The sequence below is a fragment of the Mustela erminea genome, chromosome 7 (genome assembly GCF_009829155.1).
Source record: "Mustela erminea isolate mMusErm1 chromosome 7, mMusErm1.Pri, whole genome shotgun sequence".
In the NCBI taxonomy this organism is placed as follows: Eukaryota; Metazoa; Chordata; class Mammalia; order Carnivora; family Mustelidae; genus Mustela; species Mustela erminea.
Genome location: NC_045620.1, coordinates 122,915,305 through 123,360,767, shown reverse-complemented (window position 1 = coordinate 123,360,767; position 445,463 = coordinate 122,915,305). Strand labels below are relative to the sequence as shown.

Genomic DNA, 445,463 nt, shown 5'->3' with positions numbered 1-445,463 from the left:
CAACAGCAGGGGAAAAACAAATAGTCAACTGATAAATATCCCAGTTATGTAGGACATGAAACTTTACTATTTTTGTTTGTAGCTATGTTTTTGTCGTGTGTGTGGATTTTGTTTTGTTTTTTGGGTTTTTTTTTTTTTTAAGATTTAATTCAACTATTTGAGAGAGAGAAGAGAGAGCACATGAGCTAGGTAAGGAGCAGAAGGAAAAGCAGCCTCCTGGCAGAGCAGGGAGCCAACACCTGGCTCAGTTCCGGGACTCCAGGATCACAACCTGAGCTAAAACCCGTTTGTAGCTGTCTTAATGATTTACAAGAAAAACACAATCTTGGGGCACCTGGCTGGCTCAGAGGAGCATGTGACTCTTGATTTGGGGTCATGAGTTCGAGCCTCATGTTGGATATAGAGATTAAATGAAGCTTTTTTAAAAAGGAAAAGAGGGACGCCTGGGTGGCTCAGTCAATTAAGCTGCTGCCTTCTGCTCAGGTCAATCCCAGGGTCCTGGGATCGAGTCCCGCATTCGGCTCCTTGCTCAAAACAATTGGCTTGAGACTCTCTCACTCTCCTCCCACCCCTCCCCTCCCCAGACACCCCCCCCCACTTTCAGAAATAAATAAATAATATTAAAAGAGAGAGAGAGAAAAGAAAGAAAAGAAAAACAATCTTACTAATAGACCTCCAGGAACCTACAGACTCAACATCCTAGAGCCCTAAGGTCAACTTCACCTCCACAGGATACAAAACCCTATATATTTCGTCACTCCTCACAGTCACAATGCAACTCTCTTTACCCACAGGTCCTGTCCCCGTACTGTAATAAAGACACACCTTTTTGTACTGTAAAACATCTCAAGAATTCTGTCTTCACCATTGGGTTCAACAATCCCACATCAATAACCGGTACCATTTACTGTCAATAAATGTTCGCTCTGAACCCATCTGGTCTTGGGTACTCTGCCAGGCCAAGAAATAGGGAAATTTTTTTTTTTTAAATAGCAACACATAGTTCTGGCCCTCCAAATTACTTACAGGCAAGAGGGAATCAAGAAGACAAGCAAGAGGGCACCTGGGTGGTTCAGTGGGTTAAGCCGCTGCCTTCGGCTCAGGTCATGATCTCAGGGTCCTGGGATCGAGTCCCACATCGGGCTCTCTGCTCAGGAGGGAGCCTGCTTCCTCCTCCCTCTCTCTGCCTACCTCTCTGCCTACTTGTGATCTCTCTCTGTCAAATAAATAAATAAATAAATTTTTTAAAAGATTTTATTTATTTATTTGCCAGAGACAGAGGGAGAGAGAGTGAGTGAGCACAGGCAGACAAAGAGGCAGGCAGAGGCAGAGGGAGAAGCAGGCTCCCTGCCGAGCAAGGAGCCCAATGTGGGACTCGATTCCAGGACCCTGGGATCATGACCTGAGCTGAAGGCAGCTGCTTAGACAACTGAGCCACCCAGGCGTCCCAATAAATAAATAAAATCTTAAAAAAAAAAAAAAAAGGAAGAAGACAGGCAAGAAACCAGCAAGCTGCAATATAATGTGACTAAGAATGAGGCACAGACCTCTAATTCAAGCAGGGCCTTAAGGAAAGCCCTGAGATGGGGCATCTGGGTGGCTCAGTGGGTTAAAGCCTCTGCCTTCAGCTTGCATCGTGATCCCAGGGTCCTGGGATAGAGTACCATGTCGGGCTCTCTGCTCAATAGGAAGCCTGCTTCCCTTCCTCTCTCTCTGCCTGCCTCTCTGCCTACTTGTGATCTCTGTCTGTCAAATAAATAAATAAAATCTTAAAAAAAAAAAAAAAGGAAAGTCCTGAGATGCATCTTGAACCACCAAATAGAATAAGGGAATATTATGTACAAAAGAAAGGAAGACTTTAAAAAAAGAAAAAAAGGAAGACGTGAAGAAGATAACAAAGAGTTGCTTTTTTATCTGCAATATGAACCAGAGAAAAAGTTGATAAAAATCTGTTTTTAAACTTTGCTTAAAACTACATAAGTTGGGGCTGCCTGGATGGCTCAGTGGGTTAAGCCTCTGCCTTTGGCTCAGGTTATGATCTCAGGGTCCTGGGATTGAGCCCGGCATCAGGCTCTCTGCTCGGCGGGCAGCCTACTTCCCCCTCCCTCTGCCTGCTTGCCTCTCTGCCTACTTGTGATCTCTGTCTGTCAAATAAATAAATTAAATATTTTTTAAAAATCACTTAAAAGGAAAAAAAAACTAAATGAGCTGGTGGGACACCTGGGTGGCTCACTCAGTTAAGCATCTCCCTTCAGCTTAGGTCATGATCCCAGAGTCCTGGGATGAAATCCTGCATCAGGCTCCTTGTTCAACAGGGAGCCTGCTTCTCCCTCTACCTGCCACTCTGCCTGCTTGTGTTCTCTCATTCTCTGATAAACAAATAAATAAAATCTTAAAAAAAAAAAAAAAAGAAAGAAAGAAAAAAGGTCAAGACAAACCCCAGAACCTGCTCAAGTTAAAGCATCTAATTCAATCACCCTGCAAAATCCTGGTACAAAAGGATACACCCAAGTATAAGGACGAACTAGAAATAAACCTGCTAACCTTCCCACCACCCATCCTCAGGAAACTATGAGGAAAACTGCCTTTCCCAACATCTACACTAAGAATGAAGAGGAAAAAAAGACATCCCTTGAGAATTCAGAACAACGAAGTGGTCCTCAGATTTACAGCCTAAATTCACTAAATCTATTAGGTATGAAGAAACTTGGGACAATAACTTTAGTTATACAGGCTCAAGTCAAAAGTGATTCTTAGCACAAAGGAAAAGCAAACATACATTATCTGTGAAAGAATGCACTTTCAGAGGACATGCAAAAAAATTAAATCTCATAAATACAAATCCCTTAAAAAAAAATCACAAAACATTAAAAAAATCATGAAAGCCAGCAGAAAAGAACAGACAACAGAATGAGGCCTACAGATTCATATTCAAGTACATAATATAAAAGATTAAAAAATAACAAGCAAAAATTTAAATTTTTTAAAAGAATTTTAAATTCTTTTAAATTTTAAAAGAATGAGCTAGGAATTACAAAAGTAAAAAGAGTTCTTAAAGGTAACACCAAAGGGGCAATCTATAAAAGGAAAAAAAATGAAAAATTACATCTCAGGAAAATCTAAAACTTAGTTCCATGGGGATACCTGCTAGCTCAGTCACTGCAACAGGCAACTCTTGATGTCAGGGTTGTATATTCAAGATCCACGCTGGGTGTAGAGATTACTTAAAAATAGAACTGTAGGGATGCCCGGGTGGCTCAGATGATTAAGAGCCTGCCTTCGGCTCAGGTCATGATCCCAGGATTCTGGGATCCAGCCCTACATTGGGCTCCCGGCTCAGTGGAAGGCCTGCTTCTCTCTCTCCCACTCCCCCTGCTTGTGTTCCCTCTCTCACTGTGCCTCTCTCTGTCAAATAAATAAATATATAAATACATAATATATTTGTTTATATTATATGATATATAAAATATAATTAAATATTAATATTTAATTACTTTAAATTATTTAAATTTTATTATTTTAGATTATTTTAAATTATTTAAAATATATTTAATATATTTTATATAAAATATATATTTGTGTAAAACAAATATTTATAATATAAAATATATTTAACATACTAAAATCAATAGATATTAAAATTTAATTATTAAAATAAATAATTAAATTATAAATAAAATATATAATATATAAATAAATAAATCTAAAATAATGAATGATCCAGTTAAGACAATGAAAACCAAACAACAGACCAAGAGAAAATATTTGCAAACCACATATCTCACAAAGGACTCACCAAGAATATAAAGAGGGGCTTGGGGTACCTGGGTGGCTCAGTGGATTAAAGCCTCTGCCTTTGGCTCAGGTCATGATCTCAGGGTCCTGGGATAGAGCCCCACATCAGGCTCTCTGCTCAGCAGGGAGCCTGCTTCCCCCTCTCTCTCTGCCTGCCTTTCTGCCTACTTGTGATCTGTCTGTCAAATAAATAAATAAAATCTTAAAAAAAAAAAAAAAAAGAGGGGCACCTGATTTGCTTGATATGTAGACCATGTGACTCTTGATCTCCAGGCTGGGAGTTCAAGCTCCATGTGGAGCATAGAGCTTACTAAAATAACATAACAATAATAATAATAGCATTAAAAAGAGCTCTCAAAACTCAATAATAAAAAATTCCAATTAGAAAATGGGGAAAACACCAGAAGATATATCTTTTTTTTTTTTTAAGATTTTATTTATTTATTTGCCAGACAGAGATCACAAGTAGGCAGAGAAAGAGGGGAAAGCAGGCTCCCTGCTGAGCAGAGGGCTCCATCCCAGGACTTTGAAATCATTACCTGAGCCAAAGGCAGAAGCTTAACCCACTGAGCCACCCAGGTGCCCCAGAAGATATATTTCATCTAAGAGGAGATGAATAGAGAAAACAAGCTTACGGAAACATTGCAATATCAGTAGTAGGGAAATGCAAATTATGACCATAAAGAGTTATCAGTATATACCTATTAAAACAAATGAAATTTAAAAAAAAAAAACAGTGACAGTATTAAGTGCCAGTGATGAAGCAGAAAAACTGGAAATCTCGTATACTGCTAGTAAGAATACAAAATGGTACAGCCAGCCCAAATCTGAAAAAGCAGATTGGCAGTTTCTTAAAAATCTAAATACAATACAATCCAGCAATTGCAATCCTAAGTACTCCAAAGAAATGAAAACTATATCCATACAAAAACCTGTAGACCATAATTTTGTTTTATTCTGTGTTTCTTTTTTTAAACCCACGCTCCCAGCCTTAGACCATAGCTTATTGCAGTTTTACTTGTAATAGTAAAAAATTGGGGGGGGAAGGGGCCTGAGTAGCTCAGTAGGTTAAGGGTCTGCCTTTGGCTAACGTCATGATCCCAGGAGCCTATCATCAAGTCCTACATTGGGCTCTTTGCTCAGCCGGGAGCCTGCTTTTCCCTCTGCTTGTACTAAATAAAATCTCTTAAAAAAAAAAAAAAAACTGGGGGGAAATGTTCATCATAGATGAACAAACAAACTGTCATATCGTTAACATTAAATACTACTCAGCAATAAAGGGGGCTTAATTAGTGATATATGGAAAAACTTGTATGAATTTCAAAGATAACTACACATTAAACGGAAGGACATAATATATATTAAAGCATAATACAATAAAACAGGGAACAGTATAGAAATTCAATTAAATCAAAATTTGATTCCTGTAAAAAGAAAAAAAGATAAGCCACTAGCCAAATCAATCAAGGGGGGGAGGGCAGGGAGAAGAATCAAATTACAAATTTCAGGAATGAGAGTGTAAGCATCACTCAAGATCTTACAGACCTGAAGTCAGCAGAATTCTTTCTTCTTATAAAAGTCCAGTCTGTAAATCAAGTTTTCCAGACTACATATGGTCACATATATCCTTCTTTGTTTTAGTTTCATTTTGGTTTTTTGCTTTTTAACAATCCTTTAAAAATGACCTGAGTTGCTTAGTTGATTACGTATCTGTCTTCAGCTCAGGTCATGATCCCAAGGTCCTGGGATAGAGGCCGCATCAGGCTTTCTGCTCAGAGGGACTCCGCTTCCCCCTCTGACCGTCCCCCGTCTTGTTCTCTCTCTAACTCTCTCTCAAATAAATAAATAAAATTTTAAAAAATATATATCTAAATAAATAAAAACAAGACTGCAAAAATCTTTTTTTGCTCACACATATACACAGAACATAGAGTAGATATGACTCCTGGGCTACTATTTGCCAACCTCTGCTATAAACATTAAAGAGACAAGAAATATAAGGAACAACTTTATGCCAATAAGTTCCAAAACATAGATGAAGTAGACAAACTCCTTGAACTGAAATTACTAAAGCTCACTCAAAAAAAAAAAGATAATCTGAATACCCCTATCATTGATTAAATAAATTAAATATGTAATTAAATACTTTCCCAAAAATAATACACCAGACCCAGATAACATCAATTGTGAAGTCTATCCCATATTTAAATAAAAACAATGCCAATTTTATACCCATTATTTTAGAATATAGAAGAGGAAACATTTCTCAACTCACTTATAAGTCAGCATTACCCTGATACTGAAACCAATAACATAAAGAAAACACAAACAGCTATTCTTTTTATATACAGGAACACAAACCTTTGTAACAAAACATTAATAACAAATCAAATCCATGAATATATAAAAGGAATGGTAAATCATGACTAAGTGAGATTTATCCCAAGAATACAAAATTAGTTAAACATTTGAAACTAAAACAATCAATGTATTTCACCATATCAATATAATAAAGGAAAAAATCCATATGGGGGTGCCTGGGTGGCTCAGTGGGTTAAAGCCTCTGCCTTTGGCTCAGGTCATGATCCCGGAGTCCTGGGATCAAGGCCCTCATCAGGCTCTCTGCTCAGTGGGGAGCCTGCTTCCTCCTCTCTCTCTACCTGCTTTTCTGACTACTTGTGATCTCTGTCTGTCAAATAAATAAATAAAATCTTTTAAAAAATCCATATGGTTGTCTTAGATCCAGAACAGACATTTATTCAAAGTGGAATTAGTAGGTAACTTTTTCAAACTGATAGAGAACATCTAAAGAGTCCTATAGCTAATACAATAACAAATGGTGAAGGATGATGGCTTTCCTCTGAATGTCAGGAACATGGCAAGAATGTCCGCTCTAACAATTTCTATTCAGCATTGTACTAGGAGTCCTAGACAAAGCAATAGTAAAGGAAAACAAATAAAAAGAATATAGATTTTTTTTTTAAGATTTTTATTTTTAGGCAATGTCAATCCCAAGAAAAAGAGTTACACACTCCACCAGATGAGCCAGCCAGGCACTCCAAAGATAGACAATTCAGAAAGGAAGAGAAACTGTCTTTAGCAAACATGATAATCTCATAGGAAATCTTACAAAATCTAAAAAACAACAAAAAGCTCTGGTAGGACTAATAGGTGAATTTAGTAAAATCATAGCATAGAAGATCAATTTATAAAAATTATTTCTATATACTTAACAACAATCAATTGGACATAGTTGGAAATGCTAATGATAAATTTAACAATATAACTGGGTGGCTCTGTTGGTTAACCATCTGCATTTGACTCAAGTCATGATCCCAGGGTTCTGGGATCGAGTGCCTGCATGTGGATCCTTGCTCAGCAGGGAGCCTGCTTCTCTCTCTGTCTCCCACTCTCCCTCTCTCTCTTTCTCTCTGACAAGTAAATGAATAAATAAATATTTTTAAAAATATGGAAAATCTATATAATGAAAACTAAAAAGTGTTGCCGAGGAAAAACTAAACAAGTGGAGAGGTTTACCAGATACTTCATATTGTTAGGATGAAAATTATCCCCCAAATTAATCAATAGATTCAAGTCAATTCCAGTAAAAGTCAGAAGACATTTTAGAGATTTTATTTATTTATTTGACAGAGAGAGATGACAAGCAGGCAGAGAGGCAGGCAGAGAGAGAGAGGAGGAAGCAGGCTCCCTGCTGAGCAGAGAGCCTGATGCGGGGCTCGATCCCAGGACCCTGAGATCATGACCTGAGCCGAAGGCAGCGGCTTAACCCACTGAACCACCCAGGCACCCCCAGAAGACATTTTAGAAATTAAGAAACTGAATCTAAAATTTATAAGGAGATGCAAAGAAACTGGAGTCACCTAAACCATCGGAAAAGAACAAAAGTGGAGAACTACACTACTTCATTTTAAGTCTTCCTATTAAATTATAATAATCAAGGCAATGTAAATATATAGTCATATAGCTCAAGGGAAATGAATAGAAAGTCCAAAAAGAGACTCACACATATGATCAATAGATTTTTGTCAAGAGGCCAAGGTGATTAACAAGGAAAGGATACTTTTCAATAAATAATGCTAGAATGACTGTATATTCTTATGCAAAAATTAAAAAAATAAATAAACCTTGACCATTAACTTCAGATTGATTATAAACTTAAACACAAGGCTAAAACTACCTTTTTTTTTTTTTTTTAAAGGATAAAGCCTAAAAGAAAATCTTTGTTATTATGGGGTAGGCAAAGATTTCTTATAATGGACACAAAAACATAAACTATAGATGTTGATAAATTAGGCTCTTTGAAAGACACTTTTTTTAAAGTTGTTTTTTGTTTTGTTTTGTTTTGTTTTGTTTAAGAGTTTGTTTATTTAACTGACAAAGCGTGTGAGTACAAGCAGGGGGAGTGGCAGGGAGAGGGAGACCAGGCTCCCACTGAGCAGAGAGACCCATGCAGAGCTTGATCCCAGGACCCTGGGATCAAGCCCTGAGCTGAAAGCAGATGCTTATCCAACTGAGGCACCCAGGTGCCCCTGAAAGACACTTTAAAAAAAAAAACATTTTTATTTATTTGAGAGACAGAGTATGAGAGTGGAGAGCACAGAGGGAGAGCAGACTCCCCGCCAAGCAGGGAGCCCAATATGAGACTCGATTCTGGGAGTCCAGGATCATGATTTGAGCTGAAAGCAGTTGCTTAACCAACTGAGCCACCCAGGCGCCCCCTGAGACACCTGTTTACAAGGCAAGTCACAGGTTGGGAGAAAGTAAAAATAAAAACAGAAATAATGATACAGGATATAAAAACTTAACAGAGGAGCGTGTGGGTGGCTCAGTTGTTAAGCATCTGCATTTGGCTCAGGTCATAATTCCACCATCCTGGGATCGAGCCCCGCATTGGGCTCCCTGCTCTGTGAGAAGCCTGCTTTCCTTCTCCTAGTCTCCCTGCTTGTGCTTCCTCTCCCACTGTGTCTCCCTCTGTAAAATAAATAAATAACATCTTTGGGGGGGAAAAAAACTTAATAGAAAGGATAAGCAATAACAAAATTAGGTTTGATTTTGTTTGTTTTTAATTTTACTTTGTTTAAAATATTGATTTTTTTAAAAAATTTTATTTATTTATTTGACAGACAGAGATCACAAGTAGGCAGAAAGGCAGGCAGAGAGAGAGAGGAGGAAGCAGGCTCCCGGCTGAGCAGAGAGCCCCATGTGGGGCTCAATCCCAGGACCCTGAGATCATGACCCGAGCCGAAGGCAGAGGCTTTAACCCACTGAGCCACCCAGGCACCCCAAAAGATTGAATTATTTAGGGGGATCTAGAGGGCTCACTGAGTGGAGTGTCTGCCATTGGCTCAGATGGTGATCCCAGGCCAGAGCCTGGGATTAAGCCCCAGAGCTCGGTGCTCAGTGGAGAGCCGGCTTCTCTCTCTCCCTCTGCTGCTCTGCTCTCCCTGCTTGTGCTCTCTCAGTTAAATAAATAAAACCTTTAAAAAAAAAAAAAAAGATTGATTGATTGATTTGAGAGAAAGAGGGCATTCATGAGTATGGGGAGGAACAGATGGGGAGGGAGAGAATCTCAAGCAGACTCCCTGCTGAGCACAGAGCTTGACTTTGGGCTTGATCTTATAACCTTGAGATCTTGACCTGAGCTGAAATCAAGTTAGAAGCTCAACTCACTGAGCCATTTAAGTGCCCCTAATTTTACTTCTTATGGAGCTCAGGTGAAATACTGTAATTATATAAGGGGGTCCTCAGGGAAGAGATGATACTGATCTGGTAGGCATAGGGTGAATCCAAGAGGCTATATTTTTAAGAAGCATGTCAGGTGCCTGGGTGGCTCAGTCATTCAGCAGCTGCCTTCAGCTCAGATCATGATCCCATGGTCCTTGGATCCAGCCCTGCATTGGGCTCCCTGCTCAGTAGGAGGCCTGCTTCTCCCTCTCCCACTACCTCCGCTTGTGTTCCCTCTCTCACTGTCAAATAAATAAATAAAATCTAAAAAAAAAAATAATAAAAAGGCAAGACACTTTGAATAAATACTAAATCATGGGACAAAATCAGAATTGGTGACATTAGAATTCTGTACTGTCCAATATGATAACTACTAGCCACATATAGCTATTTAAATTTAAATTAAAAACTAAAAATCCAGGGGTGCCTGGTGGCTCAGTGGGTTAGGCCTCTGCCTTTGGCTCAGGTCATGATTTCAGGGTCCTGGGATTGAGCCCCGCATCAGGCTCTCTGCTCAGCAGGGAGTCTGCTTCTCCTTCTCTCTCTGCTTGCCTCTCTGCCTACTTGTGATCTTACTCTGTCTGTCAAATAAATTAATGAAATATTAAAAAAACTAAAAATCCAGTCCCTCAGATATACTACCTAAATTTCAAGTATTCAGTAGCAAAATGTTGCCAGTAGCTAACGTATTAGTGCAGAAACCATTTTATCACCTCAAAAAATTCTATTGGACAGATCTGGCCTAGATATTCATCCTGAGGTAGGGGAAATGCTCAAAGATGATGACTGTATTTGTAATTTGACTGGATGGTTGGAAGGGATACCAACTGGAAAAGGGGATGTAGCATCAGGAGCAGATTCCTGAGGGTCACCTATCATTTTTCTATCAACTCAAGAAGCGTTTACTGCCCTTGGTGGTATGTACCTGTGCAATAGCTACTGTATAAAGTGCTCTGGAGAATATCTAACAAATCTATGACTGAGTTTGCATCCTTTTTTTTTTTTTTAAAGATTTTATTTATTTGACAGAGAGAAATCACAAGTAGATGGAGAGGCAGGCAGAGAGAGAGAAGGAAGCAGGCTCCCTGCTGAGCAGAGAGCCCGATGCGGGACTCGATTCCAGGACCCTGAGATCATGACCTGAGCCGAAGGCAGAGGCTTAACCCACTGAGCCACCCAGGCGCCCCACTCAGTTTGCATCCTTAAGGAGATTATACCGGTTCATAACCAGAAAAAGCCAACAGATTCAATCCTGGGTTTCGGCACCCCAAAACAAACAAACCAAAAATAACAGAGAAAAGAATTAGAGAAAGAGCAAACGAAACCCCAAAGCTAGTAGGAGGAAGGAAGTAATAGAGATTCAAGTGGAGATTTAAAAAAAAAAAATAGAGAATAGAAAAACAAGGGAAAGAATCAATTAAATTGAAAGCTGGTCCTTTCAAAAGAGTAACAAAATTGACAAAACTTTAGCTAGGCTGACCAAGAAAAAAAAGGGGGAAGCAGAAATTATTAAAATCATAAATGACGGGGCTCCTGGGTGGCTCAATGGGTTAAGCCTCTGCCTTCAGCTCAGGTCATGATCTCAAGGTCTAGGATCAAACCCGGCATGGGGCTCTCTGCCAGCAGGGAGCCTGCTTCCTCCTCCTCTGCCTGCCTCTCTGCCTACTTGTGATCTCTGTCTGTCAAATAAATAAATAAAATATTCAAAAAAATAATAAATGAAAGTGGGGACATTATTATCAACCTTATAGAAATAAAAATCGTAAAAAAATATTATGAACAATTGTATGACAACAAATTAAGCAATCTCGATGAAACAAACGAATTTCTAGAAACATACAAATGACCGAAACTGACTCAAGAAGAAATAGAAACTGAACAGACCTACAGTAGGAGATTGAATCAGTTATCGAAAACCTCCTGACAAGGAAAATCTCAGAGCTAGATGACTTCACAGATTCTACTAAACAATTTTACCAAACACTTAAGGAAGAATTGACACCAATCTTTCTCAAAATATTCTGAAAAAAAGAAGAGAAGGAAACACTTCCTAACTCATTCTATGAGATCAGCATTATATTGATATCAAAGCTAGACAAAGATATCACAGTAAAAGAACTACAGAGCAAAAATATGAATATAGATGAAGGGGTGCCTGGCTGGTTCAGCTGTTAAGCGTCTGCCTTCAGCTCAAGTCATGGTCCCAGGGTTCTGGGATGGAGCCCCACATTAGGCTCCCTGCTTGGTGGGAGGCCTGTGTTTCCCTCTCCCACTCCCTCTGCTTGTGTTCCCTCTCTCTCTTTCTGCATCTCTATCAAATAAATAAATAAAATTCTTTGTAGAAAAAATTAATATAGGGGTGTCTGGGTGGCTCAGTCGTTGTCTGTCTTTGGCTCAGGTCATGATCCCAGGGTCCTGGGGTGGAATCCCACATTGGGTCTCCCTCCCCCACTTCCCCTGCTTGTGTTCCCTCTCTCACTGTATCTCTCTCTGTCAAATAAATAACTAAAATCTTTTTTTAGATTTTATTTTTTGACAGAGAGAGAAACAGCCAGAGAGGGAACACAAGCAGGGAAAGAGGGAGAGGGAGAAGCAGGCTCCCCAGTGAGCAGGGAGCTGGACACGGGGCTTGATCCCAGGACCCTGAGATCATGACTTGAGCTGTAGGTAGACACTTAATGACTGAGCTATCCAGGTGCCCCCAAATAAATAAATAAAATCTTTAAAAAATGAATATAGATGCAAAAATCCTCAACAAAATGCTTGCAAACCAAATCCAGCAGCATGTCAAAAGAAATATATACCATAACTAAGTGATATTTATCCCAAGACCATTAAATGGGGAAAGGATTGATAGTCTTTTCAAAAAGATGGTTCTGAGAAAACTACATACACATGCAAAAGAATGAAGCTGGGCCCTTATTTTATACCATGTACAAAAAATTAATTCAAAATGCATCAAACACCTAATCTAAATGCTAAAACTATAAAATGTTTAGAAAAAAATGGGAAAATCTTCATGACATTGAATTTGGGCAATAATGTCTTGGATATGAATGACTCCAAAAGCATAGGGGAAAAAAAGAAAAATAAATAAATTGAACCTCATCGAAATTTAAAACTTTTGTATATGAAAGGACACCACCAACAGAATGAAAGAATAACCCACAGAATAGGAGAAAATACAAAACACATCTCTGATAAGGAATTAGTATCCAGAAGACACTAAAAAAAAAAAAAACAAAAACCGGGGCACCTGGGTGGCTCAGTGGGTTAAGCCACTGCCTTCGGCTCAGGTCGTGATCTCAGGGTCCGGGGATCGAGTCCCGCATCGGGCTCTCTGCTCGGCAGGGAGCCTGCTTCCCTCTCTCTCTCTCTCTCTGCCTGCCTCTCCATCTACTTGTGATTTCTCTCTGTCAAATAAATAAATAAAATCTTTAAAAAAAAAAAAACCACAAAACTACAACTAAATTACAAAAAACAATCCTATTTAAAAATAGGCAAATATGGGGTGCCTAGGTGGCTAAGTGGGTTGGGGCCTCTGCCTTCAGCTTGGGTCACGATCCCAGGCTCCTGGGATGAAGCCCCACCTCGGGCTCTCTGCTTTCTCTGCCTCCCTCTCTGCCTACTTGTGACTTCTGTCTGTCAAATAAATAAATAAAATCTTTTTTTTAAATGGGCAAATACTGGACCACTGGCTCAGCTGATAGAGCATGGGATTTTTGATCTCAGGGTCATGAGTTTGAGCCTCAGGTTAGGTATAAAATTTACATACATACATACACTCAAATGGGCAAAGGACTCGATTAGACACTTTTCCAAAGATATACAATCATGAATAAGTACATGAAAAAAGGGGTGCCTGGGTGGCTCAGTCAGTTAAGAATCTGTCTTCCGCTTGGGTCATGATTGCAGGATCCTGGGATCTAGCCCCTCCACTAGGTCCCTGCTCAGTCTGCTTCTCCCTCTCCCTTTGCCCCTCTCCCACTGCTCCTGCTCTCTCTTTCTCTCCCAAATAAACAAAATCTTAAAAAAGAAAAAAAAAAGCTCATAAAAAAATGCTCAATATCACTAGTCACTAGGGAAATAAAAATCAAACCCGCAATGAATACCAACCACTTCACGTTCATTAGGATGGCTATTATAAAAACAGCAAAACCATGGAAAATAATGAGTGCTGTCAGGGGTATGGAGAAACCTGAATGCTTATGCACTGCTGCAGGTAATATTAAAATGCTGTACTCATTGTAGAAATCAGTTTGGCAGCTCCTCAAAAAGTTAAACATATGCCATATGGTCCAGTAATTCTGCATCTAGATACAAAATAACTGAAAGCAAGAGACTTAATCAGATACTTGTATACAGATGTTCATAGTTCCACCGTTCACAACAGCCAAAAGGTGGAAACAATCCAAACGTCCATCAGCAGGTGAGTGGATAAATAAAAGGTGGTATATACAACAACGGAGTATTTTTCAGCATAAAGGAGAATACATTGTGGTACTTGCTATAACATGGACGAACCTTGAAAATACAACGCCAAGTGAAGTAAGGGCAGACACAAAAGGACAAATACTGTATGATTCTAGTTATGTGGGGTACCTAGACGTCGTTAGCATCAGAAGATAGGAGAAGGAAAATATCCCAACGGGGTGTGGAGGGTGAAGGGTCACTATGCCTCCAGGGGAACTCTGACCAGGGGATCTGCAACTGTCTCCAAGGTCACGCAAAAAAAAAAAAAAAAAAAAAAAAAAAAAAAAACAACAAAAACAAAAAAACGGTGGGGGGGTTTCTTCCACCGGGAGAAGTGAACAAAGCCTCGAAGGAACTGGGTGTAGGGAAGTGGGAGGGGCGGGTAGAGGTGGCCACGATCGCACTGCCCATCAGTGTTTTGCAGGGAGGTGAAATTTCCCCCGAAATTTCAGGAGCGGTGGATGAGAAGGGGTTGCAGACCCGCTCGGGCTGAGGGTGGGTCAAAGTTTAGGGGCCTGGTGGAAGGAGAGCAGCTTAACTAAAGTTTGGTCAAGTCAGGGGAGCCCGTATTTCGTCCAGATTGGTCAGTGAGTGCAATCTGTTCACCTGACCATTTACGAGGCAAAAACGAAGGGAATTTGGACGGTCTACGTCTGACCTGTCATAGGTTAAAAACAAGGGGTGAGTCATATCTGAGTTACACCGGGAAGGGTGGTTCCTTGCAGTAAATCCTTTCGGGAGCACAAAAGGGTGGGGGGATTTCTTCAACGTCGCTTTCCAGAATCACAGGGCTCGGGTTAAGTTCTACGTTGTCACAATGCAGGGACATCTCTCCGCGGACTCAATCGCAGGCTGCGGAGGTACAGAGGTAAGTAGACGCTGGGCTATTCTTTGAGCCCACACCTCGCTCCCAGCATTTTCGGGGCCGGGTGAGAAGGCGGCCAGCGACACCGCCGGCTGCAGGCAGGAGACTGCCGCCATTACCGCGCGTCAGCTAAGGGCTGAGGAGGCGACTGCGGCGGCGAAGCCAACCGGCCCCGCCCCCCCCCCCCACCGCGCGCGCTCCCGGGCCTGCGCGGAGCCTACCCGGCGCGCGCTCGGCGCCCGGCGGCGGAGACCCGGAGAGGCGGGCCGGGTCCCAGCGGCGCGGCCCGCGAGCCTCCGCGGGCCTGGGGGCGGCGGCGCTCGCAGTCTGAGGGGCTCCGGCCCGGCAGCGGCGGTGGCGCCCGCGGCCCCGGAGCGAACCGAGGACCAGGCCGCGAGGCGACAGCGCGGCGCGGCCCCCTCCAGCGGCCGCGCCCAGAGGTGAGTGCGCTGGGGCCGCGCCGCGTTCGGCGGGGTGAGGGGCTGGGACGTCCGCTCCCCGCCGGCCGCGGGCGGGCGTTTTCTCCCAGGCGGGGCGCTGTCCCGGGTTAGGGTGCCGTTGGGTCGTGCGGAGCCGCAGCGCTCTAGACGGTCTCGGTCTCGGTGAGCCCGGGGTCCGGGCGGTTTCGTTGACGCTGGAGGCGGCGGCTGGGGCGAGACTCCTGGCCAGTTCAGGTGAGCCGCGTCTCCGGCCTGCGTCCTGTGCTCGCTTCCTGCGTGGTGGCGACCTCCGAGCCCGCACCGCCGAGGGCTTCCGTTCGGGGTTGGGGTGGGGGGGTCGGAAACTTCGAGTTAAGCGCACTTAAGATGCCCGGGTTTCCAAAGGCGTGCGCTGCAGGAGCACGGTGCAGAAGTACCAGGCACGTCTGTTTGGGGTGGCCGTTTCTCGGGTCGCTTCACCACCAAGTCTCCCCGGACAGTCTCTTCGTAGGTTTCGAGTTTGCGTCTTTTCCCTGTTTCATTTTGTGTGTGTGTGTGTGTGTGTGTGTGTGTGTGCGCCTTTTTACTCACAGTGTGTCGTTAGCAGTAAGGAACGTTAGGGTGTTGTCCAGCCTGGCTGCTTCCGTACATCACTTGAGATCACGGAAAATAAGGATAGGAATCGGACAGTCTTTATGGATGTCCGTGTGGAACTGTAAAGTATGACATGGTATGAACGACGTGAAAATCGGCCTCCGTATTTCAAAGTCATGGCTCAGGTGTGTTTGGGGAGTGTTTTACGTGTTTTTAAATTACGGTTTAGTTTTTAAGGGGGGAAGACTCCTTAAAAGTTGATGTTACGTCTGGTGTGCAAATATGCCGGAAGGCGTATTGATTTTAAAGGCAGTTAAATTCGGTGAATATTTGAGCATCTATTTATATCGCTGAGGTTAGTGCTAGGCGCTGATGGCGTCCAAAAACGAGATGGAATGGTGTGCAGGATGGAGAGAGTGATTAATTAAGCAAGCAAGTAGTAATGATACGAGGCAGAATGCAGTATTAACAGAAACTCCTACTTGCTGGGTACTCTTAGCCTTGCACTGTGGTGTACACACACATGCGTACTTAAGTTACTCAGTGCTTAATGTTAATTACTTATTTTATTCAAATTTTTTTTAGTGCCTACTGTTTGGTGAGTGGCCATGACAACATGGTGACTCCTGTAGATTTTTTTTTTTTTTTTTAACACAAATCTCATCATTTGACCCTTGAGCAGTGAGTGGGTGGGAGTGTTAGGGGTGCCAGCCCCCACACAGTTGGAGAATCTGTGTATGAATTCTGATTCCCCCAAAACTTAACTACTTATAGCCTGGTATTGACTGAAAGCCTTAAAGCCAGTTAACACGTATTTTGTATGTTATATGTATTCTGCTGTGTGCTTAATAATAAAGTAAGCTAGAGGAAAGAAAATATTATGAAGAAAGTCATCATAAGAGAAAATACATTTACAATGTACTATATGTAGGACATTTATAATATGCTATGCTTATAGATAGTACATTTATAAATGCACTATTTAGAGATAACTGTATTTGTAAAAGAAAATCTTCACATAAAGTAGACTTGGTGCATTTCAAACCTGTATTATTCAAGTCTCCACTGTAAATGCCAGTAAACCTAGACAGAAGCTTAAAAAGGAAGAATATAGTATATTGTGAGAACAGTAAAAAGGGGATAAACAGCTTGGGAAATCAGTTAAAGTTTTCTTAGGAAAGTAATCTTCCAACTAAGATGTTATGGGTAAATAGGAATTGGTGAAAGGTGGCCCCCCAAAAGAGGGAAGAAAGGTCCGGGCAAAGGAAATAGGTTCCCCAGAGGAAGGTTAGGGAAATTTAAGGAACTGAAAGGTCAAAGCAAGTGGAATTTAGTGTGGAATGCAAAAGAGGGCAAGAGAGATAATGCCAGGTCTTTTAAGCAGTGTTAAGAATTTGGGACTTTTTTTTTTTCCTTTACCTTAAAGCTTTATGGTGAAATTTTCGCACTGTTCAAATGTGATGAGCTAACAGTACAGTGAACTTCTCTATGATATTAACCCAGAATATTTGGACCTTACTTGAAGAGCAGTGAATGGTCATTGAAAGTTTTAAGCCGGGAAGTTTCCGTCAAATTTGTATTTTTTTTTTAACATTTTATTTATTTATTTGACAGAGAGCACAAGCAGGCAGAGGGGCAGAGGGAAAGGGAGAAGCAGGCTACCCGCTGAGCAGGGAACCCTCAAATTTGTGTCTTATTCAAAAAAGTCACATCTGGCTGGCCTAGTGGTAGAGTATGAGACTCTTGATCTCAAATCCCCTGTTGGGGGTAGTTTATTTATTTGTTTATCTTTTTGAAAAGGGCATCCTGACTTCTGTGTAGAAACTGCCTTGAGGTGGGGGCAAGAATGGAGTGAGGAAACCACCAAGAGATCATATTTGGGCCAAGAGTTGTGGCTGTGTAGAGAGAGCAATATTCTAAGGGTACATAGTTGATCTCTCCTCACTCTGCTAATAATTTTATGTTTAGTCTTTCAGAGAAATTGTGGCACGTTTTCTTTTTTTTAAGATTTTATTTATTTATTTGACAGAGATCACAGGTAGGCAGAGAAGCAGGCAGAGAGAGGAGGAAGCAGGTTTCCTGCTGAGCAGAGAGCCCGATGTGGGGCTGGATCCTAGGACCCTGGGATCATGACACAAGCCGAAGGCAGAGGCTTTAACCCACTGAGCCACCCAGGCGCCCCTGTGGCAAGTTTTCTAAGGGAATTTGTGTTTGTTCTCAGTTTTGCAAGGTAGATAACACTTCAGAGTGGAGCCCTGGAACGAAAATGTCTTGGTGTCAAAGGATGGCTGCCTTAGAGACTTTGACAGACTCTGCTCAAGTGCCCCTTTCCCCAGTTACTCTTGGCACTTATCACTTTGGTCCTTAGGGGTATTTAACTTTCTCATTAACAGTTTTTCTAGAAGATAAGAAAGTATTTTCAGTTATTCTGATGGCAACAAAGATAAGCTGAAACTTTCCAAAGTTTTTCATTTATTATTTAACAGTAAACTAGAATTCTTTAAATACACAAAGTATCTTTTGAAGTGTTTGATTTTGATGCTACTGTGATTTGTTTGCTCTTGGAGGCACTCCCCCATTCCATAAGTGTAGGTGAAAAGGACTCCACATTGGAAATGTGATCCGTGAGTTCCTTTGTGCTGTGTTTAATGCCAGGAATGGCTTTATCCTTAAGGAGAAACTTCAACTTCTACACAAAGATAGCATACTCCACGGTATATCTTTATATACTTTAATCTTAAAAAAAAAATGCAGTCTGTCATGTGTGTTTACAAAAATAAGTACAATTGGTAATATGCAGATTTTTTCTGCTTGAATTCTAATGTATACATTCTTACCAGTCTGAATCTATTTTGACTGGATTTTTTTTCCAATGGATATGTTCCAGAAAGCTCAGTCTAGTCTCTCTCCTGACTGATTTTATCACTGCAGTTGTTGGGAGTAAGTGGGATAATAATTGGGAAGGTGTTTGGTAAACTGTGATACACAATAAAAATATAAGATGGTAGTGGTACTAATTGGAAGTAAACTGAAGTGAAATGAAGGAAATTCTACTCATCTGTCTCTTCTAATACCAAGCTTCATGCTGGTGACAGACATTTGTCAGATGGCTTTTTTTATTCTCTGTAGTACAGTGCGTGACTTAGGTTCATTTGTGTCACATGACTGTGATGACTGTAGTTGACTCAGCTGACACAAATAGATTTTACATGGTTTATTACATATTACTCATTTATGATAAATAACCTAAAATAATGATGACCTTTTTTTTTTTTTTAAGATTTTATTTATTTATTTGACAGATCACAAGTAGGCAGAGAGGCAGGCAGAGTGAGGGGGAGAAGCAGGCTCCCTGCTGAACAGAGAGCCTGATACAGGCTGGATCCTAGGACCCTGAGATTATGACCTGAGCTGAAAGCAGAGGCTTAACTCACTGAGCCACCTGGGCACCTCTGATGACTCTTTAAATAATGACTTTATGTCCATCTTAGATTTGGTTTTTACTTTGTAATTCTTTTTTTTTTTAAACGATTTTATTTATTTATTTGACTGAGAGAGATCACAAGTAGAGAGGCAGGCAGAGAGAGAGAGGGAAGCAGGCTCCTCGCTGAGCAGAGAGCCCAATGTGGGACTCGATCCCAGGACTCTGAGATCATGACCTGAGCCGAAGGCAGCGGCTTAACCCACTGAGCCACCCAGGTACCCTTACTTTGTAATTCTATGCCATTTGCTAATTCAGTATATTTACTAAGTATATTTATTAATTTAGTACATTTTTCTTGTTAGTTTGTAAACTCCCTAGGCGACTGTATCTGTCCTATTAACCCTTCTTTCATTAATTCTAAACCAGTGCCTTGCACATAGTGGTTGGAGGTTCAGTAAATATATAAAAGTTTTAAAAGGTTTAATTAGTGAAATCAAAACTAAAAGATCAAAGTAAATCAGAGAAAGGCAATTATCCTATGATCTCACTGGTAGGTGGAATTTAAAAAACAAAACAGGATCCTAGGGGAAGAGAGGAAAAAATAAAATAAGATGAAATCAGAGAAGGAGAAAAACCATAAGAGACTTTTTTTTTACTGAAGATTTTATTTTTTTTTTATTTGACACAGAGAGGGTGAGTGAGTGGCAGGCAGAGGGAGAGGGAGAGGCAGATTCCCTTCCTAGCACAGAATCCCTTCCTAGATTTTCTTCCTAGTAGAGAGCCGGATGTGGGGCTCCATCCCAGGATCAAGATCAGCCCAGCCACCCAAGTGCCCCACCATAAGAGACTCTTAATCATAGGAAACAAACTGAGGGCTGCTGGAGGGGAGATGGGTGGGGGGATGGGGTAACTGGGTGGGTGATGGACATTAGGAGGACATGTGATATAATGAGCACTGGGTATTATATAAGACTGATGAATCATTGAGCTCTATCTACCTCTGGGCGCCTGGGTGGCTCAGTGGGTTAAGCTGCTGCCTTCGGCTTGGGTCATGATCTCGGGGTCTGGGGATCGAGTCCCGCGTCGGGCTCTCTGCTCAGCAGGGAGCCTGCTTCCTCCTCTCTCTCTCTCTGCCTGCCTCTCTGCCTGCCTGCTTGTGGTCTCTGTCTGTCAAATAAAATAAATAAAATCTTAAAAAAATAATAATAATAATAAAAAATAAACTTAACATGGTTTAAAGTAAGTGCTTCAAAAAACAAAAACAAACCCCTGGGAGCGCCTGGGTGGCTCAGTGGGTTTCTGCCTTCTGCTGAGGTCATGATCTCAGGGTCTGGGGATGGAGCCCTGTCTCAGGCTCTCTGCTCAGCAGGAGGCCTGCTTTCCCTCCCCCCCACATCCTCTCCTTCCTCCTTGTGGTCTCTCTCTCTGTGTCAAATAAAAGAATAAAAACAAACCCCTAAACTAAAAGTTCAAAGCTGTGTCGAAATTAAAACTTTAGTGTAAGCCTGAAGATATTTCTTAACTGATCCTTGTAACAGATTATGACAGAGTAACAGGAAAAGAGAAAGGAGCAAACATTATTGTATTCTTAGTATTTATTTGAGTCCTCAAAACAACCTTATGAGGATGAAAATCATCTCCATGTTACAGGTTTAGGGTTAGAGAGGTGAATAACAACAAAGTCACCCAGCTCAAAAATGTTGTAGTCAGAATTCCATTACAAGTTGGTTTGACTCTAAGGTCATCTTCGTTCTCTGTTGGTGTCATAAAACAAGTAAAAACAATTTATTAGTAGTTTGTGACTATAACATAATGAAAGATATTAGCGATTTGCTGGAAAACAACGTAGTGAAATACTTCAGGGATGGCTCCTCTTGGTTTTGCACTTGGCAAGGCAGTGTGGAAAAAACAGGAAATGTGTAAGTCATAATACATGTCCTCAAGGATCTTAGATCCAGCTAAAAAAGGTAAAAGAGACAACAGTAAACAGCCTCAGAAAATATGATTTAAGTACCAAAAATTACATGATTTAGGAGAGGAATATTAATATCGATTTAATATTTTACCTTTATGATAGTTGTGGGACTTGAAGGATAATTAGGATTTGAATACCCAGAGGGCTGGTTATATTATGAACAAAGAAGTGTTATGAACATGTTATGTTTATGACACAATAAAGATCATATCTAAACTAAGGGATTATGTTAGAGTAGTTGAAAATAATGTTAGAAACAGTACCCACTGTCCTCAACGGTTGGAATCTTTGTCTACTTGGTTCTGTATGTATCCCAAGCACCTAGAATCATACCTGGTATATAGTAGGTGCTGAATAAATACACATTTTTAATGCTTTTAACGTATAATTAATATGCAATAAAATGCACATATTTAAGACATACCATTTTTTAAAAGACATACCATTTAATAAATATTTTTACCTGAATTAGTTTTCAATTCTGTAATGCCCTTTTAAAAAAAGATTTTATTTATTTATTTGAGAGAGAGCCTGAGCATGCTGGAGCAGTGGGAGGAGCAGAGGGAGAGGAACAAGCAGACTTGCACTAAACCCGGAGCCCTATGTGAGACTCCATCCCACAGCCCTGAGACCATGACCCAAGCCAAAATCAGGTCAGACACCCAACCAGCAGCCACCCAGGCATTTCATAATGCTTTATTTCTTTTAAAAAAAAAAAAAAGTAAATAAGTCAAAATGAAAACTTCTCTGACATCTGAATGGTTGAGATGGCTGTTTATATTTTTCTCTATTTTGTGTATGTTTGAAAGGGAAGAATTTTAAAGGGAAGCAATTAAATAAAGGTTTAGAAATACGAAATTTGAAGGACAAAGTCTTAGGAGAAAAAAATTAGTGGACATGAAATTCTGGTTTTCTGAATATGTTTTTAATTTGATTTTGCTTTGCAGTTTTAAAAAATTAGAATAATACAGGGACGCCTGGGTGGCTCAGTTGGTTGAGCCACTGCCTTCGGCTTGGGTCATGATCCCAGTGTCCTGGGATCGAGTCCCACATCGGGCTCCGTGCTCAGTGGGCGCCTGCTTCTCCATCTGCCTCTGCCTGCCACTCTGCCTGTGCTCACTCTGACAAATAAATAAATAAAATCTTAAAAAAAAATTAGAATAATATATACATATAGTTTAAAAGATAGTAGTGTTAGAAAACTAAAAATGCTCCCATTCCCTTTCCCTAAATACAGCTGCTTTGAACTCATAGGTGTTTTTTCTGTTACTTAAAATCATATATATATATATTTTTTTTTTTTTTTAAGATTTTATTTATTTATTTGACAGAGAGAGATCACAAGTAGGCAGAGAGGCAGGCAGAGAGAAGGAGGAAGCAGGCTCCCTGCTGAGCAGAGAGCCCGATGCGGGACTCGATCCCAGGGCCCTGAGATCATGACCTGAGCCGAAGGCAGCGGCTTAACCCACTGAGCCACCCAGGCGCCCCAAAATCATATATATTTTTTAAGGATTTTATTTATTTGTCAGAGTGAACACAGGCAGACAGAGTGGCAGCAGAGGCAGACGGAGAAGCAGGCTCCCGCTGAGCAAGGGGCCCAGTGTGGGACTCGATCCCAGGACGCTGGGATCACGACCTGAGCCCAAGGCAGCCGCTTAACCAACTGAGCCACCCAGGCGTCCCCCACAATCATATTTCTAAACAACGTGTACATTTGGAGTTATTTTTGAACATTGCCTTAAATATTGCTATTAGGATAGATAACCATTTTAGCTTTCTTATGTTTGGCCCCCCCCCCTTTACTTTCTCATATCCTCTTAATGGTTTTATTTTTATTTATTTGTTTATTTTTTTTTAAGATTTTATATATTTGACAGAGATTACAAATAGACAGGCATGCAGAGAGAGAGGAAGGGAAGCAGGCTCCCTGCTGAGCAGAGAGCCAGATGCGGGGCTCCATGCGGGGCTCAATCCCAGGATGCTGGGATCAGGATCCTAGCCGAAGGCAGAGGCTTTAACCCACTGAGCCACCCAGGCGCCTCTCTCTTAATGGTTTTAGTTCATATGTTTTCTTTACAATAAGTAAAAATACACACTATTTTCTTTTTTTTTTTTCTTTTCCTTTAGACCTCAGGTCCATCCTCAGTTCAAAGATGGTGCTTATATTTATCCAATAAATGTAATAAACATTGTAAACTTGAAAGAACATTGATAATACTGTGTCTTGTATTTAGCAATCATTTTTAATGGCTGCATTTTAAAAAATATATTTTTTAAAGATTTTACTTATTTATTTAACAGAGAGAGAGAGAGATCACAACTAGGCAGAGAGGCAGGCAGAGAGCTCCCTGCTGAGCAGAGAGCCTGATATGGGGCTCCATCCCAGGACCCTGAGATCATGACCTGAGCTGAAGGCAGGGGCTTATTAACCCACGGAGCCACCCAGGCGCCCCTAATGGCTGCATTTTTAAAGCATATAGTTTACATATAATCTAATCTATGAATCTTTATAATCTGTATAAATTATTGATACAAAAAATCTTCTTCTCTGATTTATTACTTGGTAAATCTAATGCATAATCAGATGCCTTCCATAAAATTAATACTGAGCAAGATTCTTTGAATGAAATGGTCTCTTTGCATTTTTAAGTTTAGAGAATAATTTGAAAAGCATTCCTGGAAGGAAAAAAGGTCTTTTAGAAATACAAACACTCGATAGAGTAGAGACATCCAGTTTGCCTTAGTTGTTGGATGCCATAGTCTTGGGTGCTGTGGCCTTAGTGACTCCTACCCTACCCTCTAGCTACAAGGCCAAGAGTCTGGAATGCCATTGATGGTGCTGTCCCTCCTCACTTGGTATTCCACACTCACTCCTCAGCCCCTTTGCATTTCCTTCTTTTTCCTCGCCTTTCTGTTTCCCCTTGTCTTTCAGAGTTCTTCACAATTTTCTCATGAAAAGCTTAAGAAATAAATCTGCTCTCAATTTATATTCAATTCATAATTAAAGCTAGAGGTGTCTAAAACAACTTTCAATGATAGAATATTTTCCAGAGCAGAGCCCACTATCCTTCATTAATTCTTAACAAAACAAAGGCTAAGTGGGGAATTAGTGCTCAACACAAATTGCTATGGTTTTTGGCCCAGCTCCATTAGCGGGCCCTGAGATCATTCAGACTGATTTTTCTATCTGGTGAAAGGCTGCTGCACTAGATCCTTAGTTACCAGATTAAATACCTCCAGATACTTTGGAGACTTTTTCTTTTTTTGAGAGAGAGCTTTACATGGTAGCAGTGGATTGCTTCTTGTGGCCATTTTCTCTTTCTCATAGCTTTAGGATGGGTCTGGTGGGTATTATTTTGCAGATTTATCTTCTATTCAAACATGCTTACATTTTTAAATAAAGGTACACTAACATGTTGTAGAAATACTCATATAGTCTTCACACTGATTTTCCACATTTTTTGGAATTTAAAGGAACAACAAAGTAAGCAGTATATACAGAATTTACCCACCGTAGCTATTATTTGTTAGGAAAAATTGAAAGCAAACTAAATTCCCAGTAGTCATGGTATAGCTGGCTAATGGGATAATTTGTGTCCTTTAAAAATAGTTATGAAGTAGTTTATATAGCCTAATGGAAAAAGACAGCATAGATATGAAAAATAAAGGAAACAAAAATCATTCATATACTAGCAGTTCATTTGAATGTGTATGAAAAATGGAGAGGAAAAAACAAAAGTTTAGGGGTAATAAAAGTATGGATTATTTTCTCTCTTTTCCCAAACTTTCCATATTAGCGTTTTGCCTTTATAATAAAATATTGTGAGAACTAAGCAAACAAATCAGTGTTTAAGGTAGTCCAAGCCCTCTGTCCACTGAGAGGTCCTGGAAACAGCACACAGTAGAAAAAACATACATGCCAAACACCCAGATCTTGGTTTCTAAATACAGTAAAAAAAAAAAGGCGGGGGGCGGGGGCGGCACCTGTGTGGCTCAGTCAGTTAAGCGACTGCCTTTAGCTCAGGTCAAGATCCCAGAGTCCTGGGATTGAGCCCTGTGTCAGGCTCCTTTTCCTTCTCCCTCTGCCTGTGGCTCCCCCTGCTTGTACTCTTTCTCTGTGTCAAATAAGTAATTCTTTAAAAAAAAGAAAGAAGTAATCATGGCTCCTTAGAGGTAAGTCTGTTTCCAAGGCTGAGGCAGAGAAAGAACAAATGATCCTAGAGCATATTCTTGCTCCAGAAATTAAGAAGATGCTTATAGGATGATAAATACGTATCAGAAGGACATCACACTGAAGGGATTCCCACTGGACAAATCTGGGAAATGGAACATTGAAATAAATGGTGATATTAGTGAGTTATAACTCATTGACTAGGGGCGCCTGGGCGACTCAGTGGGTTAAAGCCTCTGCCTTCGATCAGGTCATGATCCCAGGTCCTGGGATAGAATCCTGCATCGGACTCTCGGCTCGGCAGGGAGCATGCTTCTACCTCTCTCTCTGCCTGCCTCTCTGCCTACTTGTGATCTCTGTCTGTCAAATAAATAAATAAAATCTTAAAAAAAAAAAAACAACTCATTGACTAAAAAACCCATGAGTTCATACTCTTAGAGCTAAAAAAAAAAAAAAAAGTAATAAATAAGGAAAAGATGGACTATTAAGTAAACTTAACAGTCATGTGGAGTCCCTGTAACTAAGATTAAGTTCCAAATATATCTAAATAAAAAATTTCGAAATTAAAGTTGAGGGGCTGCCTGGGTGACTAGTTGGTTAAGCGCCTGCTTTATTTAGGCTTAGGTCATGCATGATTCCAGGATGCTGGGATTGAGCCCCACGTTGGGCACATTGGGGTCCCTGCTCAGCCCACTTCTTTTTCTCCCCACTGCTCATTCTGTCATGCTCTCTCTCAAATAAAATCTTCTAAAACAATTTATATTGTGGGGGCTCCTGGTGGCTCGGTGGGTTAAGCCTCTGCCTTCAGCTCAGGTTATGGTCTCGGGGTCCTGGGATTGAGCCCTGCATAGGGCTTTTTGCTCAGCGGGGAGCCTGCTTCCCCGTCTCTTCTCTGCCTGCCTCTCTGCCTACTTGTGATCTCTCTGTCAAATAAATAAATAAAATCTTTAAAAAAAATTTATATTGAGGGTCACTGCAGAATGGGAAAATAGGCAGTTGCAAGTTCATGTTTCCCCAGAAACATGAAAAACATGCATTAACTGTTAGGACCAAGTTAGAACTCTGGAAGGTAGTTCTGGTGTAGAGCAGCCAAGGAAATGCTGAATCAAGAAAAATGCAACTTGGCGCCTGGGTGGCTCAGTGGGTTAAGCCGCTGCTTTCAGCTCAGGTCATGATCTCAGGGTCCTGGGATCGAATCCCACATCGGGCTCTCTGCTCGGCGGGGTGCCTGCTTCTCTCTCTCTCTCTCTCTCTCTGCCAGCCTCTCTACCTACCTGTGATCTCTCTCTGTCAAATAAATAAATTAAAAAAAAGAAAAATGCAACTTAAGAACAACAGGCATTGGGGGTGCCTGGGTGGCTCAGTGGGTTAAGCCTCTGCCTTCGGCTCAGGTCATGATCTTGGAGTCCCAGGATCAGGTCCCGCATCGGGCTCCCAGCTCCATAGGGAGTCTGCTTCTCCCTCTTATGCTTCTCCCCTCTCATGCTCTCTCTCACACACTCTCTCTCTCTCTCAAATAAATAAATAAAATCTTAAAAAAAAAAAACAGGCAAAATACATAAAAATTGGGCAAAGGACTTGAATAGATTTTCTCCAAAGAAGATAGACAGATGGCCAGTAAGTACATGTAAAAAAGATGTTCGACATCTAGTCACAATGAGATGTACTTTATTAGGATGGGTATTATTTAATAAAATAATTAATAAATAAAATAATTATTTAATAAAATGATGGCTCAGTGGGTTAAAGCCTCTCTGCCTTCAGCTTAGGTTGTGATCCCAGAGTCCTGGGATTGAGCCCTGCATCGGGCTCTCTGCTCAGCAGGGAAACTGGTCCATCCCACCCACCCCCGCCTCTCTGCCTACTTGTGTTCTCTGTCAAATAAATAAATAAATAAAAAGCACATACAAAAAACCAAAATAATATTAGCAAGGATGTGGAGAAATTAGAATCCTGGTACATTGCTGGTGGATATACAGAATTATTCACAGTAGCCAGAGGTGTAAACAGTCGAAAGGTCCACGAACAGATGAATGTGTAGGGGTGCCTGGCTGGCTCAGTGGGTTAAATGTCTGCCTTCCTTTCAGGTCATAATCCCAGGGTCATGGGACCTAGCCCCACATCTGGTCCCCGGCAGAGGGAGTCTGCTGCTCCTTCTCCCCGCCCCTCCCCCTTGCTCATGTGTGTGCGCACAGTGCTAATAAATAAAATCTTGAAAAAAAAGCCAGATGAATGTGTAAACAAAATGTATATACATATAGTGGAGTATTAGCCGTAAAAAGGAATGAATTTATGTTAAGTGAAATAAGCCAGACACAAAAGGACAAATGTACAATTCTGTTTATGTGAAATACAAGGCAAATTGATGAAGGCAGAAAGTAGAATTTGGGTTACCAGGCCTGGGAAGAGAGAGGAATAGAGAATTATTTTTTAATGGGTACGGAGTTTCTTTTTGGTAAGTGGAAAGAGTCTTGGAAATGGATAGTGGTAATGATTGTACAACATTTGTGGAGGTAATTCATACCACTGAATTGTATACTGTACGTCTTGTCAGTTTGCTTGAATTGTAAGAATGAGAATAAAAATGTTTCATTCACTTTTGTGAATGAAATTTTTATCATAATTCTTAAGAAAGAGTTCTAAAAGGAAAAAAAAATTTCTTGTTGGAAGATTATTAGACTCCCAAAATATATTTTTCATTTTTGTTTTACTCTGTAGATGGCAATGACAGCTTTGAGTTCGGTCACATAAGTTCTTAAGACCCTTTCATACTACTTCGGGGATACCTAATAGTTTATGTTAAAGATTATTAATGCATATATAAGAATGAATTTACTTTTAAGTACTCAGTTGAGGACTTTAGCTTTTGTTTGTTTTTACTTTTGCAGTAAGGCAAGAGAATGAAAGAAGTAGATAATCTCGAAAGTATAAAAGAAGAATGGTAAGTTAATTCAAACTTTGCATTTCTTTGTTATTAATGCATTTCTTAGCATCTCTTTTTGCATTTCACTGACAAATGTAATACGTTTTCTTTTTTTTTTTTAAGATTTTATTTATTTACTTGACAGAGATCACAAGTAGGCAGAGAGAGAGGAGGAAGCAGGCTCCCCCTTGAGCAGAGAGCCTGATGCAGGGCTCAATCCCAGGACTCTGGGATCACGACCTGAGCGGAAGGCTTAGGCTTTAACCCACTGAGCCACCCAGGCACCCCTATAGTAAGTTTTCATTATGATTCTCTTTCAGTTAAATAGCTAATGGTAATATTTTTTTTATTGGTAATGCAATTAAAAAAAAAAGATTTTATTTATTTATTTGACAGACAGAAAGAGAAGGAACACAAGTAGGGGGATTGTGGGTGTGGGAAAGGAAGTAGGCTTCCCGCAGAGCAGGGAGCCTGATGTGGGGCTGGATTCCAGAACCCTGGGATTATAACCTGAGCAGAATGCAGATGCTTAATGACCGAGCCACCCTGGCATCCTTAAAGTAAATTTTTTTTTTTTTTTAATCAAAGCTGCATTGTAAATGGTTTTGTTACTGAAGCAGTTAAATTTCTCTCTGTTTGCATATTCTGTTGTTTCAGGGAGAAATTCAAGTAGCTGTTCACTTTTTTAGTCTCTTATGTTGTATTGCCTTGGAGTTGTAGTGGAAATACAAAGGCTCTGGAGTCAGATAAACCTAAGCTTTGGCGGCACCTGGGTGGCTCAGTTGGTTAAGTGGCTGCCTTTGGCTCAGGTCATGATCCCCAGGGTCCTGGGATTGAGCCCTGCCTTGGGCTTCCTGCTCAGTGGAGAGCCTGCTTCTCCCTCCTCCTCTGCCTGCCGCTCTGCCACTCTGCCTACTTATACTCTTTCTCTCTGTCAAATAAATAAAATCTTTAAAAAAAAAAAGAATTCTTCAAAAGAAAAGAAAAATCCCAAGTTTGAATCCCATTGCTGTCTTTACTACCCTCTTTCGCCTTAGAGCAACTTAGGTAGTAGCTCTTTTGAGCTTCTGTATCTTATCTACAGAACAGAGGGGAGGGGGTACATCTGTGTCTGTCCCTGAAAGGTTTTTATGAGAATTAGATAGCTGGCATAAAGCACTCAGAACGGTATTAGCACAGGGGCCTGGGTGGTTCTGTTGGTGGAGTGTGCGACTCTTGATCTCAGGCTCGTGAAAGATTTAATTATTTGAGAGAGAAAAAGAGAGAGTGCATGGGATGGGGGGGTTCAGAGCAGGGAAAAGAGAGAGACTCTGAAGCCAACTCTCTGATGAGCACAGAGCGGCATGTGGGGCTCAATCTCATAAGGTTTCTATCATGACCTGAGCTGAAATCAAGAGTTGGACTTGGCTTGGATCATATCCTGAGCCAAAATCAGCAGTTGGATGCTTAAACAACTGAGCCACCCAGGGGCCTCTAAAATAAAATCTTTTTTTTTATTTGACAGAGAGACAGAGAGATCACAAGTAGGCAGAGAGGCAGGCAGAGAGAGAGAGAAGAAGGGAAGAAGGGGCCCTACTGAGCAGAGAGCCCCATGTGGGGCTGGGTCCCAGGACCCTGGGATCATGACCTTAACCATAGGCAGAGGCTTTAACCCACTGAGCCACCCAGGTGCCCTTAAAATAAAATCTTTTAAAAATAGTAATAATAGCATGTAGTAGAGACACAGTAAATGGTAGGTGCAAAGGCTGTGGTTCTTATCAATATAGATTATTTTATATTCACTTATCTGAGGAGAAATGTTTATTTTTGTATTATGCTGTTTTATTTATTTATTTATTTAAAGATTTTATTTATTTATTTGACAGAGATCACAAGTAGGCAGAGAGGCAGGCAGAGAGAGAGAGAGGAGGAAGCAGGCTCCCTGCTGAGCAGAGAGCCTGATTCGGGGCTCGATCCCAGGACCCTGGGATCATGACCTGAGCTGAAGGCAGAGTCTTTAACCCACTGAGCCACCCAGGCGCCCCTTATGCTGTTTATTTTAAATACTTGAGGTAAATGTCCATTTAAGGAGATAGACAGTAATTTCATACTTAAAATAGTGAATGCTTCTGTACAAATAAATACTACTTGTTTTTTATTACTTATTACTTTATATGAATATTTGATACTAATTATATAATTGTGAGATTGTGTCTGAGGACCTCTAAGACCACCCCCAGGCTTGATTTGCTGAAAGGACACAAAACTCAGCGTATAGTCATCCTGATGACTTTGCTTTATTATATCATTGTAAGAAGATAACAGAGAGGGAAACTGGATGGCTCAGTTGTTACGCGTCTGTCTTCGGCTCAGGTCAGGACCCCAGGATCCTGGGATCAAGTCTCACATCGGTCTCCCTGCTGGACGGGAAGCCTGCTTCTCTCTCTCCTACTTCCCCACTTGTGTTCCCTCTCTTGCTGTATCTCTCTCTCTCTCTCTCTCTCTGTCAAATAAATAAATAAATAATATTTAAAAAAAAAAAAAAAAAAAAAAAAAGCACATGGGGTGAACTTCAGAGGAAGCCAGGCACAAACTTTAAAGAGTCCTTGCCCGGTGGTATCACCCAGGATGCACTTAATTCTCTCAGTAGTAAGTTATGAGACCACATGTAAATTGTTTATTACCTAAGGAAGTTGATTATAAATCAGTGTATGGTTGTTAGTGGGTGTTGTAGTATGTATCAGTACTATGAATGTAATTAGATAGTAAGGTATCTGTACAAAAATATTAGGAATAGATTTTATAACTTCTTTGTAACAAAAAAATAGATATTGTTAGAAATACTGGTCCAGTAAAAAAATGAAGAGACTTTTCCTGAGTATATCAGTAGTTCAAAGACTGTAAGTGGTGAAGACTTGTATATGTGCTTCCAAACAGATGCATAGCCTTCACCCATTTGGACAACAGCCAATAACCTTATTTATTCAGAATGCAGTAGTGAGTGACAAAGTCAGCAGAAGAGGATATTCTGTAGCCAAAATAGATGTTTCAAAGTCCTTTTCTTGAACTTGTGTACTTTTTATTATCAGAGAAACTCCTGAAACTTCAAAACTATATACTGAGCCTTAACAACTTTGTTATCTGGTTTTCAAATTATAGAGAGGAGTATTGATAATTGTATCATAAAAGGATAGTGACACGTAAGGGAAAGGTTGATGGAGTAGAAAGCATAGATGAAATAATAAAATTGTCTGAATATTTTTAGTGTTGAGGAAAGTCTTCAAAAATTCATATGGCCATGGGATTTTGCTGCATTCTGTCTTAATATAGTAGAATACAAAGGGATTCCCTGTATTATAAATAATAAAGAATTAACTAAGGTGTACTTTCCCATTTTTCTGTCAGGAATCTCTTTCTTTCTTTTTTTTTTAAACATTTCATTTATATATTTGACAGAGCGACAGCGAGAGCAGGAGCCCAAGCAGGGGGAGTGGGAGAAGGAAAGCATGTTTCCTAACGAGCAGGGAGCCCCACGGGGGGCTCATGACCTGAGCCAAAGGTAGACCCTTAGCGACTGAGCCACCCAGGTGCCTTTTAAGTTTTTATTAAATTCATGCTCTTTTTAATTTTAATTTTTTTTTATTTTAGTGCATGGGGAAAGGGGGGCAGAGGGCGAGAGTGTGAACATCTTAAGCAGGCTCCATATGTACAGCGTGGATTTTTTTTTTTTATTTAATTTATTTATTTGACAGAGATCACAAGTAGGCAGAGAGGCAGGCAGAGAGAGAGAGAGAGAGAGAGGGAAGCAGGCTCCCTGCTGAGCAGAGAGCCCGATGTGGGACTCGATCCCAGGACCCCGAGACCATGACCTGAGCCGAAGGCAGTGGCTTAACCCACTGAGCCACCCAGGTGCCCCCCCAGCGTGGATCTTGATGCAGGGCTTGATCTCACAACCCTGAGATTATGACTTGAGCTGAAATCAAGAGTTGGACGCTTAGGGGCGCCTGGGTGGGTCAGTCAGTGAAGCAGCTGCCTTTGGCTCAGGTCATGATCCCAGAGTCCTGGGATTGAGCACTCCATGGGCTCCCAGCTCAGTGGGAAGTCTGCTTCTCTCTCTCCCACTCTTCATGCTTGTGTTCCCTCTCTCACCATGTCTCTCTGTCAAATAAATAAATAAAATCTTAAAGAAAAAGAGTTGGATGCTTAACTGACTAAGCCACCTAAGAGCCCCTCTTTTCATGCTCTTTTTAAAAGATTATTAATAATAAACTTTATTTTTAAGAGTAGTTTTAGGTTTAAAGAAAAATTGAGCAGAAAATACACTTCCCATATTCCCATCCTCCCCTTCCCCAGCGCACATATTTTCCTATATTATTAACATCTTGTATTATGTAGTGTATTTGTTATAATTTGGAACGAATATTGATACATTATCATTAATTATAGTTTACATTTCAGCCCATTTTTGAATTGTAATGTTCTTTGGGGTTTGACAAATGTTGCTGATGCATATGGGGTTGTGCTTTCTTTTATTTATTTATTTATGATGGTGATAATTATTTTAGTAATCTCTGTATCCAATATGGGCTTGAACTCACAACCCTGAAATGAAGAGCTGCATACTTTTCCATCTGAGCCAGCCAGGTGTTGTGCTTTTAATTCCAGGTAGTAGTTATTGTTTGTTTATAGGAAAGCACTTGGCTTTTATATATTAATCTTCTACAGCTTTGCTCAAATTGCTTCTTAGTTCCAGGAGTTTGTTGTTGTTGTTGTTTGGGATTTTCTGTGTACACAGTCATGTCATCTGCAGTTTTTTTTCTTCCTTCCCAGTCTGTGTACTTTATTTCCTTTACTTGTTTTACTGACTTAGCTAGGATTTCCAATATGGTATTGAAGAGAAATAGTGAGTAGGGGCATCTTTGTCTGATTCCTGATCTTTGATGGAGGGCATCTAGTTTCTTGTCGTAAAGTGTGATGTTAGCTGTGGGTTTCCTGTAGATAGATGTTCTTTATCTAGTTAAGAGAGTTCTTCTCTGTTCCTAGTTTGCTGAGGGTTTTTAATCAAGAATGAGTGTTGGACATCAGACCTAGCCATATTTAGCCTCCTTATGCTTAGGATAAGCATATTTCTTAAAACATGGTCCTTATTGCAATGTTTTGTACTATGTTTAATTCTCACTATGTTCTGAGATAGAAGTTAGAACCAAGCTTTAATTCTAAATGAAAAAGAAAATGGTTTTTTTTTTTTTTTAAAGATTTTATTTATTTATTTGACAGAGAGAAATCACAAGTAGATGGAGAGGCAGGCAGAGAGAGAGAGGGGGAAGCAGGCTCCCTGCTGAGCAGAGAGCCCGATGCGGGCCTCGATCCCAGGACCCTGAGATCATGACCTGAGCCGAAGGCAGCGGCTTAACCCACTGAGCCACCCAGGCGCCCAAGAAAATGGTTTTTAAGATGTGCCTTTGAACTGCAATTTAGAATTTCCAAGCTAATTCAGAAAATAGTAGCTTTTTCCATAAAGGACTCTTAACTCTAGGAACAAACTGAGGGCTGCTGGAGGGGCAGTGGGTGGAGGGGTGGGATGACTGGGTGATGGGCATATTAAGGAGGGCACGTGAGGTGATGAGCACTGAGTGTTACATACAACTGATGAATCACTGACCTCCACTTCTGAAACTAATAATGTATTATGTATTAATTAAAGTTGAAAAAAAAATTTAAAAAGAATGCGTGTTGGATGTTGTCAGATGCTTTTTATCTGTTGATATGATCATGATTTGCTATAGCATATTGATGCGATGGATTATATTAATTGATTTTCTCATGTTGGATCAGCCTTGCATGCCTGTAATAAATCCTACTTGGTTGCAGTAAGGATTTTTGCATCTGTGTTCATGAGAGATACTGGTGAGGGAGCAGAAGTCAAGCTGAGGGTAAAGCACAAGCTGACACCTCATAACCCCCCAGCTCCCAGGTGGGATAATGTGTACACTCCTCAGGCACTGTTGCTTGCTCTTAAACTAAGGGAAGGAAAAAGCAAGTGGTTAATAGAGACCACAGTCCGGGAGTCTTCATCAGTTTACAAACGACTTAGTGATTTACAAGAAAAAAAGGTTCTTATCAAAAACCTAACATCCAGAAGCAAACTCAGTTATTTTCATGTTAATTGCTTTATTAGAGGGAAAAACCACCTTAACTTAACCTAGGCACGTCCTCAGGTATCTTGTAGATCCTCTTTAGCATATGAAAGTTTTTTTGAAAACTTCCCTTTTTCCTTATCTCCCCCTGGGCACCCCTCCCAAGCTCTGAGCCACAGCTCTTTTCTCCCTGGGTGGGTCCTGTCCCCATCCTTTAATAAAATCACCATTTCTGCACCAAAGGAGTCTCAAAAATTCTTCCTCGGCTGTTGGCTCCAGACCTCACCTATATTAAAAAACTACATCAATATTGTTTTTTTTTCCTTTTTTGAAATGTCTTTGTCTGGTTTTAACTTTATTTTTTTAAAGATTTATTACTTTAGAAATAGGGGGAGACAGAGTGTGCACATACGAGCAAGGGAAGGCGGGTGAAGGAGTAAAGGGAGGAGAATCTCAGACTCTGCTGAGCAGAGTGCCTCATGAGATCATTACCTGAGCAAAACAAAGAATTGGAGTTAAAAGAGTTCTGCTTTTATTTCCTTGAAGACATTGTAGATAATTGGTATCATTTCTTCCTTAAATGTTTGATAGAATTTACTAGTGAAATATTTTTATGTTTTTAAGATTTTATTTTATTTTTTTATTTGAGGGAGAGAGTGCGTGTGCACACAGGTGCATGTGGGAGCTGGTGGGGGACTGAGCTGAGAGGCAGAGGGAGAGGGAGATGCTCTCCTCAGCAGGGAGCCCCACACTGGGCTCCGTCCCAAGACCCTAGTGTCATAACCTGAGCAGATAGATGGTCTGGTCAGTGAAGCTTAACTGAGCCACCCACTAGTGAAATCTTTTCAGATTGTGAATTATTGACTCAGTTTTCATAATAGATAACGAGCCTTTGTGTATGTTCCTAAAATTTTGGTGGATTGTCCTTTCAAGGAATTGGCCTATCAAAGTTACCAAATATGTGGGCATAGAGCTGTTTATAATGCATCTCTACACCCTGTACTCTGGATCTCTTAAAAAACTAGACTGTAGGGACTCCTGGGTGGCTCAGTTGGTTAAGCGGCTAAGCGCCTTCGGCTCCGGTCATGATCCCAGCGTCCTGGAATCGAGTCCCACATCCGGCTCCTTGCTCAGCGGGGAGCCTGCTTCTCCCTCTGCCTCTGCCTGCCACTCTGTCTGCCTGTGCTCACTCGCGATCCTTTCTCTCTGACAAATAAATAAATAAAATCTTAAAAATAAAATCTTAAAAAAACAAAAAACAAAAACCTAGACTATTTCTTGCTCATCTTTGTATCTCCTCACCACCTACCATAAAGTACTCAATAAATGTTTGAATGACTTGAATTAACAAAATGAGGCTTAATAGAATTTGCATATCAAATAGGTAAGATAGGGGCACCTGGGTGGCTCAGTGGGTTAGGCCTCTGCCTTCGGCTCAGGTCGAAGTGGGGCTCGATCCCAGGAGTCCTGGGATCGAGCCCCACTTCGGGCTCTCTGCTCGGCAGGGAGCCTGCTTCCCATCCTTTCTCTCTGCCTGACTCTCTGCCTACTTGTGATCTCTTTGTCAAATAAATAAATAAAAATCTTAAAAATAATAGGTAAGATAAAAGACTAAAGCTACTTTAGATGCTCAGCTTTATTGTCTTTATATTAATTGTGTATAAACTGCTTTCTTATAGCTGGGACACGGGTGCACGAGCACCTGGTTCTGAGGGTCCCAAACATACCAGGTTCAGGCACTGGACACTGACAAAATCCAAAAGCAGTGAAACAGGAAAGGAATTTATTTCAGTGAGGCCAGTGCTGGAAAAGACAGCAGACCAGCGTTTCATACTGTCTCCAGAGTGTCAAAAATCCCACTAGGTTTATTTAAGGTAACTATGGGACAAAAGTGGGTGGTTGTGTGCACGTAGGCTGTGAAGGTCAAATTGATCATTGTCTTGGAGTCAGTCAGTCAGTCATGGGGTGGGTCTTTGCTAGTTCAGGGCAGTCCTTATTGCTTGAGGGGTAGTTTCAGTTCCCATCAGGGGATGCTTTGCCCTTAGGGTCTTTCACCTGAGCGAAGAAACAATCTTGAAAGAACCTAACTAGAAAGTGAGGTCAAGATGGAGGCAGCCAGGGGCGCCTGGGTGGCTCAGTTTGTTAAGTCTGACTGAGGTTATGATCTTGGGGTCCTGGGATCAAGCCCTACATTGGGCTCCTTGTTCAGAGGGAGTCTGCTTGTCCCTCTGCCCCTGCCCTTCTCTCTCTCTCAAATAAAATCTTAAAAAAGAAAAGAAAAGATGGAGTCAGCCAAAGTCCATTTTTTTCCTGGCAAATACCAGAGAGCATTCAGTGGTCCTAATAATAATATACATTTCTTTTTTTTTTTTTTAAGATTTTTAAAAATTTATTTATCAGAGGGGGGGGGGAGAGAGCGAGCACAGGCAGACAGAATGGCAGGCAAAGGCAGAGGGAGAAGCAGGCTCCCCGCTGAGCAAGGAGCCCGATGTGGGACTCGATCCCAGGACCCTGAGATCATGACCTGAGCCGAAGGCAGCGGCTTAACCCACTGAGCCACCCAGGCGCCCCAAGTATCCACATTTTTCAGATGAAAAAATCCAAATCACGTAGAGGCTGCTGGGTTTCTTGCCCAAAGTCAGTGTGACTCAGTACCTAAATACAGACACCAAAGCCTGAACTCCCATTAGACAAGATCCTCTACTGCTGCATAACTATACTGATTAAAGAGGGGAAGATCATTAGTATTGTGAGAAATCATCTTAGGATGTGATTATTTTTATGTAAAAAGTGTGTCATTGCTTTCAGAAAGGCATAATTAATACCTTGTGATAATATGAAGCATCTTAAGAATGTATATAGAGAGATTACCTAGAAGAGTAAAAAGCGTATACCTAAATTAAAATATTGCTCTGAGTGTTAGCATTTTAATAATAACATAGAGATGACTATTTTGTCTGGCGCAGTGATGACGAGCACAGGCACTGGTTCAGTTTCCAACACTGCCTCAGAGTAGCTTTGTGATCTTGAGCAAATTGCTTAGGGGTAGAGGGGGAAGCAGAGGGAGAGGGAGAAGCAGGCTCCCTGCTTAGCAGGGAGCTCTGGCAATGTGGGTGAATCCCAGGACCCCAGGATCACGATCTGGGCTAAAGGCAGAAACTTAACCAACTGAGCCACCCAGGCGCCCCCTCTTTTTTTTTTTTTTTTTTTTTTGGCTTAAGTGTTTTTTTGATGTGCTGAATGGGAATAAAAACAGTATGTGCCTTTCTAGGTCATTGTGAGGATTGAGTGAGTTAATTCATGTAAAGTACTTAAAATAGTTCTCAAAATATATTAAATGCTTAATAAATGTTAGCTGTTAAGAGAAGCTGTATAGCATATCATAGACAAGATGTGGAAGGCAGATTAATAGTGTTTTAATGTTGTCTTTGCCACTTACTACCTCTAAACTCATTTAACTTAACCTTTCTCTGACTCATTTTCTTTCCTCTAAAAATGTGGTTGAGAGTATCTTACCTTATAGTTCCTGGCACAGTATGAGAACTGTAAAAATACTATTTATGGACTCTGAGAAGTTACACTTCAGGACATGTATGAATTTTCTGTATGACTTTAAAAAGTTTGGTCAGAAACCATCTTTCCTGTCAAACCAAATCTTCAGTAATATTTCTTTTTTTTTTTTAAGATTTTATTTATTTATTTGACAGAGAGAAATCACAAGTAGATGGAGAGGCAGGCAGAGAGAGAGGGAAGCAGGCTCCCTGCTGAGCAGAGAGCCCGATGTGGGACTCGATCCCAGGACCCTGAGATCATGACCTGAGCCGAAGGCAGTGGCTTAACCCACTGAGCCACCCAGGCGTCCCTTCAGTAATATTTCTTGATAAAATACAAATGCAAAATGAAAACTTGTAGGTAGAGGGTAGGCAAAAGGTATAAGCTTTCAGTTACAAAATAAGTAATGAGAATGTAATAGATAGCATGGCAATTATAGTTTAAAATATTCTTTGCATATTGGAAGGTTGCCAAAAAAATTACATCTTAAAAGTTCTGATCACAAGAAAAACATTTCTCTGTGTATGGTGATAGATATTAACTAGACTTACTGTAGTAATCATTTTATAGTATATACAAATACAAATCATGTTGTACACCTGAAACTAACATGTTGATTATACCTCAATTTAAAAAATAGTACTGAGGGGCGCCTGGGTGGCTCAGTGGGTTAAAGCCTCTGCCTTCGGCTCAGGTCATGATCTTTGGGTCCTGGGATCCAGCCCTGCATCAGGCTCTCTGCTCAGGAGGGAGCCTGCTTCCCCTCTTTCTCTCTGCCTGCTTCTCTGCCTACTTTATCTGTCAAATAAACAAATAAAAATATTTTTTAAAAAATAGTACTGAATGTCAAACTGCTACAAATCAAAAATCTTCAGTGGGAAATCTTTTTTTTTTTTTTTTAAAGATTTTATTTATTTATTTGACAGAAATCACAAGTAGATGGAGAGGCAGGCAGAGAGAGAGAGAGGGAAGCAGGCTCCCTGCTGAGCAGAGCCCGATGTGGGCCTCGATCCCAGGACCCTGAGATCATGACCTGAGCCGAAGGCAGCGGCTTAACCCACTGAGCCACCCAGGCGCCCCTTCAGTGGGAAATCTTATTCTGTGAAGTATACAATCAATCAAAACTATGATTAGGACTGTTCTGGCACATTATCGCCTTTAGTTTTGAGTGCTTTCTGTTGGGGCACGGGGTGGCTCAGTTGGTTAAGGGTCTGCCTTCAGCTCAAGTAATGATGCCAGGGTCCTGGAACCAAGTCCCACTTCAGGCTCCCCTCTAAGTGCAGAGTCTGCTTCTCCCTCTCCTCCTGCCCCTCCCTGCAACTCATGTTCGTGCTCTTTCTCAAGTAAATACATAAAATCTTAAAAAAAAAATGCTTTTTATTACCAGAAGATACATAGTAACCCCTTATAAAGCTATTTTGAGGGGCACATGGCTTAGTTGGTTAAGCATCTGCCTTCAGCTTGGGTTGTGATCTTAGTATCCTGGGGTCAAGCCGTGCATCGCGCTCCTTGCTCTGAAGGACAGGAGCCTGCTTCTCCCCCTCCCTTCTGCTGCCCTGCTTGTGCTCTCTCTCTGTCAAACAAATAAAATCTTCAAGAATTAATAAATAAAGCTATTTTGAGCTTTTTGGGAAGAATTTTTTTTTTTTTTTTTTAAACTCTGGACCAGTAATTTTCGACCTGGTGAGATTTTTTTTTTTTTTAAGATTTTATTTATTTATTCGACAGAGAGAGAGAGAGAGATCACAAGTAGCCTAGAGGGGCAGGCAGAGAGGGAGGAAGCAGGCTCCCCACGGAGTGGAGAGCCCAACTCGGGGCTCGATCCCAGGACCCTGGGATCATGACCTAAGCTGAGGGCAGAGGAGGCTTAATTAACCCACTGAGCCACCTAGGCGCCCCGACCTGGTAAGATTTTTGTCCTGCAGAAGATACCCGGCAATGTCTAGAGATGGTTTTAGGTAATTAACACCAGAGGTGGGGTGGGTAGAGTATGCATGATCTGGGCATCTAGTGGGTAAAGGCCACGGATGCTACCAAATATCCTACGATAATAGGACAGCCCACACAACAAAGAATTATCCCTCCCCAGATGTCAATAGACTGAAGTTGAGAAAACCCTGCTCTGGACCAGAAAGGTTAATGACTTCCCAAGTTCACGTATCTGCTAAAATCTTAATTTAGAAGTGGGTCTAAACTGTGGAACTGGAGGCATTTCCATTTAGGACCCTTTAACTAGAAATTCATGTAAATTTTTGGAAAAGTAATGGTAGTGCTTAATATTCTTTTTTTGTGTGTGTAGGGTTTGTGAAACAGGATCTGACAACCAACCTCTTAGTGATGATCGACAAAGAAATTGTGAATATTTTGTTGACAGCCTTTTTGAGGAAGCTGAGAAGGTTGGTGCCAAATGCATGTCTCCCACTGAACAGAAAAAACAGGTAAATGTCCATAACTTTTTTCTCATCCAGTGTTTCTCAAAATAGAGACCATATTTTGGGTCTATGAGGTCAAAACTGTTTTCATAATAATAGTAGGATATTGTTTACCCTTGTCACTGTGTTGATTTTGTGCTCACACTGCAGAAGTAATGGTGGTTAAAACGGGCAGTACCTTGGGAGGAATGTAGGCAGTGACACCAAACTGTACTAGTAATTACTGTATTTTTTGCTTGCCGTTTGGTGGGGAATATGCTAGTTGCTATTAAGTGTGTCCTTCATGAAGCCAGGCTTGGGATAGCTTTATAACACAATGTGTGTGAGGAGAGTGCCTTGGAAGTAGATAGCTTAAAACCTTGCAAGCCTGAATTTGCCTTTATTCTGTCTTCACACTTGATTGATAGAATGCTGTTCTGGTAACTCAGCCTTTGTTGTGGGTTTTGTTTTAAGATTTATTTATTTATTAGAGAGAGCACTTGTGCACCTGTGTGAGGAAGCAGGTGGAGAGACCCAGGAGAGAGAAAGAATCCCAAGCAGACCCATGCTGAGCAGGGAGCCCCATATGGGCTCGGAGATCAGGACTCGAGCTGAAACCAATGGTCACTGACTGGTTAATTGAGCCACCCAGGTGCCCCATGGTATCTGAGCCTTTGTATGCGGTACGTGTTTACTCACTGAAAGCTATTAGAATCTTTAATCCTGTGTTCTTATGGGCCTTGATGGTGGGTCCTTTTTTATTCATTCAATCTGGAAACTCAGTTTTACCATTCTAGGACATTTTCTTATGTTGCTTTATCGGTATTTTGCTCTCCTCCATTGCTGGTCTCTCTAGAATGCTTTTACATACATATTGGACCTCTTGGATCAAGCCTCTTAATTTTTTATTGTTTCTTCTGTGTTCCACCTCTTTATAATTTTGTTCTACTTCAATTGGGATCTATCTTAGACCTTATATATATCATATATCATATCATATATCATATATAAGGTCAAAGATATATGTATTATATATATATATCAGTCTTTTTATTCAATTTCCAATTTCAGTTTCTTTTTTTTTTTTTTAAGATTTTATTTATTCATTTGACAGATCACAAGTAGGCAGAGAGAGAGAGGAGGAAGCAGGCTCTCTGCTCAGCAGGGGCTCGATCCCAGGACCCTGGGATCATGACCTGAGCTGAAGGCAGAGGCTTTAACCCACTGCGCCACCCAGGTGCCCCCCAATTTCAGTTTCTAAGAGCTCTTTTGTTCCTGAACATTCCCTCTCTTTCAGACATTATAGTCTCATATGAGTGTATTACCAATTTTGGATTTTTGTTTTTGTTTTTTTCTTTTAAATAGGTTCCATCCCCAGTGTGGAGCCGAAAACAGGGCTTAAACTCACAATACTGAGATCAAAACCTGAGCTGAAATCAAGAGTCTGGATGCTTAGGGGTACCAGGGTGGTGTAGTGGTTTAAGTGTCCAGCTGTCAGTTTGGCTTGGGTCGTGATATGGGGGCCAGGAATCAGACACTTAGCCAGCTGAGCACCCCAGGCGCCCCTGTTTTTCAGTTTCGTCTGTTTTCCTCGGTGTCTTTATGAAGGAATAATTCTTTTCCTATTTGCTTTGTTCTCTTTTATGTGAATATCCTGAGAGCAGAGACTTGGTTATAAAGGGCAATATAGTTAAATGGTTAAAAGTATGGATTCGGGGCACCTGGGTGGCTCAGTGGGTGAAGTCTCTGCCTTCAGCTCAGGTCATGGTCTCAGGGTCCTGGGATCGAGCCCCACATCGGGCGCTCTGCTCAGCAGGGAGCCTGCTTCTCCCTCACCCCCAGCCTGCCTCTCTGCCTACTTGTGATCTCTCTCTCTGTGTCACATAAATAAATAAAAATATCTTAAAAAAAAAAAAAAGTGTGGATTCAAGGGGCGCCTGGGGGGCTCAGTGGCATAAGTGTCCTCTTTTTTTTTTTAATTGTTTTTATTAACATAAAATGTATTATTTGCCCCAGGGGTACAGGTCTGTGAATTGTCAGGCGTATATACTTCATAGCACTCACATACCCTTCCCAGTGTCCATAACCCAGCCACCCTCTCCATACTACCCCTCCAGCAAACCTCAGTTTGTTTTGTGAGATTAAGAGTCTCTTATGGTTTGTATTCCTCCTGATCCCATCTTGTTTCATTTTTCCTTCTCTGTCCCCCAAACACCCCCACTCTGCCTTTCAGATTCCTCATATCAGAGAGATCATACGATAATTGACTTTCTCTGATTGACTTATTTCACTCAGCATATACCCTAGTTTCATCCACGTCATTGCAAATGGCAAGATTTCCTTTCTTTTGATGGCTGCATAGTATTCCTGTGTGTGTCTGTGTGTGTGTGTGTGTCTTTATCCATTCATCTGCTGATGGACATCTAGGTTCTTTCCATAGTTTGGCTATTGTGGACATTGCTGCTATAAACATTCAGGTGCACATGCCCTTTTGGATCACTACCTTTGTATCTTCAGGGTAAATACCCAGCAATTGCTGGGTCATAGGGTAGCTTGATTTTCAACTTTTTGAGGAACCTCCATGCTGTTTTCCAGAGTGGCTGCACCAGCTTGCATTCCCACCAACAGTGTAGGAGGGTTCGCCTTTCTCCACATCCTCTCCAACATCTGTCATTTCCTGACTTGTTAATTTTAGCCATTCTGACTGGTGTGAGATGGTATCTCACTGTGGTTTTGATTTGTATTTCCCTGATGCTGGGTGATGTAGAATGCTTTTTAATATGTCTGTTGGCCATCCATATGTCTTTTTTGCAGAAATGTCTGTTCATGTCCTCTGCCCATTTCTTGATTGGATTCTTTGTTCTTTGGGTGTTGAGTCTGATTAGTTCTTTATAGATTTTGGATACTAGCCCTTTATCTGATAGTTGTTTGCGAATATCTTCGTTTGTCTTTTGGTGTTGACTGTTTCTTTGCTGTGCAAAAGCTTTTGATATTGTTGAAGTCCCAATAGTTCATTTTTGCCCTCTCTTCCCTTGCCTTTGGTGATGTTTCTAGGAAGAAGTTGCTGTGGCTGAGGTCGAAAAGGTTGCTGCCTGTGTTCTCAAGGATTTTGATGGATTCCTGTCTCACATTGAGGTCTTTCATCCAATTTTAGTCTATTTTTGTGTGTGTTATAAGGAAATGGTCCACATTTTTCTGCATGTGGCTGTCCAATTTTCCCAACACCATTTGTTGAATACTGTCTTTTTTCCATTGTACATTCTTCCCTGCTTTGTCAAAGATTAGTTGACCATAGAGTTGAGGGTCTATTTCTGGGCTCTCTGTTCTGTTCCAGTGATCTATTTATCTGTTCTTGTGCCAGTACCATACTGTCTTGATGATGACAGCTTTATAATAGAGCTTGACGTCTGGAACTGTGATGCCACCAACTTTGGCTTTCTTTTTCAACATTCCTCTGGCTATTTGGGGTCTTTCTGGGATTTTCTCTTTGTCACTGAGACTTGTAAGTGTTACTATTAGATAATGGGGTATGGACCTATTTTTGTGGATTTTGAGGAGGATTCTCTTTGCCTCCTGGATTTTGATGCCTGTTGTCTTTGCCAAATCAGGGAAATTCTCTGCTATAATTTGTTCCAATATTCCTTCTTCCCATCTCTCTCTCACTTCTTCTGGAATCCCGATTATTCTAATTCATCCTATGGTATCACTTATCTCTCGAATTTTCCCCTTGTGGTCCAGTAGTTGTTTGTCTCTATTTTGCTCAGCTTCTTTATTCCCCGTCATTTGGTCTTCTGTATCCCTAATTCTCTCTTCAGCCTCATTTATCCTATCAGTAAGAGCCTCCATTCTTGATTGCATTAATACCTATTTTTATAATTTCAGCTTGGTTAGATTTTATTTCTTTCATTTCTCCAGAAACGGATTTTATTTCTCTAGAAAGCGTTTCTCTAATAGCTTCCATGCCTTTTTCGAACCCGGCTAGTGCCTTGAGAATCGTCTTTCTGAACTCTAGATCTGACCTTTACCAATGTCTGTATTGATTAGGTCCCTAGTCATTGGTACTGCCTCTTGTTCCTTTTTTTTTTTTTTTCCTTGCAGTGAGTTTTTCTGTCTTGTCATTTTATTCAGATAAGAATAAATGAACGAGGGTACCTGGGTGGCTCAGTGGGTTAAGCCTCTGCCTTCGGCTCGGGTCATGATCTCGGGGTCCTGGGATCGAGTCTGCATCTCATCTCGGGCTCTCTGCTCAGCAGAGAGCCTGCTTCCCCCACTCTTCTCTGCCTGCCTCTCTGCCTACTTGTGATCTCTGTCAAATAAATAAATAAAATCTTTAAAAAAAAATGAATGAGAGAATAAAATACTAAAAGGGTGACGTATACCCCAGAAAAAGTATGCTGAGATGGTATCTCACCAAATCAGAAGAGACCCCAAACTGGGGGGAGAAGAAAGGGGGTAAAAAGTAATGAAACAATATATGTTAGACTGGTGAATAGAACAGAGCCACCCACTTGATTTTGTATGTTGGTCTCTTAGAAGAAACTACCTCCCAAAATTTTAAAGAAAGAAAAACTTACATATATACAAAAATAAGGGTAAACAAAATGAAGGGATGGAATATGACTGTAAAGATAAAATTTTTTTAAAAACTTCTAAAAAAGGAATTGATAAGATAAATTGGTTGGAAAAATAAAAAGAAAAAGAAAAAAAAAGAGGAGAGAATGTGCTCAGGCTGGAGACTAGAACAAAGCCCTGTGCTAGATTTAGGCTATATTTTGATCTATTAGAAGAAATTGTATCCCAAGATTTTTTAGAAAAAAAAAAATCTACATGTATACAAAAAAATAAGGTTAAATACAATGAAGGATAAAATGTGACTATGATAATGAAGGTTTAAAAAGATTTTTTTTTTAGAAAGGTACTGTTGTTGTTTTTTAAGATTTTATTTATTTATTTGACAGAGATCACAAGTAGGCAGATAAGCAGGTTGGGAGAGGGGAAGCAGGCTCCCTGCTGAGCAGAGAGCCCGATGTAGGGCTCGATCCCAGGACCCTGAAATCATGACCTGAGCCAAAGGCAGAGGCTTAACCCCCTGAGCCACCCAGGCGCCCCTAGAAAGGTATTGTTAAGATAAACTAGTTAAAAAGCATTAAAAGAGGAAAAGTTTAAAAAATTAGAATAAGAAAAAAATAAAATTAAAAAAAATTAACTTTGCAAGACTAAAGGATCATGGGGAGAAAGCCATGAATTCCATGCATTGCTTTCCCCTAGCTCTGGAGTTCTGCTGTTCTTCTTGATATGTTAGCTTGGTCTTAGCTGGATGTTTTTGCTGATCTTCTGGGGGAGGGGCCTGGTGTAGTGGTTCTCAAATGTCTTTGCCTCAGGCAGAATTGCACTGCCCTTGCCAGGGTCCAGTCTAAGAAATCTGCTCAAGTTCACTCTTGGGAGTTTTTGTTACCTGAATGCTTTCTGTAGAGCTCTGGAGGACAGGAATGAAAATGGTAGCCTCCCAATCTCCGGCCCCGTAGGAGCTGAGAGCTTGGGGCCTGCTCCTCAGTGCGCCCTCAGAGAAAAAGGGTCAATCCATCCCGTCTCCTTGGTCTCCGGCTGTGTTCTTAGCTCACCTGGCCTGTGACCGAGCATTTCTGTCTCTGGCGCACAGCCCTGTTTAGAGTCTCCAAACCCAGCAGATTCCTACCTCCAGAGGAGAGAGGTGAGTCTCCCTGGATCTGCCACTTGTGGGGTCCCTTCTCAATGAGCAGTGCCCTGACTGTGCCTCGGATCACAGTTTAAGGTAACCCCAAGCTGAGAGCTCACTCCTTGGCTGCATCTCTGTAGTTGGCGTCTGGCCCCTCCCCCCATGGTCTCTCTTCCTGTTGTTTTTGGATTCATTTCTCTGCGCATCCTACCTTTCAGAAAGTGGTCAATTTTCTGTTCCTAGAATTGCTGCTCTTCATCTCTTTGATCTTCTGTTGGGTTTGTAGGTGTTCAAAATGGTTTGACAGCTATCTAGCTGAACTCCTACGACCACATGTCCTTTCAGTCTGCTACTCATCCGCCTTCTTGCCTCTTCACCTAAGTGTCCTACTCTTGATCTCAGCTCAGGTCTTCATCTCAGAATTGTGAGTTCAAGCCCCACGTTGGGCTCCATGCTGTATGTGGAGCCACTGTTTTCCTGTTTTTGTTGTTGTTGTTGTTGTTTTTAAGATTTTATTTATTTGAGAAAGAGCATGAGAGGGAGAGGTAGAATCAGAAGCAGACTCTGCACTGAGCACAAAGCCCAATGTGGGGCTTGATCCCACAACCGTGAGATGATGACTTAAAAAAAAAAAAAATGTGGATTCAAGCCCCAGCTCCACCCCTTACTGACTGTGTGACTTTAGATAATTTAATCAATCTGTGTTTCCATTTCTCTCTCTATGTAAAGGGATAATAATACCTACCTTCTGTGGATTTGGGGAGGGGTAAATACGTTTATATAGGGAGAGTGCTTTAAACAGGATTTGTTATACACTAAATACATAGGTAGGTAGGTAGATGTGCTAATAATATATGCTATCGTTATTATGATTATTTTCCTAACATCTTAATGGAGTGTTCCTTACTTAGTAGGTACTCAGTAAATGTATATTGAATAAATGCTTGAGACAAGGGAGAGGTTCTACTAGTCTGATATCTTCCTTCCTTCTTTATTCATTTGAGAGAGTGAGAGAACATGCAGTTGGTAGGGGAGGGACAAGCAGACTCCCTGCTGAGTAGGGAACCCAATTCAGGGCTCATGGGATCATGACCTGAGCTGAAGTCAGATGCTCATCCAGCTGAGCCACCCAGGCACTCCTGTTCTGATACTTCTAAAACAGTTTTTTTGTTGTTGTTTTGTTTTTAAGATTTTATTTACTTATTTGACAGAGACACAGGAGAGAGGGAACACAAGCAGAGGGAGTGGGAAAGGAGGAAGCAGGCTTCCTGCCGAGTAGGGAGCCCAGTGCAGGGCTCGATGTGGGCTCTTTCCCAGGACCCTGAGATCATGACCAGAGCTGATGGCAGATGCTTAACAATGGAGCCACCCAGGAACCCCTTAAACAGCTTTTTAATCAGTCCTGCATTTAATCTGAAGTAGCCCTGAATTAAGTAAACTCTGCCCAACATGGGGCTCGAACTCAAAACCCCGAGATCTAGAGTTTCGTGCCCCCTGACTGAGCCAGCAAGGGAGCCCATATACATTATTTTTGTATATTTTATACGTGATGTTCGCTGTTAAGAATGATACATTAGATTTTGAAGAGGGTTTAGGGGGATTGGCAGAAGGTGGTCAGAAGGCATAACCTTCCAGTTTTAAGATAAGTAAGTACTGGGGATACAATGCATAATGTGATGACTATAGTTAACAGTGCTCTGTGATGCCATAGGACAGTTAAGAGAGTCAAGTCCTTAAAGTTCTCATCACAAGGAGAAAATTTTTTTCTTTTCTTTTCATTGTGTCTGTATAAGATGATGGATATGAACTGAACCTATTGTGGTAATCATTTCACAGTATATATAAATCAAACCATAATGTTGTATGCATTAAACTTACATAGTGATATGTGTGTTTCTCAGTAAAATTGGAGAAAAAAGTTGTAGTTATGCTGGGTAATGGATGTTGACTAAATCATCTTCAGTATATGCATATATGAAATCATTATGTTATATGGCTAAAACTAATGTTATATGTCAGTTATATCTCAGTTTTTACAAAGGAATGATACATAAAATATATACAATAGAAAACATTTTCAGACTTTTAATCTAGTATATCTTATTAATAATGCATTTTGTTTCTTAACTGCTTTGCAGGTGGATATAAGTATAAAATTATGGAAAAATGGATTCACAGTCAATGATGATTTCAGAAGTTACTCTGATGGTGCAAGTCAGCAGTTTCTGAACTCCATCAAAAAAGGGTAAGGAGTCTTTGTAAATAGAAGGATTATTTTAGGCATGTTTCATTTGGAAGAATCCATGTTATTGAATATAACTAGTTGGCATGAATCCCAGAAGCAATATAAAAATATGGATAAATTTCATTATGTAACTATTAAAGACTTCTGTATACCAAAAGACACTTACATACAGTCAAGAGACAAGTGCTGGACTGGGGATACTTGTTACATATATGAAATGCAGATGGAATGTATACATAATTTTTAAAAATCAGTAAGAAAAAAGGGACCTTTTATATATTTGTACCATTTTATCTGCTTAATAACAGAATAGCATGCATTTGGTAAAATGAATGACATTTGTATATTAACATGGGAAGATTTCTGTGGTATATTGTTTTTAAAAAATAGTTTGCAGGGGTACCTGGGTGGCTCAGTTGTTAAGCATCTGCCTTAGGGTCAGGTCATGATCCCAGATCTTGGGTTCGAGCCCCACATTGGGCTCCCTGCTCAGCGGGAAGCCCGCTTCTCCCTCTCCCACTCCCCCTGCTTGTGTTCCTCTCTCACTGTGCCTTTCTCTGTCAAGTAAATAAAATCTTTTTTTAAAAATTAAAAATAAAACAGTTCACAGAATACTGAATAGTATATATAGATCAGTACCATTTGTGGAGAAATAAAATAATTACATGGAGTTTTAATGTATGTATAGAGAAAAATCTAGGAGTTGTAACACCAGTTTTGCCGGGTTTTGTTTTGTTTTGTTTTTAAGTACGTTGTAGGCCCAACATGGGGCTTGAACTCACGACCACAAGATGAACAAGAGTTCCATGTTGGGGGTGCCTGGCTGGCTGGCCTGATGCAGGGCTCAGTCCTAGGACCCTGGTATCATGACCCGAGACAGAGGCAGACGCTATCATGACCTGAGTCAGAGGCAGACGCTTAATGGACTAAACCACTCTGGCGTCCCTATTTTTTTTTTTTTTAAGACTTACTTATTTTTAGAGAGAGGTCATGTGTGCACCGAGAGGGGGGCAGCAGAAGGAGGAGAGAAGCAGACTCCCTGCTAAGTGTGGAGCCCCATGCAGAGCCCCATCTAAAGATCTGTTTAGATCTTTAGAAAATCTGAAGGCACCTGGGTGTCTCAGATGGTTAAGCTTTTGCCTTTGGCTTAACTCCCCACATCAGGAGCTCGATCCCAGGACTTGGTGGAGAGCCAGCTTCTCCCTCTCCTTCTACTGCTCCCCCTGCTTGTTTTCTCCTGCTCTCTCTGTCAAGTAAATAAAATCTTTTTAAAATAATAAAAAATAGGGGTACCTGGGTGGCTCAGTCGGCTCATCCCAGAGTCTCAGGATGTAATTCCGCATGGGGTGGGGGGTCCCTGAGTTTGCTTCTCCCTCTGATACTCCTCCCTCTCATGCTCGCTCTCTCCTTCTCCCATTCTCTAAATAAATAAATAAAATCTTAAAATAATAATAATAATAAATAAAGACCTACTTATTTGAGAGAGAGAGCGCATGCTCCTTCAAGCTGGGGGAGGACAGAGGGAGAGAACGTCCAAGCAGGCTCCCTGTTGAGCAGGCTGCCCAGCACAGCTTGGTCCCAGGACCCTGGGATCATGACCTGAGCCTGCAACTCTTGATCTCAGGGATGTGTGTTTGAGCCCCATTTGGGTATTAAGGTTACTTGAAAATAAAGTCTTAAAAAATAAGCTACATTTAGGGGCACCTGGACGGTTCATTTGGTTCAGCCCCGAGCAGGGAGCCTGTTTCCTCCGTGCTCATGCTCTGCCTCACTATCTCTGTCTCTCTCTCAACTGAAATAATAAAATCTTTTTTAAAAATTACATTTAGTTTTTTTATTGTAAAGATTATATGTCTCTTATTTCTATATATTTTTCAATTCTGTTTGCATTCTGAGAGTAAGTTTTTTGGAGAAAGAAAAAACATTGGGAGCTTTATCACTTTGTTTCTTTACCTTCCAAGGGAGTTACCTTTGGAATTACAGGGAATTTTTGATAAAGAGGAGGTGGATGTTAAAGTTGAAGACAAAAAAAATGAAGTATGTATGTCAACGAAGCCTGTATTCCAGCCCTTCTCAGGACAGGGTCACAGACTAGGAAGGTGAGTAGGCTCATATTGTGTTTTCCACACACGGGCGTGACTGATGTTCAGTTTGTCATCGTTTTATGATAAGCTCTGTAGAGCTTATCATTTCTTGCATTGGAAATGAGATTTTTCATGTTAACTTTCATGAGGACTCCTGTTTATCTTAGTGTAAATTAACATATGCTGGCAGTACACTAAAAAATCATGAAGGCTTTTTGGATTTTACCAAATTAAAGGACCTGTATTACTGAGGACTTTAGACAGAATTGATAGGTAAATATTTTTCTCCTTTGCACCCACCAACTTGTGCATAGCCATTAATGTTACAGAGTACATATGCTAGCTTCAGATTATAGGGTTACATTTTATAGTTATCAGTGCCTTTAGCATTTATGTTCTATGTTACGTATCTGAATTTTGTGGTAATAAAAATGAAAAAATGCATGATAAAATTAGTACCCCATCAAAGCCTTTAATTGTTAAATTTTGTAGTCTTCATCATATCTAACTATGCTTTATGACAGTATACAAAGAGGTTAGGTGTGTGATTATTTTGATGAATTCTCATAGATTATCAAGATTGATAAAGTTACCTGTATATTCATCCACACATACAAAAATATTCACATGTGACTTACAGAATGACCAGGAAGTACTTTGCTTCATTTGTTTCCCCCTTTATAATCCAAGGACTAATTTCTATAAAGAACTTAGAATTTTGTTAGTGTTTTTATTTATTCATTTATTTAAATATTCTTAACACCTAACATGGGACTCAAACTCATGATCTTTGGATCAAGAGTCCCAGTCACAAGCTCTTCTGACTGAGCCAGCCCAGCCCACTCCTCCACTTTGTTTTTGTTTTGTTTTCCTTGTTTTGTTTATTTTTGTTTTAAGAACTTATCATTTCTTATAGAAATTTTAACCTGGGGAGTAGTAGATAAAGGTAAAGTCTGTAGATCTTCAACCCTATTAAATTGTTTATTCTGTAAGGCACTATTAAAATAATTATAATAGGGGTGCCTGGGTGGCTCAGTGGGTTAAGCCGCTGCCTTCGGCTCAGGTCGTGATCTCAGGGTCCTGGGATCGAGTCCCATATCGGGCTCTCTGCTCAGCAGGGAGCCTGCTTCCCTCTCTCTCTCTGCCTGCCTCTCTACCTACTTGTGATCTCTCTCTGTCAAATAAATAAATAAAATCTTTAAAAAAATAATTATAATATATTTACATAGCACTCTACAGTCTTACAAATTACTTGGATATGTATAATTTCATTAGGATCCTACATTCATCATATATGAAGGACATAAGTAATATTAGTATCTTTATGTTATTATTCAGGAAACAGTTGTGACTGTAATACCTTCCTAAAAGGTACACTTAATGTAAAAGTTTTATAGTATTTGTTCAGTGATTAAGTTCTTCTTAATGAACAACTTGCACCTGACTTTGTTGTCTGGCTTTTCTTAGTGCCACACCAAAAATTGTTTCTAAGGCAAAGAGTATCGAAGTTGAGAATAAAAATAATTTATCCGTTCAACTAAACAATCTGGAACCCATCACTAATGTACAGATCTGGTTAGCCAATGGAAAAAGGATTGTCCAGAAATTTAACATTTCTCACAGGTGAGTCTTTCATTTCATTATTTGTCTGAATTTTTTCATGTTTAAATTTCTTTTCAGTTCAGTTAGCAGTTTTTAAGAACTAACCAAGGATCTTACCAGTTCTCTAAACAATATGTCATGACAATAGAAGTTTTGGGACATTAATGAAGTACTTTCAGTTTGTTTTATGGATTATCATTTTTATCAATTGATTGGCCTTCCTGTATAACTAGATATGTAGGGTTTTTTTTTTCTTTTAAGACTTACTTATTTCAGGAGGGGAAGGACAGAGGGAGAGGAAGAGAGAGAATCTTAAGCAGACTCCCTCATGAGTGTGAAGCCCAGCACATGATTCTGTCTCACAGCCCTGAAGTTGTGACCCAAGCCGAAATCTAGAGTTGAACACTTGGGGTACGTGGGTGGCTCAGTCAGTTAAGCATCTGTCTTCGGCTCAGGTCATGATCCCAGGTCCTGGATTTGAACCCCGTGTCAGCCTTCCCTTCTTAGCATGGACTCTGCTCCTACCTCTGCTGCTCTCCCTGCTCATGCTCTCTGTCTCAGATAAATAAAATCTTAAAAAAATACTAAAATTACATATCTAGGGGAACCTGGGTGGCTCTGTCAGTTAAACATCTGCCTGTAGCTCAGGTCATGATCGCAGGGTCCTGGAATTGAGCCCCACCTCAGGCTCCCTGTGCCTCGGGAAGCCTGCTTTTCCCTCTCCATCAACCCCCTCCCTGCTCATGTTCTTTCTCTCTCTCCTTTTTCCCTCAAATAAATAAATAAAATCTTTAAAAAAAAAAAAAAAGATTCTTTCTCTCCCCACCTTTCCCTTTGCCTCTCCCCACACACTCTCTTTAAAAAAAATACACACACACACACACACAACTAGCTCAGAATATATTTTAGTATACCTTATGTGCCTTTTCCCTGATCATATCTCTTTTCATTTTGTGCAAGACATACTGTATTCTGAATTTATGTTAATCATTTTCTACTTTTATTCATAGTTTTATCAAGTACATATGTATCTTAAAAAAATACTGAATTGTTTTGCTCATTTTCAAATAATTAGTTTGAATTTTAAAATAGTCATAAAGGGGCACCTGGGTGGCTCAGTTGGTTAAGCAACTACCTTTGGCTCAGGTCATGGTCCCAGGACCCTGGGACCATGACCTGAGCCAAAGACATATGCAGGATCGAGCCCCATGTCAGGATCCTTGCTCAGCGGGGAGCCTGCTTCTCCTCCTCCCTCTGCCTGCTACTGCCAGCTTGTGCTCTCTCTCTCTCTCTCTCTTTGTTTCAAAGAACTAAATTTAAAAAAAAAAATCATAAATTGGGGCTCTAGGGTGGCTCAGTCAGTTAAGTATCTGGCTCTTGGTTTCTGCTTGGTCATGGTTTCTGGGTCATGAGATCGAGCCCTTAGTTGGCCCTGCATTCAGTGCTGAGTCTGCTTGACACTCTTTACCCATCCTTCTCCTTCCCCTTCTTTTTTTTTTTTTTTTTAAGATTTTATTTATTTATTTGACAGAGAGAGAGAGAGAGATCACAAGTAAGCAGAGCAGCAGTGGGGTGGGTGGAGTAGGGGGAGAAGCAGGCTCCTTGCTGAGCAGAAGCTGGATATGGGCCCAAATTCCAGGACCCTGAGATGACCTGAGCTGAAGGCAGAGGCTTAACCCCCTGAGCCACCCAAGCACCCCATCTCCTTCCCCTTTTTCTTCCCTTCTGTTCTTCCCCTACCCCTGCTCCCACTCTGTCTGAAATAAATAAATCTTAAAAATAAAATCATAAATAGAAAAGTTTTAAAAATACTATAAAGAATTTTTTTCCTATAGGCTTCAAGAGTAAGTTGCTAATCTGATGACCATCACCCAAAATACTTTTTTTTTTCCTTTTGTCAGAGAGAGCAAGCACAGGCAGACAGAATGGCAGGCAGAGGCAGAGGGAGAAGCAGGCTTCCTGATGAGGAAGGAGCCCGATGTGGGACTCGATCCCAGAACGCTGGGATCATGACCTGAGCCGAAGGCAGCCGCTTAACCAACTGAGCCACCCAGGGATTCCCACCCAAAATACTTTTGTGTGTTTGTGTTTCCCACAGAGACTTTATCACATATAACCACATTTTGGCCATTTGAGAATTTAACATTAATACACCTCTATGAGCTAGTATTTGGGCCCTATTCAAAGTTTGCCGTTTAATCTGATACCATCCTTTTTACCCAAAGGCCATTCAGAATCACACATTACCTTTCAGGTGTCATGTCTCAATTTGAAATAATAGTTCATCATACTTTTTCCAAGAAACCCTGGTTCTTTTTAGTGGACAGTGGTGCCGAGAAGCCAGGATCTGGGTAGTAGGTATGCTTACTGCTTGATGGCACCCTCCCAGGCTTTCTGAGTGGAGAGAGGTATAGGTCTATACACGCTTACATATACATACATACGTACCCATTTACATGTGTATTTTTTATGTCTTTGCATAATGAAAGCATGCGTTCACATAGATAGCTCCAGACTCAATATACCACCATTGAGTTTATTCCAGTTTTTTCCTTTCCATATGTATAACTTAATTTCTTCCACAGTGAATAGCCGGGTTTCAATTTTTTTTTTTTTTTTTTAAAGATAGATTTATTTATTTTAGTGGTGGTAAGGGGAGGTGTAGAAGGAGAGAAATCCTCAGACTCCCCACCAAGCATGGAACCAGTGCTGGGCTCAGTCCCAGGACCCCGAAATCACGACCCGAGCCAAAACCAAGAGTCAGACTTGGTTAACCAGCTGAGCAGCCCAGGCACCCCTCGATTATTCTTAATATATTTACTGATTGATTAATCCTCCTCTATGTAACCAGTCTCTTTTTTCCCTGTTGCCACCTCCCCCACTTGAAGAATTCTTCACTCTGCTTGGTCTTTATCCTGACTGAGTTCGCATTTCAGTTCCTTTCTCTTCCTGCTGCATCTCTGACATCCCCCAGGCCACTTCACCACCCCGTGTCCGTGACCTCTTCATGCTCCTTGGCTCTGACACTCAGTACCCCTCTTCTCCCCCATGCCTGCTTAGTCTCTTCACCCCTTCCTGGTTCTGACATGCCGCAGTGGCTGCTCCTTCCGGCCCACTCCAGGCCACTTCTCCTACCCCGCAGTTTGGGTACATTCCTCACCCTACTTTGCTTCTGACACTCCGTCCTGGACAACTTTTGTAGGACATACCCCTAACCTTGCTTACACTCTGACCACCCCTGCCTTACCTCCCCCTGCACTGACACCCTCTCCTGCTTCTCAGGCTCTGACACCAGGCAGGTGGGCAGCTTTCCTGTACAGATGCCTTCTGAACCCTGCTTAGACTGATCCCTGTTCCGGGCCACCTCAACTCCTGTCATCATTTCTGGCTCCCATGTTCTGCGCTCCTGGTGGCTTTTGGATCAGGTTCAGTAAGGGGAAAGAAATGCTGTTTTGCTTTTTATTTAAAATTGACATGAGTGGAATCATATGTGTTATACTACAATTTTTTTTGAGACTCATCCGTGTTGATGTGTGTTGCTGTCCCTCATTTACTTTCTGTACTGTATTCCATTATATGAAATCGGTTATCCATCCTATTTTTGTTAGTAGTGTTCTAGGTTTCTATTTGTTTATGTGGCTGTATCAGTCAGCATTGCTCAGTAAACAGCCAGAAAAATCTCATGGCATGGAATAATGAGTATTATGTGTCAGTTGATGTGGATTTGCTGATCTCAGCTGGGCTCATTCATATGTTTGCAGATCATTTAAGGGAGCACGAGTTTAAGCTACAGATCTGAGTCTAGGTCTACTCCTGTGTCTCTGATCCTTGAATCAGCACCCTACTTGTCATAACAGGGGCAGAGGCACAAGCGCATTTACTTGTATCACTGTCCTAACATCCCATTGACTAGAGCAAGTCACATGGCCAAGTCCTGTTTATTGTACACTTTGTAGAAAAGACTAATTTCCTGACCTAACTGCTGTAACATCTTTTTTGTAAAGCAGATGATCTGTTCTGGGCTCTCCATTCTATTTTGAGTGTCCATCTAACTTTCCTTTTGCCAACTCCATGTTCTCTCTCTCTCTCTCTCTCTTTTTTTGTAAGATTTTATTTATTTTTTGACAGACAGAGACAGCACAGGAATAGAACACAAGCAGGGGGAGTGGGAGAGGGAGAAGCAGGCTACCCACCAAGCAGGGAGCCCGATATGGGGCACGATCCCAGGACCCTGGGATTATGACCTGAGCCGAAGGCACACACTTAATGGACTGAGCCACCCAGGCACCCCTCCACTTTCTCTTAATTACTTTTTGTTTATTTTTTTAAAGATTTTATTTATTTATTTGACAGAGAGAGAGAGATCACAAGTAGGCAGAGGCAGGCAGAGACAGAGGAGGAAGCAGGCTCCCTGGTGAGCAGAGAGCCCGATGTGGGGCTCAATCCCAGGACCCTGAGATCATGACCTGACCCTAAGGCAGAGGCTTAACCCACTGAGCCACCCAGGCGCCCCTAGTTACTATTACTTTTTAAAAAAATTGAGTTACTTCTTTATTTTTCTGCATATTTTATCAGTTAGCGGTAGAGCTGTCCTAAAATCTATAGCTATAATTGTGGATTTGTCTATTTCTCCTTTCTTTCTGTTAAAATTTACTTTACATAAGTTAAAGCTCTGTAATTAGGTCTGTATAGAGGTAAAATTGCAGGTTTTTTCTGATTAATTGACCTTTTTAACACTGAGAAATGTCCCTTTTAATCCCTGATAATTTTTTGTCATAGTTTACCTGATACTAATGTAGTCACATAAGCCTCTTTATGATTAATGCTTGCATGGTGTACATATCTTTCTCTTTAATTTCATTATATCTATGTATTTATGTTTCTGTATATTTAAAGGTATTTCTTGTCAATAGTTACTCAAGTATAGTTTTTATGACTAGGTTAACAGTCTTTTTTGATTCTTGTTTTGTGTTTTGTTTTTAGCTACCACCTATTGAATGTTTTCTATATATTAGGCTCTCTTCAAGGCATTTCACTTATATTATTTCTAAATAGCAAACTACCCTACACAGCAAGAATCAGAGAGCTGATGATCATAATAATAGAAGCATGTGTTCATAATTTTTTAACAATTTCTTTATAAGAGAGGGTGGGGAGAGGCCACAGGGGAGAGAGAGAATCTTATGCAGACTCCACACCCAGCGTGGAGTTCAGTCTCATAACCCTGAGATCATGACCTGAGCAGAAATCAGTCCATCACTTAACTGCTTGAGCCACTCAGGTGCCCCAGTAATAGAAGCAGCATATGTTTAAATGGTGCCTTAGGATGTTCTTCTGTGACCCAAGTTCTTTCAGATGGGAGGAAGGCAAACTAAACATGTGGAAAATGGAAGAGGGAATTTGTTATTCCAATCTAAATTTTTATATTTTCAGGGAAATAAAATATTTGAATCTCAACTTTCTTTGTCTAGAAGAATACTTGCACCATTTTTAGTAACAAATAGTCACCTAGATTTTTCTTTTCTTGAACAACTAAAGCATTTGAAAAACTCTGGCCAACAGTATTTATTAAGTGATTATTAATCAGACTTTGTTTTTATTTTTTAATTTTAAATTTAAAAAGTTTTTAGGATACATCTGTAATTCTGTTATAAAATCATTCTTTTGGGATTCGTTAGTTTGGCATAGTAGCCCAGAAGTAACAGTTGCATGCCTTGCTTCCTGAACTAAAATTTAAGTTACATTATATCCATTACATACAAGTTACTTGCACTCATTAATGCTGCAGATCCTGGCCCACATTCCCTTTACGGAGGAGCTGATGTTAAGGGATTGAGTAAATATACAGAAGTTCCTTCTTAAGACTATTTCTTCTCCCCCCAAATTACTTTGCTTTATACATAATTAGGGGTGCCTGGGTGGCTTAGTCTGAAAAGCGTCTCCCTTAGGCTCAGGTCATGCTCCCAAGGTCCTGGGATCGAGCCCTGAGTTGGGCTCCCTGCTTAGTGGAGAGCCTACTTCTCTCCCTCTCCTCTGCCTGCCCCCCTGCCTGCCCCCCTGCCTGCCCCCCTGCCTGCCTGTGCTCTCTCTGTGTCAAATAAATAAAATCTTCAAAAAATAAATGAATGAAATAAAATAATCAAATTGCCAGTCTGAATAGCAGCACCCAAGAGGCATCACAGTTGGGTTTTTTGTTTTGTTTTGTTTTTTTGTAAGATGAGGGAGATTTTTTTTTTTAAGATTTTATTTATTTATTTGACAGACAGATCATAAGTAGGCAGAGAGAGGCAGAGAGAGGAAGGGAAGCAGGCTCCCTGCCTAGCAGAGAGCCCAGTGTGGGGCTCAATCCCAGACCCTGGGATCATGATGTGAGCCAAAGGCAGAGACTTTAACCCACGGAGCCACCCAGGTGCCCCTTTGTTTTGTTTTTTTTTAAAGACTTTTTTATTTGAGAGAGAGGGCATGAGAGGGGAGGGGTGAGGGAGAAGCCAGCTCCTCGCTGAGCTCAGAGCCAGATGCGGGACTCGATCCGAGACTCCAGGATCATGACCCTGAGCCAAAGGCAGTTTACTTAACCAACTGAGCCCCCCAGGCACCCTCACAGTTGGTTCTTAAAAAGCAGTGCAGTGCATGTTTTATACCACAGGCAAAGGGAGTGATCACTTTAGTTTGAAATTCCTGTAGTAGATAGTCTCTTCAAAAATTAAAGCATTCCATCAACTTTTTTTTTAATTTTATTTATTTATTTGAGAGAGACAGTGAGAGAGAGCATGAGCGAGGGGAAGTTCAGAGAGAGAAGCAGACTCCCCGTGGAGCCGGGAGCCTGATGCGGGACTCGATCCCCGGACTCCAGGATCAAGACCTGAGCTGAAGGCAGTCGTCCCAACCAACTGAGCCACCCAGGCATCCCCCATCAACTTTTTCTAGATAGTGTTATGCTATATGTTTGTCAGTGGGTCACTTTCTATGCTGTGTTTGCTTTGAAAGGATCTTCAGTATATCTCCAATACTCCTTTCTTAAAGTGTCTTTTTTTTTTTTTTTAAGCCAGGATTTCAGACAACTCTAACGCTTATTAAGAGTGTCCTCCTTGGGGTGGCTGGCTGGCTCACAAGGTCAGTGAGAGCTTGTGACTCTTGATCAAAGGGTTGAGTTCGAGCCCCACATTGGGTGTAGAGATTAATTAAAAATAAAATCTTTTAGGGGTGCCTGGGTGGCTCAGTGGGTTAAAGCCTCTGCCTTTGGCTCAGGTCATGATCCCAGGCTTCTGGGATCAAGCCCCTCTCTCTCTCTGCCTGCCTCTCTGCCTACTTGTGATCTTTGTCTGTCAAATAAATAAATAAAATCTTTTAAAAAAAAATCTTTTTAAAAGTGTCTTCATAGATGTCCACAAGAAAGGCAATTAGGGGGACCTGTGACTTGCTTGCAAATCAAGGAATGGATTTAGTAGATTGGGATATTTGGAAAGACCACAGTCCTGTAAAATCCCTTCCAAATAGTTGCATGCACTTTCATTATGTGGTACTAGTTTGATCATTCCCAGAGGGTAAAGGACTTCTCTCTCCAGTATAGCCAGTAGTGTTAGAAATTACGAAGTATCTTTGGGTCCAGACAGTTATTTCTCAAATCCTCCTTTTAAGAAATTGGTCTACGCAAACCGTAAGTGACTCTTTTTTTTTTTTTTAAAGGCTTTATTTATTAATTTATTTGACAGAGATCACAGTAGGCAGAGATGCAGGCAGAGAGAAAGGAAGGGAAGTAGGCTCCCTGCTGAGCAGAGAAACCAATACGATGCGGGGCTCTATCCCAGGATCCTGGGACCATGACATGAGCCGAAGGCAGAGGCTTTAACCCACTGAGCCACCCAGGCGCCCCAACCATAAGTGACTCTTAATCTCACAAAACAAACTGAGGGTTGCTAGGGGAAGGGGGGTCGGGGAGAGGGTGGTGGGGTTATGGACATTGGGGAGGGTATGTGCTATGGTGAGTGCTGTGAAGTGTGTAAACCTGGCAATTCACAGACCTGTACCCCTGGGGATAAAAATACATTATATGTTTATAAAAAAATAAAAAATAAAAATTTTTTTTAAAAAGTGCTGTTCTGGGGCGCCTGGGTGGCTCAGTGGGTTAAGCCGCTGCCTTCGGCTCAGGTCATGATCTCAGAGTCCTGGGATCGAGTCCCGCATCGGGCTCTCTGCTCGGCGGAGAGCCTGCTTCCCTCTCTCTCTCTCTCTGGCTGCCTCTCCGTCTACTTGTGATTTCTCTCTGTCAAATTAATAAATAAAATCTTTAAAAAAAAAAATAATAAAAAAAATAAAAAGTGCTGTTCTAACACCCCCCCCAAAAAAAATTGGTCTACATTGGAGCGTCTGGGTGGCTCATTTGTTAGGTGTCTGCCTTTGGCTCAGGTCATGATCCCAGGGTCCTAGGATTGAGCCCTGCATTGGCAGGGAGCCTGCTTCTCCCTCTCCCTCTGCCTGCTGCTCCCCCTACTTGTGCTGGCACTCTCTGTCAGATACATAAAATCTTAAAAAAAAAAAAAAAATTGGTCTACATATTGCAGCTCATTATCCCAAAGCTTAAATTCCTGAATAACCCATTGTTGATGTTCCCAGCAGTGGTAATTCTTTGCATCCTAATCAAGAGTATGGGCAATAAACTCAGGGCCCTCATTCCACTAATACCTGTGGTGCTAAATTTCATAGTTTTTGGCCTGTTTCTCAAATATTAGAGTGGGTTAGTTCCTTTCCTCTTGTCAGTCATTATGAGGTGACTGTAAGAGAACTTTCTAAAAATGTCCCATTGCATTATTGGCTGCTTTTGACTTAGTAGCTTCTCCTGTTAGTTTAAAAGCTCATTCACGTCTAGGGCGTCTGCATGGCTTCATCAGTTAAGCATCCAACTCTTTTTTTTTTTTTTAAAGATTTTATTTATTTATTTGACAGACAAGAGTTTACAAGTAGGCAGAGAGGCAGGCAGAGAGAGAGCAGAGGAAGCAGGCTCCCTGCTGAGCAGAGAGCCCGATGCGGGGCTGGATCCCAGGACCCCGGGTTCACAACCTGAGCCGAAGGCAGAGGCTTAACCCATTGAGCCACCCAGGCACCCCTAAGCATCCAGCTGTTGATTGTGACTCAGGTCATGATCTTGGGTGGTGGGGTCGAGCCCCGCCATCGGGCTCTGCGCTCAGCGAGCAGTCTGCTGGAGATTCTCTCCTCTCCCCCGGCCCGCTCCTGTCCAAAGGGACCCATTCACACTCTCCCTCTCAAGTGAGTAAATCTCTTAAAAAAAAAAAAAATGCTCATTCACTTCTTTCATCACCCTGCAGGACAGCCCAGAAATAATCCAGTCTAAATTTTCCACTGTAAATGATCTGGATCACTGGATTGAGGCCATCATTCTGCTCTGTTGGGTGCAAGACGTAGGTGGGCGAGTCTGGGCTCAGGTACCCACCATCCATAAGGGTGCTGCTGCTTCTCTGGGCTCAGCTCCCATAGCTTCTTCCTGATGCTGCTGCTAGGGCAGGGGCGGCTCTGGCTAACTGGGCTTGCTTCCCTGCATAGCCTCCCCAAGCCTGGCGATGGTCACCATCTTGCCGTAGTCCACAGCAGAGGTGGCCCTGGCTTTGATTTTTATTTTTTAAAAAAACTTTTTAAGCTTTTTTTTTTCCCTTTTAGTAATCTCTACACCCAGTGTGGGGCTCCAACTCATAGCCCTGAGATAAGAGTCTCACACTCTTCTGACTTAGCCAGGTACCCCTCTGCTCCCCCCCAATCCCCCAACACCACCCTTTGTTTGTAAATTGGAATGTTTAATCCACTTTTGACATTGATATATAATATCCTGAACTAATTGAGTTTAAGGCTACTATCTTGCTCTTTGCTTTCTCTTTACCCCATGTCTTCTTATTTTTTTTAAGATTTTATTTATTTGACAGAACAGGCTTGTGCGTACAAGCAGGAAGAGAGGCAGGCAGAGCCAGAGAGGCAGGGAGAAGTAGACTCTCCGCTGAGCAGGGAGCCCAGTGCGGGGCTCAATCCCAGGACCCTGGGATCATAACCTGAGCCCAAGACAGACGCTTAACCTACTGAGCCACCTAGGTGCCCTTTTCTTTCTTTCTTTCTTTCTTTTTTTTTAAGGTTTATTTATTTTATTTTAGAATGAGCATGAGTGGGAGGGGCAGAAGGAGGGGGAAAGATAATCCCAAGCCGACTCCATGCTGATCGTGGAGCCCCACACGGGGCTCAGTCTCACGACTCTGAGATCATGACCCTAGTTGAAACCAAGAGTTGGGTCCCCAAATGACTGCACCACACAAGCACCCCTATTCTTTTTTTTTTTTTTTCCTTTCATAGATTTGTTTATCTGTGGGTGAGAAAATGGGCAGAGGGAGAGAGAGAGAGACTGTTCTAAGCAGACTCCATGCTGATTGCTGAGCCCCACTGGAGACACCAAGAGTTGAACACTTAACTGACAGTACCACCCAGCACCCCGTCTTACTCTTTGTTTGTCCTTTCTTGCCTCCTTTTGAGCGTAATGTGTACTTACTATTTTTATCCTCTTACAGCTTTTTAGATTTGCATTTTTTTATTCTCTTAATGACAACACAGAGATCATAGTGTATGTCTAAAAATTTTTACTTAAAAAAAAAAAGATTTATTTATTTATTTGAGAGAGAGAGAGCATGAGAGACGAGAAGTCAGAGGGAGAAGCAGACTCCCCGTGGAGCAGGGAGCCTGATGCAGGGCTTGATTCTGGGACCCCAGGATCATGACCTGAGCCAAAGGCAGTTGCTTAACCAACTGAGCCACCCAAGTGCCCTGCTGTTTTCTTTTCATATTTATAACATTTGCTGTTAGCTTTAGCCTTTCGTTATCCCAACTCTTGGTACCCAGATACATGAGACTGTGTCCTAGACTTTTTTGGCAACTCACACAGGTTTAATAGACTGACAGTTAATGAACTTTAGTGAATTGATTAGGATTCTGTTTTCCATGATAATAGCATAGTTCATTAATTCTGAGTTAAACATTTTTTCCCATTTTAGCCCCTCTGAAATGAGAGTTTATCCTAAAATCCATGGTTGACCACATGACAGTCATTACATAATTACCTTTTTCTTGGCATCTGCCTCAAAGCATGCAGAACAAGTCTCAGCTAAACAAAAATCATCTCAGAGACAGTTTCTTTTTTAAAGAAATTCTTTATCACCAACACACCTGTTAATACAGAGGGCTGGTATAATGTGGAAAAATATGTACCAGGGGCACCTGGGTGGCTGCCGGTTAAGCATCTGCCTTCAGCTCTGGTCACGATCCCAGGGACCTGGGATCAAGCCCCGAATTGGGCTCCCTGCTCAGTGAGAAACCCGCCTCTCCCTCTCACCCTGCTCATGCTCTCTCTCTCTCTCTCTTACAAATAAGAGATCACAAGTAGGCAGAGAGGCAGGCAGGGGAGGTAGGGGAGGCAGGCTCCCTGCTGAGCAGACAGCCCAATGTGGGGCTTGATCCCAGGACCCTGAGATCATGACCTGAGCCAAAGGCAGACACTTAACCCACTGAGCCACCCAAGCGCCCCTCAAATAAAATCTTTAAAAAAAAAGAGAGAGAAGAATGTGTACCACATTATGACCGAATCAAAAGTGATTGAAAGGATCTGAGTCTGAACAATGTTCAAGTATTAAAAGAGTGGCTTAACCATTTTATTCTAATAGAAGCACATGCTTGATTTGAGAAATGTTTACATGAAATTGTGCTTTCAATAAATATAAAAATTCTACATGTTAAAGTATTTTGTCATAATCTGGATTTTTTTTTAGCAAAACATAAAGTGATGTATTTTAAAATCATCTTAGTTGTAATGGCATCTTAGTTGTAATGAACTCTGTATGCGTTCTCTCTAAATACATACACATAGGGGTGCCCGGGTGGCTTAGTGGTTAAGCGCCTGCCTTTGGCTCAGGTCATGGTCCTTGATGGGATCAAGCTCGCATCAGGCTCCGTGCTCACAGCAGGAGGCCTGCTTCTCACTCTTCCATTCCCGCTGCTTGTGTTCTCTCATTGTCTCTCTCTCTATCAAATAAATAAAATCTTTAAAAATATATACATACATACATATTTAGGTGAACATAACTTTGAGCTGACCTCCAAAATTGCAGTTATTGTAGTGTTGATTACAATAACTGCAATTCTGCCTACACTGAGTTAGGAATTTTACTAATTGTGTTTGAAACACAGCATGACCTGGTATTTAAGAGACATAGCCTGTATCTGTGTAATAGTACTATAGTGTAGTACATATATGATCCATTCAGAACCAGTTACAGATAAATAAACTTTATATTATGGGAACTTCCAGATACACACATGTACCCAAACAAAAGAGAAGACATAGTAATTCCTCATTCAGTTCTAATGAACTGTTTTCAAGGAAATCTTCGACTTCGTATAGTTTCCTATTAAATATTTTAATGTATAACTCTAAAAGGGACGTACTCTATAAAAATGTAACCATAAAATTATATAGGACTGATGAGTCACTGTACTCTACCTCTGAAACTAATAATATATATTAAATTTTTAAAAAAGTATAAATAAAAATGTAACCATAATACCCTTGTCACACTGAAGATAATTAATAGTAATTCCTTACTATCCAGGATCAGCCTTTAAAAAGATCGCCCAAATGATCAGTTCTATCATAATTTGACTATTCCGTGTATTAACATAACTAGAAAGATATCTTCAGCTTATTACCTTACTAAATTTACTCAGGCTTTCATAAAATTATATTAATAGTTTGTGCTGTTTTACAGGATAAGCCACATCAAAGACTTCATCGAAAAATACCAAGGATCTCAAAGAAGTCCTCCCTTTTCCCTGGCCACAGCTCTTCCTTTCCTCAAATTGCTAGATGAAACACTCACATTGGAAGAAGCAGAATTACAGAATGCTGTAATCATTCAGAGACTCCAAAAAACCGCTGAACCTTTTAGAGAACTTTCATAACATTGATTTTTGATACACTGAGTGGAAAGTTTGTAGAGAAATGATGGTTGTAAATGAACATCCAAACCAAAATGAGGGAAAGGAAGTGAGATTCACTGGACTTTTGGTTCGAGCACTATTTAACTCCCTCCTGATGAGAAGATTTTTAAATAAGTACAAGTTAGGAAAGTGAACCATGACTGGAAACTATATTCAGTGCACTTTTCCCAAAAAGCTGCTCAGAAAGAAAACTACACTTATTTTCAAATACCAGTTAGTTATTCAACAATAACGTATATTAAATCACTATATATCGTATAGAATCTTAATGTGTATAAATTAGCAAATGTAATCACGGCACCATTCATTCAGATACTCCCAAACAGCAGCGGTATGTTCAGATGTTAGCTGTCTCAGATTTTTGAAATGACAATATATTAAGAAATTTACATGGCAGGTTAAAACATCAGTGTAATGATTTTACACTGAGATACAGTCAGAAGGCTGGAAGGAACTGCTTTCACCAGAGCTATGCCTGAACCTCAAAATGTTCTCAATTTTTACTTTCTAATGGTGAAATATACTCATTTGGCACAGTATCTAAAATGTATTTTAAGAATAAAACTGCAGCTTAGTATAATGTCAGTATTAATCTGCCTACTCACATTTTGACATTTTCAAGAAGTGTAATTTTTAAAAATTTCTTTTCTATGCAGGAACCCTAGTTCAGCCGTTATTTTGTTTTCTTTTGAAAATTAGGGATTTGTTTTTAGCTAACATTTTTGAGTTAGCCTTTCATTTGCTACCACTCACTTAGAATCTAATGCTTGTGTTGACACATTGCTATTTAATATTTTTTAACTGCATCAGATAAAGTATGGCTTTCAATTCCATATATATCAGAGCCAACCTGGGTATATATTAAAGGATTATTTATTACATTCTGATGCCACTAAGGAAAACATGTTTTGTATCTTAGTCTTTTAATTCAAACTGGTTAGACTTCTATATTTCACTGTCAGATTGAATTCCCTTGCCTGAAGATAAGTTTAAGAAGGTTTTTTTGCAAATTCCCTGTTGAATCTTATTTAAAGCAGAATTTATATTGAATGTGCCAAGGAACTAAGTAGCCATACCTATCAGCAGTAATGTTCACAGGGCACTGGGTATCTGCTGGAAGAGCAGTTCTCAGACTTTTTGGTCCTGAGACCTTTTGTTTATGTGGGTTATATATATGATACTGAAAATAAATTATAAAATATTTATTCATTAAAAATAATAAGCACGTTAATATAAAACCACATTTTATTGAAAATGCATTTTCTAAAAAATTCAGTGAGTAAAGTGGCATTGTATTCCATTTTTTGCAACTGTCTTTACCATCTGACTTAGAGAAGACAGATGGACTCTTGTATCTGCTTCAGCTTTCATTCTGTTGGATGTTGCACATCGTGTGGCCTCTGGTAAATGCTGCTGTATATTCACGAGAGAAGTGGGGGCAAATAATGTCTTAGTTTGGTTATGAAAACAGTTTGACTTAGGGACCTCCTGCAAGAACCATTCTTACAAAGCAGTTTACAGTGATTCTCGAGTCTTAGTGTAAGAATCACTAGGGAAACACTTCAGAGTATCTGTTCCAAGCATCTGCCACACACATTCTGATTCACGGTATCTGGGATGGGTCCCAGATCTCTGCATTTGCAAGATCTCAAGTGATTTTTAGGTATGTAGTAGAAGAACCATTCCTTCACTGTGCCTCCACCCTAAGAAAATAAACCTGCGTGTTTCACCAGGAACAGTGGAAGAAGACTCTCCACTCAAATGGGACTTCTGGACCTTTTAGGTTTAATCCTTTCTCTCCCACGGTTGGTTCTTAGACTGTTGCCCTTTAACTCTTAATCATGGTATAAACCTGTACTCCTCTTCTCCAGGCAGCCTCTTCTGAGGCTGGAACATTTAAATGAGATTTTCATTAGAAGCTCATGAATAACGAAAGGGAAATACACACAACTAGATGACCCGGTTTGTCAGCTGCTCTTGTGTTCGGGTCCCTAACAAGACTGCTTCCTTTTCTAGCTGCAGCCTTCCATGTGGTAGAGGCTTATCTTTTTATCAGGAAGAGAGGAAGGGCAAAGGAGAGCCTTTTCCTTTTGTCATTTACTTTCAGAAGTGAACAGATAACAGAAAGTACTATCACAATGTTTACGGCTGTAGTAGAGCCACTCCAGTGAAATACAACGGTATTCTTAAAATGAGGGGATGGTAAACATCAGTGAACTCTTTCAGATATAAAAATATGATGATGGTTAATATATTTTTCAAGAGTCTGTAAGAAAAGGTTTCCTATAGGCCTATCATGAAGCTTTGTATATTTTAATTTGCATAGTCTATGTGATTCTCCATATATTTCTGTCAAAGGGCTTCTCATTGGAAATACTTTCTCGTACCTATAAAAAAACCTCCTTCGTGGATTTTCCAGTTTTTAATTATCTATCCAGAATATACATAGGAGGTTTTCTTGTGTGTACATGTAAAATATACCCCAGTGAGAAATTCCTATGGAGAAAGACCCATCATCAGCAATACTTCATTTCTGTAACTGTGAACACCTTTGTTAATGTGAATAATACTCTCAGAGGTTTTCAAAATGAGAATAATTCGTTAAAGCTTTCTACCTTAAAAATAGAAAACTGAAAGGTTGTTAATTCAGTGTGTGGATTATGTAAAACATACTGATGTTAGAAGATATAAATTGAATTTGGTGAGGGAAGGCAAACTTGAAAATAATCAAAACATTTTAGGTGTGGAATACAGTTTGACCTACGTAGTTGTTTCAAAACTCATCAGTCTCTTGAAAATCATTGTTTAGGCTGATATAAGAAGTACATTTCTGGTTTTACAGATTCTGATTTAATAGTTAAATTAGTATGCATTATGCTGGCTGTAAAACTGGTCTTATTTTATTTTATAGACTTTTTTTTCACTCAGAACACTTTTCCTTATGTTCATTGTGTTGAAAATACGGTATTATGCATCTGTTTCAGTGCCTTATTTTGAAAGCAATCTTTGGCTAACAGTTAAAGAATGTTGTCTTAAGAATGAAATAATAATTCATTAAAAGGATCTGTGAAATAATCTACAGTTGTTTCTTACACAGTAGTTGCATCTGGGTGTATTTGTTACTTTTATTTGGCACTGGCAAAGTCATTCAGTTTGAGAATCAACATTTATTAGGTGCCTTCTGTTTACCAGGTACTTTAATCGGTGTTGCTTTCATTTAATCCTCAGAAAGGTTAAAATGTGGTATTTTTAATAGGTGCGTTTTTTAAAAAACCATTTGTGTCCTGAGTTGAATTAGGATGAAGACTCCTTGGTAGGGTTTACTTCTTTGTTCTTTCTCTAAGTACAAACCATTTAATTAAGAAGTTGCTCATCATGCTAATCTTGAGATAGAAGTGGCTTTTTCAGTAAACTAATATCTGGCTCTTTGTCATTAGCTTTAAGTATTTTTTTCACAGATAATTCATATTCTTTGTAGAAAATTGTAAAATGCTGAAGTGATCACTAAATCACCTATTTCACCTTTCAAATAATGTAACCACTAATAACATTTTGGTGTGCATCCTTTCAGGTATTTTTAAGTGAGTCAGTTTTTATATTAATTAAAAGGCTTCTTGGTTATTGCAGTGCTGTTTTGTATATTGAAGTCTAACATACTTGTCTTTAAGTAAAAATTACATTCAGAACATGCAATCACTTTAACTAGAATAATAGCTGTTAGGGACAGATGCCTTTAAATTACATTTTTTGTGCAGAAGCCAAAAAATGCAGGGTTTCTTCTTTTACTTTTTTTCTTTCAAAATTAAAATTATGGTAGTATATGCAACAAAGTACAGATATTGGGAATGAAGTGCTTCCAGACCTAAAAATGCTATCAAATGATGTATGTAAAAGTAGATTATCCAAAGAAACTGCAGCTTGAGTTTCCAAGGAATTAAATATTTAACACATGTATTATCTGAGTATCCTTCCACAATCAAGAAAACGGAAGGTACCCATTTTGTAGGTTAAAGAATTGAGGCATATTTGCAGTATATACAAATAATCATTACTCTGTACCCCTGAAACTAGTATATGGTTACATGTCAGTTATACCTCTAATTAGAAAAAAGAATTGAGGCATAGAACATGGATGATTTAAACTGGGTAGTATATACTTTAGGATTATATTTAGCTGTACAGAAAAATCTAAAGTAATAGTGAGTTACAAAACAAAACTTTATTTCCATGCAAAAGTTCATAGGGAAGCAGTTCAGGACTGGGAGATCAGCTTCATGAAACTTGAGACTCCCGTGCTGTTATTCTGCTGATGCCAGCATTTAGCCTCAGGCAACAAGAGAGCTGCTTTTGCACCAGTCACATCTGCGTTCCATATGATGGAAAGAAGCACACACACCTTTACTTTTTTTTTTTTTTTTTAAAGATTTTATTTATCAGAGAGAGAGGGGGAGAGAGCGAGCACAGGCAGACAGAATGGCAGGCAGAGGCAGAGGGAGAAGCAGGCTCCCTGCCGAGCAAGGAGCCCGATGTGGGACCCGATCCCAGGACGCTGGGATCATGACCTGAGCCGAAGGCAGCTGCTTAACCAACTGAGCCACCCAGGCGTCCCACACCTTTACTTTTAAAAGCAGAAAAACAAAACAAAAATGGCTTTATTGGGATGTAATTTACATACCTTACCATTCACCCAATTAAAGTCTACAATTCAGTGGTTTTAGTATAGACACAGGATTGTGCAACCACCACCACAGTCTAACTTTAGGATATTTTCATCCTGTCTTCACCCCTGAACTCACTCATTAGTCAGTCTACCCAAAGCCCTAGGCAACCGCAAATGTACATTCTCTCTGCAGATTTACCTATACTGGACATTGCATATAAATGGAAGCATACAGTACATGGTTTTTCCATCTCATTTAAGGTTTCCAAAGTTCACCCATGTTCTTTTTTGGAATAATAGTCCATTGTATGGATATATACCTACCACACTTCATTTATCCATCAGTTGATGGACAGTTGGGTTTCACTTTGGGTTACAAGTAATGTGGCTATGAACGTTTGTGTTCACGTTTTTGTGTGAACATGTTTTTTTCTGGAGTATATACTTAGGAAGAATTGCTGAGTCTTTGGGTGATTCCAGGTTTAACTTTTTGAAGAGCCGGATGTCCATAGTGCCTCCACCGGTTACATACCACCAGCAAGGTGTCATCTCTCCACACCCTCCCTGATGCTTGTTCCTATCAGCTTTTTTAATCCTAGCCATCCAGTGGTGTATCTTGCAGCTTTGTATTTCCTTAATGACGTAAGAATCTTCTCATGTGTTCATTGTGTTTGGAGAAATACCTATAGAAATCCTCCCATTTTACAATTAGATTGTCTTTTATTGAGTTTTAAGAATTCTTTATATAATCCAGTACCAGTCTATGATTTGCAGATAATGCTCCCATTCAGTGGGTTATCTTTTCAGTTGTTGGATGGTTTGCTGCACAAAAATTTCTCATTTAGATAGTCCCAACTTATGACGCCCTAACAACAGTTGTCTAACCTAATGTTATGATTTGCTCGTTTTCTTCGAGGTGTCTTACAGTTTTAGCCTTTACACTTAGGTCTGTGGTGCATTTTCGGTTACTTTTTGTGTGCGATGTGACCCCTTAACTTTGAGGGGGAGCTTCTCTGGCCAACTGCCTCTACACTGCTCTGCTTCCGTTCACCGGCCCGAGTTACGTGGCTACACCCATCACATCTGCGCGAGGCTGGACAATGTGTGTTTCAGGCATCTTGCATCAAATGTAGATTGTAAACCTTTTCGGCCATAGTCCTAAACAAGTCAGTTCTATTGCTTCGCTTTTCAAGTAAATAGATCTGGCGATTTTTCACCCGCGAGGACTGAGCAGGGTGATCAGCGCGAAAGGGCGCTGGTTCTCACTCCCTCCGGGACCTGCTCCTAGGACTGCAGTCCCGAGGGACTTACCGGCCTTCGCCCCCTACCCCAGCCGCCAGCGAGTTTGGGCTCTCGGGGGAAACGAACCGGCGCCCTTCGCGTCTTCTCGCCGGCTCCCGCGGCCCGCCCCTCGCCGCGCCGCGCCCACTCGGCCCCGGAGCCGCCCTCCCCGCGGGAGCCGGGGCGCCGGCCGGGCGATAACGCCGCAGGGCCGCGGCCGCGGGCGGAGCTGCCGTGCGCAATGGCCGCGTCCCCCGGAGCGCCCCGGGCCCCCGCCGTCGAGGCGCCGCCGCTCCAGCCGGACGCGCGCACCTTGGACCGCGGCTCGGTGAGCGCAGGGCGAGGGGCGTGGGGGGAGCCGGGGCTGCGCGAGGGAGGCGGCGGGAAGGGGCGCTGGCCCCGGCGTTCAGCCTTCTGAGCCCCCCTAATAGAGCCGAAAGGCCGAGATACTCGGGAGCGCCAAAGAGAACAGGGAAACTGAGTCCCAGGCTATGGAGGTAACTTGCTGCGTTGAGTCCGCTAGCCTGGCAGGACAGGGGCCAGCCTCTGGTCTCCTGGTTCTCCCCGCCACAGTCCAGGTCTTCCCGGAGCTCCCCGGCCCCCCGGGCAGGTAGGACTTCCCGCTGCGTGTGGGGGGCCGCCTCCCCTCCCCAGTCTCCGAGAGCAGCCTGGCACCGCTCGCTGGAGACTGCCCGCAGAGACGACTTCTGGCAAGCAGGCCCGCCAGTGAGGGTGGAGGGCAGGTGGGAAGCTGGGGGTGTCCTCAGGCCGTCCTCACCCCTGCGTGGATGGGGCCTCGCACCAGACGGTCAGGGTGGCTGTGTCCAAGAGGGGGCAGGACCCAGGAGCTTCGTGGGGACAAAGCTCCATCGCTTGCTCCATGCTCAACGCGACCATGGTCTGTGGCTTCACTTCAGCCCCTCCGTTCTCTCCCTTAACTCAGTGCTTCCTGTCAGACATCTCAGAGCAAAGGCCCGTGGCCCCCAAGAAAGAAAGGGAGATAGGGAAGCCCCCTGGGGACCCTCCTTTCCCAGGGAGATTTAGAAATTCAGGGGCAGATGAATGGCAGGAGGGAAAACCGACCTTGGCCAGAGAAGCCAAGATGCCACTAGATGGCCAGCATCTAGTTCTCATAACGACCTCCTCGGCGTCTTTCACCCCATTTTACATGGGAGGAAATGAAGCCCAGTCCCGCTGAAATACCCTAGAAGTACCTTCTAGTAGGGCTAGAAGTGGCACACAGAATTTGAATCCCAGTTAGTCCAATGCCAAAACTTGTGCTGGGTTAACTGCAAAAGACTTAAGAAGTTCAAGTAGGTGAAACTGCTGTCCGCAGGCCTCCAAGAGTAGTTTCAGCCGGAAGTTCTCTTTCAAGTGACTTCTGTGTGCCAGAAGCTTGCTAGGAGGGTTGGGGGGAGGGGGGCAGAGGCACAGGGGGTGCTGTGGGGCTATCATGTTGGATTCTGCCTCTTACAATTTCTGGAAGTTGAAATAATGTTCACACAAGCGTCAGAAAAGGAGATGACATCCTGCCTCGTGTGTGGTTTTCTTCTGCGGGTGGGGAGAGCGTGCAGAGGATATGATAAACCATTATCTGGCAAGAACCTCCCTTCAGAAGTGCCCATGTGGGGTGTCCTGCAAGATACTAAAATGGGTGAAGTCATCGTCCTCTCCACTCTCCCTCCCATCCCCTAGCAAAGGATCAAAAGGAAGGATTCCCAGCATCTTTTGAAGAAACAGCCTTTTCCCTAGTCTTCATGACATTGATTTCTTCAACAAATGTATATAGCATCTGCTATATACCAGACATGGTTCTAGGTAATGGGGACATGGTGGTGAATAAAAATTATAGCACGTGCTGTCAGAGAGTTGACATTCTCTTGGGAGAGGCAGGAAATGAATGAGAATGTATTAGGTATTAGGTACACTAGAGAGAGAGTTGGGTAGTCAGGGAAGGCCTCTGTGAGGAGATGACATTCAGGCTTGAATGGCAAGGAGTCAGCTCTGCAGAGACTGAGAGGAAGAGCCCTCTAAACAGAAGCAACGGGAAGTGCAAAGGCCCTGAGGCAGCAACAGGCATGTTCGTATTGAGGCATAGCAAGGAAGGTACCAAGGTTGAGGAGAGCTGTCCGAAGTGAGGTGGGAAAGGGGCTGGGGGCTGTTTGGGTGGGCTCCTGTAGGCTAGATGGGAAGGACTTGGGATTATATTCAAACTGCAGTGGCAAGCTGCAGTTGGAGAGTTTTAAGCAGAGATGAGACAGGATAAAATTTATGTTATAAAAAGATCACCTTGGCTGCTGGATAGAGTGTGGGCAGTGGGGAATGAGCAGAAGCTGGGAAGCCACTTAGGAGGCCACTGATAGATTTGGTGAGGGAATTGGGAAAGAGAAATCAAGGTTTGTGGCCTGAGCTGCTGAGTGGACATTGGACATTGGGGCCATTTAATGCAATAAGGACAATAGGGTTAGGAGTTGGTTTAGACAATGGATGGAAATCAGCAACTGTGTTTGGACCATGCTAAGCTGAAATGCCTGGTAGGCAACCATGTGGGTCTGTTAGTAGGCAGTCGAATATTCCAGTCTGGAGTTCACTGGATAGCTTAGAGCTTATGAGATACATATCTGTCTCACGCACACGCACACAATGCACTCACATGCACACACACACCACTTGGAGTCATGAACATTACTTTATTTCAGTGGTGGGCTAGTATATAGTCTCCCCAGAAAAATAAAGAAAGCAACTCTGATTTGTAGTGTTTGCTGATTCCTGTGGTATAAATTCACCACAGCTGATTTCAGGCTGCCAGTGGTTCGAGGACTGGCCAAGGTCCTGGACATTTTTAACCATCAGCTCCTGCAGCAAATAACACTCAGCTTCATCAAGACACCTCTTGAGGGCGCCTGGGTGGCTCAGTGGGTTAGGCCTCTGCCTTCGGCTCCGGTCATGGTCTCAGGGTCCTGGGATTGAGCCCTGCATCGGGCGCTCTGCTCAGCGGGGAGCCTGCTTCCCCTTCTCTCTCTGCCTGACTCTCTGCCTACTTGTGATCTCTCTGTCTGTGTCAAATAAATATATAAAATCTTAAAAAAAAAAAAAAAGACACCTCTTGAAACTGGCAGGAATACTGTTTGACACAGAAGGCTTCAGGAGATACAGTGCTTTATTGAACGTCACACCGGGAGTTGGTGGCAAAGTTGGGAGCCTCCTGACCCCCCCAGTTCACTCTGGCTTGCTGACTCAGAGCACAAAGCAGACTGCAGGAGGAAGCACTGAGAGGGGAAAAGGAAGAACTTGTCCCCTGGAATGTGGGATCTTTGAGAGGTCATAGCTTAGGACTTTTCCGCCTCTCTGTCTCACTTCCCTTTACGATGATCTAGGGCAAATGAGGACTGAGAGGTTTCTGGAGGAGCCCTCAAGACCAAGGGACCTCAGGATGCTCATGGAGGCTCAGGAGGGTATGGGCGACTGTTGTGTATCTGCACAGGCTGGGGGCTTAGCTCCTGTGTTTCCCCCCAGGACAGCAGAGCCGGTCAGCTCTCATTCTGTACCAAGGTGTGCTATGGCATTGGTGGGATCCCCAACCAGGTGGCCTCCAGCGCCACAGCCTTTTACCTGCAACTGTTCCTGCTTGATGTGGCACAGGTGAGTGTGGGAAGCAGCCCAGGGCCCCCTGTTCCATCTTCCTTGGTACCCAGTTCTCCCGCCCCAACCTGTACTTCCCTGGATGGATGGCACTTCTGTCCCCAAACTGACAGTAAGCCAAATGCCTTTGAGGGCAACCCCCATAAGGATGTTTACTGCAGGCTGTTTGGGGAAACTATGAATGCCCAGCAATATAGAAGTCGTTGGATAATAAGTTGTGTAAGAGCCACATAATGGACTGTTGTGTAGCCATTCGAAAGGAAGAGCTAGATCTGTACCAGTTGGTTTGGAGAGAGTTCCATGATGCACTGTCAAGTGAGAAGAAAAGTTGCTTTTAGAGTATACAAATTGGTTCTGTTTTACCAAAATAAAGACATGCCCCATATGTGTAGGTACATGGGTATGTGAACTATGTGACTATACGTGGTCCAGATACAGGCATGAAGAAAACAAATGACAGAAGGATAGACACAGGCTGTTACTGTTGCCTGTAGGAGGGAAGGTGGCGGACAGAGTAAGCAGAAGGAGAGCTTTCTCATACCGTACCCATGATTTTGTTAAATGACACTCATATGATCTCATTTATGTGAAATTATAAATTATGAATGCACAGAAATAAATGCCTGAAAGGGTGATCGCCAAAATGCTCTGGCAGTTATCTCAGGATGGGGAGACTTCAAAGGAGTTTTGCTCAATGTTTTTCTGTACTGCTTTTGAATGTTATTTTACAATGAGTGTGTCATTTATGTAATCAGAAAAATTAATAAAACATTGTCACTGTGAAACAAAAAGTCTACCTCTGTCACCCTTCTTGTTCAGATGAGGGTCCCCAAGCCTTCTCCAAAAGCGCCTGGGCAAGAGTGGTAATGGGAATGTGGCAATGTGTGGCTGTCGGCTCCTCCCCTCCCCCTCTCTTCACTAGCGCAGCTGTGCCCTGAGAACCTTCTGGATTTGTGGCCGGGGAAAGAGACCTCACAGACCTTTCTCCTGGCAGGTAGGCAGGCCCAGACACCCTCTCTGAGCCTGCCAGGACTCAGCCATCCTTCCGCCTGTGCTTTTCAGATCCCTGCTGCCCAGGTGTCCCTTGTCCTATTCGGAGGGAAGGTGTCTGGGGCAGCTGCCGACCCTGTGGCTGGGTTCTTCATCAACAGAAGCAGGAGGACAGGGTCTGGACGCCTCATGCCCTGGTGAGCAGCCCCATAATCCTCAGGGTCCTGGCTTCCAACCTTGGCCTGAGGCCACCGGGTTTGTGACAGCCCCGCTTCTTAATGGAAACCCGTGTGGATGGTGAGTCGACCGGATGGTTATAGGTGGCGGCGCCGGACTAGGTTAGGCTGAGCCAGGCAGGAGTTCAGAGACGTTCTTGGGGACTCTCCGTCACCAGGAGGCACAGGGCTGGACAAAGCCTTGTAGGCTCCCGGGACTAATTGCGGGGGTCTGTGTGTAGCCAGGGTGGGCTTGGAGGCCTTGGAAGTCGTCATGGAGGATAGGCCTCGCTGGTGCTCCAGGGTCCTGGAGACTGGGAATGGCAAGGCCAACCCCCGAGTGCCCCCCGAGTTCTGCAGTGAGTGACCCCACACCCCCAGCTACTGCCACAGCCCCTCAGCCACCTCTCCCTCTCCTTCTGCATGGTGTGCACACTGGTCGTCCCAGCCCAGGGCTCCCGTTGGGGGCTGATGACTTCTTCATCCAGAAGGGTGTGATGGTTCCAGGTTTGCCCTTTGTGTCCCCCATCCCGTGCCCCACGCCCGCTGTGCTCCCACAGGGTGCTGGGCTGCACGCCCTTCCTCACCGTGGCCTACTTCCTCCTGTGGTTCCTGCCCCCCTTCACCAGCCTGCGGGGCCTCTGGTACACGGGCTGCTACTGCCTGTTCCAGGCCCTGGCCACGGTAAGCCGGTGGCCCTGCTGCTGGTCAGTGGCCACCGGGAGGTGTTGTGTGGAGGGGAGCGGGCAGGTGGCCCCCAGGGACCCACTGCCCGCCGCGGCTCACCCCTCCCGCCCTCCGCCCCCTACTCTGGGTTTGGGGGGCATCCGCCGGGACATGCCAGCGGGGTCGTCGGGGTTGGGACGGGGTTGGAACGGCCCGGGCGCCCGCAGTTTTTCCAGGTGCCCTACGCGGCGCTCACCATGCTCCTGACCCCCTGCCCGAGGGAGCGGGACTCGGCCACCGCGTACCGTGAGTGCGGGGCGTGCGCGCGGGCGGGGGGCCGCGGACCCCGGGCCCGCCAGCGCCCGTCACCCGGCGCCGCTCCGTCCCAGGGATGACCATGGAGATGGCGGGGACGCTGATGGGAGCCGCCGTCCACGGGCTCATCGTGTCGGGCGCCCATGGGCCGCACAGGTGCGAGGATGTCGCGCTCGCCCGGCCGGCCGTCGTCTCCCCCGACGCGGTGAGTGTCCCTGCGGCCCGGCCTCTGGGCGTCGCCTCTCCCGCCCTCCCGCTCCTCCAGCCGGTGCCCCCGCGGCCCGCGGCCCGCTCACCCCGCTTCTCCGCCCGGGCGCCTTCTCAACGGAAAGCAACAGATCGCAGAGCAGCGGGAGGGGAGAGGTGGGAAAGGGCCGCAGGCAGGGGCAGGGGGGAGGGGCTGGCGTCCCTGCGGCGCTCGGGGTGACACCCCCCCTGTGGCCGGTCCCACCCCGGCCTCACCCGCAGCGTGCACGGAGAAGGGGACACCTGAAAGCAGTTGCCCCTCGTCTCCCTGCAAACCAGATCTCTCCTCAGCAGCTAAGTCCGCGCCCCTGTTATCCAGCCAGTTCAGCTCTTCCCTTCAGCAAGTGATGTGATTGTCCGGCGCCCCGGGAGCCAACATTTACTCCTCCCTCTCCAGCCATGACCCCCACTCCCACCCATTACCAAATCCCATGCCCCTGTTCGGCCCCAGATCTTCTGCACCTGGCATCCCCAGCATCTCCCAGTCACCCCAGGTCACCCCAGTCCTGCATCAGTCTCCCACAGAGTACCCCAGCCTCCAGCGACTCCCCCAGCCCGGTCAGGGTGACATTGGAAAGGAGTTCCATCTGGGGGGTCCCCACCTTCAGGACCCAGCTGGGGCTGGCTTCGGTTTGTGGCCTCTCCTCAGTGTTCCCTGCATCATTCTTTGTCATTTAGGAAATAGCTCAGATTTACAAAACATTATCCAGCTGCGGTTCTCCAAGTGTGGTCCCTGGGCAGCAAGCAGCCTCAGCATCACCTGGAAACTTGTTAGAAGGGCAGATTCTTGGAGCCCTGCCTAGAACTACTGATTGACAAATTTGGGGGAGGGAGCCAGCAGTCTATGTTGTCTGAACAAGCCTTGCAGGGGATTCTGACCCCCACCAGCGCTTGAGAATCGGTGGTGAGAACAGTACCACACCAGGGGCCCTGCACCGGCTCAAGAAAACATTACAGTTCAGTCCTGTGTATCCATCCCAGCCCTCTCCTCAGGGCCAGCTACAAATCGGGCCCATGAACACTGCAAAGTGCAAACACTGGGCTCTGGAAAGCCGAGGGATTGCTGGAGTCGAGATGCATAACTGACCCCACCCAGGCGCCCTCAGACCCATCCTGGAGGCCGGCCCAGGACCAGAAGGTGGTGGCCTTGCCCCTCCCAGACTGACTCTTTCCACATGTATGCCCATGTCCCCGCTCAGGCCTCGACAGGCCCCCTCCCCAAAGGTACTGGGTCACTCTCTGGGTGGGGGTGACAGTGGCCTTGGGTTGGCCTGGCCTGGCCTGGAGTGCAAAGGAATGGGTAGCAGGAAGCTGAGAAGGCCACCCCTAGAGGTGGAGCCTCCCATGAGCCCAGGCACAAAGCTCCAGGTACTCCGGTGAGGCCCTGTCCACCTCCTTCTTTCTTCCCCTCCCCAGAGACAAGCTCAGCCTGAGCAGGTGACTGTTACTCCCATGCCTGTCTTTACATGGATTTTATCACTTATGTATCTTCCCCTGGACAGCAGGTAGCACCATTTCTGTTTTCACCATTTATCTGGGTTCTCGTGCCTCACGCTATGCTGTAGCTTTCTGCTTGTGCGTCTGTCTTCTGCATTCCATGCCCCTTACTGGGGAAGGACAGGAGTCATGTACTGAGCATTGTAATCTCAGGGTCTAGCGTGCAGAAGAGCCACCAATGTTTGCCTTAAAAAAGGAGAGCGAAAGAGAGAGGAAGGGCGCCGACCCCTGGTGGCATGGATGCCCTCCTGTTCATGCAAGAGGCACAGAGGCAGCAGAAGGACCATTCTGGGCCCTAACATCTCTGTCTCCTGCTCTGCTGATTGGCAGGAGAGACACCCAGCATCCTTGGGCTTGGACTGAAGGTCCCTCTCTGCCCCACTGGGAAACACTCCTGTCCTGGGTGTCCCCACTTCTGTAGGTTGGAGACATCACCCCCAGCCCAGTTCTGTCCTGTCCCACAGACTCGTCTCTACTCCATTGCAGCCGCAGTGCTTGCTCTGACTTACCCTGTGTGCACTGGTTTGCTCTGCCTTGGGGTGAAGGAGCGACCAGGTAAGGGGGTGCAGCCAGACCGTGGGAAGCCGAAGCGGGGACAGGATTCCTCTTGGGCCTGCATTTTGGTTTTAGACTCTGCCAAGCCCAAGTGTTGTTTTCCTGTGTTGCAGACTCCTCCGGCCCAGCCTCAGGCCAAGGCCTGAGCTTCCTGGCTGGGCTGGGCCTCACTGTCCGGCACCGGCCCTACCTGAAGCTGGTCATCTCCTTCCTGTTCATCTCGGCAGCCATTCAGGTACCTCTGGCCTTGGCTCTGGCCATACTGACCCTGTGTAGGTTTAGGTTCAGCCTCTCGGCCCCACCGACCAGAGTTGGGCTTAAATCGAGAGAAATGGTGGCTGGCACAGGTTCCAGAGAGTCTGGTGCAGGGAGGAGAGAGACCTAGACAGAAGTTGTGGGACCAGGGAGAGGGTCAAGGCTAGGCAGTAGGAAGCTGACAAAATCTGGGTAGTAAGGTCCACTAGCTGGGCAAGGGGAAGGATAGACTAGGAATGGTATTTATACCTGTTTCAGGGCTGAGTGTCCTTTGTGGGGGAGGGGACTGCATGTTGCATGATGATGGCAACAGCTGGTGTTTGAGGTCCCAAAGAAGAGGCCAGACTTGCGACCCAGGCCTCGCGCTTGACCTCTGAATTCCTGCCATTCCCGAGACACACCCACTTGCTGTTGGCTTCCTCAGGTGGAGCAGAGCTACCTGGTCCTGTTCTGTACACATGCCTCCCGGCTACATGATCACGTCCAGGGCGTGGTGCTGACCATCCTGGTGAGTGGTCCTGGGGTGATGGAGACAAGCTCCCGCAGAGACCTGAGTCGGGGACCTGGTGTGGTTCTTGACAAGACTTGTGTAGCCAGAATTCTGGTCAACATTCTGGACTCCTCTGTGATCTTGGTCACCTGCACTCCAGCAGAAGGTGGGATCGAGGCTGGGGTCGTAAAGTTCATAGCCACTGGTTCCAACCCGGGGGGGCAGACTCAAGGTCAAGCATCCCACCTAAAAGCCAGGGCCTTCCGGAACCTGGGTGGGTTAAGGCATTGGCAGCCCCGCCCAAGCTGGGATGATTTCTTTCTGTTCACAGGTCTCAGCTGTGCTGAGCACCCCACTGTGGGAGTGGGTTCTACAGCGATTTGGGAAGAAGACATCGGCCTTCGGGATCTGTGTGAGTGAGACAAGAAGCAAGGCCTGGAGTGGGTGCAGGAAGGTGGCAGGGTCAGGGAGGTAGCCTTCGAGCCTGAGCTTCCTGGGGCAGGCAGGGCTGATCTGTACTCTCTTGTGTCTTCAGTCCCTTGGAAAGGACCAGGTGCAGGAGCTATTAGTAAAGACTGGTGAGTGTGGGAATGAAAGAGCAAGTCAGGGGCCGGTGGAAGGATCAGCTGGTGTATCTGTCTCCCCAGGTGATGGTGCCTTTTGCAATCCTGTTGGCTGCTGTACCCACAGCACCTGTGGCATACGTGGTGGCCTTTGTGTCTGGCCTGAGCATTGCTGTGTCCTTGCTGCTACCCTGGTAGGCTGGGTGAAGGGCAAGAGATGTGTCCCTCCTCACGGGTATGCCCTCTTCGCATCCACCTGTTGTCCCAGGCCCCCTGTGCCCGGCCTTTGCTGGGGAGGGGCTCTCCTACCTGCAGGAGATGGAGGCCACCAGTTCTGTCCTTGGCGCTCTCCTGGAAGGGCACTGGACAGCAGGAAGTGTGGGCAGCCGTGTTAGGGGAGGGAGCTGAAACGCAAGCACCTGTGGCCAGGCTCTCCATGGGCCAGTCCTGGTCCTGCGCAGCAGGAACCCAAGGATGAATCTGACTTGGTCTCTGTCCTCAGAGAGCTCTCAGGCTGGTGGCTGTCAAGGGGATAAAAGGGATAACCCTGCAGCCCTCTCCCGCAGGTCCATGCTTCCAGATGTGGTGGATGCCTTCCAGCAGCAGCAGCAGCCTGGCCCGGGCCTGGAGACCATCTTCTACTCATCCTATGTCTTCTTCACCAAGCTTTCTGGCGCAGGCGCCCTGGGCATCTCCACTCTCAGTCTGGAGTGAGTCCCAGGGTCGGGCTGTACTAGAGGCACAAACACCGAGTGGGGTGGGAAGAGGGCAGAGTTCTCCGTTCCATCGGCGCTCCCTGGTCGGCCCAACTCTCCCTTCCACCGTGGTTAAGCTGATCTGGCTGGGGAACGACTCCTAGATTCGGGGCGCTGTGGGGGTGGAGTACGGGGAGCCCTCCTGCCGGGTCCAGTGGGATCGGAGCTGGAGGCGTGGGGATGCTGTTTCTCCAGGTTTGCGGGCTACGAGGCAGGAGCCTGCACGCAGGCGGAGCGGGTAGTGGTGACCCTAAAGGTCCTCATCGGGGCCGTGCCCACCTGCATGATCATCACCGGTCTGTGCATCCTCATGGTGGGCCCCGCACCAAAGGTGCCGAGCCAGGACCCCTCCCGCCAGCAGAGCCTTCAGAGGTGGGCACCCCACGCACACGGGTAACACGCGGCGGGGTACCAGCAGCCAGGTGCGCACGAACGTGTGCCAGCGTGAGACTAACAGGCCCACCGTTGTCCCTGAGACATTTACGAGGTCGAACACTCCCGCCTTTGCAGACTCTTCCCACAGACCCATCACTCTTTGGTGATGCCGTATGCTCCTGGATTTTTTTTTTTTTTTTAAGATTTAGTTATTTGTCAGAGAGAGTGAGGGAGAGCATGAGTTGGGTGGGGGGGCAGAGAGAGAGGATGAGAAGCAGACTCCCCATGGAGCACGGAACCCAACACGGGGCTTGATCGCATGACCCTGAGATCATGACTCGAGCTGAAACCGATGGAGCCACCTGGTTGTCCCTGCTCCTGGACTTTCTTTTTTTTTTTTTTTCCCGCCCCCCCCCCAGCCCCCTTTTTTAAAAAGATTTTATTTATTCATTTGTCAGAGAGAGAGAAGAGAGAAAGAGAGAGAGCACATAAGCACAGGGAGCAGCAGATAGAGGGAGAAGCAGACTCCCAGCTGCTGAACTCGGTCCTTAGGTCGCCAGGATCATGACCTGAGCCAAAGGTGGTTGCTTAACTGGACTGAGCCACCAGGGCAACTGAGACACCTGGGCGTCCGCTCTTGGATTTTCGCCAGCTACTCTGCACATCCCTTCTTAGTCTCCCTCCCCCGATTATCTGTCGCATGCGGCATGGAAGGGCTCCCTCCTCGGCCCCTGCTCCCTTTGCTCTCCATTATGCAGGCGCCTGGTCCCCGAGCCTGATCTGGAGCCCTCTTATGCCTGGGGACTTCTAAAGCCGCCCCTCCCCGCAGACTTCCTACAAGTTCCAGATCCACGTGTGTGGCTCTCATTTGCACTCCCCCCCTGATGTCCCACAAGCATGGCGTCAGTTTCAAAGAGCCCCAAACTACTGAACTCATCTTCTTTCCGAGTGGGGCTCCTCCCCCTGTGACGGCACCGTCCTCTCGCCTGGAAGCCGAAAGCCGGGTCCTCTTCTGCTCTTTCCCCTGCAGGTTGTGCGGAGCCACACTCTGAACCTTGTTCTGCTGGCTTCCAGGGCACTGATCCCACCGCACAGGGATGAGAGGCCTCCTGGCTGGCTTTCCCAGGGGACTGTGGGGATCTTGAAGCTGGGGCTGTGTTTTATTCGTTTCTGCCTGCCCGGCCCAGCCCAGCACAGAGGCCAAGGCCACGCCGGGGCCGCAGCGTCAAGACGTCTGGCCCGGCAGCTTTCAAGAGCATGTGGCCACCTGCTTGGAGATGCTCCCACACCCACAAACACCAGCACACGCCCACACAGAGGAACACAGGCGGGCGGCAGGAAGTGGCACTGCCGACGGTCCCTCATTCTCGGCGTGGATGCTCAGACTGGCCAAGTAACACACGTCCACAGGGGTCTGTGGCCCGACATGGTCCCCGTCCACCCTCATCCGTCTCTTTGGTTTCTTTCCCTTTTCCAGGAGGACCAGCTACAGCCTCGCTTGAGGTCTGACCGTGTGTGGGCTGGAACCACAGGAGCCAGCGTCTTCTGGGCTCAAAGTCCTTCTTTCTTCTCAGTCCCTTAGCACGCCCATTTCAAGGGTTACCTGTGACCCATCTTTCCCCCTGGGACATGGAGTCTTCGGGGACATCTCCTGAAGGGACTGGCCTGGGCCCCAGGACCCTCCCCCGCCACTTCTTGCTTGTTGACCGCAGACCGTATCTGACAGGCCTGTGCCCCGGACCACCCAGCTCCAGGCGGCTCTGACCTGGAAAGCATCCCGAGAACAACTATTCCTGGAAAAAGGAAGGCCCACCCCCTGCTCACCTGACAGGACAGACACACAGACGTCTTGCTCTTCCTGACACCCCAGTGGACACCTGAGAGGGAGGCTGACAGACACCACACGAACGGGCAGAGGGGGACAGATGGACTTGTTGGGGATGACTCAGGAAAGACGCAAATAGAGACATTGAGACCAACAGACCCCAGAAGGAGCGAATGGGGACAGCAGCGGGGGAGGAGACCGAGCAGAGCACAAGAGGCGTTTCTCTAGGCTTTCGGGTCGTTCGGATAAGCCGGCCACAGTTTCCGGAATCAGACACAGACTGATACTGAGCTACCAAACATCAATCCCCTTTACGAACAAAAGTTATTTTTGCGGAAATATTTTTCTGAAATTGTATCTTATGAAAGCACAGGAACCACAGTTTTCTAAAGGCCATATCTTTGGGGAAGAAAGATCCACTGAGATTTATTTTTAAAATACATATATCTATTAAAGGCTTTATCTTCTACCAGGTCTACAAAATATGACGATGGCCATCCCTTTCATCCGACCTCCTGGGAAACCACTGCCCAGGGAGGGAAGGGAGAGGATGCCTGATGTCACTGCACCTGGCTCTCCAGTCCCCTGCTCTGTCCCCTCCATGGGGTCAGCTCTCCCAAGGCTAGCCCCCCTCCCACTTCCTCATTAGACCTTTGGCTGCCTCTTAGTTCCAGACTCTCACCTAAGATTGCCAGAGCTCAGACTCACACTCAGGCAGGATGTACCCCCCAAAGCATGAAACATCTTGCTTCCTCCGCAAACACTGTAGCCCGAGAAGGAACCTGACCTCCAAGTGAGAGTGCACAGTGTGACCTGCTCTGTCTGACGCTTGAGCTCTCTGCTGTTGGGCCCCTGACATGGGTATCTGATCCTTCAGGTTACAGGGCATCAGGGAAAGAGCTGGGTCAGCTTCTCTTCATTGCCCATCTGACTTAGGAACGGGCTGACAGGAAGCTCTGCTCCCTCCTGGCTGTGCGTGGCACACGCACGCATGCACACACACACAACAGTTTCTCAACAGTGGAAAATCACGGGCTGCAAGGACAGAGCACCTGCTAAGACAGAAGGTGACATAAAGTTTCTACCATGTTACCGTGCTGTGCTTTGGAAACATGGGCGACGCAGGTCGGATGAGAAGCTTGTGCCAAATTCTATGTTACCTGTTTCCCAGGAGCGCAATCTCAAAGGAGCTGAAGTATACTGTCCCAATACAGCTGCTGGGGGCCACCTCTGGGGTCAGGAGTTAGATCTTAGAGACAGGAGGGGCTGAGGGGGAGCCCAAAATGTATTATTCTCATTTTCAGATGTGGGAAAAGGCTCAGAGAGCTTAAGTAACTTGCCTAAGATCAGCTGGTGGCAGCAATGGCCTTGAAACTAAGTGGGCCTGACTCCAAAGCCTGTGGAGATAGCGGGTACTGAATACATTTGTTGGAGGAACGGCCGGTGCCCAGAGGCCAGCATCCCCTCCTCTGACCCTCTGCTCCGATCCCACAGTATTATTCCCACTGTTTGGGAACTATTATTCCCAATTCCGCCCATTCTTCCTCCTCTGGGTCCTTCAACTCATATATGCCCACAGAGCCTCCTGATGTGCCCCCGACCTTCTTCTGACACCCGTTCTCAGAGCCAGACCTCCTGTTTTAGAAATCCTAAGCAGGCTCCATGCCTAGCCCAGTGAAGAGCCCAGCGCAGGGCTTAATCCCACAACCCTGAGACCACAACCTGAGCCGCAATTAGGAATCAAGACACTCAACAGACTGAGCCTCTCTCTTTCTAACCCTGAACTGTCTGCTGAACTTGAGAAGCCCCCTGAGTACTCTCCAGGCAGGGTGAAAACATCCTCTGTCTAAAGCGGAACTCGTCACCTCCCCACATCTGTTCTGCCACTTGCATTTTCAGGTAAATTGTATCAGCATCTATCAAGACACCACAACCAAAAACTTGGTGTTTTCTTAATTTTCTTTCTCCCCCACTCACTCTGCCACTCACTCCCCACGCACTCCCCATGCACCCCCAAGTGTAGATTAAGCAACGGGAGGAAAGGGTTGCAGCTTGTAGGTTATTATCAAATGGTAGAAGTTACTTGGAATGGGACAGAAAATTGTCCCCAGATATGGCTGGGTGTGGCTCTAACCCACGTGGCAACTGACAGAGGTGCCTGTGAGGTGTCTGAGTTGTGTCTGTGTGTTGGTTTGTGCACTCCTACAGGACTTCATTCAGCTGGGTACAGACTTCCGTGTTCACCTAGTGTTTCTTTGGGACAACACTGGTTCATAAGCAAGGAAATCGTGTTACACGCTAATTGTTCCTTAATATAGTAACTGTGTTGGAGGGAATTTGTGTTTTCAAAACAAGCATTATAACAGAACTGATTGTATATGTGTGTGAGTGTAAACAACAGAAATCCTAAATGATCTCATAAACATTCAAGGAATGAAATAAATATTTTAAAGTAGTCCCACAGGGGCGCCTGGCTGGCTCAGTGGGTTAAAGTAGTCCCACAAAGTAAACATGAGATCCAAATGATATTACCAAGGGCTATCAGACTTTCATAAAGGATCATTTCATTCCTTCTGGAAATTTTTTCAGGGAAGAAAAAAAGCACAGATCCTGCAAATCATTATATCAGGCCAGAATAACTTTGATACCAAAACCAGACAAGCAAAGTAAAAAAGAAAGGGAATTTACAGGCTGACCTTGAACACAGAACATGGAAATAAGAATCTGAAGCAAAATATTAGTAAACTGAGTCTGGCAATTTCTAAAAAGATAAACCCATCATGAACACATTGGGTTTGTTCTAAGAATGACAAGTTTGTTGCACATGAGAAAAATCTGTCAAGTGAAACTTACCTCATTAACAGATCAAAGGAGGAAAAAAGTTGTGTTCTCAATAGATAGGGAATCATTTGATAAAAAGCTAATACCCACTCATGATAAAAGTACTAAGCAAACCAAGAGGAAAAGGAAATTTTTAAACCTGAGAAAGGGTATCTACCAAAACCCTATAGTAAGCATCATTCTTAATAGTGAAATAGTCCCTTTAAAATCAGGAATGGGGTGCCTGGGTGGCTCAGTGGGTTAAGCCTCTGCCTTCGGCTCAGGTCACGATCTCAGGGTCCTGGGATTGAGCCATGCATCAGGCTCTCTGCTTGGTGGGAAGGCTGCCTCCCCCTCCCTCTCTCTGCCTACTTGTGATCTCTCTCTCTCTCTGTCAAATAAATAAATAAGATCTTTAAAAAAAAAAAAAAAAGGAAGGAAGAAACAAAATTGCCATTATTTGTAAATGATATGATTACTTACACAGAAAACCCAAGAATCTACAGATAAATTATTAGAATAAAGGAGTATAGCCACGGGGCACCTGGGTGGCTCAGTGGGTTAAAGCCTCTGCCTTCAGCTCAGGTCATGATCCCAGGGTCCTGGGATCAAGCCCCGCATTGGGCTCTCTGCTCGGTGGGGAGCCTGCTTCCCCCTCTCTCTCTACCTGCCTCTCTGCCTACTTGTGATCTTGGTCTGTCAAATAAATAAATAAAATCTTAAAAAAAAAAAAAAGGAGTATAGCCAGATAGTTGGACATAAAATCAACAAGAACAAACTACATTCGTATATGCCAGCAACAGTTATAAAACAATTTTTAAACAGTAGCAACAAAAAATATATAAAATACCTAGAAATAAATGAACAGGATGTGAAAAGACTTCTGCTTTTGGGCATGAGGGACTAGTAGAGACCAGACCTAGTCTCTCAGCTGAAGCAATTAAGAAAAACTGGAGAAGATACATGAAACAACAGTTTTCAAGATGCTGGGCATGAAGCAACAAAGGAGGAATCTCTGAACGATGGGAAACAAAGGAGGTGACGTTTAAGATTACTCCAGCTTGTTTTCTTGAGTTTCCAGATGACAGTGAAGAGAACCATCTGGAACCCAGAGGACTCTAAGCTGAGAAGATGAGTTGGGGACACTAAAGTGGCTCGGGTTTGCAGGACAGAATATTGGATGAGAGGGAGCTACACTGACAGAAAACTCAGAGGGGTCCCCTCAAGTACTCAACAGAATGTTGAATAAAGAAATAAATGTGGGAGCACCTGGGTGGCTCAGTCGGTTAGGTCTCTGCCTTCGGTTCAGATCATGATCCCAGGGTCCTGGGACTGAGCCACATGTTGGGCTCCCTGCTCCACAGGAAGCCTGTTTCTCCCTCTCCCACTCCTTCTGCTTGTGTTCCTTCTCTCGTGTCTCTCTCTCTCTCTCTCTCTCTGTCAAATAAATAAAATCTTAAAAAAAAAAAATAAAGGTGAAAGGCAAAACTTTCATAAAGGGAAAGACTGATAAATGTGACTTCCTTAAAATGAACGGTGTATTCAACAAGACCCAACATAAAGAGAAAAGAAAAGACACAAACTGGGTGAAGCTATTAGCCACATGCATTAACAACACCTAGAATATAAAAAGAATCCCTACAACTCAATAAGAGAAAGACAACCCAATAGAAATCGGGGCAAAAGAAACAAACAGGGATTTTGCCAAAGAGAAAATCAAATGGCCAATAAACACATAAAAGATGTTCAGTGTCCTTGGTGGTCTGGAAGTAAAAATTAGGATCATAATGAGAAGCCACTTAAAACTACTCCATTGTCCCAAGAAGCCTTGAGCATGAAAAACAATAGGAACTCTGATACATCGCTTCTGGGAGTGAAGACTGATGCAACCATCTAAGAAAATAATTGTAATTTACACACCCCCTGTGCTCCAGCAATCCCACATCTATGTCAAAGACCCTAGGGAGAGGGCGGGGATGGCTCAGTCGGTTAAGCGTCTGACTCTTGATTTTGGCTGAGGTCAGGATCTCCCGGTCAGAACCTCACAGTTGTGAGATTGCACCCCACCCCACGTGGGGCTCCCCGCACAGCATGGAGTCTGCTTGAGAGCCCTCCCACCCAGGCTCACAAGGGTGCCTGCACTCAGGGGCTCTTTCTCTGAAAATAAAGACAATTAAGAAAAAAAAAAGACCCTAGAGAGACTTCTCAAATACTTGCTTCAGGACATACTTAGCAAGACTATTCAAGGCAATATTGTTTATAACTGCAAAAATAAAACCAGGGAATGGTACCAATGTGCACAGTAGGAAAATGGATATATTATGGTAACTCAAAACAGCAAAAATAATAGAACAAACACATAACAAGCATGATTCTTAGAAATGATATTGAGGGAAAAACGTTAAGCTGCAGAGGACTATATACAATATAACACCATTGTATAAAGTTCAAATACAAGGGGACATAAACACTATGTTGTTTAGGCCAATGTGTGTAGGTGGTTGTTGTAAAAAAAAGAAAGGAATGAATGATCACTACAACAATCAAGAAGATTAGTTACCTCTGGGGTAGAGTTCTCTCTATAGAAAAGGATCCAGAATGGTTTCTAGTAAACTGGTTCTTAAATTAGGCAGTAAGTGGGGCACCTGGGTGGCTCAGTGGGTTAAGCCTCTGCCTTTGGCTCGGGTCATGATCTCAGGGTCCTGGGATTGAGCCCCGCATCTGGCTCTCTGCTCAGTGGAGAGCCTGCCCCACCTCCCCCACCCCCCCACCCCCCGCCTGCTGCTCTTCCTACTTGTGCTCTCTGTCAAATAAATAAATAAAATCTTAAAAAAAAAATAGGCGGTAGGTGGCTCATTGTATTATTAAGTTTTCCTGGGGCACCTGGGTGGCTCAGTTGGTTAAGCAGCTGCCTTCAGCTCAGATGAAGACCCTGGGGTCCTGGGATTGAGCCCCGCGTCCAGCTACTGGCTCAGGAGGGAACCTGATTCTCCCTCTCCCTCCACTACTCCCCCTGCTTGTGCTCTCTGTCAAAAAATAAATAAAATTTTTAAAAATTAAGCCTTCTTATACTTTATATGTACTGTGTATATCAAACAACACTCATACAAAATTTAGAAAAATTTGGGCACCAAATGGGATTTGTAAATAATGTTTTTCCCTATGCAAAATATTCTCAACAGAACATTTAACAATAATTAAAAGATTATAGCTCTTCTGTACCTATATCCGAAGCCAGCAAATACTGGATTATCTTCTATTGCTCCAATGACTATAATAATAGCAGAGACCAGGGCGCCTGGGTGGCTCGGTCATTAAGTGTCTGCCTTCGGCTCAGGTCACAGTCCCAGAGTCCTGGGATCAAGCCGCACATCGGGCTCCCTGCTCAGCAGGAGGCCTGCCTCTCCCTCTCCCACTTCCCCTGCTTGTGTTCCCTCTCTCACTATCTCTCTCTCTCTCTCTCTCTCTCTCTCTCTCTCGGTGAAATAATAATAATAATAATAGCAGCAGAGGCCAAGGAAGTATTTTTCATAGGATAGTTGTCATGGAATCAGATTTGTTGTAAAAAAAATACGTAATTTATGTGCCAGACCGTCCACAAGAAGAAATACAGAGACAATGTCCACAAACATAAAACCAAGAACTTTGCTTTCTACCAGCAATGCTGGCAGAGAAAATACCATCAGAATATTTCAAACGGCCACAACAAGCATTAGTGATTTTATGGACTCATTCACAGGACTCTGACTAGGGAAATGGCAGTCATAACCTGTACGTACCTTGAGGCACCGGCACTGATCTTCCTATGGGGTCCCCAAGCCCCCCAGGCTTCCTAATCATGTGCTTTTATCCCGCCCAGACACTTTCTCTGCAAGAGGAGCCAGGCCTCAGGCTGTCCTCAGCCTCGGCTCTCAGGCACCTGATTACAGACCAGCGGCCCCACTTCCATTATCCCAGCAGCCGCTAATGCATTTAAACCGCAAGATGGGCCCTCGCCTCAACCCTCTCCAGCTCCATCTTCATAAACGGGAACAGACAGACAGGAGTCCCCAAGGGTATGAAACCTTTCCAGATAATTTTCAAGGAGAGTGGGGAGTGGGGTATGCGTCTGTGCTAATGGAACCTCTATGGCCGAGGCAATTTCTCCGCAGAGCTGCCCTGACCAGCCACACACTCATCGATCTGTCAGGCGTCTGTCCCTGGAATTTATGATTCTGTTTGAGAAGTGGTGTGTCTGTGTGAAGTTGCAATCAGGACTCTCTCCATTTACTAAGTTGGCACTTGAGTCCGTAATTATAAGCTAGTACTTTTTACCTACCCCAGATTCACGGAAATTTCCAGTTTTCTGACTGTCTCTCACAGACTCTTTGCTGGTCTCTAAGACTTGAATGGTGGGTAAAGAAAAACATCAAAATTGAAGTGACAGTTGAAGTAAGGGAACTGACTACTGGGAGAAAAATAGGACATTTTTATGATCCCCAAACTGGAATTAAAAAAAAAAAAAAAAGGCACTTCAGGGAGAACATCGGGTGTGGTAATAGCACGAAATCATGCCTTAGACCTCACGGGTGCTTGCCATCGCACTACTAACATAAGCACACACTCGAGTGGGGTCCAGAGGGGTCAAAGCACTTGAAATTTCATTTGAAATTTGCCCAGGGCTAGCTTTTAGGAGTAGCTGGACCTTAGTTCGCCAGAAGTTTTTTTTTTTTTTTTTTTTTTAAGATTTTATTATTTATTTGACAAAGAGATCACAAGGAGGCAGAGAGGCAGGCAGAGAGAGAGGGAGAAGCAGGCTTCCCGCTGAGCAGAGAGCCTGATGTGGGCCTCGATTCCAGGATCCTGGGATCAGGACCTGAGCCGACGGCAAAGGCTTAACCCACTGAGCCACCGAGGTGCCCCTCCCAGAACCTTTTAAGGAGGCAAGATAGGCTTAAACTCTGGAAGGTCCAGCCAACATCAGAAGTACTTCCTGTTCTAGGTAGCTCTGGGGACAGAGGTCAATCGATTTTTTTTGTCTTCTTTTGAGCTCTGCTGATTGCGGCTGGTTTGGGTTAAGAAGGATATGCCAGAGCCTATGTTCTCCAGGACCTCTTGCTCTCATCTCTAAGCCAAGAAAATGATCTAAAACAACGTTAAAATACCTTTTAAGTGCTTCTAAGACAGCTTTAACGGTTTTGGGCAAGGGACAGAAAGCCTCAAAGAAACCGAAAAACACAATCCATATGGCACCAGAATACTGTTTTGTTCTGGGAATCCTGACCTTAGACAAAACCACACAGTCTTGAATACGTAAACAACCACTTTTTGAGCCATCTAACAAAGACTGAGCTCTGCTAGACAGCAGGGAGCTGCAGCCCGGGGGTCGGCGTACAGGAGACAAGGAGGAAAAGCAGCCGAGGCAACCACGGCAGGGGCTTCACCTCTGAGCGACAGTGCGAATCCCAGCTGAGGAGAGTCCACGGTGGACAACAGCTCTCCTCTGAATGGCCTCATGTGCAGCAAATACTGCACAAAGAAGCATCAGGCCGTACTGCCTAAATGGGTGGGTTAGCCAGCGGAGTCCTCATTCTGGACAGTCAGACTCTCTCAAGACTTCGAGAGAAGGAGCAGGATTAAGGCTCTAAGAGAGGGTCCGTGAAGACCTTTGCGCTGCCGTCTCTGATGGTTACTTCCTGAGTGGCCGTGAAAGTTAACGGGATAAAGCCTTCGCTGTCTGCACAGAGAAGGATCCAGTGTGAGTCTGCAGAGTGAAATAAACACACAGGCAATTTAGGATATCTCGTCTTATTCTATGAAGAAAAAGAAGACAAATACTTTTTTTTGAGGGTAAGAAGAGAGTAGTTGATACTATTGAACTGATCGTTATAAGACCATGACCGTGCAGATAAGTGGGGAGACGGAAGGACTGAGTACTGCTGAGGGTGACGTCATACGGCAGGAGCGGGCACTGATGGTACTGATGGCATAGGCATGGCTGGGGACACCCATCTTTACCCAGATGAGGCACTTAACACTCAGGGCTACGCACAGGATTGTGTATGTGACACACACGTGTTAGGGGTTGTGCATGGAGTGTCCCTATCTACACGTTTTTAAGCAGTTTCTCCAGGAACTATGTGAAAGTGGGAACGGCTACTCTCTGGAGGAACCTTTATTCTTCAGAGCCACACCAATCTCTAGACACCTAAGCACACAGAGGGGCTAGACTAGAATGGTCCGGATAATCCTGAATGGTTTGTTCTGGGGTAACCCAAGGCCAGTGGCCTTACCACACGCCTGGACCCATTCTAATTTTTTCAAATCTACTGTGCCTCACCTTTGACCTTGTAACTTCACTTCTGAAAATCTGTACTTTCTAAGGGCCACATGTAAAATATGCAGAGAGGTTTTTATTAGGGCTACATAGGATGCTGAACGCTGGAAACCACTGAAAGGTACGAGAAATACGGCAAAGTAAAATACAGTACACTCAGAACAGAATATTAACCCCACCCAGGACAAATGACAATTATGACATCATATCACAAATCCATGTGTCAAAACAGAAAATGCTGGTGCTACAATGTTAAAAGAGGGGAAAAAAGAAATGGATTTCATCTTCAACATGGTGTCTATCGCGAGAAGAATGAGGCATAAAAAACCCAGCGTGCTGGGCACCTGATAGAGTGAACATGGCTCAGTTTCCTGGCATTTAGGGATGCCCTTAATCCCATGTGTGCTGCATATTAAAACGACAATTCCTTTAAGAAAAATTCTGTAATGCTGCTAGGATCTCTGTGTTTAGTGCAACAGGTACCTATGTCATTCCTTTTTATGTCATTCCTCTGCAGCTGTTATATATTGCTTGGTAACTCCTTTAGTTTTTTCCTGCGTACTTTCAGGGCTTCCACTTAGGCTGTAAGTTCCTTAAGGGCAGAACCCATATTTTCCATGTGTTTTGGCACCTTATGATAGACTTGGGTATACAGCAGACAATGCACGATTCTCGTGAACTGTCTCGTGAATCACCAAGGGGTTCGTACACTTCATCTTCATTATCAGTGAAACTTAACAAAACAGATGGTAGAGCCAATATCTGAAGGGTTGTGAGGTAGAGCCAATATCTGAATTCTGAGCACCTGAGTACTCAGCCAATATCTGAATATCTGAGTACCTACCATGGAGCATTTCGACGAGAGAGAGGCCGAAAGTCTGCTGAACTGTCTTCAGACTTAATTTGCCATTGCAGAGGAGCATGGCTCTTTTTTCAACCGCAGGACCTACACAGTAAGACTTCTTCACATATAAAAACAAAAGTTGTTAAACTGATTGCAAAAGCAATAGAGTTAACATTTCTTAAGAACAGAATGTGTAAGTATTTTTTTACTATCTTTATAACTAGACCAATTGTGGGACGCCTGGGTGGCTCAGTCAATTAAGCATCTGCCTTTGGCTCTGGTCATGATCCCAGGGTCCTGGATGCAGCCCTGCACTGGGCTCCCTGCTCAGTGGGGAGCCTGCTTCTCCCTCTCCCTCTGCTCCTGTCCCCACTAGTGCGCATGCACTTGCTCTCTTTCCTTCCCTCTAATAAATAAATAAAATCTTTAAAAAGAATAAAAGTAACTAGACCAGTTGTAAATAAGGAGATTTTGGGTACACTATTTTTTTTTTAAGATTTTATTTATTTATTTGACAGACAGAGATCACAAGTAGGCAGGCAGGCAGAGAGAGAGGGAGAAGCAGGCTCTCCACTAAGCAGAGAGCCTGATGCGGGGCTTGATCCCAGGACCTTGGGATCATGACCTGAGCCGAAGGCAGAGGCTTTAACCTACTGAGCCACCCAGGCTCCCCTTGGCTACATTATTTAACACAACAAAAGGATTAGATCTCAAAATACTTATGGGTTAAATACCATGACATTCTTACCTAAAATATTTTAGGAAATTAAAAAATAAAAAGCAATTATGGCAAAACATGTTAACAACTGTTAAATCCATATGGCAGATATTAAAAGGATTTCATTATGTAGTCTTTATTTATGTTTACAATTTTTCATAATAAAGAGTATATGTTTGAAAATTTTCACAATAAAAAAATTTAATTCAGTTTTAAACTATTCTCTGCTTCTTTTAAAAACCTGCATCCTTGAGTTGGTCAAACAGTAGTACTTTTTTTTTTAAGATTTTATTTTTTTTATTTGAGAGGGAGGGAGAGAGAGAGAGAGAGAAAGCAAGCAAGAGCACAAGAGCAGGGGGAGGGAAAAGTAGACTCCCTGATGAGTAGGGAACCTCATATGGGGTTTGATCCCAGGATGCTAGGACAGTAAGGCAGCTACTTAACCGACTAAGCCATCCAAGCGCCCCCAAACAATAGTAATTTTAAGAAAAAACTAATTAGGGTCTCCCGGGTGGCTCAGTCATTAAGCCGGCTGCTTTCAGCTCAGGTCATGATCCCCGTGTCCTGGGACTGAGCCCCACATTGGGCTCCTGGCTCAGCGGGAAGCCTGCTTCTCCCTCTCCCACTCGCCCTGCTTATGTTCTCTCTCTTGCTGTGTCTCTATCAAATAAATAAAATCTTAAAAAAAAAAAGAAAAAACTAATTAAAATATCTCTTCTTGACCATATTAAACAATAATTTGTATATTATTTATCAATGATTTTGATACCAACTTTCTACAAATATCTTTTAAGATGAAGATACAGAAGTCCACAGTAATCAAATTAGTATGATATCAGTAATGTTCTAGATAAAGAGATCAGCATTCTAGTAGTATGGAGAATCCAGAAATAGATCCCAGTATATTAAGCTTATAGATAACAAATGGGGTAAATCAAGTTCAGTGGGATTAAATACACATTTTTTTTTCTTAATTTTTTAAGTAAGCTCTATGCCCAGTGTGGGCTTTGAACTCAAGACCCTGAGTGGACCATGCACCAAAATTTAATGAAAGATTAAAAACTTAAGTGTAAAAACTGATGTAATGGGGCGTCTGGGTGGCTCAGTGGGTTAAAGCCTCTGCCTTCGGCTCAGGTCATGATACCAGAGTTCTGGGATCGAGCCCCACAGCAGGCTCTCTGCTCAGCAGGGAGCCTGCTTCCTCCTCTCTCTCTCTCTCTCTGCCTGCCTCTCTGCCTACTTGTGACCTCTGTCTGCCAAATAAATAAATAAAATCTTTAAAAAAAAAAACTGATGTAATAAAATAATGCAAGAGAATCTAGACTATTACGTGTATATGAATTTTTATAATCTACAAAAACCTCTTATGAACTGGTAACTGAATAGGAAAAAAATGAGCAATGGGCAATTCATCGTCAGTTGGCCAAAAACCACAAAGACATACTCAAATTCACTAAAAGTAAAGGAAATACAAACGAATAAAAGTGAAGAGCACTTCACACTTACCAGACTGGTGGGGCTGTGAGGAAAAGGACAGTCTCATAGGTTGAAAAGGGGCATGTGATGATGCAGTAAGTAAAAAATCTTTGAGAGGCAATCTGGCAACTCTCGGAAAAGTAGAAACATACATATATACTCTTCAAATTAGCACTTCCAGTTCTGGGAACCAACCCAACAGAAATAAAAGTAGGAGTGCAAATAGCTACACATAAGGGTACTACTACAGCATGACTGGGAGTGACTGATGACACGGAAATGAAGAGCTAAAGGCAGTTTGAATGTCCACCAAGGGCCCAGCTACAGAAACAGCGTATTCTCAGCACAGAGAGTGCACTGTGACCCCAATTTGTAAAACAATGACACACCCCCACCCCACCCACCCCCGCATCTAGAGACCTATGTATACAAAGAAGTGTGTAAGATTATAGGAGCAGGAACTAAAATAACGGAGGGAGCCACCTTAAGTTGTGAGTTAAAGTGAGTTATAGCGGGGGTGAGGTGGGGGGCCGGGCCAAGTTCAATGGGAAGAGAAAATGTTCATGATAAAAACAGATAAGATATGATTCCATTCACATAATATGATATGAATGCACATGCGTTAAATCTTTCTAAATCAACCTAACCTTTCTGCAATGCACAAGGAAAAGTTCCCCACAGTGAAACAGCACAATAAGGAGAATTCTTTTTTTTCCTTCCTAAATGTAAATGGCCAGGATGAGTACAATTGTTCCTATTTTACACCATGCGGGTGATACAATCCCAGTGTATGCCGGCATGCGTGCCCATCTGGCTGGCAGCCAACCGCCCTGGAGAGGCAGAACGACTTGCCTGTAATGTAACTCGCCCAGGTCAGGGAAGTTGGGCTACAACACCATCTTGTTCAACAATGAGTTTTTCTTGCCGGTACCCGCTGGGTATAGGGGCACCCCTCAATGGGGAAGTTACCTGATAAGTCACGTGCACATAGGGCAGATCCTGCGAGAGAGGATACGCAGCAGAGGACCTCTCCTTTTGTAGAAGGTCTGTGAGTTCGGAGAGACGTCGCTGCACTTCCGTCAGGGTCCTAGATAAAATTTCTATTTCCTTAGACAGCTGGGAAATTTCCTTTTCCCTTTGTATGTTCTTGCTTGGAGGCCAGTCAGGAGGTGTGGGAGTTAGGGCGGGCTGGGGTGTGGGGCCGGATCTGGGCCGTGGCCATGAGCGGTTAACAGGCTGGGCAGCTACAGTGTCAAGGGCAAAGGAGCCGTCCCAGAGCCTGGCCGGAGGACTTCTGATTTCTTCAATAAGGGGTCTTCCGGGCCGCCCGCTTTGCCCACTGCCATTAGCTGTTAAGAGCCCTCTGTTTGGGGGACAAAAATCTGGGGAAAGACTCTCAATTCGCTTTTTTCCGTCTGTTTTATTTAACAGAGTACTGAGAGTTGAGCCTCCCTTCTGGTTTTCACCCACTGTTACTGGAAATTCTTCCAACGTTACTTCCCTAACGATCAAATGAAGGATATACTGATCAGTCTTTGAAGAAGGAAGAAATGCCGCATCAGTGGGCTTTTGTCTTCCTACCAAAATTAATAGTAACTTATCTGTCAAGAAACATATACCTTTTGGCTTTTCACTTCTCTCTAATTGAATCTGCCGCGTGTTTGGCACACGCGAGGGAATGACAGAATAGATAAAAATGACATTGTAAGTATTGGAAGCCACCGCGACCACCTGGGCTTTAGGATTAAATGCTATTAGATCAGGAGCCAGAATGCCGGGAATGGTGACTTTTCTGGTCTGCGTGACCTCTTTCTCAAAGGTCACAAGGACCAAATGTGAGGCATCCAGGCCAGCTCCTGTCAAGCAGTCCTTTTTTCTTAGACAAATAAGAGAACTACCCTCCAGCTTGGAGGTATTGAAATGTATATGAGTTAGATCTAGAGGATCTGAAAAGGAAGGAGAAACAGGAGAACCCGAGGTTTCAAAATTCGTCTCGGAATCAACGGCCCCCTGATCCCCGGTGGGTGCCCCTTCAGGAACCGGTGAAGCACACAGACGAGTGTCTTCCCCACCAGGCGTGATGTCCGTGGTTTCAGACGCATTTAAGCCACAAATCTTATCTAGTGGAAGCTCAGTGGCTACAGCGACCTGTGAGCCGGCGGTGGCCCTGATGCAGCGCACATAGCTGTCCACATCAAACACCGGGTAGAAGGAGCACCTGCACAGAGTCTGCTGAGCGCTGTCCCAAATGTAGGAAAACAGGCTGCTGCCAACTGCCACCACCAGCCTCCGGCCATCCCGGGTCCAACAGCCACAGTGAATGAGGCCCCTGGTGTTGATGTCCGCTTTCACCGGGGGAATGTCACCGTGGACACTTGGGAAGACGGACACAGCCTGTGCCGTCAACACAGCCAGGACAGCACTCTTTGGATGCCACACACAGCCCTGGGGAAGGACGGGGTGTGATTCTCTAATCTCACAGGTCCGCGACATCAGCCACTGGCTTTTCTCCATAGTGCTGGGACACAGCTGCCCCACAGTGACATAATTCTTGTGCCAGACCACGAGCAGAGCGGGCACATCAGCCACGCCAGGGGGTGCCCAGGACACTCCATATACGTGTTCAAACTGTGCAATGACCTTGGAGTCCCCGAACCTGGCCTCTCCGCCGTGAAGCTGTAAATCAGTCAGGATGACCTGATGCCCGTCAGTCCAGACAAGGCCGTGGACGGGGTGGATCGCCTGATACAAGGCATTCAGCCCCGTCCTGAGAAGTCTTCCTTTTCCCAACTCCATCCTTTTGGATACAGGTTGCCTGAAATCAGCAAGAAGGAAAGACTTACCAGGAGAATATAATCAGACAAATGCAAAATATAGGACATTTTACAAGACAATTGGCTTAGGCCTTTCACAAGTCAATATTTCAAGGGGGTAAAAGGATGAAGGAATGTCACAGATTAAAAGACATTACTGAGGGGCGCCTGGGTAACTCAGTGGGTTGAGCCGCTGCCTTCAGCTCGGGTCGTGATCTCAGAGTCCTGGGATCAAGTCCCACATCAGACTCTTGGCTCAGTGGGGAGCCTGCTTCCCTCTCCCTCTCTCTCTGCCTGCCTCTCTAACTATTTGTGACCTCTGTCAAATAAATAAATAAAACATTAAAAAAATAAATAAAAGACACTACTGAGCCATAATAAGCAAATGCAATACATAAACTTTGATTGGCTTTTGCATTGAGGAAATAAACATTTTTTTAAAAGACTTTATTTATTTACTTGTCAGAGAGAGAGAGAGAGAGAGAACGAGCACAAGCAGGGTTGCTGCTGAGCAAGGAGCCCAATGTGGGTCTCCCTCCCAGGACCCTGGGATCCTGACCTGAGCCAAAGGCAGACGCTTAACTGCCTGAGCCACCCACATGCCCCAAGGAAATAAAATTTTCTTTTTTTTTTTTTTAAAGATTTTTTTTATTATTTATTTGACAGACAGAGATCACAAGTAGGCAGAGAGGCAGGCAGGGAGAGAGGGGGAAGCAGGCTCCCCGCTGAGCAGAGAGCCCGATCCCAGGACCCTGGGATCATGACCTGAGCCAAAAGCAGAGGCTTTAACCCACTGAGCCATCCAGGTGCCCCGGAAATAAAATTTTCTATTAAAATAAAGTATTTTTAGAATTGGAGAAATCTGAATGTGCAATGGATAATAGAAGATATTGTGGAGTTATTCATTTTCTTAAGTGTGAACATGGTCTTGTGGGTTTGTAGGAGAATGTCCTCACCATTGAAATATGATGCTGAAGTATTTGGGGTAAAGTGCCATGATGCCTACAGTTTGCTTTGAAATGGTTTAGTGAAAAACAAAAACATGAAACCCCATACATTTTTTTTTTTTTAAGATTTTATTTATTTATTTGACAGAAATCACAAGTAGACGGAGAGGCAGGCAGAGAGAGAGAGGAGGAAGCAGGCTCCCTGCCAGAGCAGAAAGCCCGATGCGGGACTTGATCCCAGGACCCTGAGATTATGACCTGAGCCGAAGGCAGCGGCCCAACCCACTGAGCCACCCAGGCGCCCTGAAACCCCATACATTTTATAGAGAAATGCAGAGAGAGCAAATGGATGTACCAAAATGTTAATAATTCTTGAATTTAGGATTGAGGGTATTTTGGTATGGTACTTTCAACTTAAAAAGTTTCATATTTAAAAACTGAGAGGCACCTGGGTGGCTCAGTGGGTTAAGCCTCTGCCTTCGGCTCAGGTCATGATCCCAGGGTCCTCATTGGGATTGAGCTCCTCATTGGGCTCTCTGCTCAGCAGGGTGCCTGCTTCCTCCTCTCTCTCTGTCTGCCTCTCTGCCTACTTGTGATCTCTGTCTGTCAAACAAATAAACAAAATATGTTTTTAAAAAATTGAGGGGTGCCTGGGTAGCTCGGTCAGTTAAGTGTCCAAATCTTGATTTCGGCTCAGGTCATGATCTGGGGGTTGAGAGATGGAGCCCTACATTGTCATTGTTGTCGTATTGGTTTTGCTCTGAGCTCAGCAGGGAGCCTGCGCAGCTTCCCCCACTGAGTGCGGTGCTGGATGCAGGGGTTGATCCTAGGACCTGACCATGACCTGAGCTGAAGGCAGATGCCTAACTGACTCAACCAACCAGGTTCCCAGTTTGTTTTTCTTTTCTTTTTTATTTATTTATTTATTTTTAAAAAAAGATTTATTTATTTTATTTATTTTTTTTTTTTGACAGAGAGAGAGAGAACACAAGCAGGGGGAATGGGAGAGGGAGAATAGGCTTCCCACAAAGCAGGGAGCCTGGTACGGGGCTCCATCCCAGGACCCTGGGATCATGACCTGAGTGGAAGGCAGATGCTTAACCACTGAGCCACCCAGGCACTCTGTTTTTCCTTTATACAAAAAGTGGGGTGTAAGTCAAAGTTCCCGGGTACTAACAACAGAAGCCACTCTGGCTAATTAAAGCAAAACAAAACAAAAACAAAAACAAAAAAAGAAGTCTCCAGAACTAGGCTCTGCAAACAAGCAAGAGCCACGTGGGGCCAGGCAGAACAAGTCATGGCCATCACTCTGTCTCCCACACATTAGCAGCTGAGAATCTAACTTCACTGCCCCTTCTTTGATGGCAATTGTTTAAGATCCCGAGTGGGGACCTAGGGGGGAACCTCCCACTGGCTAGGCCTAGCTTCCATGCCCTGTTCTAGCTGCCAGGATGGGGAGAGGGTTTCCCCACAAAGGCTTCTGTAACAGGGAGCTGGGGCTCTGCCTCCCACCAAGACTCACACAACTGGCAGTTACTTCCAAATCAGGGAAGGGGTTTTCAAAAAATGACAATTACTGCAAGGATCATATGTTACATATTATTCACTAATTTATTTTAAGTCACGGGTACCTTTCCAAGTCAGTAAAAATAGGGCTGCTCCCTCAATCTTTTAAGTAGCTGCATTATGGCATGCCATAATGTCCTCAATGATTTCCCCTGGAGGTGGGAATTCAGCTTGTTTTCAATTTTTTTTTAGATGTGGATAGAGTCCAGAAGTTTGGTACTCAGGTCTTCCCACTCCCTTCCTTCCAATGTCACCTACCCTTGTACTTTTTTGATGATCACCTGTTTATTACGGTCAGCCCCACATCCCTTCTCCTGGCCTCCCTGCGGAGCTGCGGTGCTATTCGGATATCTGCTAGCCTTCACATTAAGGCTGATATTAGTCCTGCCCACACTCATTTCAAACCGTGTGCATAAAAGAAAAAAAATGGTGGGTTTTTTTTGTTTGTTTTGTTTCTCAGTAGTGGCTCCTTAATGGGTATCACCATTCTCATATTCACTCAGGCTAAAAACTCAGGACTCCATCTGACTGCTCTCCTGTATTCTTCGTTAGTTGTCAAGTCCTATTAATTCTCAGAACTGTTTCTGAATCCAGTCCTTGTCACTCCTGCCAGCACTATCCTGAATCAATCACTGTCACCTCAACCCAGATGACTGCAGTGCTCTCCTCCTACTTGGTTTCCCCACCTCTGTCTGTCTTCAGTCCATCCTCTGCAAAACCAATCTTAAAGTGTCCTTTTAAGTATATCGTTTATCAGCTTTAAAGTTGGCGGACGTTAAAAAAATTGGCAGACGTTACCTACTGCTTATAGCTGCGCTGTTCAATACAGTAGTTACTAACCACGTGTGCTTTATAAATTGAATGAAAATGTTATTTCACTGTATTTTTTAAAAAAGATTTTATTTATTTATTTGACAGAGAGAGAGAGGGAACACAAGCAGGGGGAGTGGGAGAGGGAGAAGCAGCCTCCTTGCAGAGCAGGGAGCCAATGTGGGGCTCGATGTCAAGACCCCAGGATCATGACCCGAGCCAAAGGCAGATGCTTAATGACTGAGCCACCCAGGTACCCCTATTTAATTAAAATTTTAAGAAATCCACTTGCTCAGTCACACTAGCCCTTTCTCAAGTGGTCAACAGTTACATGTGGCCAGTGGCTCTCCTATTGGGCAGGGCGGAACAGAACATTTCCATCAGTGAGGAAAGTTCTGCTGGACAGCACCAGCCTATAGGAGACAGTCTGAATTCCTTAGATGGACATTCAACCCCTGCGCAGTGTGGACCTACCTATCCCTCCAGTCTTACTTCTGTTTATTCATTTTCGCAGTTACAATGCCTGGTGCATTCCAAACACATAATAAATGACAGGTGAAGTGAAGGCCCTGCTTAAATACCATCTCCTCCAAGAGGTGTTCCTTAGTCATCCTGCTAAAGCTGATACTTCCTCCTCCTAACGCCTACAGCCCTTACAGTCTAAAGCACTCGGGTGACATCTTCAGTTTATTACCTGCAATTACCAGTTCTTCTTTCCTGTACTGCCTCGCATTTCACAGTCCTTACCTGTGGGTTCCTAGCACATGTCATTAAGTACTGAAGTACTTTCAGATGGATTGATTGCTCTGTTTCCATTATATCCTAAAAGGAGTTTCCAATTGGGTCATGGTATTTCCAGGGGTTGTGTTCTGATAGCATTTTTATTTCTTGTTTTAGGCTCTTATGATACGGTCAGTAAACCTCTGGAACTGTATTTGGATGCTCTCTCTAAGTCTGTTAAATAATCCAGCCTCTTCAATAACACAATGGGGGATATATATATATATATATATTATTTTTATTTTTTGGGGGGGATATATATTAAGAGATATTTCGCTTCCCTACTGGGTCGTACAGTCCTAATGAAGCCATACACTAGCATTTCTCATTTTTTGTATGATTAAAAGAAGAAAAAAAGTTAAGCAACCATTCATATTAGCACAAGTCCCCAGGTCTTAAAGATTGTCACTTAAATCATGAGGACAAACTCATGATTACTATCACTTAAATCATGAGGACAATCGATGTTAATAAATCATATATTGACATGATATAATTTTAACATTCTATAAAACTAATTAATGTAGGGGGCGCCTGGGTGGCTCAGTGGGTTAAGCCGCTGCCTTTGGCTCGGGTCATGATCTCAGGGTCCTGGGATCGAGTCCAGCCTCGGGCTCTCTGCTCTCAGCGGGGAGCCTGCTTCCTCCTCTCTCTCTCTCTGCCTGCCTCTTTGCCTACTTGTGTTCTCTCTCTGTCAAATAAATAAATAAAAAATCTTTAAAAAAAAACTAATTAATGTAGGAATTTGCCACAGTCAAATGTTTCCTTCCTAGGGTAGTTCCAGGAGGAAGAAACATCTTTATTTTGGGTGATTATTATAATGTAGAGTCTCTATCAGTGCCATAGTATGAAAATCTTTCCTTGAATCATCTTATGTATAGAACCTGGTTTATTGTTGCTTTAGTGAACTTTCAAGTTCAAATGCACCAAAAGTTGGCTTTGCCTTAATATTCAGCCCAAATCTACTATTTGGCTTGGATTTCAGCCTTTGGAAAACTGAACAGCCTAATGCTAGCACCGCCGAATGGTGTGTCCACACCTATCTAAGATAGTAAGGTCAGATGGGAATAAGGCAGTGATAAGAACATGCTGGATATTCTAACTTATCTAAATGATAAATATTCATTTTCAAATATAGACAAACATGATAAGCATTCTTTATTTAAAAGCCAAAAACTGGGCACCTGGGTGGCTCAGTTGGTTGGACGACTGCCTTCAGCTCAGGTCATGATCCTGGAGTCCTGGGATCGAGTCCCACATCCAGCTCCCAGCTCCATGGGGAGTCTGCTTCTCCCTCTGACCTCCTCGCTCATGTTCTCTCTCACTGTCTCTCTCTCAAATAAATAAATAAAATCTTAAAAGCCAAAAACTGCCTCAGGTACATTCTATTTCACGGTTCTATCAGTGAATTGAGGAATACATATATCTTATCACTATGTATAATACATATATATACATGCTGCAGTAATAAAATGTTGCAATAATAAATGACTATGCAGATTAATATCAGGACAAAAACAAGAACTTTCACATAGCTGACTTACTGAGAAATAGAATAGCAGAATATAAATATTAAAAAAGTACATTAGTTAGGTAACTTAAAGAAAAACATTATCTTCTTGATCAACACATTTATGAAATTTATTTTTTTTAGATTTATTCATTTAGTGAGAGAGAGTATGCACAAGTGTGGGGGGAGGGGCACAGGGAGAGGGAGAAAGAGAACCTCAAGCAGACTCCTTGCTGAGCACAGAGCCAAACACAGGGCTCTATCCTATGACCCATGAGATCAGGACCTGAGTTGAAATCAAGTCAGACACTTAACCAACTGAGTCTCCCAGGTGCCCCAATGTTTATGAAATTTAAATAAAAATAAATGCACAGTTATAGAAATTAATTCTAGTTCTAATCTTGGTAAAACTGTTCATCACATTAGTATTTATTAAACAAAAAATATTAAGGAACTGTGTTTAACTTTTATTTTTTTTAAGACTTTTTTTTTTTTTAAGATTTTATTTATTTATATGACAGGCAGAGATCACAAGTAGGCAGAGAGGCAGGGAGAGAGAGAGGGGGAAGCAGGCTCCCCGCTGAGCAGAGAGCCTGATGCAGGGCTCAATCCCAGGACCCTGGGATCATGACCTGAGCCGAAGGCAGAGGATTTAACCACTGAGCCACCCAGGCGCCCCTTTTTTTAGGACTTTTAAAAAAAATTATTCTTTGAAGAAAGAGACAGACAGAGAAGGAAGGAAGCAAGGAAGTGGGAGAGGGAGAAGCAGGCATCCTGCTGAGCAGGGAGCCTGATGTGGGTCTCTATCAAGGGACCCTGGGATCATGACCTGAGCTGAAGATAGATGCTTGACCCAGGACCCCCCTTTTTTAGACTTTTTGTAATCTCCACACCCAACAAGGGGCTTGAGCTCATTACCCCAAGATCAAGAGTCAAGCTTCACCTACTGAGCCAGCCAGATACCCCTACTTTTTAGTTTTTAAATTATATTTAGCCATGGGTCATTTAATTAAACATCCTAACTGGGAATTATTTATAAGCTGTGAGAATGAATTAAAGGCAGACAGTGAACTTGTCACCAGTTTTCATGAGGTGGAAAATCTCCAAAATTCCTGATAAATCATTTTCAGTCCAGACATAATAATGAAAAAGAGAATGATGGAAAAAAAGTGTTAAATAAAAATGAGGTACCCAAAATACCTTGCAGCTGAAAGGAAGTGGCTTTTTTAGCACTGAAAGTATCTATCTTGTTGACCACAAGTACAATCCAGGACACAATATTGCTGAGAAATTATTTTTCCTACAAAATAAGGTCAAACCTGGGGTGCCTGGGTGGCTCAGTGGGTTAAAGCCTCTTCTTTCGGCTCAGGTCATGATCCCAGCATCCTGGGATCGAGCCTCGCATCGGGCTCTCTGCTCAGCAGGGAGCCTGCTTTCCTTCCTCTCTCTCTCTCTCTGCCTGCCTCTCTGCCTACTTGTGATCTCTGCCTGTCAAAAAAAAAAAAAAAAAAAAGTCAAACCTTTGAAATGTAATGATGACTATATTGTTTTAATAATAGAAATAAAATTTCAGATTTTTCTTTTGTCTCACAGGTTCATTTTATGATTGCCTCTGTGGAATACTAGTTTTTACACTTGGCCATTTATGCACCCAAAATGTATTTTTTGGGCACCCCTAGTGCAAACTTCCCTTATCACAAGCAAGATACTAAAAATCAGTAATTTAGGCAAAATGATAGCAATGCCCATAGTAGCAGTTCTTGGTTCAAACTTTCAAGACACTGAAAGGAATCAAGTAAATAAAAAATTTGCACCCTGACTACTAATCCTGTGTCTAAGTTACCATAATCACAATTTTTGGGTGTAGCTGGCTATGATGCTGGGGTGAATTCGGGAGAGCCAATAAAATATGCAACATGCACTTAAAGCCTGAAATGAATCAACTCATCATGGAGTTGATCAACACAGTGGATGTCTGCCCCAAATTCTTTTTGTAAATAGATTATGTAACAATTATATATACTATCATACATGTGCATAAACATTAAAATCTTATAAAATTAAGTACCAAAATCCAATTCTAAAACACACTGTGTTATTTGACAGAGTGATTTTTTTTAAAAGATTTTATTTATTTATTTGTCAGAAAGAGAAAGAGCACATAAGCAGGCAGACACGGAGAGAGAAGCAGGCTCCCTGCTAAGCAAGGGTCTAATGCAGGACTAGATCCCAGGACCCTGGGATCAAGACCTGAGCCGAAGGCAGAGGCTTAACCCGAGCCACCCAGGCGTCCCAACAGAGTGATTATTTTTACTGCAATTCAGGATCCAAGACGTCTTAAAAGAATCTCCTTTTTAAGGTATTCAAACAGTTTTCTTTCATCTATATTCTTCCTTTAGAAGAAAAAACAAACAAACAAACATGGGTACTTGTATATATTTACATAAAGATGCAGACAAAAATTGGGAACGATACACAGCAGAACTGTTCAAGATAGATAACTAAAATGGAGTGCAGTGATGGGACTCTTATTTCTGTATGTTTTGAAAAAATTGTTTTATAATAAGTATGTATTCAAATAGTCTTTTCGTGATTGAAAGAAGGAAATAAAGATTTAAATGTGACCTCATTAAGCTCACTGGGGCACCTGGGTGGCTCAGTCGGTTAAGCAACTGCTTTCAGCTCAGGTCATATCCCAGGATCCTGGGATCCAGCCCAGAATCGGGCTCCCTGCACAGCAGGAATTCTGCTTCTCTTTCTCCCTCTGCTGCTTCTGCTGTTTCTGCTCTCTTGCTTGTGCTCTCTCTCTCAAATAAATAAATAAAATCTTAAAAAAAAATACTATTTTGAACCAAACACCTGAATTTTAAAATGGCCAAAGTCTATCAATAGGCAATTTATAAAATAGTATAGTTAATAAACAATCTTTAGAGTGATGTTCAATCTTACTAATTATCAAAGAATTGTCTGAACTTGCAGTGTCCACTTCTTTACCACTTTTTTTAAGTAATCTCTACACCCAGCCTGCGGTTTAAACTCAAGACCCTGAGATCAAGAATGGAGCACTCCACCGACTAAACCAGTCAAGCACCTCGTCACCACTCTCTTCTTAACCCACTCCGAAGTGACCCTAATACCATTTCCTTGAAATAGCGTTCACCAACCCACCAGAGGCATCTATGTCGCTGAACCCAATGGACGTTTTTCAACCCTGTTTTACTGAGCAGTATATGTCAAAGACAGAACTTGGGAAGTTGCCTTTGGACTCTAAATGCACAGAAATGCAGTCTCTACCCGGCACCTGAGTGGCACAGATGGTTCGGTGTCCAACTCGTTGTTTAGGCTTGGGTGGTGATCTCAGGGTCATGGGATCCAGCCCCACGTGGGGCTCTGCACTCAATGGGGAGTCTGCCTGTGACTCTCTCTCCCTCTCCCTCTGCCCTCCCACTCATGCTGTCTCTCTCAAATAAATAAATCTTGAAAAAAAAAATGTATTCTCTACCAAACTGCCTGGTGATTTGCTTTTAATTTATCTGCAACTTATTTCTCATACCTCTTTGCTAACCTTGCCCTTGCCTGTAGAGTTTACTGAGAAGGAACGGTCTATTATGCTGCCACATGATGTCAGATTAAGTGGGTCTGTGGTAGCTTGCTAAATGGAGGAGTAAGTCCCCTGTTGTTACTAATGAAGAAAACTGCCATCTCTAACCCACTGGTCTTATATAAGATAATATATGTTTTCCTCTAATATCTACTTATGCACTTTAAAAGACTTTTATTAATAAATAATGCATGATACATTTTCCTGGGCAGAAAAAATTCCTAACGGGCCAGTTATATCAAAGGCAATTTATGTGATATGTTTTAGGCCACTCAAGTCAGGCTAATGTCATTGAAGGTATGTATGACCAGGGGTAGTATAGGGTAAGTATTTATATATAAGGGAAGAACAAACATGATTATGTTACTGAGATTTTTAGAAAAATTAATTTTAGTATTTTCATCCTTAGTAACAAGAAGAAACTTGGCAAAAACCTAACACAAATTACAAAAATTCGTTCCAAACCTTTGTACTCCACTGCTAGTTCAGGTCCTGATCACCTCTCCCTTTTTAGCAGGGTAAGTCAAGGAGGTATCCTCTGGACGCTAGGCTCTTCCTTCCCCAGAGGCTGGATGCTTATGTGACTGGGCAGAACCGTCTTTTTTTTTTTTTTTTTTTTTTTAAGATTTATTTATCTGAGAGAGAGAAAGAGTGTGTGCATTCACGCTTCCATGCGAGAGTGAGGGGAAGTGTAGAGGGAGAGAATCTTCAAGTGGACTTGATCCCAGGATGAATGAGATCATGACCTGAGCTGAAACCAAGAGCTGGATGCTCAACCCACTGAGCCACCCAGATAGCCCAGGGCAGAATCACCTTTTTTTAAATAAAAAACCACAGCTATGGTCATTTTGTTCTTCTGTTCAAATACTTTGTCTCTACAGTCGACACATATTAAAAAAAGTTCTTACGGTGTTAGCAGGGTATTTCAGGCCTTCTATTTTCTGAGATCGATACAGCTTTCCTACCTTATCTCCCAGATCACAAAGAGCTGCTGAGGAATTAGGAGGCATTAGCACACATTCATGTGAACGAGCAGGACAGACCTCAGAAAGAAGCCTGGTAAGTTGAATAAGGGGCCACAAAATAGTCTGAATGTCATAATGAGAAAGGGAGCCAAGTTTGTAGCTACTTCAGTAGAGAAAGAGGGCCTGATTCAAGAGAGATTTCTAAGGCAGATGGAATACATCGTGATATCAGGTAAAGGATATAAGTGGTGAGGAAGAAAGGAGAATTAAGTACAACACACAAATTTTTTCTTGGGAAATTGTTGAACCAGAGAATTGTTAATCAGAATTGTTAATCAGGAATTGTTAAGCAGAGATACAGGGCAGAGTGTGCTTCAGAGGTAGGAACAGTGTGCAGTGTGTGATAAATTTTGTATTAGATCTGCTTCATCTAAGATGTCTATAGGGTAGCAATGCACCTTAGGCAGTCAGAGGTCAAGGATTTGGGAGTCACTGTCACAATATAGGCAGTTAAAGCCAAAGCAGTGGACAGCCTGGCAGTGAAAGATCACAGTGCAAGAAGACAGAGGTCGAAACAGGCTTCAGAAGCTTCCCAATTATCTTGCATTAAAAAAAAAAAAAGATTTTTATTTATTTATCTGATAGACAGAGATCACAAGCAGACGGAGCGGGGGGGGGGGGGGGGGGGGGGGGGGGGGGTGGAGCAGGCTCCCTGCTGAGCAGAGAGCCTGACAGCAGCGCTCTCTGTAACAGGACCCTGAGATCATGACCTGAGCGAAGGCAGAGGCTTAACCCACTGAGCCACCCAGGTGCCCCTTGCATTTTAAAAAATATTTAAATTCTGCCTGAGGCTAACTGTATACTTGTTGGCCTCTCAAACCTCAGACTATAAGATTTCAGGGAGTTTTAGGGAAAGAAAAGCTCTCTGTTATTAGTTCTCTAGAGAGATGCTCAGAACCAAAACCTGGTGCTCAGCCTGTGGCCATTTAATTCTGTTTTTTAATCTTTAAAGACAACTCACGGGAGTATCAAGGGGCTAAGGTGAACCCGACCACTTCCAGCTGGTTTAAACAGAGCTACACAACCCCCAGTTTGTTTTTCTGTTTGTTGTGTTTCCACTATAAAATAATTTCAAGTTCTTTACACTTTTTTAAATTAACACACAAGAAAGGTAAAAAGGTAAATTCACACACACACACACAAAACCCCACATTCATCCAAAGGAACAAAATTATAATTACATCCCTCTGGGCTTTTTTCTATGTAGTTTTGGTTAACTTTTTTCACTCATACTGTATACAATTTCATATCACGACTTTTCACTTATTACATATCGTTTTCCCATGCCATTTAAATTTTATAAATTATTTTTAGAAGCCACTTAATATTCACTAAGTCAAGTCGTATATTTCCTCACTGTTGCGACGCTTGGTTTTAAGGTTTAAAAGCCAACTTTAGGGGCGCCTGGGTGGCTCAGTGGGTTAAAGCCTCTGCCTTCGACTCAGATCATGATCCCAGGGTCCTGGGATCGAGCCCCGCATCCGGCTCTCTGCTCAGTGCAGAGCCTGCTTCCTCCTCTGTCTCTCTGCCTGCCTCTCTGCCTACTTGTGATCTCTGTCTGTCAGATAAATAAATAAAATCTTAAAAAAAAAAAAAAGCCAACTTTACCTTATGATAAATAAGGCTGTGATAAAGGTTTTTATGCATAAAGCATGTTCTTCATTTCGAATGGTTTCCTTAGGATACATCCCCAGAAGTGTCACTAATGAGTCACATGGAATATATTCAAACATTTAAACCCACCCCTCGCTTGTCCACAGCCGCCAGTCCTTCGCCCGCGTGCCTCCTACTCCCATTCTCCCCATCCTCTCAGCACGCCTGGGTCTCCTCCCCATTCCCCAACAGGTGCGGGTCTCCCCACCTCCCTCCCGGCCCACACACAGCCTCCCCACACCAGCTAAGCTGGGCAGCAGCGAAAACAAAATACCTTCAGTATTACTGCCCACAGAAAATAAGACTCCCGGCTGCCGCGGGATCCGGAGCCCAGAGCGAATACCGGAAGCATCAGCTCCCCGGCCTCTGATAGGTGACCGGTAGCGGGCCCGCCCCACAATGCCTTCTGCCTGTTGGCTTTTGCTTGTGTCACGTTAGGGGAGGGTCTTTCCCCTGACCAGTAAGCTGGGGATTTGCTGCACAGATCTCTGGGAGTAGTAGTTTCTGTACAATTTAATCTACAATAAACCAGCCACAGTTTGACTCTCCGTAAGAGTAGAACCTTCCTCCACTTCTCCTCGATTCTTAGTCTAGGAAAGAGTACAGGATCCCTAGAGTCAACACGGTTTCTTAACTTGTGAGGGGAGAGGATAGGGGACAAGGGGTGAGAAGGTGTTGAGGACTTAATTAAATGTGATCAAATCTACCCACAAAAATGTTCTTATCCGCATACAAGATATTGTGCATTCAACCGAAGCCGCTCCATGGACCTGTCCGAGTTACAAACCCCTGTTCTACACTTACCCCAAGACTGCCTCCCCACAGCCAGAGTCCAAGGACCTAGTGTGTCTCTAGACTTCAGCTATACACCTGGGAGACTCTAGGCCACGCCGTGAAGCAGTCCATGTGGAATTTCAGATGCTGACCCTCACAGTACAGTTGACCATCATCTTTCTTGAACAAAACAGCCAGTCCTCCTTCAGCGATGCTGATAACCTGAAGTCTGGCCTAACCACCTGGGACAGTGGGGGCAGGGGGTCGGGGGGGGGGGATGGAGGAAGACCACTCTAGGGCCCATTCTGGATGCCTCTGCTCAGGCGTTTATCCTCGTGCCTATATTCCAGTACCACTGGTCAGAATCATGGCTTCGCGTCAATTTTTAAAACAAGGCATGGAAAAATGAGAGAAAAAGAGAGGGAAAAATTAAAGTTCCATTCATTCTTCAAGCAAATGTTATCTCCTCCAAAGATACCTTTCTAGATTCCTGGAACTCTTTTGGGTGGAGGTGAGGGGTCTGGCGTGGAAGAGGAACTCAGGATAGAATTTACTCATTCAGGGGCGCCTGGGTGGCTCAGTGGGTTAAGCCGCTGCCTTCGGCTCGGGTCATGATCTCAGGGTCCTGGAATCGAGTCCCGCATGGGTCTCTCTGCTCAGCAGGGAGCCTGCTTCCCTCTCTCTCTCTCTCTCTACCTGCCTCTCCATCTACTTGTGATTTCTCTCTGTCAAATAAATAAATAAAACCTTTAAAAAAAAAAAAAAAGAATTTACTCATTCATCCCACAGCACGAATCACTCCACGCTGTAACTAACTCTCCGTGTCCCCACCCGTCCCAAATTTCGTTCTCTGGTGATAGCGATTCTGCCTTAGTTTAATTGGTATCCGCAGGGCGCAGTTCTTTGCCTTGAAAGGTGGGAAGTTCCCTATGAGTGGGGCAGAAGGGATGGTGAATAGGGGTTTAGGGTGGTTGCAGTAGGGTAATGACTGGTTTCCTCCCTTCCTGCCATCCCATTCCCTCCCATCCCCCGCCCCCCCCTACCCCACCGCGCGTCCTCAGAATGCTCCTACATTCCGGGCAGTCGAGCTAGGGTAAATACCTCTCAGGTGTTTCCTTAACGTTCTGAACTCCAGTGAGCGCATGTACTTAAAGTGTTGGTTTAGTTGCCGGCTTTCCCCTAGTCTGTGGGACCGGCTTGACTCCCCAGAGCTTAACACAGAGTACATGCTAGATAAATGTGTTGAACGGATGGATACATCGATGGATAAATGGATGGATGGATGCATAGATGCGCGGGTGTCTCATGCCTTCCTCCCCATCCTCCGCAGTTGATGACCGTAAGCCTGGCCAAGCTAGGGAGCAGCCGCGTCAGGGTCCCTTCCCCCGGGCCCCGCCCCAGTCGACCCCACCTTTCCGCGCCGCTCCGCCCCGCCGCCCCCTTCCCCGTGGCCCCTCCCCGCGCAGGTCCCGACTCCCGCCGCACCTCCTCCGGCTCTGCAGTGGCGGCGGGGAGGCGAGCCGGAGCGCCAGCGGGGCCAGGGCCGGAGCCGAGCCGGGGTCGGGGCAGCAGCGGGGACCCTCGGAGGCGGGGCCAGTGGGACTGCGATGGGCGTGGAGATCGAGACCATCTCCCCGGGAGACGGTACCGGGCGGCGGAGCCGGGGGAGGAGGAAGGGTCCCGGGGCGGAGCCGGGCGGGCGGGGGTCTGATTCAGAGGTGGCGCGGAGGGTGCTGAGTTGGGGGCGGACATAGGATGGGGGCGGCGGGAGGAGACCCCAGATAGGATTGTTGGGGGTCTAGCAGACGATCCTCCACCATCCCCTTTCGCGCCGGCTCACCTAGGGGATCGAAGGCGGTGGCCAGGAGGCGGGGGTCTGCGGCCCGCCACCGCCCCGGGGGCTTCGGGCCGCCGCCGCCGCGGCTGCAACCACTCACTTATCTGCTACTGCTGATTTCCCAGGGCAGGGCTTTAGTTAGCTATGCTTTCCCTGTCTGCTAGGTGAGCCCTGGGGACAGCTGGAAGGGATCCCTTCTGCTTGGGGCAGCCCTTTCTAACGCGCCCCACTCCGGGCCTCCGGTCGGGCGGCCCCTGTGGGCTGGGCGGTGAGACGTAGTGGGGACCCAGCCAGTCTGGGAAGGAAGAAGCGCTCCCTCCGCCGCCTCTGCATCTTGCTTTATCCTCCCCGCCCCACTCAGCCTCTCCAGCCATCCTGTACACTCCCATGGCTTTCATTACCGTCTGCAAACCGATGGCCTCCAAACTTAAGCCTCCAGCCCAGACCTACGACCCGAGTTCAAGGTGGTCCGTTTATCCAACTGCTGCTCGACCTCTGCCTGGATGTCCCATGGATACCTAATTCAGAAAGTCCAAAACAACTCATGCTCCTTGTCCTCCCCACTCCCAAGCACTCCTCTGTTATTCCCCTTTCCCGGCCCCCGGGACTGGCACCACTACTTTACAGGCCAGACATCTCTTGCATAAATGGGTCTGGATGTGCAAGAATAGCCATTTTTAAATTTTTAAAATGAAACTTAATCCAGTCCAGAGCCTCCATTTCTGCAGAATTTGACAGACTTCATGTGAGACATAACTGACAGCCCCCACCCTTCCTAGGAAATTAGAGGACCTCTTGGTTCCAGGCCACCCTCCTTGTTAAAAGGCAGTGGTCTCTCGAGGTCCCGGGCCCTTACCCCATCACCAGGCAGGTACAGGTTTCTTTGTCCACGCTGGGAACCATGATGCTGGGTCCCAGGAAGCGTCACCCTGAGACCTCGTCACACCCCAGAGCCCTGCCACTGAGTTCTGCCAGAGGGCTGGAGGCCTCTTCTCCCTTCCCTGGCTCGAAGTAGCCTTTATCGTTTTCTCTGGTTATCCTCTCTCCCTGGCCAAGGACAAGGGGCATTTTCTCTTGAGGGAGATTAGATTTTTAGAGAAAGCCTGGAAGAGCTTTGGCCTTCTGCTTTCAACAGTCTAAACCCCTGAGTCCAGCAAGAAGACACGGAAGGGCCGAGCTATTGTACTGTTAGCACTGGGGACACCGCATCTTGGTTGAGCCCCACAGCAAGTCTGACAGGACTCGTCCTTCTGCTGAACATCTCTAGGCTCCATCCCATTAGTCCCCACCCTGGTTCTGGCCACCATCATCTCTCACCTGGATTTCTGCACATCTTCTGAACTAGTCACCCCACCTCCACTCTTGCCTTTTTGCCTTCCATTGGGTCTCCCTAACTCACCACCTATTTTCCACACCATAGCCTGAGGACCCTTTAAAATGCAGGTGTGACCTTTCCTGTCCCATTCTACTGACCCCCACCCCACCTCCCTGCCTTGTGTTTTAATGAGCCTTCCCTTTCGTTCTCCAGACAAATGGTGATCTAGTCTAGTCTTACCTTCCACAGTCAAGCCTCCTCTCTTACTACAGCCCCTACCCCCACCACCACCTTCTTCTCCAACTTCAACAAGCTCCTGCAAAGTGGTTAAATACACCAGCATTCTGCAAATATTTATTGAACACGTACTCTGTGCTAGGCCCTGGGGTTACAGCAGTGAGCCAGACAGGGCTCGCACTAGTGCTCGACTGGCCCTTTGAATGTGTTGTTCTTTCTTCCCAGATTATCTCCCTTTATTTCCTCTGGCAAACTATTAATCCTTTAAGATCCAGTTTAACCCTTATCTCCTTTCTGATGCTTTCCCTGACTCCCATAGAGTCTTCAACGTGTTGACTCAGTTGTTAACTACCCTAAGCTTTGCCATCCAGGCCTGTGGCTTTAAATTCCGCCTAGATTTATACCTCCAGTGCAGACTCTCCATCTGCCTACTTGCAATATAAACTCAGATGTCTAATAGGCATTTCAAGATTGCCAACTGCTCAAATCTGCTCCTCCCCAGTCCTCCCCACCTGGAATTAGTTCACGGTCCATCCTGTAACCCAAACTGAAAACCCAAGCATTGTACTCAATTTCTCCTTCTCCATCCTCCTGGACCCCATCCCCACTCTGTTAATGTACCCTGTCAGCCCCGTTTCCCAAGTATATCTATTTTGCTCTATTCTCTGCTGCCACCACATTAATTCAAGCCATAATTGATTTCCTGTCTGGATTATTGCAAGAGGCGCCTAATCGTCCATCCTACACGCAGCAGCCAGAGTGATCTTATAAAATCTTAATTCAGATTATGTCATTCTCTTACTTAAAATCCTCCAGTGGCTTCTTATTTCTTATTGCACTTGGGGTTAAATCCAGCGCCGCGCTGCGCCCCCCGCCCCCCTGCCGTGATCCGGCTCTTTCCCACTTGTGTCCCTCGCCCTCTCTTCTTTCCAGCCACAGGGCCTTCGGTTCTCTTCTGCAAATGCTCCAATCCTTTTCTGTCTCAGAGTTGATGTGCAGGCAGCTCCCTCTTCCTGCAGTGCTTTTCCCAGCATCTTACTCATCCTTCAAGATTCAGCCCAAATGTCACCTTTTCTGAGAGAGGCCATCCTGGACCCCCTTTTCTAAAACGGCCTGTCCGTCACGTCTGTCTTTAACTTGTCATTGTGTTTCTTTTCCTTAGAGAATTATCATGATTTATAATCGTCTTGTTTATTTGAGTACTGTTTCTTTCTCTCCACTAGAATGTGAACTCCAGAGGAGTAGGGATCTTGTCTGTATGGTTTACTGCCGGGTCCCTGAAATCGGGCCCAGGCTTCGGCATGTAGTAGGTATTCTGTAAATATGTGTGAAGGATTATGCTTCTTAATCCTTGATTGCAGCCATCATCCTGCATTATAATCTATTATTTATTTATGTGTCTGTTTCCCTGACTTCACCATGAGTTCGTAGATGGCTCCGTGTTTCTGGAGTCTGGTCCAGGCACGTAGTAGGCTGTCAGTCGATGTCTGGGGAATGAATGGAGGAAAGGAAAAGGAGAACTTGAAGAAAGGAAAATAACAAGGAGAGAGTGGAGTGGAGGAATGCAAGGGAATAAAGTTCAAGTCAAACAAAGAGAGGTGAAGGGACCAGCCTGGCTCACACAAGGCACAGAGCCGGAAGTAGAGCCGTGGGCATCTCCATGGTGTGGAGGGGAATGTGGGCCAGACCTTCGGGTCACAGGCACACCTGAACATCCCAGGGGACTTTTTCCCATACCTTATTCTCTCACGTCTCTTTGCAGGAAGGACGTTCCCCAAGAAGGGACAGACGTGTGTGGTGCACTACACAGGTAGGCTCCCCTCACTTCTTGAGCCAGCCTTGTGCATACAGGAAAGGGGGCTTGCAAGGATACCCCTTCCCCACTTGTCCCACAGGAGCTGCGTGTGGAACCAGCCTCGAGCTGAGCCAAGCCACCTCCATTCTCTTCCCTCTGTGGTGGGCAGCGTGGAGCCTGGCCCTCCTGGTCCTGTCTGATATGTAGAAGTCCCTTCTTAAAGCCCTGAGAGCCCTGATCTTCCCTGTAGACGCGTCTCTCCTCCTACAATGTTGTTAGAGAAGAGGAGGTTGACTTCCTCAGCATTTCCTTTCTTTCTTTTTTTTTTCCCCAAAGATTTTTATGTATTTAATTGACAGAAGTAGGCAGAGAGGTAGGCAGAGAGAGAAAGGAGGAAGCAGGTTCCCCACTGAGCAGAAAGCCCGATGTGGGGCTCGATCCCAGGACCCTGGGATCATGACCCAAGCCGAAGGCAGAGACTTTAACCCACTGAGCCACCCAGGCGCCCCAGCATTTCCTTTCTTTTTTCAAAAACAGATTATTCGACTGGCTTACTGTTATTGAGTACCTACTGTGTGCGACATGCTGTGCTGGGCACTGGGGACACACAGATGAAAAGGGAGGATTCCTTCCTTCTTTGGGGAGTTTGGAGAGTGGGACAGACCCGTGATCCAGAGGCTCTCAGGCAGTGTTGGGAGGGTGACAGGAATGCCCGTCTCAAGGTGCCGTGGGAATGGGAGAAGGGCCCCACATCTCTGCTGATCCGTCTTGGATGCTCTATACTGAAAGGTCAGGTGGGCTGAGGAACATTCTAGATGGAGTTCCTGAGGTCTGCTGGCAGGAAGATCACGAGCAGGTATTTGTTCCCAGAGGAGTGAGTGCTCTGCCTTGTGACCTGCTTCCCAATGTGGCAAACTTGGTGACAGCCACTTAGCAGACAGCAAGGCCAGTTTAGTTCCTAGGACGCATTCAGATGGGGCCATTTTTAGCAGTTCTCTGGGCCAGTGTGAAGTGCCAGGTTAAATCTAGGCAGACAGTGTGGGTATTTCTCAACAGCTGTGTTGCCGGTCGCTGACGTCAGTGGGCTAGAGCTGTGTTTTATCTCCCAGTGATGTGGCCTAATTACCATGAGTCCTCTGGGGCCTCTGACCTGTGTAATTGATTTATCTGTTCTACATGTTGTAGACAGACCAGTACTTATCAAGTTACTAAAACCACAACATCCTTTTGCAAAGACTTTTCACAGTAGATACAGAGAGCAGGCGATGTGCATTAAACACTAACATTGGACATGAGTGCCTCTAGTTTAGGGAGGGACTGTTTCCTCAAACCTAGAGGGGACTGTATGGGACTTTTTAGTAAACTTCTTAATTAAATATGAACACAGTAGAGAACATAAATCTGAGATGTACAGCTCAATGAAATTTTTCGAAGTGATTACACTTAAATATAACCACCATCCAGATCAGCATCTACATTTCCAGAATGAGCTCCGGCCCAGGCATCTACCTAATCTCTCCTCCTAGTCATCAGACCTCTTTGAAGGTAACCAGCCTTTGTCCCCATCAATTGGCTGGCTTGTCCTCTTATTGAATATCACAGAAATGGAATCATAGAGTCTGCACTCTTTTGTGTTTGGCTTATTTTACTCAATATTATGTCTGTGAGATTATGTTGGTTCTTTTTTTTTTTTTTAAGATTGATTTATTTATTTGAGAGAGAGAATGCACATATGAGCAGGGGGAGGGGCAGAGAGAGAGGGAGGGAGTGAGAATCTCAAGTAAACTTTGCGCTGAGCTTGGAGCCCAGCATGGGGGCTCGATCCCATGACCCTGAGATCATGACCTGAACTGAAATCAAGAGTCAGATCCTTAACGGATTGAGTCACCCAGGGGCCCCTAATTTGTTCTTTTTTATTCCCGTACAGTTCATCGTATGATGAATAAATTACAATTTATCTTTGCAACAACTGATGAACATTTGGGTTGTTGATAGTTTTTGGCTATTATGAATAGTATTGCTTTGAACAGTCCTGTAGGTGTCTTTTGGTGGACATATGTACACATTTTGGTTGGTATACACCCAGAAGTGGTGCTTCTTGGGCACAGGATTATATAGCAATGCTCAGCTTTATCAGATACTGCCAGACAGCCTCCCAGAGTTGTCCTGCCGATTTCCACTGCCACCAGCCATAAACGAGAGTTGCAGTTCTCCCGCATCCTCATTGACACTTGGCATCACCATGTTTTTGTTTTGTTTTCGGCCCACCGAGGTGGGTGTCTGGTGGTATTTCATTGTGGTTTTTTTATTTGCACTGCCCTGATGACTAATGAAGTTGAATACCTTTTCATGTGCTTACTGGCCATTTGGATATACTCTTTAGTCTGCTCATGTTTTTTCCAATATAAAAATTGGGTTGGCTGTCTTTTTCTTTTTGACTTATGGAAATTATTATTATTATTTAAGAGAGAGAGAGCATGGGGGGGTGAGAACAGCAGGAAAGGGAGAGAGAGAATCTTAAGCAGGTTTCACACCTGCACAGAGCCTGACCTGGGGTTCAATCTCACAACCTTAGATTATGACCTGAGCTGAAATCTGGAGTCAGATGCTTAACCAACTGAGCCACCCAGGTGCCCCAGGAATTCTTTATATATTGTAGATACAAGTCTTTTGTTAGTTATACTGATTCAAATCACCACCCATGCCGGCGCTTGTCTTTTTACTCTCTTAATGGCATTTTTATCAATAGAAGTTCTTTATTTTATTTGAAGATTTTATTTATTTATTTGTCAGAGAGAGAGAGAGAGAGAGCCAGAGCGCACAAGTAGGGGGAGCAGGAGGCAGAGGGAGAAGCAAGCTTCCTGCTGAGCAGGGAGCCTGATGCAGGACTTGATCCCTGGACTCTGGGATCTTGATCTGAGCTGAAGGCAGATGCTTAACCAACTGAGCTACCCAGGCGCCCCTAGAAGTTCTTAATTTTAATGAAGTCCTACATTCCGATCTTTTCCTTTATAGTTAGTACTTTTGTGTTCAGTTCAGAAATCTTTGTCCCTAAGTCATGAAGATATCCTTCTGTTTGTTATCTTGTAAAAGCTTTATTATTTTATTTTTCATATTTAAGTCTCTCATTCAGCTGGAATCAGTTTTTATGTGTGCATAAGGTAAGGGTCAAGGTTCATTTTTTTTCTCCATATGGACATGCAATTGATCTAGCACCATTAATTATTTTTATTTTTAAAAAATCATCGTTTATCTGCTGCATTGCCATGACACCTTTGTTGAATCAGGTCACCATATATATGTGCTTCTGTTTCTGGGCTGCATGGTTTTGGCTGAACTTGTAGCAGTAGATGACTATATATGGTCCCAAGTATATTGAGTCATGTAAAACCTGAAGAAGTTGGGAAATGAGAAAGCAGTTTTCAAAGGGAATGTGTGTGTGAATAGTCATATGTGTACTTGTCCAAGTATGCATCTGGGTGAATGTATGTAGATTCGTGGATTTAAATCTTCTCTTCGAATCTGTTTGACCATTGGGTCTTTCTAATGAATGTGGGTGCCTAAGTGCCCATGAGCTCACACAGGTATCTCTATCTTAGCAACCTGTGTGTGTGCCTGAGTTTGTATTCGATCTCCTTAGTATCCATCTGTGTAGCCGCAGGGTTTTCTCCTTTGCCTGATTTTGTACCCAGAGTAAGAGTCCATTTTATTCTACCCAGAAAGCAGGAAAATGAGACTGCCCCTTGCATACATTTAAGTGGTAGCAATTAGGAAGTGGAGTCATAGATGCTCACACACTAAGCCTGTCTCCCATGTTAAACATGACAGAACTGAGGCCATGAGAAAGGAAGTGATTTACCTAACTTTACACAGGGAGTTATTGCCAGCATGAAGTCAGAATCCCGTCTCTGAACTTATGGGCCAGATTTTTCTCTGGTCTAAAATTGCCTTTTGTTGTGATCTGCGGGGTGCAGGAAGAAATCGTGGGAGGGCATCGTTTATAGGAGGTCTGATCTGGGGCACCTAGGTGGCTCAGTTCGTTAAGCAATTGCCTTCTTTTGGCTCAGGTCATGATCCTGGAGTCCTGGGATCAAGTCCCACATTGGGCTCCCTGCTCAGCAGGGAGTCTGCTTCTCCCTCTGACCTTTCCCCTCTCCCGCTCTCTCTCTCTCAAATAAATAAAATAAAATAAATCTTTAAAAAGAAGGTCTGATCTTTGAGCCAATCACCAATATGATCTAAAAACAGAAAAACAGCTCTTGAGCCTTAGTCGGCAGGAATGAGACAGTATTTGTACATCAGGGATGACAAGGCAACTACACTTGGAGGCAGCATTGAGCTGTTCCAGGTTCAAATAGGCCCTTTTTATGGGGTCTGATGGCCACCCTTGACTGGGTCACTTTGCTCTGTTCATTGCCGGAAGGAATGATATGGCTTTTGGGTTTTGCATGTCAGGGAACCTTGTGAAAAGCTGGTGGGGAGGCAGCCTGAGGCAGAAACATCCTTGGGCCGAGGAAGTGACACAGAAAAGGCTGTAAAGCACAGAGGTATTTGAGAAAGGTGTGACCTGAATAGGACGTGGGGGAAAGGCAAGGCAGGGGGAAGCAGCGAGGGTTATCAGACAGGCAGCCGCTGGGTCTGGAAGTGCCTGCACGCGGTGTAGGCCTTTCGATTCTGCCTCCGGGAGCTCCTGCGGGAACGGAGGAAGGAGAGTGAGTGCAAAGACCAGTTAGAGGGTATCCCGTACACAGGTGAGACACGATGGGGATGTGGTGGAGTCATGGGGTGGTAGAAGAAATGGAGAAAGTATGTAGATTGCAGAGATGTGTAGGACTTCGGGATAGGCTGTGTGTGGGGTAAGGCAGAGCAAAGTATCGGGGTTTCTTGCTTAGGTGACAGGGCAGGTGGGGAGATTGGAAGAGGCACAGGATTTTGCAGAATAGGAATTCCGTTTTATTTTATTTTATTTTTTTAAAGATTTTATTTATTTATTTGACAAACAGAGATCACAAGTAGGCAGAGCGGCAGGCAGAGAGAGAGGGGGAAGCAGGCTCCCTGCTCAGCAGAAAGCCCGATGCGGGGCTCGATCCCAGGACCCTGGAATCATGACCTGAGCCGAAGGCAGAGGCTTTAACCCGCTGAGCTACCCAGGCGCCCCAGGAATTCCATTTTAGACAGGCGGCCCCAGATCTGGGAGTTAAGTCCTGGCCACCGCCCTTCTCCATCCTCTTCTTGCTTTCACAGGAATGCTCCAAAATGGGAAGAAATTCGATTCGTCCAGAGACAGAAACAAACCTTTCAAGTTCCGAATCGGCAAACAGGAAGTCATCAAGGGTTTTGAAGAGGGTGCAGCCCAGGTAAGATGGGAATCCTCAGTAGGGGGGATTTGGGGAGTCTGGGCTCAGTACGCTGCTGCCCTTGCCCTATTACAGACCGCCGTGGCTTGGCCTCTACTGCCAGGAATGCCAGCCAGATTCTGTCCTTGGCTTTGTGCCCCCACCCCTTCCCTCTCATTGCCAGCATGACCCCTTCAAGTCACACTGGGGGCTCTGAGTCCAAGCACATCCCTCCAGGCTTGCTCGGCACTAGCTTTGGAGGCCTGGGAGCCACCAGCTGTCTGGGACTGAGGCAGCAGGAGAGTTGGAGGGTGGAGAGACCCAAGTTTCTTGTTTTGTTTTAACTTAAAAATTTCAGACTTGCAAAAATATCACAGAAATAGTTCCGATATATTCTTTACCCAGATTCCCCACGTGTGAACGTTTTACATAACCGTAGTACAATGATCAAATTATACATGAGTTTGTGATCAATGATACATTAACATTGATACAGAACTATGAACCAATCCATTCAATTTTGGGGGTTGGTTATTCAAAATTTAAAAATCGATTTATTCAAATTTCACCGCTTTATTCAAATTTCACCTGTCCTACCAGTGCCAGGTGTTGATGACTGCCGTGGTGAGCCCTGGTGCATGCCCTTCTCCCTCCGTCTCGGAGGCCATTCAGTGCTCTGTTAGAGTAGGTGCCTCAGCCCTCCCCACCTCGCGGTGGCCTCTGATTGCTTCACGTCTTTAATGGACTGCTCCTGTTAACTCCTTGAGTGTATACTTGGATGTGTGCCCTTTATACAACCTTTTTACGTTCTTTTGGAAGAGGGTGAGGAACAATTATGAACAAATCCAAGTCTTGGGGCCATGCGCTAATTGAATAACCAGCAGTGGTTGTTGGATGAATGGATTTGGGACTGCTTTGGTGGAAGTGACTGCCCCACAGTGAAGTCTCTGCTGGTCTGAGGCGGAATCTAAATCCTGCGTCACTCCAGTGTGCCACTCAGAAAATTCGTCTCAGATCTTCAGAGTTAACCTTGAGGATGGTGTGGGAAAATGCCATAGTTATCTTACTTTTTTCTTTTAAATCAAGCTGGGTCCTCTTTCTCCTCTCCCCATCTGCCCCCATCCCTGCTAGATGAGCTTGGGGCAGAGGGCGAAGCTGACCTGCACCCCTGATGTGGCGTATGGAGCCACGGGCCACCCTGGTGTCATCCCTCCCAATGCCACTCTCATCTTTGACGTGGAGCTGCTCAACTTAGAGTGAAGGCAGGAAGGAACTCGAGGTGGCTGGAGATGGCGGCTGCTCACCCTCCTAGCCTGCTCGGCCACTGGGACGGCTCCTCCTGCTCGGGGCTCTTGATCAGTGCGCTAACGTCACAGCCCCACAGCATTTTCCGTGCTCTGCCCAAGTTGCTCCGTATGTGTTCGTCATCGTTCACGCGCATCTTTGCTTGAGGAAACTTTGGTTGCAGATCAAAGCATTTCAGGTTGTGCATTTTGCGTGATGCATGTCGTAGCCATTTCTGATCACAGAATACAGATTTCTTGTTCGCACAATCTACACTGCCTTACTTAAGCCAGACACACAAGGTGCTCAGACATGAAATGTACATGGTATACACAGAGGGACTTGAGCCAGTTACCTTTGCTGTCACTTCCTCTCTTAGAAATTCTGTTGGCTGCTGACTTACACAATGTCCTCTTTGGAAATGATATGTAAAATAAAGGCTAAGTGCTTAACAAATTCCTGTCCATCCTTATTGCAGGAAGGAAGTGCTTTAAGGACTCCATAAGTCAGTTGCCCTTGGGAAAGAGTGGAAGGGAGCCTTCCAAGTAGCCAGGAATGATAAACAGCTGTGATGTGAGTTCTGTACATGCTTGGCCTTGTTCTATGTATTTTTAAATGAAATTGCCACCAACCCTCTAAGCAGCCCTACAAGGTAGGTATTAACTTGCCACTCACCTCACAGGCTCAGAATTCTTCTCTAATTGAAGGGACATATTGTGTTCAAACCCCATAGCCAAGCAATGTGGCGTTAAGATCTGAACACTTTACGTGACCTTGCAATGTGTTTGGACTTAGAGAGACAAGTTCCCCTCACCCAAATGGAAAAGACCACCACGCCTGAACAAATGAAGGTGAGTTAGGTCTTGGAGTTATACGCTAACTTACACTGGGAAGTTACTTTTGAAAAGAAGGTGTGGTTCTGAGCTTGTTTTTGCGTTTATCTAGTTTTGCGCTTACACTGGGGTATTATGATTCTGAACTTGTTTCCATATGTACTGCATATTTTCATCTATATTTACTGTTAACTTATGGGAATTCCCAGTTGGGTTTTATAACCAGCCCACTGTGGAGCCTGGGGCAATGTGGCTAAAGCATTTTTTTCTTTTGACATAGCTGAGAAAATTTCTTAGCCATAGTCAAGGGTTATTCTGTCAGTGAGGACTTGGAATTAAGATTGAGAGGCTGGTCGGTCAGTACTTACTTCCTGCATAGATTCACCGATACGTGTCACATAATGTCATACATGAGATACGGGTCCATGTCATCTTGGCTGCTTCATCTACCCCTTTTGTCTCCAGGAAGCCCTGGGCTGTATTCCTCTGCTGAGGATCGAGAAGTTAGGAGGCAGTGCTTTAAGATGGAGGAAAAGAAATGAGAAAGGGGGTGCTTTGCTTTTAATTACCTGATTCCTGGTCTCACTTCTGTTATGGGAGCAGACCAGCCAGAGGGTGCTGCACCCATTCCCTTCTGGTTTTTTCCTTCCTTCAGCATGTCTTAGTCCCCAGCTTTTCTCAATGACACAGATGTCTGAAAATTTCTTAGGACTTTGCCTGTATAAGAGACGTACTCTTGTTTTCTGCTGTGACATCAATAGGATAAAATTAAAAATGGCATCAAAGACCATTTCGGGTGTCCACTGTGGGGCTGAAGAGCGAGCTCAGTGTAGAGTATTCATAGGCTAGGTGGTCATGGGAGATACTCATGAAGAAAACCAAAACACACCAATGTGAACAACTACTGGCTAGCACCTGGAAAGAATATGCTAGGCCTCGCAGGTCCTGTGTTCCTGGCGCTCTTCAAAGGTGATGCAGAAAATTATGCTAACAAGTTTGGACACTGTCCTGTGAGAGCCATGTTAAGCAGGGAAGTGGTAATGAGATCTTTGTCTTACTAGTCATTTTCAAATTTCCAGTCTATTCATACAAAATCTTTCTTAGAAACTCAAAATTTAACCTACGTGGATGTAAAGCAGCTCTGGCACATGTCTTTACTCATACATGTGCATGAACACAAAACCATCATCCCTTGTACTCTTAAAAGCAGTCTCAGAAATAGCCTTCGATGCCTGGTGTAGAAGACTGATGAAAAGTTCATCCTCAGCATCTTAGCACACACAGGCTTGGCGTAGAGTTGGTGCTCAATATTTATCTACAGAATTCCAGTTCTTTTAAGTGGGACAGGCCACAAAACTGCCAAACTGGAGTTTTTAAAGCTTTTTTTTTTTTTTTAAAGGTTTTATTTATTTGACAGAGATCACAAGTAGGCAGAGAGGCAGGCAGAGAGAGAGGAGGAAGCAGGCTCCTCGCTGAGCAGAGAGCCTGATGCAGGGCTCCATCCCAAGACCCTGGGACCATGACCCGAGCCGAAAGCAGAGGCTTTAACCCACTGAGCCACCCAGGCGCCCCAGGAATTTTTAAAGCTTTTAAGTAATTTCTACACCCAACGTGGGGCTTGAACTTACGACCCCGAGATCAAGAGTCACATGCTCTACTGACTGAGCCAGCCAGTTGCCTCACAATTGGAATTTTTAATTTTAAAATTCTTTTAAAGATTTATTTATTTGAGAGACAGAACTGGGTGGAGGGCAGAGGGAGAGAAACTTAAGGAGACTCCACATTGAGCATGGAGCCCAGCATGGGGCTCAGTCTCACGACGCTGAAATCTTGACCTGAGTTGAAGCCAAGAGTCGGACACTCAGCTGACTATGCCACCCAGGCTCCCTAGACAATTGGAATTTTAAAAACTCTTAGCCTTAGGTCATGAGATTCAGCTAACAGATGTACTGATCCAAAGGATGGGACTGGCTATAATTGTCAATAGAAGCAATTTCCCCTTGTTATTAAGTTAAAAAAACCGCACTAGGGCAAGCCAGTCTGCCACTTAGACAAAGCACACTCGAAGCCTGTTTTCCCCTTACAAAAAGTCTTCTAGCAAATTATTTTACATTGGTAAATACCTAAAGGTACACCATGCATTTTACACAAATTAATAAGGAATTCATAAAAGCATTCAGAAGGAAATTAAAGCTATGGCTCCTTTGTCATCTCCCTGCCCTTCTTAGAAATGTTTCTTTCTAGTCTTTTACAGCGCTTTCAGAAAGCACTGACATAATTAAGAGGAATAATCTTTTCATTTTCAATAGTAGGCTTTGAGAAGACAGTACCAGAAGTATAAAAGAGCATATTAGCTTAAAGTAAGCACAGACAGCAAAGCTAAATGCACTTAAAAGTAGAAGAGATGCTTTTTGTCCATTTAAATGATTCAGTGCTTGTACCCTTCAAATTGACTTTGGGTTATAGTTATATACAAAACAATTGGTTCATGTTTTTCCATTTGGCCCATGTCTAAACTATAAAAAGAAAATTATAGCTATCTCCTCCAAGCTGCCAAACTATGATGAATGTGGTAATAACCATACTATTTCCATGCCATGGGAGCGTATGGTTATAAGAATAAGCATTAAATTTTATATATAAGAAAAGCATTATATTCTATTTATGGCAAAGATATACTATGACCTAAGGTCCAAGATATTCAGACATTTATTAACTAAAGGAAAAGACTGCACAATACAATCTTAGACATGTAACAACCAACACCACTACCCAAGAAACATGCTCTCAAATTTCTAACAGTGTGCTGTCATCTGAATGGCGACTTCTAAAACTGACTTCTTTTTTTTTTAAGATTTATTTATTTGACAGTAGATGGAGAGGCAGGCAGAGAGAGAGAGAGAGAGAGAGAGAGAAGCAGGCTCCCTGCTAAGCAGAGAGCCCGATGCGGGACTCGATCCCAAGACCCTGAGATCATGACCCGAGCCGAAGGCAGCAGCTTAACCCACTGAGCCACCCAGGCGCCCCCTAAAACTGACTTCTAAGGATGGCATACTCATATGGACAAAGTGTTTTGTTAACTGTAAGGCATGTATTATTCAAATGTACTGGTATGGTTAATACTGGTGGATGTTATAGCAACTTTTAAAGTAAACATTTTATTCATTCAACCAACACAATGACCTTTGGTTTCCTTATCTGCAAAATGGAGATAGCTACCTTCACTGAGTTGTTAACATTCAATAAATGACAACACTCTAAAAACTTCCCTTGATGGCTAAGCATTGGATTGAACATCACAGGCATTAAGAATATAAAAAGCTCCCTGCTCTTAAGAAGCTTGGTCTCTGTGACCACCTACCACCAAACAATTCTTGATACAGTTCAACTGCTGATTTGTTTTCTGGTATCAAATAAAAAGGGAAAGTTTAAGAGAAAACACTGACATGTTTTACAAAAAGTTTACAAGTTTATTCATATAACATTCTAACATGTATCAAAGTTTCAAGCAGGTCCTTTTGAATCTCGAATAAGAAATTACAACATTCAGCATTACTTAAAAATAAGAAAAGGGTGATGTGGTCACTTATGGGTTTTAGTCTAAAATGAAAATGTAGAAAATGTTTATTTTGGTGGATCTGTGTTGATGCCATATTTCTCCTTGAGAAGCTTCAACTGCTCTTCCTTCTTTTTTGTGTCCATCTTCTGAAATGCCTGAAATGTGGTAAACACCAAGGTTAACAGTTACTGATCTGTCATCAAATGAATTTCACCAGTAGCACTAGCGAACCAAGAACTCACAGTATACTCTTCCCCTCATGGTACACTACTTCTTAACATGGGCGCCCCACAAAATGAGGACTGTGGCCTGATACTTACCCTGTTGGCATTATAGTACAAAACCACCAGGTATCTGTTACAAACATTGAATCCTGAAAGGTGATCACATGCATTTTTGGCATCGAAGATGTCTTCATAGACCACATAAGCTGTTCCTCTAGTTTCGGGTGTGTTCCCCCTGCAGAGTGAAATCAGACTTAATTAAAACACACACTTACTGGAGTTAGGAAAGACGCTGGGTTTGAGGTTGGGTGTTAAGGAGAATAACCACCATGACTTCCAGGGCTTGCCGAAACCTCAGATGGGAGGCCTTCTGGCCAAGCACCTGCGATTTCATATTGCTGGAACATTCCCTAGGGGTTGCAGCTTTCTAGAAGTTTACTGTGGCCAAATCAAGAAAGAAGGATACGCAGATTTCTACAGAAATTATGATTCCATGAGAGATTTTGAGGAGATGAAAAAGGCTGGTATCTTTCAGAGTGGAAAGTGATTTTGGAATGTAAAGAATTTCTTTGGGTTGAGTTCCACGGAAATTTATCACTGACCTGTGTTCCTGAACTATGAAACATGACTGCTGAGCTACGGAATAGTTTCTTTATAAATAAGTAACAAATACTGTGGAAAAAAATACATTTACCTGAGCACTGATGGTTGATGAACTGTCTTTTAAACCACTAACCACTGAAGATTAGAGACAGTAAGTTAAAGTATTTTTTTTTAAACAATCATCATAGATTTTTTTTTTAAAGATTTTTATTTATTTGTTCGACAGACAGAGATCACATGTGGGCAGAGAGGCAGGCAGAATGAGAGGAAGGGAAGCAGGCCCCCGCTGAGCAGAGAGCCCGATGTGGGGCTCGATCCCAAGACCCCGAGACCATGACCTGAGCCGAAGGCAGAGGCTTTAACCCACTGAGCCACCCAGGTGCCCCTAAGTTAAAGTATTTTGAGATCAACCTGAACACTGTTAGATTATGGACAGGTATGCTGGATAAGCCTATTTCTTTTTTTTTTTTTTTTTAAAGATTTTATTTATTTATTTGACAGAGAGAGATCACAAGTAGGCAGAGAGGCAGGCAGAGAGAGAGAGGAGGAAGCAGGCTCCCTGCTGAGCAGAGAGCCCGATGCGGGACTCGATCCCAGGACCCTGAGATCATGACCTGAGCTGAAGGCAACGGCTTAACCCACTGAGCCACCCAGGCACCCCTGGATAAGCCTATTTCTTGAATTAAGGTAATTTTTGTTTTCTTTTTTAAGTAAAACAGCTACAAGTTAAACTTGCTGTGTCAAAACTACTCCTATAGCTACCAAAGCACTAGCAGCAAAGACCTAGCTTGAAATTTTGGCCCAGTCTTTATGTTTACTGTCCTAGTCTTTCCTACTTCTCACACTAAGAACTAATTCTTTTTTTTTTTTTTTTAAAGATTTTATTGATTTGGGAGAGAGAGAAAAAAAGAGCATGTATGCATAAGGTGTGCACAGAGGCAGAGGGAGGGGGAAGCAGTCTCCCCGCTGAGCAGGAAGCCCTACTGGGCCCCGATCCCAGAACCCGGAGACCATGACCTGAGCCGAAGGAGATGCTTAACTGACTGAGCACCAGGCGCCCTCAATTCTCAGTCTTAAGTTGGAAAGTACAGCATTTCGTAGGAGTGATGGTTATTAATCAGCAATGATTAGAATGAGGTTTTTCGTACTGCACATTTATGCAACAGAACCAATACTTAAATTATTTACTACACTATTACCTGGTAACTAGTCCCTTGTTTCTAAAAATTTTAATTTTCTCCCTCACTCCATTCTAATTTTTTTTAAAAAGATTTTATTTATTTAATAAATAAATATAAATAAATATAAATATTTATATTTATAAATTTATAAATTATAATTATATTTATAATAAATATAAATAAATATAATGTACTATAATGCCAACAGGGTAAGTATCAGGCCACAGACAGAGATCTCAAGTAGGCAGAGAGGAGGCAGAAAGAGAGGAGGAAGCAGGCTCCCTGCTGAGCAGAGAGCCCATTGCGGGGCTCGATCCCAGGACCCTGAGATCATGACCTGAGCCGAAGGCAGAGGCTTAACCCACTGAGCCACCCAGGCGCTTTCAAGATTTCATTCTATTTTTTAAAAAATATTTTATTTATTTGACACAGAGCACTAGCAGGGGGAGCTGTTGGCCGAGGGAGAGAGAGAAGGAGGCTTCCTGCTGAGCAAGGAGCCTGAAGTGGGGCTTGATCCCAGGACTCTGGGATCATGACCCGAGCAGAAGGCAGACACTCAACCGAATAAGCCACCCAGGTGCCCCTAAAATCTTATTTTTAAGCAATATCTACACCCAGTGTGGGGCTAGATCTCACAACCCCAAGATCAAGAGTCATGTTCTCGGGGCATCTGGGTGGCTCAGTGGGTTAAGCCTCTGCCTTCAGCTCAGGTCATGGTCTCGGGGTCCTGGGATCGAGCCCCACAACAGGCTCTCTGCTCAGCAGGGAGCCTGCTTCCCCTCTCTCTGCCTACTTGTGATCTCTGTCAAATAAATAAAGTCTTTAAGAAAAAAAAAAAATAAAATAGGGCCAGGCGCCCCTCCCTAACCCTAAAATTAGTTTCAATTGTTAAAGACAACACAGTCACCATCAATGTAGGAAACAAATGTTTCTGAGCAGTATTTTACTTAGGTTTATCCATAAAAATAAAACCTATTTGTGTCTGTAGAAAGGGTGGTGCTGGAAGCCCCTACCAAAAAGATGGCAAAATTGCAGAGGATATGTAGGAAAACAGCCAACCATTATCCTTTATGGCCAGGAAAGGACGGGAAGAGTTACTGCGCTTTCTTCCACTTAGAAGACTCACTGCTTTTCTAAAATATGGCACAGGGGTGTCTGGGTGGCTCAGTCGGTTAAGCGTCTGCCTTCAGCTCAGGTCATGATCCCAGGGTCCTGGGATCGAGCCCTGTGTCGGGTTCCCCACTAAGCGGAAGTGTGCTGCTGCTTCTCCCTGTGCCTCTCCTCCTGGCTGTGCTCTCTCACTCTCCCTCAACTAAATAAAATCTTTAAAAATAATAATGATGATGATGTGGTATAGTCAGCTCCCAACTTTTCGTACACTCATTTTTAATAACATATGCACTCTCATGCATTACACAGCCCTGTCTGGCTCAGGAGAAGGGCTGAGCTTTGGCAAACCCGGGTGGGAGGGAGTGTGCTTTTGGGCAGGCTCATCTGCCCGCCCGGGGAGAAGGTGGCTAGAAGTGGAAGGTGGACCTTGCCTGTGGGTATGGAGCTGCTTCTGGTGTAGGTTTTCCTTGCCACCTCCTCTCTTCACCTCACCAGCCTCCTTCGCGGGGAGGGAGGGGAGTGTGAAGAGCAACAAACTGCAGCAGCAGATGGCCATGTGCTTGTCAGTGGGGGCAGTGGGCACAGGTCCCACTCAGCTTATGCTCCCAGTGTGATAAAGATGGACCCCTCCATCTGTGTTCTAGCCACCCAGTGCCAACTGTGGAGTAAGGTTTAAGACTGGGGGCTGCCTCTCCATCTGCCATGGTCCCCACATAGGGTCAAGCAAAGGAAGGAGGCCAGGGGAAGGGGAGGTCCCTGTGAAAATTTGATCCAGGACAAGACCACAGCGCTGGGCCCTCATCAGTGCTTATACCTCCTATAAAGGGGGAGGGGAGACGTACAGGGTGCTGGGTTGGTCGGAGGGGGCCAGTGTCCTTGAATGCTTACAGGCCGTTAGGCTAAATAGGCCCAATAAGGGATTTTATAATATTCCTTACTTTCCAGGAATAATCTAACAACTTCTGGACATTTTTAAAAGTTTGTTTATTTAAGTATTCTCTACACCCAACATGACGCTCAAACCCTACAATCAAGAATCACGCGCTCTCCCTACTGAGCCAGCTAGACACCCCAACTCTTAGGACTTTTGACTTTTAGTTGTCAAGAATGCATCAGCTTGAATAGAAATTTTTATTAAAAAAAAAAAAAAAAGAATGCATTAGCTATGGAAGTTGGGGATTACCCAAAGGGAAGAAAAACACTGCCTCAAAGATTTTACCAGGGGTGCCTGTGCCTAGGTGGCTCGGTCATTAAACACTTGCCTTTGGCTCAGGTCATGATCCCAAGGTCCTGAGATCGAGCCCTGAATCGGGCTCCCTGCTCAGCGGGAAGCCTGCTTCTCCCTTAGCCTCTCCCCCTGCCTTGTATTCCTTCTCTTGCTGTCTGTCAAATAAGTTAATAAAATCTTTAAAAAAATTTGGGGGGGTGTCAAAAAGTCTATCTATTTCTCCTTTGGAATAAAAACATATAGAACTTGGGGTGCCTGGGTGGCTCAGATGGTTAAGCATCTGCCTTCGGCTTAGGTCATGGTCCTAGAATCCTGAAATCAAGCCCTGTGTTGGGCTCCCTGCTCAGTGCAGCGCCTGCTTCTCCCTCTCCCTCTGCCATTCCCTCCACTTGTACTCTCTGGCTCTATCTCTCTGTCAAACAAATAAAATCTTAAAAAAACACGAAACATAAAGAACTTAATATTTTAGTTCTTGTTAACTGTCCAAGAAAGGTCTTATATTTCATTTTTCTCTCACAGCACCATGCACACAAGTGCTAAGAGGCATCTGAAAAGTGGAGATCTACTCTCTCCCACCAATTCTCTAACACCCTTTCTCCTGGAAGCTTAAGAAAAAAATTATCTCCTCTTACATCTTCTGAGGAACTAGAACAGGGCTGGGTACTAAACCCATTTTAAAGATTCTCATCTCAGTGTCCTAGCTCCTGATTATCAACCTAGTATCTTAACCATATTGTAACTTCAATTTCTAAAAAGTATGTAGTTGGTACCTGCTGTGTGGCAGGCACTGAGCCAACATTATTTTCTCGATTGGCGGTAAACCTCAGTGTAGGAATGAGAAAACCTCATCATGTGCATCAACCTCTCTGAGCCTCCACTGCTTCATGTGTCAAACAGCCATATCAGGACCTGTCACCTGCCCTACACCGTACACGTTTTAGTAATCAAGAGGTAAAAGGTATGAGCGGGCTTTAAAAAGTTTAAAGCATCAAGTGTCTGCTCCATGCCAGGAAGGGCAACCCCTTCATCCCAGTTTGCCCAAGACTGTCCAGGTTTTAGTACTCAGGTCCCAGAAAACCCCTTGGTCCTTGGGCCAACTAGGAAGGTGGGTCACCTTAGTTCTAGGTTCCAGATAGATGATGAAGCATGATCACAGCTAGGGAACAACAACAACAAAAATCTGTTTTTCAATCTCTAATTCAGACCCAAATTCCTGCTTTTATGAATTTATTCAACAAATACATATTGTGTTCTTTCTGTGTGACAGCCACTGGAAATAGAACAGTGAAAAAGACAAGCATCCTCCCTCCCTTCAAGGAACTTTATCCAAGTGGGAGAAAGACAGATAAAGGCAGATGAGAAATATTATAAAGGAAGGAGACAGCTGTGACAGAGGTTACTGGGAGGACAAGGATGACTTCACGCTAGGGCGGTCAAGGATAAACCTCTTTGAAAAGGTGACACTGGGGGCACCTGGGTGGCTCAGTGGGTTAAGCTGCTGCCTTCAGGGCTCGGGTCATGACCCTCAATCTCTGGGATTGAGCCCCACATCGAGCTCTCTGCTCAGCAGGGAGCCTGCTTCCTCCTTTCTCTGCCTGCCTCTCTGCCTGCTTGTCATCTCTCTCTGTCAAATAAATAAATAAAATCTTAAAAAAAAAAAAAGGTGACACTGTAGTGGAGACCTGAAAAATGAGAAGGCAGGCGGGAGATGAGCTGCGTGAAAACCATTCCAAGTGGAGGGACCAGAGTACAAAGGCCCTGAGCTACTCTGCACCCTTCTAAAGATGCCACTGCTTGATCATCTACCTTGGCTTTCCGAAACACTAACTTCACTGATGTAAGCATCTCTTAATTGTGTACTATCAGTAAATTTTATAACACTTCCAGAAGTCAAACACAACCATGTTCTGTATTACTCATTTACTTATATTTATATACATGGGGTGTTTAACATGTATCAGGCATAACAGCTATCAACCCAAAATGAAAAGAATGTATGATACCTGTCCTGGAGGAGCTCACAGGCTGGCAGGAGAGTCAAGTACAAAGACAAAAGCAAAATCATGTGTTATAAGATGTTCACAGAAGGTGCTACGGGAGAACAGAGAGGGGTGGCTAATGCACACCGGGAAGGAAAAACTCCGAGACAAAGCGCTTTCACAGACATGACCTACTTTGATCCTCATTAAAATTCTTTTAGGGTGAGCCTGGGTGGCTCAGTCGTTAAGTGTCTGCCTTTGGCTCAGGTCATGATCCCAGTGTCCTGGGATCGAGCCCCGAGTCGGGTTCCCTGCTCAGCAGGAAGCCTGATTCTCCTTTTCCCTCTCCCCCTGCTTGTGTTCCCTCTCTTGCTGTCTGCCAAATAAATAAATAAAATCTTACGAAAAAAACCAAAAAAACAAAAAACAAAACTCTTTAGGCTAGAGTGGAGGGGGGGATGGGGTGGCTGGGTGATGGACATTGGGGAGGGTATGTGTATTGTGTAAGACTGATGAATCACAGACCTGTACCCTTGAAACAAATAATACATTACATGTTACTAATAATAAAAAATTCTTTTAAGACAGTAGGTTAGGAAGATTATGTTTCGTAAGTAACTGAAGCTCAGAGGGATTAAATATTTTGCCCAGTTGTGCATGACTAGCCAATGTCCAGCTAGTATTTGAACTCAGGTGTTACAACCAATTCAGTAAATTTAACATGCTGCCTCCATGTTAAAAAGCTGAAAGGCAGTCTATCTACATTATCTTACATGTGAGGGAGCAGAAAACCAAAAAACTTGTCTAAGGCTGCAGTGCTTGAAGCAGGATCTTACCTCCTGATCTCCAAGTCAGGGGACCTTTTCTTTTTTTTTTTTTTTTTTTTTTTTTAGATTTTATTTATTCATCTGACACAGAGAGATCACAAGTAGGCAGAGAGGCAGGCAGAGAGAGAGAGAGGAGGAAGCAGGCTCCCCGCGGAGCAGAGAACCCGATGCGGGACTCGATCCCAGGACCCCGAGATCACGACCCGAGCCGAAGGCAGCGGCTTAACCCACTGAGCCACCCAGGCGCCCTTTTTTTTTTTTTTCAGGGGACCTTTTCTATACCATTCCTGTACGTTCAGAACAGGATTTCTTTTCTTTTTTTTTTTTTTTAAAGATTTTATTTATTTATTTGACAGAGAACACAAGTAGGCAGAGAGGCAGGCAGAGAGAGAGGAGGAAGCAGGCTCCCTGCTGAGCAGAGAGCCCGATGCGGGACTCGATCCCAGGACCCTGAGATCATGACCTGAGCCGAAGGCAGCGGCTTAACCCACTGAGCCACCCAGGCGCCCCAGAACAGGATTTCTTAACCTAGGATTCATGTATCCACTGAAATCATATGCAAAATGTTTCATGTATTGTTCTTTGAAAAGGGTCCAAAGCTCTTATCAAATACACAAAGGAATAAGACTTCCTGAAGAGGATGGCTGGTCTGTAACACCTCATTTCCATCCCCACATGAGTACCAATGATGATGTATTGCTAGCATTTGGTTGACTTTCTGGAAGGAAAGTAATGATTTAAAAGGAGTGTCCTCAAGATCTTACAGCGATCTAAAAACCAAGAAGCAGCTCTCAGTTCACAAAAGAAAATGTATTAAGAAAGAGATATTGAAGGGCACCTGTGTGGCTCAGTTGGCAAAGCATCTGCCTTTGGCACAGGTCATGATCCCAGGGCCCTGGGATCGAGTCCCGCATTGGGTTCCTTGCTCAGTGAGAACCCTGCTTCTCCTGCTCCTCCCTGCTAGTACTCTCTCTCGTGCTCTCTCTCTCTCTCATATAATAAATAAAACCTTAAAAAAAAAAGGAAGAGATATTCAGGGGAAGCTGGGTGGCTCAGTCAGGTAAGTGTCCAACTCCTGGTTTTGGATCAGGTCATTGATTTCAGGGTCATGAGACTGAACCCCATGTTGGGCTCTGCACTCCGTGCAGAGTCTGCTTAAGATTCTCTCTCTCCCTCTGCTCCTCCCTGTGCTCATGCTCCCTCTAAATAAATAAATAAAATTAAAAATATTTTATTTATTTATTTAACAGAGAGAGAGAGAGAGAGATCACAAGTAGGCAGAGAGACAGGCAGAGAGAGGGGGTGAAGCAGGCTCCCTGCTGAGCAGAGAGCCCGATGCGGGGCTCAATCCCAGGACCACTGGGATCACGACCTGAGCTGAAGGCAGAGGCTTAACCCACTGAGCCACTCAGGCGCCCCTAAGTAAGTAAATCTTAAAAAAGAAAAAAAAAAATACATATATATAAGAGACATTCAGGGGTGCCTGGCTGGCTCAGTAGAAGCATGTGACTCTTGATCTCAGGATCATGAGTCTGAGACCCCATGTTAGGTTTATAGATTAATTTTAAAAACTAGTAATAATAAACTTAAAAAGAAGAAGAAGAAGAACAAGAAGAAGAAATCCTTTCAGATAAACTCTTAGGTAAGTGGCCCATTTATACTAATTAGAGTATTACCAGCTATGGATCTATGTAGTGTACTCAATTTAAAATTAGAAAATTTGGGGGCACCTGGGTGGCTCAGTGGGTGAAGCCTCTGCCTACTTGTGATCTCTCTGTCAAATAAATAAAATCTTAAAAAAAAAAAAAATTAGAAAATTTTATCACTAAATAGTTGTGTGAAGCTATAAAGCAGACAACTCTTGGGGCACCTGGGCAGCTCAGTTGGTTTAAGTGTCTGACCCTTGCTTTCAGCTCAGGTCAGGATCTCAAGGTCTTAGGACTGAGCCCAATCCATGCTCAGCAGGGAGTCTGTTCAGGGATTCTCTCTCTCTCCCCCCTGCCCCCGTCTGCCCTTCCCCTTGTTCCCATGCTCACTCATGCTCTCTCTCAAATAAGTATGTCTTAAAACAAAATCCAGACAATTTATCACCTCCACACAAGGTTGTAGTGTTGGTGATATAAATAAAAGCACCTATTACAACAAATGATATTTTGTAGATGTTCAATAAATATCATCTGAAAATATAAACACCAATTTTTATATTTAATTAAAACCCGAACTTGTGTTGCAATTATTCTCCCATATACTTTTATTTATTTTATTATATATTTTTAAAAAGATTTTATTTATCTATTTGACAGAGAGAGAGATCACAAGTAGGCAGAGAGGCAGGCAGAGAGAGAAGGAGAAGCAGGCTCCCCCCTGAGCAGAGAGACCAGTGCGGGGCTAGATCCCAGAACCCTGGAATCATGACCTGAACCGAAGGCAGAGGCTTAACCCACGGAGCCACCCAGGTGCCCCCCATATACTTTTAAATCTTCAATAGAAAAAAGTAATACTAATAAATCAATCTTGGGGTGCCTGGGTGGCTCAGCCATTAGATGTCTGCCTTTGGCTTAGGTCATGATCCCAGGGTCCTGGGACAGAGGCCTGCATTAGGCTCTCTGCTCAGCAGGAAGCCTGCTTCTCCCTCTCTCCCTCCCCCTGCTTGTGTTCCCTCTCTCGCTGTCTCTCTCTCTGTCAAATAAAATCTTTAAAAACCAACCAACCAATCAATCTTCAATAGAAAGCTGTGGTTGGGAAAAAAATAATTTTTCTCAGTTACTTGTAGAGCTCCTTACTCAGTTTATTCAGAAATTCTGGAGTCAGTAAAGGAAACAGGAGAGAAAATTAGAGTTAATGCACATAAAAAACACAGCACCATACTGATTTTACAAATGATAGTTATGCGATAAAGGACTTCTTTTCCCACCCGTTCCCCTCAAACCATTCATTATACTTCATGCCTTCTCTAATTTCACGACTACTATTCTTGGCGCTCACTGAGCTAGATCAGGAAGGTGTCATTTTTTTCCATACCAAAAAAAAAATCTCATCTCCCAGATTTCAATCCATTTAGTCTCTAGGCTCTTGGTTAGGCCTTGCTGCCAGCTCTAATTCTGAGAGGATACAATCATTTTTGTGAAACGACATTTCAAAAATCTCAGTAAGACTCACACTCGGATTTGACGAATAGGTCCATATTTCCCAAATATATCATACATTTCTTCAGCTGTGATTTTGTATGGCAAATTTCTTATATATAAAATCCGATTTACTTCAGGTGGAAGTCGAATCTAAAATGAGAAATATGTACTATTATTATAATCAGGGGCAGAAGTGCTACTACCTAAAAAAGATCTATTCTCACAGTAGGGGCACCAGGGTGGCTCAGTCACTGGGCATCTGCCTTGGGCTCAGGTCATGATCCTGGGGTCTTGGGATCAAGACTCGCATCAGGCTCCCTGCTCAGTGGGAAGCCTGCTTCTCCCTCTCACATTCTCCCTGCTTGTGCTCCCTCTCTCTCTCTGTCAACTAAATGAATAAAATCTTAAAAATAAATAAATAAGTAAAAATAAATTCTCACAGTAAAAGCAAACAAAACCCCCACATAATAGTCAAGAATAAGAATTATTTTTAAAAGATTATTATCTGATATTCCTGAAAATGGCATTCTTTTCAGAAAAGCAATGGGCACTAGTTTTAGGGAGGACTATTAGTAGGAACTAGTAAGGGCTACTATAAAACCCAGGCATCCAGGGGTGCCTGGGTGGCTCAGCAGGTTAAGCTGCTGCCTTCGGCTCAGGTCATGATCTCAGGGTCCTGGGATCGAGTCCCGCATCGGGCTCTCTGCTCAGCAGGGAGCCTGCTTCCTCCTCTCTCTCTGCCTGCCTCTCTGCCTGCTTGTGATCTCTCTCTGTCAAATAAATAAATAAAATCTTTAAAAAAAAAATACCCAGGCATCCAGTCACTGCAGTTAAACAAGGATTTTCAACCTCATTTAAAAGTCCTCAATGCCTCAGACGTATATGGGAAAGAACGAAGGGAACTGTTCTTGCTTCCAAGACAATGAAACTCCCATTGATGACTCTTATCTGGTCTTTTTATGTTGCATCAATAATATCTTCCCTCTCTTGAATTTACAATTTTTCCTTCATCCTTGGCTTCTATTCCCTAGGTGAGCACTGCTTATGTCCTGACAATTGTCATGCCAAAAAAAAAAAAAAAAAGTCACTTGTATCCCTCTTCCTTTGCTCAACAAATATTTACTGAGCACCTTCTTTTGCACGTATCAGGCAAGGGAAAAAGCAAGGTTTCTGCCTTCCCTGAACTTACCAGCTCCCTACTTACTACCCTATTTTGCTTTTTTCTTTTCTTTCAGTCAAGCATCTGGAAAGATCTATACTCACTTACTTCATAATCTTTACTTCACTGACACTCATCAACCTACCACAACCCAGCTTCTACCCCAGCACTGATGAAAATATTTTTATGCTAAGACCTTTAAAAAGGGGTAGAAAGGGGTACAGGGAGAGAATCTCAAGCAGACTCCGTGCTGAGCGTGGAGCCCACCATGGGGCCAGATCCCACAACCTTGAGATCAAGACCTCAGCCAAAACCAACAGCTGGGTGCTTAACAGACTGCACCGCCCAGGCACCCTGGTAGTAACTTTATTTTTTTCTTTTTTAAAAAGATTTTATTTATTTGACAGAGAGAGAGATCACCAGTACGCAGGGAAGCAAATGGGGCAGGGGGAGGGGGGGAAGCAGGCTTCTCACGGAGCAGAGAGCCCGTCATGGGGATTGATCCCAGGACCCTGAGATCATGACCTGAGCTGAAGGCAGAGGCTTTAACCCACTGAGCCACCCAGGCGCCCCGCATTAAGACCTTTTAACTTCAGTGTTCAATTGTCGTCACGCTTAACTTCTGAGGCTTCTGACAGTGTTGACTATTTTTGGCACTTTTACTTCCTACCACTCTGGCTAGTTCTTCTCACTCTTATTTGCCATTAAAATATGCTCTTCTACAGAGTTTTACTTTTAGACTCCTTTTTGACTCTTTGTATAACTCTCCTTAATTCTACACTCTTTGATCTCTTAATCACACAGATGGTTTCCACAGTAAGTTGATGACTCTCAAATATATATCTCCCATCCTGAGTTCACTCCTGTGTTTTTATTAACATATTCAATTACATACTGGATTGTATGTAATTGAATACAATCCAATTGTATTGTATTGTACTTGTACAATACAATGTACAAGTACATTTGCTCAAATGTACTTCTGCTCAAAAACTATTTGCTCAAAAACTATTCAACTGGCAGCTTTTTAAGGTATTACGCTACGTGTTGTATAAGAGGAAAAAGAGGATACTTATTCCCCGTCCTCAAACTAGTAGTGGTGACAAATGGTCAACAAATAAGTACAATAAAGTTTTAGATTTAAGATTTCGGACTGAGTTCAAACAGACAATCGACACTTCCAATTATAATACACTTCTCCCATAAATCTGCTTTCTCACTCTATACGATACTGTATCACACTTTCTTTCCTCAAACCTTACCGCCACCACTCCCTCTAACATCTGAGTTCCATTGTAACCTCTTCCTTGCCTATCCTAGGAACTGATCTTGCCTCTTGCTTACTGAAGAAAATATATATCACCAAATGGTAAGTACCTTATATTCATGTCACTAAACCCACCGATCTAAATTCATCCATATCCACCCCCTCTTCCTGTCATCCTCTACTCAAAAACCTTCACTCCTGGGCGCCTGGGTGGCTCAGTGGGTTAAGCCGCCGCCTTCGGCTCAGGTCATGATCTCAGGGTCCTGGGATCGAGTCCCGCATCGGGTTCTCTGCTCCGCGGGGAGCCTGCTTCCTCCTCTCTCTCTCTCTCTGCCTGCCTCTCTGCCTACTGGTGATCTCTCTGTGTCAAATGAATAAATAAAATCTTAAAAAAAAAAAACAACAACAACAACAAAAAAAAAACCTTCACTCCTGAACTTACCTCATCTTTCTCCCACATCATCAATTTCTCCCATTCTACTGGATCATTCTCAGTGACACACAAATACACCTTATATAAACTCAACTATTATTCAACCTCTGTGCTCCCTATTCACATGAAAACTTGAAGAGCCATCTCTATTTTCTTAACTTCCAACCTCTTTTCATCCCTCTGCAACCAAATTTTCACCCACTGAAACGATCATCAGTAGGGTCACCAAAATAATGCATCTCACCAAGTCCAATTTTCTGTCTTCATTATCCTATACCTCTCAGCCTTACAGCTGACCTACCCTCTTTTCCCTGAGACAGTTTTTCTTAGGTTTCTATAATACCCCATTCTCTAACAAAAGAATGTGAACAGAAGGGCTTTTCGTTTATTCACTGTTGTATCCCCAATACCTGGATTAGTGTCAGGCACACAGTACATGTTCGGTAAATTTAACCTCTGAATTCTTCCCTATCTCTCAATTCCGGCACACAGTAGGTGCTCAAACATATTAAGACATTAATGAAAAATCCAAAACACTCCGTGACTTTAGGAGAATCCCAGGCTTTGGTTGCCTGTGAGATATTAGATTACTTATTGCAGACTAAGTTGTGCTACTGACTTGGGGTCGTAGGTCGTAGGTGCTGATCAAGCAACAAATGCTGTAGGACTGACACCAGAGTAAGAAACCGAGGGAACTCTCAAAAGGGTTGGAGCCGGAACTGTGGCTCAAGGAGCATATCCGCAAGGACAGGGCCAGGATGGAACTGCCAGTATTAGGACAGTAAGTTCGGGGCTACTCTGGCCTGGGGAACCGAGCAGGGGCAAAATACACAGTTCCACGCCGTTAAGAAAGTCCAGGAGCGAGGTCCACCCCCCACCCCGCCCCATTCTTCTGCTGAATGCCCGGAAACTCACATTCGCCCTCTTGGCCGCTTGCATCGCCATCTTGGCGGGATGATAAAGTTACTGCAACAAACACTGGAATTCCTCCGGACACCTCCGGAGCTCGCTCTACTGGACCGCCACACGGCCTCCAACTCAGGACATCAACATCCAACCTCCGCCGGAAGCTTTACTACACGCCGGATGATCGCCCTCTTACGTCCAGACGTGCTGACGTAATGTCCCCTTTCGAAAAGACTCCGGCGCCGAAGGAATCTGAAACGAAAAGAGACGACGGTAAAATGAAAGGCGAGCGTTGAAGACCATTTTACGAGCCGCACCGGAAAGGGCGGGGCCTGGGTTAAAGAAGGGGCGGTGTTCCTGTCGAGGAGGCCCTGAGCGGAGGATCCGGCCAGAGGGGCGGGGCCTAGGAGAGCGGGACGAGGTGGGGCCGCCCCCAGGTGAGTTGCGGGGGGATAGGGTGGGTCCTGACGTGGGACCGGCCTCGATGAGGCGCGCGGGGCGGGGATGTAGGCTGGTGGGTGGGCCCGGGCTGCTGGCGCTGCGCAGAGAGGCTTTCGGGGGTTGTGGCTCGTTGTATGGTGGCTGACGCTGTTCGTTCGGTATCCGGGACCCCCGGCCCCGGACCAGCCCGAGTTGCGCACCCACTGTCCCGGCCTTTGCTGTAATCCCTGCGACAACTGCGGTCGCGCCTCCCACCCCACCCGCGCCGCGGCGGCCCAGGCCGCGGTCTGGGGCCGCCGCAGTGAGAGGGCAACCCTTCAAATCTACTCTTTATTTCATTCGATTGTTTTTACACGAATCCGTAGGCGAGACCAGGGGAGGGCCAGGAGGTTACAGGGCGGCTTGGAGTGGCACCCGATCTCTTTCCCGCGTCCTATGGACTTTCTCCAGTTTGTCCTGGGAAACTTGTCCTTCACTGCGGCAGTTCCAGGACGATTTTGCCCACGTTCTTGTTACTCTCCATGTATGCATGGGCCTCTTGGATGGCAGTCACGGGGTAGACTCTGTCCAGCACGGGCAGTAGACGTTGGGGACTCTCCGTGGAGAAGTGGGGTAGGACTTGTTCTGTGAAAGCCTCCACCAGCCTTTGCTTGTACTTAAGATAAGGAAAAGAAGACATCAGCCTAGACAAAGACTTTACCTTGCCGCTCCCCATTCTCTTAGTAGCCTCTGTGCTCTCTCTGAAATGTGTACACACCTGAAGATGCACAGAGCATACCCACCCCCTTCACTGCCAGCATGTATGTGCATGCCCCCAAATGTATAATCTCTTCTGTACCAGGGAAAAAGCCTCAATCCTGTACTAAGATATTAGTGGCACTGGCAACACGACTGTTCTTAAAGGTTTAAAGCAGGTGGTGACCACAGACAGGATTTCTGTTGGCTCAGTTCAAAAGGGATGTTTAAGCTCTACTATCCCACAGGTGTGAAATACTCAGTGGGAAAACATTCCCCAGTCTGGCACCTGCTGGAGTCCCACATAGAGAAGATTTCAATAACATAATCTATTGAAGGCAGAACCTTAACTAACCTTATTCACCTTTCTTATCACACCGAGAAGAGTTTTCCTTTGAAGACATCTTGGCACTATTAGAAATGGGCGCCTGGGTGGCTCAGTGGGTTAAGCCGCTGCCTTCGGCTCAGGTCATGATCTCAGGGTCCTGGGATCGAGGCCCGCATCGGGCTCTCTGCTCAGCAGGGAGCCTGCTTCCCTCTCTATCTCTGCCTGCCTCTCCATCTACTTGTGATTTCTCTCTGTCAAATAAATAAATAAAATCTTAAAAAAAAAAAAATTGTTTAAAAAAAAAAATGTATTTCCTAATACTGTCAATGCTTTGTTCATTCTGTTAGAAAATTTTAAATAACAGGTGAAATGTTCCCTACGTTCCAAGATGTTGAGACTTTCTATTGACTACTTTTAATTAGTTCTGTGAAAATGGTTACTTATTTATCCATGGGAGGGGGCAGGTTTCTACATAGGTGCTCTCACAGAAGACGTGTCAGATCTTCCTTTCTTGGAGCTACATAAGCGCACCACACTTTAGTGGGTAATAATTACATCACATTATCTTCTCACTCATCATTCACCTTTTTGTCCCTAGACCTCAGCAGAGTGGTGATCAGACTTCCTCGTTTAAAAAGTAGCTTTGAAAATAGAGGTCCACTGACGTCAGTTCCTCCCATCAGACCGTAGAGAATCCAGCGACCATCTAGAGCCAGGCAGTTGACGTTTTTCTCCCAGTAGGAGCCACCTATGCAGTCTAGAATAAGGTTGACTCCAGCACCTTTCACAGGAAACACAGATTTGTAATGCTCCTCAGACACAGAAGGCTTTGTGCAAAGTAAGATTCCATAGTATATTTGTGAATATATGGGTATATACACAGGTGGGATTGGTAAATCTGTAGCTTGGAACTAGAAACACTACTCATAGAAACACTGTTGTAGATGGAGTTTAGGTAACTGAACTTTATCATACATGTGTGCTATAATTCATGTTTTATGATTCCTAGCCACAGCAAGAGGGAAATGGGGCAACACCATGACCTGGTTTATCTCTCTTGATCCCCCTTAAGTACAAAACTCACAGTCACCCAGGCACGAATGAGAATAGAACAGGGGAGGTCTGCCCAGTCTACAGGACAGGCAGGTTTGCATCTAAATTATGAAATGTCTGCACTGGGTTATCTGAATCGTAGTTTTACAAGTATTCGTTTCACGTTTCCTTTTTAACTCATGCGAAAAATGGAAAGGGATAAGCCAAAAACAGACATATTTGGCTTGGGAATACAGAGGCTCACATCTTTAGAGAGCTATCATCCTAACCCTACTCTGACCACACCAAGCTCCTGTTAACTCATTGCAGAGTGACTCTGAAGAATGGCTCCTGGCTAATTCTAGTCCAACTCTCTCAGACTCATCCGGTTTCTAGAAAGCGTATGAATGCTATCCCTTACGAGAATGCACACAGAAACATTTTAGTCCTAACACTGCCTGCCTGTCTCCAGAGGTCAAACACCTGAATGCTAGAATTTGGCTGGGTAGCTGCTGTGTATTTAGCAGAGCACTGGCAAACTTCAGGCTGGTGAGGACTTGACTGAACCATCTCTGAAATTCCTGTTGGGCTGCAGGAGCTACTGCTTACCTTTGGTGAACTTCAGTGTTGCTTCAGAAAAATCCTCTTCTTTGTAATTGAATCCGGCTGCTGCTCCAAGCTTTTCTGCCATCTGAAGCTTGTGCCGGGAGCCAGCTGTGACTAGAGGAATAGCTCCAGCCATGCGTGCGAGTTGGATGGCAGCCGTGCCCACACCACTTGATCCTGCATGGATTAGCACAGTCTCTCCAGCCTGAACGTTTCCTGCGGCACAAAGTACAAAAACCATTCTCTTTACAAGTGCTACACGTGCCCCACGCAGGCATATTCTACCACATGCCCCTGGCCCTGGCCCACCAAATGCCCAGTTTCTTGGTCTCTTAACACGATGACAGCTCTTTTTTGTTTTACTGACTCTTATCAAAGTGGAAGAAAACATTTTGAAACAAAGTTGTTAGCAGTCACATCCACAATCTGTTTTACTTAAGAAATGATCCCGAGATGCGCATCTCTGACATGTACCTTAATAGATAAGAATATGTACCATTGGGGCACCTCGGTGGCTCAGTGGGTTAAAGCCTCTGCCTTCGGCTCAGGTCATGATCTCAGGGTCCTGGGATGGAGCCCCGAGCTGGGCTCTCTGCTCAGCAGGGAGCCTGCTTCCCTTCCTCTCTCTCTGCCTGCCTCTCTGCCTACTTGTGATCTCTGTCTGTCAAATGAATAAATAAAATCTTAAAAAAAAAAAAATGTGTACCATTCCCACTGTCACCACCTGAAGCCCGTTCCCCTTCAGTCTGAAACTGGTCTCCAACTGGTCTCAACGATCCCGTCACCATACACAACCATCAGGATCCTTACTTAAATGGAGCTTTCATTATGTCACTTTCTTCTCAAAATATAAAGTGGTTCTCAGGTGGCTCTTGCATCAGGTTCTGGCAATGTGCCATTCAGGGCCACTGAAACCCAGTCCTAGTGTCGTCTTTCACAGATGATAATCATCCTTCACTCTGAGTGGAGCAGCTGATTTCACTGGGTCACTGCCTTAAACCACCAAGGCTTGCCTTCTATCACATCTCAACTTTACCCACCCTTCAAGTCCTTCTCTTCCAGAAAGCCCTCTCTTATCATCTGTGCCCACACTAACTATTCCCATCTTGAGTTTTGTTTTTTTTTAAGATTTCATTTTTTCATTTGACAGAGAGCGAGCAAGCCCTGGAGGGAGGAGCAGAGGGAGAGGGACAAGCAGACTCCCCGCTGAGCAGGGAGCCCGATGCAGGGCTTGATCCCAGGACCCTGGGATCATAAACCGAGCTGAAGGCAGATGCTTAACTGAATGAGCCACCCAGGTGCCTCTCTCCCTCCCACTCCCATCTTGAGACAAGGCCATCTTCTGAACTCTGTGGTTGTCTAATTTCTGTACATGCCTTGTCTTCCCAATTTACTCTATTCCCTGACAACAGGGACCAAATCTTAGGCTGGCCCCGTCATCTCTTGACTGACTTCAGTGGGACTGAGGAGGAATAAAAGACTGACTGGCCCCTTCTACCCTACTAGGGCTCACAGAGAGAAGCTCAGCGAGACTTTGAGCTGCTGAGACTACTGGTGGGCCTACAGTGTGAAGATGGGCACAGGCCTTCTATCCAGTGCTTTCTAGGCTTTCCATCTGCTAACCTTGGTTTTCAGCCTCAACATAAGGTCATTGGTAACATGGTATGAGGACCTCATACTACTGATAGTACATCAGGGTGCGCTGTTGGGTGTGGCATAGTGGCCAGGTCAAAGCCACCCCAGAAGACTGCTGGGTTTTCAGGTGGCTGAGTCATCAAGTAACGGAACCACACTGTATAGGGTGAGCATGGGGGGGCCTCCTCACCCACGAGATGTAACAGCTGGAAGGCAGTAAGCCAGGCCTCTGGAATGGCTGCAGCCTGGGACAGGGTCATTCCTGCTGGGATGGGCATCAGGAACTCTTCAGGGGCAGTGACATACTGAGCCTGTCCCCCACCAGGCAGCAGAACCATGGCTGGGTCCCCAATTTTCCAGTGCCCCTGGCAGGCAGGCCCCAGCTCTGCTATGTGTCCAGATGCCTCCAGTCCCAAAATGCTGCTGGCTCCTGGGGGTGGGGCATACTGGCCTTGTCTCTGCAGAAAGAGGAGTGAGCTAAGTGAGAAGCATGGTCAGGAATGTGTGCATTACCATCCCTGGGCCTCTTCCAAAAGCCCCTCTTTTTCTCAAAAAGATCAGGATAAAGATAGGTTTTGTAAGTCAGGAAAAGAGACAAGAAAAGTTAATTCAAGAAAGATACTGTAGGTCATATAATCACGGGATGTCAGAACTGGTAGGGTCCTTAGCTATTTATCCGAACGCCTTGTTTTACAAATGGAGAAACAGACCTGTAAAGGGAAATGCCTTGTCCAAAGTCTGAAAGTAAATTAGTAAATTAGTAGCAATACTTAGGAACAAAACCATGGAATACCCCCCCTTTTTTTTTAAATTTTTTTCCCCTGGAAGCCCCATTAACTCCATTTAACCCCATTTCCCACAGATAAAGGGCTGAGCCATTGACACAGGGAAGTCAAGTGTAGCCCAGGACCAGAGCCAGATCTGGGTTCCATGATGGTGCCCACCAGCAAAAACCATGGACTCCTAAATGATTGTTCTCGTAAGTGCCAGCTCTGTCCTCACGCATTGCAATCCTCAGAAGCCTCCAACTGGAGGCCTCAGAGCAGAGGGGCTGAACTAAGAGTGTGTACTAGAACCATTTGAGGAGCTTTGTCAAGGTATACATGCCTGCGTTGTGGTCATGTTTATTTTTGAAAAGTGCCCCAGGGGTGTCTGGGTGGCTCAGTCGGTTGGACTTCTGCCTTCCCTCTGCTGCTCCCCTTGCTTGTGCGAGCGCTCTCTCTAATAAATAAACAAAAATAAAATCTTTAAGAAAGAAAAGTGCCCCCGGGTGATTCTGGCACGCTTCTGTTACCCCAATCAATGCAGCTGGCTCAGTTTAGCGTTTCAAACAGCAGGAAAAAAGATTCCTAGAGTATAGTCCCTGGCCAGCTCCCGGGACCCTACAGCTCCTGGATCCGACAAGCAGAAAGAGTGCAGACTTTGGATCCACAAAGCCCTAGATTTGAATTACAGCTGCCCAGATTACTGCTGTCGTGGCCTTGGGTACACTGCTTAACCTCTGACTCTGTTGTCTGTATAATGCGGACGGTAAACAGGGTTGCCAGAGGAGTGAAATGGAGACAGAACAAGGCCTAACACACAATCCCCTCAACAAAGAGCAGTTCCCATCTCCTTATCTGTTAGCCTGAGCAGATGATGGATTAACACAGCGTAGATGCTTTGTAAACATGCCTGTATACTGTCGTAGAACCCCCAGCACACATTCTGCAGACACATCCTGATGAATGTTACAGGCAATGCCCTAGGTCATTCCTTCATCTGTCTGGTAAATGTTTATGGAAGACCCTGGAATCCCACCCTGCCCCAGCCACTGCCTGACCCCTGGGCACCTGGAGTAAGTCGGCCCGGTTCAGGGCACTGGCCGCCACCTTCAGGAGGACTTCACCCTCTGCTGGGCTGGGCTTGGCCACCTCCTTCAGGTAAAGGTTTTCTGGTCCTCCGGGCTTGTCGAAGTGCACAGCTAGCATGTTCTCTGAGGACACCTTAGAAGCAAGGAACGGAGTCCGAGGCCCTTTGCGGAGCGCAGCGCCCCCTGCCGGCCAGCGGCTTCCCCTTCGGTCTCCACAAGGTCTGAGCCTCGCCGCTCCCCACCCTCCTTCCCGCAAGGTCCCCGCAGCCTCCTGACGGATCCCTCGCAGAGGACGCAAGTTAGGACTGGGGGAAGTGGGGACACCGTCCCAGAGCGTGAGGCAAACTGCGCTGCCTTTGAGCGGGAACACTCCTCCCACCCCCGCCCCCAGACCCACGGGTCCGGGTGTGAGTTTCTGGAGACTTACTGGAGCCCGGCTCTGCGCTGCTCCCCGCGGCTCGGCGCGGTCCTGCGCTCCCCGCCGGCGGGTCCCCGCGAAGGAACTTAGGGGCCCAGCACGGCCTCGGCGGCGAGCGCGAAGCACTGTGGGCAGTACCGGGGGTGGGACTGACCCGAGCCTACCCTCCTCTTCCTTCGGCTCCTTCCCCTTTGAAGATGCAAAGTTAGTGGCAGCGAATCAAGTTCTGTTCGTTCTTTCTTTCTTTCTTTCTTTCTTTCTTTCCTTTTCTTTCTTTCTTTTTTTCTTTTCTTTTCTTTCTTTCCTTCCTTCCTTCCTTTTTTTAAAGCCTGGGGAAACGAATCTTTCTTCCCGTTGGCAGATGGTCCAGCCCCTGCTGCGAGAAGAAAGGACTTCCCTTCTCTCGGGAACTGGACTCGGACTCTGGGCCGGCGATCGGTTTTTCCAGCCAGGCCAGGCCTTTAGCTCCTGGTGTTGTAAGGCTGGTATCCTAAGTATGGGTCGGCAAGCAGGGTGCAGCTGCGAGGAAAGAGAGGAGGACTAGGAGAAAGGGGGAAGGTGAGCGCTGCCAGGAATCCTGACCTCTCCGGCTCTTCCTCCCGGGGATGAGGGAGCGGCACCTGGAAGCTGCTGCCCAGTGAGGCAGTCTGACTTTAGGTTAAGGCTGTATGAATAGGCTACAGCGGGGTTTCTCAGGTTTGGCACTGTTGACACTTTGGGATTAAAAAACATTAAAAAAAAAATTTTAAGGGGCACCTGGGTGGCTCAGTGGGTTAAGCCGCTGCCTTCGGCTCAGGTCATGATCTCGGGGTCCCGGGATCGAGTCCCGCATCGGGCTTCTCTGCTCAGCAGAGAGCCTGCTTCCTCCTCTCTCTCTGCCTGCCTCTCTGCCTACTTGAGATTTCTCTCTGTCAAATAAATTTAAAAAATAAATAAAATAAAAAATTTTAAGAGTTTTATTTATTTACTTGAGAGAGAGCATGTGCAGGGGGAGGGGCAGCGACAGGGAGATGCGGACTCCCCGCTGAGCAGGGAGCGCGGATGTGGAGCTCGATCCCAGGACCCTGAGAACGTGACCTGAGCCGAAGGCACACGCTTAACCCACTGAGCCACCCAGGCGCCCCACTATTGACACTTGGGACTAGATAATTCTTAATTCTGAAAGCCTGTCGTGTCCATTGTGCAGTGTTTAACAGCATTCCTGCTCTCCACCCACTAATAGCACTAGCGCCCCATCCAGTCTGGACGAAAAAGTGCCTCCAGGCATGGGGGGGGGGGCAAAATTGTCCCCAGTTAAGAAGCAATGGGTCCACACAAATGTGTGCTTGTATAAAATAAGTAACTTTTTTTTTTTTAAGTGTTATAATTTACCACGTCTTCACATGTATTCTCATTGGTCTTCATAAAGCTCAGCTGAAAAGCAACTGAGATGCAGAAAGATTAATTTGATTTCAAGGGGCACATAGCTAGTGAGTGCCAAGCCAGGAATCAAATTCACATGTCCTGGTGCTGAGGGAGCAGAAGGCTGGCTGAGGACAAAGCACAAGCTGACACCCTGAAACCACCACTCCTGGGTGGGATCTGTGTGACATTCCTCCGGGAAACTTCAAACTATCTCTCTTTTTTTTTTTTTTTTTTAAAGATTTTATTTATTTATTTAACAGAGAGGGAGAGTACAAGCAGGGAGAGCAGCAGGCAGAGGGGGAGGAAGAAGCAGGCTCTCCACTGAGCCTGGAGCCAGATGTGGGACTCAATCGCAGGAGCCTAGGACCACGTCCCCAGCTGAAGTCAGCCACATGATGAACTGAGCCACTCAGGTGCCCCAACTTCCAACTATCTTAATGTCATTGCCTTGCCAGAGGGTAAAACAACCTTAACTTGACCATGGCAAGGCCTCCAGGGGCTTGTAAGTCTTCTTGAATATGAAAGTTATTTTGAAAACCTCTTTTTTCCTTCCCTCCCCCGACTCCCAAGTATATAATCAGCCTATAATCAGCCACCCCTCACAACCCCAGGAACAGCAGCTCTTTCTGCCCATGGGCCTGTCCCCCTGCTTTAATAAAACCACCATTTTGCACAAAAGGTGTCTCAACAATTCTTTCTTGGCTGTCAGCTCTGGACTGCACACTGATGTGGGAAACAAAGGCAGAAGATGATTACATTTCCCTACTACCTATAGCTCATTGACCAGTCTTTGAAACAGGCAGAGTGACATTCCTCTAGGGACTCAGCTGCCTCCATGTTAATACTTGGCTAAGGGCAAAAGACAATCCTAGCCCCAACCCCCACCCCCATCCTGTAAGTCTACTTTAACATATAAAAATTCCTTTAGCAATTTCCTTTCTCTCAGGGCACCTGGGTGACTCAGTCGGTTAAGCATCAGCCTTTGGCTCAGGTCATCATCCCAAGATCTTGGGATGGAGCCCTGCATCGAGCTCCCTCTCCCTCTGTGCTCTCTCAAAAAATAAACAAAAAATCTTAAAAAAGAATAAAGTTGAGGGGCGCCTGGGTGCCTTAGGGACTTCAGCCTCTGCCTTCGGCTCAGGTCATGATCTCAGGGTCCCCCATCCACCCCATCCCCGCGTGGGGCGCTCTGTTCAGCAGGGAGCCTGCTTCCTGGTCTCTCTCTGCCTTTTTTTTTTTTTAAGGTTTTATTTATTCATTTGATATAGAGATATCGAGAGAGAGAGAGAGAGAGAGGGAGAGCGCTCGAGCATGCATGAGCACGCACAGACAAGGAGGCGGAGTGGTGGCTGGCAGAGGGAGAGGGAGAAGCAGGCTCTCCACTGAGCAAGGAGCCCTATGTGGGGCTCTGTTCCAGGACCCCGGGATCATGACCTGAGCTGAAGGCAGACACTTAACCAACTGAGCCATCCAGGCACCCCCTCAGAGCAGTCTGATATTTATAATCATCCGGTAAAAATGTGCAAAACAATTCTTTAACAGTTGGAAGTTTTAAAATGTAATTTTTCTTCTAGTACTCATATTTTCATTCTACTTTTCTCATAGAATTATATATTGCTATAAATTATACTTTATTGATCATTCTTACCTGGAACAAAAATGTTTATTGTAATTTAAAAAGTTATTTCCTGTGACCACAGGGCTCTAAGTGTTCAGTTTCTTCTGTATTTTATTATCATCACAATATTCTTAGTCCACAAGTGATCAAAACATTATTTTGAATTTTCATATTTTAAGTATAATTTGAAATATTAATAATTATTGAACATGGAAAGTAAAATTTTATTGGAAAGATAGCTCTTAATGACCATTGGTGGGGTTGAATTTTTCCAAGTAATTATGTCTGTGGTGAATATTCCTCATTGCTAGAATGAGACTGGGATCAACATTCATTCTCTTCCTATTTTTCATTTTTATAGACAAGCTCTGAGGAATGTAATTTGCATAAATTAGATGGGAAAGAAATTTCATTATAGGAATGTCAGCCAAGTCTCTGAATACCTCTGAGTTATATGATTAAAAACTATATAATGATCTATCATTGAAAATTATTTTCAGTGATCTATGAGCTGGCAACTTAATTAGGTCTTTCTTCAATTTTTGAAAGCAAAGACTTGAAAACTACTCAACCTGTTAAGGATTTGTTGTACAGCCGTATGTGTCATTCGGGGTGTTGGTATCTGGGGTCATACTAACAAAACTTTGTGAGGATTTATCAAATGATTATCAATTATAGCTGCTTTTTTTTCACTTAGAGACACCTTGTTTAAATTGATATACTCACAAAGGATTCAGAAAGTAAAAATGTTAATTTCAATACAGTTTTGCTAAGACAATTTTTATTTTTAAAATTTTTTCCAACTCTATTACTTTAATTTTTTCAGTGTTCCAAGATTCATTGTTTATGCACCACACTCAGTGCTCCCTGCAATATGTGCCTTCCTTAATACCCACCACCAGGCTCACTCATCCCTCTACCCCACTCCCCTCCAAAACCCTCAGTTTGTTTCTTAGAGGCTAAGACAATTTTTAAAAATCAAGTCCTTCTACCTCATCATATACTTCAAATATATTTTCTTTAACATCTGGGAGCTGCAGATTAATTATGGAAAACCTCTGTGACGTTCTTATTGGCAAAGTTAGTCCTCTTGTTAAATAATCAGCCAAATAAAATTACTTCCTATCAGAGAAGGTTTCTCATTTCTCAATCCAAGTAATCATTGTTAATACATGTCCTATGCCAATCATTTTGCTTCTGAATTTTAAGAAATATAGATAGGTAAGACATAGAAACTTCCTAAGACAAATGATGCAAAGATTTTCCTTATGTCTCATTAATGCTCTTTACTTTATTCTCATGAATCTCTCCCTCACATATGATGTGATTTTTGACAACAGAGGATTAAAACCTTAAAAAATATTTAGAATTTTCCTTTCCCTCACACATTGCAGGTTTTGCTATCCAGGCCAAGCATCACAGTAAGATTGGGGCTGGATGAGAGTACCTACCCCTTTTTTTTGTATCCTGGGGGAAGGGAGCTTGGGGAGGGCAGGTGGGCAGATGGGCAGCTAGAGCTGAGACGACTCCTCAGTTGTGGCAAGTACATATGGAAATTGAGGATCTGGGAAAAAAATTAATCACTTAAACCCATTTGCACCTGTGTGCCCATTCTAAAGTCTTTGTGGACCACCAGGACACAAATCTCCCTCATTTGGAGATCCCGATGTTTCAGAAGATCATCCAGTCCCTGGGAACCTCTGCAAGTACTCTGGCTACCATCAAAGGGTCATTTTTGTGGGTCTCTCTTCAGAAATGGACCTAGTTGGAACTTTGTGATGAGAATTTTAGAACTTAACTGGACAGATCTACATAGAAGGGCTCTAGACAGTGAGACACTTGCCTTGAGGAGGTTTACAAAAAGGGCCCCAGGAGGATCCCAGCAGCGCAGTGGGCATGTGTCCGGGAAGAGCTGGTGAGCAGGCAAGAGGCTTCATGATGGCCTCTAGCACTTTAGACGTTACCTAGAGTCAGACCTTCTGCCTTGCAGGCTCAAAACCCCAGCTTGACAGCATGTGGAGAGTTGAGTATATAAACTACATGATGTCAATGTGCTGATTTACAAGGAGAAACCATTCACGGGAGGACTGATGCCAAAATCTATAGGCAGGTCTACATGGAGAGCCCCAGACAGCATGTGTTTGGAATTCAGAAAATTGTACTTTGCTGCTTGATCATGTCAAGAACTGCAAGAGGTCTAAGACTTGATGCCAGGGGTGTAAGCTGTTCTCTCCTCAGGAGTACCTGAGAGTGTACCAACCAGGTTGGTCTGGAGTTGCCGTTAGGGGAAAGGAAGATGCATCATGCCCAGAAATGATCAGGGTGGAATCCTGAATTTTCAAAATAGAAAATTTTCTCTATAGCTCCCTACCCTTATTGTCCTGATCACCCTGTAAGTGACCAAGAGGAGATGAACCCTTTCTGGAGAAGGTCGCATTCTTTAACCATACTAAGTTATGTGGACTAAGAGGAAGTCAAGAAGATGAAGTAAAAAATCTTTTTGAGTTGATTCTTTAAAAATTCTTTTGAGTTGACTTTTGAAAGGCCTTCCCCATGTTCAACAAAATCCAATGACTGTAGGTGGTGGGGAGCATGGAACATCCGTTAAATACCTTGACTTGTGGCCCAAAGTGTGGCTTTTGTGTTGCCCTTCTCCCCAAGTCCTACAGGGGTGGTGTGGACCAGTGGATGTCACATATGTAATGAGTGGCATTACAGCTCTGAGTTCAGGGAACTTACCTCTTTTATAGCAAGCAGTAAGAAAGTTTGCTCTTTGTTCTGAAGGGAGGCATTACCTCCTTGTTCAAGGTTGCTTCCTGAAAAATCACCCAGAGAAAGGGCCTGGATGAAGAGTTGTTAGAGCCTTGCATTCTTGGCATACCCAGCAAGATGTATGGGAGCACAAGACCCTCAGGGAGGAGTCTCTCAACAGATATGCCCTGGGCAGATAGCAGGTTTCTCATACTCATGTCAATGACCAACACTTAAACAAACAAACCAAGTATAGCTTATAAAGAATTCCAATTAAAAAAGAAGATCTCTTGAAATAAGAAAAATTGCTCCCTTAACTTCTTCCTCTTTAGTATCTTCTTCCTAGTGTTTTCAACCACAAAAGAAAGCATGATTTTTTTTTTCCTTTAGGATCTATTTCTTAAAATAATGAGAGCTGTCTTTCATAGTCCTCTGGTGACTTAATTTCCTTTTCTTCTTAGATATTCTCCTGAAAAGGAAAAGAACATGGTGGTTATTTGTGAGCAACAAATTATCACCACAAAGTGCTTCATTATATTTATTCCACAGACATTGGGAGTGACTACCATGTGCTAGATTCTGGAGATACAAGAATGACTGAATAGTTAAGACTCACTCCCTGCTCTCAAACATACATATATCTCCTAGAATCTTTCACAATTAAACATTTTTAAATAGTCATAATTCTCTTTCTTAAAATGCCTATAATTATCATGTAGAATGTTTTGACAGAAATACAATTATGAGAAAAACAAGTGAAGGAAACAGAAGTAATGAGACAAGTAACTGGCTCCTGAGTAGGTTTCAGCCTCAACCATCCCTCATGAGAATGCAGCCACTTCCAAGATCAGCCTAGCCCTTCCCGAGCAGTGGGATTTTAGTAGCATGATTCCAGCTATCTCCTTCTAAGCAGTACACACTCTTTGGAGCCTTTTGTGGCCCTAACAGGAGTCTCAACCTTTACTGCCAGCCACAGAATCAACCTTACAGTGGTCAGACAAGTTCCCTGGTCTCCAAAGGAGACCTGGGGAATTAGCCCTGGGCCCAGGCTGAAAGGACAGATTCTGGCCTCTTGACAGCCTAACTGCCCATTTTCCTAGCCTCATTTTCTGAATACCTTTAATTAGATAATTAGCCCTACTCTACAGGTCTCCATTTTGTCTTCCTGCTCCAGCCCTAGTCTATTGAAACTGAACCTCCCTCAAACTTTGGACATTTGCTCAGAAAAGGTCCTTGGTATTGCAATTGCCTGTTTTTCCCAGGTTGGAGTTCACTCCTTCTATTAGATGCTTCCAAAGTTGTGTCCTGTCCAGGCTCCGTCCTATTCACTCTTAGAATACCTTATTGCCAGCTATGTAGCATGGTTTATGACATTCCATGCCAGGAAACTGTTAACAACTGGGAAGGTCTGTGCATACATATATTTATGTGTGTATTTTTTTCTGTGATGCTACTTAACTTCTCAGTTAATTTTTAAAGATTCATTTCTTTGGAGACTTCCCTGATTCTGCTAGGCAGAGGTCACTCATTTATTTGTTCATCAAACATGTACTAATTGCCTATTCAACAGTAGACACTCTTAGGTACCAGAGACAGGAGATTAAAACACAATTCTTTATTCTAGGGGCTCACAGTCCAGGTAAACAAACAACTCTAGTGGCTCTAACAATAAAAAAGAACTCTAGTTATAAGGGTATGCATAAAATAGGTAGCATAGTGGAGAGAAGCTGAAGATTTCACTTGCATCTTCAATGATGGTTAAGCATTTGACAACTAAGGGCCCCTGGGTGGCTCAGTCGGTCAAGCATTTGCTTTTGGCTGGGATTGTGATCTCAGGGTCCTGGGACTGAGTCCTACATCTCACTCCCTGCTTAGCGAGGAGTCTGCTTTTCCCTCTACCATTCCCCCCTGCTCATTTTTTTCTCTCTTAAATAAATAAATAAAATCTTTAGGAAAAAAAAAAGAATTTGACAACTGGATGTGAAAGGGCAGGGACAGAAAGGGACACTACAGATAGGGCAGCATGTATAGAGGCATGGAAGGTAGAGACTCTATCTGTTTACAGCTTCGATTTTCTTGCTCTATTAGGATAGTGTAGCACCCATAGGAGATCGTCACTGAATATTTCTTGAAGGAATGAAAGAATGGCTGCTTTCCTCACTAGTAGAAGTAGGGGCTTCTACTATCTTAAAGGAGTGTTCAAGCAACTCCAGCATTTTATTTTTTTTAGGAATTTAAGTTTACATTAAAAAATCTAAAATATAATTTATCATCATTAAACTCAACTTTCATAGATACAATTTTCCAGTTAGTCCTACATTAGATCTTCATTCAAAGACATAAAGACATGGAAGGGGAATGCAGTAGACCTCAACAAGGGAGCTGCAGGCCTCAGTAATTTCTTTTCCTGTAAAGGGTCCTTTACATAGAGTGACCCCCAGCAGCTAAATTTCTAGTTTTACTTTTTTTTTTTTTTTTACACCCTGCTGCTTTACTCATCCCTAGCCCCCCAGCAGCTAATAGATGATGGGGTAGTGTGGAATGACTTATAAAGGGGTAAACTATATGACCCAAGACTTGTCAAATCAGGGTCTTAAAAGAGATTAAGAGGCACAGTGTGAGGCTTGGCCATGATACCAGCCAGGAAAGAAGGCTTTGCAATGGGACAGAACAAAACTGACCCTCTTAGAAACAGAGACTAGAGAAGCATTCTAGCAGTATTCCTGTCCTTGGAGTCCATTTTCACTGTGGCTCCGTTCCACTCCGTTGTTCCAGTGAATCTGTAAGTAACCCAGCATCCTTCCAATAAATCCCTTCCTTTGACCCTGCGTGGTTTGTATTGGCTCTCAGTGACCGGCAGTCAGATCTTTGTCATAGGGAACAAAGACAGGCGTGCGGAGACAAACTTACCCAGCTTCTCCGTGGCTTCCACACAGACACTAGGATACATGCCTTCAATGTAAGTTGCCACCAGAAGATATAGATGGGTCTTCACAACAACCACACCAGTGTTTTCCTGGATAAGAGTAAAACAGAATGCCCTACTTTCAGTTCTAGTCACAGGACTAGCAATTACACTCCAGTCACATTTTGTGCCATTTTTTTTTACTTCCATACACTCATATCTAGTTTTGGACTCTTCACTTTTTTTCCCACTAATTTAGTTGTCTGCTTAAAAAATTTCAGACTTATAATAACAGCATGTGTATTTTGAAAAAGTTCCACTGATTGGAATATACCCCATCCCAGTGAGAACAACTGATATAACAGGGGCGCACGTCTGCCTTCAGCTCAGGTCATGATCCCAGAGTGCTGGGATCAAGCCCAGTGTCAGGCTCCCTGCTCAGTGGGAGTCCAGCAGGAGTCTGCTTTTCCTTTTCCCTCCTCACGCTCACTGGCTATCTGTGTGTCTCTCTCTGACAAATAAATAAAATTTTTTTTAAAGATTTCATTTATTTATTTGACAGAGAGATAGGGAAAGAGCACAAGTAGGCAGAATGGCAGGCAAAGGGAGAGGGAGAAGCCCACTCTCTGCTGAGCAGGAAGCCCGATGCGGGGCTCGATCCCAGGACCCTGGGACCATGACCCGAGCAGAAGGCAGAGGCTTTAACCCACTGAGCCACCTAGGCGCCCCTAAAATATTTTTTAAAAATGAGAAAGTAATAGATTTTGGAATTGGGCATCTCTGGGCTTGAATCCCAGCACCTCCATTTCCTGCAGCATGACTAAAGAAGACTTACTTAACCTTGCAAATGCTCTGTTTCCTTGTTCCAGTAAAATGAGGCTACTTTAGAATGCAGATGAAGTATGCTTAACCCACAAGATAGGCCATCCAGTAAATGTGAATTTTCTCTTCTTATTTCCCTATAGGCAATAGAGCTAGGAGAGGTGTTAAGCATAAGAATGTTATCTTTCTTTCTTTTTTAAAAGGAGCATGTAGAATATAGAGTAGTGAAAAGAGATACTTCAGGCAAGTTTCTGTTGATAGATTTGGGGAATGAATGTTTCTCAGGTAGGCTCCCTGTTCCTACTTTATTTTACGCATGCCTTCCTAAGTACTAGACCGCTGTCTCAGACACTGTCACTGCAGGAATGGGGTTAGGTTGTTTTATAAATGGGATCAGGGGGCACAGCAGATTGGAATCAAATTCTTTTCTCAAGGTTTTTTACCTAGCTGTCTTCAAATTGTGAACACTCACATTCTTAGCATAAAGTGAATAGTCATCAGCTCGGATACATTTGTAGTCCTTTTCCTTGAAATACAATCCTTCTCTTCTAGTTTGCAAAGGGTTCTTGGCGAATCCATTCACAAGTGTCCGGACGTCATGAGGCATCATCTGCAGAAGTTAAATAGAGTATGAGTGGGTAAACTATGCAAGCTGGCCAAATTTTGGCCCACTGTCTGTTTTTGTAGGCCTGCCAGCAAAGAATAGTTTTTACATTTTTAAGTCATCGGAAAAAAGGCAATAGAATAATATTTTGTGATATGTAAAAGTTGCATGAAATTCAAATTTCAGTGTTCATAAATAAAGAGTTGTTGGAACATGGTCACACCCATTCTTTTATGTATGCCTGTTTTCCCACTCAAACTGCATAGTAGTTGTGTAGTTGTGACTCAGGCCATATGGCCCAGAAATCTAAAATGTTTACTATGGCTCTTTACAGAAAAACTTTTGATAACAATGCTTATGCCTGGGGTGCCTGGGTGGCTCAGTTGGTTAATTAAGCATCTGCGTTTCGGCTCTGGTCATGATCCCAGGGTCCTGGGTTGGAGCCTGCTTCTCCCTCTCTCACTTCCCCTTGCTTGTGTTCCCTCTCTCACTGTGTCTCTTTCTGTCAAATAAATAAATAAATAAATAAATAAAATCTTAAAAAAAAAAAGCTTATGCCCAAACTTGCTTTTCCTTACACTAAATCCTGGTGATGCTACACACAAGCTTCGTTCTTGGAGCTTGATGAGGGCTGCACTGTCAACATGCTTTGTTCCCAGCAGAGTATCCAACAGTAAGTTCTGCAGATGGCTCATGCTCCCTCCGCTCTGAAAAGGGGAACTACAGTTGAAACGACTCACTCTGGCTACCTTTGGAAAGGCCTGCGAATACAAGTCTCCTTAGACACTTCGGACAGTTTTCAGCGCGTGCACTTTGGAAGTAGGGAAAATGGTGGTCCATCATGTAATAGCCACCAGTATTCAAAGAGGAAAATAGAATCCTAGAAAATCGCAATTCATACAGCAGGTTATTGAGTTTGGAAAAACCACTGCTCACAATTTTCTAGTTATACCAATGGTTTGCTCCAGAGTCACCCGAGATTATAAACCCAAACCCAAACACCTGCGGGACGCAGAGCCACGGACCTAATTTAACAAGGGTCGATGAGATCAGCGGGTCCTTACCCCTGACCAGCATCCCCGCGAACTATGGGTACTGATCCAGAGGATTTAACGCGTTTAAAGCGGCCTTTTCCGCATTTGGGCCTCCTTCATAAGGACAACCTCCACAAATACTAGTCCTTATGGATACGTAAGGCCAAGCGCCCTTTCCGGCCACTCCCTGCGCAGTGGTTTAGGCCACCCGGCCGGAGGTAGGGTGGGGGGGGTCCCTGAGGAAAGACTGGAGGCGAGGGAGGGGGGTGTCTAACGTCCAGTCGTGTTGGCTGGGAAGACACACAGAGTGCTTAGGGGAAGGCGATGGTCCAGCGTGAGCAGAACGCAAGGCGGCACTGGGAAAGCAGCGCGGCACTGGGCCCAGGGCCGGCGAGCGGAACGGCGGCCCGTCAACGGGCGCGGGGGAAGGCGGGACGGAAAGGCGACGTGCCTAGCTATTGGCTGCAATATCTGCCCGTCACCGAGAAGCGCTTCGGTGTGGTTCGCTACCTCCAACCCGCCCCCCAGCGCCCCAACCCGGGTACCCCGGTTATTTCTCCGCGGGGCTGGGCTCGGCAGCGCAGTTGCTCCGGGCTCGGGGTCGCAGTGGTGGCTGGTGGGGTTCTAGCTTGTCGTCTGTCGCGGCGCAGGGGCTGCGGGGGGCTACGTCAATTAAACACTGGACTCGAACGTTCTGTCATTCCGAGGCGACGGGCCCAGGCTGACGGGCCCGCAGGCCCTTGGGGGGCGCACTCTCCTGTCGCAGTCGACCACTGCGGGGCCGTGGGTCTTGGGGCAGGACCCCTCGCGTGCTTGGGAAGGGAGCTGAGGTACCTGGATGGTCGGCAGCTTTCCTGCCAGGCCGGGCGGAGCAGGCACTAATCTTGTTGACGGGATGGGAGGGAGGGGACGGGGTGGTGGGTCCTGTAGGTCTACAGCGGGCGCAAGCCCTAATGACATCCCCCTCAGGTGACGATCGGCGGGCGGGGGGTGGTGGTGGTGTGTGTGTGTGTGGGGGGGTGCTTTGGGCGTCCTAGAACTCGAGGACACAAATTTTTGTGAAAGCCCCTCCCTCTCTACTAAGCCCCTCGCGTGGGCTTCAGTAGCCAGTAAGTTGGAAGTCCCTGGGTTGACGGTCCTGAGTCAGGAAAACTGCAGTGCGACCCCTAGAGGCCTGTCTGGTAATTGCCACGCCGGCTCGAACGGGCTGTGTGGTTGAAGGACGTGGAAAGCCTGGAATTCCGGGGGTTGCTGGGGTCAGTCCTGTGAGAACCTCCCCTGCTTAAAAGACGGTGGGGCAGGATGTGATTGCTTACTGAATGGTTTGTAATTCCAGGCTGTTCTGAGGACACAGAGCCTTGGAAGTGAGCTGAAGGGGCATGCAAAGCGCCATAAGGCCCCTTCCCCTGTCCAGCATGGCTGGTTCTGAAGATCTAATAAAAAATTATGGTGAAGGCCTCTTACTAGGGAAAGTGTGGGTGGCTACTAATTCAGAATCTGTTCCACACCCCTCGTGGTCACGAGGATTGTTAATTAAGCAGAAGAGAAAGCAGGACTGTGAATTCTCATTACTAAATAAGCTTTTTTTTTTTTTTTTTTTTAGTTTCCCTAGGAGCTCTGTTTTTTATGACCACAATGAGAAATTTAGACAGTGATGATCAGTTAACTGACAAGCTTCACAAGCCCAAGAGATCGAAAGAATGGTTTGAACCACAGCCACTTTCTTTTATGGAGGTAATGGTAGCATGGCATTTTGAAGTTTGTATTTGGGTAGTTGTACTGAGATGTGGCTTGTGCTTAATATTTTTTCCTATGTTTTATATTTAATTTCTGCTCTTTATTATTCCATTCGTTCTACTAACTTTCGTTTGCTATTCATTTACTTGCTTTTTAAGGTGGAATCATAGGCAAATGATTACGTTTTCCATATAGCAGTTATAAAATTTGTCCTGAAGCACTTTTAACACTTTGTGTTTTTAAAAACTATTGTAATTTTTTTCTAAACCACTTCATTAAGTTATAACTGATATGCAGTAAGCTGCATATATTTGAAGTGTACATTTTGATAAATTTTGATGTGTTCCCACATGTGAAACTATCACCACAATCAAGAGAATGAACATATTCAGTATTCCCAAAGTTTCCTTCTACTGTGTCCCTTTTGTCATCCTTCCCTCCCTGCCAACCCTCAAGGCAACCACTGATTTGCTTTCTGTCACTACATTTGTTTAGCATTTAAAAAATTTTATACAGATGTCATCTTAAACAGCATGTGTTCCCTTTATCTGGCTTCTTTCACGCACCATAATTATTTTGCAATTCATTCATGTTGTGGCATGTATCAGTACCTCATTCCCTTTTTTTTTTTTTTTTTTTTTTTTTGGTTGGGTGCTGTATATCCTAGTTTGTCCATCCTGCTGATGGAAATTTGGGTCATTTGCATTGTTTGGCTATTACAAATAAAGCTGTTAGGAGTACTCACGTACATGTCTTTACATGGACATATGCTTTCGTTTCTCCTGGGTATCTAGTTGTGGGATGACTGGGTCATGTAATAAGTGAATTTAACTTTTTTAAAAAAATATTTTATTTATTTATTCGACCCAGAGAGAGAGAGATGGTAAGAGAAAGAATATAAGCAGGGGGTAGCGGAAGATGGAGAAGGACTCCCGCTGAGCAGGGAGCTGGGTGTGGGGCTCCATCCCAGGACCCTGGGATCACGATGTGAGCTGAAGGCAGACACCTAATGACTGAGCCATCCAGGTGCCCCGAATTTAACTTTTTTATGAAACTGCCAGACTGTTTTCCAAAGGAGTTTGCCTTGTACATACATAGGTCAAGGATCTGCCAGGAATTTGGTTAGTTAATTTGTAAAATTGGTGGCATCTGCTCTACGGCTTCCTCGTCTCAGGTATTTCACCTTTGACTTTCCAGCTCCTATGATTGCCCTGAACTCTGTCTTCTAATTCTTTTTTTTTTTTCTTCTTTTTTTAAAAGTCCATCTTTTTTTAGTAATCTCTGCACCCAACACGGGGCTCAAATTCACAACCCTGAGATCAAGAGTTGCATGCTCCTCTGACTGACCAGCCAGGTCCCCCTGTCTTCTAATTCTTGAATTCTGTAAAACTTCTTGTTTCCGAGTTTGAGCTCGCACCTTTAGCTCTGATGGAGGCCTGCTCTTAGACAAAAGTCCATAAAAACTTAAAACTTCTACCAATGTTATGGTCTTTTTCCGAGGGTTGATTACATTCTTGTTTCTCTCTGCTTTTGGTCAGTCTCTAGCATCTTCAGATTGTTTTTTATATTTTTGTCTAGAATATTAATTCAGTACCCATATTGGTTTTGAGAACAACAGATTTGCCATGAATAGCAACTCTATGGGACGGAAAGAGCAAAGAAAATGAATCTGGAGGTGGTTTTGTTTTTTTTTAATTAAAAAAATTTTTTTTGATTTTAATTTTTTTTTTTAACAATTTTATTCATTTGAGAGAGAGACAGACAGACAGAGCACAAACCAGGGGAGAGACAGAATAAGAGGGAGAAGCAGACTCCCTGCCCAGCCCGGAGCCCAAAGTGGGGCTTAATCCCAGGACCCGTAGATCACAGCCCGAGACCAAGGCAGACACCCAACCACTGGAGCCACCCAGGCATCCCTTTTATGAATTTTTAAAAATCATTAAAAATTTTTTTTATTACTTTAAAGATTCCACTCATTCATTTGACAGAGAGACAGCAAGAGAGGGAACACAAGCAGAGGGAGAGGGAGAAGCAGGCTTCCTGCCAATCAGGGAGCCTGATGTGGAGCTCGATCCCAGAACCCTGGGATCATGACCTGAGCCGAAGGCAGACACTTAACGACTGAGCCACTCAGGCACCCCTAAATCATTTTTTTAAAAAGATTTTATCCATTTATTTGACAGCAAGAGAGAGCAAGCACTGGCAGAGGGAATGGCAGGCAGAAAGAGAGGGAGAAGCAGGCTCCCCACAAAGCAGGGGAGCCTGATGTAAGGACTCTATTTCAGGACCCCCAGGACCATGACCTGAGCCAAAGGCAGTCACTCAACCAATTGAGCCACCCAGGCACCCCTTTACTTGAGTTTAAATTCTGACTCAGTGCAGGGTTTTCTGGGCTTCTAGTTCTTGGTTAACTCCCATGACTCTTAATTTCCTTGGGTGTTAACCATCCTTGGGAAAGTTAGTTCTTGGGTTTTGAGGTTTTACTCATCTGTTCTGAAAACAAGAGTAGTGGAATTGAAGACTGCTACTTCCAATGATTGATAATTTGAGAATTTGTTTTTTGTATAATTGTCAGAAGATTTCAAAGGCCCATCCCAAATGTCTCTCACTTTGGGAAATTAAAAAAAATTAATCATATTTACATTGTGGTAAAAGATATATAGCATCAATAGCATCAAAGTTTGCTATTTTTGACCATTTAAAAAAAAAAGATTTTATTTATTTGACAGACAGAGATCACGAGTAGGCAGAGAGGCAGGCAGAGAGAGAGGGAGAAGCAGGCTCCCTGCTGAGCAGAGGGCCTGATGCGGGGCTCGATTCCAGGACCCTGAGATCATGACCTGAGCCGAAGGCAGAGGCTTAACCCACTGAGCCACCCTGGCGCCCCTATTTTTGACCAGTTTTTTCTTTTTTTTAAGATTTTTATTTATTTGTTAGAGAGAGAGATACAGAACGCAAGCACAGGCAGACAGAGAGGCAGACAGAGGCAGAGGGAGAAGCAGGCTCCCTGCCGAGCAAGGAGCCAGATGTGGGACTCGATCCCAGGACGCTGGGATCATGACCTGAGCCGAAGGCAGCCGCTTAACCAACTGAGCCACCCAGGCGTCCCTATTTTTGACCATTTTTGTTTTTAAATTTTATTGATTTATTTATTTGACAAAGAGAGATCACAGCAGACAGAGAGAGAGGGAAGCAGGCTCCCCACCAAGCAGAGAGCCTGATGCGGGACTCGATCCCAGGACGCTGGGATCATGACCTGAGCCGAAGGCAGCTGCTTAACCCACCGAGCCACCCATGTGCCCCCTATTTTTGACCATTTTTAAAAAAAAGATTTTATTTATTTATCAGAGAGAGAGGGAGCGCAAGCGAGCACAGGCAGACAGAGTGCCAGGCAGAGGCAGAAGGAGAAGCAGGCTCCCTGCCGAGCAAGGAGCCCAACGTGGGACTCGATCTCAGGACGCTGGGATCACGACCCGAGCCAAAGGCAGCTGCCCAACCAACTAAGCCACCCAGGTGCCCCTATTTTTGACCATTTTTAAGTGTACAGTTTCAGTGACCTGTTTACAGCCTCTTGTATTTTCTGGCGGGTATTCATGGAAGATTTGTTATGCAAGTGGAAAAAATTAATGTTATGAACTATTTTGTGAAGACTGTTGCTTTAAAATCTGAAAATGTGGAATGCCTGGGTGGCTCAGTTGGTTTAGTGTCTGACTCTTGGTTTTAGGTTGGGATCACAGGATTGTGAGATAGAGCCCTGCTTTGGACTTTACGCTCTGCAAGGATTCTGCTTGGGATTTGCTAAACCGCCCTCCTCCCAACATGCTTTGGTGCACTCTCTCACAAATAAATAAATCTTCAAAAAAACCCTGAAAATACAACTTGTATATAAATAAATCTATTAATTTTTGAAGCTGTAATGACTAAATGAATTAAAGTAGAATTCATTAATGACTGAATGAATTCAAATAGAGGCCTAATTCTATTTTAACTTTTTAAAAAAAAACATTTTATTTACTTATTTGACAGACAGAGATCACAAGTCAGCAGAGAGGCAGGCAGAAAGAGAGAGAAGGAAGCAGGCTACCCACTGAGCAGAGAACCCGATGCGGGGCTCGATCCCAGGACCCTGGGTCTTTAACCTTCGAAGGTCTTTAACCTTCCAACCACCACTTGGAAGTGGCTTTAACCCACTGAGCCACCCAGGCGCCCCTCTATTTTAATTTATAAAGGTAAAAGCATTTTATGAAATGTGAAAAAAAGATGGGTTCTACTTATCATGCAACTCTGGGCAAGTCATTTGACCATGCTGGAACTCAAAATGTCTGTAATCTGAGTTATTTTTTTGCCCCTGAATGAGCTAAAGCAAATAACGGAAAGATTCAAATACCCTTTAAGAAGTACTTGATGAAGGGGTGCCTGGGTGGCTCAGTGGGTTAAGCCGCTGCCTTCGGCTCAGGTCATGATCTCAGGGTCCTGGGATCGAGCCCCGCATTGGACTCTCTGCTCAGCAGGGAGCCTGCTTCCTCCTCTCTCTCTCTCTCTCTCTGCCTGCCTCTCTGCTTACTTGTGATCTCTCTCTGTCAAATAAATAAATAAAATCTTAAAAAAAAAAAAAAAAAAAAAGAAGTACTTGATGAAGGCTCCTGGCTTGGTCCCTCTGACCCTCACCCCTCTTGTGCTTTCTGTTTCTCACACATAAATAAATAAAAAGTCTTACAGGGAAAAAAAGTACTTGATGATATGATTTGAAGTAGAAAAATTGTATTTACAGGGAACTTTTCAGGGATATGTCTGTCACATAAAAGCAAGTCCAGATAGTATTAATAATATGATTTAAATTTTTTTTTTTTAGAATGGGGTGGGGAGGGGCAGAGGGAGATGGAGAGAGAAACTGAAGGTGACTCCTCACAGAGTGCAGAGCCTGACATGGGGCTCGATCTCAGGACTGAGATCATGACCTGAGCCAAAACTGAGTCAGATACTTAACTGACTGCGCCACCCAGGTACTCCAATAATTTGATTTATTTTTAAGATTGGATTTTCAAAATTTCATTTTGTCATTTTAGGCATTAGCTGAAGAAGATACTGAGGCAGCTATTCAATCAATATTATATAGAGAAAATTATGTGATTAAGGTAAGAATTGGCTATGGAATGTGTCACAATTAAAAATTAAATTTTGTTTATCCATTTTATTTTTTTATTTTTATTTTTATTTTTTTTAAGATTTTATTTATTTATTTGTCAGAGAGAGAGCGAGTGAGAGCGAGCATAGGCAGACAGAGTGGAAGGCAGAGTCAGAGGGAGAAGCAGGCTCCCTGCGGAGCAAGGAGCCCGATGTGGGACTCGATCCCAGGACGTTGGGATCATGACCTGAGCCGAAGGCAGCTGCTCAACCAACTGAGCCACCCAGGCGTCCCTGTTTATCCATTTTAGATGTAGTACATCATCATTATACAAATTTTAAAAAATAGAGAAAATAGAATTGAAAACACTCCTTAGCCCCTAGGATTAACCTTAAGCGATCTCTGAGATTGTTTTAATTGACTTCTCTTTTTATACTTGTGGGAATTCTTTAAGAGTTTTCCCCAGCTTGTACTTTCATCCAGTGGGGCTTCTGTGGTGTCAGTGTGTATTAAGAGCTTTAAGAGCTGTTACTGGAATGCACTGACCAATAATTACCCAGGGATGCATAGGTAAGAAGGAGGCTTTAACTGTAACAGGATGGGCTTAATTATAAGACAAGATAAATGTGCATGTTGAGTAAACACTGGAGTGGATAACCTGTAAAGAAAAATTTTCTTTGAAATTGTTTAAAAAGGAAAGGAGCTATTCATTAAAAATGGTTGGACACTGCTATCACCTGAAGCTAGGGAGGGATAGAGCCTAGAGAAGCTCTCAGGGTTCCTGGTTGGTTGGCTGGTTGGTTGGTTGATTTTGAATTTCATGTTGTTGATTGTAGCAATCACATGATTTCATTTCCTAGGGGAGAGGCAAATACGTTTTGGATAAGAAGTTTTAGTTTATAGCCTAAATCAATCATTTTCTCTATGGGCTGCTTGCCGTTTCGGCCAGGTTGTGCTGTGCTGTGCTCCTGCTTCTTCACTCTTCCCTTTTTTTTTTTTTCCTTCCATAGAACATACCTCTTCACATTCTCTCATCCCTCCTCTTCCTGTACAACTCTTCATTCTTTTTTTTTTTTTTTTTAAATATTTTATTTATTTATTTGACAGACAGAAATCACAAGTAGGTAGAGAGGGAGGCAGAGAGAGAGAGAGGAGGAAGCAGGCTCCCCAATGAACCGAGAGCCTGATGCGGGACTAGATCTCAGGACCCTGGGATCATGACCTGAGTTGAAGGCAGCGGCTTAACCCACTGAGCCACCCAGGCGCCCCACAACTCTTCATTCTTTAAGGCCCATCCCGAATGTCTCCCCCTCTAGGAATTAAAAAGAAAAGTTTAGTCCTTTTTTCCCCATTATGGTAAAATATATATAACATAACATTGCTATTTTTAGCCATTTTTTAAAGGTACAGTTCAGTGACATTAATTACATTCACATGCTGTACAACCATTATCACTATTTCCAATTAGATGGATGTCATGAAATCATCACCATTATCTATTTCTATTTCTATAACTTTTTCATTATCCCAGCCAAAACTTCATACACATTAAGTAATGAATTCCTATCCCCTCTGCCCCAGAGGTCCCTCGAGTAACCTCTAATTTATTTTCTCTTTCTGAATTTGCTTATTCTAGATAATTTCAAATAAGTGGGATCCTACAATATTTGTCCTTTTGTGTCTGGCTTATTTCACTTAGCATATTGTCTTCAAGATTCATCTATTTTGAAGTATGTGTTAAAACTTCATTCCATCTTATGGCTGTCTAATATTCCATTTTGTGTATATACCACATTTTATTTATACATTCATCTGTAGACGGACACTTGGGTTTTTCCTTTTGGTTATTGTGAATAATGGTTCTATGAACATCGATGTGCAGGTATCTGAGTCTCTGTGTGTGTGTATGTGTGTGCGTGTACGCGCGTGTTTGTGTGTGTGTATATTTTGGTATATTGTCCCTCAATTGTTTTGTATATTTATTTCGTAGTCTGTCTCTCCAGGGAGAGCCCTCATGTTGTCTTATCTGTCTGTGTATTATTCACTATTTCCATTATGGTATGTGCCACCCAGTAGAAGCCAAATAAATGATTGAATTAATGAATGACTTTGTGGGTTATTCTTAGGACTGTAATTGAGTTTAAAGTTTAGAACAATGTAGCTTTAAGATAATTGTCTCTTCCATCACTGTTTATTAGGAACTAGATAAGTCTTTACAACATCATGACTTCTTAAAGGCAAGGAGAAAAGAGATGCTACATAAAAGATGGGTTGACCATGTCGCACATCCTCTCCAGAAGAAAATTATAGAAAAAGTTGGTTCATATAAGAAGATTAAAAAAAGGAGACAAGGAGAATTAGATGGTTTTTTAAAACATGTAAATAAAAAGGTACGAAGAGGTCATTTGATACTTGTTTCAGTTGGTTTAAAGCTATGATTATCTTTATAATGATCCAAACAGCCTGCCCCTTCTGACTCTATATTAATCTCTGTTATGGCGAATACTGTTCTTAAATCCAGGGTATGTGGAAAGGATGGAGGGAAGAGGGTTAGGTCTGGATTTAAATGTGTACATTAGAATCTGTATTTTTTGCTTTTTAAATGTAATTGTTAATTTTGTATACTGATTATATTTTGGCTCCAGGTTCAGGATACTTTATGTAGTTCTAGAACTCTGTTATTTACAATGTAAATAACTCCGTTATTTACATTTTTTTTGGCATTTCTAAGAGATTGAGATGTTTGACTAGGAAGCATTTAAAAATAAATTTCCAAATCTGTTAGTGTTCCAACGTTTGTTATTCTTGCATATTTTAAGTGGATTCCTTCTGTCACTATAATAGTTATTACTTGGTTACATTAAGTTTAATTCCAAATTTGATCTTCCCTTCCCCTTTGTATTTGTCATTGATGCTGTTTTGAAGTAGAAGAATGCAACTGTGTGACTCTTGAGTTTTGTTAATGCTCAAAATTAATCATGCACCTCTTGTTATGTGTAGTTTTATTTCCTTCCTATAGGGAAATGTATTTATAGAACATTATGATCCCAAAGAATATGATCCTTTTTATATGAACAAAGAGGACCCGAATTTTCTGAAGGTAGGATAGATTTCTTATTTTTGGTATTATGTGGTTGGTTATTCTGAGTAGCCCTAATATATAAGTAGTTATTTAGTGATTCCCTAAGAATGCAGTAACATCTTTTTTTCTTTAAAGATTATTTATTTATTTATTTGAGAGAGAGCATGAGCGAGGAGAAGGTCAGAGGGAGAAGCAGACTCCCCGTGGAGCTGGGAGCCCGATGCGGGACTTGATCCCGGGACTCCGGGATCATGACCTGAGCCGAAAGCAGTCGTCCAACCAACTGAGCCACCCAGACGTCCCACATCTTTTTTTTTTTTAAAGATTGTATTTATTTATTTATAAGACAGAGATCACAAGTAGGCGGAAAGGCAGGCAAAGAGAGAGGAAGGGAAGCAAGTTCCCTGCTGAGCAGAGAGCCCGATGCGGGGCTCGATCCCAGGACCCTGGGATCATGACCTGAGCCGAAGGCAGAGGCTTTAACCCACTGAGCCACCCAGGCACCCCAGAATGCAGTAACATCTTAAGAATAGTTTGCCATCTCCATATCGTAGAGAGGGATAAAAAAAAAGCAAAGTCCAAAGTAAATTAAACCTCTGTAAAATTTGAAAATACTGTATAATAATTGGGTAATAGGTAATATTTTAAAATTTCATAGACTTTAAAAAATTTGATAGAAATTTAATACATTCTCATGATACATGAAAAAAAGGGTTTTTTTTTGAGAGAGAGAGAGAGAATCTTAATCAGGTTCCTTGCCCAGCATGGATGCAGGGCTCAATCTCCCAATCCTGAGATCATGACCTGAGTTGAAGTCAGGAGTTAGATGCTTAACTGACTGAGCCACCCAGGTGCCCCCCGCTCAAAATCTATTTTTATTTTTATTTATTTTTTTAAAGATTTTATTTATTTATTTGACAGAGAGAGATCACAGGTAGGCAGAGAGGCAGGCAGAGAGAGAGAGAGAGGGAAGCAGGCTCCCTGCTGAGCAGAGAGCCCGATGCGGGACTCGATCCCAGGACCCTGAGATCATGACCTGAGCCAGGCGCCCCCTCAAAATCTACTTTTAAATAAAGAATTTAAAAAACCACTCTAAGGGGCACTTGGGTGGCTCATTTGGTTAAGTGTCTGCCTTGGACTCAGGTCATGATCTCAGGGTCCTGGGATGGAGCCCTGTGTGGGACTCCCTTCTCAGTGGGGAGTCTGTGTCTCCCTCTGTCTCTGCCTTCTTCCCTCACTCATGTTCTGTCTCTCTCTCTCTCTCTCGCTCTTTCTCAAATAAATCAAACAAAATAAAATCTTAAAAAAAAAAAAAGTCACGATTTCATTACACAGAATGAACTTATTAACATTTTTTGGTATATCCTTCTGGATAGCCAAGACTACTTTCTATATGTAGATGTATATACACATTTTTATTTTACAAATTGTTGTAACACACATTATGTTTTATAATCTGCATTTTTTCTCAATAGTTCTATGATTTGCTTCTTTCTTTGTCAATAAATGTAAATATATAATTTTAATCATTGCATAGTATTCTGTTAATAACAGCTGGGGTACCTGGGTGGCTCAGTCCGTTAGGCCTCTGACTCTTGATTTCTGCTCAGGTCATGATCACAGGGTATGAGATCGAGCCCTGAGTTGAGCTACGCACTCAGTGGGGAATCTGCTTGAGATTCTCTCTCTTCCCTCTCCCCACTCTCCCCGTCTCAAATAATAAATCTTGGGGTTCCTGGGTGGCTCAGTGGGTTAAAGCCTCTGCCTTTGGCTCAGGTTGTTGATCTCAGGGATTGAGCCCCGCATCGGGCTCTCTGCTCAGTGGGGAGCCTTCTTCCCCCCCCTCCCCCGCCTACTTGTGATCTCTGTCTGTCAAACAAATAAATAAAAATATTAAAAAAAAAAAATAATAAATCTTAAAAAAATATTAACTGGCACTGAGGGCTTAACCAAATGTTAGGACTTTTTTTTTTCATCCTCACTGCTACCACATGATGTAATTTGCAGATGAGGCAAGTGAGACACAAATTGGTTAAGTTACTTTTCCAGAGTCACACAGCTGTAAATAGCAAAGCGTAGATGTGTTTCTAGCTATATATGGTGTCTTGCTATACCACCATTTTTTTAAACATATTCCCTCATTTGAATCATAGACATTTTAAACTGCTGGCATTTGCAGACAAAGCAGGTTTTTGGTTTTTTTTTTGTTTTGTTTTGCTAAATTGTGTTGTGTGTATGTGTTATTGTCCCTCTTTTTTTTTTTTTAAGATTTTATTTATTTATTTGACAGACAGATCACAAGTAGGCAGAGAGGTAGGCAGAGAGAGAGGAGGAAGCAGGCTCCCCACTAAGCAGAGAGCCTGATGCGGGGCTCGATCCCAGGACCCTGAGACCACGACCCGAGCTGAAGGCAGAGGCTTCAACCCACTGAGCCACCCAGGTGCCCCTATTGTCCCTCTTTTAATAGGTGAAAGTTAAACTGAGATTTTACAGCTAGAGCCTTAGATAAACTGGCTAGTAACATAACTAGTAAAGGGCAGAACTGGAATTTGAAACCCGATCTTGTTTTTTTTTTTTTTAAGTATTTTATTTATTTGAGAGAGAGAGAGAGCATGCATGCTTACCCCAAAGGGAGGAGTGGGAGAGGGAGAGAGAGAAAATCTCAAGCAGACTCCCCAGTTGAGTGTGGAGCCCAGCTCTGGGCTGGATCTCATGACCCTGAGATCACAACCTGAGCAGAAATAATGAGAGACTTAATGGACTGAGTCACCCTGGCAGCCCTGAAACCAGATCTTTTTGTATCACAATTGAAGTTCTTTTACCATGCTGCCGGTCTAAATGATGCGGTGATAGGTGGCCTCTTAAGTTTAGCTGAGCATTTTGAAGTTATAGCAGCAGTTCTCAAAGAGGAATATAGACCTCTGAGAACCCTGAAAGCCTGTTAGGGGTCCATAAGACCGAGTAGTTTCATAATAGTGCTGAATATCATTTGCCTTTTTTCATAATGTTGACATTTGCTCTGATGGGGCAGAATCAGTGGTGGATAAAACTGCTGGTACCTTAGAACTTCTTATTAAGTCAGTTTCACCAAATCAAACTCGTGGTCTTTATCGACTTCATTGCCATGCACTCACAGTAAAATCTAGTTTCACTTAAGAATGTCCTTCATCAAACATTAAAAATTAATTAATTTTATTAAACCTTGCTCCTGAGTACACATCTTTTTAATATTCTGTGTGATGAAATGGAAAGTATGCCAAGAGCATTTCTGCTGCCTGCTGAAATGCAGGATGATTGTATGAATTGTGAGCTATACTGGTTTAATTTTTTTTTTTTAATGGTATACTGTTTTTACTTGAAAGAATGTCTTACAAACTGTGATTAAGTGTTGGGTGTTTGGCAGACATTTTAATAAAGTAAGTCTGTCACTTCAGAAAAAACAGCTGACAATATTTGTTGCTAATAGTAAAATATGGATTTTTAAGCAAAAATTTGAATTTTGGAGAAATATTCACCATCATGGGTGTGATGGCTTCCTAATGCCCTTACACTTTTCTGATGAGAGTGGTAATGATTTTAATGAATGTAATTATAGGGTAATGAAATGTATTAGCATCTGGAAGATCTCACATATATCAGTGATATAAGTTTTTCCAAATAGTCAACCCATGACATAGACAAAAGATCCATTCAAAGTTCAAGCTAGGCCAATGGATTTTAGTATAGTTGAGTTTGAATAATTTATTGATACAGTTTCAGATTGGACATCATAACCTTTAAGAAACTACCACTTACTGCATTTGGGTAGAGTGTCTACGAAGAATATTTGATCTGAATCAGATCAATTCATATTAGAATGATCTGAAAAAGCTATTAAAATTAGAGTTGACTATGGGGTGTCTGGGTGGCTCAGTGGGTTAAGCCTCTGCCTTCGGCTCAGGTCATGATCTCAGGGTCCTGGGGTCAAGTCCCGCATTGGGCTCTCTGCTCAGCAGGGAGCCTGCTTCCTCCTCTCTCTCTCTGCCTGCCTCTCTGCCTACTTCTGATCTCTCTCTGCCAAATAAATTAAAAATTTAAAAAGAAATTAGAGTTAACTATGATGGAGGGCCCTCATTTCTTTGTAATGTGTTAAATATAAATAATGGTTACTCTGAAATATGTAGAGACTATTCTTTTTTAATTTTAATTTAATTAATTAATTTATTTTTTAAAGATTTTATTTATTTATTTGAAAGACAGAGATCACAAGTAGGCAGAGAGGCAGGCAGAGAGAGAGGAAGGGAAGCAGGTTCCCTGCTGAGCAGAGAGCCCAATGCGGGGCTCGATCCTAGGACCCTGGGATCATGACCTGAGCTGAAAGCAGAGGCTTTAACCCACTGAGCCACCCAGGCACCCCAGACTATTCTTTTTTTTTAAAGATTTTATTTATTTATTTGACAGAGAGAGACATAGCGAGAGAGGGAACATAAGCAAGGGGAGTGTGAGAGGGAGAAGCAGGCTTCCTGCTGAGCAGGGAGCCCGATGCAGGGCTCGATCCCAGGACCCTGGGATCATGACCTGAGCTGAAGGCAGACGCTTAACAGCTGAGCCACTGAGCACCCCAAGACTATATTTTTGATTCATCTGGCCTAAGAGTCGTACACAGTTGCTTAGTTTAGACTGAAAAAGACCTGCAATCCTGTCCTCAAAAGACATGTTTTTCTTATAGGTTACCATTCCACCATTTCGTGATCCTTTGAAAAAGGCACAATATGACAAAGATGATGAAAAAAGAACTCTTCTTCAGTGTGAGACTGGTACTTAGTGCCTAAATGTTACGTGATTTTACAACCAAGAGCAATGGGAGTTGCATTTAATTGTGCTAATTTAGGTTACTAATCTTCCTGCAGGCAAAATATATACAATGAAAGAATTTAAAGAGATTGAAAAGGCCAAACTGCATTCCAGATTCCCAAGAATTTCTAATTCAAGGCACTTTATGACTCCAAATGAGTGGCTTAAGCTGCCTACAACTTACATAGAAAGTGAATTTTGTAAAAGGAGCAGGTAATGGTTAGTATAATAGAAATTATAGAACCTTTGGAATTTGAAACTGTTCTTGAGACAGTAGTATAAATTTTGTCATAATTTTGATTTTTCAAAAATTTCATTTTTCAATGAGAAATCTGTAATTCTTTATTCCTATTTTTGATGTTTCTTTTTTTCTTGGGCACTTTCAAGATTTTCTCCTTGCTTTTCAGTAGCTAGATTGTGATGTGTCTGAGTATGTGTGTGTGTGTGTGTGTGTGTGTGTGTGTGCGCGTGTATGTGTCCCCTTTCTTTCTGTTTATCCTGCTTAGGGTTCTCAGAGATTCTTGTATCTGTTGTTTGACATCTTTCATTTTTTTTTTTTTTAAATATGAGGCTATTATCACTTCAGTTATTTCTTATTCCCCATGCTTTGTTTTTCTTTTCTTTCTGAGACTCCAATTATTATTATTATTATCATTATTATTATTTTAAAGATTTTATTTATTTGACAGAGAGAGTGAGCACAAGTAGGGAGAGCAGTAGGCAAAGGGAGAGGCAGAAGCAGATTCCCTGCTGAGCAGGAAGCCCGATGTGGGGCTTGATCCCAGCCAGGTGCCCCTATTATTATGTTTTTTTTAAAGATTTAAAAAAAAATTTTTTTAAAGATTTTTATTTATTTATTTGATAGAGAGAGAGAGAGAGAGAGAGACCACAAGCAGGCAGAGCAGCAGGCAGAGGGAGAGGGAAGCAGCCTCCCCACTTGAGCAGAGAGCCCAATATAGGGCTTGATCCCAGGACCCTGAGATCATGACCTGAGCTGAAGGCAGAGTCTTAACCCACTGAGCCTCCCAGGTGCCCCTTAAAAAGATTTTTATTTGAGAGAGACCACACAAGAGAAAGAGCACTGGTAGGGGCGTGGGGCAGAAGGAAAGGGAGAAACAGGCTCCCTGCTGAGCAAGGAGCCCAGTGTGGGACTCCATCTTAGGACCTTGGGAATCATGACCAAGCCGAAGGCAGACACCTGACTGAGTGAGCCTCGAAGGTGCCCCTGAGACTCCAATATATATATGTTAGACTATCTGATATTGTTTCATAGTTCTGTAGCTCTTATTTTGTTCTTTTCTGTTAAAAAAATTTTTTTTTCTGCTTATATTTCAGTTGGACAGTTTCTACTAACCTATCTTTTGGTTCTCTGAGCCTTTCCTCAGCTGTGTTCCATCTCTCTTTTTTTTAAAAAGATTTTATTTATTTTGAGAGAGAGAGAGAGAGAGAGTGTGCCAGATACAGAGATAGTGACAGAGAGCATGAGATCAGAGAGGAGAGGGAGAAGCAGGTTCCTACTGAGCAAGGAGCCCAACACAGGGCTCCATCCCAGGACCCTGAGATCATGACCTGTGCTGAAGGCACCACCCAGGTGCCCCTGTGTCCCATCTTTTGATCAGTCCATCAGTGGAATTCTTTGTCTCTGGTGTGATTTTTATTTCTAGCATTTCCATTTGATTTTTTTTCACATAGTTTTCATTTCTTTTGATACTCTCCCATTTATACAGGTTCACTTTTCCATTAGATTCTTTAACATATTAGTCATAGTTATTTTAAATTCTCTGATAGTTCCCATGCTAGGGTCATTTCTGAATGTGGTTCTATTGATTATTTTCACTCTTGACAATGGATTATTTTTTGTCTTGCCCACCCCCCCCCCCACCCTGTGTCTTATAATTTTTTATTAAATGCTAGATATTTGAGGTTCTTTTGTCTGGCCTTTTTTCTTCCATGTCTTGTCATTTTTTATTAAATGCCAGGAAATAGAGGTAGAATAGTATAGACCAAATATATCTAGAAACAGATATGCCTTTGCTTCTGTCAAGCATTAGTGTGGAGAATTGGGTTCATCTAGTCAGAAGTTCAGCTGGGTTTAGGTATTACTATTGCTATTGTTACTTTTAGTGCATTGGAGGCTTCAAATGCCTTTAGTATTGGGCTGCTGTTACCTTGTGCTTAGGGTAGGGGCTGGCTTGCCAGAAGGGTTTTCTACTCCCCTATCAGTTTTTGGCTATTTCTGTAAGCCTGCTTCACAGAGTTGTGTGGGGGAGGTGTGGGGGGAGTCTCTCCCATGTTTTTGCTTCTTTCCCAGAAGTATACTGCTGTTGCCTGTAATTGCTAGGCTCATAGTGGGAGCAGAGGAATTTTTTTCTGTTTTCCTTATCCTGCCACAGTTTAAGGCATGCTCTATATCCTTGGGCCTCAGGAATAGCATGTTCTTGGAGTTCCTTTCCCTTCTTCTTGTGGCAGCCAAAGTCTTGTGTGAGTTTCCTGCCCCTGTTCCAATAGTAGCCGATCTCTGCTTGGTATAGGTATAGGATTCTGGACCTAAAGTGGTTGGTTTCTTTCTTTCTTTCTTCCTTCCTTCCTTCCTTCCTTCTTTCCTTCTTCCCTCCCTCCCTCCCTCCCTCCCTTTCTTTCTTTCTTTCTTTCTTTCTTTCTGATTTTATTTATTTGACAGACGGAGATCACAAGTAGGCATGTTGGGTCCCCCCCAAAATTGGGTACCCCAATAATGGGTCCGTGATTAAAGGAGTGAGACTGATACAAAGTGAAAGTCAAGCAAAGCTTTATTTCGTGCCAAGCATCAGGAATAAAACTGATCATCAAACAGACCGACCTGGGCCACCCCTACATATAGGACGACCCCTCCCTGCTTTCCAGACTAACTTTTATAGAGCAAAGGCCATGTGGTTGGGCCTGGCCACACACAGGTGGCCAATGAGATTGTAACACACACAGGAAACTCCACAGTGATGCTAGGTGACCAATTGAATTACATTTTACCCTAGTAGACATTTGAACCAGCCTATCACCTAGTTAAGAATTGGCAAGGCTCCCAAAGGGCGGGGCCCATACTTCTTGGTAGCTAGGAGACAGTATGCGCCCCCCACTGATTGAATACCTCCTCCTGGCCTGACCCACCCTCGTACTTGGACTTTGTTACCTGGGACTGGTTTCCCGGACTTGCTTTTAAGTAAGTTCCCCTGGGTGGGGGGTGGGCAAAGTCAATTTAAGTTTTACAACAGAATGGCAGTTCTGGTGGGGCTGCTCTGGCTGAATAGGCCCTTACAGGCAGAGAAGCAGGCAGAGAGAGAGGAGGAAGTAGGCTCCCTGTGATGTGGAGCTGGATCCCAGCCAAAGGCAGAGGCTTTAACCCACTGAGCCACCCAGGCGCCCCCTAAAGTGGTTACTTGTCTCTTCCTGTGGGACAGAGGGTTTTTACTTCCATCCTTATCCTAGTAGCACTGGATCCTTGCCTTGGTCCTAGGTGTACCCCTCTTACTTCTCCATAAGCAGACAGGTTTTGCCTGTACTTCTCTTCCAGAAGCAGCGTATCTTTGCTCATTGTCTTGTGGGGGGTATGTGTGTGGGGGGGGAGAATTTACTTCCCTCTTCCAGCAGCTTTAGGCTTTTGCTTTGTAGTAGGAAAGAATCCAGGGAAATGGATGGTTTCCCTGGGTTTTTACCTGAAGCTCTTGGTCTCTTCCTGAGCATCCTTGTCACATCCTTTCGGTGGTCTTCTGCTCTATGCCCAGTCTTTTCTGAGGAAAACACTGTTTCCAAGACTATTAAATGCCACTTTAACCCTTCCTCTATCAAATATTCCCAGTTGGGGCACCTGGCTGGCTCAGTTGGTAGAGAGTGTGGCTCTTGATCTCAAGGTTGTCAGTTGGAGCCCCACATTGGGTGTAGAGATTTTTACATAAATCTAAAAAAATAATCTTGAAGTAAAATATGTCCGATCCACCTCCTTATACTGGTCAGTATGGTCCAGTCTCTCTTTTGTCCCATCACTTGGCACACATGTACTTTTCACTTATCATATAGTTTGCAACTGTGTAGTTGTGTGTGAAATGACTAAGTGGATGACTAGTCATTGGTTGAGTCTGTGAAACTACTTTGGAGAGATTTTGTGAAAAGCCTTTAATGCCAGCTTAAAAATTGGGATTTTATCATGAATGGGGAGTCATTGAGGGTAGTTGAGGAGAGCATGAAATGCTGGGAACTTTATTCTGGCATATGCTGTATATGACAGATTACAGATCAGATTGCACTGGAAGCTGGAGAACACTGAAGTTTTTATAAGGATCGATGTTGTTTTGATAAAAGTCTCAGGATAGTGACAAAAACAATGAAATGAAGAGACTGATGTGGTAAAACAAAGGAATTTTAGATTCTGGTGGCCAGATTTGGAGGGCCAGTGAAAAGAGAGGAAATCAGTTTTTGTTTTTTTTTTTAAGATATTATTTATTCATTTGACAGAGAGAGCGAGGACAAGTAGGGGAAGCAGCAGGCAGAGAGAGAGAGACGGGGAAGCAGGCTCCCCATGACATGGGACTCAATTGCAGGACCCTGAGATCCCTGAGATCATGACCTGAGCTGAAGGCAGCCGCTTAATGACTGAGCCACCCAGGTGCCACGAGAGGAAGTCAGTTTTGAGAAGTACTATCTTACATATTAGTTTCCTAAGGCAGTTGTAATAAAGTACCACGAACTGGGTATTTTCTTCAGTTCCGGGGGTGGGAAGTATAAAATCAAGAAGTCAGCAGGGCCATTCCCTCTATGAAGGCTCTAGGGGAGGCTCCTCCTTGCCTCTTTCCTAGTTACTGGTGGCTGCTGGCAATCATTGTAGTTGGTCTGTGGTCTTTTTTTTTTTTTTCTTTAAGATTTTATTTATTTATTTGACAGAGAGAGAGAGAGAGAGAGCGTGGCAGGCTTCCCGCTGAGCAGGGAGCCCCGTGCGGGGCTTGATCCCAGACTGGGATCGTGACCCGAGCTGAAGGCAGACGCTTAATGACTGAGCCACCCAGGGTCCCCTTTATTCTTGTTCTTTAAAGATAATTTGCTGAGTACAAAATTCTAGGTTGGTATTTATTTTCTCTTAATGCTTTAAACATATGCTTCTTGTTTTTGGTTTCTGTTGTTTATGAGAGGTCTGCTGTTATTCTGATTTTCATCCTTTCTCCATGGCTGCTTATAAAATCTTTAAGGTTCTTTTTAAAAATTTTCTTTTCTTTTCTTAAAGATTTTATTAGGGTGAGCGAGAGAGAGAGCGTGAGCAGGGGGAGGGGCAGAGGAAGAAGCAGGCTCCGCACTGAGCAGGGAGCCCAACACGGAGCTCCATCCCAGGACCGGGATCATGACCAGAGCCAAAGGCAGACCCTTAACCGACTGAGCCCATTCAGGTGCCCCAGTCTTAGTATTCTGCACTCTGACTAGAGGTGTCTAGGTATAGATTTCTTTTTATTTAATCTGTTGGTATATATTGTGCTTCTTGGATCTCTGTGTTCATTTTTCATCACTCTTGAAAATTCACAGCAATGATCTCTTGATTGCTTTTTCTTTATTTGTTCCATTCTGCTTCTGGGCTCAAATTAGACATATATTAGACCTTATGTCTTTTTATTTTTATTTTTTAGAGGGAGAGAGGGGGAGAGACAAATGGAGAGGAAGAGAAAAATCGTTTTTTTTTTTTTTTTTTTAAGATTTATTTATTCTAGAGAGAGAGTACAGGAGCAGGGAGAGGGGCAGAGGGTGAAAGAGAGGGGAAGCAGACTCCCCACTGAGTGGGGAACCAGATAAAGGGCTGGGTCTCAGGACGCCTAGATCATGACTTGAGCTGAAACCAGGAGTCAGATGCTTAACCGACTGAACCACTCAGGGGTGTCAGTTTCAGTAGCGCTTAAATACTCAAGAATGTATACTAGTTTGAAATAATGGCCTTTTGGACAATATACATAGCAGTCAATATATAACAATAATTTCTGTATAAATATAAGATAGTTTTGTTTTCAAAAACATGCTCACACCATGTTATCTTGTTAAAGGTTAAAAGTGAAAATGAATTTTAACGATTGTAGTTTTGATATGAAACCCTTGACAAGAGTTCCTCATCCTGTGGAGGCTCAGCAAGAAGAAAAAGCAGTTATTTCCAAGTGAGTCTGTTTTTCCATAGCTTTGCTTTTTTCATTAAAGATGCTTGGCTGTGTTTCCATCCCCTGCCATCCTTTTAAGTTGCTGGAGTGGTGCTGAGGCATACACCACACTCCTGTGGCATGACATTGGGCCCCTCCTGCCTCTGTGTTGGGATGAGGTGGTGACAGAGGCTTTAACCTACGGAGCCACCCAGGCGCTCCTCAACTCTGGTTTTTTTTTTTTTTTTTTTTTTTTTTTTTATTTTAATTTTTTTTTCAGTTGCTCTTTTATTTTTATTTTTTTTTAAATAAACATATATTTTTATCCCCAGGGGTACAGGTCTGTGAATCACCAGGTTTACACACTTCACAGCACTCACCAAAGCACATACCCTCCCCAATGTCCATAATCCCACCCCCTTCTCCCAACACCCCTCCCCCCAGCAACCCTCAGTTTGTTTTGTGAGATTAAGAGTCACTTATGGTTTGTGTCCCTCCCAATTCCATCTTGTTTCATTGATTCTTCTTCTACCCACTTAAGCCCTCATGTTGCATCACCACTTCCTCATATCAAGGAGATCATATGACTCAACTCTGGTTTTAAAGAACAAATTGCTAACACATTCAGAAATAACAAACAGGGACAGAAGACAGACTGTTAACAACTCAAAGTTTAGGAGATTTTTAAAAATTGGAATTGGAGCAGAAAAATGGAATTTTGGACTAGTTTTGGTGGATAGCAGGTACACCAAGAATGAAGCGATATTACGAGGAGAGTGGTAGTAAGTACTACTTGTGACAGAGGGATCCTCTCAATTGCCTAGTTATGGAATTCAAGGAAGAGATTTCTCTGTATAGTTACATAATCTGTTTAACTAGCTGATTAAAACTAATGAGATCCCGCAGCTGTTGGTGCAGGGAATGTAAAGTGGTGCAGCAACTATGGAAAAGGGTTGGGCAGTTTCTCAAAATGTGAAACATTAAATGACCATGTGACCCAGCAATTCAACTCCTACCCAGGAGAAGTGGAAACATACGTCCGCATAAGTGATCATGACCTGACTGTGAGTGATCATGGCGGTATTAGTCACAATCGCCAAAAAGTGGAAACAACCTAGATTATCATCAGCTGGTGAGTGGGTAAAAAAAAATGTGCCATATCTCTACCTGGAGTATTATTTGGTGATTAAAAGGAAGAGAAGTAGTGATACATGTTATGAAATGGTTGAAGCTCAAAACTATTCTCTGTGAAAGAGGACAGCCACAAAAGACCACATACTGTATAATCCTATGTCCAGGAAGGCAGATCTATAGATACAGGAAGTAGACTGTTGTTGGGCTAGGCCTAGGGTTGGGGATGGACAGTGATTGTAAATGAGCTTGAGGTTTTTAGACTTTCTAAAATTAGATCATGGTGTTGGTTGAACAGCTCTAAATACACTAGTAATCATTGATTTCTATATTTAAAATGGGTGAATTGTGTGGTGTGTAAATTACACCTCAGTAAAGCTGTTGATCGTAATAGAAAATATTAAAAATTATTTTAAAAACCAAGCAAAGCAGAAGAAAAATGAGCTTATATGATGTACAATTCTCTGTTCCTAAAAAGCCCAAAGTAAGTTGCAGTACACTTTCCTTTTTCTAAGTAGGCTCAGAATTTGTTGGATAAATGCAGTGTGGCCAAAGCCAGAGGGCTTTGTAGAGATGATTGATGCTGCCATGGGCAGCAGAAAAAATGATTAATGACTAATTGTAGAAATAGATGACTGTTGAGATGGAGGTGGACGCTGTGGGCTTCTCAGTGTCCTAGAGGGGTGGTTTAATAATTGGCTGCTTTTTGAATGGGAGTTTAAATTCAGGAATAATAGAAGTATTGAAAGTAAGTCCTGTTCACTTGGTAGCTAAAGGCCTTAAAAGATGGAATGAGTCAAAATCACTCTTGAATCCTAGGTTTCAAAAGAGTAAGTTTCTCTACAATCTCTAACGGCCACGGTCTCATGGATCTGTTTGGGTCAGGTTTTAGGATAATAAACATTTAGATCCTACTTAATTTCTATGTTTGATATAAAAGGAGGGCTTTTGTTCTCAAATATCTCTTCTAACATGTGGAACCCAGCTATGAAGGAGAATATTGCGTATTTGAGTACCAGAGGGCCTGTATTTTAGACTAGAGGCTTAAGTCTATGAGCTTCCCTCTGGAAAAGAGGTGGATTAGATTGTGAATTAGGGAAACATCCCAGTTATGGCATCAGGGGTGGGGAAAGCATATTGGACTTCGACAGTTAGACCTTCCTTGGGAAGACACAATGGACAACTCTGTGAGGTGGACATTTACTCTGCTGTTTGATTAAGCAGCAAAGCAGTTACACATGAAACTAATATTAAAGCTAGGTAATGCGGGACGCCTGGGTGGCTCAGTTGGTTAAGCAGCTGCCTTCGGCTCAGGTCATGATCTCAGCGTCCTGGGATCAAGTCCCACATCGGGCTCCTTGCTCCGCAGGGAGCCTGCTTCTCCCTCTGACTCTGCCTTCCACTCTGTCTGCCTGTGCTTGCTCTCGTTCTCTCTCTCTCTGACAAATAAATAAATAAAATCTTTAAAAAAAAAAAAAAAAAAGCTAGGTAATGCTATTCATTTGGGTTTCTTTTTTATAAAAATGTGTAGATTCATATAAAACTCACCAACTTCAAACTAAAAAAATTTTTAAATTAAAAAAAAAATTTTTTTTAAAAGATTTTATTTATTTACTTGACAGAGAGAGATCACAAGTAGGCAGAGAGGCAGGCAGAGAGAGAGGAGGAAGCAGGCTCCCCGCTGAGCAGAGACCCCAATGCGGGACTCGATCCCAGGACCCCGAGATCATGACCCGAGCTAAAGGCAGTGGCTTAACCCACTGAGCCACCCAGGCGCCCCAAAATTTAAAATTTTTTTTAAAATTTTTATTATTTTTTTTAATTTTAAAGATTTTTATTTATTTATTTGACAGAGAGAGATCACAAGTAGGCAGAGAGGCAGGCAGAGAGAGAGGGGGAAGCAGGCTCCCTAGTGAGCAGAAAGCCCAATGCGGGGGCTCGATCCCAGGACCCGGAGATCATGACCCGAGCTGAAGGACCCAGAGATCATGACACTGAGCCACCCAAGCTCCTGCCCTGCCAAATTATTTGTTTATTTATTTATTTATTTATATTTATTTATTTTTTAATATTTTACTTATTTATTTGACAGAGATCACAAGTACGCAGAGAGGCAGGCAGAGAGAGAGGAGGAAGCAGGCTCCCCTCGGAGCAGAGAGCCTGATGTGGGGCTTGATCCCAGGACCCTGGGATCATGACCTGAGCCGAAGGCAGAGGCTCAACCCACTGAGCCACCCTGGCGCCCCCCCCCCAATTTTTTTTAATGCTACAAGTGAGTTGTTACTTAAGAGAATACTTCTCTTTCTGGTTCCTTCCTACAGAAATAAAGGATCATCCTTTCTGGAAAAAGAATCTCCATCTTTTCATGAGAGAAGAAATCCAAGTCTCAAAGAGGCCAACTCTGTAGGCCACTTCTTTGACCCTCAGCAGGAAGGGGACCAGGACACCGTGAGGGCTGGGAGAGTCCTTTTTGCCATGCACAAGGTAGAAATTGCTGATACCAAAATCTGGGCAGCTGGGAGCTTCTCTGTAGGACAGGCTTTCAGGAAGAGAGAAGGCAGTGGACTGCACCCTCTTTACCCCAAACAAGGCGAGGGAGAGAGTAGAAGAAACAGAAGCAGCTTCCTTTATTCAGAGGGACTGGAGAGAGTTGCCCTGGGAGTTATTACACAGTGGACATGCCCTTTGGTGGGTGGACTTCCAGGTTTTCCTACCTCCCTTTTAGGAATGTTAACTGTTCTTCTGTCTCTCTGCCATCTCTGTCATCCCTACCATTTACCACTTAGCACACCCAAGCCAGACCCCAAATTTTGTTCCCCTTAATTCAACCAAGACAGGCAGAAAATTTTCAAAAGCACCATGTACTAAATGCAGTGTAGTAAAATTTAGGAAGTAAAGGCCCCCACATTTAAAAATGTAAAATGTATAGAAATACAGGTGTTCACAGAGCACAGTTTTCTCATCCTACGATAACTACAGTTAAACTTGGTGGCCATGTGACTGGTCTCACTTAATTTACTGCTTCCAGGTCTACGTGCCACTTTTCCCCTTTATTTCTCTTCTCTCTACCCTTGTGTGTCCCAGTGCCCTGGGGTAGAGGCTCTTTCAGGAGTGGATTTGGAGGAAAAGTCACAGCACACCCTTCTCATCTTCCAGTTAGAGATCAATATGGGAATGGTGCGTTAGTCCAGATATACACTCTTCCTGCCTTCTTTTCGGTCTCTCCATTTCCCTACTCCAAAGTGTCAGGAAACTCATTTTTTTAAAAAAGATTTTATTTATTTATTTGATAGAGATCACAAGTAGGCAGAGAGGGGGGGAGTGGGGGGGAAGCAGGCTCCCTGTGGAGGAGAGAGCCTGATGTGGGGCTCGATCCCAGGACCCTGGGATCATGACCTGAGCCAAAGGCAGAGGCTTTAACCCACTGAGCCACCCAGGTACCTCAGGAAACTCATTTTTTTTCTTACTCATGGAAGTTTTATTAAAACCTTATTTTGTGGTTTAACTCCTTTTACTGTAATGTTTTAGTATCCTCCTATGTGCTTGCTTGCTTTCTTCCTCAAAAAATTGTTTTAAGATTTTGGGCTCCTGGGTGGCTCAGTCAGTTACATGTCTGCCTTCTGCTCAGGTCATGATCTCAGGGTCCTGGAATCAAACCCCATCAGGCTCCCTGCTCAGTGGGGAGCCTGCTTCTCCCTCTCCCTCTCCCTCTCCTCTTCCCCACCACTCCTGCATACTCTCTCTTGCTATCTCTGTCTCTCAAATAAATAAAATCTTTTAAAAATATTTGTTTTAAAGATTTTACTTATTTATTTGAGAGCGTGAGAGAGAGCATGAGCAGGGGGATGGGGAGAGGGAGAAGCAGACTCCCCTGCTGAGCAGGGACCCCCCACACGTGGGGCTGGATCCCAGGACCTTGGAATCATGACCTGAGCCAAAGGCAGACTCAACGGACTGAGCCACCCAGGTTCTCCTCTTCCTCAAAATTTTAATAAGCACCTACTCTGACCCAGGGGTTATTTGAGAGGCATCATGGTAAACAGAAGAGGTAAATCTCTGATTTTGAGGAGCTTACATTTTGAAGGAGGAGGGACAGACAATAAACATGATATATGTGAGGTAGTGATAAGTACAAGGGGGAAAATAAAACAGGGAAGGTGGGGTAGGGGAGTACATCAACAGAACAGGTTTGAAATGAACAGCAGGGAAGAAACCCAAGTTGCTTTATACTTTATACTGTGCTTATACTGTACAAATCCATGTTACAATGGTTGTGAGTATCTTGACTTTAACCAGCCCCCAAAAGGATTATTCTTTACTTTTGTATCTGTGTCCCTCTGATTGCCAAAACCTCCTTTGCCTCCAGATTTCCCCTCATACAGGAAAATGGGATTATAATCCAACCAGGACCCCTCAGGACAAAAATCTAGGAGTCGTCTTTGATTTCTTGCCTTTTCCTCACTTCCCTGTCTAGCAGGCGTCGGCTCTGTTGACTTACTAACTTTTCGGTTTCTCACTACTCTCCCCGGTTCAGGCCGTCGTCTTCCTACCTGGTCTTCCTCCTTCCGCAGTTGCCCCTGTATCATCCGTTCCCCATGCAGAAGCTGTGTTCTTTAAAAAATGTTAGATCCAATTTCTCCCCTACTCAAAACCTGTGAATGGCTTCCTTTCACACTTTGAAATTTATCCTAATTCCCTACCGTGGTCTCTAAGTCCCCGGACCATGGCCCTGCCTCCGCTCCAACCTCAGCTCCTGTCTTCCCTCCACGTTTGCTGTGCCGGCCTCACCAGCCTTTTTCGGTCTTCTTTTTTTTTTTTTAAAGATTTTATTTATTTATTGAACAGACAGAAATCACAAGTAGGCAGAGAGGCAGGCAGAGAGAGAGGGGGAGGCAGGCTCCCCACCAAGCAGAGAGCCCCATGTGGGACTCGATCCCAGGACCCCGGGATCATGACCTGAGCCGAAGGTAGAGACTTTAACCCACTGAGCCACCCAGGCGCCCCCATTTTTTGTTTTCTGAACTTACCAACTTGGCTCCCATCTCAGACTTTTGCTTCTGTCCTTCCTTCTACCAGGAACATTCGTTCTCGAGATTTCTCCGTGTCTTACTTCCTCAGTTCACCCAGACCTGGGTGACCTTTGCACAAATATCTCCTCAGAGAAGCCTTCTCTGACTTTTCTAGTTACAACAGTCCTCCCGCCACATGCATTCCCCTATCCTCCCTACCCCCTTTTACCTGTAAAGAGGTGGGATTCTGGACCCAAATAGAGGGAGAGTAAATGGGTGTAGCTTGGGGAATTTTGTGAAGGAACATTGTTTATTTCTGTTCACTTCATTACTCAAGTGAGAAGGTCATCTGTCGGTTGACAGTGAAGGTAGAAGACCAAGATTCAGAGGTTTGAAAAAGGGAAGAAAGGAAGGTAGTATTTTCTAAATCACCATAATCCTAGTGTAAATGGGTACTCCAGACATCCTGACAGTCTGAAAGCAGGACCATGGGGGGGGGTCCCTCAACTCCTGTCACACATCAGTGATCTACCCCTCCACTCCATAATAGGGTTGGCTTGTCCCCAAATCTCTGTGTGTTTTGAATCCAGAGAGAGTGAGGAGAGGCTGAGGTGGGTTTCGGTGGGTCTTTGCCTGAGAGAGGAGTCCCTCAGCTCTGGAAGGACAAGGCTTCCGGGGGGCTCAGCTCTGCCGGGCTGAGGAACTCTTTCTGCTCTGGTAGGCTCCCCATTCCTGTATCACACGTGACTCTTCTTTTCTGTCGCCTTTAAAAGGTTTTAGCGACCAAGGAGTGTACACCCTGATCCTTGGTCGGTGAGGGGCACGAAAGAAGGCTGCCCCGGAGGGGGTCATCCGCCGGCGGGACTCACTCATGGTGAGGATCCAGGAAGGCGCTCAGCCACTTCCCTTCTGAGTTCAGCGTCTGTCTGGTAGTTAAGGAATCACAATACCATGTATTGATGGTTATTGCCAATGTATTTTCTGTAGATGTTAAATATTGCCTGAAAGATCCAATAAAAATAATGGTAGCTACCTTACTGAGTGCCTGTCTCACTTCACTTGATCTTTCCTGAATCAAGGTAGGTTCCGTCAGGCACCCTTAAAACCCACTGCCTCGCATTCTCCCCTGTTTTTCTCCCCTCCCCTCCCCTCCCCTCCTCTCCCTCCCTCCCTCCTTTCTCTCTCTCTCCTTCCTCCCTCTCTTCTTTCCCTCCCTCTCTTTCTTTCTTTTTATCTTTCTTTCTCTCTCTTTCCCCCTTTCTTTCATTTTATTTATTTGTTTATTAGCAGGAGCAGGGGACAGACAGAGAAGCAGGCTCCCACTGGAGCAGGGGGCCCCAGGACCCAGGGACCATGACCTGAGCTGAAGGCGGACCCGTAACCGACTGAGCCACCCAGGCGCCCTTCCCCAGCTTTTTCTAACGGACTTCAGAAAATTTAAGAATTCATTTTGAGGATGATTACCCACTTGCTGATTCTGACTCTGTGTGTCACCCTTTGGCTCATGTTGAGTGTGATCCCTAGTCAGGGGAAGATGGCAGGATTTTGTTTTCCTTAGGCAAAGGGGACACTAGAAATCATCCCTCTCCTAGTCGTAGCCCTAGTTCATATAGGAAAACTGTATATTCTCTGTAGTATGAATTTACAAGACGTCAACTAATTTGAAACAAAATATACGGTAGCGTTGGATTGGGCAGTTGAAGGCCCCATGTGCGCGCGCCCTCTTGCTCCCTGACCTCCCCCACACTTGACTGGCCCTTGCTGGGACAGGGCTTCCAGGGAAGTGGGCTCCGGTTTCAGCCCAGTGCTTTAGTCTGGTTTGAAAAGGACGTTCCCTTTTCCCTCCCTTAATCCTCTCGGTCGCTGGTCACCTGCTGGAGGTGGGTTGGTGGGTTAGCCGGCCAGGCACTCCACCGAGGGGGGAAGAAGCCTGTGGGGGGGCCCTAGGTCTTGGGGGTGGTGGTCCGGGAGCGGGGGTGAGGGTGGAGGTCCTCCACGGTGACGGGTGGGTGTTGGCCCAGGCCTGCCAGCCGGGAGGACCCGGCAGCCACATGTGGGAGAGGCATAATCACCCCTTTGGAAACAGGCTCTTGGGCGCCATGGATTTCTGTTTTGTTTTACTCAGAACTCAAACTGCTTTCTGTCTTGCGAAGTCTCTTCGATTACTCTCTCTTCCCTCAGGGATCCTATTATCCATGGCTTCCAAGAAAGTGCCTACCTATGGTGGACATTACAGGACGGAAAAATTGAAAGAATGGCCCGAGACAGTCAGTTGCTTTTTTTTTTTTTTTTTTAAAGATTTTATTTATTTATTTGAGAGAGAGACAGTGAGAGAGAGCATGAGTGAGGAGAAGGTCAGAGGGAGAAGCAGACTCCCCATGGAGCTGGGAGTCCGATGCGGGACTCGATCCCGGGACTCCAGGATCACGACCTGAGCCGAAGGCAGTCGTCCAACCAACTGAGCCACCCAGGCGTCCCAGTCAGTTGCTTTCATGGAGGTATAGGAACGTGGTTTTTTGGGATGTAAGTCATTTGGGTGATGGGACATAAATCCCTTGAGAACTATTTTGTCTGTAGTCATGGCTATAGTCCCCAGAACTAGAACAGCTCCTGGCAGAGAAGAATTTCTGCGAATGGGAATGAATGATCCAGGATCAAACGTGGCCAAGAGTGTGGTTCAGTTGGCCGGCCGGCTGTGGCTGCGTGCCCCAGGGAATTCTGATACTTAAGGGTATGGTAAAGCAATGATTGCTTTTTTAAAAAAAAGATTTTATTTATTTATTTATTTATTTGAGAGACAAAGATCACAAGTAGGCAGAGAGGCAGGCGGGGGGTGGGGGGAAGCAGGCTCCCCGCTGAGCAGAGAGCCTGATGTGGGGCTCGATCCCAGGACCCTGAGATCATGACCTGAGCTGAAGGCAGAGGCTTAACCTACTGAGCAACTCAGGAGCCCTAAAGCAATGATTTCCTCATCAAGTTTCATTATTTTATACGATCCTATAATTTGCCTCACTGTAAAGAAAAGCTCCTGGATGCTTCCTTTCTTTTGCCATGGTAGCAGTTAAGAGTGGTGAGACCTTTAGCATTGGTGTGTGTGCACACAGAAAACTGTGGGTCTCACAAATGCTGCCAGAAATCATTAACCTTCCTTGTGTTTTCTGGCAAAATGACGAAGTAATTATTGAAAGCAACAACTGTTTATTTCCTTTAAAAAGGTGGTTCAAAATTTGGACACGTGATCAATAGTATTTATAACATTTATTACTAATATTAATAGGATGGCTAAAAAATGTAGTTTTCCAAGACATTTGTCAAAATAGATGTTTCTACATCAAATAGATTGATTTAAGTTTATAACATCAGGGGAAAATATTTAATTATTTTACATGATTTTTCAATTGCCGTCTTTTTTTTTTTTTTTTTAAAGATTTTATTTATTTAACAGACAGGCAGCTAGAGAGGGAACACAAGCAGGCAGAGTTGGGGAGAGAGAGGCAGACTTCCACAGAGCTGGGAGCCCGAGGCAGGGCTCAATCGCAGGACCCTGGGATCATGACCTGAACCACAGGCAGTTGTTTTACTGACTGAGCCAACCAGGCTCCCCTTAATTGCTGTCTTAGAATAAGAAGGCTTTAAAGCAAGATTCTGCTTATGTTACCTAGAGAGCTTTATTTTGAAGACCCAAATAGCTATCTGAATATTATTTTAGATTTCATTTGTAACTGTTAAATGTATGGATAAAACTACAACTCTTGGGCGCCTGGGTGGCTCAGTGGGTTAAGCCGCTGCCTTCGGCTCAGGTCACGATCTCAGGGTCCTGGGATCGAGGCCCGCATCGGGCTCTCTGCTCAGCAGGGAGCCTGCTTCTCTCTCTCTCTGCTTGCCTCTCTCTCTACTTGTGATCTCTCTCTGTCAAATAAATAAATAAAATCTTAAAAAAAAAACACCTAAAAAAAACTACAACTCTCCTTTTCGAGGTCTCTCTTATTCACAGATTTGTTATTTGAGTTTGGGGGTTAGTTTGTTTTGATGCATTCACTGTGGCAGAACCAAAGATCGAATAATATAGTTTTAAGAACCTGGATCTTTTTACACTAATTCTTTTAGGCATAGCATTTCTCTTCCAGATACTGGACTTTTATTGCCTTCCCATTTGTTCCTACTTAGTCCTATAAACATAAAAGCTGGAAAACCAGTTCATAGTGATCCAAATGAAAAACCCTAAGGTGAGGTTTAAGTGCATCAGTTTTACCCAAACTCATAATGGAAGCAGCAAGTCTCTAGATGTAAGATAATCTTGGTGCTAGGCCAGGAGCTGCCACTAACTGGCTCTTTTTTTTACTTAAAAAGAGGTTTTGACTTATAAAGAGAACCAGCAGAGTCAAAAACTTCAAGGGCCCCTTAAAACATACCTAGTGAATGCCTGAAAAGAGGATTCATTTTATAGAGGATCCGTTTAATTAGTAAGCTTTCTTAGTACTTCAAAAATATGATTTAATGGTATCACGTGTAAGAGATTTGTTTCAGATTAATCTGGGTAGGGAGGCCGGGGAGAGTGAGCAGGGATTTAGATGAACTAAGATTGACTCCCTGAGTTGATAATTATTGAACCTGGGTGATGGGTTCACAGAGAATCATGTTTGAAAATTGCCTTAATAAAAAGTTATAAAATAGTCTTTTTTTTTTAAAGATTTTATTTATTTATTTGACAGAGAGAGATCACAAGTAGGCAGAGAGGCAGGCAGAGAGAGAGGAAGGGAAGCAGGCTCCCTGCTGAGCAGAGAGCCCGATGCGGGGCTCGATCCCAGGACCCTGAAATCATGACCTGAGCCGAAGGCAGCTGCTTAACCCACTGAACCACCCAGGCGCCCCAAAAGTTATAAAATAGTCTTTGAGGTAACAGGCAGTAGATACACAGTAAAACTTGGTAAAATACAATGGGTTTTGTGATTCTGGTTGGTTTCTTCAGGATTTACATCTGAATACTCAATTCTGTAATTTTAGGCATTAGCTAGAGAAGACATTGATGAAGCTGTCGGTGCAATATTATTTAGAGGAAATTACGTTGCAAAGGTGAGAGTTGGCTACAGGCTGTGGATTCTAAGTGTCCAGGTGAATCCTAAGTGTCGTTCTGCTGGGAGAAGGAGCCTCCTCTGATTTGTTTATTGATACAGCATAGATCTGAGATTGCCCAGCTCCTTGCTGGCTCGCTCAGAGCTCAGGATTCCTAGATCTGCCCGTAAGGGATCTGAGAGATTGTTCTAACTGCTTCCCCTCTGTGTTCTGGTATTGAATAGAAATTCCTTCTGACTCCAACGAAATCTCTTTCTCATATGTTCCCACATCACAATGGGGCTACGTAAAACCACCCGAAATGGTATTTAAGGGTAATGACTAATCAGTCCTGAGAGTTACTATGAAATTAATAAATTTAAAGGACTTTCTTTCTTTCTCTTTCTTTCATTTTTTCTTTCTTTCGCCTTTCCTTTCCCTTCCTTCCTTCCTCCCTCCTCCCTTCCTTCCTTTCTTTTTTAAGAGAGTATGAGGGGGAGGGGCAAAGGGAAGGAGGGATAAATTTTTTAAAAGATTTATTTATTTATTTAAAAATTAAAAAAAGTATATTGGGGGGGGCACACACAAGCTGGGCGAGTGGCAGGCAGAGGCAGAGGAGAAGCAGGCTCCCCACTGAGCAGAGAACCCAATATCGGGCTCAATCCCAGGACTCAGGGATCACAACCCTAAGGCAGATGCTTGTTATCCAGGTGCCCCAATATTTGTTTATTTTGGAGAGAGAGAGAGAGAGTGTGAGTGGGGGCGAAAGGCAGAGGGAGAGAGTCTCAAGCAGACTCCGCATTGAGCGTGGAGCCAGATGCTGGGCTGGATCTCAGGACCCTAAGATCATGACCTGAGCTGAAATCAAGAGTTGAGCACTTAACCGACTAAGCCACACAAACACCCCAATAAACTTAAAGAAGTTTAATTTTAAAGATCTGTTTATTCTAGAGAGAGAGAATCTTGAAGCAGACTCCCCACAGATTCCTCCCAGGGGCTCAGTCTCACAACCCAAGAAATCAGGAACCGAGGCCAGACCTGGAGTCAGATGCTTAACCCACTGAGCCCCACACACACCCCAAAGAAGTTTTAATTTTAATGAGAGAGATTGATATTTGGTGTTAAAATGGTCCTTTGATGTTTGTAATTTATAAAGGACGTTCACATATATTCTCACTTGCACATCAAAAGAGGTAGATGGGGTTGGCCTCCTTGTGTAGATTCAGAGGGTGGTGCTGGGGCAGGTCTAGTGCCCTTCTTACTCTACCAATTTTGTTGTAGACTTTACTGATGATGAAGCCTGGGGCCATGCCGTGGGTGATGGGAAAGCTTTGACATCCTTAGAAGGAAGCAGGAGTTGGGTGAGTTAGGAATGGTTTGGCTGTGGTGTAACCTGAAGACACACTTCTAGTTTAGAACTTTCCCTGGGTTCCTCCTGCCCTGTGCTCTCAGGTTCTCTTCCTGAACTTCACTGTGTTCTTCCGTTATCTCATGCTTGGACCTTGCAACCTGAAAATATTGAGGGCTTAGGAGTGGGAGCAAGTGTTTTCTGCCCTTATTCAAATGATGGTAAGTGGAAAACTTCTTTTTTTTTTTTTTTTAAAGATTTTATTTATTTATTTGACAGACAGAGATCACAAGTAGGCAGAGTGAGAGGGGGAAGCAGGCTCCCCCACAGAGCAGAGAGCCAGATGCAGGGCTCGATCCCAGGACCCTGAGATCATGACCTGAGCCAAAGGCAGAGGCTTTAAGCTACTGAGCCACCCAGGCGCCCAGTGTGCATGGTTTTAAATGACTGTAAAATCAGTGTGAGTGGACTGTGGGAGCTGACTTCTAAGAACACATCTGGGCTCTCAGGCTGTATGAAGGGAGGTGGTACTTGGAGTGGGAAGCATCAAAGTCCCCCCTTGCTCTCCTGTCACTCCGGATTCACACTATAGAGGGGACCATCACCAGTTGCAGAACCTTTAGAAGAGGGTGGAGGCTTGATGACCCTTCAAGGGAGGCAAAGTGGGAAGGGGTACGGGGTAACTGAGCCCGAGGAAGAGAGGACAGGAGAGGGAATGAGAACTTTAAATATTTAAAAGGCTGGCATGTGGGTGATGGGTAGATGAATTTTGCGTTGCTCCCGCTAGAGAACTAGTATCTGCCCAGGGCAGTGACAAGGCGGATTTCAGCTCAGTCTGAGGACAAACCGGTGGTTAGAAGGACCAAAGTGCTTTCCTGGTGGAGCAGAGAGTTCTCAGGCTAAGGCTAGTTGAGGACGTCAGACTAAAGCTTGATGATTACTTCTCTGGGAAGGTGGTGGGCTGTCAGTGCCGTCTAAATTACTTCTCAGGTTCCTTCTTACCCTTTGAATCTATAAGTTCATATGAACGCAGAATAAAGCATTTGGCATTTTTGAATCTTGCAAAACACCGCTGTACGACGTGATTTGCTCTTAGGTGTATTTTTGTTTTTTTCTAAAGTAAATTGTATTTGGAGACCTTTGTGATCCTAAAGTATGCAGGACTTTTTACATGACAAAAAAGGACCCAAATTATCAAAGGTAAGTAAGATTCATTCATTCATTCTTTCATTCTTAGAAGCTCTGGGGTTGGGGGAGAACCTAGTCATTTTCAAAGTCTTGTAATTACTTTGTATTCATTTAAAAATCGACAGAAGCATTTCCTCTGAGTTTTAGAACAGGAACCTCCAGTAATTTCACCTTCCGGGGAATTTACATGTGTGTGTTCCTCCACTTCCATTCAGCAAACTGGAAGCCCAGGAGGGAGACATGACAGCAAGTGCAGTGGGGTGTGCAGGTGTCATGGTGCAGGGGGCACTGGCCCAAGAGGCAGAGCTCCTTTCTGTGGAAGGAAGGTGCCGGGAAGTTTGCCCAGAGAACCGGTAGTTGGGCTGGTAATGAATCTTCACATTTCAAACTCACCAATGTAGAGTTAAAATTTCACAAAATTTTGAGATGTAGTTTCCAGTTTTTACTCCTGTGTAGCCAAAGTAGCCACCTGGTATTAGAAGTCATTAACAATGGGACGCCTGGGTGGCTCAGTGGGTTATGCCGCTGGATCATGACCCCAGGGTACTGGGATCGAGTCCTGCAATGGGCTCCTTGCTTAGCAGGGAGCCTGCTTCTCTCTCTGCCTCTGCCTGCCTCTCTGCCTGCTTCTGTGCTGTCTCTCCCTCTCTTCCTCTCTGACAAATAAATAAATAAATAAAATCTTAAAAAAAAAAAAAAAAAGAAGTCATTAACAAAGTATGCGTGGCTCTGAAGAGGGAAGCGGTTTGTTTTGCCTCTTCCAGAAGACCAAGGCAGATCATTGTTACCAAGATAAGAAGTTTCTTTTGGCTCCGGGAGACTTGCTGGTGTGGGTCCGTCAGTCGTTTTGCTGCCTCGCTTATTCAGCACCTGTTTAGCTCATCCGTGCTTGGGGAGCCAGCATCGGGCCGGGTGTACGGGGGGGAAGTGAAAGAGCGGAAAGTGGCCCCCCGTCTAAAGTCTGTAATCAGGAATGGGGAGGGGGAGAAAGTCACCTTTCTCAGCATCCTGGGTAGCCCAGCCTCCTGACGCTCACCCAGGCCAAGGCTCCCTGCCCTTCTGTTCTCACAGACTCTAGAGACTGGTTGCCAGGTCTCCTGGGAGCGCTCTTACCGCCAGGCCACCCAGAGATGCTGCCTCGTGCTCCTAAAGCGTCCTGGGCTGATCCCGTTCATGACTAGATTGTCACTGTGTATGACTTGCTATTCTAGACCGAGAGATCCTTGAGGACAGGAGCTCACTGGGTTGTGGCACACGATGGCGTCGGCAAGTATGTATGGGCCGATGCAGGGATGCGGCGCATTTCTTGACAGAGTATGTCGCGTCTCTCTGGGCGGCCGTCCCTCCAGTAAGCCACTCGCGGCTCAGTGAAATGTCCTGAAGGGAGACAGATGACATGTACTCTTCTCCTGCTGCGTGGATTGACAGTATTCATGCGTCCTTACTCCTTGTTGTAAAATAAGGTAGATTGCTTCAGACGGACTTAGAGAGCTTACTACGTACACACTGTAGTGGGACCCTCAAAGTTGTTTTTCTTGTAGGTTATGGTCCCCTCATCTTGTGATCATCTGTTTAGAAGACAGCAGGAGACGGATGAAGAGAAGAGAGCTCTTTTTCAGTACAAGACCGGTCCTTTGTGATCACTGGCTTTGTTTTTAGAGACTTGTAATTGTCCGGTGATTGCCCACCTCAAGAGTGACTGGAGTTGACTTTAAGAGTGTTGATTTAGCTTAGTTTTTTTCTTTTTTAAATCTTCCTCTAGGAAAGGATATACCATTTTATAAAAAAGATTTCATTTATTTATCTGATAGAAGACACAGTGAGAGAGGGAGCACAAGCAGGGGGAGTGGGAGAGCGAGAAGCAGGCTTCCGGCTGAGCAGGGAGCTGGGTGTGGGGCTCCATCCCAGGACCCTGGGCTCATGACCTGAGCTGAAGGCAGACATCTAATGACTAAGCCACAGCCCAACATTAGGAATTGATAAGAAAATCCAGGGGCGCCTGGGTGGCTCAGTGGGTTAAGCCGCTGCCTTCGGCTCAGGTCATGATCTCGCGTCCCGGGATCGAGTCCCACATCGGGCTCTCTGCTCAGCAGGGAGCCTGCTTCCTCCTCTCTCTCCCTCTGCCTGCTTCTCTGCCTACTTGTGATCTCTGTCTGTCAAATAAATAAATAAAATCTTTAAAAAAAAAAAAAAAGAAAGAAAATCCATTCATAGCTGTAGGATAGCACCCCACTTTTTAAAAATTAATTTTTTAAAAGAATATTTTATTTACTTAGAAAACACATGTGTGCACAGGCAGGGCGGTGGGGTCGAGGGAGAGGGAGAAACAGACTCCCGCTGAGCCTGGAGCCTGATGGGGGACTCCATCCCAGGATCGTGGGATCATGACCTGAGCCGAAGCCGGATGCTTAACTGATGGTCCCTAGCACCCCACTTTTAAAAGCTGGTCCCTGCCTTTGGCTGACATCATGATCCCAGAGGTGGGGATTGAGCCCCACTTTGGACTTCCTGCTCAGCGGGGGGCCTGCTTCTCCTTCTGCCCCTCATCCTGCTCTTGTGCTCTCTCCCACATAAAAACAAACAAATAAATAAAATCCTTAAAAATAAAAAAGTAAAATCTCATCCCAGTGCACTAACCAAATTTTCTAGTAGGTGTTACTATGTAGATTTTATCTATTTTCCTTCCTATGATAACCACTTCAAAGATTTTTTCCCACCGAATTTTTATTTTTTAATAAGTATTTTAATCACCCAGTGCACATCCTGACAAGTGCACATCACCTCTTCAGCCCATCTTCTAACCCACCTCCCCTCCGGTAACTATCAGTTTGTTCCCTATAGTTAAGAGTCCGTTTCTTGGGTTGTCTCTCTCCCTTTCTCTTTTCCCCCCATTGCTCATTTGTTTCTTAAATTCCACGTGTAAGTGAAATCCTATGGCATTTGTCTTTCTCTGACTTACTTCACTTAGCATTATACTTGTTCAGCTTGATTACTTTCCATTACTCTGTCTTCCAGGTCAGTAATTCATTCCTCTCCTTTTCTGAGCCTGCTATTCATTTTATCAAGTGTGTGTTTCTTTGTATTCATTGAGTGCTTTATCTCTGCTATGTTATTCCTTATCTCTGTGTTAATGGTCTCATAGATATCTCCATTGTTTTCCCAGGTCCAGAGTGTACCTTATGATCAATGCTTTAAATTCTCCATCAGCCATGTTACTTATGCTTAGATTTCTGGCTGTAGCCTTGTCCTGTTCTTTTATTTGGGACAGATTCCTCTGTCTTCTTATTTTGTCTAAGACTCTGTTTGTTTCTGTATGTTAGGAAAGCAGCTATGTCTCCTTTTCTTGAGGGTGATGGTCTTGTGAAGAAGAGGTCTGTGGTGCCCTGCTGTGTAGTGTTTCCTGTTCCCCAGGGCCTGGCACCTCCAGAAGTGTCTCCACCGTGTGCTGTGTATACTCTGCTCTTTTGTCCTGACCACTTTATTCTGTAGGCTAGTCATTTCCAGAGGCTCTCTTTGCCTGTTGTAGGCATGTTTGGTCCCAGGCCCGAATGTGGTATGTTTTAGCTAGGTGGGCTCTGGTCTGCATTTTATTTTATTTTATTTTCATTTATTTATTTGACAGAGAGAGAGAGAGATCACAAGTAGGCAGAAGCAGGCAGAGATGGGGGGAAGCAGGCTCCTGACTGAGCAGAGAGCCTAATGCGGGGCTCAATCCCAGGACCCTGAGATCAAGACCTGAGCGGAAGGCAGAGGCTTAACCCACTGAGCCACCCAGGCACCCCTATTTTCCATCTTTTTTTTTTGTTTGTTTCTTTATACTTGATTCTAGATATTTTACTAATTATCTCTTCAGTTGTGTCTAATAATCTCTTGTTAAACCTGTCAGTGAGTTATTTTCAGGTGTTCTATTTTTATAGCTTTAGCATTGTATTTGGTTCTTTTTCTGAGAGGTTTGGGGAAGGCTCAGGGCCTGAAGGGTCTCCCTCCCCCACCCTGGGGGATCCTATCTCAAGGTACTGTTCCATGTGCCTACCACCGGGAGGAAGATGTTGAGAACAAGGTTAACTACCCACCTGCCAAGATAGCAACCAGGCCTGGGAGAAGAAATTCACCAAAGATATGCTGGGACCGTGGAGGAATCAGTCCCTCCCCTGCCACCTGAGGTCGGCACATTCCCTCAGCAGAGAAAATAGCCAGGGACGGCCAGCTCATTCTGAAAGAGTGCACTCTTCTCTGAAGTTGTTCAATAACTTTAAAATTGGGAATTTTTTTTCCTAGGAGGTCGTGGTAAAACATTCTCTTTTTCTAGTTGTTGCAGCAGGAGTGTTGGCCTGTGCAAACTTGTAAGTTCTACACAAAAAACAGAAGGCCTGTTATGTTCTCCTGATATTTCCTTTTAGTCTCTCACCCTGAGTTTTTCTGGAACGAACAGTCTGCGTTCTGTTTCCTCTTCTGATTTAGAAATTTTATGTTTTATTTCTGCTTTCTTGGCTTCTTTATACATTTCAACAATTTTAATTTAAACATTAATAATTATGTAACTCCTTATCCCTCAGTGAGACAAAGGCTTTGTTTTGCTTTATTTCAACGCCCCACTTTCTTGCTCCTTGGTTCCTTAAGTGGCTGCCAGCCCTTTCGTCTGGCGTCCTCCAGTGACTTTTCCACCTTGCAGCCAGAGGACTCTCTCAGAAGTGATCACCCCTCTCCAACTGAAAACCTTCCAGTGGCTTCCCATAACCCTTACAATAAAGTCCAGACAGCACATTAGGTGCTGTCTGGACTCTGCCACCCTTTCTGTCTTCATCTAAAAAATCCCTTTCCTAAACTACAGAAATATCTGGGTCGAGTCAGCACAGTTACAACTGCCTGCACTGCCACATTGGTTCATGCCTTTGCCCTTTCTTTTCATTCCTGACCATCCCAATCCAGACGGTAGAGGGAATTCTCACGCCCTCCATCTGCCTTTTCCTACCCCACAAGCCCCTTGAGGGCAGGGACTGTGTCGTCTTTATCTTGGTGTTCCCAGCACAGAGCTGGAATGCAGTCGAGGATGAGTAAATCTTGTTGAATGAAGGAAGGAAGGAAGGAAGAAGGCGGGTTAGATGCCGAGATAGGCCTGGGGTTCCCAGGGCAGGAATGGGGGCAGCCCTGGGGAGATCCTCTGGCAGGACATACCCGGAGGTGCCTCCACATGGCTGCTCAGTAAAGTAAGACAAGTACTTAAAGAAAAGGTGGCTGTGTTAGTCAGAGACAGTTTGATTACAAAAAGCAGAATCCTTCTTAAGTCAGAAAAAAACCCAGCAGGGGGTGTGGGAGGAGCCTTGGTAGGTTAGAGAGCACTGGTCTGTTATGAAGCTGCAGTCAGTGTCTCAGCCCATTTGGCTGCTACAACAGAATACCAGAGATTGGGGGCCTTATAAACAACAGAAATTCGGGCGCCTGGGTGGCTCAGTCAGTTAAGCGTCTGCCTTCAGCTCAGGTCATGATCTCTAAGTCCTGGGATCAAGCACCATGTCGGGCTCCCAGCTCAGTGGGGAGTCTGGTTCTCCCTCTACCTCTGCTTGTGCTCTCTCTGTCTCTCAAATGAATAAATAAAAAATACTAAAAAATATAAATAAACAACAGAAATTTATTTCTCACAGTTCTGGAGGCTGAGAAGTCCAAGATCAAGGTGCTGGCAGATTCGGTATCTCATGGGGGCCCACTTCCTGGTTCTTAGGCAGCACCTTCTTGCTGTGTTCTCACGTGGATAAGTGGGTGAGAGAGCATTCTAGGGCCTCTTTTATAGGGGCATTCATTCACGAGGGCTCTGACCTCATGACCTAATCACCTCCCAAAGGCCCTACGTCCTAATCCCATCACATTGGGGGCTGGGCTTCAACATAGGAATTTTGGGGGGATACAAACATTCAGACTGTAGGGCTCATGAGGACAGCCAGGCTGCGTAAGGACTGACAGCCATGTCCTTTCCTCTTTGGGACTTTGTGGCTTTCATCAGAGCTTCTTTGTGAACCTGCTTCACAAAGCTTTCTCTGCACACTGGGGAAAACAATAGGATAGGGTAGGACTTAGATCCCAAGTCTGCACACTGGCTTTCTCTGCGCACTGGCTTTCTCTGCTTTCTTGTGCATGTGCTGGAAAATGGATGCATTGGGCCTACCTGAGTTTCTGGTTTGGGCACTCTAGGACTGCCTGAAAGCCGTCCTGTCTCACTTATAACTGTGGGGCCCGAAACCCTGGACCAGGTACCTTGGCCATAGGCAGAGAAGGGTCACATGACTGTCTAATGGTTGTGCTAGCAGGGGTGTGGGTGCGGCAGACCTATTGATGGACAATTGATGGACAGCCACTAAGTGATGTGAGTTTGCAAAATTAATTTTCAGACAATTATTGAATAATACAATTCTGTTTATATGGAATTGAGATACTTTTTTTCCCCCTGCTTTTCTTTGCAGTTCTGAAAGACTTACCTGTTCAGAAAACAAATGTCTGCCTGATAAAGAGAACAAGACCACCGGCCCAAGTCAGAGGCTTTTGAAAGGAAGTTTCATCCCTCGAAGCTCAGCCAGGAGAATAAAAGGGACGAGAAGAACTGTGTGGCGAGTGGAAAAGATCTGGGGGGAGCAGGGCGGGGATGGCCCAGGTTTGCCGCGTGCACGAGACAGCAGACATTGATTGTGGAATCTGAGCCGTGGACAGAGCCCGCCTTCTCCCATGGCTCCCCCAGGGCAGAGAAGGCAGGAGCCCAGGAAGGGAGTGAGAGAAAGGGTGCAGAAGAGGCTTCATTTAATGCCCGAGAATCGATGGGTTTGCCTCTGGGCTTCGTGCTGCTGCACAGATGAGACAGCCTCTGGCAGGGAGCCTGGGGTCTGGAAACTCAGAGAAGGAGCATATTAGGGAACCCTGGACCCTGCTTTTGGGGGGACAGATTGTGCCCATACAAGATGAGAGAAACTCTGGCCACAGAGTTCTGCCCTCTGAGATCTCCTCAATTTTTTCTGGAGTTTTTGCTCTTCTGCCGTTTTTCTACCATTTATACACCCAACCCAGACCAAACCAATTTGTTCTCCTGAGTGTAGTCACAATAGGTGGGAATCTTCTGAAATGAAATTTATACTAAAAATTAGGCCAAATGATGGTTTAGATACACGAAAGTTATTTTTTATGTAAGCATTTTCCACAAACAGGTTTCTTATCGCGAGCTCACGATCTGCCTGGCACATCTTCCTCTCATTCTCTCATCTTCCCACATCCTGTATCCTAGTGCCCGAGCGTGGGGAGGCTTCCAGGTGCCTGGGAACTGTAAGGGGTTCAGGACTGTCTGCAGGGCCGTGCATCTGTGTGTTCACCAACTGCTCCGCTCTCGCCTCCAGCACACGCAGGACGAGGGACTAGTTTTCTTGAGCATGAAAATCTTGTTAGATGTTTTGTGATCCAAGTCCTACCCTATCCTGTTGTTTTCCCCGGTCTCTCAGAAATGGATTCTCCTTATATGGTTGCTTCCATAACACTTTCCTCAGCAATTTTTAAAAAAAGATTTTATATGTTTGAGAGAGAGAGAGAGAGGAGAGAGAGAGAGAGAGAGAGACAGCATAAGCAGGGGGAGAGGCAGAGGGAGACGCACACTGCCCACTGAACAGGGAGCTGGATGTGGGACTTGATGTGAGGCCTTTGGGATCATGACCTGAGCCGAAGGCTGCTGGTTAACTAACTGAGCCACCCAGGGCCCCCGTCAGCAATGACTTCTGTGGATCATTCTGAGAGCCAAGCCCCATAGTCCTGAAAGGGACTGGTCAGCTCTGCCCTTCTGGCAGGGAAGCCTGACTGCTGTTACCAAAAGAGCCCAAAACTGGAGTGTGGTCTACACACGACAGAAGTTTATTTCTCGCTCAGGTACCGGAACAGGGTAGGTTGGCAGGCTGTCCCTCTTCCATGCCGTCCTCTGTCTGAGGGAACCTTTTAGTGCCCAGGTTCCAAGGTTGCCTTGGGGAACTCATTCCTGTCCACCTGAAGAGGGAAGAGGCCATGCAGCAGTGCCCCCCTGGGAGGGTAGGTGGGCCAGGTCTCACACGTTCCGACCTGTGAGGACCAGTCACATGGCTGTCCCCAACCACAGGGAGGTTGGTGCTGGGAAGACTAGCCCCTCTCTGCTCTGAGCACAATGGCAGAGGGAGCGAGTGTTTTGTGGGGAGCTGGTTCTCTCTGTCCCACCACAGGAAGGTTAGTACGGTGTGGAGTCCAAAGACCCAGGACTTGGGCTGAGCGTTGGCTGAGCATGGCAGAAGCCCGAGAACAGGGGAGAGGTGAGGAGAGGGCTGCCTGGAAGGTCCCAGCTCAGGCAGGAGGGTCGAGTGTTGGGTGGGATCCTCTGAGGATCCTCTGAGGCCTCGTCCTTGCCCGGCAGCCCCCTTCCTTACCCTACACTCAGCGCTTCCCTCTGTTCATAGGTTGGAGGAACCGGACAGCACAGACCATGCTCGGGCGGCGGCCGGGGGAGGCCAGCATAGGTGCGGGGCACGGCCTGGTCCTGGGGCGGACCTGGCCTCCCTGCCGCTGGGGCTCGGGTGAGGCTGCCCGGAACCGCGCCGTCTGCAGGGAGGCCCCTGGCAGTAAAGCTCCGCCGGGCTTTAGCTTGTGGTGTCTGTGCAACAGTTAGAATGCTGCGACAGGGTTTCTCTCTCCAGATACTGCGAGACATAAGCACACAGGAATGGTTACCGTTTATTGAGCTCCTGTTGTGAACTAGGGTGAAGCGTTTTATTCACGTGGAAGCTTTGACAGTAAGATAGTAGTAGTAGCTCCTGTTACATGAAGCTCAGAGGGGTTCGGGAACTTGTTCAAGGTCCGCTGCATCGTTGAAAGCAGCAGCGTTCTTGATTCCAAGTCCAGGCCCTCCGGTGCCAAAGCACTGGTCTGCTCACCAGAGCGCTTCTCTCCCCATAACGTCGGTCAGACCGGTCAGGATTCGGGTCCCTTTCAGAGGGTGGTTATCCTGCGGGTTGGTGTGCCACAGTGTCCTGATCCTGAAGGGCACGGACGGTGGGGTAGGGGTTGCTGGGCATCCCTCGGGTCCGCTCAGTCCTTCCCTGGGGGATACAAGGAGTCTAAAGGCGTAGCCCGTTCCCTCACCCTTCAGAAAATCAAGCTCACGATTCAGTCAGGAGAGAACTTGATTTCTTAAGAGGCAGAGCTGCATCCCCAGGTCAAAGCAAGTGACTGGCGTTGCTGGGAATACAGACATCGAATGTCCTCCAGAGTTTCAGAGAAGTTATCTGACTCACATCCTCTAGGCTCCTGCTCTGAATCTGAAGAGAATCCTGATGTATGCAGACCTGGAGAGATGGCTCTGGCCCTAGCTCATCCCAGTGAGAATGCAAGTCCCCACCACCCTGGGAAAAGGATTATTCTGTAGGTCAGGTCAGAAGTGACCCAAGAACTGGTTTCAAACCAGCCGGACCCACCAGTGAGCGTCTCAGGCTTTAGAAGTCCAGGCAGAGGCAGACTTGGACACTGACCTATATATCTGCTTCCCAAGACCCTAAGGGAGACCCTCTAGATCAGGGAGGCTGTGCCTGACCAGCCAAACTTTGCCTTAATTGATGCATCCAGTTGTTTTGGTTTCAGATGTTGAGTGGGGTCTCCTTTGTTGACACTGGGCCATATTTCTTTTATATCTAAGTTGTAACAAGTCAGTGCCCAGGATTCATACCTAGAACGATGATTTTTTTTTACTTGAATATTCTGAATTATGTTTTCTAGCCTTTTTTTTTTTTTTTTTTTTTTTGCTCAGTGATTATGTTGAGACAGAAGTGGGGGCTGTGTTGGAGGGACACCTGGACCTTTCCTGTTCTTCCAGCTTCCTGAGAATCAGGGCTCCCCCAGCCTGTGTGGTTCTTTCCAAAAGTCAGCTGTTGGTCCTGCTGCACTCACGACTCCCGGATTTAGTGGGTAAGACCTTATTTTTATCAATGTTCAAAACAAATTTCATACTCCAAACTCCAGAGCCCAAATAAGCAGCTCCAACGGTGCGTATGTGGCTCTGACAGGACGGGGAAGGGGAAAGGGGCTGCGAGAGGGCCCCTCCGAGGGGCCTGCTCAGGAGGTTTAATGTTTGTGCATTTTCTGGAGTCCCAAGTTACCCCTGAGGTTCCTGCTCACCTGGCAAGCAGAAGGACTCAGAAGGGTCTTGCTCCCACAGAGGTCAGCCGTCTAGCCCCCTAAGATGACCAAGCCCCAGAAACAGCAGGTGAATGGACCAGAGTCCTAGAGCAAGTAGGAGTTAAGACGAGGCTGCAGGGTCTCCCAGGCACACCCCACCCCCACGCCGCCCTTGGTTTTGCCACTGTTGTAGAAAGAAAATTTGGTTTCATTACCAGCAACCCCTGAAGTTACCTTTTAATTTTTTTTAAAAGATTTTATTTATTTGAGATAGCCAGCAGGACACCACAAGCAGAGGGAGCAGGAGAGCGAGGCACAGGCTCCCAGCTGAGCAGGGAGCCCAGTGTGGGCCTTGATCCCAGAACCCTGGGATCATGACTTGAGTCAAAGGCAGACACTTAACCGACTGAGCCATTGAAACTTAACCTTTTAAGAGCCTTTCAGGTGGAACATAAATCAATCAAACTTTGAAAGAAGTTACATTCATAAACGTATTTTTATTCTTTCTGTACATATTGGCAATGATAAAGCTTAAAGATGCATGTCCTATGAAATAGGCAAAACAAGGAATTTACATAAATAATTTATACTTCAGAAAATTAAAGTTGAAAAATATTTCCATATCATTAGAGTTCACAGTATTTAAAGTAAATCAAGCTTTCCCCTTTATATTTCAAACTCTATTGTCTCAGCAGAGATGATAAAATCTAATTGGGAACAAAATGATCAAGTTTGTGTTTTCATTCAGTGCAGAGAGCAGACCGACGTCAGCAGGAGGCTGTGCCCGCGCTGAGGTGGCGGCGCTTTTCCACAGTCCTCCACCTCCTGAGCGCCTGTGGCCCGGCACAGCACCACCCCCCCGGCCCCCGGCCCGGGCCCCCCCGCAGGGAATGGCTACAGTGTCACCAAAACCACCCACCCTGGGTACATTCAACCACGGGACAGTGTCCAGTGTTCTGATGCCTCATTTCCACTTAATACTTTTTATAGCCCTGAAAATGGAAACCCTGGCATCTAAACACAGCCAGAGATGTTAACACTAATACAAGGCACTGTGCTATGGGTTTGGTTTATTTATAGGAAAGATCATGGTTGCATAGATTGCTAGCAATTTAGTGTGCAAGAAAATAGCCCTGGCGCGCGTGGCCCGTGATGGATGAAGCCGCGGTGCTCCTCCGGCCCAGGTGCAGCGCCGGCCGTCTGGCTCTAGCCCCGGCCTTTTGGGCAGATCCCTGAGCCCTCTACAGGAGAGTTTTTTGCTCAAAAAGCTGTAGGTCAAAGCGGACCCAGACCTCCCCCGTGGGGACCTCGTGCAGCAGGAGTCGGCGGGTTGTGGGGCCTTTGCTTTCTTGTTCTGTGCGAATTTTTGCCACTGGAACCTCAGTACGACCCAGGAAATCTGGTGAAAAGACATGCCAGAGTCAATGTTCCTTCTTTATAAAAGTCGTTAAAGAGAACTACTAGGAGTATCTGAAGACATTCTTATAGCTTTCAGATCCAACTCAGTGGCTGTCACTGCGACTGTGTGCACAACAGGGGTGTGTGGGAGGAGACTGCCTCGTTGGGCTCCAAGTCTCTACAGTCAGAGGAGGCGTCAGCCACTCAGGAGGTGCGGGGAGCAGCGCTCTGCTACTCTGTAGGGAGGGACTGGGGTCCCTAAGGGAAACACTCCGGAGGGCACCCTTTACCCCGGGGAGAATCCCCCTCCCCAGCCTTGCTTCTCCCCATGGGCCCCTGTCCTTTTCCTTAGGTGTCATGGGGTAAAAATGAAGCCAAGTACCCTGGACCTAGACCCCAGATTCTAGAGTACTGGGGAAACTCTGGGTTCCCTGGTCGAGTTATACTGTACCATCCGGTGAAAACTGGTCTCTGTCAAACATGGTGAGACATAGCACATCTTGGTAGAGATCCTTAATAAAGAACTGGCAGTTAAAGTTCCACTTGGGATTGAGCGTGTCCGGCAGGGTCCTGGTGGTATAGCTCTGGGAGCCCATGCTGATTTCACAGTATGGATTGCTCTTTCCTGAACAAAAAACAAAGCAAAGACGCATGTGGCATGTGTGGGTAGAATAAAGGACAACAGCACCTTCCTTGGGCAGAAGCAGGATCCAGACCACGAGATCAGGAGTCACCCTGGGGGCCCAGGTCTGCCCGGCAGTCTCCGTGTGCCCAGTACCGACAGCAGCACGAGCCTGGAGCACCCGTGCGGGCTCCCATGTCCCAGCTGCCTCCCATGAGCCCGGGCAAGTGTCCGTGTGGCTTCCGTTCAGGAGCACTGAGGAGGGAGGCACTGGAACTTACTGGGAAAACACACCGGTGATAATATGGGTCCAACGACCATTTTAGTGATTTTTTAAAAGTGTCCCATTAGTCAACGTTCAGAAGAGTCACCAGCAAAGAACAGAGCAGTTACCACATCTGTTGAACAGGATGAAGCATTTACCATTTGGTTTACAGGCTTTTAATTCTGTAGCTTCGATGACCTGCACCATCAGACGCCCGATGCCTGAAGTCTTTTGCGAGCGAGCTACAAAAGAGGAGGAAAGCTCGGTTAATTTCTTCTCCGAGCGTGCAGGTAGCGCACGGAGGACACGGAGCTCTAGATGACCTAACACTCCCCTGCGGCCCCTGCCACGGTGCTGGGCCTGGCCGACCAGCGTCTGGCTGCTCTGCCTTTGCCCAGGCTGTGTCCCTGCTGGGGCACCTTGTCCGTGCTCCCTGCTTGTCTGCATCCTACCCGGCCTTGAGGATGCACACGGCCCTCTGGACCCCCATCTCTGCCCCCTGCGCGCCCGTTATCCCCAGCTTCTGCGCGTCCCGCAACTTCCTCTCCAGGAGAGGCCGCTGCAGAGCTCGTGTTTATGCAGCCTTGTAGTAACGCTCTGTTGCCTAGCGATGGTCACAGTAATAAAATAATACATTCTATCCGTTCAGCACTTAAAAGCAGCTAACATTTATTGGATACTTTGTGTCAGGCACCGTGCTAGACCTCTACAAAAGTTTTATTATTTAAACTGCACAATTCCGCGATCTGGTAGCTGAGAACTGCCATCTCCACACAGGACAACCGAGTCTGACAAAGGACTGTGACCGCCCCCGTCACAGAGGCTGTCAATGGCAAGGTAAAAAAAAAGTCACCACCAGGTACCAAAGGCTATTAGCCACCCACTGTCATTCCATCACATGTAAACACTTCAGCTTAAGACCTTCCTCTATTTTGAGGATGTACTCAAAACCCTTTCATATGGAGGGGAATGAGTCTGGGAACTTGGGGTTATCTTGGTAAATATGAAGTTAAGCAGATTTTGCTCTCAAGCATTTAAAAATGAACAAAAGGCTGCTTGTGAGCTATTGATTTTTCAAAACTTAGGGCGTGTAAAACTTTACGACAAGGGGTTCCCGTCCGCCATGCCAACCTCTCCAGCGTGGCACTTACACTCCGTTCCCCTTAAAGACAGGGCTGGGCCATACTCATCTTTGAAGGCCCAGTTAGGACTAGCACAGAGCTTGGCACAGAGTAAGTAATAAATGTCTAAAGAATTGAACATAGAGAAAATGCGTAACAGTATGTAGAGATATTGATGTTAAGCAAAACTAACAGAAACACTGATTTATGTCTTTGACCAATTAAGAGATCGTTATATGCTTTACAGATCATTCAGTCGTTGATTCTTCAACAGCAAGCATTTGAAGTACCATTAAAACAAGATTCAATCAGCAAAAGCCAATATGCACATACCTTTCAAGAGATATAACAAAATAAGGGGAACCTGAATAAAAAAAACAGAGTTGCAGCTACAGCAGGGGAACGTGAGGGGGAGGCCTGGACAGGGGAGGCCTGGGGGCGGGCACGGGCAGGGCTTCCGAGGAGGGCGGTTCGGTCAGGCAGTGGTGGGGGCGAGGCAGAGGGAAAGAGGTGGGGCTGTGCCCTGAGTCTGGGGTAGGACATTACCCTTAATTTGGGAGGCAACAGGGAAGACGCTTAGCAAGGAGATTAAGTCCTGTAAGAAGAATGCTCTGGAAATGAGAGGGATGGGCGATGGGGGGCCTTGTGCCAGGGTGGAGGTTAGAGGGTCTTAACTGGGCTGTGCCACCGGGAAAGGACCAGGCCGAGGGAAGAGAATGATAGAAGGTGCGCGACGTGGCCTCCGAGTAGGGGAGCGTGCGGGCTGAGAGCGTGCGGGCTGAGAGCGTGCTGCAGTGTGGCTGGCGGGGACACCACGGCCATTCCCGGGGCTTCCCGGGAGATGCCGGGGTGCGAAGCCCAGCAGGCGGCCGGGAGAGGTCGCAGTGTGTCCGGAGCGTGGGCTCAGGGAAGCAGCCCAGCATGACTTCATGAAACAGCAGAGGGACAGAGAAGCTTAGGCGAGGGCGGCTCCGGGTAGAACGAGAGGAGCCGCTCTGACTTCCTGCCGTCGGGTGCAGGGACCTCAGAGTGAGTGAAGCCATGGGTTAGGTCACTGGTGTCCCGTGAGGGAGCCATCTGCACACGACGGGGACAGCAAGTGGGGCGAACGGCGTGTGAGGGGGAGGAGAGCCCTGGGATCTGGGCCCGGGTGTGGAGGCGGACGGGTGGACTTGGACGGGGCTGGGGCAGGCGCCCGGGGGGAGAGGAGGAGCCGGGCTGAAGGCAGGCAGGCCGCGGACGTGACGCTGGGTGAAGGCAGGCAGGCCACGGACGTGACGTTGGGTGAAGCAAAACGGACCAAGCAAAAGTGGGCTTGGTTGTGCAAAGGACCTTCTTCCTTTGCCACAGAGAAGCGGGTTCCCAGGGCTGGCATGGGATGCCCCCCATCTGTGTGGTGGGTAGGGGGTTCAGGGAGGCCCCGAGGGCAGCAGCAGCCAACGGGATCACAACTGCCTGGTCCCCCAGCAAGTCTGTCCTTCAGGCTGTCGCTGTTTAGCCCCCTCTGCAGGAGCAGCAGCTTGTGTCCTGAGGGTGGGGCCTGTCCCCCTCCCCGGGGTCCCCTGGCAGCTGCTTCCAACCCTCCAGGGCACCACCAAGTACCTTGATAAGCTTTTTCCCGTTTCTTCTTTTCCGTGTCGATGTACTGCTCAGAGGCCGCCTTGATCTTCTGGACCCAGGCAGTCCTGGAGAGGCAGAGCACAGCCGTAGGGTTGGCTTTCCCGCACGCCTCCGGGGCTCGGCCAGGAGCACCAAAGCTCGGCCCTCACTTGGCCCTCCTGCGCCGCCCTCGGCTTTGACAAGTTTCCCATCACAGACCGAGTGTTAGTTCAACCGAAAGGCTTGTTCGCTACTTGAAGATCAAGCTGGGGATTTGTGGGCAGCTACCGCTTAGAGAACACCAGGCACCGGCAGGGTGCTGGCACCCAGAGGGAGACGCAGGGTGCCACCACAGTGGCAATTCAGCACGACAGAGGGACATTCGACCTGAAAGCAAAGAAGCGGGAGCACAGGGGGGGGGTGGGCCCCCGTCTGCCATCACAGAGGTGGCCGTGGAGGATGGTGGCTGGCCGGGCAGAGAGCAGGAGCGCGGCGCTCCACACCAGGCGGGCAGACATCCTGGGGGGTGGAGGGATGGGGCCGGGCTGAGACACACAGTGAAGGAGCTGGGCCTGCCGCACGAGGGATTTTAGCAGGAAGCAAGGTGCTGGATCTCCCATTTTGGAAGATCCTGCGGAGAGAGCGAGGCAGGGACACAGGCTGAGCTGATGGCAGCAAGCCGGCACGTCCACACCGAGGCTGGCCGGTGGGACGGGGCTGGGCGGGACCGGTCAGGGGAGCCTGGGGTGCAGAAGGAGCAGCTCTCGAGCATGTCTGCAGGCGGCTAGTGGGAGGGAGCTGTCCAGGCTTCAAGGCAGGTCCCAGGTGGTCAGGACTGACTGACCTCTCGTTAATGTTGTCTGTTCGGAGGGTGTAGACCCGGTCAATGTGAGAAATGTGGAAGACGGGCTCATCGCTGGAAGGGTCTGTGGGCAGTTTCACCAAGACTTCGTTCAGGAAAATGGGCTGAAAGAGTTAGGGCCGAAACACAGGCTGTGAGATGGGCCAGAACCCTCCACCCGCCTATGTTTCCAGAGAGCGCTGTCTGTTCCGAAGAGCCTTTATTATTATTATTATTTTTTTTAAGATTTTATTTATTTGACAGAGATCACAACCAGGCAGAGAGAGAGAGGAAGGGAAGCAGGCTCCCCGCTGAGCAAAGAGCCCGATGCGGGGCTTGATCCCAGGACCCTGGGATCATGACTTGAGCCAAAGGCAGAGGCTTTAACCCACTGAGCCACCCAGGTGCCCCTGAAGAGCCTTGCTGAGAAGCAGAGAAAAGGCTGGCTTCTCGAGCCTTCTACTTAGGGAAAAAGAGACAGTGTCCATTTTGTGGAAGAAGCATGTTGGGCAGATCAGAGATTCCTGAACTGGGGACAGGAGCTCCGAGTGTCCACGGGTCAGGGTCACTCAGCACTCTGCTCCCGCTTCAGTTTCACAGAGACCTGATGCTGAACGTGGATGGGGGCGGCGGGGGGGCTACATGTCAAGTTTGCCAGGGAGGAGGCCAGAGCCTACAGCTGGAGTCCGGCCATCAGCGGCCAGAGGGCAGTGAAGGCCCCGCCACACTGGGCCTTCCTTCCTGGGACGTGACGAAAGGGGAGTGACCCATCTGGAGACGGGGGAAGAGAGTCGCATGGGGACAAGGAAGGCTCAGGCCAGGAAGGAGGTCTTCGAGGTAGCGAAAACACCTCATTACGCTCCTGACGCCATGGCCAGGGACAAGACACTTACCGTTTTATACATTTTGAACTGGGCATTGGACTTAGAGCTGAAAAGCTTCTCAGAGCCTGAGGAAACAGCAAACTGCTTGACCATGTAGGTCAGGAGCAGAAAGTCGTTGAAGAGGAATCCATGTAGCTCCTTATTGCTCTTGGTCTTATATAACTTTCCACTGTGCAGAAGCTTCCGGGGCCCCAGGCAGTTGGTGAGGGAGTTGAAAATCAGTTGCTTAAAGAGAAATTGTCGCTTTGTGAGTGCCAGCACAAGCCATCCCCGTGCCCCGTGGGAAGCCAGTGCCCCGGACCTGAGGTGCTGTGGTAGAATCTTGCAGTTGGGAAGGTGGCTGGCACCATCCACCTTGACACAAAAGATCCTTGTGTTTATTTTTCCTCAGAGTTCAGAGTGGCATCGTGAAAAGGATCACTCAGAGCCACAGAATATGGATCTTAACGGCTGGATTCAAGGAACTCAAAAAGATCCAAGTTCTCTTTCTAAGAAAGGGAAATGACATCCCAGAAGGGACAGGACGGTGGGTCCCGGGGCTGGGCTGAGGCAGACACTGTTCACAGGCTCCGGCTCCCCACCCAGCGGCTGCCCAGGGGGCCCCAGCCTAGCCCCACAGGGCTCACCTCTGCGAGACCGTCACACTGAACGTGGGCCTGGATCCACTCCAGCCGGTCGGAATTTTCTTTTTCCCGAACTCCTTCATTAACTTGGGAGCAAAGCTCCTCTGCCCGCTCGAGAGCCAGCTTTAGGGAGGAGTGATCTACGTGATTCTCCAGGGTGTTCTCCAGAATCTGGAAAAGAGCGAGCGGCGTCATCCGGTGAGCAGTGTACCCGCCCACCCAGGCGTCGTGCTGGCTGCTGCACGTGCTGGGCGCGGGCCACTGGCTTGAGGAGCTCACGGCTCCTCTGTTCCTGGGGAGACAGGGACTCGGGTAAAGAGGCTGTGCTAAGTGCTGCACAGATCAAGTGCCCTGAGACCTGTGGGCATCTAGGGCCTCTCGGTGGGGTCTTAGCAATAGGACCGCGTGAAAGGGGCCTGCCTGCCGCCCCCAGTCACTTGAGCCAGTGCCTTTAACCCACCAGGGGACCTGGGTGTGAGCCTGCTGAAGGACAATCATGTGTAACATTCTGGGGGTCACCGGTCTTTTTAAAAAATCTGCAGAAAGCAATGAATCCTCTGCTACGGGAAAAATACAATAAAATCATGTCACCCCCTAGTAGGAAACATGTTCAGTTCATTCCGAAGTGCCTTCAAACTAATGTCACAAATGCAAAAGTACAGAGGCGCATCCCCCTGTGTGGCCCCCGCAGCAGATGCCTCCTAACTAGACTCTGGTCACAGTAGGACACAGTCCTCTGTCTACAGCTCCAAAATGGGACAAAGCCCCGAAAGTCTAACATGTTTTCCAATATTCATTTGGTGACAAAACCTGACCTAGCCGGAAGAGAGGCCTTTCTTTATTCTACTCGGAAGTGATGACTCACGTACGTCACTGTAGGAATACTACCGTGTTTGGTTAAAGGTGATGGCCAGGCTTTGTTGTGATGTCATATAAGAGACAGTATTTGAATTACATTCTGAATTTTGAGACCCATCCGGCTCACACTATTTCAGCTGAGGGCCTGCGGATGACTGTATTAAGGGGTCAGCTTGGTATCATCACTGTGGCACGAGGTCCACACTGAGCCAGCGCGGCTTAGAGACCAACGGTCAAGGGATAATCCGTAAAAGCAAGTCTTACACTACTTCTGCTGTTTTCCTTTGTAAGATGATTAAAATCGCATCCATGATAACTTACGGAAAGATGCTTCTCAGAAGGCATACTGGCTCAAGAGGGCCACCTAGTTTCTGTTAAAAGATGGATGGCTTTTAGGACTGTGGAGTTAGCAAGTTGAGGTGGGCATGGCGCGGGGATGGTGGTGAGCCCGGGTGAGGCTGTGCTGGGTCGGGGGCTCGGGAGACAATCCAGGTACAGATGTTCAGCTGGGAGAAGAATTCTGCTCTCACCCGAAAGACGGGAGTCCAGGGTTGTATTAGCAGAGGACTCTGTCTGGACTCAAGACAGGCTCTGCAGCTGCAGACCTAGAGGGCGACCACCCTGCCTAGAAAAACGCACTCCTGACTCTGAGAGGCCAGCGGAGTTTCCTAGGGGAGGGGGCGCAGTTTACTCCAGTGACCCTGGTTGACCTGTATTTGCCTAATCCGGATGCCCGTGTGCACTCATGTGCGCACACATGGCCCGGCCCATTGGACCGTGTGGCCGGGGAGGCTGGCGCTCTCCCGGGCTCCCTGGCTAGGGCCTCCGTGTCCCTCTGCGGGCCGCTGCTCCGTCCCCGCCAGGGCACTCACGCTTCTGATGAGAAGAGGGTAGCGGGTGATCCTCTGCATGGGCTTCAGCAGGAAGCTGGACAGGGGCATCCCCTTACAGCGAGGGTCGGACGCCAGCTTCTGCAAAGAATGGACAGGCTCATGAGCAAATGTACCTTTGAGGAAAACAAAGGAAGCACCGACTGTACTCCTGATGTTGAGCACCTTGTAGATTTCTAATTTCTCTTAAAGACTCAGGATTTAAAAATGGTATGTCTCAGATGAGGGGAGGTCAAACTTCCTACCCCTGATGCTCAACCCAGCAGAAGCTTTCATTTCTCTCTTTCTCACATGGATCTGTGGCTGTGCCGTGTCTCCCTCCTCTGCTTCCGGAAGCACGGACCGCTGTCTTCCCAGCCGGCTCCTTCCCGATCCCCACTTCCTTCTCTCCTCTCCCAGCTCTTAAGGGAAGGTGCTGCCCGAGGCCCCGTGCAGTGAAGTCCCGAGCATCACCCAGACCCTCTCCAGAGCTCCATGCTTGCCGCCTTACTCTCCTTCCTAGCGGGACCTCCCACTCAGCACCTCGGCACACCCCGAAGTCCTCACCTTCTTTCCCGAAAGCCTTCTCTTCCACCTCCGTCCCTGAGCTGTTGCACGGCTCGCACCCATCCACCTTCCCGCCACACGCCGGGGAGTCCCCTTTCACGCCAGTTCGTCTTCTAAATAGCTCTTGATTTCCCCTGCCTCTGCCTGCCATTGTCTCTGCTTTGTTCGAAACAGTCACTACCGTTTATTGAGCACCTACGATGTGCCAGGTAATGAGTGCACTTGGCTACTGTGCCTTCTCTCTCTCCACCTAGTTCATAGTCCTTTCTGAAGACTCACATTATGCCTCCCCTTGGGCAGCCTCTCCCCTTCCTTGACGCCCTCCCTCCTTTTCAGTGATCCTTCTCGAGCCCCACAATAACCCGTGGACACCTTTATCGTAATGCCACCTCTGGACTGGGTAAGACAGGGAGAGGGATCACGTTCGAGTTGTCTCCATGACCTTGTAGACTGTTAGCCCCAGGAAACTAAGTACCCCAACATTTTGCTTCTACTCCTATTAATATTTACCTGAATAAAGTAGCTAGTATTCTTGGGTGACCTTTTCTTTTTTTAATGACCATTGGTAATGATTGAAAAGCACATTTATTATAATTTAACTTTTGCCACGATGGGATATTAAAACTGTTCCCTCCTTTTGTTTTTGGATATATCTAAGATGTATTTTGTTCTGTATTATCTGAGACTTTTTAAACAGTTACATTTAGAATGAATATCATTGTTAGATTTTGTTCTTAATATAATGTAATCAACACAATGCCTTTCATTATGAGACTGTAAATTTATTCTTACTATTGTTAACAGTTGTGATGATACCGATACCCTATTTATACTGTGGCTGTTATTACTATTTGGAAAATTTAAAAAATCTTTTACTCATGCTTTAGATGGTAAAGATCCAGTTTCTTTTTAAAGATTTTTATTTATTTATTTATTTATTTATTTAATATAAAGATTTTTATTTTTAAGTAATCTTTGTGCCCAATGTGAGGCCTGAACCCATAACCCCGAAATCAAGAGTCACAAACTCTACAATTAAGCCAGAGAGGCACCCCTAAATATCCTTCATTCTACTATTCATTATTTTAAAGCATTTAAATGCACTCAACAGTCCCACATTTATCTACTTATTCTGACCAATGTTTGTGTCTGTAATTTCGGTTCCCTTGTATGTTTCTTCTGGTTCATTTTTAAGCAAGCCCGTGCCTCCCACCCTTACTGCCAACTTCATGAAGAGTCAGTCCTCAGGGCCTTACCTAAGTCGAATCATTTTTGCATCCCGGAGATCATCATAAGGAATGTAAATATAATTAACATTTACTGAATGCTTATACATGCTGGTCTCTGCTAGAAAGTACTTTAAAAGTAGTAACTGACCATCTCTGGGTTACACACTGGAGTCCGAAGGCACCAAATGTTAAGTAGCTTGCCTTGGTCACACGCCCCGCCGTCTGATTCTGAAGGCTGCTTTATTCTAGGATGATGCAATGTGGCCTCCTGGGATGATTCTACTTGGTTATGACAGACTCCTCTTTTCATGTAAGGTTTATTTTTATTCACTGATTTTTATTTTATTTTATTTTATTTTAAAGACTTTATTTATTTGACACAGAGAGGGACAGTGAGAGAGGGAATACAAGCAGGGGGAGTGGGGGAGAGAGAAGCAGGTTCCCCACTGAGCAGGGAGCCTGATGCAGGGCTCGGTCCCAGGACCCTGGGATCGTGACCTGAGCCAAAGGCAGACACTTAAGGACTGAGCCATCCAGGCATTCCTATTTGCTGATATTTTAATTAAGATTTTAACAACTATATTTATAAGAGATATTGGGTTATAACTCTTTTTTTCATTTTTGTAATTAAATATAAATGCAAATATAGGCTTTGGGGGTCAGGAACACTTTTGCCTTATACAGTGAATTAGACGGGTTTGTCTTTCTTTCTTTCTTTCTTTCTTTTTTTTTTTTTTTTAAAGATTTTATTTATTTATTTGCCAGAGAGAGAGCGAGCGAGAGCGAGCACAGGCAGACAGAGTGGAAGGCAGAGTCAGAGGGAGAAGCAGGCTCCCTGCAGAGCAAGGAGCCCAATGCGGGACTCGATCCCAGGACGCCGGGATCATGACCTGAGCCGAAGGCAGCTGCTTAACCAACTGAGCCACCCAGGCGTCCCTGTCTTTCTTTCTTCTTTAACATTTTATTTATCTGAGAGAGACAGAATGAGTAGGGGGCGGGCAGAAGGAGAGGGCAAAGGACAAGCAGACTCCCCATTAGGCAGGTACCCCGAGATCATGACCTGAGCTCAAGGCAGACACTTAACCGATGGAGCCACCCAGGCACCCCACAGTTATATTCTATTAGTGCTTTTCAGTGTACCTGTTCTCAGATATATTGATATCATTTGTGCTTTTATCTTTATTACTTACTCCATCTTTTGTTGGAATTTTTATCCTCTGCCTAAATATCTTATATTCTATGCTTAATTATTTTTTCCATTCTTTTTTGATAATGAAGATATTAAAATGATGCATCCTCCCTTCAGGCACTGTGGCTGGAACAGACCCCAATATGCAGTGTTTCAGAAACCAAAAAACAGGAAGACACGTAGAAAGGGAAGCAGCAGATGTGACTCTCATTTCTGTCACCACTTTAACATGTGTGGGAAAGTGTGTGTTGCCCAACACGGGCGAAGATGCGTTCGCGTTCGCACACCGGGCTGGGCTGCGGTACCCGCCGGGCATCTCGCTGCTGGATCTCCGGGAGGCTGTCGCTGACCCCTTACGCTACCCACGGCGGTCTCTGACGGCCCTTCTAGCGTGACTGCGCACCAAGGCTTTGTTTTTAATTTACGACCATGGCACCACGGAGCTAAATGTGTTCTCTCATTGGCTTCTGGACTTTTTGGGAACATGGGGGCACACGTGGAGCACATGGACAGAGTCACACATGAGTGTTTAAGCAGCGTCCTAAGTCCTCGTTTCCTTTGGTCCCACTGTATGCATCCACTGACATTTTATCTTGTTGCTTTTGATATATTTGAGTAAACTATTTTATGCTTTTTTGGGAATAAGATGGGTATAGTTCACAAATTTAATATAAATTTAATAAAGTGACATTCTGGATATTTTGGGGGTATAAAGTAGCTGATTTAATAGGCTTAAATAACACTCTGCTAATAGATGGCAACAACATGGTCCCAGTGGCAAGAAAAGTCAATTCTACATGGACGGTAACACCAACACTCAAAACATTTTTTGCCATATTGGTGTTTCCTCTGGAAAGTTGGGGGGGGGTGCCCTTCCCCAGGCCGAGCCCCCTGACGGTGCAGCCTGCCTCCCGGCTCAGAACGAGGTGGCCTGCCCACGATCCCAGAATGGAGTTACCTTTAAAAATTCCTTGAACTCCGTGTCTTCGTCCGTCTTCTGCTGTAACAGAGCTGCTCCGTTCAGCTGGCAGCTACAGAACCGGATGTAAGCCTGCATGTGGGACAGCTCAGCGGCCAGGATGTCCCCGATCGTCTGCACCGGCATCTTCTCTCCTCCCGTCTTCTTCCGGACCCGCAAGGCCCTGCAACCAACACACTCCCATGGTCAGTTTCTAGCGAACTTCGTCAGTAAATAAAGGATGAATATATCATGGGAGACTAAGGAAATGAGAACCAGTGAGTTACCTAAACACCTGGCACTGTGAGGGGAGAGTCAGAAGGAGGCGGCAGCGGGGGCCTACGTGCTGCTGGCCAAGCCAACCTGGGTAAAACGTTAGCAAAGAAGAGTAAGAAAACGGAAGTCTGTACACGGGGCTATTTCTAGGTCCTTGGAATTGCTTTGGACTCATTTTTGGTTCTTAGCAAAGTTCCTTTAGAGAAATTCTAATGTGTTCTCAGCTGAACCAAGAAGAAGGGGACAAAGGGAGCAGGAGCCCACAGAGGCCAGGAGCGGAGGGAGAGGTGAGCGCTGTCCTCAGGAGAGCTGCTGTGCCCTGAGGAGGGCAGAGATGCAGCAAGGGCTGGGCTGGGCGTGCTGAGTCCCCTGCGCCCTGGAGTCCGTCCTCACAGGCGAGGGGGATGGGAAGTCACCCCAAGGAATGGAATTTCTCACACAGGGACTGAGGAGACTGCCAGACCAGCCAGGATGCCTGGGGCAGGAGCTATAGCTTCTCTCCTACTCTAACTAGAGTCAAGCAAATTTTGAAATCCTATGTTAATATATTATTTTATGATTTAATTTTTCTTTGTCCAAATTTTTTCTTTGTTGTATTTCTCAACTTCAAGAATTATGTATTTTACAGTTATGGGGCATTTCATAAAATGACAATAAAATAAAAAGCTTGAGGGAGCAGAGAACAATTAAAAGTTCCTTTGCGAAACAGCCCTGTGGGGAGTCAAGTGAGGACATCCTGGTCCTGGGGGCTGGGGGCGTCCGCTGCCGGGGCGGGAGCTGCTCGCAACTCACTTCAGCAGCTTCGTGTTACACATGATGAGCTCCTTCCAGTTTACAAAGATTAAGGCCATTTCTCCTTCAGTGAGAAAGCCTGACTCCACCATCCGTTTCTGAAAAACCTAAATTCAAGACACAAAAGAAATGTTAGCTGGGGTGTGAATACACAGGCTATGTGGTCTAAATCAAACAATAACTTCACATATTGAAACTAATATGATCATGATGTTTTTAAATAAGCCTACTTATGATTGCTAAATTTCCCCCCCAATTTTAATTTAAATTCTAGTTAGTTAACATAGAGTGTAATACTGGTTTCAGGAGCAGAATTTCGTGATTTGTCACATATATATAACACTGAGTTGATTGCTAAATTTTATTTTATTTATTTATTTGAGAGAGAGAGTACAAGCATGGGGGGTTGGGGGGGAGAAGGAGAGAGAGAATCTCAAGCAGACTCCCGCTGAGCATGGAGCCTGACCTGGGGCTCAATGTCACCATCCTGAGATCATGGCCTGAGCTGAAACCAAGGGCCAGATGCCCAGCTGACTGAGCCACCCAGGCGCCCTGATTGCTAAATTTTAAGTTGCATAATTTCCCTACTGTTTGCTCTCTGGTTCTTACTAGGGCTAATTCTTCTTCTTCTTCTTCTTTTTCTTTTTTTGGTAAGTGGGCTCCATGCCCAACTTGGGACTTGCGCTCACAACCCTGAGATCAGGAATCACATGTTCCACTGATCGAGCCAGCCAGGTGCCCCTTATTAGGCCTAATTCTGAGAAGGACTGAGGCCAGTACTCTCGTCAATAAGAGGAACTTCTCCTACCTACCTCCTAGGGAGATGAAGCAGGTTCAATGAAACCATGTGCATAAAGTACCCGCACCCCGTGAAAGCTGCAGAATTGAGGGGCTGGGCATCCCAGAGTCCCAGAAGCGGTCTGTGAGAGGGTCAGCAACAGAAAAAGTGGTGATTTGCATGGCCCCCACGCAGATGCGGACTTCAGAGGCTGGCTGGCTGAGCGGAAATGTGACCCTCTATTTTCCACGACACCGGAGGATTTACGAAGCTGATGGGTACGTATCTGCACACGCCTGTGTGCGTATGTGCACACGCTGTGAGTGGGTTCTGAGTGAACTTCACAGATGACGCAGGTCAAGCCCAATCAGCTATTATTATTATTATTATCATTTGTTTTTAAAGACATATTTATTTGTTTTTTAGACAGAGTGAGTTGGAGAAGGTTCGGAGCAAGAGAATTCTAGGCAGACTCTGCACGGAGCGTGGAGCCTGAAGTGGGGATTGATCTTAAGATCCCGAGATCATGACCTGAGCTGAAATCCAGATCCGGTCCCTTAGCTGACAGAGCCACCCAGGTGCCCCTCAGCTGTTGCTTCTCCCGGGGCACTCATGAGGAAAGAAAGGCTGAGAGAGGGATCTGCTCAAGGTCACAAACCTAGACCACGAAGGAGCCAGAACAAAAACACCAGTCTTTTTGATTCTGAGCTGGTTTCCACTGAACAACTGGGATTCCCAGCAAGTGACTGGTCTAAAGTCTTCAGAAACCGTGAAGTTACCCGAGACAACCTTCTCGTGTGTGATCTTTCCAAGATACGACACGTCAGCCTCCTAAAGGCGCTCGTCGGCCCTGGGATAAGGCGCAGGCTCCTTCCGAAGGCTCAGCACGCCCGCGCGGCCTGCCCCTGCCAGCTTCACCCGCCTGGCCCCCGAGGCCTGGACACGCCACGTGGGACCACCCGCAGGCCCCTAGCTCCCGGGCACAGCCTTCCCACTCCTTCTTCCTCTTCCAGGCACACTTGTCCTTGTCCTTCTGGTCTGTCCTGACTCTCCTCTGTGGCAGGGGTGGTCAGGCCTCTCCTGGCCCCCCACCTCTCTGTTCTGCCGCCGTCTGTCTGTCTGTCCTCGTGACTGTGAACTCCCGAGGGCAGGAACTTTCTCCTTCCCCTCTGCTCTCCAGCACAGAGCTTTCTGCCCGCGGCAGGTCTTCGGTGAGTGTCGCTTTACTGAGATGTGCCGAGCACGGGCTCGAAGGATTCAGGTAACAGTGCTACGAACCGGACGCCTCTGAGCCTTCGTCGCTCCGAGACTGGAGCGAGGACGTCAGGGTCCTCGGGCCGGAGCGCGCCCTGGCAAGGGGCTGGGTCTGCTCGGGCCGGAGCGCGCCCTGGCAAGGGGCTGGGTCTGCTCGAGGCTCCGGAAGGCCGGGAAGGCACCTGCTGGTCTGTTCTCTCACCCGCTGATGAACATTCATCCCATTTGTCAGGGGCTCACAGCCTCGCGGGCAAGAGAGACGTTACCCACTAGCAGCGTGGCAGAGTGTACTTGTGAGCAGAACAAGTGTGCGGGTCGCAAGCCCCAGCTTGCACACGGGCTGGAGGATGGTGCGAGGGCGGGCCTTTCTGGGGGCCGATGGAGAAGGGTGCAGCTTCCCTGCCACACCTCCAGCGAGGTCACGGCCAGGCGCCTGCTGGGCCCGCTGGGGACACGTGTTCTCTTCGGCGGCTTGTTTATTTAACTGGGCTTCTCATCCCGAGGGCCTTGACACATTTGGTGAGAACGAGGAGCCACAGAAACAAGTCTTACTTTGTCTACTCAAACACAGACCATTTTTAAGCGCTGCTCTAGCGCTGTCGCTGGCTTGGGGGTCACTGGGAACGGGAGTCGGCGCCGACAGGGAACACAGGCCTCACCTCCACGACGAGCTGCAGGTCGTCCACGTACCGCTCCTCCGTCCGGATCAGCTCGTGGATGTAGCCCTGCCTCTTCCTCTCCCCGGGCTGCATGGTGTCCAGGCTCTGGAGGTCCGCACACCCTATGGGAAGACAGGGCACAGGTTCAAAACAGCCCTTTCGTCGTCGTCTTTGTAGGAAACAGACAATTATCAGCAGATGTGCTGGGTTTCAAACAGAGCCTCGAAAGAGCCACGCAGCTTTCCAGAGTACCCGATGGTCCGCAGAGCGGCGCCCACCTGCCGAAGGCTGGTCTCGCCGCCCGCTCCCCCGGAGCCGCAGGGAGCCATGCCCCTGCCATCTCACGGGGGTCCGCGCTTCTCTTCCAAATCAGTGACAGAGGAAGGGGTTTTAGGAATGGCCTCAGAGAGAGGAGATCTGTTCTGAACTTGTGGAGAACCTGTGCGGTTCTCTTTGCTGCGGGACATTTTCAAAGGTAGATAGTGATCTTCCATATATCAAAGATATTTGATTGATTAAATCAACCAGCCAAGGGACAGATTTGATTAAATCAATCAAATGCCTGAGACCAGTGTTTTCCAAATTGCAGGTCGTAAGCCATCTGTGGATCCGTCCATCAATTTTGTTTTTAAAAAATGTGGGTTAGGCACGCTCTCTCTTTCCCTTTCCCTCACTCTCTCAAATAAATAAATAAAATCTTAAAAAAAAAAAAAAAAAAAGAGCATCTCAGAGGCTAAGTCGGTTAAGCATCTGCGTCCTTTCAGCTCAGGTCATGATCTCAGGGTCCTGGGATCCAGCCCTGAGTCAGGCTCCCTGCTCGGTGGGGAATCTGCTGCTCCTTCTCCCACTGCTCCAACGCCTGTCTTGTGTGCTCTTTCTCAAATAAATAAAATCTTAAAAAAAAAAAAACTGGGTCGGGGGGCACCTGGGTGGCTGGGTGGCTCAGTGGGTGAAGCCTCTGCCTTTGGCTCAGGTCATGATCTCAGGGTCCTGCGATAGAGCCCCAGGTTGGACTCCTGGCTCAGTGGGGAACCTGCTTCTCCCTGTCCCTCTGCTCATTCTCTCACACTCAAATGAATAAATAAAATCTTTTAAAAAATGTGGGTCAGGCTTAGCATTAACACAAACAAATAAATACAAACCAGCTGGTGTTCAGCATTGGTAATAAGTACTGCTCTGTGAATACTTTTAGGTAGGTATGTAGAGAATCTTACTGCTAAGAAATGTTTGAGGAACATTTCTCTAGATTTCTCAAAGTCAAGTGTTACAGTTAGGAAACCTGAAATTCCTGGGATTCAGCAGTTCCCAACAAGGCCACTGCCTTAGCCACCAGAACTGGTTCCAGGACATCATGGCCATAAGACCTCGCGAGGCAAGTCCCCAGCAGCCTCGCGTCAGGGTGAGTGCCATTGCTCAGTCTGGATCAATTCAAGGGCACACGGGAGCTGAACTGAATGTCAGCCCCAGAACTGACATGATTCCAGAATTACTTGGTACATAGCTGAGGGCTTGCCTTATGCACAGTGGCGGGGGACTACCTCAGGTAGGCCTTCCTCAGACAAAGAGAAAGAGCAGGTAGGTACCAGCAAGCTACCACGTGAGGGAGACAGAAAGCTGAGTGAGGTGTGGGCGACCGTCGAGGCTGAGGCAACCATGAGAGGCACCGGGTGTCACACTGCCCCAGCCTTCATCCATGGGACAGGCGGGGACCGATGCAGAGGCACCACTCGGAGATGTGCTTGTGGGGCACTGGGAACACATAAAGCCACAGAGGCAGAAAATGCAAGGATCAGACTGGGCTTTTCCAGGGGGCTTCTCTTTCTGCTTGCCTTTGAGTTTTTATATATTTTGTATAGATCTGGGCCAACAGTTCTAAGGGAGAAAATTGGTCTATTTTCTGTACGTGCTGCCAACAGCTTCAAAAAAATTCTTCTCACAGTAAAACAGAAATAAAATAAGGCAGGTTGTGTTTGGTGCTTTCAAGAAGACATCATGGTGCCACTGTCATGTTCAAAATTATCTGGCTTTTCTGGGGATCGTACTGTGCCCTGTTCTGCCGGCGAGAGCTGCAGAAAGACCAGGTGTCCTGACCCCGTGAAGCTAATACAGACCCTGTCTGACTAGGTTGTGGGGAGCACGGAGGCTGGAGGGGAAATGTCAATGGCGACGTGACCTGGGATCACTGGTCAGGGTTACCAGCTGACTGGGACGAGCCAGCGGAACGGTTTCTAAGTCTCTGAGGTCAGCGCATCTCTTACACCCACGTGTACGGATTTCAACCATTCACCTTCTCCCACGTCCTTCCCTGTGAGTTTACTCATGTTTGAGGTAAATATGTAGGGGACCATGGGTTTTATGCATTGATTATGTTTCTTCTGATACTCACTAAAATAAATACATAGCTTTTAGAATAAAACAAGTTCTCCTATGGGGCGCCCAGGCGGCTCAGTTGGTTAAGTGTCAGACTCTTGATCTCAGCTCAGGTCTTAACCTCAGGGTCATGAGTTCAAGGCCTGCACTGGGCTCCACACCGGGCTTGGAGCCTGCTTAAAAAGCAAACAAGTCGTCCCAGTACTATTTTGTGTGCCACCGTGTAGTGTGCCCTCTGGTATGTGGATCACACTTCGGGAAACGATTTATGGTAAAACCCACGAGCATCAGCCTGTGTTCTGTACCTTGGAATAACAGGAAAGGTCTCAGATATTTTATCGTTTTTAAAAATTAATTAATTAATTCTTTCAGTACAAAGGTTCTTAAAATTTTATTCTCTTCAAGTTTCCAATTTGACCCCAAGCCTCACTTTCAGACGTTCTTACCGCTGATGTCGGGGGGAAAGGCGTGGCAGCCCTTTTACTTCTGCCCTTCACCTCCCTGCTCACTCACCCCTGCACTTCCTCCCTGTGTGAGGGGATGAGGGGATCCTGTTTCCTCCTGGGGCCGCATCGTTAACCGAACCTCTCCTTTTGACCCCTTGCTGTCCTCTCCACCCACGCTGTCCAACATGTTAGCCGTTAGCAACACGGAGCACTTGAACTGTGGCCAGTCCAAACAGAGAAGTGCTCTACGTGTGAAATACACACCAGATTTCAAAGACCTAGTACCAAAAAACCTAGCACATAAAATAATGCATTAATAATTCTTATGTTGGCTGCATATTAAAATGGTAATATTTTGCATAATACTGAGCTAAGTAAAAAATTATTCAAATCAATTTCATGTTTTACTCTTTTTAAAATGTGGCTTTTGGAAAATTTTAAATTACATATGGGTTGGCTGCATTTGTGACTTACATTATATTTCTATTAAACAGCTCAAGCCAGCTGGAGCATTTTTTATTATGTTCCTTCCATAACAGGATGTTTTAAGGGCTTCTGCTATCTGTAGAATAAAGTCTTAGCTTAGTAGCACAGGGCTCCAGAGTCTCTGTATCTACCCACAGCTACATTTGCAACCTCACCTTTGACCATGTAGCCCGCCTGTTAGCCACCCTGGCCCAGGCTCAGTCCTCATGATGAGCTGTCCACACTGCCCATAGCCCTCTTCTCCACACACAGCCAGCTTTCTAACCCTTCAGGGTACAGCTCATGTGACCCTACTCTGGGGGAACTCTCCCATTCCTATCCCACTTACCCCCAGCTTGCCTCTCTTTTGTGCTTCCAGGCTAGTCTGCATCTGTATTTAACATTTCACATAACGTAACCTGCGCTATAGTTCACCTCTTATATAGTTGGTGTGTCCGTCTCTCCCACTGGAGGTCAGGGACAGGATCTCCCACAGTTCTAGAATATCAAATTTAACATAGCGTTTTGACCAGGAAATATCTGTCAAATGGCAGACCGTTAGGTTGGTCCCCAGACCTGTTTCTCACCTCTCCTCCGCTCTGTACTACAGGGAAGCCAACCCCACAGGCTGCTTGTATAAGCTCCTATTTCAGTTGGCTTCTGCCCAGGTTTGGCCAATGAGAGGAGGCTCCGGAAGGAGACCACAGGGCCAACTGGGAGAACTCTCCTCCTGCTAGAAGAGTGAGAGGATAGGAGAGCTTTTAAGTCTGCTGGGTCAAGAAGTAAAGAATTGCTAGGTTTGCATCTCACATAAATGGGGAGTTCAAGAGTTCCAAAACTGATGGATCAACAGAAAAATGGTCCCTAGCTGGTGATACCCTTAGTGTGGTTGACCAAAGAAAATGTACACTGTCCAGAGGGTCTCTCTCACAACCGTGGTTCTACATGATTTCCACAGGAAAACCATCTCACTAAAGAGGAATTCAAAGTAAAAAATTACAAAAAATAAGAACTGATCCACCATAAATAAAAATGATGACTAGGAAGAACCCTCAAGGGGGTCATCTGGCTGGCTGAGTTGGTATAGCATGAAACTCCTAAACTTGAGGTTGTGAGCTGCAGCCCCATGCTGGTGTAGAGATTTCTTAAAATAAAATCTTAAAAAACAAAGCAAGAGGGGTGCCTGGGTGGCTTAGTCGGTTAAGCATTTGCCTTCGGCTCAGGTCATGATCCCAGGGTTCTAGAACTGAGCTCCACATCGGGCTCCCTGCTCGGTGGAGAGCCTGCTTCTGCTGCTCCCTCTGGCTTGTGCTATCTTTCTCTGTGAAATAAATAAATAAAATCTTAACAACAACAACAAAACCCCCAAGAACATAAAGTAATAGAATAAACTCTAAAAAAAAAAAAAAAGTGAAGTTTCTATATTTAAAATAACTCAAGATATACATTAAGGGTTTAAATACATAAATACCGTCTATAAAAAAGAATGGCCAGGGATGCCTGGGTGATGCATTCGGTTAAGCATCTGCCATTGGCTCAAATCATGATCCCAGGGTCCTGGGATCATGTCCTATGTCAGGCTCCTTGCTCAGCAGGGAGATTGCTTCTTCCTCTGCTGCTGCTCCCCCTGCTTGTGTGTGTGTTCTCTGACAAATAAATAAAATCTTAAAAAAAAATAATGGGCAAATGTAAAAAGAAACTAATAAGAATGTTATTATTGGGGCACCTGGGTGGCTCAGTGGGTTAAGCCTCTGCCTTCGGCTCAGGTCATGATCCCAGGGTCCTGGGATTGAGCTCTGCATCAAGCTCTCTGCTCAGTGGGGAGCCTGTTACCCCCTCTCTCTCTGCCTGCCTCTCTGCCTACTTGTGATCTTTGTCTGTCAAATAAATAAATAAAATCTTAAAAAAAAAAGAGATTTATTAAAAAAAAAAAAAAGCTGGCCTGGAAAGACAAAAAGATGGAAAACATAAAATGGAGGTTAGGGGACACAGAGGATAGAATGACATCACCCCATACATCTAATGGGAATCTGGCGAGGGGGGTGGTGGTGAACAGAAATAATGGGAGGAAGTGATATTGAGATTATAATGGTTGAGAATTTTCTAGAATCGATGAAAGACATACCTCCACATATTCAAATGGAACAAAGATTCCTGATTATGGAAAAAATAAAAACGAATCCATACCTAAACTGCAAAACACCAGGAAGAAAAAAAATGATTAAGATGGCCACAAAGAAAAAGCAAAACAACTACACAGGAACAGTAATCACACTAGCTGCATACATCTCAACACAACAATAGAGGATACTGAGCAAAAATAACTATCAAACTCAAATTCTAATTATACACCGTTCATGGATGAGGGAGAAATACAAACATTTTCAGACAAAGTTTGAGGGCATTTCCCACTAATAGGCTGACTAAAGGAACTATTAAGAGCTGTATTTTGGGAAGAAGGAAATTGAATAAGAAGGAATAAGGAGGAAGGCTGGGGGACTCAGTTAAGTGTTTGCCTTCGGCTCAGGTCATGATCTCAGCATCCTGGGATTGAACCCTGCATCAGGAACCTGCTTTTCCCTTCCCTCCCTGCTATCTCTGTCTCACTTGTTCAAATGAATAAATAAAATCTTAAAAAAAAAAAAAGAAGGAATAATGAGATGTAAGGAGTGGTGAAGAAAGAAAAAGAAGAAAGAAAGAGAAAAGGGAAGGAAGGAAAAAAGGAAGGAAGGAAGGAAGGAAGGAAGGAAGGAAGGAAGGAAGGAAGGAAAGAAAGAAAGAAAGAAAGAAAGAAAAAGAGGAAAGGAAGGGGGAGCAAAAACACTAGTAAATATGTGTGAAATCAAAATAATCATTGATGATATAAAGTAACAATAATGGTAGGTATAAATTCAAGGTGGATTTTAAATTTACTTAAAACTAATTTTTTAAAAATTTATTTATTTGACACAGAGAGCAAGAGCCAGAGTGAGACAGAATGAAAGAGCACAAGCTGCGGGGAGAGGCAGAGGGTAATTTTTTTTTTTTAAACACATGAGAGGCAGGAAGAGAATAATTAGAGATAAAATATCCCACCTGCACTGATCAGAAAAAGGAAGATAAACATCAAATTTAGACTTTGTGGAGGCAAACACATTTGTTAGAAATGGAAAGGTAACCATTCAAAGAACAGACACAGAAAACATAACTTTCAAACCAGTAAAGGGAAAAAAAGGAAGTAAATTTGATCAAAGCAACAGAAGTAATGTATAAGTGAACTACAACAAGAAAAGAAAACCATGGTAAATAGAAAATATATTAGGTGGACATAAATAGAAGTATTCCATTTTTCCAATTAATGTAAATTACTTAAATCTCAATTACAAGAAGACTTTAAATTGGATTTTAAAATTCAGCTAGATGCTGAGGGAAGATGTCAGAGTAGGAAGATGCTAGGGTCACCTCATCCCACAGATACAGCTAGATAACATTGACATCAGTGAAAATAAACCAGAAGACATCAGGAAGACTGGCATGCTACTAAACAATGAATAGATCAACCAAGAAATCAAAAAGGAAATAAGAGGGGTGCCTGGGTGGCTCAGTTAGCTAAGCATTTGCCTTCAGCTCAGGCCATGAGCCCAGGGTCCTGAGAACAAACCACACACTGGGCTCCCTGCTCAGTGGGGAGTCTGCTTCTCCCTCTCCCCCTGCTGCTCCCCCAGCTCATGCTCTCCCTCAAAGAAATAAATAAAGAAAGAAAGTCTTAAAAACAAAACAAGACAAAAAACCAAAAAGGAAATAAGAAAGTTTGTGGAAACAAATGAAAATGAAAACACAATGGTCCTCGGGGCGCCTGGGTGACTCAGTGGGTTAGGTCTCTGCCTTTGGCTTCGGTCATGGTCTCAGAGTCCTGGGATTGAGCCCCACATTGCAGGGTCTCTGTTCAGCAGGGAGCCTGCTTCCCCCTCACCCCTGCCTGCCTCTCTGCCTACTTGTGATCTCTCTCTCTCTCTCTGTCAAATAAATAAATAAAATCTTAAAAAAAAAAAACCCACAATGATCCAAAATCTTTGAGATGCAGCAAAAGCTATTCTAACAGGGACATTCATAGCAATAAGGCCTACCTTAAGAAACAGGAAAAATCACAAATAAACAACCTAACTCTATACCTAAAGGAGCTAGAAAAAGAAGAACAAATAAAACCCCAAACCAGTGGAAAGAAAATAAAGGTTAGACCAGAAATAAGTGAAATACAAACAAACAAACAAAGGTTTTATTTTGCTTGCAGTAGCTTTTTGTTAATTGCACAAAATCATGTTTTTGCCATTTAAACATTATCACACAATCCTATTCTGAAAGACAAATGTTCATTAAAAACAAAGCAAAAATAAAAATTTACAACCTTAATTACCTAGATTTGTCATTTAAAGGAGGTTTAAAGGAAAAAAAAAAGGGTCATGGAAGAGGGGCTTTCTTACAAGCTTTTTCACAAGTGTCACATTTTCTCCTAAAAGGGAAACAAACCAAAAACAACAGAAAAGACCAATGAAACCAGGAGCTGATTCTTTGAAATTGACAAACTTTTAGCCAGACTCATAAAAGAGAAAAAGAGAGAAAGAGAGAGAGGGAGGACTCAAACAAAATCAGAAATGAAAGATGAGAAATAACAACTGACATCATAGAGATACAAAGGGTTATAAGAGAACATTATGAAAAATTATATGGCAACAAACTGGACAACCTAGAAGAAATGGATAAATTCCTAGAAACATATAATCTCCCAAAAGTGAATCAGGAAGAAATAGAAAACGTGAACAGACTCATTACCAGCAATGAAATTGAATTGGAAAATTTAAAAACCCACAACAAGAGGACCAGATACTGTTGCAGGTAAATGCTAACAAACATTTAAAGACATGTTAAACATGTTGCAGGTAAATGCTAACAAACATTTAAAGACATGTTAAACTTATTCTTCTAAAACCATTCAAAAGAATAGAAAAGGAAAAAAATTTCCAAATTCATTTTATGAGGCCAACATGACCTTGATACCAAAATCAGACAAAGACAGCACAAAAGAAGAATTATAGGCCAATGTCTCTGATAACATAGATGCAAAAATCCTTAAGAAAATATTAGCAAACCAAACTTAACAGGACATTAAAAAAGTCACTCATTGCAATCAAGTGAGATTTATTCTTGAGATGCAAGGGTGGGTCTATATTTGTAAATCAATCAATGTGATACATCACATGAACCCATAGCTAACATCATACTCAATGGTAAAAACTGAAAACTTTCCCCCCTAAGATCAGGAACAACACAAGGATGTCCACTTTCACCACTTTTATTCACATAGTACTGAAAGTCCTATCCACAGCAATCAGACAAGAAAAAGAAGTAAAAGGCAACCAAAGTGGTAAAGAAGTAGTAAAACTTCCACTATTTATAGATTACATGATACTATATATAGAAAACCCTAAAGATTCCAACAAAAAACTACTAGAACTGATAAATAAACTTGCAGGATACAAAGTCAATATACAGAAATCTGTTACATTTTTATGCATTAATAATGAAATAGCAGAAAGGGAAATTTAAAAAAATCCCATTTACAACTGCACCAAAAAGAAAAAGTACCTAGGAACCAAAGAGACAAAAGATCTGTACTCTGAAAACTATAAAACACTGATGAAAGAAATAGAAGATGACACAAACAAATGGAAAGATACTCCATGTTCATGGACTGGGAGAACACGTATTGTTAAAATGTCCATATTACCTAAAGCAATCCCCAGATTTAATGCAACTCTTATAAAAATACCTAAAGCATTTTTTTCACAGAACCAGAATAATCCTAAAATTTGTATGAAACCACAAAAGACCCCAAGTAGCCAAGCAATCTTGAGAAAGAACAAAACTGGAGGTATCACAATCCCAGATTTCAAGATAAACTACAAATCTGTGGTAATCAAAACAGTATGATACGGATACAAAAAGAGACACATTGATTAATGGAACAGAATAGAGAGCCCAGAAATAAACCCATGATTGAATGATCAATTAATCTTGGACAAAGGAGGCAAGAATATGCAATGGGAGAAAGTCTCTTCAAAAAAGGTGTTGGGAAAACTGGAGAGCTACCCGTGAAAGAATGAAACTGGACCGCTTTCATACATCACACATAAAAATAAACTCAAAATGGACTGAGAACCTAAATAAATGTGAGACTGAGTCCATAAAGATCCTAGAAGAGCGCAGGCAGTGATTTCTCTGACATCATACACAGCAAGTTTTTTCTTTTCTTCTTTTTAAAGATTTCATTTATTTATTTGAGAGAGAGCGCAAGCGAGAGAGCACATGTACACACACACACACACACACACACACACACACACACACAAGCAGGGGGAGGGGCTAAGGGAGAGGGATAAAGAATCTCAAGCAGATTCCACACTGACAGCAGAGCCTGATGCAGGGCTTAATCTCATGACCCCTGAGATCATGACCTGAGCTGAAATCAAGAATCAGATTCTTAACTGGCTGAGATATCCAGGTGCCTCCACAGCAAGTTTTTTCTAGATATGTCTCCTGAGGCAAGGGAAACAAAAGCAAAAATAAACTATTGGGACTAGAACAAAATAAAAAGCTTCTGCACAAAAACAGAAACAATCAACAAAACAAAAAGACAACCTAATGAATGGGAAAAGATATTTGCAAAAGACATTATCTGATAAAGGGTTAGAATCTAAAATATGTAAAGAACTTACACAATCCAACATAAAAAAAAACCCCAAATAATCTGATTAAAAATGGGCAGAAGACATGAATAGGAATTTCTCCAAAGAAGACATCCAGATGGCCAAGAGACACAAGAAGAGATGCTCATCACTTGGCATCAAGGAAACACAAATCAAAACTGCAGTGACATATCACCTAACACCTGTCAGAATGGCTGAAATCAAAAACATAAGAAACTAGTGTTGCCAGGGATATGGAGGAAAAGGAATCCTCCTATGTTGTTGGTGGAAATGTAAAGTGGTATAGCCACTGGAGAAAACAGTATAAAAATTTTTCAAAAAATTAAAGATAGAGTTACCATACAGTTCAGCAATTTCATTACTGGATATTTACCCCGAGAATAAGAAAACATGAATTTAAAAGATAAGAGCACTCTTCTGTTTACTGATTTATAATAGCTGTATTATGGAAGCAGCCCAAGTGTCCACTCATAGATGAATGGATAAAGGGGTGTGTGTGTGTGTGTATGTGTGTGTGTGTGTGTGTGTGTTTATAAAATGGAGTATTACTCAGACACGAAAATGAATGAAATCTTGCCATTTGCAACAAGTGGATAGATCTAGAGTGTATAATGCTAAATGAAATAAGTCAGCCAGTGAAAGACAAATACTGTATGATTTTATTTATATGTGGAATTTAAGAAATGAAACAAAAAAAGACAAACAAAAAATTTTGGGGGGTTGTTTTAAAGATTTTATTTAGGGGCGCCTGGGTGGCTTCAGTTGGTTGAACAACCACCTTCAGCTCAGATCATGATATCCTGGAGTCCTAGGATTGAGTCCCGCATCGGGCTCCCTGTTCAGCAGGGGGTCTACTGCTCCCTCTGACCTCCCCCCTCTCATGCTCGCTCTCATTCTCTCTCTCTCTCTCTCTCGGACAAATGAATAAAACCTTTAAAAAAAATAAAGACTTTATTTATTTATTTGAAGAGAGAGACACAGTGAGAGAAGGAACACAAGCTGGGGGAGTGGGAGAGGGAGAAGCAGGCTTCCTGCTGAGCGGGGAGCCCGATGCGGGGCTCGATTCCAGGACCCTGGGATCATGACCTGAGCCGAAGGCAGACGCTTAATGACTGAGCCACCCAGGCACCCCAAACAAACAAACAAAATACCCTCTTAAATGTAAATATAAAACTTTTAAATATAGAGAACTGGTGGTTACCAGAGAGGAGGTCGGGGAGAATGAGACACACAGGTGATGGGGGTAAGAGTACGCGCCCTGTGATGAACACAGGTGTTGTACGGAAGTGCTGAATCACTATATTGTACGCCTGAAACTCACATAGCACTGCATATTAATTATACTGGAATTAAAAAAAAATTCAGCTAGATGTTGTTTACAATGACACCTAACGTAATCTTACAGAAATGTCAGAAGTGAAGGTTTGGACAAGGCTCCACATTTACAGTATATTAAAAAGGAACTAGGGAGGTTTTATTAGCAACAGACAAAATAGGCTTTTAAAGACCTGTCTAAACATTATAAATATTTAGGATGGTATAATAATTCTGGTTTCATTTGCAATTAACAGGACAGCATCAAAATGTAAAATTAATTGACAAAATGACCTCTGAAAGAGAGGAAGGAAGAAAAAAGATTTGAAAAATCTATAATCAAAGTAATCTCTCAATGAAAATTAGTAAATACAAAAGACTTGTATATTAACAGGCTTAATATAGTGAACACATAGGCAAAGGAATATTTTTCTCAAGCACCCACAGAATTAATTTCAACAAATACCAGCCTCTACATTTCTATGTAAACACATTTCCTGAATAGCTGAAACACTAAGCATTGAAATTATTTCAAATATTGTAGTTTCAAGAAGAGATTACCCAAAGCTCCAGGTAGCTTCCTCCTTTAGCAAAAGGCTCCTCATTTCGCTTGACCAATCACTAGCATTTGTGACAGTGGATCACTCCCTCTTCCTTAAAATCCTTCTTTACTTGGCTTCTAGGTCGCCGCCTCATCAGCCAGTCCCCTCCTCTCCTTTCCCAGCTCCTCCTCAACCCACAGACTTAACACTGGAAGCCAAAGGCTCAGCCCTGTAACTCTTCTCCACAAACAGCCTCGGTGGTCCCACCGAGTCTTGTGCCTTTAAGAATCATCGACGCACCGAGGCACTCCCACACATGCACTCCAGCCCGAATATATGCTCTGGACCTCGCCAGCATCTCTACTAACCAATCTTTTTATTTATTTTTAAAAAATATTTTATTTATTTGACAGAGAGAGATCACAAGTAGGCAGAGAGGCAGGCAGAGACAGAGAGGGGGAAGCAGGCTTCCTGCTGAGCAGAGAGCCCGATGTGGGGCTTGATCCCAGGACCCTGAGACCATGACCTGAGCCGAAGGAAGAGGCTTAACCCACTGGGCCACCCAGGCGCCCCTCTACTGACCGATCTTAAAAGTAAGTGAGAGCCATACCCAAGATCAAATTCCTCATCATCTTTCCCGCCCCTCCTCCCTCATCATGTGCCTTCATTTAATGGCACTTCCATGCCTCTGGCTGCTTAGGCCAAGATCTTTAGGGACATCCTTGACACTTTTCTTCTTTTCACACCCCACATTCAATCCGCCTGTTGGCTCTATCTTTAGAATATAGTCTGACCACTTCCCACGACGTCCGCTCGGATCATGCCGATCAGGCCACCACCACTGTGCACCTGGATTACTGAACTAGCCTCTTAACGTGTCTGCTTGCTTCTGAGCCTTTCCCTGTCCCAACCCCTGCTTTCACCTAGCAAGCCGGAGCTATCCTGTTAAAGCGTATCAGATCGTGTCCTTCCTTTGATTAAAAACCTCTGATGCGTTGTTGTCACTCCCAGCAAAAGCCAAGGCTGTTCTTACAAAAAGCCTCCAAGAACCTAAACCATCTCCCCTCTCCCCAGTTAACCCTCTGTCCTCGCTTCTTGCTCTGTTCCAGCCACACAAGGCTCACACTGTTCCTCAGGCACTACAGTCATGTTCCCGACTGAGGCCCTGGCATGTGCTCTTCCCGCTGCCTAGAATGACTCTCCAGGTATCTGCATGGCTCCCTCCAGATGTCCCTCATGTCCTTCAAGTCTTTGCTCACATGTCACCACTTCAGAGCCTGTTTAAAGCTGAAATCCATCTGGATCCACCCCCTCCCACCAACCCATCACTCCCTTTCCCTAACCTGCTTTAATTTCCCAAGACATGACATATTTATTCATTTTGTTTTCATCTTGCCCTATTTAAATGTCAGCTCCGAGAGGGGAGGAATTTTTTTTTGCTTTATAATCTGCTATGTCCCCCGTGTCTGACACATAGTAGGTTTTTTAAAAAACAGATTTTATTTATTTATTTGACAGATCACAAGTAGGCAGAGAGGCAGGCACAGAGAGAGGGGGGTAAGCAGGATCCCTGTCGAGCAGAGGGCCCAATGAGGGGCTCGATCCCAGGACCCTGAGACCATGACCTGAGCCGAAGGCAGAGGCTTTAACCCACTGAGCCACCCAGGCACCCACACAGTAGGTTTTCAACAAGTATCTGAAGAATGTGATGTGAAGATAAGCCCTGACCTGCAGGAGACGGTACAATGATAGTAACTACAGGTGGCCAGAGAGAATGATGAGAAGGTGTTGGTAAGTTCTTTCTGACAGACAGGAAGTGTGGCAAAGTAAGAAAAAGGAGAGATCATGGCGACGATCAGGTCAAAGTCCCCAGGGTCACAAGACCCCCTCCCCCACCCCCAACTTTTGTGAGGACACAGAGACTGACAGCCAACTTATGCACAATGAATAACAGCCCTGTAGACTGGGTCCCACAGAGTCGGGGAGCGGCTGCCGTTTAAACGCACACGAGAGCGAGAAGCAAACGAGAGACGCCTAAGAAAGCAGAGGAGGGAGCTCTGCAGAGACTCCACAAGGTGAAGGACAAAAGATGGTTTGTGGTGACCAGTACAAAGAGAGCTTGTTCGGATTACGTCATCAAGTCCCAGAAACGTCCTTGCCCATTGTGAGAAGAGCAAGGCCACTGAACGATGCTATTCTCCACCCCGAAGGAGCAGCCCGAGGGTCACATAATGGTTTTCAGTCTGTTTGGAAGCTCAGTGAAAAGACAATTTTTAACAGTAAATCCAGATGACGAAACTGGGTGCATTTTCTGACACTGCCTTAAAGAAAAAAACATTTTATTTATTTATTTGAGAGAGAGAGCGAGAGCACGAGCGAGGGAGAGGGACAAGCGGGACTCCGGACCAAGCACAGGGCCCACCGTGGGGCTCCCTCCCAGGACCTCGAGATCGTGATCTGAGCCGAAATGAAGAGTCAGACGTTCAACTGACTAAGCCAGCCAGGCACCCCTGAAGGCTGCCTTCAATAATGAAGTTTTGTCGGGGGACCAGAAAATTAGTGCAGATCTCATTTTGTAAAAGAACAGTGGTTTATCCACTTGGCAACTACTACCGAATACCAACCACGTACCAGGCACTATGCTCCTACCACGGAGCCACGGATATTTGTGGTTTTGTTTTTGGAAATCTAAACAATTGTTGAACAAACTTTTAAGCTCTAGGTCTTCCTGATGCCTGTCAATTCTTCATCACCGGGAGTTAGGTTGTCTAAGCACAAAAAGAGAAGTTAATAATGTATTCTAATATTGCAGACCATCAGTAAGCAAAAGCGAAATATTCGGTTATCGGTAAGTGAATGTATTTCAGAGCTTCCCAAAGTAAGTCTGCTGATAAACACAAGTGGACAAAGAAACCGTTTATTGGTTTTATTTTTACTTTGGAATCTACAGTGAAAGGTCACAAGCCTAAAAGAGAGCGAAGACCTCCTAATGGCAGACAGAGGAGCCTCCGAAGTTGAGCCTCGGAAGGAGTTTTGTTCAGGCTGAGCCTGGCGACATGTTCTAGACTAGCCAGCGTTCTGTCACCGGCCCATGTGAGGGACCGGACGTGCCAGGCAGATGCAGAACATCACGAAGAGGTGTTATGCAACTCTAGTCTTTTCAGGTTCGCCCAACAGAGAGCCTTTAATCTGAACATAAAAATAACCGTTACCAACACGCGCATGACAACTTACAACCTCTTATCGGCCCTGCGACCCGCAGATCCCACTCGGACCCCTGCTGTGCCAGTATATGGAGCCTCAGAAGTTTGGTGGCTAAGGGACTTAGTGCAGAATTTCGAGCTACGAAATCCCTGCTCCTAGGCCTCTTGGTTCAAGTCTTACACTTTGAAATAATCAGGCCATTTTAAATGGCGTCTACACAGCCATCCTCCTTGGGGCAAACCGTGGATGACAGTGTACAGAAACGTGACCTGGTCTGCTGCTTGCTGAAATCTAGAGGGAATAAGGGGCACTTTTCTGGAAATGCCAACAGAGCTCTCACCTTTCCTTAACTCATTTTTTGTGTCTAAGTGGCGACTGGTACATACAAACCTCCTTTGTCACACATGCAGTGAGTAGGTCCCACCGCCCGCCTCCTGTGCACTATTCTGCATGCTTCGGCCCTCACACTAGGCACCCATTACTATGCTAGCATGGCCTAGGGAGACGGGGGCTGTTTGGTCTCTCCATTACTAAACATCTTGCTTTACTCCTAATTCTCCCCAGCAGCATGATCACACAGCCCATACTTTCAAACTGTTTGTGACAACGTAATTGGTGACTTTGCCACCCTGTGCTTGGTGTGGACACGCCAGCTCTCCAGCACTGTCTGACAGAGCTCGTGGTTAACAGGCGGCTGTCGGCGACACAGGGACCCTAGCAGCAGGTTCCCCCCAGTACCTTTCAGGGTAACTTGACCGGACTGGGTTTGTTTATTTATTTATTTTAAGATTTTATTTTTTTATTTACATGAAGAGAGAGGGATCACAAGTAGGCAGAGAGGCAGGCAGAGAGAGAGGGGAAAGCAGGTTCCCTGCTGAGCAGAGAGCCCGATGTGGGGCTTGATCCCAGGACCCTGAGATCATGACCTGAGCCGAAGGCAGAGGCTTAACCCACTGAGTCACCCAGGTGCCCCTGGACTGGATTTATTTAAAACAGCGAATTCTCTTTACACTCTTCTTGCCTGACTCTTGGAGTTAAGAGATGGTTGTTCTGCTTTTGTGATCTGGAGTTGCAGCTGCTTCCAGGTTACGGAAAGCAGTGTGGGGTGAGGCTAAGAGCATGACTTCGGAGTCAGACTCCATCTGGAGTGGAGTTCTAACTCCATCACTGACTAACCCAGACAGGTACCCAAAGTACTTAGTCCATCGCTCAGTACAAAGTAAACGCTTAGTAAATGTTCGCTGTTCTTTCTTTTTTAAAAACATTTTATTGATTTATTTGACAGAGAGAGACACAGTGAGGGGGGAACACAAGCAGAGGGAGTGGCAGAGGGAGAAGCAGGCTTCCTGCTGAGTAGGGAGCCTGATGCAGGGCTCCATCTCAGGACCCCAGGATCACGACCCAAGCTGAAGGCAGACACTTAACCGACTGGGCCACTCAAGTGCCCAGAACTTGTTCTTGTTTAAAACGAATTTAAAACGTGATTACGAAGACCAAGTACTCAAATAAAAGGCAAAGGATCTAAATACTCTTCTCTCCAAAGACACACAAATGCTCAACAAGCACAGGAAAAGACACCCAGCATCATTAGTCATGCAGGAGATGTAAAGCAAAACCACAGTGAGTTGTGGCTTCACACCCAGAGGGACGGCTACAATAAGTAAGAGAATAACAAGTGTTGGTAAGGATATGGAGAAAGAGAAAACTTGTGCGCTGCTGGTGGGAATATTAAATGGTGCAGCTACTTTGGAAAACGTTCCTCAAAAAGTTAAAACACAGAGGCGTGTCTGGGTGGCTCAGTGGGTTGAGCGTCTGCCCTTGGCTCAGGTCATGCTTGTGGGGTCCTGGGAGGGAGCCCCACCTTGGGCTCCCCACTCAGCAGGGAGCCTGCTTCTCCCTCTCCCTCTGCTCCTCCCCACTGTTCATTTTCTTGGTCTCTCTCAAATAAATAAAATCTTAAAAAAAAAAAAGCTAAATACAGAATTGCCATTTGATGTAGCAATTCCACTCCTACCTAGTATACTCCTGTATACCCAAGAAAAATGAAGACATATGCCTACACAAAAACTTGTACACATTTGTAGCAGCGTTGTTCCTAAGAGCCAAAAAGTAGCAACAACGCAAATATCCATCAACTTAAGAATGGATAAGCAAGTGTGGTGTACCCACACAGCGGACTACTACTTAGTCATGAAAAGGAACGAAGGGCAGAGGCATCCCACAGCATGGGTGTACCCTGAAGATATGATGCTGAGTAAAATAAGTCAATCACAAAACCCACACATTTATGGTTCCACATATATGATATGCCCAGAATACGCAAACATATGGGGGTGGAAAGTAGGTGAGTAGTGGCTGCCTAGGGCTGGAGGTGGGGGTTGTATAGTAAGACAGGAGGTAAAAGTTAAAGGGTACAGGGCTTCTTTTGGGGGTGAGGAGAATGTTCTGGAATCCGCTATCTCTGGTGACAGTCGCCCAACACTGAATATACTAAAAAACATTCAACTGTACACTTTAAATGGATAGACTGTATGGTATACAACTTATCTCAACAAAGCTGCTACCCAAAAAGTGGTTTGTTCAGCTTTATCCTTGCAGACACTATTCTTAAAGATTCCTGTCCTTGTTGGTCATATTCAGTCTTTGCCTCCTGGCTGCTTCTCTGGGTGTACTTTCTACAAAGAGGAAACACTGTGCCGCCTCTGATTTTCCCTCTTTCCTTTTCCCTGGTTCCAGTGCTGGCCACTGCGGAGCCTCACTGCTCTAAAGGGGCGCAGTGGCCGCACCCTAGTGTAGATGGTGAGAGCATGGGCTCTGGAGACAAACCATGTGGGTCTGAACCCAGCTCTACCACTCACGGGCTGTGTAACCTTGGACAAGTTATTTAGCTTTTGCTTTCATTTCCGTATCTGTAAAAAGAAAATCATAATGAGGAAAAACATTAGGGAACTTCAGAAAAGTACCTAGATTAGTAAGGGCTCAGTGAAGGGCACTTCCTTCTCTTCTTTTCATTGGTCTGAGCAATGGCTGTGCAGCCAGCGTGTCCTTGTTCTCCTAGAACCTGTTTCCTGCCTATGTGGGTGCTTTTGCGGACGCACCCGTAACTGCTAACACCCTGGACAGTCAGCTCATCTATGTTCATGGGCTCAACCATCAAACTGCGTTCCTCCCACCGGCTGATGTCCTGAAGCTCTGACCGCCTGCCGGACAGGTCTACCCTGGTGGCCCACTGTGGGGGCTTGGTAGGAAAAAACCCAACTCTTCTTCTCCCCCTAACTCTGACTCCTTACTGGAGGTGGTGGCACAACGATTCTACCTGTCACCAGGATACACACCTGCCCACACATCCCATCCATTACCAACTCCTGCCAATGTTCCTTCAGAAACAGTTCTTAGCTCTGTTTCATCACCTTTTCCCCACCTTGGCTTCAGAGCAGAATCATCTGGGCAGCTCTGAAAACCTCCCCCCGCAGACCATGCTTTAGACCATTAAAAAAAAATTTTTTTTTTAAATTTATTTGACACAGAGAGAGATCACAAGTAGGCAGAGAGAGAGAGAGAGAGGAGGAAGCAGGCTTCCCACTGAGCAGAGAGTCCGATGCGGGACTCGATCCCAGGACCCCGAGATCACGACCTGAGCCGAAGGCAGAGGCTCAACCCACTGAGCCACCCAGGTGCCCCGCTTTAGACCATTTAAATGAGGACGCAGGCATCAACAGTTTTTTTTTTAAAGCTTCCCAGGTGGTCCCAGTGAATCTCTCATCCAGGCTAGAGAATCTGATCCAGCCTTTGGTCCGGCTCTCAAGCCCCACCTTGCACTGATTCTGGCTTTGCACTTCCACTGCGGCCACAATGAACTGCTTATAAAACCACCCCCTCCACTGTCTCTGTCCCGCCCATCCGGCTCACTCCTATTTATCTTACTGGTCTCCCAGTTGCCTCCCCCAGGAAAGCTTCTCTAACTCACCCAACTACAATGAATAAGGTATTCCTCCCTCTGTACTCTCGTCGTGCCCAGTGAATGTCGATCACTGTGCTTACTAGTGTGCTGTTCTAGAATTATCTGCCTGTGTGCCTGACCCCCCTCACAGGGCAATGTGCTACCTGAGCCCAGGACTAGCTGACACTTGTTTTCATATTCTCAGCAGTTAGTCCCTGTCTGGCCTTATGCAAAGACTCAGTTCCAGAGGTGAGGAAAGGTTTTCTGGAAAGAGGTTGTTTATGCCAGATACTGACGGATGGGTTGGATTTCAATACATATTTTTTCACTCAAGGTGAAACCACCAACTTGATAATGTGTAAGTGTCAGACTCTACTTAAGTCTGGGGCCTCCAAGTATTCACTACAATTTCTTATACATAGACTTTGGTTTTTTGTTTTTGTTTTTTTTTAATTTTATTTATTTATTTGTCAGGGATAGAGGGAGAGAGAGCAAGTGAGCACAGGCAGACAGAGAGGCAGGCAGAAGCAGAGGGAGAAGCAGGCTCCCCGCCGAGCAAGGAACCTGATGTGGGACTCGATCCCAGGACCCTGGGATCATGACCTGAGCCGAAGGCAGCCGCTTAACCAACTGAGCCACCCAGGCGTCCCTAGACTCTTGTTTTATACTAAGAATGTTTTATCTTGGGTTTGCAATGAGGATCAACTTGTAAGTTCCCTCCAATTTTTTAGAAACAAGTTGGAGTAAAAACTATAGATAACATAGTAGTCTATTACCCTAGATCATATTTTCTTTTACTTTCAAATCAAACTTTCTTCTGCTTTTGAGATACGTATGATTATCTTGGATCAAATTATCTCTATCTTGACCATTAAAAAATTTCTTTTGCCTACTGTAATATGAAACAGCTTGCTGGACTGTACCCACAGACTATGTCAAGGAAAAAGAGAAATTCCACAGAAATTCCATCACGACTACATATAATTACAAATACGTTTCAAAGGGTGCTTCAAAAGAAATACACAATACAAGTAATGTAGTTTGTGTCCTTTTAATAAACACACTTGCATAGTTATATTACAATTTTGTAAAAATAAAAACAGATGACCTCATGCCAAGCGTGCCCAGCATCTGCACAATCTCAACACCTTTAATACTATAGTTTTAAGACACACAAAATAAAAATTTAAGGCAAAAACAGCACTTTGCAACAATTTAATAACTTATTACAGTAGCATCACAGCAGCATCCAATAATGCCACTTCAGGCAAAGTCTCTCAGTATTTCCATTATAGAATCTATTTACAAGAATTTATAACTAGGTAAAATTTATTCTAAGAAAACTTGGCAAATAAAGCTGTGGACTGGAACTGGCATTTCTTTCTCTACTTTTCCTTCCCCCACTTTCTTTTAAACTGTCACCATTCATTTTGTATTTTAAAATAACAGTTACATTTTTAAATAGTTGTACTACTTTAAAATGACTCTTTTAAGATAAAGTTTTAGAGGAAACTATTTAATGGGTGGGACTGACTTAAATTTTTAAATTTGCTAAAAAAATCAGCTTCAGTTTTAGAACTTAACTTTTTTCATCACTGGAAAACCTATCAGGTTTAATCACATACTTTAAAAATGATTATCACAAGTGCTGTGAAATGTGTAAACCTGGCGATTCACAGACCTATACCCCTGGGGATAAAAATACATTATATGTTTGTTAAAAATTTTAAAAGTAAAAAAAAGAGAATTTACCAGCAAAAAAAAAAAAAAAAAAGAAAGAAAGAAAGAAAAAGATTATCACATACTACAATCTTGAAATAAACAGCTTTAAAAAAAAAATTAACAGGTATTTGGAGTCTTCCTATGGGGTTCAGATTTATCCCCATTTTAAAATTCTGTGTTCCTGATAAACCGTTTCCTTCTAATGTTTCTTTCTAAGCCAACTGAAAGCCGCCTCTCATCCTGAACGAGGAAGAGAGCAAACAACGTGGCTGAACGGGAGGTACTGTGAAGGACCGACTGCATGCGCTTTTAAGAAGGATTTAGGTTACTTTTACATGTCATTCAGTTTCCTTTACTTTTAGCTTTCTCTCAAATATATGGCAAAATACCTACACAAAGAGTGGTATTTCAGGAAATACAGTACACTTATTTTCCAGACCAACATCCAGCTTAAGTATGCCCTTATGGGATTTGATTTAGTCCATGGGTACCTGATGAATGTATTATTTTTCTGACTGATTACAGATGCTAAGCTTTCCTTGAATGTCATTCTTGATAAATTATATTTATCAGGGTTACAGTGAAGCGATTTGAGCTATAAAAATATCTTTGAAATAATTTATCAGTGTATTAGATAAGCCCAAATTCAAAATTAGAAAGAGAAAATGTTATACTAAATTGTGTGGCTAATTAGCAGAGGTCTGATTTCCACTCTCAGGGTTTAAAATGGATTTAAAGTAACTGTCCTTAATCTGAACCCAATCAAACAGTGCAAAAGCAGAAAGTTCAGAAAATAAAAGGCAAGACCAAGTAATCCATACAATCTGGAAGATCAGCTGAATTCACAAGGACTCAGTCTTTGTACTGTCTCCTTTAGTGCCTGCAGGCAATCTGTTATCCCACCTGTAAAGTGTTATTATTGCTTTCCTATTAACATCATATTTTATAAAAGTACCATGATGATGCCAAATACTAAAAACTGAGGTGGTCTAATAGTTAACTAGAAATCCCTGCCCCATGGAACGCACATGTACATCATACATCCCAGGAACGGTAAGCATTTTGAAACACAGACATTTGAACTTTGTAAAGTTCTACCTAAACTGTTGATTCTTTCTCAAGAAAAAAGTTATGATTTAGGCAATGACTGAAATTATTCATTCACAATGTATAGGCACATTAACATAAATATTGCACAAAATACGCCTCTAACTGAAACTCAGAGATATAAAAACATATTTCATTCTTCTTAAAGAACTCTGTGAGGAAATAAGACTCTGATTGTATGTACACTTTTCCTGATAATACTCTGACATTCATGAACAGTAGATTGCACTGCAGTTTGTAAACATTTTAAGTTGCATAAACTTCTCATTGATTTTCAAATATAGTTTAATACTGCCTACTAAAACCCTTTTTTCTTTCAGCTAGGTACTCTCACATCATTTACTTATTTATAATAATGTTTATTATCTTTAAAGTGTTTTCTGTTCAAGGAAAAGGAGTAAAATCCTATGCCAAAGTAGCCAATGTGTCTGAAGACGAGATATGAGCCAGAGAATTCTGGGTGGTAAAACCAATCTTCTAGCCTCAGAGCAGCTTCATGGACACAGAAAAATGCTGCTCTCACACATCTTTCCTTCACTCGAATTCATTTGAGACTGAGCAGAGCCTGTATGCCTGCCTCAGTGGCATTTAAACTCTTCAAGGATTCCTTATGATTTTTACTAAATACATTAAGAAGAACGTCAACGCATGTCCTTTTATGACAGGTAGTCACCTCATTAAAATAGGTATCATAAATTTTGACTTTAGAATGTATTTTAGATCTAAACGCTAAGGCAGGGAAGGTTTCCTATCTCACTGTCAATGATAGGAGCCTTTCATTCCTCCAAGAGTCCATTTTTAGGTCCCCAATAGAGAAGTAACACCTGACTGCTACAGCACACGGTGCAGGACCTTCCTCAGCTCAGAGCTCACAGACCCTAAGGAACTCCCACAGTACAGTGCCCGTTTGTGCGTGGCTGAGACGGAGGAAACATAGCCCACTCTGCACATCCTGCTGGGATAGGCTGCTTTCCTCTTTGCTGAGAAAAAGCTTCCCAGAAGTGTTATTGCTTCCACCCAGAAACACACAGAAAATACAAAAAAGGTTATTTCCAGTTCTTGGCCTTTAAACGATTTCAATATTGGTTCTCATGGTGGCATATTAGAAAGTAACAGTAAACAGTGCATATCTGGGAGCAAATCACATATTGAACCAGTTAAGAGCTCACTGTGATTAGGATCAGATCAAACATAAGAGCAAAACATAAGCAAGTTTTATCTGAACTGTAATGAATATACATGTTGCAGTAACATTAGAAAAGCATGGCAGCCCATTCCAAACCAGTGAGAATAGTTTGTGCAAATAGTGGGTCTTTGTGTGTTTGAACTCCCACCATGTAAGGGCAAACTCAATATGCATGCTAATGACCTACAATTACCAAATTAAAAAAGAAGAAAAATGCTAAAGGATGCCAGAGTGAACAGCAGGGAAAGCCACACAAAGACCCACTATCCTTTAACTTGTTACAAATAAATTTTAACTGTAAATTAGAAACACAAAGAAATAATCACAAGTGGCTCTAACATTCAAACGGAGTTAATGAATTGTGTAGGAGAGATTTGATCAGGGCTGCCTGCCCTGCCTCCACGCTAGAGTCAAACTTGGATAGTGGGTCTCTGGGGTGCTTTCACACTGGAAGACAACATTGGGTCCTATAAAAAGAAAAATGAGGAATAAAATGAACATAAAGCAAATTAAGTGGGTGAGAAAAAAATTTGACTAGTAACATGCAACATCAACTAAACAAATCAGAACTATTAAAATCCTCAATCTTTAAAAAACATCCTAATCACATAATAAAATGAAAATAGTAATTGTTAAGGGCCCAAGAAACACAAATGGTAATCTAAAATTTAACCGTTTTTCACAGACTCATATACTCCTGGCTGTTCTTCCTTTAGAATAGTTTTTATCTCTTCTTTGTATTCCTTATTATATAAGACTTAATTGGAAAAGAGTGTTCCTCCACTGGAAAACAAGAGAAACAACAACAACGCACTTGGAAACCTGTCCCTTCACATCCTGGAAAAGCCAAACGTACCGCTGCACTGGGTGTCTCCAGGGTTCACTAGCCAAGAAGCTTCCAGACCCCACAGGTCTGACAAGTATCTTCCCCTCCCGGGGCCAGGGAAGGTACCTAATGCATGTCTAGTTAATGAGATAAGCGGGCAAGCTCTGGAAGCTGCCAAACCAATCAGCAGAGCTTACAAACGGTCATGTAGATAGCCCACATTTTGGGGGGATGTTCGAACCATAAAAAACTCGACTCCTCCCACATCCAATTTGAGAAATTCAGTTGCTTTATCTAAAGGAAAGACTTCTCCCAGGATCAGAACTATTTTTGGAGCTACAAGCTCTACAGTGAAAATAATGCTCTAATACTTCAATTTTATAGTATTTATAATTTTATAGAATTTATAGTATAAATTCATAATACTTGCACTGAATCATAAGCGTCTCTCAGATTGACTGGGTTACCATTTATGTGTTCTCAGAAACTAAAATGAAAGGCTAATAAATATTTTAGATAATTTCACAATGATAAAAATACAAATCATGATGAATCATGATGTATTCTGTAAAAAAAAAACAAAAAAAAAAAAACACCAAAACAACCAAAATCAAAAGGGTGGGGGGAAAGTAACATTTTATAAAGGTAAAAAGCATTTCTAAGTGCTGTTTAATTCTCTAATTATTACAAATATAAGAAAGGCTAGGCAATTACTAAGAGATAATTTTATAAAATACCGTATTTCATACTGTGATCTGGATCCTTGTTCTAAAAACAGTGAAACAGATCTTGACTCATGTATCTCTTATGGCATTAGGCATCTTAAAAAAATCACCTAATAAGAGTTTTGCAAACAGTTTAATCAGGTTTTTAATTCTCTGCTAACCTGGATGATGTGTAAATATATGGATATTAAATGAGAAGGTTGCAAAATTAATAGCACCTGTACTCTCAAAGGGTAATTTGAGTAAGTGAATATGGTAATTACTGGCTGCTCTTTGTTAAGCAGAAAAAGATCATTAGAGGTAAAAAAAGGATGGTGGTAAAGGGAAGTTGAAGTATAGACTGCTCTTTAACTCAAGAACCTGTAAAAGAGTTGGCATCTTTTCAGATACAGTCTAATAGTAAAGTCTAAAGCTAAAAGAAAAAGTATTTAAGCAGTATAACTTTTGATTTTGTTAAAAAATTTCTTTTGCAATTTACTGCTTTCATCACTAATATAGACTTGCTAAGAAGAGTGCTGAGTTTAAGACATACATGCCTGGGGACAGAATGTGCTACATATTAAAGCTTTTGTACTAGCTGAGAGCAAACAGTTTGGTATTACTCACACTGTTGACTTGGATCGGAGTCTGTTGTCATCTTAACATAGTTTGAAGGAAAGAGACCAGTCACCCCGTTGATTTCGCCCTGCCACCAGTCAGGATCATCTTTGTTCAAAACATTGATCAGCTGTCCCTTGGAGAAATTCAGCTCATCCTCGTTATTTGCCACATAGTCATACATGGCAATCACCTGACACACTACCAGAAAAAGAACAAAATAATAGATTAATTATTCCTACAAAGATCCCATGTTACAACTAGGCTAAAATTTCCCTTGAGCTGCTCTCTCTCCCCCTCCTTCCTCCATTCCTTATTTTACAAAACAAGGCTCTCCCAGCTACAGTTAATCCACATGAACCACTACACTTTACGTATGAGAGCAGAGGAATTCCACCTTGAAAAATCTGAAGCAATTAAGTGGTTGGTTCAATTATCACCGAACAGTTGACTGTTTCCACACAGAACTTCCTAGAAAGGAAGTTCTCATTGGGTAGAATTATAAAAAGAAATAATTTTTACTATTTTTCAAAGTTTCTGTTAATCTAAGAAGTTGCTGAGTTTCAACAAAACTTCTAGAAGCTGCGACACAAGTTAACCCACTGCCGTACCAGGATGAAAGGCAGGTGTAGTTCTTTCACTGCTTGGACCCAAAAGTTTAACGTGGCTGGCAGGAAACCACCCTTTCTGTCGCTTTTTTCCTCTGGCCTGTAAGATCAGCAAAAGGAATATGAAAGATGAGATTAAAAACAATTACTGAGATATAAACTAAAAAAGGCTGCGTAGTAAAGAATTTAGCCCTGTCCCAAAAGAGGTATGAACTCTACCTTTGGCTCCTGGGAGGTAATCTCTAAACCTGTGATATGTCCTGATTGCTCAGTGTCTTATTTTCTCTGGGGGCCTTGACCATGCCAGATAGTCTAACAATGTGACTTATGGTGGATGCTTTGGGTCACATATTATGAACTCAACCCCCAGAGGGACTGGAGACTCATTCAAGCCATATGGGCAGAACCATGTCTATGTGATGGAACCCCAGTAAAATCTCTGGATACCACGTCCTGAATGAGCTTCTTTGCTTGGCAATACTCGGCAGTATGTGTTGTTGCCAGGAGTTAATGTTGTCCATGACTCTACCGCGAGAGGACAATGAAAACTCTTGTTTTTGGAACTGTCCTTAAATCAGTCCCATACCATATATCTCTTCTCTTGGCTAATTTTTTTTTTTTTAAGATTTTATTTATTTATTTGACAGACAGAGATCTCAAGAAGGCAGAGAGGCAGGCAGAGAGAGAGGAAGGGAAACAGGCTCTCTGCTCAGCAGAGAGCCCGATGTGGGGCTCGATCCCAGGACCCTGGGATCATGACCTGAGCCGAAGGCAGAGGCTTAACCCACTGAGCCACCCAGGCGCCCCTTCTCTTGGCTAATTTTAATCTAAATTATTTTGCTGTAATAAACCGTAACTATGAGAAGGATAATTTCAGTCCCTTGTGAATCATTCTAGTTAATTACTGAACTTGAGAGTGATCTTGGGGACCTCCAAACTTAACAACTGGTGTCAGAAGTTAGGGTGGTCTTGGGGACTGCTGAACTCTGCAGTGACCTTCCAGGTTAGTATCATACAACCAGAAGACTCAATATGCATCTCCAAGTGGTGCTGAAATGCCACTGTAGAAGGCTACTAGGAGGCCTTTGGGGCTCAGAGTACTCTGCATATTTCACACAAATAATATTTATAAACTAAAAACACTTTTCTAGAGTTCTCTTAGTAAGTTCAAGTTAACCTTAAAATGGTACAGTGCACAATGAACATCTCTTGGAGCTTTGTTAAAAATTAATACAGAGATCACAAATACAATTTGTGGAGAGCCATATTTCCCATTTAGTTGGGTTGATCTTCAAAGCAAAATAGGAAGATGGGATTTCAGTGGGTTATTCAAGATACTGAACTTTGAACCTCCACTGCTCTCTAGGAACTGTGTAAGGCTGATCTGCAAAAACAAAGCTGTGTTTATCCTCCATATCATAATCACATATCAATCTTACATAAAAATACAGCTATTATACCCCTCATCATCTTTTAATCTTAAAATGCTTTTTAGTTTTTCTAGTAAGGAACTTTTAGGAGAAAAGAAGTCTCTTTCTGAATCAAGACATATGCAATAACTGTCTCTAACATTTTAGGAAAAAACTAGGTTCACTTATGCCTACATTTCCTTTCCTTTCACTGCTGTTTCAAAAGCATAAGACTATGGTGGGCAAAGTCCAACAAGTTTCTCAGTACATAGTCTGGATCATGTTTCTTTTCCTGGAGAGAGGCTATACCCTGGGGTTATCCCAGGCAAAGGTGATGCTATGCTTTCCTTTAAGAAGGTGACCTGTGGTTTATTAAAGCAGGTATTATTGGAAAACAATTATGTCTATATAGAAAATTATTCTTCATATTGTTACTTATAATATCAGCTCAAATGCGCTAAAAATGAACAGGGAAAATACTAGAGGGAAAATAATACATTAAAATGTTAATATTGATTACCTTAGGTGGTATGATTATAGGTGATCTAAAAATTTTTAATTTTATTTTTTAATATGAACACACATTACTTTTATAATAAAAATGATAAATGTTACTTCAAGGTTATTACCTGTAATTCCCCTTGCCACCACCCGCTTGAATTTTTCTTTAGGATTAATATTAACTGCCCTGGTGCGAGACTTAGTTGTTCAGAACCAGAAGCCACATATGCTGAAGTTACTTGAGCAATCTCTGAAAAGAAGACAGATAAGAAACTATGAATTCAAGACAATTAAAACACTATAGTAATTTTGCAACTTCATTATTATACATACCAGGTTTCTTGTTTGATGTTCCAGATTTGCTAGCACTCCCAAAACTCTGTAAGAAAAAGACATACTGTTTTACCATTTTCTAATAATCCAGATGTAAGAATACAAAGGTTACTAGGAATTAGAGATTTATAATTCCCAGGACTGTTTCTTTAAATGAAGATCAAAATAACAATTAGTCTTTTTTTTTTTAAATTTTATTTATTTATTTGACAGACAGAGATCACAAGTAGGCAGAGAGGCAGGCAGGCAGAGAGAGAGGAAGGGAAGCAGGTTCCCTGCTGAGCAGAGAGCCCGATGCAGGGCTCGATCCCAGGACCCTGGGATTGTGACCTGAGCTGAAAGCAGAGGCTTTAACCCACTGAGCCATCCAGGTGCCCCAACAATTAGTCTTATATTAACCAAGTAAGTAAAGAATCCAAAACATTAATTATGGGGAGATCTGGTCTACTAATAGACATTATACACAAGTGGTTGATGCTGGCAGCCAATGATTCAACAAGAATAGCTTATTAAATGCATCTTTCCTGAATACCAAATGTGACCAGATACCTCTCATTTATCAGGTTAGCATCAATGCCCACCTACATCTACAACATACCTTAAGGAATAAGCAGTGAGTTTTACTGCTGCTACCTAGGAGTCAATGTTTTTAATTCTTTTGCATATTCCACCTGAACCTGACATAAGAACAAAAAAATCCACGCCCTGGGTAGCAACTATAACCTCAGTCTGACGTTACAGGACAGTTGCACCAACAACCCTTCTTCATTTCAGGAATCTGAACAAGCAAAGGGAAGGAACGGAACACCTTTCTTCTGTGAGTGAACACAGCTAGAGTGGAAGTACTGAGGCTGAAGAGATGTTAGGCAAGGGCTAACGATTTCCGAGCACTTACACGAACAGTATTTAGAAACGACCATTTGTGCAACAGATGTGGGTTACAGCCAATGAATTTTACATACAGTCACTTATTTAATTCTCACAATAACCCTATTAAGTATTATGATTATCCCCATCTTACAGAGAAGGAAACTGAGGTACAGAAAGGTGAAATAACTTGTCCAAGGCCTCTAAGTGTTAGAGCCTGAAGTCAACCTAGATGGTTCTCACCGGGCAGTTTGTGGATCCCTAGGGACAGTCCTTGCGCCCCTTTCAAGGGGCTTTTTCATTAAATAAAGACCTTTTTCATTCACAGTATTAAGACATTAATCGCTTCTTTTACTGTGTTGACATTTACCCCAAGGAGTAAAACTGCTGATGCCTTAGCATGAATCATGACAGCGGTGTGAAATTATACTAGAGGTCACAGTATTCTTCACAACCACATAATCACAGGACAAACAAAACCGGTTTCACTTAAAAATGTCCTCAGTCAAGCAGTAAATATGTTATGAAATCTTAGTGAAACATGATCTTTTTTTTTTTTTTAAGGATTTTTTTTTATTTGACAGAGATCACAATTAGGCAGAGAGGCAGGCAGGCAGGCAGAGAGAGAGAGGAAGGGAAGCAGGCTCCCTGCTGAGCAGAGAGCCTGATGCGGGGCTCGATCCCAGGACCCTGGGATCCTGACCTGAGCCAAAGGCAGAGGCTTTAACCCTCTGAGCCACCCAGGCGCCTGAAACATGATCTTTTAAAAATTCTGTGTGACTAGATGGAAGCAAGCCTACAGCGTTTCCGCAGCATACTGAATAGAAGATGGCTATCTGAAGGAGAAGCACTTGTGTTATTCAACTGTGAGCTGAACTGGGGTTTTCACGGGACGTTTTTACTTGAAAGAACAACTAAAGACAAACTCTTCAGACTCGGGATTTAGCAGACGTTTTCTCCAAGATAAAGTATGTCTGTCACATCAAGGAATACAGCTGACGGGACTTGTGGCCAATGATCCAATTCAAGATTTCAAGAGAAAATTGAAATTTTGGAAAACTTGCATCTACCACCATGAGTTTGACAGTTTCAAAGTATATGAAGACTTTCCCATGAGATCTATGGTGATATTAACAAATGAAATTTTTTGATATTGTATAATGAAATGTGGCAATACAAGGAATATTTGCATAACTCAGGGATTCCATCTTTCCCAAATGACCAATGCATGGATTAAAAAATCCATTCAATGTCAAAACAGAGTGGTGAATTTTCATGTAACAGTAAGAAATGTTCACTGACATGGCTTTAGATTCATGTGTAACTAACCTATAACAATTTAACACTTATTAAGTTTTGGTATAGTAATATCAAAGCATAACCACAGGCACCAGAAAATGTTAGTAAATACTCCTGTCTTCTCCCATATCTGTGTGAGGTTGAATTTTCTTCACGTGTCAACCAAAAAAATGTGTCACCACAGACTGAATACGGAAACAGTGAAGAATCTAGCTGTCTTCAAGGTAAGCCAGACATTAAAGAGCTTTGCAAAAATACAAAACGATGCTACTCTTTCTAACAAACTTTCTTCTTTGTTTTTCATAAGAACCAAGTTATTTATATTACCATATAATGGATTTACTTTTGTTACTTTATTTTTTAAAAGACTGTTTATTTTTCAGAGGGAGTGAGCATAAGCAGGAGGAGTGGTAGGCAGAGGGAGAGGCAGTCTTCCCGCTGAGCAAGGACTCTGTCCCACCCCCAACGTGGGACTTGGGATCATGACCCGAGCAAAAGGAAGACGCCTTAACAGACTGAGCCATCCAGGCATCCCTACTTTTGTTACTTTAAAATAAGTATTTTAAAAATTCTACGGTTTTAATTTCTAATATGGAAAACAGAACTATGTGTAACCCATATATATGTGTATTTTAACCTATATATGTATTTTTAAAATACATTTAATAAAATATTTTATTAGAGAGAGAAGAGAGAGCAAGTGGGGAGTGGCAGAGGGAGACGTAGAAGCAGGCTCCCCAACGAGCAGGGAGCCCAATGTGGGGTTCCATCCCAGGACCCAGGGATCATGACCTCAGCTGAAGGCAGATGCTTAACCAAATGAGCGACCCAGACATCCCCCACCCATACAGTTTTAAAAACTCTTTAGAGTGCCCAATAATTTTTTTAAAGATTTATTTATTTATTTATTTAAGAGAGAGTGTGAGTGGGAGGGGAAGAAATCTCACGCAGGCTCCCCGCTGAGCGCAGAGGCTGACAGACGCAGGGCTGGATCTCAAGACCCTGCTGAGATCATGACTTGAGGTGAAATCAAGAGTCAGTTGCTCAACTGACTGAGCTACCCAGGTGCTCCTAAAATCCCCAGTAATTTTTAAGAATGTAAAAAGTTCCTCAAATCAAAGAGTTTGAGAACCGTTGTATTGTACGGCACTAGTGGTAGGATGAAAAGAGGCAGGAACTGAGTGTAGGATGAGTCACATTAACACCAGGGCTACAAAGATTTACAAACTCCTTGAAGGTGATCCCTGGGATCTGGGACTCCTTCCTAGCTTCAGTAACCATGACGCCCAGCTCTACCTTTGGCTCCTACTCTTAGAAATTTCATGAAATCCTGTCCCTCTTATTTAACAGGATCCCCACAATAAGTTCTATTTAACTGGTGCCACCTTCAGTGGTGTCCTTACAACCAAAGCTTGTCTATACATGGGTCTCTGTTTTCAGTATGAATCTCAATACACAAGAATGGAATAATTTTGTTTCTATATCAAAATAACTCCACCTCTTGATCTTTTGGCTTGACGTAATTTGATGGAAAAATTCCAGTTCTATCTCCAATGCTTCCTGTCCACCACTCTCCATCTTTCTGGGTCACCAGTATTTCTTCACCTTCAATGAAAGTCAAATCTCCAGGTTCTACACTCGAATATGAATAAAGTGCAATATACTCTGTAGGAAACAAAACAAAAAGAAACGAATTTTGGTTTTAAGAGTATAGAAAGCAAAAGATTATGTTAATCTCCAAACCTTGTGTAAATTAACTAAAAAAGACCTTGTAAGTTAAGGAAACCAAATGTGAAAAGATATTAAAGTAGAAAAAAGAATGAGGCAATTATTTAATAATTTCGAGAAAAAGATTATTTAACATAAAGCTTTATCACAGGGTTTCTTCTTTTCCCTACTGTAGCATCATCACCACCGTCTTATCACAGAGAATCCAAAAACACAAATAGGTAGAAGTACCTCTACAGAGTTAAGATATGAAAGTATTTTTTCAATTTCCTTACACAAAATATCATTTAATATGCTAAGTTTTTTTCTAATTCTTTTACATATCGTTATGGAAATGCCCAGTATTGACATCCGTAACAGTAGCCAAGTTCTACCACAGTGACCCGGCTCCTAGCACAATGCTTGGCACAGAGTAGATGCTCAATACATACTAACTTCTTTGGGAAAATATATTGGCTTTGGTTTCCATCCCTGTCATTACTGCTATTTAGAATAAACAGTCAATGACTGGTTGTAGAAGTCTTTCTTAGTTTCCAGTTAATTTTATTTGTCAACATGGAATTTCATATGTACATCATAAACTAGAAATGACTAGGAACACCATCTACAACCTACTTACTGTTCATGTTCCCAGTATTACTGGGTGATTTAACAAAACCAAAAATGCCTGCAAGGTTTAGGTATGCTGCAATTAGCAAGGTCTCCCCCAAACACTCCTTCCTCCCTTCCTAGACTCACTTCACAACACTCATTCCACAGTGAACCTATGTATGGGTCCAATCTGGCTGGTGATCTGAGCTCTCTAACCTTTCACAGCCATGCCCTGACTCTTAACTTTCCCTCCGTCCACAAGAGCTTTCTCTTCCCTTGTCACTATGCGAAATTCTACTCCTTGCTTAAGATGATCCAGAACTGCCTTGTCCGTGGATTCATAGGTCCTATTCAAAATTCAGTTCTATGTACTCATTACATAATTTCTTACAGTGGTATGCCTATACTCCCCAGTCTACTGTGAGGACTTGGGAAACTGTGTTTTATTCATCCTTGTATTTTTCAGGCTGTAGCACAGAAACTTTAACATAGTAGATACTGAATAAATGGTTTAATTTATCATTAAGCTAATCTTCTTGAGCAGTGATGTAAACATAAAATGTACTTCTACTATTCAACTAATTTTACAGGGGACGTACATCATTCATTTATAAAGCTATGTAAGTGTTAAATAAATGTCAGAAACTTAGGGTGGATAATCTTTGATTTTTTAGTACATTGAAATAAAAAAATAAATTATTAGTCAGCCCAAAGGGCTATAGAAAAAAATTTCTTTGTAATAATTATGATAAAGTACACCTTGATTTCAAATCCTACTTAATGACTTATATGATACACTGTAATTAAAATACAGTTTGTAAGTAAATGTATTAAAATTGCCTAACCTGGATATCTAAAATAACAGGAAAACAAAAACCTTCATGCTATCTCACTGTAACATTTTTCATTTATGATCTTATTGAGTCTATGCTGAATTTTTATAGTACCGATTTTCTAAAAGTGCCATATGTTTTCTATAGTCTCAATCTTCATATGAAATAGCTAAGGGGCAGGTTCCTCTAAGACTACTTTAACAGCAAAGACATGGAAACAAGGCAAATAACAACTGTGGGAACTCAGACAATGAGTCAATAGCTAATCTGACTCCCATTTAATTTACAGCTTGCCAAAAACTCACCATCTCCAACTGTATAGGCTGCAGAGGTAGGTTTCTTGTTTATAGCTGCATACAAAGCTTCTGATCTGCCAAATAAATATATAAACAGATTTTAAAAAATAATGAAACAAAGACACCAACAAGCAAAAACCAAGAAAGGCGATCAGCAGGTGTTTGCAGTACTTTCTTTTAGGGCTTTCTAAAATTAATTTAAATATTGTCTCAGTACACAGGCTAGAAATATTCTCATAACACAAAATCGTTAGGGGACTAAGAAGGGCCTAGTTATAAACCTCTAAATGTTTTAATGAAGTAATTTCAACATGATTTATAAATAGTTTTTTTTTAAGTGTGAGTTACTTTGCCTTTCTAGAGGAATTTAAAAGACATAAGTGCTTTGGTAAATGGACAGTAATTTAGTAAAGCACATAGGGGGCTTGGCTTGGTATATGGAGAAACAAGAAGAACATAATATATTAATTTTAATATTTGTTTTGAGCACAGACTTTATTTTTCTATTTCAGAAAGAGTAAAGCTTTTAATTTCCAATTTAACCCAAGAAACTGTCTTTAAAAATGTGGAAGACTGTCGTACTTAAGAACTGGACATCTGTAGGATGTACCAGTGCTCCCCAGGACCCTTGAGGAAATTATACAGTAAGGCAGTTCTCAGGGAACAGAATGGAAACTTACTACAGCTCATGGTCACAGCTTAACAGACTGCCTTGTTTAAGGCATGATCTCTCCATTACTGTAGGCTTTCAAGTTGTATGCCTTATATACTAGAAAAGGTCAGGAACTGAATGAAAAGTTAGGGGGGAAAAGCATTTAAACTTACTGTCTTTGCACTTATGTCTTCTAGTCCATAAAATGTTATGGTGTTTAAATAGATAATTCCTATCAAGGACCCAGCTCAGTGCCAATATGCATCTGTCAGCTCTGAACTGCTATCACTTACAGAATTTTAAGTCTAAAATTCCATGTCAGTCTGAAGAGTAAATTTCTGCATTTGAACTAAAAATTCCTACAAAGAGTCTCAGCACTGAGAAGGTTTTTAAAGATTAATTTACTTTTTTCATCTCATCAATTAGAAAACTGCAAAGTAGGTAATTCTATACAGCCTGACAAAAAAAATAGCAGAATCCGAACTCAAGCCTCTTGATTTCCAAAGAGCTGTCTCTTTCGTTCAATCAGATCACTTTTCTATTTAGATCAATTTCCATGAAAAACACAAGAGACAGCTCCCCATTGCTACATTAGAGTACTTATTTCTTAAACATCTTAAAGATGTCTGATGATCTGACTCCTCTGCACTGGGAAATAAAGGCCAGAGACCTTGTCCACTTGCTGTTCTCTGAAAATGGATTCAACTGACTGTTCGTTCACTGATTCCTCTGCTTATTCACTGAGCTAACATGACTGAGAAGCTAGTGTGCACCGCGATGACACGAGGCAGGGAAAAACTGAAAAACAAACAAGACATGGACCCTGTCCTCCTGGAGCATATGCTCTAGTAAGGGATATGGTTAAGATAATGCGTAACTATAGCCCAGTCTCTTCTGAGCAGTTAGAGAGGTGTGATCTTCAAGGAATTCTGGAGGCCCAGAAACTGCAAGCCCTCCACTCTGGCAAAGTAAACCTTTATTTAAAAACTGACAATGTAAAATAAACAAGGAAGAAGTGCTCCAAAGGAAATGAAAAAGAACTCTAATTGACCTGATAGCACAAAGAAAACAACAGATCTCAAATTTTAAGCACTTTGAGAACTTTAGGAATCGGAAATAACTAGAATGAAAGATGTTCTAAAACTGATATAAATATCTGAAGCACACTTTTTTCACTCCAGGAATTGCCCTCCTGATGGTCAAACTCAAGCGTAAATGTTTTACATTCTACAGTGGACTCACTAGGGAAAACACCAACATCCACATCTCAGGGAAACACAAAATGCTTACTCTTCCCGCTTGACTTCACTCCCAGGGATGATTTTGACATAAGATTTTGGAAACCATCCTCTTCCTCCATGTACCTCCCCAAACCACCAATTTTCTTGCTGCTCCAAGACAGTAATAATATCATGTTTTGAGAAGTTCAAGTGGTTATCTTTCTTTGCAGTCCAAGAACAAAGGGCCTGTGCCTTTAGGTTTTCTACAACTTGTCCCTGTGAATACAAAACCACAAAATTAAAAAAAAAAAAAAAAAGAAAAGGTAACTGTGAAACTGTGACTTCTTTTTCCTAATATATAACTTATTAACTGTTTAAACAGAGACAAGTCTGGTGTGGTGGTGACTTAAGATAACCTTTATCTATCAACCCATTTAAAATGATAGATGACGGAACATTTGAATAGCCTTCTGCTTGTTAAAGACTGAACACCTACCATTCAAGGAAACATCTTGGCACAAAGGAACACTAGATTGTAGGAGAAACACTGGACACTCAAGAAATGTTTTCATAAATCCATCAAGCTGACATCACGGAACAAGTGCAAAGAGCTACTATAGCTCTTCCTACCCTCTAGTTCCTGACCCCCTCCGTGCAGTCACTACAGGTCAAAGGTCGCGCCACTAACCAATACACAGGGGCTGTGCTCTCCTCCCTCCACTCCTTAGCTTTTGCTCCCCAACTTCCTCCTGGTATTCTTACTCATTCTCCTTTCCTTGCTCCTCTTGGAGGAAGGAGTGTTTTGTTGATAAGGCTCATCTCTTTACCTGTGCCCTAAATCTTCTATTATACCCTCCATTTTCCAAAAATATTTTGTAACATCATGAAGTGCCTCTCTAAAATAGCTAATCTCTCCACCTCTCTACTTAATTTCCACTTCTAAATTCCTTAAAGACAGGGAACTAAATCCATTTTAATTTAGGTTCTGCACCCACCACTCTATTGAACCTCTTCTTGACAAGGTCACTGATAACATCAAAGTGCAAAAAGCTTCTTCCAAACCCGTATCTTCCCTGATGTCTGAAAGGTGCTGACATTGCTTACACCCCTGTCCTTCAGAAAACTCACTCTCTGGTGCTTAATGGATTCCATCTTTGGTCCAAGCCCTTTCCTTGCCTGTTTCCACATGACTTCCCTAAATTATCTTATTTATGTCTATGCCTTTTCAAATCTTTAAAAAAAAAAAAGATTTTATTTACTTATTTGTCAGAGAGAGAGAGAGAGAGAATGAGAGCACAAGCAGGGGGAGTTGCAGGCAGAGGGGAGATGCAGGCTCCCCACCGAGCAAGGAGCTGGAGGTGGGACTCGATCCCACTGAGATCATGACCCAAGCCCAAAGGCAGAGTCGCTTCCTCAAATATATATCTTAATTACAACTTTATCTCCTGAGCTCGTCTTGTAAGTCCGACTCTGCTTATGTGGCCTTCCCACCACATTGTCTCTAAACCAGATACCCAAGTTGCAGGTGTGGGATGCATTTTTGGAACCCACGGAACCCACTCCTCTTGCGATGCCCACCAAAGACAATGCCATCACCTTCCTTCCCGTTACTTGAGCTAAAGATCCTGAAGATACACAGAAGGGAAATCCATTTCCTCTCCATGTTTTCTCTCCTGTGGCCCGGGCTCATGCCATCCTCCGGCTCCCTGGCTCCTGCAGCGCCCTTCCTCCTTATCTCCTTCCTTCACTTCCTTCCACTCATCCGGCCCCTATACTCTGGTGGGGTTAGGTTAAAATATATACCTCTTAGAAACTTCCAGGGGCTGCCCACTGCCAAGCTGCTGGGCACTGTACCAAACATTTCACAAAGAGACCTCCACCTCTAACTGCGCTTCCTGACCCTTTCGCCATGAATCCTGTACTCTGGCCACACCATAAATAATTCTCATCCTGCAAACTCTTTGTGTTAACATGGTCACTGATCTTCCCCAACTTATTTTTTCACAGGAATAACGTTCCTTCTCTGTTTGCTAAAATCTCGCTTATCTTCACCTTCCCACTCAAAAACCTGGCTCTTTGTGAACTGTGCTCCAATTTCCACAGACTGAATGATATCTGTCTCAGCTGTATATACCTCAAGACTTTGCAGAGTATCTTTATGACAATACTTCTCATAATTTATAATTATTTATTTCTTTTTTAAAAAAGATTTTAAAGATTTATTTATTCAGTTGAGAGAGACCACAAGCAAGCAGGAGGGTGGGGGCAAAGGGAGAGGGAAGAAGCAGACTCCCCATTGAGCAGGGAGCCCAAAGGTGGGCCTTTTCCCAGGGCTTGGAAATCATGGCCTGAATCAAAGGCAGACACTTGACCGACTGAGCCACCCAGGCGCCCCTACAATTATTTATTTCTTTGTCTGTCTCATTAGATTATGACTTCTTAAAGCAGGGATTTTCTTCCCATTAAATTTCTAGCACGTAATGAGATGCCTGGAACCAATGGTCACATAATAAGCATTTTTTTGAAAGAAGGCATATCTCTGGACTCTACTGTGATGAAGTCTGTGCTTTCTTTTCAATAATGTTCATGTAAAAATGCTTGATCTGTAATTTAGAGGTAACAGTTAGATGTAATGATCACATCTACATCAGAAGATAAATATACATAACATAGTTCCCACACAAATAACTTTTTTAAGAACAAAAAACCAAAACCTCCCAAGCCCAGAAAACTTCTTATAGCAACTATGAATTAAGAATGATATAATCAGGGGCGCCTGGGTGGCTCAGTGGATTAAGCCGCTGCCTTCGGCTCAGGTCATGATCTCAGTGTCCTGGGATCGAGCCCCGCATCGGGCTCTTTGCTCAGCGGGAGCCTGCTTCTCTCTCTCTCTCTCTGCCTGACTCTCCGCCAACTTGTGATCTCTCTGTCAAATAAATAAATAAAATCTTTAAAAAAAAAAAAAAAAAAAAAAGAATGATATAATCAGACTTGTAACAATGACATTTTGAGCTTAGAAACCTTAACTAGTAATAACTGGATGCTATGAAAATGAATCACTGGGAAACTTCTAAGTAATAATTTCTTTACATCACACGTGGACAGTAAGAATAGAAACCAAATGCTACAAACTCTGATTAAAAGAGTAAATGATGCCTTTGTACAAAAATCTTCATTCTATTTTATGTGAATAGAAGCAAAGTCAAAGAATAAAGAACACAGGGGCGCCTGGGTCAGAACACAGGACGCTCTGTCAGTTGAGCGTCCGACTCTTAGTTTTGGCTCCGGTCATGATCTCAAGGTTGTGTGAATGAACCCCGCGTTGGGCTCTGCGCTCAGCACGGAGTCTGAGTTTCTCTCCCTCTGCTCCTTCCCCCACTTGTGTGTGCTCCCTCTCTCCCCCCCCCCCTAATAAATAAATAAATCTTAAAAAGGAAAAAAAGGATAAAGCACACAAAATTAAAAATACACACCTGTCCATGAATCGGTGATACAGATCCAGGGGACACAGTACGAGTAAAAGCTGACTTTTTCTGCCATGACGTATTAACAGTTAGGTTTGTAAAAGATACATTTTGATAATCAGTCACTGATGCTGGTTGATTTGAAGAAAGTGATCTGTAAATACAACACTTCGATGTAAGTACAGTTAATCATTTAAAATCTAGTGAAGTACTACAAATTTATCAGCTTGTATATAATTTACTTTGAGTTTAAACACAGTTTGTGGGAAAAAAATTAATGAACAAAGTACTGTCCTACATTTTTATTTATTAAATTCCAGTATGAAATTTGGAACAAAAGGGACTCTTGGAGAGCCCAGCACAGATTAGATTATGATTACGTAGCAGGCTGACACAAATACCTATTAAGTATTTATACATTACCAAAAAAATGCATAAACTCCACTGTTAGCAAAAACTTACTCAGAGGAAGTTGAGGTAGCAGATACAGATACTGTAGGGGGAAGTAAGGCCTTCTTAGGAGACACAGATTTTTCACCTGATGGCATTTTTTCTACGTAGTTGCATGGAAACCAGCCAAAATTTCCTTGAAAACTACCATAAAGCCAACCAGGTTCTCCTATGGTTTTTTCATCAACCTATGGAAACAAAAACAAGGGTTAACAATGGTTAAAATGCCACGGATTTACAAAGGAAGAAAATACAGACTACTGTATAGTAGCCTCATTTTCAGAATTAAGCCCATTGAACTAAAGAGTCGATGCCATTTTCTACAAATTAATAGGTCACTCACTATCTCTAATGACTGACAAAGTGCCTTTTTAAAATTTAATTTTTAATTCCATCCAAGTTAAATATGAAAATAGTTTACAAAAACAAACAGCATTCCACATGGTTTATGATAGAAGACCCTATCACTCATTATGCCCTGATTTCCACTCCTCATAGTAACTTGCCATTTTCATTTGTTTCTTCTGTATTACCTTCTTTACCTCTAAATAACGTATTTATACTATTTCTTGAATGTTTCAATTTTAGACATTATCTATTGGCTTTTGATAACGGAAAATCAACATTTAACTGTCTTTTGCTACATCTTCTTATTCTATCGATATTGCTATCTCAAAATTTTTGGTTAAATTATATTTAATGTTTACATTATTATGATTCTATAAATAAATTTTTGCATCTGAATTATGCACTATTCTGATAATTACACTTACTTTCTTGCAAACTTATTATCCTATAGTTAATCATTAATTTTTGTTTTATTTAGTTTTTTCTGTTCCTATGACAGTCTTCTTGAACTCTCTAAGAGTTCTGAATACTATTTTTCAACTGGTAACACACATAGGTGGTTTATAGTTTCATTTTTTTCCCCCTTTAATTGCTGAGTAATGTTACATTGTATAGATGTACCACAATTTTTGTTTAAATGCTTACACCTAGTGATGGACATCTGAGTGGTTTCCAGCTTTTGGCTATTACAAATAAAACCATGAACGTTTGTCCTTGTATATTGATCTTGTATCCTGCAACCTTGCTTGTTAAACACACTCATTAGTTCTAGAATAGCTGGCACAGCTATGTAGTAACTATAAAATGGTGTTCTGAAACAGAACAAAAGAAACCCCTGCTAAAATATCATCCTGTATATCTAGTTTAAGACTACTTTAAAATAGCCAATCCAGAGCACTAAAACTAAAGACAAGAACATAACAGACCCCAAGGAGGTACGCAACCTAAAGTAGCATGCTCAGCAATTCACCTGATTTAAATGTTGGTCTCAAAGCACGGATCACTGACAGTTAAGAATACTGGCGTTTGAACACTAACTTCCTCCTTTTCCTACAAACTGTTAAAAGTCTCCTTTCTTTAATACTTTTTCCTAATATTTTCTACCATTCCAAGAAGAAAAGGCCCATTCGGGGCACTTTGGTGGCTCAGTGGGTTAAAGCCTCTGCCTTTGGCTTGGGTCATGATCCCAGGGTGCTGGGATCAAGCCCCACATCGGGCTCTCTGCTCAGCAGGGAGCCTGCTTCCTCCTCTCTCTCTCTCTGCCTGCCTCTCTGCCTACTTGTGATCTCGATCTGTCAATAAATAAAATCTCTGAAAAAAAAAAAAGAAGAAAAAGAAAAGGAACATTTTAGAATTAGACCATCTTTAGAATTAGACCAAGCTTGCTTTGTCAGGGGTCAATTTTAACCAATTTCATATCTGTTATTTATAGCTCTGATTACACAGAGATTTACACAGAGAATTAAACTAGAAATTTTTATATAGTTCTCACAGGTTAATGGAAATTATTACTTCAAAAATAGCATTAATACATATGAACACTGGAAAAATAGGTTGTCATGGAAAATGTTGCCAGGGCTCAGTGGAATTTGTAATCTTTTTCACTTTCAAACAAATCTCTTCTGCTACCCTCATCCATTAAGTTGATTAGATTTTGCCTCCTATCTTACCAAGGATAGGGAAGCCCTCAGATCTGAGCTCACCTTCTAACTCAGCAAAATGCATTTTTAATAATCCCACCCATCCTTTCTTTCAGTCCTCTAATCTCTAAGAGGTTATCTAGTCCTTCCACTATTCTCTCCTCCTGGGCTCTAGATTCCAAGCCTTCCAGCCTTACCAAGAATCTTCCTCATCTGCATCCACTAGTCAGAATAGAGAGGTCTGCCAGAGAGACATGAGGTGCCTTCCTAAGTGTTCTGTGTTCTATATGTTGATCTGAGTGGTAGTTTCACAGATACACACATGTGCACTAATCATTTGAGCTGTATATTTACAGTTGTGCACTTTAGTAAATCCAGTATCATTAATCCTTTCCCTCTCTGCAGATCTTCTCTATCATTATTTGAACTTGCTCAAGCTTCAGCCAAGTTAAAAAAAAAAACAAACACCAAAAAACCATAAAACAAAACATAGAACAACCTCCCTCAACCCATACACCTCACTATCATTAGACTTTCAAAAGCCAAGCTCCTTCAAAGAATTTTGTATATTCACCGTTTCCTCTTCCTCCCTTCCAATTTGTTCAGGTCACTAAAATCTGGCTTCTTCACCCACCACTCCACTCAACTAGTACTGTTTTCCTGCAGGTTAACAATAGTTGTGATACTGTTAATCTAATGGTTATTTTTTTTTTTTAGTCCCATCTTATTTGACATACAGACCCAGACCACTCTTCTCAAAATTCCCTCCTGCTAAACTACCCTCCTGGCTTTTCCCTACCTCTCGTTGTTTCTTTTAAGACTTCCCTTCCTCTAATAATACCTCCAGTGTTCATGTCTCTTGGGGACTGCATCATCAGTCATCCTCTACACTCATGTCAATTACCATCACAACAGAGTGATGACACTTAAACTGGCCGCCTCTGATCTCTGCCTGAGATCCCTCTATATCTCTGGATAGCCAGAGGTGTATCCACCTGCTGCCTAGGAATCTGAAACTCACCCCAAATTAAACTCATTGTAACTCTTACTCCAATTCCCTCCTTCTGATCTTCCTCTCTTAGTGAATGACACTGTCATCAACCAAGGTGTCCAAATCAGGCATTTGTAACACATGACTCATTCTTTATATTAGTGATTCGGCACAGAACATAGTCGAGAAACTCTAGCTATCTCAATGTTCCCGTTGTCACTGCCACCAGACTGGCTTGATGACCACGGGCGAGGTCTGCTGTAAAGCTGGTAGCTTTCCACCACCTTCCTTCCTCAACTGCATTAGAATGTCTGTCTTTCTCATTAGACTATAAGCGGTTTAAGGGTAGAGACCGTGCCTTGTTCACTATATTCCTAGCCTAGCACAGCCCTAAAAAAATATTTGTTGACAGAGTAAATAAAAGATATAAGCAGAACTGTAAGTGGGGGGCGCCTGGGTGGCTCAGTGGGTTAAGCCGCTGCCTTCGGCTCAGGTCATGATCTCAGAGTCCTGGGATCGAGTCCCGCATCGGGCTCTCTGCTCAGCGGAGAGCCTGCTTCCCTCTCTCTCTCTCTCTGCCTCTCCATCTACTTGTGATTTCTCTCTGTCAAATGGATAAATAAAATCTTTAAAAAAAAAAAAAAAAAAAAAAAGAACTGTAAGTGGGCTCCTCGCCACATAGGCTGCATCTCTTCACTTCTGGACCAAATTCATCATTAACAGGTAGAAGATGAGGAAGGCCACCACACTGTGGCACTGTCCGTGGTGGCAATGGTAACAGAAGGAAGGGGGACCATCTCGAGTGTTTGAACAGATGCTTCTAGTAAACCCTATGCCAAGTATCACTAAATATTTGCTGTGTAACAGATAAAATACACCAAACTGGTGACCACACAGGGAAAAATGAAAGCAGGCACTGGCTCGGTAGTCCAGTCTTAATTTATTACGAAGAAAACTGAAGCAGAGACTAAAACCCAAGTTAGTATGCTTCTAAAGCCTGTATTCTTTCCATTACGTCACAACAGCTGTATCAAATGCTATTCCCTGCATCTTCCCTTATTCATCCATCTTCTGTGGTTTGTGACTATATAATAAAGGGCTTTTGTTTCTAGGAACAAGGGACTGCATCTAATTAGAGCTACAGAACCTGCCTCCTTCAATTCTTTTAATGTTGCCAGAAAATAATCAGCTTCCCCAAATTTCACTGGTGATTTATTAACAAAATCAGCATCACCTTTTACGATGTGAAGCAATGGCACAGTGTAAAGAACACAGGATTTGAAAATCAAAGACATGTACTTGCAACCCACTCCGTCACTGGCCTGCTGACTGTAACCTGTTGCATAAGTCTCAGCTGCCTTACCTAGAATATGGCAGTGGTAATATGCAACTGTGCAGTAAGTTGTTAGGGCCAAATTGGATAAAGTTAAAGATATGCATTTTAAATGACAAATCACTACATGAAATTATAGTCATTATTATTATAGAAAGTTATACACTTCATTGTATTAAGCTTATTCATGAACAAAAAAGATAGTTTCCTACCTGTATTATATCCCCAGAATTAAAACTCATCTCATCATGGCTCCTGGCTTCAAAGCGATATAATGCTTTATAATTTACCAAAGCACTAGCTGGCTCACCTAAAGAGAAGATAATGGTCATTATTTGCTACTTTCATGTACATACATCTTCATGACTCAATATAAAGAACTTGTAAAATCAAAAGGAAAAAAAACTGAACATCAAATAGTAAAATGAAAATCCATTTGACACAGGCTTGTCAGGATTTAAATATCTTGTATAGTCACAGAATCAATATAAAAGCAAACAAGGACATTCATCTTCAGTAAAGTAGGAGGCAATGAAACAAAGCCATGACTTGCGGGGTGTGCCACGCGCAGGGACGTCGCGGAAGGCAGAGGAGTGGTGGCAGCTAAGCCGTGCAAAGCGCAAGGAGGCCAAGCAGCGAGGTTTGTTCTGTGGCACTCAGGATGTAACAGGGAAGAAGAGGCAGAGAGAGAGGTCACAGATGAGGTTAGCAGTGAACAGGGTTCAGTGAAGAAAGAGCTGTAGATTAACCAGTATGGTTCTAAAAGAAAAGCAGAAGAGCTCACAGATACACTACCCTTAATAAGATTAAAAATACTTAGCTTTATTTGCAGAATAAATGCTTTGGCTTACAGAAATTTCAACACATGTATCATCAATAAGGTTTCAAATACTTGTATATCCAAAAGAAATACAGTAATATGTAAAGTATCTTAGGAATGGATACTGAGCTGTATCATGAACAAAACATTCCTTCTGAGAAAATTTCAATATGCAAAGACTTAAAATTTTACTGTTGTATCATTAAAATAAACAGTTTAGTTAACACTGGTTGAATAAACTACAACTGTTTACTTCAATTATGAAAACCATGTCAAGGTCTGTTCATAGCTACTCAGTGATTATGATCCTCTTCTTTTCTGCAAGTTGTTTTAAGACTTCTACCCTCAGTCTGTTTTAATAAAGCCTTCTCCAAGTTCAATTTAGAAAAAGTTTTTTTCTGACTCCAAGGTTAACATCTGTTTAAATTTTTTTTTTTGCTTTTCATCATAATCTTTTTATTCTTATTGCTTTCATTGTTCTGTCTCAGAAAAATCAAATCTCTTATTTCTATCCTTATTCTTACACTGCTTCTCCTCCACTTTCCGCTCCTCTTCTTGAACTTTCTCTTGGGTTTTTTCTTCCTGGAGTCGCTTTTGTTTTTCTTCTTCCTCCTTTCTAAGACTTTCTCTCCATAAGTTTTCTTTTCCTTGCTTTGCTTTCCTTTACATAAAAAAAAAAGAGAGTTTGCATAACGTCCTAAAATTTCTGTTATGCAAAATAATAACAAAATTAAAAATATCAGATCTTATTCCTCACAAACTATAGGAATATTACATATTTCTTATGTATTTATATATAATCTTATGTATTTATCATATAGCTAAGACATTAGCATGGGGTATGGAGAAACAGTGGGGATCATGGATGAAGGGGAAAAACCAATTAATCAAGAGAGGACCCTTGGTCAAACAGATGAACTGGGGAGTAAGACTGACAATTTCTCATACCCTTAAATTCCCTCCTGTCAGCCAACCTCCCAACGCTGAGAAGAAAGGGGAACTATTCAGAAAATAAATACATAAGGTATATCTAAATGTTCTTCCCCTCTCTCCCAATTTCTTTCTTTCTCTCTAGATTTTTCACAAGGACTGTATTTCAGCTCTTATTTCCACTATCTAGCTAACCCCTGTTTTCAGGATTTGGTCATTACTGTAGAAACAGGAAATGCTTCTGGGCAGATTACCTACTTTCTATATTACCCCCTGGAAGTCTTTTTCATTGTTAGAGAGCAGGGCATGTTCCCCTATAGGTCCACGCTTCCATATGTGCTTCTATGACATTTGATAACAGCTGCAGCTTGGTTTCTAGCTGGGCAAGTTGGTCTATGCCCTACCAAGGAAGACATCTTGGCTTAATTCCATGTCTCAATTCCTATATAATCCCCAAAACTGCAGACCCACTTACTCTGCCACTTCTCTTTCTCATTCCTGGACTGTCTTACACTCATACTCCTGGTTCATTGACCTCCCATAACCTCTCTCACTGCAAAGAGTGCTTCCTCCAGCACTTTTTGTGACTGACATCTGGCTCTCCTTTGAGGGCCACGCTTCTCTGAGGTCCTTTCTTCATCTCAGCCACCATTCCTTTTCCTGGTGAGTTCCTCCATCGCCTTTTCCCACATTCTTCCACACTAAGGTGACCTAATCTAGCCTCTACTTGAATTCCCAGAGATTATAAACACCACAGAGTATTTACCCCATGTTTACTGGGATAAAGAAAGGCTAGAGAGTTAAAAGAATATGAAATTAAATTTTGATAAACTTTCTTATGTGTCAGTGCATGAGAAACAATTCAGAGCCAGAAGATACCTCAGAAGCTGGACAAAGGGCAAGGAGGCCAAACCTACACTGAAAACCTGACTCTAACCAACAGCGGGGGACAAGGAGGGAGCCTTCCTAGGCAAACGGCTAAGAAATCAAGTTGTTATTTCTAAGACTCAGCTCTGGACTGATTCGACATGTGTGTCTGCTCTGATTTCTTTCCTCTTCTATAGCAGGATAATGTGTGAGGAGGATGAATGAAATGAATGAAATGAAAACGTGTATTATTAATATGGCTTGCTGGCCTAGGAAAAATTGTGAGCGGTGATGCAATTTCAAAACACTTGCAAAACACTTGCAACATCATCAGCAGAAAATTCTGACACAGTGACTAGCTATGTAGTTACTGCACTATTCCCTTATGCAATGTTCAGTGGCAGTTAAGTGGTTAAAAAAAAAAAGCTTCTAAATTTGAACTTCACTATCTCTGCTCTTACATTATTCTTGTTATTTCTTGTTATTTCTTGTTAGCAGCCACAAAAGTGGGGGTCTTGGAGTAGGGAGTACTACAGAGCTCTGTCTGGCAGTCTCCAGCTCCTACTCAAATGATGAGGAATCAAGAACAAGGAGTAAAACCAGAGTGTCCTTGCATCACAGTCAACAGCGGCCACTCATTAAGTGTGCTGGGAGTGGTTATTCTGAAGCCGTTAAAAATAGAGGCCTACTACATGGTAATGTGTCTTTCTTGCCTTTCGAGTAACTGTTAGCTCCTTCATGGGCATTACTCGTCTACTTATCTCCAAGGCGAAGAAAAGCTGGCTCCTTAGTATTTGTTAATTATACTGATTTCTGACGCTAGAGGACTTGGAGGGGGTCGTGGCTAAGGAACATATTAGAAACAAGACCTCACAACAGAAAAAAATTATGCTGAGTCTCTACACAAATGCCTCAGATTCTGCAACTATCTTATTTCTTGCTATAAATGGAGGCAACTGATAGGCTCAGTGGCACAAAGAGAACTGCATCAACATGGCATTATATACTCCATCTCATCACCCCATCTTATCACTTAATAAAATTAAGTATTTGGTTTTTGTGATCTTTTAGCAAACTTAACAGATTTACAATGGAGAGAAGGAAGTGATGAGTGTAAGACATTTGTGCTTGGCTTGCTAGCTACATTATTTTTACTTATGAGGCATGCATCAGTATTTCTATTTCTCAGGTGGAGAAATGGGGTTCAAAAGATAAAGTGACTTAACCAAGGTCATCCAAATAGTAAGTGGTAGATCAAGAAGTCTAATCCAGGTCTGAGTCCAAACCCCCTATTCTTCACCAATGGAACATAAAATTGATTACTATAATCTCACTCCCTAAAAGAAAAACTGAACTTCTAAACTGCTGATTCTAATTAGCTTCCAAGGATAATCCTTTTATTTCCCTTAAATTTTCATAGTCAAACTAAGATATGGGCAACAAAATTAGAATTCTAATAGTAAAGTAGTATATTAAATTTATCAGCTATATTACCTTATAGCCTCATCTTCTAGTTTCTTTTTCTGTATTAGCTCTGACCTTTTTCTTTCAATTTCCTTCAACTTGTCACGTTTGATTTTATGAAGTTGTTCAAGCGCTAACTGCTGTGTGTTGTAGCTTTCTCTCAGTTCCTAAGGAGAAAATGAAAATAAGTCAATATGCATTGATTTAAATATTTTTATCTTATATACTAATGTGGCATTTTATTAAGAGACAAAAATCTGAAAGCAAGTTAAACTAAAGTAAGAAGAGTAAAAGTTTAAAAAATATCTAGATGATTAAAAAGTCCTGAATACAAGTATTTAAGTCCTATAACCACTGAGGACAAATATATGTTAAAGTCATGTACTTGTGTATTAACTCTTTTCTAAGGAATAAAGATAAGCCAACTTCATAAGCCAAATCTTTGATTTGATACTTTATTTTCAATTAAAAAAAACCCATTCCATTAAAAATATGGGGAAACAGGGTGGTGGCTTAATCAGTTGAACATACAGCTCCTGCTTTTGACTCAGGTCATGATCTCGGGGTTGTGCAACAGAGCCCTGCATCGGGCTCCAAGCTCAGCTTGGAATCTGCTTGAGATTCTCTCTCTCCCTCTCCATCTGCCCCTCCCCCTGCTCACACTGGCATGCACTCTCTCTTGTGCTCTCTCTCTCTCTCTCAAATAAATGAACAAATCTTTAAACAAAAAAACATGGGGAAACAATCTCCTTATTATTTGAAGAGGAATTTTATTCAGTCATATTTTTTACATATGTAGGTTGACTGCGTACCCATAACTTATCCAGTAAGGTCCTGAACTAAACACAGAAGCAATTATTAAATAATTCAGCTAAAACTAAAAATGGAAAAGATAATGTCTACCTAAAATCATGACTATAGTAACCCAAAATAATGAGAAGTACTGCAAACAGGAATTGAAATAAATACTTGCTTATTGAGCTTCTAGTTCTATGTGGTGCACATAGGGATGCACAGGGAATCAAATCTAGGGCCCACTGGCTCTCAAGTTTTTGCCTTCAAAGAGCTTGAAGTCTCAAAGCAGAGAAAAGTCCCAAAACATGGGATAGAGATAAGCACCTTAGCAGAAACCTGTGGTTACTTTAACCTCTGGTTAAACCTGTGGTTATAGCATTTTCCTTCCATCTTCTAACAGCACCTGCCCAACCCTATTCTGTGAGTTTGTTAGGAATCTGAGTGACAGATTCCTAACTCCCTCTCAGGTGCAGTCATTTAATCTAGGCCTAACTAATCAATCACAGCACCCCACCTCCCTGGCCAGAATGACTGGTCCAAAGGACATATACACATGGATCCAAGCTGAGCCAGAACCCTTTCCTGGGATTCAGACAGACTAAAAAGGGGAGAAAGAGGTCTTTTCTTCTCTAAACTCATTAAACTGGGATAAGGCAAACCTGGAGCTGTCCCACCACCAAGTGACGCCACTGGGGTGGAAATGAAATCCATACAGAAAAGAGGCAAGCAAAGACTGGAGACAGAGGGAGGGAGGCCTGTAGGAACCGACTCTCCCAACTGCATTCCTACGCCTAGGAACTGCTCCTTCCTAGTAGCACTTGTATGGACTCAGCAGTCCTGGGACTCTTCCAGTAACAACTCTTGTGAGCTTAACTATTTGAAATGAGTTTCTTTTACATGCTATCTACAGGATCTTGAACAAGAGAGTTTAAAGAGACTGGATTAAGGAAGAGGAAAAAGCCCTCAAGAGGTTTCATGGCAAAGGTGGAACCTTCCACAGTACAGCTGACCCTCAAATAATCGGGGTTGAACTATTTGTGCACACCTATACACAGATTTTTAAAAATAAATACAACAGAGTACCATAAATGGGTTTTCCTTATGATTTTCTTAATTTTCTTTTCTCTAGCTTAATTTTAAGAATATAATATGATATACATACAATACACAACATATGTATTAATCACTTTTATAGGTTAGGTGCCTGGTCAATAGTAGGCTATTAGTAGTTAAATTGGGGGGAAGTCAAAAGCTGTATGCAGATTTTCAACTCTATTGGGCACTGGCGCCCCTAACCCATGTGGCTCAAGGGTCAACTATATTTGGTAGAATGTTTTGGGGTATCTACTCACACATAATAACAAAACTAAACCAAAAAAATCCTCCAAAACAACCTCCCCCAAAACCCAAGAAATGCAATTTCTTTCCAGAAATAAAATATCTTATAAGTGGATCCTTTTAACTTGATTTAAGTGATAGATATGATCTGAGTACAATGCGGTATAAGTGTGAAGACTACATCCAAAGTGTCTGAGATCAAGACTTGCAGCTTAAACCAATAACAATAAAAATACTGCATTCAGCAAGTCTCCACAAATCTCAGCTTCAACAGTTCTCTTGGTCACACCTTTCTCTAAATTCTACTGAAAACCAGAAGGATATGGTGGTTATAATCTATGGAGGAGCAGTCTGGCTTAGTGATAAGGACTCTGGGAACATCAGTCTGAGTCAGGCTCTATCAGTGGTGTGCTGAGTAACATCAGGAAAGTTACTTGCAGTTTCCTCATCCCTAAAATGCAGTTAATTCTAGTACATGCCTCACTAGTACATGCACTCTAGTACATTTAATCCTCACAATACTGTTGAGGATTAAATGGGTTAGTATTTATAAAGTGCTGGAGGACACAGAGCAAGTTCATAGGAAGTTTAGCTATTATTATTGGCTGAGGTCATAAAGAAAAAGAATTGTAAGATTAAGAGAGAGTAAAGAGGAGCCAAATTAACATCTGATCTTCTTATGGCTGCAAGATTAGCCCTCCAACGTGTCCTGAAAGATATTGTTTCAAGTCTTCCTTCACCAGCCCATTCCTGCAGTGTCTTGAGTTCATCAGCTGCCCATGCTCCCCAAGGCATCCTGTGCCTTCCTCTATCATAATCAGCGTCTCCTGACTGTATGGTTCCCTCCAACACTGGACTGAGTTTCGTGACAACAGGACTGATTTTCATCAAGGTATCTCCACCCAAAATGGTCTGGTATTATGTGGATATTTAATTAATATTTCTTAAACAAATGAGAATGCAGAAACAATAGTCACACATACTAATAAGATTTGAAGAGCACTCTAAGGCTTGCCAGAAACTTCCTCTGCCTGACTGCAATAATCTTGGCAATTCCTATCACTAGACTCATTCCTCTGGATTAAGTCATTGCTTCCAGGAGGCCCTTGTTCAATAGATGAGCTAACTGAGGACAAGTAAATTAATCAGCACTTGTGGACAGTACTGTTCGCAGTCTTAAGAGAATGACAGATCTTTTTCAGGTTAAGGAAGTTCTATTCTTAATCTGCTAATAAGTTTTTCATGTTTCAATCATGAATGGATTTAAAATTTTCTCACATACTTTTTTTTATAAAAAGATTTTATTTATTTATTTGACAGAGAGATACAGAGAACAAATAGGCAGAGAGGCGGGTAGAGAGAGAGAGAAACAGGCTCTCCGCTGAGCAGGGAGCCTGATGTGGGTCTTGATTCCAGGACCCTGGGAGCCAAAGGCAGCTGCTTAACCGACTGAGCCACCCAGGCGCCCCATCACATATGTTTTTTGCATCTAATGAGATAAACATACTATTTTCCCCCTTTAATCTGTTTATAGGGCAAATTACATGTTTTTGTATGTCAAATCACCTTTGCATGACTAAGATAAATCAACTTTTTTGGTCATTATGGATTATCCTTTTTTATAAATTCTACATTTGTCTTTTTAATATTTTTTAGAATTTTCACCTCTATATTAAACCGGCCCATAATGATCTTTTCTCACACTGTTCTTATATGTTTTGATATGTCTCTGATAGCTTTGTATAAGTTGGGAATAATCCCGTTTTTCTGTATTTTGAAACAGCTGTGTAAGACTACACTTTATCTTAGACAAAAGGCTGAATGGTAACAGAAACAGCTATGTAAGACTAGATTTACTGGTTCCTCCAGTAAAGACTCTGAGCTTCTCTTTTAGGAAAGATTTTAAACTATAGATTTAAAATATTTTATAACAATAGAGCTGTCCAGATATTTTATATTTTGAGTCAGTTTTGGCAAGTCGTAATCTGTTCATCTACATTTAGCATGCACCAGCAGACTGAGGGGGAGAGGGAGAGAGAATCCACAAGTAGATTCCCCACTGAGTGCACAGGCTGCTGCGGGCTCTATCTCAAGACCCTGAGATCATGACCTGAACTGAAACCAAGAGTTGGTTGCTTAACCAAATGAGCCACCGAGGCACCCCAATATGCTCTTCTAATGTTTGCAGCATATATATTTTTATTTCTTTTCATTCCTAATTTTATTACTACCTTCTTTCCTTTTAAAATTGGTCTTGCCAAAGGTTTAATTTTATTAATCTTTTTAAAAGAGTCAAATATTGGCTTTCTTGATTCCCTGTATTTAATGTCTTCTGTTTCATTGGTTTCCTTCTACTATTTTTGCTTTATTACACTAGTCTTTTTCTAGCTTCTTAAGGTGAAAGCTTAGCTTATACATTTTCATCTTTTTTTCCCCAATATAACCGTTTATGGTCAACTGTATAACCTTGGGAACCTTCTGTGTCTTAACTTACTCCTATGCCAAATGTGGAGAGGAATAATACTGACCTACATCACAGGGTTAATGTAAGGATTCAATAAGTAAGACACTTAGAACCATGTCAGTTCCAGAGAAAGCCCTTAATAAACCCTAGCTAATATCAATACATCTTCATTTATGAATCAGCAGCTACTGACCCCTGATATGACTGAGGAGAAGTCTGTTAATTTACACTACTCCCCACCACTCTGTTTCCCACTGTTGATATTTACTGGTGGTTAATCTACTTAGCACTTTTACAACTTAAAAATATACTTAATCGGGGCGCCTGGGTGGCTCAGTGGGTTAAAGCCTCTGCCTTCGGCTCAGGTCATGATCCCAGGGTCCTGGGATCAAGACCCGTGTCGGGCTCTCTGCTCAGCAGGGAGCCTGCTTCCTCCTCTCTCTCTCTCTCTCTGCCTGCCTCTCTGCCTACTTGTAATCTCTGCCTGTCAAATAAATAAATAAATAATCTTAAAAAAAATAAAAATAAAAATAAACTTAATCTACTGTTTCATTTTCACAAACACCTGACATTGTGCAACTCTAAATTTTTCTCTTTTTATTTTGAAAACTTTCGCAGACGCTGATGATTTCACCCCAGATACCTCATCACTATTCCACGTTAACTACAACTCCAATGCCAGTACTAAATTACAGACATTTAACACAGCCATATAGTGATATTTAATATTCATATTCAAAAATGTCCCCATTACCGTGAATACTGTCCTCATGTCCTCAATAATAGCTTTCTCCCTTATCCATGATCTCATCGAGGGTCACACACTGCATTTTGCTGTCATGACTCTTTAGTGTCCTTTAGGAGTGGCTCTTTGGTCTCCTTAAATCATAAAGATTTCCTCCATCTTTTATGAGTTTCACATTTTTAGAGTGCGGGTCAGTCAGCTGTTTCATAGATCAAATCACAATTTGGGTGTGTCTAATTTATTTCCTTACAATTTATTTCCTTACACTTAGATGAAATTATTTTTGGCAAAAATAATACAGCAGTGATGTGCTTCTTTCAGCGCAATGTATTAGGAGACATATAATGCTGGTTTGTGCCATTTTGGTAATGTTAAATTTGACCACTTGGTTTAAGATTGGTTTACTTAGTTTTAGTCCTGAGTGTACCTCAACATGACTCAACAAAGCACTCACAAAAATTTTTAAATCCAGCACCTATTTCTACTGTTCTCATTACTCAGAGAGAGTACTTATTCTGCCATCCTGGTAGATGTAACTTGCTAAACTTAAACCACTAATACGGAATACCACTAATAGTGATAGGAAGTAATGTTATATTCTGATTTTTGCTTCAAGAAAGGATATAATGGGGGCGCCTGGGTGGCTCAGTGGGTTAAAGCCTCTGCCTTCGGCTCAGGTCATGATCCCAGGGTCCTGGGATCGAGCCCCGCATCAGGCTCTCTGCTCAGCAGGAAGCCTGCTTCTTCCTCTCTCTCTGCCTGCCTCTCCCCCTACTTGTGATCTCTGCCTGTCAAATAAATAAATAAAATCTTTTAAAAAAAAGGATATAATGTTCTTTCCAAAGGCCAGGTCTTAAAAGAGATTCAATGGACAAAATACAGCTTAGCTCAATAATGTGATATAATGTGATACAAAAAATTTTTATTAGTCATGAAAAAAAATCCTGGCAGAACGCAAATTAGCACCTCAAACTTAACATCCAAAAACCCCAAAACAAAAAACTCTGAACATCTGTGTAGCACTTTAAAGTGTTTTTACACATAATACCTACATTTGATCTTGATAGCATTCTTGTAAAATGGATAAAATGATGACCAATTCTGAGACTCAGAAGATTAAGTGACTTGTCTCTTTTTGAATTATCTACACCATGTCATTCAAACCCCAAATTGTACCACAGATTCTATATTTACTTTCACTTAACTCCGCTTTCAGCTAAATTACTAAAATATCTTTATTAGATAGGAAACATTTTAAAAATTAAATGAATTAAAGGGATTTGAAACCAACAGTATTTCATGTCCATTCTAAAGGAGTCAAGAACAAAAAAGCAGCATTCTGATTATGAGGAGGCAACATCAAGTCTTAGTAATGACCACTAACAACCCTAGTGTGCTCATTCTCTCAGTCTGTTAAACAGTAAGGGGGATCACCCACCTCTATCCTGAATCAGAAGGGCCATCAGTGAAACTCAATTTCAGAAGCACTGTCTGTAGTAATGAGGACTAGTTAGTAAGGCCAGAATGACAAAGCCCCAATGGAGAAATTTAGGATAGAGGTCTGTGATAAGCCCCAATTTGGCTGTTGGCAGATTCCACTTTGTCTCAAAGGAATAGTACCTCCTCAATCATTATCCCAAGTCAGCAGTGGTGACCTTCAATGCACTGAAAGTACTGTGATGATTCAGGATGATCCCTACTAATAAGAACAACAAAAAATTTGTATGGTGCATAATAGTTCACAAAGCACTTCTGTACATACGCAATCTCATTTAATCACCCTACGACTCTGCAAAGAAGGCAGAACGGATACTATCAGCTTCATTTTGTAAATGAAGAAAACAAAATTTGGAGGTTAAATGACAGTTACACAGCTAGCAAGTGGCACTGGTAGGACTGTAACTCATTTCTTCAGATTCTGAGGCCAATACTCTTCTCACTACTAACTCACTGCTAAAGATAGGACAGTGCGTGAATTTCTCTAATGGAAGAAGGGCATGTCAAATGTCTCATCTTTGGACCCACACAGGCTTTGCTGTGTGTCCTAGTGTCACTTAAGCAAAAGAGTAAAAATTACCACTGACCCTATACATGAATATGACAGGGACCAGTAGAACATAATTTCTTAAGACAAGTAATTTTAAACCTTATACTCCCATTCCACCATAAATAGGCTGAAGCAGATGCTCCGCTGTCTCAAAGACCACAAATTAGAACTCACTGCCTGTCTTCCTCCAAGACCAAAAAGGCCAATTTTTTCTCTCACCTGTCAACCCACCTGGCCTTCCCTGTCACCCTTTACCACCCAAATACTCATCTCTAGAATGCTATTTATCCTTGATCTGACCCAATCTCCCACCCTTCTTCTCCTCAAATCCCTCCACTGCTGGGGACCTTCCTGTTTGTGCTCAGGAAGCCCCTCACAGACTTGCATAGCTTCTCTGAACGGAAATTCCCTTAGCTCTTTGTCCTTTTGGCTGATCCCTCAGGACGCTGGTTTCCTCTGTTTCTCTCTCAGTTTACTACCACATATTCCATTTACATCAGGAAGAGGAGATAACTAAAGTTATTTTCTTTGCTCCTCACTGTCCTTTCCAGACTATTATCTCTCTTCCCTTTTATGAAGTCATGCTTTCCTGAGGCTCATACCATCTTGCGACACTCCCCTCCTCTTCCTCTTTATTGGTATCTCTTGATCACCTGGTCTGATCCTCATTCATTAATGTTCACTACTCTCCAAGGTTTTGACAACCACATGGATTGGATCAAAACCTCAACTCTCCTTTTTACCCCACATAACTCACCATTTGCATTATTCTATGTTGAATCTTGTCATCATTAGAAACAGAACTACCACTGATGAAAGATCCCATTCTTCAAATGTAAGTTCTTATCCTTGGAGATCTTGTACCTGATACACCCAATGACCCCAACAGCTTCTCCTTTTTCATCAGCATAATTTTCTTTCCTCATACCTCTTCATGTCAGTCCATACTTCAGAGTTCCTCTTTGCTGAAATTACTGTGTCAAGATTTGCAATTCCCTGTCCCTCCCTCACTGTCATGTCTATTAAAACTTCAAACGTGTGTAAACCTATGACTCTGCTTTACCCTTCTTTGTGGTTTTTATCTAAGCAGCTGAACTTTGGTGGGGAAAAAATCATATAATTAGGCATGCTGCTTTCAATTTATTTTTTTAAGATTTTATTTATTTATTTATTTGTCAGAGAGAGAGAGAGAGAGAGAGAGAGAGCAAGCACATACGAGCACACGCACGAGCAGGGGGAGCAGCAGGCAGAGGTGGAGAGAGAAGCAGGCTCCCTGCTGAGCAAGGAGCCCAATGCAGGACTCGATCCCAGGACCTTGGGATCATGACCTGAGCCAAAAGCAGCAGCCCAACCAACTGAGCTACCCAGGCATCCCTGCTTTCAATTTATATTCATGACCTCCAACTTCACCCAGGCATTCAACATTGCTCAGCACACGTACTGTCTTCCTCTACTAAGCATACACCCTTTACCCCCACTGCAATGTCTATTTCATGCCTACTTCTCTCTCCTGAAACAGAACTGCCTAATCTTCCCTAATCTTGCATCCATTCTTCTCACTACCAGCTAATAATCTTGCCTCATTAAACCACCAGACTGGAACTCCCTCATCTTCCCATCTCAAAAATCAATACAACTTCCTGCATCTGCACCCAACTTCTAGCCTGGCTGAACTTATTCCATGTCCTCAACTACCCAGGAAGATTCCTTGTAATGGTTCAACTTGCTTCTGATTTTAAGTCTTCGAGCTGTCAGCGTCCTACTCTCCACAAGCAAATTTAGCTGCATTCACACTCATCTTTCCTCCATATGTTACACTCAAAGACTTTTTACCTAACCCTTAAATCTATGCTCTGGATTGTATCTCAATCTGCTTCCCTTGGACTCTATCAATAACCACCACCTTATATATTCAACCTGAAGCTCTCCCTTCCTTCCTCCCCTTCCCTTCTGTCTCCTTCAAGTTTGTGTGTGTGCGTGTGTCTTAAAGATTTTGTTTGTTTATTTATTTGAGAAAGAGAGAGAGTGTGAGACAGCACAAGCAGGGGGAGCAGAAGAGAGAGAAGCAGGCTCCCCTCCTGAGCAGGGAGCTCAACTAGGGCCTCCAATGCAGGACTCCAGGATCATGACCCTGAGCCAAAGGCAGACAGTTAACTGACTGAGCCACCCAGGTGCCCCCATTTTTTGCATTTAAAAAATAGCCTTTACTTAATAGAAAAAAATACACGAAGTCACAAGTGTTCCTAGAATGTGGAATACATGTTTTCTGACAAATTCTTTTCTACTTTTTTTTTTTAATCAACTCCATATATCAATCCTAAAGTACTGCATATTTTTTTGAGAACATTCAAAACCCTTCATTCACTCCACAAGTATTTACTGCCACCCTTAACCTACCATGTACTCCTACAGGTGCTGGGAATTCAGCAACAAGACATTCGGCTTGGCCAGGAAATCACCATTAAGACAGACTCGGTCAGTTACCTCACCAGCTCTGTTCTCTCCGTTTCCATTCCTCAGCCCCAACCGAATCTCTTCCCCATGTAAGCATATGCCTCACAGAAAGCTGATACCACCTCCAAGGGTGGTCCTGATTATTTTCTCCCCAGCTTTCTTAAGATAAAACTGACAAATAAAAATTGTGTATGTTTAAGGTATACAACTTGATGTTTCGGTATTAGTACACAATGGGAAATGATCACCCAAACTGTGTCAATGAACATATCTACCTCACGTATTTTAACCGTTTTCTCTATCTTAGCAAATCTCAAGCATCCAACACGATATTGTTAATTAGAGTCACCATGTTGTACATCACATCCCAGAACTTATCCACCTTTCCTAACTGAAACTTTGTATCCTTTATCCTTCAAGTCTTTCTTACACACACACACACACACACACACACACACACACGTTTTCCTTTGACCTCATGTTTTCTTTGCACTCTCCTCCCCGAGGTGTTCACATTCACTCAGCCCTTCCTTAACCCCCATTCATTCCTATCTGCTGCAGTTCAGCTTCTGCTCACTTAACTAAAATGGCCCTTTCAGTACGGTCTTCAACGGTCTCACGGACAATTCCATGGATATTTTTCAGGACTACGCTGACTGCTCTGCAGTGCTTTGCAGTGATAACTCTCGGAGGCCTCTTTTCTTGCTTTCTGGGACAGTACACTCTCCGGGCCACTCTCATCCCCTCTTAGTTTTAATCCTAAATTGCCTCTGATGAAAGTATCAACAAGCAGTGAAAGGCTGGAAGGCAAGAAGCATAAGGAAGAAAGTAAAACAAGAGATAAGAATAATCTGCTGGCCTGTGGAGAATCAAATGCTAACTGAAATAATCAGACTTACATGTGTGAGTACAGCCCACAAGTCATCATCAAACCTCATTTTGTAGATGAAGAAATGTAGGGTGAAATTTTTATGCAACCTATGGCACAAGTTCTAAGACCAGATAAGCTGGCCATTCACGCTACAACCATAAAGGAAAGGCTGACACCATCTTTCCAACTTGCACAACCTTTGCTTAAACACGTGAGTTCCACTTATCATGTTCTTGTCTTCATTATGTACGAAGGCACATACATATATATGCAACTGCCCTACTGATGCAGAATGCACTCAGAATCTAGGGTCAAGGAGAGCTAAATGCAAAACACCTTTCTTTAAACTATATTAAAACAGAAATTCATTGAGTATTTGAAATCCTCTGTGCTAAAATGACAAAGTGAGCTATTTATTTTTGCATATGATTTGAACATTTTTTATCTGAATTGTAAGCATGTCTAAACATGAGGCCTGCTAACTAGACATAACTAAAGCTGCCCCTCCATTATTGGCTATGATTTTTCCTTATAGCAGTATCAGGAAGCAGCCTGGTATATATACATGACATAACCTTGCCCTTCATTTCAGAAGAAATACATTTTATTTTAAATAATGATTTTCAGTGATATGGGTAAACGATTTAATCTCCCATTCCCTTGCTTTCTTTTAAATTGAATCAGTAATCATCCCAGCAGTTAACCCAAAGCACAGGGATGTTATAGGGAAATCGGTAGTTATTTCTAAGTGTCTTGAGTTCCTTATGAGACAGGTTACTCTGGGCAACCCCACAAATTTCTGGCATTAGTCTCAAACAGGCAGTTAGACAGCAGAAGGCTATTCAAGCAAACAGAAAGAAAAAAGGTCCAAATTGTGTATGTTATTTCAAACAAAGACACTCATAAATGCAAAGAATAGTCTAGTTTTTAAGAAAAGAAAACAGTAAAGTAACTCAAAAGAAAAGGAGCTAGATATTAGAAAATAACCTTAAGTAAGAGGAAGAGGTTGTTGAGACAGCTTAGCAGAGACAAAAGGCACTGCAGAACAGAGTCATCCATATTCCCACACTGTAAGATAAGGCAGATAAAAAGCCAATTAAACTATGTACAGATTTTTAAAAATTATGTAGGGCTGATAGCTTGGCTGGCTTATCTGTCCACCAGCAAAAAATTATTTGGTTTTCTTTAAAAAATTTTCTATAAAATATATGCTCATATATAATGTAATATTAACATTATTCACCCAAAATTTCCCCTCCAGAACTGAAGCCACCATGATCTCTTTTCTTTATAATGTTCACTCTATAGGTGGTGGAGTATTACTCTAAATAAGTCAGCAAAAGTCATATGAAGAGATAGAGAGCTGTGACTATTCCCAAATTGGAATGATGTGCCATCAGTCTGGTTTTTACCTTCTAATACTTCCTTCAGAGGTATGGCTTCCATATACAACTAATACTGCACAGAATGGTAAGCATGCAGTAGATGTTTTCGACATCTGCTCTGCCAATGCAGCAAATAAAGATCATGAACTTACTTTTCATGCAAAATTCAGAGTGCCAGATTATGCTTTGGATTTCACTGATTATTGCATTACTTAATAAAGGTTAATTATATTATAACAAAGAAACAAATGAAAGAATTTAGTATGTTATAAAAGCCTCTACCATTACAACTATTTTAAATAATTTTCCGTATCTACCATCTTAGAATTTTGCCCAAGATCATGTTGCCTGAGATCAACTTTCTAAACTGATAAAGGCACTTATTCTTAACAGGTACAGATACCAATAAAAACGATCAAGAACTGGAAATCATGGTAAATGACTGGTTTCATTACTTAACCATGTTTATAGTATCTACAGAGAACATCAAAAGCAATCTTCTAAACCTGGTATAGCTCAAATTATGAGAAAAATTATGCAAATATACTACATATAACAAAAATAGCTTTAGTTACTCATTCCACTAAATCAAAACAAGGACGGTAAGAAGGCAGCTAACTAAAAATGAATATTATGGAAGATAAATACCTTTAGTTGATTGTTAAATGAATCCATTTCGGATAGCTTAGATGCAGTTTCTTTTTCAAGAGCGTCTAATTGTTCTTTAAGTCTTTGGCATAATTCTTCCTTTTCCAATGATTTTTTATGAAGCAAATCAATCCCTAAATCTGAAATACAAACATCAGATAGTTTACATTTGGCAGAAATTCTTCTGTTACTACTGGTGATTGACTTTTACTCTCACAATATATCTAAGTCAAACTCCTATGATGCACACCTTAAACTTGCACAGTGGTGTATGCCAATTATATTGTAGTAACACTGGAAAAAAAAGATGTATAAATATAAAATTACTCTATGGTTGTCTACATATTTTTTTAATTATATAAGTTATATAAATTATTTCATAATTTATATAACTATTCCCTTTTGGATTGCCATTAGGTTGTTTCTAATTTCCTACTATTTACACGAAAATGCTGCAATAAATATCCTTGTATATGTATTTGAAAGCACATGTGGAAGTATTTTACATGGCTAGGAGGTGAATGAACTGCCATGTAAAATGATTTGAGCACTTCAAATTTTGACAAAAACTGCCAACCATCTTTCCAAAAAGGAACACTTAATATAAAATGACACCAAAGTACCTGTTTCTGCACACTCTCAACAACACTGGATATTATCAACCTTTTTTCATTTTCTCCAATGGGCAAAAAAAGAAACCTTATTGTTATTTTAATTTGTATTTCCTTGATAACAACTGAAATCAAATCAACACCTATTTATAGGCTCACTGGCCACCCTCTTGGATTGCCTCACCCCATCCACTGCTTTTTTTCTTTCTGTTGGGTTGTCTTGATTTCTGATCTACAGCAGCTATAAATTCTTGCTGTACTGTAGTTCCAATGCTGCACTGTTTATCGATGTCTTTCATCATGAAAAAGTTCATTTTTCTATCATTGAATCTGTAAATATTTTCCCTCATAGCTCTAGGGATTACTTGAAGAAATGTTTCCGACAGTGAGATTATAAAAAAGTCTTCCTTTGTTTTTATAACATTTTTTCCAGAGGTTTTTTTTTTATGTTTAACCTCTTAGCTTACCTAGAATTTATTTATGTACATGGATTGAGGTAAAGAGCTTCCCTACCTCCCTTTCAGAGCATCAACTGTCCTCCAGATCACTTATTTGGAAGCCCATCCTTTCCCCACTGGTGTTAAATGCCAAACTTATCGTACTCTAAATTGTGAGCTATATCTCACAATTTAGAGTACGATAAGGCATATCTTTAGTTCCATCATTCTATGTTTCCTTTCTGATCAGTAATACGCTACTTTAGGGACTAGAGCTTTCCTAACATGTTTTTTTTTTAATTTTTTAAAATTTAAATTCAATTAATTAACATAAAATGTACTATTTCTTTCAGGGGTCCTAACATGTTTTGATACCTGGTAGAGCTAGTGTGTTCTCCCCACCAATGTCATTCTTTTTCAAGTCTTGCCTCATCTTGCACGTTCTCTTCTAGGTGCATCTGTGAATTATCTTGCCAGGTTTCATTTAAAGAAACCTGAATGGAACTGAATGTACGGGACAAAGTAGTAGAGAATAACATCTTTACAACGTTGAGCTATATCAGCGCTCCTGAGTCAGGAACATAACCTGTACCTACTTATCCAGGAATCTTTCATATCTAGCAGTAAAATTTTATAGCTACACATTTCTTTATACATAATAATGAGAATCCTAATGTAAATGAGACCTTTGTTCATGATATTTTCTTATTTTAAAGATTTTATTTATTTATTTGATGGAGAGAGATCCCACGTAGGCAGAGAGGCAGGCAGAGAGACAGGAGGAAGCAGGCTCCCCACTGAGCAGGAAGCCTGAGGCGGGGCTGATCCCATGACCCTGGGATCATGACCCAAGCCGAAGGCAGAGGCTTTAACCCACTGAGCCACCCAGGTGCCCCTGTTCATGATATTTTCTAAGTGCTTTTGATATACAGTAAAAAGGTGCTGGGTTTTACATGCTTTTTACCCAGACACCTTGCTAAATTAAATTCTCTTGTAGCTTTCCAGTATTTCAACAAATATTTTCTCAAGAAATTATACCTCCACTATGTGCAAGGCACTGTACTAGGTTATAGCAGGGGAAAAAGAAGGACAAGGCATGGGTCCTAGCCTCAAGTAGTTCAGAGTCTATTTCAGTTGGGAGACAAGCACTGTGGAAAAAATCAGTTAATTTACACACCTAGTACTCTTCAAAATAAGCATCACGAAGAATGGATGTTTCAACACTAGATTTGAATAGATCATATCTATGAGCAAACTGAAAATCCAGAGAGGCAATGTGGTGGTACAGTGGGCTTCAGACTGAAACAAGAATTTGAGAACGACTATTGTACCACCTTGGGCAACCACTTAATCTCTCTGAGCCTCAGCTTTGCTGAGCTACACAAGGGGAACAACAATACCTACTTCACCGGGCCGTTGTAAAAATTAAAAGACACAGTGCATGAAAACTGCCCAGCATGGTGCTTGGCCACGGTTGGTGATCTTCAGCGGCAACAGGGATGCAGAAAGGAATCTAAGGGATACAGGGTGCTTTGAAAACTGCCAACAAAAGCTTCCAATTTTGAACCAATAACTGTAATAACAGGTGGATCGCATTCTGTAAGAAAGACTAGCTCTACCAGGTCCCCAATAAGACACAGTCCACATTCCATTCACAGTCCAAATACTGCAACAACGAGAGTGATGCTATGCTCTCTGTGACTGCAAGGATCAGGAGGGCTGCTCATCCAGCCTCTGGAATGCCTGTGGAGGGGTGAGGTAGGGGTTGATATGCTTCGAACAGCCAAGAAGACAATTACGTGCAAGGAAGATGGTCTGAGAAGAGACGTGGACAGACCGTTTCAGTGGAAGGTGGGAGACACAGCAGGAACAGTTCACAAAAGTAAAATTCTCTATGCCTGGTATTTCTTCCAAGTGAAGGGCCCTTCACTAGGATACCATTCCCAACTTCTTCCCACCCCTTCAGTAACTGGTCGGCTCACGATTAAGGACTTGGGCATACACAGCCTAGGCCCTTCCAGTCCCTCGTGTTCTTGAGACTGAACTGCCCACAGGAAACCTGTTCTACTTTGTAGTACACCCAGTTTTTTACAGGGGTGACTGTCCCACTCACAGGTAAGCCAGACTGTCCAATATCAGCTTTACCAAAAATGAGGCAATATTTTTGGTCTCTCAAATGTCTTGCTCCTTTGCCTTATTTCTCTATTCGTTCAGAACTTGGGCAAAGATGAGGGATGTTGTTAACTGGACTTCCTAAAGAGCCAGAAGTATAAGAAAGAGCCCCGGAAGGGAAAGACTGACAGATACTCAAAGGGAGACATTTATAATACTTCAGTCAGTTCTAACATGGTATTTGCAGATTCACTTTTCTTTAAGTAAACCTTTCTTCTATTATGTTGTTACTGGCATGCTGTCCATCATAGAGATCTTTTTTTCAGTATCCTGGTTGGACGTTGGGTCAAGAAAAATGTGACATTCCACAAATTGCCTTGGACTATTTTGCTCCAAAGGTGTCAGAGGGCCAAGCCAGTAAAAGTCTTTATATGAATCAGATAGGTGATATGAAAGGTCTGGGAAGAGCGTTCCATTCTGCTTAGGTCTAATACTGCTGTACACGATCACCTAGAATTTCACAGGCTTGGTCTCATGGTAGAATTTCCTGTAATTCTTTCCATTAGTGTAGGATTTTGCCAGAATGTACATACAGTCTTGTGTTAGAGCCAAACCTATATCTTATTTAACTATAGTCTAACATTTTATTTGACTGATATTTGAAACACATGTTATGAAGATAGGAAGGCATACCACAATGACTACTTATTTCATTCTTATTTATTTATAAGGGTTTTTTTCTCACCATAGCACATACCCTCCCTAATGTCCATCACCCAGCCACCCCATCTCTCCCACCTCCCTCTCCTCCAGTAGCCCTCAGTTTATTTCCTGAGATTGAGTCTCTCATGATTTGTCTCCCCGTCTGGTTTCATCTTATTTCATTTTTCCCTCCCTTCCCCTATGATCCCCTGTCTTGTTTTTCAAATTCCTCTTATCAGTGAGATCATAAGTTAATTGTCTTTCTCCGATGGACTTATTTACTTTTTATTGCTAAAGATGCTCTAACATCTGTGGTTTTTTTTTCACATTATTTTGAAATTTTTAACTACAGACAAGAAATGCTATGTATAACAGAATAATGTTATTTTAACAAGTAACAGAGTATGACTGGTACGGTCATTCAAAAATGAAAGAGGTAAAACAAACCTTAGAGACTTACCAGGTGTGTTACCGAGTTGCATGTTCTTAATTCTTTCATTTAGTAATTGCTTCTCAGGTACCAAATAGATAAGCTTATTTTGATAATCCTTATTAAAAAAAAAGCAGTACCTGATTAAAATTCTGTCATGTTGTCTGAGCATTTTTTGAAGACTTAAAAACATGATTTAATCACTCTTAAAACTTAGTATAGAATAGTGTGCAGCTGTAAACCGCCTACAATTCACAAATAAATTAAAATGGAATTACACATGATTTAAAATACAAATATTTAAACATACATCCATTTATGAATGATTGGCTGGAGCAAAGGTGGTGAGGAAAATCTTTGGTAATGGCGTGTGTCTGGAAGTCTTACAATCTGCCGCGCACTGACGGATGTCCGCGGGCACAAGGGGGGAGGTGCTTTTGCCGTCTGCACCAAACCATATTTGTAAGCAGGTCATGACACCCCAGAATGAATATCGAAAAGAAATTAGAGACTTAGGAATTAGGGAAGCAGGTTTAAATCAGACAGGAAATGTCATCTGGCCTCTGTCTGTCCAGCTGTGACACAGTAAGAACACTTCGTTAATTAATTGCTAGTCCATACGGAAGCAGAAATTTGGTTAAGAGGACTCTAAAGATGCAGAATGCTCCCAGGGTCCTTATTCTCAACCACGATAACTGAGCTAGACCTTACTGCACAGGTAAAGAAGATGACAAGGTCCCTGAGGGACACACATTTAACAATCTTCACCCCAACTGTGAAAGAACAACATTAAGTCAAAATTTCCTAAAAGTAGTAGCAATAAACTTAAGTTTAATGTAAAGGTATATCTATATATTTATTAAAGACTTAAAAGTGAAAGTGAAAGGCATCCATTTATGTACAAATATTAAGCAGAATTTAACCAGATGTCTAGTAGAGCTTTAGAGGGCATATGAGCGTCCCGATATTATATAAAAGATGGTGTATAGATTTACATCCTTCTAGGAATGAAGTCTATCAGAGACCCAGAGGGGTTCATCACCCCAAAATGAAAACTATGCTATTAGGAAGAATTATTAACAACTGCTCACATTTATGCACAATTCAGCAGCAAGGGACTAACCTGAAGTTCTTGTTGGAGTTGCTTGATTTCCATGATTTCCAGGTCACATTGCTTATCTAGAACTTCTATCTCAGTCTTTTGAGTTTGTTTTCGGAGTCGGACATCTTGAAGTCTGCCTGAGATCTGCTGATGTTTGCCATTCTATAGGAAGAGCATATAAACATACAGTGACTTAAAACACTAATAGAAAAAGCTCCTATCAGAAGAATTATATTCTCATTTAAACTTTTAAATGTCAGTTATCATTTATACTCAGTCTAGATAAATATCTAAAACTAAGTGGTGGAAGGCACCTGGCTGGCTTAGTCAGTAGAGCATATGACTTTTAATCTGGAGGTGGTGCATTTGAGCCCCACATTAGGCATGGAGCCTACCTAAAAATAAGTAAATACAACTAAGTGGAATGTGTTCTAAGGTTGTATCTGTTAACTCCAAACAGAGTTATTATTAGCAGGAAATATACCATTCTCAGAGGGTAAGAGCCCAGATGCTAATATGACCAAGCACAAACATAGCACGCTGAATTTTTTCTGAATCCAGCAGTGAGGCATTAATTTATAATATTAAAATAGAGGTAGTCTCAAAGAATAATGAAGAGAGATAAACATCTACATGCGACTTTCGGCACTGTCTCCTTGAAGCTTCTGAAATTTCTACTCTCCACATTGCCATCTAATTTCCTCTAATTAAACAGGGTCCAGGAGGGCCTTTTTGGCCACAATTCTCTTCTCCTACACTAAATATTCCTTTCTTCTTCCCTGAGAAGTAGGGAGGAAAAAAAGAACCCAAACTAGCAGAGATTTTTTTTTTTTTTTTAAGATTTTATTTATTTATCTGACACACAGAGAGACAGTGAGCGAGGAAACAGAGGTAGAGGGAGTGCGAGAGGGAGAAGCAGGCCTCCTGTCAAGCAGGGAGCCTGATGTGGGGCTCCATCTTAGGACCCCAGGATGATGACCTGAGCTGAAGGCAGATGCTTAACGACTGAGCCACCCAGGTGCCCCCCAAACTAGCCGAGATTCTTAATGGAGACTAAGGAGAAGGGTGAGGTGTTATGGGCTGAAGTGTATCTCCCCCAAATTTGTATGCTGAAGTCTTAATCTCCAGGACCCCAGAGTGTGACTGTTATATGGAAACAGGGTCTTTAAAGAGATCATAAGTTTAAATAAGGTCATATGGATGGGCCCTAATATAACCTGACTTATGACATGAGAAAATCTGGACACAAAACAGACACTAGAGATGCACAGGCCGAGGAGGGGCCATGTAAGGAAGACAGCAAGGAGGCAGCCATCTATCTGCAAGCCAAGGAGAGAGGTCTCAGAAGTAACCAAACCTGCTGACATCCTGATCTTGGGACTCCAGACTCCAGAACTGTGAGAAAATTAATTTCTTTTGTTTAAGCCCCCGAGTCTGTGTTATTTCATTATGGTAGCCCTAGTTAATACAGCAAGGTGAGGAGGAGAAATGAAGCTTAAAAATCACTGATAATTAAAGTTTTTACTGAAAAGTTAGTTTTATATTTGAGAAACACACATGCTAAAAGGAATATGCAATGTCTACCCTAGCGTTCATGTTCCTATCTTCAGCAAGTACAGGCTCTGGACGTTCCAGACTCTTTACATTAATCTATGTTACTGCTTGGTATGCAATCCAGGTTCTTGGGGGAAAAACAATCAATCATAAGGTTCCTTTTTATAATTTTAAGGAAAAACATAGTTAAAATAATCATTCAGACAGAAATCCAAATAGCTACACAAAGAAGTTAAGGATTTTTAGGCCTATTTTGTAGTACTGTGGCATCAATAATAATTGTGATATGCTTTCTTATCCATTTGAAGGCATAAGATAGCACCTTTATGACCACAAATGCGATTTTTAAAAATTGTAATTTCAAGTCAGAAACCAAATAAAATGTTAGAATCCAATTAAAAAAGGTCTAAGCTTGAATCTATAACATGGCTACCCATGTATTTTTTTTCAAAATCCTATTACACTATTAGGTCAGGCTTTTAGAATCTAGGGTTAAACCTACACCCTTTCTATCTTCTCACCATGCATTTGAAGCAAAGCCAATTATTTTTTTATTTATTTGCAACAAAGCCTTTTAAACAACTTGACTCTCTGACATCTGAAGTGTAAAATCTGGTAAGCATACTGGCCAATATTAGCTAAAAACCACAGTCCGGCAGAACTGGAAGAAGTCCTAAGAGGTCGTTTAGATCAGGAGCTTCAAATCATTTTTTCTTTTTAGCAGAATCCTTTTTTCCAAGCAAATCCAGATAAAACTCCAAGAAAAGCAAAGCAAGTAACTGTGGAGCTTGTGTGTTGCGAGTCATGCGAAGTGCTAGGGAGAAGGGAGCACTGCCCTGCTGCCTTGGCTTCCCCCCTCCCCTGCTGGTCACCCCTCTGCAGACCACTTCTAGACATCAACTTCAAAACTGAAAATTACTAAACTAAAAAAAAAATTTTTTTTTTTACTAAACTGACACAACTCTATCTTTTACAGACGGGCAAAGCAACACACAGAGAAGGGATGCCTTGCCCAGGAATACATAGCTTGGCAGCTTCGGCACTGAGACCACAACGTAACTCTCAGCACTCTGAGTCACTGTTCTGGTAAACTATATTGTCCAGACTGTTAAGAAGCACACATGAAAACATGACTATTCAATCCCATGAAAACATAATGTATTCATGAGGTAGGTTTAAAAAGCAATGACAGGGGCGCCTGGGTGGCTCAGTCCGTTAAGTGTCTGCATTCAGTTCAGGTTATGATCCCAGAGTCCTGGGACTAAGCCAGCAAGGAGTCTCCTCACCGCCCCCCTCCCCCTGCTCCCCACTCCCTGCTTGTGGCTGCTCTTTCTCTCTCTCTCACATAAGTAAATAAAATCTTAAGGAAAAAAAAAAAAAAGAACAATATTTTCAACAGGTAACTTTAGCATCATTCACAGCAATTTCACTCAAACCTCAGGCATACCAGTGCTTCCAACTCGAGATGAAGACTCTTCTTTTTAGAGTTTAACCTGACAATTTCTTCCTGTTCTCTATTCCTTTGATTGAGAAGCTCCTGTCGACGAATCCTCTCCCATTCTAAACGACGTTGTCTTTCCAGTTCCTGTTTTGCTGCCTGAAAATAATGAATTTTTTTTAAAAGATTTTATTTATTCATTTGAAAGACAGAGATCACAAGCAGGCAGAGAAGCAGGCAGAGTGAGAGAGGAGGAAGCCCCGCAGAGCAGAGAGCCAGATGCGGGGCTCCATCCCAGAACCCTGGGATAATGACCTGAGCTGAAGGCAGAGGCTTTAACCCACTGAGCCACCCAGGCGCCCCAATGAATTAATTTTTAAATTAACAATTTTGCCTCATTCAAAAAGTGATGGGAGGACAGAGAGGGGAGGCAGTGTTTGGCATTTAGTGAGCTTCAGTGCCTAAGTTAGGAAATTGGGCAAACCCAGTTTTAGCAGTAGGCCTAACCTATGGACTTCCACAAAAGTAACATCACCCATCAGACTTTTTGACTGTTTCATGGAACCATCTTTTTATTTGTAGTTACTTTTTTCTTAAATAAAAAGACAATCTCAGAAATAGAAGTGTTAATAAGAATAATCATATCTTTATTCTGGTATCAGGGAAGAAAAACCCTTCTCCTGACATTACTTCAGTGTCATTGTGATTTCTGTGCTCCATCCCAAGCCTCTTAAAACAAAGCCAGTCCTCCTAGGGATACCACACAGCATTATTTATCCCAAGGACCTGTGCAAGCCCACCCTTGTGCTCCTCCTCCGGACTCCCCAGTCTCAGCTTTCTGCGGCTCCAATTCCGTGGCCTCTTACTCTGGATCCCAAGCTTACTTTTGTTCATGCCCTGCCTGGACGGACTCCTTCCCCTGGCTCACTAACCTCAGCTCCTCACTCAACCCAGCTCTGCAATCAGTCCTCCTCTGAATGACTTATCACCTGCAGACAGGCGTCCTCCACCAGGTACTGGCCCTGAAAACCCTTCACAAGCAAGGGCCCTCTTCCCCTCCGCAAGGGAAGGCAGGCTCAGAGATGGAGATGATAAGTAAGAATGAATGATGCAGAGAAAATAAGACACAACAAAAATACCCATTTTTAAATCAAATGGAATAAAGTCACTTATTAAATATAATCATTTTCTGAGGAAACAAAATAAGTTAAAAACAACCTCTCGTCTTTCTATCTCTTTTCTCCTTTCTTCCTCCCGCTGTCTTTCCAGTTCCCTCTGCTTCTCCAAGCGTTTTTCTAATTCAAGCTGCTTCTTCCATTCCTGCTCCTGCAATTCTCTCTGTTTGCGCTCCCACTCTTCCTTTTCTTTCTGGGCCTTCCGTTCGGCCTCCCTCTGCTGCTGCTCCATCAGCGCTTGGCGTCGCTTCTCCAGCTCCACGTTTCCTCGCTCGTAGTTGGCCTTCCGCTTGTCCTCAAAAGTAACTAAATAAAACATGTTGTAAGGACTCTCACATGAACAGCCCAAGAACGTGGACTCTAGTTTCAACACCCTCATGCCTCGTGATCATTTGAGCGCTGTTACTCTGTGGACACTTCCCCTAAGGATAGTTTTAACTCAAATGTAAACAGTAAAGTATTTACTTTTGTCTAAGAGGATTCATTTTTGGAAAACAAATTTCTAAGTTTGAATCCATCTGAGAGAAATAATTCTACTATTCCTGCCAATAAAAATGCTAACTGTTTTCTCAGTATTTTCTTCGGATAAATAAAGTTCTACGGCTATATACTTATTTTATTTGATATAGTTCATTAACTTTTTAATACTTTAAAATATATACATATGTACTTTTTCAACCAATATTTAAACTTTTCTTTACAGCTGAAGATTTCATCACAAAGCTTGCTGTAGTGATTTTTCCTAAAGTGGGAGGAGCATTTTAACTAGGATGTCTAAGACAAAGACTCTTGCCAAACACATACACTGTCTCTTCTTCCTAAATATACTTCTCACTTTTTACTATCTTCAGTTTATTGATGTCAGAATCTAACCCTTTTGGTGAATAGTTTTCTCTTATAGCATATAAAATATTAAGAACGTAACATACTAAATACTTGTTTACAACTCAAGGTAAAATTTAAGAGAACCCACTGTAAACATACAACTTAGACATTCAATGTTACCTGGTAATTTTTTCTGAGGTTCCTCTTCTTGAATTTTCTGATATGAAGGCAGAGTTCCATTAATAGAATCAATTTGCTTTCCTCCCCTAAGAAAAGAAGACAACAAATGAATTTAGCACCAAACAGTCTGGACATTTCTAGACTGTATATACAGCTGTACTACCAATGACTAGAGCCATTGAATATTTAGAATGCAGTATTAAAGACACTTAGAGTGCAATATGGTCTAAAGTTATGATGTATGGCAGGATATGGACTGTCTAGCCAGAGAGGCTTGGATTCACATCATGGTTTAGCTGACTGCTGTCCGTGAGCAATTGTGTTCTTAATCTGTAGCTGCCAGTTTCCTTATCTATAACACGGTGGAAACACACCTATTTCTACTCCTTGCTGGTGTAACTCATTAAATACCAAAATCAAATGTCAGTGTCAATGTTTAACTTCAGGAGATCGCAACGTAATCATCATGTCTACCCAAAAATCAAAACCATGCCTCTTCACCTCAAGAGGCGCCCACCTGAAAGACGGAGGGACAAGCTCAGGAGGCAACGTCAGTGGTAATGGTTGTCCCGCTTTGGCCATGTCAGTGAGGTGCATCGCAAGGATGAACTCTTCAGCTCTCAGCTGTCCGTCACCATCAATGTCAGCCAGGGTCCTAAAGAAAATGTGAACATTCACAGCTATAAACAGTCTAGTTAGAGTGAAGTATTTTCAAAAGAGTTCAATATTTAATTTCAAAATAATAATAATTACAATAAACAGTTGGGTTAACATACTTTAGTGAAATATAAATATACATGGAAAAGTGAGCTTATTTTTACCGTTCACTGTTCTATCACACAAGGGAGGGGAGAAAAAGAAACATTCCTTCTGAAAAGGTGGCTTGTCTCATTTCATGGATAATTCACCTATCAAATCACATTTAGCTCTAAATTAAAAATGAGACATTCTCTAATTCTCCACAGATGCCATTATGAAAAGACAAACCAGTTTTACTTGCAAAATAATTAAATGCTACATTGCCAAAAAATAACAATTTGTACAATTTTATTGGCTTTTAGGGTTGCATTAGGCTTTGAATGGCTGCTTTTATGGAACATCTTTGAGTCATAAACTTTGACAGAAACAGTATTTTTCCTACAACAGAGGATGTATAGTTAAAAATCACGATCAATGGACAAACTCACCAAATAGTAGCTAGCTGAGTTTGGGAAAGATTTGACTGAAGAAGAGCATTTCTAGCTTGAAAACCTGATTGAGTGGGAAAAACCAGAAAAAAGAAAGAAAATTCTTTAGTCTCTTCAAAGTCATGCAAACTGAAATGACTGTATTCCATAAAATAATACTGCTGCTATCCTGGAAACTTTTGACATCAAAAAGGTTTTTACCATATGCCAGCTGCTGAGCACTGGGGAGTAATCAAAACACAGTAATCAAAACCCTTGCCCCCAAGGAATTTAAAATCAAGAATTAGTAACTCAAGTGTTCCCCCATGTCCTTTCAGAAAATAACAAGCACACACCACTGACCAGCACGAGGGTCCTAGTGCTGGCACAGAAAGTGCTGGAGGCTGAGCTCTCAGGTCTCCTCATGCTCCCTGTGCACCTCTAAGCACTGCCTTCTTAGCATCTTCAGACTTTCTCATCTCTCTCTGATCTTTCCTCTCTCTCTACTTTCTCTTTTCCAAGTGACCTGTAAATGCTGGGATTCCCCAAGGCTCTGTTCTGGGCACTCTGTTCTCTCTGTGTGTTCACATTCATTTTTGTGACTTTAAATAGCACCTAGATAATTTGCAAATGTACATCCCAGCCTAAACCTCTGCTTTATGTTTAGATTTCTATATCCAACTGAAAAACCTGCTGAAGTATTTCACAGGCACCTCAAACCAAATGCATACCAAATGACTCTCTCAATCCCCATTCACAGCCCTTTTCACCCAATTTACCTTCAGCCTTCCCCTTGCTCTGGGTGGCATCACTGTCCTGCCAGGGTCTCAAGCCAGAAAGCAGAAAGTCACCCTTGATCCCTCCCTCATGTACACCCATATCCAACATCAAGTTCTAAAATTTGACATCACTGCCTGTCTGGGTCCTCACCCTGAAAGTCCCAATTTAATGCCACCTTCTCAGAAATGTCTTCTCTGTCTGCCCTATGATCTAATATACTTCTTGTTTGTTTCTTTCATAACTCATATCACAATCTGTAATGTAACATTTATCTTCCTGTTTACCTATTTATTGTCTGTTTCTGCTAAGTCCTATGGACAAAAACCTTGACTGCCTTATTCACTAACGATTGTACCCAGTGCCAGGTCCATAAATGCTCAATAAATATTTGCTAAAGTGATGAAAAGAATTGTAATCCGAAGTTCTCTAAGGTGCAATGGGGACTTATGGGATAGAGTCCGAGAGTAATAACAGCATTCACTGATTGCTTATGATCTGTAACAAACTGTTCCAACTTCTTTTCTCTCCCGCAGTCATCAAAAATATGTTTCTGTAACAGGCTTCCTGCCCTGCATTTTCATGTCAGGATGATGGCCACACAGAAATCCCAGAAATCCATTCAGGTCTCATTCACAGGAGTATTCACTCCTGATGGCCAAGTGTGAGGCTTTCTGACCATGGATAAAATGACATGGCTTCTCCAGGGCAGGTCTCCTAGTCAGTAACGCAGGTGTTGCACCTCCCACTCCCAGATGACGACTGAGCCATGAGTACTGGGAGTCAGCCTCTACTCAGGGTTCAGCCTGAGCTGAGAACCATCCAAACAACTGCAGAGAAAACAGTACATCCACCAACTCTTCCTCAGCTCCCACTGCAGAGCCAGCCTGAATACTGCTAACCCACTGTTTCACTGAGCTTTGAACATGAGATCTGGGTAATCAAAGCTATATATACCATACGGAACAGACATAAATACACCATAAATTATAACATGCAACTGGACATTTATATTATGTAACTTTAAAATCTCAGTCTTAAAAAAATCTGGTCTTTTAACAGAAATCACGTAAGGAAAAAACACTGCAAATAGCTTATACCGTCTCCCAAATAATTAGTCCTCAGTAGATTTCACGTGAGATTTGAGGAGGTCTTTGTGTTAAAAAGAAGACTCCTCTTCTTCTTTTTTTTTTTTATTAACATATGATGTATTATTAGCCCCAGGGGTACAGACCTGTGAATCGCCAGATTTATATACTTCATAGCACTTACTGTAGCACATACTTTCTCCAATGTCCATAACCCAACCACCCTCTCCCTATCCCCTATCCCCTGGCAACTCTCAGTTTGTTTTGTGAGATTAAGAGTCTCTTATGGTTTGCCTCCCTCCCGATCCCATCTTGTTTCATTTATAAGGAGGACTTTTCTAATAAAGAGAAATGGAGGGGCGCCTGGGTGGCTCAGTGGGTTAAGCCGCTGCCTTCGGCTCAGGTCATGATCTCAGGTCCTGGGATCGAGTCCCACATCGGGCTTTCTGCTTAGCAGGGAGCCTGCTTCCTCCTCCTCTCTCTCTCTCTGCCTGCCTCTCTGCCTACTTGTGATCTCTCTCTGTCAAATAAATAAAACCTTTAAAAAAAAAAAAAAAGAGAAATGGAAGGTTATTTCAAACCTGAAAAAAAGGTCTAGTAACTAATGTTTCAGTTTTTAGTCAAAGACTACTGAAAGTAGATCCCTTAGCATGGGGCAAGAGAGCAAACAGGAGGAAGGAAGGAAGGAATGTAAATGGTTAAAAGCCTACTGGTGGAAGGCTTAAATGTGCAAGGTATAAATCGTACAAAGGGCTATAGAGAGCCTGCAGAGTACTCTACTAAGAAAAGCTCACTTGAACATCTACACTGTTGCTCTGCCAATCCTTTTGATATCATATTCCCTGTGCCTATAAGGTTAGTTCCTCCTTCTCTACCTGGTGGACTACTCATCCTATAAGGTCCAGCTCAGCTGTCATCTCTTCCCTGAAGCTCTTTCATATCCTCACATACTGGTCACTTTCTCATCTTTATTAACCACAGCACTTTTATTTTTTAATTTATTTTTTTAAAAGATTTTATGTATTTATTTGAGAGAGAGTGAACAAGTGAGCAGGGGGAGGAGTAGGAGAAACAGGGGCACCTGGGTAGCTCAGTGGGTTAAAGCCTCTGCCTTTGGCTCAGGTCATGATCTTAGGGTTCTGAGATCCAGCCCAGCATCGGGCTCTCTGCTCAGCAGAGACCCTGCTTCCTTCTCTCTCTCTGCCTGCCTCTCTGCCTACTTGTGATCTCTGTCTGTCAAATAAATAAATAAAATCTTAAAAAAAAAAAAAAAAAAAAAAGGAGAGGGACAAGCAGGATCCCTACTGAGCATGAAGCCTAAAGTGGGACTCAGTCTCATGACAGCAAGATCATGACCTGAGCTGAAATCAAAAGTTAGATGCTTAACCAACTGAGCCACCCAAGCACCCCAATCACAGCACTTTTAAACCACTAATCAAATATTATGATTATGTGACCTATATACTATGGACTCCTCAAAGATATGGACCATATCTCCCCCCACCCCGTGCATTTCAGTGTGTCACAGAGTGCCCGGAAGATATGGGACTCAGCAACTATGAGTCAATGAATTAATCTAAATAAATCACAAGAGTTAAGGGGGAAGGGAAGAAGAAGAAGAAGAGAAAGAAAATCAGACCACTGAATGCTACACTTACTGAACAAAGTAAAACATGTAAGTCTAGGTCAGTCCCAGCCTCATATACCTGGGGCTCATGCTCAGTTGCAAGACACAAGAAACAGCTATTTAAAAAAAAAAAAAAAACAGGGCGCCTGGGTGGCTCAGTGGGTTAAAGCCTCTGCCTTCGGCTCGGGTCATGATCTCAGGGTCCTGGGATCGAGCCCCGCATTGGGCTCTTTGCTCAGCAGGGAGCCTGCTTCCTCCTCTCTCTCTCTCTCTCTGCCTGCCTCTCTGCCTACTTATAATCTCTGTCTGTCAAATAAAATAAATAAAAATCTTTAAAAAAAAAATTAAAATTAAAAAAAAAAAACAAAAACGGGGTGCCTGGGTGGCTCAGTGGGTTAAAGCTTCTGCCTTCGGCTCAGGTCATGGTCCTGGGATCGAGCCCTGCATCAGGCTCTCTGCTCAGCCAGGGAGCCTGCTTCCTCCTCCTCTTTCTCTCTGCCTGCCTCTCTGCCTACTTGTGATCTCTGTCTGTCAAATAAATAAATAAAATCTTTAAAAAATAAAAATAAAAACAACTTTCCCTTAACTATGAATACATAGCTTCATTCTTGTAGGTCTCAGGTTAATACTCCACGAACAACTCAATATATGTATGACCTTCATATAATGTGGCATATACAAATCAAGTAACATTAGGGAACTAATTCTTCACAGGTGACTTTCTATTGACCTTCATATTCCACCTTTGTTTTTACTGTATGTTTTTAGTACATACGTAAAGTGTACTAATCTTAAGTGTACTGCTTGATGAGTTTTTACACGGGTATGTGCATATGCAACCAACATCCTTATCAACATACAGAATGTTTTTAGCACCTCACTAGGTTTGTGCATGGTCCCTTCCCAACAGAGTAACTATAATATTCTGATTTCTATCACCATCCATCATGTTTCCAGTTGCTCAGCTTCATATAAATGTATTAAATAGTGTGGACCCTTTGAGCCAAGCTTCTTTCATTCAATACATTATCCATGTTGTTGTATGTATCAGGAATTCATTCACCTTTTTGCTGTGAAATGTTGTGTTACACAAATATTTAATATTACTTATTTATTTATTTATTAAAGTAATTTAATATTATTTATAAATAATATCCACATTATTTATATTGTGTTATTATCAACACAATATTAAATATCCACATTTTTTCAGATGTTTTGAAAGAAGTTGTTATGAACATTTTTGTACATGGCTTTTTAGTCCACTTTTAAATGTAAAATGTAGGGCCCAAAGTTCATTTTTTTAAAAAAATGGGAGTTGTGACTTTTCATGAATCTTAAGTGTGTTGAATATCATATTTCACAGATTCTAAGATGCCATCAATTATAAGACATATCATTATTTTATGTAACAGTAAGAAAGGAAAAAAAAAACCACTGCCAACAAAACCATGACAGTGCTAAGACACCACTGATGGTAACACATCCTTAATTTCAGAGATGTTAAAATGTTAAAAAAAAAAAATAGTGTGACTTTAAAATATATCTTACTTCAAGTAATTTGATAAAATCACAGAAAAAAGTAACTATGTACTATTTGAAACATATAAAATAACAAATTATAGGTTATGAAATACAATACAAAGACATGCCCGAACCTACCACCCAAACTTAACACTAGATCATGACTAAATGCTTTGAAGCTATGTTCCATGACTTTATCTCCACACCTCCTTCAGGAGAGGGAACTGCTGTCCTGAATTTTGTGTGCATGACTATCTTGCCCTTTTCTTCCCCCTTCAGTTTCTACTGAATCTGACATACATGACCTTAGACGAAAATGCGGTGGACGGTGCTAAGTGTATAGAAAGGAGCTGATCACCCCCATCTTGCTTTTTTAAAGTTTTTATCACAAATTTATGATGTAAATTTAAAGAAAACATCGTACAGTTTTGCTTGCCAAATCAGTTGCAAGGCTTTCTTGCTCCCTTGCCCCATTGCACAATTAAGAGATCCCATACATACATATTCTCCAAATACACCATGTACTTTTTGCTCTTAAGACTTCTTCTCTGTCACCCTCAAATGCTATCACCTTCAATCTCTATCTGTCCAAACCCTAACTCTTCCTTTCATGATGGAGCTGAAATGCTCCCTCCTATAAGATGTTTTATCTAATCTCTTTAGTATCTCCCACTCTATTTTCCCTAAGCACTTTGAAGCTCTAATATTTTAAAACACTTATTTTATTACTCTGTCTAAACTATAAATTAGTTGCTGAGTGGAGAGAGAGGGGCAGTTAAAAGGTGGGAACTCTCCTTGGCCTACTACCATCTGTTTATATCCCCTTCACTATCCTTTATTAGAAAAGTTTGCTTCCTCTAGTCTTTGGAGAGGACAGAAATACCAGAGTATTATGCTCAAACCGGTTCATTCTTTTCTCTTCCAGCAGGCTGCTCCATAAATGTTTTTTGTTTAATCACTTCACCTCCTTGTCACATCCTACTTTCCTGGTACAAATTTTTATTCCTACTCAGCAATAATACAAATCAAAGGTCCCCCCCCCAAAAAAAAAGAAAGAAAGAAAAAGAAAAAAAGAGAAAAGTTTGGATAGTGTTCGAGATGGACTCAAATGTTCTGTACGGACCTGAGGTCAAGTCTTTTTTTTTTTTTTAGATTTTATTTATTTGAGAGAGAGCAAGAGAGACAGCGTGAGTGGGGAGGAGAGGCAGAGGGAGAGGTAGAAGCAGAATCCCCACTGAGCAGGGAGCCCGATGTGGGGCTTGAACCCAATACCCTGAGATCGTGATCTGAGCCAAAGGCAGACACATAACCAACTGAGCCACCCAGGCGCCCCTCCTGAGGTCAAGTCTTATGGGCACCTCTTGGTTGGAACATTAAAAGGTGGACAGTGCTCACAGAGGTTTAAGTAAGGGTAAGCATAGAAAGACCCAAGGAGGAAGAGGACCCGCAGGGAAAAAGCTGAGGTTAAGTCCCACACAACGGAGCTTGTCACAGAAGGTTCTCCTTTCACTGCACTGAAGCGTGACGCTTAATCTTCTGAAGGGAGAGGTCTTCTTTCCAAAAACCTGGGGGTCTACCTGTGTGCTCAACTTCATTATAAGAACTTCAAAGAAATCAGTCAAGTTGTATCTGTCTTTGAGCTCTCACACTACTTAAAATATCTGTATTTACCAAACGCTGCTAAACTTTTTGGATGTTGAAATTTTAGATAAGCTACAAAGTATAAACGCAAATGTTCTTCAGTAGAAATTCATATAAAAAACTTTAACTCTCTCACATTCTGAAGCACTGAATGTCACCTACCTGAGAGGTATCCACTCATACTTTTGTCAAGACTATTAAATTTTTGTCGATATTTTAATCTTGAAGGCTGAGGAACTGCCCACTCGGAGGTCCCAGTCTTGGGCGAGTTCCCTGACAGTGAAGCAGTTGAGGAAGTTGAGCTATAACAAAATTTATTTAAAATCTTTATATTACTAAATAAAATACATTTAGTTAAACCTTATAAGGCAGAAACATTAAGAATCATACCTTCTATAGTACAACGTAATTGCTTTTGTGTTTGATATTTTAAAGTTTTAAATAATTTAACCTCATTCTTAGGAAAGCAAATACCATATGAAGTACAAAATTACCTTATACCAAGAACGTACTATGTGCCAGGCCCTCTGTTGTGCTAGGACTTTTACGAATACTGTTTCTTATCCCCATGACAAATGTAAAAGGTATTAATGTCCCCGCCTTTTCGATGGGCAAACTGCGGCTCAGTGATGTTATGAAAAACAAGGTCATACATTCAGTGAGCAGCTAAGCTGGGACACCAAAACCCTTCTTTTTGGTTAAAAGCTAACACTCTTGCTACACTGATTTGAAGAATATTATTATGATTTATATGAGGTGTGGTGAATGAATACTGAAGACTTTGTGTTCTCTAAAATTTAAAAGATACTCAATCAGCAGAATTTGCTCAAGAAAAAATTAATGATATACCACAATTATGAAACTTTTTGAGAAAAATATACAAAAAGTATATTATTTTGGGCAAAAACTTGACTAATTAAAAACAGAACATTTTTGGCTTATGTGAAACATTTTTCCATGCATTTACTAATCCTAAAAATAAAGAATTATTTTAGGTGAATTATAAGTAGTAAATATACCTTAAATTCTACATTTGGCCATTGTAAAGTTAAAATCTGTATAAGCTCAGAGCTTACAAAAAAAAGTCGTTTGTAGATACTCCTTATTGAAAGCATTAAAAGTTGGAGGTTTTAAGCCTTCATACCTGCTAGATCCTAGATCAATCAGAGACTGGGCTTTCTGTAAACTAGCACCGCCGCCGAGTCCTCCCATCATGAGACTGTAAGATGACGTATGAGGCAATGCTAAAAGGAAAAAGGCGGGGGGAGAAATGAAGAAAGAAAATGGCTCACGCTAAACAATTTTACAAAGTATGAAGGAAATCTATATTTACTGGGATACAAGTATACCAGTTTCTTTCTTTGACAGTTTCTCAGTCATTAGCTAGAAGTACTTACTTGAAGAAGAATAAGGAATGGATAAAGGCTGAATGAGGCCAGCGGTTCCATTTGGTAGTGATGATGTGCTAACGGAAGGCACTAGGGGAGCAGGCATCATTAAGGGAGGAAGGGTGGTCCCTGAAGTCGCAGAGGATAAGGGGGTTGCCATAGGTGCAACTGGAGGCAATGAGTGAGGAATGGACAGATTGGGCATGCTTCCCATTCCTAGAGACAAAACAGAACACATTTCCCAGTGCTAGCAACGGACTATAAAGCACAGAAAACTGACAGTACAGTGAGCAAATCCACATTTACAGAGACACTATGGGCAAATTAGTCTTCTAGTTAAAAAGTTCACTAAAGCAGCTTTGACTTAGCAGCAAGGGAGGTACACCACTGCTTTTAATATCAACATTCTGACCTATGTGAACTATGGGAATGCTTTCTAAGGAGTTAAAGCATCATGATGAAAGCTAAGGAACCTTTTCCAATTAAATATTAGTACTCTCAAAGAGAGACTGCATTACTGGATTAAATGTGGGGTTTTGTGTGAGGATAATATAGTGCTGTTGAGTTACTCAAATAACACACACACACATACATTCCCCCAATGTCCCCACCCCCCGCAAAAGGATAGTTACTAGATACTTTAGGAGACCCATTTATGTATATGCATTATTTGTGAAAAGGAAGTATGCCACATATTTCACTTTTCTTATATGGACAATTCTTTAAAAAGAATAAAATGATGACTTTTATTCAGTTACTAACTAGATTACTAGGTACACTCTATGTAAGTATGGTCACACAGTGATCTGGTCTTTATCTCCAGAGCTCACTGAAATAATGAAAGAATTTAGTATTTTAGGATCTAACAACTGGAATCAAAGAACATGTAGATTCACAGAATCTAACTGAATGTTCCATACCAATGAGTGCTTCTTATATATAATTAATAAGAAATTGGCTAATCAAAATTAACAGAAAACAGATTCTCTCTGATGAATATATATATTAATGAGCAGAAAGTCTGCAATTTTTAGCCCTGAATTTAGCTGGGTAATTAACCTTTAAATTAAAAAAAATTTCTACTTAGGAATAATTTTAAATCACCTCCCACTTAAACCATCTAAGTGAGTTTGAAATTGTTCATATTTTTCTGTGACTCATTCGGAGTAGAGAGGAAACTAAGAATAGTATTTAAGATCAGCTCTAACTGGAGGGGGTCAGATATTTTATCATCCAACTGGGAATTATGAAAGGGAACACTAACCAGACTTGAGGCCAGGACAACAGGCATAAATCAGAACTGTCCCTGGAAAACTGGGACACAAGGACACCCCTGCTATGACAGCAAGTTTAACATCTTATCTCAGGCACAATTAACCTGGAGTCTGAGGATTATTGTTTTATGCTAACAAACCCTTTTCTAATCCTTAAATATTATGTATAGGGAAAGTTTAACTATCAAAAGCAGCCAATTCAATTAATAAATACATACCGAAACGAGCAGAAATTAATGGAGAGAACATAGGAGGTTGTTTCATAATAGGAGGGAGGACTACGGGCAACTGTTGGCCCTGCAGCTTTAGCTTGATGAGTTTCATTGCTATGGAGAACTCCTGCTGATCCATCTTCCCATCCTTGTTCAGATCTGATAAAGCCCTAAAAGAATTATGAAGTAGGCAGATTAGTATACAGTGCTAGCATTATTTTTGAGGATAATAAAATAGAAACAATGATGTAGTGTTCACATACAGATCATCACTTAATAACCATAATATAAAATTAAGCAAATAAAATCCAAAAAGCTAAAACCTGTAAATTAAGAAATAGTGACCAAAGATCGCATCTAATGAAATACTGCCCATCTACACAGAATCCATGTAAAGAGAATCTATGAGACCTTTGGGATGAATTCCACCAGTGTGGACAGAAAGAAATTACTCAAGAGTATAATCATTCTAAATTTAATTTATTAATTTGCTCAAATATTTATTGAAAGCCTGCTATGTGTCCAGTACTCTACCAGGCATGGGAATATTCCAAGTGGAAAGAAAGAAGGGGTAGGGGTTGACATTTCTTGTAAATACATTGAAAAACAAAACTCTAGGGAGCCTGGGTGGCTCAGTCAGTTGGGCATCAGCCTTTGGCTCAGGTCATGATCTCAGAGTCCTGATATCAAGCCCCGCATGGGGCTCCCTGCTCAGTGGGGAACCTGCTTCTCCCTCTCCTACTTCCCCTCTGTCAAATAAATAAACAAAATCTTAAAAAAAGTTTTTTTTATAAAACCCTAGATAATATAAAGAACAATTCTGTTTAAGGTAGGAGCAGGAAAAGGGAGGGCTAATTTTGGTCTTACAGATGATGAAAGAAAGAAATGAAATAACTACAAAGTAACATAAAGAAGATTTTTGAGAGTTTGCCAAATTATAAAGAAATATATTTCAATGGCAATGTATTTATCGTTCCTTAAAAATTCTAAGGACATTAAAAAATTTGTCCAAGAGAGGGGCGCCTACGTGGCTCAGTTGGTTAAGCGTCTGCCTTCAGCTCAGGTCATGATCAGGTCCTGGGATCAAGCCCCGCTTTGAGCACAAAGTTCAAGTGGGGAGTCTGCTTTTCCCTCTGCTCCTCCCCCCCAACTTGAGCTCATTCTCTCTTTAAAAAAAAAAAAAAAAAAAAAAAAAACTGTCCAATAGAATAAAACCCCAATTATTTTCAGTCATTTACTCAATAAAATTTATTTTCCTAAAAGCTGAAGAAATACTTAACAGCAGACTATGATAAAAAAAAAAATCTTTAGATTAAGACTATATCAAACACAAAATAAAACCAGACTATCAGAAATTTAAATTCATCTACAAGAGAGAACACTTTACCATATTTCAGCTAAAACAGGAGCCGGCAGGCCTGACTGTAAGAAAAAGGTACGTGCTTGATCACCTGAAGGTAATAAAAGCAAAAATCGAGAAGCACATTAGTAAATGGAATTCCTCCAATGCCTCTGAATAATAGTAGTGGACAATAATAATAATAATGTCATTGCTTTATTTTCATTTTAATTGCAGTCACTAAGAAATAAATTAAACAAAAATAAGCACATAAAATTATTTACATTACATTAAAAAGATTTAGGTTTTAACAAGAAAGCCACAAATCGAGTTATATGCATTAATCAATGATGAAAGATTACATTATTCATCTTAGGTTTTTCATAATAACTGGTGTATAACTTGATAATATTTCCAATTAATAAAATTCATAATTTCAAACATTATTCCCTAAAAGAGTTCTAAATAAAAAATACCAGGTGTTGGGAAAGGCAGTCCCCCAATTGGTCTCGTGATCTTGCACAATCCTCTACATCCTTCCGTGTGTGCCAAGAACGCAAGACCCTAACTGCTCTCCACCTGGGTTGTTTCTCAGGTTGGGTTTGTGGTGAACAATCTTGAGGCATGAAGAGGTAATGTTTCCCCCGGCCAAAAAACAACCTGCTTGCTAAAGATGGTGGGTTCCCTCAGGGTCAATGTTTCTGTCCTATGACACAACTGTCGCATTTCTGCCATCCTTTTGGGCTCTCTGCATCACCCTGTGGGATTTAGGGAACAGAGAAGCCTACAGGAACGTGCTGATGCTCCTAACACTAGCTGTGCCCTTTGTAACAAAGTCCTTTGTCTCTGACTCAAGAACCCTGGGTCATATGAGGAACCCTGGGTTTTATGCCGCATCCATGAGATAGTAACAGACTATGTTACTAACTTGTAAGCAGGGTGAGCAAATCCCAGCCATGATACCAGGAAAGGTAGCTATTATTATAGAAGCACAAATAACATTAGGCTACAATGTCTAAGAGGATGGATTCCAAAATCAGACTGAAAGGTTTCACAGCACAGATTAACACTAACAGCACAGATTTGGTAAATAGTAGTCATTATAGTTACTATTACTGGAAATAAAGCACTCAGGTTCTTTGGCACAGAAAAAAAGTTTAATCTATACAAAAAAATTTGAAAGACACACCTAAATTAATCCTCCTTAGGCTCTGGAGGTCATCTTGCAAGACAAGAGCTAGTGCCAACAATCAATGCTTTGTATCACCTTTCAAAAATGGAGGACTAGCATTATAAAAACAGATTGTAGGAAAAAACTTCTAGATTATTTTCAAGGAAATGGGTCTGATACATACTTCTTCTAGACCTAGTAACACTGACCATCATACAGGGAACTAGCACAATGGATTCGGAGCATATTAATAAATTTGGTTGGGAAAAAAGTCTCAACTACCTTAAGAAAGAAACTGAAAACATTCTAGAAACAATGTTAAAGTGGGAAACTGAAATTCTTGGATGTCCTTTAGGATCAAGAAAAGATCTTCCATAAGGAAATCCAAAACAACAAATTAAGACAGTTGCAGGTAAAATAAGAAAGCCACAATTTTTTTAAATGCATAAATTCTGACTGATAGGAATTTAATCACTTGGTAATACAAAATTGATGGTAATCAAATTAAAACTAATTCTAAGACAATACATGAAAAGGGGAACGCCTGGGTGGCTCAGTTGGTTAAGCAGCTGCCTTCCGCTCAGGTCATGATCCCAGGGTCCTGGGATCGAGTCCCACATCGGGCTCCTTGCTCGGCAGGGAGCCTGCTTCTCCCTCTGCCTCTGCCTGCCTCTTTGTCTGCCTGTGCTCGCTTGCTCTCTCTCCCTCTGTCTCTGACAAATAAATAAATAAAATCTTAAAAAAAAAATACATGAAAAGGAACATAACTGACAAATAAAATGTAAATACAAACCTGTTATGTAACCTCCTGAGGGTTTGAGGCTATCAAACTGCTTGTCATGCTTAGTCCGTTCCTCAGAAGTAATAGCCCACATGTTTGGCCCTCCTAAACCAGAAGTGAAAGACAAAGAAATTATAGTATGTATATATGAGAATGCTCCAAATAATTCTAAAATGTAAATATGAATCACAGGTGTCCCTGTAGAGACAGTACTCTATCCCTGCATGACACAAACGGTAAAGTTCTATCACAACCATATATGTGACACACAGCCCTAAGGTTCTTCACTCATTCACCCCATTAACATCTATAGAACAATAACTATACCATTCACAAGAAATAGGCAATAAGCTAAATTCTGGAAATAAAAAGATGAAATAAGATAGTATTCCCATCCTCTCTACATATTCAAAGTAGCTAATAATGGTCTATACACTTCACTTCTGACTACCTTTTCAGTTTACTCAACTTCTACCAGTAAGAAACCAAATATGTTTAGGTATATAAATTCATATAAATTTGCTGTATATGGTATAAAAATCGGCCCTACAGAGTTGCTTCCAGGAAATGCCTATCATTGAAAGTAGGTACCCACTATACTTTGAAACACTAAGATGGATCTGACTTAACAAATACTTCTTAGCCCTAAATGAATGGATTAAAAAGAATCTATAAACATCCTCTTTTAAAGACAAGCTTTAAGATTAAAGTTAAAAATATAGAAACAGATGTACTGAAGAACTAAGTTCCTAAAACAGCTAAACCTACACACTTTCTAAATAAATACCACACACATAGTAAACCCTTGGTTTATCAGTTTATTATAAAGTAAACAAATTAACCTGTCATGACTCCTGTGACTAGGAGTGTGGACCTAGGAATCTGGAAAACTGATGACAACAGAAAAACAATGACAACAACACAGGATGACAGAGAAGGAAGCAGCTCACTTGCACTGAGCCCCAACTCTATGTCAGAGACTTTTTATGCAGTACCTCAGTGCTCCTACTGCTGCCCTCGACATTAGGTACTATTATTATCCCCATGACACACGTGAGGAAACCAAAACCCATGGCGGTAAAGTTATTTGTCCAAGGTCACACAACTAGTAAGTGGCAGAGCTGAGATCGGAACCCAGGGAGCCTGAACTGTGAGCTACACTGTCTCTCGATATTTATGGTTAATATGCTCGTGTTTTCTGTACTTTAGCTGCCACCTCTAAAAATGAGGAAGACTGGGGCGCCTGGGTGGCTCACTTGTTAGGAATCTGCCTTCAGCTCAGGTAATGATCTCAGGGTCCTGGGATTGAGCCTCCTATCGGCTCCCTGCTCAGCGGGAAGCCTGCTTTTCCCTCCTCCACTCCCCCTGCTTGTGTTTCCTCTCACTGTTTCTCTTTCTGTCAGATAAATATAATCTTTAAAAAATAAAAATAAAAACTAGGAAGATTATCTAAGTTTACAGGGTTGTAAACACTGTATGTAATAAGTAATATAGCAACTCTAAAAATAACACTAAATATAATTTTTCATCTATTAGATTGGTAAAGTAACAACAGCTAGCATTTAATGAAACTTGCCATGTGTTAGGTATTTCTCTAAAAGCTTTATGTGCACTGTTTCTAAAAGTCTCGTAAGAATTCTATGAGGTTACTATTACTATTATTACTGTTTTACAGAGGAGGAAACAGAGGCATGGAGAGATTAGATAATTTGCCCCAGGTATCAAAGTTGTTAAGTGTTGAAGACAGGGTCAGAATCCACAGACTTAAAATTAAGAATCTTAAACTACCTGCCCTGACAATAATTAAAAACAAATAAAACCACAAATATGTTGTCACTTGATTTCAACAAAGACGTCAAGATAATTCAATGGGGAAAGGATAACCCTTCACTGAACCCTTCACTGAAAGGATGAAAGAACAGGACATCCACATGAACAACAACAGTAACAACAAATCAAACCATTTCAATCCTGCACCACATATGAAGAGTTAACTCTAAATGGATTATAGAATTAAACACAGGAGCCAAACTGAAAATTTCTGTGATGAAAGCAAACAAAAACTCTTTGTGAATTTAGATTAGGAAATGATATTAGGACACAAATGACTAAAACTTTTTGTTAAGTTGGACTTTCTCCTTTCTTAAAGACACTGTTAAGAAAGTAAAAAGACAATGGGTGTCTGTGTGGCTCAGTTGGTTAAGCATCCAACTTGTGATTTCAGCTTAGGCCATGATCTCATGGACCGTGAAATGGAGCCCCATGTCTCCCTCTGCATTCTGCAGGGAGTCTGCATGAGATGCTCTCTCTATATCCCTCCCCCCACTCATGCCTGTGTGTGCATGAGCCTGCTCTCTCTCTAAAATAAATAAATCTAAAAAAAAAATAAAAAGACAAGCTACAGACTGGGAGAAAATATCTGTAAAACATAATAAAGGACATGCATCCAACATATACGAAGAACTATTCAACTCATTAATACAATCCCTGCTCCTCCCTTTCTTTTCCCCAATGGGCAAAAGATTTGAACAGACATATTAAAGATAAAGATGGCAAATAAGCATGTGACAAGATGGTCAATGTCACTGATCATCAGGGAAATGAGTATTATTTTTTTGAAGGTTCTATTTATTTATTTATTTGATAGAGAGAGAGAGAGAAAGCACAGCAGGGGTAGGGGCAGAGAGAGAAGCAGGCTCCTTGCTCAGAGCCTGACACAGTGGGGGCGGAGTTGGGGGAGTTGATCCCAGGACCCTAGGATCATGACCTGAGCCAAAGGCAGATGCCTAAACCTATTAAGCCACCCAGGCACCCCGGGAAATGCATAGTAAAACTATAGTAACCAGGCACCCCAGGAAATGCATATTAAAACCACAGTAACAGGGGTGCCTGGGTGGCTCAGTGGGTTAAACCTCTGCCTTCGGCTCGGGTCATAATCTCAGGGTCCTGGGATCAAGTCCCAATCGGGCTCTCTGTTCAGCGGAGAGCCTGCTTCGCACCACCCCCCCGCCTACTTGTGATCTCTCTCTCTCCCTGTCAAGTAAATAAATAAAAATCTTAAAGGGAAAAAAAAAAAAAAAAACACTACAGTAACATATCACTCCATGCCCATAGAATGTCAAAAGTTTTTTTTTAAAAACTGCTGGCAAGCCTACTGAGCAACTCAAATTCTCACATACTGCTGGTGGGGAAGGAAACTGAGACAATTTACAAAGAAGAGTCTAGCAACTTCTTATGAAGTTAAATATCCATTTCCCACGCAACCCAGCAACAAGCTCCTGGGTAGGGGTGCCTGGGTGGCTCAGTCGGTTAAGTGTCTGCCTTCAGCTCAGGTCATGATCCCGGGAGGCCTGGGATTGAGGTCTGTGTGGGCTCCCTGATCAGCAGGGTGCCTGCTTCTCCCTCTCCAACTCCCCCTGCTTGCGCTTGCTCTGTCAAATAAATGAATAAAATCTTAAAAAAAAAAAAACAAAAACGAAAAAACTCCTGGGTATTTATGCAAGAGAAAAGAAGACTTTTTCCAGATAAAAATCTGTCCTCTGATGATTATAGTAGCTTTAGACATTTGGTTTAGACATGAAAGCCTGGAAACAACCTAGATGTTTTCTACAGATGAATGGATAAACAACTTGTGGTATACATTTATACAATGGAATTCTACTCAGCAATGAAAAAGAAAGATAAATATAATTACATAGATGAACTGTGAAAGTATTTTGTTAGTGAAACGAGCCAGACACAAATAGCCATGTATTGTGTATTTCACTTACATGACATTCTGGAAAAAGCCAAACTGCAGGGACAGAAATCTGACCAGTGGTTGCCAGTGGCTAAGGGCAGGGTATGGGGGATAAGGGAACCTTCTATGTGATGAAAATGTTCCATATCCTGATTTATATGACTGTATGCACTTATTAAAACCCACTGAACTATATATATACTTAAGAAGGGTAAATTATACTTCAATAAACTCAACTTAAAAATAAAACAACAAAAAAAAAACCAACACAGGGGCGCCTGGGTGGCTCAGTGGGTTAAAGCCTCTGCCTACGGCTCAGGTCATGATCTCAGGGTCCTGGGATCAAGCCCCACGTCGGGCTCTCTGCTCAGCAGTGAGCCTGCTTCCCCCTCCCTCTCTCTCTCTGTCTACTTGTAATCTCTGTCTGTCAAATAAATAAATAAAATCTTAAAAAAAAAAATGAAACAATACAGCAGCTAATACATACCAGCCACATGGAGGCGGTCAATAAATTAGTTTCCTTACTCAACCCAATGCCAGGGAACAATATAACTAAGGAGAAGTCAGAGCATTAAAATCTTTCTCAGGCTCTTCCCCTTCTGGTAAAGGTACCCTTGCCAGAAAATACTGAGAGCAAGGCTGTTTAGTCAGAAACCTCAAGACTATTTTAAGTCTGGAGAGTCTGGTTAGGAAGGCTCGAGCTGCTCTAACACACATCGAGGGAGTGTACATACCCCCAGGGAGTGGCAAACTGCTTCCTAAGACTTCAGAGGGCTCTGTGGCATCAGAAGGACAGCGCTTTTTTATGTCCCACTGACACCTCACTTTTCCTTGGCTACCTGTCTTCGCAGTGGCCAACTCAACTATCTGATAAGGTCTCTCGTTTAGTTCCAACGACCTTGACACCTTCATACCTATTCAGCCAAAAACCATTTTGGGGCACCACTGTGAATAACGACTAGGGATACAAGGATGAATAAAATGAATGCTTTAAAAGGAACTCACACACTCTCTTAGCCAAAAGAATCACACACAACAATCATGATTAAATGTTAACATGATTAATGTCACTTATAGAATAAAAATGCCTAAGGTATTAAGACAAGGCATAATTTTTAAGTAGTATTTAAATAATCTTTAAACTGGACACTTAAAAAATGACATTAATGTAAGATGTTAATGCACTAGGAATTTTACACAAAGGAAAAGTTACACAGAAGTAAGAAAACTAGAAAATATATGTACTTCAAAAACCATTTTAAAAGAGTTGATCTGGGGCACGTGGATGTCTCAGTTGGTTAGGTGTCCAACTTGATTTCCGCTCAGGTCAAGATCTCGGGTTTGTGAGATCATGCCCTATATCGGGCTGGGTGTGGAGTCTGCTTGAGATAGTCTCTCTCTCCCTCTCCCTTTGCCCCTTCCCCCTGCCCCCTACCTCCTGCACCACCCCTGCAATAAATAAATAAATAAAGTCTTAAAAAAAAAGTTGATCCAATTCTGGTTTTCTCACAGAACCTTTCCAAGAGTCAACAGTTTATTATTTTGAACTTAGAGTAAAAGATTTCCCAATTTTTCTCTGTATTTATTTGTAAACCTATAGAAAGTCAGGAAAACCCAAGTTTTGGGGTTGATGTTTAATATTTCCTTGAAAAGCCAACATCTTTTTACATTGTCTGATCACTTTAGAAATGTATTAAAATTCTATCCACTTCCCCCACTCATCACTAAATTGAGAATGTGGTATTTCCATAAAGATTTCTGTTGCTTATTCTCATCTTCTCACCTACTGGCTCTGTCAAAAATGTTCTTATGGTCTACGTGGAAGGAAAAATAGACATTTATAGAATATCCAGTATATACTAAATCCCATGCAGTAGATAGTGTTATCCCTGTTTCACACACATAGACAAACATACACACACATATGCATATGCACGTATGGGTACACACACACACACACACAAGTTCCATAAGGTTAAGTCAACACAGCTGAGTTTAGCATAGCAGTATCCTAACACACAGTTCTGAAGGTACATGATTCAAACATGCTCAATCCTACTTATATGCTGCAAAATTAACTGAAGACTACTTCTGGGTCCAGTTCAAAATAACAGTCAAATGATGTATGTCAACCCAGTACAAACTTAAATCTTTAAAACACAACTAGAATACTGGTCTAGATAGAACTAAAGCCTTAACTAGGATATGAGTAATGCATGCTTGGGCTGTTATAAGTTCAGTGCAATACCACCTCTAATTCTGCAGATCCAATGTTTAACAATTTCCTAATTACACAGATGAAAAGACCAATGAACTCTAAAATTCTGAAAAATTAATAAAACTCTAAAATGGCACTTTTTCCTCCTAAAGCCATTAGCCATTCTCTCCCTCCCCATCCTCCTTCCCTCTTCCATATTTTGAATATTGCCACTGTCATGGGCTTCAGAACTTCTTATTCATTTAACCAGTCTTCAGTACCCCCACCCCCCAATTTTAAGGCTGGAACAAGCTACAGTACACTATAATCAACAGGCAGTAACATGAATTTGAAGTAGCCTCTTGCTTATCACCTGATGACTCAAATATCAGGCTCTCTGTGTTTACAGTTTTATTACATTTTTGAAAAGCAGAAAGCAAACCTACCATGATCAAAGAAGACTCTGGCAAGGATGATTCTGCTGGTGCAGAAGACACCAGAATTAGAGTCACGAGTGGTAAAAATATGACGCACTGATCTTTTTTGCTCTGTTGAGGAGATGGGAAGTGAAGCATCAAAGAGACTAAGAAAAGAATATCTACTCAATAGAACTTTCTGAGATGATGTAAATGTTCTGTATCTGCATTGTCCAATACAATGGCCACATGTGGTTTTGAGAGCTTGAAATGTGGCTATATGACTGAGCGACTGAATTTACTTAATTTTTATTAATTTAAAGTTAAGTTGAAATCGTCACATGTAGCTAATGGCTACTATATAAGGCAGCACATCTTTGTGAGAACCAAAGAAGTCTAAATCTGTAGTTAGTCTTGGGATGATGAAATAGACATGGCAAAATGTGAGAAATACATTTGAAGCGTTTAGACACACAGCTTGGTCTAGAGCACTTAAAGACAGGTTCCAACGGTACTGGGCATTGAAAAGATTTAACACCATCTATAATTGAGCATTTACTAGAAGAGCAAACACTGCTTTTGAAAGTTTTGTGCTATATGTGAATGCCTTTTCTAGTAAGATCTTAAACTCCGAATTTGACGAATTAGATATGAGCAAGATCATCTTCAATCTTCAGCTGTATTATAAACTAAGGAGGGTACAAAGTCTACATTTGCTATCAATTCTTCAGAATTTAAAAAAAAGTTACTACCTCTAATTCTTTTTTAACTACCTTGATTCCTAAACGTCACTCCTAAAGTAATTATCCAACATTTTGTCAGTATTATTCTTTCATATATAATGCAATGAGCTACAAATAGATACACAAATGTTAAGGGAAGGGAAGAAACAGAATGAAGAAAGACTAGGCCTACCTACACTGCTTTCTTTTATGTCCATTTTGTTTGTAAGCCTTAACATTTTGATTGAAGTTTGAAACTAAACTATGTGTTTAATGCAAACTCCTATGTGTGGTGTGTAGAAATCCTAAGTTTGGGTAGAGCACTTTAGTACTACAATTATTACCCTGATTCTAAGCTTATGTTTATCACTCATTATGAAGAAAAAAGCCATTATTCAATTTTTAAAAACTGCCTGTGGCATCAAATAATCTTCATAACCCCACACCATTTCCAGCAATGCTCACAGTGATCTTTAAATAAGAGTTCTGAAAAGGCAAAAAGCAAAACAAAACTCTTATCTCAAGCCCATCCTTATATGACATAGAATTCTACCACACAGAATTTAGTTTTACCTTTTACACAAATAATTCAATTTTCCGAAACTTTCCTAAATCTCACAAGGTCAATTCTGAATCTTAAAATTTTAGATATACAACATGTATTTTTTTGTTAACAATGTGCTTAATTTGGCCCTATGACTGAAAACGTGTTTTTAAAAAGGATACAACTGATCAAATATAAATGGGAGCATTAAAACAGAATCATTGTTTGAAAGCGGTAGAATTAATTCATGAAGCTTCCTTCTTTTTCTTCTAGTGTTCTTTAATATCACTGCTTTCGATTTAAATGTTAAAGAGTTATTGACTGGGCTTTCTATTCCTTTATAATTGGCTAATGAAATTTACCACAAATTTAAGGAGTTCACATCTTAGATTTCTTTAGCAATTTAAAAATATAATGCATTTTTTCTTTCTCTTAAAAGTATAATGCATTAATTCTAAGTGACATACACACTACCTTAATACTTATTTAGGGTGGTTAATTTGTATTTGGGAAAAGAAAACTAGAATCAGAAAAGAAACTTTTAAAACTTTTTGTTACTGAAGTTATATAAACATTTTCTTTAAAAATGTTTCATATGAAACAATTGTGTGTGTAGGCACACACAACCCTTTAAAAGGAATACTTAATTTTATGTGCATATTACTAAATGAATCTTTATTAACTTAGTTTACAATCATCCTAAACTACTGAAATACCTTCAACAGTCTTCACTTACAGCACTCTGCTTTTTGTCCTCCCATTTTATACATCAAACACAATATACCTTTAGGTTATTCTTAACTGCTAAAAGGCAAGCACACATTCCAGATGATACAGCAGAACGTGCTTACACTAAGCCACAGGATTTACTGCATAATATTCTAATAGAAGATATATGCAGTGTTCTGAAGTAAACTATCAAAACGTTTTCAGTAAGAATATTTTAAGTTTTGCATTTATTAGCTCAAAGAAAAATATCAAGACGAATATTTTACCACCTTTACAACTCCCCCCCCCTACCCCACCGGGCATAACCTCTTTATCTTGCCACAAGCACAAAGCAGCTTACCATTCATTGCTGTGGGAAACTGAGCCATCATGGTCCTGAATTTTCCTTGCTAGCTCTCAGCCATCTGCAACATAAAAACATTGTGCCATTAATAATACAACAAGGGCAGATCACAGCTTTAGTGCACCAGCTTAGCAGTGGGAATGTCTGTCCCCTTCAGCTTAGCAGTGGGAATGTCTGTCCCCTTGAGCTCACACTTCCAATAGGAAACAATGCAGAGCTGCTGCTGCTGCTGAAGGGGCAGGATTTACATTTAGGGAAGGAGGGTAGGAGACTTTGTTGGGTAATGATACTGCCTTTAAAACAGAAACATTTATAAGAAAAAACAGTCCCATATTTCATAGCAAATACTGAATAAAGAAACCCTTGGCATGAATCAGCTTTGTAGACATCAACTTGGGAGAGAGGAAGGTGGTTAGAGCTAGGCAAGATGCTATTTCAGAGAAATCAACTGTATAAATTAAGTGTATAATAACATGGAAATCTGTAAGTTCTTTTCTTTAAAAAATCCCCAAATGAGAAAAATATCCAAAATAAATGTGGCACAGGGTTCTACAGGTTTATAAAAATTTCCCAGAATTATTATAATATATATGTTTATTTAAACAACTAACTGTGCTGGGCAAGTACCCTGTACTAGGAACAGAAGCGACTTTGGAAATTAACAGCTGTGATTTAAATCCCAACTCTGCTATTTTCCTAGCTGTGACGGCGGGAGAGTTATTTAATCTTCTCGAGTCTCAGATCCCTCATCTGTAAAAATACTCTGCACGAGTATTTTTTTTTTAAGTATTAGATATATTCCAGTACACTGCTTGACACACAGTGAGTGTTTGATAAATAGCTGCTATTTTGCAAACATCCAGGAAGGGAGAGTGCAATATAATCTTGAACCCTAAATTCATTATTTTACTATGAATAAATTCAAAATTCATTCCATGAATCTTGAGGGTAAAATCAGGAAGAGTGAAGACCTAGGAAATTTATAATAATGTACTTAGTAATTAAAACCATGGCTTATAAACTGCAGGGGAAAATCACTATATTAAAAAGACCGTTCAGTAGCTTACCTATTTACCCAAATCATTTAAATATTAACATTTTTAGAAGCCCAAGGTAAAATGTTTACACAAACCATGTGAACAAAGAAGGCACAAAGAGTTACACATCATGGTGGATGGTGTCACCAGAGGAGCTCCAGAGGAGCTGGCTAACCAGCTGCCTGGAAGTGCTACAAGGCACTAGATCGTAGTGAATCTGGCGTGCTCAAAGAGAAATATGACTGTATCAGTATAACCAGCAAAAGTTAGTCACACCAACAAAAAACTGGTATATACATCCAATTTACTGATTTACAAAGAGAAATTTAATAGCCGAGAAAACAGTCCCTTTTCTTCCTATCAAGCAAATTACAACATCTACTAAATTTCAACCAGATGACTGTGTAGTGAGAGAAGGGAGTTACCAGTGATTAGAATGCTTAATGACATCATGCACTGACAGTCAGATACATTTACCTACACAACAAGAATAAGCCAAGGACTGCACAATAGGGACGGACAGTTAAACCTCCAATAATGCTTTGAATGACACTGCCAACTTTACTCTTGTGACTCCTAGCTTTACTGTATGCTACCACCATACACCATCCCCCCTCTTAAAGTGTATACTCTTTCTTTAGGTGTTAATAAGCTTTAGTGCAGCTTTTTTGCACAGCAGAGAAAACCATCAACAAAACTAAAAAACAACCTATTGAATGGGAAAAGATATTTGTGAATGACATATCTGATAGAGGGTTAGTATCCAAAATATACAAAGAACATATAAAACTCAATGCCCCCAAAACAAATAATCCATTTAAAAAAGACACAGACATTTCTCAAAAACAACAACAACAACAACAACAACAAAAAATATAGATGGTCAACAGACAGATGAAAAGATGCCCAACAATACCAATCATCAGGGAAATGCAAATCAAAATCACAATGAGATATTACCTCATGCCTGTCAGAACAGCTAAAATAAAAAATACAGGAAATATCCAGTATAGGTGAGGATGTGGAGAAAAAGGAACCCTCGTGTACTATGGTAGGAATGAAACTGGTGTAGCCACTGTGGGAAAACAATATGGAGGTTCCTCAAAATATTAAAAGCAGAATGACCATATGATCCAGTAATTCCGGCACCGTGTATTTACCAAAAGATGAAAACACTAATTTGAAAAGACAGACGCACCCCTATGTTTATTGCAGCATTATTTACAATAGCCAAGTTGCGGAAGCAGCCTGACTGTCCACTGACAGATAATGGATAAAGAAAATGTGGTATACAGAATGGAATACTACTCAGCCATAAAGAACGAAACCTGTGGTGCCTGGGTGGCTCAGTAGATTAAGCATCTGCCTTCAGCTCAGGTCATGATCTCAGGGTCCCATGACTGAGCCCCACACAGGGCTCCCTGAGTCTGCTCCTCCTCTTCCTCTGCCTCCAGCTCTGCCTACTTGTGCTCTATGTATCAAAGAAATAAATAAATCTTTAAAAAAAAAAAAAAACCAACCAATAAACGAAACCCTCCTTGTGAGCCACAGGTTCAAATCCAGTGTTCTTACCCCATGTAAAGTGAGTTCTTGACTACCCCACCAGGTTTAGACATTATTTTCTGTGTAGTAAACAAGTCCAATACCTACACCTTACATTACCTTTTGAAAAAGGAAGAAAGAAAACACTAACTTGTATGTAAGTGGAATTTCCTCCTACCTAGGAAGAGTATAGTGACAGGTGAAGTCTAAGTGTGGTAACAGGATTAAAGTTCCATTGCAATAAAGCTTTTAAAAAAATTTTTTTTTAATTCCAGTATAGTTAACACTATGTTATATTAGTTTCAGGTGTACGATATGGTGGTTCATCATAAGTATACACCTAATTACTTCACGTGGTTCACCCATTCCCCTGCCATCTCCCTCTGGCAGCCATCAGTTTGTTCTCTGTGCCCCCCAGGCGCCCCGCTCACAGGGAGTTTTTAAATGGTCAACGGAGAGGGACATAGATTTCACTTAAGACAATCAATGGTGAAGAAAAGACCGCAGCTATACCAGGGAGATCAGTTAGGGAAGAGATGAGAACAGTAACTGACACCTCATCTAAAATAGTGGCAGACGGAACAGAGCAGATGGGGTGTACTGGAATAATAAGGAAGGGTTTAAAACAGGTAGAACCCAGAAACTCATTAGATATGAGGTATTATGAAGTAAAAGTAATCAAAGTGATGACTCCCAGAATTTGTTTGTGAGACTGGGTGAATTGTGGGGTCACCAGTTTTAAGAAAAAGTGAACACAGAGGAAGTCTCATAAATATCGATATGACTGATAATTCCCCAATACAGAAATTCTACAAAAAAAGTCTGACACTTTTATTTCCCCAATTTTAAATTGTTATCAGTAATGTTAAACCAAAATAAATTAACATGCCTGCAAAGAAACTGTTTAAAGATACGTAGTAGCAAGTAGCAAGACCTATTTTATTAGGTCTCTGAGACGAGATAGTTTCAAAATGTAGAAGAAAAATCCTCCAAAAATGTTACATGCAGCACACTGTATAACTGCATAAAAGCATGTGAATTACCAGGGACAGTTTGAAGAGAAAGCATGCACTTACAAAGGACAAAGAATAGGATCCCACAGTCACAAAGCCTTAATCAGTTAGATCTAGGTCTAAAATTTAAAGATTATCTATCTAGAACTTATAGTTAGTCATCACATATCCTATGAATACAACAGAATGCCACATAATAGATACTCAGTAATCACAGGTATGATTCTGAAATAAAACCAAAGAATGAATCAAATAATATAATGGGAAGGGAGGGCAAGTGAAGCTGAAGGTACCAGTATTACAGAACTTTCTTTACCTGGGATTTAGCCCATGGTACATGGGATTTAGCCAGCCACACATGCAGGTATCATTACATAGATGTATACATGTAACATCTGATTGACTGTGGTAACATCTGACTATGGTAGTGCAGTTTGTTGGAACCAACAAGCTTTTACTATTTCATATCTGTTATGTTTATATCAATTCTCTCTGCCCTATTGTCAAATAATTACCTCATGCTTAACAATTCTACTAATCTACTTGCAGAATAGTACTTGTACAAAGAAATAACAATTGAAATTTTGAAAAATTAGACATTTTACACTTAAATCAATTTTTTAACTTTTTAAAAATAGTTTATTTATTGGGGCGCCTGGGTGGCTCAGTGGGTTAAGCCGCTGCCTTCAGCTCAGGTCATGATCTCAGGGTCCTGGGGTCGAGTCCCACGTCAGGCTTTCTGCTCAGCAGGGAGCCTCCTTCCCTTCCTCTCTCTCTCTGCCTGCCTCTCGCCTGCTTGTGATCTCTCTCTGTCAAATAAATGAATAAAATCTTTAAAAAAATTTTTTTAAATAGTTTATTTATTTGACAAACAGAGATCACAAGTATGCAGAGAGGCAGGCGGGGGTGGGGGGGAGAAGCAGGCTCCCCGCTGAGCAGAGAACCCAATGTGGGGCTCGATCCTGGGACCCAGGGATCATGACCTGAGCCGAAGGCAGAGGCTTTAACCCACTGAGCCACCCAGGTGCCCCAGTATGATTACTTTATGTAATCATACTAGCTACAATTTAATAAATGCTTACTACTGGGGCGCCTGGGTGGCTCAGTGGGTTAAGCCGCCGCCTTCGGCTCGCGTCATGATCTCAGGGTCCCGGGATCGAGTCCCGCATCGGGCTCTCTGCTCAGCAGGGAGCCTGCTTTCTCCTCTCTCTCTCTGCCTGCCTCTCTGCCTATTTGTGATCTCTCTGTCAAATAAATAAAATCTTAAAAAGAAAAAATAAGTGCTTACTATTAATGCAATACACTTCTAATAATCATCTACTATGTGTTACTATGTGTTGTGCTCAATACTGAGAGTCTAATATATTCTAGGTTGCATACAAGGAGCTTCAGAGGAGAAACAGAGGAGCTTGTAAAACAGGCTTCCAGGTGCCAGATACTGCTAAACACCTTTGATAACACTAATAACTTTCACAATTATCCCTGCAAGGCAGAGGATACTGTATTCATTTCACAGATGAAGAAACAGAAAGGCTAAATTACTTGCCAATATTCACTGAGTGATGAAGCCAGGATGCAATCCCAAACCTGTCTAATTTTAAAGGCCACAAACTTCCCTTCCCATGGGCTTTATATGCCTCTTCTTCTCTTAAATTGGGATAATAATTAATGATGAATAGGGCACAACTTCCTGAGAGTAGCAGCTCAACTTAACGGTGGTACATTTGTAGGGGAGAAGGAAAACAAGCCAGGGATATCTTAAAACACATAGGTCTCTCATGTACATAAATTAGGGGACAGCTAATTATTTCTTTCCTCTTGGTATAACCCTCTCAGAGGAATAAAAGGGTAATCAGCATCTCCCCAGTTACCTGCCTGACGCCTGTTTCAGATGTGGGCGATTGGAGTCCGCATCCAACAAACACCTGCCTCCATTCCTTAGGAGGGGTAATATGATGATGGGCACTCTTGGCAGTTTGCAGTTATCATGCAATTAGAACACTGTGTTAATTACCTATGGCTTTGGAATATTCATGTGGAAAAGAGAATATTCACGTGGAGCTTTCCTTGCACATTATAAATTAGTGGAGAACTGGCACTGTTACCTTTTGAGACACCAAGAAAACACATGTGGTAGATAGCAGGCCTAAGGCAAAGAAGAATGTTGCAAATTAATATAAAGCAAATACCACTTTAGAATTTGGCAACTACATTCATACTAAGGCAGAGAAAAGTAGAAATCCTTCACCAGAAGCAGGAAATCCTTCTTTAAGATCCAGAGGAGGGTAAGTTGTAGACATTATAAGTTAAAAAATTTTTTGTCTGTCTAGAAGAACAGTTTGAGAAGGAAACAATCACAGTACTTACTTAGTTCAAAACCCTCAACTTTCAAGATGGGAAGACTGAGAGACTTGTACAAGTTCACACAGCTAGCCAGTAGCAAAGCTGATCCTAGAAACCACATCTTTTATGTCCAATGATCTGGACATAAGAGTTCCCCAACTTGCCTGACTGTATCACTTAGGTCATTTACTAGAGATTCCCAAGCACATCATTGAGAGATGGTGTGAATTAGGGCATGAACTTTCTAAAATGATCTTATTGCTTTGAGACCTTCTACAGAGCTACTAGTTTTCTTCCAAAACACCTTATTTCACAACTACAAGTTCAAGCCCAAACTTGTTAGTATGAAACACGGTTGAGTATGAAACATAATTCAGAACCTCACCTCAATCTACTTTACCACATTCATCTCTAGACATGTTGCCTTGATTCAGCTTTTTTCTTTTTTAAACAATGATGCTTTTTCACTCCCCTATTTCTTTGTAAAGAGCTATTCCCCATCACATTCACACTTTTTTCACATTCTTCAACTCTCAACTCAATGACACATCCTATCTGAGAGACTTGTGTCCTCCCAGTTAGCCACAATCTCCTACGTTGTCCACCATATTTGTTCGTCCCACTGTAACTTCATTTATTATACTGTATTTCAGCTGCATGTTTCACTTGTTCTGAGCAAAGACTTTTTTTTAGGCTTGGTGCCTAAACCAGACCTCCCAAAGACAATGTTCAATAAAGATTTGCTGAACAAATGAATTGGGTAAATGAGTGGGATGGGTAAGATAAACAAAAACAAAGCAAGGGAAGCATGGAGCCAGGCACCGCAGAACGGAATATACAGAAAAGAAACCCTAAATGACTTCCTTGAAACCCTGCAGGTACTAGGCTCTGGATTTTAGACCAAATCATCCTTTGCAACGTGGTCGATCCACAACTTTTTCTTCTAAGTATACTTTTAGAGACAAAGTTTTATGGCCTGTTGGTTTCTGAAGCTTTTACATTGGGACAGAAAGACTTGGGTTTTTCAGTTATACTTATCATGTTCGTTAAACATTGTTGAGCTTAAATAAATCTGACTGAAGGTCTGACATTCAAAAGCAAGATAATCAAGTTCCTGAAGGCCTATCTTATATAAAACTTTCTCCAGTGCCTCCTTCACTTCACGTGCTATGTACAGAGAACCAACTCTCCAAACTTACTGATCAGTTGGAGAAAATGTTCCTTCCTCATCTGATTCCAAAGGAGATCAAGGTCGGTCCCATGAGAGAATGACTGAGGCAAAATTACTTACTTCTTTACAGTTTCTGCAGTAGAAGGAAATTTACAGTGTACAATACGTTCTCTACACCTGTTCCCTGTCTAGCCATCCCTTCTTTCATTCATCCATTTGTTTAGTTACCAGACATTAATAGTCACTATAATAAAAGGATTTGAAGAATGTTGTAAGAACCCAGAGGACAGAACTACCACTACTAAGGAGGTGAGTTAAACTAGGGCACATATCACAAAGGAGGTAATATTTGTGTAAGAAGGCTCTAACGTGATTATGATGGCAAAGTAAGTCGGTTCCATGCATTCTCAGAGTGAAAGACATTGTATAGGTGCGTGGACAGGCACTGATACAGAGAAAGGAAAAGCACCTGAATCTAAGGGAAAGATAGGTTGAAAGGAAAGTACATAGCCTGTATCACAGTAGAGACTTTCCTATTCAAAAACAGTGTGATTTGAGAGCCATGGGATTTCAAAGAACTCACTTAATTTTAATTGTTAAAAGACACCGTAAGAGACCCAATAGTTTTAAACTTGGCTCCTTGCAATTCTAGAAATTTCAAAGCGATACGATAGGTGTGGAATAGGTAAGAGGAATGCAGGATTGGAAGAGGATACCAACTTCAATGACAGGAGCTCCGTTTTTGTGTTTCACATACTAAGGCTTCTCTATAATATTTTATCTGATGATTTTTTCTTAAAGAATTAAACAGCATACTGAATTTCAGCCCCTTCACTTTAGAAACAATTAAAGAGAATCCAAAGAGATTAAGTAACTTGCCAAGATCATACAATTTAAGCAGCAAAGTGTGTCATGTTATTGATTTTGAATTTCACTGTGCAAGTCATGGAGAGACCGTATTTATGCAAGACAGACACTCAGTTTTGGTAGTCATCAGGGACTGGAAATAGTTGTCATCATATCAGTGAGTGACTTTATCCAGGGAAAGCATATATAAGAAACAAGAGAAGAACCTGATCTTTTAAGGGCAGATGAAGAGAATTCTGAGAAACAATACAGGAACTGAACCGGACGTGAGTATCTTGAGACACAGACACCAGTTATGAGTGACTGATGTAATCCAGATGGTGAGAATTTTAACTTGGACAATAGAGAAGCAGCACTTCTGAGCTAGAATGGACAGCATTTTCTGATCAGCTAAATGCTGCTGATGAAAGAAGAGCATCAAGATAAGTTTCTCTCTTGGGTGACTGTAGTGGTAATACTAACCAAGACAAAAGCTCTAAAAATGTAGAAATTTCAGTATTAGATTTGGGGGGTGAGCAACAGAACGTTCAGTTTTCAGCTTACTTAATCTGATGCACTTACAAAGACATCCAGGTGGAAATGTTTAAGAGATGGTAAGGATTCTGCCCAGGCTGCAGACCAGATCTGGTGGCTATCATGGATTGGGAATAGCTGTAAACAGGTCAGTAAATGAAATTATCCACAAAAAGCATGTACAGGAAAAAGGAGAGGAATGATCAGAACAGAGGTTGAGAAAAAGGAGAAATCACAACATAGAGGAAAGAAAAGCATTTCAAAGAGATGATGGTCATAATTGTCAAATGTCATAGAAGTCAAGACTAAGCCATTAGTTTTAGCCATCTGTGCAGGTAATGGACTGTAAGTCAAACTGAAGCAGACCAGCAGTAAAGTGTGACTCAAGAATATGTTGTTAAAGGAGAGAGGAAGAAAAGGGGGGAGGGGGAGGGGGAGGAGTGACAGGAGGTTTCAGGAAAGAGGCACGGTTATCAGGCTTTCCTGTTAGATGGGAGAACAAAACTATTTTTAGAGAAAGATGAACAGATTTAATTTCCAAAAGGAGAAGGAAAGGAGGTTAATTAATAATGAAAGCTAGAGTCCAGAGAAAGCAGACAGCTCTAGAGTATAAAGCTAGAACATGGAGCACACATTTCTGGTTCTGGGAATATAGGACAAAACAAAAAGATAAATATCTTTATAGATAGTAAAGATTAATAAAGACACATATAAGTTTGGAAGCAGAAGGAAAAGGAGTTGAGAAAGTACAGCTTTTCTTCGGGCCCAGACATCCAAAGGGCAGGGCTGAAAACAAACGCTTGGATCTCCTGGGCTCTGAGGTGGCTAAGCACACATTTCTCTTCTCTTCAAGCAACAAAAGAAGGTCTCATGTAAATATGTTCCCATGAGTCACCCAGGTATATGAATTTCAGTTGTGTTCAACTAGCTATGCTTTATACATGGGAACATTTGTTACCCGAATGAATATAGGAGAGTAACATTCTAGGCTGAGGTAATATGTGCAAAAGCGGAGTGAGGAGTGTGGTCTGGGAAAATTGGTGGTGGTTTATTCACATGAAGTAGTGAAGAGCTTAACAATGCAAGGAACTATAACAATAGCTGTAAAAATGAGAATTATATTAATACCTAGCTGATAGAAATGAAAATTGGCACAGCTACTCTTCTGGAAAGGAATCTGGAAATGAACTTATTTATAGCCTGCCTTCTCCAAAAAAGAACTAAAGCTCATGCAAAAGTATAAAAACCTTAAATTAGGGCGCCTGGGTGGCTCAGTGGGTTAAGCCGTTGCCTTCGGCTCAGGTCATGATCTCAGGGTCCTGGGATCGAGTCCCGAATCGGGCTCTCTGCTCAGCAGGGAGCCTGCTTCCCTCACTCACTCTCTCTCTCTGCCTGCCTCTCTCTCCGTCTACTTGTGATCTCTCTCTGTCAAATAAATAAATAAAATCTTAAAAAAAAACAAAAAACAAAACATTAAATTAAAAAGTACATAGGTAAATGAAGGTAATTAGAAAATAACTTTTGCATGTTTGACATTTTTCATAAATGCAAGTTGAAAAAGAAAACTAGTGCATCTGACTTGACCACTGGCTCTCCCTCACTGTTGTCCCCTACAATCACCATGGCAATTCCTTAACTGCTTTCACACCTACCTCACCATCCCCTCTCCACCATTATTCCAATACTTCTTTTTTTTTTTTTTTTAAGTGAATCTTTTTTTTTTTTTAAAGATTTTATTTATTTATTTGACAGAGAGAGATCACAAGTAGACAGAGAGGCAGGCAGAGAGAGAGAGGGAAGCAGGCTCCCTGCTGAGCAGAGAGCCCGATGTGGGACTCGATCCCAGGACCCTGAGATCATGACCTGAGCCGAAGGCAGCGGCTTAACCCACTGAGCCACCCAGGCGCCCTATTCCAATACTTCTTGGTGAAGTCAAGTCTCCCCACAGATGATCCTACCCACATCCTGTCTTTGACCCCCGTATTCCAAATGTCTTATCCTCCATCTTATCTTAGCTGGGCACTCCCAGGTCACACCCTAGGCCTTGTTATCATAATGACTGCACTCCTCTGTAACCCACTTCAAGCCTCCCACTCTCCCTTCACCAGAGTCTTGATCAACAGCCCATTTTCCCTAGTTCCCAGACTCCAGAAATTCTTTAACTCTACCAGGACTTACAAACTATTGGTCTTGGCAAATTTTCACTGTCTCTCATTCTTCTTCATGCCCTAACATCAGCTTCCTTTGGTCCTAATAACCCTCCTTACCAAAATTGTAAGTCGTTGTATGCATCCCAAAGTTCACTCTCTCCTCTTCCTGTATATTATGCATCTAGTAAAACCCCACTACTATTTCATGGCCACATGAATGAAGGTGTTGACTGGCGTCACTTTAAACTCCTGACCACTAACTCCCACCAGACTGACAAGTCCTAGCTCACCTGTTCCCCCCACCCACCACCACACTTCCCTCTCTCTCTCACTGTTCCAGACTCGTAACATGTGTCATAAAACTCTTCATCCAGATTCTCGCCTTTTGATTTGAAGGCATTTTTTACTATACCAACTTCTTTATTTTCATACCAAGATTTGTCAATCTTTTCTTTTATGACTACTGAGTATACAAATCAGGTTAATTATCCAATAGAGAAAGGAACAAGAAAATAAATTTCAGAATATCACACATGTATTATAAATGATAATTTCAAGGCTATAATAGGTAATGTTTGTGATATAAAGTAAATTTTTTAAAAAAGATTTTATTTGTTTATTTGACACAGAGAGAGAGACAGCCAGAGAGGGAACATAAGCAGGGGGGAGTAAGAGAGGAAGAAGCAGGCCGCTTGCCAAGCACAGAGTCCGACACGGGGCTCGATCCCATGGCCCCACAATCATGACCTGAGCCAAAGGCAGACATTTAACAACTGACCAACCCAGGCACCCCAATATAATGTAAATTTTTTAAAAAATACAAAATTCTATGGGGCGCCTGGGTGGTTCAGTGGTTGAGGCCTCTGCCTTCGGCTCAGGTCATGATCTCAGGGTCCTGGGATCGAGCCCCACATCAGGCTCTCTGCTCAGTTCCTCCTCTCTCTCTGCCTGCCTCTCTGCCTACTTGTGATCTCTCTGTCAAATAAATAAATAAAATCTTTTAAAAAAATTAAAATAAAATAAAAAATAAAAAATAAGAAATTCTAGAATATGGATACAAATATTCAAAATTATAAATGTGCATGTAAAGGATTAGAAGAAAACCTCTTAAGGGAAAGAACCTTATCTTTATGAAGCACCTAATGAGAGTCTGACAGACTAAATGTATAATATACATTCAATGAATAATATTCATCAATTTCATTTATAATAGCAAAAAACTTGAAACAAACCCATAAACCTGAAAATAGGAGTATGGTTAATAAATCATAGTCTATCTACCAGGTAAATATAAACACCGGGGCGCCTGGGTGGCTCAGTCGTTAAGCGTCTGCCTTCGGCTAAGGTCACGATCCCAGGGTCCCGGGATGGACTACCTCAGGTTCCCTGCTCTGTGGGAAGCCTCCTTCTCCCTCTCCCCTTGCTTGTGTTCCCTCTTTCGCTGTGTCTCTATCAAACAAATAAAATCTTTTTAAAAATTTTTAAAAAAAACATAGCCATTAATACTTATGAAAATCATCGTAACACAAAAAATTCCTTCCATGTAGTAAGTAGACAAAAATCTATACTGATTGCAATTATGTAAAAATCATATATGTATGTGTGTATGTTATAAACAGATAGATACTCTAATTAAAAAGCATTAATATACTGGGGTGAATGGGTGGAACAGTCTTGGTTTTGGCTCAGGTTGTGATCTCAGAGTCAGGGGATCGAGCCCTGCATCCAGCTCTGCACTCAACTCAGAGTCTGCCTGAGATTCTCTCTCTCTCTCCCCCTCCCTCTGCCCCTCCTGCTCATGTTCTCTCTCTAAAATAACATTAAAAAAATTAATATGCAAAAAAAATTAATATGCTAAAATTGCTGACTTAGGTTGAAAGGCTGTGACTGATTTTTTTTTCCAAGTTTTGTTGCTATTTTTTAAAATCTCATATGAACTGCACATACCAAATGTCAAGCAATTAGGTGGCTCAGTTGGTTAAGCAGCTGCCTTCGGCTCAGGTCATGATCCCAGCGTCCTGGGATCGAGTCCCACATCAGGATCCTTGCTCCGCAGGGAGCCTGCTTCACCCTCTGACTCTGCCTTCCACTCTGTCTGCCTGTGCTCACTCTCGCTTGCTCTCTCTCCGACAAATAAATAAATATAATCTTAAAAAAAAAAAAATAGACAATTTTCAGTAATTCAAAGAAGAGAAGTCTATGGTAAGTTTACCTGTCTTTCAAAAACCAGTAATGTCTTCTATGGAGATTTTTTTTTTCCTGACACCAAGTAGGTGTCCAACAATTCACTTCTAACTCTAACCACTTAGAGTTATGTAGTCTCCACAGGTTGAGGCCTTAGCTCAACCAGCTGGCTATTAGAGGTTCCCATGATCCCCTCCATGGGTTTGATAATTTGCTAGAAAAGCTCACAGAACCTAGAAAAAAATTTATTTACATTTACTGTTTTAATATAAAGGTTATAAATTCAAGGAGAGCCAAATGGAAGAAACACACTGGGCAAGGTATGGGGGGCAGGACATGGAGCTTCCATGCCTTCTCCAGGCATGTCACCCTCCCAGCACCTCAATGCATTCACCAACCTGGAAGCTTGCTGAACCTCACTGTCCTAGAGCTTTTACAGAGCTCAATCTCTAGTGCCCACCTCCTCTTCCTGGAGGTCAGTGGGTGGGGTGGAAAGCATCCTCATCCTCAGGCTATCTAGAGGTACCACTGTAAGCCTTATTAGCATACCTCAGGTGTGATGGGAAGGGGCTTATTATGAATAAAAGACACTCCTATCACTCAGGAAATTCCAAAGGTTTTAGGAGATCTGTGCCAGGCACCAGGGACAAAGACCAAATATGTTTTTGTATTCTACTATTCGATCTTTCAACACAATAGCAAATATGACCCAGAGCCTTGCTCTTGTCTATATCTTAGTGTATTACAAACAATATTAAGTAAAAAGTCTGTTTTACCAAAAACATGTAACTAAAATTACCAATCTCTCAAACCCTGCCATGCTACAGTGCTAAAAACTACAGAGGAGAAGTATACTCCTTCACACGTACCCTGCTGCAAAGGCCTAAAGAGCCTGGAATCCAAAAGCAATGCCACACCCAGAAGGTCCTGAGTGGGAATGGCTTCCATCTGAGACTGGTAGTTTCTTTCTTTCTTTTTTTATTTTAAGGTTTTATTTATTTGACAGACAGAGATCACAAGTAGGCAGAGAGGCAAGCAGAGAGAGAAGAGGAAGCAGGCTCCCACTGAGCAGAGAGACCAAGGCGGGGCTCGATCCCAGGACCCTGAGATCATGACCTGCGCCTAAGGCAGAGGCTTTAACCCACTGAGCCACCCAGGTGCCCCTGTGACTGGTAGTTTCTAAATTCAATCCAAACATATTCAGAACAAGAGAGTAAAGAAAATGAAAGCAGTAGCCAGTGGGAACAAAAGCAACCATCCATTTTCCTATTCTATCAGTCTACTTTAAGTTTTGGTTTTTTTTTTAATATCAATGTTTCAGTTACTGGAAAGTATGCTATCAGTGCAGCAAAAATAATGCTCTTAAGTAGAACATCCTAATCTATTAAGAAAGCAAATATAAAATAGTAGAATGAGGATTTTAAAAGCAAACTCCAAGTTCTGACAGGGAGAAAAACTACCATAAAAAAGTAAGATAGAAATACTCTAATGTGGAATTAGTCCCACTAAAACCAACAGTGTTCAGAAAATACCTATCTCTAATCAAAACAAGGACTCACTTCCCTCGAATACTTCAAAAACACAAATTTATAAATTCTCTTCACCAATCCGAGTTCTTTAATTTTTAGGAGTCATGGACTTAAAAAATCTGGCAAACCTATAGTTGCTCTTTCTGGAAAAAAACACAAATGTATAAAATGTAGCATACAATTCCAAAGGTTTTTCAGACCTGTCAAGCCAATGTGAAGATTTTCAGAGAGTTCCTGTTTTCCATAGCTAAGTTTCTTAATTATAAATATAGTAATTCCCACTTTTAAAAATACATACAATACTAGAGTAGAAAAGAATCCTTCCACTATGTATTCCATTCGTTTTCAAAGTATTCTAACTGTGGCGCACCTAAGTGGGACAAGGGACCCAACCTAACCAACCACCTGCTTCCATTTTCCAATAGAAAAATAACTCCATGATGAAGAATTATACAATGCAACAGTGGCATAAGAGCAAAGTGGGCAAAAAAATTAAATTTAACATTGATTCTATAATTACAGCTAATTCAAGGACAGCAATTGGAACTACCTCAAACTTAAGATAATACCAATGCTTGCACTGAAAACAGTATTTACATTTGAGTGTGGGTTTACATTGTAGGCATTTTTCAATGCAGCCAAAGTATTGTATAGCTAACAGGTTTTTTTAGTTAGTTTGTTTGTTTGTAAATATAAGGATTTTACTTAGGGCTTTGTAATTTTTAAAATTTATTTTCAGTGTACCAGAATTCACCACATCCAGTGCTGTTTGTTTATGCACCACATCCAGTGCTCCATGCAATATGTGCCCTCCATAATACCCGCCACCAGGCTCATCCAACTTCCCACCTCCCTCCTCTTCAAAACCCTCAGATTGTTTTTCAGAGTCCATAGTCTCTCATGGTTCACCTCGCCCTCCAGTTTCCCCCAACTCCCTTCTCCTCTTCCTCTCCCTGTGTCCTCCATGTTATTTCTTATGCTCCACAAATAAGTGAAACCATATGATAATTGACTTTCTCTGCCTGACTTATTTCACTCAGCATAATCTCTTCCAGTCCCATCCATGTTGATACAAAAGTTGGGTATTCATGCTTTCTGATGGAGGCATAATACTCCGTAGTGTATATGGACCACATCTTCCTTAGCCATTCATCCGTTGAAAGGCATCTTGGTTCTTTCCACAGTTGGGTGACCATGGCCATTGCTGCCATAAATATGGCGGTACAGATAGCCCTTCTTTTCACTACATCTGTATCTCTGGAGTAAATACCCAAAATGCAATTGCAGGGTCACAAGGAAGCTCTATTTTTTAATTTCTTAAGGAATCTCCACATGTTTTCCAAAGCGGCTACACCAACTTGCATTGCCACCAACAGTGTAAGAGGGTTCCCCTTTCTCCACATCCTCTCCAACACATGTTGTTTACTGTCTTGTTAATTTTGGCCATTCTAATTGGTGTAAGGTGGTTATCTCAATCTGGTTTTGATTTGAATCTCCCTGATGGCTAGAGATGATGAACATTTTTTCATGTGTCTGATAGCCATTTGTATGTCTTCATTGGAGAAGTGTCTGTTCGTGTCTTCTGCCCATTTTTTGACATGATTATCTGTTTTGTGTGTGTTGAGTTTGAGAAGTTCTTTATAGATCCTGGATATCAATCAGCCTTATGTCTGTACTGTCATTTGCAAATATCTTCTCCCATTCCCTGGGTTGCCTCTTTGTTTTGTTGACTGTTTCCTTTGCTGTGCAGAAGCTTTTGATCTTGATGAAGTCCCAAAAATTCATTTTCACTTTTGTCTTCTTTGCCTTTGGAGACATATCTTATAAGAAGTTGCTGTGGCTGATATCGAAGAGGTTACTGCCTATGTTCTCCTCTATGATTCTAATGGATTCCTGCCTCATGTTGAGGTCTTTTATCCATTTTGAGTTTATCTTTGTGTATGGTGTAAGAGAATGGTCGAGTTTCATTCTTCTACATATAGCTGTCCAATTTTCCCAGCACCATTTATTGAAGAGACTGTCTTTTTCCCACAGTATATTTTTTCCAGCTAACAAGTTTCGTAAAAGAAAACTAAAATAGAGCCCTCAGTAGGCTCTAAAAACTGGTTAATTTTAGTTTATAAACACTAAATTTCAGTAATCCTTAGTACCTCAGATTATCAGTAAGTATACTAACACAAAAATCTAGACTATGGACACAAAATAACAGTAGCTCCTAAGAAACAAGAAAATAACTTTCATTTTAGTTTCATATTCATCATCATATTCATCAGGAAAAGTCTGCTCACCTGCATGTGTCTTGAACCATACTGGAGAAACAGTAACCTAATCCAAAAATTTTCAGCCATTTTCCACCATGATTCTGTGTAATAATAGCTCATCAGTAGTATAAAATCGAATCTCCTAAATTGGATCCCTCATACATTGCTGGTGGGAATGTAAAACGATTCAGCTGCTTTGGAAAACAACTTGGCAATTTCTCAAAATGTTAAGCATAGGTTACCATATAACTCAGCTATTCTACCCCTAGGTATGAACCCAAGAAAAATGAAAACCTAAACCCATGTCCACACAAAACTGTGTATACAGATGCTCACAGCAGTATTCTTCATTATAGCCAAAAAGTGTAAACAACCCAAATGTCCATCCACTGATGAATGGATAAACCAAATGTGGTATATCCATATAACAGAATATTTAACCATGAAAAGGAGTGACTTATTCATATATGCTATAACAAAGACACACCTTAAAAACATTATGGTTGCGAGAGAAACCAATCACAAAAGACCACACATATTTTATGTTCCCATTTATATGAAATGTCCACAATAGGCAAATTCATAGAGACCCCAGAACCTATGCTTAGGACTGGGGTGGTGGGGGAATGGAAATGGGGCTAATGGATAAGGGGGTTCTTTCTTGGATGATGAAAATGTTCTAAAATTCGGGGTGCTTGGGTGCCCCAGCTGGCTAAGAATCTGCCTATGGCTCAGGTCATGATCCCAGGGTCCTGGGAAAGAGTCCTGCCTCAGGTTCCCCGCTTAGCAGGGAGTCTGCTTGTCCCTCTCCCCCTCCCGTCCCCAAACCCCACTCCTGCTCTCTCCCCCCATCCCCTCAAATAAGTAAATATCTTTTTTTTTAATGTTCTGAAATTAGTCACTTGTGTGGCTCAGATGGTTAAGTGTCTGCCTTCAGCTCAGGTCATGATCCCAGCATCCTGGGATCAAGCGCCCCATCGGGATCCCTGTTCAGACAGGAGCCTGCTTCTCCCTCTCCCTCTACTGCTCCCCCAGCTTGTGATTTCTCTTTCAAATAAATAAATAAAATCTTTAAAAATAATCTTTAAAAATGTTCTAAAATTAGGTATTGTTGATAGCTGCACAATTCTGTGAATGTAATTAAAACCACATAATTGTAAGCTTTAAAAAGGTGAATTTTATGGTATGAATTATATCTCAACAAAACTGTTACATTAAAAAAAAACTAATCTCTTTCACGTTGCATATGAGGTGTTTTACGGTTTATCCTCTGCCTATTTTCCTAGTGTTAGAATATGTTCCCACCTTTATCTCTGCCCCATCTTATTTCATTCCCCACTCTCTGACCCTATAGAACTACCTACCCTCCTGAGTGATACTTCCACTTATAAAATCTTCCTTTGCTACATTCCTGTTTAATCTTGTATATATCTCCATTAAACTACACACCACCCAGTATTATTAACTTTTATTTTCATGCCAACCACATCTATGACATGGTGAACTCCTATGAATGTCTCTTCATCTTCATATACCTAGTGTCCAGAAGTCAGCCATGTGACTGGTACTAAAATATCCTTTAAGAAACCTAAATGCTTTGACTCTCAGAAGTTAGCATTCTTTCAACTGCAGTGAGGACAAGAAGGCTGATAAATTTGAACTTTGAAAGGACGTCAACCAACTTGTGTTTAAATCCCAGCACAGTTACTCCTTGGCTTTGTGGACTCCATGTGACAGCTTCAACTTCCTAACCTCTAAGTGTGGATAGTTGTACCTAAATGCTGGGTTGTTTTAAGGCTTAGATATAATGTCTGCAAAGCATCTGGCACACAGAAGGTGCTCATAAATGATGGCTATTACTATTATTTCAATGCTATTTTTAACACAATAGTTATCTTGATTTCACTGAGTTGGTGCAACAAACTAAAGTTGTACCAATTACTGATAAGAAGGACATACTTTTTCTCACTTTCATATCTGAGGAAAAGGTTACTATTATTTCTTTCTAAAGGCTTAGGGATCAAATACACAAAACATGCTGAGACTTAAAAAACTTCAAAGATAACTTTCCTATTCAAAATTAGTTACTAGTTCTAATTCTGCAACTTAGCATTCTCTGTTTAAGATGTTTAAATATAAATTTTAAGTCTGATTTTTTGTAATTGTTAAGCTTAGCCTACAAAGAATCAACTAATAAGCCAAGCAGGTATATAAGAACAGAAACAGTAAACTAATACTGAAGTCGTTGCTACTCCAATAATATTGCAGATTTAAATTAAATCACTTTTAGAAGAACTAGTCAACAACTCTGAATAAGACAATTCACCCACACAAAGGGGGAAAAAAAGCCACCTAAGAATAGCTTGTGACTCAGCCCGCACTGCCGTAAGGAGAAGGTGGTGGGTGCCGGCTATTTGGTCTGTTCTCTTCAGTCTCATATCAAGGCTAAATACTGAAACAAAACCATTTACTTGTCTTGAATAAGAAGAGGGAAACATTCAGATAAATGTTTCACCTTCAAGTAAAATATCACCTCTCTGACAAAAAAACAAAACAAAACAAAACAAAAACTAAGTTCTAACACCACTCAAGAAAACTCAAAGGGAAAAATTAAGATTCATCTATATAAATATTTTAAATGTTTGCTGAAAACAAAATTTAAAGATAAATGGGGAAAAAACAAAATAAATATGATAGTCAATATTTTTAACGTACAGAGAACTATTAAAGTAGATAATGAAAACTCTAAGACCTCAAATAGCTTTGCAAAGGGGAAAAGAAATTGGGTAATAAATGTTAACATCATGAATAATCAAGGCAGTGCAAATGAAATTTTGTTTTGTTTCTCCCAAAAAACTTATTTAAAACAAAACAAAACAACAACAAAAACAAACCTTGGCTGATTTGCAACAATGAGGATGGAGCTAGAGTGTATTTTTTTTTAATAAAGTGTATTTTATTTTTTAAATACAATATATATTTGAGAGAGAGAGAGTAAGAGAGAACATGAGAGGGGAGAAGGTCAGAGGGAGAAGCAGACTCCCTGCAGAGCTGGGAGCCTAATGTGGGACTTGATCCCGGGACTCCCCGCCCAGGATCATGACCTGAGCCAAAGGCAGTCGCTTAACCAGCTGAGCCACTGAGGTCCCTACTCGAGTGTATTATGTACGCTAAGTGAAATAAGTCAGTCAGAGAAAGACAAATATCATATGATCTCACTCATGTAGGAATTTAAGAAAACAGATGAACATATGGGAAGGAGAAAAAAAGAGAGAAACAAGCCATAAGTAACTCCTTTTTTTTTTAAGATTTTATTTATCTGAGAGAGAGAGAGCATGATGGGGAAGCAAGACAGGCAGAAGGAGAGGGAGAAGCAGACTCCCGCCAAGCAGGGAGCCCAGTGCAGGATTCCATCCCATGACCTAAAGATCACAACCTGAGTAGAAGGCAGACGCTTCTCAAGACACTCAATGAGATGCTCAATGACTGAGCCACCCAGGCACCCCACCATGAGAGAAGAAACTGAGGGCTGACGTAGGGAGGTGCATGGGGGATGGGCTGACGTAGGGAGGTGCATGGGGGATGGGCTGATGGGTGATGGGTATTAAGGAGAGCACTTGTGGTGAGCACTGGGGATTTTATGTAAGCGATGAAGCATTGAATCCTACTCCTGAAACCAATACTGACTATATCTTAAATAAATTTAAACAACAACAACAAAACCTTGACTAAGAGCCAGGGCTAGCAAAGGTGAGGGAAGTAAGTGCTACAGACATAACTCATGGGAATGCAAACTGGTATTGCTCTTCAGAAGACAGTCTGAAAACATACACCAAAAACCCTACTAATGTTCAGAGGCAGTGGGCCAACTATTTCACAAAATATGATAAATGGAGAAAATGTGTATATATTCACAGCATTTAATAATTAATACAGAAAGAGGGGTGCCTGGGTGGCTCAGTGAATTAAGCCTCTCCCTTCGGCTTGGGTCATGATCTCAGGGTCCTGGGATCGAGCCCCACATCAGGCTCCCTGCTCAGTGGGGAGCCTGCCTCCCCCTCCCGCCTGCCTCTCTGCCTACTTGTGATCTCTCTCTCTGTGTCAAATAAATAAATAGAATCTAAAAAAATAATAATTATTATTACAGAAAGAAAAAAAATGAAAGTAAGACGAGTGACAGCAATGGGGAATACACTGAACCATGAATCATGCTGTTACTTAAGTCAAATATCAAATTCATAATGACATCTAAATTTATATCTCAATAAGCTTACTTTTAAAAACACAAGTTCAGCTACACCATGTAATAACATGGAAACTGGTTACATTTTTATAATTTATGATATAATGTGCATCAGTACGAAAATAATAATAACAGCTAACAATCACTGAACACTTGGCACGTTCCAAGCCTGACATTTAGGTCTTTACATGTTATCATTGACATCATTATTATAATAGGGCCATCCTAGAAGGGTTTGACGCTCAGGGCCAGCCACCAACTGCACAGCTGGCTCAAGATAAATTACACTCTAAAGAAGGCCTCACTGTAAACAATTGCAAAGTTCCCTTAAGAATGTTAAAAAATTTTTGAAACTGCTGTTTCAGGAAAGAAAGGTACAGTGCCCCAGACATGCTCTCTTCCCTCCAGGCATAGCCTAGGTCAGCAGCCCCAGCTAACCTAACCAAAGACAGGCCTGATTATTACTGATATATTTATAAAGAATTTATTATGAGATAACCATGCTAAACATACATTATCTCTTCATCCTCCTGACAGCTCTAAGGGTAAGTATTATTACGAGATCTCCACTTTTTTTTTTTTTTTATCAGAGAGAGAGAGGGAGAGAGCGAGCACAGGCAGGCAGAGAGGCAGCAGAGGCAGAGGGAGAAGCAGGATCCCCGCTGAGCAAGGAGCCGAATGTGGGACTCGATCCCAGGACGCTGGGATCATGACCCGAGCAGAAGGTAGCTGCTTAACCAACTGAGCCACCCAGGCGTCCCGAGATCTCCACTTTTTAAGGAAGGACAAACCAAAGTTCAGTGAGACTGTTAGACTCATCAAGCTAATAAAAAGCCAAGCTAGAACTAAAACTCCACGGAGCAAAAGCCATGTTATTCTTAACTACCATGCTGTACTATAAAACACACAGAATATATATGTAAAAACAACAAAAAAAATAAGGTGGGTAGGAGACACCAAAATGTGATTGTTATTGGCTGTTGGACATGGAATAACACAACATTTTAGCCTACTTTTTTCCCCCTTATTTTACAAAGTTTCTTTAATCAGCATGCATTATTTTTACAATAAATATAAGTTACATAATAAAAAATAAAGTTAAATTGAATGAGAAAAGGATTTGGAAAAATATTGAAAAACAAGTTATATTAATAATACTCAAAAGCCCAGCAAAATTAAACTAGTAAATTTAAAGAAGAATGTCTCTTAACAAAATTAGAACAGAAATGTAATGAATGCTGGAGAGAAAAGGAAGTGAGATCTCATCCAATGCACTAAAAGGGAGAAGTGTGACTAGAACCCCAAATCTCCAAAGACAACAGCTTCACAGTTGTTCTCTCCCCTAAAGCTCTGACTTCTGGGGGAAGCTACCAGCGGACCTACTCCATCAGTTCACCAAACTTCCCAAAGCATTTCAAAACCTTACCAGGATTACATCAGGACCCTCCAACTTCCTTCATTACGCTGAAAACAAAAAAAAGGGGGGAAGTCAGAAGAGAAACTGAGCAAGAAGGAATATTCTGAATACCAGAAGAGGTATACTGGACTGAAAGGGGGATCTTTTTCCTCAGGCCTTCCCAAAGGCAAAGTTAATAATCCTCAAAGTCACTCTAGGTAAATTGCTTTTCCCAGAAGGGGAAATACCCAAGTCGGCTTTCATTCAATTTGTCTCTAGGCCCCACCCCCAAACCCAAGGTCCTTCTAAGCCCAGTTCCATTGTTACTTCCTCAGTGTTAAGTTTCTCTACTTTATATACTTGGAAGGTGGATTCCCTTCTTGATAACACCAACATCGTAAGTACCTTTAATTCAAATCGACAAATATTTACCAAGTCATCACAGGTATAACACCTGGATAAGATGTGTAAGAGCAGGAAATACAGAAGGGGAATAAGGCCCAAACTCAGAATTCTATATAGGTGCTATAGGTACAAAGGACAGAAGACAGGCACCTAACTTTGTCTTAGAGAACTAGAAAGTTGTTAGATGAGCAATCCCAGAAGAAACGACTCCTCAACTGAGTAATGAAGAACTAATCAATAAGTATCACCCATAGGCTAGAAAAGGAGATTTTTTAGGACTTGGGAACAGAAATAGGCAAAGACACAGAGGAAAAAGCTGTTTGAGAATTAAAAGACAATGTCAGAGGACTTTGTAAATGGGGCTAATAATAGCACCTATCCCATAGGAATGTTTTAAAAATTAAATGAGGGAATAATGTATCAAATAAGAACAGTGCTGCATAAGGGAAATACTATACAAATTCTATTATCATTGATAAAAATCTAAAAACAAAACTAAGAAACAAACTTGGGAAAAATTATACTTATATGGCAAAGAGGTACTATTCTTAAAATACAAAGAATCCTTAGAAATAACTAAGAGATGAAAATGCTAAAAAAGTGAGAAATGGTAGAGATAAATATTTCTCAAAGAAAAATCTTTAAAAGTATAACTTCAATAATAAAGAAAACAAGGTGGTCTTCATCAAATTAGCAGATGAAAAAAAAAGCCAATGTTTCTGAGGATGTGGTAAATAGGACTGGTATCACTGGTAGGGGAAAACTTTGGTACTGACAAGTTTTTCTAGAAGACAATTTGGCAGTAAGTTTACACTCACAGATGTGCACACAGATACAATTACAAAGATGTTAACTGTGGTACAATATAAAATTTTAAAAATAATTACGAAATACTTTAATGCTATTGAACCAATATAAGTCCAGTTCACATCCTCTGTCTACCAATTATTAGCTATGGAATCTTGGGAAAATTACTGAACCTATCCTTGTTCAATCTTCTCGACTGTAAAATAAATAAAATAAAATAAATAATAACAGAATAGTTCTTACGGAGAGGCTGAAAATTAAACAAGTAAAAATACGTAAAGTGTCTCAAAAGTAACTAGAATACAGTGAATGCTCAGTACATATTAGACATTATGAATGTTCGGTGATAGCAAAGCAATATAATTTAGCTAATAAAATTACACTGCAGATAAATATACAATAAAATAGAACCATGTTTTTGATAAATGCTAGCAAGCTAAGAATATATAATTCCATTTTTTGCAAAGAAAAATTTCTAGAAGGATATCTACCAAAATATTAATACTGACTATTTCTCTGGGTAATATGATTATTAATGACTATTATTTTCTTCTTTCAATTTTCCTGTTGCTTTCCAATTTTCCAAAAGAACATATATTAGTCATAAAAATGGTATAAACAAAAAGCCTACAGGATTTAAAAACAAACATAGTATGCCACTTTTAGGAAAAAGAAAATGAAGATTCTATTCTAAACCATTTGACAAATCTGCTCTAGACTCATGCTGTGCCTGAGGTTTGTTGTTCTGGCTTACATTACTAGAAAACAGAATATTCACAGGTGTGCTGGGTGCAAACCAAATAGTAATATTGAAATGATGGACATTTACGTTAAATACAGTGATGTGAAATATTAAGTTTACTCCTAAAACACACAGAATAATCTTTTCTCAAATCTTGAATTCCTCAATAATAACTTCAAATAAGGCAAATTTACTTCTCTCAATTACCCCCCACACAACTGCCCACATATTCCCTACCCCCATTTTCTACCTTGCTTTTCTCCATAGCCCTAGCAAACTCTAACTTCTAAACATTTTATTGTCTCTCCTCCCTCTTGAATGGGAGCAGCACCAGGGCAGGAATTTTTGCAGATTTTGTTTACTGCTTATATACTCATTGCTTGGACCAGTTCCTGGCATGAAGGCACTCAATATTTGTTAAAAAGAGTTAATTTGGGGGGCGCCTGAGTGGCTCAGTGGGTTAAAGCCTCTGCTTTCGGCTCAGGTCATGATCCCAGGGTCCTGGGATTGAGCCCCGAATCGGGCTCTCTGTTCAGCGGGGAGCCTGCTTCATCCTCTCTGTCTGCCTGCTTCTCTGCCTACTTGTGATCTCTGTCTGTCAAATAAATAAATAAATCTTTAAAAAAAAAAAAAAAAGAGTTAATTTGGTACCACGATTTATGAGTAACTTCTGTTTGGTTTAATTCTTTAAAGATGAAAAATGGTTGTTGATAATAAAGAAAAAGTTAAACCAGAGGACAGAAAACTACGAGAAAGGGGGGCTTTTTTTTTTTTTCTCTCACTGAAGTCCCTAGAAAGACAAAGATGACAAAGACACAGATGACAAAGTCAACCTGATGAGGAAAGCAATAACAAAGTTGTATTTAAGAGGGAGCTGCAGCATATACTTTCTCAAGATAAGATTACCACCATGCTACAAAAACTATAAAATCCAGGTACTAGAGAGTAATGTTCAGAAAAAGTTTTGGGTTATCTGTATTTAGTCTAAATGGCTCTTGACATCTCAACCATACAACTGACTCAGCTATAAAGGAGCCAAAATCTCCAAGTCAGAATCATAGAATGAGGATCAGGACCAGAACAAAAGACAGGGAAAGCCTTCCAATATGGAATGTCTCGGCAGCAAGACAAAAATCAATTTGTAAGCTGGAACCTCACTGGAACTTTGGCAGAGGGAAAGCCTAAAATGCCCCTAGTAAGGAGAAGGTAAATGGAAATTAAACCATAGCTTCTGTTCTACCGTTCAGGTTTCCAGGACTTATCACAATGTTAGAAAGTGCCACACATGCATCTCAGCTCACATCATTCTCTGTTAATCTTCAAGTTTTCACTTATACTCACGAAAATGTATTTCATGCTCACTAAAAAGTAAAAATACCAAATAATACATATGCTAGGAAATTTATTAACTTGACCTACTTAATTCTTATATGTAAGCACTCATTCTTAATTGTGAAGGAGGGCAGCAGGGTGATGTAAAATGTCCAAATACCTACGCCAATGTGTTTAAGCAAAAAGAAAATGATAAAGCCGTAGTTATCAGTGTCCTCCCAACTGTCAGAGTAAACCCTGCTGGGGTTTATCTACACGGACTCTGTAGTTTGACATGGCCCACCGTTCTGGACCATTCTTCCCCTCCCCCCCATCCGCCTCAAGTCAAGTGCTCTTCACACTTAAAAGTACACATTATTTAAGCACCTGGATTCAAAGACTTGGAAGTGATAATCCAAAGCAGTAGGGTTTTTTGCAGATATAGATATTTCCTTCCTGAAATTTTTTTCAGTCACTAGGTAAAAAGACCCCCCCCCCACCAAAAAGCATTAAGCTAGTTTGAAATTTCTCACGGAAGCTAGTTGGAATAATGGCACCTGGGCACTCATACAAAGCAGCAGTCACTGCAAAACACTTTATATCACAACACTATGACAATACATTTTATAGATGAGAAACAGCAGCTCAGAGAATTAAAATCAGTTGCTCAAGGTCATACAGCTATTTAGTTAGCAGGAGGTTTAACTTGAAAGCCTTTATTTTATCTACTATGGTTACAAGGAAAATAAGTGAAATTTTTATTAACCACATATACTTTTCTAAAATGAATATGCATTAGCTAAGAAAATAATCTAGAAAACATAAAACGGTTGCTTAAATGAGAGACAAGTTAAATGTCTACTGTCTGGTAATTGATCCCTAAACGTCTCCCATAACCACTGCTGAATAACTTCACAAGTAACTAAATCATTCAGTGTCCTGATAGAGCTGTGAAATGATTTTTTAAGTGAATCTCTCAAAATAATACTATACATCTGCAAATGAAATATGCTGCCCTCTTAGAGTTGTATAAATACCTTATTTTTTGAAGCATTCACTGCCCTATTTCTGCTCCGTTTCCTCCCCTCCTCCCCCACTTCCTCTCTGCCTTAAGATCCTTTAAGACAAGTTCAGTTCCTCCTTCTCAAAGAATACCTACAAATATGCAGTCTACCCAACAGGAATCTAACATCAGTGGCTGTCCTCTGTCATCAGTTGCTGTGCTCTGTAATTACAGAAGGGTAAGAAGTAAAAAATGAACTAAAAAAAAAAAAAAACAGCATTCCTGATGCACCTTCATCTTTAGATCTATTCATTTACATAATTAATTCTAAACGTTCTTATTTCTCTACTTCACACTTGGAATCCTGCCTTTAACAATTAGTACATGAAAAAAAGTCTGCCTTTTCTTAGTCTTTCTTCAAAAATAGTTATTCCATAAAAAATTTTTCCATAAATAAGTTATTGAAAAGATCAGAATCAAAAAAAAAAAAAAAAACAGGAAAGAAAGAAAAGCAAATGCAGATAGGAATAAGTATACCACATTTTTAGTAAAATAAGTTTAAGTGATATAATTTAGCAACATAATTATTCTGAATCACTTCTGGAATTTGTTCATAAAATGCTTTACAAATAAATATAGTATATAAAAATGCTAGTTACTTATCAATGGACTAACATGTATTTTCATTTGTTTACTGTAACAACAAATATTTATCGAATACCCAAATCACTTTTTTTTTTCTTTTCCTGAACCAAGAGGAGTGATAAAGGCACAGATGCTAAAGTTAGAAGGACCTTGGTTTGAAACCTGGTTCTTGTACTTCTTAGCTCAGAGATGGAGAGTAATCAATTAACCTCTACATTAGCATTTCACTCATCTGTTTGACAGGAGAAAAAGAACTACTCCTACGGTACTGCTAAGCTTCAACTGATTATGCAAAACAGCACACCGCCTAGCATGTACTAAGTGTTCAATAAATCACAACCACAATAGCAAATATATTTTAGTATTGAGGAAAGTATGTGAAACAGATGGTCAATAAATGTTCTTTTCATCTTACTAGAAAGATGGAAATTTGTGAAACTGTGTATTAAAGAGACATTAAAAATAAAAATCTTAAGGTTATGAGGAAAAAAATTCCACCAAAAAAATCCAAGATGTGTTAAGTATGTATGGTGAAATGACTAAAAAATAAAGATAAGGAAGAAAAAGAGTTGGATAAAGAAAATCCTGACAGGGGCGCCTGGGTGGCTCAGTGGGTTAAAGCCTCTACCTTCGGCTCAGGTCATGATCCCAGGGTCCTGGGATCGAGCCCTGCATCGGGCTCTCTGCTCAGCGAGGAGCCTGCTTCATCCCCTCTCTCTGCCTGCCTCTCTGCCTACTTGTGATTTCTATCTGTCAAATAAATAAATAAATCTTTAAAAAAAAGAAAGAAAGAAAATCCTGACAGCTCCTAAATGTGGGTGACTGGCATACAGAGATTCCTTATACTATTCTTCTTTTTGCAAAAGTACAATTTTGGGGGGTAACTGTAATTGCACTCCCAGAACATGCCTAATACATTTCCTCATATTCAGAACAGACTGGGATTTTAGCCTTGAGATCTGCTGAACAATGTACTTTCCTGCTCAATAATTCAGGATAGGTCAAGTTTTTTCAGACAATTCTACCTTTCATTATAAAGGTGAGCAGAGGAATAAATGCGTTAGAGCATTAAGAAATACAAGCTTTTCTGCTGCTCATGAATATTACATTAAAATAGCAGCAATGCACATTTTCCCACGTCCTTGAAAAATATGGAATTGTCTGTTTTTAAGTTAAGCTTTTAAATACAACTTCCACCTTCTACACTTTTGAAATTACAAGAGATGTATGTCAATCATATCTCAAAGCTGGGGGATGGGAGCGAGAAATTACTAGAGAATGTTAGACACAGCCAAAGAAACCTAAAGGTATGCACATCAGAGATGCTACTGCCTTTAAAATTTAAGGGACATTATTATTGATTTATTGCGTTTAAATTTTATCACTAACAATACAGCAAACAAGGACAGGGAAAGAGGCAATTAATTTTCTTAAGAGGCTTAAGAACTTAACCTCCAAAGTCTATGCCACCTAAATTAAGCTGACGAAAACAACACAAAATTTCAACTCACACCTAGCCTATCTCTGGGTAAGCAAGTAAACTCTAGTAAAAACAAACTAGTGCATTTAATAAAGCGATCATTCTGTGTTAACCTTAGTTCCTAAAATAAACTGGTTGGCTCTATCAAACACATTCCTAATTCATAATTAATTCAAGTCTCAAATGAAGCAAACTTGCCATTGGCTATCGTTCAACGACAAAGCACATGATTAATCACCCAGATACAGCACCTTTTTACAGAATGCAAAGGCGTCTGCAGTTTCAGCCTCTGTTTACCCATTCACTACGCACACGCAGGAGTCTTTAAAAATAATAACAATAATGATAAGCAATAAACTTTACTCTGGCTTGGGAGATTACACCTTTCCGTGCTTCCTGTACACCCTGGAAGTCAATAACGCTCAAGTCAAACGGTAACATTTCCCAACTTTGGTTTAATGCGAGCGGTGGACGCCGAGCATCCTCCCACTGGCCGCTCGTGACTCGGGCTACTTTGACGCACCGGGATGCGGCTCACCTGACATTCCGCGCCAGCCATGACCAAGGAAAGCCAACTCGGCCGAAAACACAAAAATAAAAATAAGGGTCCCAGGGTCCCCGAGGAAGCGTGCGACTGCCCCTAAAGGCCCTCTTGGGCCGGGACCGCGAAAACGAGGGGCCACGCCGCCCCCCAGCCCCCGCCGCCGCCGCCGCCGCCCTCAGAGGCGTCCGCACCTGCCAGGAGAGGCCGGGGCCTGGGGATCCGCCGCGCGGGAAGGGGCGACCCGGCCCCGGCCCCTCGGCGTCCGCCCCTGCCCCGCCGCAGGAGCAGGAACCGGGGCCGGAGGTTTCCGCCCGGCGCCGCCAAGCCCTCCAGGGGCCTAGCCCCGGCTCCCGAGGCGTCCGCGGCGGCCGGGGCGCGCAGCCGCCTCCCCGCCGGGCCCGCCGAGCCTCCCCGCGGCGAGCGCAGCGGCGCCCGCACCTGCCCCGCGCCCTACCGCAGCCCCCGCCGGCCGCTTCACCCACCTGGCGCCCCCGCCGCGCCTCCTGCACGTCACAGCGCGACCCCGCGCCCCTCGGGACCCGCAGCGCGGTCGCGGACGGACGCCGGGAGACCCTGGTCGGCCACCGCCGCCGCCGCCGCCCGGTTCGTCGCCAGGCCGCCCACAGCGAACCTGTTGCGCAGCCTGTCACCGGCGCTCGGGCTCCGCGGCGCCGCCTCAGCCCCACAACAACATGGCGGCCGCGGCCTCCGCAGGAAGCCGGGGGGCGGGGAGGTAGGCGACGGGCCGGGCAGCTGACGGCCCGCCCGCCCCGGCCGGCACCGACTCCCCCACCCTCGGGAACGCGAGGTTGGCCCGGGCGCCGCTCCTCACCCCCAGAGTCCTGGGGCAGCCGACCCCGCGGGCCTGGTGCCGGCGCACCTCTCGCCCCTCGGGGAGGCCCTGAAGCCCCGCGCCCCGCAGCCCTTTCCCGGAGCAGCGGCGGCCCACCTGGCTCCTCCTCCCCGAGGTGACATGTTGAGGTTGGGTGGTGCGTTTCCTGCCACTGCAGAACCCCCAAGGTTTCGGGGAAGGCCTAGCCTTGTCGGACACATGCCTGTTGCACCCCACATGGGGCTCTCTCCGGAGCCTTCTCTCCCTCTAAGGTTAACTCCGCTGATGAGAGAGCTGGGATTCTCCTGGAAAGGGGATGTGAGGCAGGAGAAGGAGGTCATTCTCGCCCTTGTTTATGGGTCTGGTACAGTCCTCAGAAGGACTGACCATAGCCGAGGGTCATCCATTCAGCATTCCTCACTTTCCTCTATACCATATAAAAAAGGCCAACAAGGTAGGGGCCCGCCTCCACTTGGGAGAGCATCCACCCCATAAACTCTCACGAGCAATAAGACGTTCATCTCTCCCCAAATCCCACCACCCGGTCTCCAGAAGCTGAACATCCTTCCCCACCCTACAGCCACCTGACAGGTGAAGATCAGAGTATCTCTTTTTTCCTCAACACTTTCAGCTCCTGGTCTCCGCACAAAACACTAGACCTCAACTCAAGTAACCGCCATCTACCCTTGCCCTTGACATAGCACTCCTTCTAGACAGAGGGTTTCTGTTAGTTGGGGTTGGAGGCAGAGTCATGGTTCTTATGAGTATAACAAAACGGGATTACAAGACCCGATATTTCTGTTGGCTTTAGAGGCAGAGTGGGGGCTCATCCCATGTACAAAACTCATATTCCCCCTGACTTATATTGGTAAAGGAGAAATCTATGCAAACCAAATGATCCCATGGCTTCCTTCCTTACTTGTTAGGACAAGAGAAGGTAACAAGGCTGGCTCTAGAAGGATGGGTCCAAACCTTAGGCCAAACAACTCATGTGAGGAACTTAGCAAACATCAATGATGATAAACAGGCTTTTCCCGCTCTGGCGCTCAGTGTTTTTTCTAACTCTTCGATTAAGACCTGACAAAGACCTGAAAGACAGGCCCTGTGCTTCGGTGACACAGTGAGGCTGGATTCCTTTGTGTTAGTCTAGGAAGTCCTTTATCTACTAGGGTTAATTTAACTCTTATCTCCTGGGGACCAATCAATCTGCAAACAAACCACCCAAGCTAAGAATAACACTCTTGACCACATGGTCTCATTCCTATAGCAGACATCACCAAATAATTGTGGTGCTTCCTTTCAGAGCGTGTATTCAATCCCTTTTCTAAGCCTCTGAATCCTTCTCAGCATGTTGCTCCAAAAACTTGGCCTAGGGCAAAACCTCTTTTTTAATTCCTGATAGGCAGAGAGCTTGTCTCCATTTCCCTTCCAGCACTTGGTCATTGTCATTTGTGTTTCTGAGTTCTGGACCTGGTGAAATTCACCCTGAGTCCCTTTTCTTTCTGAAGGAGGTGCCAAATCCATGGCAGGACAAAAATTAAGTTTGTTAAAAGGAATATTTGTAAACAAAGGAAAAAAAATAAACATCTCCCCTAAAATAAGCCAAAAATTTAGCAACCTCTCATGGAAATTGGTGTCCTGTATACAACTGGGAGCCTATAGTATCCCAACTCCTAAAACATATCTTAGGGTTCCTCCTTTAAGGAACTTTGAGGCTAGTTTGTCCAACCTGTCCTACTCATTGAGTATGTATGATTTACGTAGATGATAGAAACACCATTCTACTTCTTTGATGTCCTCTTCTAGTCACAGAGCATACCCTGGAACTGTATCTGTAATTTTTCTCCTTTGTATTTCCCAAATCCCATCATCTCTTGTTTAACTCCCACACCAACTGGTGATCAGATATGTGAAGGAACTAAGCCCGACCTAAGACATAGAGACATACCTGTCAAATCTAAAGAAGATTAGGAGTTATTGTAGAATAAGAAGACATGGAGGTCAGGGAAGGGACTAGGTATATGACATTTTTCTTCCCCAAGTTCTTCCACAATTTAGGATAGATTTTCAGGTCTATTCCTAGTAACCTAGCTTTTCCTTGGAGAGCATTTAATCTCAGTCTGTTTTCCTTACCCGCGCTGGTTCTCCCCACCCCAACCACATATATCTTATGTTACATCAATTTCTCTTTCTGTTAGTTTTCAAGGATTCCATCCTTAACCCCATTCCTATTCAGTTTACCCTCAAAACAAACCCACAGTGGTGGGAAGAGGCAATAATAGAGAAGAGAAACGATTCCAGACTCTAACCATTCCATCAGGTAAATACATTATCTATCCAAAAAGAAGGAAGGCTATGAGAACCTGGAGTTCACATGTAATGCCCCCACTAGTAATAAATCTCCAAGACGACGTGATAAACAAATAGTTTAGAACTTCCTTTATTGTTGCTTGTTGTGCAGTTTGACTACAAGTTCCTTAATTTTATCTGAAAATGTTATTTTATTTTCATACTTGAACTACATATCCCCTAGATATATAGAATATAGGATTCTGGATTGACAGAGTTTTTTTCTTTTGGCATTTTAAAAATGTTTTCCCATTGTCTTCTGACCTTCATGGTTTCCACTGAAAGTCAGCTGTTGACAAGATCATTTTCTCCTTTACGTAATATGCTGTTTTCTCTTGCTGCCTTCAAAGTTTGCTCTTTATCTTTGGCTTTCAATAATTTGACTCTGATGTGCACCAGTGTGTACTTCTTTGGTGTTTATTCTGTGTGGTGTTTATTTACAATCTTGTATCTGCAAATTTCTGTCTTTCATCAAATTAAAAAAGTCTTAGACATTATTTCTTAAAATATTTTTTCTCTGCCCCATTCTGTCTCTTACCTCCTTCTGGCATTCCAGTTACACATATATTTGATTATTTGGTAGCATCTAGGGTTCATATAGGTGTAGCAGTGTTGAACCAACACTGAACACCAGAAAAACCTGGCTCTGCCCTTCTGATCCTTAGGGCATCTAAAGATAGGAGTAGTGAACAGTGGGAATCTAAAGCTGTGCTCCTTTTACCTTCTATCTTTGGTAGGAGTTAATATGCCTCTATTGTTAGCAACTGTGCTTTTTAACCAAGGGTGTCTCTTTTATTCTGTAGGGAAAAAAACCTTTGCAATATCTCTATACCAGTGTTAAACACACACGCACGCACACACACACATCAGAATTATGCTATTCCTTTTGAGAAATAGATGGAAAGTGAGGTTTGTCCTTTTTTAGATTCTTTTTTTCTTTCCAAACTCACACAAAAGAATAGATGTGCTGACAGTCATTCTTTGTGCATAAAGCACTAAAGTCAAAGTCAATTTGGGAAACCAAGCAGAGACTGCCCTAGTATTTGGCCATAAGAGCACATGAAAATCAGGTCAGGGATAGGGGAAGTCGGGGTCCAGGAAAAGTCCTAGGGCTTTATCTGGTATGTATTTGCTGATTCATTAATTTGATGTTTTTTTTCATTCAACCGATAGCTATTAAGAATCTATTACCTTGTAGCTACTGGAAACAGGGAGTTAGTGAGGAATTGGCACTAGGGGAAGCAGGTGAGACCTGGTTCAGAGATGTGGTTAATGGGCCTAATTAGTTCCTTCATCTTGTCACCAGCTTCATCACCTCCTGCGTTCTACTCTGGAGCCCTGACACAGAGAAGAAATGTAAATAGCAGTGATTTAAGGGGAAAGAGGAGAGAAGGATAATACCCGAGCCCACTGGAATGAGTGTTCTCATTATTGGGTCGCTTGTGTCATGCAAAACTCGAGGCTCTGGCTTAAGGCCTGCTGGTACAGGAAGAGGCAGTACCAGGCATATTAGAGGGGAAGTTAGACCAGACATGACTCTGGGCCAGCTTAGCAGGGTGGAGCCAAAGGCCAGACTGGGGCAAGGCCCTAGAGCTCTGCACAGGACGTGCTCATTCATGACTGAAGCACCAGGGGCTTCCAGTCTGGCAGGTGTAGCTCAGCGAAAGGGAATTCAGCCTGTATTCCGGAGTCAGACATGCTTCCTGTCTGGCATATTTGCCCAGCTGTCTGTTCAGTTCATTGCTGCCCTCTCCAGCACAAACTTGGAGTGATTCCAGTTCCCTTTCTGTGATAAACTAACTAATATTTATGTGGCATTTTGCCCTTGACAGAGTAATTTTGTTATTTCATTTATAATCCTCACAACAATCCTGGGATGCAAGGTAAAGATCTGTTTGTGATCATCTAAACTTCGTATGAAAGGGAAGAGGCAAAATCAGGTCTCAGTCTTGTGTGGGTAGTTTTCCCATGCTGGGTTGTTGTGATTTTCTTTCCCCCCTTCAAATAGAGAAACACAGGCTATGCTATTCTGGGTTCAGACAGCAACAATGTTTTACTTTAAAATACACAATGGATCAGATCATTTTGTACTGCTTGGCCTAGTCTAGCTGGACAAACATTTTTATTTCTAGAATTACCATTTTCTTCTTCCTAGGGAAGATAATATCTTAAACCAATGAAATATAAAAAAAGATAACTGGCTCCCACCTCCACTCTCAGGAGAGAGAGATGGAATTGCTGTGTTTGCTGTGGTACCAGCACACTAGATGAGGGAAGACCCCAGGCAAATGGGAGGCCACATTTCCTCGTTTAGATGATACGCTTAAAACTTGCCCTGTCTTGACTTCCCACAAGAACAAGATGAACATCTAAGAATTACAGCAATGAAATCACTGCACAAAATGGGGTCAGCAACCTCAGCTTGGTTGCCATCCTCATCCACCCTAGGGAAGAATGACCAGACCAGAATTTTCTGCCTTGGGACTTAGATGGAAATTAAGATTGGGTGCTTGGTGCTATTTGCCATTCCTTTTTCTTTCTTTTCTTTCTTTCTTTTTTTTTTTTTTTTTCCTTTTGTGTTGCATGTATCCAATAAGTAGGCCTTTTTCTTTTTTCAAATACCTATGGTTTCAAAGTGTTTAATTCAGGGATGCCTGGCTGGCTTAGTGGGGTGAGTGTCTGCTTTTAGCTCAGGTCATGATCTTGGGGTCCTGGGATCTAGTCTCACATCTAGCTCTGTGCTCAGCAGGGAGCCTGCTTCTCCCTCTACCTGCCAGTTCTTCTGCTTGTTCTCTCTCTCTCTCTGGCAAATACCTGGTAAAGTCTTTTTTTAAAAAAGTGTTTATGAACACCCAAAGAACAAATAATCCAATCAAGAAATGGGCAGAAGACATGAACAGACATTTCTGCAAAGAAGACATCCAAATGGCCAATAGACACATGAAAAAGTGCTCAACATCACTTGGCATCAGAGAAATACAAATCAAAACCACAGTGAGGGGGCGCCTGGGTGGCTCAGTGGGTTGGGCCTCTGCCTTTGGATCAGGCTGTGATCCCAGCATCCTGGGATTGAGCCCCACATCTGGCTCTTTGCTCAGCAGGGAGCCTGCTTCCTCCTCTCTCTGTCTGCCTGCCTCTCTGCCTACTTGTGATCTCTGTCTGTCAAATGAATAAATAAAATCTTAAAAAAAAAAAAACAACACACAGTGAGATACCACCTCACACCTGTCAGAACAGCTAAAATTAACAGGTCAGGAAATGACAGATGTTGACAAGGATGCAGAGAAAGGGGAACCCTCCTACACTGTTGGTTGGAATGCAAGCTGGTGCAGCTACTCTGGAGAACAGTAGGGAGGTTTCTCAAAAAGTTGAATATAGAGCTACCCTATGACCCCGCAATCCTACTACTGGGTATTTATCCTAAAGATACAAATGTAGTGATCCAAAGGGGCATGTGCACCTGAAAGTTTATAGCAGCAATGTCCACGATAGCCAAACTATGGGAAAAACCTAGATGTCCATCAACAGATGAATGGATAAAGAAGATATATATATATGTACACACACACACACACACACACACACACACACACACACGGAATACTATGCAGCCATCAAAAATGAAACCCTGCCATTTCCAACGACTATGGATGTCATCTAGTGGATGGAACTAGAGTGTATTATGCTGAGCGAAATAAGTCAATCAAAGAAAGACAATTATCATATGATCTCTTTGATATGAGGAATTGGAGAGGTGGGGGGCGGTCATAGGGAGAAGGGAGGGAAAAAAATGATACAAGATGGGATTGAGAGGGAAACAAACCATAAGAGACTCTTAATCCCAGGAAACAAACTGAGGGTTGCTAGGAGGTAAGGGTGAGGGAGGGATAGCGTGGCTGGGTTGTGGACATTGGGGAGGGTTTGTGCTATGGTGATTGCTATGTATTGTGCAAGACTGATGATTCACAGACCTGTACTCCTGAAGCAAATAATACATGATAATTTTTTAAAAAGTGTTTAATTCAGGAGAACTACATAGGAGGGCAAGAAAGAAAAAAAATAGGCTTGTTTGCAAATTAATTGAACCTTAGAAGCTATTCTTCAACATGTGAATGTTTTTGCCTTTTTTAATAAATGAATAAGTTTGAATGTCCAAAAAAGTACAGCATTTGAACAAAACCATTCAGCCATAAATGCTGAATCACCACCATCACTGTTCCCTGAGTGTGCCAAGCCCATATACACACACATATTTATAGTTTCTAATGAAAGATAACAATGCATGGCAGATACTATAAACCTCACTTCACAGGTAAAGGAACTGTAGTTGAGAGAAACTGGACCATTTCTTTTTCTTTTTTTTTTAAAGATTTTATTTATTTATTTGACAGACAGAGATCACATACTGGCAGAGAAGCAGGCTCCCTGCTGAGCAGAGAGCGTGATTCAGGGCTCCATCCCAGGACTCTGGGATCATGACCTGAGCCAAAGGCAGAGGCTTTAACCCACTGAGCCACCCAGGCACCCCCATTTTTCTATAATTATATTTAGGAAGTGGAAGAGCTAGAATTTGAATCCTTATTTTTATGACCTTCAAGACCACGCTCTTTGTACTCTACAATGCTTCTTCTCACTATATTACATCATCAGTAATTTCCATCTTTGTATTAATATGCATGAGTAAGAACTTCCAAAATAATTTATCTTGGAAGAACAGTTCCCCAAAATATGAAGATTCAAATAGTAGGTCAAGTTCCACTCAGCAGTCAGACACACCAGGTGATGATCCCGGAGCTTGTGATTCCTCCCACTGCAGTCAAGACTTCATGTCATGTGCACTCCAGTTCTCTGTGTTGGTTGTAGATTTCCAAGGTGTGACATATATGATCTTATTCCTTATTTTCCTTTAAGAGTCTGTCCTGTAAATAACATAACTCTTTAGAATTAAGAGAATCTACCTGATCACTGGAAGGAGTGTAGCAGCATTAGCCTTAAGGATGTATGCTCAGTCTGGCCAGTGTGAGCCATTATAACTAATTAAATGAACATCTTGCCATTCATGACCACCCACATTGACCCAAGGTAATTTAGGAAGGTCGCATTACTCAAAATACTTAGAAAAGCTTCATTACATTCCAAATAGGCAATTGAAGGAAAATAAACTCTCAATGTCTGTGTCTGAGTTTCAATTCTGTGAAATGATTTTATCTGACTATGGAACATTTTTTTTCTTCCTTATTGAGATATAATTTGCAGATGGTAAAGGACACACACACATCATAAATTTGCCAGCTCCTAGATTTTATGTAAGTGAAATACAGTGTGTTTCTATCTGTGTCTGGCCTCTTTTGCCCAATGTTGTAGACAGTCCATTTTGAAGCAACAGATTTTTCTACCCCACTTTTAAATTCTTCCTACAAATTCCTCATTTGTAGGATGAGAAACTTAAAAAGATTTTAGAATATGTCATCTTTAAGAGGTTGCCTATTACCTTATTTTCATCAAGAAGTGATTAATGAAAACCTTTGTGTAAATGTTATGCATCCATTTATCTGTCCATCTCATTTTGTTCTAAGAAATAGTTTCAAGTTCTTTCTGTTAAAGCACTAAGAATTTTCAATTCTGTGTTCTGGATAATGCCAGCAATTGTTTTGGTATATAAGAAAGTTGTTGACCAACTGCCCCATATCCAGCAATGTTTTTATTTTCTAAAATTCACTTTTTTCCTCAGGAAAAAAAGGGGCTGTTTTACTCTTTTTTATTTTCCAAAAAACATTATTTCAATAATTCCAATAAGTTCAAAATTACACATAGATTCTAAGTCATGTAGCTGCATCATAATGAAAAATCAAACCTCCTTCATTTTCCTCCTAGGATTTGTCCATTTAGATGTATACTCATTATTTGACTGTACTCATTGTGTAATATAATTTTCAGCTTTTCCTCACTTAAAGTCATAAATACTATTCCATAATAGCATGTTTTCTATATTTTTCACACTTATCTTTAAAAACCACATACTATCTATTGAATAAAGTACCATAATTAATGATTCTCCTGTTACTGGCTGATTTCAATTTTTCATTATTAAAAATTACATTTCCTTTCTAAATACGTAAACACATATTAAAAGCATTTCACAATAAATGTTTCATAGATACCATTTTTCTTTCTTTTGGCATTCATCCTTATAATTAATTCTCAGAACTATAATTACTGCATAAATATAATTATTGGTAATTTCCATAAAAATAGATTAATTTACTCTCTCATAGCAGCATAGGAGTATACCAATTCCACCACACCCTCCTTAAAATATTTCATCCACATTTAAAAGTTTTAATTACTAGACAAAATAATTTTTTGATTTAAATAGTTTTTCTTAGGGGCGCCTGGGTGGCTCAGTGGGTTAAAGCCTCTGCCTTCGGCTCAGGTCATGATCCCAGAGTCCTGGGATCGAGCCCCGCATCGGGCTCTCTGCTCTGCAGCGAAGCCTGCTTCCCTTCCTCTCTCTCTGCCTGCTTCTCTGCCTACTTGTGACCTCTGTCTGTCAAATAAATAATAAAATCTTAAAAAAATAAAATAAAATAAAATAAATAGTTTTTCTTAGATCATTACAAAGTAAGATGATAAACAACACTTTAGTACTTTCATTAATAAAAGCAGTAAAATTACTTTTTATTCTGTGAATTATTCACATTCTTTGTTCATTTATATATTATGGTATTCCAATTTTACCAATTCTTATACATTCTTTTTAAAAATTGAGATATAATGAGATATATTAGTTTCAGTTGACAATATGATTTGATATTTGTATATATTGCCAAATGATCACCACAATAAGTCTCATTAACAGCTGTCACCATACATAATTACAAATTTTTCTTCTTGTGATATGAACAAAGATTTCTCTCTTAACAACTTTCAAACACGTACGACGATATTATTAACTATATATAACTAATGCTGTACATTACACTCCTATGACTTATTTATTTTATAACTGGTAGTTTGTACCCCCTTCACCCATTTCACTCACTCCCCCACCACCAAAGTATGGTTGCCACACTCCTGGCAACCATAAATAATCTGTTCTCTGTATCTATGAACTTGTTTTTTGTTTTTCGGGTTTTGTTTTATTTTTTCGATTCTATATACGACTGAGATCATATGGTATTTATCTTTCTCTGTCTGACTTATTTCACTTAGCGTAATGACCTTAGGGCCCATCAATGTTGTCACAAGTGGCAAGATTTCATTCTTTTTACAGCTGAATAATATTCCATTGTATGTATATCACATTTTTTAAAAATCCAGTCATCCACTGATGGATACTTTGGTTGTTTCTTTATCTTGGCAATTATAAATTATGCTGCAATGAACACGGGGGTGATACATCATTTTGAGTTAATATTTTCATTTTTTATGGATAAATGTCCAGAAGTAGAATTGCTGGATCATATGGCAGTTCTCTTTTTAATTTTTTGAGGAAACTCCCTTCTGTTTTCCATAGTGGCTGCACACGTTTGCATTCCACTGACAGTGCCCAAGGGTTCCCTTTTCTCTATGTCCTCTTCAGTACTGGTCATTTCTTATCTTTTGAAATAATTCCCATTCTAACAGGTGTGAAGCGATATCTCTTTGATTTACATTTCCCTGATGATCTTTTCATATACTTGTTGGCTGGCTGTATGTCTTCTTTGGAAAAATGTCTGTACAGGTCCTCTGCTCATTTTTCTTTCCTTTCTTTTTTTAAGATTTATTTATTTATTTATTTGACACAGAGAGAGAGAGAGAGAGAGAGAGATATCACTAGTAGATGGAGAGGCAGGCAGAGAGAGAGGGAAGCAGGCTCCCTGCTGAGCAGAGAGGCTGATGCAGGGCTCCATCCCAGAACCCTGAGATCATGACCTGAGCCGAAGGCAGAGGCTTAACCCACTGAGCCACCCAGGCGCCCACTCTGCTCATCTTTCAGTTGGATTCTTTTGGTATTGAGTTATGAATTCTTCATATATTTTGGATATTAACTCCTAATTAGATACATAATTTGCCAGTTTTCCTCCTTATTCAGTAGGCTGGCTTCTCATTTTGTTGTTGGTTTCCTTTGCTGTGTAGAAGCTTTTTTGTTTGAAGTTTGTTTATTTTTGTTTTTGTTCGCTTTGCTTCGGGTGTCAAATCCAAAAAAATCATCACCAAAAGCAATATCAAACTTATTGCCTATGTTTTCTTCCTGGAGCTTAGGCCTTACATTCAAGTCTTTAATCCAATTTTTTTTGGGGGGGGGAATTTTTTTTTAAGATTTTATTTATTTATTTGACAGGCAGAGATCACAAGTAGGCAGAGAGGCAGGCAGAGAGAGAGAGAGGGAAGCAGGTTCCCTGCTGAGCAGAGAGCCCGATGCGGGGCTTGATCCCAGGACTCTGGGACCATGACCTGAGCCAAAGGCAGAGGCTTTAACCCACTGAGCCACCCAGGTGCCCCATCTTTAATCCATTTTTTAGTTAATTTTTTTATTTAAAGATTTTATTAATTTATGGGTGAAAGAGAGTACACAAGCAAGGAGTGGGGCGGAGAGAGAGGAGAAGCAGGCTCTCTGCTGAATAGGGAACCCAATGCAGGGCTCCATCACCAGACCCTGGGATCATGACCTGAGCCAAAGGCAGACAGTTAACTGAGTAAGCCACCCAGGTGCCCCCATTTTGAGTTAATTTTTGTTTATGGTGTAAAAGAGTGGTCCAGTTTTATTCTTTTGCATGCAACTGTCTAGTTTCCCCAGCACCACTGACTGAAGAGATTGTCCATTCACCATTGTATATTCTTGGTTCATTTGTCACATTTATGTGCGGGTTTATTTCAGGTCTTTCTGTTATGTTCCTTTGATCTATGTGTCTATTTCTATGCCAGTACCATATCGTTTCAATTACTATAGCTTTGTAGTATAGTTTGAAATCAGGCAGTGTGATGCCTCCAGTTTTGTTCTTTCTCAAGACTGGTTTGGCTATTAGGGGTTTTTTATGTTTTGTGGTTCTATACAAATTTGAGGATTGTTTGTTTTATTTCTGTAGAAAATGTCATTTGAATTTTGATAAGGATTGCACTGAATTGCAGATTAGTTTGGGTAGCATGGGCATTTTAATAATATCAATTCTTTCAATCTATGAGGATAGAATATCTTTCTATTTATTTGCCTTTTCTTCGATTTTTGTCATCGGTGTCTTATTAGAGTTTTCAGTGTACAGGTTTTTCACCTCTTTGGTAGAGTTTGTTCCAGGTACTTGATTCATTTTTGGTGCAATTGTAAATGGGATCATTTTCTTAATTTCTGTTCTGGTAGTTCATTATTAGTATATATAAGCACAGCAGATTTTTGTATATTGATTCTGTATCCTGCAACCTTTCTGAATTCATTTACTGTAAGAGGTTTTTTTGGTTGTTAGAGTGTCTATGATTTCATAAATATAGTGTATGTCATCTGCAAATAGTCACAGATTCATTTTTTAAATTAATTTATATTTTAGTCATCTCTATGCCCAATGTGGGGCCTGAACTCATGACCCTGAGATCAAGAGTTGCATGCTCTTCCAACTAAGCCAGCCAGTTGCCCCCAAATAGTGAAAGGTTTTTACCTTTTCCTTTCCAGTTTGGATACCTTTCATTTCTAATTGTTCTGGCCAGGACTTCCAATATTATGCTGAATAAAAGTGGTGAGAATAAGCATTCTTTTCTTGTTCCTGAGACAATGTTGCTGTGGGTTTGTCATTTGTAACCTTTATTATGTTGAGGTACATTACCTCCATGCCCACCTTGTTGAGAGTTTTTATCATAATGGATGTTGAATTTTGTCAAATGCCTTTTCTGCATCTAACGAGATGATCGTATGATTTTTATCTTTCATTTCGTTAATGTGGTGTATCATATTAATTGATTTGTGGATGTTGAGCCATCCTCGCATCTCTGGAATAAATCCCATTCGATCACGGTTTATGATCCTTTTAATGTATTATTGAATTTGGTTTGCTGGTATTTTGTTCAGGATTTTTGTATCTATGTTCAAAATATTGGCCTATAATTTTCTTTTCCTGTAATGTCCTTGTGTGGTTTTGGTATTAAGCTAATGCTGGCCTTGTAAAATAAATTTGGAAGTGTTCCCTCCTCTTAAAGTTTTTGGAAGAGTTTGAGAAGGATTGGTGTTAATTCATTTTAAAATGTATGTTAAAATTCACCAGTGAAGTCATCTGATCCTGGGCTCTGGTTTCTTGGGAGGTTTTTATCTACTGATTCAATCTCCTTACTAGTAATCAGTCCATTCAGATTTTCTATTCCTTCATGATTCAGCCTTGGGAGGCTGTAATTTTCTAGGGTTTATCCATTTCTTGTACGTTGACACATTTGTTGGCATATTATTGTTGAGAGTAGTCTCACAATCCTTTGTATTTCTGTGGAATCAGTTGTCATGTCTCTTCTTTCATTTCTATTTATTTCATTTCTGAATTTATTAATTTGAGCCTGCCTCTTTTCTTGGTGAGTCTAGCTAAAGATTTCTCTCTTTTGTGTATCTTTTCAAAGAGCCAGCTCTTAGTTTCACTTACCTTTTCTATTGCTTTTTTAGTCCCTGTTTCATTTATTTCTGCTCTGTCTCTGCTATTTCCCACCTTCTACAAACTTTGGGCTTCATGTCTTCTTCTTTTGAGGTGTAAATGCTATAGGTCTAGCCACATAAAAGAAATTTAAATCCCTCAGTTCCACTTCCAGATTTCTTGGGACGAGACTGAGCGGTCCAACTTGAGTCAGTTGCCCACTCTTGCTCCAATCAACTGCAGTCAGGGAGGTAGAATCAACCTGTATAAACAAGTCTGACTCAATCCAGTCTTGTGATTTTGGAATTTTAATGTCTGAAGGACAAGGGGAAGAGGAGGAACAAGAGGAACCGGACAGGCACCAGAAAAGATTTCTCCTGTAATATTTTGGTCAGACAGACATAATGATACTGGTGGAGATTTTTTTAAAGGAAAGAAAAAATAAATATTGAAATGTCTTTGCGGTATGCTAAGTGTCTCTGAGACTTTTGTTATGATGGCATTTATTTTAGTTATTATTTATTTTAGTTATTTAGATGCCTAAGGAGAATCTGGGTGGTATCAGAAGTTTATGTTGTGGTTTGGTTTTATCATTTGGGACAAGAGAGAATAACTGAAATTGTTTTTTTTTTTTTTTTTTTTTTTAAAGATTTTATTTATTTATTTGACAGACAGAGATCACAAGTAGGCAGAGAAGCAGGCAGAGGGAGAGAGAGGAGGAAGCAGGCTCCCTGCCGAGCAGAGAGCCCGATGTGGGACTCGATCCCGGGACGCGAGATCATGACCTGAGCTGAAGGCAGTGGCCCAACCCACTGAGCCACCCAGGCGCCCCGAATAACTGAAATTGTATTGCGACTCTAGCACTCTCTTCTTAAGTTCTGCATTCTTTCCCAAAATAGTGGCAGTGGCATTGTTAGAAGTTAAAACAAACACAGAATTCTACCTTCCAATCAACACATTTTAGTTAGAATTATGCTAACTTCCTAAGGATTTACAAAAATGTCCCTGAACTTTGTGTCCTTCAAGTTTAGCCTTGCTTTTAATTTGATGTAGTGCCCAGTTTGAATTGATTTGTTTTGTAATTTATATGGCAAGCCTCAGTGCAAGGAGCAGGTTTTGACATGTAATAGAGGCTTACACTGTACTCTCAATACTTAGTAAATAATAATTAATGGTTAGATATTGGGTGTTTGGCACAAAACGCTAACTCTAAGTATAATTAACTCTAAGAGCTATTTTGGTATATGATGAAAGAGAGATGTGGAAAACTTTTCATGGCTTCTTAGAAGGAGTCAGGAAAGTATCCCATGGCTGAAACATGTTGAAAGTTGCAATACGTAAATGTCATGGCCTGATGAATGTGGAAATCAGGTGGTTCTCATGTTAAGAGTTGTAAAAACGTTTATACTAGGATTAATGTCAGCAAGATTGGATTAAGAGTTTAGAGGCCCTAAAATTAAAGCACACACGTGTGAAATTAAAACAAAACAAAGCACCAAAATACACCAAACCTTAAAGTCAGCAAGTCCACTAAGTTTTATGATTTGTTTGTCTTCTAATTTTGCATGGAAATTATTTCATTGCCTCTTTTAAAAAAAGATTTTATTTATTTGTTTGTTTGTTTGACAGAGAGAGGGAAAGGGAGAGAGCAAGTACTGGTAGGGGGAGTGGCCGAAGGAGAGGGAGAAGACTCCCCACTGAGCAAGGAACCCATAGAGGGCTTGATCCTAGGACCCTGGAATCATGACCTGAGCGAAAGGCAGATTCCCGACTGACTGAGCCACCCAGGCACCTCTTTGTTGCCCCCCCCCTTTTTTGAACTCTCAAACATTGAAGTATTTCTAAATAATTGTGTGTGCGTGCATGTGTGAATGTCATGTGTGCACACTCGCACACATACAGATATGCATGCTCAAGGGTATACCTTTGCTGCCAGTTCCCTAAGCCTGTGCTTGGTTTGCTTTTTGGATAACTCACACTGGGTACACCATGTTCTTCAGAACTCAGAATGTTAAGTAGATTATGTGGACTTTGGTTCCAGTTACGGAAAATTTGAGTAGACTGTTTGGCAACCAAGGAAGCTACACCAAGGGGCAACTCCTTTATGAGTCCTCAAGAGACAGAGCTGAGCCTGGTGTCTTTATTTATTTATTTTTTTAAAAGATTTTGTTTATTTATTTGACAGACAGAGATCACAAGTAGGCAGAGAGAGAGAGAGGAGGAAGCAGGCTTCCAGCTGAACAGAGATCCCAGTGCCGGGATCGATCCCAGGATCCTGGGATCATGACCTGAGCCGAAGAAAGAGGCTTTAACCCACTGAGCCACCCAGGTGCCCCGAGCCTGGTGTCTTCTATCAGTGTAGTAGCTCAGTTTCATGTTTGAGCAAAACAATTTTGCTCCAATATGAACTTGATCCAGGAGCAAGAGAGCAGCTATGAAAGCCTCTTTGTGTGTTGAACCCTAATTTCTTCAAAAACGCTTTTCATCCACCCCCCCGAGTTTGAATATTTTTTTAAAAAATGCGCTTACTATTTAAAAGTTTGTTGTATGTAAATGCATATTAAAATGCCCTTTAAGAAAATAGCCAAACTATGGAGAGAGCCCAAATGTCCATCAACAGATGAATGGATAAAGAAGATGTGACTCTCTCTCTCTCTCTCTCTCTATATATATATATATATGCACACACATACATATATATGATGAATTATTAAGACACCCATCAAAAATGAAATCTTGCCATTTGCAATGACATGGATCGAACTAGAGGGGATTATGCTAAGTAAAATAAATCAATCAGAGAAAGACAATTATCATACGATCTCACTCATATGGGGAATTTAAGAAACAAAACAAGATCATAGGGAAAGAAAGGAAAAAATAATGACAAAACTAGAGAGGGAGACAAACCATGAGGGACTCTTAGTCACAGGAAACAAACTGAGGGCTGCTGGCGGGGAGGCGGGTAGAGGGCTGGGGGAACTGGGTGATGGACATTAAGGAGGGAATGTGATGTAATGAGCCCTGGGTATTATATAAGACTGAAGAATCACAGACCTGTACCTCTGAAACTAATAATGCATTTTATGTTAATTAATTGAATTAAAATAAAAAAAAAGAAATGTGTTTTGTTAAGCCAAGAAGGAGGAGGAGAAGAGGAAGAAGAAGAAGAAAAAGAAGAAGAAGAAGGAAAGAAACGTAATTTTGCAAATATTTTCTGTTTTGCCACCAGGTTGTCAATAACTAGCCTATTCAACCAACAAAAACTGAGAAAGGTTTCACCTATTCTGCTCACCCACCATCCTACCCAAATCTAACAGGTGCTGCGGAAATCATTATTACTCTTTTATAGTAACTGATTTAAATTATTAAATAATTTTAAAAAGAAAAGAAATTGAGGAAATACTCTTCAGAGTTAAACTATCGGAATACAACACTGCAGAAGAAAAAAGAGCTGAAAATGCCTTGAAGGAAGTAGAAGGGCTCCACACGTGAGCACGCACTGACTGTCCATGCTAAGGGTGCGATTTGAAGGAAATGGAGGTTTGTTAGTCTGGTGAGATTTTTATAAAAGGGGAATCTCGGAGATAAATTTTGGCAGTGCCTATCCAACTACTACTGTGCTGGGAAGAAGGAACCTCAGACTTGTACTTATAGTTCTATTGGCAAGGCCATGTTTATTGAGAACAGGTTACGTTCTGCCTAGCTTAGTCAGGTCCCATTAAATTTTCAAGTTACTACCTGCCCCTAGTATGATTCCAGGCTTAGCAAGCAACGTTCTAATCACAATCTGGTTCCCTATGTCACCCCACAGGGAAGAAATGCGCTGGTTACACTGGGAGTACTCTTCTGACTTATGTGACTGTGATCATTCTCAGCACAAATTAATACATCGTTCTAATTTGCTCATCAGTGAACTTGAATCCTGAGAGATGATCACAAATGGGCTGACAAATGGGGTTTCAGAGCCAGCAAGGATGAGAGCCAAGGAACTTCACCAAGGAATGTGGCCTTTAGACTCTGGGAGGGCCGAGAGTCCTGGGACTCAGTAGAAACTCAGTGCTCATTTATCTTGACGAGACGCTCCTTAATAGTAAAGCCCATTTTATAACTGGAATCTCATAGTTACTCAAAAGTGTATATTCACCAATGAGAGATTTAAGCAATACCTTTAAAAAGTTACCTAGGTAATACAGATTTAAAAAATAAACTAGGGGCCCCTGGGTGGCTCAGCAGGTTGGGCCTCTGCTTTCGGCTCGGATCGTGGTCGCGGGGTCCTAGGATCGAGGCCCTCGTCCGGCTCTTTGCTCAGCGGGGAGCCTGCTTCTCCCTCTCTCTCTGCCTCCCTCTCTACCTATTTGTGATCTCTCTCTGTGTGTCAAATAAATGAATAAATACTTTAAAATATATATATTTAAAAAATAAACTATAAAATATAAGTAAAAAGCAGCTACCCACATTGCAATTATTTTAAGAAAACCATTGTTAACTTTTTAGTATATACCCTTTGATGTTTTTTATGCACAAAATGCATATATATATATGCACAGAGAGATTGATATATCTACCTATGTATGTACTTTTTTAATAAAATAGAATCTTACCATTAAGGAGTTTCGTAGTTTGCCTTTTTTTTTTTTTTTTAACTCAAACTATACAGTGAAAATTCTTTTCATATCAGTATGTACTCTGTGGCATCATTTTTAATGACAGCATAATATTCCTTAGCATATGGGTGTACCGTAACTTAAACATTCTCCTGTTGTTCATCACTTAACATGCATCCATTTTTTTGTTATTATACCCAACACTTTACAGAACACATTTATCATTTCTTTAGAATGAATTTCTAGTGGAGCTATTGCTAGGTTAAATATTTTAAAGCTTTTGATGTGTAGTCAAATCATCCTCTAGAAAAACTCCCATTAACTTATTCATCAACTAGCAGTGCTTCAGAGGGTCCCCTTCTAACCCCCTAAGCTTTCTACACCTAACATCACTTGACATCCCTTGAACTTAGGGCTGCTTATAACCCACGGGATCCTTAGCAAATCATTTGTACCCCAAGGGCAGCTTTTCTGGTCAGCCCCGCCATGCTCCTGCAATCCCAACCGTTGTCCTTCCATACCTGAGCTCCAGCATCTCCCTCCCTTTCTCTCTTCCTCCTTTCCTTCCTCCTTCCTTCTGTCCTGGCCTTGAAGTTCCTTCAGGGAAGCTCGGAATGGGTTGTGGGGTATGACTGCCAGACAAAATACAGGATGCCCCGTTAAATCCAAACGTTAAACAATGAATATCTCATGCACCAATAGTATAAAAGTTATTTATTATTTGTCTGAGATGCAAATTGAACTGTGTATCTTGTATTTTTATTTGCTAAAGCTGACAATCGTGCCTGGGTATTCTTTAACACCAACTGCCCTAAATGTAGTAAAATTCAGTTCCCCAAGGGGCCTGCTCTTTGTGTGCTTCCCTTCTGTATCGTCAGAGCTGATACAGAATGTTCCTTACTTTAGATTTCTTTGGTCATTTTGCAAAGCGTGTGGTATATGGGATCGGGAGGGAAAGAAATCAACCATGTTTTCTCAAACTGCCCTCTATTTTCCAGAAGTGTGAAGGTTTTATGAAAAAGCAGAACAAAACAGTGAGTTTGAAGGCTATGAAGTAGGGACATTCAAAACATACTATTTGGAAAAAAGAGGTTACAGAGCATGGGGCATGATTCCATTTAGCTTAGAATATTTTACTTTAAAGTGATAGAAATAATTTTTAAATAAAATTCTAATCCCAGACCTCAATTAAATTTCTAGTTCTACCTTTCCAACAATTTTACCTGGGACAAGTTATGTAGTCTTTCTTAGTCTTTCTTCATCTTTCAAGGGGACATATAGTCTCCATTGTAAATTTATTTCAAGTGATGAGGCAACAAGTATATTGCTGGGCGCATCCTAGGTCTTCTCTATTTCTGCACCTAGTAGAAAATCACACACAGAACAGTCTTAATGATTGGATTACTCTTTAGTTCATTCAATTTTTTTTAATAACACATCTACAGAGTCTTAGATGAAATTTGGAAATATTATTCAATCTATTTTCTAGGTCTATAAAGATAAAGGGGTTTTGTTATTTAGGTATCTATTTTTCTAAATCAGAATGGGTGTTCATGTGGGGTGTGTGTGTGGTGTGTGTATTTACTGTGCATTCAATTATATAGGTTGGTTGTGTGCATAAAAGAGATTTTGGATTTTGTAGCCCCAAATACTCTATAGCCACCCAGATGGACACCCACTAGATCTCTGCGAAAAATACATGAATGGACATTTTTAAGGATATTATTTACTCTTTTTGGAGGCTGGGGATTTGGTTCAGTTGTTATTCTAAGCTGCTGCTAAGCCAGGCAGGACTTCAAGATCCAAGTCTAGGCAAAAAGCAGGTCTTACGGGTCCTTTGCCCTTGGGGCTACACTTTGATCTTATCCTGGGAAGAGAAAGGAAAGAATGGAAAAGGAAACCGAGAGAAAGAGAACCCTTTCTTCATAAGCCCTGACAAAGATTGTCTCCTTGACCAAGCATAAGTCAGGTTCCTCTGAGCCCTCTTCTCAACTGGACCTCGACCTTGACCTCTTGAAGACCCCTTATCTGGCCTGAATAGCCAAATTTAGCAAGAACCCTGCCAAGTCAGTTAAGAGAAATACCCCACCTGGGATACCTGATTACCCTCCATATCTGATCAAGTTCTTCATTCCCTACCTTTGACTCTAAGGTCTTGGCCTGCGGTAGAATCCTGCTAAGTCAGTGTAGCAAAAACCCCCGTACCCTTGCTGTCTCCTCCAGTAATTTTCCATCCACTGGCCCCTTCTCTCTGCTCCTTGGCCATTGATCCCCACTTGTCCTTACTCAATTCCGAATTCAGCCTGACCCCTCTCTCCATTTTGATAGTATTGAAGCCTATTCCAACAGTCTTGAATGAAGTCTTTCTTACCATTTTAATAAGTGTCAGAATATTTTTTTCTTTTCCCCCCACATTTATTAAAATATAAATGACATATAACATTGTGCAGATGTAAGGCATACAATCGGATGATTTTTATAGAGCTATATATTGTGAAATGAATATCACGTCACATGGTATTTATTTATTTATTGGTGTGCTGAGAACTTTTAAGATTATTCTCTTAGCGATTTGAAATGTACAATGCAATATATTTTAAAAAGATTTATTTACTTTTTAGAGGGGGAGGGGCAGAGATAGAGAGAGAATCCTGAAGCAGACTCCCTGCTGAGTGGAAAGCCAACTGCCAGGCTCCATCCCAGGACCCGGAGATCATGACCTGGGCCAAAATCAAGAGTTGGACTTGGGCCAAAATCAAGAGTCGGATGCTCGGGCATCTGGGTGGCTCAGTCTTTAAGCGTTTGCCTTTGGATCAGGTCATGATCCCAGGGTCCTGGGATAAGCCCCTCAGCAGGAAGCCTGCTTCTCCCTCTTCCCCTGCTTGTGTTCCCTCTCTCACTCACTGTCAAATAAATAAATAAAATCTGAAAAAAAAAAGAAAGAAAGAAAGAAAGAAAGAAAGAAAGATAGAGTCGGATGCTCAACGGATTGAGCCACCCAGGTGCCCTCCCTCTTTCCTTTTACAATACAATATTTTTAGAATAATTTTTTCTTTAACAACCCTGGCAAATCTAGCCCAGGCTACCTCAGAGAACCTTTTCTTTCTTTCTTTCTTTCTTTCTTTCTTTCTTTCTTTCTTTCTTTCTTTTTCTTTCTTTCTCTCTTTCTTTCTTTATGTCTTTTTTTTGTCTTAAGATGCAAAGATTTAAATAGGAGACAGAAGGACTTTTCCTTTTATACATTGCATGTATAATGAAATGCTTTTAGCCTTTAGCTCCTACCAAACTTTGCTGTTCCCTTAGCAATGAAGTCCTCAAGTTCTTGACCCCTGTTAAATTTCTCCCTGCTAGGGAATGGGTTTTGTGTGTGGAAATCCTTGGGCTCCCTCTAGCGGTTGGAGTGTGCATCAGCACTGACTGGAAAATTAACGTGCTTGCGTTGGGGGGTTGTTGCTGCTGTTGATTTAGTGTTAAAGTCAAGAAATTTAGGGTGTTGCTTTCCCTCACCGGGGAGCTTAGCAGAGTATCAGAAATGTCCTGTCTGTACTTTCATGCATCTAATTCTTTGATCCTTGCTAGTTCTCCGCTCGGGACTCATGAAATGGGTAAGTAGTTCAGCCCTTTTACAAATGTTCCTTTGATGTTCTACCCAGGGAGCCTGAGTTATGTCAAGACATTCTATCAAATGCAGCCCAAGTGTTTTTCCAAGTGTGCTCTTTGGACCACATGCATAGGAATATCCTAGAGTATTTCTTTAAAATGAAGATTTCTGGGTCCCACCCCAAATCTCTGAATCAGAATTTCCGGGACATGGATGGAATTAGAGGGTATTATGCTAAGGGTACTATACTAGAGGGTATTATACTAGAGGGTATTATGCTAAGACAAATATACCATATAATTTCACTCATATGTGGACTTTAGGAAGCAAAACAGATGAACGCAGGGGAAGGGAAGGAAAAATAAAATCAGATGGAAATAGAGAGGGAGGCAAACCATGGAGACACTGAACTCTAGGAAACAAAATGAAGGTTGCTGGGGCGGGGGGTGGATATTGGGGGATGGGCATTAAGGAGGGCACTTGATGTAATGGGTGCTGAGTATTATATGCAACTGAGGAATCACTAAATTCTACCTCTGCAACTAAAGAAAGAAAGGAGAGAAGGTAGTAGGGAGGTAGGAAGAAAGAAAGGTAAAAGAAAGGCAGGAAGGAAGGGGAATTACAGGGGTGGGATGGGGAGGGTTGGTGATAGACAAATCTTAGGCACGTTAAGGTTGAAAACCAGTGCTGCACACTCCTTGAAAAGGAACTTCATCGATTCAATGTCTCATTTACTGTTATGGTGCCTGATGCTGAAATTAAACTCATCAGACAGCATTCCATTCACAGTGAACGCGCTGTAATAATGGCTGTAATAATGTAGCACACCAGCCTTTGACTGCCTCGCACAAACAGAACAAGTATACCCTTCCTTTACTTAATCCCTTGAACCTAAATCCTCCATTATATAGAAAATGTGTTCCTTCTTCCTTTTTAAAAATTATTTGTTTATTTATTTTAAGTAGGCTCCAGGCCCAGTGTGGAGGTCAGGATAGGACTTGAACTTACGGCCCTGAGATCAAGACTTGAGCTGAGATCAAGAGTCAGATCAGATGCTTAACCCAACTGAACCACCCAGGTGCTCCTCCCTCTCTCTTTCTAAAAATCTTATTTTGTTCAGTCTAAATAGAGGGGTCTTATTTGCTCCTTCAGCTACTACAAAGTTGGGTTAATTTAGTTCAAATCTCTCAAGTGTTCCCAGCCTTCCAAGGTTCCAGGAAGCCATTGGAAACTGGCTATTTGCACCAGATTGAGTAAGCCTAACCAACTGCGTATACATATAATTGCCTATGACCTAAGCATAATTTCTCTCTGGACACGTGTTTAAAATGCTCTTTCATAGCCTTCATTCCCAAATTTCCTGGTTTGGTAGATCTTGGTTGGAGCCAGGAATCTACATTTTATCAAGCATCCTAAGAGGATGCTGATGCAGGTAAGTCTCAGACTACTGAAGATTTTTTTTTTTTTTAGATGTTTAAGAAACATTGCCTTGTATGTCAGAGCTTCCTAAACAAACACGGTATTGCTAGAATATTTTACAACCAAGTTCCTTATAAATCTTATAAACTAGAGTCCTAAGCAAATATTTAATGTTAATCTGCAGAGAGGAAGTAGACTTGGGATAATAAATAGTGGCATAGAGGCCATAATTTTACCTCCCCCCCGCCCGCCCCGATTCCCCATAGCTCTAACCTTTATTGTGGTAAAATATATGTAACATAAAATTTACCACTTTAATCATTTTTAAGTATAAAATTCAGTGGCATGAATTATATTCACAATGTTATGTAATCACCACCACAATCTATATTCAACCCTTTTTATTGCCTCCAACAAAAACTCGTAGGCATGAAACAGTCATGCCTTCTCCCTGTTCCCCCAGCCCCTGGTAATTTCTAACCTACTCTCTGTCTCTACGACCTTGCTTGACCTTGCTTGTTCTAGATACGTAGCATAGGTGGAATCATTCATCATTTTCCCTCTTGTGTCTGGCTCATCGCACTTCGTATGTTTCCAAGTTCATCCACATTGCAGCATGCATCAGAACCTCATTCTGTTTCTGGCTAGATTATATTTCCTTGCGTGTGTTTGCCACAATTCGTTTATCCTTTTATCTATTGATGGATATTTCGGTTGTCTCCACGTGCTGGCTATTGTGAATCCTTGCAGTGGACGCTGGCATACGACTAGGGGTCCCTGTTTGCAGTCTTCTGAGTGTGTACCTAAGAGCAGAACTGCAGGGTCCTACGGTAAGTCCATGTTTAACTTCTTTTTTTTTTTTTTTTTAAGATTCTATTTATTTATTTGACAGATGGAGGTCACAAGTAGGCAGAGAGGCAGGCAGACAGAGAGGATGAAGCAGGCTCCCCGCTGAACAGAGAGCCCGATTCGGGGCTCGATCCCAGGACTCTGGGATCATAACCTGAGCCAAAGGCAGAGGCTTTAACCCACTGAGCCACCCAGGCGCCCCCCATGTTTAACTTTTTGAAGATCGCCAAACTGTTTTCCACAACTATGCCATTTTATATTCCCACCAGCAATGAACAGGGGTTCTAATGTCTCCACATCCTTGCCAACCATTGTTTTATTCCTGTTGTTTTTTTATATTTGTCAGCCTAATGCATATGAGGTGATATCTCATTATAGTTCCGATTTGCAATGATGTGGCTCATCTTTTTGTGTGCTTATTGGCCATTTGTATGTCTTCTTTGGACAAATGTTTATTTAAAGTCCTTTGTCCATTTTTGAATTATTTGTTGTTGCCGTTGTTGTTGAGTTATACAAGTTCTCTCTATATTCTGGATGTTAATCCCATATCAGATGTAGTTCTGCAAATATTTCCCCTTATTCTGTGGTTTGCTTTTTAATTCTGTTGACACTGCCTTTTGATATACAGAATTTTTTTTTAAGATTTTATTTATTTATTTGACAGAGAGAGATCACAAGTAGACAGAGAGGCACATACAGAGAGAGATAGAGGGAAGCAGGCTCCCTGCTGAGCAGAGAGCCCGATGCGGAACTCGATCCCAGGACCCTGAGATCATGACCTGAGCTGAAGGCAGCGGCTTAACCCACTGAGCCACTCAGGCACCCGATACACAGAATTTTAAAAGTTGCATGAAGTCCAACTTATCTTCTTAGTTTGTTGCTTGTGCCTTTGGTGTCATATCCAAGGATTCACTGCCAAATCCCACACAGTGAAGGTTTTGCCCTGTGTTTCCTTCTAAGAATTTTTTACTTTGAAGTCTTACATTTAGGTCTTTGCTAATTTTGAGTTAATTTTTGTATATGGTGTTAAGTAAAGGTCCAACTTCATTCTTTAGCATGTGAGTATCCAGTTTTCCCAGCAACATTTATAGAAAAGACCATCTTTTCTCCATTGAATGGTCTGGGTACACTTGTTGAAATTCATTTGACCATATGGAGTGCCTGGGTGGCTCAGTCAGTTAAGTGTCTGACTTCATTCAGTCCAGGTCATGATCTATGGGTCTGGGGATTGAGCCCTGTGTCAGGCTCCGCACTCAGTGGGGAATCTGCTTGTCCTTCTCCCTCACCCTTCCCCCTGTTTGTGTTCCCTCTCTCAATACTATAAATAAAAATCTTTTAAGAAATTAATGTGACCACATATTTAAGGTTTATTCCTGGGCTCTCAACTAAACTTCATTGGTCTGTATGTTTGTCTTTTTGCCAGTACCACACTGTTTTTTAAAAGGTTTTATTTATTTATGTGAGAGAGAAAGAGTACAAGCAGGGGAAGCAGGAGAGGGAGAAGCAGGCTTCCTGTTGAGCAAGGAGCCCGATGTGGGACTCGATCCCAGGACTCAGACCAAGACCTGAGCTGAAGGCAGCCGCTTAACTGACTGAGCCATCCAGGTGCCCCCACGTTGTTTTGATTACTGTAGTTTGGTAGCTTTTATAATTGCTTGTGTATTTATCTTTATTGAGGGAAGTTTCTATTTCTTCCCATGACTTCAAGTTACTCTCCGTTGTCCTTTCATTTCAGCCTGCAGGATCGCCTTGAGCATATCCTGAAGGGCAGCTCTGGTGGCTGTGAATTCTCTCAGCTTTTGTTTATCATTAATGTATCAGTATCTCCACTATTTTTTTTTTAAGATTTTATTTATTTATTTATTTGACAGGTAGAGATCATAAGTAGGCAGAGAGGCAGGCAGAGAGAGAGAGAGAGGGAAGCAGGCTCCCCACTGAGCAGAGAGCCTGATGCGGGGCTCGATCCCAGACCCCGAGATCATGACCTGAGCCGAAGGCAGCGGCTTAACCCACTGAGCCACCCAGGCGCCCCAGTATCTCCACTTTCAAAGGAGAGTTGGGCTGGGTATTGAATTCTTGGTTAACAGTTTTTTTTTCTTTTAGCCCCTTGGATATGTTAGACTCCAAAATTTCTTTTTCTTTTTCTTTTTCTTTTTTTAAAGGTTTTTATTTATTTATTTGACAGATGGAGATCACAGAGAAGCAGGAAAAGAGAGAGGAGGAAGCAGGCTCCCTGCTGAGCAGAGGGCCCAATGTGGGGCTCGATTCCAGGACCCTGGGACCATGACCTGAGCCGAAGGCAGCGGCTTTAACCCACTGAGCCACCCAGGTGCCCCTGGACTCCAAAATTTCTGAGGAGGTTTCTGATAATCTTCCTCCTTGTATGCAGTGAATTGCTTCTCTCTTGCTGCTTTCAAGATTCTCTTTTTGTCTTTTGAAAATTTGATTATAACCTGTTTTGGTGTTGTGGATCTATTTCGATTTGTCTTACTTAGAGTTCACTGAGCTTCTTGGATATTTATATTCATGTATTTCATCAAATTGGGGAAGTTTTCAGGCACTATTTATTCATATATTCTCTCTATCCTTTTCTTCTTCTGGGACTTCCATGATGTATATGTTGGTCTGTTTAAGGGTGTCCCACAGCTCCCTTAGGGTCAGTTAATTTTTTACAGTCTTTTTTTCTATCTGTTCCTTAGAATTATTACTTTACATTGTCACCTTCGTGTTTGCTGATTCTGTCTTTTGTTTGCTCAAATCTGCCTTTGAATCCCCCCAATGAAATTTTTTTAAGATTTTACTTATTTATTTGACAGAGAGAGAGTGAGAAATCACAAGCAGGCAGGCAGAGAGAGAGGGGAAAGCAGACTCCTTGCTGAACAGAGAGCCTGATGCAGGGCTCGATCCCAGGACCTGGGATCATGACCTGAGCTGAAGGCAGAAGCTTAACCCACTGAGCCAGCCAGGTGCCCCAGGATTTTTCAATTTTAGTTATTGTACTTTTCAGTCCCAGAATGTCTTTTAGTTTTCTTCTTAGTTTTTTCTATTTCTTTATTGATATTTCTATTTTATTCATACATCATTTTCTTGACTTTCTAGATCTTTGAGCATCTTTAAGACAGCTGTTTTAAAGTCTCTTTCTAGTAGATTTATCATCAAATTTTTTCAGGGAAAGTCTCTGTGGATTTAAATTTTTCCTTTGCATGGGCACCTTTTCCTATTTTGTTTTATGCCTTGTGATTTTTTTCTTGACTATGGACATTTGTTTAAAGATTATTTATTTGAGAGTGTGCTCATGCGGAAAGGGGCAGAGGGAGAGTATCTGGAAGCAGAATCTGAGTGCAGAGCCTGACTCAGAACTTGATCCCATGATCCATGAGATCATGACCTCAGCCAAAACTAAGAGCTAGACACTTAACCAACTGAGCTACTCTGGCATCCTGAAAACTGGACATTTTAATCTAATAATGTGGTAACACTTGAAATCAGATTTCTCTCCTTTCCCAAGGGTTTGCTATGGGGTTTTCTTTTTGTTTGTTTGTTTATTGTTTTGAAAAAATTTATTGTATCCTGGCTCTGCATCAGGGACGTATGTGAGTTATGAACTTAAGATCTTCTCTGATCTTTTCTGAGCCTACACTTTTCCCTGGGCATGCATGGCTACTTTCTTATTTCCCCATTTATGCAATTGTTTTTGAATGTCCTATTCTTTAATGTGTGGCCCCTAAAAGGTGAAAAAGAGAAAAAAAAGGGAAAAGCCCTTTAAATCCCTTAACCTAGAAAAGTAGGAGTTTGCAACAATGGGAGTAGGTGCAAAGAGGTGTACCTCTCTGATCAGAAGCAGCAATCTATAACCAAAACACAGATCCCAGATATTTGGAGGGTAATTTCTTCCTATGCTGACTTCTACAAGCTGTGTGTACCTGCTTTAGAAGGCATGCACAGCTACCTATCATGGGGCTGAGGGTGGGGAATGGGTACTTGCTCCTGTGCTAAGAAATGAAATTGACCGAAAATAACCACAATTTACCAATTTAGCCTTCCCTTGGAAGTTGCAAGCCCTCAATAGACTCCAGAGATCCAAAATTGTGTATCAGAGGGATTCTGCCATCAACTGTTATCTAGGTGGGGAGACAAATTACTGGTACTTTCTATTCTGCCAGATTCCTAGATTTCCCCTAATAATTTTGGACCGTATCTTGGATATTATAAACAATACATTGTAGAGACTCTGGATTCTGCTATATTTCTCCAAAAAGTTTTTTTTTTTTAAGTAAACTATGCCCAATGTGGGGCTCAAATTCATGATCCCAAGATCATGAGTCACATCCTGTACCAACTGAGCCAACCACATGCCCCTGTTTTGTTTTGTTTTGTTTTGCTTTGCTTTGCTTGGAGTTTAACTTGGCAGTTAACTTGGCTAGACTCAAACCTCAAACTTTCTATTGTTGTGGGGAGCAGCTGAAATCTCAGTTCAGCTCTTCTAGCATTAGCTGGGTTGCACAGAGTCTGCCCTGCACAAGTGTAGTTCAAGGTCAGGCAGATATAGGGGCAGAATTTATACACAGAACCCTGTCTCCCTCTCTCTGGCTCTCTCCTACTTGTGATCTGCCCTTTCTTTTCAAGGGTTATTGTCACCTCACACTCTTCTTTTTCTTTTTTTAGAAAAATTTAATATTAGGGAGAGCAAGCGAGCAAGGGGAGGGGCAGAGGGAGAGAGAATCTCCAGCAAACTCCCCACTGGAGTGGGGCCCAATCTCATGACCCTGAGATCTTGACCCCGAGATCATAACACTGAGATTTGCTGAGTCAAAGTCTTAGGGTCTTAAGCGACTGAGCTACCCAGGTGCCCCCACCCCTTTTCTTCTTCATGTTTAACTATCCCACATGGGGTCATCTGGCACCTTCCCTCAAGTTAAATGGGTTAACAATGAGAACTTATTCAGAAACATTCCCCTTTTTCAAATATAAACGCCCCTACTACCTACTTTTGGCCTGAGTTTGGTCTTTCTCCAGTGCTTTCAAGTTGTTGATTTTTTACAATTTTTCTCAGAATTTATACTTATTATCCACTAGAAAGTTGATTTGATAGGAACTGCTCTATCGTTACATTTATAATTGGTTAATCTCTAATTTGGTTGTAGTTCTTTTCTGAAGAGTGTTTTAGGGTATGCTCTTGTATATCTAAAATGTATTTCTGTTGTCTTTACAAGTCAATGGCAACTTCTGTTAGTACTTAATGAATCTGAATTCTGAGGGATTTGATGAGACCAGTATGTCCTCCACCATATGACCCTCCCTTAAGCTTTTCCTCAGCTTTGTTTTTCTTCTCTAGGCCCTGAGTGAACCTTACTATTTTAATGGCAACACATATATCCTTTATTCCTTCATTAGCTTTTATGAAAGTGAAATATGTACATAATTTGAAGAAGTCCAATATGATGATAAGGTTTATATTGAGAATAGTATAGCACCATGAACCCCCATTCCCCTCTCTGAAATGTGTTCCCTAGAAGCAAAATTTTGAATTCTTTTAGCTGTTTCTCCTGTTTTTTTTTTTTATTCTATATTTCCAAAAATAATCTTAAGTTGCTCTTTATATGCTACCTATTGACTTCATATTATGGAATAATGGGATTTTGCCCATGTAACATCCCTTTCCTTCCCTTCACCCTTCCAATATATTTGTTTCACATTTTTGATTTTTATTTTATTTTCACATTTTTTGTTTAAATCAATATACTTGTATTGTTATACTACTGATTATATAACTTTTTAATTATACTAGAATTAATAATTGCCTATGGGTTGTTCTAGTAATTTTCTATGTAGCAGTTCTAGTTCAACCTTAAGCTCTCCAGTAGAATTGTGATATCCTGCTCTGAACCCTGTACAAATAATTATTCTTGCCTTCAGCTATGTCTGGTGTTCTTGTGTCTAGATACTGCAAGTTTCCTGACGCCCTGTCTTCTGCTAGAGTGGGAAAGAGGGCCCACTTGTCTCTGCAGAATGGAGTTTTATGGCTATGAGCAAGACATTTAAAGTTTTCCAACCAGTCCTTTTCTTTTCAGCTCTGCATTAATTTCTGCCTTTAGTGATAACTGGTGCCTCCAGATTCTGGGCATTTATAAAATACTGTGATGATTTCAGCTTTCTTCTTATTAGCATACCCCTGCGGTACTAAGCTTTCATAATTGTAGCAACTCCTTTATCCAATTTTTATCTTCTAAAAATTGGTTGACATCTCTTGTCTGTACTTGTGTTATTTATCATTTTGCTCTTCCAAATTCATGTTCTCTCTCTCTCTCTCTCTTTTTTTTTTTTTGCCCTGCTCTGTGTGCAGAGAAGATACTTCTGTGGAATTCAGCTCCCTTGACTTTTGGCTTCCAGTTGGATTCAGCTAATTGGAGGTACTGGCAGAAGACTGGAGAGTGGGAGGAAATAGAATTGTAGATGTAAGAATATTTATTCTCATCCCTGCGTTCTCCCCACATACTTCTCCCTGGAACACCACAGTTCTGGTGGTGGCACAATCCTTCTACTTAGCTCTGTGACTCCTATAGTGTTCTTCTCTTCCATGCCTAGAGCTTTTAACCAGGTTCCAGTCATCATTCTTCCCACTGGCCCCTAGAAGCCTAGAGATGATGATCGCTTCCAAGTGTTGTTAGCCCCCATGTACTTCACCATCCCTTGTCAGTTCTCTTAATCCTGCTCACACCTCTGTAAATAGTTTTATTAAATTCTATTCAATTCTCATTTGAGTGTGCCAATCTGTTTTCTGCCAGAGCTCTGACTGCTACATCGCTGTTCATGTTCTCTCTTTACTGTGTTTATTCATTTCAAAAATTTTATTCTCATTTTAGCAGAGTTTCTGGAGGCAACAGAAATAAGAGCCATATGTTCAATCTGCTATGTTTAACTGTTAGATATCCTTTCCCCAGTATCTTTTCCTATGCAGAAGTATCTATTTTCTTTGATAGAATAGACTAATTTCTCTCGTATGCCCTAAGCAGAAGATTGGAGGTTTAATGCATGGATAAATTGAAAAGATGGGCCCCAAATCGGGGACAAGTACAGTGGCAGGCAAAGCAGAAGCCATACTATAAAGAGTGAGATTAAGAAAAAGTCCATATAATAAAGGATAATTCTCCACCCACTCCCTTGAGTCTCTTAGTGCCAAGAAAGCTGAAAGCCAGAATGTTGATAGCTTTATCCGCACGTACCCACCAATCAGAAGGTTCAGCTTTCTTCCCTGGAATAGCCCTAGAAAAATCTGAATATGTGTGTTCAATAATCACACATAGTTGAAAAAGACTTAAACAAGAAAGACAAAGACAACCAATGCTAAATATACAAAGAAACAAACAAGTCATAGCAAGAATCCAAAGGAAGGAAAAGCAATCCAGGACTCAGGAAAAAAAAAAAAAGATAAAAACAAAACAAAACCAAAAAACCCCACAAAAAAAAAAAAAAACCCACAAAGACAAACAAACCAAGAATACTAGATTAATCTGGGGGGAAAAAAGGGGTGGTGGCTTAAAATTCCAAAGACAAATTATATCCAATCTGAAATTCTATACTTAGGTAAGTTACCACTTGGGTAAGTGAGTAAAATCATGACAGGTTTATTCAGAAACACTAAATGATGTAAAAAAGGAAACCAAGAAAGATAAAGACACTGGATCCCAGGGAGCAAAGATTCAACACAGTAAGTTGGTGGGGGCGGAATCTCCTAAATTTTAGTGATGGTTAGTTTAAGATCATAGCTGGGAGCAGGCCTTGTGAACAACCAGTACCAATAAGAAAATGGAGACAGAGGGCTCCAAGAAAGTCACTTGGAGAGAAAACTAAACGAAGAAAACTAAGTGTATTAAGTGTATGCAGTATCCAATGTATTTTAATACACTCAGAAATTGTTTTTAGCTCTGTTTGATAGTTCGGAATTGAATTAGTGATTCGACATGGAAAAACTAACCAGACAAGTAACAAAAACCAAAGCAATTATTTATACTGGAAATAACATAAAGTTGTTCAAAAATGAAATGTTATCATAGTACGCCCTATCACAGGTATGAATAGTAGAAACTATACTAATATAAATAATAAATATTTGCTTAAACAAAAATGCCCATGGAACAGATTTGGGAAAATGGGAATGAGGAAGAATATTTAAATGAATATACAGACACATCCCTGAGATATTCAGTTCGAGACCATGGCAATAAAGCAACTGTTGCAATAAAGTGAGTCAAATGAATTTTTGCCTTCCCAGTGCCTATGAAACTTATGCTTACATTATACTGTAGTTTGATAAGTGTGCAATAATATTATATTTAAAAAATAGTACATACTTTATTTGAAACATTCTTTATTGCTAAAAAATGTTAACCATCATTCATAATCATAATCATTAATCACCAATTACATAACAAATATAAAAATAATGAAAAATTTTGAAAAACTGCAAAATTAACCAAAATAGGATGCTGGGACACGAAGCAATCAAGTGCTGCTGGGAAAATGGGGCCAGCGGACTTCCTCGACTCCGGGTTGCCACAAACCTCTAACTCCTAAAAAACGCAGTGTCTGCCAAGCGGCATAACATGAAGTACAATCAGACGAGGAAAGCTTGTACTTGAGGGAGATGATTTAAGAGAGGTAAATCTCCATTTACCATAATAGCAAATCAAGAGATAATAGGTAAAGTAAAAAATGAAAAAAAAATGGCGATGTAAGCACATAGTTTAGGTACCTGGAGACAAAACCAGGATAAATAGCCAAAAAAATTCAGAGAAGTTGCTTAAGAGGAGGGGGAATTTGTGGGGGCGCCTGGGTGGCTCAGCGGGTTAAGCATCTGCCTTCGGCTCAGGTCGTGATCCCAGGGTCCTGGGATGGCGTCCTGTGTCAGGCCTCTGCCCCTCAGGGAGTCTGCTTCCCCTCTGTCCCTTCCACTTATTCTCTCAATCTTTCTCTCACTCATTCTCTCTAATAAAAAAAAATGAAAAAAAAAAAAAAAAGAGGAGAGGGATTTTGGAAATGAGGATCAAAGGGGCAGAATTCTGGTATTATGCACTGTAAGCTAACTGTTCCATTTAAGTTTTTAAGAGATACACTCATGGGTTTCATAAAAAAAACAAAAAATGAAAAGAAACACATAATCCCATGTGTGGACCCAAATAGCAGTGACATAGCAGTATTTCTCTCTCTTCCCTCACCTATTCTAAGAACTCTTCTGTTTCCTTGTGAAGAGTTCTTGGAATCCCTATGTGGTATCTCACAAGTGTTCTGTGAATTTGTTCTCTTGGCTGCCTCAGAGTTTTCTTGCTCTTCTCTCTTCAGAGGCCAACTGCAGGCCACACCCCTGCAGGCTGCAGACTTTCCGATCTCCATTCCCAGGCTGCCAACACCTGGTGTCAAATTGTTGACGCTTGTGCCAGGGATGCTCCTCCTTGTCACTGCTGGGGCTGCAGGCTCCAAGGCTGATGACATTTCACACCTTCACCCGCCCCCGCACAGTAGTATTTTTCCTAATTGGGAGAATGTTCTCTCAATTCACAGAATCCGGAAATGATACTCTCTCGTGAGCATCTGCTTTTGTCTTTTATCGTATGAGCACTGTGGACCTGAAACTGACTTTTCTTCTTCTGGGGGCTGGCTGCTGGAAAGTGTTTGGTCGAATCTGCTTGTAATTCTAGAGGGTAGAGTGTGCGCAATGATTGCATGTTTGTGTGTTACTTTTTAAAAATTTATTATTTTATTAACATATAATGTATTCTTTGCCCCAGGTCTGTGAATCGCCAGGTTTACACACTTCACAGCACTCACCATAGCACATACCCTCCCCAATGTCCCTAACTCAACCACCCTCCCCATACCCTTCCTCCCCACAGCAACCCTCTGTTTTGTGAGATTAAGAGTCTCTGATGGTTTGTCTCCTTCCCGATCCCATCCTGTTTCATTTTTTGTCCTTCCCTACCCCCGAACCCCCCCCAACATTGCGTCTCAAATTCCTCATATCAGGGAGATCATATGATAATTGTTTTTCTCTGATCGACTTATTTCACTCAGCATAATACCCTCTAGTTCCATCCACGTTGTTGCAAATGGCAAGATTTCATTTCTTTTGATGGCTGCATAGTATTCCATAGTATTCCATTGTATTGTATTCCTCTTCTTTATCCATTCATCTGTTGATGGACATCTAGTTCCTTTTTTTTTTAGCTTTTTAAATTTTTTTAATAAACATATAATGTATTTTTAGCCCCAGGGGTACAGGTCTGTGAATCGCCAGGTTTACACACTTCACAGCACTCACCATAGCACATACCCTCCCCAATGTCCATAATCACACCACCCTCTCTCAACCCCCCCTTCCCCCAGCAACCCTCAGTTTGTTTTGTGAGATTAAGAGTCACTTATGGTTTGTCTCCCTCCCAATCCCATCTTGTTTCATTGATTCTTCTCCTACCCCCTTTAGCCCCCATGTTGCATCATCACTTCCTCATATCAGGGGATATAGTATTCCATTGTGTATATATACCACCTCTTCTTTATCCATTCATCTGTTGATGGACATCTAGGTTCTTTCCATAGTTTGGCTATTGTGGACATTGCTGCTATAAACATTCAGATGCACGTGCCGCTTCAGATCCCTACATTTGTATCTTGAGGGTAAACACCCAGTAGTGCGATTGCTGGGTCATAGGGTATTTCTATTTTCAATTTTTTGAGGAACGTCCATGCTGTTTTCCAGAGTGGCTGCACCAGCTTGCATTCCTACCAACAGTGTAGGAGGGTTCCCCTTTCTCCACATCCTCTTCAACATCTGTTGTTTCCTGACTTGTTAATTTTAGCCATTCTGACTGGTGTGAGGTGGTACCTCATTGTGGTTTTGATTTGTATTTCACTGATGCTGAATGATGTTGAGCAATTTTTCATGTATCTATTGGCCATTTGGATGTATTCTTTGCAGAAATGTCTGTTCATGTCTTCTGCCCATTTTTTGATTAGATTCTTTGTTCTTTGGGTGTTGAGTTTGATTAGTTCTTTATAGATTTCGGATACTAGCCCTTTCTCTGATATGTCATTTGTGAATATATTCTCCCATTCTGTCAGTTGTCTTTGGTTTTGTTGTCTGCTTCCTTTGCTGTGCAAAAGCTTTTGATCTTGATGAAGTCCCAATAGTTCATTTTTGCTCTTGCTTCCCTTGCCTTTGGCGATGTTTCTAGGAAGAAGTTTCTGTGGCTGAGGTCGAAGAGGTTGCTGCCTGTGTTCTCCTCAAAGATTTTGATGGATTCTGGTCTCATATTGAGGTCTTTCATCCATTTTGAGTCTATTTTTGTGTGTGTTATAAGGAAATGGTCCAGTTTCATTTTTCTGCATGTGGCTATCCAATTTTCCCAAAAACATTTGTTGAAGAGACTGTCTTTTTTCTGTTAGACATTCTTTCCTGCTTTGTTGAAGATTAGTTAACCATAGAGTTGAGGGTCTATTTCTGGCCTCCCTATTCTGTTCCATTGATCTATGTGTCTGTTTTTGTGCCAGTGCCATACAGTCTTGATGATTACAGCTTTGTAATTGAGCTTGAAGTCTGGAATTGTGATACCACCAACTTTGGCTTTCTTTTTTAATATTCCTCTGGCTATTCGGGGTCTTTTCTCATTCCATATAAATTTTAGGATTGTTTGTTCCATCTCTGAAAAAAAAATGATCGTATTTTAATAGGGATTGCATTAACTGTGTAGATTGCTTTAGGTAGCATAGACATTTTCACAATATTTGTTCTTCCAACCCATGAGCATGGAATGTTTTTCCATTTCTTTGTGTCTTCCTCAATTTCTTTCATGAGTACTTTATAGTTTACAGATTCTGTGCCTCTTTGGTTAGGTTTATTCCTAGGTATCTTATGGTTTGGGTGCAACTGTAAATGGGATTGACTCCTTAATTTCTCTTTCTTCTGTCTTGTTGTTGGTGCATAGAAATGCAACAGATTTCTATGCATTGATTTTATATCCTGACACTTAACTGAATTCCTATATGAGTTCTAGCAGTTTTGGAGTGGAGTCTTTTGGGTTTTCCACATAAAGTACCATATCATCTGGAAAGAGTGAGTGTTTGACTTCTTTGCTGATTCAGATGCCTTTAATTTATTTTTGTTGTCTGACTGCTAAGGTTAGGACTTCTAGTACTATGTTGAATAGCAGTGATGATAGCGGACGTCCCTGCCATGTTCCTGACCTTAGCGGAAAAGCTCTCAGTTTTTCCCCATTGAGAATGATATTCGCTGTGGGTTTTCATAGATGCCTTTGTTGATATCGAGGTATGTACCCTCTATCCCTACCCTGTGAAGGTTTTGATCAAAAGGATGCTGTACTTTGCCAAACACTTTTTCAGTGTCTATTGAGAGTATCATATGGTTCTTGTTCTTTCTTTTATTTATGTATTGTATCACATTGATTGATTTGCGGATGTTGAACCAACTTTGCAGCCCAGGCATAAATCTCACTTGGTTGTGGTAAATGATCCTTTCAATGTACTGTTGTATCCTATTGGCTAGTATTTTGCTGAGAATTTTCACATCTGTGTTCGTCAAAGATACTGGTCTGTAATTCTCTTTTTTGATGGGGTCTCTGTCTGGTTTTGGGATCAAGGTAATGCTGGCCTCATAAAAATGATTTTGGAAGTTTTTCTTCCATTTCAATTTTTTAGAACTGTTTCAGGAGAATAGGTATTAATTCATCTTTAAATGTTTGGTAGAATTCCCCTGGGAAGCCGTCTGGCCCTGGACTCTTGTTTGTTGGGAGATTTTTGATGACTGCTTCAATCTCCTTACTGGTTATGGGTCTACTCAGGTTTTCTATTTCTTCCTGGTTCAGTTTTGGTAGTTTATTATGCCTCTAGGAATACATCCATTTCTTCCAGATTATCAAATTTGCTGGTGTATAGTTGCTCATAATATATTCTTATAATTGTTTGTATTTCTTTGGTGTTGGTTGTGATCTCTCCTTTTTCATTAATGATTTTATTAATTTGGGTTCTTTCTCTTTTCTTTTTGATAAGTCTGGCCAGGGGGTTATCAATCTTATTAACTCTTTTAAGGAACCAGCTCCTAGTTTTGTTGACTTGTTCTACTGTTCTTTTGGTTTCTGTTTCATTGATTTCTGCTCTGCTCTGATTTCTCTTCTCCTGCTGGATTTAGGCTTTCTTTGCTGTTCTTTCTCCAGCTCTTTTAGGTGTAGGGTTAAGTTGCATACTTGAGAACTTTCTTGTTTCTTGAGAAAGGCTTGTATCATCATAAACTTTCTTCTCAGGACTGCCTTGCTGTGTCCCACATATGTTGAACAGTTGTGTTTTCATTATCATTTGTTTCCATGAATTTTTTCAATTCTTCTTTACTTTCCTGGTTGACCCACTCATTCTTTAGTAGGATGCTCTTTAGCCTCCGTGTATTTGAGTTCTTTCCAACTTTTCTCTTGTGATTGAGTTCTAGGTTCAGAGCATTTTGGTTTGAAAATATGCATGAAATGATCCCAATCTTTTGCTACGGGTTGAGACTTGATTTGTGGTGCAGGATGTGATCTGTTCTGGAGAACGTTTCATGTGCAGTAGAGAAGAATGTGTATTCTGTTGCTTTGGGATAGAATGTTCTGAATATATCTGTGATGTCCATCTGGTCCAGTGTGTCATTTAAGGCCTTTTATTTCTTTGCTGATCTTTTGCTTGGATGATCTGTCCATTTCAGTGAGGGGGTGTTAAAGTCCCCTGCTATTATTGTATCATTGTTGATGTGTTTCTTTGATTTTTTTTATTAATTGGTTTATATAGTTGGCTGCTCCCATGATAGGGGCATAGGTATTTAAGATTGTTAGATCTTTTTGGACAGACCCTTTGAGTATGATATAGTGTCCTTTCTCATCTCTTAGTATAGTCTTTGGCTTAAAATCTAATTTATCTGATGTAAGGATTGTGATCCCAGCTTTTGTTTGATGTCATTAGCATGGTAAATTGTTTTCCACCTCCCTCACTTTAAATCTGGAGGTGTCTTTGGGTCTAAAATGAGTTTCTTGCAGCATATTGATGAGTTTTGGTTTTTTATCCATTCTGATACCCTGTGTATTTTTGATTGGGGGCATTTAGCCCATTTACATTCAGGGTAACTATTGAAAGATATGAATTTAGTACCATTATATTGCCTGTAAGGTGACTTTTACTGTATATTGTCTCTGTTGCTTTTTGACCTACTACTTTAAGGCTCTCTCTTTGCTTAGAGGACCCCTTTCAATATTTCCTGTGGGGCTGGTTTGGTGTTTTCAAATTCTTTTAGTTTTTGTTTGTCCTGGAAGCTTTTTATCTCTCCTTCTATTTTCAATGATAGCCTAGCTGGATATAGTGTCTGTGGCTGCATATTTTTCTCATTTAGTGCTCTGAATATATCATGCCAGTTCTTTCTGGCCTGCCAGTTCTCTATGAATAAGTCTGCTGCCAATCTAATATTTTTACAATTGTATGTTACAGACTTCTTGTCCTGAGCTGCTTTCAGGATTTTCTCTTTGTCACTAAGACTTGTAAATTTTACTATTAGATGTCTGGGTGTGGACCTATTTTTATTGATTTTGAGGGGGATTATCTGTGCCTCCTGGATTTTGATGCTTTTTCCCTTTACCATATTAGGGAAATTCTCAAAATAATTCCCTCCAATATACCTTCTGCCCCCTTCTCTCTTTCTTCTTCTGGAATCCCAATTATTCTAATAATGTTTCATCTTATGGTATCACTTATCTCTTGAATATCCCTTGTGGTCCAATAGTTGTTTGTCTCTCTTTTGCTCAGCTTCTTTATTCTTGGTCATTTGGTCCTCTATATCACTAATTCTCTCTTCCGTCTCATTTATTCTAGCAGTAAGAGCTTCCATTTTTGATTGCACCTCATTAATAGCTTTTTTGATTTCAGTTTGGTTAGATTTTAGTTCTTTTATTTCTCCAGAAAGTGATTTTATTTCTCCAGACATGTTTCTTTAATATCCTCCACGCCTTTTTTGAGCCCAGCTAGCACCTTGAGAATCGTCATTCTGAGCTCTAGATCTGACATATTACCGATGTCTATATTGATTAGGTCCCTAGCCTTTGGTACTGCCTCTTGTTCTTTTTTTTGTGGTGAGTTTTTCTTTTTCTGCCTTGTCATTTTATCCAGATGGGAATATATGAATGACAGAATAAAATACAAAAAGTGTGGCAAAGACCCCAGAAAAATGAATGCTAACCAAGTCAAAAGAGACCCCAAATTGGGGATAGAAGAAAGGTATAGAAAGAAAAAAAAATACATATATGTGTGTGTCATTCATATATATATATATATATATGACTGGTGAATAGAACAGAGCCACCCACTTGATTTTGGGTGTAATTTTGGTCTCTTAGAAAATTTTAAAGGAAGAAAAACTTATGTATATATAAAAATAAGGGTAAACATGATGAAGGGATGGAATATGACTGTAAAGATGAAAATTTTAAAAATTCTAAAAAAGGAATTAATAAGATAAGTTGATTGGAAAAAGAAAGAAAAAAGTGGAAAGAATGTGCTCAGGCTAAAGACTAGAACAAAGCCCTGTGCTAGATTTAGGGTATATTTTGATCTATTAGAAGAAATTGCATCCCCAAATTATTTAGAAAAAAAAAAAACCGCCATATATATGTGTGTGTGTGTGTGTGTGTGTGTGTGTGTATACACACACACATATATATGTACACACAAAAAGTAAGGTTAAATACAATGAAGGATAAAATATGACTATAATAATGAAGGTTAAAAAGATTTTTTAAAGAAAATTATTGTTAAGATAAACTAGTTAAAAAAAGTTAATAAAGGAAAGAAGAGAAGTTGAAAAAAATAGAATAAGAAAAAAATAAAATTAAAAAAATTAATTTAACTTTGTAAGACTAAAGAATCATGGGGAGAAAGCCATGAATTCCATGCACTGCTTTCCCCCAGCTCTGAAGTTCCGCTGTTCTCCTTGATCAGTGAGCTTGGTCTTGGCTGAATGTTCTTGCTGATCCTCCGTGGGAGGGGCCTGTTGCAGTGATTCTCAAATGGCTTTGCCTGAGGTGGAACTGCGCTGCCCTTGCCAGGGGCCGGGCTAAGTAATCTGCTCTGGTTTGCTAGGGAGCTTTTGTTCCCTGAACACTTTCTGTAGAGCTCTGGAGGATGAGAATGAAAATGGCGGCCTCCCAGTCTCTGGCCTGGAGGAGCCGAGAGCTCAGGGCCTGCTCCTCAGTGTGCTCTCGAAGAAAAGCGCTCAATCCCTGGTCTCCCTGGTCTCTAGCTGTGCTCTGGGATCACCTGGCCTGTGACTGAGCATTTCTGTCTCTGACACACAACCCCATCTGGAGTCTCCAAACCCAGCAGATTCCTGCAACACGCTTCTCCAGAGGAGAAAGGTGAGTCTCCCTGGATCTGCCACTTGTGCGGCCACTTCTCGAAGAACAGTGGCCCGACTGTGCCTCAGGTAACAGTTTAAGGTAACCCTGAGCTGAGAGCTCACTCCTCAGCTCCATCTCTGCTGTCGGCTTCCCCATTCCAATACCTGGGAACTCTGCCACCCTCAGACACCCCTGGTCTTTCCGTGACCCCACGGTACCTGAGACCACACTGTCCCTGCGAGGGCTCCACCCCCACTTAGCCTCTGGAGCGATGTCCCTCAGTGGAGCAGACTTCTAAAAGTTCTGATTTTGTGCTCTGCCACTTTACTGCTTTCTGGGGCCCCGCCCCTCCCTCCGCAGTCTATCTTTCCGTGGCTTCAGATTCACTTCTCCGCATGACCTTCCAGAAAGTGGTCGATTTTCTGTTGTTCTTAGAATTGCTGCTCTTCTTCTCTTCGATCTCCTGGTGCGTTTGTAGGTGTTCAGAATGGTTTGATAACTATCTAGCTGAAATCCTGAGACCTGATGTCATCTCAGTCTGCTACTCCTCCTCCATCCTGTGTATTATTTTTAAGTGACTTTTGTGCCTTTGTTTTACGCTTATGTTTTCACTTGTCTTTTATTCGTTCACTCAATACTATATTTTGGTAAGGTGCCTCAAATTCTATTTTTTTAAAATGGGGAAATATGTTAATAATGGAATAAATAAATAAAAATATTTAGCTTTAAGAAAACTTTTCCTTTTATGAAAAATCTCCTAGGACTTAGGGCTCAGCCTTTATGGACTGCAGTTTATCCTCTATTGGTTACTGCAGGTTTATAGAAAATCTTGAGATTGGATAGTGTGATTCTTTGTTCTTCTCTTTCAAATGTTTTAGCCATTTGCGTTCCTTTTCCTTTCTAAAAAATTTTAGAATCAGCTTGTCTGTATTCATAAAAACTGCGAGAATTTTTTAGCATCACCTTTACTGAGCTATAACTCACATACTATAAAATTCATCCCTTTAATGTGTACAGTTTCAGGGTGTCTGGGTGGCTCAGTTAGTGAAGCAGAGGACTCCTGGTTTCAGCTCAGGTTGTGATCTCATGGGTCATGAGATCCAGCCCTGTGTAGGGTTCCATGCTCAGCAGGGAGTCTGCCTCAAGATTCTCTCCCTCTGTCCCTCGTCCCACTCATGTGCACGTGCTCTCTCTCTCTAAGATAAATAAATAAATCTTTTTTAAAAGTGTGTGATTCTGTGACTTTTTGTGTATATCACTTAGTCCAGAATATTTTTACCAGCCTAGAAAGGAAGCCCATACCCATTAGAAGTCACTAATCCAATCATTCAAATGCCTTAAGAAGAAAAAGCCAGAGGTCCCTGGAAAAAGAGAGACTCAAGCCTGCAACACCAACTCTTCCCTGAACGTCCAGCCTGCTGATCGATTTTGAACTAGCCAGTCCACACAGTCATGTTTCCTCTCTGGGAAACCCTAACACAGATTTTGAAATCATACAACATGTGCCTTTCCTGTCTGTTTTGTTTTGTTTCATTTTTACTTGGCATAATGTTTTCAAGGTCCACCCATGTTCTAGCACGACTCCATTCTTCATTCCTTTTTATGGCCCAATAATATTCTGTTGTGTGGACATACCACATTTTGTTTATCCATTCATTAGTTGATGGATATTGGGGTTGTTTCCACTTCTGTCTATCATGATTGACTCTGCTACAAACATTTTTGTACAAGTTTTTGTGTGGACAAGTTTCAGTTCTCTTGGGTTTCTCTTCAATATATGGCTGTGCTGTTTAACATTTCTACCAGCATTCCATGTGGGTCCTAATTTCCCCACATCCTTGCTGACACTTGTTAGTGCCTTTTTTGATTACTGGCATTCTTGTGGGTATGACGTGGCATTTCATTGTGCTTTTGGCTTGCATTTGCTTGCTGGCTGGTGATGGTGGGAATCTTGTCCTATTTATGCTCAGACTCATCAAAGAGCTGCTGCTTGAGTTCTGTCCAGGTGTCATAGCTGTATTCAGTGTGAGAGAGGATGGAATAGTTCTTACTCTCTTTTACCAGAAACAGAAACTTGTTAGTTTTTGATACTCACAAAAATAATATCTTTACATTTTCTCATTACTATTACTGGTGAATATAAAGGCAATTGATTTGGAGGGGGGGAAGATTTTATTTATTTATTTGACAGAGAGAGAAATCACAAGTAGGCAGAGCGGCAGGCAGAGGGAGAGGGGGAAGCAGGCTCCCTGCTGAACAGGAAGCCCGATGCGGGGCTCGACTCAAGTACAGTGATTTCTGACCCCTGGCCTCAAGGAATTTTGTTCCTTTGCTCTCTCCCCCTTAGAGCACTTCTCTCAATGTGGAAAAGCCCTCATGGAGAGAGGTCCAGAATCCCAGCCTTTCCAGACATGGCAGATGAGGTCCCAGATACATGAGTAAGGTCAGCTTGGGCCATCCACCCCCAGCTGAACTCCCGTCTGACTGCAGCCATGAAAGTAACCAGGCCAACGTCGGCCCAGCCAACCCATAGCATTGTGAGAAATAATAAACTTTTGCAAGCCGCTGTTTCAGAGTGTTGTCATTTTGGTTTTGGTGCTTTGTTTTTAATGTAGCGTAGGTAACTGATACACTCATCTTGCATTCTTGCGTTAACCTCAGCTTCGACGTGGTGTATCATCATTTCATATATTGCTAGATTCCTTTTCCTAGTGTCTTGCTGAGGATTTGCTTTGATGTCTGAATGAATTTAGTTTGTAATTTTCCGATCATGTAATCTCATTAGGTTTCTGATGTTGAAATAAAATCAGCCTCATAAAGTGAGTTGGGTTTCTCTTTTTATAGTCTCTGAGATAGTTTGTATAAGGCTGAAATTATTTGCTTCTTGAGTTAGTGAGAGAACTTACTACTAAAATTGTCTGGGTCTATTGTTTTCTTTTATGGGAGTAATTGAAGCTGATTCAATTTCTCTAATTATTATAAAGGCCTGCATGTTTTCTGTTTTTTTCCCGCACCAGTTTAAGTAAGCTATATTTTTCTACTTTCAAATTCTTTGGCAAAAAGTTGCTCAAACTATTTCTTTTAAAAAGTTGTTCAGGGGAGCCTGGATGGCTCAGTCAGTTAAGCATCTGCTTTCAGCTCAGGTCATGATCCCAGGATCCTGAGATTGAGTCCTGTGTCTGGCTCCCTACTCAGTGGGGAGTCTGCTCCCTCTCCTTCTGCTCCTCCGACCTCCAGCTCATGCTCTCTCTCTCTCAAATAAATAAATAAAATCTTAAAAAAAAGTTGTTCAAAAATATCTTCCTATCTTTTTTTAAAGTTTTTTTTTTTTTTAATTTACTTGACAGACAGAGATAACAAGTAGGCAGAGAGGCAGAGAGAGAGGAGGAAGCAGGCTCCCTGATGAGCAAAGCCTGATGTAGGGCTCGATCTCAGGACCCTGGGATCATGACCTGAGCCGAAAGCAGAGGCTTTAACCCACTGAGCCACCCAGGTGCCCCAATATCTTCCTATCTTAAAGGCTCTTTAGCATCATGGTTATATCATGTGTATTTATTTTCAATATTATTTGTATCTTCCTTTTTTTGCCTTGATTGATCTTTAAAGAGGTTTGTCTTTTCAAAGACTAAAGCTTTAGCTTTGATGTGCCTCTATTTTCTATTTAATTTTATATATTTATAAATGTGTTATATGTATATAAATGTGTAGCTATTGAAAAATTATATATAATTTAATATAAATAAAAGTTTAAGTTATATAATGTATAGAATATATAATACATATATAAGTATATAGAATTGATTATATCATATATTGCTTGTTACTTATTTTTTACTTTCTGAATAATATATATTGTGTACTTATACCACACTTAATTTATCCATTCAGTTGATGGATATTTGGGTCATTCCTGTTGATATCACAAGCAATGTTACTATACATGTTCTTGGGCATATATATGTTTTGGTTCTCATGCGTGTGACTTTCTTTCTCCAGGATATATAATATGGAGTAGAATATCTGGATCCCTAGGGGGATGTGTCTTAAAATTTGGTAATATAAACACAATGCTCTAAGCATCCCTGTTGTCCATATGTTCACCAGCATTTGGCATTTTTAGGATTTTAAAGTTTTGGCAATCTGGGGCTGTGTAATGGTATCTCATGGTGGTTTTAATTTATCTTTCCCTGATTACTAATCAATTTTAACATCTCTTCATATGTTTGTTAACCATTTACATTTCCTTTTTGTAAAGAGACCTGTCCAGTGTTTGAGCACATTTTCCTATTAGGTCCTCAACTTTTTCTTTTTGACTTCATAGGCATTCTCTGTAGGTTATCAGTATAAACCTTTTGTTAGTTGTCTGTATTGCAAATATCTTTTCCTATTTTATAGCTTGTTTTTTTCTCACCTTTTTGTGATGTGCTTTGATGAACAAAAGTTCTTCATTTTAATTTAGTCAAATTTATCTAAATTTTTCCCATTTATGGTCAGTGTGCTGTTTCTATGTCCTGGTAGGAAATATATACATCTTTTAAAAAAATACTTGCACCTCTTTAAAGAAATTGATTTCTCTCTCAAGCACGTGAAATTATTATCTTAAATTACCTTCTAAAAACATTATTGTTTTGCCTTCACAGTTAGATCTATAATCTACTGGAGTTAATGAAAGAAGTACATTAAAATCCATCACAATGATTTCTGTGTTGTCTCCTTCTTGTCTCAACTTGTTTTGTTTTATATACTTCTGGGTTATGTTATAAAGTGCATATAAGTTTAAAATTGTTCTATCTCCCTGGTGAATAAAATCTTTTATCATTATGAAGTTACCCTCTTTATTTTTAGTAATGATTTTGCCTTAAAGTTTATTTTGTCTGGTAATAATTATATCTGATCCAGCTTTAAAAAAAATTTTTTTTAAAGATTTTATTTATTTATTTGACAGATAGAGATCACAAGTAGGCAGAGAGACAGGCAGAGAGAGAGGAGGAAGCAGGCTCCCTGCTGAGCAGACACACCCCCCCGCCCCCGGACGTGGGACTCGATCCCAGGACCCTGAGATCATGACCTGAGCCGAAGGCAGAAGCTTTAATCCACTGAGCCACCCAGGCGCCCCTATCTGATCCAGCTTTTAGGGGATTAGCATTTTCATGTTTACTTATTCCTATTAAATTCATTAATATGCACTCTATATTTAAAGCTAGTTCATTTTTGGAGCACCTGGGTGTTCAATCAGTTGTGTTCTTTTTCTTTTTTTTGAAAAAAGGTTGTATTTATTTTATTTTAGAGAGAGAGTATGCATGAGTGGGAGGAGGGGAAGAGGGAGAGAGGGAGACAGACCCTCCACTGAGTACTGAGCCCTACTTGGGGCTTGATCTCAAGATCCTGAGATCATGACCTCAGGGGGAACCAAGAGTCAGAAGCTTCACTGACAGAGCCACCCAGGAGCCCCAAGCATCCAACTCTTGATTTTGGCTCAAATCATGATCTCAGGATAGTAGGATAGAGCCCCATGTGGGGCTCAGCTCAGAGTCTGCTTGGGATTCTCTCTCTCCCTCTCTCTTTGCCCCTCCCCCTGCTTGCATGCTTTCCCTCTCTCTAAAACAAACAAACAAACAAACAAACAAATAAATAAATAAATAAAATCTTTTTTAAAAAAAAAAAGCTGGTTCATTTTCACAGAGAATATTGAATGCTACATCATCTGTTTTGTAAATTTAACTTAATAAATAACTCCAATTTTTATTTTTGTTCTCTTTCTTTGATAAACACAGTTTCATAGGTCATACTGATTGTTATTTTTTCCCCTCATCCTTTCATCTCCAAAATTGTTGATACCTTTTGGGACTTGCAAACTATGACCCACTACTTGTGATCACTTCATGTGATTAGAAAGAGCTCATTTATACATCATCACCGCCAAGGAGAATAACATGGAATTTGTTAAAGATCCACTTCTAGTGTCACTTCTAAGAAGTTGGCTTTTTTTTGGGTTGTTTTTGTATATTTTTACATTACCATTTCCTTCATCAAACAGGACTTCTATATCGCTTCACTTTTCTCACTGACTTTAAAAAATTGTAAAAATGGTATATAAGATACTCTATTCAGTCTCTAAAGAAAAAGAATAAGGCAAACATAGATTCTTATTAAAATTAAATGTTTTAGTGCCACCAGTAGTAAATTTTTCAGGACCGTATTCTAGGTGAGTGTGTTTATTACATCTTATCAATGTTTTTTAGACCAAATGTATTTCATAGTCATCAGTGTTAATTTTGTTTGCAAGTAGGAAATGTTTCATTGCTTCCAGGATGATCTCAGGAGTTAAATTCTTTTCTTTGTCATTATTTCTTTGTTTTAAAAAAATCTTGAATTTATCATGTTTTACTAGATCCTGCATTGAAAGAAACAACAGCTATGATACACATTATTGAATAATTAGGGAAATTGAATATGGGCTGTGTATATTAGTGTTAATATGTGTTGAGTTTCCTCAATGTGATAATTGTATAGTGCCTGTAGGAGTTTGTCCTTGTTCTCAGAAGAAACATCTGTGAGGGGTGTCTGGCTGGCTCAGTTGGAAGAGCATCAGACTCTGACCTTGGGGTCATGAGTTCAAGCTCCACTTTGGGGGAAGAGATTACTTAAATAAATAAAATGTTTTTAAAAATGTAAAAAAAGTAAAAAGAAATGAAGAAACATCTGAAAGATTTAGGGGTGAAGTGTCATGGCAGTCTGTAACTAACTAAAGTAAATGATCCAGTGGGGTGAAGGAAGGAAAGAAAAAGGAAAAAAGGAGAGAAAGAAAGTGTATGGAGAAAGTTGGATAAAGCAAACATGACAAAATATCAACTCTTAGTGATTCTAGGTGAATCGCGAATGGCGTATTTTTTGTTCTATTCTTGTCACTTGCTGTAAGCTTGACATTTTTCAAAATAACAGGTTGGGACAATAAACTCATGTCCACTAAAAAGAATTCCTGATTTCACTGAGTTTGTGGCTCTGATCTAGTATCAGAATGGCACAGGTAGAAGGGCTCCAGCTTATCATTTGTTCTGGGATCGGAGGCAGATTCCCCTTGCATTTTAGGAATTCCTGATTCTTCTCTGACCTAGCCTCCTTAAGATTTTCTTCTTGCCTTCCTTTTTTTCTTTTTAAAATTGTATTTATTTATTTGTGAGAAAGAATGAGCAGAGTGAGGGGCAGAGGGAGAGGGAGAAGCAGACTCCTCACTGAGCAGGGACCCTGACTTTAGTCTCCATCCCCAAACCCCAGGATCATGATCTGAGTGGAAGGCAGACGTTTAACCGATGGAGCCACCCAGGTGCCTCTTTTTCTTGCTTTCTTTAGGGCTTAAAGACGTACTTACTCCCTTTGAAACTTAACTGAACTATTGATTTTTATCTTTATTTCAAAAAGCAGTGTAATTACATTAGTCTAGCCTAGATAAGCCCAGGGTGTCCATTGTGTTTAGAAGTTTCCCTGGGTCAAGTGGGAGAGAGGAGGAGGACTGTGGTTCCCAGGACACTGGAAAACCAGGCAGAGCAGGTTTTGTGTGCTTGTGTGTGTGTGTGTGTGTATGTGGCTGGGAACATCACATTCTCCTGTTTTAGAGAGGTTCTCTGATTCAGCAAAATTAGATTTTCCACCAGATTTCAAGGTCATTGCCATTGGCAGTCAGCTCACTGTGGGAGGCAGACAGGCGCTCTCTCCACCTGAACTGGCTCATCAGGCTCCAGTCTCCCCTTATCTGAGCATGCACAACTGCTTTCTCTGGACAGTTCTCCCCAGAACAGAAAGAATAGCAGGCTCCGATCTGGAGCTGTTTTTCCCTAAAACAATGAAAACAGAAGTATTTGTCCTTTTTTTTTTTTTTTAATTTCTTTTCAGCATAACAGTGTTCATTGTTTTTGCACCACCCCAGTGCTCCATGCAATCCGTGCCCTCCCTAATACCCACCACCTGGTTCCCCAACCTCCCACCCCCCGCCCCTTCAAAACCGTCAGGTTGTTTTTCAGAGTCCATAGTCTCTCATGGTTCACCTCCCCTTCCAATTTCCCTCAACTCCCTTCTCCTCTCCATCTCCCCTTGTCCTCCGTGTTATTTGTTATGCTCCACAAATAAGTGAAACCATATGATAATTGGCTCTCTCTGCTTGACTTATTTCACTCAGCATAATCTCTTCCAGGCCCGTCCATGTTGCTACAAAAGTTGGGTATTCATCCTTTCTGATAGAAGTATTTATCTTTTTATAGTGAAATAGAATCAACAAGCAGTTCATAAGGTAAGTTCAGAAATAATCAAGTAAATCACCTCCTTTTACATTGATGAGCCTTTAAAAACTAATGTGACAGAGGACTTTGAATGAGAACCACATTGATGTAGAAGCACTGATAATGTGTTTCAAAGTATTTCCCTACAGTGTACTTCTTCACTGAAACAGATTATCACACACACACACACACACACACACACACACACACGAGACTGTATAAAAAGACTAAATTTAAAACTTATAAGGAATTTGAAGAAATGGGGGAAATGATCAAGTTATAAAAAGCTCCTTAGAATACACTGAATTATAACATTTTTGGGGAATGACAAATTTTATTTAAAGAATACCAGTAGGGTTGGGGTTTGCTGGGTGAGAGAATTGGAGGGTTAGCAGGCTGAAGGACTGAGATTTACACAAGGGAATGGTTGTAAAGGATGGAGCCGCATCTCAACTCAGGACGGAGTCCAGCCGTTCTATCATTACAGACCCGATTACTGGGATTCGCTTATTGTGGAGGTGACCCAGCAGGGCGAGTCTTCCCTTCTTAATGTTTTAGCGATACCCCTGAAGTCCCTGTTGTTTGCATTTGGACATTGGTGTTTCATTTGTGCTACTCGTTTGTGTATCTTTACCTTCATCCTCTGTCAAGAAAGCAGAGGCATAAAGAAGACTCCATCTGACGGGCGGCTTTCCGATCATATCCTCATCTATTTTCCTCCACAATATTTGGTTCTGTCGGAAGGTTTTCTTCTCTCTCTAGGTTTCTGTCCTGCAGTAAACACAGGGCCTTGCATGTGATCCCACTAGGAGATCTTCCCAGAAAAATGTGGCCCAGTCAGAAGGGAGATTTGGGATGGAAAAAAGCAGGAAGCCCTGTTGATATGTGGGTAGTTTGGATCATTTTCTTTCTTTCTTTCTTTCCTTCTTTCTTTCTGTGGGGCTCAAACTTACAACCCTGAGTCACACACTCCAACAACCACCAGCCAGGTGTCCCTTGGATGATTTTTAATAGCCTGACTTAAATTTAGAAGTTCAGTGTTTATAGAATGATCATCTAAAAACTTTAAGGAATTTCATAAAACACACTTTGGAAGGATTTCTGGTTGAAGGTCATCTCACCGTGGCATATTTTGGTTTCAGAGGATTTGATAGGCTGTCATGTAAGAAGTTACCAAAATGGGCAAAAGACCAGAACAGGAACTTCACAGAAGAGAAAACCCAATTAGACAATAAACAGATGGAAAAATGCTCAAATTAATTATTTTCAAGGAAATAATACATTCAGGTACAAATTTATATCCATGAAGCTGGCAAAAATTAATGTCCAGTATTGGGTGTGGGCAAAGCTCGGAACAACGCAAACTCTAATACTTTGCTAGTGGAAGTGTAAATTGAGACAGAAAATAATTTGGCATTATATAGTAATGTTTCTATTATCTATTTGTGTATTATTAATATCTGTTGTATTAATACATGCTTTAAAATACATATTCTATATTTATATAAGATATGATTATGCACAATTATATATAAATATTATGTATATAATTATAGTATATAATTATATAATATAAAAGAATAGTTTTTCTCTTAATAATGAATAAAATCACTTTGAAGTGAAAAGTCCCCAATGTGTCACTACATGTCTTCAGAGTTACAGAGTTCCTTCTCATATTTATTTTTTAATTGCTCTAATGGTTGCTTCTTTTTTTTTTTTTAAAGATTTTTATTTATTTGAGAGACAGAGATCACAAGTAGGCAGAGAGGCAGGCAGAGAGAGAGGAAGGGAAGCAGGCTCCCTGCTGAGCAGAGAGCCCGATGCTGGGCTTGATCTCAGGACCCTGGAATCATGACCTGAGCTGAAGGCAGAGGCTTTAACCCACTGAGCCACCCAGGCACCCCCCCTTTTTTTTTTTTAAGATTTTATTTATTTATTTGAGAGAGAGAGAGAGGGAAAAACAGCATGAGAGGGGAGAAGGTCAGAGGGAGAAGCAGACTCCCCATGGAGCAGGGAGCCTGATGCAGGACTTGATCCCAGGACTCTGGGATCATGAACTGAGCTGAAGGCAGTCGCTTAATCCACTGAGCCACCCAGGCGCCCAGTCTAACGGTTTCTTCTGCAGTCTAGGTATAAAACTATCATAGGTGCCATAGCCATGAAAGGGAACTGCAAGGGATCCAGGTCACCATAGTCAGCCACCCATTTTCCTTTTAAAATAAAAGAGCATATTGATTCCTTAAAACATCTGCTTGAAATCGCACAGTAGGGGCTATTTTTGAACAGCCGTTCTCAAGTCCCTGCTGTACATCGCAAGTACCCAGAGACTTCAAAAAACACAAAATGTTGATGCCCTACCTCCATCCGTAACTAAATGAATTAAAATCTCTAGGTGTGGAGCCTGGGTTTTACATTTTTCTTGAAAAATTCCCCAGGTTATCCCAATTTAAAACCAGAATTGGGAAGTACTATTTTAAAACCACTTTCCAAACCAGCGTTTCTAAATTTTGCTGATGCAAAATTCTTAACTGGATAGGAAATCAATTTGGTAGGTTTCTAGCATTTAGAAAACACAAATAACTGAGTTTGGAAGACATCTGAGGGTGTCACATTTTGTTTCGGGTGTGTGTATGTGTGTGTAATGAGCAGTTCTATAAAATACAGATTCTTAACCGTGTATCACAGTGCATTTGAAAATAGGTCTAAGCAAACCTTTTCCAAGTTGCTATTAGATATTCTCTCCATTGAGTTTGAGGTAATGGAGCAGAATATAAGGTGGTGGTTGCAATGCCCATGTTTGAATCCAGGCTTTTCCTCTTTTTTTTTTTTTTTTTAAAGATTTTATTTATTTATTTGACAGACAGAGATCACAAGTAGGCAGAGAGACAGAAGGAAGCAGGCTCCTTGCCGAGCGAAGTGCGTGATATGGGGCTCTTTCCCAGAACTCTGGGAGTCATGACCTGAGCCAAAGGCAGAAGCTTTAACCCACTGAGCCACCCAGGCTTTTCCTCTTATGTCCTGTGTGACCTCAGGCAGATTCCTTACACTCTCTGTGTTATTCTGTCATCATAACAATCACTTGAGTGCATGCAGAGGAGTTTAGCAAAGCGCCCAGAGGGCACCGTCCCTGAAAGCCTGCCCTCAGTTAGACACAAGCATAAAGTCTGGAGGCTCCCAGGGCCACCCTCACTTCACATCAGCGGGGTATAAATTCAGAGGTACCCATGACTAGCCTGAGGTTTGATAATTTGTTAGAAATTCCCAAGAACTCTCTGAAAGCTATTAAACTCATAGTCACATTTATTTTTGGCAAGGGATACAAATTAGACCCAGCCAAAGGGAGGTACAGATGGAACTAAGTGTGGGAAGCTTAAGCAAAGCTTCCATCGTCCTCAGGATGTGTTATCTTCCCAGCACTGAAGTGTGACAGAGTATTGTCAACCAGAGAAGCTTCTCGCAGCTTTGGTGTCCAGAATTTTGACTGGGGCTTCATTACACAGGTATGATTGATTGAATTACCCACGTGGTAGAACTCAGTCCCTCTCCCCTCCTTGGAAGTCAAGAGGGTATCATGTGGGCCAAAGCCCCTCCCTTCTAATCTCATGGTTGACCATGGTCAGCCCCCACCTTGAATCATCTGCTTCGTGTAGATGACCTATGGGCCCACCATGGGTCACCTTGTTAGTGTAAGTCTCAGGTGTGGTCCCAGGGGCCCACCATGAGCCACAAAGACATCCCCTGTCACTTGGAATATCCCAAGAGGATAGAGGTAACCTCCTAGAGCTAGACAAAGGCCAGACCTCTCTCTCAGGATAAATTCTTTACTACACAGTGGTTCTGGGGATTCGATGGATAAACACATGTAAATCTCTTAGAATAGTGCCTGGTGCGAGGTAAGTGCCCAGGAGCCGTTTGTTACTACTCTGACTATTCCCGGGCTTGTTAATCCTTGTCCCTTTTTGGTTTTCAGGCCTTGACTTCTGAGAGCTGTGTTGCCGTCTTAAATTTTACTTTCTCGTATCCCACAGACTTTGCTTTCCTGGTTTTTCTCTCTTTAATCTTGCGTAAGGAAGAAATGGCTTGAGTGAGAGACGGAAGCCACGAGTCGGAAGAAAGGTGTAGCCTCTCTCCTCCCGCAAACATCCCTCCCCTCTTCCGTTCGAAGCCCGCAGCCTCTTTACCTTCTTAACTCCTCTCTTTCTTTCAGTCCTAATTTGGAAGATCTGGCAACACTGGTCCCAGATTCTTGCCTAACAACAACACCCTGATACTGGATCCCTTTCAACAAGCTCGCTCTGTTCTAGACTGTCCTCACACCGCGAATCTGCTTCGTCGACCTCTTTAAACCCTGTAGGATCTGATTTTGCAACCCCAAGTCCGGAGACTTTTACCAATAGCCTCTCAGTCCCTTACCAATAAACAGAATACAGGAAACATTATTAGCAAAACAAATTTAGCCTAATTCTCTTACTACAGAATTCTCTTACTAAAACTCAGATGTGCTAAGTTTTATACGGAGAGCGAAGTTTTAATGACAGGAGGTCATGTTAATTTTAATAATCTGATTTCCCCACCTTGCCATTGCCCCTGAGGAATGGCGTTTCCATTTTTTACTACACTGCCTAACAAAATGCTTTCATTAAAAAAAAAAAAAAAAAAAGAAGGTCCTTGGATAGAAATCTCGTGTGACAAAAACCAGATGCATAAGATTTTCCTGAAGCTTCAGTTCACTTATCAAAAAAAAAAAAAAAAATTATCTTTCCCCCAAGGGGCTGGAACTTCTGGTGCATAGTTAAAGTTTTAGGTTAAACAACAAAAACAAGCACAACAGAATTCTGAAAAGAATTATTCCAAGTTAGAATAAAAAAATAAACAGTGTTTTCAAGGGCTCTTAAGCGATGTTAGAGATCAATCAGTCCAATTCCTTCTCTTTAAATATAAGGCAAATATCTAAGAATTAAGGAAGCTCCATGTTGTGTTTTATGTTTAAAGCTGTCAGAACCTCTGAAAAAAGTAACCATTGTAGCGGGGGAGACAGCCGAGGATCTGCTTCTTTAAATACTGGAAATCACACCATGGATTTCCTATTGTTTCAGGAATAATTCTTCCTTGGAAATATTTCAAGGAGTTCATTTTAAGTTCAATCATATTTAAAGTGATGTAATTTATTATAATTTATTAGTCACTGAATATCCATGTGCTCCCTTATATTTCCCAGCTCCCTTGCAGTTAGATGGGTCTATGTGATGAGTTATGACAAGCGAGCTGTGAGTGGAAGTGACATGTGTCACTTCTGGGACAAAGAATAAAGAGAAGAGCACTTTTTAGTTCTTGATGCTTCTCTCTTTTCCCGCCGCCACAACAGTAGAGGCTAGACCTGGGAACAGTGTAGCCACAAGATGGAACAGCCTGGATGTCAGACGTGCTTGGGAGGGAGGTGCCGGGAAGAGCCCCCGTATCTGCAGCCAACTTTGCACGAGTGAAATGTCAACTTTCATGGGTTTCACCAGTGGAGGTTGGGGATCGGTTAATCCTGCGGCATAACTCAGTCTATTGCAGCTAACACATTAACAATACCATCTCACATGTTTTAAACTTTCCACAATTACCCAGAATGTAATTTATAATCTTTGGCATTCATACAGATTTGAAAGCTCCATATTTGTGTGAGTAAAACATCTCTTATCAAAAACATTTGACAGCAAGAGGATTCTTATTTCTTCATAGATCATTTCAGGATCTAGAAGAAAGCCCAATAGAAAAATATGTCACCTGTGACTAGTACAAAACAGGATCAAATGTAATCCTCTTTAAGGTCTGGATTAAGTCTGAATAATTAGGTAACCCAAAACTTTTTGGTTTAGTTTATAAAGTTGTCAGTTTGCTGTGTTTACCAGCACAGACTAAGCCATTTTGGAGAATAACACAAAAGTTCTTTCAGGTCTCAGTGATATATATATTTTTTAATTCCTTTGCATTTTCCTTAAATTTCCATAATGAATTTGAGCATGTGTGTTAAAATAGATTTTTTTTCCCTTTTTTTGGGGGGGGGTTATTTATTTATTTATTTGAGAGAGAGAGAACATGAGACAGGAGAAGGTCAGAGGGAGAAGCAGACTCCCTGTGGGGCTGGGACCCTGATGTGGGACTCGATCCTGGGTCTCTGGGATCATGACCTGAGCTGAAGGCAGTTGCTTAACCAACTGAGCCACCCAGGTGCCCTTGGCCATGTGTGTTAATTTTAATTTGTTTCCACAAAACTTAGAGTCAAATGTTAGGTGAACCACACAACAAATTCATGGAGAGGGCCATACCAAATGCCCAAGTTTCATTGTCTCCCCTATGTCTGTGCTTCCTCCAAAAGTCACAGGATGCTAAGTAGGAGACGAAAAGATAAGGTTAGTCTTCTCCTTCCAGTCATTTAGAACAATCCTCCCATTGAAGACAACTAAAATGCTGAGCAAAATATAAAAATCACCTGTCCAGAAACAGCAAACTAACAAATAGTGAAGAATTACCAGGTTAAGTTCCTGGGGAACTTAAAATCCATAAAGATGAGAGCGGTACTGGTGCCATGTTGTCCTGAGGATGTGTGGTGATCTCAGGTGGCTGGGAGGTTTGACAGACCCGTTAGGGCTAGGGAGATGAAAGTCGGGGCTTGGGGCCCACCACGGGTAAGTGCCCTGGACCCCGAGTGGAGACTGACGGACTCTAGAAATGAGTGACCTGGAAATTGACCAGCCCTTGCTTGTACTGCGTTCTGTCTTTGAGTCACCTGGGTGGCCTGGGAAATCTCAAGCCTGAAACTGGATTAGGGAAATATTGGAATGTTGGTGTCTTCCAGTGCCTGGTAGAAGCAATAAAAATTTTCTTTGGATGGGGCATCTGGGGAGTGCAGTTGGGTGAGTGTCCGACTCTTGGTTTCAGATCAGGTCGTGATCTCAGGGTCATGAGATTAAGCTCTGCATCAGGCTCTGCAGTTCAGCACAGAGTCTGCTTGAGATTCCCTCTCTCTCTTTCTCTCTCTCTCTCTTCCTCTGCTCCTCCTGCCCATGCTCTCTCTTTCTCTAAAGTGAAATAAATCTTTTTTTTTAAATGAAATAAATCTTAAAAACAAATTCTTTTTGGAGAAAGAGAACATCATAGTAGGTCTCAAATTATTTTTACAAATAATTAAAAATTCAATTTTCAGGACATAGGAAAAAATAACCAGGTGTACAAGATGCTAAAACACTAGGAACAAGAAAAATAAATCAGACTGCTGAACTAGACCTTCAGGGATTCCAAATACAGACTGTAAAGCAATTATGCTTACCAAGTTCAAGTAGATACAAGTGAAGTATGAATATTTTAGCAGAAAACTCTAGCGTATAAGAAAATGACATAGACTTGAAAAAGAATCAAATAGAAAAAAAAAAATCGAGTAGCCTAAATTAAATCAGTGGATGCATTTAAGAACAAATTAGACATAATTAAGAAAGAATTCTGACAAAGATCTTATGAAACCTTTCAGAATGTAACACAAAGAGAAAAAAAGAATGGGAAAAAAGAGAGAATACAATGAGCATTCAGTTGGAGAGCTTAAAAGAAGAAGTAAAAGAGAATGAGGTAGAAGCGACATTTAAGGAAAAAATAGCTGGGATTTTTCAGCTCCAGACATCAACCCACAGAAGCCCAGTGAATCGCAAGGAGGATCATCGGAAGCCAGCCGCCACAGACGCAGCACAGGGAAGTGAAGAAAACCTAAGGCAATGAGAAACTATTAAGAGAAGCCAGAGGGAAAAAGGACAGTTTACCTTCAAAGAAGCAATGGTTAGACTGTCTGCTGAATTCTCAGCAGCGGTTATAGAAGCCAAAGATTAAGGAACGATATCTTTAATGTTCTCAAGTAAACAGCTGCCAACCTAGAATTACACACCAAATGAAAAGTCACTAAATAGCCTCAGCTCAGTCATTAAATCTTTTCCCCACTGACACCTGCTGCAGTTACAAGTCCGCGTGGACAGCTTTTCTCTTTCGCACTCTCCTCCTCTGCAACCTCGAAACGAGGTGCTGGACGGGCTCGTTGCTAGTCACGTGGCAAGGAGCCAGGATAGAGGTGCGCTCAGGGCTGGCGCGAAGGCGAGATGAGGAGTAACGATGTTTATTTCACCGACATTTTTGCAAGATGGCTTGCAAGCTGGAGAGCTCGTCAGGGTCTGAGGCTGGCTGTCTCGTGGGCAATTTCCAGAGTTCTTCATGAATCCGCATTGGGTTGTCCAGATTTTTCTTACTGGTTTGTAAGAGTTCTTTATACTCTTGAGGTGAAGTCCTTTTCTCCCTGCCTCCCTCTCTTCCTTGTCTCTTTTCAATAATATGTGATACCAAGATGATTCCCCACTCTGTGGCTTACCTTTCCGTTCTTTTGGTTGTGTCTTTTGATAAGCAGAGGTCAGTAATTTTAACATAGCTTAATTTACTATTCTTTTCCTTATGGCTAGTGTTTTTTGTTTGTTTGTTTGTTTGTTTGTTTTCCTTTTTGAGAAGTTCCCCTTGGTCACTTTTTCATAGCGCATGTCAAATCTTTTCTCTCAGCCATTTAAAATCTAAATTTAACCGTGTAATGCTGACCAGGACCTGGTACTCTAACAGCCATCCTTCAGCTCTCCCCTGCTTACAAACCAGAATAAATGAGAGAAGGATTAGGGGAAATGTATCGTCTAAAAACATACGATGTTCGGACAAAGGCACCACCTATTTGACGCCCTGAATCTTGGCCTAGAACTTGGATGTGTGTAATTTTTTAAAGTCCCCCAGGGGATTCAGTTATGTCTTGATAGTGACTACAAAAGAGACAAACAACCCTCAGGTGTCTGGAATGTCACAGAGGGGTTGGGAAACAGTTTCAGACAGAGCAGACATTCCAGACGGTACAAAGATTAAGAAGGGGACAGACTTTTAGCTCTAAGATGAGTAAGTTCTGGGGATCTAATGGATAGCGTGGTGACTATAATTAACAGGTGAAAAGAGTAGATCTTACATATTCTCACCACACACACAATATGTAATTATGTGAGGGTTTGGTGGTGTTAACTAACCTTATTGTGGTCATCATTTTGCATTCTTTACATGTTTCAAATCATCACATTGTACCTTAAACTTATATATGTTATATGTCAATAAAATCTCAGTAAAGCTGGGGGGAAAAAATCATGCAAGGCAGACGTGAGAACCAAGAAAGAGAGAGACAACAAGGAACAAGGCACCCACAACAGCAAGCAACTCCATCAGATGCTGACATCGTAGGCATGTATACAAGAAGGAGAATTCTAAAAATGCATGTTGATTCTCGAAACATTTGCAGAAATAAACCAATTATCTAGTTTTTTTTTAAAAAGATTAAGAAAAATGTAGGATTTAGCTTAAATCTTCAGTCATTAGTAAAAGAAGAGTTTTCATCCAAAGGTGGGGTATACAGTATGGGTTACATAACATTAAGGATGAGGAATAGGCAGTCAGAAAGTAGAAAAGAAATAGGGATCTATCAGATATTTACAGAGAGAAGATGGTAACAAAAACAGTTTTGCAGAGTCAAACAAGAAACGGTCTATTTCAGTTTTAAGATTCAAGATTGAAGAACAGACAATCCTTGAATCTCAGAGCCGAGGAACCTCGAAGATTATTTTGTCTAATTCCATCTGACACTTAAATTTCCCTTACAAAGTCCTGTCATTCTGTTTATTCTTCAGCTCCTCTGTGGGTGAGGTCCGCCATCTGCCACCGCCCTCAGGAGCGGCCTGTTGTGTCTTCGCTTTGGCTTTGAGTGAAGGCTCTTCCTTACCATGAGCTCAGAACTCCTCTCTGCAAATTGTGCTGATTGCCGTGTTTGAAACAGGAGGACAGGTGTCAGCTGTGAGGGAATGTCATCTTACCAATACATGTCTTTAATGGCTTTCCAAAGGAAATGGGGTGGGGTGGGGAGAGAAGTCTGGCTTGGATTATTTTGCGGGGAGGCGGGAACACCAGATCAAATTGAAACAAATAGGACAGTTTAAGAAATAGCTGTTCAGCAAGAAGGACTGCTTGAAAGTCAGTCCTCTCTTTTAGGCTTTGTTAGGCAAATACATAACCTCCAGGTTCAGCCGTGGGGTATTTAGTCTGGCAGCCACAAGTCAGAAATTTGAGGGGATCTGTATCACGTACGAATGACGTTGCCCGAAAGCAACAGAATATCCGACTAAAAGTGCTCAAATCACATGACGCATAATATGCAGAAGCAGGTGATGACTGGGGCGTTGAGCAGCTGGACATCTGGGTCCAAGTTCGCGGGTCGCTTGGCCTTCCCCTTCCGGCCAGCAGGTGGCACAGCTGCTCTAAACACTACGCCCTCAGCGTGTTGAGTCCAAAGCAGGTTAGGGAGGAGACCACAGCAAGGAGGGCTTCTCTTTTTCATCAGTCTTCCTCTGCAGGAAGAAACCTTGAGGCTCCTAGCAGACGTCTTGGGCCAGAACTTGACCACATGCCCCTCCCTGGGCCGACAAAAGGGAAATGAGAACGGCACGCTTTACTTAGACCTTGAAGCTGGGCACATCATTGTCCAAGTGAAACAGGGCTTTTATTTTACTTATGTACTTTTTTTTTTTTTTTTTTTTTTTTTAAGCCAAAAAGAAGCCGGGAATATCTTTTGGGTAGGCTACCAATAGCCCTTGCCAGAGGAGCTCTGGAGAAATTACACACGCTAAATCCACCGGGCCCCGTGCCAAGGGCAGGACAATGCCTCTACAGAAACTAGTAAAATGTTTTTCTTCCTGTGATAATTATTAATTCTCTGCAGTGACTTAGAAAAATTCTAGGACTTAATTTCTTGGTGTTAATGCTTGATGAAACCGACTGTAAAAGTGTTTTTAAGAATCATTCCACTTCTAACCCAAACTTCTCACTCTAGAGCTTATCTTCCGACGACATGAGTTGTACGAGTCACCTCCGGTTTACATATGATAGAAGAACCTTACATGGTAAAGAATAAATCATGTTCAAAGGAGACATTCCATCTAAAACTGACAGCAGCTGATTCCCAGCACTGTCTTTTATTTCTGACATGCTTTTAGATGAGAGTAATCTTATATTTGCAGTAATTCTCAGGATAAAATTTTCTTCTCAAAGCTTATTTGATGAAGGATTTTTTTTTTTTTTAGTTTTGAAGAATAAAGCAATTACTCTTTCTTTTTAAGATTGCCACATCAAGTCCAGAAACATTCATTATTCTTTCTTTTTGAAATTGCCTATCAAGTCCAGAAACCTTGACTCTTTAATTTGAAGTATTAATGCCCAACGATGGGTGTAAACATCTATTTCCTATCCTCTTTCTCTGAGGGTGCCTTTCTTGTTCGTGGTGGATCATCATTCCTATTGGATTTCCACTGCACACTAATTATCTCAGGCCACAGCTGCTTACTGACAGCTGTTCCCTTCACTGCCCACCATGTAGCCACCCTTCTTCTGGGAACCCCACTCCAGCTCCCTTCTGTGGAAACCCCTGCCTCCCCAGTGTGGCTGCTTCCGCTGGGGCTTTACCCTGCCTCAGACACAGAGCGTGCAACCTTGGTCCGTCCAAATGTTGCATTCCCCTGGCCAGACGGACTGACTGATTCACAGAAGCCTGGTTCGGCATCGGTGCGAATACTTTTGCTGGGACTTCTGGGAGAGACAGATTCTTTCTCTGTCCTGCCAGATTTATACCTTTAGAGTGAGGCCCAGAGTTGCTGTAGCCATCTTGATATCTTGAGTGGGAACCAGTTTCAGAATGGAGCTGAGAGAGAGAGAGATAGACAGACAGACAGACAGACGGAAAGGTTCCCAGGGTGATACATTTCAGCCTTCAGGCCAAGATAGCAGCATAGCACCAAGTCTTATCCTTGGACTGTTCAGTTACGTAATCCAGTAAGTTCGTATTTTATTGCAGCCAGTGTTTGGATCCGATTTTTCTCTCACTTGCTACCCAGGGGACTCTAACTGATACAGAGGTTCAGAATCTCTTATGACCAAGAAATAGTCTCAGATGCTGAATGTGTCATAAAAATTAATACGAGGAGGGTGGGGGAGCCTGGGTGGCTCAGTCAGTTAAGCTTCAGACTCTGGGTTTCAGCTCAGGGGGTGATCTCAGGATTGTGAGATCCAGCCCCACTGGACTCTGTGCTCCGTAGGGAGTCTGCTTTTCTCCTTCATCCTCTCCCTCTGCCCCCCCCCCCCCCGGTGCTCTCTCTCTCTCTAAAATAAATAAAATGAATCTTACAAAAATTAGTATGGAAAATACTTTGTAGGGAATAAGTGCACTTATAACTTCTTATGTCCAATATTTGTACCATCTTTTCTTCAGATAGTAATGTTCCCCTGTCATATAATTTAATGAGCTTAAATTAGTATTCTTGATATGATATACTTAATGAACTGTAATCATTATTGTGGTAATATGCTCTGGGGACAGTCCTCAAGTCTGAGCATGTACACTTGTTTCCTTTTTGAATCTAAATCATTTCCCATTATCATGGGGTATAATAATCTTGCAGATACTTAGAAATATTGATCAATTTTCTGTACACATAAGCCAATCACTGTAAAAGTGGGGTCTCCTGCTGCGAGGCCCGAATTTCTCCAGCTATTTGTTCTGCTCAAGCCATGCTGTTCTGGAAAACAGGCACAACACACTGGCCCACCCGGGTGACCACAATGTTTTGGCTGAGAGACGTTTACGCCTGGGGACAGAGGTCACTGTGAAGAAACTGTTCCTTTCTGAAAAGCTTCATTCTTAAGTCGATGCCTCTAGTCTTCCCCCGCTGCGACCTGTGCGTTCTGCACCCCAGGATCCTTGTCAAAGGGTGAGAAACGTTTTGTCATTGGAAGGATGATTCCAGTTTGTCTACCTGGAGCATTCCCTGGAAACAGACCCAGTTCATTTTCCTGTGCAAACAAAACAGTAAGGCAGATTCTATTGAGTGTGTGTGTGTGTGTGTGTGTGTGTGTGTGTTTTAATGGTGGTAAAGGACACGCTGATTGTGCTGAAAGAAGGTCCTCTCCTCAGTGAGCCCCCGTCCTGTATCACACAGCTATATTGGTCCTTCTACACCAGCGAAGCCTCCAGTTTATGCTAATAGGTGATTCTTTCACATGGTTCAAAATACTTGTGAACACTTCCTTTCCCACTCCCTTTTCTTCCCAGTGCCGGGATCTCCTTCCCAGAGGCCATCCATCTGATGTTTTCTTCTCTGGGAGGTGTTATGCACATTTAAACAAAGGCATGTAAATATCATCTTTCCCCCTTTCCCTCAATAATATGTCCTACTCTGCAAAGGCACAGATTTCTCTTTTCACTTAGGATACCTTTTTAAAAAAAAATTTATTTCTTTATTTATCAGAGACAAAGAGGGAGCACAAGCAGGAGGAGCAGCAGGCAGAGGGAGAAGCAGCCTCCCTGCTGAGCAAGGAGCCCAATGCAGGATTTGATCCCAAGACCCTGGAATCATGACCTGAGCTGAAGGCAGATGCCCAGCTGACCTACATATGTCAGTCAGTATATGTCAATTGTCTTTGCTTAGAAGGAATATGCAAGGATCATACACCATTCTGCACGTTCCTTTTTTCACTTAATATATCTTAGAATTTATTGCTAGTATAGATCAATCTCATTCTCTTTATTTTTTTTTTAAAGATTGTATTTATTTATTTGACAGAGAGATCACAAGGAGGCAGAGAGGCAGGCAGAGAGAGGGAGAAGCAGGCTCCCCACTGAGCAGAGAGCCTGATGTGGGGCTTGATGCCAGGACCCTGAGATCATGACCGAGACGAAGGCAGAAGCTTAACCCACTGAGCCACCTAGGCGCTCCAATCTCATTCTCTTTAAAAGCAATATAGGCTTTAAAAGCAATATAGGATTTCTTGTGAAGAGACTGGCTTTAATGTTTGTCATTAAAAAATTAAATTAAGATATAATTTAGATATAGCAGATTTTTTACCATTTCGAGTATACAGTTCTGCAAATTTTGACTGACACATACTGTTCTTTGTAATTTTGATAGATACTGCCCTGTAGCCCTCCTGAGGATGTTGTATATGTATGCATACCTGCTTTCTACAACTCAGATGTGTCATCTAACTTTTTGATCTTTACCAATCTCTTGGTGAAAATGGTACTGCATTAGCATTTAAAATGTTATTTCCCTCATTATGATGAAGCTAGGCATCTTTTATTTTTATTTTATTTACTTTTTGGGAAGATTTTATTTTCTTAAGTAATCTCTACACCCAACATGGGGCTTGAACTCACAGTCCTGAAATCAAGAATTGCACACTCTACCGACTGAGCCAGGCAGGTGCCCTATCATCTTTTTCATTTGTATGAGATATATTTAAATGTCCTTTCCTTGGGACTATCCATACTTTATTTTTTGGCTCCTTTGTCTCGTGGGGGTTGGTTGTCTTCTTCATATTAAGTAGGGACTCTTGACATATCAGGACATTAGCCTTTGTCTAGTATATAAATTCCAAAAGTTGGGGAAACTTGATGTTCATAGAAACGGGAACTAAGGACTGCATTCCCTACACAACAAATACTTCAACCATTGGGAGAATATTGCATGTACAAAGTTCTACTTTGGGAGAACGAAACTTCCAAAATGAGGTTTGGCTTAGAAGATAGTCATGCTTTGCAGAAGAATCAGATGTATATTATTCTGAAACAATGGGGCACCTGGATGACTCAGTGGGTTCAACCAAGATGATTCTTTGTTTCAGCTCAGGTCATGATCGCAGAGTCCGGAGACTGAGTCCTGAGTCTGCTTTCCCTCTCCCTCTCCTTCTGCCCCTCTTCCCCTACCATGCACTCTCTCTCTCTCTTTGAAATAAATGAATACATCTAAAAAATATTAAAAAAATGAAAAAAAATCACTCACATTTGCACAGTTTGACTGTATGGTCTCTGAGTAACCTATCAGGAGTAAGGGTTAATGTTTTATCTTCTATAACGTAGCTGACCCAGGTCTCTCTGATTAACACAATGAGTATCCACCAGTTCATTTTAGGCACCTGCAAAGATGACAAGTCTCTTCTGGGTGCTTCCTGCCATAGCCTTCTGTGATGATGACATCACGCTGAAATGAAGAATAAATTCACCGTCATGGGGCTCTATCTCCAAAGGGCACACATCATGTGCAACACAGAGATCTACGTCTCAGGATGCAATGGAAAAGAATTGAGACATAAGAAAACTAGAAACTATCTAGTTTTCCTGTAACATGGAGAAATAGAATGTGTGTGTTGCCCCCAATACTGCGTAGGACAGCTGGTGAATTACAAATGGTGGGGCACAAACATTTCACTTGATTTATTTGGATCAACAAGTGTATAGAATGTTTAAAGAAAGAAACTCCAGGAGAAGAGTGGTGGCAATAGACAGAAGTGACTCAGTCTCCCGTCTTACATGGGGAATAATGGCCATGAGGGTATAATTAACTCAACCCTTATGAGCTTGAGCCCGGTGAGCGGCCATCGCTGGCTTTGATTTTAATTTGTGTATTGGGATGAAACTTTCCGCATACTCTGTCATTAAATGTGACTTTCTTCAAGTGTGGAGAATCGGAACAAGTCATACATATCTGGAGCCTTTTTATTCTACCTCTTCTTCTTTTTTTTTTCTTTAGAAGATAGAACTTTATTCCTTCATCTTTTACAAAGTTACCAGGGATGAAGGAGATCTGCTGCAATGTGAACGCTGTATACATGTGATGACCTACACCGGAACTGATAAACATCCACATGTTTTCGCACAAGGTGGGACGTCACTGTTATGTGGAACTCGGCCACTGTGCCTTCCTTCAGGCTTTGAAGGACGAAGCACAAGAATTTTCAGGTTAAGTAGAAGGTCAAGTGGAGGAACGAATGAGGCAGCCAAACTGGAAACCACGACTCGGAGTGGCCGTAGAGTAGCCAGGCCTCGCATCCCTGGAGCCTGTAAGTACACAGCGGGGTGGATGGGGGAGCATGAGGCCCTTTTCCATTGAAATGTGTCCACCTTTTCCTCTGCTTTTCATGAATGCCTACCAGTATAACAATAAAACAACATCAGGAGCCTTTTTATTCCATCTCTTGATGTCTGCACCTATCTTGATCAATGTCTACATTCGATATATTATTAATAGACCTTTCTAATGATTCATGATGGGGTGCCTGGGCGGCTCCGTCGGTTAAGCATCCGCCTTCAGCTCAGGTCATGATCCCAGGGTCCAGGGATGGAGCCCCCCATCGGGCTCCCTGCTCAGTGGGACGTCTACTACTCCCTCTCCCTCTGCCTCCTCGCCCCTGCTCATGCTCTCTCTCTCTCTCTCTCAGAAAAATAAATAAAATCTTTTAAAAAAAGTCATTCATGATAAGGCCTAATTATTCTTAATTAGAATGAAAAACGATGAAAAAAAAACTCACTTTTACCCTAGTTAACTAATCTTTTTTTGTGCAACTGGCTCATCAAACAGCAACTTCCTTTGTGTGTCCTCCTGCTCCCCCCCGCTCGGGGTGAAGACTCAAGCCCGTCCTTCGTTTGTTATCCCTCTCAGGTAATGAGCATCCTTATGGTGGCTTTAAGTCACACACAGAGCCTCAGCCGCGTAATTACAGCTTTTCCCTTCCTTTGGCTGGGGCCTGTCGCAGACTAGACTCCGAGATCCACGAGAGGAGGGAGGGGGAAAATGCTTCTCTTTGTTCACTGCCTTCCTGCAGCTAGATGTTGTCTGAGGAGCTCTGCCAGGAGCAGGGAGCCTGGAACGGGTGTGATAGGAAGGAGAGAGGCGCTGCCGTGAATGTACTTACTCGCTAGTACTACCTGGCTTCCCTCTTTCTGGGCCTCGCAATGTCTGAAACACTCTCCTGGTCAATTTCCGAGGCCCTTTATCCAGCCTGCTCCTGGACCTTGACCGACAGACCCTTTGACCCGAGCAGTGCCCTTTCCTTTGGCTGGCTGTACCCGTTCTCTTGGGGTCTGCTCCTGCCACTGTTCTTTTTACCTGTGCCCCTCACCCCAGCAAGCTGCCCTCGCAGGTAGGATCTATTTTAAATGACCTCAGGACAAAGTCACAACAGGAAGGGATCTGCTGAGGCTCTTGGGGTAGAAGGGCCCTATTTCCTGCTTCTCTGCGACCTGGCCCCTTAATCGTTCTCGGTCATGGTTCCCGGAACTAACCCCGCAAGGAGTACAAAGCCAGTTTCCAGGGGTGCCTGGGTGGCTCAGTGGGTTAAGGCCTCTGCCTTGGGCTCAGGACATGATCCCAGGGTCAGGGGATCGAGCCCCACATCGGGCTCCCTGCTCTGCGGGGAACCTGTTTCCTCTTCTTTCTCTCTCTTCCTGCCTCTCTGGCTACTTGTGATCTCTGTCTCAAATAAATAAGTAAAATCTTAAAAAACAAAACAAAACAAAACAAAAAACAAAGCCAGTTTCTAGGGAATCTGGCTGATGCTCGCCCAACTTTGAGCAGGTTTCCCAGCTCCTTCCAGAGAAATCTTCCTCACAAAATCCTCCCTCTCTCCTCTCCCAACGCGTTAGGCCTTTTATGTGGGTCAGTTGTCTAACCTGTTCTTGGCGTCTACTTTGAAATTTCCATATGGCCTCTCGCACCACCCTTTGGAATCTGAAATCGATCGAACCTCCCTATTAAACATCCTGTCGTGTTTGTTTTCTCTTTTTCCTTTGAAAGATACTGCTTTCATTTAGAGCATTATCAGTAAAACTTTCCCTCTACTGGAGAGCCTCACTCGGATCGGTGAGCGAGCTTTCTTTATGTCTTCTTATGGAAGCCACATGGCTTTGGTTAGGTAACGTATGCACATAGTACCAAATCCACTCACATTAAATTCCCTTGAGTGGCTGTAACATAATCTACTTTACCAGTTTCATATTTGTAAAGATTCAGGTTTACCCTTGTGGACTGATTTAAACAATCCACTTAAAGGGGCACCCAGGCTGGCTCAGTCGGTAGAGCACGCGACTCTTGATCTTGGGGTTGTGAGTTCAAGCCCCACATTGGGCATAGAGCTTACTTTAAAAAAGTAAATAAAGGTGTTAAAAAAAATAATAATCCATTTGTGTAATTGTTTGAGTGTGGGTTCTGGAACCAGACTGTCTCTGTTTATGTTTCAGCCAGACCACTTATTTGCTGTGTGGCCTGAAGCAGGGTACTTAACCTCTCTGTGTGTCAGTTTCTGCATCTCTAAAATGGGAGTAATACCATTTATCTTTTAATGCTGCGAAGATCAAACAAATTAAAACATGTAAAAAGCTTATAGCCATAGTCAGCACATGCTAAACACTTACTCCACATTCAAGTTTATTCTTCCGGGATAAAAGTACTCTGTGGCCTCCTGCGGTTCCTAAGCTGTATCTGGATTTAGGTAGTGTTTCTTCCATTTTGTGTTGGGGAAGGGACTCCCTGGCTTTGTGCCGTGGTTGCACTGTCTTGTATCTGCTTGTATTGAGGGTGCCTGGATGCTCTTCGTCTCATAGTTTTCACAGCTAAGTCTGGGGTTCATCACTTGTGATCTGCTTGTCTCACCAGGGTGTGGCCTGATGGTACTTCCTGCCATTCACCTTCTCTGTGGTTCCTACTGGCTACTTCTCCAGTGTTGCCCGGTTCAGGCAGTTTGCTCCATCTTCCATGCCATGGTCTTCCTACCTTGGTGATATCTCTGATGAGCTTCATGCCCTGCGGTTGTCCAGAGTTTGAAACAAGTCTCTGGGTCAGCAGCCTTCTTTGTTCTCTGTGTTGGCTCGTATCTGATGAATGCACCTCTCCAAATTCTCCATCCTCTCTCGATTGGCTAAAGGTTGTCCTGCAGGATTTTCTTCCAGAAAGGAACGACTCCCTGACTTTTGGCTTGTTTGACAATATTTTGGTTGCATTTATATTTAAACAATGATAGTTCAGTTGTGTATGAAATTTCGGGATTACACTCTTTTTTTTTTCTAAGGATTGCCTCACTGGTGTTTGTTTGTTTGTTTGTTTCTTTCTTTCTTTCTGCTGTTGTTGAATGTTACTATGGAGAATTCTGAAGCTCATCTGAAACTTTTCCCTTTGTAGATGAGCTGATAACTTTGGGCAAATGTTCAAAATATTCTTTTCTTTGCCACTGAAATCCAGTGACTTTCCTGAGACATATTCTTATTGACAGTTCACAATGTTTGTTTTCATTTTGCTTTGTTTTTTTTCCTCAAACTTTTCTTCTGTGTTCTTTACAGGTTTTCAAGTGTTCACTATTTCTTTGTTACTCCTGCTGTGGCCCTCAGTTCTATGATGGTAAATACCTTTTCTCTCTTCTCTTAATCTTTTTTTTTTTTAGATTTTATTTATTTATTTGACAGAGAGAGAGAGATTGAGAGAGAGAGAGAGACCACAAGCAGGGGGAGCAGCAGGCAGAGGAAGAAGCAGGCTCTCCACTGAGCAGGAAGCCCAACGCAGGGCTCCATTCCAGGACCCTGGGATCGTGGCCTGAGCCAAAGGCAGATGCTTAAGGACTGAGCCACCCAGATGCCCCTAGGCTATGATTTCTTAAAACAGGTTGAAAAAAAGCACTAAATATAAATATAAAAAACAGGTTGCAAAAAGCACTAAATATCAGAATACTCTTAAGTGGGATCTAATTAAAGTTAAGAACTTTTCATCAAAGAGACATCATTAGAGTGAAAAAGTAAGATACAAACTGGGAGAAGATATTTGTATACATATATGGGACAAAGGACACCTATGCAAAATATACAAAGAACTCCTTCATATATTTTTAAACTTAAATTCAATTAATTAACATGTAGTGTATTACTAGTTTCAGAGGCAGAATTCAGTGATTCATCAGTTGTATATACTATCAAGGGCTCATTACATCACATGACCTCCTTAATGCTCATCACCCAATGACCCAACCCTTTCCCACCCTCCCCTCTAGCAACCCTCTATTTGTATTGTTCGTTCTTTTAATTTTAGGCATTCTGTTAGCCACATATCATTGTGATTTTAATTTACATTTCCCTGAGGACTCAAGTTTAGAATCTTTTCATGTGCTTATTTTTTGTGAAATAACCATTCAAGTCTTTACCCATTTTCTATTGGATTTTCTGTCTTTTCCATGAAGGCTCCATGCCCAGTGTGGGACTTGAATTCATGACCCTGGGATCAAGAGTAGCATGCTCTACTGACTGAGCCAGCCAGGCACCCCACTAACTCATGTTTAAACTTCAGTTGTCAGGGCACCTTGCCTTCAGCTCCAGTCATGGTCCAGGGTACTGGGGTTGAACCCCACATGAGAGTCCCTGCTCAGCAGGAAGCCTGCTTCTCCCTCTCCCACCCCCCCATGCTTGTGTTCCCTCTCTTGCTGGATCTCTCTCTCTCGCTCGCTGTCAAATACACAAATAAAAATCATAAAAAAATAAAATAAACTTCAATTGTCTTGTCATTTTCTCCTTGACCCCCTGTATCTCTGCTTTAAGTGCTTATTATATACAAGTTATTATTATTATTATTTTAGAAGTTAGTTTTTCTTTAGTTCCTAGAGATAATGGAAATTTTTTTGGTCATAATTTTCATTGTCTTTGTGGCAAGACCTTTCTGCTATAGTTCTTTATCTGCCAATAATTTTCCCTATTGATTTCATCCTTTTTTGTTGTATTTTTTTAAAGATTTGTGCTGTCTCTCTTTTGATTATTTCCTACCTGAAGTAAGGGCACTTTTTCCAGCAGGGCCGACACATTATACCTCTCCGAAGGACAATCTCCACATTGTGTTCTCTTCTGGGGGTGCCATTCCCACAAAATGCAATACGAATGATGTCTCTTGGAGACCCTACTGCTTAGACTACCTATGTGCTGAAATACTTGTGGGGAAGGGACCAAAGCAGAGTGCTGAATCTCTCCTTGTGTCCCAAGAATCTAAGCAGGGTTGGTATGTGTGCTTGTATGAGCTGGCTTAGCCTTTGCTCCTCTTCAGAGGAAAAACTTAGCAATGGGAGGGCAGCTTATTACTGACAGCTCTTCCTCAAACTTTCAACACCATGCTAAGATGGTGGCTCTACAACCTTCTTCTTTGTCTGCTCCCTTACCCCTCTGTAGTCTTAAATGGAGTCCAAAAAAACCTTCAGCATACGGCCTGTACCAAGTCTGGTTCTAAGCGAGGTACTACTGGTTTTGCACCTCGGGAATCCACTTGTGTTTGAGCATTCTGGGTTCTGCCAGCTCTGCAGTATGCAATCTCTCTGCCGGATTTCCTTTCTTACTTGGGTTGGACTGTCAACCATAGAAAATAGCCTTCATTCATATATGTTAAGTTTTAGGGTAGAAGCGACTTGGCCATTTTGTTAATGATTAAGTTCCTTATTCTCCTTCTTGTTTTCAGGTGATTAAAAATATTTTGCTTTCATAAACAATACTGCAATCACACATAACTCAGTTTGTATATATATAAGTGTATCAGTAGAATAAATCCCTAAGATTGCAGTACTGTCTAAAAGAATATGTGCACTTATCATTTGAACAGATATCACCAAATTGGCCTCCCTAGATGTACCGATTTATATTCCCATCAGTAAGCATGGGACCCTTGTCAACTCCAGGGACTAGTGTACATTTTGGTCTTTGCCATTCTAAGAGGTGAAAAATGGAGTTTTAGTATACTTTGAAATTAAATCTTTGCATTTCAGATGTTTAAAAGGTGTTTGTCTTAGTGTTTCCTTTGTACCTCCTTTTTTATAAACTGTTTATCCATGGGAGGAGCCTGGGTGGCTCAGTGGGTTAAGCCGCTGCCTTGGGCTCGGGTCGTGATCTCGGGGTCCTGGGATAGAGTCCCACATCGGGCTCTCTGCTCAGCGGGGAGCCTGCTTCTTCCTTTCTCTCTCTCTGCCTGCCTCTCTGCCTACTTGTGATCTCTCTCTGTCAAATAAATAAATAAAATCTTAAAAACAATAACAACTGTGTATCCATATCATTGGCCCATTTTCCTTTTGGGTGTTGGTCTTATTGATTTATAGGTCCTCTTTATACTGAGGAAATAAACCTTTGTGATATGCTGTGCAAATATTTTTCCCAGTTTGTCATTTGTCTTTTGATTTTGCTTACAGCAATTATTGCTTTATTGATTATTTTTATTCATGATGTAGCAGTTATAGACTCTTCTTTAATTTTTTTTTTGTTAATATCCTGAGGAATTACTGTAATTCCTCACTGCAATACAAGGTGAGTCGCTTTGTGGTTACCACTCATGGTGAAACAGGGCTCAGAATGAATTCCTCTACATCATGCAATATGGCTTAAGGATCCGATTTTGTTGGCAGAAACTATAAGCCAGGGGTCCTCAAGAAGAGAAAAGGTGACTAATCCTCATCTTCTCATCATCCCATGGAGAGACACACCAGAATCTAGGTAATCAGCTGAACGCAGAGTAGGTTTGAGTTTCAACGAAAGGGTGCCCTCTCCTCCCACATTACTCTTTGTTCTTATAGGGCAAGCATAAAAACATTATGTCTGGGGGTAATTAGATACTGGGCACCAAGTATTTAGGAGTATGACTGTTTGTAGGAATTACATAGGAAAGTCAGCTCCCCAAAACTTGGGATCTTTGCAGCTAGTAGGAAGTTGTGCAATAAAAATCAAGGAGGGTAAAATACACAGATTTCCTAATCTTTCATAGCTAAAGGGTCAAAAGATTTCATTTAAAGCTGAAGAATCAGATAAAGAGGCATAACACACTAATTAGTACAAAGGAAAACCCTAAGACTGATACTATAATCAACTAAAATTGGGTCAAGTGCTTGGTATCAACTATAAAATCCATAGTAACTACTTTAGGCGGAAAGGGAGTTATTAGCTCATATAAGCATTGGAAAGGCTGGAAGAACAGGCTATAGGCTGAACTTCTGGAACAACTCTCAGAACCATACTGCAGAACCAGCCTGGCAAGAAAGCTGCTGCCATTACCAGCATCAGCTAGGCCCAGGAAGACACTTGCTCAAAACCAGGAGCTACTGCTTCCAACCTGCAAAAGATCTTCTCTGCACAGGATGTTCTTCCCCAGATAGTGGCATGCCTCCCTCCCTGGGCTAGTGCCTTCTACTTCTCTGCCTCAAGGTTGCAGACTAAATTTGGTTCTAGACCCCTAGAACCTAAAGAAGGGCCTTCGGCTTAGAGGCTCCATGTAAATCTGTCAGTGTTCTCAGCCATTACCACCTGCCAGCCTCAGCTTCCACATTCTCCTTTTGAAGCAACCGCATGATTTCTTACCCCAGGATCTAGGAGAACCATTTTCTGAGGGGAAAGATTGAGAGCCACCAAAATGTGTACAGAATAAACATGTAGCAAGTACAGATTCCTTCTCAGAATCAAAAGGGAGATTTTTTTAAATTAACGAATTTTTAAAAAAGATTTTATTTATTTATTTGACAGAAGGAGAGAGATCAAAGTAGGCAGAGAGAGAGGCAGAGAGAGAGGAAGGGAAACAGGCTCCCCGCCAAGCAGAGAGCCTGATGTGGTGCTTGATCCCAGGACCCTGACATCATGACCTGAGCCGAAGGCAGAGGCCTAACCCACTGAGCCACCCAGGTGCCCCAAAAGGGAGATATTAAGAGGATCTCATGCTAGGGGTGCCTAGGTTAAAGCCTCTGCCTTCGGCTCAGGTCATGATCTCAGGGTCCTGGAATCGAGCACCTGCATCAGGCTCTCTGCTCAACAAGGAGCCTGCTTCCCTTCCTCTCCCTGCCTACCTGTGATCTCTGTCAAATAAATAAATAAAAAATCTTAAAAAAAAAAAAAAAAAGAGGATCTCATGCTACATTCTTCCCAACTTATAATTTGTCTTTTAGGGAATGAATATGATTTGAAGGCTGGTGTCCATCGGTAGGCATTTAAAATGATTTCTTATTTAATTGATTAAAATCCTCTCTCTCTCTCTCTCTCTTTTTTTTTTTGACATATGAGACAGCCTTTGATACCAGTCAAGTCAAAAGCTGGGTCCCCAGTTCAGAGCTCCTGTCATTCCCTCTTATACAGACTCACTGGTGTGTTCTCTTCCAAGTCTGCACGCCACATCCATACACTCTATGGGGAGATTATTTTTAGTCATCAAATTCCTTAACATGTTGGTGATGAATTTCTGCTGGAGAATTTTTTTTTTTTTGCATTTAAAGAATCAAATCACAGCATGAATTTCATCTGGGAACCACATGTCTAGGAAATTAATTATTTCAAACCCAAGGGCATAACCGACCACAGCTAAAATGGATCTAGTTTATGGTTCTGCAATATTTGCTCATGAAGTATTGAACTCCCAACGGAATTACTGTGCTCCATGCTGGGCACTAGTCAGAAGCTTGTGACTGTCTTCTGGTATGACTTGGTTATTTGGGACCTGAAGTTTGAGGAAGTTTGTAATGTCCAGAAATGGAGAACAAGGGGCTAGGTAAAATGATCAATTTCAAGGGATTATGAGACCATGAAATGCAGATGTAAGAAAACAGAACCACAGGGATATTTTGAAAAATATCGCTGCTACCTGTAGTAATGTTGATTATGGTAATGATAGGAAATTAGATTGTAAGATCCTTTAAGGAAAGGGAGGATCTCATCCTTAGTCCTTACCTGCTTGGTACAGGTGACCTGATGATGAAAGGAAATAAAACCTTGACCTCATGAAGAAAAAAAAAGCAATGTCTTCTCTTAGGTGCCCTTCAACAAATAATCATGGACTGAGGGCCGGGAAGGATAATTATACGCCTCAAGCAGTAATTCGGCTAAACTTTGCATCTGAGCTTGTGCACATAGAAGTGGGTAAGGTAGGCTTCCTCAGAAAGGCATTTTCTCCATGGAGAAAGCCTTAGAACTGAACTGGAAGACTTGGATCTTGTACTATATCTTTGAAACTTAGTCTATTCTGTATAAATCATTTATGAACATATAATAGGCGTATGGACTACTGCATTCATTCGGCAGAGCAATCCAGCTTTATCAAGAGAATTTGAGTGAGAGTCATTGTTATGACTCTGTAATCCCCCCAGGAGCTCACCGCAGCCTATAAGGGCATCTTTAGGAAGATGTTCATTATATGGAGAGAGTGTGCAGCAGCCTAGTTTCCATCTCTGGGGGGATGGGTAAGTAAAGTATGAAGAATCTTTATCATAAAATACTCTGCAGAAATTGGAAATGATGAATTAGAGATATACAGAGCAATATGGATAGACCTTTAAAAATAGTCTTGAGTAAATAAATAAGACAGATCATAGAACGATTTCATGTCCACTAATTAAAATCACATTTGTGGAAAACAACCCACCCATTTATCAAAGGTACCTACCCCATCAGAGGACATATTCCAAACATACTAGAAAGGATACCTACAGAGCAGAGATTGGAAAAATAATATAAGAGAGGGGCCTTATCCAAAACCAGTGCTGAGAATATGGCCTAATCATCTCTAGCCGAATGAGAAACGTAGCAAAAACCGCCATTCTCCATCCCCATAATTGGAATTCTTCCACTCACCCAGCCCACTGTCATGGGATTTTTTTTTTCAAATTGTTCTTTAGGCACGCATGGCTTTTTCTATACGCTATTCAGTGATAACCATTGATAATGCGTAGAGTTCATGTAGGGTTTACAAATATTCTTCTGTTTCTTAAACTTTTGTAGTCAAATTAAGAATTAGATGTGAGTAGAAAATAATGAGTTTTTAAATGTGATCCAAAGAAGTGTTATTTCCTACAACGCAGTCATAGATTCCAGCAGTTCTGCCAATGCTTGAAACAGTTTCGGAACCTCGTGTGTGTGTGTGTGTGTGTATGAGTGCGTGCGCACACGTGCACACGTGCGTGTACACGTGTACACATGCACATGTAAGGATCAGCTAAACCTTACCTGGTTTTAAAACCTAGCCTCACTTACCTGTCCAGTGCCCACCTCTTCAGTCTCATCTCATTCCAGTCTCCCCATCTGGTTCACAGTGTTCTGGGCACAACCTGCCTTCTTTTCCTCTCTGCATCACATAAAATTCATCCTTGCTAGGGGACTTTGCAATAGCTATTCCTTTTGTCTGAGATGCTTGTCCTTCTGATCTTCCTTCTCAAGATGGCTCCTTCTTAAATGTTCCATCCTCATAAGGCTGTTTCTGATTATCCAGGTAAGAGTCACCGAATAACTTGCTTTTCCACCATCTTGCTTTAATTCTTCCCGTTGCTACCACGATCAGATTTCTGATTCCTCATTGACTGTATCCCCACCTTGAATAAGAGGTGCTTATTCTCAACACCCAGAAAGGTTCCTGCCACATAGTGGGTGCTCAGGAATGTTTGTGCAATAAATTGAAGAGTACCATGAACTCAGATCTTTGTACACAAGGTCCAAAAGTCAAGCAACTTGAATACAAGAGGTTATCGTAGATTCTTTCTCCCTTGTTAATTTATTATAATTTATTGTTTATTCTTTTATTATATCACTTCACACTTTACCATGTATCATGTATGTCTATGTCTATCTTTAAATGCATCTATTTCTCTTACTAGGTGGTGGGCTCCTGAGAAGAATGAACTCTGTTTCTAGTTTTTATATCCCATGGAGGACTTAACACCGAACTTTGATATTCCAAGTACTAGAAACATATTTTTATCACGTTGAACTGAGTCTGAACACTATGAGTGTGTGTGTGTGTGTGTGTGTGTGTTACAGAGAGAGAGAAAGAGAACAATTGTGTGGGCCTATTTGGGTACATTTTGTGCCAGTGATTTTTAGACTCATTTTGAGTGTCTACTTACATTTAGAAAGTGCAAATTTGGACAGAGATCAAATTTCTGGGCCATGTTGTCATAACGGCCTGAATTCTGTAGGACATAAAACAAAATGGAAAATGGACAAATGGAAATAAATTCATCTACCTAAGATGGTAATACCCAATTTAAACCAGACTGGGCTCCTTTCTATATAAAAGCAATGGCAGAAGGTAGTTAAAATGGGGATAAGACCACAAAAACCGGGGTTAACCTGGTAACCAGAGTAGGCGGAACATATGGGCGAGGGACGACCCGAGGATGGTGCCTGGTGCCCCCCTCATTTTTCCCTGCCATGACTAGCACGGTGCATAGCACATAGGAGATACTTAACACAAGTTTGTTAAATGGTGGATTAAATGAAAAATGGATCAATGAAAAGTAATGACTTTTTTTGTATGACTCATAAGTTGGCTCAGAAGCCACTGGCTCCGGAGACTCAAAAGAAAGGGTTCCAAAAATGTGGCATCATTGACCTAAGTGTGAGATCTCTCTAGAACACATATTTAGCTGTAGAAGTGGCATTGCTATCCATCAAGTCACCATCTTCCAGTCTCTCAGGCTAGAAACTTTAGAAGCTTACATGAGTCACCCACTTTACTTGTCTAACACACTTAAGCAGTCATTAATTCCTGCCAGATTTACTTCAGAAATACCGTCAGTTCCCATTGCATTATTGCTAATTTCTTTTTTTTTTAAGGTTTTATTTATTTATTTGAGAAAGAGAGAGAGAGAGCACAAGCAGGGAGTGGGGGGAGCTGATAGAGAAGGAGAGACAGGCTCCCTGCTGAGCAGGGTGCCCAAAGCAGGGCTCGATCCCAGGACCCTGACCTGAGCTGAAGGCAGATGCTTCACTGGCTGAACCATCCAGGCACACCTTGTTACACAATTTCCAGACAACAGCCTCTTGATCGGGATCTGGCCTCCAGTATCACTCCCCTTTACAACCCTCCTGCAACTCCCCGAAATTACCCTTCTGTAACTGGTGTGTGAAACCAGCAGGAGCTGGGAGGATTCAAGCAGAAAGCAACTTTGGTTGACCCTATGACTGGCCCTTTAAATTGCTCTCTCCAGTCTTTCTTCCCTACCCATGACTGTCTGCTTCCTTTCAAGTATTGAAAAGTTCTGTGCAATGTCATTTCAAAACTTCAGTTTCTCGTCCAAATTAGAGTTCTCCCTCCCCCTCGTGTGGGCCGCCGCCAGTCTTGCAACCAGGGTTCACAGACATTTCTATTCTCTTTGTTTCACCTCCTCTCGCACTAGCCGGGCCCAGGAGAGAGAGGGAATTAGAGAAGAAGGGGCAAGGTGATCAGTGGCCCTGGCAGTGGTCATCACATGGGTATTTCCGTAGTGGGATGCCTTGGGAGAGTTGTTGAGAGACCCCTCCTCCCCGGGGATAGCCTACCATACATAGCCTTGCTTGGATGATACCCACCTCAGCTAGATTCTTGAAATTCCCCCCTATCATCTGGATCCCAGCAGAACACCCCACACGGTGTGTTGTAATGTTGGAATCATCTAGAAGGGTCTCGTTGAGGAGGTAAGATAATGAGTCCAGCTCTCTTCTTCATGTCCTAATGGCATAAACTTTTCTATTGTTTCTTTAAGTGCAGCTTATTCCCTCTGGGACCCATTGGCTTTGCTCTGCTGCCCGAGGTGCCACCAGCCAGCCCTTCATTAAAGATTTTTTTCTCCCCCAGTGGAATGAGAAGGCAGCCTAATGAGAAGGCAGCCTCTAGGTCCCTTCTCTTAGCCTTCTCTGCAAAGCCTGGGTGTGTGTGAAGGTCTAACTGAGGCAGAACCAGCTCGAGGTCAGTCTCTACAAGTCCTGCCCAGACAGTCTTGTATCTCGCTTACAATGTGTGTGAGTGTGTGTGTGTGTGTGTGTGTGTGCGGGAGGGGGGCATAAACCCATTGTTCTCCGCTTTGGAGCCCCAGCCAAAACCCTGAGAAAGGAAGAGGCCTATTTTAACATGCTGTTACATTCCTTTAAAAACATCAGAAACTGTTTTGTTTTGTTTTAATTAACTGTTCTAAGCTTACAATGCCTGAGTTTGAAGTCCCAGAAAAGACATTTTAGTAAGCTAAGAAAGGGATCGCTGAAACCCCATCATTTTGTAAGTGAGAATGCAAAGTGCAGGCTTATGGAAGACCACACTGCTGGTAATGACCAGGTCTTGAACCCAGACCTTTGGCCTCTAAATGTCATGCCCTTGAGATTCGGCACATTATCCTATTTAATGTGCTTCTCCTTAAAGGGGACCAGAGCCATTTATACCTAAAATAATGCTACCTATGTGTAAGGATCAAGTGAAAATCATACATACTTTTAATGGGTTTCATTTTTTTAAGATTTTATTTATTTATTTGAGAGAGAGTGAGGGAGAACATGAGAGGGGAGAAGGTCAGAGGGAGAAACAGACTCCCTGTAGAGCTGGGAGCCCAATGTGGGACTCGATCCCGGGACTCCGGGATCATGACCAGAGCCGAAGGCAGTCGCTTAACCAACTGAGCCACCCAGGCGCCCAACTTTTAATGACTTTCAAAGCCGATAAAATGGATGCTGTATTTATGGATGATTTTAATCTTTTGGCTTGCTTGTATTTTCTTAAATTTTCTGAGGTGATCACATATTTCTTTTCCTGTAAAAAAACATATACAATTATTCTTTTTTAAGTATTGGTCTTTATTGTAGGAAGTAAATGCATATGAATAAATACAAAATTACATTCATACACTTTTTGGTAAGTCCATTTCAGTAGAAGAATGAGACCTGAATTACAGTCCTGGAGCTACTTAACTGTGCAACCTCGAGTTAGTCACTTGACCTCTTTGGGAAATATTTCCTCAAATGTAATGAACGTGTGGAGCCTGGGCTATGTAAAAATCCAAGATATTTTCCAATTCTAAAAAGTAAAAATTATATCTTAAAAGCCTTGTGAGAAGTGATTATGAAAATTCATTTGAAAAGTCCCAAAATATAAAGTTCTATGTAACTGTGGGGCAATTAATGGTGGATTTCTCACCATTCTCTAACATGGACCTTCCAATCAAGTGAGATCAGCCTTGTCGATTCATCTAGCAAGGCACTCTGCTTCTGTGTTTACCCTCAAGTGCCTCACTTACCCGCAGTCCAGCCTCCTCCGTGAATTCTCTCAGACGACCCCAGCCCTCACTGCTGTCCCTTCTAGTACCTACAGACTCAGCCTGGCACTGCCCCATTGTGCTTAACATCCGATGGTCTTTGTTGAACGTTGTGATTTCCTGTGTATTAGGCTTTCTTCTCCAGTGTGTCACCTATAGACGGCAGCCATATTTGCTGTCCCTTGTTTCCTCAGCTGTTGTCCTCACAGGGAACCTTCCATTTACTAGTAGAGGTGTCTGTTAGGAGGAGGAAGATTTGAAAGGTCCATTTAGAGATTCAAGATCGGTGGGGTTCCCAGCTGTCCTTGGGTCAAGGGGTGCCCCAAACTGCGAATCAGGTCTAGAAGAAAATGCAACCGATCCCTTTTCTTCCAGCTCCCTTTGGTGCTTTCCTCTCCCTGGCCCTGGGTGGCAGGCTCTGGGTTGTGTTCTGTTGCTGTCACTTCCTTGAATTGGACCCACGGTTTCGATCTCTTCTGGAAAAGGGATCATGGGTCTCTGCTTACACTGCTGGCTCCAGGTGACCTTCCTCAGGCCAGGCCAAGGGAGTAGAGTTGGCCAGGCCATTACACTATCTGGGGTATGCTCTAAGCCTCTTGGCTGAGGAGGACAAAACATTCACAGTCGGTTCTGCTGAATTTTATTCTGTCCCAGGACCTGGGGAGGAAGGAGGAAGAGCCACCTCTCTCCCTTGCCTCTCCTAGGGTTGCCCTTCTGCCCTCCCCACCACCTCCTCTCCCCTGGTTGCCTCCCCTTCCTCCTCCCTCTGACCAGCTCTCTGACAATCGCCTTTTCTTGGTGGGCAGGGGGAGGCTACCCTTCTGCACCAAGAGGGGAACTAGGTGGTTTCTACACGTGTTTCTCATTGTAAAAGCGACACTTGGTTGTCCCTCTAAGTTGGGGAAACAGAACAGTTGGCTCAGGCAGCACCTCAGAAGCTGCTCACCTCCTGTCAGAACTTGGGTCACACCCTGAGCCGCAGCGCTGGGCCCGGAGGTGAGACATCAGGGGCAGAAGTCCAAGCCCTCCAAAGTAGGCCACATACACCATTCCGCACAATCCCGGGCTCTCTGATAAGCCCTTCCGCGCACACTGCCTCAAGTCACACATCCAAAGTGAAATGTGGGTGTTTTAATCACTGAAGAGAATCCTTAATACCGCTCCTTCAGCACATAGTTGCCTCTCTCGCGCCAGGAACGGCAGGGAGCCTATTGCTTCCCGTCCTGAACTGGTTCCAAAAGCGTTAGGTGATGCTCAGTACAATTTTCCGTTGTTATCATATGAGGCCCTTGGAGACGCTTCTCAATTCTAGCAATTAGCCACACAGGGGTCAACCAAGTGTTCTCAGCTCTAATTAACAGCTGTGTTGAATCTGGGACACATGCAATTCCTCTGGGGATCCGCTCTTCAAACAGAAACAAAACCAGAATATCAAGCTCTTTCCTCCTTATCGGAGGCTGTGAAGTCTGGAAATTGCTGCTGAGGGTACTCCTAATAAAAATTCTGGGAAGCCGAGTGGATGTATAAATTTAAAGGTAAAAATATCATCTCAGCTCTACCACAGAATGATCCAGTGGGGCTCCTGAGGCTCCAGGGAATGCTAGGGGAATTAGGTGTCTCCCACATGCTCGCCCAGAGCCCAGCTACACCCAGCAGGCTACATGATATCATCGCCCCATGAATCAAAGGCTCGCTCTCTGGCTTCAGAAGGAAAAGGAACAGGAACAGGATACTTTGTGTTGGGACTTCTGCCCCAAGTGGGAGCTATGCTGATGCCTGCTCAAGTTGTCTCTGGGTATGCTGGCTTCCTGCCCTGCCTGACAGCTGCAGGAGCTCTGTAAGAAATCTGAGGGAGAATTTCCTTTGCAGCCATGACTGAGAACCCGGGATCAAGAGCTTTGCAGACAGAAAAGACATTACCCTTCAAATATCCCAAGTCATCTAGGAGGGTCAAGAAGCAGCCGGCAGAGAGCAGGACAGCTGGCCGTCCAGCCCTGGATGGAGAAAATGTATTCCACTGGGAACCAGCCAGTTGGATTTTTCCTAACTGAGAGCAAATGCACAGAGGCATTTAAAAACGAGTATATTTTTATATTGTGATATTTCAAGTGGATAAAAATATAAAGAACCATACCTATGGCCCCAAATAGTAAACATTAACTTTGTGCCATAGTTACGCCCCATCTCCTGCTAAATAATCTGTGTGTGTACATTTGAACCTCCCCCTGCTCTCCCTGGCCCCAGATCCCATTAGCATCTTGAGGTTGGTATGTGTCTTCCTGTGTTTCCATGGGGTTTTATATTCTCACTAAATACGCATGTATCCATAAGCGACAATATTCCTGTTTTTCAAACGTAGATAAGTGGTATCATTCTGTGCCCCTCATTTAGCAACATGTTATTTCTCTCAACATGCTCCAAAATCATCCACATTAACACATAAAATCTAGCTCATTTATTTTGACTTCAAAGAGGTGTTTTATTATATGACTATATCAAAATGTATTTATCCATTCCCTGACTGATAATTACTAAGTAATTTATTTTTTTGAAATCACGAACACTGCTGTATAAATAGACTTGTGTGTATCTCTTGGGGAACATAAAGGAGCTTTTTTTTTTTTCTTTCTTTTTTCTTTAGGGTGGCGGTTTTGCTCTCAGGATCCTTTAAACTGTTAAAATTATTAAGGACCCCAAATAGCTTTTGTCTGTATGGATTATATCTATTGATGTTTATGGCATTTGAAATTAAAACTGAGAAATTTTTAAAAATGTTTATTTACTAGCTCATATAAAAATAACAATAATAATGTCTTTGTTTTTGCATTTTTGCAAATCTTAATATTTGGCTTAATAGAAGTCAGCTGGACCTTTTTATCTGCTTCTGCATTCAATCTGTTGCAATATGTTGTCTTGGTTAAAGTATATGAAGGCCACAGGTCTCCCACAGTTATGTAGCTGGAAAAGGGAGGAGAATTTTAATAACCTTCTTAGATAATTTTGGATATTCCTCATCAAAGATACTAAATCAGAAGTCTACAGGTAATAGTTTCTTAAAGGTTAGCTGCAAATGGGGGATGTGAAATTGTATCAATGTGTTTCTCATGCTTTGTTACACTAACACCCATTGATCTTTCCTGGGCATTGGGGAGACATTGGTTCACTGAGTTATACACGCCTTACAACCGACCGTCAATAGATTTTATTATACAGCACCAAAAAAACCCCACATTTATGTATCTCACCACCTATTTAATCATAAGGTTTTTTAAAATTGGGAAACCATCAAGGTCATGGTAGTGGACACAAATTTTCCAAAATTCTAACTTTGCTTGAAAGCTCAAAATTTATCACTGGCAACCGATGCAGTCAGTTGCTTTCCTTGAAGTGACAGGCTCACTTTGTTCATTTATGAGAAAACGCCTGCCAAAATCCCAAGTCTGAATAACCATAGTTTTGTAGTTTTTCTTTCAAGTAGAAAGGGTGTTCTATGAAAAAAGCAGCCAGTTCGGCTCGTAGAGCGAAAAAAAAAAAAACAAAACTATTCCTTGAGAGAACCATCATACTTTCGTGGGCAGAAGTGTTTTATGTGTATTTTCCATTTCATTACACAGAGTATTAATATTAAAAAGACATGTATGAGATTTAATAAAATTTATTAATAATTTTTACTGTTTCATCGATGAAAGTACAACTAAGTACGGACGACGATGATGTTGATTTTACTTCAAGTGTCTGACAGTAAGGAGTACGCTGACAGACCAGTTTGGTACCACAGCCTTGATTTGTGTTAAATCACCAGCAGTTTTACCCACAATGGCTTCTGCAATTAGTGCAAATAACAATACATTGAAAAAAAGGCAACTAGTTCAGAGTATAGAACTAAGAATGGAATTCTTGGGGCCTAGGATACATACATGTGTCCAATTCTACAAAATAACCAAATTGCTCTTCGAAGAGGTTGTGCTCTTTCAGACATCTACTGGCTGTGTTTGGCCAAAATGGAACTTGTCTTTTTTTTTTTTTTTTAAGATTTATTTATTTATTTGAAGGGAAGTAGATTGTGGGAGGAAGGGCAGGGCGGGGGGAGAGAAAGAGAGAGAGAGAGAGAGAATCCCAAGCAGATTCCCTGAGTGTGAAGCCTGATGTGGGCCTTGATCTCACGACCCCTGAGACCACAACTCGAGCCAAAATCAAGAGTCAGATGCTTAACCTACTGAGCCACCCACATGCCCTGGAACCTATCTTTTAACTATGGTTTTGGTGACTGGATATTGACATTTTATTTTATTTTTAAAGATTTTATTTATTTATTTATTTATTTATTTATCAGAGAGAGAGAGAGAGAGAGAGCGCGTGCGCACCAGTAGGGGAGCCCCATGCAGGACTCTATCCCCAAACAATGGAATCATTATTTGAGCCAAAGGCAGGCGCTTAACTGACTGAGCCACTCTGGCGTCCCTTGATTTTGACATTTTAAATTCAGTTTTAAAGTATGCCCCATCTTCTTATTATTCTGTTCTTAGCAAGGCCTCAAGAGAAACTATTTTTACCAGAGTCTGACTGACTGGAATTTTACCAGGCACTAACCAACCAAAGGAAGGGAACTACCCAATGCCCCTTTTAAACTTCTTGTCTCACTGAAGGGGGTAAAAAACTAAATGGAACTGAGAAGCACTTGTAAAGTCACAGCCTGGGGGCAAGGACTCATTCAAAGTCTGTGACCTAATCATGGGACAATAGAACAGTTCCACCCCACACTTCACCCCCACCACTAGAAGGCCTCTGAATAATGACAAGGTAATACAACTAAGAGAACTGTATGTCTCAGATGGAATTTTAAGAGGAAGTCTTCAGAGACACCTAAAGACAAGAGGGCAGATAGAAATAGGGACCCCAGAGGAAATTTTAGCGTCTGACCCCTATAGGGACAGTAAACAGTAAACACAGAATAACCCCAGTCAGCTAAATATAAAACCACCCACAAAAGGCCTATTTACCCCAGTTACTTTTATCTATGCGGAATGACTGGCTTTCAAAAAGTTACAAGACAAGGACATCTGGGTGGCTCAGTCAGTTAAGTGTCTGCCTTCGGCTCAGGTCACGATCCCAGGGTCCCGGGATGGAGCTGGTATGGGGCTCCCTGCTTAGTGGGGAGCCTGCCTCTCTTCCAGCTTGTGCTCCAACACCCCCTCTGACAAATAAATAAAATCTTTTTTAAAAATTACAAGGCATACTGAAAGACAAAGAAAACAGTTTGGAGAGACAGAGTGAGCATCACAACCAATTTCGGATACGGCAGAGATGCTGAGATTATCAGAATGAGAATTTGGAATGACTACGATTAATAGGTTATGGGTGTTTTGTTTCTATGATTCTAATTCTTACACATTTTATTTGTTTCTTGCACAGGATCTCCATGACAATGTTAAACAGAGGTGAGGATGATGGTCATTCTTGTCTTTTTTCCCTGAATGTAACAATGCTTCTAACATTTCACTATTGACTCTATTTTCAGTTGGTTTTGCTCAATATTCCTTTTGAGGCTAGGAAGTGTCCTTTTATTTCTAATTAAGAGTTTTGTAGGTTTTGGGGCACCTGGGTGGTTCAGTCTGTTGGGTGTCTGCCTTCAGTTCAGGTCATGGTCCGGAGTCCTGGGATGGAGCCCCACATTGGGCTCCTTCCTCGAACTGGGAGTCTGCTTTTCCCTCTCCCTCTGCCTGAAGTTCCCCCTCCTTGTGCTCAAGCTCTCTCTCTATAAAATAAATAAATAAAATCTTAAAAAAAAGAGGTTTGTCATTTTTGTTGTTGTTGTTGTTATTTTTATCATGAGCAGATGTTGAATTTTACTGAATGCTTTTCCAGGAACCTCTGAGGTGATTATGTGGTTTTCTTTTTTAATGTATTAATGTGTTGAAATGAAGCAATGGGTTTTCTCTTAGGATAGTTCATCATTATATTTGTGTGATAAACCCAGTTGGTCATTATTTTAAAATAAAACTGTATTTCTGGATTTGGCTTGTTATTATTTTTATAGGATATTTTTATATTTATGTTCATAATCAAGATTGGCCTATTTTTTCTTCCTTTTACAGTCATTGTCTGGTTTTGGAATCAGAGATATATTAGCCTCTTAAAATGAAATTTCAACTTTTGAGTTCATTTCCTGGAAATGAACTTGCCTGTAAAATATTATGAGCCTCATGTTTTTTTTTTTGTGGTAGACTTATTTATGATTCCAATTCTTTTATGATCGTAAGTCTAGTAACATTGTCTATTTCTTTTCGAGTTAAATTTAATAATTTATCTTAAAAACCCATGTCATTTGTTTTCAAATTTATCAGCACTAATTGGGCCAAAGCAGTTTTTATTGTAATCATAGTTATATCTTCATATCATTTCTAATAGTGTTTATTTGTGCCTTCTCTTTTTTCACTAGTTAACCTTACCAGAACTTTGCCTACCATATTTAATTGAATCTTAGATATCACCAATTGTAAAATATTTCAGAAATGTTAAAATGTAGGGGAAAGTGTCTCAAAGTAAATAAATTGTTACCTTCTTAGAGTCTTCAATGTTTGTTTTTCATCTCATGAAGGTCTGCTGTGATTCTATTATTTCCTTCCTTCCACTTTCTTTCATACTCCATTATTCATTTTGTAACATCTGGACTTAGAAATGTAACTCATTAATTTTCATTCTTCTTTCTAAAATATATGCATGTAAGGCAATACATTTTCCTTTTGTGCTGTTTGTGCTATGGGTTTGATATACAATGTTTTTATTGCCATTCATTTTCTGTGTATTTCATATGCATAATTATTTCTTCTTAGAAGACTTAATTAATAAAAATGTGTTTTAAAATCTCCAAATCTTAAAAAATATTTAAAAGGTTTTTTTATGTCTTTGTCAGAGAGAAAGAGAGAGAGCACACAGGCAGGGAGATGGGCAAAGGGAGAGGGAGAAGCAGGTTCCCCAGGGAGCAAGGAGCCCAAGACCCTGAGATCATGACCTGAGCTGAAGGTAGAGGTTTAACCATCTGAGACACTCAGGTGTTCCTAAAAATTATTTTTGTTATTTATTTCTAACTTTATCAGATTGTGCTCAGAAAACATGATCTATATATAAATTCTGTAGTATTTTGTAAGACTTCCTTTATCATCTGGCCCATAGTTAATATTTCTAAATGTTTCTTATATAATTTTATGTGTTCTTGAAAAGTTATGTATTCTATAATTGTTGGGTATAGAGTCCTCAATATGTCTCTTGGATGGAATTTGTTAAGTCAGTTACACAAATCATCTGTATCTTTAACTAGATTTGTCTGTTTGATCTCATTGTGTCATGTGTGAGAAATGTTTAAAATCTAACCAATGTTATTATGGGTTTATCAATCTTCCTTAGAATCTTGTCAGATTCTTTTTTTTTTTTAAAGATTTATTTATTTATTTATTTATTTATTTATTTATGGAGAGAGAGTGTGTGCATGCTGTGGGGAGGGGCAGAGGGAGAGGAAGAGAAGCAGATTTCCTGTTGAGCATAGGGTTCTTTGTGGCACTTGATCTCATGACCCTGAGATCATGACCCGAGTCAAAATCTAGAGTCAGATGCTTAACCAACTGGGCCACCCAGATGCTCCTGTTCTGTATATATTTTAAGGCTCTGCTGTTAGGTCTATAATCTCCTCATGACTTAATTTATTCAACCATTCATTTACTGAGCACCTACTATGTGCCAGGCATTGTTCAAGACAATGAAAAAACAACATCAAACAATACAGAATTATTACTCCTTTCGTTATTAAATAATGATTTTCTTTATCACTAATAATACTTTTTGCTTTAATGTTTACTCTATATAATGACAAGGTTGGCATACCAGCTCTTAAAAAAAATGCATATTTTCCATGTGCTCACTTTGGCAGCACATATATTTTAAAAAATGTATATTTTCCTGTTTTTTTTTTTTAAATCTTTTTGACTTCATTGACATATGGCAGGACTTTCTTGTTTTTTAAATCCAGTTTGAAAATATCTAACTTTAATGGGGTCAGAAAATCATCCTTCTTCTTTTATTTTGATTATGAATATATTTGGTATTAATTGTAGCAAGTTATTTTGTATTTTCTCTTTACTCTGTTCTTTCTTTGTTTCTCTTTTCCTGTCCTGTATTGTCTTGATTTTTTTTTTCAGAGATTTTATTTTTCCTATAGAGAGAGAGAGTGAGTGAATGAAAGATTTGGGAGTTGGGCAGAGGCAGAGACAATCCCAAGCTTACTCCGCTCTAAGCACCGAGCCCAATGTGGGGCTTGATCCCATGACCCTGAGATCATGACCTGAGCTGAAACCAAGAGTTGGAGCCTAACTAACTGAGCCACCAGGGGCCCCATTATTTGTCTTGATTTTTTAAGACCTCTTTTCCTCTCTATTGGTTGGAGGGTTGTATATTATATATCTATATTTTTAGAGGCTTTTTGGTTATTGTTAATATTTAATATGTATAGTTGTTAATAATGTTCCCAGTTAACCAAGAGTTCTATCCTCTTCCCAAACAGCACAAAGGCCTTAAATTCTTTAAATTTAATTTCCCCACCTCCCATTTGACATGTTCTTCTTCACTCATATTTAATTTACTTAATAAATTACTATACTTATTAAATTAAATTATTTAATTTAATATTTGATTTCTGTCCTCCGGTCTTCAATATTATTGATGTTCTTTTTATAATTGATATTTGTGTTCATTTTACCTACATGTTTGCCAATTTATCTCTCAACTGTTTTTTGCATCTCATTTCTTCACTTTTGATTTCTTTCTTCTGGAACTCCAGGAAAAAGTAATTATCACGGATCTTCCAGTGATAGCCAGTGAGTAATAAACTTTTTCTCTTTTTGCCTGAAAATGACTTCATTTTAGCTTTATTTTAGAAGATATGTTAGTGTGTATAATTATTAGTTAGTTTTTTTTTCCTCTTACTATTATTTCTTTGAAGATACAAATCTAATCTTTCAAACTCTATTGTTACTGAGGAGAAATCTGCTGCCAGTCTGACTGCTGCTCTTTGTGTTAATACGTCCTTCTCCTCTGGTTTCTTTTGAGACTTTTTTGTTATTTCTGGTATTCTGTAGTTTTTCCATGACTTGCCTGTTTGGGTTGGTTGGTTGGTGTGTTTTCATGCCTGGTCCTTCATATGAGTGTTTACAACTTTCTTTAAGTATGGAAAATCTTCGGGCGCCTGGGTGGCTCAGTGGGTTAAGCCGCTGCCTTCGGCTCAGGTCATGGTCTCAGGGTCCTGGGATCGAGGCCCGCATCGGGCTCTCTACTCAGCAGGGAGCCTGCTTCCCTCCCTCTCTCTCTGCCTGCCTCTCTGTCTACTTGTGATCTCTCTCTGTCAAATAAATAAATAAAATCTTTAAAAAAAAAAAAAAAAAGTATGGAAAATCTTCATCTATTTTCCCTGAACATTGCCTCTTACCCTATTTTCTCCTTCAAGGAGTTTCTATTAGAGGGATATGGCATCTTCTCATCGTGTCCTCTCTTTGAATTCTCTCATGCATTTTCCATCTCTTGATCTCTCCGACCGGCATCCTGTGTGATTTATTCAAATCTTATTTTTCAGGTAACAAATTATCTTCTTGGCTATGTTTAATATGCTGTTTAATTTATCTTTTAACTTTTTACTTCAGTGACAATATTTTTTTTTTTACTCCAGTGACAATATTTTTCATTTCTAAAGGTTTTGTTCATATTTTAAAAATCTGCCTAGGTTTTCTTTATCATAGCTTCTTTTCTTTCTTAGATATCTTTCCTCATTTGTGTGTGTGTGTGTGTTTAGTTGTGTGTTGTGTGTGTGCGTGTGCGTGTGTAGTTTTATGCAATCTTCTAACATGTATAGCTTTGAGGAACGGCCACCACGATGAAGATACAGAAGTGACCCATGCCTGCAAGACATGGGCTGCTCTTAGAACCACACCCACTTCCCTCACTCTCCTACCCTGTTCTTGACCTCTAGCAACCACAAATCTGTTCTCCATTTTTATCTTTTGTTATATCAAGCATGTTATATACATTGGATAATACAGTATATAACCTTTGAGATGGGCTTGTCTCACTCCTTGAGATCTATCCAAGTTGTGTTTGTAATTAATAGTTCACTCCTTTTTATTGCTCAGTAGTATTCTACAGCTGGAATATACTATAGCTGTTTGAACTTTCACCAGCTGAAGACGTCTGGGTTGTTTCCAGTGTTATGCTTACATGAATAGATCTGTCATGACTATTCACGTACAGATTTTGTGTAAATGTAACTTTTCATTTCTTGGGGCACCTGGGTGGTTGAGCAGCTGCCTTCAGCTCAGGTAATGATCCCAGGGTCCTGGGATTGAGACCTGCATTTGGCTCCTTGCTCAGCAGGGAGTCTGCTTCTCCCTCTCCCTCTACGCCCCCTGCTTGTTGTCTCTCAAATAAATGGATGGAATCTTTAAAATAAAATTTTTGGGGGGGCACCTGGGTGGCTCAGTGGGTTAAAGCCTCTGCCTTCAGCTCAGGTCATGATCCCAGGGTCCTGGAATAAAGCCACTCATTGGGCTCTCTGCTCAGCAGGGAGCCTGCTCCCCCCCCCCCACCCCACCGCCTGCCTCTCTGCCTACTTTTGATCTCTGTCTGTCAAATAAATAAATAAAATCTTTTAAAAAACTTTTTTTCATTTCTCTGGAATAAATAAATGCTCAAGAGTTCAGTTGCTGAGTTATATGATGATTGTGTGTTTAGTTTTAAAAGAAATTGTCAATTGTATTGCAGAATGGCTATGTCCTAGCACTGTATGAATGAACCAGTCTCTCCATAGCTCACCAACATTCTAATAGGTGTGCAGTGGTATCTTGTAATGCTTTGCATTTCCCCAGTGGCTAGTGATGTCTAGCACCTTTTCATGTGCTTGTCAGCTGTCTATCTTCCAGGGGAAATGTCTCTTCATATCTTTTGTCCATTTCCTAAATGAATTTTTTTTTAACTATTCAGTTTTTGAGAGTTCCTGTATTCTCTAGATACAAGTACTTTGTTGAATGTGTGGCTTGCCAACATTTTTCCCGAGTCTGTAGCTTATCTTCATCATTTCATGGGGTCTGTTGGAAGGCAGAAGTTTTAAATTTTGATGAGGTACAATTTATCAATTTTTCCTTTAAGGGTCATGTTTTTGGTGTCAACTCCTTTGTCATTTTAACTTAAATATCTAGAATTCTCTTTCTCATTTGCTGTTATACCTGGTTCGTAGCACATAAATTCTTTCTATTGTGTGTGTGAGCTCTACCTCACGCTGGTTCATTTCTTCATCTCTTTATTATATTATGAACTTGTTTTGGAGGATATGAAATATTCTTTTTTCTCATCTTAGTCCCTTGAACTGTGAGAGTCACTCTACTTTGATGTTTTATATTTTCTCTTGTCAGGGCTTGGGAAATTCTGTGAGTCCTAGACAATTAGGGACTTCTATACCTACAGGCACTAAAAATATGAAACTTATACCCTCATTTGAATTGTCTAGAGTTTTTATTCTCCTGATGGACATGTAATTCATCTAGTTTTGGGCATAGAGCTTCTTTGCAACTTCTGTGGGCCATTGGGATGCCTCTTTTTTTAGTTCCCTTGTCATGAATTTAATAGACCGTCTTGGCAAAGTCCTAGTTCCAACTTTTTCAAGTTGAGGGTATTTGTATTTTTACAAAATACAGGGTATTTATATTTTGTATTGTATTTTTCCCTTCATGGATGTCTAATTCCCACCTTCCAGCTCAAATCCCTTATATCAAAGTCTAGTTTCCCACTTTGCTAGGTTCCTACAGGATAATTGAAGTCTCCTGCTCTGATTTTGAATCCACTTTTTGTTCTTGACAAAGGGTTTCCTTCTCTGTTTATTCTTTCTTCCTTTCTTTCTCTCCATCTTGACTAATTAAAATTTTTTGTATGATTTTATACAGCATTTTAATATATTTGTAGTGAAAGTCGGCCCACAATAGTTTAATATTCCATGCTGCCAAGCACAAAACACTCCACATGAGAATTTTATTTTATTTATTTATTTGTTTGTTTTGACAGGCAAAGATCACAAGTAGGCAGAGAGGCAGGCGGGGCGGGGGGCGGGGAGCAAGCTCCCTGCTGAGCAGAGAGCCCGATGTGGGGCTCGATCCCAGGACTCTGGGATCATGACCTGAACCAAAGGCAGAGGCTTTAACCCACTGAGCCACCCAGGCGCCCCTCCACATAAGAATTTCAATCTTACAGGAAATTACATACAATCTGAGAGGTAGAGAATGAAAAATTATGAATCCAGAGAATACAAGAAAAAGATAATAGTGAGGGGCACCTGGGTGACTCAGTGGGTTAAAGCCTCTGCCTTCGGATCAGGTCATGATCCCAGAGTCCTGGGATCAAGCCCTGCATCGGGCTCTCTGCTCAGCGGGGGGTCTGCTTCCCTCTCTCTCTCTGCCTGCCTCTCTGCCTACTTGTGATCTCTGCCTGTCAAATAAATGAATAAATAAATCTTAAAAAAAAAAGATAATAGTGATATTAAAATGACAAAAGTTTGACAGGGAAGGGCCTAATACTTCTCCACTCACCAAAGTATAGGTTTGTATGCAAGGCATCATTTATTTTTCTTTTAAAATCTTCCTGATTGTTTCTTTCTCTGATTCCTTTTCTACCAGCTTCTCTTGAATAAACACTGATATTCCAGGGTACGGTGAACAGAAAGAATTCTAGGCCTTGTCCCTAGCTCTTGTTTCCTGAATATTCCTCCTCATACTCTCTCCTCTCCAGCCCTGCATTGTAATTTTAGCTTGTTCTACCTTAGCAACAGGTTTCTGATTACCAGGTCACTTCCCGTGCCTATTACCTAGCAATGCTTTCTAGGCTTATCTCAACAATTCTAGTGCTCATTTCACACCCTTAATCCCTAAACTGCTTGGTATTCTTGGTTTCCCAATTCTTTATGCCAAAAAGGTTGGCATAAAGTTTGCCTCATCATGATAAATGGGGAGAAAACAGAGAAGTCCCATGCATGAAGGAATGTAAGAGATTGCCACAGCTAATGTGGAAGCAGAAAGGCCTTGTGTTGTAAAGTAATACCATGGCTTAATTCTCATATTTCATTTTCTTTTCAGGGCTGTGCACATTTTTACTTCCATTTTGTATAATCAATGGTGCTTCTGGTTAAAGTCCTCCAAATTCCTATTGCACTTAGAACAAAATTGAAATTTCTTTTAGTGGCTTATAAGGACCAATGGGCTCTGGTCCCCGCCTAATCTCCATCTCATCTCTGTATGTTCCCTTCAAAATGTAGAAAGAAATCTTCTCTTATTTCTAGACATTTCTCTTGGATTCTAATTTTAAGTATTTCTTCTATTTTAATATTTTGTTTTTATTCTTCAGGGACCCCCCCCCCCCATTATCCATATGTTGGCTCTTCTCTGCATATCTTCTATATAGATCACTTTGAATCAACTTTAAATAAGTAGGTATCGTTTCAACTCATATATGTACTGTGTGCCTTGTATGCTAGTGTGTTTCTCTGTTAGGGATCCAGAAAACAAAGAACCCAATGTGTTGCATTTTGCTTTTTATGGCCAGTAATCTATATATGGAGGCAACTTGCAGGAAAAAATACCTTGATAAAAAGCAAGTTTATTAATATATGACTAACTACTAAAACAGGAGTAAAGATATCAGATGATTAGGATGGAATTATGTAGTGAATCACAAAACTAAAAAGGCTGCTTCTAAAATCCAGCCTTAATAAGCTCCCACGCGGAGATCTTGTCTTCTCCATTTGTTTATCAATGCTTACAATTCATCTTTATTTCAACACTGCTGACGTATTTATACTTCACGCTTTTTCATTTTTGTGCTGCTTTACACGTTTCCCCCTGGCAGGTATCTGGTGCTTTTTATGTGTTCCCTCAGAATCTTATACGAACTTTTGTTATAACATTAACTACTTGGGTTGTCTAGAGCAGGGGCTCTACTATCTGATAGACCTGGGGGTAGGATCTCAGCTCCACTACTCACTAGCTTTGTTGACCTCAACCAACTTGCCTAGCCTATAGCTTAATTTACTTCATGTGTCAAAGGGGAGAAGAATAAGAATAGACTGTCCTAAATGTTAAACTCAGTAATGCATGTAAAGTGGTTTGTACAGTTTTTGGCATACACTAAAGTCCACTTATCTTTACAGGCACCTCTCTGTCTCCTCTACTGTACCGTGGTCTCCATGATGATAGGAACATAGTCCCAGTACATTGGTAGAGTGTATTTGCAGCCCTATATAATTGTCCTTTTTCTTGACCACGGTCGTATGTCATGTTGGTTCACTATTTAGAAGACTCTTACAGAGAAAAGATCCCCAAAGAGCCTCTCTTGTGCTCATCTGGTAGGGTATGCTTAGGAGTGATAATTATAGATACTTGTTCTCCCTACCTGTGGTCTAGGAAACTCTACTGACGGATTTCCTCAGATTTCTTGTGTCCATGAATTTTTCTGGTCACTTTTCCTATTGAAGACATGACTGTATCTTTTCTAGGATGGCTAATCATTTTTCTTTTAAATTCACCTATAAAACCTTATTCCAGAGTACATGGTATGCCGCTAAAGTTGTTTTGCATTTAGCAACTCTGAGAAATATAAACATGCAATTATAGAACACACTCTCCTCTTTCCTGTAGTTACTCCAATGTTGGTTTTCCCATGAAGCTTATTAAGAGTTTAAAGGGAGAAAAACAACCTGGTTCTCTTTCCCTTTGACTTACTGCAGTAATTAAAATAGTTCCTTTAAAAGTAATGTATGGCTACATTTATAGAAATATAGGTATAATTATGGATACACTGGTTGTATATATGGATGAAAAGTGTGGAAGACTATATCTCAAAAAAATTAATGGTGGTAACCACTGGGTGGTGATATTATCAGTGTTTATTTTTTCTTTATACTTTTCAACATAAATCTTTTTAGGGTTGTGTTCCTTTCTGCTCTCACTTTAGCTGTGGTAATTTTCTCAGAGACTGCTAATTGTCTTCAAAGTCCCTTTCGCATTCTTCTTTAGTAATAGAATTTTTAGCTGAGGACAGGGATGCCCAGAATAAACACTACACTTCACAGTCTCTCTTGAAATGAGGTTTGAGCCATGTGTATACCTTCTGGTTCATGAGATGTCATCTGAAATGTCATGTGCAGGGCACCTGGGTGGCTCAATTGGTTGAGCAACTGCCTTCGGCTCAGGTCATGATCCCGGAGTCCCAGGATCGAGTCCCGCATCAGGCTCCCAGCTCCGTGGGGAGTCTGTTTCTCCCTCTGAACTTCTCTCCTCTCATGCTCTCTCTCACTCTCTCTCTCTGTCAAATAAATAAATAAAATCTTCAGAAATGTCATGTACCATTTGGGGAAGAGTCCTTGAATGAAAGTTGTGCTTTCCCCCCACCCCCTTTCTTTCTCCTTCTTACTGACTAAGAAGCAGAGATAAGGGCTAGAAGTTGAGCAGTCCTTTTGGATCATGAAGACAAAGGTCACACTCTTAGGGTTGCAAGCTGGAAAGCTGGAAGAAGCCAAGATCCATGACAACTATGTAGACCTGTCTGGATGTTTTACAGGACAGCAACATGGATATTTAAGCCAATATTCATTTCAATTTCATGGGAGAGCTAAATCAAATCTCAACTGACATGCAGTCGTGTCTCATTCTTGTTGTGCTTTGCCTCAAAGGTGAAGAATTTATACTACATGCTCTTCCCTAGATACACATGACATGATTTCTGTAAGTGAACTGTTGAGCTTTGAGTCTTATGTTGTTTTAAGATCGTTCAGTCACATAAAGCTCTAGTTCAATGGCCATGTCAGCGCACATTTCCCAGGAGACACCTATGAGTGTGGCAGAACCCATTTGTAAGAGGAAAAATTTAGAAACCACCGATGGATGTGGTGAAATAAATTGTGGTAAATTCCTGCTAGTGAATATTACACGACAGTGAAAATGCATTAACTATAGTCACAACATTATTAATCAATCTTAGGAACATGACGTTGAACCAAAAGAGTAAGTCAGAAGACAACATGTAAATTCAAAAGCAAATAAACCTAGCTTAAAGTTTAGGCCCAAATGTATGGGTAATAAAGTGTGTAGAAAAGCAAGGGTATGACAGAAGCAAAATTTAAGAGAATGGTTACTACTGAGGGGACAGTTGGGGGGTAGGATGGAAGAGGAACATGTAAGTTAAATGTCCGTCATGGAGGCCTTTTAGCTCTGGGATTGAAAGGTGTGTCTGGGTGGTTTATTATGTTATTATAATACATACAGTATCAATCAATTAGATGAGGTTTACGTAAGGACCGAAGAACCAATCATAGTCCGTGATTCATGGCGCACTAATAACATGAATCAAGATTATGATTAACCCAGTTGTGTGCTTCTGAAATTCACAAAGCGAACTTATGAAGTTGCCTATTAGGCAGGCCTGGTTTTATTTCCATAAACTAGGCAATAAGCATGGACGCATTTCTATTTGTATACCCAACTGTTTCCCTATCCAGGTTTTTAAAAATAAACTTTTAATTTTAGAATAGTTTTGGATTTAAAAAAAAAGTTGCAAAAATGGCACAGAGTTGCTGCAAACCCCCCCACCAACCACCAACCCCGTTTTCCCTACTGTTAACATTTTACGCGGCTATGGTACATTTGTTCCAATTATGGAGCCGGTGGTGGTACATCATTATCGACCCTAGCCAGATTGTAAGCTTCCTGAGAGCACGGCTCGTGCGCTCGGCATTCCCTAGCATCGTGCCTCTAGGCGACTTCACGCGTGTGGAACTGATGAGGAAATTAAACTCACAAAATGACTAAATTGTCTGCAAAAACAATCTCCATATTTCACGATCATTTATCATTTGCTTTAAGTGGCTAAAGCTGCTTTGAGATAGAACCCCTGAGCTAAGTTGGGTTTAATGTTCTTAAAAGTCATTGTTTCTGAATTATTTACAAGTGTTCTCATTAGAATGAGCACAGGGAGCCGAATGCTAAAGTGGGTATTATTTTTTTTTCTTCCCTCCGTTTCTTTTCTAAATCAGGTCACAGAAAATGGATGCTATTTCTTTAAATAATATAACCAAGCTGATCCCTGGATTACAATTAGGTTACGTAACTTGCTTATGAGCTGCTTTTCATTAAGACTTGCAGTGGGCAATGGGGCTTTACATTTCAGAGCAAAGCTGAGAGAACAATCCTAAAAGCCAGAACACAGGCGGCGTCAGAGGCAGGGACAGTAATAACATCGGCACGGGAATGAGTTCAATGTAGGCGGCTTCTTTTCTCTTTAAATCCTTAAAACGTCCTTTGTCCTACCAAACTCCCTGGTTCCAAAGTCATCTAAAATATAGGAGCTGAGGGTCCTCACGGGGAGGGAAGATCACCCGTGCTGGTCCCCAGGAGGCTGAGCAAGGGAGAGAGTCCTCTAGGGAGGACATTCTCAAGTTTCTGCAGAACCGTGGCTCAGTTTCATTTCTTGCAGAACACAAATTACTAGGAAACAGTATTTTTTTAAAAATGTGGCCAAGGGAGGTAGCAAAAATCCCACTGCCCACCTATAACTCTATCTTTGCAAATTGGCATTGCAAAGGTACAGGAAGTTCAAGTGTGGAAGGTGTCAGGAAACAAGAAGCTTGAAGTCAAAGGAAGCAAGTCAGAGAAGATGCTGGATGGGGGTTCATCAGAACACACGAACATCTGCTCGCAGAAGTGGAGAGAAAGCCAACTTTCCCCAAAAGGAAGTTGTTCGTTGTTGTTATGCTGGGTACTCACTGTAGGACGAGACCATTTTTTGATAGAATATAAAAACCACCTCCTCATGGAAGATGACACATGCTGGAAATGGAAGGTTTACAAGTTAGGGTCAGCAGCAAAGCCCTTTTGACAATTAGTGAGCAGGGAGAAGCTTCTGCTGGGGAGAGTGAATCAGGACAGGCTCGAGGAAAGAAAAGACAGTGTAACGCCCAAATTCTACCACATGCAAAATTCTTTTTTTGAAACGGAGTCACTGCATAGTGATTAAAATAGCAATCAGGAACAATTAAATGAACTTGGAGCCCTTTATGTACTTGAAGAAACACCTGCCATTTACTATCTGGGAACAGCCAAAGGGTAGGTAATTCTTTAAGCAGTTAAGCAGTTAAAGCTTGCTTCTTTTGATAAATGTGATCCTTTACAAATTCCCAAAGTCAGGATGGTGTTTTATTATACAGCGCTATAAAATAATGAATACAGAGAAGTTTATTTCTTCTAACTTATACCTAACTTGAAAGAATTACGGTTAACTTTCAACTACTAATATTTAATATCTATAGGTAACTTTTGTAAGTTTTTAAACTTGCAGATAAACCTTTAACTATCAATAATACCACCAATGTAGTTGTAAACCACATGCTTGAATGCAAAGCAGTTAATTCATTCTAATGGTATTGCACATTAATCTTGGCTTCAACGAAAACTTGCCTAAGCCCTGTTGGTTGCTGGGGAGTCTTTGATTCTTGTGTGTGTGTCTAATTTACTAATGAACTTGGTGTCATTTAGGGCTGAAGCAAGCACATCTGAACGGGTCTGGCTGCTCCTGGGCAGCTGGGGAAGGGCACCCACAGTGTTCTGAACAGAGTTGGAAGAACACCAGAGCTGAGATGAGTCAGAGCCTCTCAAAGTGTGTGGTGAGTCAGAATCAATGCCCCCCACCCTACCCCAGCTGTAACAAAATAAAATAAAATAAAATAAAGTTGGTGTGTATGTGGGGGGTGTGGATTCTAGAAAGGAAGCTATGAAGGGATGTACCACACCACTAGTCTCCCCCTGTTATCCTTTACACCCTGAGTGCTGTGGGCCCTGACCATTCCTAAGAAGGCACAGATCAGAGACTGCACTCTGTGACTGCACTCAAGTGACGGCCAGAAGCAGAGCCAACAAAGCTAACTCTGATTCTGACTGTAGCATGACAGACAGTAAGAAAGGGGGCAGACTGGCCAGCACCTGCCTGTGGGGTGTGATCACCAGCAATGAATCTTGGGGACCCAGCAAGTGGTTCCAGGAGTCGGGGAGATGCATCAGGAATCCTATCTGAGCCCTGGATCTTAGAGACTTAAGTCTCTAAGTTAAGTTTAATTCCTTCCCGGTCACTTATGCGTGTGTGATATTGAACCAAGTCACTTAAACACCCTGAGCCATATCTCCTTTACCTGAAGGTAGTAATATGCCTTCTCTTTAGGCGGTCGGTTTGGTGGGATCGGGGGAGGAGACTGCAGGTTGCTAAACAGGATTTCATGGTATTGTTTGGTTCAACCCTGGGCCTAAAATGAAGGAAATACTCAGTAAAACATGTGCTGAATGATTACCTAAGTGATCCTGCCACTGGGTCACCCGGGTGGGGCTGTGCTTGATGCCTGGTGGACGCGTTTCCCAGGACAATTTCCTTAGACCCTTCCACATCCCCCAGAGATCAGGAGCTGTCTGTCTTCTAATCTGGGAATCATCTATGTCCTATGAGGAAACATTACAAGTTTAGCTACATAATATATCAAAAGGCTCTGTCCAGTAACCTCTTGATGTATATGATCTTCCCCAAAATGGTTCCCCCGCCAATATACCACCACTGAAAATTCACATCGTAGTGATGGTGAGAAAGCCAGAGGCTTTTGAACCTCGTTTCAGGCTCCAGGCTCATTTTGGAGAAGTACCATTCAGCATTTTACTGAAGGTTCCTCCTCTGAAAGGCTTTGTTTTGGGTCCACCCAACAGAAAGAATTGCAGATAAGGCACCGAAGCCCTATCTAAAACCTACAATCTAATAGGAGGAAATGACTGTGCAGACACGCGTGTACAGAGGCAGGCTATGGGGGGAGAAGTGGGAAGACAGAGTCTTGAGACCGTCTTGCTAATTGCTGTCATTCTCACAAGGCCTATTGTTCTGTCGTGCCCAAAATAATGATAATAATAATGCTAATGAGGTAGTAGTAATCATGTTATTGCGAGCATCCTGAGTACTGAACGGCATACCAAAGGCTGTGATCAGAGCTTCAGGTACCCATACACTGCTTCCCTTAATTTTTACAACTCTGTTAGGTAACTTCCCTTGCTGAACCAGATTCCAGATAAGGGAATTAAGGCAAAGATTTTTTTTTTTCCTCCCCCTCTGGGAGATGCTAATAACAGTCATTTGCTTCTTCATCTGAATTTCAGTACCACATAAAAATTTGGGAAACAAAAATGGAAGAAAACTTTTGATTCTAGATGCTTCTAGAAAGGGGGAAAGAAGAATATTACCATGACCTGAGTGGTGACTATGTGCCCTGCACTTTCACATACATGATGTCATATAATCTTCATTTCAAGGGGAAGAAACAGAAGGTTAGAGAGGAAGGGAAGGTTAGGTTGAGCCCAGATATGCCTGACTCTTAAGTCCATGATGCTTCCGTTCTATCGGTGAAATTCTGGCTCTGCCACTTACTACCTATCAAAGTCACCTACTTTTCCAAACCTTAATGGTAAAAGGGTGATGAAATGCTTGCCCCTCTAGGGCAATAAGAAAGGGGACATTTTGAGAAATCATGTAAACTAATTGGGGTGGTCTAAAAACTGAAACAGGGACCGATCCCAAATAATTCAGCAAATTATTCAAATTCAGATAAAAGAGATATAAATAGAACTTTTTTTTTTTCTTTAAGTCAGGTATCAGGGTGTCCGGCTGGCTTGATTGGTAGAGTGTGTGACTCTTGATCTTGGAATCATGAGTTTGAGCCCCACATTGGGTGCAGAGATTACTTAAGAATACAAAAAAAAAAAAAAAAAGAAAGTGTTACTATACCAGTTTGACCAAAATGTTGGGAGTATGGAAGAGTTATTTCTGTTGTTTGGGTGAGCCATGGAAGAGTCCATCCAGAAGGTGACATTTGAGCCAGACCTTGAGGATAAGGAGGATTCCATTAAAAAAAAAAAAAAAAAAAAAGGAAGGAAGTAGAAGGAGGGATGTAAGGAGAAATTGTAAGGAGAAATGAAAGAGGCAAATACATCGAGGTGTGAAAGAGTGTGATGTGTCCAGGACACAGTGAGCTGTAGAGAAGGACCAGGGTTCCAGGGACTCTGGGCTTAATAGATGACGAGCCTAGAATGATTGGACCAGACTGAGAAGGCCTTGAATGCCACGCTAAGACCTTTGGACATAATTCTGTAGACAACTGGGAGCCACCAAGGGTGACTACCCGAAGAATCCACAGGGACAAAGAGTCTGAGCAGGGCCTTTTGCCATCCTGTTCTTGTGATAATCACAAAGTCCCATGTTCAGAACATCACAGTCTGTTGCCATGGAAATAGTAATGGGCCTCACTATGGGAATAAATTATCCTCATCATTATACCTTTCTTCCAAGGAACTCAAAAGTGTTTGTTGTATGTGTTTTCTTCTCTTTCTCTCTCTCTCTCTCTTTCTTTTTTTTCTTTCTTTCTTTCTTTTTTTTTTTTTAATAGAAACACCAGATGGTGGTTGAGGGAAAGAAGAAAGCCTAAAGACTGTTGAATTAGAGGAGATTTCAAAGGAATGGAAGGAAAAACACAAGTTGAATTTTGAAAGGTTTAATCAAAACAGATGGCAGAATACCTCAGCCTGAGGGAAGGGGAAAATTGTCTCAGAACCCATCTGAAGTGGGAGCTTCTTCACCCTTGCTTCCTGGGTCCCTGTCTGCTGCCTCTCTTCTCAAGCTGGGGAACAAGGAAGCTCTCAGCACACTCGTGTGTGTGTATGTGTGCATGCATATACACGTGTGCACACACGTGTGAGCCTAGGACATAACATAAATGACAGACAGAAGAATTAACATTGTTGCAATGCTTTTTAAATTAGGTTACTATAAATATTGATTTATTATGCATGGGATCTTTATTTTCAGAAAAAATTTTTTTTTAAATAATCAACAGATCATTTTACTATCTTCACAAAACTGTGCCTGCTGTTTCCACTCAGGGGGTAGAAGGAAACTATTATTTTGTGTATCTAATTTGTACACACTTTTCTATATCACTGTATTTTAATTACCTATTTTAATTCAGTGTTTGGAATAGAATAATCCTCTGAGGTAGGCATTGTTATTCCTTATTATAAAGGAAGACGAGGCCCATGGAGATTGCAAATATTATTTGGAGTCTGGTTAGCTCAGGCATTTTCCAAAGTTCCAGAAAATTTCTGGCATTGCCACTCTAGAACTGAGGAAAGCCGGGCAAGTTATTCATTCTCTCTGGGCCTCAGTTTCCTCTGTACAAGAGGAAAAGTCTGCCTCTGGCACTCTTCTTCAGAAGCATGGACAAGCTGTGGGACCTGAACATTCTCTGAAGAATACGAAGCATTAGGCACGTTTTCTGATAGTCTGTGCTCATCATTTGAGATCTCTGAGTC

At 42.1% G+C, this 445,463-nt stretch overlaps 9 protein-coding genes and 2 long non-coding RNA genes across 34 annotated transcripts; 6 read left to right on the top strand and 5 right to left on the bottom strand.

Moving 5' to 3' along the window:
* The first annotated feature begins 14,714 nt into the window (after positions 1–14,714).
* Positions 14,715–68,680, top strand: UBXN2A (UBX domain protein 2A). 3 transcript variants are annotated; one of them, XM_032353191.1, is made up of 7 exons: positions 14,715–14,881; positions 28,350–28,402; positions 40,352–40,490; positions 48,297–48,403; positions 50,365–50,502; positions 51,955–52,110; positions 64,899–68,680. In XM_032353191.1, the coding sequence occupies exons 2-7, from the start codon at positions 28,362–28,364 to the stop codon at positions 65,089–65,091; spliced, it is 774 nt and encodes a 257-aa protein (XP_032209082.1). In that variant the 5' UTR covers positions 14,715–14,881; positions 28,350–28,361; the 3' UTR covers positions 65,092–68,680. The 3 variants fall into 3 exon arrangements, with proteins under 3 accessions (XP_032209082.1, XP_032209081.1, XP_032209083.1); XM_032353190.1 differs by lacking the exon at positions 14,715–14,881 and adding an exon at positions 15,106–15,318; XM_032353192.1 differs by lacking the exon at positions 14,715–14,881 and adding an exon at positions 15,341–15,552.
* A 1,062-nt stretch (positions 68,681–69,742) lies between these two features.
* Positions 69,743–83,929, top strand: MFSD2B (major facilitator superfamily domain containing 2B). Of its 2 annotated transcripts, XM_032353188.1 has the most exons (14): positions 69,743–71,399; positions 74,588–74,713; positions 75,776–75,900; positions 76,479–76,602; positions 76,812–76,890; positions 76,974–77,104; positions 79,107–79,197; positions 79,311–79,432; positions 79,877–79,960; positions 80,274–80,354; positions 80,590–80,699; positions 81,072–81,215; positions 81,456–81,632; positions 83,113–83,929. In XM_032353188.1, the coding sequence occupies exons 1-14, from the start codon at positions 71,313–71,315 to the stop codon at positions 83,135–83,137; spliced, it is 1,506 nt and encodes a 501-aa protein (XP_032209079.1). In that variant the 5' UTR covers positions 69,743–71,312; the 3' UTR covers positions 83,138–83,929. The 2 variants fall into 2 exon arrangements, with proteins under 2 accessions (XP_032209079.1, XP_032209080.1); XM_032353189.1 differs by lacking the exon at positions 81,456–81,632.
* Positions 83,930–91,569: 7,640 nt separating this feature from the next.
* Positions 91,570–110,700, bottom strand: WDCP (WD repeat and coiled coil containing). Of its 3 annotated transcripts, none has more exons than XM_032353173.1 (4): positions 110,614–110,700; positions 96,604–98,449; positions 93,441–93,558; positions 91,570–92,023 (listed from the first exon to the last, which is right to left on the bottom strand). In XM_032353173.1, the coding sequence occupies exons 2-4, from the start codon at positions 98,428–98,430 to the stop codon at positions 91,896–91,898; spliced, it is 2,073 nt and encodes a 690-aa protein (XP_032209064.1). In that variant the 5' UTR covers positions 98,431–98,449; positions 110,614–110,700; the 3' UTR covers positions 91,570–91,895. The 3 variants fall into 3 exon arrangements, with proteins under 3 accessions (XP_032209064.1, XP_032209063.1, XP_032209065.1); XM_032353172.1 differs by lacking the exon at positions 110,614–110,700 and adding an exon at positions 110,430–110,595; XM_032353174.1 differs by lacking the exon at positions 110,614–110,700 and adding an exon at positions 105,380–105,415.
* A 1,863-nt stretch (positions 110,701–112,563) lies between these two features.
* FKBP1B (FKBP prolyl isomerase 1B) lies at positions 112,564–123,373 on the top strand. Of its 2 annotated transcripts, none has more exons than XM_032353186.1 (4): positions 112,564–112,757; positions 116,265–116,312; positions 121,542–121,654; positions 122,765–123,373. In XM_032353186.1, the coding sequence occupies exons 1-4, from the start codon at positions 112,721–112,723 to the stop codon at positions 122,891–122,893; spliced, it is 327 nt and encodes a 108-aa protein (XP_032209077.1). In that variant the 5' UTR covers positions 112,564–112,720; the 3' UTR covers positions 122,894–123,373. The 2 variants fall into 2 exon arrangements, with proteins under 2 accessions (XP_032209077.1, XP_032209078.1); XM_032353187.1 differs by having other exon boundaries at positions 122,720–122,874.
* Positions 123,374–127,197: 3,824 nt separating this feature from the next.
* SF3B6 (splicing factor 3b subunit 6) lies at positions 127,198–141,543 on the bottom strand. The gene is made up of 4 exons (XM_032353185.1): positions 141,364–141,543; positions 137,621–137,739; positions 127,630–127,768; positions 127,198–127,464 (listed from the first exon to the last, which is right to left on the bottom strand). Exons 1-4 carry the CDS (start codon positions 141,391–141,393, stop codon positions 127,375–127,377), a joined length of 378 nt encoding a protein of 125 aa, XP_032209076.1. The 5' UTR covers positions 141,394–141,543; the 3' UTR covers positions 127,198–127,374.
* A 634-nt stretch (positions 141,544–142,177) lies between these two features.
* TP53I3 (tumor protein p53 inducible protein 3) lies at positions 142,178–148,648 on the bottom strand. 2 transcript variants are annotated; one of them, XM_032353177.1, is made up of 6 exons: positions 148,411–148,648; positions 147,964–148,116; positions 146,322–146,589; positions 144,500–144,712; positions 143,443–143,639; positions 142,178–142,450 (listed from the first exon to the last, which is right to left on the bottom strand). In XM_032353177.1, exons 2-6 carry the CDS (start codon positions 148,099–148,101, stop codon positions 142,268–142,270), a joined length of 999 nt encoding a protein of 332 aa, XP_032209068.1. In that variant the 5' UTR covers positions 148,102–148,116; positions 148,411–148,648; the 3' UTR covers positions 142,178–142,267. The 2 variants fall into 2 exon arrangements, with proteins under 2 accessions (XP_032209068.1, XP_032209069.1); XM_032353178.1 differs by lacking the exons at positions 147,964–148,116; positions 148,411–148,648 and adding an exon at positions 147,239–147,273.
* A 4,051-nt stretch (positions 148,649–152,699) lies between these two features.
* On the bottom strand, positions 152,700–160,168 carry PFN4 (profilin family member 4). Of its 6 annotated transcripts, XR_004288001.1 has the most exons (6): positions 159,991–160,069; positions 159,084–159,212; positions 158,374–158,511; positions 157,085–157,190; positions 154,163–154,643; positions 152,700–152,987 (listed from the first exon to the last, which is right to left on the bottom strand). XR_004288001.1 is itself a non-coding variant. In XM_032353181.1 (5 exons), the coding sequence occupies exons 2-5, from the start codon at positions 159,198–159,200 to the stop codon at positions 154,615–154,617; spliced, it is 390 nt and encodes a 129-aa protein (XP_032209072.1). In that variant the 5' UTR covers positions 159,201–159,212; positions 160,085–160,168; the 3' UTR covers positions 152,700–154,614. The 6 variants fall into 6 exon arrangements, 5 of the variants coding, with proteins under 5 accessions (XP_032209072.1, XP_032209074.1, XP_032209071.1 ...); XM_032353181.1 differs by lacking the exon at positions 159,991–160,069 and adding an exon at positions 160,085–160,168 and having other exon boundaries at positions 152,700–154,643; XM_032353183.1 differs by having other exon boundaries at positions 152,700–154,643; positions 160,050–160,131.
* Positions 160,169–160,272: 104 nt separating this feature from the next.
* Positions 160,273–201,736, top strand: FAM228B (family with sequence similarity 228 member B). 3 transcript variants are annotated; one of them, XR_004288000.1, is made up of 11 exons: positions 160,273–160,369; positions 161,143–161,273; positions 166,343–166,411; positions 168,600–168,791; positions 169,421–169,501; positions 174,192–174,279; positions 174,373–174,529; positions 180,367–180,474; positions 183,906–184,068; positions 187,367–187,467; positions 187,581–187,751. XR_004288000.1 is itself a non-coding variant. In XM_032353175.1 (11 exons), exons 2-10 carry the CDS (start codon positions 161,166–161,168, stop codon positions 199,932–199,934), a joined length of 1,077 nt encoding a protein of 358 aa, XP_032209066.1. In that variant the 5' UTR covers positions 160,273–160,369; positions 161,143–161,165; the 3' UTR covers positions 199,935–199,938; positions 200,637–201,736. The 3 variants fall into 3 exon arrangements, 2 of the variants coding, with proteins under 2 accessions (XP_032209066.1, XP_032209067.1); XM_032353175.1 differs by lacking the exons at positions 187,367–187,467; positions 187,581–187,751 and adding exons at positions 199,824–199,938; positions 200,637–201,736; XM_032353176.1 differs by having other exon boundaries at positions 187,367–187,630.
* A 3,080-nt stretch (positions 201,737–204,816) lies between these two features.
* Positions 204,817–345,084, bottom strand: ITSN2 (intersectin 2). Of its 10 annotated transcripts, none has more exons than XM_032353166.1 (41): positions 344,612–344,921; positions 314,941–315,004; positions 312,636–312,737; positions 306,266–306,358; positions 304,350–304,413; positions 302,969–303,132; positions 301,486–301,692; positions 301,233–301,332; positions 300,251–300,390; positions 293,453–293,516; positions 292,783–292,920; positions 292,266–292,351; positions 291,304–291,566; positions 290,095–290,244; positions 287,115–287,255; positions 286,022–286,109; positions 281,700–281,839; positions 280,654–280,734; positions 268,983–269,119; positions 266,216–266,352; positions 265,084–265,181; positions 260,572–260,747; positions 260,119–260,263; positions 256,716–256,921; positions 254,783–254,847; positions 252,824–252,990; positions 249,160–249,205; positions 248,955–249,076; positions 246,920–247,016; positions 246,318–246,509; positions 221,122–221,243; positions 218,431–218,537; positions 217,363–217,546; positions 213,423–213,521; positions 211,696–211,863; positions 211,079–211,294; positions 210,189–210,310; positions 209,348–209,430; positions 206,783–206,866; positions 206,189–206,362; positions 204,817–205,738 (listed from the first exon to the last, which is right to left on the bottom strand). In XM_032353166.1, the coding sequence occupies exons 2-41, from the start codon at positions 314,969–314,971 to the stop codon at positions 205,581–205,583; spliced, it is 5,157 nt and encodes a 1,718-aa protein (XP_032209057.1). In that variant the 5' UTR covers positions 314,972–315,004; positions 344,612–344,921; the 3' UTR covers positions 204,817–205,580. The 10 variants fall into 10 exon arrangements, with proteins under 10 accessions (XP_032209057.1, XP_032209059.1, XP_032209060.1 ...); XM_032353170.1 differs by lacking the exon at positions 204,817–205,738 and adding an exon at positions 208,079–208,109 and having other exon boundaries at positions 206,249–206,362; XM_032353168.1 differs by lacking the exon at positions 312,636–312,737 and having other exon boundaries at positions 205,581–205,738; positions 344,612–344,920.
* LOC116596106 lies at positions 206,866–219,123 on the top strand. The gene is made up of 3 exons (XR_004287998.1): positions 206,866–207,461; positions 216,522–217,568; positions 219,086–219,123. It is a non-coding gene; the product is annotated as an uncharacterized LOC116596106 (long non-coding RNA).
* On the top strand, positions 271,702–281,554 carry LOC116596107. The gene is made up of 5 exons (XR_004287999.1): positions 271,702–271,977; positions 278,754–278,816; positions 279,441–279,877; positions 280,975–281,099; positions 281,445–281,554. It is a non-coding gene; the product is annotated as an uncharacterized LOC116596107 (long non-coding RNA).
* Positions 345,085–445,463: the final 100,379 nt, after the last annotated feature.

Bases quoted from the DNA above. Each gene is read 5' to 3' on its own strand.
- FAM228B (XM_032353175.1), top strand. From the start codon at position 161,166: ATGACCACAATGAGAAATTTAGACAGTGATGATCAGTTAACTGACAAG. The intron at 169,502-174,191 runs GTAGGATAGATT...TTTTTCTTATAG, and splicing joins AGGACCCGAATTTTCTGAAG to GTTACCATTCCACCATTTCG. The intron at 174,280-174,372 runs GTACTTAGTGCC...ATCTTCCTGCAG, and splicing joins TCTTCTTCAGTGTGAGACTG to GCAAAATATATACAATGAAA.
- TP53I3 (XM_032353177.1), bottom strand. From the start codon at position 148,101: ATGCTAGCTGTGCACTTCGACAAGCCCGGAGGACCAGAAAACCTTTAC. The intron at 144,713-146,321 runs GTGAGGAGGCCC...TTTGTGCCGCAG, and splicing joins CCAGCTGTTACATCTCGTGG to GAAACGTTCAGGCTGGAGAG. The intron at 142,451-143,442 runs GTGAATGATGAG...CCTTATCTTAAG, and splicing joins TGAGGTCTAGGGACAAAAAG to TACAAGCAAAGGCTGGTGGA.
- FKBP1B (XM_032353186.1), top strand. From the start codon at position 112,721: ATGGGCGTGGAGATCGAGACCATCTCCCCGGGAGACG. The intron at 112,758-116,264 runs GTACCGGGCGGC...GTCTCTTTGCAG, and splicing joins GACCATCTCCCCGGGAGACG to GAAGGACGTTCCCCAAGAAG. The intron at 116,313-121,541 runs GTAGGCTCCCCT...TTGCTTTCACAG, and splicing joins GTGTGTGGTGCACTACACAG to GAATGCTCCAAAATGGGAAG.
- UBXN2A (XM_032353191.1), top strand. From the start codon at position 28,362: ATGAAAGAAGTAGATAATCTCGAAAGTATAAAAGAAGAATG. The intron at 28,403-40,351 runs GTAAGTTAATTC...TTGTGTGTGTAG, and splicing joins GAAAGTATAAAAGAAGAATG to GGTTTGTGAAACAGGATCTG. The intron at 40,491-48,296 runs GTAAATGTCCAT...ACTGCTTTGCAG, and splicing joins CCACTGAACAGAAAAAACAG to GTGGATATAAGTATAAAATT.
- SF3B6 (XM_032353185.1), bottom strand. From the start codon at position 141,393: ATGGCGATGCAAGCGGCCAAGAGGGCGAAT. The intron at 137,740-141,363 runs GTGAGTTTCCGG...TTCTCATTTTAG, and splicing joins AAGCGGCCAAGAGGGCGAAT to ATTCGACTTCCACCTGAAGT. The intron at 127,465-127,629 runs GTAAGTATCAGG...ACCACATTTCAG, and splicing joins TGTACTATAATGCCAACAGG to GCATTTCAGAAGATGGACAC.
- ITSN2 (XM_032353163.1), bottom strand. From the start codon at position 314,971: ATGATGGCTCAGTTTCCCACAGCAATGAATG. The intron at 303,133-304,349 runs GTAAAGTGTTCT...TAATTCTTTTAG, and splicing joins CCTGTTTTAGCTGAAATATG to GGCTTTATCAGATCTGAACA. The intron at 254,848-256,715 runs GTAAGCATTTTG...TTTATTTGGCAG, and splicing joins AGTGAAGTCAAGCGGGAAGA to ATCAGAAGCTTTGTATGCAG.
- MFSD2B (XM_032353188.1), top strand. From the start codon at position 71,313: ATGGCCGCGTCCCCCGGAGCGCCCCGGGCCCCCGCCGTCGAGGCGCCG. The intron at 71,400-74,587 runs GTGAGCGCAGGG...GTTTCCCCCCAG, and splicing joins GCACCTTGGACCGCGGCTCG to GACAGCAGAGCCGGTCAGCT. The intron at 81,633-83,112 runs GTGGGCACCCCA...TCCCTTTTCCAG, and splicing joins CGCCAGCAGAGCCTTCAGAG to GAGGACCAGCTACAGCCTCG.
- WDCP (XM_032353172.1), bottom strand. From the start codon at position 110,521: ATGGGGAGGAGACCCAGGCGTGCTGAGAGGATGGGGAGAATGGGAGTA. The intron at 98,450-110,429 runs GTGGGTTTAAAT...TGCTGATTTCAG, and splicing joins CGGCTGTGGACAAGCGAGGG to GCAACCTGTATCCAAAAGGA. The intron at 92,024-93,440 runs GTAGGTACTCAG...TTCACTCTGCAG, and splicing joins TCTCGTCGAAATGCTCCATG to ACTCACACTGGATCCTTCTC.
- PFN4 (XM_032353181.1), bottom strand. From the start codon at position 159,200: ATGAGCCATCTGCAGAACTTACTGTTGGATACTCTGCTGGGAACAAAG. The intron at 158,512-159,083 runs GTAAGGAAAAGC...TAACTTCTGCAG, and splicing joins TAGCATCACCAGGATTTAGT to ATGATGCCTCATGACGTCCG. The intron at 157,191-158,373 runs GTGAGTGTTCAC...ACTCTTATCCAG, and splicing joins ATTCACTTTATGCTAAGAAT to GAAAACACTGGTGTGGTTGT.